This window comes from Apus apus, chromosome 3 (assembly GCF_020740795.1).
Source record: "Apus apus isolate bApuApu2 chromosome 3, bApuApu2.pri.cur, whole genome shotgun sequence".
Classification (NCBI taxonomy): Eukaryota; Metazoa; Chordata; class Aves; order Apodiformes; family Apodidae; genus Apus; species Apus apus.
Genome location: NC_067284.1, coordinates 43,276,728 through 43,853,443, shown reverse-complemented (window position 1 = coordinate 43,853,443; position 576,716 = coordinate 43,276,728). Strand labels below are relative to the sequence as shown.

General features: G+C 43.4%; 8 protein-coding genes across 20 annotated transcripts; 4 read left to right on the top strand and 4 right to left on the bottom strand.

Moving 5' to 3' along the window:
• The first annotated feature begins 34,063 nt into the window (after nt 1-34,063).
• Nucleotides 34,064-35,296, top strand: NKX2-2 (NK2 homeobox 2). The gene is made up of 2 exons (XM_051614692.1): nt 34,064-34,412; nt 34,678-35,296. Exons 1-2 carry the CDS (start codon nt 34,154-34,156, stop codon nt 35,235-35,237), a joined length of 819 nt encoding a protein of 272 aa, XP_051470652.1. The 5' UTR covers nt 34,064-34,153; the 3' UTR covers nt 35,238-35,296.
• Nucleotides 35,297-65,006: 29,710 nt separating this feature from the next.
• Nucleotides 65,007-66,146, top strand: NKX2-4 (NK2 homeobox 4). 2 transcript variants are annotated; one of them, XM_051614783.1, is made up of 3 exons: nt 65,010-65,385; nt 65,503-65,960; nt 66,006-66,146. In XM_051614783.1, the coding sequence occupies exons 1-3, from the start codon at nt 65,010-65,012 to the stop codon at nt 66,144-66,146; spliced, it is 975 nt and encodes a 324-aa protein (XP_051470743.1). The 2 variants fall into 2 exon arrangements, with proteins under 2 accessions (XP_051470744.1, XP_051470743.1); XM_051614784.1 differs by having other exon boundaries at nt 65,007-65,385; nt 65,503-66,146.
• A 2,452-nt stretch (nt 66,147-68,598) lies between these two features.
• XRN2 (5'-3' exoribonuclease 2) lies at nt 68,599-115,803 on the bottom strand. The gene is made up of 30 exons (XM_051613912.1): nt 115,662-115,803; nt 110,534-110,661; nt 110,342-110,453; nt 109,411-109,522; nt 108,250-108,308; nt 108,081-108,170; nt 106,908-106,980; nt 106,757-106,807; nt 106,262-106,419; nt 105,784-105,858; nt 105,552-105,685; nt 105,409-105,466; nt 105,213-105,320; nt 104,274-104,318; nt 102,950-103,081; nt 101,546-101,661; nt 98,077-98,212; nt 94,676-94,783; nt 94,507-94,596; nt 93,907-93,979; nt 91,329-91,412; nt 90,454-90,551; nt 90,287-90,366; nt 88,468-88,524; nt 85,718-85,786; nt 85,484-85,618; nt 84,233-84,360; nt 78,273-78,333; nt 73,914-74,055; nt 68,599-69,437 (listed from the first exon to the last, which is right to left on the bottom strand). The coding sequence occupies exons 1-30, from the start codon at nt 115,734-115,736 to the stop codon at nt 69,375-69,377; spliced, it is 2,850 nt and encodes a 949-aa protein (XP_051469872.1). The 5' UTR covers nt 115,737-115,803; the 3' UTR covers nt 68,599-69,374.
• Nucleotides 115,804-119,804: 4,001 nt separating this feature from the next.
• Nucleotides 119,805-166,452, bottom strand: KIZ (kizuna centrosomal protein). Of its 4 annotated transcripts, none has more exons than XM_051614324.1 (14): nt 166,334-166,452; nt 161,374-161,436; nt 160,160-160,316; nt 156,796-156,888; nt 152,414-152,789; nt 149,569-149,806; nt 145,533-145,661; nt 144,390-144,554; nt 142,935-143,085; nt 139,349-139,508; nt 138,275-138,340; nt 129,297-129,396; nt 121,406-121,449; nt 119,805-120,027 (listed from the first exon to the last, which is right to left on the bottom strand). In XM_051614324.1, exons 1-14 carry the CDS (start codon nt 166,417-166,419, stop codon nt 119,924-119,926), a joined length of 1,932 nt encoding a protein of 643 aa, XP_051470284.1. In that variant the 5' UTR covers nt 166,420-166,452; the 3' UTR covers nt 119,805-119,923. The 4 variants fall into 4 exon arrangements, with proteins under 4 accessions (XP_051470284.1, XP_051470285.1, XP_051470288.1 ...); XM_051614325.1 differs by having other exon boundaries at nt 156,796-156,889; nt 160,164-160,316; XM_051614328.1 differs by lacking the exon at nt 166,334-166,452 and adding an exon at nt 164,136-164,182.
• Nucleotides 166,453-259,699: 93,247 nt separating this feature from the next.
• Nucleotides 259,700-389,024, top strand: RALGAPA2 (Ral GTPase activating protein catalytic subunit alpha 2). 6 transcript variants are annotated; one of them, XR_007888979.1, is made up of 43 exons: nt 259,700-260,012; nt 267,874-267,984; nt 268,245-268,294; nt 279,576-279,633; nt 282,705-282,748; nt 283,228-283,402; nt 283,750-283,865; nt 286,067-286,205; nt 287,690-287,889; nt 289,500-289,730; nt 292,831-293,004; nt 293,939-294,076; nt 294,678-294,826; nt 296,889-297,000; nt 297,662-297,899; nt 298,405-298,569; nt 299,645-299,785; nt 301,889-302,026; nt 302,320-302,340; nt 302,525-302,622; nt 304,604-304,694; nt 304,874-305,050; nt 308,087-308,280; nt 308,771-308,869; nt 310,117-310,272; nt 321,793-321,921; nt 323,261-323,389; nt 324,414-324,472; nt 324,772-324,880; nt 325,449-325,559; nt 325,869-325,937; nt 326,108-326,245; nt 326,727-326,910; nt 327,433-328,204; nt 328,513-328,584; nt 329,531-329,654; nt 330,654-330,809; nt 338,236-338,394; nt 343,398-343,525; nt 374,967-375,088; nt 383,194-383,233; nt 384,580-384,604; nt 386,546-389,024. XR_007888979.1 is itself a non-coding variant. In XM_051614313.1 (42 exons), the coding sequence occupies exons 1-41, from the start codon at nt 259,907-259,909 to the stop codon at nt 383,196-383,198; spliced, it is 5,787 nt and encodes a 1,928-aa protein (XP_051470273.1). In that variant the 5' UTR covers nt 259,700-259,906; the 3' UTR covers nt 383,199-383,233; nt 386,546-389,024. The 6 variants fall into 6 exon arrangements, 5 of the variants coding, with proteins under 5 accessions (XP_051470273.1, XP_051470275.1, XP_051470274.1 ...); XM_051614313.1 differs by lacking the exon at nt 384,580-384,604; XM_051614315.1 differs by lacking the exons at nt 299,645-299,785; nt 384,580-384,604.
• A 1,487-nt stretch (nt 389,025-390,511) lies between these two features.
• On the bottom strand, nt 390,512-505,630 carry CFAP61 (cilia and flagella associated protein 61). 4 transcript variants are annotated; one of them, XM_051614321.1, is made up of 27 exons: nt 505,583-505,630; nt 503,530-503,680; nt 502,281-502,431; nt 499,900-499,976; nt 498,928-498,995; nt 497,990-498,116; nt 491,716-491,851; nt 489,623-489,776; nt 485,251-485,342; nt 483,926-484,098; nt 480,938-480,977; nt 479,041-479,180; nt 475,313-475,439; nt 474,439-474,516; nt 473,062-473,268; nt 470,259-470,393; nt 455,556-455,683; nt 435,418-435,516; nt 431,945-432,113; nt 429,824-429,998; nt 423,409-423,701; nt 421,157-421,484; nt 420,585-420,676; nt 418,224-418,429; nt 402,304-402,394; nt 399,613-399,784; nt 391,862-391,911 (listed from the first exon to the last, which is right to left on the bottom strand). In XM_051614321.1, exons 2-27 carry the CDS (start codon nt 503,670-503,672, stop codon nt 391,892-391,894), a joined length of 3,621 nt encoding a protein of 1,206 aa, XP_051470281.1. In that variant the 5' UTR covers nt 503,673-503,680; nt 505,583-505,630; the 3' UTR covers nt 391,862-391,891. The 4 variants fall into 4 exon arrangements, with proteins under 4 accessions (XP_051470279.1, XP_051470280.1, XP_051470282.1 ...); XM_051614319.1 differs by lacking the exon at nt 399,613-399,784 and having other exon boundaries at nt 390,512-391,911; XM_051614320.1 differs by lacking the exon at nt 399,613-399,784 and having other exon boundaries at nt 390,512-391,911; nt 475,403-475,439.
• Nucleotides 395,829-398,026, bottom strand: INSM1 (INSM transcriptional repressor 1). The gene has a single exon (XM_051614329.1). It carries the CDS (start codon nt 398,024-398,026, stop codon nt 396,614-396,616), a length of 1,413 nt encoding a protein of 470 aa, XP_051470289.1. The 3' UTR covers nt 395,829-396,613.
• Nucleotides 505,631-506,517: 887 nt separating the features above from the next.
• On the top strand, nt 506,518-518,435 carry CRNKL1 (crooked neck pre-mRNA splicing factor 1). Its single transcript, XM_051614323.1, has 14 exons — nt 506,518-506,598; nt 506,947-507,099; nt 507,780-507,871; nt 507,982-508,140; nt 508,503-508,669; nt 509,147-509,325; nt 509,999-510,169; nt 511,639-511,830; nt 512,525-512,584; nt 513,379-513,459; nt 516,040-516,279; nt 516,683-516,784; nt 517,348-517,596; nt 518,126-518,435. The coding sequence occupies exons 1-14, from the start codon at nt 506,551-506,553 to the stop codon at nt 518,291-518,293; spliced, it is 2,061 nt and encodes a 686-aa protein (XP_051470283.1). The 5' UTR covers nt 506,518-506,550; the 3' UTR covers nt 518,294-518,435.
• Nucleotides 518,436-576,716: the final 58,281 nt, after the last annotated feature.

Genomic DNA, 576,716 nt, shown 5'->3' with positions numbered 1-576,716 from the left:
GGGAGATGCAAGCAAACCCAACCAGGACTTGGCTGAGACTTCATCTTGCAGGAAGGCAGGCACTGTCCAGGGAATGAACCTGGCAGCTCCCCCTTTTCATTGAACCCACATCAGTGATCATAGAATGGTTTAAGTTGGAAAAGACCTTTAAGATCACCAAGTCCAATTGTTGACCCAGCAGTGTCAAGGCCACCACTAAGCCATGTCCATCAGCACCACATCTACATGGCTCTTCAGTCCCTCCAGGGATGGTGACATCAGCTCCTACAGATTTTAACCAATGAACCTGTTGTAGCTTGAGTGAATGCTGCAGCTGCTTTCTGGTAGCTTCCTTGGCATGGTGGTAGTGGGGAGGAATGGACATCTGCATGCCTGGCTGCCCTTGTTGGGATGGAGACCACAGACCACAAGCAGAGAGCTGCTCCTTTCTGGAATTCCCCTCTAAATCAAATGCTGCTCCTGTGGAAAAGCACATGGGTTATGGGAGTGACTGTGTGTTACCAGACAACCCACAATGCTAGAGGAAGTAGCAGGACAGCCAGTTGCTGTGCCTGGATCTGACTGGAGCTGTTCTGCTCTCCATGGTAAGATGTATTTGTGTAGACCCTGTCTCCTGGCACAAGCCTTATCCCATCTGCATTGTTCTACCCACTTAGTCCACCAAGGATTTAGAGGGGTTAGTAGCACCCCAGCCTTGCTGCCTCCATCACGGTCAGCCCTCCTGCCTTGGGTTGCCACAGCCAGCCCCGGGCCCTGTGACCTGCTCCAAGTGCCAGATCCTGCCCTCTCCTACCCATCCCAAGGAAATCCAACATTGCCACAGCACAGCAGCTTTCACCTTGGCCCCAGACCCTCCTGGACAGCCAGGCCAGTTGGTCAGGTAAAATGTGAGTGAAACCATGTCAGACGAAAATGTAAGAGGAATTGTGAAGGCTGCACACAATGCTTCCTGTTCTTAATTCCAAGGCATCAATAGCAGAGTGCTTTCAGGGCACAGTATCTATTCTGTTTCCCATTTATATTCCAGAATTGTGGTAGATGCCAGGAGAATTTAATACACATGATGCAGGCATATGAATAAGCTGGATCCTTTTCTGGGAACAAGTATTCACAAGGCTCCATGTGGTTCCCCATTTACAAAGACATGGGTATTTATTTCATGAGATCTGGACTCCATTTCAGGCAAAAAAAAAAAAAAATGCCACTAAAGCCAATAGGGAATCTTTCTGTTCACGTCAATGGATCTGGGAGCCCCAAATCAGGAATGCACTTAAAACACATGCTAACTTTAAAACCAGGCTTAAGTCCATGAGATGTAAGCACATGCTTTTGCTGAAAGGCAAGGAATTTTCAGAAGCAGTTATGTGCTTACCTGAAGCAGAGCTTGGCTTGTGCTCACAGCAGAGGGAAGCTGAGGCTCGTAAAAGAGATGCTACAGCAACAGTGTGGGTTCAGAGATGTACAGGACCAGGGCATTGGTCTGTTATTAGCAGGGGGGAAATGACTCCTTATCCAGGGAGAAAGGTACTTCTACCTTCCCCCAAGAAGCACTCAGTGTCCTGGGTTCACTCTTTGCCAGCCTAAAAGCATCAGTTCTTCCCCAAAATCCTTCCTCCAGAGCAGCCTGGCTCTGCCTAGGGGTTGGAGGAAGTCCCAGCAGGTGCCACAGCCCTGCCCTGGGATAATACAGACCAGGTTATTTCCCCCCCCACACACGATATAATTTGGGGTGAGCAAATGCAGGTCCTCCAGGAGCCTGATGGCTTTGCATCTCCCTGTGGGTATGAGCTGCTGCCAGTCACGCTGCAGAGAAAGGGGACAAATAACATGAGTACGTTAAAAATGAGTCTCCAGCTCAGGCAGAGAGAAGAAGGGATTCCCAGGGATGGCTGTGGGCGGGACAGAGGGACTGGGAAATCCTCCAGAGAGATGGACATCACCTTGTCCACCCCCACTGTGTATTTATTTCCCTCTCCCAAGCCCTCACTCTGGCTTTTAGCAACGCACAGCTGAATGAGTGACCTGCTCTGGGTGCCCAGATTCCACATCTGCAGTGATTAATTTCCTCAGGATTAAGTTCTTCTGATTTAAAACAACAGATAATGGCTAATAAGGGGAAACATCCCTATCATAAACACTGCTTTGGCATTTACCATTTGAAATAATTTATATTCTCTGGTCTAGTGGGTTTGTATCACCAGACTTAATGACTGTTTCTGTTTAATTTTCAGATGCTTAATTGCAGTAGAACACTTCAACACCATTAAATTAAAACAAGCTACCAGCTTTTCCTTGCCTTTGCTGCTGGCCTGGCTCCAAGTGACATTTAAAGTGATCTCAGATGTTTTATTCCTGCCACACAGACTGCTTGCTTGCAAACACAAAAGTGTGTGTGTGTGTATCAGGGCAGGGGGGTGCAGAAAGCCACCAACATGGGAGCACTAAAACCAACATGCAGGCAGAAGTGAGTTGGAATGAGACTTGGTAGCTGCAGCTGCTTTCCCTGCTCCTGAGCAGCTCTGCCATACCTGGTCAAGCTGCTTCTGGGCAAAGGGTTTAGGGGCATAGAAGGACCCCAACATGGGGGCAGACCTCCTCTTCTGCAGCCCAACATAAGCTCTGATGGGGCTTGGCTGGAAAAGATCCTGTTTAAGGGGCTTTATCTCAGGCAATTTCACATCTTGGAGCAAATTTTCCAATGTGGAAGTACTTTGGGTTTCAGGTACCTATTAAAAAGGAGCAAGAGGAAATGGAGTTCCTCTATAAGTTAATATTCCTTGGTAATGGATGTTTGGAGTTAGTATGTGTCTTTACAACATCATTCATAGGGGTATTGTTTGCTTCTGACAGTTTTTCTTTTAAGATTAATGTGCTTATGAAAACCTTGTGCATGGCTCTGTGAGGCAAGCTTGAAATCCATCAGCAATGCCATCGCCATGACACAAGGCTGGGGGAGCAAAGCAAATGACAAACAGAATCTGGGCTTCCAGAGGCCAGTGTGTGTTGGGGAGAAATGATCTGAAGCGAAATTTGGCCTTGCTCCATCCACCCTTCCTGCTCTGCTGTTGGCACTACCGGAGAAGGGGGAGAGAGTAAAAATACATGTGAGGGAGTGAAAGAAAACAATATTAATTGGGGCGTGGGGGGGATATAACTCAAACCTGCTAGTGTTTGGTCTCTTTTTAGCAAACAAGCATATGGAAAATTCCTATAAAGTTTAAAGACTATTTCAGCCAAACAGGCTTGTTATACATATAAATAATTTAATCAGAGATCAGCGGAAACAATGCAATTAGAGGCAAGTTGCATTTAGCATCTTGGGATGCATCCAGTTGACGTGAATCCTTGTGAAAATTCAAACATCATGGACCAGACCCTCAGCTATTCTCAACTACCAAAGCTGGGCTGACTTTTTAAATTTATTTATTTTTTTTACTGTTTGCTTGTCCTGATTAGACAAGACAAGGGGCTGGCCTCACTGCTGCAGGAGATAAATCAGCATGCAGGGTGAAATGTTACACACTGGTTTTACATAAAATTGGGAGGAAATGGATGGTGACAGGTGGAGGAAAAGAGAAAGTTAATGTTACCTGGGCAAAAGTGGCCTTGTATTCCCACCTGTGTCCTGGTCACCTACAGGAAGCAGCAGATGGTCAAAGTCCCAGACAACAACATGAAGGCAGCACCCTCTGCTCACCCTGAGGGCTGGGAGAGACTCAAAAAGCCTTAAAAAACATTTGTGCTGGGTTACCTGAGCCCAGGGCTGGGAGGGATGCAAGAACATCCTGGGTTCAGCCTCTCAAACTTCTGTTTTGATCGTTATCTCAAGAGGAGACACAATGCCTTATTTTTCTTTCTATTACAGCTATCTGAAGAATAACACTTTAACTTCATTCTCCCAAACTCTTGAGCAGAGCAAGGAGAAATTACAGGAGGTGCAGATCTGGTCCGGTGTCCTCCTCAAAATGAATCTGCTCTCGTGATGAAAATTTGTGACACCCTATTTAATAAAACCTCGAATAAACTGGAAAGGAATTTGTTTTTCTCAGAAAGCCTGAAGGTTGAAATCCCCTGGGATCACCTTTTCATCTGTGAGGATGAATGGCTCTTTCACGCTTCTGAGGGAGGGATCGTCCATCCACCTACCCACCCAGGCGTCCTCTCTTGTCTTTTTGACCCCTATTGCTTGGTCCACCCACATGCTTTGCTGTTTGCTGGTAAACATCAACAGCAGCCTCCAAAATATTCATTTTCTACCATTTAGATGCAGGGGCTGGAGAAGACCCCAACCTGAGCCCCCACCCTGAGGAAGGGGCTCCCTTGAGCAGCCACAAGGACAAGGAAAAGCACCCAGAACCGCTTATTTTTACTCTGCCTAGGGTGGTTTTCCTCAGACCACATTCAGACACCCTCCTGGCCAACGGTGCCATCCCAAGCCCCACTGAGGAGAAGGGTTCATGCCAAAGAGCTTTCCCTGCTCAGGACAGAGGGAAGGTGAGCAGAGAACCAGAAGCCCAAGAAAGATGATTGAGTGCCCCAAGATCATAAGTTAGGAAAAAAAAAAAAAGACGAACACCAAAACAGGGAGAACACAAGTCCCTCTGACAGGGAAAACTCCCTTTCCACCAGCCCATCTGATTTCTTCATGGTCAGCTGCTACTACCTGCACAGCACAACCACCATTATCTCTTATTTAGGGTACTTGTGTCCCTAGATACAACCTAGGGAAGCCACAGTGCCATGGACCTCTTCCCAGGGTGCACCAGTGGCTTTGGTTTCTCTTCTTCAACAGCTGCTCCATCACATCCTGCCATCATCGTTGTCAGCTATAAGATGGATGTTCATAAAGCCTGACTGGTGCAGGTGTGGGAGGGGGTGGATGAGGAGATGAGAGCTACAGCACCTACACCTCCAGCTCCTGCTGAAAAATAGCAGCAAGTAAACATTGATCTGCTAGGAAAAAGACTCCTGAAGGGGATATCTTTCACCTCTTTGTGACTTCTTCCACAAATACATCATCCTTCAACACCTTTTTGTTGACAAAAGTCTCTGTCAATATAGCCTGAACTTCAAACTTGATACCATCTCTGCATGGAGAAGAGGAACTGGTTGCACCAGAAGTGCTGCTGGAGGAAAAGTCTGTGTGGAAACCCGTCCATCTGCTCCCAGCCCCAATATAGGGGCTTGGTGTGTAGTTTGTTTCACGGAAGAGCTTTTCTCACTGCAGCAATTCAACCAGCCTGCATGAGGGGTGGTCAAGGCTCTCAGAAGCAGGTGACCCTGAGCTGCTCCATGAGGGTATCTCTTTCATTAAATACCTTTGAAGGGCCCTTTGTATTTAATAGAGCAGAGCACAGAGAGCAAGTCCATGGCTTTGAAGGTCCTGTTGCCATGGAGGGGGGCTTTGCAGGGCCCTAGGACAGAAGCTCAACCCACCAACAGCACCTGTAGCCTTCCTCTCAAAAAGCAAAAGCCAGCAGCAAGTTTGGATGCACACATTTGAATAAAATTTGTCCAGGGAATAGCAGCCTTCAGTACACCAAATATCACAGTATACTGGAAAACAGGCTCTAGTGTGCTGCTCGAGACTGTTCTGGAATAAAAAAAACCTAATATGCTGCACCACCTTCATGCCTTGGGCAGATCTGGGTACTGTTAAAGGAGCCACAACTCAGAGTGTACCTACAGGAGCTTGGGAAAGCCATGACACCTCTTGTGCCAACCTCAGCCTCCATGGCCACATACCCATGAAGAGAGCTGACCACTCCGGCAAGGTCTCCAGGGACAGGAGCAATGCCAAGGGAAAAGTCCCTACAAGCAGAAAAAAAATGTTGTTCATTCCTTTAAACCCTCACTCACTAAAAAAAAGCCACTGGAAAAAAAGTACATATATTTACATTAAAGCTTTTTTTCTTTTTGGCAATGTTACTGGATTTAAGGGGAAGTGCAAAAGCAGAGATGAAGGAGGTACCTTTATCTTATCAGCCATCATTTTTAGAAATGCCATGGTCTGAAAGTTGAAAACGGAGATAAAGTTCAGCAGGGATTCTTTGGCAAAAATTAGAAAGGTTTACAGATTGTCAGCACTACCTCCCACCACATGTGTGTTTTCAACAGAGCTTTGCATTTTTAAAATAAAGGGGGGGGAATTAATTTTTCTTAATAAATAATTTATCAGATAAAAAAAAATAAGCTTCAGACTGGGGTGGGTTTTTTTTTTGTTTGGGGGAGTCATTGGGATGGTACCAGCTCTGTGAGCCAGGTCGTCTCTCCACACAGCCCTCCGGAGCAGGTCAGGGCATGCCAAGCCTGTTGTCAGGATCGACGAGAAACTCTTCTGGACTGGGAAAAGCGGGAGGAAAAATTAGCAAAAAGGCAGCAGGAGGCTCCCTCCTTCGCCTCGGGGCAGGCGCAGCCCGAGGCTACGCCGGTGGCTGCTCCCTCTAGTGCCGCTCCCGGGAGGTGCCGGCGGGCGCCGGATCCCAGGGGATGCTCACACCCCGCATCCTGGAGCAGGAAAACTTCCCGAGGCTGGGGGACGCAATAAGCAGAATTCACCACTAGGTGCGCGCGGATACGTTCGCTATTCCCTGCTTGTAACCTGCTCCATCCCTCAAAACACGGTTTCATCGACCCCTTTGCAAGCCGGTGCAAGAAAATGCAGCATGACCTGCTGGAGCAGACCTTGCTAGGCAGCCAGGGCCTTCTTCAGCTCCTCCTATGACCCTTAGAAGTGATGGGTAACACAGCTCTTGTCTAGCACATACTCCCTGCCATCCTCTTTCTGTGACAGCTCCAAGAAAGTGTTAACAATCCTAGGAAATGAGAGGTCCAGGCCCCAGTGTACATACCTTATTGTATACCCGTGTGCTTGCCAACACACACAGAGGTGCTGTAGATCAAATATTTGCCCAGGGGATCCGATGCAGTTCATCTACAAGGAGAAACAGAAATCTATGAGAAGAGCTCGCATGGCAGCCCATACCAACTGCAACCAACACCTGTGCCCAAGTGAACACTCCTCCCCTGGCTCTCCTCCATGAGACCCAAACCCAGCACCCAGAGAGTGACCCAGGCTGCTTTGTCCTGCTCTGCATGGAGCCTCTTCTGCCCCATCACTGTACAAGAGAGAATTTTACAGCCGTCAAGACCATCATCTTGGAACAAGGCACATTGTCAGGTGCTAAAGCACTAGTCTTCTAGACCATGGGCACTTCCCTGTGCTGAGCACTGGTGAGGCGACCCCTTGAACCTTGGAGTCAGCTTTGGGCCCCTCATGACAAGAAGGGCATTGAGGGGCTGGAGAACGTCCAGAGAAGGGTCTGGAGCACAAGTCTTATGAGGAGTGGCTGAGGGAACTGGGGGTGCTCAGCCTGGAGAAAAGAAGGCTGAGGGGAAACCTCACTCTCTGCAGCTCCCTCAAAGGTTGGAGCCAGGGGAGGTTAGTCTCCTCTGCCAGGGAACAAGCGGTAAAACTACAGGAAGTAGCCTCAGGTTGCACCAGGGGAGGTTTAGCTTGGATATTAGTAACAATTTCTTCCCCAAAAGGGTTGTCAAGCCCCAGCACAGGCTGCCCAGGGCAGTGGTGGACTCTACATCCCTAGAGGGATTTAAGAGCTTTATAGATGTGGTGCTGAGGGACATGGCTTAATGGTGGCCTTGGCAGTTCTGGGTTAATGGTTGGACTTCATGAACTGAAAGGTCTTTTCTAACTAAAACCATTCCATGATTCTTCGGGCAAAGTGTTTGTCCAGCAGGTCAGCTGCTGCCCCAGACCCTAAATCTTCTTCCCAGGGGGATGCAGCCTCAGTCCACCATGGCCTGGCTGATGCTCACACAGGGCTCAGAGCTCCTGGAGCACATGGACTTGCCTTGTTATGGAGTCAGCCTCCTTGCACAGTGCCATCCCTCACCTCCCCTGAGCACCCCCTGTACAACACAGCTCCCCAGGAGCTGGCACAGAGTTAAGTGACCAGTGCCACACCGAACTGGGGAGGTCACCCACCAGCCTTCCCTGCTCCAAAAAAAGCCCTGCCGACCTCTCTCCTTTAGCCCAGGTGGCATCCACACACAAGGGAGAAAAGCTCACTGGCAGAAGATGAAGCCAAAATGATGGGCATCAAGAGAGCTCCTTCAATCACGGAGGAAGCTGAAACAAACACAATTATATGTGATGGGTGGGGGAAAAAAATAAAAAAACCAAAAAACAGCAAAACACCACAGGAGAGAGACATAAAGGTCTCCCCGGGTCACGGGGTTGGGAAGACGGGTGCGCCCACGGGACCTGGCCCCTGCAAGAGTGCTTGGATGCGGCGGCAGCTCCGTGCAGCTTCGCGACATGCCGGGAGATGGCAATCGTCACCTTCCCTCGCCCGCCGCCCGGGAAGGGAGTTGCAGGCCGGCTTCCCAAACACACAGGGAATGAAGCTATTAAACTCAACAGCCTCCCAGATAAGTCCGTGCGCAGGGAACCACCTCTTAAACATTTTTAAATGAGCAGGGATTTATTTTTGTGTTTAAAACAATAACGTGTATTTGCCCTGCAGCACATTATCTCCCTCTCTATTCTCGAATAAACTACAGAAAATTAGAGTGTCCCTGTTATCTGTTTGCTATCTGCAGCAGGATTAGAGGCGTCGTGAACTAAGCTTTGAATCAACAATGTTTTATTGGTTCATGTCACTGAAGGCTGGTTACAACCCAGCTAAATAAGACATCAAGCGCCCCCCTTGCAAGCAGCCTGGGCTGAAGTCCTGCAGAAGCTCATGCAGGCAGTCACAGCTCCTCTTTTTTGGGCAGGGGAGAGCACAGAGAGGGTTGCCCCACCATTTCCAGCATTCCTTCCCTTGGGAAGAGCGGATAGTGCTTTGTCTCCTAGAGGACAATGTGGCCTCAGCCTGCAGCAGCTAGGCCGAAAATGCTGTAGTTTAATCACGGCTTCTCTATCCTCTTTCTAGAAGCAGACTGAAATACCCAAAACAACCATCTGGGAATTCACACCCACCTGTCCGAGGTCCCCATGACACCAGGTCCCTCTCACCTCTGCCAGATGCAGTGGGATGCATTGCACAAAAAACCACCCCGCAAGTAAACACTCAAACCAGAACAAATCCAGCAGTTGAAGGATGGGGACTGCGGCTTCTGGAGATCCCTCTGGCCATCAGCAGCCACCAGGACCAGCAGCAGCAGTTCTGCCAAAGCCCGTGGCCATGTGGCCAGCCAGTTTCCTCACGCTGCTCACCCCAGAGCAAGCTTTGGCCAGGTTTTAAGAAGACTGTGAAAGAGCCAGCGTTGGGATGACACCAGCCTTGACCTACCTTCAGCAAGCCCAGCTCCCAGGCAGGCTCCTGTCCTCCAGGTATCACACTCATGTTTGCTTTTAAATTACTATTTCCAGCTGCCCAGAAATGGGGAGATGGTCCAAAAAGGGCAGATACGTCTGAGGCTAGGATGAACTAGTTGCACTGCTGTTGCATGGACCTCACAGTCGAGGAGCAGGGAAGCAATAAAGCAACAGTTACTGTGGGAGCAGCAGGAGGCTTGGCTGTGCACCCCCCACCATGGGTTTCTGAGAGGAAAAATAAATGTGGAGATTTAATTTAACTGGTTTTCACCTCCAGCCATGGAGCAGACTTCTCCTCCAGAAAGAGATATTAACAAAAATCTTCTTAATGAGCAAAAAAATGCCAAATAAGCTGACTGCCATAGATGTTCCAGAGTTACAAAGCAAAAGCACAAGTTTTTTTTTTAAAAGAAGCAATATCTCTAGAAGGAAACCTCAAGTTCACCCTCCCCAGGATGACTGCCAGCCAAGGCTGAATGCTGTGGTGCTCCAAAATAAATCTGATGTACAGCTCCCCTGGACACAGCCCAGCTCTGCACTCACCTGAGAACACCTGGTGATGGGTTTGGTACTGGTTTTACTTCTCAGTTCCATTCCTCAGCCCCAGCACAGCAGGAAAAGGGACCAAGGACATCTGGGAAAGGAAAATGGGCAGATCATGACAAAAAGAAGGGGAAGAGGCAAAATGAAGAGTGAGGAAGGAGGTGTGCCAAACAGCTCCAATAGCTGTCATGCTGTTGGTGCCAGTCCCAGATAGAGGTGCCTTTCCTGCCTCCTGTGCCACTCCAAGTCTCCTCTTCAGACCCAAAGAGGACAAGGGTTGCTTCCTTCACAGCATAACCCCCACCACAGTTAGACTGCAGCTCCCTCCATGCTTGGGGCAGCCCCTTGCCCTCCTCACAAAGGGAAAGGGAGCCAGAGCAGCTCCCACCCAGCAAAAAGAGACTTACAATGGCTCCAGACACAAGTTACATTATCCTTAGCAAGCTGGTGAGGGGGAAAAGGGATACTCCTTAAAACCTGGACCAGATGTGTTGATGTGATTCTCCTGTCCTCCTTACTTCTCATTTTTTTTCTTTTAATTGTGTAAACCACCTGGAGAACAAAGTCAAGGGAGCAGTGCCAATCCCACACATGACCCACAGCATTTCTGTGTGGGTGCTTGTGCTGGGTGCATCACACTGGATGGAGCCCTGAGTTTCACTCTGCACTAAATAACCTTTGATTCTGTGCATATAAGAAATGTAGTCGGGCTGTTTCCTCAGTAAGATGTCCTTACTTAGTTTTTCTATTACTGTTATCAGAGAGGATCAAAACAGACAGATGCATTTACTGTTTTCCATCACAAGATAATAAAAAGAAACAGTTTATAAAATCAGATTATATGAAAAATTGCCTAATGATTATAACTTCTAAACCCATTGCTGAATAATGATGTATTCAAGAGTTGTCATCGAGTGATGAAAGAAAGCTAATATGAAAGATTTTCTCTATGAAGAATGACTACAGATGAATTGCGCAGAGATACAATCCTCTGATAAAGGACAATAAGAGCCTCTAAAACACTTAATAATAGACTACTCAGGATGAATTGAGTATTGCAATAAAAGCCCATAAATTAAAAAGTTTCAAAATTATTTCTGATAAAAGACATGCCAAGGTGAATTAAAAAAAAAACAACTAAATAAATCCTTCAGATCAGCAGATACACTGGCTACAACATGTTAGGTATAGAAAATTCACCTTATAAACTCAAAATAATTTATTTTAAAGGTGATGCTACTGCATCCCTATGCATGGCAAGCCTTTCCTTGGAAAATTTTTTTTATGGGAGTCAAATTAGGGTGCAGCTGTTCCTGTGCTGGTGTCCTGGGATGTTTCAGCAGCACCTGTGGGTGAGAGTAGATGTATTTCTGTGCTGCCAAGCCCCCAGGTCCTCACAAGGAAGAGCACAGGGGTGAAGGCTTGGTCTGCAAGGAGTGAAGTGTGGGTCACACATCTACCAGCCCCTTCTCAGCCCAGGACCCCCAACAACTCCCCTGCCTCCCCAGCTCTAACCTACCCTCAAACCACTGAAAGCCATGATGGCTTTGCAGGCTTTTCACATCAGACATCTTCCCAGCTCCCTGAAGCCTTTCAGCACAATTTCCAGGTGGATGGGCACTACAGTATCCCTCAAGATGCTTCCAGGACATGGTGTGCCCCAGCATCAAGGAAAAGCCAAATGCAGCTGAATCCATGACCCCCTCACAATTAATGCCAGAGCCTCCTGGCTGTGACAGTCAGGAGCTCTTGGCTCTCAAAGGCAAAGAAACCCAAAGAATGGGAGTGAAGGCTGACCCTTCCCTTAGGCACCTTCTGCCAGGCTGATGACCTGTGCCCCTCATGGTGGGTCCAGAGGCACCCAGCTGGTGCACCCTGCTTGAGGAAAGGTAGAAAACACTTTTGTGATGTTAGACCTGGTCTGTAATGCAGATAGTTTGGCTTAAAATAGCCCTGCTCACTTGCTGTGGCATAGGGAACCAAGATGATTTATTATAAGCTGTGCCAGCATATATTATTCTCGTTGGAAGCAAGGAAAGGTCTTTGATATGTATCTGAAAAAGCTTCAAATCCATAAAAGAGATAAACTTGTATGAATAGTGTCACCCAGAGTATAGATGAAACTCTCAGACACATTTTCATATCACATAACAGAGTGTAGGACTACTATACTTATACAATCTGTGCATTAATTTCACTTAGAAGAGAAATTCATTACCATATCTCTACAGAGGGAGAGCTGACCCAGCTGAGGCTTCCCAGACACCTTGTTAAGGCTTTGGCTGCTTTTGATGCACACCCTGCTTAGCCTTGCTCACACAAACCTCCCTCTCAAACCCACTGGTTTTGGCTGAAAATGACATCACTCTACCCCAAATCTCAGGTCATTTAGGCAGCAAGTGAGGAAACGACAGGATCTGTCAAGGACCCCCTTGCTCCCGTTATGCCCCTGCAGGTCTCCTGCCAGCACTAGGATTAGGCTGTGACTAATTACGCCTTTATTTCCTGTAATAAAGAGACACCCAAGTGTTTGGCACAACTGTGGCAGAAAACAATAATCATAAAGTCTCCCGTTAAATGTCTGCAATTAGACCATTCACTATTAATTGCACTAATTAACCTCACGCACAGAGCAGCTGGCAGAGCAGGCACAGGGAGAAACAGCTCTGGGGAGTTTTCCGGATGCTGCAAAGCTCCCAGCAGCATCCTGCTGCCACCCAGGACCCTGCCAGCCCCTGGAGAGGGAGGGCATGAGCTTCACAAATAACCAAGGTGGGGAGAGAGGGAAGGTGAGGGAGGTGGATTTTGGTGCTTATTACAGCCAGGTGATCTTGCTGTCACTGGTTGCATGAGGAAAACTATCACTAACCCATGATTATTTGATTTCAAGTACTTATTTGTGGAAACAAACTCAGGCACACCTGAAACAGACTGGAGACTTCCAGAAGCCAAGCCTAAGGAAGCAGAGCAGAGCATCTCCATCCAGCACACCCCTGTCAGACACCTGACATCTTCAGCTCTCCTGCCTACTTTTGCCCTTCTTAAACTTTGGTTCACTTGTGGGTTTTGCTTTTTCTTTAATTTCTCTCAAATAATTTCTATTTTTAACTTCTGAAACTCCAGGAAAATCCTTTAACTTTCCAATAGGCTCTCCAACTTTCACAGCTTATTCCCAGAGCACACAATGCAATAAAAAGACAACAAACTAAAATCAGGGAGGCCAAGAGCCTGAGCATCTCTCAGAAAAGAAGCCAGCGACAGCCGTGTTCCGTCTGGCAGCCAGGGTGGAAATTAGATGAGAAGGAAACATTTTCTAATTTTTCCCTGTCTCCAGAAAAATCTCACTTTGTCACCTTTTTATTGCTCCTGCACAAAACTGCTCTCCAAACCCACCGCACCAAGTCGTAGGCAGGCAGAACAGCAAGGAAAGGGAACAGGAGACCCCAGAACATTTCCATCCCCAACTTTCTGCCCTTGCTTACACCACCAGCCTTCACTCCCTCACAGTCACAGGGTTCTCTCCAGCCAAACACTCTTAATCCAGGGGTGCCCAAGACAGGGAATATGTTTATTTTCCCTTCTGTGTCCTATTTTAAAGCCATTTATCTCCTTTCCTTTTTGACAGCAAATGTGATGCTTTTGTTCCCATTCTTTCTCTGGCTCTGATCCTGTGGGAAAAAATCATAATTAAAAAATAATAATACAAAAAAATTGCCAGAGCATCTGAAGTGGCTGCACAGTGAGTAAAATCCTGGCTTCCTAGAAACTGAGAGTCAAACACCCATTCATCCCCCTCTGCCATGGTGCTCATCCCGTGACTTCAATGGGACAAACTCACAGGGCATAAAGTTGTTTGTTGTCCCTTAAATGGCTCCATTGTCTATTGTTGGAGCTCTTTCCTGACTTCTAAATCTTCCTTTAGCTCTGCTCTCCGCCTGTCCCAGTGCCTGGGGAGGACAGACACCCCACACACAGAGCAAGTGCCTTCTCAGAGACAAGGCACTGCTCTGCGTAAGAGGATATTTGTCCCCCTAAATACATTTTCTGACCCCTGAGGACCATATGAAGGTCTCCCTGCCCTTATTAATGTGTTTGTGTTGCAACAATAATGAGTAACTTCATTTTTTTTTTCACCCCAGGAAGAATAAAGACTATTTCAGCAGCCAGCTGAACGACTCCTGAGCTGCCATCCACCTGCAAACCCAGCATTAAGCACAGTTCCTCTCCAGAGCCTCACGCCTGCCGAGATCTGGAATAAAATGACCCCATCCCTCAGAAAGCAGCTTGTGATTGAGAATGTGGCACTTTCGACTGCTGCAAGTCAGGGGACATAAAACTACGTCGGGGCACTCGAGACGACCCAGACAGGCCTTTCTGGGCAAAGCCAGTATCCAATGCATTTTGAGAGACTGAGGAATGTGGTCGGGCTGTTTCAGTAGAGCTGGAGGGGAGCAGGGAGAGATGGACCCGCAGCCCGTCCCCAGCACCGCTAGCTCCCTCCTCTCTGAGCGACATCGGTCCGTGCTCAGAAGGTGTTTGGAGAGGGTTCGGGGTTGTTGTGGGTTTTTTGTAAAACTCCTATTGTTGGGCAGCTGCAGCTGCCGGGGACCTGCCACACGGTGTCACCGGAGATCGTCGCAACCAGCAGCTCCGCACACGAGCATCTCCCGCACCGGCTCCCTCCCCCGGAGCCCCACGGGCACCATCGGCGGGTGCAGGAGGGTTTTCGCTTTGTTTCTCCCGGCCATACCTGCCCCGTCTCCTTTCTCCAGGATCCCTTTCGCTTCGATCCACCTGTGCTGGAAAATCCAGGAGTCCCAGCGATGTCCTTTGCCGGTGTCTGGAGACAAATGCTCCTGGTAGTCCAGGCAGAACCCTGGTAGCTCCAAAGCAAAAAAGGTAAGGACCAGGAAGGATGCCCAGGACATACAGAGGTGATCAGCCCCAGCCTGGCCACGGACAGGGGCCAGCTGGCCCCAAACCAGGGGACAGACACTCAGCGATGCACTGATAACCTCTGTCAGTGTTTCCTCCTCTGATGGCTTCTTTCTTCCCCCTTTCCAATTTTCTGCTCACTTCTTTTTTTTAATTCCATCTGCTCCGTACTTCTTTCTGCCCAGCCTTCCACTGCCAGCATCTCCAGAGCATCCCCAGCCCTGGCCTTCCCACCAGGCACTAAAAGGCTCTTCCACACGAAGTAAGACTTGCTGGGCACTTACTTCAGTGCTTTTGTTTTAATTAGTGGGTTTGTTACAGTTTAGGCTGGCTGGTCAGCTGGATTATTGAACCACAGACACATAGGTTTGAAATTAAACTCCTTGGGATTTATCCTCACCAACCTGACACTGAGAAACCACAAGAGGCATTACCAAATGGACAGAGCTTTTAAAAAAGGGAAAATAAAAACAAAAAAAAAGGAAAGAAAAAAAAGGTTGCTTTATAAACTGGAGTTATTCTGGCACCATCCAGGTGGTGTTAAGAGAAAGGTCAAATGGTACAATGATAATTTTCTTCCAGACAGAACAGACTACACAGCTGAAAATGTGGGTTGCAGTGGATATTTTCCTTATATCAGATTTTTAGTAGCACTGAGCGTTGACTGCCAGAAGTCCTGGCTCACAGCACTCCACAGGCCTCTCCTGGTGCCCATAGGACCATGGGTAAGGCAATGTCAACATGTGAAAGTTCATACCTGGCTTGAGCCCAACTGTGATGGCAGCACGCTCTGAGCCCCACAGTCATGCATGGCCACCAAGGTGGGTCAGATCATCCTCAGGGGCCAACTCCTGTGGTCCAGCACCCTCAGCCTCTTTTGGCTTGTCAGAGCCCAGAGAGCAGCTCTCTTTGCCATGCCCCTCTTGTGCAAACAAGTAACAGAAAGCCCTGAAAAATAGTGAGTTCTTCTTCAAACATAACATGATTTTTTTAAATGCAGCATGTTTCTCTACACTCATCTTCAGGTGTCCATGCCCTCTGAATGTACCTGCTTGGTTTCAACCACTACAGGCAGCAGAGCCAGCTATTTTTTTCCCCTTTAAAACCACAGGAGAGATCACACAAGAACATAATAGCAAGGATCCAACACATGAAGCTCTAAAATTAGATGTGTATTCTGGGGTTTCCAGATCAATAAGTCCCAAATATGATTTTATGGCCTCCTGGAGTATGAAGCTGGTTGAGCTGGGGCATCTGAACACTTGCAGTCACAGAGAGACAATTACTGAGAACAATTTCAGAGATTAGGTAAAGGTGATGGCTCCCTTTGGGGAGAATCACACTGCCACCAATGCAGCAAGGTCCCAGCTCATACTTCAGTATCACAAACACAAAAGCCATGAGAGAGAAGAAGGTGACAAACGGCAATCAGCAGTGTGCTATGGTGCTGCCAAGGGCTCCCCACCAGGGTAGAGGGACAGGCCACTCGTTTGCTTTGAAGCATTCACTGGAATCTGAAAGACTGTATGTTTTGTTTTTTTTTTTTTTCCAGAAGAAAGAGCAGATGTTAGGCAGAAAACAAATTCTGTTTCAACAAAAATATAGGTATGTATTTGTTGTGAAAGTTCTCTCCACACCAAATATCAACGGGCTAAATTGGAATTTTTCCCTTGGGGCAGTCGGGATGCTGCAAAAAGTGGCAAAGGGAGACCAGTGGAAAACACGGCTCAGCCACAACAGAATAACCCTTTGAAGCATCCAGTAGGACTCTGCTCTCCTATGCCAGTGTAAACACACCTCACATCATGCAGTTCTCAGCCAGATGCTCCGTGTGCTCATGGAGACATGGAGAGAAGGGCTGCTCCACACCAAGCCTGACCCACTGCCCAGGATGCTGGAGGCAGGTCAGCACTGCTCCCTTTGGAACACCAGTGTTACACCTCCAAGCTGCAGAAAAGGATTTACACCATTTCAGCCCCCATTCCCCCCCACCCCAAGCACTCTCTGAATCACAATTGTTATAGCAGTACAGAAGCACCATCCAGAACATATACCTGTTTATAGGGGGCAAGAATCAAATCAAATTGTGCTGCCATCACCTTGTGGAAAGCTGCTGAGCTGCTGGAATTAAACCCAAACAATCTTCCAGGCAGTAAAACAGTACCTTCAGTTATTAAGGAAAAATACAGCTTTATAAACCCTATATTGTACGAGAGGGCACTGAGGCTAGGAGACAGAGCTGATGCCAGGAGGGGTTCATGCCACCTTCACAGACTGCATATAGCGACTTCCAGAGCAGCTACACATGTACTGGAGGGGGAAAATTAAATGTGTGGTAATTAACAGGCAACAGGACCGCTGTTGGTTTCCTTCTGCCTAAACAAGTGGCTTCTTGCTCTCACGCCATCCCTTCTCTCCCTCCCACCCCCTCTTTCCCCCACCACCAAGCAGCCAGTACTTAGGGGGAATGTACCAAAGCAGATTTCAGAGCAATATGGCTGGAGAGCCGCATTCCGATCGGTGCATCAGGACGCATCTGACAACATTATATTCTGATCCAGCTCTTCATGTAACCTTCAATTTATTTCTAAGCCCCTGTGTTTATTTAACCGAATCTGTCTTCCGTCATTTGGAGCAGCAGCACTCAACCTTTAAACAGCCCAAGAGCCACTTCAGGCTCCAACAGATGCCGAGAGCTCCCAAGTCAGGGAGTCACAAAAGATCCAAGCGCATTGTGCGGCAGCAGCCTCATGACATTCATCCTGCCGGCCCCCCGGCAGAGGTGGGGAACTGGGGGGCTCTGCTGGGCACCCAGCTGGGGGATCTCTGCTGCACCATGCCAGTACAGCAGCATGCAGGGGGTTGTGTGGGCTCCGTGCACAGGACTCTGGGGTTTGAGGCTTGAATGGGGTGTCATGGGTGTTTCCCGCAGCCTCAGAGACCCAACCCTTGGCATTTTGGCAGGCCAACACATCCTTTGCATGGTTACAGGTCCTGCCCCGCCAAGGCATGTGCATGGGTGACCATGGCAAATGCCACAGAAGTGAGCCACATTATCACCATCTCCCTCCTGCAGTAGGGGATTCACTGCTTGCCCCATTATTTGTGAGCACCGCTGGAACCTTGCCGTACATTCATCTCAAGAGAGGCTGCCTTTCCCCAAGCCTCTCCTCCTACCCCACAATGCTTCCCAGCTGCCAGAGGAATCCGAGGCACACACCAGACTGGTCCCAGGTAGCCCTGAGCATTGTGCCCTGGTCCTTCTTATGCTCTGACATCACACCTTCATCGCCCACCACAGATGCCCCCTCCACACTGCACCAGACACTATCCATCAGGATTTCAGTCACTTGCTGCCACATTCCCTGAGATCACAGTCACCAAGAGCCCCCCAAAAACTGGAAATGCTCCCTAGGGTCTTTCCAAAGCCAAGGGTTTCAGGCAGTGAGATCAACACGTCCTTTGGCAGGAGCTGGAGAGGAGACAAGGAAACTTTGGCTGCAACAAATCCATCACACTTGTCTCAAAGCCCCAATGATTTCCTATTGCTTTCTCTCTCAATTCACCACAGTTTTGTGCTGGCTTCAGGTTCACCACGTATCATTTAGAAACCTGATGCAATTTATAGGAAAAAACCTTGGCTTGCTTTCTGTTTACTATTCCTGAGCATAATGAAAATGTTAAAATGCTAAGTCACTTGACACCTGCCACCCCAGTAATGCACTTGCTTTACTTTTTTTTGTAGTTACAAGAGTTGTTGAATATATTTAAAGCTCTTCAATTCACTTAAGTCGAGAAAGACATGCTGCATATTCAATGAAATGCCACAGTTGTGACATGTTCTACATCCTCCACTGTGTTAACTCTCTTCATTTATTCTTTTACAGACAGTCACAGAATTTATTCTGTTATGAATAAAATTATCTCTGATGTCCTTCAGAAAATAATGTAGGGCTTTTGTCTGAATGCAGGAAGTTCAAGGAAAATATTCCAGGTGGCCAGGACATGAAGAACAAGTCATTGAACCTTTTTCATTGAGCTGTCATCCCCTCCTCTGGCTTGCACACTGCACCCCTGGCTCCAGACAAGTTTCTGCCTTAGTGAATAATGATTAACAGCCCCGAAGCCTTCAGGCTGCTGAACACCAGCCCCGTGGACTGCAGAGATGTGGGTTGCTGCTTAAAACAAGTAAATAATCATGCCTGTAGCCCAAATCCTCCTCTGGTGCCACTGAAGCAAATTGCACAGTGAAAGTGCAGAGGTTTGCAAGAGCAGAGAAAGACGATCTCAGTGTGTTACCACCCCCCCCACCCCCACCTCCCCTGCAGATGACAGCTAATGCTTCATGTGAGAGCAGTGCTTGGGTTAGCTTGTTTCTTCTTAATGGGAATGTTTGGGTTTGATGGGTGATTTTTTGTGGATTGGACTTTTTTTTTTTTTTTAAGTAAGGATGCTGATCCTCTTTGAATTTGGTGACAGCCAAGGGTCCAAGGTCCCTCCAAGGAGGGTGGAGAAAATCCCTGAGCAAGCACCTGTCTCCTCCTAGGGTGCCCACACTAGGGATGCACTGATGGAAACCTTGCCAAAACATCTTTAAGCTTGGACCAGCTTTATAGGAAAGGAAAATTACACTTCCAAGTACACTTACCCTGATGGTTATGGACTTTACTCACAGCTTCAGCTGAAGCCACCTGCAGCTTCAGTCTCATGGAAGTGGAAGCAGGAGTGGCTGGAGAAATGGGAACCAACAAGCCTGATTTTCAGTCCTGGGCTTTGAAAGCAGCAGTCATTCTTCACTACCCCCCAAAGTGTCCTCTTTCCCAGAATATTTGCTTTACACACTTGAAAACCCTGCCTTCCTACCTGAAGTCACAAGTCCCCCAACTATTTAATGTGACCCTGTACATTTGCCTTTTGTAAAAATCAAATCAAAAGTAGCCCAAGAGAAAGCTGATCATTGCATGAATTTGGAATACAGATACATAGGTGGTCTCTGAACAGCAAAATAAAGATAGGGATATGGACTCATTTTTCTGTGCCTCACAATGTAATTTTTTCCTCTATTGTCGGTATCAATGTTGATCCTGAAATTATAGTGTCTGAGGAGTTATTCAACAGCAGACATTCAACATTAAAAAAAAAAAAGAGTCTCAGAAAATAACTGCAACAAAAACATTAAAAAAAACCCAGAGATTACAGAAGCAAATACAAAAATTACTCCAAGAAGCTCATTTGGTTTCATTCCACTGCATTTGTGTGTTCTCTGAGAAAGAGAGGGAAAAAAAATATTAGGTATGATGAGAAAAAGCCCAGGCATCTCCCTACCTACATCACAGCCTATTAATTACCCTCAGATTATAACGTGGGTCAGGCATTCAGCATCCAACTAAACCACTACTCAGAATCTTTTTTGGCTTGCCTGCATCCCAGCTCCATAGAGTAGCTCAGCTTTTATAGAGGACTGAGGTAAGATTGCTCTGATTTAGCTCACAGAGTGGTGCTGGAGGGTTTTTCCTCCCCCCCTTTTCCACTTAATCTCCCCATTTTTAAGACTTGCCTGCTGGTCTTCTGGCCACATTTGGCAGGAGAAGCAGGACAGGGCTCCCAGTTTCTGCCTACACCCTCAAATAGTAATGGATTGGGTGAGCCATGGAGATGAAGCCACACTTGCTGCTGCTGCTTCCCCCTCAGCAAAGCCCAGCGACCAGCACTCACACACACAGCAAGGAGCGTTCTCTGAGGAACCCCCAAACCAAGGTCTCCAACCTGACCAGTTTCTACCCGACAGCAGTTTGACTCCTCTCTGCTCCTCACTTGGATCAGGGCTTTTTGAGACAGCAGCATCCCTGCAGGGGAGGAGCTCAGACTGCTGCTACTGGTGTGGGCAACGTTTTGTGATAAGGAAATCTTTTAGGTTCACTTCCAATTATTATTTTTTTCAAAAACATGAGGGTTTTATCTTAAAAAGGATCAACATTTCTCTGCCTTTGAAGAGCAGAACCCTCCTGATATTCATTACTTGACTCAGCTGTTCACTCAGGTCTTTTCCTTTGATGAGAAACTTTGGTTTACAGACAGTATTTAGCATCCTGATTAGCACATAACATGACCTGCTATTGGAATAAGTGGGGTATGTAGCACTAGCTTGTAAGTTGACTTAGTTTTACTGAGAGGCAAAAAAAAACCAACCCAAAACCCAAGCCTTTGAGAATCATTATCTAAAATTACTACTTACTTACAAAAAAAAAAAAAAAAAAAAAAAGATGAAACTAGACACTTTCTCCTTCCCATCTTGCTTTAGAAGAGAGGACGATCACATCACAACTTATCACCTGGCCAAGACCTGCTGCCCAGTGTCTTGTCCTGTTTCTTCCTGGGCTTGGAGTCCCAGATACTAAAGTCAGGAGGGAGAAAATGGTGTAAATCCATAAAAGCAGGAAGAGAAGTCAGAGTTACACCAGGGAGCAAGACCAATCACTATTTTTTAATTATTCCTGTGGCAAGGCCATTATTAGCTTTAGCTACAGCAACACTATTAGTTTCAATGTGTGTATAAACAATCATCCCACAGCACCTCCAGCATCCAGAAGGAGCAGCCTAGGCTATCCACACCACTCACAGCCCCAGCAGCTCAAGTGGGGGCAATTCCTCCCCAGAACATGAACAAGACAGCAGAACCACAAAGCCTCAGGCAGCCCCACCAAGCAGGGGCAACACCAGTGTCCTGTCTTCTAGCCAGAAAACTGACTCAGTGCAAGATAACTTCAGTTCAAGAGCTCCCTAGGGTTGTTTTATGCCCACAAGGAAACCTTTAGGAGCAGTAGGAAAATATTTATCCACAAAGATGAAGCAGATCAAATACTCTCCCTGGCACACAGCTCCCCCCACCCCCCAGTCACCACCTTAGCTACTGGGACATCCTTGTGAATATCTGGGATTACACATTAGCCAGAGCAGCCGCACCAAGGTCCCCAGGAATAGGAATGGTGATGAGACAGAAGGGGAAAACGGTCAGTCACACTGTTAATGTGTAACAGTGGTGCCACCTTTACCTTGCTTTCTGCTTGCCTATGTTTGGGGGTATCAACATCTGCCAGAAGGCTCTGAGAGGGAGCACAGCATGGGCAGCAAAGCCTGAGTGATCTCTGGGCAGGGCTTACATAGCTTTGGGGGAGTGGGGATGGGCAGAAGCAAGGCAGGTGGTGAGGGAGGGCTGGGCAGCCCCGTTTAGCACTCGCCCATGGCAAGGAGGGGCCCTGATGAGGGAAACCTGGTGAGGTTTGCTCTCAGGAAAGGTCCCTCAGATGCTCTTCTCCAGATGGTCCTGATGGTGTCAACTCCTGCTGGGGCTGCCATAGATTTGAGACCCCTCTCACATCCTCTCCCCCTGGTTTGCAGACCCTTCCCACATCAGCTTTCTTAGTGTTGGTGCAGACCTGTGAGGAGCAGGGTTTGTCCATCCTGTTGTTGGAGCAGCCCTCACCAGACCTGCACCATCTAACTAGGGTCAGAGCTCAGCTTCCCTTATCACTAGATTTGTATCCCGTTTCCATGGAAACAAAAGGCACTAGGCAGGAATCCCCTTCCACACCTACCTTTAAACAACCCTTGCAGTGTTCCCTGTCACACTTTGGACATGTTCTGGATTTCTCAGGGAATCCTCAAAGCACCTGGTGCTCCTGACCTGCTTCAGCCAGGGCTTCACTTCTGCTCACCAGCATGCTGAGGACCAGATGTGCCCGGAAGGGTCTGCAGTTGGGGCTTCCACCATTGCTGCGGGTTTCACTAGGGAAGCCCAGGTAACACCATCAGAGATGGGCAAGTTCAACTGAAAAGTGATGGAAAGAGTTCCAAAACGAGCTAACCAGCACTTTATTTCAGCTCCCAGATCTCCCAAAGCAGCCCTGTGGCCAGTGAATCCCATCTCCATCAGCATATTGGGGATAGCATTAGGTCAGATCCTCCCTGTATATGGGAATCCACTGGAGCAGGCGATGCCAGCCCCATCCCAGCAGCCACTCCTGCAGTGTCCCCTTTGAAGCCAGCTAGCACCACAACCCATGACAGCAGGGCAGCATCCTTGCCAACAGCCTCCCACATCCCTACTGACAGCAGTTCCAGAGCCACACTCCCACCCCACTCCTGCAGCGCTGGGTCCAGGCACCGGGAGATGGACGGGTGATTGATGTGGCGCCCGCGATACACCTTGACATGCTCCTTATCTGAGGCTTCCCAGTTGGCTCCCATGTCGCTCACAGGCTTTACAGCATCAGTGTCACTCTGTTTCCCTCTATTTTTTTTTCCAACCTGCACCCTGGGGAATCAGTTTCGTCTTTGGGATCAGTAAAATTGGGAAAACTCTTCTGGGCAAGACCCACCATTCCAAACTGTCAGCAGTATGTTTGAACAACATAGGTACCAATTTTTCATGGCAGGTCTGTTGAGAGCTAGATCCATCTAAAGCGTCTTCCATGGGAATTCTTAGTCAAATATCATGATGGGAAGTGTCATCCAAAAACTTGGAAAGACCAAGGTTAGCTATGGACAAAGAGAAGTGGATGGACAGGCCTTGTTCAGAGAGGAGAAGGAAATCAGTCTGAGTGGGAACATCATGGGCATCACCGGGAGATCTCTCCCTCTCCCACTTTTTGGGCTGACAGCTTCTCCTCACAATGAAACTTCACTTGAAAACACTGGGAACCTTCATCCCTGTATGTTTTATGAGCAGCACTGGCTTTGCCAGGCAAGTGAGACTGTCAGGACAAGCCAGTAACATCCCCAGGTAGTCCTCAGGTTTTGTGCAAAACTGCTGATATTAGGGTACCCCCTCTGCTCCCCACCAGCCCCCACTGCCAAGGGCTGGTGTCTGAGAACCAATGTCATGACTTGAGGCTTCTGTGGCCCCACCAGCCCCTCCAGCACCAGCTTCTGTGCCCCACCAGCTCCCATTAACACTTGCTCCTGCTCCTCCCTATTGCAGACCCCAGGAAAAAAAATAAAATAAAAGAAAGCAAAGGCTGGGTGCCCACTTCAAACTCAGCCTAAAGGGGCCATTCACATTTGCCTCTCCATGGGCTTTACCTTCCCCCCCTCCCAGTCAGCTGAGACTCTCTGAGCAGGAGCAGGCATGAAGCCCTGTCCTGGGCAGCCGGTTTGGTGCTGGCAGGTTGTGCTGTGTGCTCAGTCCTCAGGGACAGCCCCCAGCCATCTGTTGCCCCAGGTGTGTACACGCACAGATAGTCTTCTCTGGGCTCCTCAAACACACCAGTCACCCGATTCAGCATGCGGGGGGGTTGTTAGCGCAACGTGTGTGTGTGCTCCCCCCTCCCATCTTCTCCATCACTGGCCCTGGCATCAGAGGTTTAGGTGTTAAGCAGGTTGTTTCTTTATTCACTATAGAAACCAGATTGGAACAAGGGACAGATCAGTCCAGGCTGCACAGAAATGGTTCCTACTCTTCACCAAAACTTGATGTGTTCTGACATGGTGTCCCCTTCCCCAGGCTCCCATCCTCTCCAGAGAGAAGGTCCTTCTGGTCAGGTTGAATTCCTTCACCTTGGTGAAAAGTAGTGGGGGAGTGTGTATGAAAAGTGGAAATATATTCCTTCAGGCAGGGAAATCTTGGGCTGATTTCACCCCCACAGGTGGTCCATCCTGAGTATTCCAAGCCCAGGAACCAACCCTTAGTGTTTCCCTTAGAATTGCAAGGAATCCAGCTCTGGGTCTGCTCGTAACTGGCACAGACAACCACGCTCTCCAGGGACCACAGCCTGAAGCTCAGCTCCTGAGAAAGGATCTCCCTGAAGCCCGTGGGTTGTATGACCACACATCTTCATGGCCCCTTGGTCATCCCTGAGGCTTCCCCTCTGTGCACCATCAGACCAGCCTCAGGCCAGGCCAAAGCAACATGGGCCAGATCAGAAACACCTTCAGGAGTGCAAAGCTCCCACCCTGCATGTTGTGCTTGTGCTGTGCCACCTGCTTCAGGATGGGGAAGCAGACATCAGACATCTGCTGTCCCACAGAGCTGCTGAAAGAGGAGGTGATGGGGAGGGCTGAAAAGCAGCTTATCCCTGGCTCTATGTTATTTACTCTCTTTGTGGAGCTGGAAGAGATCTGGTAGCTCTTCCCAATGTATCCTCATATTTTGAGAGTTGAGCCTTCCCTGACAAATCATTACAATTTTGGAGACTTTCTAAGGAAGAGAGAACAAACTCACATAGAAAAGATATCCCGACTTCCTCTCTTTGACCTTTTTCACTGAAGCAACTTTACTTGACAAACCTACAAATAAATATTTAAAAAGTTTCCCCCACCTGTGAAATATAACCTCTGATAAAACTTCCCAGCCTCTTTTTACTCATCAATATAAACATCATTTCTGTGATAGGTGTGGAAATCTGCACCAGCCACTTTGCCCTCCTTCCCAGGACCTGCTGTTCTGGCTTTCAGCAGCTCTGAGTGATGGTGGAACCAAAGAGCCCTCCCAAAAGGTTTGCTTTCAGTAATAAATACAAAATGGTTTTGTTAATAAAACAGTCACTGCCAGTTTGACAACACAGTCTGAGAGACAGCTTGTCGCTGTCACGGGTGATGTCTGCAGGACCCAGACCCTTGCTGTCCACCAGGCTTTGCCTCTGGAGCACCATCAGTAGGCAGGTACCATGGCACCTGGTGCTAGGCTGGGAGCAAGAGCTGCTCCTTGCCCTGAGGTTTGTTGACAGTGATGAGGCAGATCCTGGAGCCCAGACTTGGATCAGCCCCCGAAGGCACAGCTTGCTGCTCCTGCACCTATGGACCATCCTGGCCCTCTCCCCACCTCCAGCCCCATCTCTTCATCCCCAGGCTCCCAGCTTCATTCTTCCTCCTACAGGCCCCAGTTTGCTTCCCTTCGGCCCTCTCTCACCTGCCCCAAATCCAGCTGTGCGACCCTTGCCTTTCTCCCACGCTCTTCCTCCTTCTCCTCCACCTGTGCTCTGCAGGTGCTGGGGAGGTGGTGTGATCCTCCTGCTCAGGGAACCATTGGCCCTGCCTCAAGGAGCTCCTCAGCCCTCCTGGCACGGGCAGCATCTCCTCTCATACAGGTTCATAAACTCAATTTGTAAAAGCTCATCTCCCTCTGCACAGCTTTGCCTGGGGTTGTAGTAAGGCACATCTGGGATATCCAGACTGGATTTCTTGTTATGGAAGCTGACAACTTTGCAGGTATGTAAATAAGAAGCCTAACTAATTTCATTTGTATTCTTATGTAGGCAACAGGATATTATTTTTCCCCTAATTTCACTCTCTTGGTCAGCAATCTGGGTTCGTTTTTTATCCAAATAAAACAAGCATGGCAAAGTTATTAATTGCTCAGAACAAGATATTTATTGATTAGTATAAGGATCAATCACTTTATCTGCAGGCAAGCTCTGTTAGAGCTGCCTGTGACCAGGGTATTTAGCTAAGAGATATCTGTCCTGGGCCTCGGGGATTTTCACAGAGGAGTTCAAGGTCTCTCCAGTGCTTTTAAAAACAGGGCAGGTGGTGGCGAGAATTCAGATGAGGTGACATCAACAAGGGCCCCTATGACCTTCCCTCTAGCCCCAGCAATCACCAACGATGCCCATTCAAGGTTCTGGTGGGACACGGAGGGAGAGCTGTCCTGAAAATGAAGCACTCCTCAGGACCTGTGCCATTTGGGACCTGCGGGCTTGGTGTGGGACAACAGAGCCTTCCTCTGAATGGGGCTCGACCCCTGGGGGCTGCCCTACCCTCCCTGGGGGGGGACAACCCTTGGGGTGTTGCTACAGGTTCACCATGCAGGTGGGATGTGTTGGTGGTCTTCACCTAAGCCATAGCCTTTGGAAGGGAGCTGGACTGCCTGGCTCAGACCCCAAGAAAGCCCCTTTGGCTTCTCGACAGCTCTGTATTCACAGGAAGTTGCACCTTTTGAAGCCAGGTACTGCTTTTTAGCCACAGCTTCAGGAACATTTGACAGCACCCAACTCCATCACCTTTTCTTCACCTTCCCCTAAAAAAAAAATTAATAAAAAAAATTACCTTAAAAAAAAATAAAAGGAAGCAAAAAAAGTCGGGTAGGGGAGGGGGGCTGCAGCTGGAGCCGTCTCTGGCAGCCCAGCTCTAATCTCTCTCAAACCCCCGCTATCAAAGCTTGGATCAGCATATCTAATGTAAACGAGCTTTCACACATAAATAACGTGCCACATCTGGCTATTGGGTTTTTATAGCGTCTTAGCTACCGAGCGATTTATAGAGGGCGAGCTTGTTAAAGAGCAGTCTGGGTTGGGCCGGGGGAAGTTGGGGGCTGCCCCGAGGAGGAGCGGGGTGGGAGGGGGAGAAAGGGGGGTGAGGGAGGATTTGGGCAGTGCAGGGGGGGCACCGGAGTCCCCGCGCCGGGAGAAAGCAGCTTCCCTGCATCTTTGGGGAAAGAGAGGAGGAGGGGGGAGCCAGGGGGAGGGCTCTGCCTCCCGGGGGAATAGGGGCCGGCTCAGCGGCAGGGCCGGGGCAAGCTTAAAAGAGCCATCCAGGAACCGTCGTGTTTGCGCTTATAACCAATTTATTACCGCCGAACATATGGCCGGTATTTCTCCTGGCGTCAGCCGCCGGGGAGGAGAGCAAACAGACCGCGCGATGTAAAGCTGGAGGAAGGAGCGGCCGCCCCTGCGGAGACAATGCGAGAGGCGCGGAGCCGCCGCCGCGCTCAGCACCCCCCCGCCTAGGGACCCCGGCCCCCAGGTGAGCCCCGCCGCGATGGGCAGGAGGGCAGCGCACCGGTGACAGTGGGGACAAGAGGAAAAAGCGGGCGGAGGGGGAAAACTGCGGAGGAGAGCCGGGAGCAGCAGGTGGGAAAGGGCTGGCGTGGGGGGCTCCAGGGCTCAGGTACAAGTTGATACTGAAGAAGTGTGGGGGGAGGGGGAATCGGGGAAGGGAAGCGTTCCTCTGCCCCGATGACGGGGCTCCGCAGGCCCCGGCCCGCCCCCGGCTGCCTCCTGTGCGTGACGGGGCCGGGGGCATGAGCGGCCCCATCGGGGCGCTCCGCCCGCCCGCTGCGGGGAGAGGGGGGCGGGGGTGCTCTCCCCGCTGCCCCGGCGGCGGGACACTTCTCGGCTGCGACGGCAGAGTACGCCAGAGGACCGGGAATGGCCCCGGCCCCCCAGCTCACTCTTCCTAGACTCCCTCCCTTCTTTTTCCCGGTGTCGCCCAACCCGCGCTCGTGCGCCCCTACCCGAGTCCCCCGAGCGGAGCCTTTTCCCGAAAACAACCTCACCTCCCTTGCAGGACATGCGATCACCGGGGTCTTCCTCGGAGGCTTAACGTAGACACCCAGCACCCCCCAACAAGCCACATGTCTCCCCCACATCTACCTGTGCGGCCAGAAGAGCTCCCCCCACTAAGTCCCCCGTGTTGTGCGTGCGGGTGCGAGAAGTCAATTGAGATAAGAAAGTGCTCTCGGCTGTAAATCCCCTCTACACATTCCCATCGCCCTCGGGTTTTTCCTTCCCGAGGAAAACATTTCTGACAAAGCTTAATCTCATTGGGACACGTTCAATCATTAGAGACGGGAAGGAATACAGCCGGGGGGCTGCCTGGGAGGGGCGGGAGAAAGAACGTTTGCCCGACAAATAAAACAGTTCATAATAGACTGGAAGGGGAAAGGAGGCCCCGGGCCGGGCTTACAGCTTTCACCGGGAGTTGGGGGGGGGGGAAGTTAAATAAGCCAAAGAAATAGCTGGGTCGGGGTGCGGGGGGCTCCGGGCTCCCGGCTTTGTGCTCGCCCGCATGGCCTTAACAAACTGCCTCAGCCACTGTGGGCAATATTTTCAAAGATCTCATTAAAGTACATTTATCAAAGCCCTAACATGTGCCCTCCGGCTCTGACATAACCCCGTGAGCCCCCAGGGAAGATGGGGGGGCTGGGTGGAAATACCAATTTCTGTGACAATTCACCGCGCCTCAGGCGAGATCCCGATCTACACAGTCCTAAGTCATATCGGTGCATTGGAAGGATTTCTGTGTCTTTGAAGCTTCGGAGGGAAGGAGATAGAGGAATCGTGAGAATAGGAAAGCTCATTTAGATTCCTACGTCCTGGAGAAGATTTAATTGTCTGCCGGAGAAAGGCAGGCCGGAGCGGGGATTTTGGGGATGGCAGGGGCTTTCTCGGAAGCCTCTGCAGGGAAGGCTGGTCCCGGCTCCCTTTTCCTGTGCGGAAAAGTCTTCGCCCTTCGTTCCTCCCCCCCCCCCTTTTTTTTTTTTTCCCTTTCCCTCAAAGCATCCTTAACGCCTTTGTTAATGCCGTTTTTCCAGCCGCGAACAGAAACGGGAATCTCACCCCGCAGAAAACTCCGAGCCCCGCACCTTACCATTAAGTTCTTGAAAGCGACGGAGGATTCGAAGGGCTTCGGTTTCCCCCCTGCTTTCAGGAAATACGATTTTTTTTTTTTACATTGCCCCGTTGCCTCCCCCGCCAGGACCTGGGGATAAGGGTAACTCGGCGGCGCGGGATCCCCGTCCCCGCTCCCTTTCCCACGGCCTGGCATCGCAGCGCCGACAGCAGCTCTGCGGAGCTGCAGCTTTATGGCTGAAAAAAATGCTATTTAAAACCTTCTGTGCGGGGCTCTCGGAGGATCTACTTGGAGGCAATAGTTTTATTTTGGTTTTCTGGGTTTTTGTGTTTTTTTAATCATCAACAAAAGATGTTTTCTGTAACGAAACAGCTCTCCTTTCCCCGGCCACACTTTAAAACAAAGAAGGTGTTATTTGCAGCTCCCGAGGCGAAGCTCCAAGTAACAATTACCGGGCGCTTCCCTTTCCTTATTTATTTCAAGTGTAGCCCATTCTAAGAGATAAAATAAACCTGTGTCCCTAACAAAGGCTTTGTGTGGGCTGCGCTAATACGCACCGAGTGGCAAGGTGCAGCCCGTTGTGTTTGTTTATTTGTGGTCTGGAGTGAGGGAAGACAATAGCTCGCACCTTTGGGTTAATCAAACAATAAACGAATCCACTTGACGGCTGTTGTCGGAGGTGCGATGCGGGGATGGATGGAGGTCAGGGCGAGCGAACCGCAACCGGGAGAGGAGGGAGAGCGGGTCACTCCAGCCAAATACCCTTTTATTCATTTCTATGTATATTATATATTACTATATACCATATATGTATATGATATCGCTCGGCAGAGAAGGGAGTGAAGTCAGGGGCTTGAAACAGCGAGAATCGCCGCTGTGCGTGGAGCGGGAGCCCTCGGGCAGAGGGCCAGGAGGGTTGCGACGAGGCGAGTGAAGGCACCTCGCAGCTTTAAAACAGAACCCGGGGGGGCCGCGGTGGAGGGAACCCCGTCTCCTGCCCCTGCTCGCTTTGCGGGTACGAGGCGGCGGGACGGGGCCCCGCAGCCGCTGAGAACCGCTCAGAAAGGCTGTTTCCCCCTCCCAGAGTGTCTCCTCCACCTTCTTAAAAATGCAAAACAAGGTTTAACGCCGCGAAAATCAATCCCTGCCGCTGGTGGGGTGGGAAGAACAACGGGGAGGGGAGGGGGGGCGGGAGGGGATGTGCATGGCTGGTGTTTGAGCTACCTGCGAAAGTAAACAGGTAAACATTCTCCCGCTGGCACAGGCACTTGTCCTCAAGTGCAGCCACTCAGCCTGTGTACACGCACCGCGCCGCCGGCCTCCTCTGGCCTTGTGCAAATAAACCCCCGGGGGAGTGGGCCGGAAGGGCCCTCCCCGGCAGGCAAAGGACCCTCCCCATGCCTTGTACCCCCTTCTTCGGAGCGCTGGACCGTCCACCCCACCAGCGAGTGGGGGATTCCGGGCAGCAGCAGTGGGGTGCGGGCAGCTCGGCCGGTGGGCTCCCGGGTGGGATGAGGATGCTGGGATGGCGGCACAGCAGGGGACGGGCACGAAGGTTGGCGGGAGCACCCCCGTGGCTCTATGGCGATAGCCGCCGGGCTGCCGTCGGGTTTGCCCCCCGCAGCACAGATCCGGGCACGGAAGGCGCTGGGCTGCGTCCCATCTCCCCAACCCTTCTTGATGTCAAAAGAGGCCCTAGCGGCTCTTACGTCACCCCCTCGCCGGTGACGTCACGGTGCCGGGCTGGAAAGGGAGCGCGGCCTCGGTCCGCAGCGTTGCCCGCGCGTGGGACGCCCCCGCTTGCTCCCTCCCTTCCCGGTGCCGGGGCGCGAGGAGGGGTCGGCGGCCCCCGGGGCTTTGTGTGCCCACAAGGGACCATTGTTCCCCGTGGGTTCCCGGGCCGCCAGCGCCGGCTGTCCTCTGGGAAAAATCCTTCTACCTTTCAGGTGGTGCCGGGGCCCGGCCAAACCCCAGCCCCGGGTGCGTGTCGCCCATCCCGTGGCCATTCCCCTCGCCCGCCGCCGTCCGGCCCCACCGCGTAGGGGCTTTGCGGGACGCTCTGCCAGTCTTGTGTCATTTGCGGGGCTGTCTGGCTTTGGATGGGGTCATTAAAATTATTAGTATTAGTATTAGTATTAGTATTAGTATTAGTATTAGTATTAGTATTAGTATTAGTATTAGTATTACACCGGCTCTTCCTCAGAGCCCGAGGAGCGGACCTGGCCGAAGGAAACAGGCCGCCAGCCCCACCACCCACGGGATGCTCTTCTGCCGGACTTCTTGAATTCTGGGTATTGTTTCGTCCTCCGGCTTCTGTCACAATTATCACGGTTATTACAGTTATTTATTCTTTTCGCTTGTCGGGACGGGAAGGAATTAAAATCTGCCCCATCCCAGCGAAACGTCGACCTCGGACAGGTCGAGCCGAGGTGGGGCATAAATCGATAAGGCCGATATTTGCTGGAAATTAAAGCTGGATATGTGGTGGGTGTCCCCAGGCCCCTCCCCCCGGGGCAAGGGATGCGGAGCGGGGGAGCGGCTGCCCGAAGGGGTTCCCCCCAGATCGGGAAAGGACTCCGAAATGGATGAAGAGATAGCCATTGAGTGCGGTTGAATACCATGACAACTAGGAACAACCTCAGATTTATTCCCAACAGTTAGGACACATTGAAAGAGGGCGTCAATCACGTATTATTTCGCCACTGAAATAAATGCAAAAACTGCGCCTAGACAAAGGGTTCCAACAGAAGCCGGACATTTGTCTACATTGCGGACATTGTTTCCAGCTTAGCCATAGGGTTGTATTTGTGTTTGCGCGGGTCCGACCACCCAGGATGTGCTCAGGGGCTCGCTTAAAAAAAAAAAAAAAAAAAAAAAAGGGAAAAAAAAATCCCTGGGCATTGTCAGCCACATCACATACTTTATGGGAGGCAGGCTGGGGGCTGGGGGAGGAAAGATGGGGGGAGCGGGGAGGGGAAGGAGCGAATACATTGATCGGCAAATAGAAGGATGTGTGAGGGACTGTCTTCCTCCTCTTCCCACTACTGGCAGCTCCATTCCCGCTCCGTCCTCCTGGAAGAGAAACTCCGTCAACTTTTCTTTCCCAGAAATAAAGGTGTTAGTGGGAAGCCCCTTCCCGGACTGTAGCCCCCGTCCCGCACATCACCATCATCTTGTCCGTCACAAGGCTGTCCCGGGCCGGGGTCCGGCTGCGGGGCTGTTCGAGGAAGGGAAAGAATAGGGAAAGGGAAAGGAAAGGGGAAGAGGAAGCTCCGGGCCGTGCACGGCCAGGATGCGCACGGCCGAGGGTCCTCGGCGGGTGCAGGAAAGGGGAAGAAAAAGGAAAATAAAAATAAAAGTTGGTGGCAGACAGATAGAGAGGGAAGATATTGGGGAGGGGGTGGGTCAGCAGCCCAGCGCTGGGCAGCGTAAGCCTCCGCCGCCGCGGAACTCCGACGGGACCTGCCAGGGATGCTGCGGGGCTCCCTGGCTGCTGGCGCCGTGGGTAAAACCAGGAGACCCGGCCTTCGAAAATGACGTTTTGGAAAAAGGAACCTCTTCTCCATCATCCCTGAAAAACAAAAAATGAAATAATTAAGTCGGTGACATTTGAAAGTCCGTTGGACTCCAGCCCATTAAATTAACCAAACTGTAACCAATCGTGCTGGGTTTTATTCCCCTGGAAGAAGGAGGCAAAATCAATGAGACCTCTTCAAATAAAGCCCCCCCCTCCAACTAATCACCTCCCGGATCTCGCCGGGTCGTGACTGACGATCGCATTTTGCCAGTTCGGTTAATTTCGGAGCAAACTAGAATCAATTACTTGCTGTTTAATTTCCAGCGCTCATCCCTAAGCCCCAACCAAAATATTGACCTAGGCGTTGTAGATAAGTTGGTCTCATGCCATCTGAGCCGCCTCTCCTCTCGGTCCCGCGCGTCTCCGCGAAAAAAAAAAAAAAAGGAAAAAAAAAAAAAAAAAGCGCTGCTCCCGCCTTTGCGTGGGCGCGCAGGCTGCGCTGGAGGAGTGGGAAACCGCGCACGTAGCACCCCTCCTCCCCCCTTTCCCTATTTTATTTTTTTTTCCCCTTCTTGCTTTTCAAGGCAATCAGTGGAAAGAGTGTGCGGAATATCGGGCTGGTGCAAGGCTCTTTGTATGTAAATACTGCGAAAAAAAAAAAAAAAGAGAGAGAGAGAGAAAAAAAAAAAGAAAGAAAGAAAAAAAGAAAGAGAGAAGAAAATCACACCCTCCCTCTCTCGCTGACACACACACGCACCCGCGGAAGGGCCCTCCCCACGCCGGTAATTAACTGACACGTTATACCACTCATCACCAATGGTGGAAGCTCGGAGCTCGCCCAAAACCCGCAATTTCACATCTGCAAACACTGTCTTCATCCACTTGACTTCCAAGACCCGCCCACACGTGGCCAACCTTTCCTGGGTTTAATGTATTTTTTTTCTCCCTCCTCTCGGCAGGTTCATGTGTGGGGACCAGCCTTATATGGACTGTTCGCTCCAGCAATGGCTCGTTTTTTTCAAACGGCAGGCACGGGTTCGGGGGATTTGAGCAAGATCCAGAAGTGATTTTTTTTTTTTTTTTTTTTTTTTTTTTTTTTTTTTTTTTTTTTTTTTTTTTTTTTTTTTGGCGTGTCTTTCCCCCTCTTCCCCTGGAGTTACAAACTATTTCCGAAGCCAGCTGCTGCTCCCGCTCTCTGAATTTCCCCCGTGGCAGAACAAGCCCGTAGAAATCTCCACCGCTGCTGCCAGCGCTCTGCTTCTTCTTTTGCACCAAACCCTTCGGTTATTTTTATATATATAGATTTTTTTTTTCCCCCTCTCCTCTCCCTCCCCCCCCCCCCCCCCCCCCCCCACGCGTGCTGCCCCGCAGCCCCCTCCCCCGCCTGCCGTGTCCCTGCGTGTCTGCTGCGCGCCTGTGGCACGGCGAAGCTGACCCTCCAACTTTCCTGCCTAAAATTTAGCCGGAACATGTCTCTGACCAACACAAAGACGGGCTTTTCGGTGAAGGACATTTTGGACCTCCCCGACACCAACGATGAGGAAGGCTCCGCCGCGGAGGGTGGCGAGGAAGAGAGCGAAGCGCCGGAGCCGCCCAAGAAAGCAGGAGTTTTGGGACAAACCCCCTTGGACACTGTTCAGACGCTGCCTTTGAAGAACCCTTTCTATGATAATAGCGATAATCCCTACACGCGCTGGCTGGCGAGCGCCGAGGGCATCCAATACTCCCGTGAGTACCGCGGAGACGGGGCAGCCCGCGGGGGGCTTCCCCCGGCGGCGGGGCGAGCGTGGGGGGGGGGATACCATTCGCCGCGGCAGGCTGAGTCCCGGCCGGTGCCTCCATCATCCTCTCCCTTCATGACCCGTGGCGAGGGAAAACCGAGCTGCCCCGGGAGGGGTGCGGGAGGGATGCGGGGGGACGCGGAAGGGGTGAGGAAGGGAGGCGGGGGGCCAGGCAGCTCGAAGCCCCCTCTTTGACGGGCTCCTCTCCGCAGTGCACGGTCTGACGGCGGGCGGCGGTGGCCAGGACCCCTCCGCCAAGTCGCCGGAGCCGTCGGCCGACGAGTCGCCCGACAACGAGAAGGAAGCGTCGAGCGGCGGGGACGCGGGGAAAAAGAGGAAGAGGAGGGTGCTCTTCTCCAAGGCGCAGACCTACGAGCTGGAGCGGCGGTTCCGGCAGCAGCGATACCTGTCGGCGCCCGAGAGGGAGCACCTGGCCAGCCTGATCCGCCTCACCCCCACCCAGGTGAAGATCTGGTTCCAGAACCACCGCTACAAGATGAAGCGAGCCCGGGCCGAGAAAGGTATGGAAGTGACTCCTCTTCCCTCTCCGCGGCGGGTGGCCGTGCCGGTCTTAGTCAGGGACGGCAAACCCTGCCACACGCTCAAAGCTCAGGACTTGGCAGCCGCGACTTTCCAGACGGGAATCCCTTTCTCTGCCTATAGCGCCCAGTCTCTACAGCATATGCAATACAACGCCCAGTACAGTGCTACCAGCAACCCCCAGTACCCCACAGCACACCATTTGGTACAAGCTCAGCAATGGACTTGGTGAAGGCCGGAAGGGAGCGCGCACACACGCACACCCAACCCGCACCCACACACCCAACAAAACAAAACAAAACAAAAAAGGAAAAAAAAAAAAAGAAAAAAAAGAAAAAGAAAAAGAGAAAAAAAAGGAAGAAAAACAAAAATAAGAGAAAGAGACAGACTGATGCTCCAAAAATAAAATCAAAACTGCGGGAGAAGGAATGGAGAGGGAAACGCTATTATTATTATAATTATTATTATTGCTATTATTATTATTATTATTATGGGTTTTTTCCCTCTCCCGTTTCTTTTCCCCTCCATTTTCTGGGGGGTCTCGGTTTCATTTCAGGGGGAGGCGGGAGGGAAGGGAGGGGAGGTGTTTTTTGTGCGTCATTGTTTACAGAAATTTTTTGCGCCATTCAGAGTGGTTCTGTCTACCTACAACTAAGATTAAAAAAAAAAAAAAAGGGGGGGGGTGGACCGTCAGAATTGAAAAAAAAAAAAAAATAAAGAATAAAACCCCCCCGCTGCTCCTGTGGTTTTGTGAGGAAGGGGCGTGCGCCGGGAGCACGGCTGCCTATCGCCGACATGGAGATCGCGATTGCTCTCCTTCCAGGACGCTTTTCGGTTGCACTTAACCCCCTGCAATCAAATTAGCCGGGTATTTTTGTATCTTGTTGTGATTATCGCTGCCGTGGGGGGCAGCCAGGGCTTTCATTTTGTTTTCTCCTCTCTGGGGTTTGCGCACAACTAGTCCCGAGTCCCACGATCAGAGGAAAAGGCAAATGCGGCCAAAACCCGCGGGCAAATGGGCTCGTTGTGTACAAACCCGGGCTTTCGTCACTTAAATGCGAATGTTAATTATTCAAAAAGCTGTCTTTCGAGAAAAGAAATATTAAAAAAAAAAAAAAAAAAAAGATAAGGCGGCGATAAGAACGACTGATCGGTTTTGTTGGACTTCCTTCGGAGCACGCTGCCGCCTCTCCGCATCCGCCGGGCTCTGCCCGGCTTGGGACTAGCGGGACCCCCCGGAGGAACACGGCCCTGCTGGTTCATACTCTCCCCCGCCCGACCACAATCTCTTTTTTCGGAGGAAAGTAGCTTTTTTTTCGTGGCAGTCGTCTTGAACCCGGCTCAACCGCCACACCGGGAGCTGGCGAAAAAACGAAGGGGAGGAGAATTATTTTATATCTGTGATTGTGCTTTGATGCCCGCCCCCGCGCAGCTGGGGTCCTGCGGAGTTTCGGACACCAGCAGCACCGAAATTCCCCCCTCCCCGGGCTGGAGGCCATTTGCATGGAGGGGGAGCGCGAAAATTTCGGGTTCAGCCTTCGGGGATGCACCGGAGGCTCAGGAAAGGGTCTACATCCCCCAAATAAATAACGGGATAGGGCGTATAAGCGAGAAGAGAGATGTTGGGCTGCTCAGGATGAAACGGGAAGCAAGCCCTGCCCGGGGGGAATTTGTGGTCAGTGTCGGGCTGGCGCAGCCCCCGGCTCGGAACGGGTTTGGGCACAGCCGGGGCAGTTTTGTGTCCACCTCCCCCTCTCCTGCCGTTTTAGGATGGTAAAAACAAATAAACAAACTAACTAACTAAAACGAAAACGGGCTTGTGCGGTGTTCTGGGGCCGGGCAGCGTCCGCCCCGTCCCGCTATGAGACTGTTGATACCGGCCCCAAAGACCCGACCACAGTCTCCACGTTCCAGCTGGTTTTTTGTTTGGGTTTTTTTCCCCTCCTTTTCCTGTTGTTATTTCCCCTCACCCCCTGCTGCTATTTTTTCGTTCCTCCTTGCCCCTCCGGGAGAGCCCTTACTCGAAGCACCCCAGGCCGGGGGCATATCTGCTCAGCTTCCCTGCGGGGACGGCATCGGCGACCGGCGGAGCATCCCCTGGGGGTTCACCGGAGCTGAACCCGACGAGCAAGCCGGGGACCCGGCTCTCCAGCCCGGGAAGGCTCCGCAGAGACCCCGCACCCGCGCCCCAGCTGCAGGGTTACACGGACAAGTGCTGATTCTCCCTTTCCCAACCCGGTCAGGAGCGAATGGGTGGGAAAATTGAGACTTTTTTCTTTTTTTTTTTTCTTTTTTTTTTTTTCCCCCCGTTTTCTCCCCCAGGCTGTGCTAAGTCTATAAAACCAGTTGTGTGGCCCTAACCTCCGTGGCCTTATATCTCCCATGCTGCCGAGCCAGCTCCGGGCAGTCTATCTTTGCACAATATACAGTAGACTTCACAAAACAGCACAATGGGGGAGGCAGGGAGGTGAGCATGTTAGAGGCGTGCATATTAAACAGACGGAGGCAAAGGCAGCCAGGGGCTGGGCCGGGCCGGGAAAGGAGGGAGGGGGAAAAAAAAGAAGAAGAAGAAAAAAAAACAACGAAAAAAAACAACAAACGAGAGACAGTTTGGGGAGGTGGGGGCCCTCTCTGTGCCTTCCCTCCAGTCTTTCTCCCCTCTACCCCCCTCTCTTTTTAGGGCCATTCCATTCATTTATGGGAGGCAGTCCATCCCGGAGTCAGGGAGCAGTGTCCTTTGCGTTTTGTTAGGGCTGTCACTCGTGCTCATTGTTAGGCATGTTCTACATGTTGTATCCCATATGGCCAGCTGGGCCGGGGGACCCCCTCACAAAACCCAAATTGTGCCCAGCTTTCAAAACCAGCATTGTTGTCTGTGAAAGGAAGACGAATTAAAAATTCGTGCTATATCTATTCTGGAAAAAAAAAAAAAAAAGAAAAAAGAAAAAAAAAGAGGGGGGGGACACGAGGAAAAAGAATCCCTCTCTCTTTCTCTCTCTCCCTCCTCTCTCTTTGAAGACCAACAGAGGCCCTCGTCCTCTCCCAGTGCCCGCTGACAAGTTTCTCTCTCATTCCACAGGAAATTAGACTCCCCCAAGACCCAAGCCCGTCTCCCCAGTAAAACACAGGGCGCTACCCGCACGGCTGCCCGCACCGCTGCCCGCACCGCGCGGAGGCAGCAGAACAAGGCAGCATTGAGGGCCGGTGATGTTATTGCAGCCGCTTCCCTGCGCGGCCCGGCCGTACCGCGCGGCGGGCTGGCACGTCCCGCTGCTCCCCGGGAGAAACGGCTCTTTCTTGTAGCAGCTCCTCCTTGTGCGAGGCAGGCCCTCGGAGGGGGAGAGAGAGAGAGGCAGAGAGAGAGAGAAAGAGTGGGGGGTGCAGGAAAGAAAAAAGGAGTTGGGGGGGGGGGGGGGGAAAGGAGGAAAAATAAAAGAGAAAAAGTGAAAAGAGAAAAAGAAAAAAAAGATAAATGAGACAAGGGAAAAGAGAAAAAAAAGAGAGAAAGGGCAAATTGGAAAAAAAAAAAAGAAAGCGGAAAAAGGAAAATTTTAAAAAGGGAAAGAAAAAAAAAAAGATAAAGAAAAAAGAGGTGGAGAAAAGAAAAAAAAAAAAAAGGGGAGATCCTCCCCGAATCCTTGGCATTTCCAGCGCCACAGGCAGAGGGTCGCGCAGCGCAGCGCGGGGTTGCTGTGCCCTGGAGTTTCTCTGCTGCCGGAGCGGGCCCGCAGCGCGGGAACGAGCTTTCACCTGGGGCGTCCCGCACCTTCACACGCCCCTCCCCCGCCACCCCTCCCTCCTGAAGGTTTGGCAGCAGCCCCCCAGTTTGCCCCGCTGCCAGTGCCCCGTTCCGCCCCTCACCTCGGCCTCGGGCGCTGTCCGGGGAGCCTCACGCCTGTCGGGTTTGGATCGCGACACTCTCCACGGGTCGCAATTTGTGGCACAAGCGGGCAGGTTGGGAATCTGAGCCCGGCCTTCAGGCCTCTCTTCGCCACTCTCCCGGGGCTCCTTTCCTTTTATTTCCCCATTTTTCATCCCCCCTTTTCTCCTTCCTCCACCCTCTCGTCCGGAGGAAACTATGTGGGCGCCTCAAATAACCTGATAATGAGCTGGAAGCGCCGCTAAGCCCTGGAAATAACTTACTTTCGTCACCTATTGACTGTTGGGCTTAGTTTGGACCCGGTGTGGATTTTTCGGGTCTTTTCAAGAGAGCCGGTCAATGAAAAGCTAATCCAATATTTACAAAGTATAAGGGCAGTTCTCGGCGGTGTTTATTAAAGGGCCGGTGGGGAAGGGCTACGAGGGGATGGGGGTGAGGAACAGGGGGGCCAACTCCACTACCCCTGCTGCCTGCCTGCCGTGGCTGGAGCGGCGGGATCCGGCCCCGGGCGGGTTTCCGGGATTTGCGGACTCGTGGCTCAAGGACCGCGATGCTCTCCCCGCATCATCACCTCCCATTATCCCCCCGGCTGAAAACACATCCTGTCTCCCCCCAAAAGGGCAACATTTCGGGGTTTCTCTCTTCCTGCAGCGGGAGGGATGTGTTGGATGTTCTCCCCCCAGCCCTCTCCCGGGTGCAGCGGCCGCAGGGAGGCAGCAGAGCCCCGCGCAGCCCGGCCGTGGAGCGGGAGGTGGGCGGCGGCCCCGCTACCCCTCGGAGGGGAGAGAAACTTGGGGCGGGGGGGCTGAAGCGGTGGGCTCCGGCCCCCCCCCCCCAGCCTCCCCCTGCCGGGGCGGGGCAGGGAGCGGCCGCCGGGGGGCGCTGGTGGATAAGGGACGGGCCGTGGGGCCCCCACGGGGCCCCCCCCCCGCCCCGACTCTCCTCGGCCAGTGTCACCCGGGAGAACAGGCCCTGGAATCCGGCCGGAGACACGGGGGAGGAGGAATGGACCCGGGGGAGATGGACAGGGAGGACTCCTGGAGTGACGGGGAAGGCTCCTGCCAGTCCCGCCACACTACAGGAGGGAGCATCTTCGGGTTTACACCGGTGAACGTCAGCACAGAGCTCAAGGTGTCAAGTCACGGTGTGAGAATATCTATCCCGTAATCCTGGTGTGGGGCAAGACAACACGGAACTGGGGACTCGTGACACTCACGCTTCTGCCCCAGGGGTCAAGCAGGCCCTAGGAACCCAGCTTTTGAGCAAACACTGCATCTCCTCAGAGGTCTTGAGGCATCTAACCAAGATAGGTAGGTGCTTAAGGACATCCCTTTTTTTCCAGCAATCCAACTCAAAAACGCTTTGGGAAAGTTTAAACAAATGGTAGCCACTGTCTCCCCTTGCTGTACCTATGGCAAACCTTCCCACCACCAGCAGATAGCCCACTGCATTGTGCAGTAGCCACAGGGAGATGCTCAGCTCAGCTTTTTTCCTCTCTGTGACACTCAGCTTGTTACCCTAGCTAAAATGAACTTTCAAAAAAATGTCAGTACACATTTTGTGCCAAAAAACAGTCCAAACTGTGGTTTTGTCCCCACTTCAGACCTTAGAAAGTGCCTGAGCAGCAGGTTGCAGCCCAGAGCAAGCATGCCAAGACACCTTGGCAACAAAAGAAATTAAATTTGGGAAAAGGTCAGCTCCCATTGCTGACAGCTGCCCTTTGTGCTCCCCTCCACTTCCAGCAATCTCCTCCCCAGGTAGACCCCATTAGGAAACACTTCAGGAGGAACAGGTACAGCCCTCACTTGAACTATAAGGATGAGGGCTTGCCCCCCCCAAGCCCATGCTACAGCCCTGCTGGGTCACAGCCAGGGCAGATCTGTGGCTGGGGAGACCCACAGTCTCCAAACCAGAGATGTCCATTCCTTTCCTAGGAGATAACCCATTTCCCGTCCCATAAACTCTCTGTCCTTGCAGGCTCATCCATTCTGTACTTACTTCTCACTAGGTGATGCACCACTGAATTTTGCCTTTCATTCAGTAAACAGCAAGATACCTTCAGCAGATTCACCTTCCAGTGATGGAGAAACTGATGGGCTTTGCTAAACAACTGTTAACTAGCCATGCTTTATATGTAAAGAGCCAACAATTCTGTCTTTTTTTTTATATGTATGTACACACAAACACACACATATAAATGTGTATATATATGTGTGTGTGTGTGTATAAGAACACAGACTGTGGCTGGCCTGGCACCATCACTCACCTGGGATGACACCCCAGAATTTGCTTTTCCACTGCTTTGGGTGCTGGAACTTTACCTGAGGGGTGGCTGTCACAGCATTCAAGGCTTCAGAGGCAGCTGAAGGAGGGACATCCACTTTGGTCCTCTCTGTGGCCCTTCCAGGTAGGCTCCACTCCTATCCCTGGCAATACCCATGGCTGGGACACATTAGGCCCCCCAAAACATTTGAATGACCAGCAGGTGCTCAGATCCTGGAGTTCTCCAAGTGCAAAGAACAAGTATTTGGGCAGAAAATACAGTATTTATGCCTGAAGAGTGGGTTACAGCTTGGATGCACCAACCTTCCCTCCTCCAGGCTCCCAGGTTGACCACATACTCCACAAATCTGACCGAGCACAAAAATTAGTCTGTCTCATGAATAAAAAATTAGCATCAATGTGTAGGACCCTCAAAGTGACACAGGGTCAAGATTGGCCCTGCAAATTTGACAACAAATTCTTTAAAAATCATTTTACACATCAGACAAAATAATTTAAGACAAGTTACCACATCTCCATTTGAGTGTTTAACATATTTTATTGTTTTACACAAATTAGGTTTTTAGAGCAGTTTTACTAGAAATCATGACAACGCTGTCTGCAGAAAACATTCAAAGTGGGATGTAAAAAATCCAAGAGCCCTGAAAGACTTGAATTGTTGCATATACAGTTAAACAAAGTTGCTCGATTCTGCAGAGACATCTGGTGTGTTTCATGGAGTTTAGCACCATTTCAGGGAGAATGTTAAGCACAAGATAAAAACTGCAAGCAAACCTGCTCAGATTGTGTAAAATCATTTTATCACCACCACAGCTCAGTCTAGTCAAACAGGCTGAACAATTTCAACTATTTAAGGAAAGAACTGTTGAAAGAAACAAGTGTGTGTCTATTCTGATTATTATTATTTCAGTGCAAAGAACATAAATCAAAAGTATAACAAACTTAACTCTGAGGAAGAAACATACAAAGTATTAAAGCATCTTATCGTACCAAATCCCCCTCTGACCACAGAGAATATATAGGATGGGGGAGTTATGGGGGACTTAAGGCAAAATAATCCTTGTATCTGTCCCAGTAAACTATGGAGTATGGGGGAACATTCTCAGAATCACAGAATCTTAGGGGTTGGAAGGGACCTCTAAAGATCATCCAGTCCAACCCCCCTGCCAGAGCAGGATCACCCAGAGCACATCACACAGGTACATGTCCAGGTGGGTTTAGAATGTCTCCATCGAAGGAGACTCCACAACCTCTTTGGGCAGCCTGTTCTAGTGCTCTGTCACTCTCACAGTAAAGAAGCTTTTTCTGATGCTTACGTGGAACCTCCTGTGTTCTAGTTTGTACCCATTGACCCTTGTCCTATCACTGGACATCACTGAAAAAAGCCTGGCTTTTTTTCCTTGGAACCGTGGGCTCTAGAGCACCAAAACTGTCAGGAGAGCCCCTGCCTCGTCCCCGGATTACCAGAGCATTGTTTCAGTGTCATCCCTGAGGACGTTGCAGGCACTCTGCAGGAAAGAGACTTCTGCAGGAAAAGAGCTCATCTCCTGTTCTCCAAAATGTAAAAAAAAATAAAATAATTCCTGGAAATCTTCCACTTATGGAGCTTCCAGTTATTTTGTTTTTCAGACATTCCCTTCCCCCACTCCCTTCAATCAAAGTTATCCCACAAAAGCCTGACTCCTAACAAAGACACACACACACACATAATTTGGTACCCAAGATCAGACCAAGCAATTTGGCTTCAATAAACTTCTGATAAAAACAGTCTTGAACCCCTCTTATCCTCTATCCAAGGCTCAGCCCAGTCTGCATCCTCTGCTAGACCACAAAGAAGGAATTGAGACTAAATCTCACAGGGTAAAACAAGCTCCTTGCCCTCTTTGGTGCAGCTGTGAGCTGGCCCACTCCATGTCCCACAAGCCACAAGGGTAAGAGCTCAATAACATGGCAGAGGGGATGACGCAGCCATGGTGCAGAACAGAAGAGGGGCCTGTGACATGCTCTTCAGAATCACAGAATTGTCACATTTGGAAAAGAGCTCTGAGATCACCAAGTCTAACTCTCCACCCAGAAAAACCCACCATGCCCTTTAGAGCATGTCTTGAAGCACCATATCTACACATTTCTTTAATACCTCCAGGGATGGTGACTCCACCACCACTCTGGGCAGCCCATTCCAGTGCCTGACTACTCTTTTGGTAAAGAAATTCTTCCTAATGTCTAGTTTAAACCTCCCCTGGAGCAACTTCAGGCTATTTCCTCTTATCCTATCATTATTAACTTGAGAGGCCAACAACCACCGCACTACAACCTCCTTTAAGGTAGCTGCAGAGAGGTACAAGGTCTCCCCTCACCCTCCTTTTCTCCAAACTAAACAGTCCCACTTGTCTCAGCGTCTCTTAACAGGATTTCCTTTCTAGACCCTTCACCAGCTTGGTTGCTTTTCTCTGGACACACTCTAAGCAACTCAACGTTCTTCTTTTAGTGAGGGGTCCAGAACTGAACACAGTACTTGAGGAATGAAATACCACACTGTTGCCTGGGCACACACCAGACCCACTCCCAGCAGAACCCACAGAAGTGTCAGCTCCCCTTCTTGTCCCATAAGAAGCTCATGTCATGCAGTGGCCATTAGGTTTGCTTGTTCCTCTTCCTCCTCTTTGTGCTTCTCCTTTCATAGTCGTTCCAGCAACTGAGAAGGTCCATCCCATGCTCAGATTTTCTTCCACAACCTAGGCACAACCAGAAACATGTTCGGTTCAGAAAATATGGCAGGAATTGGCCTGAAACATGTGCTTTAATAAAGCTGCAGCAAAGTAACCCTTGAGGGTTTTTTTCCCTGAGCAACAGATGTAGATGATCCTAGAAAACCCTTTTACATACAGAACAAGGGACTTCCAACCTGACCTCACTTTCCCCTAGAAGCAGGGTGGGACATTGCCTTTCCTGCGATGTACACAGAGTGCAGCATGCACCAGGTATATCGAAAGGTTTTTGGAATTCCCTGCACAGGTGGAGAGAGCAGCAGAGCCAGGCACAGCCCCTAGGTGGGAACTGGGAAAGGTTGTCCTCAGAGCCACCAAATGGGCGAAACAGGGATTGTGCATTCATCATTATCAATTCCACCCTTGTAAAACCTTCACCGTCCATTGTGTCCATCAATAATCAAAATCTATACTCACTTCTAAGTGCCACATACATAGATTTACACACAAAAAAAGGCAGGAAAGTGGTGCTGGCAGTGCCAGATATGGCATTAATTTACTCTTGCCATAGAAGCACGTCAGCCAGGATGGAAGTACATTAAGGTTCATGCAATTCTTAGCCCTGACCTCCAAAAACAAAGCTTTTAAAGGTCAAAAGACAGATTCATTCATGGCCTATGCAATGCTTTCTGAAGCAATGGTTAGATGGGGAACTTTCCTTTGATGGTCCCTTTCAGAGCCAGGTAACAGCTGGATGAAAACTCACTACAGAAGAGAACTGGATGCTATCATTATCGTTGAGTTTGGACAGCAGCTGTTTGCTGCATTTTTCAGAAGACTACTTGATTTGTCCCTCTCCAGTGAGGCCACTCAAATTTCCATATTATGGACAAAACAGCAACTGGAACATCCTCAGCTTCTTGTATTTTGGCTCTCATAGGTGCTTCAGGATGAGGCAAAAATAAAACACAACCCAGAGTCAACAAAGAACCATCCAACTGATTAAGAGGAGGAGGGAAGGAAGTATGGTCACCCTGCTTGAACCAACAGGCATCTGACCACTCTCTGTGCACATGGTGCTGGGTGCTGCCCAACACAGTAACAATCCCCCTTCCCATGTAAAGACTTGGGAAAGATAAACCAATGCAGATAGGTGGACAAAACTGAGCTAAAACAAGATAGGAATAGTAATACCAAAAGTGCTTTTGCCTTTTTGCAGTCCAGGACAGCCAGGATAATTTTTTTCTTCTTCTCAATTCCTCTGTGTTTACAACCTGTGAATAATGTGATGTTTCCCCTGCAGCCTCAGCGCCGTATGCTCAATTTGACAGAAACCTGTTAAAAATCTGGTCTGTTCAAACTCACTTTGAAACAAATTTGTAGCAAATTAGCGGCTGTCAGCTGGTACACATGACCACAAAAATCAGGACATTGTTGTCCAAAGTGTGAGCATACATTTTCAGTACAGATTTAAAGAAGAACAGGATTATGGCAGTAGCCTACCAGCTCTGGGAGAATGCTTCAGCAGAAAGCATGTGAACATCATGCTATACTGATGCGTGTAGGTCTATCTCCTGCTTATCTCAAGCCCACTGACATCTAAAGACATCTATTATCCTCATTAATAAGTGCTTTTGCCTTTGGAAGGCTTAGACTTTGGAAAACGTGTTTTCTGGATACCCCAGCATTTGCAGAGGAAGAAACCAACCAAACGACATGCTTTAAGTCAGCTGGTCTACCTTATTTGTTTTTATTCACTGTCAAAAACCCAAAATTAATCTATACTTCCCACTCAGCTAAAACCATTGTGCAAGTATTTAAATAAGAACCTAAAAGTAAACACTGTTAAACTTTATCTGCATTGCAGCTCAAATGTAAAGCTGCAGCTTGGCAGTAAACAAGACAAGAGTGTTTTTCCATAGCCAGTCAATTTTCTTTGGCTTAAATTAAAGTTCTAGGGCTGTCCTTTCATTTGTAGCCATGCTTTGTATCTGGGTTAAGGACTTTAAAGTATGCTAAAGAAGGCTTTTGTTCTCCATCTAGTTGCTTTTACCTCTCAGTTACTTCTGAGGTCAGATCTTCAGCTAGAGGGAACCAGCATCTCTCCATTAGAGCCCAGGGGTGTAACACTTGCTGCAGCTGAGAGCAAACTCCTGCCAGCTCGCTCTCTTCCTTCACAAACGGCCACAGGTCACAGCTCTGGAGGAGCTCCTGGACAATACTCTGTATAATTCATGACCGCTCCCTGGAGTAAATAATGCTTTCTGTCCTCCCCCCCACCTGCTGTTATTGTGCTCCTTCAAAGGCACCAACAAAGGAAAGTTTGATGTATATTTTATTTTAAGAATGACTATTTACCCATTCTCCCTAGCCTGCCTTTATCTTGTTTACTACCTCCCACAATAGCCAGAGGTCACTGCCGGGGGACCCCTTCCATTTCAGCCCTCTCCTTGGGACATGCAGCCTTCAGGAGTGTGGTGTGCTCTGAGCTGAGCTCCACAGCTTCACTGGGAGAAAAAAACACGACAATTCCCCCAGTTCTTCAGGTAAAGTGCTGATATCTGCCCCTTCATCTTTCCCTGGCTCTGGTCTGACTTCTTGCCCTGAAACCATATTAATCACATATACCAGTCAGAGTTCATGACGTGCCAAACATCCTGCATAGGACAGGGGTAATGACATTAAGGTTTAGAAACATGGAGGACCTGGTGTTAAGTAGCACAACCAATAATGTTTAGATCACTGCATCTTCTGAAGAGACACTTGGCTATGAAAGCATGAGCAGTTGCTGAATGCCAATGCCATCCTCTGCTCACACTGGCTGCACCAGTTATGTGCAGAAAGCAGCAGCAACATGGGTTTCAGGAGTGTTCCACCTTTTCAAAAGAGGAGCTGGAGAACTTTGTTTTTCCATCTGCAGAGCAGTAGTGAAGCAGAGCAGGGTTTGGGTAGACTCTCAAGAGCAGATGTCTTGGCTGTTGCTGCACTGATGTGACCATGGCTCTAACCAGGAGAGTGTGCTGGCTAGGATGCAGGTGTCCACAAATATTGCCAGGATGCAGCCCTCAGTGGCTTCTAGATTGAGGAAAGGCTAAGAAACGTTGGGCTTTTCAGTGTAGAGGAGACTGCAGGGGGATCTAATTAATGTCTATAAATATATGAGGGCTGGATATCAAGAAGACAGGGACAAGCTCTTTTCAGTCATGCCTTGTGATAGGACAAGGGCCAATGGACTCAAGTTCAAGCACAGAAAGTTCCACCTCAATATGAGAAAGAACTTCTTTACTGTGAAGGTTACAGAGCACTGGAACAGGCTGCCCAGAGAGGTTGTGGAGTCCCCTTCTCTGGACACTTTCAAGACCTATCTGGATGTCTTTCTGAGTGATCTGCCCTAGTTGCATGTGGTTTTTCGGTCCTGCTCTGGCAGGGGGGTTGGACTCTATGATCTTCAGAGTTCCCTTCCACCCTCTAATATTCTGTGATTCTGTGATTAATATTAGAGGGTTCAATACCATTGTATCTCCTTAGATTGGCTGCTTACACCTATGCCACTGGATGGAGGACCTGGTCAGTCTTCTGAAACAGGGGCACTGGGGTTTCACAAGTTACCCAACCTGCAGACACATCCCTGTGAGTGGGAATCAGTCAGTTATTTACAGAACTTGACTGGACTCAATGTGAGTATCCATGCCTAATTCACAATAAACCATTGATGGAGCCACGCTGAGGAAGATCCCATGTCTGCTCTTCCATCCCTGGTCACTACCAGGGTCAGTGGTGGGCTGTAGGGACCACATACGTGACCCACACAAACAGCAATTATGCTCCTAAATATTCAGTTTCTACTTCCTTAAGCTTGATTTTAAAGGCAAACAACAGCTCTTCTAGTTTTCATCAATTATTCACGGACCACTTCAGATAGCCATCAAATATATAACCAAATTAAATTAACGTATCTGGAGTTTGGTAACCCAAGATTTCCTGTTTCAGCCCACAGGACGCCTGCTTCTGTTTGGGTTGCCACTTAATCATTGCATAATATTTGTTTTGGCTTCTTTGTGTGTAAGAAGAGATTTACACCCTTCCATCTGGCCATGGCATGTGAGTGAGTCACCAAGGAATAAAATTAAAGCTGTCCTTAATTCCTCCATGGGCTGCTTTAGCGTAACCCCGTGTTGCTTTGGGATGGTTTGGGAATGAACAACAGGGTGGAGCAACTAAAAAGACACCTGCCTATCTAGTTTGCCATATTGGTTATCAATCTTTGCAGTCTTTAGTAAATAATAAACATCATCTGAGTCTTCTCTCAGCTCCTCAGTTGCCTGCACAAAAATGTACATACGGGCAATGCGCTAAGCAGCCCTCATAGGCAACTTGTAGTTAGAGTGATCCTTGTTTTGTCCCTGCCCCTCCAAAAAAAGAAAATCTAGGATGTGGCACAAGGGTTTCATCTGAATTTGCTTTAGGATTATTTCCTTGCCATTGTTAAAACTGCTCTTTGGGCCCCTAAGATGACTAAGGGTCCCCACAAGGCACTCCAAGCTGATTCAAAGACAGTGCAGCCATCTCAGGCTAAAGGAGAACTTGACTTGATATCCACTGTAATCAATGGAAAGACTCACATTGAGCTCAGGAGACACTGAATCAGGCTCTCCAAGGAAGACAAGCTGCAAGAAGTGACTGATGGATATAAGCTTCACATCTGTTGGCACTTGGAGATGTAACAAGGAGTTCTGACAAGTCACAGAGGTAAAAAAAAAAAAAATCAATCAACAATAAAACTCCACAACACTATCTATAATCAAGTGAAAAGTAAGTGGAAATAGCAGCAGTTGTAGCACCAAGTACTTCCAGTGGTACTTGCTGTTGGCCTGCTATTAATGTGTTGGGGTTACAAAGGATAAGAGCAGAGACCTTCACACAACAAAGCTGGATTTGCAGTGATTTAGTCATCGTAACAGCTCTTCCAGGAGGGGAAAAATAATCCAAGGGAGTGTGCCTTCCCGGTAATCCTACCTGCCACTCCTGGGGGGTGTCCTGCAAGATCTCCCCATGGTGATTGCCTTGGTACCGCCCCCCTGGCCAGCTGGCACCCATACAACTGAGAGGCTCTGCCAAGAACATCCCTGCAAGGTCCTTCAAACCCAGAGTGACCTGAGGGTGAGAGGCACACATCCCTGTTTGTAGCAGAGCAGTTTTTCCCATGTAACCATCATTAGCAGATTCCAGCCATAGCTGTGACACAAGTGAGTGGACAGACACCCAGAGGGCATTTTAACAGGGTGTCATAGACTGGTTTGGGTTGGAAAGGAATTTATGCAGATCATCTAATCCCAACCCCCTGCCATGAGCAGGGACATCTCCCACTAAACCAGGTTGCTCCAAGTGCCATCCAGCCTGCCCTTGAACACTTCCAGGGATGGGGCAGCCACAGCATCTCCAGGCAGTCTCAGCCAATGTCTCACCACACTCACAGCAAAAAAAATTCTTCCTAAAAATCTCATCTAAATCTCTCCTCTTTCAAACACACATACACACACAGCCACACCTGACCTACCTGTAACATCTCTCTGGTGCCACTTGAAGATGTCACTTCACCCTCTCCCTTTGTTGACCAGAGAAGCACAGTGGTTGCCATCAGTTCTAGAGCAGCATTAATTTATCTTCTCTTCAACTCCTGCCAAGGTGGGTTTGTGGGCAGTCTCCTCCTGCTGATACTTGGGAGCAGCATGGCTGTGGTGTGCTTCAAATAGCATCTTCCTACTAGCATCAGCTCCATCTTCCACCAGAGAGGCTACTCAAATGCCAGGTTGAGCCTAGGACTTTGACTGCAGTCACCCATAGAAGCTAGGACACTTCCTTCTAGAAGATCACCGGTGGACTCCTGTAAGATAAACACCTTAGCTTTCCATCCACATCCCAGAGCAGTTCAGTCCTTCCAAACCCACAGGCTGTGAGACAACATGCACATCTCCACAGGCCACATGAAGGCTCCTCTTTCTGCAATCTGGGGTGAATCCAGGGGGATGGTCCACAGATTGCTGGGCTTCAGCTGTGGCAATAGCTGAACCACCCTCCTTTACCTGTACTTCCAGCAGAGGACCATGGGCCAGGAGGCTGGACTCTCCCAAACACCCCTCAGCACGACATGGATGGGGATTCACCTTCCCCACCCACCACAGTTGCATGGACCATTGAGTTGCATAGATGGACACCTGACAAAAGGTAAAGCAAATCTTTATCTGCCTGCTGGGTCAAGGAGAGAGGATAGACCAGTCTCCAAGTGGGGCAGGTACCGTGGGACTTTCTCCTGCAGGATCACTGACATCTTTCTTGAGGGTTTCGCATGTGGGGCTGGCAACACATCTAAGCGCAGGCAGAAAAGCTCCTGGAAAACCTCCTACCTTTAGTGGTCTTGCCTGGGTCCTTCTACCAGCGCTTTGTTTCCTGGGGAAGGAAAAAAAGCCAATTTAAAGTGTTCTTTTAAAGAACAGGAAGCAGATACCATCAGGAGGCGATTTGCTGAGCTGAGTAACAGCTGAAGAGCAGAAGCTGTTTTACTCAGTGAGTGGCATTTTAGGCACAATGGTTTACATTTTAGATAATCCAGTGTATCAACCATGTAACAAAAGTGATTCAGTGATACCATTTCCAGCCTTTGAGCAGAATGGATCTTAATTGCCAAAGAGACATTTCCCTTCATATCTCTGGATCTGTACTTCACGATTTTTGTACTTTGAGCCTCAGAAAATTGCAGCTCTCTCCTGATTAAGTGCTTAATTGTGGTCAGTGCTTTTCAAAGTATTTTCAGCAGTTAGCTTAAGTTCCACTTCAGACACAGACCGTTATCGACTTCTTTATCAACTCACACAATTTCCCCCAACAAATGCTGTCTGGAGTATACTTGGAGGGCCTTGATCACATCCCTGCTTCTCCAGGACTCAAGTGGAAAGCACATGCCCATACAGCATCCACAAGCTCAGGCTCCAGCAAGATGCTTTCCTGCTTTCCTCCAAGGCCTTTTCTCATCTGAAGCAGCAGAGTCGCACTTCACACCTGAAAGCATGGGCAGAACTGGCAGCCAACTGCCTGAAACTCAATCCAAACCATTTAAGCTGGATTTACCAGGAAACCAAAGGAATTAAAGAGAAGGTTCTAGGGAGACCTTAGAGCACCTTTGAGTACCTGAGGAGACTACAGGAAAGCTGGGGAGGGGCATGGATAAGTGCATGGCAGGATAGGACAAGGACGGATGGTTTTAAGCTGAAAGAAGGAAGATTCAGATGAGATACTAGGAAGAAATTAGTTGGTATGAGGGTGGTGAGATACTGGTCCAGGTTGCACAGAGCAGCTGTGGAGAGCTCAGGAACACTCAATAGGGCCAAGCCTTGCGTGGTCAGAACTTAAACCCTTGTTTAAGCCCTGTCCTGCACCTCAGCTTTACACAAGCAACAGCTCCAGCTGCCCAGGGAAACCAAGCACTTGCCCATGCAGGGGGCCAGCAAGTACCAGTGACAGGTTTTGTGCTTGTTTAGGTGGCTTGCAATGTAAGTATGTGAGAACACAGCAGCTACTGACCACCCAGAGCTAGTGTTCTCTCGACTGATAGCCTTGTCTCTATTTTCTGTGAATTTTTGGGAAGATCTTGAGGGGTTTAATGGCTTCTCTGCAACCCAGCTAAGATCAAGTCTCACTCTGGGCACCCTGGGCCATCTTCAGGGTCTCAGTCCAACAGCACAGCTCTGGAAAGTTTTCCATAAATTTACGTGTCAGGAATGGAGCTAGCCAGACCTCAGCTCCATGTTCAGCCATGAAGTATTGAAGAGACTCATCCCTTCATGTAGTCTTTCTTATACATGAGCCAACTTTCAGCTGTTATGAAAAGCTGTACACCTCTTATGTAATGGTTCCTGAACAAGGATCACCCACAGCTCCCGAAAAAGTTTCCAGCTAGGGAAAAACTGGTGAGGTTTAAGCCTACAGAAGCAGCAGATGACACTGCAAGCGGTGCCACGGGCCAACATTCAGACAATAGAGCTGCTAATGGTTAACACAATATTTTCATTTCACTGTACATGAGAAAAGATAATTACTTTCAGGGTTTAAGAACTGAATGTGTTGATCCAAATGTAATCTCTGTATTTTAGCATTTGATTATTACATTAGAAATACAAATGTCAATGGGCTGTAGTAACCAAAGTTATCAGAAGAAAAAAAGAGAAGTGTTACTTAAATTACAGTACAGAGGGAAGAGCAGAAGCCAAAAAGGAAATTGTAACTTTTCTTAATTAAAAAAATAGTATTGAAAAGCATTTCAGGAGACAAGAGCTTTTTTCCCCCCTCCCTAAATGATCCTTTATCTTCACCCAGATCAAGGAAAGGCCAGGAGGGTGCAAGCAGAAAGGACAACAGCAGACGGGTCCCACTTCTCCATCACTCAAATCAGAGCTATGAAGAGCTGACTGGCTCATCTTCCAAGCAAGAAAAATCCATGGTTAAAGCTATCTAGAGCCTATGTTGCTGCAACCACCTTATTCAGTTGTCAGGAGTTAAAATGGGAATCCCAAAATACACTCCTGGAGATCAAACTCTGAGTGATGCTCCAACACCTCTCCTGGGTTCAAAGGCTGAAGATGGTTTTGTGTTTCCATTCCTTACCCTATTTTCCAGTCCAGTTGGCCTCTTGCTCTGCCATCTTCTCTCATCTTTGTAAGCCCAGATGTGCTCGTTTGACCCTCTTATCCTAAACCTGCTCTAGTGAATGTGGCACACAAAGAATTTTCTTTGCAACCCAGCCCAGTTTAATACAAAAGCAAAGCAGAGTCTAACCAGCAGCCCCAGCAGAGCAGAGCTCATCTATTAGGGAGTTTAGAAATGAAGCATTGTCCTCCAGGAAGAGATCCTTGCCCTGAACTTCTTGCTAAAAGCATTGAACACAAACTGGAAGCCCAGACTGCGTGTAACAGTTAATAACAAGAGTGTGCTGCCAAGAACCGATTCAAATTGTTAGGATTTGCTGTTGAACAAGCTATTGCCTTGATTTCTCAGCAAAGTTCAAGTTTACAGCAGGCTGATTAGTCCCTCTAGTATTCCTGAAGCACCTGCCTCTGTATGAAATTTTATTACATTGCCAGCCTCGCTGGCTGCTCAAAGTTTGCGTGCCTCATCGTAATGGGTGACAGCAAAATAAGGAAATAAAGGAAGGAGAAAGGAGGGGAACTCTGTTTGTTAAGTTTTTTCTTTTTCCTTTTCAATAAAATGTCAACTCCATTACATAGATGTCAACTCCATTACTGTAATGCTCTGTCTGTAACCTCAACACATAGCTACCTGCTAATAAAACAAGTTTCTTACAGGAGCATGAGGGCAAGCACACCCTCTGCAGGTTGCCATCCACCTCAAAATGCCTGTTTATCCCTGTAGGCACCAAAACCACCTCCATTATTCTCTTTTCCTGGTTGTCTTTGTCACCCCAAAATAAAAACCTGTTCCTTGCTCAATGTTGCCTGCAGTGGACACAGACCTGTTCTTGTTAAAGGAGAAACCGGAAAATAGAAGAGCAAAGCCTGGCACCCCAGAAGGGCCACAAAAAGCAGCCTGAACAGCAGCAAAGGTGGGAGAAACAGAGGAGCAGCTGCCCCAGGGACCTATTCCAAGTAGGAGACATCCATGATGTGCTGCCAAACCTTCAGAGGGCTTTTTGGGGGTCAAGTGTCCCTGAAAAGCAGCAAGACCTGAGAGCCTGGGCAGCACTCCAGGCAGGGTGGTCCATAACCATCAGCCCACCAGCCATTTCAGCAATGTCCCCAAAGCCCCCAAGTGACTTTAACAGGTCTGCGGGCTCATGAAGGCTCAATGCATTTGGGAAGAGAAGACAGGTATATGAAACCAGGGCTGTTTGCAAGCATCTCTCCCTCACAGCTCCTTTTATTTTTTTTAACCAAACAAAAGCATGGTGGGGAAGACCTTTGCCCTTTCCCAGGCAATAGCAGGGAGAAGCCTGGATGAGGACAGATCACCTCCCACAATCTAGGGTTTGTTGGCTGTACACATCAATCTGGAGACACAGACGAGTACATATTTAGAAAAGAATAAAGAAATCCATTTCAGAACGGGAGTTGTTTAGATAATTGATTTCCCTTGGACTTACATGTACTAAATAACACCTACTGAGCCACATCTCTGAGATAACCTTTTCCTTCAAATCTCTCTTCCAAAGGATTGGCCTTTGACAGAGGCATCTTTCAAAGTGCAAATCCAGCAAGCTTTAAGCCAGCTTGTAGGTAAGACCTTTCTGAAAGAACAAGATGATGATTCCTCAAGCAATTATTTTTCCTCAGTATCCTTTGCATAGAGAGAGCTAATTAACTGCCTACTGGGTTCCACAAGTTCACAGTGAAAAATGAAGTAGTACAAATGTCATAATTAATTAGCAGTTTAATGCTAGAATGAACAGAGCAAAGGTGCTATAAATATGCCAGCAGCAAGACCCTCACCTCAGCACACCCTGGCAGTGATGCAGTGGGGACTTCACATGACAGGGACCACACACCCGGGCTTCATATCACCATCCCTTGGCAGTGACCTCACTGGAATCACAAGGGAACAAGGAATCACCTGTCATCTCCTGTCTTCAAGCTGTTGGCCGTCTTCCCCCAAGGAGCAGGGGATGCTCACACGAGGAAGTGATCTCCACAGCTTGGACCCCACAAACTCTGCCCTGGTGAGTCCCAGGTTTGCACAGCCCCACACCCTGCTGCTCTCCAGAGAGGTGAGGTCAGTCCCACCTTTCTCCCCACCCATCAGGACATTTTGTTTCTGAATTTTTAGGGAGTGCAATGATGACAGGGGGCATCAGCCAGCTCCCCAGGGCCTCTTGCAACACAATTCCCACCTTGTATGGGGTAGATAAGGGAACAAAGACTATTTTTTAAATATTTTTTTTGCATGTAGACCTGAAGCCTACAAAAGGTTCCTGTGGGTAGGAATCCCATCCCACACAAAGAAAAGGAGCACATCATCAAGTAGAGTTACCAGTTTCCTATGGACCAACACAACCACAAGGTTTCAGACCTGGGTCAAACCCAGTGCTTTACACCTGGCACGCAATGTGTTTTAAAAAAAACAAGCAAACAAGAAAGTAATTAAAAATCATCAAGATGGGCTCTCGGCAAGAACAAAAACCCAAGAAACACCACTGAGAAGACACTTGCTCCTTGAGCAGATGTGCCCAGCACTTGCAGGCACTGAGGAGCTTACTCAACCGTACTTGGAGCCCAGCCCAGGACACCTGACACTGCTGAAGTCTCTGGACCAGCCCTTAAGAGCCTACAAGGTGTGGTGGGGCAGCCCAGACACTGTTCCCACCCTGAATGGTCCAAGGGCTCTGGAGCAGAGCAGGGTCCTGCAGAAAACACAAACAAAACAAACAAAAAAACCCCCCAAAACCAACCAAATAAGGGAGAACTTAAATATGTCTGTGGCTCCTTCTACCCCCAGTGCCCAAGCACCCAGGGCTCCCTCAGCTCTCCCCAGCCACCTGTGGGAGATCTTCAGTAGTAAGGAGATAAGTGCAGCTCCTCTGCCAGGCACCCACCTCCAGAGCAGCAGGGCCATCCTTGTCACTTGCTCTACTTCACTGCTGCTGAAAGCAATTCTGTTTTTTAAGTATTTTTTTTTTAATGGTACTTTTTTTTTTTTTTATATGCAGAAGGCAACTCCATGGTGACAAGCACAACCGGGGAAACCTGTGACACTGGCAGGTCAGAGCCTACACAACACATGCAGCAGCAAAGGAAGAAAACAAAGAGCTGGAGCAGTAACCCAGGGAGGTGCAAAGAGGATAGCCTTGAGGATGAGAAAACACATAGCAGGAAGGAGAAGGTCCTTAACTTAAGTTCCCTCTTTTTTTAACCTAATGAAATCTTTTATTAACACAATCTGGAAGAGGCCAGCACCTCTCCAACATCTCCTTGGATGCTTTGTTCAAGCATTAAACTCTCTCTTCTTCGCCTCCCCTACTGTAACATGCCTGGCCTATAATGGCACATTTCAGCACTTAAAAAAAAATGTGACGTTTCCAGGGATTTTTTCCCCCAAAGTGCTGCCTCCTGCAGGTGAGAGCAGGGAAATAACGGCTCAGGTATGATTATCAGTCATCAAGGTATTCACACACTGCAGTGATTAGTCTGTGAACTTCACTCTCGGGATGCAGCAGCCTATTTCAGAAGGTGGGAAGGGCACTCGAGACCCACCCCTCATCCCTCCCTCCTCCCACCCCCTACCTCCCCAGGTAATTTGCTCAGATCCAAAGCACAGGAAAAGGTGACTACAGGGAGGTGTGTTTCTATGGAGGGAATCTGGGAAGTGGCTTTCACTACCACTTGCTTGTGCGACAGAAGGGCTGGTCTCCTCCAGGTTCACATAATTCATAAAACCAGTTAAACCAGCTCCTCCCGGCTCAGGCTTGACCCAGCCTGTTATGTCCAGTTGGACAATAAAGTTATTTCAGTGCCTGGAGATGCTATGGGCACCCAGAGGAGTTGGTGCCCAGCTGCAGGGTGCAGCAATGCTTCAGGTGCATTGGTCCAGCAGGAGGAGATGGCAGCCTGATGCACCTGGTGCCCTTGCACAAACCACCTTGCAGTTAGGAACATGGCTCCCATTGGGTTTGCACAGGGATTTATGGTCCTCCGTGAGGTCTGAAAAACCTCACTCATGTCACACAAGCTGTTGGACAGACAGGACACCCCAAACAGGCACAGGGTAGCCAAAAGAGAAAACTTCCACTGCACCAACAGGCAGAGAAATGAGGTAACGTGGGACAGAGCTGCCCTCTCCCACCCAAAAAACACCTTGCACCCTCCTGCCAACCCCCTCCCATACCAGCCCAGGTCTGCTGTGTCTGTGTGACAGCATTCAAACCTGAGCTCAGGTCAGTTAATTTCAAGTGTTATCTCTTGATTCCCACTAGCCAATACTGTAAGTCATTTTACAAGCTCTGGCTTCCCACCATGTAATTCAATGAGAAAGCTCAGACACTATTCCTTCTTTAGAAAACTGGGGTTTTTTTGGCTCCATTATCCTTATTTCTTCTTTTATTCTGCATATTCCAGTCCTCCTGTCACAGGGAGCATCACCATTGATAATTGTCCAGTGCCACAGCCCCAGGGACCTGCATGCAGGATCCACAGGCAGCTGAGTCAGGAAAGCTGCCTGGAGTGCAGCACCCCATGTGCAAGCTCAGGTGCCCTTGCAGGGTCCTGGCTGGAGGTAACCCACCAGAAGGGCTGGCTGTCACCCAACAGCTCCCACAGGTCTAGCCCAGCCAGGGGACAGAGGACCAAGCCCTGAAGCTGCCATGAGGACACAGCTCCATCATGTCCAAGCCCCACTAACCAGGGTAAACACTCATTGAAGAGGCGGGGGGGGGGGGGGAAAGACACAATTTCTACCCGATTATCGTGCTGCTTTTGGCAAGCAGTGATGACCCTGTTATAACCCTCATCACCTATGTCCTCTCCTGGGTGGGACAAGCAGGAGCTGCTCATCCACTCTCCTTTCACTCCATAGGGCAGCAGGCAAGATGAGTCTGGCAGGCACTCGGCAGGAGAGTAAAGATCCCTAAAGCCTAGCTCGGCACCTGGGTGCCATGTAACACCCACACCTCAGCCCTGATGAGCTAAGCCTCCTGGACCATCTGCCCTCACCTTCCTCATCACTGGGAACACACCATTTCCCCATCCTATGCCAGGTCTCACATCTACACCACCCATCAGACATGCTCATACTACACAAGGCTTGTGCAGAACTTCTTATGCCAAAACTCTCCCCCCCGCCCCCCCAGGCTCAACCCCTTGAGATTTATTTTCTTCCCCCTCTGGGTGCCACCTTGCTCTGCTCAGCCTCCCCAGGGTCAGGGCTCCCAGGAACTGTAGTTACTTCTAATGATACATGAAATATTATTCTGACTCCAAAGGTATTGACAAAATCTCTCTACTTGGCTATTTCCTCACACTGCCTCCAAACCTAACCCAAAGACTCACCTTGACCACACACAGACATAAGGATGCCAGCAAAAGGAACCAGAAATCATCATCAAATGAGTATGGAGGTTTTTTAATATTTTATTTTCTTCTCTTCCCAAAGAGAGCCTATGTGTTGCTAAACCCCTGTCTGGGGTTCTGTATAGACCCAACTCTGTGTCTGAAGACAAACTTCCCAGCCTACCGTCCAGGCTGGATATGGAGAGCCTTGGACTTTATAACCTTCCTTCATAATATAGAATATTTTGTATAGTTCATTAAATAAATCTTTTGTGACATAACCTCCCAAACATACATGCAGACCAGTGTCTGAGGGCCTTCTTGTCCTCCACTGAAGGGAGCATCACCCAACCATGAAACCCTCCTGCAGAGGAGAGTCCAGCAGCTACAGCAAACACCAGCACAAACTGGGGCCCAGGGTTTTGCAAACCAGTGACAAAGTCAGATCCAACAAAGAGTTCAGCTCCCTCCTGGCTGGGGTGCAAGAGCAAGTGGATACAGGGAGACCAAAAAAAAAAAAAAAAAAAGTGTTAAAATACTGTAGTAAGGGGCTTAGGGGAAACACTGAGTCTTCTTTAGCAGGGGAAAGAAGCCGCATGGGTTTGGGCACCCTCCACACCAGCGGAGAGGTCTCTCCTGAGTGACAAACCCACACAGGTGTTATTAAAATTCACTCCAGAAGTACAAGAGAGCCCTAGTATCCTTTGCACATATCTCATGGAGCAGCCACGGAGCACGAGGACCTCTGATAATCCCCCTGCCCGAGCCAGGTACTGCGTGCAGACAAAGAGGCACCTCCCACGGGAAAGGGCTCTTCTCCCAAGGGCAGGAGCAGCACTGAGCAACGTGCCTCAGGCAGGGGGAATTTTAAACAGCAACAAAAAACAACCCCCCCAAAAAAATAACCTGGGGAGCTCGGGGCTCACTGACGCTCCCGTGCAGAGAAACCACCCAGCCACGCAGGCTGCGGCAGCCAGGAGAGCCAGCCTCGTTATTCAGCCCCGCTAATTAAAAAGCGAAAACAATGCGGAATAAAAGCAGCCTGCCCCAACAAAGACAGAAGGGGAAGTTGGCCGGGGGGGCTGCGGCGCAGCACAAAGGAGCCAAGGGAAGCACGAGCCCGCAGCCAGCTAGGAGCGGGGTTCAGTGAACCTCACCCGAAAGGCTGACCTACCAAATAAATATTTACATTCAGGGATGCGAGGAAAAGCTGGGCGAGATGCCGCTGCCACACAGCACTGGAATATTTTGTGCTGTATCAATATTAAGTAAAATATTAAAAGCAGCTCTTGGATATTTCACTTAATCTGAGGGCCCCACAGAAGGTGGCTCCGGTCACATCACCACCCACCACCTCATTTCTCTTGGCAGAAACTTTTCCCAGCCAGATCTGAGGACACAGGAGATTTACCTAGGATCTCTGGAGCTTAAAACATCCCCTTCCATAGGCAAGAGGAAAACTGGCTTGGTACTCCCAGGGCTGCAGAAGCTGCCACCCAAACCCTGCTCCAGGCAGAGCCCACAGCAGCTCTTGAGAAGTGGCTCACCTGCCCACAGGTCTTAATAAAGCTGTTTTCTGGCAAGAGTCAACCAAGGCTGCCAATAACAGCCCACAGCTGTGCCAGCCCTAAGCAGCTGCTGCCATAGCTTATCCCTGTGGGCTCCAGCCCCACGGCAGGGCAAGGAATGCCAAAACTGGAGGCAGCAGAGCCCCTACAAAATGCATTGGGGTGGACAGTCTTGGTATCATTTCAGCAAGAAGAGACATGCTTAGTAGGAAAAACTGCTAATCCCACCCAATCCAGCTCCATGGGATTCCCCTAATGTGGCAGGTGAGATCAATGTTACCTCATTAGCAGGATTCAGAACCCATGCCAGGTGGTGGCTGCAGGGGAGTTCCAGAGGAGTCTTCTGCTGCTCAGTATCTTCTCCAGTGAAGAAAAACATCTGAAAGGACTACTGGTATTTTCAGCCACCCTCCAAATTAGCAGCATGGCAAATGGCCACAGGAGGAGTTTACTTCCAAAAGAGGGTGGACAGTCAGGGACTCAGGAGGTGGCTTCAGCTCTGCAGGCAGAGGCTGTGAGGTCTCTGCAGGCATCCTGCCTGGGTAGGTGCTGGGAGAAGGGTGAGGGAGAGTTCTTGGGGAAAAAGCCCCAAAAGAAAAAACAAACAAACAACAAACAAACAAACGCAAAAAAACACACACACCAAAAACCCCAAACAACAAAACAAAACAAACAAACTAAAAAACACCCCCCAAAAAAAACCCAAACAACAACAACAAAAAACAAACAAACAAAACACAAAAAAACCCAAAAACAAAAACAAAAACCACCACCAACCACCAAACAAAAAACAAAACCCAAAACTTTCAGGGAAGGATTTGAGAACTCAAATATGTTTAGTGGTTTTTAATGTCACATAAGGAAAACTTACAGTCCAAGGAAAAATACTGTAGGTAGTAACTGTCTGGTGGTAATTGTTACTGTGTAAACAGAGACAGTGTGAAAGGGTGAATAGATGTTGGGTGCAGTGAGAATAACACACACACACCCATAAACATGGCATCAACTTTCGTACAAGCAAAACTCCCAAACCTGTGACAGTGTCTCCTGCAGCAGCCAGGTCCCCTGCGGTGGCACTGTCAAGCAAGTCCTGACCCCCCTAAGGAAACGCCCCAGCTCTTAATGCCTTGCCCACCATCACTTTCTCAAGGGCTTGGTTTCCCCTAGAAAGGGAGACATGCACCCAGCCAGGCATGAGCAGCCAAGCCAACACCTGCAGCAGCAGCAGAGATCTCTTTATGCCACAAAAATATCTTCTTTTCCCTGTGAACAGGCCATTTAGTGACACTTCAAACTATTAAATCTGGGGTTTATGTGAAAACAATTTTAGAGTGCACTGGAAATCTCAGGTTCCTTTTTCAATCTAAAACCGTCTTTAGAAAGCAATTCTTAAAGCCTCCATTTCCAAGACTCTTTTAATCTCTGCAAATTATTGGTAAGAGCTGAATCAAGGCGAGCTGCCATCAACTGTGATCACAACACTGTCACTGAGCAATGAGCAACTATCACTGATTATTTAGAAGTAACTATTGCTTTTAGGCAAGCAGACACAGAAATAAATTAGCATTTATACTGGATTATTGAAAAATGCCCCACCCCCTCAAATAATCAGCCTCTATCTATATGTCAATTGTGTCTTGCCAAGGTCAATATCTGTGCTGTAATAGACACTGTCTCCAACAGCAAGAACAACTTAGGTGTGGAAATGAGCACCGAATGGGCAAAATGTGTCATTATTATCAGAAAGACAAACTGGTCTCTGAAATAACATCTGCACTCCCACTGCTTTAAATAAAGGTTAGCTTCTGTGGCAGGCGTGTCATCGAGAAGCTAGGAAAAGAATTCAAAAAAAATTAAACCCCAACACTTGGACTTCTCACTAGGTTCTTTCCTATCACTGTCAGACTTACTGCATTTGTTATGTCATTTTTGAAAATCTTCTTTTGAAACGACTTTTCTTGTAACCTGCAGCTTGATCTTCCACAGCTATGGAAGCACACAAGTCCATTTATAAATGGCACTTCCAGGCAATGACTGATTAAGTTAGAAAAAGATACATTCTATAAATGATTATGATTTTGAGGGATTTTTTTGAGAAATGTTTTCATATTATTTTCTTTACCACAAGTCCAGCATCTTCTAATGAAATGAAACTTCTTCTCCCCATCAGAAAATCCAGTCAATGAGTAGAACTGGAACAAAGGAGTGTGTTTGGTTTCTGCTAGAGCAAAACAGCAAAGGGAAAAATCACCTCAGTACTTCGTTTCATACAAGACCAAGTGTTTGTTACTGTCCCCACCAAAGGCTCTATTTCAGGGCAGCGCCAATGCCAGTTTTAAGAGATAATTAAAACCTTCTATGCAATGTTACACTTTTAATAAAAACATCATGCTACTGATGTTGGAAATAAAATCTAGAGTATTTTCAGTACAAAATTGAGGAATTTTGTTGGCTGCATTCCTTCCATCTTGCCTCCCCCCAGCTGTGCTTCCCCTCTGGCTTTGTAAGGGGATGAGGGAAGAGCAGGATAGGTCTCCGGGGAATCAGTGTGAGGGATGTCCCCAGGGAATCAGGGTGAGAGGTGTCACTGGGGATTTGGCTTGAGGGGTGTCCCTTGGGACTCTGGAGCAGCCAGCAGGCAGGAGACTGAGTCAGTCCCTGCTGGGCCCCAAGGGACCTGCCACAGACCTCGAGAGCCCATCCCAGCTCTGTCACTGGTGGAACATCCGCATTCCTCCTCACCCCGGCTCCCACAACAGGACTTAGGCTGTGGCTGTTGTGTTTGGGGCCATTTTCCTACTTGCTCACCCTTCCTGGGCTGCTCTCCCACTGGGAAGACCTGTTGTGTGTCACTTCTTGGGCACAAGTTCCTCAGCTGAACAACTCTGAGGATAAGGAGACGCTGCAGGTGCTTGATCTGTGCCCATCACTTGAGTCCTCCTGGGCCACCTCCTTTGTGTCAGTCCCCAGATCCCGGGAGACACCTGCCAAGCTCAGGTGCACAAGGACAATCGTGCTCACCCCTTTGCCTTATTCCTGTCTTGTTTCCTGCCCAAGCAGTGCTGAGGCCCCACTGAGATCCCAAACCTCCTCCCTGTTCCCGCAGCTTGCAGGGAATTATCCTCAGGGCACCAGGAGCAGCCTGTCCCTTTCCCGGAGAGGAGCAGGAACATGCTGCCTGGCCCTCCAGGGCGGTCTCCATCCGTTCGTCCCCCGGGGGCTGACCAGGCCCAACCCCCCTGCCTGGCCCGGGGGAGACTCAGACCTGATCCCCATCCATCGGGGCATTGTCACCCACCCCAGCAAGAAAAGAGAATCTCTAAGTTTGGGGAGGACAGGATTTACAGCAGTTCCTTCCTGGACTGGGACTCCCAGAAGGGATGGGACATGCTCCAAAAGGGACAGAAAATTCTTCAGGGAAAAAATGAAATTAAACGAAATGAAAAGAATAAATGAAATAAATAAAAAATTTAAAAATTAAAATAAACAAAAATAAATTGTTAAAATATAAATATAATATAATATATATAATACAATAAAGTTAAATTAAGTTAAATTAAATTAAACGTAGTATAACTGTCAGTCTTTTGTGGAAGACTGGTGAAGTCAGAGCTGAGCTCAGACCACGCTCAGCAGTGCAGAGCACAGCACAGCCATACCCTCGGCACCTAAACTCTCCCAGGATGGTGGGAGGGGCAGTGGGCTCTGCTGCGGGGCTCTGTCCCTCAGGGCGAGAGGTGAAACTGCCCCCTCCCCCCCCCGCGTGGGTCTCACTGGTGGGTCACGTCCAGCACGGGGGCAGAGCACTGAGAGAGGGGCGGCAGCAGGACCCCACTCTGCTCCCAATGGCGGGCAGAAAAGATGGGTTTTTAAAAAAGATTTTTGAAGCAGGAAGGATGAAATCAGGTACAGGAAAACATAACGCAGGTGCTGGAAATGTGGGAAAATTACAACCGAGTAAATATTGCAGGTGAAATTGGTGGGGGGTGGGAGTTTGGGGCAGATGAGCAGCCCAGAGCATGCAGAGCTCTGTGCGTGTTTAACCACTTCCCTGCACAGGGGTCTTCAGAGTTTAAGGGGGGGAAGCACAAACTTTAAGGAAGCAGAACTGTTCTCTCTGATTTTTTATTATTTATCTTTTTCTTCGATAACCACTCCAGTTCTGGAAGTGCTTTGCCCAGCAGCTGTCTCCAAAGGGCTCAGGGAAGGGATGTGATTTAGAGAGGGAAGGGTTCGCTCCCGATCTGGTTCCTGTACCAAAGGTGGGATCAGGTCGGGGGCCGCGGCAGCAGTTTGAAAGGGCGCGTTTACCTGCGAGGAGCTTGTGCCGGCTCCGGGCCCTGCTGTGGGGCTCTCAGCGCACGTATAGCGGTTTATAGGCGGACGGCAGGTACCCTGCCCGACCACCCCGCCGCTTTCCCCCGCCCGGGGCAGAGAGAGCAGAGCCCCCTGCAGCCCCCCGGATCGAGCAAGCGCCTGGCCCGCCCGCGCCCCGCACGGCCCCACTGCCCCGGGGGAAAGTTTGGCCGCGGAGTCTGGCTGCCCACCGTCCTCTCAGCCTGGAAAGGGCAGTCAAAGAGCTCCCGCAGTCCTCTCCTGCCCGCCGTGAGCGTCAGGAACGGGCCGGGAGCAGCCCCGGCCGCTGCCCCCACTAAGGGCTCCGGGTCCCGCCGCAGGAGCCTCCGCATCCACGACCTGAGGCAGGGGGAGCTTTCTGAGTCCTCCCCGGCCCCCAGCTGAGGGCAGGAGCAGCCCCCAGGGAGCATTTCGTTGTCGCAAAACTAACGGCCAAAAAAACCCCAAACAAATCCCAAACCAAACCGCAAACGAAGTATCAGCCATCAAAGAGCACCCCGCACCGCGCGGGTGCCAGCCCGAGCCCTCAACTTGGCGGGAGAGGGGTTGGAGAGCGGCGGCCCCATGTCCCCGTCCCACCGCCCCGAGGAGCGGGGGTCACCCCGCTGCCTTGTCGTGACTGGGTGCCGCCCGCCCCGCCGAGGGACGGCGGCTTCCCCGGCTCCTGCGCTCCAGCCGTCCGATTCGTGCCGTCGGGGTTGGATCCTCGCCGTAGCCGTCGAGCTGCCCCGCAGACGGTTTATTTTGGAGAGGATACACACACACGCCCGTCACCCTCCCACCTCCCGCGGCAGGAGCGGGCAGGTACTTACTGGCTCGGGTTCCGGGCTTGGGGTCCGGGACCGGGGCCACTCCGGCGCTGCCCCGGGGCGGCCGGGCTTAAGAGCCGTCCGGCGGGCGCTGGACAATGGCCGGGAGGAGGGGGACGGGGAGGGCGGCGGGAGGCGGGGAGGGGACGGGGCCGACCGCCGTCGCTCTCCCCCGCCGGGCTCTCTCGCTCCGCCCCCCCGTGTCTGGCGTAAACCCGGCTCCGGGCTAAAAGAAACGGCGAGCTAACGGTGCCCGGGGCTGGTGGCCGCCGCGCCGCGCCTCGCCCGCGGACGGTTTGCCGGTGCCGGCAGTGCCCGGCCCGGCCCATCCCGGCCCGACCCGATCCGTCGCGCCATGTCGCTGAGCCCCAAGCACACGACTCCCTTCTCGGTCACCGACATCCTCAGCCCGATGGAGGAAAGCTACAAGAAGTTCGGCGGCATGGACGGGGCGGGAGGGCTGGGCGCTCCCCTCGGGCCCTACCGGCAGCCTCCCGTGCCTCCCCCCGCTGCCGCCGTCCCGCAGCACGTCGTGGCCGGTCCCACCGGGGCGGCCGCCTACCACATGCCTCACGGCGTCTCCCAGTTCCCCCACGGAGCCGTCGGGGGCTACTGCAACGGCGGGTTGGGCAACATGGGCGAGCTGCCCGCCTACCCCGAGGGGATGCGGAGCGGAGCTGCGGGAAGCGGCGGCTGGTACGGGGCCAGCGGCGACCCCCGATACTCCAGCAGTAAGTGCGGGCGAGCGGCGGGCGGGGGGGGGGACGGGCGAAGGGCGGTGGGAGGGAAAGGACACCCGCGGCCCCCGACGGGGCGTCCGCTGGCTCTGAGCCGCTTGTCCCACTCAGTCTCCAGGTTCATGGGCCCTTCAGCGGGGATGAACGTGGCCGGGATGAGTGGCCTAAGCGGCATCGCCGAGGGCGCCAAGGGCATCGTGCCGCTCCATGCGGCCCCGCGGAGGAAGAGGAGGGTGCTCTTCTCCCAGGCTCAGGTCTACGAGCTGGAGCGGCGGTTCAAGCAGCAGAAGTACCTGTCGGCGCCAGAGCGGGAGCACCTAGCCAGTCTGATCCACCTCACCCCCACCCAGGTGAAGATCTGGTTCCAGAACCACCGCTACAAGATGAAGCGCCAGGCCAAGGACAAGGCGGCCGCCCAGCAGCTGCACTCCGAAGGTGGTCCCGGCCTCTGCCAGCAGCCCTCACCCCGCCGAGTCGCCGTGCCCGTGCTGGTGAAGGACGGCAAGCCCTGCCCGCCGCCGAGCAGCAGCACCCCGGCTCCCGGCCAGCCCCCGGCCCCCTCGGTCCCCGCCGCCCCCGCCGCCGCCCACCCGCACCCCGGCTCGCTGGGGCAGGCGGCCGACCTGGAAGAGCTCTCGCCGAGCCCACCTGCGTTGCACGGCCAGATTCCCCCCCTTGCCACCCTGGACTCGGCCGGCGTCGACTACAACGGCGGCATGGTCAGCCCGAACCTGCTCTATGGCAGGACGTGGTAATCCCCCCCTCCCGGCTTCCCCTCACAGCGCCCCGGGGGCCCGCCCGCCGGCATCGGACCCTCGCGGCCCCGACGGCAGCCCGCGGGCCCCCGCTTCCCGCCCCGTCCGCGCCCCCCCGGCCCCTCCGGCCTCGCGTCGGTGATTTTTGGGTTTTTGTTTGTTTTTTTTTTAAACTCTGCGGGGTTTTGGAAACTTGGGACTCTTGAGACAGAGCCCCAGCGGGGCGGGCGCACCCGCGGAGGGCTGCGGGCGTGTGTCCGCGCGGCTCATGGCGTGTGTTTGTGCGTGTGTGTGTGCGTGTGTCCGCGTGTCCGAGGCTCCGTGTCCCCGCCGTGCTGCCCGCCCGGTGCAGCCGCCCCGATGGGGCTCCCGGCGGGCGGAGGGGGACCGGGATGGGGGAGCTCCGGGCTCCGCTCCCTGCCCGGCCCCGCTTTACTGCGGTCGGGCTCCGGCAGCTAAACCCCGAAGGCACCCGGGATCCCGCGTATACCTTACAGACCCATTGAACGCCAACAATAAATCCTCTGAAGTGCGACTCATCTCGGCAGAATTAATTTTATAAGGGTGCCCCTGAAGTGCAATTTCATTATTATTTGATTGAAGGTAAATTGAATTGTAACTCGAGGTCGAGCTGTGGGCAGTCGCTGCCTTTTGGAGGACGGGGAGCGGCTGGAGGAAGAAAATAAAACAAATCCAAGCCTGGCAGTGGCGGAAAGTTTTGGCAGAAGAGGTCTCGAGCGCCGATGCTCAGAATTAAGCGAGAAAAACGTGTTTATCGTTGTTATTACTAATCCTTGCCTAGTAAATGAATGTACACGGCGTGCGTCCCCGTACAACAGCCGCGAAGGAGGCGCGGCAAAACCCCAGCGGTCTCCGCAGCTCCTGGGAAGTTCAGCGAAGTGAAGTGAATAATAAACCCCGGCAACTCTCCCTCCCACCCTGCCCAAGATCCCACCCGGGACCAGACACCGTATCCCCACCGGGAGATGGGGGACCGGGACCCGCCGCCAGCGGGAGCGACGGGTTTGTCCCCGCGCCTCTTCCCGTAGGAAAACAAGCACACAGGAAACGCTTCTCGGAACTTTCCGGCAATTTGTCATTCTTTAATTTTTACATTATTTTTATTTTTAAGATCTTTATTTTTTACAATAAAAGGAAACGTTCTGAAGAGTTGCCTGCTTCGTTCTCTGTCTACACACGGATGAGGTTTGACCACACCTGGAAAACCTCCCAAAAAACTCCCGTTTTTTCACCTCCCTCTGAAACGCCAAGAGGATTTCGTTCTGCACCCCTCGCCTTCAGCATCTTCGAGAGGGGCCGCTGAACCGCGGCCCTGCCGGGAGCTCCCGCCGGGGCTGCGAAGTGAAGGTGGGATTTTGAGGCGAAAAAAATAAACGGATTTCGACCGCTGCAAGCACAGGGACCGGCTCCCCGGCTTTCATCCCAGAGGTTGGGAGGAGGAGGGGGGGATCCCCACCGTCCTCCCATGGCTGCTCCACAAGGACTGCTCCCGAGGTGGGAGGCTTCAGGCTCAGCTCCGGCTCTGAAAACCTTAATAAATACAGAGGTAGAGCAGCTCCAGGACTGCCATGAGGGACCTGTCACTACGGGCATCCCATCACTGGGATGCAGCAGGGCCTGGGTGGGCATCGAAGCTCCCAGGGAACAGTATCCAGCTTCAAGACTTGTCAGGCAAGGGGGTGAAGAGCTGGGCAAAGGGGCAACCTGCAGGGATAAGCCCTTCCCAAAACAGTCCCTCTCAACCATTTATCCAGCTCTAGTTTTGTACCCCCTGCCCCCAAACACTGTGAGAAAGGGACAAAAACCCCTGCATAGTCCCAGTCCATCCTCAAGGACAAGATGCCATCCTCTTGCTTTCAGCCTCACACTCACCCACCACATTTGCATCAAAACTCACATTTGTTGATGGTTTTGTTCTGCTCAAAAAGCAAAATTACTTTTTTTTAAAGACCCAAATATTTTTCCAGCTGAGGGAGAAGGCCCTTGGCAAGGGATGATGGCTTTCCCAGCTCCAGGCAGGACCAGGATGGCAACTCTTTGCATTATAATGAAGGATTCTGCTCCACCCTCCATCACTTGAAAATAATGAATCCAGTTTCACCATTTTTTCCTCCCAAGGTTACAGCAGTCTGGTCTTTTCTACTCTTCAATGGTGATTAACATCTGGACCCTGGAAGGAAGGGGCTGAAAAACTCCTCACAGGAGCACTGAGCCTCACAACCTCATGAAAGGGCAACAGCAAAGCATTGGGTATTCACTGATGTACAGGATACATGGAAAGATGTATGTTCTCTTAATTATTTTTTTTTTTGATTAAACAAATATTTTAAACGCTATTGTGTAGAGGCTGCATGGAATCACACAGGCACAGGTAGGGATAAAGGATACAAACACATTCTGGAGGGGGTTGGAAATGAACAACTCGATACTGTTCAGAATTTCAAAAGCCACTTTATAAAGCAAATAAAAATATTTACTGATTTGGTACACTCACATGGAAAATTCCTAGAAAGAGTGCTAAAAATGAATGGAAACCTTGATACTTTGCAGCTATTTTAAATTATATATCAAAACAGACAAATACACCTTCCGTGCTTGTTTATGTTACAATAACAAAGTCAAAAACAGGCACAAATTGTAGAAGTTGAAATGTTTTACTTCAAAGTCCAAAAAAACCTTCTCTCTTTACGAGAAATCCAAGGAAGCATCTGATGAGGAATACCGACAGAAGTGTCTTTAACCACCGTGCTCCATAGGCTGCCTCTGCCCCAAGAGTTAATAAAATCCCATCTCTATGCATTCTTTAAAACTCCGTTTTCAGGCTCTTATGTGTGAAGTAAAGGGATGTTTGGAGCTCAGACTGACAGGCAGAGTGAAGCACAGCTTGTATAGGTAATAAAGACAAAACAGCACTCCTGCCTCATCAAATGGCTCACAGGCAAATTAGCAAGTGGAGTTTACTCCCATTTTGCAATACACTATTTCCAAGCAACACAGCCCCCCACAAAAGAAATTAATCTGTTCAGTAAGAAATGTGCACATTTAAAACAAGTATCATAGTTTAAAAACTACAAGGATGTTTCTTCAGGATTTTCCCCCAAATAATAAAAGAACAAAACAAAACGCCAGACAGTTTCTATAGTTGTTTTTTTGTTGTTGTTGTTTTTTTGTTTGGTTTTTTTTTTTTAAAAAAAAAAAGGTCCAGAGCTAATTCCAGCTGTATCTTCCTGAGGGCGGTGGGAGCGGGTAGGGCCTCCCAGGGCCGTATGCCTACAAACAAACAAAAGCAAGCATTTATTTTTTGGATTAACATCACAGTAAACAAGTTAGCCGGGCTTCAGGCGCCACACAGAACTGCAACAATGCATCCCCTGCGCAGGAAGGTACCGCAGGCAGCACAGAGCCGCTCTCAGCCGCCTTTAAACGCTCTCCTGGAAACAGAAGCTTTAACTCCCAGTCAGGCTTCAACACCAGGAAGAAATTCCCTAAACTACAACACTGAGACAACGGCACTTCTAAGCCGTTACTTCTCTGTATGTTCTCTTTCAGCAACGCAAAGAGGTACAAAACGTTAAAGCCACATTATATATATATATAAATACACGCACCTGAAGGGCAGATTGGAAATGTGGATGTTAAATTCCTACAGAAAGATAGGCTTCACAGTCTGCTTTACACAGAACCATGCTGTAAATGTCATTTTTGTGGACTAAAGTCTCAACTTGAGATGCGTGGTGCCTGTGGGCTTGTTAGCAGCATTAGTCAGGTTTATTTTCTTATAGAGAAAAAAATACTTTCCCTCAACTACCAGCTTTCTGATTTAGCTGTAAGCAACTTTTTGCTAAAGGGAGATATTTTTACAGATAAGTATTTTAAAGAAAAAAAAAATTGCATTTATTACAGAAACAGCTTTTTCAGCGCTCATTCATTTTAAATGATGCCTAAATCCCATCTTGGAAATCACTGAAATTTAGATACATTTTGTTTTTAAATTTAGATGAGGAATTCTGTATATTAACTATCCAGCAAAAAATCTGCCAGAAAATTTAACTGAAAGTCCCCTCGAAGCATTTAAAATTATTTTTAAAACTGATCTACTGCAGAGACCAGAAAGTTAATTACATGTGATGCACTAACGACAGCTATAGGGGTTTGCTTTGTTTCTTATTTGCAGGTTTTTTTGGTGGATAGGGGAAGAGGGGCTTCCTTTCACTGCTTTAAAAGAGAAATCCACCTTTCTGCTATCCTGCAGGGGCTCAGAACTGACCACAGGAACCAGGGAGGCAGTGAGCAAACCTCTGAAAGAGGAGGGTTGCTTCAGTCTGCTTGTGTCAGGCCATCAAATAAGACTTTCTGAACAGAAACAGGTTTGTTACACCTCATTTTTAAAGGACTTGTGCAGAATGCACTGGTTCCACTATCAGGAAGGCTTTGTTTGGTTTTGGGTTTGACTCTAATCAATTAAAGAAGGAAACAAGTTGACTATATCCCTGGAAAAATCCTTCCAGTTACATCAACAGCAGCAAGCCCTGCACAGAGCTGCAGTTGGAGATTTTCTAAGAGCTGTACAAGACTGATCATTCAGTGACTAGAACAAAAATGTCAAACACCTGCATAACATGATCAAGTTTATTCTTCAGTTTTCTGGAATGGCTGGAAGTTGGTGACACTAACAAATTTCCCCTCACCACAGAGCAACCCAAATCCATGGCAGCTGCATGAATTTTGTAAGAACTTTGTAGCAGCACGTTTATTAACCTCTTCAGACCATGTTCTTCTGTATGCTGTAAAAAAAGTATTCAGAGGTGAAAGGGACCAAAGATAATTATTTATGCTGCTGTGTGTCACCACTTCCACTTGAATCCCTTTTCAAAGCTTTAAAGCTTTGAAATTTACAGGCAGCAATGCCAGATTCAATTATTGGTTTTGCACCCTAAACCCTTTAAGGTAGCTTCTAATTTTACTCCAGTGCTGTCATCGCCGAGGAAATAATGGCATCTGGAAGTTCATTTAAAAATAACAAAAAAAGAAAAAGGCAGCAATAATTTAAAAGGAGATAAAAACCAGCTGGAAAACAACATAACTGCAAAAGAAAATTTTTAAGGAAGCAAATTTACTTGAGCTGAAAGATTTGTCCTAAATAACCACCATGTATGAGAACACAAAACCACTGTCACCACCCAGCTTCAACTTCATTCTGTGACCCAGCAGCCACGTCCCATATCAGGGCCAAGTGAATTACGTTTTGGGCAAGACTGTGGCATTACCAAACAGCCACATGCCTCCTGTTTAACAGAGGATGCCCTCCCTCAGCCCACACTTGCAAGAGTTTCTGGAAGGCGACTCCCATTCACCCCTGTAGCTCCAGCTGTAGCTGTTACGCATGAAGATTTCAGGTCAGGAATAAACCAGTTTAAGCGTTGATTCCTTTTGCAAATATATCCACCTCTGCTACCCAGGATAAAGGCTAGAACAGAGCATGGTGTAGCAGACAGACCTTTTTCAAGTATCTATTTTCCAGCCCTAATTAAATATCACCCAGACTCCATCAGCATCAAAATCCTCCACTGATTTTCCTACATTAATACAGCAGCCCATTATGGATTAGGGCAATTACGCATTTATTCCTTTGTCTCCAGTGTTTTGGGTAAACCTGTGTTACACAACATGAAAGATTTTTGAAAACTGATCCTATTGATACACCTCATCCAAATTTGAAAGATACTTTAAAAAAAAACACTTTGGACTAGATGGGCAGCACAGCCAGGATTTAAGCCCGACTGTTTACCTATTAAGCCTAATGTAATCATAACTCATACTGTCTGGTTTTACTTATAGCCAAAACCAGTCCTGGAAGGATCTGCACTGGTAATGCCTCCTCATTACACTTGGAGGAAGAGTGCACAGTAGTACACTTGCCTCTTTTTTCCCCTTTTCTTGCTCTAACAACACTATGACAGCCGAACAAGCTAAAGACAATTCTTACTTCAGTCTTCAAAAGCCTCTTCTCCACCAAAAATGCTTCAGGGAAGGAGCCAAGGGGGGAGAAGTGAGTCTCACCACTACTAACCAGGCTGCAGCCAAACAAGAGTCTGGGAGTGGGGAGCGCCAGGGCAGACTGCTTGCTGGCTAGAGACCTTTTCAGCAGCCCCCTGTAATCCTGCAGACAATGCTGAGAAGGGTATTAGCAGCTCAGGGACTGTTTCTGCTGGGCTTCTGTCCTGGCAAGTTGAACCAGATGGAGAAGCACACAGCACTCTGCTAAAAGCTTCCCCAGCAGAGGCCAAAAGCTCTTCTCTTACCAACTTGGTTTGGCAGTCCACATTTTTATTGTATTAGCTGCCTCCAAACCCCCACACCACAACACTGTTTACAGTGCAGAAGTGATAGTGACACTTAGTGCTACCTGAGTCTCCCAAACAGAACAGGAAAACATGAAGCAGACAAAGAATAAGAGAAGTGGTAAAAATATGCTGCAAGCTGACTTTCACACATACTGTACAAGATTACTACTTAGAAGGATTGTACTCACAGTCCCTGCTGTATCAGCAAAGGAGACTGGGGCATTATTATCTACTGCACACACTGCAGGACAGAGTTTATACCCACATGAAAATGACTATATGCTGCCAATATCATGGAGAAACACTCCCAGAAATCCAACACCGTATCTCACTGTGCTGGTGCTGTGCAGTGGAATAACAGTGTTTCTGAACTGGGAAAATGGGCAGACTGGGAAAAGGAAAAGAAAGACTAGGAGTGTATATTAAAAAGTGACCTGTCTTCTGCACGTTGACAAGAGGAAGCTGGACCAGGTCCCAGCAGAAGGCAAATTTCAAAGTTTGTGCTTTAGTTTCCATATAAAAGATTGGGAAATGGTGTTGTTACCAAGGAACGGAACACTCCTCTTTCCTCATTACTGATCAGAAACCTTCCCAGTAAGTTCTGACTTACCAACAGAACTTAAATTTTAATATTGAAATACTAAATTTAGTTTAAACTAGTATACAGCATTGTAAATACTCAAATTTCAAGAGTATGCAGATTATGTTTTTACTGGGAACACACACTCTAACCACATAAGCAAAGTCACCTGCTGCTTTCAAGAAGCATTTTCATTCTGTGGCATTTTCATAAACTGATGACAAAGTCACCTATAATTTTTGATGAGGTTCTCCTATCACGTTCACTTGCTTTCATTTAACCACACAAAGCTATTTTCACGTGTACTTTCAAAGACATGTTTATTTCTCTGGCTACTAGAATCTGACATTTGCATTTAAGAAGTGTTTCAGCTAAGGGAAAGCCAATAAACATTCCAGGGAAAAAATTAATGAAGTTGTAAGAGTCTGTATTTTAAACATACTGGTGAGAAACCCTTCTATCCCCAAAACTATAGATTTAATTAGATATATTTCCTCACAGAAGAGAAAGATTCTGGTTGAAATACCTGTCTTCAGATTATGTTTTCTCAGGCTGAAAGTAGCGTGTGACTTGGTAGCATGTGTGATCTACTTTTAATGAAAAGCAGCAGTGGCACAGTCATGGTACAGGCCTTCTGCCAGGGGTACAGATGGAGGGGCTGGACATGGCTGGGACACTTACCTGGCAGTGCTTTCAATGGCAGACACTGCTGCTGGGCTGAAACCAGCTCAGGAACTACTGCCTGTGGGCATTCACTCTCCACAGCCACACGGAAGGAAGTCTTACTCAGGAAGAGGGCAAAATGAGGTGATGTTGTCATACCTGTCTTCCCCTGTCAATCCGATCCTCGGGTCTCTGTGGGTACATCATGGGGCCACCCAGCCCTTGGTATTGACCAGGGGGGTACTGGTTCTGGGTTTGCAGCATGCGGTTCCAGGCAAGCAGAGGAGCAGCCCCAGCAGCTCTGCAGACAGAAGAAACACACTGCAGCATGAACTGAGCTCCCTGAGAGCTTCACATCACCAACCCCCAATTTCTATGGTCTCATATGGGAATTGATTAGATTTGCCTGAGAGTTAAACACTGCCACATCCAGCCATGCCTGCAGATGGCCAAGTCTTTACAGATGAAAGAGGGGGGAAAAACTAATCTTCCAAGATTCTCCTACCAAAAGGCTTATTGCTTACTGCTTCACCACAGATCAAAAGCTACAGAACCAGGTACTACCACAGGCAGCAAATTCAATTTTACAGACCAGAGATTTTTCAACTTCTTTGGAAGGATTTGATCCAACTTTTATTTTAGGGGCAAATTTGCCAATCCATCCACAGCGATCTTGAACGTAGATTCAACCCCAGATATCACCAAGTTAGCTAAATGTAACACACCATGCAAAGAGTAAACATGTGCGGTACAGGAGAATGAGGCTTTCTTCTCTAAATGTCCAGACTCTTTCTGGGAGTCCATTCTTTCTAGTTAATTGCAGGTTGCAAATGAATTCTTACTGCGAGTATTCTGAATCTAGGGTAGGGGCCTTGGCTGCTTTTTCCCATCCATTATTCTGCTCAATATGTCAGAAGGTCTGATCGGGAAGAAACCTTTTCAAGTTCTATTGATGCCGTTTTCAATTGACCACGGTGACCTAGCAACATAAGCACTAATTGGCATGGACTGACTGACATTTGGTGTACAGTTTAGATGGGAACGCAAATTCAACATCCATTATAGCCTAGTTTGTCATCCGAGATTACTAACAGCAAGAAATGTTTTAATTGCCTTCAAGTACCTATTCTAACATTACAATTATAAAGCAACAGGTGTAATACATCAAATCATTGTTTGCTTTAAAATATTTAGAAAAACGATATAGCCATGATATAGTCTTTAAAGTTGAGAGCAGGTAGGGGTACGATTCTGTACAGAATTCACTGTGATTGTGTTTTGCAGTGCGATATATTATTGTGAAAGAAAAACATGGTATAGTGGAGACAGTTAATCTTTTCTGCCCCCAGTTGAAGAGAGACAGGGCAGAGAGCATGAGCACGGCGTTCCCATTCACTTGCTGCACCACAGAACTGAAAGGGACTTGGTACCTCTGCAAGGTGCCTTGGCCAAGATTTACAGGATTAAACTGGCAGGACTTCAGCCTTGGAGTAGTAACCCTCCCAAGTTTTTCAGTTGTTTGAGTAATAGCTTTTTTCCCTTCCATTATTCCTAGAAAACATCAAACTCTCCAGGAAGAATACACTGCCCAGCCTTAAGGAAAACTACAGGGAATTATCTACATAGCTCCAGCCTTTCATCAACAGTCGCTGCCTCTACAACTTTGCTAACATGCTTGTGATAAATACCCTCAGCAACTGAGGAGCACAGGCCTACATCCACTACGTGCCTGGAATAAGAAAGTTTGACAAATCCCATTTGATGTAGATACATATTTGGCACAGAGTTTAAACTTTTTTAAAATAAAAAGTGTTGCTCAGTGAAAAGTTGGGATGTTTATCTAGTGAAATTTGTTAACAGTGATTTCAGGGGCATGATGCTGGGGCATTTTAGCTTTCAGGCCACCTGATAGAGTGAAATCGGTGATTTTCAGTTGGAACCACTATATATCCAAGGAGATAAACCCAGAAGGAAAATAAAAAAGCTGCAATGGATTTTCTGATCTGCTCCAAATTCATGGAATTATGTACTATTTATAAATCCCAAAATTTTAGATTTTCATCTGGTAAACTGAAATCAGGAAATTACAGTCTTTACAGCACTTGACTTTATGTTAATTTAGTGGATGTATTAGTGAGCAATTCAAGTTACCTGAGGGTACAGATCTGTATGCAGCAAAGCTGTGCCTTGGTGGCAACAAAAAGAGTTGTGCCACTTGTACTATCACATTGGCAGTTACTTAAGACTATCCGGAGTTATGTCAACTTACCATTAAATAATGCTCATGCATATAGGATAACCATTAAATTAATGCTTATGCATATAGGGCAGCTAAAATACACTTGAGGAAACTTCATACAGTAAAACACTTCTGTGTTCCGACCTCAGTCTCTTTGGAAATCCCTCCTATGAGCAGGTTAAGCAAAAGGATTTGCTTAATCAGAATACACATTTCCATCAGCCAAGAAACCAGGTAGCAAATTTGTAACATCTGAAATACAACAGATCACCAACACTGATGGCAAACTGGCAGCTCCCAGGGAAACAACTGGTAAACTGAAAAGCCTCTGGGAAGGGTTCAACAGGTTCAGCCATTTTTTCCTGTCCCAAGCCTATACTTCTGTTTAAACTTTTGCTTGAAGCTCCATGCTTACCTCTATGGCAACTAACTTGACACCAGCCCTAAGCATCTCTTTGATTTGTGTCCATAATCGAACAGCTTCCAAGAACATGGCAAATTACTTATCCTCACAGAAACTGACAAGTCAGTGATGTTAATAAATCATCAGAGATGTAACAAAGCACAATCAGGGAGGGAACACATTGTAAACATCCTGCTGTCACTCAAAAGCTAGAGCAGCATTCTCCAAGCTTCTCTAAAGCTTATTTTCTAGGAAAAGATGATACATCCTGAATTTAAAGCCACCTCAGGGGACACCACTTTCCTCAAGTCTGGGAGCTGAATGGTAAGGTCAATATCACAGCACTAGAAGCAGACTGGAGCAGAAGTAGATCGACATCAGCTAGCTGAAAAATGCTCTGAAGTACCTGGGCAGTGCATGGTCACTCCTATAAATAATAGAACAAACTAAGCACATAATCTAATGATAGGACTCATATTATAGAGGCAGTTGACTATTAGAATTTTCATTAAAATGTGTGCTTCCACTGAGAAACAAGCAGAACTTCTGGCTGAAGTTATTTATATGTGAACTGAGAAACTCTTCCACTTTGCAAAAATAATCAGCCCGGTAAAATAATGGAAGTATAGCATTGTAGAAGTAATGACAAGTTACAGACTTATAGCAGTATTTCACAAAATGATACTGTATAAATTGGATCTAATCAAGGCGTGGGAATACCAACTCCCATGGAGAAAGTAACATTACAGTTTGTAATGCAAAGTTAGTTTATAAAGCAATATTCCACATGGATGTGGCACAGGACATGGGAGCTGGACTTATTTCAATAGGGATCAAAACGGTTGCCATGGAAAGCCCAGCTGCAGAGAGCTCAATAAATTCTCCCAAAGCTCATATTTTCAATGGTTAACATTTGCAAATAAAACCATGGAGGAAAAAAAATTAAAAAGTTGTGCCTCAGAGCAGGAGCTACAAAGATCTCACATACACTCTCATTCCTCTATAAATATAAATAAATATAATTATTCATAGCTGTCACAGGTATGCTGGAGTTTATAAAGTCCATCTGACTTAAGGAGGTAGCAAGCTATCAATGAAGGAATGCATGTATAACATCCCTTATTATCAAACCATGTCACATTCCTTCTATTCGATGGCACTTATTGGACTGCAGATTCCATAATCCTTCCCTGAGTCCCTTCTGCATTTAATTCAGTTCAGTCTTAAGTAGTTAAAGAAACTGTTTTCAGTGGCAACTAATAACTACTGACCTACAGTGACACGGCCCTACAATAGCCTTGTCAGGCCTGAAAAACTTGTACCAAAGAAGCTGATTAGGACTTCAAGAGGTTTGTAGCAAGAATCAATGGCTGGTCTGTACTAATGCTGCGGTTGTGGCACAGAAATGATAAAAGTGGAACACCATTAGTTATGCCTCATTAAGCTCCACAGCCGTCCTAAAAAGAAATTTGTTTAGCCTGTCCAAAATCTAATGCAGTTTTAAGCTCTCTGTGTTCAATTTCATAGTATCTCAAAAGCTTCAATAAGATAAAGGCCAAAGAACCAAGAACAGTACCAAAGCACCAACAGTAAAGTTAATTTTGAAGTCTGAGGTTTAATGGAAAGTGTTTTTGCCTTCTTTTTTTAATACCAAGTACTCAAACCTTTTAAAGGATGAACACCACATAGTGCACTCACAAAATATAAATAAATCATAGACGTTAATTAACTTCAAAGAACCTGCCATATAGCATGATTTAAACAAGTTTAAACAACAAAGTTCAAAATAAATAGGAAAAAAAAGCTGTGAAGCCCAGCAAGACGAAGCACATACTCCTGGCCACATTTTACAAGATTTTCATCCCTCCTGCCTTACCTCTGTGGTGTCTGCTGAAACAAGGGTGTAGGGCCTCTCCAAGACTCCTGAGGTCTAAGATCTAGAGGGTAAAACAAAATGTTAAAATTAAAAAGAGCAAATACACTTAAAGAACTTTACACATGCTCAAGAACCTGCTTTAAGAAGTCGGACAGAAAAGCTCAAACTGGATATCCCATCAAACACATTTTGTTAGTTACTAGTGTTGATTATGATAGAACCTTTATATCCATCAGTGGCAAGCTTACTATTAATTAATAAAAGGAAATTTTGTTTAATACGTCCAATAAGCTTCAAATTATTAAAAAATTAGTTTCAATTGCTGGAACTAGCATTGGTTACTGTTTGAAAACTTCACAGGTATCTGTTCTCTGAAATCTTTAAAAAAGCAAAACTGTGAGTTACAACTGAAGACTTTGTAATCTTTAAACTTCTTACAAGTACATTATCGCTAAGCTATATGAAAAATATAGATACATATATATACACACAACTGTGTCACCATCACAATACATCATGTTTGTGAGCTACAAAGATGTACTGCTCACAATACGTGCAAGCTTCCCTCTGATTAGGCTAAGTTATTCTCACAAGTGAACTAAAAGAACAACCAGAGCACAATAAATAAACCAGTTCCACGTCATTCACATTTAAATATATATTTATATTTAGGATATATTTAAAGATAGCAAAAGCATATTTAAAAGTTAACTTTTACAATGATGATAATAATAATAACCATGATCTATTAATAGTCCCTCAGACTGGATAATCAGACTGAATTAAACCTTTTTTTGGGTAAAACCTTAGCCAGAGACATAGCACTGTAGTGAAAAAGACCACCCACTTCTCAATTGTTTCTTCTACCCAAACTAACTCTTTACAAAGTCGTAGCAGTAACAACATTGCTTTAACAGTCCGTGCAATTAAATGGTTGTTGTTCTTCTAAATAAACTGGTCAGTAAACAGGATAAAAGCATCAGCTAATCAATAGCTCCCCGGTCAGCCCACAACACTCAGATTGTGCATCAATCAAAAGCTTCAGTTTCAGTGACACCTTTGATTGTTTTCAATGGTGTTTAAGTGTGACCGAATTTCAACAGCTGGTTCCAGAAGTAGTCTAATGGACATGCTGCAATGGCACAGCAGCACCCTGTTCAACTGCCAATATTCAAGTACAGTGGAGCTTTGCAATAATTTGAAAGAAGAGTGGGAGAAAAAAAAAAAAAAAGAAAAGCAGAGGCAAAATCTGTGCCTGTCTGTGAGGTTCTGGGTGTACTATTTGCAGACTGCAAGGATCTGGACAGAAACCTCTAAGGGCAGCTCTTGAGTGCACAGGGGGTGCAGCAGCCCCCACGGCAGATAGCACCATTTTGCCAGGGGAAATAAATTCTGATCCCCAGCAGCTCCATTGCTCCCACCTGGCCCTGCTCTGGGCAGAGCTAATCCAGCCCAGCAATGGCCTGAGCTACAGAGGGGCACATGCTGCATTTTATTTATTCATTAAACAGTACATATATGCACACATCAGCCACTATATACACACATCAGCCACTATATACACACACTTCTACACTGTTTCCAACCGATGCTCGTAATCGGGTATAATTGGTTATTTCATACAGCCTGTAACCAGTCTGCAGCATCTCAAGGACTGCAGATGGATCTGTCACGTTTATCCTGTTCAGCCTGTGAATTATAAGGACCTGGACACACACAAACAGGCTGTGCCAACACCATGCTTTAGTGATGCTGTGTTTGTCTTTGAATGCAAGATTAGGGCAACACAAGGAAACCCAGGCCCCTAATGCTGTTTTTAGCTACTTTGTAAGAAATTAACAACTAAGACACAATATAAAAGCTTAAAACGTTTCCAGAAAAACCCTCACTATCTTTCACTGGGAATAATGGCAATGCTTCCTCCCTCTTTCTCCTCTATGCAGGTTGAGCTAGGTAGGACCCCCAAGTATCCTGACATTTATACAGACTAATATCGTCTCTCCCTCTCTGACCCCCCCTGCTCAGAACTTCTCGTGTTAATGGAAGTTTATTAACACATTTTCCATTCCACTGCCAGGGTCAAATGGTGCTCCAGTGAGAAACCCAGCAAGATGCTGCTGGTCTCGCCCTGGGGCAGTGTTTTCTGTTCACACCAACCCCTGCTTAAGGACTAGGTGGGAATTTGTGTCATACTTAATCACCTTCTTCCCATTTGAAAAAGAAAGGACCCAGCTCTCCTGGTGTAACCACAGGTTTTTGCAGCACTAGGGAACAGTGTAAGAAAAAGCTTAATGAAATCATCACAGAAACATTTAAAGCCACCTTATTACTATTCATTTGTATGGCTCTGACAGAGAACAATCTTTGAAGGGAAAAAGCTCAGAGCAGTGAATTGCACTTCAAAAAGGTATGAAATTGGAGAAGAAATGACAATTAATATTTTCTTTAGTCTTCAAAACCTAGGCATTTCCTAGAGCTATAAGGCCAAATAAACTGCCTTCTCTAGCAGCTCCTCAAGTAACAATTTATCTAATCAGTGTAGCAATCAAATACGAGATTTCGTGTTTACTGATTGCACTAATCAAAATCACTTTTCAAATGCAGCTAATTGACAAGTTTACTGACTGAAATGGAAGCCATAAATCAGATATCCTGTGCTGCAGAAACCAAATATGCCATTCACAGAGTACTGTCACACTGCACTTGACTCCCCAAGTTATCAGCACAGACAATTACTCATCAACTGAAAATTGGCACATCCAAGTCAAATCAGAGAACAACAGTAAGGAACACCCCCAGCAGGCTCTTGAGGGAGAGATGGCACTTTGGCTGACCGCATTGCCCTTCTAGAGTCTAATTTTACTTCATCATACATATAAAAACATAATGCATAAAATGAAAAGTTGCTCTGCATCAAACTCATAAATGTCGGGATTTTAACCATATCAGCTCCAGTTTTTCAGGAATGTGTGGGTTCAGAACGCTTCCAATTATGCCACAGCATAGAGCTCCTCTCACAATTAGTTGACGAACGACACTTTGACACAAGGGGTAAGCCACCCAATTAAGAAAACTCAGCATATGCCTTCCCACTTCCTCTAATTTGACTTTCTAGTTGAAGATAACTGTACAGACAGACACATTTGTGCTTGAAGTGAACGGTGTGGTTGCAAAAGGCAAGAAGATGGCTGTGCCATCAAGCCTAGGAACACCTTCTGGTAATCCAAGACAGAACACCGCCTGGGTGGAGTTGGCCCACATGCTCAATTCTGACCACAAATTTCCCTGGGAGAAAAGGCACTATCCATCTAGACTGCTGCTGTTCAACAAGATGATGGCCACCTACTGCAGCAATGTTCAGAGGTGACATGCTCTCATCTTCACAGCTCTGCCTGACACTAGACCCACATAAGCCATAATTCAGGATGCACTGCAGGAGTACAGCCCCATTTGCAGAAGCATCCTTCAGTGTCAATGTCTGAAAAACTGATCTCAGCAGAAATTTTGGGCTATGACACTTGGAGGTGTTTTTTTAATAAGAGTTTAAGCAAGTCTGACTCTACTTGGCAGAAGAGGAGTTGAGACACAGGTGGTTCAGTTGGCATTGATAGTCCCAGGTGGCCTTAGTTGGGTCCTGACACATCAGCCAGGTAGCAGGAGGCATTTCTGGAACTACTTCTAGGGAACAAGCACATCTCTAAAGCTCTTTGACCTGTGCTCATCCCACCGACTGGGACACCAACTGTGCTTCCACCTTGGTTAGATAATGAGGTACCAAAAGAAAGGTGTCTCAACCACTGCTGTAACAAGTTGTAAAGACTTCATGTTGCAGTCAGTTTAAATCAGAAGTTAATCAGAGTTTAAGACTAATCTCTTAGGACAGCTTGCTATCTTTAGTAGAAGAGGTGGAGAAAGCCAACAACATTAACTAACAAAGAATACATCTGCAGCATGTTGCACTGCTGCCTCCCATGAAAACAGAGTGCCAGGAACCAGCTTCTCCACTCCGGGATGAAGAGCCCTGGAGAGCAACAGCAGGCACACAGCTCCTGCTGTTTTTTTAAAAAGGTTTTGTAGTATGAACGCCAGTGAACGAGGCACTGCACTGCCACGGTGGCTGGGGGACTGGCAGCCAGACCTGGCACTGCTTCTTGCTGCAGCAACAGGATAGCACAAGATCAACCTCTGCCTCATGGAAAAAGCAGAGTTAAGGACAGTGGCACAACAGAGGGGAAAAAAAAAAATTAAAAAAAATCAAGGAAAGCATGCTTTCAGATTTGCCAGTCACACCTCAAGAACAGCAACTGCGGATGCCTGAAGCTGAGAGTGAGGAAGGGGCAGGAGGGGAGGAAGGGATGCATGAAAGAAAGCCACCAGACAGTTGTTCTGAGGCCAACAGATGGACTGGGATTTCACGTTCATCAGTGGACTCGATCCTCCTCAATCTGATGGCACTGGGGCATATTTTCATGTGGAGTGCTTCCTACACAACACAAGGTGCTTAGATGCCACAAAGACAAGAGCTTTTTAAGTACCTAATCAGCATGATCATGGTATGTAAGGCAGAGGAAACTGCTTTGAAATCAGTATTTCCCACAAAGCATCATGACTCAAACTTCAGAATACTTGAACAACAGCATAGAGACTGATGGGCTCACAAATACTTTCTCCCTGAAATCACACATCTCTTTTTGGAGATAAACACAAAAATGTGATTCCTGTCTGGTAGTTCTGACTACCTCTTCCCCACACTCTTTTTAAGATCATATTTGTTGTTTGTTTGAAAAAAACAAAACAAAAAAACACAAACACACTTGTTTTCTTTTAATCAAAGTTAACAGCTCCAGACTCACATTCAATCTGTCTCTCCCCTTAAACCAATCTAGTCCCTTGCACAAGAAAGCTTCTGCACGTACTACTCAGCTAGAATGCATTTACTCTGAGATTGAACTGAAAGTTTAATTCAGAGTGGACATCAATATTATTTATTCACTGTTTCATATGCAGTAAAAATGCAAGTCAAGTATAAAATGGATGACAGCTTCATAGCGCAGTAATCTGGTCTTCTACATGTGACAAAACGTTGAACTACAAATTTTATCAGTCTCAGCTGTTCAAACTTCAAACACTTGCAGAATTCAATATTGCACGGATTCAGCTCAATAGTGATAATGTCTTACTTTAAAGCACCTTTTTAGGCAGTTCAGCCAAGTTTCTTCCTGTCTCAATCCCACAAGCACAGAAATGCATCTCATGATCACAGGCAAAGAAGCAGGGCATCTTCTCTGGGAGCCTTTTGCATAAGCAATTCCTTTCCAGGATGAAGGATTCTACTTTAGGTCACACAGAGGATTTCTCTTACAGCTTCTGGCGACCCACTTCATCACGAAGTTAACAGTAGTGGCATCCCTGACCTCCTGACTATGCTCCTTTGCCAGAAGTTGCAACACCTACTGGAGGCAGGAGAAGCCAATATGAGACTGTGAATTAGCAGTTTTGGTTCACCCTGGCATCTCAGCAACACAGCTCTTCTATCAGTCCTACCATCTCTCCAAACCCATCACCACACCTTGTGCATGAATTGGTTTCTGTGGCTAGCATCCTCTTCTTGTTCTTTTCAGACACAAAGCACCAACCTTCTACTGATTCCATTGATGCTGGAGATGTTGAGACTCAGCCATGTACTGAATGTGTTCTAGATAACAGCCACAAGCAACCTTTTAGCAGACAAAGTGCTATTTTTCCTATTACATTTGAATACTGGGCAGGGATCCCACTGAGAGGCACATAAATACATTTTAGAACATTTCACTACAGCAATTCCACAAAGGAAGAGCCGTAGAGAAAAGCAGCACAAAGCTAACGTAGCTGGATGCTTGAATCCATTTTTATTTGTAATAATGCAACCAGAACAGCAGTATTTTACAAACTCTGCAATGCAGAAAGCAGAACCCACTTACTTGACAACAATTTAGGAATCTGCTGCTGCCCACTCAGAAGTGGCCTGGCGTATGGGCTCCCGTAAGTTCCAAGAGGTACTGCGTTGGCATACATCCCTGGCATCCCTCTTTCCCTTGGCAGCGTATGGCTATTACGTGTAAGAAACGGAAAGGAAAAAGAATAGGAAGTTTATATGAATACCCTCTTACATCCCAGCTGCTACCCAGCCTATTGAACCCCCCAGCTCTCTCCAGCGTGTCAGTGGGGATGCATAAAAAGGATGCAGTGACTTGCTCCCATAGCAGGGTCCCAGGCACAGCACCACCAGAGCACAGCTTGGAGAACTGGCCCAGAAAAAAGTACCTGGTTACTATAGCAAGCCACAATGAGCAGAAATACAGGCGTATCCTGCAAACGGTGGAAGAGTCCAGTCAAACTGAACAGCTGTCACATTTCCCAAGAAGGGAGAGCTGATGGAGATGCAGGATTTGCACATACTGGTGTGTCAGTGCCAGGCCTTTATTGGTGTAAAATAATTTCTCTTCCTAAAGACACACTTATGTGCAGTTGCTCACAGAGTTTACTTTTCCTTGCTAGTGATACAATCTCTTTTAAAACATTTTCTTTTCTGGCTCTGATAAACTTCTGGCTTCTTGCCTTCCCCAGGAAGAAAAAATCTTTCATTTTATCTGTAATAGAAAACTCCAGCTCATTCTCTCATCCTGCATTCAGAAGCACTCTTGTACCACACTGTAGCATCTGAGAAAGTTACTCAGACTTTTTGAGAACAAATGGAAAAATTACTGTGCCAATGCCTGGAAAAGTGACAATAAAATGGATTATACGGTGTAACACCTTTCATTCAAGGGGTTTTAAAATATCTTAATTTTTAAAAGCATAAAATATATTCTTGTCTTCATAATAGTCTTATTTATCACTTGTATGCAGTATTTCCACTGTACTTTCTGTACCTCAAGCAAGTTACCACCAAACAAGTAGGAAAAAAACCCAAAGCAAACAGTGGGAAAGCTAGTTGGAATTATGCAGTAGAACCTCCCCCAGGTCAAGAAGAATGGAAAACACGACTGCAAAATTATATCAATACTTAATTTACATATCACATGCTAAAGTTTCCAACACAGACCACCAGCATCTAATATCTGACAGTCCATCCCCACCTGCTTTCCTTTTTTTTCCTCTTTAATTAAAAAAGCAGTAAATAATTACAGTCATCTTAGCAAGGCAGTCAGTAGCAATGCTGCTAGGCTTACCCCAAGGTTCTGAATGCTGCCTGGTCCAAATGGACTGGTTTTCTGTCTCGGTTAAAGCCAAGCTGCGGTCTCCAAGGCCTGCCATCATTGTTGGTTTTTTCCCAATCTCCTGGCTTCAGAACTGGAGTAGGTTTCCTTAATATTAAAAATAGCCCCATAAATATTTATCAGAGCAAATACTCAAGAATAATGAAAGAAAATGGAATTACTTGAAAACTGAGAACTGATACTTACTTTGCACCAGGTAACACTATCGCCTTGAAAACAAAGTCTTCATCAAATTGTGGATCTTTAAAAGAGATACTAGGAGAAAGTATTTGAGGATTAGGTTTACTTGATAGTTAAGACAAGCAAGATTAAAAAGTAATTGCTGCTTTATTAACAGTGATGTACATAACAGAAAATATAAGATTCAATCAATAGCCAGTCCAAAGGAAAGTTTAATGTCTAGAAAACAGTCCTATATATGGTAATGAAAGTACCTTCTTGCAGACCCTTGAGTGCAAATCCTCTAGTCAAAGCACTATTGTGCTTGACAAAGTTCAAAGGCTGCCACAGCAGAGACAGGAAGGATATCGGCTTGTTCTGCTGTCTCACCAAAAGCATACAAAACTTAGAAGTGGGATTTCCTGGGCCAGTGAGGTTTTATCCTGAAAGGTGGCAGTGCAGCTGCAGGGCACTCCCATGGAGGGACACACACCTATTATCAGTGACATCTTGCAGACTCTGCATTTTGAGCTGTCTAGTATTAGACAAATTAAACAGTAGTAGAGCAAAAAGGGGCTCAAAGCTTAACTTCTGCTGGTACATTGCATTATAGAGCAATTTGGGTTTGCTCTAGGAAAATTCACCCACACTCCTAACAATTTCTGGCTCCCAGTGTAAATACTCAGGTCTGGGGTAGGTCCTACCGGGGACATGTTTGAAGTACCCAGCATTGACCTGATTCCTGTTCTCTCACTACCTACCATTTGATAGTGAAGAATGCCTGGGATGCTAAGAATGAGAAAAGCAAACAACTAAGCAGAATAATCTCACTCTTCAAGCTGAAATACATCTGTTTTTCAACACAGAAAATGAATGAGACTTGAGGGAAAGAGACTAATGGTCCCTTGGAAAATTCAGCCAAAGTCGCAAGAACTGAAGAGCAGAACCATGACTGCTCATACTATCTCAAAAGACAGGAAGAAAAATCCTTGCCATAGAGAAACAGAAGCATGAACAATTCAAACCTCCTGACAGTGACAGATGGAAAGCCAAGAACTACCTTTAAGTCATCACTCAAAGTAATTAAATCCCCATTTCAGAACATACTTTCTACAATACCCTGACAAGCCACAACGTAGCATTTCTTACTGCCTGTAGATACAGCTGTTACTAGTTGAACTCAGTTATGCCTTTGTGGAGGAAAAAAATTATGCAGACAGTTCACAAGTGACTTTCAGCATCTCAAGTATCTTATGTGGCTCAAGAAGTGCAAGGTTATTGGCTCAAGTATTACATACCTGATATACTGTGCCAAATTAAGTGAGGATGACATACAACACACTAGATTTGCAGAAATTTGCTGTCAAGCACAAGGGTAATTAAAACCTTCTGTTACCACAAGATTTACCCTTGGAGACTCTGCTTTACTTTTTATTCATTATGAAGTTTCTATTATTCTCCCCAAAATCACCTTCAAACAAAGTTAGTATTACTCCTTTACTTCTTAAGGGCATGAAGCCCACGTTCTCAGGCATCCTCTGGAATTGCTAGGAATAAAAATGGATAAAAATCCAAGAGGCAAAAAACAAGATCTGGAGGGCTTTCAATAAAATACCCAGTCTGTCTCAGAGGTTTGCTCTCATGAATGTTTGGTTTAATTTATAAGACTTGATACAAGCCACATAGTTCTACAGGTGTGTCCTTGTTGTCGAACCTGAGTCAAACAGTGACAAGGTGACAGACCTGGGGTTCTAATTGACAAGCAGCTGAATATGAGCCAGCAGTGTGCCCAGGTGGCCAAGAAAGCCAATGGCATCCTGGCGTGGACTAGAAATAGTGTGGCCAGCAGAAGTAGAGAGGTGATTTGTCCCCCTGTACTCAGCACTGGTGAGGCCACACCTGGAGAACTGTGTCCAGTTTTGGGCACCTCAATTCAAGAGAGATATCGAGGTGCTGGAGCGAGGACAGAGGAGGGCAACAAAGCTGGTGAAGGGCCTAGAGAATAAATCTTATGAAGAATGCTTGAAGGAGCTGGGAATGTTTAGTTTGAGGCAGAGGAGGCTGAGGGGAGATCTCATCAGTCTCTACAACTACCTGAAAGGTTGTTGTAGAGAGGTTGGTGCTGGTCTCTTCTCACAGGTAATTAGTGACAGAACAAGAGGGAATGGCTTCAAGCTGCAACAGGGGAGGTTTAGACTGGACATTAGGAATAAATTTTTTCACAGAAAGTGGTTAGACACTGGAATAGGCTGCCCAGAGAGGTGGTTGAGTCACCATCCCTGGGTGTGTTTAAGGTCGTTTGGATGTGGTGTTGGTGGATATGGTTTAGGGGAGAACTTTGTAGAGTAGGGATGATGGTTGGACTCGGTGATCCTAAGGGTCTTTTCCAACCTGAATAGTTCTATGATTCTAAGGTGTTGCTTTTCACTTACCAAAACCCCGTAAGTCCCAACAGTGAGCAGAAAAGCAACAGTGAGAAGATGAGGTATTTCTGAAGGGATAAAACACACTGGGTTTGATGCACTGAGAAACGACTACTTTGGACACTCCTGCAGGGCACACCACCACACACAATCTGCTAACCACCCTAACTCCAGCCTGCTGTGCTACAGCATAACATCTGGGATGCAATTTCCAAAGAAAACCAGAAGAGTTTGAAGTAAAAGCTTCAGTTTTTTAAAGAGATGGATTCTGTTGCAAATTCAACAACACAAAACACCAGAGTTTTGATTGTTGTATTTTGTACACCACTGCATTAAAACCAAGAGTTTACTTACCTGACTGCAGAATTCTGTGTAAGGTCACGCAGCATTGGAACTGGAGACTCCACTGTCCTGGCAAAGAGAGAAAATCCTGTCAAAACCTCGCCTAACAACATATCTCGTGCCACTTGCTCTGCTTTCTCTGTTGCTACTACTCCTGCTCCTCTTTCAACTAAGCCTACGACACATACAAGGGATTTCAAAATTAACTCCTGTTTCCCCTAAATCAAATACTTCTATAAGCAATAGAATTCTTGAATCCTTATTTCTTAATGTCATAACTTCTGCAGCTGATTTTGTGGATTTTCTAATGTCTAATAGTGGACTCTCACACTTCAGAAACCTGCCCATTACTGCTAATGTTTGACTGTAAAAAGGCAAAAGGTTCAGCGGGCAGGAGAAAACCAGAGACACAGATACACAAACCTGCTTCACTAGGAAAAAAAAAGGCTCTGAAGTAAAAAAAAATAATTAAAATTTAGCAGCTGTTTTACACAGAACTTAAAAGACTCTCCCTTCTAACTGAGATTTAATAGACTGACATGCAGTTTTTCATCTTACCCCTTTACTTCTTTCCTCCAGAAAACTTTATCCCTACAATTCAAGCAGGGAAACAACACACTCAAGAAAATTACTCTTATCAATCTGAAAGCAGATTTCTGTGTTCACCTGACTGCGCAACTGTCAACACAGAGGTCACAAATTGCACACGTGCTGGCTGAATTTGATCCCAATCTTCTCAGCAAAGCAAGACTTATTTTGAAGTGGCAATATAAATACCTCCTTGTCTTCACAGAATTCCTAACAAACTACTTCTCTAGGTTAAAAAATATACCCATTTCTTCTAGGGAAGACAAGGCCAGAAGAGTTTTTTTTTTTTCCTGCACTGCTATTCCCTTCAAGAACAGCTCTGACTTGCTCATATTCTTCACAAGCCATGACAAGAATAGAAAAATGTATATTAGTGAGTGTGACCTAGGATACATTATCTGTCCAACAAAATCAGAGTGTTTGTGCATTTAATGCAAATGAGTTACTGAACACCTGCTTATGCCTCTAAGCAAAGTTAGATAAATGAATGCATATCCTACAATGTGAAGATTACACTGATAATTTCTCAAACTAAACGCGTTATCTAGAAACCAAAAAATATTAGCATTTTTTCTGTGTATAGTCAGTAACAGTACTGAATTTACTGCCACAGCCTAAATAGAAAATGGCAAAATATATCTAATATATCTCCATCTTGATTTTTATTTAATGCAATTAGGATTAGCACATAAAAAGCAGAGTTGTTGGTTGTTTCTGTTTTTTTTTTTAAACAGCATGAGCTGTTGGAAGTTACATCAGACTGCATTCAATTAACATTCATACAAAAGCAGAGGCCAAAACAACATGACCTTACTGAGTAAGGCCACTGATCACTACTACTTTAATAGGTAAACAGGGCCTATACAATAAAAGTTCTAGCATTACTAAATACATAAAAAACAGTCTTCCACAGATGACAAACAAACAAAAAAATATATCAGCAATTAAACACACACATTAGATTTCTGATGCTACTTCAAAAGCCTAATTCTGAAATAATGTTTAAAAAAGGATCACCAAATCAACATTTTACTTGTTTGGTTTGTTACATATGCTGATAATAAAACACACCTACTGTGAAACCCAGAGGAGAGCATATTTAGCCTCAGCACAAAATGCACTGCGTTCTCAGGAGTTTTAGGTTTCTCAGTGTGGGCACAAAGGTATTTTTATTTAAAGGCAGGCATAACTGAAGGAAACGTCCTGTAGCATCAAACAGCCCAAACTACAAAGCCATACTTACTGATCTGGGAGAACAGCATTGTCATTCAGCGTAAGCTTTCCCTGGATTCCATGGCACAGCTCTGGGGGTATATCCACTGGCTATGGAAAAAATAATTTTTCAGTTGAAACACTTTCTTAGACCTCCATCACCATTTACACAATCCTTTAAGAATGAGTACAACCTACCTCTGTGTTTTTGGTCTTGTACTGTTCTACAATGAAGTCACAAAGTGGGTGGTGCTTTCCAACAAAGAGAACATCACCACCAAGGCTATTTCTTCTGCCTAGAAAGGACAAAGAGAATTGCTTAAGAGTTCAGAGCAGGGGGAAGGAAGGAGCATAGCAGGTCAGCACACTGTCCTGTTGACATCTCCACAAAAGAAAAGCTTCACTGTGATTGAGAAAAAAGCTCTGAACATTCCTTGCAGGTGTTAGAAAGTGTCTGTACCCACAACAGGATGTCTCTAGTGTCACTGCCACAAGAGCAGTGGCAGACAGTAAAACTAGGGGAATATTGTGCTCAATGGGAAGAACCTCGAATTCAGAACAGAGTAATGCTGAAGACATAGATTGGAAAAAACCCTGTACCTCTCAAGCAGCTTTGCCTTCAAGAACCTGCTATTATTTCTGTACAATGGAGAAAGTAACACACATTTACTATTAAAGCTGAACAAGAAGCTTCACATATCATAACCGGACACACCCAGATTACTGGTCAGAACAGACAAATCAAACAAGTTTTACTATCAACTCTAACCTTGGCAACAGGTTTAATCTTTTGACTGAAACATTAACCTAGCAAGTACTTTGACAGCGGACACTGGTAGAAGCTTTTAATGTGATTAAGCTGCTATCTAGTTTTCAGGTCTACTCGAGTGAAAGAAAAGCCAGAGCTACAAAAACAAACCCATTGTGGATCACTCTACCTACCAGCACCATCCATGGAGAAGAGGTTACAGCCTGCCTGAACTCAATCCAACCAAACATCTGTTACACCTTGCTCATTTTTGAGTGAAACATAGTAGTAAAAACATATTGTAACAAAGTAACACAACTCTTACTTTCTTCAGGAGTGAGGTCAGGGTAGACTTCTTCCAGGGCAGCTCTAAGACGTCGCTCATCAACAAATGGCAGTAATGCAACACCTAGTGAAACCAATACATTACTTTTTCCCATTTGTTGAAAAACCCAACAACAACAAAACCAACCAACCAAAACAACCCAAATCCAAAAACAACAACAAAAATCCACTAGCATGGAGAGCTCCAGTAGATTCTTTACCCAAGAAACAACTCTTGCATTTGTCAAAGAAAACTCCACATTTTCAGGAGGCTGTGATCCTGCAGGCTGTTTAAACTAGTTCAGTGGTAGTGCAGGTTGAAAAGGGAAGCTCATCTGCAAGCATCCCTCCCTCCACCCTCCTCCTCCTCCTCAGTCCTGGGTAGGCAATGGGAAGTAGTAACCTCTCCCCATACCTGCCTCATTTAGAAACAAGATGAGCTCAGTAAGACAGTCATTATTTGTCTCATTTGTTACAGACACTCCCCTGACAGAACTCAATGCTACTTTATTCAAATTAATTTATGAAGAGACAACAATGGAAGAAATTACTCCAACTTCAGTGATGAGGTGATACAGATATTATCCATCAGGGACTATTCATATCAGCTATTAATTTTACTCCAAGATAACATGGAGAGCTCTCTCCAGATCAAAATCCCTCACTAAGCAGCACATCTCTGAGCCTACTCAATATTGGATGAAGCTAAAGAATAGCCTTCCTTGGTATGCTCCAGTAAATGGACTTCCACAGATTCACATTCTTGATTTAAAACTTGGTCCACCTGAAATATGTTTCAGAAGCACAATCTTTACTTGGATTTATTAAAACAAATACTACTGCCTGGAAGCGGAAGGAAAGGGGATAATCTAAAACTTTACTTGAAGTGCAATTACACTAAATAAACACTAAGTGTTAATATGTCAGAAGTTTACCTGAATCAGAATTTTATTTAGCCTACTGTAAAATAATGAGGAGCAGACCTGTACAGCCTGCTGTTGCCAGCCTCACCAAATAAGAGATCTGCATTGTTCCTGCTCATGAAGTGTGAGGATAATCTTCACACAAAGTGACTACTGCTTTATCAAAGACAGCCACCAGACCTCAGCCATGTTCACATTTCAGCTGGAACATAACTACTTGTGAAGGGAAACAGTGATAAGCCTACCCTGGAAAACAAACATTTTATTTTCACCTTCACAACATGCTGGTGGAACAACAACAAAATGGGAAGTGTTCATAACCCAGGAGACTGCAAAAAGGATTTATGTTGAGCTCTCAGAAGCATAATCATAACTCTAAAAGGAAGATCTTCAAACGTTTCATTAAGAGGACAAGGTATACTAGATGCATTTTAATGGAGGTGGCTGTACTTCCAGCTTGGAAAATATCTCATTTCACAATGGCCTCTTAAGCATGAGAATTCTAGCTGTTGATCCAGAACAAAGAGTTTTTAATGCAAGTAAGCAGTAAATGAACGAAAAGTAAGGTTACAAGCTGCTGAAAGCATGTGGGAGCTACTTAAAATATCACTTCTTTAGTCTGTAGATTTGATAACTGGACAGAAGGACTGAGGAAAGTTGCCAGAACTACAACATGGGTAAGAAAGGTCTTCAAGTTACAAAGGGAAAACCTGCTTTGCAACACTTCTCATAATTCCTAGGAATATTCTCTTCGATTTTGGAACACTGTCCCAAGTAAGAAACTTGTATGCCTAACTGGCTATTTCAAAACACAGGTGAGCTGCCCTGTGCAGCATCACAGAACCTGATACCAGCTGAAACCTTTAGAGATCATCTAGTCCACCCTCTCTGCTCCAGCATGGTTATGGGCTGCTTAGGTTGTCAAGGACCGTGGCCAGCTGGGTTTGGCATATGCCCAAGAACTGAGACTCCACAACTTCTCTGGACAATGTGTTCCAGTGCCTGACCACCCTCAGAGTTACCATGTGCTTTTTTATGTTCAGATGGAATTTCATGTGTTATATTTTGTGCCCAAAAGATTATTTATACCTATAAGTGAGATGCTACACTACTTGCTGAATAGCGTAACCAGCCACAAAATCGGGCAGACCTTTAATGTTCTCTAAAGAAAGAGGAAGCTGCATTAAATACTGCAGCTGTTCTTTCATTCTTTGTGTACATCCAAATATTTCTATATTCCCCTAAGCATTTTTTTGCAAGGTACTAACGAGCCACTGATTGAACAGAAAAAGATCCATTAATTAAATGCAAAGGAGATGAAGGACAATTACACAGTAAGGCTGATAAAAATAGAAAAATTATTAATCTAGTTCAGGACAAATTAACAAATCTAGAATGACTGCTGGAATTACTAATAATCATTGCCAATTCTAAATCAGTTACTGAACTATAATTTGTTCTTCATAATAATTTCTTTTAAAAAATATACCTGCTGTAAAATACTTCTCTCTCACACTAAGTAACACAAGTTACTCCAGTGACTTGGTGCATCATTATTTCACTAAGATAATTTCCCATTTTCTCCTTCTTTTCACATAGATTCTTAAGACTAAGGTCAGTATATTATAGCTCAAAAAAAAAAAGCTGCAATTTCACCTTGCCAAGCATATTTCTTCCCATTTAAATCAATAGCAAAATCTTCAGGGTAGAAGTCAATTATGCTTGATTCCTGTAGTTGAGAAAAAAAATAAAATCATTAAAGCCAATTATGAAACAGACTGAGAAGGCCATGTAGCACTACTGTACTTTGCAGAGGGAAATCAAACACAAACATAAGGAGGATGCAAGGAACTTTGACCACCAGCAACATCTTTTTAATGAATGCCATTTAAATATGAAGCATGTTCAGGCTCTTTCATCACTTAAGAGTATCAAAACAAGAAACTGAGCAGGACAGAAGAATTCCAGATAACTGGGATTAAGGCATCTGCTCCCCAATGAAGTTATGCAAGGTTTCTATAGGAAAGTAAACAATCTTACTGAAGTGTAAGAGAGTCAGTAAGCAATTTTTCTCACTGAAACATCTGAATACAAAATATCACTTTAATCGATTATTGAAGAATCTCTGCAATCTACCAAAAATGTTTCCTCCTGGTCTCCATTATTCTTCTGGCTGAACTAAGCAGCAGCAAGTCATGCTCACACAACTGCAAGACAACATAACCTTACAGAGAGGAACACAACAAGGATTCTTACCGGATCCGTCATGAGCTTCCTCCACGTTGGTGGCAGAAAATTTCCACTTGCAGCTGGAAATACTCCCATAAGTTGCTCTAGAGGCTTAAACTGTTGAAATGAAACAGGCAGATGTAGGACACTTCCAATGGGCTGTTAAATCATAAATAACTAAATAAAGGTGCCCTACCGGTTTTGAGCCCTTCTCAAAATCTGAAGGCATGTCTGCAATACCCTCGAAGTCAGAAGCAAATGGAGCATAGTGAAAAGGGTAGTACCAGTTCCAGGATGCACAGCCCTAGGAGACAGAAACAAGATCAGACCAATAAGAGAAAAAAAAAAATTAACATAATGTAGTCCTGTCACTAAAGATGAGACAGTTTAGCCCAGCATTAGCCAGGAGAAAGAGTATTCCCTGTGATTAGAAAGGAAAGAGCTTTTGTCTCTAGAAGTACTCTGGACTTCAGGTGGGGACTTGACTGCTCATAGCCAGAGGAGAACAAGAGAGGTCCCCAGACACTAAGTGGAGACCTCGGCAGCACTGACTTCTTTGCCAACATAGCCTGGCTAGGGACTAGGTTTGAGACACCTGAATGACACAAGAGACCTTCTAGCAGAATCTTAACCTTAGCTTCAGGGCACTGGAATGTCCCTCATGCCTTTTTCATCTCCCCTGAGAAAAAACACACAAGTATGTGCACAAAGTCCAGCAAAACCAAGCACAAAAATTTATTGCAGAGAGTAGGAAATTACAATCTGTTCACAGAGCTAACCAGTCCCTGGAATTTCCACCTTCTCCATAGCCCCATAAACAGCAGAAAAGTGCCAGTCCAAGAGCCCTCTCAGAGCTCTCAGTGGGAACAGCAGTAATACTCGTCTGGCACTTTGCACTACTGTTTTCCAAGGCAAAAACCCACTGCTAACTTGGGAATATAGGCAACCAGAGAATCCTGCTATGATCCACTCTACAAGGTGTGAGTGAATATAGTGAACAATATTTGCTCCGGGTTGGAAGGTATTCTGGTTTGAACTGTTACTCTTCTATTCAGTACAAGCACTAATACACACTTGGAGTAACATTTTGCTTTTCCCCCTCTTCTGTCTTGAACACTGAGAAATATAAAGTGCATTCACTTGAAAGAGGCAAAATAATCCTCAAAAAGGAGAAAATAAACTAAAAACACATTAGAACACAATGCACTTTTAAAGGAAACATGTCTCTAGAAGTTCTAAGTCAAGTTTCCACCCCCTCAACTACTTTTCTTAGCAGTACCACTTGAAACAAAAGCCTACTATTTTGACTCCCAATTCTGAATAAGTAAATGTCAATGAGGCTCCTCTCCAGCAATATTTTTGGTATAAAATTACAGAGACTATAGTTACTAAATGCAATTCTTCAGATGGTTTCAGTATGTTTCAAAAACCAGGTGGATTGAGCTCTTTATTTCCCTTTTTTTCCCTTCTCCAAACAGGTATCCCCACAAGTGAAACATGCTCTACATTATTAGCTTTTTATTAGAACAGAAAAACATGTAAGTTATTTTGCCAGAAGTTTTATGGACAACGAGGAGTACTTATTGGAGGCAATTCTCAATGTGGTAAAAAAGAAAACAAAACCCCTCAAACCTATTTTGAGATTACTCCAGTCAAACATATTCTTAATCTAATTTACACATGGACAGAAAGTGATCTGACTGCTGCTCCATACTGACAACAGCCTGCCCATGTACAGTAGATGACAGTATCTTGCTCACATAGAGCTCTGTGATGCAGTACAAAAAGCAGCACGTGTAAGTATTTAATTGCTACACTATTTTAAGTCTGCAATGTAATTTATGTACTGTCTAGGGAGCAACTTGACTTCTTTTTGAGTAATCTGAACATCAAGCAAAACAGCAAAAACAAAGCTCTAAGCATTTGTATACTTTTGTTAAGTTTTCCTTTGAAAGATTTCTAAACCAGCAAGTATTTTGTGTACAGTCACCATTCCTTGAGGTCTTACTGGCACTCCTCAGTTTTCTTGAGAGCACTATGGTCCTGCCTGAAGTCTGAAGCTGCTGTCAACCTCACCAATTAATTTTCTTTGCAACTGTAATCATCTATCCCTTCTATATGCATTAGTCACTTCAGGCAGAACATCGACACACTTGGAAGGACAAAAAGTCACCTACATACATCTCAAGAAACACACTGGTTTTACAAGCTAAACCAGTGGGTGTTGCACAGGGGCTTGCCCATATTGTTTGAAGTTTAGCATATGCCATATGTCTTCCAGCTCCTACACATGTAAAGCCACAAATCTCCCAACAGTGTAGATGCAAACGCAGCCCTGAGTTGAACAGTTACTGAAGAACACAACGGTGGCTGCACAAGGCCATGGCTGCTGATCACAAAGCAACAAATGCACACCTCTTCAAATAAAACAAATTAATGTTATAATCTTCAAGCCCTTCAGTTTCCCTTAAGATCCAGACCACTTTTGTAGTGGTTCCAGCCAGCAGACACCTACAGTGAATCTGAAGATTCATTTACACACTTTGGAGACACATGGGTACATACAGAGTTCTAGGAATGTATCTTGCCACTGTTAACAGGAACATGGCTCTCCTCCAGCACACCTTAAATGTGTGCAGGATGACAGGAATTTCCACCTATAAAGGTGTTATGGTGATGTTTGTCCTTTGCAAAAGGAGCTACTCAATGATCTGGAGAGTTCAGCTCTGCTGCAGATCAACTGCAACAGACTTGCAACTTCCCATTCTGTGATTTCCACCCATTACAACATGCAAGTTGAAGCCCAAATACAGCTAATGAATACAGTGGAAGGGAACACCACTGTACTTCCAAGCAGGGAACAAAGGATTACACATTAAAATAAACTACTTTTAAGAATGCCTAGGTTTTTGCAGGCACACAAGATACCTGCCTTGCCTGCACTTGGTGCTGGACAGGTGTGATCCAGCCATAGTGTGATCCAGCTGTAGTCCAACCATGCAGTTCTATCAGCGTGGCACTGCGTGTGAGCCACAAAGCCCTGCTGAGGCAGATAAACTCCATCACATCCTGCTCCCAGCCCACGCACAAAATGTAACTTTGTCTTCAGCGCACGAAGCCAGTTATTAACCAGCAGTGCAACAAACCCCAATATATCTAAGTAATCTCTTGCCAATGTGACATCTCAATTATCAAAAGATTTACATCAGATACAGATTTCTTCAATCATAATACACTTCATATAACATCATTACAATCTATGGAGGAGACTGACAACTCTGATCCTTTCAAATTCTTACTAGCATTTCACAGGCTTTGTCCTTTGTTCACTCATTTAGTCACCTGCAATTTCACTCCGCATGGCTATGTATTGCAAAGGAAAAATATGCACCAGTCCCTAAAAAAATAACAAACTGCATTTAAATCTGACAGTCAAACAGAAGGGGCACCCACTTATTTTATATATTCCAAAAAAAGCACTACTTTTCAAACATGAGCAGTGGATAATTATTATTTCCTGAAAAGAAATAGGATGCAGACTGGAAACTGAGGGAAGAAAAAGAAAATTGAAGTTTCAGAGAATAAATTTTTAAGTACCTGATAATAATATCTGAGCACCCAGCAAAGCCCTTCCACATAGGACTGTACAACTTTACGACGGAATTTCTCATCAGATGCATCGACATCAAATTTGTTTTTATAGTAGCGCTGCTTCCAACCAGTTTCCCATAACCTGCGTAACAAGCACAAAACGATGTCAGCACGTCAGTGTATTCACATTTACATATCTGAATTCAAATATGAGCCCAAGTCACTTGCCACCGCAATTTTCATTGTCATACAGTTTAAATGAAAGCATAACACCTGATATTCAACAGCAAGAGAATAAAATGTCATGGTTGGCAGCATAGAAAATCCAGATGAAATTCTGAAGCTACCATCTTGATAGACAAATCTTTCATGTCCCTGTTAGGAGCAGGGTAGATTTTCAAATATATGCCTGCTCCTGTCAGGATTTTTCAGAATGGTGTCGTCCCTAGTGGGTAATTTCATCTCTCTTATCAGAAATCTTCTACCAAAAAAGCCTTTTTAACTCTATTCTCTGAATCTTCCAACCACTATAAAGAGGACAAACTCTTCCCGTTCTTTATTTTGTTTAACCTAGCCTAGGTCAAAATATTTTACTGGAATACCTTGTCACATCAAGTTCATCCCTTCATTCTTAACGCCCCTCTCAAGATAAAAACTTACATAGTTTCCCTGCTACTTAAAATCCAAAGTAAGCAAATAAATAACAAGCAGCAGCAGCTTGATGTATATATTCCATTGCTATTTGGACAAAGCTACAATTACCAGCAGAATTATCTGCAACTCAGGAATCCCATGAATGCTGACTCAGATCAAATGAGTTTGGTTTTACAAAGGGATTTTCAGTCTTTCATGCCAGAGATGGATATTGAAGCCCAAAGCCCAATCTCTGACACCATTTATCCTTTCTTCACACAGCTCCCTATTATGTCTGTCCACGGGTGAGGCAGAGGAGAACAACTGCTGGCTCATCTTTGACAGACGAGCATCCGAATCCCTCAGCCCTACCATATACTATTAAAAAAAAAGTTAATTATGTGCTATACTGTGCCGTATTTCAAGAAAGAATATTAACAGCAAGTACAGACTGTAGGCTCCCCGAAACATTGAGAAGGCAATGGTGGTCATGGGCAGCAACAGGAATTCCTGCCTACCAACTCCAGATCTCTTCCTCCTTGGCATTTTACCCTCTCTACAGCTGCAGTGCCCAGTCATTCAATAGGGACATGGCAATTCCCAGAGAACAAATGTACCACAAGCTAGGAGCTAGTATTATGCACACAAAACTTCAAGTGTTTAGTCCTAACAGACACAATGTAATCTTGGGGGAAATTCCAGTTCAATTCAGAAACTGCCATCTAAAAAGTAATAGAAAGATTAAGCTCTAGTTAATATTTGGTTCAACAACATCATGCTTGAGAACTGGCCTCCCCCACCTCCCCGGGTTGTTTTAATGTTTTTTGTTTGTTTGTTTTGGGGTTTTTGTTGTTGTTTGTTTAGGTTTTTGGTTTGGTTTCTTTTAATTTAAACTTATTATTCATGACAGTGCATGCACTTAACATATGTGAATCTCAAAGTTCACATGAATTTTGGTATTTCAGCAAACTAGAGTAAAGCAAATTACAAATCTGATAATCCCTTAATAATGATTCATTTTTTTAAAAAAATAGGATTTTATTCTTAGCAATTCAAAATTTGGCAGTGACTATTACACCTGAAAACCATCATGCAAGATCCCTTTCTACAAAAGGTCAGGACCGCTTTAAATTACATACACAATCTGAAGCACACCAGCAATCTGCAAGTTCAACTCAAACTTGCACTTGTCAGAACAGAGCAATAAACGTAGCATATGAAGCCTTTAAGAGAGAGAGCAAAGATCAATTTATGCCTGTTTACAAAAAGCATATCCTTCTGGTTCTGCAAAAAGGAGCTTCCCTTGCTTGTTTCAAGTTGATTGCCCAGTACAAGATACTTCTGAAAATCTGACCTGAACAAGTTCAAAGACGATACAAAATGACAATGAGGTGCAGAAACTAAGAGATGCTTTCAAGAGTTGAAGAAAACCAGGTTAGCAAGGACAGAGCTACTTGTGCTAGAGTCTTGAAGGACAGAGTCAAGAACACCTGCAGTTTATGAGCACCTGACCCTAGAAGCTCCCAGCAACCAGACACTTGCATAAATTTCAAAAACATTTTCTGTAAGATAACAAAAAAACAATCTGCTAGCTGACTAGAACTGCTTTGTTCTAGATATTTTGTATTTAGAATCACTTTATAAGTTTTTGCAAACAATTTCTTCGTATCTAGTACATTTATGCAGCTGTTCTTACTTATGAGAAGCATAAAAATTGTTTTCCAATCAGAAAAGGATCTGCATAAACATTGTGAGCTACAAAGGAGCTTAAATAACGGCAGAAGAATTAAGCATATCTTTTAGCTTGACAATAAGAACCCTGTCAAAACTACTGCTGCTTGTAAATCACCACAGTTCATTCACACTAGTTGCTATAAAGCTGTTGAAGCTTCTTTTAGAACCTCTGTTAAATTTCATATGGAAAGCAACATTAAAACTTATCCTGATTTTAGATAAAAATTCTGCTTGCTTGATTAAAAATTAAAAAAACCCTCAGATCTGCACCTACAGAAAAGAAAGTAAGAGTGAAGAGTCAGAATATCTGATATTGGAAGATCTGGTGGGCTAGATGTCACAAATAGGTCACACCAACATTGCTGGACACTAGTGATCAGTACAGTCCAGCACATCACAACAAAGCAACCCTTATTATTTTCCCATGTCCATCTACATCCCCTGATTCTACAGAAAACAAAAAACTATTGGTTGTGTTTATCAGGGCAGAACTTTTAGCAAAAAAAATTTAAGGGCCTTCACCCTCAACTCAAAGGGCAATAGCTTGATTTAAACCTTCGATAAATGCAGGCTCACTGGTAATTCACTGTCAGTTAACTCTCATAAAATCCCTATCCTTTCATCACCTAGGGATCAGCCATCCTAAGATATCCTAAGAAGTCAGCATAGGCAAAACATAGCTTGCTACAAATCAAAGGAGGAGAAAAATATATTGTAATAATCAAGGTAAATATGTGGCACATGAATGTAACTGAATTTTATGGGTTAAATAGTTAAAAATTCAACTGCAAAACAGAAGCATTCAGCTCACATAATCAAAGCTGAACAGTGAATGTCTTGCCAATCTAGTGCTTGGTCTCAAAGGGAGCAGAGGCTTGGAGGATGAAAACCTGCACGCATACTAATCTAGATACTTAGATTTAACAGCTATAGCTTACACATCTCACTGGAATTTACTGAATATTCTAACCCTCCACATTAATTACCGGTGGATAAAAAGATCACAGAAAAGCATCTGAAGGCACTGCTGCTCTAAGCTAAATGGCATTAATTAGACTGCATCTATTTCAGCAATTTGCTAACAAAGTGCTACAAAATATGGCTTCACCTGATATTATCCTCTGGCTCAGGTTCACTGTCACTATCTTCAGCTTTTCGCTTAATTCCTCCTGCCAGGGATGGGCTGCCATCAGAGTTGATGCTGGTATTTGGAGATGAAGTTGTCTAGGGTCAGAATTATTACAGATAAATAGAGGGGGAGAAAGGATTTATTAGGCATTTTGAATTCAAGTTAAAATTAACAGCTTTGTGATGATACTCTGCATTATTTATAGCTACCAAAAAACCTAACGTAAAACTACATAACCCTTAAACTATTAAGTCAAGTAGCAAAAGGAGAACACATCTTTGCATTAAAAGGAAGGCGTTGATATACACAGGCAAAATGTTAATTGCATTCGAGAAAGAAAAAAAGCAATAAAAAATATTTTTTACACTGATAAAACATGCAATTTTTTATAAATTACAATTTTGAAATATAATTGCTTTCTTTAGTCCTACAGCTAATGTTACAACTTCATTTTACAGCAACAGTGAAAAATCCATATGCAGACTACCATGAAAATGCCACTTAGAGTATTTCTGCCAGTTCTGAATTACAAGTTTCTTCACAACTCTTTTCAACTCCTTTCAAATTTATCTATTTTAGTATTACAGAGTTAAAGAGAAACTCTTCCCATTCCATATAGGAACTGATTAGCTTAACCCATGTGCAAATGTTTCAAGATTAAAAGGGAAGAACAGCAGAAAGTCCACTTTGAAAAAGCATATTGTATTTATTTAGACTTAGGAGACAACAAGCCTCTTTATGATGAAAAGGACCATTTACTTGTTTCACTGTTTGGATGAAGATTTATACCCAGCAAGAAAATATTTGTCATAATGGTTATTTGAAATTAATGATCAAGTCCTCTAACAGAGCACTCAACTTATTTCTAGTTTTCCCTCACTTTCCAAAAAAATTTGCCTAAGTTTCTCCTCTTCCCAGTGAAGAGCAATGCTTTGGAAAGTAAAAGCACGTGACAAGCACATAGGTATGCAAATCACCTATTTCCAAAATAGGTACCTATGTCTGCTTGTGCATGCCACCTACAAAAGGAGTATTAAAAGACCTCCAGCTCAGGTATTCAAGGAAGCTCCTAAATCCATACTCACAGGAAGTTTGACCCCACAAGTGCCAAACAAGATATCTGACTCAGATACTTTCACTTCACATTTCCCCTCCCAGAACTATTTAACAAGCAGCATTATATCAAACATTAAAATAAAGAACACAATCTTACTCAAGCAGTCTCACAAAAATTGGTTATCAAAAGCCACTTCTTGGAAAACAGAATTACTTGGTGTCTGCTTTTCAAGAAAGCTTGATGTGGTAGAGAAAAAGGCGTCCAGAATAACACAGGATATGATTATTTCCCCTTCTATGTGTAAATACCTTTGAACATCTACTTACAGAATTCTGTCTGTCGTGCATTCTCATCTCAAAGGCTGCTTGTCTAGGGTTACTGATTGCCTGAGGACTAGATCGATTTCCCAGAGCTTGAGGGGAAAACTGTCCACCAGGAATAAAAGAAGGATGATCCCTCTAAAAGATAAATATATTTAAGTATACTGAAAAAGCAGTGTAATCTCCTCATCAGTGTGATAGTTCTCTCACAATTTTCAGATGAACGTGTTATATAAAACAAGCATAATTTACTCACTGTTTAGCTTAAATTACTTACATTTAACAGCCTTAACAAGACATGATACTTACAAGTGAGACTCTTATATTCCTATAATTTATTAAGCTCTTTAAAAAAAAAACAAACCCAAAGCCTGTGTTTTGTGCCCATATTCTTTCTACATGGGCTGAAAGGCAGTTCACCTAACTTACTGGGAAGAATGTCTAGGAAGAACGTATTCTTTGTGAGTAAAGTGAATAACCTCTTCCACTCTAATAGGAATAACCAGAAAATATAAACACAAATAAACACAAGATCTAGAGCATACTCAAGAGTAGGGATATCATATGCCCTGAGAGTTTTGGAAGCTACACTTACCTGAGTGTCCTAACCAAGAACAAAGCTACGTTGACATGAACGTACAAGAGTTCACTTTTAAAATATCAGAGTATTTTGTGAATAGAAGAAAACTCAGCATTGTTACAGTAACAGTTTTAAGACTTCAGCTTATATGGGTCAGAAAGTGCAAACACATTCCAACAAGAGCTAACGCTTTTCTTTTACATTTGAGGGATACTGGGCAACACTGACTTGCTCGCAGACAGAACGTGAGATAACCGCAGTTTGGGATAAGCCTTTGTTGGTCTTTCAGAAACTTGCCTCTAATAAGGAAATCCGATTGATACAATCTGGTGTATGTATTCGAACCTCAACTCTTACACTCAACTCCACTGTCCTCAGCAATATCATTGCAAAGCAGACTTGTGTCAATGCATGGGAGAGCAATTCCTGTCCAGTGACCATGCTGAAGCATCACTAAATCATCACGGAATTGCAGGTGTGTAGATTTGAAGGAACACAAAACACAGATATCATCCAGCACATCCAACACTCTCCCTTCCCTCCTTTCCCTTGTAAGACATCTTTAACATGCAATTCCTTCTTTCTAAGCTCTAGACTAAAAACAGCCATGAAAACCCCTTTACAACAGTTTACACACAGGCCAGAAAACATCATGATTACAACTGCAGTTTCTACCACCACATCTGCTGGAAGATACACTATACATTCTAATTTGTGATAGTTTTTGCATTCTGAAAGAAACTAATTTACCTTCATTCTTTTCTTTTTTTCTTTTTGTCGCCTTTTAAAGTTATCCTAAGTAGAAAATGAAGAGAAATAAAGTCAGCCAAGCAAACAGATTTCTTGGAAAAATATTTCATTATAATGCTGTACTGACCAGAAGGTTATAAGGTTATTAAAACGACATAGGTCAATTCTTGTGCCTATAAATCCAAAGGAAACAGGATAGAATTTTCTGCCCTACCCTGAAAAGCTATGGGAGAAAAGAGTAGCTGTGCATTCCATGTCCCACAGACAAAGCCCATGCAAAACTACCACAATTTCAGTAATGGCTTATACCATCTACTAAGTCGAGGCACAGCTTTACTTTAAGGTGACAGCAGTATCAAAGGACAGAAGTTCCATGCCTGTACTACAACAGCTGCCAAAAAACAAAACAAAACAGAAGAGAGTTTTAAGTCCTAGAAACAGGGGGAAAAAAAGAGAGGCTCAAGGAAAGGTATTTATTAACCTTGGGCCACAGAAACTGAAAAATTGAACATCAAATTGCCATTTCCACTTCAAGAGCGGTGCAAACTGGGGAACTTATAAACAAAATACTTTATCAGCACTGGCACACCATTTTTTGACTGGAAAGTAAATACAATTCTGCTCTTCCATTCACAAGTTTTATCCCCTGTACTCAGATAATAATATGGAATACATCCGCAAAAAAACTGCACAAACTGCAAAGGTGGACTGAAAGAACAACAATTTATGGACACATTTCGAATGGCAGTATTTCACCCCTGCTCATGCCTTGTGCTTCTACAGGTAATTACAATTACAAAACAAGATCTTCCTCAATTTTCATATTGACTATTGAAATATTTGATTTTTTTTCCTTATTCTGATAAAGGATCATCACAGTCTTAGCAGTAATGCACAAGATTAAAAACAAACTCCAAGAATGTAATAAAAAGAAATTACATCGTCATCTTTTCTCTTTTTGAAAATACTATCTTCAACTTCTCCAACAGCTAACATGATCATCTGCACCCGCTGTAGGTTGACAAAACCACTTTCTGTGAGGTACCCCTGCAAATTAGAAAAATATAGTTTAAAAACAAGCCTATTTTGGTAGCAAACAGTCAGGTATTTTTAAAGAGAAAGCAAAAAAATTTACCCCAGTTTTGTGCACCACATTTTTATAAATGTTAACCAAGCGATCAATTGCTCCTTCTCTAAAAACAAATACAAGCATGAGATTAGAATTCCAAACCACAGAAGGTGTATTTGCAGGAAAAGAAAACATATATTCTCATCCACCTGATCTCCAAAGATGGCAGATGAGGAAGAAAGTCGTTTCCCACAAAGAAACACATAAAGACCCAGTCATCAACACTTCTTTCAAAATCAAAGGTGAAAGGCAAACTGGCCATAGTGAGTTCCCTTTCCAAATACTGTAACACACAAAAGAAAAAGCATGTTACAAAACACCATGCACAGAGTTTAAAATTAGTATTTACCTAAAGCAGATACAGTAACTGTTTCAACATACCTCCCGCAAAACACATAATCGGATGAAGATAAATTCCTGTTCAGCCACAGGAAGACTGTCTGCAAACTGATCGTGCTAAAATAAAATAGAAGAGTTGCATTACATCCAAGGTCATCTTAAAGTTTCTCCAGCTCAATTTTAAAGGCTTATTTTGGGAGGAGTTAAGAGATGTAGCAGCACAGTTTTACAAGTTCTTATCCATACTTTGCTCATCTGTTAAGTTATTGATCATCATCTCTCAGCAGTGAGAAATCAACAAAAAACACCACCAGTGAGGATGTTAGGTTTGGCATAATATGTTTATGCTACAAAGTAGAGTATTTACTTATTAATATAAGAAAAAAGCTAGGTAATTCCAAGAATATAATTTGCAATATGTTTCAGTCAAAACAAACAACAAGAACAATCTAAGGATCTCATTGAAGCACAGATTAACTTAGAGATAAAAAGGAATTTCTAGAAACAGCAAAATTCTTACCTTGCCTTGTTTCTCTCTGGGCAAACCTTGGCAATCCTTAACCTCATGGCCCATCTGGTTACAAAGACTACATGGCTTGGGTTTATTTGGTTTAAACTCTTCCCTAATTATAGTGAAGTTTGGTTCATGCGTAGCTAACCCAAGCATAATCAGATCAGCTACCAATCAAAAAAGAATAAAATATGATGAAACAAACACTATTCAGCTTTTTTATTTTTAAAAAAACAAGTTTAACAGCCAAGTACATTCTACCTCAAGCAAGTGTGCACTCACAGATGTGCTTACCCCCAGACTACCCTCATGGTACAACCAAGTGAAAGCTGGCCCTTCTGCTATGGACAGTGCTACATCTTGCCCCATTTATTACACAGAGCTTTCAAAAACTAACAAATGCACTGGATTATTTACACAAACACAGTCAAAGCCTAGAAACTACAGCCCAATTCAATCACAAGAAAGTTGAATAGGAGATATTGCTAGCAAAAGACAACTCACCATCAGCTCCACACAGACAATGATGAGTGTTTGGGTCATGGTTTGGTTGAGCTATGCAAAAGAAAATTACATTTAGTCAACCACCATAATGTAAAACAAATTTTTATTGACTATACTTTAATTTAAAACAAAATGTTCACACTCATTTTACCTCTTTGTCTTCTAATGTAATCCATGATTTTGTGTTCACCTTCACCAGGAGCACTAGCATCAGACAAAATAACCTGCAAAAGATTTAAATGATGTAAATAATTTATGCCACCACAGTAAAAAAATAAACTCATGTAGTTCAGATACTGAATACTGAATGTGAATTATGAATTCTTAAAATTCTAATTTGTAGTTTTATCTAAAATATTATGATTCAAAATGAAATTATTTAGGAGTTTGGAAACAAGCAGATCTTCATTCTTCTCGAGTAATTCTAGGATGAGGCTGACACACCAATTCAAATACCACTGAAATTATCACATCATTAACTAACATAGTTGAAGTTTCCTCATAAATCAAAATACGCACTAGAGAACTAACAGAAACTAACAGATAAAGCTGACATGTGCCTTCTTCCCTTTAGATCTCAACTTGGAGATGCACTGATAAATTATCACATTATACACTTCCTTACACTGATGTCCAGACGAGCATTAGTGTCTGTAAAACTCATGTCTGATGGAGGGAATTAAGCAGAGTCAACTGCCCTCAAATTAGACCACTTTAACAGTCAACTTGTGGAAAATAAAACAGACAGCTGTATCTGAGAAGACTGACTGTTCTGCCCTCTTGCACACAGCAAACACAGGGTTTTCAGAACAAAAGTCAGTGGGGGAAGAGTGGTTAAGGAAAAGGAGGAGAGAATTTCCAAGACCAGAAAGGCACAAAAGCTCATATGTAGTATTTTTATTGCCTGCCATCTATTGTCATCCATCATTAGAATAACAGAGAAAATGCAGCCTACCTGAGGCAGCAAATAAGTTAAGAAAGAAATAGTGAAAAGAATATATTCAATGTATCTTGACACTTTCTTCCCAAAAGAAGAAAAAGTATTCTTATAACCCTATCTCCCATTATATCCAATTGTGGCTGCTACTATCCAATCTTTCGTTGCTCTTAAAAGAAATCAAAACAAATGGTGCTGATAGGTTGTGTTATGAGGATGAAATGTATCTCTATAGTCCCAGCAGAATGTGCAAGTTGGTCTATTATTAATAACAGCACAGTGCCAGATGATGAGACAAATCTGGTAAATTTATACCCTTCAATCATATCCCAGCCCAGCCTAACAGATCACCTTAATTTTCCCAGAGTATGTCACTGTGGAACTTACTGTCAAATTTTTCCACCCTGGGTCACTGTTCAAACGGTCAGCAATGTAATAGCGGAGACATTTAGCAAGATTGTCCATAAACTCAGTTCCCTAAAAAGGGATGGAAGAAAATAAATTAAACCTTCATTCACACACTGGCAATTGCTGGTTAAAGTGCAAGATGACTTACTGGGGTAATACAGTTACTGTCAAATCTCTCTTTCACTTCTTCTGGAGGAAGAATGCCACCTAGAGCAATAAAAATATTTAACAGAAGTACAAAATATGGAACATTAAAAGCATTTTTGCATGATAAAAACCCAGATGGCTTCCCTAATAACAATTAATGCTTATCAAAAATTAGTTTAAAAGCCACAAAAAAATCTAAAACAGCTCTTACCATTGTATTATCTCCATCTTTAGATAAAGTGTTAGTACATTTGTAAACATTGTTACTTCAGAAAAGTGATTTCACAACCTATTCTGTCAAAAGGCTGCGAAAGAAATCTCAAAGAAACTAAGCTTGCTAAATGAGATAAAACATTAGGAAAGAATTATTTTCTTACATATTCTCCCCTATGTTTCCACTATCTATTCACTTGGGCTCACAAACAGGGTTACACCAACTCCTCTCATCTCTGAGCTTCATAATGGGTCTTCATAGTCTAGAAATGCTACAGGAAGAAATGTTAAAGAAAGTCTTTGTCCTCCCTTTTTAATCTCTAACCAGGTCACACAATGGCCCTTTCACTTGGGCTCCAGCACTCATTCCTCCTACAGTCACCTGAGTTAACTGCTCCAGTCCAGGCAGGGTGCTCCAGCTACACACACTCCTTTCACTCAAGACATGTCACTGCCACCTTTCAAAAGTTGCACTGACTTTGTTCCGTCACCAACTTCAGAGTTGCCAGTGTCAACTAACTACCCTTGCTTGCAGTCCATTATTCCTGTGCAGTAGTATTTTCATTTGATCTCTGCTTTTAAGCCTCAACTCTCCTTCCATCAAGCCTGACAGATTTGTACTTCCTTCCAGAAGAGTTTTGTTTAGTCTCTCACTACTAGATTTCTTACTGCTCTTCTGCTCAGTTTTTTTCTAAAGGAATTAAGAGTACTCAACCCAAATCCATTTCAGGCAGGAGACAGAAGAAGAAAAAAGCGACATTTTGTTATCTTAGCTCTCAACCTTGGAAATCACAGATTCATCCTTCTGTAGACTTGCTATCCCCTCCTTCTCCTACTCTTGCACAAATATCCACTGCACAAGACACCCCTTTTCTAACCCTTACTGAAGCACTCAAGCTAAACAAGGTGACCTTCACTTGAAAAACCTCAGGTATGGCCACAGTTCTACCTTTTGCCAGAATTTCTTGTCTTATTTTTTGCTTCTCTTCAGCAGCTTCCATGCCCTCCTTTGATGCTCTGAATCTTCTGGACCGCTGTTGATTCATTTTTGCACGTGGAGCCTAAAAAAGGTAACGTAACGCTTGTTTCAGTTATTGCATCTGGACAGTTGTTTCCTTTCCGGACAAGCTTTTTGAAATTGGCCAGTCTGGGACTATACAACCATTTAACAAGATATCAGTGTAAACTGTAACTGAAACAGGGATTTCTCCCTCCCTCACATCACCACTAGCTCTCACATGGCAGCACAGGGAGCTGGACATGTTTCTGAAGAGGTCTCAAGCTCCTCCATGAGGTAAGTCAGCAGCATTCACACCCCACCTCAGAAAGATGTAGCCCTTAAGTATTCAAAGCTTCCCTTGCAAAATAAATGAAAAAGACCGTGACGTGTATCTGAGAAGCATAATTTATTACAAACCCTTTCTTCAACAAGAAACTCCTACAATTGAATTCAAAACTCTTTTGACAATAGTGTGAACACCCTGTGAAATTTTCTGCAGCATAATTAAGTCACTGCCCATTTAAAGTTCATCTTCTTAAACAGTTCTTTGGTCTTTCCCAGTTTTTGGCATGAATTATTACTAAAGTCACAGAACAGTAGAATACAAGTAGTTTCAGAGTGTTAACTGGATTAGGGAAGTTTCTTGCTTCTCAGAATCTTCAGACTGCAGCAGACTACATTAGCCAGCTCATATAAACCCCACAGACAACAAAACTTATTAACACTTTAACTAGCCTCACCAACATTAAATTAACAGTATATTTTACCTGTAGTTTTTCATTTTAGAAAGCTATTTCTCAAAGGATCTTATAAAAGCAGATGGCATCTACCCTGATTTTACAACCAAACATTACTAGGAACTAAACACATCAGTACTTACTACTCCATCTATAGCCATGTAAAGAAGCCGCCTTGGTCTAACAATGTTGAAGATCCTGTCAATATACTCAAAAATCGCAACCATCATTTCATCTTCATTTTTGGGTGCTGGCCTAAAACAGAGAGCATCCAGTTTAACACTGAAAACACTACAGATAAATCCTATTTGTAAAGAGAGAAAAAACTGCCTTACTTGTCTTCTGGATGTGTACATGGGTGAATGATACCATTCATATCCAAATACAGGTTATCAAACTCCACCTCATTGGGGTTTGGTTTGCTTGTATCAATTGGAACCTTCACACCATTGCACTCTTTGGCCTGTGAATGCATCAAAACAAATATTTCAGTACTTGATCAGAGAAGTATCACAAATAACCAACAGAGGTATTAACATACAGACTTATAAAAGTCTGGAACAAAGATAGCAATAAGCTACCCACACAATTACCTGAAGATGCATGCTTACACTCTTAAAATAGCAGATTTTTTAAAAAGACATTTATAAACTAGCACAACTAGAATGTATCCTGATGAGTTATAGCTGAGTAATCTTTGAAAGCTACACCACCAGACAAATGTGTAAACCACTGAACTGAACAACAGCTGCATCAGTGATGGAAGAAACATGAGCTGATTAAGACATGCCCCTCCCTGAAGGTGTTTAAGGCCAGGTTAGGTGAGGCTTTGTACAGCCTGGTCTAGTGTGAAGTGTCCCTGCTCATAGCAGGGAGGTTGGAACCTGATGGTCTCTAAGGTCCCTTCCAACCTTAACCATTCTACCATTCTGTGAAATTATTTTCTGAAAAATTATGCCTGGAAAGGGTTATAAAATACTGCAAAGTTGGAATGAAGTGTACTGGCAAATAGTTTGGCACAAAGTTATATTAAGAAAACCTAATGTCATGTTATTACTTAAAGGCTACTGTCACAGGATTGGACAAGACAAAAGAGCAAATGTGACAGTGCTGGATCTCTAGTTCACATGCAACTTACCAGTAGGTGATGAACCAACATCAAGCACCTCCTCTGAACTTCCATTTGTAGGCTTGCTGCCCACTACTCATTAGATGAGTTTGCCACATCTCTAGTACAGAGCTCAACCTATCAGATTCAAATTACAGATCCTACTAGCGACTTGCTTACCATTTTCCTGTGAGAGAAGCAGCAGCAGAACTAGCTGAACTTATCCCAGTCTTAAAAGGCAAAAATTAAAACCTCTAAAGCAAAATAAATCTTTATTCAGGATTTCAGTTTTTCACAGTTATAGGTGTATGGAACTCTTCAGGGCAATTTTGTGAAGTCATTTCTAAATAACTGAACACTAAATCCCTCTATGTCACTTCTTTAAAACAGGTGAAATTCCTGCTATTTTTTATCTGTCTTACACTATTCATCCAAACCAGTCAAACCCTGACAGGTAAAATCTTGACCACTGTTTGCTTCCTTTACTGAACTTTCTGGAACACACACCAAAAAAATCATACAGCTTTAGCAGAAACTATCAGGTGCAAACCCTGTATTGTAGCCTGCAGTTCTACTGAAGTTACTCAGGGCAACCAAGAGCTACAATTTTAACAGAACAGTATTCATTCTGGTTAACACCAGATAACAGGAGGAGAGGCTTGCCTTGTGTTCTACTTGATCTCTCATCAAGCCTCTTGCCAGAGCTAACTCTGACTCAGAAAATATCAAAGGCTTACAACTATATGATATGGAAAGTAAAATTGTCCTCAACATTGATCTTATTTTCAGTCTTGAAGGTAAAGCAAAATAAGTATGATCTCTTTTAGATGGCTTCGAAAGCCATTCAGTTTTCATCTGCATACTGCTATGTCAGCAACTTCACCATTACATCCTCATAAACCTATCAGATTTTTAAAGTAACAGCCTTATAAAAGGTTTAAGTATCTGGAAGTGATATCTCTTGTGATATAACTAAACTGTTCACTTTTAATCTACAGCCTCTTTTGAAACTAGATCTTCAAATATGATACTTTAGTTGCAGCTTTATTAATTCATACAAATTTGATTAAGAATATTCTCTCCTGGATTTTGTATTATCCTCAAGATCTCCCTCTTATTCTTCCTGCTCAGCTTAAGAAGAAGATTAATCAGATTTAAGAAAAAGAAATAATCTAGCAAGGTAAGAGAACAAGGATCAACTTTTTAGTATTTCAAAGACACAAGCTACCGGGAGATACAAAATTTCTTATTAGAGAGATTTATAAGCAATCCTAAAATACACACAGAGCTGATTACATAGTGAGAGAAGTTTAAATTCATCTACAGTAAGACAAACTACAGCTTCTGACTGCTGTCCTAGTCTGCCTTCATATTTATGTCCAGATTTAAATATAAAAAATTATAATGAATATGATTTATCCATGTACTGTCCTTACTGTAACTGCAACGTGCTCTTAAGTTGGCACAAAGCAACACGGATGAGGACATCAGGATGTGATATCTCAGTTATTTTGTATGTCATATTTTTCCTTTTCTTTCAATAAAGAACATATGGTATTACAAGTTCAATTATTAAAAACACCAAAAGGACACAATCACAAACTCGGTAAAATCAGGACTATAAGTATTTTAGCTAAACTCTACAGCTGTTTTAAATATTACTCTAAACATTTACAAATGTGATTAAAAGATGGGTCTTCTGCTCTTACAGAAGACTGTACTCAATTGTTACAGATTTTAGATACATTTGGTGCTTAAATTGCAACTGCTTTTAAATAGATAGATCTGAAAGCATTATCCATAAACAGCTGGACCAGCTTCTAAGACAAAAATGTAAAACAGCCACTTACAGGAAAGACAAAACTGTAAAAGAGTCTACCTACTACCGTCAAAATGCTATTTGCACCCTTTTGATGAGAAGAATACTGCTTCAACATGTCCCAGCTAAACCTCACCTCCTGGGCTCTTTGCAGTTACTGAGCCCCGAGGCTATACTGCCAGCATAGTCATAAATGTGACAGATAACCTACAGAGCTGCTGGCTCCACAGCCCCACCCAACTGCTGCAATGGATGGCCGGTGAGGCAAGCCAGCCTTGGGCGTCTTGAGGAAAAAGGGGAGTTGGTGAATGATCCACAGCCGCAGCTGGGAGAAGCCAACACCATGTCAACACCCATATGCTCCGTAGTTGTAGCTGACAGACACGTTGCTCTCTGGTTCCGCCCAACACCCTTGCTATCCACTTTCGCCTGGCAGACACAATCATTACAGTGTCCTCGAGAGCCCTCTGAACTGAGGGTTACCCAGATCCTCAGAACAGACACCAGAGAGTTTGGAATAAGCTGTTGGCAGCTCCCAGCAATTGTTCCGGTCATTTTACCAGAGTGAGCACCCGTATGAGTGGCTAATAAGCTATCCCTGTAAACCCACAAACCATCTTTTTCTAGAATAGCCCCCCAGGCAGACAAATCCTGAAATCTTACCTATCCACCAGGGTAAATAATCCACTTCTTGCAGCTACAGGTAAAATAAACTTCACACTGCTCTCATGCTGAGAAGAGGCTGACTGAAACCACTATGGTAATAAAAGCAAAAGAGTAACTTCACAGTTTTAACTGTGCAACATTTGATTAATCCAAACCTGTGAAACTGTTTCACAACCTGAATTTTAAACAAGAACTGAATGCTCAACTGCCTGTTGCTCGTATTCACTGAAGTCTGGCTGAAGGCAGGCAGTCAAAAAAAATCCCAATGTCAATACATAATTCAATCACTTTACTCTCTCTTTTCCCTTATCTTCTCTACCTTGCCCGCACATTTCTATCTCCTTCACAATATAGTGTTTCCTACAGACCTCCACACTGGTGCAAGGGAGAGGATAAACATAAGCCATCTGCTGAAGGCAGTGACCAGGCAGCTTAAAGCAACCAATAAACCCTATCTACCACGAGCTGGGGGTTAGTGAGACCACCTGTGGAGTCCAGCAGCTAGGCTGGGACTAAGTCTTCACCAAATAGCACCTTCTATTGCTATGAAGGGCCAGATTTTAGAGGATGTCTTTGAAAAAATCAGCTCTCTGTTTAAGCAGATGTTTCTCCTATGCTAGTAAATACCAGCAACGAGACAAAAAAAAGCTGAAGCTGTTCGAACTTAAAGAGTACAACTGCAGACTTATCTGAAGTCCCAGATGCAAGCGGGACATCCTGTGATGGTGGACAGACAAAAAGAAAATAAATCAGAGTAAAGTATAAAACTGCAGAGAGACTAACGCATGAAAGAGATAACTAACAAAAAAAACTAATAAGACCTGAAAATGATACAACTGCAAAGTACTCAAATACTACGAGAATGAGAGCCCAGGGGAAGTGTGTGAGGTACACCCAGATATCCTTTTAACCTGACAACAAACCGTGCAGCTACTAAGGGCAGCCTGATTCCTTCTCAACATCCCACTCTGCCCTCACGCTGCCGCTGGCATCAGCTTTCCTGAGCCCACAAAACGAGCACGGAACTTGCAACCAGGGTGGCCTCATGGAGCCAGGTAAGTTTCCAGACCGACGCGTATTTTTAATCATTTACACTAGTGTTTTCTTACTCTTCTCAAAACAGGCAGCTTTACTTTCATTTTCAACAAGTCCTAAAGCTTGCTGCACCTTTTAACTTACAAAAAAAAAAAGTTGCTGAAAGGCAGGGATATGAAGAAGATCCACAAAAAAACAACAAAAACAAGAAACGGCAGAAAGTATTTCCCTTACTACTCCCCGTTCACCACAAGTTTTGCTGAACACTTTCATAAAACCTGCTGTTTTCACCTGAAGCAACACAAAGGCCGAAGCCACCACATCGGGAAGGCCTCGCGTTTCGGTGAGTTGGCTAAGGACTAGGAAATTACAGGAGAAAGCCCCTTCCCTGCCCCAAAACCTGCACTCTCTGCCCCAGAGCCCCTCCTCCCTGAGAACCAAGCAGGCGTCTTAACTTTTCCTCAACACCAGCCGCTTCCACCACGCTGTCGCCTCCAGACTCAAAGCACCCGATCAAAAAACCCAACACAAACAAACAAACAAACAAACAAACAGAAAACCACCCCAAACCAAACCGAGAACAACACAAACCCAACGGAACCCCCCCCAAGACCCACCGCGGGGAGCACGGGGGGCAGGCCGGGGCTGGAGGCGGCAGAGGGCGGGCGGGCAGCAGCCAGCTCCCCGCAGGTAACGCTTCCCGCAGCGCCCCGACCCGCCTCAGCCTTCCCCCCGCCGCCCAGCTCCCTCTGCCCCGCGCCGTCCCGCGGCGGCCATCACAGGCCCCGCTCCCGTCCCGGGACGGGAGGCCCGGGAGGGGCCAGACCCGCCTCACCTTCTCCTCCACGCAGTTGACAATGATGGAAGGATACTTGCGGCTGAGCCAACGGAAGAAGGCCGGGACTCCCATGGCGGGCCGGGGCGCGGGGGTGACGGGGCCGCGGCTCCGGGCGCCGGGCGGGGCGGCGGGCAGCGCTTCCGGGGCCAGGGAGCGGCGCGGGGCACCACGGGGCAGCGCGGCGGCGCCGCGCCGCCATCTTGGGGCGGGCAGGCCGCGGGCCCCGGCGCGGGGCAGGGTGGGAGAGCGAGGCGCCGCGCCGCCATCTTGAGGCGGGCAGGCCCCGGCGCGCAGGCGCGGGAGGGGGGCGGGGAGGGGAGGCCGGTGATGGCGGCGTGAGGGGAGGGCGGGTCGTGGGGCCGAACCCTCCGCTCCCCTCCCCTGAGGGGCCCGCCGTGTCACATCAGCCCGGAATGTGTCAGGGAAGCTCCTTAGGTACAAAGGTGTCCGTGTGAAGGCAGGCGGGCAGGCAGGCAAAGCCTGAGAGCAGCCTGCATCTCGGGCAGCAGGGCACACCCTCCTTGCTGTTAGACAAGGCTAGGTGTGAAAACCTGCCAGCCGTTGAGAGAAAGCCTTGTCAGTAAAGGAAAGATGCTGTAGGTTTACAGCGTGGGGTAATTTCCCACTCCCGTGGGACGGTTTAGGCGGAATGCAGGTTACAAAAGTGAGTCGGGGCAGGGTTGCCCTGTCAAACCTTGTACTCGGGAGCAGCTGCTCGTTCCAGCAGGCCCGTCTCCGCGATAAGGGGATCAGACTGCAAGGGTGAGGCTTTGGAAAAGGCCTTTTCCCCTGCGGGAGGTGAGGGAGCTGCTGGCAGTGGTTTAAAGGAGTGTCAGGGCGCTGGCAGGAGGGCAGAAGAGCCTGAGAAGCCGAGGGGACGTGGCCAGCAGCGAGCGTAAAATCGCTCGGTGTGATGCTTGACGGTTGCAAGAGGCAGCGTAAAGAATCCCCGTCCCATCGCTTTGCCCATTGCATAAGCAAATACTATTAAGGTAGCCATTTGATGATGTTGAGATGGAATTAAACCTTCAGGTATTAAATGGGATTAACACCAGGAAGATTTTGTGCTCTGCTGTGTCCTGTCACTACACACCAACTTCATTAGGAGGGCAGTGACCGGGGAGAGGACAGGGAAAAGCAGCCTGGGAATCATTAACAAAAATAACAAAATCTCAGCAGCGCTTATTGATTCAACATCGCCAGTTTGGGAAGGGGAGAGGAACCTTGCTAATTTGCTGTTGAACAAATTAACCTGATACTGTATTTCTCATTATTCTTAGCCTCACTTAGCTGTTGTTAAGCCACTTTCTGTTGTCACTCCTCTTAATAAAGTCTGTGACTTGAATAAATTTCCCCAGCAACTTTGTGTTGGCATCACATCTGTGGTATCAGCTCAAGACTGTCCTTTATCTGTTCCTTACAAAAGGTACCCTGATTGAAGTTTCCTATTGTAGTTCTTCTCCTGGAATTTAGAGTAAACCAGATTAGTATTAACATTTTGTTTGTATTGATGGGCAATCAGTTGTTTTTCTGATAATGCTAAAGAAAACAGAAGACAGCAGCACAAGCAAATGCAAAATTATCATCTTATCTTATAATTACTTGCCTAAACAAGTGCTGAAAAAATTACTACTGTAACAAACATTTTCATGAGAAGTCAGTCTACACTGAGGGCTGCTCTTCTGCCAGGTGTGTACCAGTGGACTGAAAAAATAGGCAAGAATACAGAAGACTTTTCGTTTCCCCTAGATGAGTGGCGTGCTGATTGAAATCTGTTCAGGCTGTATTGATTACAGTCCCCCTGTCCATCACCATCATCTGTCATCGTCTCTGGGCTGCCGGTGTGACAGCTGTGAAGGAGCAGAGTAAAGTTGACTGGCAGAGTGTTTTGCGTCTAATGAGTCTGTGCACAATAAGAGTATAATAACTAATGCTCTGGAGGAACTCGGCTATCGCTTTAACACCGCAAGAGAGAGATTGCCTTTGCAGAAGCTCCCAAAGCCATCTGTCATCTGTCATGAGCTGCGTGTCTGTGGCTGAGCTGGGCTGAGGGAATGGAAAGCACCAAAGGCTGGTGATGGGCACCTTGTATCGTGCAAGGAGATATAAAGTGGGCTGACATCAAGAACCCAGAATCGCTCAGGAAGAGCTTAAAACTACAAAGGCACCGCGGATTTGATGCGCTGTAACTCAGCAGCGCAGGCTGCTGGGGAGACTTTTTCCAGATGAACCTTGGTCTGACATTCACTAAGAAATCACGCAGCAGTAGTCTGTCTGTGGTGTGACATTTAGCAGACGGCCAAGACCATCAGGGATGAGTTACTGTGGCTTAGAGATGATCGGAAAAAAGCAGCAATGCATGATGGCCCCAGCACCAGCCCTCAGGTGATGGGTTCAGATGTTGGTTCTGGTACAGACACTCAAGTGTCCTGTGTGACACTGAGCCTGCAGTACACCCAGGACAATAAGCCTCCAACATGCTGCTAAGAGGTGGCTACTAAGGAGCCCCATAACCTGATGGAGGTGGTCCATCAAGAGCAGCAGCATGACAGGTGCAAGCCCTTCTGCCATTGCAGCGCAGAATTTGTTTTCAAGTGTCACAGTTTGCGAGACAGTCCTGTGATCTCCCTTCTGAGGCTCTGATAACCAAGTGCTGACTGAGGTTGGCCACAGCAATGACAAACTGGGAGCTATGCCACCCTCTCCAGCAGCCTGGCATGGCCCACACATGGGACTTGCTGCTTTGGGAAGCAGGAGACCTTCTTTGGTCCTTATGGGCTGCCTTTTCCTCTCCTCTCCATGCACCACCCATCTCTTGACCAACTTGCCCAACACACAGCATAGGGGCTTCTCTGTGGGACAGTGATCTCACTATATATGGTGAAAACTGGGAAGCACAGCTGGATCTTTGCTGTTTTTCCAGTGTGGGGTGGATCAGCTCGACAGCCTCTGAAGGGAGGGACCACAGGAGCCTTCATTAAAGATATCCCAGGGTTGAACAGGCTGAAACCCCAGTGCAGCAGAGGAAGACATGAAAGCCTTCAGTCCAGCTGTCTCAGATGACATCAGCCCCACTCACACACCCACCCAACCCTGTCCTTCCTGCAGCCAACTTCCCAGTTGTTGGAACATTCAACACTGCACCATGGCCAGTGTCAGGCTGCAAACCATGAGATGACGCAAGTCAGCAAGCATCTGTACTGAGGATACCGAGAAGAACATTCTCGGGCCTTTTACAAGCCTTGATTTCATATGCTAGTCTCAGTTTACACAGTCTTTTTATTAAATTGAATATTGTTACCATTTTCAAAGTGGTTTTGATAGACTGGGCCCAAAGCCTGGTGCCTGTATTCAAAGATGCAGCACTGCTTTGCAGTAGAGTTTAATTGGGGTGCTGTTTTCTGCTTTTGAACTTATCATAATTATGAACAGATTTTATTTTTTTTTAATATGTCCCCTGGTTTCTCCCTTCGAAAGAAAAATCTCATGTTTAATGAACTTAATTTTAGATAAAAGGAATTAAAAGAAGAAAATTAAAAATGCATGAAGCTCCCAGAGTCATCCAATTACTGTGATGTCCATACAGCAATGCTGGCATGGATTTTACAAAGCAAGGAAAAGCAGGAAATCACTGGGGCTCGCCGCATGTAAATGCTGCTCTGTTCCAAAGTGTGCTGAATTAGAAATGTATGGTTTATGCATTTCTTCTTCTTGATCTGTTGCAGAAGAAGATAAAGATCAAACATGGCGGCCCGCCCTCAGCAGCAGATGTATGCATACCCAGAATGCTTGCTGGCATTTCCAGCCCACATCTGGCTCTGTAGTCGCACCACCAGAACACACACCAGCAGCAGAAGGGGATGGTCCCTGCATTCACAGACTGACCAAAGCAGCTGCCAGGTTAGGGTGGCCCTGAGGTAATAATGCTCATAGACCAGCACTATGTGAGCACCTCAGACCAGGTGGACCTCTTGGGACACGCCTTCATTATTTCCCCAAAAGCAAATAAAAACCCAGGTTCCCCAAAACTGATGACAAACAGGGTCAGTCTGATGGGGCAGGATTGCTGTGAGACAAGGGTAACACTTGGCAGTCAGGAGAAAGCACACATACAAGGAGGCCGTATAGAGCACAGTAATACTTATTTTATATTCAAATTTTATTTGACTGAAGGGATGAGCTCCACATTAGACATCAGCACTCTTAAGTGTGTACAAGGTGATACTGTTTATTTCTTCCCAAAAGCAAGCAAGGGAATCTTAATCATAGAAGTCATCAAAATCATCTGCTTCTGTGCTGTGAGTTTGTGGGCGCAAAGCAGCCTCGATCTCAGAGCTGCTGTCATCGGATTCACCCCAGAAAGCTGAGGGGGAGGAGAAAAAAATAAACAATTACAGAACCTTTCCCATGTTGATGTCATTGCTGCCACAGACATGATTTTACAGCTGCCTGGAGGCAGACAGGCACCACAGCTCATAAAGAAGGTTGGAGCTGCAGGTGGAGGTGTGTGCTTCCCAGCCCATGTGCTGCCAACACATCGTGGGCGGCACTGAGGGAGCTGCCTGGCCAAACAGCGGGCTCATTCAGAGGGCCCACTTCATTGTTCCTCAAGGTAGCTGGAGAGAACATTTCCACTCCAAGCAATTTACTTGACCAGCTGCTGCCTGAATTACAGCTTTGTCTATTATGTTCCACTTCCTCCCTCTACTTGACCCTGTGGTGAAGTCACAATTGGAGCATGACATCACAGAGTTGGCATTAAAACGGCAATGACGTCGCAAATGAAAAATCACCACTTTGTGACAGGATCAAGTACAGGCAAGACTGACTTCAAAGAACTGCATGGCTTTAACAGACAGCTCTGGGAATTAGAATTTCACCAAAATAAACAGAATTGCACTGAAATTCGGGGTGCCTGAGAAATCCCTTATGTGACCCACAAAAAGAAGGGAAAAGCACAACACTTGGAGCAGCGTCAGGCGCAGGCAGGGATAGAGCTGTGCCTGCTCCTGGGCACGGTCAGGTGGCTCTGTGTCCACAGTCAGTACAGGAGCCACAACTCCTCAGCTGAGGTGAGGCTCAGGAGCAGGGAGAGGAAGGCTGTGGTACCTCACACAGACATTTCGGCTCATGTTTGACTGCAAACGTGTTCAGTGCTTTTGATGGCATGAGCTATATCAAAACATTATCTACAAATGCAGCAGCTGCAGCTTTCATCCTATATCCCTAGCCCCCTGGACAGCAGGTCTGTCCGTGGCCAGGAGCATCAGAGCTCCCATGCCCAACACCTGGGAAAAGGCTGAAGGCTCCAAAGAAATGGAACTCCTCAGCAGAGGAGGAAATAGGCTGGGGATGTGAGCGAGCCTTTAACAGGGCACCAAAGCAGACAGCATTCATGGAATCCTTATGTCAGCTCAGATGCCACAGCTCTAAAGCACAATCTGTGCCCTTTGGGACTGCAGATTGCCAAAGCTGAGCTCCAGGAAAATTGCTCCCTGCTTCCCACTCATGGTAGGTTCCATGAGAGATGACTGTGGGCACCAGTGGTCCTTATGGTGGTTAAAAGGGAAAAATGAAATGCACGGGAGAACGCAAACATGCAGGGCACAGACACCAATTCCACAGAAAGCCTGCTTGCTCGTGGAAAACAGTTGTGTTAGTACTGTTCTTGGAGGTCTTCTACAAAGTAAATTACACCTCAAAAGACATCCATTTTCAATAGCATAATATTTGTTACTTACCTTTGGATTTTATGGCAGCCACCACTCCCTTCCTAGTTTCAGTCCTGTAAAAGGGAAAGATTTAAAATAATCAGCACAATGTCACAAAATTAAAAGATTATAAGTTGACTTTAAAAAAAACCAAACAACTGTGAGATGTTTTTTAAAAATACCACTAAGTTCTGCAACTATATATTTTTTTTTAATAACTATTTCATCAGGGATTTCTTCACCTTTATGTCTTCTAAAAGGTGGAGAAATTAACATGCAGCAGGGACATGGGTCCAGATGTTCTAGCAGCCATTCCTCGCTAACAGCGCCAACGTTCACCAGCAGTGAATTCAGGGCATAAAGGATCAGAGCTCTGTCTATCTTTTGCAGCCTTTCAGATAATGCAAAGAAAGTAAAGAAAAAATCCAAACACAAACAAAAAGCACCCCCCACCGATGCTCACTGAACTTCCTCATTCCCGTTCCTGCCAGTACACTCTTCCAGCCCAGCCACTGGGTTCCCATCACACCATCCCGGTCCTGATGTAAATGTGCCATCTCCCAGCTGCCTTTGATCTACCTTGATGTATGTGCAGTTGCGATTCTGCTCTGTTAAATGACTGCTCTTGTGTCTGGAGCATCACAGGCCCTTTTGAATCTCTCAAACAAGCTGGAATCATTTTGATCTTTTGTGTGTAGCATGTGTATTGTGTTGGTGCTGGGAAATAATCACATAGGGGCAACGATGTAGGAGAATTAACTGTTATATTAACAATCCTGCAATAAGCTCTAAAAATAAAGCTTCGGCTGATTTTAATAAGGAAGATCAAATAGGAAACATTTGTGACATTACAGTGCAAACTAGCAAAATATAAGCCAGAGTCAAGCTGCAATCTGAAGCTGTTGCAGCAGTCAAAACAGGACTCAATGAGCTGTCAAAAATCTCATACAATTTGCTGCATTTCATTTAAAGACAGGGCATAATACATAATTGCTAATACAGCTAACACAGAGTTGCTTAAAGTGGGGAATTAAAAATACTCTAACTACTATTGTGAAGGCATTTGTGAAGGAGACACATGCAAAAAAGCAGAGATGATTCACTGCTTGCCGTATACCACCGCATTCAATAACAATTTGGGATTGGAAAGGTAAACTGAAAGCCGGGTGAGTTGAACTACGTTACAGCTACCTACATTACAGAAACTTTTCCTTGAAAATCAGAGAAAGCTCAACCTGTTTAAATGATGTTCCTTTTCTGTAATCTGTGAATGCCATTAGCACACAGCTTCCCTCTTTGCAGATATAAAAAAAATTCCCAGAAATAGAATAGTAAACAACCAAAGGTCAACCAAGATACCCAACTGAGGCTTAAGTACTAGAAACAAGTAACGGTATTAGTAGAGTATTAACAGTGGTATAACTATTAAGTGAAAAACTTGAAAAAGTTTGCCTTCAAATCTGTTAGCACAGCTTCCAAATGCCTTTTCTGTGTTGTTCCAACCCTATACTGTATTACACTTCACTTCTTGTTCAAATACTGTCATTCAAAAGAGTTTCCAGCAAGTATTTTAAGCCAGAGCCTCCAGCTTGAGTCCTGCAGTACTCTGAACACCCTTAACTCTTGCTTGCTTTGGTGAGCTTCCACGACCCTCAACAATTCCCAGGAGATGCTTCAGGTATCCCAGACTGAGCCCATAGAACTGTTCTCAAGAGGCTGAAGTTCTGGTGGCTGCATCATTTCTCCCCTAGGTGTAGAGCGAGAAACCACTTGTTGCTGAGCTACAAATGGAGAGGTGACTTCTGTGGCAGACTGCAGAAGAACCATTTTTTCTTCAAGTAGCTCAGTAAAACAAGATCAGGCAGCTGGCAGCTCCTGCCTCTGCTGCCGGCTGCTCTGTCTCCCACTGTGGTGAAGGAAAGCACATGGGTCTTTGCCACTCAGCCACGTGAAGAGGTCCTAGAAGTGATCTTTTGCTCCACTTCTCTCCATCGTTCAAGCTCAGATCAAACATGAGGGCGTTGGTCACTTGGGCCTAGAGCTTCTGCCATGCCAGTGGAAGACACAACTGCCCAGGTCTCAGGTGGCTTGATCCTCTTCCACAACTTGATGCACTACAAGATGCTTCAGGTCCAGCTGAAGGCCAGTGGAGAAGTTGTGGTCAACAATGACCACGGTGGCTGTAGGAAGGTCTGGAAACCTTCCCTCTTCTGCCCCAGTTTCCCATGAGGAAAATGGCCAATGCTGACCCAAGAGGGAAAGAAGACATGTTTGTGATCTACCCAAACCCATCCTTTTCCTCCGCTTCATCCTCCCAGGGCTAATCCACCATGCATAGAACTGGATTTACTCCCAGAACAGCACAGAGCTGCAGTGCTGCACACCAGGAGTTGGGCATTATTGTAACACAGCAGTCCATAAAGAAAGCTGTGGAGAAGGATGGCAGCAAAGGTTTGGCACAAAAGCTGTTGGCACGCAGGGGAATGCCTGGGTAGATGGGGAAAACAGAACAAGGACAGCAGAAGGGCCAGACTGAAAATCAGAGCTCCACCAAACCAAGCCTGGAAAATACTGCAAGATAGCTTTGTAACAGGGAGTAAAATTCCTGAGTTATGTCTGAAGAGTTAGTCAAGGCTGGTAAGATGCAAGGAGGCCTCTGCATTGCAAAACATTTGTATTCAAAGATCGGCAAATTCAATCATGGCAATTATCATCTGGTATCATGAGCACACAATAACCACACAGACCTCCACCGAGAAATTTAGGAGTATAAATGAAGTAAGGCCAGTTTCACTACCTCAGCTAATCCCCTGTTGCGATCCTTCGATACCCATTTACACATTTGCTCCTTCCCTAAAATAATTCCAAACTGAACCCAGGCTCTAACAAAGAAAAAACCCAAACCAGTTTAACTTCAAAGAGCCTTTTAATCTCTGCTTTACTCTGATGAAATAGGCTTTTTGTATTGAAGATGCTGCAACAATAAGAAATGAAAAAGCTCCAGGAAAATATTTTTTCCCTCCTTACAGAAAATTAAGAGGAAAATAGGAGACCAACAAGAAGCCCAGTTAATAAAGGTGGCTCACTGAAAATCAGCAGAAAATGTTTGCTTTAGGCTGAGTATCTTTTTGCTGTAGTACCTGTTGAACATCTATGTTTTAGTGTCAAGTGAAAAAAGACATCCAAATGCCAAGGAAAAATAAAAAAGACATCAAGTTGCCAAAAAAATTTAAAAAGACACAAAGAATGCTACCCAAATATCAAGGAGAAAAAACAATAAACCAAAATCAACAAAAACCACCCAAGCGCTAAGAGAACAGAAAAACCACCAGCTGGGTGCCAAGTTTTATCAGAAAAAGAAACAAAACATGGAGTGCAGCAGCCTCGGGAACACTGATACTCCAGAGGCTCGAAGCTCACGTGCCTTGGGCCACCCAAACCATACCCAGCATTTCTCTTTCACAAGGCAATGCTCAGTAACCCTCGGTGAGAGAGGCAACAAAGCATCTCCCCCAGCAATAAGGGGGGAGGTAGAGTTGCAGATCCATCTTTAAAAATAATTTGTTGAAAACATCTAAGAGCCTCAATGCAGAGGGTGAGCCAGGCTGCTCCATGGCAGGGCCCCTGACGTGACAGCCTCAGCTGCGTCTCCCCACTCCAACCACACGCTGTCCTGCCACTTCCTGCAAAAGCCTGACAGCTCTATCATTTTCTGCTGATCATTTCCTAGAAACTGGGCATCACAGAAGTATTCCCCACCCCGGAAAGTCAGCATAAACTAACAAATCCATTCATCATGCCAGAACTGAAGCAATAATATTGAACTTAAGTAATTACCCTGCAAATGGGCTGAGCTTTATTTTAGGATACAAAGATCTATGTCAAGCTACGTTTAAGATTGTTCTCTGTTTAGATACAGCATGCTGAAGAAAAAACCCATTCTTGCCTAGATAAATCACTGACACAAAGGCTGAATCACAGTGCTGAAACGAAGCTGTGGCAGAAGAGCAGAGGGCATGGCCGCAAAAATAAACTATTGCCTCTCTACTCCAAAGGTAACACATTTATAGACAGATGTTGTTGCCACTCCCCACCAATATTCACCAAGCATCACCACTACAATATCAGTACTTTTGCAACAGCTGGATCGATGTTCAGATTCAGGAAACAAAGCTCACAGAATTATCTGTAGCATCACAAAAATGTGCTTGAATTTACAGTCAACACCTTACAGCAGTGATTGGGAAGTGTGGCAGGAGGATGGGACAGTCAGATCTGAGCTGGTTTCTGGTTGCATGTCTCAGGAGCTTCGAAAGTTGCTCATCCCCTTGCCCTAGTTTTCCTGGTAAATAAATGCATGTCCTGCCTGCTCCCACCCCAGACCTTTGGAGTTTCTCCCCAGACTCCCCCCCCCAAGTCAGTTCAGCAGTGTCAGGACTGGTTTTGAAAACAGGGGGAGGCAGGGGGGATGCACAGAGGTGGGGGGGATGCACAGAGCCGGAGTGCCCCCCGATGGCAAGCCCGGCAAGCAGTGGCAGCGGGCCCGGCCTTAAACATCACCCCTGAGAATAATTAAGAGGATGAGTTATAATCTGCCAACTTTTATTTGCATATCATTACATCTGTGTTTGGTAAAGGCAGCTTTTGACTAAAAAACAGCCTTCAGAGACCAGGTGGGATTACTTCCAGAAGACAAATTAATCAAAGTTTAAAATACTTTACACTGTGTTTATGGCCTGACAAATTACAACTGTTCTTTGGTTCACAGTCGATAATGCATCTTTAATCTCCAGATTATTTTGCAACGAGACAGAGCAAACAAGTCCAAGAAAAATAAACTGCCTGCATAAAAAAAAAAATTAAAAAAAAATAATCGGGAATTACCCAGGAAGCTAGTGACCTCCACTGGCTACATCCCTCGGTACAGGGCCAGGGAATGCCACACACAGCGCCTGCTGCCTGTTCTTGCCCAGAGACTCGCTCCTGACTTCTGATACCTTTTCCTCTAAGTAACTGTCTAATACAACGTGCTCTTTTCTGCTGAAAAACACTAACTCTCCACACGAAAGCTGCCTCTCTGTGTGGGTAAATACTGCCTCAGTGAAGTAAATAAAGCCAGGAAAAAGTAGTTTTATAGCTGAACCTGGAGCAGGACAGTATTTGCAGGAGAAGAGGAAGCTCTGGCATGCACCTCGGAACAAAAGGGAACAAGTGGTCTTTACTCAGAGAGCAGCTTCCTATTAAGACTCACTCCTTCGTACATTATGCCTTTCATCCCCACTCAACCACAAAATGATTTTGCTGTAGGAAATACAATGGCAGAAAAAGATTTACATTGAAAGAATCTTTAATAATAAACTGTTGCAGATCTGCCTACTTCCCCATGATTTATAATACAATAAACATCAGATTCTATTAAGTCTCATGCACTGAAGACATGCACTGAAAAACCGAATATGAAAGCCCTCAATTCTTCCCGTCTCCAGTACCATAATAGTGAAATGAGCATGTATAAATGTGCTAAGAGTATCTCTTTGCATCTTTTATTGCTTGTGTGTATTAATCTGTAAAGCTTATTAAGAAAGTCATTGCTATGCAAAGCAGCACCCAATCTCTTTCTCTTGCTTTTCAACAGAGCGCAGTGTTTAGCCAATAGGACCAGTCCCCTGCCCCTCATTCGGCATTCATAACATGCAACATTTGCACAATGTATCTCTCAAAGGCTGCTGAATAGAAAGCCTTAATACTCATGTAAACAACTGCAAACCAATTACTTAATGAATCAGGCCCACACATAATGAGGTGCCAGACAAAGAGCTATAAATGCATTTTTGCACCCGGGCCTCTGCTTTAAAGTAAAATCCCTCAGCTGTAGTTTGGGCTTAACTGGCACATCATAATTATTGTCTGGAGGACATCAGAGGAAGCCTTTTTTTTTTTTTAATTTAGGTCCAGCAGGGTCTTTTGCGAGGTCACTCATCAGCTCAGTGACAAAACACAGCAAAGAAGAATTTATAAAAAGTACCAGCGCAGCGCGACGCAGTTATGTTTATTCTCAAGTAGTGGGTTTCGAGACCACTTGTGAAAGCAATAAAGCCCGAGGAGTGACTGCAGTAAGTGGAGCGCTCGAATGGGAGCGGCGAAGGAATCGCACAGCCTCCGGGCCGCCCGCTGTCCCTCCATCCTTCTCACCATTGCTGCTGCTCCCCGGCTTTGCAGAGCCCCAAAGCAAGGGCTGTTCATAAACCTTGTGTTTAGAAGGCTGCCTTGGTTTTGACTCTTTCTTAGCGAACGAACTTTAAGCCCTCACAAGAGATTTTTTTTTTTTTAATTTTAAAGCAGCATCGTTGTGTATCGTGCCCTTGCTTCTCAGCATTGAAAGGCATGAAAATACAGGGCAGAGTGAAAGATTTTTAAATCTATTGTAAAGAACTTGGAAAAAAACCAACAAAACAACAAAAAACACCCCTGTATGCCACATGAACAGCATCTGAAAGATGCAGAAGTCACCAAATGCAAGCAGGGCAACATCCAAGGGGGAAAAGCTGGGAGAGTTTTTTATTTAAATTTTAAAAATTGTTAAATTTTAAATTATACACATTTTATTCAGCTGCTTAGCAGTGATCCTGTAAGCAGGTTCTTCAGGGCCCGATCCATCTCTTCCAGCTGCTCTGGGTTTCAGCAAGTGGCCAAAATTTAAATTGATCTATAGGAGCACCCTGGCATTTCATAGCAGTAGATAGTGTGATTTGGAACATTATTAAGTTCCAGGAAATTTAAAAAGAAAAAAAACATAATAGTTTGAGCACAAGACTGTAAGAATTAATCCTGAAGAAAAGCATGAATGTCACTCATCAGTATTGTATTACGGCTTGTCTTTATTTACTGTACTTGAAGAATTACAGTAATACTGTTATTTTCACACAAAATACAGAACACCACTTGTGAAACTGGAATTGTCTCATATCAGAACTGACCTCATCAATAACTGCATAGAAAAAGCTATGGAAAGATAGCAATGCTGTATAATCAGGAGTTAAAAATTTATCAGAATGCTTTAAGTCCTCCCCCAAGTGCTGTTGATGGCAGCTTTCAGAGCAGGAGCCGCACATGGCTCTGGCACCCACTTGCCAGGCTGATAAGGATCTAAAGCCAAGCCAATACTGCATGAGATGGCCATGTTATAGCCTATTTTCTGCTGCTTCTTGACCACTAATTTTATTGCTGCTGTTTGATTATCATTCCATGCCAATGCAGAACACAAGGAACATCCAGCAGAACCACTCAGGGACCCAGAGGGAAGTGCTGCAGTTTAAAATAAAGCAGAACTAACCCACACACAAGCCAACTTTTTCTGTTTGTTTTGTTGGTTTTTTTTCAAGAACAAACTGCACCCTTTAGGTACATGCAAGGTCATTAATTAAACATACTCAGACTGAAAGCAAGAAAGGTGTGTTATAAATACCCCAGTATCAAATACAAGCACTGCCCCCCTAACCCTCAGCCCAAGAAAAGCGCTATCCAGTTACAGCTAGTTTACATCTCAGATACACAGAGAAGAAACGCACCACTTTATTTCTTCAAGACTTTATGTTTTATGCCTGCCTCTCTCCTGACAACTCCCATTGTCTGGCCCCTGAGTAGCCCTACTGAGAGCAGCTGTACACGCTAATTTGTGGTTCACTGAGATGTCAATTGAGTCTTAAAATGAGAAAACAACAGCTGCAAAACAATACTTGGCTTTGGCACAAATATTTTCAAAGGTGTATCAAAGTTTAAGATGTTTTATCAGATAAACATAAATACTAAAATTCGTGTCTAGGTCAAGTGAAAAGTAAAATAATAAGAGCTTCAGGCATTTTCTGTCGGCGTTTCTCATGCCACAAAAGCATTTCAAATGTTAAAGGATTTAACAATTTACCTTGAGAAGGGAAGACTTCTTTCATTTGATGAAGAACTACTTTCCAATTGCATTTCTTGGTTTTCTTTTGCTTTGGAACCATCATTGCCAATATCCAAACCTGTTAAGTAAAAACATGAAACAAACTTTCACATAACGATGCTGGACCTTACATCATGCAGACCCTGGCAAACAAATCCTATTTTTGAATAGATGCACGTAACGACCACAGTCTTAGTCTGATGACAAAGTCTACAGGAGCACACACCCCGCAGTCATCGTATCTGCCTCAAGATTGTTTGCTCGTGATTCAGTGGAAATTAGTTAAAAATACAGAAAGCAAGACTCCCTTGTTATCAATTAAGTTAGCTGACAATGACGTCTTGTGAATAGGGAAATTTTTCAACATTTTAACTCACTTCGGGAAAAAAGAGCAAACACCGAGCTACTCCAGAGCTGTATTACATCATGGCAACTTTAAGCAAAACTTAATAGATTTCTGGGGTCTTTTTATTATTTTTTTTTTTTAGCCCTGAGTTCTCATTTACTTATATTAATCAGGAAACAAGGTTATTTTTATTCTTCTTTCCCTTAAATTTAGATTATTTTGGATAGCTACAGTTCTTTTAATTATTGTTTGATACATCAGTATTTTTAACCATTCTGTTGAAACAGCTGCATTTGGGAGACAGAAATCTCAGGATTTTTTACTTGAAAAGCCAAACACCCAACTATTTCAGAATCTTTTATCCACGTTTTCCTTTCTTTCCTTCTCCTCCTATCCCCGCCCCCCCCCCCCCCCCAAACCCTGGCTCTGTGTATCTCATTTCCATTCTGTAGAGACTGATTTAAAGGGAAAAAAGAGGAAGAGGTAAATGGATTCATTCACTGGAATTGTACAATTGCTCATCTTTGTACTCATTTCCAAAGAACACGATGCTCAAGTACAAATCCCACTTTAAAAGGCTACTTTGCATATATATATAGCACTGAGATGATAAACAAGCTCTGATTGTTACCAACTTCTTTCCAACCCAGGACAATTTAGTATTTCTGTACATCTTGGACAGTCCTACTTTCTAGCTGGCCATGCACATTACCAGCCTGCTGGGGCAGACCACACCACTCTGCACTTGGATTTCAGGGGCTCAGACCCTGCTCAGCCTCAGGCCCTTCTAACAAGGCGCAAAACATCTGACTGGCTCTGGAATCGGCAGAGCCCAAGCACAGGAGCTGCAGTGTAGCAGCATGCTGCTTGCAGAGCAGAGTCTGACCACTTCCCAGAGAACACACAAAGGAAAAGAAACCAAGAATGGGAGGGGAAAAAAATAGAAAAGGGAAAAAAGGGGACTCCTTCCCTCCTTCCTTACTCCCTTCTCTACCTTCCCTGTGACGCACGTGTGCGGAAGAGAAAAGACCTGCAGAGATCACAGAGGGAAACCTGGACGAAAGGCTGAGCAATGTGGGCATGCACTGAGAAACCACTGGCCACAAAGGAATGAGTATTTTGTACAGTAGCTTTATTTGCTTTCCCTCATTTAATCTGATTAGGTCAGAACTCCCAGAAACTGCTTTTCACTCCAGCAGTAAAGCACTTAACATAGGTGTCTTTTTCAGGACTTCCCATGCACGGATTCAAACCACAACACACAAAGTGGTTACTTTTTTCCTCCTCCCCAGCTACAAGAGGTTAGAGTTTCCAGAGCAGATGGTAGCCTCAGAGGGCGTCAAGCATGCTGGCTAAGCAGCTGAACCCCATGTATGCTCCTCAAAGCCTTCTATTTATTTGAGGCTAAGACTGGGAGCCTCAGCCTGAGCAGGGATCCAATACTCAGCTTGCTGTTGATGGGGTCCCCTCAGCAGGAACATTTCTGTAGATGTAGGGGAGTACTTGTACCTGTGCTGAAGTAACTTTCTTTGTTGCTGCTGGATGCTCTTCCCATCCCTTGAGGCAGTGACATGGAGCCCATCTTTGATCCATGTGTACCCACCACACCTTTCCAGTTGGCATTAAAGTCCACGTCTTTGCCAGGTCTACCAAAACTTGAGTCTGGACGTGGTTTTGCATACATACCAGCCCCAGAAGATGGCTCCCCCAAGCTTTCTGTGCCTGCACTGGCTCCCCTTCCTTCACTACATCAAACACACAAACTACTTGTTCTTCACCTTTAAGACCCTTCAGAGCCCAGCTTTGCCCTACCTGTCAATTATAATACAATGCTGGGCTATCAATCCCCTCTTCTGCCTTAATTACACCAGACTACCTCACCAATTAGTCTGGTCCTTCCCCTCGAGCATTCCGTGTGCCAACTTACCTCCTACATTCCCTACAATTGGGAGATCCTTCTAGGAACTCCTAAGCCCATCAGCTCACTCTGTTGAAAAGCCCACCATTGTGATTCATGCAGGTTGCTGTGCCCACAAAGTGCCTGACAATTCATAAGTGGTCAGCGTGCAGGAACTGCTGCTTTGTGTGCTGAGCAATCACCTGGCTCTTACCTCCTCTTACCCCACTCATCCCCTTAATCCCTGTGCCTGCAACATGTCCCTGTTCTAAGTCGGTGGAAAGGAAGAGCCTCAGTCACAGATGTGCAGCACTGACCCACAAATCCAGCCCAACCTGGGCAATACTTGCTTGGCCTGTGTGAGAAAGCACAAGCAACTGATGCAAGGTACAGTGCAGAGAAGATGCAAGAAATACACTGCTAGGAGAGAAAACCCTTGGGCATCTGAATGAACTGAATCATGCCACAAAACCCTTACATAGATCAGTGTATTTCCTTGATAAAACTGATGGTCGTGTTTAAGGTTAAATGCAACTTAGTTAAAAAAAGACACTTTTATTCTGGACATATTATGTGTGTGTTTCTGTCATTTGTTTTACCCAAAGCATCTACTTTGCCATGCTGTAACAGCCAAGCACACTGTCCCTATTGCAGTCTGGGGACAGCCAGAGGCACGCTGTGCTGAAACACAAATACACATTTTTCCCTAAGCACACAGCAGAACACAACAGCCCTGGTAAGAAAGATGAACCTAGTGGAGAAGGGGCGAGGAGGGAGGGGGGGAAAAAAATGGGTTTAGACCATGAGCATGTGGACCAAAACCCCTAGATAAAAAACTGCAAGCACCATAGAAATCTTTCAGTAGGGAGCAGCAGGGCTGGGAGGAGTGCTGCGGGCTGAGACAGCATTGCTGTAGAGCAACAGCTCCCCACAGCATCTTCCCAACACCTCCTGGGCTGTACTGGGGCTCTTGAAAAAGCACCTCTCCCTTACCATAAATTCTTGCTACACTGGGTAAAAGACAGCTGCCATCTGCTTGGTGTTGTCCTCCTGAACAGTTTCCGGAAGGGATGGCCTCACCACAGCACCAGCTCTGCTGTTCCACAGACAGTCCAGGAGCAACACAGGGGTGAAACTACCCAGTTTACTTAGTCTGAAGGGCCAGCCTGTACTGCACAGACACAATGGAACAAGCTTGATAAAACTGTTTTTAAACTGCAATTGGGATGTTAATGATGGGAATTTCTTAATCCAATCCTTTGAGCAATACTGCAGCAGAAGGAAAGCTGGTGTGTCCCAGACACAGCTCTCCTCACACTTTTTACCTAGGTATTGCTCCCTTCACTCAGAACTAGCAGAGGATCAGCAATATCACTGTTCATTAAAAAACTCCCTGCTTTTCAACTGTGAATTAAATGTGCAGTCAGCATGAGTCAAAGTAGTTTTTGCAATTTTGTTCTGAACAAAATGGGTATTGTTTTCTTCACTAGCCAACAATTCCAGGAAAAAAACATTGTTGCATAATGAACCACTATCATTTTGTTCTGCCAAACAGTTAAAGCCATCTTTAACCCAGAACATACTGTACCAGCACAGAACTGGAGAGACTTCTTCTATGCATTCCCCCTATAGCCTAGGTTGCAGCATCTGTCAATTTATAGACAAACATCTCAGCAGCTAAAAAAAAGTGATATGATGTAATTTTCTGCAAGTGAAGAGATAAGAAGGCTCTTGGTGTCATACTTGCATCACTTCTATCCTGCTAATTGCATTACCTCTCACAGAAGAGGAAGCCCATGCTTCCTAAACATGAAAACCAGCATTAAAGCCCTTCACTGCAGCTACAGTCCCAGCATAGGAAAATCATCTGCAGGCACCTCTACAAACCGTCTCCAAGCGCTTGACTTGGCCTGTCTAGAAACGGGAAACGTAATCCACAAGGTTGCTGGTTTCTCAGATGCAGACTAGGAAAACATGTAGCCTGTACAGTTTGTAAGCAAAACTTAAGTCTTCAACCTGAGCAACAAAGCACATAAGCAAGCTGTAGGAGCAGTATAGTAGGTTATGCTCTGGTGAGAGAAGAGTAAGAGCAGTTTGTATGCCACTCAAAGCTATAAAGACCTATCATCCATTACTTACAATAATAATCAATAATTGCACATGCAAACAGAGGTAGTTGGAGGGCAAAAGACTCCAGTGCTTTCACAGACTCAACCCAGACACATATTGGCCTCTTCCTCCCATATGCAAGCGAGAGCTTATGCCAAAAGGAACTTTGCTTTTCCTGTGTGTTTTTAACACCAATAAAACAGTTAGCAGCTTGGGTATTTCAGCTGCCACTGGACTTCAAAGTTAATAATGCCTTGAAAGGAATATTATCAGGATCTGCTGAGCCTGCAAGCTGTGCAGCTTCACAGTTACCTTGGCAATGGTTGTTGCATCCACATTCAGAAGTCCTGGTAGGTCTGGGCTGCCATGCTGCTAGAGCAGTATGTACCAAACCAGAAAAATAGTTCCTGCCCAGAGGAACTTTACATCTGCACAAGCTCCTTCATCACATTACCACTAATTACTGCCCTTGCAGATCATCTACAAAGAGTTATGCAGTATAAAGGTGGGCTGTCAGCTGGCATGCCACTGCAAGCACACAGACAGCTGCAGCACATGCTTCTGGCTCAGGACCAGAGGTGTGAGCACCGGCTGTATATGGGCTCTTAAATGCACTGATTTCCCTTGTGATAAAGCAAAAATCCTGCATACATGGAGAAGATAAAGGCTACCTGCTACTCTGACAGAAGGATGTGCTCTTCAGAGTGCAAACAGATGAAAAAAACCTCCCAATTAAACACTACAGTAACCAGAAGTAGGTCAAATACTAACAAAGATCTCCCCACTTCTTTTAAAATGGAAAAAAAATAAGAGGATAAAAACTCTAATCATAATAACACAGCAATGTGCAATGTTCTTCTCTCAAGAGCATATGCCTGGATGACCAGTGGACTCAGGAGATCCCAGTGGAGCAAGCCAACCAGTGAGAATACCTTCTAGAAACCGTTGCCCCTGTCTGAAGACTGAAGAAGAATTTTCACCCAGAATTCATAACCATAAAAAGACTGAGGTCTTTCAGGAACTCGAGTTGAGCAGCATAAAATATCACTGCAGTAGGTAATCCAAACTGATTTAAGCAAAGCATACAATCTTGCACAGTCCCAAGGTAGTGCTGTCAGACCACAACAGCAGCAGCAGCCATGTACAAACTTTTTTTTAACAGTAGTTGCAAATGGGTTGATATCAAATGAAGTGAAAAGTTGGACAGACTTATTAATCCCTTTATTAGTGCATCTGAGTGGAACCTCAGGAACCCTTTAACTCCATGCTCAAAGGAGGACCTCACTGGGAAGGACGTGTGGGCGTGGGAGAAGTGTTCGCAGGATTATTGGCTTATTAAGGGTAACCTAAAGAGAAAACCAGAATTGAATTTGTGCCCTTTCATTTCTCTTAATGATATAAGAAGAGCATCTAATTGTTTTCTTCTTAAGAGGGTTTTTCCTCCTTATTTCTATGTTGGAGATTTTATACCTGGAGAGTAGCTGGAAGGTGACACTCAAGATGTTGTGAATGTGAAGCCTGGTGAGTGGAAAAGTAATGCCATCTTTATTCAAATGCTTTACAGCTTTAACATCTGTTTAAATCAAATACATAAATGAAGGCTAAGGAGAGAATCCGGTTCTGTTAAAGATTTAACAAACATGGCCCTTCAATAAAGTCATCAGTTTCCTACTCATAAATGAAACTCTTAAACAGCCATCCAGCAAAACAAGAAATAATGGATTTTATCCTTTTTAATCTCCCATTATTCGTCTTCCTCAGGAACAGCAGAAAAGCTGAACAATTTCTTTTACATGTCTTCCCACAATAAAAGCCAAAGCATCCATGAAGAAAATGAGAACAAGCCCACATATTCTTACATAACCTGGTAGAAAATAAGATTGCTAATAATAGCTAACTCCTCTCTGGGTGAGACCATACACAAAATGTAATCCTTTTAAAGTCAATTATCACAACATTGCCTTCCACAAGCTTAGGACAAGGCTCTAGGAAAGAAACCATCTTTATGCAAGGAGCTCCCCTGGCCCCACGCCCTTAGCTGACTACAGGTTGGAAAAGCTCACAAGTCCTGCAGGGATGGCAACAGCTCAGCAAACCTTTCAGTCCAAGCCTCTGTTTTGAAGAGCTCTAGGTGAAGTCAGCCCTTGCAGAAGCAGTTTCAGGTACCAACACCAACTGTCTCTAAGGGACATCCAACATCAGGCCAGCTACCATTCTAAAGCCCTTTTCCCCAAAGCCACATGGCTGTCTCCTTCCTTTCCTACAGGCCTTAAAGAAATCACGCAAATATTTCTGGAATATTACAATAAACATTTCTGTAACAGAAGCAAAATAAAAAGAAACCAAAATGAGTGAAGCATTTGTAAAGCACAGAAGACTGGAAGCATATCCACCCAGGTCTCACAACAAAGTCGATCAAAACCCAAGAGCCCCAAGGCTTCCAGTATTTTAAACCAACACTTAAAGTCCTTAAAGAATGCACCAAGTACTAAAAAAAAAGAAAAAAAGAAAAAAAAGAAAAAAAAACAACCAAAATTTGTATCCCTTAAGCTTAGGAAAAGTTGTCAGCAAAATGGTAACATATAGAATGGAAATTAATTATCAGCTCATCTAAAAACACAAAGCCAAATCCTCAAACAAGTCCTTTAAGCCCAAAAGACAACACACAGAGATACTGCCTCTATTTCTGGCACAGAACAATTTCAGAGCTCCAGGGCCACAGTCTACAGCAAATAATGATGAGCAAAAAGGAAAAAAGCGACAGGCTGGAAGGGCGAGGAGCCAGAAGAGAACAAGAAGCCCAGAGAAGATCATGGGCTGAAGATGAATCGCATCTGAAAGGAGCAACTTTGCTTTCAAGTGAGATGTGAAAAGCCTCACTCCTAGAGACAAGATGACCACTGGCTACTGGAAACATGCTGCAATAACACAGTAAATAGAGCAGACTCAAAAAACAGACTTTAAACTGACCTTACTGGTTTCAGTGTTTAGGCTACAGAGAGCTTCTCAGGATTTTTACATATAGGAAGAATTAGTATTTGCATGCCTGTTCAGTTAGAAAGCTATGGGAGAAGTAAGGGAGGGAGATGTCTACCAGGGCTTGGCTTTTGACCAACTGACATCTAACACAGAAATCAGTCGCACAGACTGTTGGGGTCCCCAGCAGGAAAAACTGCAATACAGCAGTTCCTGATAAATGTGCATTTAAAATTTTAGCTAAAACAGGACTGATAAATTATAAAATTCAGTGTGGGGAGAAACAAACCAAAAGCATTGGCAGCTACAGAGATCACAATTCAAGAGCTGGTAGTCTCCTTAAAAAAATTAAAATATTAGCAGTGATGGCATTAGTTGGAGAGAGTTACACTCATTCCTGACACTGTTCTTGCTGGCACTCCCTGAAGTTCAGGGAGCTTAAATTGCAATCCTCAAATTTGAATCCTCTAAAGTTACAAAACAAATTGAACCAATCCCAAGATATGCAAAATTTTAGATTAATTTTCAAATAGGAAGCGTGTTTTGTTTCATTAAAAAATATTTAAGTGGCTTTTAATTCCTCTGAAAATCAGTGCAATTCATGTTTTAAAATACACTGCCACATGTGATTGAAGGACATTTTAAGAAGCACGAAAACAGAACACATTCAACTCTCTAGAAAAAAATAAAATTAAGTTTTATTGGGCTAACATAGGAATATTATTGCTGCAGTATAATTCAGGAATAGAAGAAGAACATTTTTACATTTCAGCTGCAAATTAGGCTCAAAAAGCAGCAGAGGAAAACCTCTATAGAGAAATGAATTGCTCTCTGAAAGACAGGCTATTTTGAAGCCATAAAACAGCAGAAAAGCAACAAGCAAGCGTTGCATAAGCAGATGCCCTCACACCTTTCTGTCAGAGTACACACCTGCATAAATAAACGTTTAGCCAAACATCAAAATTTATAAGGAAGCAACCCACCACTTTACAAAATCAGGCAAAAGCAAATTGAGACTCATTGCAGAGAGTCCTGCCCTGAATACTAATGTGTTATTGATACCCCAGGACGGAAACGCAGCGACATCTCGGGTTCCTAAGCAAGCCTCATACATCTGCTGCAGCAGGATCTGAACATGTCTTGATAAAACCTTATTGCTAAAAATTTTGTGTTATCAGGCAGCTTTTGTAACAGAGGCAAAGGCACAGATTCCCAGCTAGCAGGGTTTTTCCCTCTGCTTATTCTAATGATACACATTCAATTACTTGAGAAAAGAAAAGAACCAAATCAGAAACATCTGTAGTTTGCCATATAATTACTGGATCTTCCCCATGGAGACTGACCTTTGTAACACTGATACAGGGACCCGAAAGGCTAAATGACAGGATATTCACATGGTTTATACGTATAACATGATTACAAGGAATTAAACAGGCGCTGTTATTTTCCATCTTGGTTTATATTAACGTAAGCGTGGAGTTTCTGATCTTATGTTTAATCTTTGCACTCAGTATGTAGTAGCTGAATTTGCTCACTGTTAGTGGAGCCAAATCACTGAAATGCCATGTTTTGATTACCTAATAAAGTTGAATACTGGATTCAAGGTTAATATGCAGCCATTACTTTTACCTGTAATAGGAATCTTTTCGACCGCGCTTTCTTCCTTGCTCTCATCTTCACACCAGCTTGTGACTTCTGGATGTGAACACATCATAATGAAACATTTCAAAGTTGCAGTGATCAGACTGGTTTGTTTGCTTTTAAGCCCCACTCCCTTTAATTTCTCACTTTTGTTATCTCTTGTTTATTGATCTAAACTATCCATTACCGTTCTTAAAAGAGGCGCCTACTGTGAACTTCCCTCCCATGCGAGGCTACCCTGCCTCTCTGTAGCTTCCAGAGAAAAAGGACAAGCTAACTAAATGTCTTAAATTATTTAAGACCCAATGGGATTTAGGAAACAAACAGCCCACAGTAACTCTGCGATCTCATCCAGCAGCAGTAGCGTAGATCATACCAACTGAGGAAAATTCATTTAAATCAAAGTCCCCGTCTCCTCTGTGGATAAAAGTCCTGTGAATTTAGGAGGCCTCAAGCAGTTTGTTTACACGTGCTGTGTACAGAGCATTGCAACCTAATTGCCTGTCTCTTCCGGACTTTGATGCAAGGGATGCTCTGAGAGCAGACTGAGGCAAGTTGCCCTCGCCAGTTATTACACCGGGCTAATATATTGCTTCTTTATCTCAAGAAATTAACTGGGTTTTCACAAACGTGTTCACCTTCCGAGCTCTGAAACAGCTCCGTACACCTTTCTCAGCATGAACCCTTTTATTTTTGAATTTTTTTTTTCTGCAGTCTGGCTTTATAATAAAAGGCAACAAATATATTCCCCAATTTCTAAATGGTAGGCATCTTTTAAATACGTGCACACCTATAGATCTGTCTTTGATAGCGGCCGCATGGCGCGCTTTTCTAATCCTCCAGAAAAAAAATTGTCTGAATAGGCACCACTCATTTTAAGAAATAACAAGAATGACAAGTGATCCTGAGGTATTTAGGAAAATCCGATGACGTTCATCGCAATTATACTTTAATTCACTGGTTGCTATAGTACAGCCTCCAGCAGATCTGGATGGAAAATACGTGTACTCAGAGAAGGACAGGAATGTTGAGTGTGCAGCTGGACCTTTTAGCACTTGTTACCTTGTTCTCCTGCACCGTCGAGCTGGGGAGCATGTGTTTCCTGAGTTACTGCCCTGCTGTCATTGGGGATCAATGGCAAGCTGCAAGATGATTCATTACTCTGGATAGATGACTTATCCCCACACTCTTCTGGAAGGACCTCTCTCAACAACGATGGAGCCTGCAGCATTAAAAAAATAAAAATAGCTGCAGCCCAATTATCCTCCGTCTTGAGCGTTTCCCGACATACATTTAGGCTAATCTGTACTCCATGGAGTAATCCATTTCCAGGGTGTTTCTGTTAGATGTTAAGTTACCTCCGAGTTAAATCAGCATGAGTTCAGGAATTGCTTTCTGCCTCTAAGTAATACTCTTAATAAATACTCTTGAAATACTCTTAATAACTAGGTTTTCTGGAAAATCTCAGTATTCCCCATCTCACACATTCAGAGTAAGCAAAACAGAGGGGTATACTGAATACACAGCAACAGACTGAAATCTCTCCATTTTAGGCATGCAGAAGTAAGGCAAGTTAACCCACAACTACAGACAAAAACACCACCAAGCCCCATGAATCCAAAGACAGAGAATTCGATGCACAGCTTGCCCAAGCCAGCGACAGCCAGGCATGGGTCTAATTTTAATCCATGTTATTCCTGCATTTTTGTAAGGTTTGCTCTCTCCTGCCTGGGCACACAGCCCTCTGCAGCAGCACTATTTAGACCTCCATAGTTACACAGATTTTACATGCAAAAAATTAAGTTGGAAGCCAGTACCTTCACGGGGAGCTGAACATACTATGAATACAGCTGAGTTAAGAGGAGGCTTATAATAAAGCAAGCACTTCTTTGGTTACCATTCACCTGTGTGGAAAGTACTGCATGCTGTTTCATAAAGCTCTTGGAGAGCAGAATTCCTCCTTCCTGGCATTTATTATTTCACAAAGAGCAGCAAAGACTTTCTGGGCATCCTTCGCATCTCTTCTTGCAGGGTGTTCCCCTCAGTTTTATTTTATAACACAAAATACAGACTTGAATCTTTAAAATCTACTAGATTTTCTGCTCTTTTCATCTCATTACTTAATAAAGCAATTATTTAATAAGAGAATAAGCCTTTTGCAACTAAGACCAAGATCTCAGAGAACTCCAGGTTTCATAAGTTATTTTCTATGTACTGGCCTAAGAGCATGGAACAGCTTCAAGTCAAAACATTTTTGACTCCTGAGAAAGTTTTCTTCTCCTGCATCTGCCCTCTCCTCACTAATCCATATTTACTCAGGAACACAGAATGGCAACTTTGCAGTCTTAAGCAAACAGCTCATCACATTTTTTCTTTCTAGTAAACTTATGTATGGGAAGTTACCACACAAAATGGATGCAAGCAAGCTGCTACTTAATTAAAAAAAACAACAACAGATTTTAAGTCTCATTTTCTGCATGTGAAGAATGCCTTAAGTTACAGGCAGGGTTGGGAAATGTTTACTATTGAAATAAATTACTTTCCATGTAGCAGTTTATCTCAGTGTGGATTTCTCATGCCATAAGTACTTTGTTTAACTATCTGCAGTTAACTATCAGTTAGCACCTAAATAGGCATGAACCACCACCATTGAATATAAGCAATCAATGTAAACTTTAACACAGTCATTAACCCAGGAGGATTCCCACCAGGAGAACCAAATCTCAGCATTCAGAGTCACAAGGACCAAGGCAACTCCAGCATGGCTGACATCTCCAGCATGGCTGACATCTCCATTAGGGTGTGAAGATACCGAATATGCTGCATGAGCCTCACAGGTCTAATTTTACTGAAGTGTAACTAAGCTGAAAAGGGCCCTGGATGCCACAGCTTCCACAGCTAGCACATTGCATTCCTACCACACCAGCCCCCCATGGCTTGCCCATGTCCACAGGAACAATACCCCATTTTCTTAACAGCAGTAATGGGAGAGAACCCTGAGAGAAGAAAAAAACTGAGAACATAAAACAAGACAAAAAATTAGTGTTGGAATGGGTGAGATGCTGAAGGCAGTGGTGGAGGTGGACCTGCTGCTGGTCAGACTCTGTGGACCACAGGTGCTGATGGGAATGGAGATGGCAGACGTGCCAGGTCTGTCTGTATGGTCAGGAGCTCAAAGGCTCTGCCTGAACTTCCCCCCCACACTGCCTGGTTGTACAGGACCATTGTCCACTGGGGTTCTTGCCAGATCTTTAAGGCCTCAGAGAGGTAAGTCATCAACATGGGCCAAAAATTCAAACTTTGGAGTAAAAAATATTGAAGATCCATAGATGCGGATCACTTATGAGTTCACTACGACATTACAAACATCTTTCTAGTAAAGCAACTGTTCCTATACATGCATGCTGTGTCATTTATATTGATCCTGTTTTGTGCAACCTGCTTGGAAATAAAGTATTTCAGAGTAGGGGACACATCCTGGCAGTACAAATAACGGGCTGGATCCACTTAATAGGTAATATAAATGTTGAATGCATACATGTGGGCCACAGTATCGTGTAGCAGTCAACAGATTATTACTGCATATACTGCATTACCTGTAAAGCTCATGTTACTGAGCTTTGACTTTGTTCTGGTGACAGATAAACAAATACCAAACAAATTTATAATTGCATGTAAAAACTTTCACAATGATGCAGTCCTTGCTGATCTCTTCTGCTTGCCTGAACATTTTAAGGACAGAATACAAATTACTTAACCACATACAGAATAAGAAGTTACCCTGGCTGTAACTGAAAGTGTACAACTGACTAAAATGTTACATCTTCATTACTTGCCTCAAATGCTATTTAAACTAGAATACAGCAAAGCAGTTCAAACTGTTCTTTAATTTGTCATTAAAAATTAAAGGAAAAATATTTTCTGCAAATATTTTTTGGAGTGGAGCACAGGGTCAGCTCACGACCAGTAGGCTGCCTGGCAGACCTCCTGGTTGCCTCCCTAGGGGCACAAGCAGCCAGCTGAGTTGGAGGCAGCAGGGATCAGAGCCTTGCCCTCCCCACACTGGCTGCTCAGGGTTTGCAGCAGAAGAGATCAGGGCACTCATGGGTCTACTGAATACCAACTTTTATTTTCTTTTTTAAAGAATTAGTTTATAACCTTTTGTATTTTAAAAAATGAGCATGCTGCTATTTGTAAAATGCTTTGTGTATTCGCTGTAGCAAACATAACTCTGTTTTAAAAAAATAAATACATCATTCATGATAAAAAGCTACTAAGCCACAGAGAAAGACAGATGATATAAGCCTTGTGATAAATTTGCACCACAGCAAATCTGTGAACTTGTTTAAATAAATAACTATTTTAAAGGGTGAAAAACAGAAAGGCTCCTGGAGATGTTAAAGGGACTGTTTCTCTAGTGGGATGAAGAGCTGTATGTGTTTGCCTCAGGACAACTGAAAAACCTGTATTCTCTCCTTACCCAACTCCTAACTGTCTCTGAGGCCGATTAACACACACAGACTGCTTGTCATTCCCTCAAAGCCCACCCACCTGATCGTGATAGTGACACAGGGCCTGCCTCACCTTAATGGTGCAAATTACCTTCTAGGTGTCATTGCTTTAGATATGATTAGATGTAAGTGCCAACCTGCCCGTCCTGTGCCTTGTTGCTGGAAACCAGCAGGCTTTCAAACATCTCTGCCACTTCTTCCGTGAGCTGAACCTGGTGACTTTTCAAGAAGGAGGCATGGTTGCTCAAGCAAGTCCGCAGCATGTCCACATCCCACTGCCGGTCTGGCCTGAGAAACAAACCCAGGCACCGTTAGCGAGGCACCTCACGTACATGAGACTCACACAGTGCCACGTTATGCATTTATCTGGACAAACAAGTCAACATGCAATGGGAAAAGCCATCACATATTTTGTCCTTCATTCCCAATTTTTCTTTTAAAAGAGCCTGAAGCGGAAAATATAAGAAGTCACTCATGATTTCTGCAAATGTGGGAAGGATGGGCAGGGGCAATCACCATCACATTTATCCTCTGGGTCTGTCTTGGGATGCAGGGTTAGGAGACAGTAAGCTTTGCCTGCAGTCCCTGGGCTCTGTGTTGGGCAGACCTCACTCTCTCCATCAGGCACTCTGCTGGACACCCACTTCCCCAGGGTTGGTTGGGTTTTTTTTTTTTAGAATTCTTTGTAATTTTTGAGCAAAAGTGCCTTTTAACGCAGAAAATGTAATTACTGCAATCTTTCTTGCCAAAGATGTTTGTTTTTCCAGTTGCTCCAATGAAGTTTCACAAACAGAGGAGTGAATTCCAATTAAGTCCACAAGTGTTTGTCCCTAAGAAATCATTCAAGAAACACAACAATGTATTAGTGCTCACAGGCATATCAACCTCGAAAGAACCACCAGGTATGGATAACTAGACCATTCTTCAGTGCTCACAAGTGCCCCAATCCTGCTAACACTTGAGCACTGCTGAGCCTGTAACAGGGAGGAAGGTCTAGACAGAAGCTAAGTAAGAAAGAATGGAAATTGTTTTCATTACTGTATTAGAGACCTTAAAAAAAAAAAAAATCAGTTCTTGCTTGTCCTTGTGACACAAGCACAGGAATGAAAAAAAACATTTTGAATAACTGTGGTTTATTGTTTTTAAATGCAATAGGCATTCTGCTTCACAGAAAAATAATTTCCTTCTCAAAATTACACTCCTCACCCTTACGTGCCTGTGACTCGTGCTGAAGATCACGGAAATTACTGGCTAAGAGGTCCCTGAAGTTAATGTTTCCTCTCCTACCAAAGCAGCTTGGGTGGGAGGTGACTGAGCAAAACAGTGGGGACCTGGCCTGCCTGCTGCCTGGCAGAAGAGAACCATCCATGAATGAAAAGGAAAATAAATTAATTTGCTTTAAGTTCTCATTTTGAGTTGCACAGCTGTTGCCAAGATGCTTAAAGATCAGCACTTGGGCATCTTTATTTTCTACTGTGAATGGAGGGCTGGCCCCGGGTCTGCTTTCTCTGCACCAGAGACGCAGAGCAGAGTCAGGGAGGACACAACATAGTGTTAATCACACCCATGTCCAAGCTTTGTGTTTGCGATACCTGGTTTGCTTTTCGTCCTCCACTCTACCTTCCACATCAAGTGTTTCCTCAGGTAGGAAGCATCTACCCAGCGTGCTCTGTAATAAAGCCTGAAGCTGATGAAGGACGACTGCTTCACATTCTTCAAGGTCATCATCTTTCAGACTGCCAGCCCGATTACAAAAGCTACAAAAGAAAACAGGTATCACATGCAGCATTTATTTAAAGACCAGACAGCCAGCACTGGTTTGGAAGCAAAAGCTGTAACACTTCTAGATAATGGACTAACTTGTGGGACAGTCCAGAGGAACAAACATCCATGATGCCCTATGTGAAAAATAAAGAACAGGACAGGCTGGAGGGGCCAGGTTGGTTTGGAAACCTTTCCACCTAATTCCCTGAAAATCCTCTAAACATCAGGTGCTTATAAGAATTCTAATTTATGGAGGCTGGTGCAAAATTGTAAATAAAATTACAAAGCCATTCCCAGTTCTTTTAACTAAAAGGTTGTGCTGTGGAGGGACAGTGAGGCCACTCTCACCCTGGTTCTGTTAACACGTGGATTTTGGTGATTCTTTTTGCTCTTTTACCTCAAAGAGGAAGTTATTTTTCTGGTTATTGTTGTCAACCTCAGTAAATCATAGTAGCATTATGAGCTAAGGGGATGCTCTCTTTCTTGGGCATAAGTATTTACTTCATCTGAGGGACCTGCAGAGCAAGGCTGAAAAAAACATTACGTTTAGGCAAGCGCATTTGTTGGAGTAATTTGTGTATGTGCTTCTGAGTGCCGTATTTCAGCTCTCTGATGACACTAAAACGGTGGAAGGGGAAGGAGGCCTCTTAGCAACTGGCAATGTTTGTTTGCAGGAGCCCACTTGCTCTTTGCACTGGCCATTTGTCACCACAAGAGCAGCGTCCCTGGCCTGAGTCTCAACAGACTGCTGCAGAGCTGCTCGGTAACAGCCTCTCGCCATTGCTCACCTGAGCTCAATGAGAAGCATGTAAGTAATCAACAACAAAGTTATTACAAGCATTAACATCAGGCTTAAGGCAGGAAGCAAACAAGAACGAAGGGAGGGATGAGGTGAGGCACAGGCAGCACTGCCCTTCTCCCCGGTTCCTGCCAGGGTGAGAAGCTGCAGCGCGCCGAGATGCGGCACTCACCTGAGCAGCTCCACTGTCCCCATTGTCCCCAAGTGCTGGTAAAGTGCCCGGTGCTCAGGGCTCGTCCTCCCCACCACATCTTCTATCAGCTGAAGTGCCTGGGACAGTCCCGCCAGCATCCCACAGTGCCTGCAGGCAGACAGCAAACAGGGCTTGAAGCAACCGAGTTACAACAGGTATTTAAATCACATCCCCATCGCACCAGTTGGAAAAGCAAACACCCTCATTTTTATATCAAAAATAGCAAAAAACACATTGCTTGAGCTCTGCAGAAAGAAAAAAAAAAATAAAGGGCAGATGAGCAAAAAAAACCATTCAAAAATAGGCAAAGCCTGAGATGCTGCATTGAAATTACCCTGCCCAAACTAGTTTAATTCCTTCACCTCCACAATCAGAATAAATCTGGTGACCACCTACAGGTATGAGGACATAACTGGAACCTCAGAGGGGTTGTGATGAAGCTTCACCTCTATAATGATGCAAATTAGGACTTAAACATTGAAACAATACAGCAGGCTAATCCTTGAACTGGGATGTAAATGGCTATTCAGGTCCATCCCGGCTTTCTGCTTTGTTGGGGACTTTCCAGGCCAGGTCTCCCTCAGCTGGGTCTGTGCCCCCAGAGTCCCACAGGCAAAATAATTTTCTTTTTGCCTTTTTTTTCTTTGTGGAAACTGACATGTTTATACTGTTAACCTTGGTTTATGCTCCCTCAAGTGAAGAGCTCTGTGCACAAAAACTTGCATCATTTTTGCAATCATGTTATGCTATACTGAAAGCTGTGTTTTCCATTGGACTGTTGGGTAACAACGAACAATTAAGTGAGAGCTGCCGTGCATTTAGTTGAGTTTCCTAGACATTTAATAAGCAAAACAATGCCAGGGGGATCACATATGCAGTTAAACAGTGCTTTTTCTTTTCGCCCAGTCTTACAAACCCTGTATTTTAGTGGCCGGCTCGTTTCCCATTGTTTTCCTCCCACTGGGTGGTCCTTCCAGGGTGCCACTCGAGAGGGATACAATAATAAAAAGGGAAGGGGAAGGAAGGGACACCAACATAAAGAAAAACAAAATGTATGACAATCTGCAGCAGGCTACGGATCAGAGGTCAGCAAACAAGAGGTCCTTCTCTTTTACAGGTTGCTTCCTGGAAACAGTCTGATTAAGCTGACAGCTTGAATTATGTGTTACATTTTGTAATGCACAATCCATCTGTGCTAAGTCCTCTTCAATGCAGCTGAAGCAGCACAGGCATAAGCTCTGCCTTTTTCCACCCCCTCAGCACAGGCCTTAAAATAGTCATCATCTTTCTCTGCACTAATTCTCTGAGACCCTCTCCCCCCTTCCTGCTGCCTGGGTTTAAGCCCTTAAAGAAAGGGCCGGGTGCTGTAAGGAATGGTAAGAGGATATGGAGCCTTTCACCTCCGGTTCAGCTCCTCAGACCAACAAGGAGCTATTGGGGTGGCTTCACCTGGTGGGAGGGGCAGTGGGTGCCTTTACAAGCCAGGCAAGGCCTCACTCACCAGTGGGCTCTGGACTGCAGACCTGATGGGAAAATACATGGATCAGGCTCTAGCCCAGGACTGAGCTGGTGGGACATCTGAAGAGGTGTGTGTGTGTAACCTCTGGTCAACACAACCACCTAGCACTGCTCCAAAACATGGTACTTGGTTATTAAAAATGGTGTTTTTATGAAATAAGATAGCAAAATTGCAGCAACACGCTGTGATCTGTGACCGAAGCACAAAGCTAAATAACCTTTGACAGCAACGTCACCTTTCTTTGCTTATTAACTGGATGATGTTATTGTGATAACGATGCCTCTCGCTGGAAAAGGCAGTTGGAAATTAGGCTGAATTCACCCCAAAAAAGAATACGCCCAGCAAACACTTACTGTGGGAAGATAACCCCAAACTTAAAGAAAAACAAGCAACAAGACAATGGTATTTCTGCAGTAAGGTAGGAAAGGCAGTTTCTCCAAAAAAATATAAACTTGTGACTTCCTGACACGCGACAAGGATTTTGTTTTGCCTTTCCAGTGAGCTGTGATCCCTGCCCATAGGAGCTACTTTCCCCTCCATCACTCATACCGATTTCAAATGAGACACCAGAAGTGCACAAATGACCGAGCGATGACAAGACAGGTATGGTGCTTCATTTGGATGCCTAATCTGTAACACAGGTTCAGCAGGAAAGTCCAAGCTACAGATATTTCAATTTAGGCCAAGAAATACAAATAATTTTGCAAAATTTCCTCCTATTTCTTCAGCCAGTGAAGGAATTTCATTAGAGCGGACTGAAGGGACCTGTGATGTTACTGATTCTGTGTACCTGTGGTGTGGTCCGTTCAGACCAAAAAATCGAATTCTCATAGTTTGTGTAATTTATAAATTGAAATTAATGTACTAATTACTTGGAAACTTTCACCCAAGATTTTCAGCTCATGAATTATTTTGCAAGTCTCCAGTGTGCTTGCTGCATTTCACGAGCATTGGAAAGATGGACATAGAAACCCCATCAGTTATAAGCATAACAATGGAAAAGGCTGCTTATCCCTCCACAAGACCTTCCGTGCCTGCCATTTTCGAATTTTATCTGCATTTTAATTTTCAGGTAAAACTAATTAAAATTTGTATCCTTTCTACAGAAACAGCTTCCAGTGGCGATCCCATTTCTATGGCCTTGAAAAACAGAGGTATTCAGCTTGGCGTAACGTGAGAGGAAACCTCCACTTCCTGGTTTCAGTTGCGCTCTGCAGATAATGCAAGCAGTGAAACCTTTTGTATAATTTAGCTGGGCTTCAAGAGCATTGCACAATAGTTTCATCAGTTTATGAACAGTGAGACATCACTAGCGTCAACAGGGAGAGAACAAAAGGTTAAATTACCATCACTCAGCTATGACTTCTCCAGCAAAGGCAAGCACTCTGTGCAACTTCCCTACGAAGTGTTACGATTAACAGGTGCTATACAAAAGAAAAAACTGAGTAAAAGCTATTTAGATGTAAATTAGATGGTATTTCCATAGCAAGCAATGGTCTGATGCAAATGTGAAATGATAAAGTTACAGAAGTGTATATTGATGGCCACTAGTTTCTGTTCAGCTGTCATCTATTAAAATACAAACTAACATTGAAATCAGTACCCAAGATCATGAATACAGGAAGAATGCATGCATGAAGCAGATTAAAAAGCTGCAAACAACCAAAAAGGAACAAAAATCCAACCCGCGTAAGAGCATTCCGCATTTTCCAGGGGTAAAAATGCTGGTTTCCTTTGTAGATGGTCTCTCCCCAACATACAGCCACCACCTAACCACCCTATCTAGTTACCTAGTTAACTGCTCCAGCTAGGAGCATTTTGATGTGAATAGTGCCCACATAAGGTAGGGAGACCCAAGGAGAGCAGTACCCACTGGAATACAGCAGGTGCTATCCCCATGAAGGAATGACAGCAGTTCGTATGGGAGCAAAGCCAGTCCTCTCATGCAACCCGGGCAAACCCTGTGGACCATCTCATAGTGGGTGCTGTCCCACTCAGGCCAAAAATCCAGCTGTAATTGATACTACAGATGATATCCTGTTATTGCAGGTATTGTTGGTAAGAAAACCCCATGACCTCCATGAGCCGTGCATCTGTGTCACACTTTCCTCGTATTTTCTCTTGTTCTCTCTCTGCTATTTCCAAACAAAATGCTCAAGAAATGTAACCAACTGGAAATTTTAACCCCCACAAAAGACACTCTTCAGCAAACTAGAAGTACTATTACATACATTTGTTGAAATAAGATTTGTGAGCATTAGAGAACATCTATTAAATTTTAAAAACAACTCAACTTGTTGAAGTCTGACTGGATTGAGTTACCTGAAGCCATTTAACCAGTAGCACAGAGGTAGAAAGATACTAAATAAATAGGTAAGAAGTTTGCCCATTTGTATGGGAGCTTTAGTCCCCTGCATCAACGCAGATGTGAAAACAGCCTCCAGGACAGATGCTAACACATGAGTACTGGCAGAGGGAAAACACATTAGGACATACCTTTCTGGTGATGAGCTGACCAAGGGCTCCTCCTGTGCTGCAGAGGGATTTGGTGGTTCCAGTAAGGAGCCCTCTGCATTCTGGGCATCCCAGCTGGCTCCTGGAGAGGCTGTTCCCTGCAGCACATCAGCAGCACTCAGCATCACCTCTTCAGCACTTGCAGGGACTGGGAGCTCAACACTGCTCTCCCAGCTTGCCTCCTTACAAGCCCACTGATCACTCAGGGAAGCATCTGGTGCTGTAGAAAAAAAAACAAAACAAACCCACAACCCCCCCCCTCAACATTATTCCCAAACATCAGGACCAAGGAGTACATGGTAGTGTAGGGAATTAAAATAAGATTACCTATGCTGTTAGTTCACCTCTTTCACTTAACAGGCATGGCTGAGCATCCCTCTGCTCTCCCTTCCCTTTGGTTAAGAATGGTTAAGGTTGGAAAGGACCTTAAAGATCATCAGGGTAGTGATGAAGGTAGATCTGGGAGTCCCTGCCCACAGCCCTGTGTCCTTCCACACTGCTCTCGCAAGGGGGAGTCCGGGGAGGCTCCAGTCTTGTGGGTCTGCAGCTCCCGGTGTGTGGGAGACAAACCTGGCACTCCTCAAAAACCATCACTACTTCACTAAACCATCTCCAAGGAACGATGAAACAGAAGATGGAAAACACTTTTCTTAGGGGGAAAAAAGTGCACCTGAAGAGAATACTATGGTACACATTTTTTAACCTGGCAGAAGTACATGCCTGGAGGCTTTTAAACTCTGCACATTAATTGCCTTCTCTAAAAGAGGAGAGTACAGGGCTGAATCCTTTCAAAGATGACCAATACATGCTACTTATCTTTTTATAGAATACTCAAAAGTCAATGGACCAGCTAGCACTGTAACAAATTAGTATTGTTATAGAAATTCCCACTTTTTCATAAAATTCACCATGGGTTTAAATAAACCAGCATTCACACACCTGCTAACACTATGGCACCAACATTTCTGCTTGTCTTGGTCACGGAGTTTCAGTGGAACCAAATCACTCAAGATTTATGCCAAACAGTAGCTGGTGCCAGGATGGACTCTCTTAGCTTTGTTTCCAAATTTGTGAAGCGAGTGTGTGCAACATAAATGTCACTACTGCACTTGCTGGAAAACAAGGATGGAGAGGAACAGAGGTTTTTTTCCCCAGTTTGGGGGTGGAGAGACAGGGGCCATTTTCTTGCTTTGTTAACCTGAGGGAAATGGGATTTGCTAACTCCTATGCTTTGTGCTGGCACTGCTGAGCAGCAGCCAGGAAGCAGCAGGAAAGGCTGGTGAACGCCGTTCTGCATTGAGCAGGCAGCACTGAGCTGAGCTCTAGGTACAGCACAGCCCAGCATCTTCATCAGCTGCCAGCACTGCAGCATTTAAGGTCAGGCTTAGCAGAGCTGAACAAGCCTGTTCCCTCCAGACATTCCAAGCAGGACCGCATTAGCCTGTTCACTTTGCAACACACATTTGGCAGCAGACAGACATCAAAAGCCCCCCAGGCAGTCTGAGGTGATTACTGTGCCATTTGACAAAAAAGCTTGTTTTGATTTTGAACCCAACTATACAACTTCTCTGAAGGCAGAGATACTGCATTCCAGAAATTAAATGAGTATTTCCTTCCCAGACACGATGCTGAGCCTTCCCCATGGGGAGGAACCAGAGCTCCAGGGCTAATGGAAGCCAGGCTGGACTGGTCTCCTCCCAGTGCCAGCAAGGACAGACTTCCATTAAAATGAAGTGGCAAATGCATTAGATGAAAGAAAATGAGAGTCAAATAAATTCCTTAAAGAAAAAGGAATGGAAAAAACCACACAAAACCTCAAGAAAGAGGATGGCAGGAAAACCCCAAGAAGTAGCACAGAAGATCACCTGATCAGGATGTCAGCTTTCCCCTGTAAAGAAAACCACGGTCATTAGAGGAGAGCAGGAGTCCCTACATCACTAGGGTTGCAATCAGTTTCCATAATAAATAGCTCCATTTTAGCAATTGTTACAGGGCTTGGAAAACTAGCTTAAGTTGAAAATTGCTTATGTTAGCTGGCAGGGCAAGGGAGAGTATTTCTGCAAGGTTTTAAAAAAAGGAATAAACTGCTACTTAGTGATAAAACTTTTTCACTGCAACTTCAAAACCACATTCATTAGCTTACTTCAAAGTAAGTTACCAAGCCAGTACAACAGGAGAGAACACATCTTTCCAAGATAGCTGTGGAATGAAGTAAAATTAAAAAGAAAGCTGGGAATTTGGGACACAGCCTTCAACGAAAGTGCCTCTTGTTCCAGAGCAAGAGAATCTCAGCTGTGAGATCTGCCACATCTTTCCCAGGAAAGCTGGGAACAAGGCAGAGCACCACCACTAAGTAGGAATTAATCCAGCCACACATGGGGGCACACCGATCCTCAGACTACATTGCCAAATCCCATTTTCCTAAATGGATGAACTACTGCGCACAATTGTTTGAGGGAGAAAGCAATTGACTCAAAACAGAAGTGACGTGCTCTGCTGGTGAAGTAGGTTCACATTAAAACTCCTAAAATGAGGCTCAGACTACTTCAAGACAACCGTGGGCACAGCAGTGAAGAAACCTTCACTCCAACGGAGAACCTGGACAGGCTGCACACCCAGCAAGCCCTTGCCTGTCCAGAGGAGTGCTCTGGGAGGAAATGGAGTCAAAAGAAAACAAAACAGAGGAAAAAAAAAAAGTGCTGCCATGCTTCAGCCATGGTGCAACACACAACAGGGGAAATTGGAAGCTGAGGGTATCACTCTGGTTGGGTCAAGTGTGCCCCAGCCAGCCCCAGGAAAAGGCAGGCAGACATATGTCCCACCGTACCTGGGATGCTTCCCTGCAGTTGTTCCTTCTTGGGAGTGGCCAGTTCAGGATCAGAGGCTGAAGAGGTGAGATACTTGGAGCCTTCCTCACTGGCTGCCAGGTCCCCACATCTTGCTGCTCCCTCCACTGATGCATGACTCTCTAAATCAGTGATTCTGCTCTCTTTACCAAGTCCTCCAAGTGAGGGAGAGCAGGAAGGCAGGCCAGATGCCACACTGCTCTCTGTGGGCTGGGGGGGCGTTTGCCAAATGCTCAAATCTCCAGTAGCTGAGACAGCTGATGTGTGGTGGCCCATGAAGACTGTTCCTGGATGATACAGTTCTCTTAGCACAGCTGCCCCGGTGCTAATTCCTGCCTGTCTTCCAAGCCACGCCATCTGAAAAACACAGGTGGGAGACAGCTTAAGGAAACAGGCAGCATGTTGCAAATGGAGCTTCTAGAGGATTGCATGTTGATTTCTGGAGAGAAAAGTGCAGCAGAATTAAAATATTTTGTATAGTAGTATGATTACACAAACACTTGGTATGCATTTCTTGCACCCTGCTCCAAAGAACCTCCTCCTGCCCCTCTTCTCATGGTCTTCTCTAGAAGGCAACAGAATAAGGAAGGGTCCTCAGAAAGTCTGAAACATACAACTGCCATCGCTGACTTGTCTGTATATCCAGCTTTGCTCACAGCATGTCAACAAAGCAAGTAAGAATGATGCAAAAAACACTGTATTCATTGTCTTCCTTCTGCTCTTTCCTGTCAAATAAGACCAAAGAGGAAGAACGACTACCCAGCTAACAAACTTGAAGATTAAATAATTTTCCACAAGGCTACTTTTGGCACTAAGCAGAAAAATTTTAAATGGCACTTTCCTTCAAGAACTGTTGAACTTGCATAAAAATAGTTTTAACAGTATAATCACACTGCTTCTAAATCCCAGTGTTTTCATACTTGCCTCTTTTTCTTTGTAAACCTACTCAATCAGAACTATTTAGGAGGAGTGGCTACTGCCACCACTACTACTGAAAGGTCACCACCAGTTTATGCAAAGCCAAAATTGGCTATTGTAATACCACTGTTCAGAATAAGCAGGGCTTACTTTTCAGCCCCAAATCACAGCAAGACAATTTACAGTCACCTCCATACCTCTCTCTTCTTTCATTGCCTGACCTCTTCCTACCATACAAAGTCAGCTGCCAAGCCCAGCTTAAAGGAAACAAAGGCATCTTGTCTAGTCTGTGACCAAGTTTCATTTAAAAAGCTCAAATTCCACATAACAAGAAGCAAAACAAAAAGCCATGAAGTTATTTTAAGAAGGAGTAAAGGTTTGCTACTCACATTAAGTTCACAGCTTATTCCATCACCACTGCTCTCAGGTTCCCCCTAATTACTTTTCAGGTCTTGGATGTCCTGCTTTAAAATACACCTAGCAAGTACATTATGGATTTAGCAGCTCCTGAATGTAATGTTCCAAAACAAATGCAATTCAAACAGGTACAAGTGCTTAGCAGAGTCATAGCAGACACACATCTCTAATAAGCTCCTCTTTGACTGCAAGAAGAAAAACATCTCTTCCTTGCCTCTGCATTCTTAAAACAAAAGTTTGGCAGAGAACATTCGTCTAGGAACTGGTTTTACCACCAAAAACAAAATAGTGAAAATGTGTTGATGACTCACCTGTAATAGTCAACAAAATGACTGAACTTCATGTCACCCTAGCTGGGAGTTAAACAAAGTCTCTGCACAAAGCACACCTACAACATTTTGATTGTGGAGTGCAGGCTCCCCACTTCTCCTTCCACTAACAAATAAAAGTTTTTTCTTATTTTCATTAAAGTGTTTAAGAAAGAATGAAGATGATAAAAAAAAAAAGCACACATCCTTCCATTAGGACTTAAAAAAGGACCCCATCTCTCACTGCAGCAGACCAACACATGAAAGCCAGGAAAGCAGAGCCAGAGGCTTGTCCCTTCCAGCTGCCAGGTGTTACTCTCACCTGGTGGCACTCTCTTTCAGGGAAGGATGCTCTGCCACTCAGAGGCACTCCTGGAGGGGGCCCTATGCCCTATGTCTGAAAGATGCACAAGTCCAAAACCTTCAAAAGACTTCAAGTGCTTTGAAGTTGAAGCAGTCAGATTTCATTGCACAAAGGTTTCAGAAGCCCAGGACATACAGCTCTGCCAGCGGAGAAGGACCTCTTCAGCACAGGACCTCTTCTCCCACTTCTAACACCAGACTGCCATTACACTGGGCTTCAAAAGGCTGGTGCTCAAGTCCTTTCCATGGAGAATTGTGATTTTCCAGACAAACACTGTTTGGGTATTTGATTTCTGAGCTTAAGGACTCCCATGAGAGTCCAAAAGGGTGCATATCCCATGGCTCAGAGAAACATCAGATATTCACACTGGCATTTTGGGGGATACTGATCACCTCTAGGAGATTGTTCTTTGATTGTCCTGCTTGGTCTCCAAGATGTATCACCAACAAGGTTATCACTCGATCACTGGCATCCTGACTAGCCTGAAGAAAACCATCACAATACCAGTGCTGGTAAATAAAAACAGTTCCCAGCTGTTAAAACCCACATCCTGGATATACCACTGACTGACTGCACATGTTGCTATGACTGATTCCCTGCCACATCACTGAGAACAAACTCTCTTATTTTAGACAATAAGAATAAGAAAATTTTAAGTGAGGTGAAGGTGGTGGGAATTGGGCACCATCAGCCTGAAAAAAAAAAAATCGAGTTACAGAGTAAGATTTGAGACAATCACATAGACGAGGCAGAAGGATGCACAATTTAGTTGAAGTTACCTTTGTATTTTTATGGGGGCAGATGAAGAGAGGAAAGATGGGGACAGGGGAGGAAAGAGTCCACAATCAAGCAGTTAAACGTAATTCAACACAAAGTGACATATTTAAGTGTGCATCAAGTTCTTGTACTGTCCAAAACCTGCTAACACTTTCTAAAAATCTAAGTCTCTGTAAGCCTCTCATGTTCTAGTATTTATGTAAACTTCTCCATAGGTTAGAAAGCATGTCTCCTACACCAACTGCTTTTAATTGAAGAATCTAGCATTTAGAAAAAGCCTCACCTTTTCACACAGGTCTGAATTAAAAACATAATTCACAAACTGCTGGAGGCCTGCTTATATAGGTCAAGGTTGCTTGGGTTCATTGCTTTGTATATTACAGTTGAAAGAATGTTGTAAATTCAAGGTTTTTAACTTTTTAATCTATGGGGAAAACTTCCTATAAACTCAGATTAACGACTGCTAATGCACTGAAGAAAGAAAACTGAAAACCTTCCTTCTACTATAAAAACAAAATAGTGTGGCCTCTGTTTCTTTTCTGATAAGAGTCTTAAATACCAAACATTTAACTGCATAATAACATTTACTGGCAGCCAGGCAGCCTGCTTAGCAGATATATAAAGCAGGTAAAAGGAGAAAAAGTTAATTTCTTGGCTGAATGATTCCATCGGTAGCTATAGGGCAAACTAGAAAGTCTTTTAGTAAAGTAGCAGTTGATTCTTCTATCAATCTGCAGCACACATACTCTTCCAAGGAATGCATTAAATATGAAAATCATATCCCGTTATCATCTGTTCCCAGCTTTCAGCCCAGTAAGCTTTTCTTAATGAATGCTGTAGCCTAAGGGACAAGCATGCTGTTGGCTTTTCTGAATAATGGAGTGATGCGACCATTCCTGCTTATTACAATATCGACTAGCTGAGGGGGTTTCACACATAGTCACAAGTGACTACTCTTGCCAGCATGCTCCAAGTTATTACAAGATGTTTTCAGACATTTCATCTAAAAGAGCTTTACTGCTTTTAGTGAAGAAAACAGCGATGGTCTTGAACTGTATCATTTATATGGAGATAGGAGGAGGGATTAGAAGCCTGCATTACTGCAGATATATAGCAGAATATATTTAAGTATTCCTTGTCAGTCTTTTTGTCTGTTACTTAGATAGGCAATCTCTTTTTGCTTCTTCTGAGAAAAGGTCACAACACACAAAATTATAAATACATGGTATGAATTCATGGCTGCATTTCTAAAAATGTCATTCATTAAAAATATTTCCTCCTTGGTCAGACCATTTTCACACTATTTGGTATAGGAAATATAAAAACAACACAAAGATTAATATAAACAGTTAAAAGTTCTCCCTCCTTTCTAATTCCAGTTCTTTGGTTGAAATAATTGCTCCTTTTACCCAAGCTACTCTACTTCACTCAAGCGCTAAACAATAGTTCACACTACAAACTCTACAACAAAAATCCCCACGCTGAGACTGCTCAGCAATGCCTGGCTCTTCACATGGCAGCTCAGAGGAAAGCACATCAACGTAATAAAACACATTTCCCCCCACTCCTTTTGCATTACCTGCTCCTTGTGTTCTTCTTCCTTGTCACCTTCTGCTGACAGGTTACGCTCTTGAAGCGACACCGCACTTCTAATTTCCCTGTCATACCATGCCTAAATGTGAACAAATCCGTTTCATTAAACTGAAGGAAAAAAAAATCCCCCACCATAAATCAACAAATACTACTTGGCAAATTGTGCACTTTTAAATGTAACGTCCCAGCAGCATTTTTTACTTGGACTATAATTAAGAAGTCAAGAGATCCCATTTTCTCTTATTTTTTCCACTCCCCTGAACAAGCACACAATCTTCTGCAGGTTTTTAATACACATTTATTAATTCATTAATTCATTCACATAATCTAGAATCCTACAAAATAGTAATAACTTGTTGACTCAAATTGATTTCACCCCAACTAGTATTTGTAATGTCAAATTATTTCTGCTGTCTCCAGACAATGACTCAGCCGCTTTGGGATTAAATGAGCTTTAGAATTTGTTTTCCACACATCATCTTACAACTCACTGAGCTATTGTAAGGAAAAATATATGGCAGATGTTATAAAAAGCAACCCAGCATGAAAGGCAACTTGCTGTAGTGTTACTAACAAACAACTGCATAAACTGTCTGCACCTCCACTACATTGTTTAATTGACCAAATGTAATGCATTCATAGGAGGACTACTGCTTAAGAGCCAAGCACATGCAGCACCTATAATTAATCCTGTTTGTTAGTAATTGTAAACCCCAATAACAAGTTACATCGGCCTTGAATAAAAGCACTTCAACACCTATTCTGCATCAGGTAATATGTATGCAAAGAAATCTTTAAAACAATTAACCAGCTTTGCACTTCATTCCAGTGGTGCAGTCAGCAAGTCTGCTATTTTCCAGAGAACAGAAGCTGTTCATAAAACTGTAAATGTGAAATTTTAAGAAACAAAAACTAACCGCACTAGAATTAAAAGATGCTCAAAAAAACCTCAAATGTAACTACTGGATTTTTCTGAAGGCCCAAGTGAATTTATTTAAGAGTCCTAAAAATGACTGGATAAATTGCAGACACACAAACATAGAAAAAAGCCAATTTCTCAAAACAAAAAGAAGTTTTGTCAGATACAGCCACATAATAAACTGTGTACATAGTAATGACAAAGCGCTCCTAAAGGGCATTCTCTATCTAGAAAAAAAATGAAATAGTAATTATTTACTTCTGTGTACAATAGATTAAATCATTACACGCTCCATAATTCTTATGCAATCCGCAGCAAGGGGGCTTTTCATAAATGTAGCATAGAGAGCATAATCTGTGTGCTGCTCAACAGCTCACAAAAATATAAGTCTAACCTGGCACAAATAAAATGAATGGCACAGAAACATCAAAATGGAAGCCATGAACCCTGCTTGCTGATCTACCCGTGGCACATCTGTGACTCACATCAAGATGTTATAACCAACCATGAGGCAAATTGGTGTGCACTGGCAAGGATAAAAATCCTTAAAACCAAGAGAGGAGACCTAGCATCATGACACACCCTCAGTCCTGCCCTGCTTCAAACAAAAATTTTATTTAAAAAAGAAAACGGGGAAATAATGCATAGACCTCCAGGTACAGTCTTGAAACTACACATTAAGTTGAAGCAGGGAGAAGGTGCTTTTCTTTCAGTCCTGTATCACTGTTATCCAAGGGTGCTGCTGCACATGCACATTTTCTAGAACTCGGACTCAGGATTTTTCTAAGTCTCCTGTAAAGAAGATCCTGTCAAAGTCTTACTGTCTCAGATCAAGCTATGTGTGTCCCTGAACACATGAGAGGAAGGAAAACAGTACACCAAGAACACTGTTCCTGTTTTAATTCAAATTACATTTCAGGGAAATAAAAACAATCACAACTGGGTTTTAGACACCCACACAAAAATAAGTGCTGTGTCAGAACCACATTGCAGAGGCTTAAAAAACCCCAAGTAACTTGTTTCCTTCCCTCCTTTATTCCATCAAGTTAAAAAAGAGGAGGGACAGAAACAGCCCTTGCCACATATTTCTGAAAAATGCTGCTGCTCATGGAAAGCAGATATAAACACATTTATGCCTCTTCAAAAATCTGACTTCATGCGTTAGTGGCATGAGCAGATGCCACAATTTTATTTTTTAAAATCCAAGATAGTTACCAATCTATACCACTTCCCAACATTTCAAATTGTTCTTCAGTGAATAGCAAGAAAACATATTATTACAATTCAAAAATCTTCTGTGCTTGGCTGTTTCTTACAGTAGCCTATTAAACTAAAAGTACATCAGTCATAAGCTACGATAAAAAAAATATACTGTCTCTTATAAATGGATCCTGATAGTTTGTTTCAAACATTAAGACATGCAGAAATCTCTTTACTAGGACAGAGGAGCTTCATCTTACTTCTGCATTAACTATAAAAAAATACAATTGCAGCTGTTGAATGGTCGCTTTCACTTTTTTCATTCTTTTAAAATGTAATGGCTATGCATGCATGCCACAGTAATTTTTTTAGATTTGTAATTTCAAAACAGAAAAAGCATGTACTAGTTTGACAGCCCCTTTCATAATGATATTTCCTAGATAAATCACTAAAGAGGGACCTCAGAAGTGAAGTTCAAAATTTCCAACTCTGACAGCACATGGTTCAAATCTGAGTAAACGCACAAATGTTACCAAAAGCCAAGATCTGAACAATGCAACAGGATGCTGGAGGGAGCAGTGCTTTCTCTGACCACTCCTGAAGTATTGCTATATGACTGTTATAGAGCTAAGTGAGTCTTCACTGTATCTCAGCTTTAGTCCAGATAATTCAAACAGAGTAATTTGTTGTAACTGAAGTCATTTACTCTTACACTTCCTCTGCTGATGAAAACAGAGCAGCAAAGTAAGCATGGGGAAGACTAACTATGGCTATTTAGGGTGTTCACACCAGCAACATGTATTCACCTCCATTAAATGTATTTGGGTATTTTTAAGTCATAAAACTCTTATTAAATACTGTCTTATAACAACTCAAGCCTTTTTTGTGTCCTAACCTAGACACTGCTGGTTTATTATCTTATCGCTAACACTCCAAATACATGATCCATTTCCACATTATCTTGGTTCTCCCTCACTTCCAAGAGCCTCGGAAGCAGAGGGCACTTCACAGTAGACCAAAAGTAGAGTTCTGTGTTGCTGACTACTCTGCAGCTGCAGGAGTTTCAGTTCATTTCAAATTTCCAAACATTACCACTTTAGGCCCTTCAAAACACATGATGAGGCTTCACTAACATCTGAAGTCTTGACATGCATAATACTCAAGACAAAAACAATTTAGCAACCCTGTAATACCAGTAAACACTAACATATTAAGTCTTATAGAAAGTTACTTCCATCTTCTGAATCATCCCTGAACCTGAGGTTCTCATATGAGCTTCAAGTCGGTCGAACTCCTTTAAAAAGGTCTGGTTTCGCAGAAGAGCTGCTTTTTGTCGTTCATCCACTTCTTTCAAGTATTTTTTCAGCTTCATATATTTTAGCTTCATTCTACAGGGGAAAAATAAGCTGTACTTAGAGATTATGAAATTAAAACAAACACATCTATTACAATAACTTCAGACACATCCATACTGACACTTATGCAGGAGATGCCCCCCCAAACAGGAGCAGACACATTCTACTGCACCACTGTCCAAAGCTACATCTGACAGGATAACTTCTATGTAACTTCAGATGTAAGCAGGGGGGTGGTGTTCAAAAGGAGAAAAGTCTCTTTAAAAACTCTTGTAAGTTTGTTTCAAATTGATTACATTTTAGTCACTTAGATCACATTAAATCAAAACAAACTGTATTTAGAAGAATGTGCTCTGAAAATCATACAAATGGTAACAACCAGGCTGCAGTTTCACCACTGCTTTGAACCAACCTAAATCCATGCAGCACCAAATGTAGCATCACAGTCCAAGCCTTTCTTTTTTTGTGCCAATACTACCTGCTGTGTGGCCACATGGCCAAGTAGGCCAAGAGTAATCCAGCTGAAGATCAAATTAAAACTCCTCTGAGGAAAGGAGCACTGGATAAGACACTTTCCATACCTCCTTTGTTGGTTTGGGCTTGGTTGTTTTGTTTTTGTTTTTTTTTTAGATTGTTGTTTAGGGGTTTTGGGGTTTTTGGTGTGTTTTTTTTTTTTACAGATTGTATATGCAATTTACATTAAATAGATAATGAAGAAACAATCTAAAGAACAAGACCAGAACCCAGAATATCCTTTAGGACTTCCTAAAACTGTCACACATTCTAAGACCCTAGAACTTTGTAGCACAAACTATGCTACAGTGATTTTACAAAAGTTGCAGCAAACTAACTTGTATGTTAGTTATTACTAAGATTATAACATTTCAGTATTAAGAGAAGAAGGTAGTTATGTTATTGCTGAACTTATTTCATTGCTAACTTAGATACATGAATCTTACATTTTACCTAACATATGAACATAAATTTGTCATTAAAAAAATCTTAAAGAGAACTTTCTAAAAGCTTTCCATGATACCCAAGTCTGTAACTAAAATAAAATAAGCTATAAGAAGCTTTTAAATAGGCTTACAGGTATGCATCAGATTTTCTGTATTCTACCAGTTTTCTTTCTAATTCCAGCCTTCTGGCTTCACTGGAAGATAATAAACAAAACATATAAAGACAAAATTATTTCACAATTCTCAAAATGCAATAAATAAAGCATTTCACAGAACATAACCTTTTTCTGAGTAGAGAGTACAACTTGGCTATATTGGTAGTCTTACAGGCTGATCTGGCAGTCAAGCTTACTCCTCCCAAAAAAAAAACCCAAATCAAAACAAAAAACAACTTCAAAGCTTTTACTTTTCTCTCTGTTCCTCACTGGAACAAGCAATTGGTTGTTTTAAAGGGAAAAGATGCCTACATTTGTATATAGCCACACAAGACCCACGAAAATAGCCAGATATTTCTGCCCAGCCAAAGTTGCTGTTCCAGTCCTCTTTCTCCAGCAGCTCCTGGCAGGGTTCTAAGCCTCAAGACTTGCAACCCACAAGGTCATCTGGTCCTTTTTTCCCCCTCCAAGTCCCTGAGCAGACCACATTCCATGCAGGAAATACTAAGCTGAACTTGCTCAAATGTACACCTGCCTAGAACTTCTCATAGCAATGTAAAAACACATTAAAAGATTTTTAAAAATCCCAACTCTTTCCCAGCTTACAGACTCAATGTGCTATCCAAGCATTTTAATTAACGATTTTAACCTAAAAGTCTAGTGAATGTTTCACATTTTTGCATTAAAGCCAAGTACATCTAGAGATATGTTAGCACTACCTGCCAGAACTTACTAAAGGGTAACACATATAAGTAACCTTCAAAAATATTTATGGCTGTGAAAGTACTATGGGGTCACGGGTATCTGCCAAAAGCAATATAAGGGCGTATGTCCATGGGGTTGATCAGATGGCTTAACAACAAACTTTATGCCTCACCTACAGTCTTTTTCAAAGAGATTCTATTTTCAGGAAGAGAGAAGAGTAAAGCTGATACTATTTGATGATTATAAATTGCATCTAAAGATAAGTAACCATTTCATGAGCAAAAAAAAAATAATCAATTTTTAAGACAGAGGCTTCCAGTAGAATGACATTACAAACCCCAAAATAATCAAAGCAAGTATCCTAAGTTGCTTATTGAAGAATCTCAAATCACTATTAGCCAGGAAGGCTGTACACGTGCAAGTGATGAGACCTGATCCATAAGCTTGCCTGTACCTGTGTGGCTAGGTGTGCTTATCTCTAGATTTGTGTGCTCCCCTACAAACATGTCTCTGTCAGAGGCACTCACATTTGCCTCCTCCCAGTTGTCCTGCACAGAAGAGAGCAAGAAAAAAAACACAACACACAACAACCAACAAACCTCCTGCTTCTTAGTCTGAGAGATCAAGATCAAGGCATCCATTTTACACATCTGATCCTGCCACTGTCTGAAACAAGATTAAGTTTTCATGTCATGCATGCAATTTAAAAGCTACGCTTCAACTGGGATCTCATCCTTTCAATTTCCTTTTACATGACAGACAGCTAAGCAAAAGCAGATTTCAAGATCTCATTTTTACACTTCTAGAAGTAATTTTCATGACTCAATGAAGAACACTGATATCCTGATGGATGTAACAGCCAATGGACATGAACAGCCATTGGCTCCAACACTATTTCCCATTCTCTGATACCAAAGGTAGCACATCACACTCCTTAGCTCCTGAAAGACAACCTCCTCTCTACCAGCATGGTTTTCCAGTATCCCACTCATTAGTCTGCTGCAGCTATTTAGACAGCACACAAATACCTAAGTAAGGTCTTCCCAAGGCAAAGTAAAGTGGTATAAAAACCATCAGGTAAGAGCCACTCAAGCATTTGAGTGTCACGGTTACAGATGCCTAACGAAGCTACTGCACAGCTCAGGGTGTTCTGCCACACAGCTCTGCCCAAGCACCAAATTAGGGGCAATCAAGACCTCCCTTGTGGATATGCTTGCCCAGGTTCTGGCAAAGTTCCAGCAGTTTTGCTGTGTCAGTGGCAGAAGTAAAGCTTGAAGTAGTGCAGGGATCACTCTGGCCACTCCACTGCACCACCACCTCCTTTGTTACACGAGAAAACAAAGCTCTTGGCCTACACCTTCTACTTGTTCATGCAGTTTTGCATTAGGCTGCAGTGGTTTAAACAGCCAGATAATAGTCTTTTTTCTTAAATGGGCAAAAATAGCACACTTCAGAACTTCTTAAGGATCCAGGTGGCTCATTTTCAAACAACCCTGAATCTTCAGTCTACAGAGAAAGAGTGTTAGTTTGGGATTTGAAAGCAGAATTAAAACTCCCTGGTCAACCACAAGCTCTAATCTCTGGCATTTAACCAGGAATCGATCTGCAGTGATATCTGATCCCTCACCTCTCATTTAAAGCAGCAGGACTGAAATGCCTCAGTATTTTTTGAGATACCAGGCCTTAGTCTCTCTGGGCTTTGGTTCCACATCCATAATGTAGGAATAACAGTATTACTGTGATAATACCCTGTTGAGATAAGTACATAGAAAATTGTGCAACACTTGGGCACAATGCAATCTTCCCATAGAAGTAAGAAATACTATTTTTACTGTCGTTTTCCTACACCCATCTGACATTAAATCAACCGTTGAGCACTGAGCTGAATCAACCTCATAGCCTGGAGCCTGGCCGGAGCCTGTTGAAGCCTTAGCCAAGCATGCTGGTGTCCTGGGCAGGTTAGAGGAGTCCTGCTTTGCACCACGTTCTACACACAAACTGGTAACAGCGGGTATTTCTGAAATTAATCCTACCTGGTTTACATTCTCTGCTCATGACATTCCAGTATTTGTTTACTGCAAACTGCCCTTAGCGTGAAGGATCTGGCTTCGAGGTCTGAAAAGCCAAGCTAATTGCAAAGTTAGTCACAGTGTTAAGTACAGTACTTAACTATATCATTCACTTACTTCATCGCCCTCCCCAGCTCAGCTCAAACACTGCCTTCCTCACCAGAAGCGGCTGAAGGTTAAGTGCTGAATAACCACAACATGTTCCTACAAAAAACAGAAAGCAAACTCTCTACCCCATTTCACTTTATTTTAAACACCTCTATAATTCTGCTCACAACACAGATACCACAGAACTATACACGCAGTAGTTTTTATATTTAGATTTCAAAGTGGGACTTTAAAAGCTGAAATGCTCCAGTGATTAAAAATAATGTTCATATTTTACACTTCAAAAAGTTGTTTATCTAAAGGGTATCATTTTGTGAAATTCTTAAGAGGCAACTCCCTCTGCAGCACCATGCCCAGAGGCAAGAGCAACGCACAACTTGCATTCTGGCATAAAGATAACGCCTGGTTGGTGAACACCACCTAGTAGAAATACATCTTTTATCTTATATTTTAAAGTACATAGAACAGAAGTGTACCAGGCAGAAAAGGTCTATTTATTGTCACAAACCCTGTGAAGCTGGGTCTCCAGAGGAAGCACAGCTCCTGCAATCCTGCCATCTGCCTGCCTGTAATTCCCCTTCCCCAAATAACCTCTGAATCTTTTAGTGCAGCTGAACTAGACCGAGGAGCTGACACCTGAAACTTACTACGTTCCCAGAGGTTTCAGAAGGGCTGAAAAGGGGGTAGTCCATTTGTGCATTGTGATCTCAACCCTAGCTCAAACAGAGAGACTACAAAAGAGGTGGCCAAACTTCATGCAGACCAGGCTCTTGGGAAGCACAAGACATCCCTGCTCCTAACAGGAGTGATACCTGCACACAATTTAGAGCAGCATGCAGCCTAGAACACTCGGATTTTAATGTGTCTTGTCCATTTTTGTAACGGCACAACTTCTTTAAAAATTTCTATACAAAAAACCTACATGTTGTCTATTCTTATGCAAGTTATTCTTGTTTTGTTTGCCAGTCGCCTGCCAGAGCAGACCAGGACATTACCAAAGACACACACAACATTTTTGCAAAAGCGCAAGTTAATATTCTCACCACCATGGCCTTATTATTTCTGCTTATACCAGTTCTGAGATGCTACAGTGACACCCAGAAATCAACGTCTTCTGTACTAGACAGAAAAGAGGTACTGCTTAAAAAAGGGCCTCACAACAGTATACCATCAATGACCTCGAGATATTTCCTCGGGCCGGGAAAAAAGAAGTGCTGACACCCATTGTGGGTACTGCAGTGAGGAACAGGCCGGGAGCAGCACTCATTGCACAGAGCTTCTGAGGACCAACCCGGTGACAGAGATCCCCCAGGCCACACACCTCCCTTTCTTACTGACGGTCAGACCCACCCGTGAAGCACCCACAACCTGAAACGCCTAAAATAACTTTTTTTAAAGACTAAAACGACGTCTGTCGGAGAAACATCTGTACACGCCCATTCATCGGCTATCCAGCTTTGAAACATCAGCATTTCTGTTGCTTGCCTGAAGTGAGAAGTCAGGTTGCACACGCTGCCAGGAGTGCTGCCGAGCCGCTCAGCCCAGCCGTGCCCAGCGCTTCCAGCGCTGCCCCCTGTGCCAGCACGGAAGTCACGCAGCAGGAGGCCCAAAACCACGGCAGCCAGGTACGGCCGGTGAGCGAGCCCCAAGCACCCTCCCCCTGCTCCTACCGAACGACCACAAGATGATAAAGCAGAAGGAGGTGACAGAAGTGCCCTGTCCGAGGCGACGCTGGGGAGCCTGGACTATCCGCCCCACGCCAGAGAACACCCCTCCCCCCCCCCCAGGCGTTAACACCCCACAGCACCCAGCGAAACCCACGGCATTCCCGCCGGGAATGCGGGAACTCGCCTCCACCTCGTCCCCCTGGGGGCAGAGCCCTCCCCCGAGGCACAGGGCGGCTCACCCCCTCGGCGGGGCGGCGGCTGACAGGAAAGCCCCCTCGCCATGAGGGGCCCGGCTGAGGGGCCCGGCGAGACGCACCGGAACCCCTCCGAGGCGCGGTTCGCTGCCGGGGAGCGGCGGCCCGGCGCAGAGCCGTGCGGTCTCCTCACCTGTCGCGGAGGCTGTGCAGGAGGCTGCCGAGGCCCCGGCGGCCGGGCCGGGGGGTGCCCGAGGCGGCCGGGCCGGGCCGGCTCATCCCGCCCTGTTTACGGCGGTGGCCAAAGCGACGGCGGCGCCTCCCGCCCTGCCCCGCGCCCGCCCCGCCCCGGAAGCGGCCCCGCCCTCCGTTGCCATGGGGACGGGCCGGGCGGGAACCGGGCCCTCCCCGGGGGCTGCCCCTCAGGCGGTTTTCGGCAGTAAAGGCGCTTTTTTCTTTTTCTTTTTTTTTTTTTTTTTTTTAAGGCCTTTGATGGCTTAAAAGCAGGAGTTGTGGAAGGCTCTCCAGTGTTGCCTTGGAAATTTTCAGCCTATGTTCACGGACTCGAGAGGTTTAAAGTGTTTTGTCCTGAATTATTACTTAAATCTGTTCATACGTTATTATAAGATACGTTAATGTAGGTGTTTATATTGGCTGTGGTGCCCAGTCAAGTCTCCAGGCTGGTGCTGAAGAGACCTGGGCCTGTTCAGGTATCTGGGGTGAGGAGTAATTGCAGCGTCTCTAGAAAAGGGGGGAATTGGGACCTGGGAAGGTGCTAGGATATCAATTCCAAAAATAGTTGGGAGTTGCTGAACAGTTACAGTAACAGGGCCCCACTTTAATAATCTGTTTTACTGAGTTCATTGTTCGCTATGTTTTTCAGGAAAAAACCTAACCAGAAAAAACAAATGTCTTCTTTTCAGTTTGTACAGAAATGAAACATCTCAATAAAATTCCAAATTCTTCCCCCTCTGACTTCACCTCTGTCTAGCTAGCAGAGCTCAGTGATGTCCTGTCACCAAAATCCATCCACCACCTTCCTTGATGTGTTGACATCTCCAGCTGGTAAAGGATGGGGAAAAGAAAAAGACCTTTTTTTTTCTCATGTTCAGATAAAAACGTAACATCCCTTTGAAAGGAAGTTGCCAAATGAGTGCTTAGATTCCAAGGCCCCAGTAAAGACAGTTCAAATGCGGTGAGGGTATTTGAATTTAAGGAGAAGAAACGCTACATCAATAGACAAAATTGCAGATGGCTATGAAATGCTTAAGCATAATTAGAACAGCAATCAGTATACAGTTAGTACGAGATCATCATCATCGTAATTACCCTTCATTAGAACTTCTGTCCGACCGCTGCCACATGAAAGCATCAGCTGTAGCTGAGAGGTAGTCATAGCAATCCTCAGCCACGACTGAGGACACAGATCAAGCCGCGTGCTGGGTTTGGGAGGCTCAAAAGCATCAGGATGAGGTCTCAAGCTTCCATGGGCTGTGGGTCAGGGTTCCCTGGCCTGGTTCTGGTGCCATCCAACCGTGTTCCCAGTGTTCTTTAACACTTTCAGCCTCAAAGGTGGATAAACCAAATTTAAATGTAAACTAAAAAGCTGTGCTGAATTGATGTGGCAGTACTTAACAGACCCCAAATAAGCTTCTGTCACTTGAATAACCATAGCTGCTGTCTGGCTTAGCCTTTGCATATCCACAATAAATAACTGGCTCAATAAGATGCAGGAGGCTTTAGCTTGTGTAAGGGCTTACATACTCCAGAAAATGCATAGGCAAAGGATTTGCAGATTTGGAAGTGTTTTATTATTGAATACACATAAAATGTCTCACAATATGAGATGTACTGTTCTTTGTTGAAAGCAAAAGCATGTTACAAGACTTCCATCACGGTGCAAGTTCACATCTTCACAAGAACTGACAGCTGAAATCTGAGTCTCAGATAGCCTCGGTTTCCAAAGTTGGGCATTTTTTGGCAGCACCACAGTTTCCCCTTTCTTTTAGAAATTTGTGGGAGGAAAAATGGAGCTTTGGGACTGTGGACACCATCCCCTGCCCTCCTTGAGAGTTACTTGCATTCTTAAGACTTTTCCAAACCCCTGGTATCAGCATGATGATCCTGCTCAGTCCTGGTGGCAGAGAAAATGGGAATAAAAAGGTTTTCATGGCTGCTTCATCATTAAATTGCTTTTTTTTCCCCCTCAGAAGGTCCCTCATAGCAGGTTTCATAGCAAATAGCTACATCAAAATAAATAGTCCCCCACTTTGACACTGAGGTGAGACACTAAAAACTTGTTATTTCAAAATGTCATCCATGAGCTATGCTCACATATTTTGAATGCATCGCTGATTGTCAGGGAAGAAAACTGTCAAAGGCTGTGTGGCGTCTGAACATGAAAACACTTTCATGTACTACAACTTTGTTATTTTTCAAAACATGCAGAGAAATCTGCCTTTCTTAAGGCTGCACCAGTGACATACCAGGTTTGGTTCTGGAAGACTAAACTGCTTTTGAAAATATTTGTGCTTGCTAAAATAATATCAAAACTTTCAAACACTTGTAGTGCTATCGAAAATTATGAGCATACATTATATTTACAGACTGGAAAACCTTATTTTCAAACTAAGGTTTCCAGGTTTCAGTTGAAAAGGGCTGATCTCCAGCCGGCAGCTCAGGGCAGGATGTGAGGAGGTTCACAGGACTGCACAGTTTGTTTCTGCTGCAGACTTTTCCAACCCTGGTAGTTTTTATTTTAGTTGCAGACCACAGCGGAGTTAACGTGAGGGGTGGGGGGCTCAAGGGTGCTCAACTGCCAAAAGAACACAGGGTTAAACACCAAGATGTTTTGTTAAACCAAAAATACGCCGCCTTAGCCTAGTCCCCCTGGTGTACTTTTTATTTTTTTCCTCTTGCCCGTCTGTTTCTTGTCTGGGCACAGGGCACGTGCTCACCCTCTTCAGCCCCAGACCATCGATGTGATTCCTGCACTGATACTGATGCACTCATCATTGACTCAAGAATAATCTTATTACTCTCATCCCTGACAGCTAACATCAGTGCCCCATCCCTGAACGCCTACAAAGAGGAGCGTTTCGTTTGTGCTCTCCCTTCAGTGCTTAACACTTCTTTTAGATTGTTTTAATTTAATTTCAATGTAATCCGATAAGAGCTGTAAAACTGTGAAACAAATCTGTCTCCTTCTGTCTTATTAAATACACTTTGAATGAAACGATGGGTTTTTCTCCCCAATAGCTGCCAAACAAAAGTATCTCTTGATTCAAATGCAGGGATTGATGTGCACTAATCTTAACAGCTTTGCACACTCTTTTTCATTTAGGGAGGAAACCATGTGCGCTTTTAGCTTTCCTCTGGGGATGTAACAGTATCCCAGAAAGTGCGGAATTTGCCTGGTGATGAGCATCTGGCCGCAGGGTGCTCACCTGCAGGAGAAAAAAGGGATAAGCAAGAAAGATAAATGAAGAAGGGTACATCTTTGTGGGAAAAGAAAGCAAAAGAGACAGCCAGTGGTGCTTTCTGCCAGTGAAAGGCTCAGGGGCCAAAGTGTCACCCTGTGTCCCCATGCTTGAGGAAATCACCTGCCAGTGCTCAGCAGCACATCCCCACTGCGAGAGTCTGATGGATTCTGTGGGGCTGGAAAGGGGCTGGTCCAGCCTCAAGCTACATCTGCAGCTGTCTGGCATAGACTGAGGTCACACCATGGAAGGGAAACTGGAGGAACAAATCTTGCTTTTCTGCCTCTTCTACTTTTAGGATCTTTCAAAAAATGTCTCCTGGAGGTTTTTTTCTGCCCTACTTATCTGCTACGTGTTCTTTCTTCCCAGGTGCTATAGCTGGTCTGTCTGTCTCACCCTTGGCCTCTCCCCTGTCACTGGCCCTTGACTACATCTATCTGAGGTCCCTGTTATAGGGTTTGCTGGTTCCTCTGAGTGATCCACACACAGTGTGTACCTGCTGCAGATGGTCTGTCACAGCCTCTGATCTAAAGCCAGAAAATGGTGGAGACGCCACTTGGTCCTGGAAAGATGGGAAGCTCTTTACTTACATAAAGCAGAAATTGTTGGTGTCCTCATCTAGGCTGTCTTGGGACAAAGCCTCCCCCCACTAACCTCTGCATGACACCCCACCTCGCGCTGCTGCCGTAACAATAATGATGAGCTTTTACAGGTTGAGGGCCTCTCTGATTTTAGCTGAGTTTCTCTTAACGTGAGAAATACAAATATTGCTTGACAGCATCTGGATTAGAATAAACCAAATCACAGCTTCAAAAGCATTAGAGAGAAATCAGTGATTAAAACCAAAAGGTGCGCGTAGCCGCGAGTACCAACATATTAGCAGGTGTGCGGAGGAGATGTATGAGAGCGCCTGAACATTCACTGCCACTATTGTGCTATTTCTGACCAACCCTGGCAGTCTGGGGCTTGGGGGTGGCTGCCCTGGAGAGCGATTTGCAGAAGCACGGGCTGTGATGCACTGAAAAGAGGTTTTTTCCTCTCTGCACTTACTTGATTTCCGAGCGCGATCGTTCATTGTGCTACAGCTTGCCCACAAGTCAGGACAGAACTGAATACATTTCCTTTTCTTTTCTTTTTCACTTAGATTCATAATACATGCCCTGGTAGCTGTGTAAAAGACATACAAAAAATTTACATAATGCCCATATAAGTCTTTTTTGTTAATGACTCAAGTCCCAAATGAAGAGCGCTAATAATACATTAGTAATCAAAGAGCAAATAGCACCAGCGAACATATCTCAGCAGAGCAGTTGTGTGGATCCATCCCTGACTGTCAATGCCCATGCATGGAAATAGTAATTAACATGTTGAATTTAATGTTTAAATTTTAATAAATTTAAATGTAATAAAATGCTTTTATTAAATGTTACAGTTCCTTGAAACCTATTATTACTTGTTTCTGATGCATAAACAGAAAACACTTTGTCTTTCTGACAAAGGCAGGTTTTTCAATCAACAGGACAGGTGAAATGAGTTTCTGCAGCAAAAACTTGTTAACACAGAAGCTAATGATAATGCCTGATTAAATTAAAAAATCAGAACAAGACTACAGCATTTAAAACTATATAATGTTTATTAAGAATATAAGGGCCTTATCCAAAAACCTATTGACATAATTGAAGGGTCTCTAGTAGTGTCATTGTCAGTGAATTTTTAATTAATTCCAGAGAATTTAGATACAGGCGCAGGCCATTGTTTACAGCTCCACATTGTTAGTGAGCAACAGAAATGCAGTGACACAGGGAGGGAACCAGCTCAGAAACCAATTGTCAGGGTGTATCCCTTCTCTTTTGCCATCTCCAAGTGCTTCTCCACTCTCTTACATGGCATATGAGACTCCACAATCAGAAGGGATCAGGTACGACCTGACTCTTTCCAGTTTTCCCAGGCCAAGAGTTTGGAGAGCGTGTCTGGGAGATTTCGGGTCTCTCTGCTTTCCTAGTAATTCAAAGTCATTTTATTTTCTAAGATACAGACACTAGGAATTAACCAGTCTCCCTTTAAGTGTCTGCTGTTGTCTGAAGAGGAAAGAGGAGATTGACGGTGTTGAGTTTCCCTGTCCCTGGAGAAATGAGAACTGAATTTAGGTTTCCTGAGAGGCAAAACAAGAGGCTGAATTTGAACAAGACCACTCACAGCAGAGCAGCGACAACTCCTGTCTTGTCTGCAATAATCTATGCCTTATGCCCCACACAACAGCTGCTTTAATTTCTGTTGCTCAGCCTGAAACAGTTCCAACGCTGCAGTGAGCCTACAGAGGAAAAGTGGACATTTGGAATCTGAACGTTTTCCTGGCCACAGAAGTGGCATCAATGTCTGTACCTTGTTTTCACCAGGACCCTCTTTCAGGAGAACAGCAGCTCCGTGGCCACCTTCTCTCCTGCTCCCCAATCTCCAAGGGGAAAGGAGGCAGGCAGGACAACCACAGGGCTGCCGGTCAAGTCCATCCTTCTTGATCACACCACTTGCTGCTGCTGCTGTTTTAAAGAACAGAGTCCTTCATTAGTGTTTTAACAAATGAGTGGATTTGTCTCATGTACTGACTGAAATACTGAAAAAGTTTTTCTTCTATAAGTCATGAAAAATGAAAGGGAGAATTTAAACTATCTGGGAAATTCTTTTAACTGAATTAGATAATGTTTTCCTTTCAGCACCACATATTGTAGCGATCTGGTTTGAAGAGCTGCTTTCTGCATTGACAGGGACAAGGCATTTAGACAAGGTAAAAAGCTTGGGAGATCCAAAAACCCTGACTCAAAGGGAGAGTGTCTGGCCTATTGTCTGGTTTGATTAATGAAGCCTTTTGCATAGTGAGATAATGTGATGTTTGCTGAGCAGGGAACGCCGCTGCGCAGCAGAAATATCAGAAGTATGAATAATATTCAATATGATAACGACATCAATAAGCTAATCTACGCATTACTGGAGTCTGCTCAAAAATGCCTCAAATGATATTTGTTTATTTCATAATCGTCAGCCACTTTAATGCACTTGTCATCAGGTTCAACAAGTGCTCCAAGCAACAAGGGTTTGGAACAAAGCGAAGCACTCGGGCCAGCCTCACTGTTCAGTGCAGCTTGGGGCAGGGGAAGAAGATCCGAGGCTGTTCCTGCCCACCAGCACGGGGAGCCAAGGTGCAGGTCTTCAGGCAGACGCTGACAAACACAGGGTCCCTTGAGAATCCCTCTCTATTGTACACCAAAATATTAAAAACCCATTAAAGATGTTAATATTTCAGTATGGGTGTTTTGCAAATAGATAGCAACTCCTTAAAACAAAAGTGAGCAAACTTACAAAACAAACAGCAGTGGCAGCACACATGGAAACAAACACATTGTCCTGAGCTGGAGTTACATATCAACCCAATTTCTTGTCCCTGTTTGGGTGCTGTCTCCATTTTATTTTCACTTCTGCCTGAGGTTTGGAGCAGAACATCCAGATCCTATGAAGCGTGGGAGCAGCTGGCTTGTTTTTCAGCAAGAGCCAGGCCAGATTTCACATGAAGCAATAACTAGACGCTGCTGCGCCCAATTCTCTGTTTCTTTCAATCCCGTTTCCAGGTGGGCACCATCTTTCTCACTCCCTGTCCCAAAACACCATGCCATTTTTCTGCAATTTATTAAGCATTTCCCCCCCAAGTCCTGTGCTGAAGATTTTTCTGGTGATGACTGAAAGGATCAGTACCTATAAAGTGTTCATTCATTTGAAAAGCAAGAGAACACGTGTAAGTCTATTTAATTAAACTGTGTCTGTTCAGAGCTCGGCTCTGTGCACCATTCAGTATATGCAACAGTAAATAATGGTGCAAAACAAACAGGAACCTGAAACAAAAGCAAATATTCCAACAGTACATTTAGATAGTGCTGGAAATTTTGTTTCAGACCTGCTTTTGAGGAAATACTCATGTCAGCTGGGTAGGCAAGGGGGCGTCTGGGCTGATGTGGAGGCTTCCCGTCCAGGATGGTTCTGGCTGTTGGCAGCCGCACATCCCACACACACGCATCCCTCTCCCAGCGCGGAATGGTAGCCTGGAGGGTGCCCCGTGCCCGTCAGGTCGGGATCAGACCCGGGGGGCTATTCGAGCACCTGAGCTGGCCCTCAACCTTCCCCTGCAACCCCCCCGCCACCTCCCCCGCCTGCAACCGTGCCAAGCTCTGCGCGGCCTCGGGTCTGGCAGGTTCTTGCCCCCCCCCCCGGAGCAACAAAGGCAACTGCAACCAGCCAGGAAACTTTCTGAACGAGCGAGACTTTATTCTTGCTCAACTCATAAACAGCGCGAGCGGTTGGTTGGTTTGGGTTTTTTGTAGTTTTGTGTTTTTTTCCCCCCCTTCCTTTCCACCCCCGTTCCCCTCAGAAGTGAATTTCTCTGCTGCCCCTGCAGTGCCCGGGGACGCGCCGCCGGCCCTCCCGAGCCTCTAATAATTAAGCAGCAATTATCCGATAGCCAGGGCGAAATCTGGGCTCGCCGCTCCGCGCCCCGCACCGACACCCCCCTCCCGCCGCTGGGCGAAGGGGCTGAAAAACGAAAAAAAATACGGGGAAAAAAGAAAAAAAAAAAACCCAACCAAATTCAAACAACCAAACAAGGAACCCAACACCCCCCAGCTCCGGCCAGGCAACCGAAACGACAATCCCCTTCACCCGAAATGTGACGGGGGGAGCGGAAAGCGCCGATGTAATTTTCGGGAGCTGCTACAACACTCCCATTCGCCCCTCGGCTCCGAAGGGCTCTGGGGGTGACGGAGCCGGGAGCGTTCGATCCCTGCTGTTGCGACAGTGATGACCGAACACCGGCGAGCCCGGCACCCGCGGGATGCGGCGGGAGCGCATTCCGGTAGGTCCCGCTTGTTCTCTTCCTGCTGCTGCTGCTGCTTACTGCCTTCATTTCTCTTCCCCCCGCCATGCCCCCCGTCGTCGTTTCCCTCAAGTGACTTAATTCTGCTGATTTTATCGTTTCGCCAGCGAGAGGGACGCTCGCTCCCGTTCGAAACTCGGGATATTTTACCCAACGCGGCGTTCCGAGGGCGCGCGGCATCTTTTCGGGCTGATCCTCGCTGCTTTTCCAGCGAAAACGGGACCGACAAGAACAATAAATAACGGGAGGCAGCGGGTGCTGCGCCCTGAGGGCCGGCCGTGTGCTGCGGGACTTAAAACCCGGGTGGGCACGGGGGCAGCGGGGACGGAGCGCCCCGAAATCTGCTCTCGGGCTGGGGGAGAGGGGCGGACGGGGACACGACGCTGAGCTTTGCGGGGGAAAAACGAAGAATCAGTCCCCGGGAAGGAACTGGATTTCCCTCCGCCAGCCCCATCCGAGGGGCTGCAGCAGGCGGGGAGGGGGATGACGGCTCCTGGGGTCCCCAAACCTCCTCCTCCCCCCAAGCAGGAACCCGAGGTGCCGGGCGCGGGGGTGGGCAGCCTTGCCGACACCCCTCCTCTCAGAAAGCCCGTGGCCGGGACAATCCAGGCGGGGGTAATCTTACCTCGGCTCCTCCGGCGGCCCCTCCGCGGCGGGGACGGTGCCAGCCCCGCGCTTGGCGACCCCCGCTCCGTCGGGGCGAAGAGAAACAACAGCAGTAATCAAAAGTTTCCCCCCAAAACCCTCCTGCAAAGACCATGGAGGTTAAGGGTGAGGATGCTTTCTCCCACCCCAGCTCTGGCCTGGGGACCCCCCTCCCCTTCCCATCCCCTCCTTCCCCTGCCGGTGCGGGGTGCCAGCTCTCCCGTCCTTCCTCCCCTTATCGATTTCAGCCCGGCGCTGATAGCGTTTAGGCCGGGATTGGGGTATAATGGAAATATAATCAGGAGACAATTACCTTTTCAGAGCATTCACTTCTCCTCCCAGACACTGTTATTTGAGAAATAGGATCATTTTATTTCATATTGCACTAAATAACACCCAGCCGTCTCAAATTGCCAGCTTCTTAAAAGCCACCCATTGGAATAAATTGCAGACCGACTCTTTTGGCTCGGGCGTCTTTCCCCCCCCTCCACCTCCCCCCTGATTCCTTCTCCCTTGCAGAACGGTATTACAGGAATTGGGAAGAGGCCGGGACCAGCAGCGCCCAGCGAAGCCCTTGCTCGGCTCAGCCCAACCTGCACGAGTTTTGCCCCTCTTTTTCTGCCCCCTCCCGCCTTTTTCCTTTCTTTTTTCCTTAAAAAAAAAAAAAAAAAAAAAAAGGCAAGATTTCCACCCCCCCGGCCCGTGTCCCGCGGATGCCAAGGTGCGATGCGCCTTTAAGGCCATCAGTGCGCGCCTGTTAATCTGGTCATCACAGGCTTCATTATATCGGTATTAATGTCATCCGCGGATTACTAATTAGATTTGCGGGATAAATGAAATTACCCGAATGGCCTGCGCGGGAGGGGGAGCGGAGTTTCCTGGCGCTTCCTGGGATTTACGGGGGGGGGGAGTAAAAAAAAAAATCTTTTTATTCCCCCCCGCTTCGCCCCCGGCCAGGCCGCCCCCAAGTTCCCATCCCCGCGGCAGGGCTGGGACTCGCGTCCTAAACGTGTTCTCCTCCGACAGACACTAATCAAGTAATTTCCCAATCCCAGCCCCATCAAATTGCTCTTTAGCTGTTGAACTGTGGAGTTTTGCTCCTCTTTTCTCATGCTAATCAAGCCCATTCAGCGTCTCTCTGTGAGGCTATTTGTAGTGGAATAAATCTCCTTGTTTGCCTGCTGCATGATTAATTGATATTGTTGTATGGCTTTTGTTTGGGCTGCGGAGAGCTGAAAGGCAGCGCATATTGGATGTGACGAAAGGAGCTTGAAACATCATTTCGCTGCTGAGGTCTTGCAGAGGTCGAGGGATAGACCGATCGCATTATTCATCCTATTTATTTATCCTTATTAGAAAATATGATGAAAGAATAAGGCCCGGAGTCTTTTTTAAACATTGACTAAACAGTGCATACACAACCCCAATTAAAAAAAGTGCCCAAGATGAGGCCTTTTCTCCATATTAGAAAAATAGTTCTTTTTAACGAGGACCAATTAAATCGTACTTCATTTTACCTGGGATCCCACAATAGACTTGACAACAAATTGCCTTTCTTCCTCGCCATTAATTACTGGCAGAATCAGCCACGCTCCCAGCAGCGTCAAGCCCTCCCATGGCAATCTCCCCCCAAATCCCGAGGAAGGGGTGAGGGGCCCCTTCCTGCCCCCACCTGCACCAAAAACCCACCCCAGCTCAGCTGAGGCCCCCAGTCATCTCCCACCCCAGGTGAAGGCGCAGAGTCGGGCCCCTCTACCTCAAGCCTGTGGAGCTATTCCAGTCTGGCCCTGGCCTCCATTCCCAGGCCTCCCCCAAGCTCCCTCCCTGCTATTTTAAAAACTGTGTCTGGACTCCCAGGGGACATCACTGCAACCAGGAGATTCAATTAAATAATCCCGGTCCTTTGCTTCTCCCACAAATGGCTTTTTTTTTTTTTTCCTCTCCCAAATATTTCCAAGTTCCTTTTCAAACGGGAAAAAAAAAACAAACAACAAACAAACTGAAGAACAACAGGAAAAAAAGAAGAGGGGGGGGAAAAGAAAAGAAAGAAACTGTTCTCCTTTCTTTTCCCTGTATGCAGGGTAATTGATAGGCTCTATCAGAGGTCAGGATTTGCATAAGAATTAAGAGCAGTAAATTAATTTAATATTCCATGCACATCTCCAATTATTCCTGCAGACCTTTGTCTCCACGGCTGGCAGAGAGAAGGTTCAGCTGCTCTTCAACCAAACAACATCTGTGCAGTTAATAATTTGATAAACAGCTCATACAAATAGTTTCTGAATTATCTGCCAACCCAATGACTATTCAGTTCTGAAACACTTGGCAAGGTCTGCGACGTAAGGTCGGGCCTTTGTAGCCTTGTTCCAGTGATTTAGCTGCCTAGGATGACATTTTCTCTCCTTATCTCTTAAATATAATCAGCTATGTGCTGCAAAAAAACATCAATAACAATATGTAAAATAAGTAATTACCAGTAATTAATAAAATCCCCCCATGCCCCAGTGCAGATGAGGCATGGGGATGTGGGAAGGGGCTGGAGAGGCCCACACATGCTGAGCCAACAGCTTGGTGTGTGTCGGGGGGCTGGGGTCCTGCCCCCCACCTATGGGCCTTCATCTCTGGTGGCTCTGTGTGAGGTGTTGTGGCCAGCCTGGATGAGAGGTGAACAGCTCCTGCTGGGTTTTGGAACAACCCCTCTCCCTGGTGGCAGGATTTACAACCCGATGGCTGCATCCTTCCCTGCACGCCAACATGGAAAAGGAACAGGTTGTCCTGGATGTCCCAGCTCTCCTCCTGCCTGGGTCTCAGAGGAGGATTGGCTGAAGGCAGTCGTGCTAAATCCAGATTTCAGCCTGAGGAGGGCACCCTGATCATCGTCACCCACTGATTTCCAGTGGGAAATCCAGTCTTACCAAATTGAGGTGGCACCTTCATCCACCCCAGCCTGGACACAAAAGCCAAGCACCACAACTTCCTGTGCAACTCACGGTGATGAATCCAACTGCTGTGGTAGTGCCAGTTTGCCCGATTTATTTTTAAATGCACACATGTAATGCAGAACCAAGAACAACAGTTAGAGCGGTAAGCCCCTACACTCTCTGCTCTCTGTGGCGCACTGGGGACAATAACCTTGTGCAGGCATGGGCCGCCCTCACTAATTGCCTCTTCTATATGGCTCGTACCTTTAGGCTTGCTGCTGGCACCTACTAATAAACATGAGTGAATATTTGTAGAAAGAGCAGGATTTACATAGATATTGGGAACCCACTTGTAGGGAGCTTGGACCCAGCGAAGCTGTGTGGCTAATGAAGACAAATGGAAGGGCTAATTTGTTCCAGGATATTTCAACCTGCTGCCTTAATTTGCAGTGGGAGCAGAGTGGGTGGAGGGTCCTTCCCTCCCCACCACTGGTCTCAGAAACAAATGGAGTTCCCAGTGTGGTGGCTGTGCTCTGTGTCGAGTTCCTATTCCAGTGCCTGCACGTGTGGGGATAAATTGTAACATACGGAATGATTCCTCATTCTGGTTAACACCACACAGGCATCCAAAGTCCTGGAAGGGACTGAAAACCACCCTAAAGTGTGGACTAGGCTTGATGAGAAGTGCTGGGCTCAGCGTCCTGGCACTGTCATGACAGCACCCAACAGTGATCTTTAAGGGCATGGCCCCATGGGGTGGCAATGGGGGCTGGCCCCAAACCCCACCAGTGTTCCCTCAAGGGGCTTCCCATCACTCAGGGAAGAGAAGTGCTTCACCCACCTTGCAGATTTGCTCTTTGGCCATGCTCTGGCCAAGGGAATTGTCCCTTGGGCTGGATTACAGGGAGCGTGCTTCCGGCTCGTGCTCCAGGATTTTTCCATAGGGCGAGACACTGTGGGACGCAGCCAAGGAATGTGGTAAATGGCAAATATGTATAATTGTATTTGCCAGACAAATAACTGACCTCGTCCTTTGTCCCTGGACTGTACGTCCAATTACTCTGCTGGAGTGCAGTGAGAAGGAAAATTAAATTTGCACACTGGGTGCTTTTAATAAATCCAGTGGCCACCTCATTTGTCTGCTAATGAGCCTCCTGGCAAGGCCACCAAGGGGTACTAGCACTGTGGCATCTCCTGACGATGCTCAGCTTCTTCCCTCGGTGCCCCTGGCCTCGAGGGATGCCCTGTCCCACCATCAGAGCTGCAGCACCCGCTCCCTAAATCAAATCCCCATCATGCTGCCTCTGCCACAGTGTGCTCCAAGGGGAGCTGTGAGCAAGCGAGCTGGCTTTCCAGTCCCTTGCAGGTAACTCTGCACCACAGGTTCTTGTGAGCCCCTGTTTATGTTTGTATTCCACAGCTTTTGTAGAGGCCAAAAGCAGCCTAAGCACTGCAGCAGTCACCGCTGAGCTTCCAAAGGCACAAAACCTGCTGAAGGTGGGATGTGGGAGGCTGTAAACTCACCAGTTCAGGCCCTGCCGAAGGCATCAGCGTGCCATTGCAACAGGGGAGATGGCCCCAGCAGCACCTACAGGTACGTGCACTTTAGGCATGACCTTTAATTATACACGAGAAGTTGCAAAGAATTCCCCTAGTGATGCCAGTGCTTCTATCAGTCATTAAGCATCACTCCAAAATTAATAAAAAGTGCATTAAAAAAATATTATTAAGTTCTTCAGGCTAAAGGAAAGGTTAATGCTCCTCTCTCTAGTCATGCAACTTTCCTGTTTGCTGTCATGAAAGTTGATTTTTCTTTCCCTTTTAAAGAGAAAATCTATGTGATTAATAGGAATCTGGGACTAATGGCATGAACAGAAATGAAAGGACCAAGTGTCAAATCTGGATGGATGTCTGGGGCTTGATAAAGCACTGCAAGCTTATCCCAGCACAAATAATGCCAGACTTGATGCGACACTCACCAGTGATGTGGGACAGGCCAGAGGGTGGCAGAGGAATGAGCTGGTACCTGGCTTGGGGGGGTGAGATCCCAGTGCCACAGCGGAGCCCCCGCATGGAAATTCCATGGCCACAGACTCAGTTCCTGCCACTGGCAGCCCAGGGTGGCTGACACAGGGGCAGTGTCACCCGCCTATAGCACTGGGTTTAGCAGCACCCCACCAAGCCCAGAGCTCAGCGTGGTGAATCAGCTCTTTGAATATTCAACACCTGCAGCTTCAGGGCTGCTCAGACTCGGGGATTTGCTAGTAAATGGAGGCTTTTTTCCCTCCTTTCCAAAATTCAGATTCAGATCAATGCACTGTGCTGTTTCCAGAGCCTGAGGCTCTGTTTTGACCTGAGACTGTGTTTTGCCCCAGCTCTAATTAAAAAAACACATGCAAACCCAGTTTTTATTTTGGAAGCTAAATGGGCTGCTTTAAGAAATTCAAATCCCCTTTCTACAGCCCCCAAACCCAAAGGCTCTGTGTTGTACAGAGGGAACTGGACTTGTAGCTGCCTTCTATTGCTCCAGCAAGGGGCATCCCTCCGCTCCTCACGTACTTCTGAGGGCATGGGGAGGGGGTTCAAGGAGGCCTTTAGCCTTGCACAGGGTGTTTTTTAAACCAAGAAGAGGCAGTGGTGTTCTTCAGAGCCAGGATGCTGGAGACTCAGCATCTTTGCTGCTGTTGGTTCACCCTGGAAGCTCTTAAGCCCTGTTGGTCCCTCAATTTAACCACAGCAAGAGGATTTCAACACTAACACTTGCCAAGCCGTGTTAGGCAACTTAATTGCTGTTTGCAGAGCTTTGAGCAGACAGCGCTATACATGCATAAATTTTGTCTTATTCCAGCCAGGCCACAAAGCCCATGGAAATCCCAGCACTGCCACATCAGCCATACTCCTGGCTGCACAGGTGCACCACCTCATTTCCTTCAGCACCTCAGAGGTGCTGCACCCTGAGCACCCAGAGTCAGAGGATGGCAGCAATGGTCAGGCTCCAGGAGCACAGGGCACCCCATTTCCTCCAGAAACCCCCCTCAGAGGCACCAACGTACAGGTGGCTTCTACACAGCTTCCCTGTTTCTGATAACTGAGCAGAAAGTGGCTTTGCTCTGCTGGTCAAACCCTTTCCATCCCAACTCTTGTGCCATAGCAAATTCCATAGGGGAATACTTTCAAAGAAAACCAGCTGTAAGCTGTAGATGCAAAATAAACAAATTACCAAAGAGCATTAGGTACTTAGGTTATTTTGAGGATTTAATTGTTTTGGTGTTTTTAAAAGCATTACTCATACCCTGTAAAGTTGGGCTAAGATGCTCCAAGGACACACCATGGGATAAGGTTCCGTGGTACGTGCTGCCTCTCACTGACACAACTCCATCATTCTGCAGCAGACCAAAACCCAAAATCAATATAAGGTCCCTGTGGGTCTGGTTCAAGAGAGCATCTCTGGGCAGGAAAATACTGAACAATTCTTTTGCATGGCTTTAAGTTCACTCTCAATTATTTCCCTGGAACAGAAAAAAAATTAAGCAAATGTTCATCTCATTTGTGTTTGAGGTATCAGACCTTACCCCAGGTGTCAGGTCTTTGCCTGCTCCTGGTCCCACAGAGCCATCCCACAAATGCACAACTATTTCACATGCACATGAGCCCCTTCACGTTTGCTTCTGGTTGCAGAATCAAGAAAAGTAATTTCTACCCGTGGGGAAGGGCAATTATCCCCAGCCTCCAGCCCCTACCCGCGAGTGACCTGGGCTGGGGGTGTAGGAAAACACAGGCACCCCCTCTGCAGTGCTCAACCAAAGGCAAAGCAGCTGCAGGGGGAACAAGTTCCCGAGCAGCACTGCTGGCCTCTCGTGCCCATTGCGCAGCCACCCGTGTCACCAGCAAAGAGCCATCAGCCACCAGCAGCAGGGGCAGCAAATGCAGCCTGTGCTGATGGGCACCGGCAAGCCGCCCCCTCAGTGCCACTTCTCGGAGCAATCTCTCTTTACAGACTTGCTGTGCCACTCTGGGTTTTTATTGAGCCATCCAAGTGTCTGTAACGAGAGATTAAAATAGTAGTCATGCCCCCTGATTTATTTTTGAAATTCTTGTGCCTACACACATGTAAACTACACCAAGTCACCTGGCTGCAGGCTGAGGAGAAATAATGCCCCGCAATATATTTAGAGAACGCAAACCACAGGAAAATATGTAGAAGAGGAAAATGCATTTGCTGGGTGGTAAGTTATTGGACCTTTAGAGGAAGGGAAGGGAGAGGCTTCGGGAGGTGATGGGGGGTGGAGGGGGGAGGTGTTTGCTCCTGCCTTCCCTCCTGCAAATAAATCACCAGCCTTGCAGTGCTTGTGCCTGAATAAAATATGACAGGCCTCTGTGGCAGGGCCAGCACGCAGCTCTGGAACAAGTCACGGCGCTCGCCGTGCATACTGACTGCAAATTGGGTGGGTTATCAGGCGCCTCCATAAAAAACCCACCCTCTTCCCCCAGCTGATTATGAACCTCATGCATAGCAAATGACAGAGCAATAACGCTCGCCTTGCCTGCCGCCGAGGTAAAAAAAAATAAAATAAAATATTTACAGACTGACAGGCTAATGGACACTTTTCCAAAGAGCGGTTAGAAAGAAGTAGTAAATGGGCCCGTGCTGATGCAGGGCAGCGGGCCCGGTCAGGGATCAAGACACACAGCACCATATCGGATAACATATAATTGGCAGGTCACATCCAAATGAGTGTAGTCATGCATCATCCGGAAGGCTTTTGCTGGTTATAAAGACACTTGTAAACAATTCAGCCGCTGAACATGGCAATAATATGTTGATCCAGTATGTAATGAGGTGTTCCTGGAATCAATAAACTAGTCATGAAGAGCAGGGAGCAAGGTCAGCGCCTGCCTTTTTGATGACCTTTCCTGGCTGGTAAGGACATCATATACTCTGAAGAGGACTTTTCTCATATTGCAGAAGGCGCTGAGTGTCAGAACTTCCATTCGCAGCAAGCAAATGAACAGCCGGGCTCTGCATGCTAATGAAGTCCAGGCTATTTTCCACCTTTTCATCTGCACATTATGCTCTTGACTTTGGAGAAGGTGGGAATTAGGTTGGACCCTCGTGTCAGACTGCCTGATGGCTCGGCTCCGGAAAACTGGTAATTGAAGCTGATGACTGATGCGGAGGAGGCCCGAATTTGGAAATAAACAGTTTCAAGCACTGCATGTCATTTCTAGAGAGACTGCTGAGTGAATGGAAATGAGCTCTGTTTCTCCAATCTAATGCAGTTTCTCAGCAGGAAAAACACCGTCTTTGAGACAACAATGCCAGTCATTAAGATTTAAATGTTCTGGCGATAATGTAAGGAATAGCACCTGCCTTGCAAACAGCACTTATGGAAACGCCCGGCGCCGGGGGCTGGTGTTATCTCCAGCCCCCAGCACCGGTGCCGGAGAGGTCGGGGCTCAGAATTCCAGCGGCAGGGAGGGCACACACGGCGCTTGGCTGGCACCAGCCGGGTCAAAACACTGGAAAAAACAAAACCTCAGTGACACCAAAAATGCGTTTGTGAAGAGCCCATAACTAAAACCAAGGCTTACCGTGCTGCTTCTGTACCGTTTAATTGCTCCTCCCAAGCACACCGAGCAGAAAGCTGCCGGTCTCGTCCTCCGCCGCAGCTGCTCACTGGGCCGGCCTTAATGCAGGTCAGTCCTGCTGCCGGTCCCGAAAGGGCAAACACGGAGTTTCCCGACAAGGCATTTAAAGGCCAAGATTTTCAGACTCAGATATACTCTGCTGTCCGGCTGTTGGGAAATATCATAAGACATGTTCTAGGCTCTTTCAAAATCCTACCTGGTGTTGAGAAACCGGTGTAGAGCAACTGGGGCTGAGGCAGCCCAGGAACCTGGCAGTGGCTTTGGAGTGTTGTGGTTGGGACCCAGCTCTTAGTTAATGGTTTGTTATCTAAGAAACAGGAATGTTAGCAGTGACATACAGAGGTCTGAATAATCACAAACTGGTTTGGGTTGGAAGGACATAAAAACGATGTCGTTCCAACCCCCTGACATACCCCACTAGACCAGGCTGCTCAGAATAAGCAGCTAGCTGTTTTTCTGCTACCAGAGCAACAATATTTTGGGTCTTGTTTTGAAACAAGGATGAGTGGAGGCTTCGCCTGAAACCTGTTTGGCTGATGGGGGAAGCAGCAGAGGATGCTTCAGCCCATTGTTGCTGCAGTTTGACACTTCTGCAAAGCCCTTCCTTCTCCCGATCCAGGACAGTTCATACACAACATGAAAAATAAGGGCTGTTTCTGCTTTGGATTTAGTTCTTTTCCAAGGCCAAGTGCTGCCCCAGCAGTAAGTGCAGACCTGGCAGACAGCTCAGCCCCCTGTGTGTTTGCCCCTGAGCATGGCAGGACAGGGATCTGCAGGCTCCAGGCTCCTCCACACCAAGGTACTCACTGGTGCTAGAAAAGGGGGTGTGCTGCAGGCAGGGGCTCCCTAGAAGCCCCTCATCATCCCGTCTGGAGGGCACTGTGCTCACTGCCCTCCCCCATCTCCACCAGGCTGCTGCCTCCCACTCCCAGAAAGCCGCCTCGGAGGTGACCGCGTCTCAGGAGTGGGGCTGTTTGTGTAATAGTTTGCAACCCTTCAACATAAAAGGGTATAGAAGGATGCAAGTTATTATTATGAAAATGAACCAAGCAACAGACAAAAATATTCACAAGATGTAATCTGCCATCCCTACAATGCTCTCGCACAGAAGAGCACTTGGCAGGCAGAAGAGTAGTCGCCAGATACATTGCCTTTTGTTAAATTGCTTTTGCTCTGACAATGCCTTTTAAAACCACATGCAATCTTAATTTAAAATACCTAATACCTAAAGGTATTGGGGCCCAACGCTGGTCTCCAGTTTGGGATTTGTCCAAAGCAATTCCACTGGCTTAATACCACGATTCCTCATCTCAATCACACAACAAATGTGGGAGGCTGAATTCCTCTTGTAGGAAACCATGGCTCTGATTCAAACATCACTAAAAATCAACTGAGCAAAGATTTACTTCTTTAAAGAAGTGAAGCCTGCCTGCCACCTCACTTCTGTTCCAACCTTTGTCACATTCAACTAAGATGGAAGGCCCCTCCCTGTGTAGCCAGCTTTATCACACAAGGTGGGGGTAAATGCAAAACTCAGCCTTTTTTTTGTTTCATTGTTTTAGAAAATGGTTAATAGTAAGGAATTGATAAATACAGTAGCGAAAGGAAAACCTATTTTTGTTTTCTGAAGACTGAGTAATGGAAAAAACCCCAAAATGCACCAACCAGCACTTTCATGCCAGTTAGTCTCTGTGTTTGCCAGAGCAGCCTGCACGTCCTTCCCAAGAATTCCCCAGCACACCCAGCCCAAAAGCTCTAGAGCCAGAAGTTTGGGTGCAGGAGCTGGTTCTGCACCCATTGCTCCAGCACTTCATTAAACAGTCCCAGGGGACCGCAGAGGCCTGTCAGGTGCCAGTTTTACCCTCTGACTCCCTGAAGGGAGCCAAGAACTGGGAAGCAAGAACTAGCACTGCCGGCGCCATTCGTCACAAGGTGCAGGTGTGTCTCACAGCAGGGCGATGCTATCCTTGGGCTCCCCCATCCATCAGCTACTCATGGCCTCCCAACTTCATTAATAACCTCCTTCCCCATGCTAATACCGTCAGAAAATTATGCAGACTGTTTATATTTCTTTACAGCTAGAACAGGCTGGTGACACGAATCAGCCATTAGCGATTCACATGGAGGAGTCTCCGCTAATTGTGCAGAATGTAATTAGTGATTATGTAATATCTAAGCTCTTGCAACTGCCATTAATGTCCACTATTCACCAGAGATAGTTCTTACTGAATTAGAGAATGATTACTGCATGGTAAATCTACTTAATCCTAAATATGCTAATTAACACTGTATGCACTTTAGACAGTGGTTAAAAGCACTAGTAACCTCAAACAAGGTTGCAATACACCAAGCTCTAAATTGCTTGCAATGGATTTTCCTTCTAAAGGTAAATTTGTTTAATTAAACGGTATTGTAAACTGTGAGGCACAGCTATTGATTAGTGCAACCCAAGCAAGGATTTTCTGTAATGGATCTTGTGAGGTGCCACGACAGGACAAGTGATGCTCCTGCAGCACTCTAGTCCTCCCACAGCATCCCAGTCTTCCTGCAGCACCCTGGCCCTCCCTCCCACAGCACCCCAGTCCTGTAGCATCGTGGTCTGCCTGCACTGTACCAGTCCTCCATCACGCAGCATCCTGGTTCAGGCACAGCCTCAGTGGAGCCTCCCAACAAGGGGGGCTCCACGCATGCCCGTACACATGTGGATGCTCCCAAACAGGCACAAGATCCCCAGTGGAGCCTCATGTAAAATAGCTTTCTGAAAGCTCTCCCTCCAGGGTTAAATCCTACCCATTTGAAGCTTGCTGGGTTTTATTATTGTATTCCTTAGGTCATAAACCACAGCATTACTACAGGCAGATACAGTAGCTTCCCTCAATAAATTCTTACTTAAATCTTAATTTTAAGATTTATTTGTGCAAAACAGACTTTAGATATTAAATGTTACCTACTAAATGAATGGAATAAATAGAGCAATTGTACAGTTTTTGAAATGACTCTTTTGAATGCCTGGGGTGTTTAATGTATTCTGGTTTTCCATAAAAAAAGATATGGCTGTCATGAACCCCAAGGATAATAGCATTTTGTGATTTATGAAGATTCTTCCTGCTTATATATTTTATATAAATAATACTCCTGCGTGTATCTCTGCACTCATTCATAATCAAAAGCTGCACAGGCTATAAAAAGAGTTTGCGTAGTAACATATTTAAAATCAGCTTACAAAAATTGGATAACTAATATATCAGGCACAAAATAAGTCATTGCAGCAAGCATACCAAAAGGAAAATTAACAGCACAATGCAATCCACGGCATGCTTTTATCAGCAGATTGACACAACAAAAGAACACAAAACAAAAATTCCCACAAAAGAAAGTTCCTAAATAAAAAACAAGAAGTGGAAAGCATGATAAGAAATTAAGCACACTCTTAATTTACCTGGGTGTATGAAATGTTTGCGACCGACAGATTGCAAGGGCTCTCTGACAGCTGCATCTCAAAACTGCACAGCCCTACTGATACAAGGGGACTCCTGGGTGGGAGATGGGGGGGGGACACCTGGATGGAGATGGGGGCTGGGCAGTGCACTCCCTCAGCCCCTGGTGTTCCGGGGTGCAGGTTCCAGCCCTTGGCTGCTCTCCTCTGCCGGGCCAGCAGCATCCCCTGCTCATGGGAGTGGAGGGTGTCCCAGGACCAAGGTCTGTGGGAGATGCTGACAACACTTTCTCCAGTGAAAAAAAATGGCTCCAGATTAAAATTCAGAGTCCAGAGTTTTAGACCAATACAATGTCTTTAAAGCTGGACCTTTGGTAATTCTTTTGGATTTGTTCATGCTGATTTAATTAAAAACACTTCAAAGCCCAGCTGACCTTGACCTTTTGTCATTGTCATTCTTGGGCATGGATCCACCTCAGGTCAGCACCAGCTGGAGGATGCTCAGGAGTCCTGCGGTGCTGAGCTCTGGGGTGCCTGGTGCTGGAGCAAAGCTGGTTTTGAAACAGCTCAGTTTGGTAGGTAACAAATGCATTTAATATTTCTACACATTTTTTAATCAAAGTTTCAGGAAGATTTAGACTAAAAAGACCCAGTATGCAGGGGCAGCAGTCTTATAATCTAGTGACTTAACAGTCCTCAAGCATTTACTTTATAAAGGAGCTATGACAGCCTGTGGCATGGAGAAGAAGATGTCTCCAGTGCCTAAATAAAGATTTACACAGAGACCTGACCCTAATACTGACTTAGAGAATTGTTTCCAATCATCATTGTCAGTAACACAGGCCTTGAACTCAGCAAACTCTGCCTGCCCTGGAAAAGGTTTGCAGGGTCAGCTCCATGTGTTTTAAATGCCCCTATACATACGGCAGCCTGTAATTAAGAAATAAAAGTATATGTGCAGAAGTGGGGAAGCAGGAGGGCAGGTTAAGTCTGTGACTTCACACGTGGCAATCCTGAGCTATGGATGGCTCTCATGTGGCTTTGAAAATCTGTATGGTTTTGAAAACCTGGAGGTGTTAAAAAAATTAGTAGATGGGGCCCTTCAGGACATGGTTTAGTGGCATGGTGATGTTGGGTTGACAGTTGGACCTGATGATCTCAGATGTCTTTTCCAACCTTAATGATCTGATGATTCTGTGACTCTATTTTGCAAAACTTATGGCTGCTTTGGCAGTCGTGTGCCTTCAGCAGCAGTGTCCAACCTGCCACCACAGGAACAAGGAACAAACAGCCCATTGGCAGCATTCCCTTGGAAGGCCAAATACCGCCTGCCAGCCAAAGCTTGTACCCTATTGGTATTTTTAATTAGCAACCCGTAATTATCACCAGAGCAACTTGCAAGGGAGCTGAGCAGTAGCATGATTAAAAAAAGAAGAGCCCAGCTGTGTAGGGTCTGAGGTGGGGTGGAGCAGGCAGAGGGTGCTCCGAGGAAGGCTGCCCTGGCGAGCAGCAGGATGCTGACTGCTCATTCCCTGGAAGTGTCTGATTTGGCCAACACTTACTTTTCAACATAAAGAAGTATTTCAGTGAGAAAAGCACCCAGATAGTTTCTGGCCACAGAGTCCTAGCCAGCTCAAGACAAGGGTGGTCGGTACAGGTTGGAAGGGTGATACAGGAGCCACAGTGGCTCACTACAAATCATGGCCCTGCCAGCGTGCACACACACACGTGCACACACACACACGTGCACACACACACATGTGCACGCACACACATGGGTGCACATGCATATGCCTGTGTGCAAACACCAGCTTTCTGCCGAGGTCAGTTCTGCATTTTGCAATGACAATCACCAGTGACGGAAATGAAAGAATTAGCCACACAATAAACCCCTAATTGCCTGGCAACAGTGTTTAGGCCCCATTAGGTAGATTTGTGACTGCTTCCAGAGAAGTAAACTCCTGTGTCATTAGATAACAAGCAAAGAAATAGGTTATTTCCCTTTTGAAAGGTATGAAAGCTTCCAATTGCCTGATGTATTCGCTTAGTAGATTATTTTCTGTCATCTCAGTTAATTGAATTTTATCCATTGCTCTTAGAATTCCTCCTTTTTTTTTTGTAAGGTTAAAAAGTTCAGAAGAGTCATATTTTTGAACCTCATCCATTTATCGCATAAGCCAACTCCAGCTGCACAAAGTATGCCAGGGAAAACAGTAACAAAAAAACTATGCAATAATTGCTTTTTAGCATCTGGGTGAACTGGCATCCCAGTGACTGTAAAATGGCACTGTGCAAAATGGCATCCACTTGGGATGAGTAACTGGAATGTGCTGTGCGGGGCAATGCACGGCCTTTGGGCAGTCCATGGACTGGCTGGTTGTGTGATGGCCTTCCCTGCCTCCCTTGGAAAACCAAACCTGAGACCCAGAATTGAACTTATCCTCCCAAATCAAAGCATCTTATGGCAAACATCCCCTGCAGAGAGCCTGACATCCAGCCCTGCTGGGATGTCTCCTTCACATCCCTCAGCCTGAGAAGCCCTTCTCAGCTCACACCATCCCCTGCTCAGCTCTTCATGGCAGCATTTCTCACCTCCCTCCCTTCTCTTTCCTTAGCAGCACCACCACTGATGGTGTGGGTGGCTGTCACCCCGTGCCATCCGCCTGCCTCTCACCCCTCACACAGGCAGCGATGCTCAGCCCTCGCTTCCATGCAGCCCACTCATTTCTTCCTTTCCAGAGCAAACCTAGGCAGATGTTCTTAATTTCTTAGTAAAGCCACAACATCTGTCATTCCCCTCATCATCACTCAGGCTGCTGCTCCTCAGCTTCCCCCTGTTCTCTCCCAGTTGCTCCCAGGTATCCTCATGGGGCACTGGCACCTTTCCAGCCTCCAGGCACTTCCTTGAGGGGAGCTGATAAATGAAGTTAAAGTTTAACATGGGTGATGGAGGGGAGGGCAGCTTCACTTCCATCCTGTGCAATATTTGCACCACCTGTCATGAAACAGGATGGCTTGGCCATCGGAAGATTCCCTAAACCATTGGCTGGTGACTCCAGAGCTGCTTGATTTTAAGCCCTCCTGAAAAGCCAGCTCTATTTTCTGCTTTGGTGCATACCAATTCCCCACGCTGGTGTACGGGAACACATCAGCTCCGCCAGCAGGGTGATGTGATCCAGTTCCCAACTATTATGACACAGTTTCTATCAGAGCAGTTTTCTTCTCAGCCAGTCGAGTGGAATGATCCCTGAAAGCAGTGGTTTGCAGCAGGAACGAGCTCTCCTGCCTCCCCCCAAAGTCTCGACACTGTCACAGATTTGTGATTGCCCACACGCACGGCAGTGGCCAGCGAGGCTCAGTAGCATTCCTGGCTGGATAACAAGGATGTGGTAAAGCGCCTGGAAGGACAGCAGGGCTTTGAAGTGCTCTGGGAATGGAGGGAGGAAGTGGCAGAAAAACCAAGGAGGGGAGGGAGGGAAAAAAAAAAAGTGTAAAGAGAAAACTAATCTGGAGCAGCCAGGCCCAAGGCAGCAAACCTTCCCAAAGGACTTCTCTGCTCCTGCATGCTTGCATGGGAGGGGGCATCATGGAGAAGCCCCTTTCCTCGCCTGCCTTGACCACTGCCATCCCAGCCTTTTTCTTGTCCCCTATGCCTGTGCCTGGTGTCCCTGCTCTGAGGCATGGTGAAGATCCTGGTCATTACAGGTGCCTTTCAAACCTCAGGATGTTCAGGGGTCAGAGCCTTGATGTGCCACTGCTCAGGGCTGGGGGAGCAGCAGGCATCACCCCAGCCCCCAGGACTGTCTCTGTCCTGCTTCGGAGACCCAGACCCTGCTCTGGTCTCTTTTACAGCTGGCTTATTAAAGTACTGGTGAGGACAGGGGAGACCCCTTGGCACTGACAGGCTCATGTGCATGGATGTGATCCCACATGTGTGTGGGGGGGACCCACTGCTCCCACGCAGCAGGCCTAGGCTCTTCGGGGCTGGTGCTTGTGGTCCCCAGGAACCCTCCCACAGGGGGCTGAAAAGGTTGACAGAAACCAGAGAGGAGAAAAAGTGGAAGGAAAGAGCAAGGCTGCACTTTTCCACACTGTCTTTTTGGTTTATGTGTTTTTAATTACACCCCAGAGCACTGTGTATTAAACATTCTTAATTAAAGAGGGAAGTGAAGAGCTGCAGGCACTGGAGGAGCAGGAGGGTGAATGGCAAGGGCTGGACCCTGCTCTCCCCATTGGTGATGAGAAGACCCCCTTGCTCTGCCAGCAGAGCCATTCGTGGGATAACCTTGTAATCTACCAAAATCTGGGAATTATTATGGATATTACATAAATCAACCCCCCTGTGTCAATAAGGAAAAAAACATTTTTCAAAGAAAAGGAGCTCAAAATTAACCCTGAGAGCACAGCTTTAACCCAGAGCACCTTGGAAAAAGCTGTAGAGAACAGTGTGCATTCATTCTCTGTCCTTTCTCATTTAAATAACCTGGCCTTCATTAGCTGCTGACAGACAGCTTGAAAACTGCTAAAGCAGAATTTGTTTGGGTTGGTGTGTAGTTGCATTGGTTTGGGTTTTTTTCCCTCATTTTAATGACAGGTATTTTATAGAGCAGCAAAGCCAAGCAGGGTGAAACATCCCACAGTTCCTGGGTTGTCCGACAGCAACAGCAAGGAGGTGTCTGCAAACCCCTGGAGGGGGGGCCTGACCCACCCCGGGCCTTGCAGAAGGCATTTGGGGAGGTGACACAGGGTCCACAGCAGAAAGATCTCCAGTCAGTGGCTGAGCTTTACCTGGGCAGTGGGGTCCAAAGCTCTTCAAGTCACATCAGAGCTGCCAGCTCTGCTGCCACCTCCAAGCACATGGAGCTGAAGGATGGAGCTAAGTGCATCAGAATATTAAAATTCCTTCAACTCCTTGGCCCAGCCCTGAGGATCTTTTAAATACCAGGCACTGAAGGCAGCAAAAGGCTTTTGCTGTGATGATTTTCTGTGCCCTTTTTTCAAAGGCTTGTTGTGAAAGGACAAGAAGTAATGGATCAAAACTTGAAGAGGGGAGATTCAGATTAGACATTAGGAGGAAATTCTTTAGTGTGAGGGTGGTGAGACACTGAAACAGGTTACCCAGGGAAGTTGTGGAAGCCTCATCCCCGGAAGTCTTCAAGGGCAGGTTGGATGGGCTCTGAGCAACCTGATCTAGTGGGAGGTGTCCCTGCCCATGCAGGGAGGTTGGAACTGGATGATCTTCAAGGTCCCTTCCAACCCTAGCCATTCTATGATTCTGTGATTCAATGATTCTGAGCAGCAGGCAGAAGGCTGTGGTTTGGCTTCCTGCTGGGGCCTGCGAGCTCCTGGAGCAGGTGGACAATGAGGGAAGCCCCAGCCAGTGCCCATGGGGGTGGGTGTGCAGTTGCACACCCAGGTTGTGAAACCCCAGGGCTGGCTGGTCCATGCTTATAAGCCTGTTTTGGTTTATGTGTTTGTGTTTGTGGGTAGGTAGGCAACCTGAAATCTGACCACTGGCATACACTGATTTATATTTCTTTCTTAAAGGAGAAACCCCAAGTTAATTTAAAATACATTTTTTTTACAATTAGCTCAGTGTTAAAATCCTACTGTGGTTCATGCTAAACAAACATCTGGCCAGTTTTGCTCTCACTGAGGGGCACAGTAAACTGGTCAGCCTCTTCAAGCCGCTCAGCACCAGGCCCTGGGCATGTTTCCCTGGGGTGGTTCCTGCTACCCCACATTAACACTCTTTGTTTTTTCTCTGCATCCATTGGGATTCACAACACAGTGTCTGAAAACCACATTAAACATGGTTCTTTCCTCTTGTTTTTCCTCTCTGCAAGTGATTCACAACGGTAAGTGCTGCCACCCCAGCTTGGCAGAAAATGTCCCCACACCCTGCTACCCTGCAGGGCAGGAGTTCAAGGGGTAACTCCCAACACTGGACAGTTATGCTTCCAAATGCCCAAATCATCTTACTTCTCCTACCTGCGGATGGACAATCTGGCTAGTTCAGGCCAGGGCTGCTCCTGTGCACCACACCTGCGCAGCCAGTGCACCTCCACTGGTAGGACCAGACAGCTTGGCCTTTCCCCAGCCTTGGGCAGCACTTCCCTTCCCAGCCAGCCTCCTTCCAATGCATCCTTCCGTGGGAGGTCAGAGCGGCTCTTTTTTTTCAGAGAAGGTGATGATACTGCCTAAATAAAATAAAAAGAAGATAAAATAAAATAATAAATAAAATAAAATATCACTCTAGATTGAAAGCAGGTCACCTGAAAGCAGCAAGGCAAGGGCAGACATTGGCTGTGCAGGGTGTCTGCAAACTGGCCAGTGTTTGCAAAGTGGCAGGTGTTTGTGTGGAGCCCTCTGGGCATCTTCTGCCGAAGGGGGTTTCAGGCCAGCGGTGGCTGCGTGTGGGGCTGGAGGAGCCAGGCACACAACCAACAAAGGGAGGGCACACAACCTGCCTGAGTCACCCAGTGCTGCTCAAGTAGGATTGCTATTGGTGATGGACACATCCTTATTTGTAAGTATTTAATGTTTCTTAGGAAGCACTTCTAAAAGAAATTGGTATGTAATGACAGCACTCACTGGAAAACAGGCCGATTATAAAATGCACTAACTTATCTGGTATTCATTTGAAAAGTAAATGGATGCAAGTAAAGGTGAGAGTTCACTACCAATTCAAATATTTTGCTTTAACAGGCTCTAGCACTCCTACTTTAATTCAAGCAGAAGCACAAGTATGAATAATCAAACTGGATGATGCTCATCAAAACCTTTGTGCCTTGCACCATTTCAAATGGTCATTGAAGCTTAATGGCAAAAAATTTACATTATTCCTTTAATTTGTATTCTGTTCCTTCCTTCTGAGTGATGTGATTGTGATTTTCTGTTGCCGGCTGTATTATTTTGATGCAAATGTTATGTGCTGCTACAGTCCAATTTCCTGCTTACCCCCCCCCCCTTTACTTCCCCCAGTAAAGAAACGACAGCTAAAATAGTTCAAAATTGGGGAGGGATTTTGAAATAGTTCCTTAACTACTGCTCCTAATTAAAGCAAACAATGCAGGGTCTTGAAGCTCCCTGAAAAGCTGAAAATCAATTATTAGCTGAAGGGGGAGGGAAGTGGCTTTGCTCCCCAGACCTTCAGAAAAAAAACAACAACAAAAAACAAAAAGGAGAGAAGAAAGTGAGGGATCCCAGTTCTGCCTACAAAAGAATTAGAGAAGAAAATTTGTAATTCAGTTAAAAACTCCTTTTGCTGGAACATAATCACCTAGGGATGAATGCTTTATTGAGAGGCATGGGGTTGCAAACCAAAGCCTTGCAAACAGGAGGCCCCCGGGGTGCTCACGGCACGTAATATATGCACCGACTAATTTATTGCGCTGTGACTAATTTCCATTCCTTGTGCTTAGAGTTGCCTTGCTAATTACAGGGATGTTTTCTTAACTTGGGTAATTGCGCTGCCCGCGTGCCGCCCCCCACCCACGCCCCACGCGGGCTTTGATGTGCCCCCACGGGGCAGCTGCGGCGGGGCGCTGCCCTAATTAGATTGGCTGCCTTAATTAAAGGAGATGTGGGGGTGCGTGGGGGGCGGTGGTGGCACCAAGCCCCCTGGTACGCAGGCACACGTGGGGCTCGTGCACCCCAGGGCTGCCCAGGTGTGGGGAAACCAGCCCCGAGCTGGACTCCCTCCAGGCTTGTAAGGGTGTAACCAAAACCAGAGAACCCCCATACCCCAAACATTGCCAGCCATCCATCCATCGCGTCCAAGCATGCATCCCATCCAAGGATCCATCCTGTCCATGTATCCATCTCATCCGAGCATCCATCTCATCTGAGCGTCCATCTCATCTGAGCGTCCATCTCATCTGAGCATCCATCTCATCTGAGCATCCATCCCATACATGCATTCAATCTTTTCCAAGTATCACTCCTGCCAAAGCATCCATCTCATCAGAGCATCCATCCCCACCAGACTGACTACATGGGGCCTGCCTCCTATCAGAAGAATCCCTAAAACGCAACACCATGAGAAGGGCCCTGAGCACTCCTGCCACCCTGCTGCTTGCCATGCGCTCAGCCTATCTCCAAATCTCCTGCCTTAATTTTCTATCTGGAAGTCACTCATGCATTTAAAATTATTAGACAGATAATCACTTCCTTGAAATAATTTCAGCACTCATCTATAATAAAAAAGATTTCTTTCAAAGGACCCTTAGTTAAATGGGCTCAGTGCTACTTTCTGTAGCACGCAGGTCAATTTGATTTTGCTCTGTACTCTCTATACAGCCAAACAATTGCTTTTCATAAACTGAAGAGCAGAGCGAAAGCAGTCTCTAATATCCATCCAGAGGTGGCCTTGAACACTTTTGTTAATAAAAGCTTGACATCTGAAATTCTCCTTCTTTATTCCTCCCTTATCAAAGAGTTGGTCAAGGTGCCAGAAAATTAATGTCATATTAATAAATACTAATACGCCAGCAGGAGGATAAGGAAGGAAAGCCCCCAACCCGTTGGAGCAGCCTCCCCTTGCCCGCCCCAGGGGGCAGTGCACCCTGATGCTGGAGGATGGGCTGGGAGCTGGGAAAGCCTCGTGGTGAGGGATGGTGATGGAGACGGCACGAGAAGCCCTGCTTCCCACTGGGACATGCACCTCTGCGGGATGGCGCTGCATCCCGTATGAGCTGGTCAGAGAGATGCCAGGGAGAGACTGTCTGAGAGCAGCTTCAGCAGTGTGGAGAGCCCGCAGCTTCACTGCAAGCAAGGGAATTCGAGCCGTAGGCTCCAACAGACCCTGTGCTTTTCCAAGGTGACTTTAAATCCTCATTTAATCTGGTGATGCACACCTCCATGGATTGGGGACATCTGATGCCTTGAAGAAATGTAGATATTTTCCTTTTACATTAAAGTAAACAAATAAAGCCTTGCAGCTCATATTTCAAGACTAGGATGAGACCTGGTTTCAAAGACCACTGACATCAGAGATACAGAAGAAATTAAGTTTTTCTGCCACAAAACCAACAGAAACCAATGCCCAGGTAGGAAATGCACACGTGGCAGCCTGCTCCTCATGGAGTTCTCCCTGCTGCTCAGAGGTTTTCCTGACGGCAGATTCAGCAGCCAGCCCTGCTCTGCCCAGCCCTCCAGGACCAGAAACTTAACCACAGCTCCTAAGCACAGGGCAGAGAGTACCCAAAGCAGGTCTCACACCTGCCTTTGCAAGCCTCCTAGAGTAGCAGCCCTGGGACTGGTGCTGGAAAAGTGTGTGGAGTCCCAAGGATAATAGGGCAGCTGCAGGGCATGTGTGCCCAGGGGCACCCAAGGGTGCTGCGAGGTGCATGCACACACCCTTGTACACCACTGTGGGGGAGCATGGCGGTGTGTGAGATGTTCACGGGCACACGGCATCTTCTCAGGCTCATGCTTTGCTGCAAAAAAGGAAAGAAAGAGTTTCCCCCCACGAAGCTGCCTTCAGCATCTCCCTTCTAATAACTTGGCATATTCACTTAATACAGCCGGGCTCCTTCCAAGTCGTTAGTGGAGGCAGGAGACACAGCCTGAACATTGACCTGGTTTTCTTGCCAAGACAGAGCAAAGAGAAACCTTCACATAATCATTTCCAAACATTAAAATGGCTCCATTGTCATTATAGCTGAGAGATTGAATTCGCCTCATCAAAGCGGCGTATGACAGGTGACTCAATAGGATGGTGCCAAGCGCGGAGGCAAGGAGATTAGCAGGGCACTGATATCATTATTTCCGCCTATCACAGATTCGGCAGGGAGGCAATTGTAATTTCTGGGCTTATTAGTCTGCATTCGGAGGAAAAAACCAAGTGATAAACCTCAGTGTGACAGCCAGGCATTTGTGCAGCAAGTGCTGTCATAGTGACACTTAGAAAATGCCAATGTGGATATGTTCTCGTAATCCCCCCTAATGGAGGTTAAAGCATGGCACAAAGGCACTCTTATCAATGATCAGGACACTAATAACATTTGCATTTTTAAGTTAAATATAGTAAGTAAAGAGTAAGTCTCCTCTTAGTGGCTTTGGCAATTAACTCAGTGTTGTAAGAATAAAAGCAAAGCAGGAATTCCAGCCGGCCCCTCTCTCCTCCGTGGTGGGCAAGGATCCCCTGCTGGTTGGTGTTCCCTGCAGCTTCCCACCTTGGCCTTCCATGCTTGGAAGCCATCCCTGAGGCTGGTGATGGGACCTGGCGGAGGATAGGTATCAGCAGCTCAAGGACTCGGAGTAGGGATGAGCAGAGATGCTGGCCCAGCAAGGGGCTCCTGGCACTGCCCTGTCTGCCAAGGAGGGAAGAGTATTGCAGTGCTTTTGTAGACTTTAACAAGGGTTTTTTTCTTAGGACGGACAAAACTTTTTGGTTTTTTTTTTAGCTTAGGTTCAAGTTTTCCATGATAATTCCCTGCTGAACACTATCCCAATATGCACATGTGTGCTCTTTGCAGGCATTTCTTAAGGAAAAAAAAAAGTACAGGTGGTAAACTGTTACTTTTTTCACATTTAAATAAGAGACCAATTAAGAAGACTATGTAATTCAATTCTTGAGTGAGTGCCACTGAATTCAATTTGTTTCAGGTCAATGAATATAATGTGAAGTTATTAACAAAAAGGTCAGGGACTGCATATAAAATATACACACATGACACAGGCAGGAGTAATTAGTACACATTTCACATGTTCTGTTGCTCAGACATATGGTGTAGAAAATCTTAACAGGATTAGATGTTAATAAATGTTCCTCGCTCCCTCCCCCTGGCTACCTACTTAAATGGGGTTTAGAGCTATTCCCTCCGGTGTTCCCAGGATCTGGTGGTGGATAAGGATCCACAGTGATCCTTGGCCAAGGGAATGCACCTGACTAGCCAAACCCAGGGCTCTCTCTGGGATCTGCCCTGGACACTATCTTCTAGAAGGCAGTTAACCATGCATAGCCTACGCATGGAGGGGACTCATGGCATCAGCAGGCTGCAGCTCCATGATTCCCACACAGAGGAAAGGCTAAGTGCTGCCATGGAGCTGGGCTCCTCACTCAGGGCTGGACCTGAGGAGTGACTGCAGCCATGTTACTCTCCACAAGAACCTCATGTGGGAGAAGTTCAAAGGCCCCACGGAGGTGGGACAGCCAGCGTGGTCCAAGCGGGTCTGGGCAGTGATGGAGCAGGCGTTCATTCCACAAGCAAGGGGACAGTCCCTGCAGGAAGAGCTCTGCCTGCTCTTGTCCCCAGGCAAATTTTGCTATGAGTGTACATTTAATGTGAAACTATTACACAATTAATAATAATGAACTCTAATTATTATATAAATGCTATGTTTATGCAGTGGTTGAGATCACAAAAGCCTACAACACATCAAGCAAACCCTGGAGGGATTTGAAGCCCTAAATGCCTTTGTGACTCTAAGCCTCCTTGGATCCTCCTGCAGTTTAAGTGTGCACCTGTACAGGGGAGGAAAAGGAGAACTTCAACAAAACCCCTTTGGAAGTTATAGGAACAAATCTTAAGATACAAGAACTCTGCTCAGCTTCCATATCACATAACAGCATTTTAAAAAATGTTCAAGGACAGAAAATATTAGGAAAAAATCTGATTTGTGGCAGTACTGGCCTTACCTTCACAGTGAGGGAGGAATGAGTCCCACTTACATGCTGGTGAAGAGTCAACATCTCTGATTCATGTGAAAAAACATGTCCTGCCTCCAACCTGCAGCACCTCCTCTCAGTTAGTCTTGAGTTAATGCTTTTGCTTGAAAATTTTCAAACAGCAGATAATCTAAAGCTAAGTGCTAGAAGGAATAACCATGCTACTCTTATTTTTATGGAAACAATAATCCTACCTGCAGAAACCCAGAGATTTTCCCAGTCTCCAAAGCTCAGTGGAGCTTTTTAAGCAGGCTGCAGGTAAAGGACATGTTGTAATTAAGAAAGGGTGCCCCATCCCATTAACCCCCATGGTGCCAGGTGGGACCACAGACCCTGTGGTCTGGTGGGACCAGACCAGCATCCCCAATGACCAGCTGCTTCCCTCCACCCAGCCACTCCCTTTGCTCCTGATGGGCAGTGGGATGCACAGGCGGTGCTGGGAAAGATAGTCCTCTTTGCCTTGGGAAACAGCACGTGAGAGGACACATCTCCAGGTGTCAATTTTAGTGTCCAATTTCAAAAAGTAAATTTTAAAAGCCAGGTCTGATTTGAGACTAATTCAGCAAGATGCTGTCCCAAGCCATGGCATGGAGCTGAATTTCTTCTTTATCACTCATGACTGTAATAAACATCTTCTGTTGGTGTTGTGTGAATTGACATGATTTGGCTGGATGCTCCTCTGCTGAGGAAGACATTTATATGGATCACAGATAATAAAAGTCTTGTTAATAATTTGCCAGATGAGTAACCTTTCTGTGTTACATGCCAAGTGCATCCCCTCTCCTCTCCCAGCTCCTGACACCAGAGGGGAAGCGGCAGCTCCCAGGGTGACGTTGTCCTGCGGGAAAGCCACTGTGTCACAAGTTCCTGCAGGATGGGGAGATGCCATCAGAGCTGCTGGCTCTGCCTGCTCCCTGTCCAGGCACCACACACATGTCCCTACAAAAGCCTGACTAAAAGCCTGCTGAGCTGCATCTATGTGTGGACATATTAATAGGAAAAAAACCCAACCCAAGCCCGAAGGCCTTCTGGAACACAGGCAGCTCCCTTTGCACCAGCACACTCCCCCATGGCAACCCAATACACCCATGTTACACCAGATGTACTACCAGATTCCTCCATTTAAACCAATATTCATCCTGAATCCGTAAAATACCTATTTTTTTACTTACAGAGAGTTATTTTTTTCACTGGATGCCAGAAGATTAAGCTAGGCCTAACTCCAGTGTCAGGTTAGGGAAGCGGGATGTATTTGGGACTATGGAAATGTCTTTGCATGCGAGTCACTCCAGCGTTTTTGGAATTAGCAGGCAGAGAAATGCTGCAAAGGACAGGTTAACTGATGCCTGGCAGCTTCCCCAGCGCTTGCTGTGGGGAGCTAAATCTGATTTATAGAGATGCTCTGGTGTCCATTCAAATCTGCTTGAGATTCTTTACTGGGAAAAGATAATCACGTTAATGAGCCAGATGTGTTTGCTTGCTCTGACATTTTTTCTTCACAACTTCTGTTCAGAATGAAATATGCGACCAATTTCCCAAGTTATACTTTATCTCCAGTGTTGCCTGGTGTGTTAGAAGAAATTAAGTCATTTGTATATACTGGCTAATAATTGTCATTTATTACTGAACTTGTTAACATAATCCTCAGCTGGAGATATTTGTTTATTTTTCCCATGTATTGCTCTATTGTTTTTGTGCAACTCCTTGCAGAAAGCAACAGGGAAGTGCAGAAGTGAGAAACTGAGAGCTCCAATAATGGATGTCAGATGTGCTGCCACATGGGTACAACCCATACACATGTTAGCCTTGAGGCACAGCATGACCTACAAAGGGTAGTTAGGATGGGACGAGGTTTTAATCAGTGCTGCTGCAAATGATCAATTTCTCCCTGCTTCCAAAAACTGCAGCATCCATGAGAAGTGAAGTGGACAGAGCTCAGGCCAGCTCAGCAGTTTACTGAATATAACAAGTGGAAAGGAAAAAAAAGAAAAGAAAAAATAATTTAAAAAGCGCAAACAAATAAAAATAATCAATTTTCTTTTTAATTAAGAAGTGATTGCCACATCAAGTGGCCTGTTTTCACTCCCCATGATTTCCTGGTTTTAAAAACCTGAAGCAACTTATTTTTTATTTTACTGTTTCGGTTGCATGTTGGAAGAAAGTTAATTAAAAAAAGAGAAATATCTCCGTGAAGCCTTTGGTTTTGATTCCCCCCGCTCCCCCTTTTCTTTTCTGTTTTCTTCTTCTCTCACTGAAAAAGCAGGACCAGCTCTCCAGAAACGTATGACACGACTTCCCAAGCCCCTCCATGACCTGAGTGAACCTGAGAATGCCGCCCTGACCATTTTTGACCCCCCTACGTCTCAGGCGGGATTCTTAGTTACCACCACCGGGATTGGCTCAGCACTTCTGCAAAACCCCCTTCAACTACTCCCAGTGACCCTGCGGCGGACAGGGCAGATGCAGCCCCCCCGCTTCACCCTGGGGGGCTGCAGATGCCGGCAGGGCTCCGGAGCCCCTGGGGCAGCCCTGCAGGCACGTGTGCCAGGACGAGGGGGCTCGGGGCTGGGAAGATCCCGCTTCCCGCAGCCCCGGGGTCAGCGCCTGCCGCCGCGCAGCCTCTCACCACTCCAGCTCCCCGGCATTTTCATTAACTGAAGATTGCGAATGGGTCAGCAGATCTAGACACTTTTTTGTATTCCCTCTGCTTGGTTTATTTATTTCCTCTTTCTTTTTTTTTTTTCCTTTTTTTTTTTTTTTTTTTTCCCCAGGATGCTGAATAACTAACCTTTTCTTCAATAGATAGGTTTTTAAAAAAATAGGATCCATCACACAGCAGCGGGATAGCCTTGCTCTGTTTTGACCTTTCTGAAATTAATTTCCCAATCTTAGCTTTCGAAATCAGCGATTGAAAAGACCTATTAGATCAGCCAATCCATCTTATCACTAGTACGGCAGCAAGCAGAGACCCCAGCTAAGTGCTCCTCTACACAGGGAAAATATTCTGGAATAAGACAGAGCATGAATTTAAAGTGAAACACCTGTTCCAGAATATTCTGCATGTGGACGTGTACTCTCGAATAACTGCAGCTTTTCCTGAGTTTGCCCAGTCAGGACGTGGAGTCAATTACTATAACAGAGGGGTTAACTAAAAATCCCATTTTAAGATAAAATCCCTGCTTCTGGAGCTTTTTTTCTGGAGTAGCTACAGGGAACAATACAGCCTGATCCTCCTTCTCTGTGCAGGGTTGTTGCTTTCTGGGCAGCAGCCACCCTGGGAGTAGAAGGAAGGTTGCTAACCCATCCACCCAGGGGAGAGCTGCCCCCAACCTCTGCAGGGAAATGCACTCTCTGACTGCAGAATCAGTGATTGCCTTAAAGGATTTAGGCCAGAAGAACGAAATTCTACTCTGTGGCTACCCAAGGAGCCTGTGATGTTAAAACACATCTCTCCCAAATTGCAATGTAGGACCTTTGCCAGGTGGCACAGGTCTTCTCAGAGGAACAGCACTTCTCCATGTAGGCACTAAACCCCAAAGCTCAAGGGTCTGCAGTGCACGGACTGCATGTCCCTGTTGCCAGGAGCCCCAGGGCATGGCCAGGTCCTGTTGCCCTGACGAGCACCCCTGGCCCGCAGTGAGGGTTCCCAGGGAGGGCTCCCATTGCCCATTGTCCCTCTCCTTCTATTCCCCTTGGTTTTACTAAACCTCTTGTTATGCATTTTCTGTGGTGTTTCTCATTCTGCAATCAGTATTGCTCTGCCCCAGCCTGAGGGCTGTGCTTTAATGCCAGCACTGCTGACCCTTGGGGAACACCCCTCAGGGACCCCGAAATACAGCTCTGACCTGGAGACAGCAGGCGCAATATCCCACCTGTGAAAGCTCCTGCCACAACAGGCTTTAAGAGCAAGTAGTAATAGAATTCCATGGGGACAATTATAAAATAAGACCCTTGAAGGAGATTCCTGGCTGGTTGACTGCCAGAACAATGAGGTTTAATAATGCTTTTAACCGTATCTAATACAACAATCCAGTCGCTTTTTTTAGATTCTGCTAAAGTCCACTTGAGCGATACCGTGTGAGCATCACAAGTGAATCACCACGGTACAGAACAGTGTTTTCCTTTAAATCCTCAGACGTCCTTGCTTTTCATGTGGCAGGTTGGTTGTTGCTATTTCACATGTCGGGGTGCCCATCAGCAGGATCAGGCTGGGAAGGATAAAATAACAAGATCCCATTGTGGTTGGGCTAAGAGGGATGAAATGACAAGACCCCATCTCAATCGAGCTGGGAAGGATAAAGTAACAAGATCCCATCGTGATCAAGCTGGAAAGAATCCCAACCCAGCATGCAGCAGTGGTGTGGGGATGTCAGGATTTAAGGCTGCTAAACCCCGGTGGTGCAAAGGCATCAGGGCTCGATGGAGCCTCTGCTGGGTGCTCCCAGGCCACGACACGGAGCTGTATTTCACTGCCAAGAGAAGAGCAGAGGCTGGCTCACCCCCCATGTACCTCCCAGCCCGGGTACAGTGTCTCCTGGTCCAAGGGATGCCACAGACACACCTGTAGGGAGGGGAGCCCCCAGTGATGCAGATTTTTGCTGCTGGTGGGAAATTACATAAATGCCACAACAGGCTTTGGTCTTGGAGAAAGGAGAATGCATCCAAAAGTATTTTAAAACGAGTTTCTTGCTATCAAATTTGACAGGAACAAGTCTCTGCAGTACATGTATTCACAAAGAAACTGTAAATTTTTATAAATATATATATATATCAGTTTAAAGCCCTTTTGCAGTTTCTATCAAGCATTGAGGTTTGGTCGACAACTGCACGTCTTTTTCCATTAAAATGCCTCTATTATGCCTCTGCAGTTACTGCCCTCTTTAAATATCATCACATTGTGAGGAGCTGCCACTGTATCCGTACAATGGGGAGAATCAAAGAGCACACAGATAAACAGGAGCTGCAAACTTTGCGCACTCAACAAGTCCTCTCCGCACACAATTAGGGCCAAAAGATAAATATTGACACATTAGACTATTTTCCTCAATTTGCTTTTTTGTTGATCAGCTGAGCGATCTGATGGGGCAAAATTCCACTTTTCCAGTATCTCGGATTCTTGGCTAATAGAAACAAATAAAGCAAAAGCTTCTGTCCACAATGGGTTAGGAGCATCTATTGTTGGCAGGCACTAATCGGATTAAATTGGCTCCTGGCTCTATTGCTAGGAGGCTAACTCAGTCCTAAATTTCTCCCATCTCAAGGGGATGTTTCATTGTTGCTTTTATTTATTTATTTTTTTTAATTATTTTTACTATTTAAATCTGAGGATAGAGAGAAATAAAGAATGGCTGGAGCTGATGGCAGTGCCCGCTGTCCTGTGAACAAAGGGGGGCCATGGAGCAATGGTCTGGGCTGGCTGGGGGCTCCCACCAGCCCCTTCTCATTGCCTGGAGCTGGGCTGGCATCTCTGTCGCCTCTCCCCTCTGGAAAAGGCATTTAAACCCAAACGCTGATGCACCCAGGCAGGGAAAAACCTCCTGCTTTCCACACCGGGCTGCGCTCAGGTTGTTTGCCATTAGCATTTTAATACCTACCCTGGGCAGCAGCCCCTGGAAAGCAGCAAACACGTTTCTGCAAGCAGCCGAAAATAGACGGCCTTAAATAATGTCGCCTTTGGAGGGAGGCCCGCGAGCCGCGAGGTACATTTTTGCCCACAGTCTGATAATTTTCAAAGCTATTGGCAACCTGGGAATTTTCCTGCCTTATCACCAGGGCTCAGCTAACTTCACTAACACTAATCAGAGCTGGAATCATTCATTCAAGGATTGCATGATCATGTTTTTCTTTAGCGGTGACAGCTGCCTGAGCCGTATTAGCAATGCAGATGAGTCAGCCTAATAGGTTAATGCAGAACACGCGAAAATTAGGTTTAATCCCCAGTGAAATAATCTAACATTTTCACATTTCTTGATGTTGGGATAGAGACATTGGTGGCGACTCAATTAGGTGTAATGTAGATCAAAGCAAATTTACCTTCTGGCTGAACCTTCCCCATAGTTTAGATAGAAGAATATAAGGGTTCTTTACTAATTGGCCAATGGCTGTGGGGAAAGTTCCATGAAAAAACGTGCGTACGGCAAGAATGGCATTTCGGAGTTGGAGCAGGCAATGGCTGAGCTTTGCAAACACCCGGGCACATCATTTTGCCAGAAACCAGTGTTGTGTGCACAGCACCTTCCAACTCGCAGCTCTTTTCAATGCAACGCTTACAAATGAAGACATTTGGGGTTTTATTATCATTATTATTTTACTCTATTCATTTTTAATGTCCCGTAATGAAATATCCCCACTGAGGTTTGAAAGAGCCTGTATTATAAAAGAGGCATAAAGGAAAAAAAAAACAAAACCCACCCACCAGTGTGTGTCTATCTAATGTTTTCATTCTTGGGGAATAACATATCAAACAGCAATCTCTTTCAGTCATAAAGGGAAGGAAACAAAAAATTACATGCCCTCAGTTGCCAAATTATTTTTTGCCTTGACATCTTAATTCTTAATCCTTGTGTGTGGTCAAATCAGTCTACTATAGACAACCAATCAAGCAATTATTCCTAAATTATATTTGCCCAACTCACATTGATTGGTTATTCTTTTCTTATTGGGTAAGCTCATTAATTCTGAGCAGCTTGCTTATTATGCTTTCCACATCATTTTCTTTCTGAGCCTATCTACTCACACCAGCCTGCTGATGTTTCAAGATGCCATACAGAAAAAAAAGGCCGAGTGATCTATTGCATTGTCTCTTCCAGCAATTACAATTCACATTGCTGATTAACTTTGATGTGAAAACTAATGAGATAAGGCAAGTTATCAAGGCGGACCTGATCGTCATCTCATTTATAGAGCATTTGCCATCGGTGAATGACAAAAACTAATGAAGATGTATCTGACAGCAGGCTGAGCCGAGGCAGAATTTCGTTTCTCATCAGCAAGTGCTCTGCTTCGAACTCATCAGTCTATCTGAAACATGTGGAAATTAGCTTAATAATGAAAACACTTCATCCAAACAGACAAATGTTTACATTAAAATAGCTACATGATAAATAGATGTTAAAGATTTTATGCCTTCTTGAGTCTAAACAATGGAGCACAAAATATGTTCTCATATTCACTAAATCATCCCTATAAACCTCCAGCACACGTGCTGCCGTACCTGCGGGTTCCCTGCTTTATGGCTCTAAAGTCTTTCTGGGCTGCAGCTCATCCTTTTGGAAACGTAGGGTTTGGGCTGTAGTTAATTAGCACGCCTCTGCAACGGGAGCTGGCAGGAAAAAGGCAGAAGGAGCCGGCGACGGCGGGTAATTGTCCCTGTCGGCAGGGACCAGGGCGAGCTCTGGGTGCGCGGAGCTCCCAAAAGCAGATTTTCAGCAGCACTGTAAGACAAGCAAAAGATGCTGATGTACGTTGTGCCTCAGGAACAGATTTACACGATGTATAAAAGGGAACCATTCCCCCCCCAAGACAAAAATACAAAGTAGAGCTATAATTCATGTAAATACACCAACATTTATTGCCCAAGACATAGCTGCCAAAAAGATGCCTGTAATATCAGTCTACTTTAGAAATATTCCTGATAAAAGGGAGGTGGGCAGAGGTAGTCCCATTTTTAATATTGTGCCTTTGGTATCTTTATTTATGAGAGACTATTTCATATTTGTTGTGCATTATTTCACATCCCCATACTATGTCCAAACATATCCCCAATACGTTTTTATATCTGGAATAAAATATTTATTCATCATCTGGGATAAAAAATACTATTTTTAATAAACGCCCTGCCACACTAACTCAAAACAACAGAGAAAGATGAGCATCTGTAAGGCAGAATGGTGAAACTCTCACTTTAAAAATTATTTTAAATTTTGTGTATATTTCAATGAAAACAAACAGTTGGTAAAAGATTCTTTTCTATTATTATGACTTTTCCTCTCTAAAAAGCAAAAAACCAAATATTTAAATCTACATCCTGTACCTCTGCCTCCTCCAGGAAATAACCAAAACCAAATCCAAACAGCAAAATCCCAAATGTGTTACTACCAAGATAAAAAGGAATTTTAAAAATTATTTAAAAAATATTATCCAAATGGACTGAAAAAAATTACAGACTTTCCAGAAAAGCCAAGAGCTCTGTGCAGACACGTGGAGAAAGCTCAGATCATGACCCAGTCCCAAGCGTGCAGTAGGAACCACGCCGGGGCTTTCCGAGCCGCCGATGGGTGCAGTTCCCCCATTCCCCCCCCAGCGCTGCTGCCAGACAATTCCCATCTCGCCATTCCCATCACAACACACTCACCGACCCTCATTTCTCCTATTTTGAGGACATCTGAGATCCAAACCCAGGATACCCCGAGCAGATTGGCATTGTGTGTCCCAGATTAGCCTGCACAAAGAGCCCGCGTCCCGGCAAAGTTAAAAGAAAAGCCTGTTCGAAAGCGCCAGCAACAAATTACTACTTCAACGCTGGATTAAATTTAAAAGCTCTTCACAGAGCTGCAGATAAATCCTATATATTAGACGAAACCATAAAAGTACTTGTTCAAGAGCTAGAGGCACAAGTGGAAAGTTGACCCCAAAGATTTTTTTTTTTTAATAACCTGCTAAGTTTATAACATTTCTCAAGATGTAGAGAGAGGGTTTTGCTGCCTCTGAAATACTCAACAGCACAAAGCTAACACGTGTTGGCTTGGCCAATTAATGAAGTTAGACAAATCTGCAGCAATCAGTGCAATTCATTAAATAAAATTACAGCCACATTAGTTGTTTGTTTTTGTTCGCTTGGGGTTGTTGGATGTTTGGTTTTTTTCTGCTTTTACCCAGACCAGCAAATGAAACAGGCTGGTTTCTCTTTCACTACTCGCACACAGTGGGGAAAGCACTGATCCCATCCTTATTTTCCTTTTCACCTGCAGCCCTAAGTACAGGTACACAACTGCACTCCTCCCAACCTGGCATTTACATGGCAATCCCCGGCAGCCCTGCTGAAGGGTGAGGGTGCTCTCCAAGCTGTCAGGACTCTGCCTTTTCCTTTAGGTTCACAAAAATACCTGTGTTTGTGTTTTCTCTTTCCTTTCTGCGCATCCATTATTTTATATTTCTAAGACACAGGGCTTGGACATTGCAGTTACTTCGCTTGGTGGCTCGTATGTATAGACACAGCTATCTGCATAGAGGGATGCACAGAGAAAGGAATGCTGCTCCTCCCTCCCCCTCCCCGTCCTTTATCCCAGTAGCCTATTTTAATAAATAATTATAGGCAGCTAAAGGATTTGTTCATTCCAAAAGGTCTCCCCTTCACATTTCTCAGAGGTTCAGCTCAAGGAGACACCATGATAATAAGGCTGACTCGGGATCCCTACTTCACAATGTCATTATGAGCTAGCATTTAAAATGAAAAAAATATGTATATTATACCTAAAAGCATTACAAGGTTACAGGCTCATCTCCAAGAATATGTAATGCTGCTGGGAAAGCAGTGCTGTTGCACTGAGGAGGAGGTAAAGGGAAGAAAAAAAGGAGAGAAAAATCCTTTCTAAAATACAAGCTTAGAAGATAGATGTTGGAGGTAATTTGCATTTCCAATGACTAGGACTAATCCTCCGCTACCATGTTTATATTTTCTTATTACTTTTCCTAATTACCTTCTTTTTTCACTCGTAGCTTTTCCTCCTCTCTCCATTGCCTACTGCTCCCTGTTTCCAAACACCCAGGGTTTATTGTCTAGCTTGGGGCTGGATGACCAAGCGCTAACGATGGCCCAGGCCAGGCCAGTCCATATAGCCCCTTAAAAATAAGAGGGTGGGGTTGCGGGGTGGGGCTGCCCCCCAACCTCAGCCGCTGGGCACCCAGCCATGGCACCCAGGTGGTTCCCTTCCTTAGGGGCTGCTAACCTTCCTGGGGTCAGGTAAGAGCAGAGGATCTTTTGCCAGGTCCTCAGGACATGGTGCAGGCAGCAGACCCCATCCCGGGCGGGTTGTGGGGTGCCCCAAAGCTGAGGGGCATCCAGGGCTCAATAGGGGAGGCTGCACCTGCCCCACAGCCCTTCACTGCCCCCAGAGCTGCCCCAGTAACTGCAGCTGTCACCACCGAGACCGGGAAAGAAAATTACCCAAACCCTGCGCAAATGGGACAGACACCCAAAGCAGCTCTTCCCAAAAAAATTCAGCTTTCTGACAATATTGAGACCTTTCTAAAAACTAACACCATGTAATCTTTAAAGCTCTATTCAAAATGGCACTTAGCTAAGATTTAGACATGAAACTGGAGCTGTATCTTAACGTTAATATACATCCTCTATCTCTGACAAGGAAATTACATTACTAAATGCCTGTTTGAGACCAGCTACTAAACTGCTATTTCAATATTATCCTAAAATTTGCTAATAGCAGCTCTTTCAAATAAATTAAGTGATAATGAAAAAAGTCCCGCTTTGGATTTATATATATTTCAGCAGAGAATAATGTTTTATTTAAAATAGTTACAGTGTGCCTTTTGATTTAGAGTTTAAAGTAAATAATATTTGTACATCTAAAACATACTCAAGACAAATGAAAAGCCTCTAGATGCTTTTGTATGAGATGCTGAAGAGCTCTACAAACTTAAAAGCACAACCTCAATTAAGCCCATCTTCATCTGGAAAAAAAATTAGCAACTGAAAGCTGAATATATTAGATAATGCACACTTGCAGAAGAGCATTCTCTTAGCAAAAAATTCTTGATAACCAACCTAAAGCTGGCCTTAGAGTTGCTCAATGCTAATTTTGTTTGAAACTGCTTAACTAACTATGAATAGATATCCATATTCAACAAAGACTTAATTAATGGCAACCTTTTCTTCTGCTTAGAAGACATCATAACAAGCAGGAAAGTACAAAAAGATTTTTATAGTAACTAATTTAAGGACAAAGGGTTGACCTCTAGCATTTCATTAAATAAACTGAGTGAATAAAAGAAGAGTGACAGTATTCATCCTTGTTCAATTCAAGCAGCCAATTTCAAAATGCAAATCATAATCTGCAGATGTTGGAGCCTGATATATTTTTTAGAAATATCATTTGTTCAATTTAAGAACATCAGACATTTGAATTTTAAATAAAAATCAAAACCAATTCCCGGCCTCAGTTTTAGGAGCAGCGTGACGGTGCGTGTGCTGCCGTGGCAGTCTGTGGGTTAGCCGGGGCTCCCCTCCCTCTCCAGCCGTTTGAACCATTCATTTTATAGATTATTTCCAAAATCTTTTAATGGAGAAGTTATATTAAGCTGCACATTATTTCTGATTAGCACGGCCAGTAAGTGCTGCTGCATTTACAGCCCAGATAGGGAGGAGAAGAACAGCTCTGAGCCGAGTCCCCCCGAGCCCCTCCATCCTTCCCGCACCCAGGCAGCGCATGCAAGATGCAGAGGGTGATGGATGCAGTCCCCAGCCTGTCATGCAGAGAAGAGCATCCTTGCTGTGGTCACCAAAGACAGCATGAGCCTGGAGCCCTGCCTAGGGACAGACCTGGTTGTTCCACCAAGAATGGGTTGGGGTAAAAACAGCAGGAGATTTATTTATTTATACAGTTTGGCAACATAAGCCCCAACCTTGTTAGCCTGGGACCACCCCTGGGTGCCAGGGGAGAAGGAAGGAGATTTGTTTTGGGCTGTGAGTGTTCTGCCATCTTTCACCTCGGGAGGAATTCAGTCTCAATCCAGCGGGACACAGCTCATGCCTGCTGCAGGCAGCGAGGGGCAGCGGAGCACGTGCTGCAGCATCCCACTGCTCCCATAGGACAGCCTGGGGCAGGCAGCTCCTGCTCTGCAGGTGGGATGCACTTTGCTGGCTATGGATTCATGGCTTGAAGTCCCTCACATCTACTGAGGGTTTTCTTTTTCATTTCCAGTCTTTAATGAGACTCTTTTATCAGTTCTTACCTAAGGTCACAGGAGAGATGCCAAGAGATGCTTTTAACGTGTCTAAGGGACTGGGGGACACCTTGGTGCATCTGACACATGGGTGACACCAGTTCTTCCCTCTCCTGTTTCTACATAGAATCCAGGAGCTGATCACAAGTGTGTGGGGAATAATCCACAGGGCATGGCATCTCACCAGCCTGTGAAAATACAGAATTTTTCTTGGGAAATTGCCTTGGGGGGTTTGGAAGTGTTTTGGGGGAAGCAAGAGATTTTTTTTTGCCCATTTAAATACACAGACCCATGGGGGGAGTTTCTGCCCTCACGGAACTTGGTCACAGGCTACAGTGAACCAGCACCAAAGCCTCCTCAGTGAGTCATTTCCTCTCTTCTGGAATAAAGGGAAAATAGCCATCACACCAGTCTTAGTTACTGCTAAGCTACAACGAAGAACAACATCTGTAAAAGCATGTGCATTAATTACATTGCTGTTGATTAGAACTCATCAGTGATTGACAGTACATAGCAAGGAACCAAAACCACCAGCTATGAGCATGGCTGGGGAGGAGCGAGCAGGACTGTGCCGGGGCTGGCAGCTGGGGCTGTCAAACCCCTAGTCCAGCAGAGCCATTTCTGATGTGCAAAGTGCAGGTTGTTGTTTGTTTTTTTGTGTGTGAAACCCTTCAAAAAAGGGCCGTTGAGGAGCGCTGGCCCAGCCCCACCAGCGCTGGGCACGGGGAGTGAGGCAGGACCAGGGTCTTGCCAAGCGCCCGCAGCCCTCCTACACAAACAGACCCTGCAGCTGTCGCGGGGCGAAATAAATGACTTCCGGAGGTTACGGGGGATCAATGAATTCATTCATGCCAAAGTGAAGGGGACATTGTTTTCCCCCTTGAAAAAAAAATAATTTAAAAATCCCCAACAACCTATATATTAAGGTATCAATGAACAACAAATTCATTCTGTTATGACACAGGAAATCTAAAGCAGAATAGGCTGCAAAACAAACTCGATTTATCTTCTCCACACATGCAAAAGAAAAAATTTCTCTTGTTAGCTGTTGTGATTAGAGCGTTCTTTGACTGGCGGGTCTGGCTCACATGCCTCTTGACGAGTGCTTAGAATTCAAGCCACACATGGGGAATTTTTTGCTGGTGCTTTAGCGATTGATGCTAACTTCTTAGATTAAGATTGTTTCCTTAGGTTTATCCTCTTCAGTGACAATGTGTGTACAATACGCCTTTAGAGCATATTTAAAATCGGGCTGCAGATGCACATAATCTCTGTCTTCCTGCATTACAAACAGGAGCTGTGGAGGTTTGGTTTTTTTGTGTTGTTTTTGTTTTTTCTGCTTTTTTTTTTTAAAAAAAAAAAAGGGAGAGAAATTACTCATTCAAAGAAAAAACAAGCATTTTGGTTTTGGCAGCCTTCATTTTTAAACTTAAAAAAGACAACAAAATGGAAATTGGAAATACTGACTCAAACCAGACCCTGTTTCTCAAAACAAGACGGTAGCCAAAGGCAAGCAAAACACCAAGACATCTCCACCAGTCCCTCATCCTAGAGGGTCTGGGAGTCCTGGACTTCCCATGGAAGTCTCCATCCTCTCCCCAGCTCCATTCTCTCCCCCAGCCCTGCATCCACCTGTGGTGACACCCTAAGCACATCCCCAGGAAGGGCAAAGGTGTGGTGGGTGCTTGTGGTGCAGCATCTCAGCTTTCACATCCCTGGGACAGGTGCCACCTGTGCTGGACCCACAGGACAAGGGGAGCTGTGGAACCAGGGGAGCAGCCCCTGCTGGCTGATATCCATGGTGCCCTCAGTCCCCCCTCACTGAGCTGCTCCCTCCTGCATATCCCCTTGGTACCAATGTATCTGCTTTTCTGAACCCACTCTGATTTTCTGTTCAACACTACAAACCCAAAGCCAAGAACCAAAGCCTGTATTGCTCTTATTTGCAAAATACTTATACTTAGCTCTTTTCCCCAAGTAAAACTAAAATAATCTCTTAAAAAGGAGGGTATCAGGTTGATCATGCTATAGAAATGGAATTTGTACACAGTTGCAAGAAGTGCTCAGTTTACAGGGGAATAATCCAAAAGCTTTTAATTAGGGAAAGCAACAATAAATGAAATAATACGAGTTTGGATAAGAACACTTAGAAGGACAAATAACATAGCAAGATGAGATAGACTTGTGCTTGGATGGAGATCCCCCTCCAGAAGGGCAGGCACGAGCATTTTTTGCCCTGCCCAGCAACCCCAAGAGAAGGCACAAAGCATTCCCTGGTGCCAGCATGCCCTCCCAAATCAAAGGGGCTCTTCAGGATGAGCAGCCCAGGCAATGCCCAGGGCATTAATGCGGAGCACATCCCTGACCCTGTGTGCGGCTGAGCCAGGAGCCCACCCCTTCCGTCAGCTGGTGACTTCCGAAGTATCCCGGACAGCTGCACGTCTGTCTGCGACACCCCGAGACACCTCGTCCTGCCTGGATTTCTTGGGACTGCTTGCTCCAGAGGGGTCCCCAACAAAGGCAGGATGTGCGCCAGGATGCGGCCAGGCTCTGGGGGCCAGGGCCTGGCAGCACCGTCTTCCCTGGCCTCTGCTTTAAACCCATGTCACGCTCCCACCACAACTGCTCCTCTGTGCTTGTTTGAACTGTCCCTCCCAATTAGTGGTAATAAGTGACTCTGTAAAGATGAGCAAACACAGTGCATTCATTAGCACCACAGTCCCCCCCCTCCCTCCCGGCCCAGCAGCCCCAAGAGTTCCCCAGGGCATTGCTCTGCCGGCACCAGGAGGATGCCGAGCGCGTCTCCCTGGCCTGAGCCAGCGCCGGCAAAAGGCAAATTAATGACAAGTCGTTTGAAGAGTTTGCCTGAAATTATTTAATTCTGCCCATCTACCCAAGAATTGATTACTCTCGGCCTGAAAATATGTCCAAATCAATACGCTAAAGCTCAGAGCAAGAAAGACATGCTCTAGCCCCATTTATTCAATGTACTTTTTTGAGGAATGGCACATAATTTACCAGGTAGGAATTGCTAAGCCTTTCCAGAGCAAGGACTAATGACAAGCTGTGGGAAACCTGAGGCTCCATCCATCTCCTGGGCGAGCTGCCGGTCCCTGTGTCTGCTGGTGACAACCTTGGTGGCAGAAAAGATCTCTACCATGCCAGGATGTGCCCTCTGCCATCTCACTGTCCATGCTGGGCAGACATGCAGAGGCAAAGCACATCACTCAAGGTGCCAACCAAGCAACTGCAAAAATAATTTAAAAAAACACCACCAAAAAGGACACCTGGCTGGCCCAGTTTATACATATTTGCACATTTTGGAGTATTTTCAGATAGCATGGCCTGCTGACAAATTCTCACTCCAGGCTATTAGAGCACAAAATAAATATCACTAAACCACCTTCAAACAGCCTTGCCTGCTGTTCTATGGCAGCAAACTCCAGGAAAAAGAACAACCCTGTAACTACTGCATGCACAGGTAGGACAAGTATCCCACTTGAGATAACTTCCATCAGGCATCCCAAAGCTGAGGTACCTTTTCAGAACAGCAGGAGCACACACGAGCATTAAAATGGTGAGGACTGTCTGAACAGGAGGGATCACAGGCTCTATGGCAGGGCCAGCTGGGAAGGCAGGTGCCTTCCTCCAACTGGAACAAAGAGGAATCTGGGGAGGGGATGGGCAGCATGCAGGCTGGGCTAGTGGCTTTCCCTGCAGACCTGGCTCTCTGTGGTGAGATAGACCAATTTTGAAGTAAACACTAGTTAGGGAGTGAGTTACAGACAAGGCTGAGTGTGTGCAACAGGAACACTGAAGCAACTTCAGCATTCATGGTGGGACTCATCATTAGCAGGAAAACATGCATTCCCCAGAGCACCTGAATACAGCTTCTAGAAATAAATGGCACAAAGGGCATTCAGCAGGACAACAGTGTGTCACTTTGTCATGAGGCTGGTCCGCAGGTCTGGGGAGATTCCAGCACCACCTCCTGTTCTCCACAGAAAATGCCCCAAGCCCACCTCAGAGGTGACACAGCCCACAAAATGACCAGCAGATCAGCATCTGCAACTCGCCTCATTTGCCAGTCCTCTGCATGCTCCACAGGGGCCTGGATTTTCCAGGGCATTAAACTCTTTTGCCCCTCAGAAAGCTTCACGGCAGCTGTCATCCTCCTTGAGGGGGAAGAATGGGTGGGCTTGGCACTGGAGACCATCAGTGTCACTCTGGAGCCATGGGTGGGCAAAGGCTGAGGCTGCTGCCCCCAGCAGCAGCCACATCTGTGAGGGCAAAGCCATGGCTGGGGGACATGGAGAGCCCCGGGGGGGACTTGTCTTTACTCTCCTGCCAAGGAGGTGTGGAGCAGCCTCTGTCAGTCCTGCACAGGGACAGGGCAGCACTCCTGCACATAGATATCTGCACCCACACACAGCTTCCCGTGTGCTGCCCTGTGAAGGGTCAAGGAAAGGACAATTCAGATTCCTTTAAAGAAGGGAACTTGAGCCTGCCTATTCACTATGATCCCCCTAAAGCCTTTAACTACTGGCCACATTTTGCATATGAGAGACTGATCAGGGTGGATGCCAGAGCAGAAGGAGCCCAAGGAAAGAGCAAAACAAAACAGGGATAAAGCAAGACTTGTTGAAGCCCAGCCCAGCCCCTCCAAGTCAGGGGAGAAAAAAGTCACTTTCTACTCTGAGAGAGGTTGTCTGTGCTCTTCATTCCTGGCACTAGCAAGCCCAGGGCTCATGTAGGAAGGCTGGCAGAGTGGGAAGATGAGCTGTGGGCAGGGCATGCAACCCAGCTGATGTGCTGCCTTCAGCTGCTCTTGGCTTCACTCACAGGGGATCTTTCTAGATTGAAAATACTAGTTCTCTCCCATTCAAATGGGAACACCCATGAAAAGGGGTCATTCACCACCAATTTGTGAGTGCTGGAGGGGGGAAAAGTCAGCCCAGAAAACAACATGGCCTTTATTTTTTGGCAGTGCCTTCTGAACCTCCAGGAGCTGCTCCACAGGCCATGCTCCTCCTGCAGCAACCTCGGCACAGCCCACCCTGCCCGGTCCTCTCCCTTGTGTCTACACAGCAGCATGGGCACCAGGCAGGGGGGCCAGGGCCATCAAGGGAAAAATGGTGGGGCTGGGCTGCCCATTTCTCTACTCATCTCCCTTACATACTAACAGGCACAAATCCCCATATGTGGCAGCAATGTAAACTAGTTTTATTGCTCAATAAAATATTTGAAACAAAATAAATGGTTTTGTCAAACACTATATCTCCTCAAATAATAATGCATCGGCTTAAAAAGAAAAACAACCAACATTCATACGCTATTGCAAAGTTTTATTTCCCCTCCCAGAGGAGAGGGAAACAGGCATTTCAATTTTGAATTCAAATACTGTATAAGAATACAGTAACTATAGTTCTCAGAGGGTTTGTGCAAATGCCAGCAAAACAAACCCCAAATCAAATTTATTAGCTGGTGGAGATCTCTAACAATTTTACACAGTGACTGATAAAGTCGTCTGGGAATTCCTTTCAACATTAAGTGATTTAAAGCCCCTACAGAAACTTCATTGTCTGTTACAATATATAAAGAGTTTCTCAGTAGCAAGTAATGCTAGAACAGTAGTGATTGGGTTATTTATTATTGCCAGTGGATGTTTTATTTAATCTGGAAAGCTTACCAGGATTCTTAATATCCAGAATCCTGCAGAAGACTATAAAGGGAAGAAGTGAAAATTAATTAAGAACCCCAGCCTGTGTTTTAAAGGAACTATCAGTATTTTGATTGCAAGGTTGAGATGCTCACTTGTGCTCTAAGTATGCTTGCAGAAAATGATACATTTCTTATTCCTCCACTAGGATCAGCCATTAAATGCCCACAATCTGCTCAGCACAGGGTGTGTGTGCACCGAGGACACCCCACAGCCCTGCAGGTTTTGGACACAGCCAACTCCCAACTGAAGTAAGTGGGAGCCAGGATTCAGCTTGTTCCACGCTGCTGCGGTGCCAAGCTGCTTTCCTGGGGAAAGCACCCATGAACACAGCCCGGTTCCTGCTCTGGGGTGAGAAATGCCCTTCCCAAGGAAGGAGGGGGGGTGGGGAACAGTGCAGAGGCACAGCTGGAGCCTCCAGCATCCCACGCTTCAGCAGAGGAGCAACAGCATCCGCAACGCCCCGCCCAGGTCAGCTCCTGCAGAACTAGTTTAAAAAGCAAAATCAGAAATGCATGAATGTCACTAATTGCTGGATTTTTTATCATGCATAACTGTCATTTGCATTTTAGCTGTTAAAATATTGGGGGGGGGCACGGAGAGGAGGGGGGAGTATTTAATCAATCCTCACAGCTTACAAAATCTTAAGTTAAATAATATTTTTTTATTGTCTCTGCTCATATCTAAACATTTCACACAAACCCGCCAGTTCTTCATTTCAATTAGGGGAACACTGATTGTTAGCTAACTAATAAGGACCAATTTTCTGTCACAACTATTTCCTAATTAAATTCAAAACAGAGATTTCTAACCCAGATGGTCAGTGATGCTACAGATTTGTTTAAATTTGGTATCACAGTAACAAACTACTAATTAGGGTTTGTAAATACACCAATTCCCTTATGACTTAGTTGTTAGTAATGCATACAACTGGTTTATTAAAGCACTAATTGTATCTGGCTTTACTTGGGCCTAACACGTAATCCACTTATCACATACTGGTACCAACTCATTTTGAAGGGATTATGAATGAAATCATAAATGAGGTCTACATTCAGTTCCTCAGTATTGCTAATAAAGGGTTGGTGTCATATTTAGATGATTTCCTGCCTCTGACAGAGAGCAGCCCCACAATGACACTGGTTCTCCAAAGGGTATTTAATGACAAAAGTTCTCGATACCACTCCAGTGCCAAAACCAGGGGTTTCTGCCCCAGCTCTGCTAGTCAGCAACTCATTGCATCAGCCAAGTTCCACAAAAGCAAGCCCTGTGTTGTCCAGAATAAGCATCAAATCAACATCTAATCCTTGTTTCTTTCCTGTTAAAGTCAAGCTTAGCACCTGCCTGCACCTGCATCTTTCACAGGTGCTTGCAATACCCCCAGCCCTTTGCCCACAGACCAGCCAGAGACCTTCATGAGCACAAGCCTTGACCACCTTCCAACTTGATCTTAAAGGTTTTTTCCAACCAGAATGATTATGTGATTCACCCTCTCAGAGAGGGATGGAGAAGACGTCCTGGTGGCACCAAGCCCCAAGCGCCATAGGAGCTGGATCTCCTCTTGCCCGCAGAGAGCAGCCCCCCCAGAAAGGCACCTACATTTGATTTAATGGAAGCATTTGTTACTAAGAAAGGGAATTGGCAAGACACCACCACCCAACACCCCTCGGCTGCCTTGGCTCCATAAAGTAGGAAATAAATGATAGATAACTGTGAATTGCAAGGTTATGTAAACATGGAGGGGATTTCAGAAGAATCCTATTAAACCATAAAAGAAAAGCATGGATGGTTTATCACATCACTAAGACCCAAGAATGCATTAATAAATAGAATAATAGATAATGAACCATGGAGTACAAGGCTAAACTATCAGCTATTGTGAGGATCCTGTGACAGTATAAACAATGAAGCAGAAGAAAAAGCTTTGTTGGTCTGTCACCAGAACCTTGTTGTATATCTCTTATAGCCTATTTTTTAATGAATTCACAGCACCTATCAGTTATTCTCTGCCCAAATCCCTCATTTTCCTTCCTCTTGAATTTAAATTCCCATGCTCTGCTCTTCCCTCACCATGACTTCCCACATTAAACTTTGGTTTTCTGTGGGTTTCAACAGCCTCTCAGTCACAGCAAAAACAGATTTCTGCTTTCATATTTCCAAAGGGTTTCTAGGACATTAACAAAAGTGGTTTTTAATGCAAAGCAGGAGTACCTGCTCAGCCCTGTTACACCCCTTGCTTCTTCTGTTCCAGGAGCATGAATAATCAGACAGGTCTAATTCAGGCCTAAGTGATGATGCCCCCAGACACGCCTGCAAGGAAAAAAAATATGCATCAAAGCTGCTGCTACTCTTACCATTTTCCAGCCTTCTGCAAATAACACTGAGAATCGTTGGAGGGGACTTAACATTAATTTGAGAGATAGTACCCTCTTTGTAGACACTAGTGAGACTCTCTAACACTTCATTTTCATTGCACTGAGGTGTTTTTATCATGAAATAGGTACCCAGGATACACTTACTGTAGATTACTTTTATTTTTACAACAACATCGTTAGGTGCAGAGGACTAAGGATACAGAGGTGACCACAACAAGCTCATCTGCAGTAAAACCCCTCAGTCTTGCCTGTGCTAGAACCTGAAATACTAATAATGATTTCCATGTAAAAAATGCAATGGCTTTTTGCTGCTATGTTGGCAGCTTTGTGGTACTTGGTGCCGTGCCAAGGACATCTTGCATGACCACAGACAGTCCCAACAAGCAAGGCTGTCAGAGGGAGAGGAGGGTCCACATTCAGGTGGGGGAACTGGGCACAGCAAAACAAATGCCAGAAAATCCAGAATTATTTAAGTGGCAAAATGTCACTCAAGAAGTTTGCACTGGACTCCTGTCTTGAGGTTCACATTGTTAAGTATTTTTAACTCATTACTCTGCACATTTCAAAAAGATGCTGCAAGTAGCCATGAAAAGCCAGACAGCTCTTGGGCTGCTCTTTACACTAAAAAAGTGAATTAAAGGGAGTTGATCAAAACCCAAGCAGCAACCAGTAACTTCAATTTGCTTTTTCTTGACTCTGCACACTTAAGTTCACAGCAACACTTGATGCCTGTCCCAAGCACATCTCTATGTGTCATGCACAGGGTCTCCTGCAGAACAGCTGCCCCAGAGGGTCACTGTCCCCAGGGAGAGGAACAGGTGGCCACCTCACCTCTCCTTTGCCAGGTACCAATGGCAAGGTGCAGGCAGGGAGATGGCTGCCCTCACTCTCAGGCTGGAGCTCCTGGAGGATCCTTTCTCCTGGCCACAGAGTAGGCAGAGAGCAGCCAGCTGCTCTGCTGGGAACACACTTCACTCCAGCAAGGAGTACAGCCATGTGCTCAACAGGCTCTGGAAATAAGTGGAAGTCAAATAAGTTTGCCACTCTTTGTCCCCCCTTTCAATATTGAGCTTTGATCAAAATCCTTGGATACTCAAGTGGTTGTTGACTTAATGTAGTAATGAGAAGTAGCCTTAAGTGAGGCTATTTCTGTGCCCATTCAGCCTCTCCAAGAGCAAGAGATGCAGGAGGAAATACCTCTCCTGGTCCCTGTGAGCTTGAGACACCACAGCAGAGCCTAGAGCAGAGGCCTGGCTCCAGCTACCATGAGATTGAGCAGGAGGATCTGTGTGGTCACAGCTACAGAAGATGCACTTAACTCATCTTCTTTCTGCTATACTGTCTTATTAGAACAGCACCTGGTAACACCAAGAAATCAACTAAAAACACCTCTTCTGCAAGCTGCTCCACCATGCTGCTCATCCCATCCCCAGAGCACCTTCATAGATGGAATCCATTTAGAAACCAAACCATTTCCTTCCAGACCTCAAACACAGGATGCCTGGAAGAAGTCATGCAACACCAGCCTCTTGCCAGTGAAAGCCAGTAAGTCCAGTTTCAGAGAAGAGCTGAAGGGTAAATGCCATACACACATTGATGAGAAGTGCTGCACCAGTGTGCAAGGACCAGCTTCAGTTCCGGCTGTGGTGCTCTGGACAACATACAGAAACTGCCTTTTCAGTGGGTACCTACAAGTGTTTGTGGGCACAGAGGTCAGCCCTACAGCTTTGTCCCCTGCAGGTGACAGGGGACACGTGCTCTGGGCCATAGGAGCAGTGCCAGGCCAGCAGCACAGCCCTTTGAAGCCTGCCTCAGAAAATATTCATGTCAAGGTTTTCAGATCTATAGGTTTGAAATTCAACCTCATTTTCTCTTCACATGTATACAGCTGGAAAAAGAAGCAGAAGGCCCAAGTAAGGTTTCTCCAGGGAGGCATATAACCAGCCAGCTTTATCCAAAGGAAAACTATTAGGGTGCCTTTGGAGCACTGTGACTTGCAGCAGAGAGCAGGACTGATGCTTCAGTCACACTCTTGCCTTCCAGGTGAGTTCCCTTTCCTGCTTACAGCACAGCAAACTCCAGTTCTGTGCTGGCATTGGACAGCAAAAAAAAACCTCATTCTGGGAGTGACAGCAAGAGCCATGCCTCCTGTGCAGGGAGGTGACCCATGAAGTGGTTCTGCACCCCACATCTGCCTTCCTCTCTCATCCCACCCCAAGTGTCAGTCAGACTCCAGCTGGGGTTTGGACACCAGACACCATGGACACCTTTGCTTTTGGTGAAGAGGGTGGCAACACCCTGAGAGGACGGGCAGGCTTGCTGCTTGTCTACATCTCAGACTCACACAACAGAAGAAGAAAAGTGAGGTGGGAGGGAGGGGAGAGTCCAGAAGCCTTGTTAAAAACATCAAGCCCTGAGAAAAGCAAAAATTCACAAAGTGACAGGGAACAGCTCAGCAAATTAGGTTTTTAATTCCCCTCGTTATGCACAGCCAGTCAATAAATTCTGCACCAAGCAGCTGCTCTAATTCTTAAACCCATTAAGCCCTACATCTGATCGGCGGGAGGGAGGGGCTGTCGGGGGGCACAGACGGCACTCCTTGAGATATGAAACATTTCCTCTTGTGAATCTGGGTCACCCCACCCAGCCCCACTCCTAACGGGTATTTTATGAAGATGGCAAATAAGAATTTATATAAATATACATGCTGGAGACACAGACAACACATATGGGGAGAATAACAAGGTAACTGAACTAGACATGCTGGAGGTTTTTGTTTGGCTCAAATGAAGAGGGAGAGAAGAGCCAGACGGTCATGGTGTCCCTACAGCCCCAGCAGCACTCACACCCCAGGAGGTGCTGGTGGAGAGAGCTGAGTATCTCCCACATCCTCATATGCCCTCAGCCCTGACTTGACCTCAGCTGGAGCTGTGGAGATTGGCACCCACACCAGCCTCCTGCCATCTGTCTCAAGAGAGACCTTTCTACTGTACAACCTACCTGACCTGCCTGGGCCATCTATCCTGTGGCTGAGATGATCCATGCCCTGGAAGAACCCATTTCCATCCTTTGCCAACAAAGGGCAGTGGAAGTAAGCCACCACCCACAGGCATGTCAGAACAGATGTATTTTTGGACAAGTGTCCCCATATGCTCCATGTGGTCCCCGCTCTGCCCATCAGAGTCAGGGGGTCATCGCGGAGGTGTTATTGCAAACATGCTGCCCAGCACAAGCAGGTATCTCACCTCAGATCTGAAAGGCAGATGCAGGGACCATCTGCAGAACATCTGTCAGCCTTGCTGGTGCCTATGACTCTGTGAACCCCCTCTACTGCTATCATAGAGCAGAAAGACATGGCCATACTCATCTTCAATTCCTTCCCGTCCTCCAACCTGAGCTTCAGCAAAGTCATTATTGGGAGACTGCTTGCAAAGTCACCAAGGGGAAGGACTGGGATGGGACAAGTGGATTTTGGTGTCTAAAATAAAGGGAAAGGATCCCAAAGAGCTAGATGGGCAGCCAAGAGTGAAGACAAACAGGATCAGAGGTGAAAGGAAGAAGAAAATCATGAAGCAGTGAGGTAAGCCCAAAGAGGGGTGGATCTGACACAGCAAAAGGTCAGAAGCTGTGACAGCAACTCCCAGGGTGAAGGGGCAGATGCCTTTAGAGGTGGTATCTGGCTGACTGCAGAGATGAAAGGCAGGAGAGAAGAGGGAATGTACTGGGAGTGGAAAAGTGTTCAACAGCCAAGACATTTCTGCTTGTTAATTGGCAACCAGCTAACACATAAATTACAAAGTTGTATGGTCAAGAAAAAAACTGGCAGCAGAACACACTGTATTCCTTCTGAAACGCACTCCTCACTCAACAGACCTCGCTTTTGAGACGCCTGCTAGCACTGCCATTAACATTCAGCACTTCAAGCACCCCAAGTCTTGGGAGTCATCACAACATGCAAATGAACATGGCAGCAGCAGCCACATCCAAGCAAACTTGACAAGCAGCCTGAGCTGTGGACTTCCCCTCTTCCATGCTCTAGATTAAGCCACGGCCATCAAAAGCCTTGAACGAAAATACATTTTTATGAACAGGGGGTTGCCATGCAAGCCACATCATCCCTGGCAAGTTCTTGGCTGCAGAAGCTCCATTGCAGCCACGCCAGCAGCCTGGCTCCTGGCAGGGCTGCCACTAACAACGACACACTTTGTTATAGGCAGGAAGGACACTTGATAAATCACTTGCTAACTACTTACCACCCAGACCCTCAAAGACATTTCCACACTCAGCTCCCATTGATAGGAGTGGGGACCTAGATATTTTGAGCATTCAGAGTAAAAGCAGTCCCACTTTTAGCTGTTGAGTCCTCACTGATCTCAGATTAGTTGGAAAGATTAATTGCAAGACATGTGCATCTAGCAAAAATGTATTGTTTATTCATCTCAGATAACAACAGTAAAAGCTCAGTCCTGCAAATTGTATACCCACTGCAAAACAGGAAAACAACAGTCCTTTCTGCATCAGTATTCTTTCCCTATCAGCACAGAAAGGTGCTAGAGGAGCAAACAGTTACAAGCTTAAGCTTTAGTAAGGTAAGGAGCATAAATTAAAGTTTACTTGACTTCTGTGGAACACAGGCTGAAAAGGGTCTGCTGCTATAATCCTATCCTGCCTAAAACCTTCTTCACTTGGAAGACTGGTTGGAGGTGCTATTCATGTTCCAGCCACCAGCCAAAGCCCCAACTCTCACCAAAGGCAGTTTCTAACCTGGGAGTCAGACAGGTTTTATTGTTGAGACTGAAACAGAGCCATTGGCATGCGCTGGAATTGTCGGGACTCAGAGCCATTGGCATGCGCTGGAAGTTGTGGCCATCAAAGCTGTCCCATGGCACCACGCTATCTCAGACCCACCACACAGCTCTTGGAAGCCTGAGACACAACCTTGGGCTGAATCCAGACACCCAACCAGGGGCCTGGAAGGCTGGCCAGCTGCAGCCAAGCCCCCAGACTCTCTCCATGCTGCATTACAGCCTTCTCTGCTCCTCCAAACCTGCTGATAAGTCACAGGCACAGCAGAACTCGAGGCAGCCTGTTTGGGCAACTCCCACCAGCACTCCCAATGCCCTCCCTTCAGCTCCAATGAAAGATTCTAACATTTCCCCTGAACTATCGAAGCAGTTTGAGTCTGTTGGTGTACTTTTAGTTAAAAATCTAGTTCTTGCAGCTGCCTTCCTGGCAGTTTTGATTTTTTTGCCTGGGACTCTAAGGGTCTCCTGTGGCCCAAGCAGCCACCTCTTGACTTCCACATTGCACAGCACAGCTGTAGGGGTGGTGAGCTCCAGTTGCTGTGAGCCATATCACCATGTTTTGCATACAGCAGTTTGGGAACGACAAAAATCATTTCAGATTCTTTCCACCTGCAACACTGACATTATAGGAAGGCATTTGGCCTTAAAGTTTTATTTGTTCTTCAGGAAGGTGAGATTGCTAGAAGAGCACACAGAATTCACTCAACAGGACAAGGTGTTTTAAGTGCTCACCACTGAACAGCATCATGTGCCAAAAGGGACCATGTAGATTAGCACCAAGCTTCTTGTCTCAGGAAATCAGGACAAGGGGTAATGGCTTTAAACTGTAAGAGCATAGGTTTAGGTTAGGCATTAGGAAGAAATTTTGCACTATGAGGGTTGTGAGACACTTGCCCGGGTTGCCCAGAGAAGCTGTGGCTGCTCCATCCCTGGAAGTGTTCAAGGCCTGGCTGGACGGGGCTTGGGGCAACCTGGTCTAGTAGGAGGTGTGCCTGCCCATGGCAGAGGTTTGGGACTAGATGGTCTTCAAGGTCCATTCCAACTCAAACCATTGTATCATTCTATGATTTCTTGATGATCACCACCAGTGCAGAGGCACTAAGTCTGCATCAGCAGCCAGCCACAAGAAAGCCACTCTCCAACCCACTCCATGCAGTTAATGAGATTCAACTTAATTAGCTCTGTAAGAGATGTGAAACTAATAAATGGAACCAGCCACTGAATCAGTAAATAATTATTTTTCTGCTTTCTTCTGTTTGGTTCTTATGTTGCTGGAGTAAGCATTGATTTTACACTTGAAATGAGACAGCACAGGTCTGCCTTGGGGCAGTGCAAGACTGCAAGTGGGGCATCAGCAGCCCCCACAGGGTAGAGCCCCTGGGTGGGGGCACACAGCATCCAGGGCTTTTGGCAGGGGTCCCCAGTGCATGCAAGGGGAGAGCATCCAGCCTGTGCTCCAACCAGTACCTACCCACACCTGCAGACACTTTTTTGCATAATTGTCACAACTCCTGTAAACAGCGCAAGCTCACTAATAATGGTACATGTCAGCAGTCACAACTCCAAGTACCTCAATTAAAGATGGCATTACTGCAATCAGATTACTTGCCATCCCCTCCACCTTGTAGATTGAGACAGATTTTGTTACCAACCTTGCTAGGTTTGCCCACTCATTTTCCAAACCCCATTAGCAACACCCCCTAGCAAGTTAGGACAGCGAGGAGGCTCTGCAGTGCTGGGTGTATATTCAGGACTCATACAAAAAGGTTTTGAAACCAGAGCGAGCTTGCTGAGGCCAGCTTCAATGTATTTACCTGTAGTTTTAAGAGCTGCCCCTTTGCACCAAAGATGCTCCCTAGAGGTCTGGGCCCCACCAGAGCAAGGCCACACTCAGCTGAGTTGGTGCTTAGCTCAGTGCTGGGGTAGGACACAAGCAAGCAGAAACCAGGGAAGCAAAGCCTTTGTAGGCAGTTACCCCAGAGGGACCTGAAACTTCCAAGGAGACAAATCGGGCTGTGAGGCTTTCCCTCCTCTGGCTGGAAATGGTCACCTCCCTTCCCTGTTGCACCAAGGGGAGGGAAAACCCTTCCTGAGCAGGGGCAGGGACTATTTCTCTTTAAGTTGCATGACAACAGTTAATTACAAAAAATTAGGTGCAAAATTAACTATTCTCCTCCCTTGCCTTAAATATTTCCTCTACAAATGAGCTGCCAATACACTGCCTCATGCAGAGACCTTTCTGTATGGCTGGCCCCAAGGACTTAAGACCCTGGTATCAGTCTTTCCCCTCCAAAACCATTGCATCAAATTAAAATGATTACAGGTTGGCTTCTCACTTGCCTTCTGAGGGCTGAACTTCAAGTTCTCGATTTTTTCCCAACTGTGAGAATCAGGAATTCAGTGAAACTTTGAATTCAAGACAAAGATCACTTAACACACAAATCTGAAAAATATACATCTGAAGACCTGCGGCTGTAGTCACAAGAGTCAAGACTCCAAATCTTGAGTTGTAATAATTGTAATAACATTTAATTTGTGGTAGCAACATAGATTTGTGCATAGAAATATCTCTACCACTTCAGATTACCGAAGTTTGTAATTTATTGGGAAACAGGGTTCCAAATGGCCATTAGCATTAATTATTCTGAAATGCCCCACACCAGAGAAAAGGAAGCAAATAAAGATGCTGTGATACACCAAGAAAGTCACTGATATAGTATCTGCTTGTCAATCAGCTGTCTGCAGCAGAGAGCATTTTAATTAAATAGAACCAAAACACTCTTTTGAAGTCTAATAAAATAGCCAGTAAACAATTGTCGAGGACAGTTCAAATGCATCTGTGCACTCGCTGTATAGTAGTCATGTGGTATTACACTGTTGTTGATTGTGATAAACGAAGCTAGAGATCAAAAGGAACAATAGTCTGTAATCAAGGATATCTGCATAATAGTTTTCCTGAAGGATGTTTGTGCAGGTGAGAAAGGAGTAAAGCATTGTTTCATCAAATGGTAATTTCCCTGTATCTCACAGAATGAATCCCATTTGCTAGTCAGGTCATAATTCAATTAAAGGGGAGAATCCTCTGAGAGGGAATGAAATCTGTTTGACTGGGATGCTGCAAATCACACCAAGAAAGAAAATGGCATTTGGTCCTGACATTATGATTTATTTCCTACTCAGTATCTTACAATTCCTACAAGATAAGCCAAGACCAGAAATTATCATGTGTACATGGTGGTTGTGTCTGATCCTCTTTATTTTCTCTTTTCAACTGCAGGACTGCATGTTCCAACCTTATCTTTTAAGAGGCCAGTAAAAGAAATGGTAATATTTTCACAGAGGGAAAGCAACTCTTGCTCTGCACCCAAGGCAAGATGAACTGGTGTAATGGACCCATGGACACAGAGATTACAGGGCTGCTCAGAGCCATGCCAAGCAGATCCTCCTCTGGCACTGCCCACCCCATACATCCCACTGCTGGGGCAGCTGGGGAGCACCGCTGGCTTCACTCCTCATGCCTAGCTCTTCCAGCAGTCCCTCTGGAAAGAGCAGCCCTGGGCCAGAGCCCAGGCTTGCCAGCTTTGGGATTAGCAGCACCTTCCTCTGGGGAAGACCTGCCTCCCAAGGTATTGGCAGCTTACCACCAGCACTGCTGGACTTAGCTATGAGAATCCATCAGTGCAGCTTTGACTGTGCTCACAGCTTGCACCCATTAAAAGGCTCATCTGAGACAATGGGAGACAAACTCCACTGATGTCTCAGACATTAAGCCAGGTCCAGCATGGGACCAGTTTGCCATACTCTCATCAACCCTCCTGCTCCTAAACTTGTATGGGTGGAAGCCAAACACAAAGACTGAATGCAGCCAGCCTGACCTCCATCAAACAAGTTCAAGTACATATTGGCCAACTTGGAGCAAGGCAAGTTTCCTACAGCTGGGGCAGGACCATGTCTGAGGACTGTGCCCTGCAGCAGAACTGTAGCTCACTGAGCTCTCTGAGGCTGAAGAGTAAAGGTCAGTAGTAAACTCCAACAGAAGCTGTCACTGACTGGAGGCCACCATCAACTACTGAGGTTCAAGAAGGACATATCCTCCTCCTCAGACTTTCCAGAACAGCACTTGTCTCAGATCAGGGTTGAATAAGAAATCAAAACTCCCAGTTGATTGGTTTGCACACATTACAATTTTGTAAAGCAGCAAGCCCTGCGAGGCTGGCTAGCTGGGGACACGTCCTCAGCCTTCAGGGACCGGCACATCAACAGAAGCCAGAGGAAAGAAGGCCTTTGGGGTGCCAGCCACCGTGTCCCAGGGCCCAGCCCAGCACCCGGGGGGTCCTGAACCGTGGCAGAGGACTGGAGGGCCACACACTGACAGCACCTCCCCATTCTGTCAGCAAGGGAGAAGTCCCTGCCAGCACTGCCAGGCCATCCAGCATCTGGATCAGCATCATCCAGCATCAGAAGTCCCTGCCAGCATCCATCCATGCCAGGCCATCTACTGTGGCAAGGCTAGGGAGTTACGAGGTAATGCTGCCACCCATCCACACCAGCCCAGAGCCAGGGTGAGGCCCCACTGCCTGCCAGCCCAAGCCCTGCCACGGCCACCTCCCCACATTTTTCTCTCCTCCCTCAGCACCAGCCATGAAGGGAACCTCGGCTCATCTCCTTGGCCACCAGCAGGAATGCCCGGGTAGGGGATGTGTTGTGATGCCTTTGGCCTCCTCAAGAAGGATGTCAGGCACCCCTAGTCTGCTAACAATTTGTGAATTCATTAGTGTGGCTAATGTAGCTCATTTCTTTTGCTGCTTATTTCACAGTCGCCCTTTTCACAGCAGTGGGGAGAAGCCATGCACAGTATTCCCAGCAACACTTGGCTACCTTTGGAGAGATTTTTAGTTAACTGACCCTCCTCCTCCTCCTCCTCCTCCTCCTCCTCCTCCTCCCAGTTTGCTTTAGGGATCTTAAAATCTCCCTCTTGCCATCAGGGGAGCACCTTTTCCTCCCCAGGCTCTCATTCACACTCCAAATCCGAAGCGCAGGTAAACAGACATTTATCCTGGCCTGTCACCAGGCAGAAAAAGCTAATTAAAATATCTGTAGTACTGCTGCATGGTATTGCAATTCTCTGCAATTGGATCAGAAAGCCGTTTGGTCAAAAGTAAATTGTATTTGAATTTATTATATTTTTATTTTATGCAGTTCCCTTTATTGTAACTACCCATAACATCTCTAATTATCATAAAAATGTCACTGCTCTACATAAGTCTCTTTTCTCATTGCCTCAGACTTTCCTGAGGAGTCACGTGCCAATACAAACTGCCTGATTTGCAAACCCCTCTAGTTGAAGCCTGTTTCCTCCTAAGTGCACTAAGAAAATTATTAAATGACACTTCCAGCTCTGCTTGGTGTGGACAGACAGGTTGGGGATGCCACAGCAGAGGAAAACCCACCCCAGTATGAATCAAAGGAAAAGTTAATTTTGAAAATCATCTTGTGCTTCACATTTCACCCTGTGCCATTCCCTGCCCGCACCACTTCCCTCCATGGTTGTGTAGAGGAGAATTTCCCAGGGGTCAGCAGCAATGAACTGCAGACCTGCATGTTGCGTGGCACACCAGGAGATGCAGGCATGCAGTTACTACCAGTTTTACTCCTGAGCCAAAACTTAATCTAAATTTGAGAACACAAGCATTCCTATTTGTCCTTGCATGTCAAGGATTACAACTATTGAAAGTGTTTTCTATCATCATCTTGTCACTTACACAGCTTCTTCATCTCCTTCTCTCTGCTGCTCTCTGCCTCCCTCTCACCAGCTCTCCCACTGCCCCTAGGGATGCTTTGGCCCAGTGGCTGCTGCTCCATTCAGCTCCCTAATAAAAGAATTCAAGTATGTAAACCAATCTTTTACTAACAGGTTTTAGACAAACATAGCTATCTAGCAACATGAGCAAACAAGTGCTGCAGATCACATATGCATGGTTTCAGCCACTTACTTCTCACCTTCAGATAACTTTCTGTAATAAAAGTTTCCCGTTTCACAGAATTTATAACATTAATTTGCTGACAGAATAAGGCAAAACCCACAAACACCCAATTTTAAGACACTGAGTGTTTCAGAAACTTGGGCACCCATGTCACACACACTAATGGCTGGTGGCAGTAGCCAGCACTGCAGCACTTTTTGCCCACCAGCCCCAGAAGACCATTGACATGACCTGGGAAAGAGCCAGGAAATACGGAACATGGTGTGGATGAAGTCACAATTGAGCACCGTTATCTCAGAGTGAAAGAAAAACAGCTTGTTTTTTAAACTTTCAGCAGAGAAATTGAGTGTTATCTCCTGGCTGACAAGAAAATCTTACTGCAGCTATTATCCGAGAGCCAACTGATTTTGTAGTTTGCAAAATTAATAGTATTTAGCCTGTTAGTTTCCGTAGTAACCAGCCCAGCCATCCATCTCTCCCTGCCTGGACAAGGTCTCTTCAGCATTTCACATAGTACTTAATCCATTTTCTTGCTCTCACCTCGTTCTCACCTTTACTTTCAGCACAGAATGCAACACAATCCACTGCCACTAAAGACTAGGCTGAGAGTCAGATTAAAATTATCCCTGTTTGCCCTGACCTCTTTTCTCTGCAGGTGAGAGTGTCCCCATTCAGCAGCTAAATGAAGCAGAAATGATGGAGTGTTTGTTTTCCCTGACTTTTCCTCAGCTTGCCAGTAAATTTACAGCCACGAATATGAAGTGTTAATTTAATGTTCCCACTGAGCATCTCATTGTCAACAAAGGCTTCAAACCATAAGAGAGGAAAAGGTTAGCTCATGCAGAAAATGACCCTTATGGTTTGATTGTCTTCTGGTCCAGACTAGCAGCAAGCAAAAAGCTAAGGGCTTTGACTTCCAGCTTAATGCATTTGATGGCAATAAATGGAACCTCTCTACATCCACGCGAAGAAAGAATCACCTGTAATGCTCACTTATTTGTCTGTGCAGGCAATCTCCGCCACACCAAAAGGGAAGCGGGCCTCTCTCATTGCTCCCACAACTAATTTGACAGAACCAAAAAGTTAAACCCTTCATTATCTCAAACTCAGACGGAAGGGGTTTGCTTGCTGGAGATTACAACAGAACATTAACAGTGGCATGAACCATGAAATTGCTTTCTTCACCTGGTGCTTCAAAACTTTAAGGCCCTGGCTCTGGTGACATGCAAAAAAGTTCTTCCAGTGGAGAGGAGTCACGGAAGGAAGAAAAAAAAGAAGGTTTAAATAATCAAAAGCCTTTTTTGACTTTTTCTTGCAGAATTATACATGCAGAAGGCTTTATTCACAGCATGTTTAGTTCCTTTATCTCGTAAAAGAAGCTTAATACTTACTGTAAGTAATGTTTATAGAACTAATTTACAGACCAAGCAGAGCATGAGCAAGAGCACCACAGTATGCTTTTTACTAAACTAACCCTGTTTGGTATCTTTAGGAAAAAATAAACCCTCATAGTGTTGTGGAATAGTACATAAAAATTAAGAGAAGACTGGAATTTAGGAATTTTTTCTCCCCTCACACCTAAAACTAAACTTGGAAGCCAGATTGAGATAATACATGCTTACACATACAGAACTAGACTATTCAGTGAGAAGACAGGTTAATTCTGCAACTTTTTGGTACCCCCGCAAAACCCACTGATTAAATTGGCAATTTCACAGGCTGCTTGCATTCGTTCTGCTTAGGAACACACTGTGTTTTTCAAAGAAATTAATAAGAATTTTTCAAATCTGTCAGAGCCATCTGTCATGTTAAATTGACTGCTCATTTACTTATGATGAGCCCACATATTCTGCATTACCAGGAGAAACTCCTGAGCCTTGCTGCCAAGGCAGAGGCAGGACAGGGATGCTGCAGCCCCTCCCAGCCACACCACAGGACTCAGGGGGCTGGATGTGACAGGCACTTTCATGCATTTTAACATGTCCAGCAAAGCATCACAGTTGACTGAACCCGAAAAGCCTGAAAGCAAATTGGAGCATACAGTAAGGAAACTGCTTTGTTCTCCCTGATCACACAGCGCTGCCATTCCTTCACCAAATAAACCCCTGCCTCTTAACATTAGGTCTGGCCTGAACCAGAACACCAAGGTGTGACAGGATCTACATGCAAAAAGAGACCCAAATGAGAAGGGACCGCTGAATGCACGAAATGGGATTCAGGAAAACACTCCAGGCCCAAACTGACAGGCTTGAAAAGCCAGCTTTGCCACATTTGTTTCTAAAACTAAGTAAAAGCCTCTACTAGCAGACAAAGCATTAAAAAAAACCCCAAACATCTCAACCCCACCCAGAAACTATTAAGTGGAAATCCATAAAAACACGTTTCTATGAGCACAGAACACAGATACATCTGAATTTATAGGGCTTTCAAAAATGTGACTTAATTTGTGTTAAAAACTTTTGAATTGTTATAATTTTGACTTCCATATCCTTCTTGTATTCAAATACAAGCAGAAGAAAATGTCTTAAGATATCACAGCAGTGTTTGCAGCCCTTACCTGTACACCAAGGCAGACAGGTATGCCAGAGGTCAGAGCTGAAGCACTGGGGTTTCAAAAAGGACCTAAATTACCTAGATTAGTTTCTTTAATGCGTCCGTCTGACTGTTCAGCTATTAGGAAGCAGCCCTTCGTGTACCTTGTGAACATCATTGAAATCACTGCCCCAGGAAAGCCAAGCTGCTTAGGAACAGGTGAAGATGATGTGTCTTGTAGGGAAAAAAAAACCCCAGCATTCAAGAATAACAATGGAAATTGAATTTTAAAAGTCCCTTTTAGTTGTACTTCAGTAATAAACAGATACAGAATTAGGCATATTGAATGTGTTCTTTTTTTTTTAAGTGCCTGCAAGAAATACAGGCGTGCTTGGAGACAGTGGCTTTTAGTTAAAAAAATTATTATTCAGTGTGCCAAAATATGTTTAGAATTACCATGCTACAGTTCACTAACAGCACACACAAACCCAGCCTGCCTTTGGTAACTATTTGCCAGTCTCATTGTCAGTTCACAGTAGTCAGTTTGAAAGCAGCAATTCATTCTCTACAGTCCTTTCTTAACACAATTTTCAGCCTGCAATTTACATGATAGGAAAATTACAACCCTGCTGCACCATATTATGTGATATAAATGTTATTGCAATTAAGCCAACAAGGAAAATCGCAGAAAACAAAGATGTTTAGTTCATGCTTTCTGCCTATTCTCTCCCCAAAACTCAAGCAGTTACCACAGAGGGTAGAAAAGTTTCCCATTAGAAGATGCCTGCAAACAGCAGGAGCTCAGAAGCAACACAAACCTGTAGCTGATGTGTTGTTTTTTCTCACACCTCCCTACCAAGTTACTGGCCCAGAACACAAGTGTGTGAGAACAGGCACTGTTTGAATAATGAGGTGCAGCCAAAAGTGGTCCAGGTATCTAGGCATCCTTCTGGCAATGGAGATAAGACATGCCAGGGTACCCCAGCAGGGATTTCTCATCAACTACATGGGAGATTTTCACTCACATTCTCAGCTTCCACCCAGGGTTTCCTTCTTCCAGCCACAGCTCCAAAGGCCTCTGAACTTTGTGCGCTGGAGGGTGCACCCACCCTCCAGGCACAGATAAATAGGATGCATGTTCTTGTTAAGTGCCCTCCACATTGAAGTCCATCAACTATTTTTAACCATTCTTGGCCAACATGCTGCCTATCACCAATCTCTGGGTGAATCTCAGAGGGGAAAAAATATCTGCAAATTATTTTGCTACTTTTAAGGTCATGATACATCTATGGACAATATTTTTACAACGGCGAGGTTAGAAGTCCAATATAATACTAAATTATATATGGGGACAATTTAAGCGCCATGGCAGCTCAGGCGTGTGAGTTGAATTGCACTGAGCACACAAGAACAAACAGGTTTTGGATTTAAAATGTTTGTCTGAAGCAACCATAAGTTCATGCTGAAATACGGGTGTCTAATTAGCTCCCAAAGGCTGAAACATCCCAGCTGGCACCAGGAGCCAGTGGTCATGGGAGCAGAGAAAAATCAACATTTTCTTCCTGGCTCTAGCTTTCCGACAAGGCTGTTAGAAGGATTTTACATTACACCCTAAGCTTCACAATACCCCAGCTAGAATGAATAAAGATTTCACTGAAACATCCTTACTGGTAAGAGTGCTAAGGAAAAAATGAACATAACCCCCACAAATCTATCCCCCCAGATCACTACTGTGATGTGACACAATTAGAAATAAGACCTACATGGTCCCATGGGTGGACACAGACCCCCATTTCACATGTCACATACAGGCAGTGCTGCTGGTCTGGATAGACTCTGGAAAAAAAGCTTGTTTGCAACACCAGGTTTGCTTTACAAACACCTTGCATCTTTTCTTTCATGGGCTTAGTTACAGAAGTGTCAGCCATATTAAGCTCCTTCTATTTCACTGTTTCTGAAGAGGAGACAGGAAAAAGAAGAGAGTCCTTGCATTCATCATTTACTCCAAGGTGCTGTAACCTGGTGGAAACTTGCCTTTTATATGCTGAACTGTGTCTATGAAAACACATTATCTTTAAGTGGGCACTGGAGGAACCACACACAACATTGACTTCATGCCCTCGCTAAGACGGGATACTTCTGTCATTTGAAGATTTAAGTGGAGATTAGCACAAAGCTCACCTGCATCTTTTTTTGCCAATTCAGTGTGTTTTGGACATGCTCTGTAGCAGCAAAGCTCCCAGCATGGCAAAGCCACAAAGAAGGCCTGAACTGTCCATATATTTTTGTCCTCTTAAATAAAAGCAAGGACAGGCAGTTGCTTTTGCCCTTCATGTAACCAGAGCAGCTCTCCATTGTGTCTGTCATAACCCCTATTCTGGACAAAATCAGAGGCCAGATGTGCCAAGATCCTGGGGCAGAGCTGCAGTTACTCAGGTGGCTTCCCAGCTCTTTCCCACTAGACTGCAGATGCAAAGCCTGGTCAGCCTCTGAGCAGAAATGCTATTTTCTCAGCAGTCAACAAGCTCAAACACTTTGAACATCCTGAGCTACTCTGCCATGCAGGAGACCTGAGAAGCAAAACAGGTATTTCTTCCTTCATGTTCTTTTTTTTTTTTTTGGCTCCTAGGCCTGGGCACTGGAGGATCATGGAGAGATTGGATACAACATGTGGCTGATTTGAACTTCCCTGAGCTTCCAGAGAGGCACAGAGACCTGTGGAAACCACTCACCACAGACCATTTTGGGTGCCAGGCAGGAGACCCTGTGGATGATGTCCATAACTCTAGCTGTTCATGAGGTGAAGAAAGCCTCTTGCAGGAGCTGAAAGGGAAACACCAAGTGCTTACCATAAAGGCCATTCAAGAACAGGGCATACCACTCACACCCTCATGGCTGGGTGCTCCCTGGCCCTTCAAAAGCCCTTTTCCCTCTGCCATGTGCCCAGCCAGTGGGATATGGAGCAGCCGTCAGTGCTGCAGCCATGCATCCCTAATGGCTCTCTCCCATGTGCTGCCACGCTCAGCTGATTAGTTGTGGGTGATCTGAAATGTCAAACTATTAGCCTTGACAGCTACTGCCAAGGTTACTATCAGCCGAAAATATCTTTTTAATAATGTAACTGTTTGCAAGTAGAAAAGGTGATGCTTAAAATACAAAGCGGTAAATAAGTAGGAATTACTGAAACAAACCACAAAAAGCCTTCTGTTTTTAGTCAGCCTTTCCAAGACACATCTTGGCTGTTTTTGACAGGATCATGTCCTTGCAGGGCAATTTGCAACATCATAATTAAAATAGCAGAACCATTAAAGACAATAAAAAGCCTCCTACTAGAGTGTCCTCCCATCACACCTCTAACCTGCACACCCATCCTGCTATGGGTCTGTAACCTCTACTCATACAAACACTCCATCCCCCTCCAGGGGTGGGAACATCTGGAAGGAAAATAACTCTTCCCACAGAGAGAAAGGGGGACAGGGTTCTTCCCCGCATCTACAGCCAACACAGCACTGAATGAAAACACCCTGGTTCAGGATGGGACAAAAGCAGTCAGCTCTTCCTCAGATGTATTTTATCTGAGCGGTTTCTTCTCAAACACAGCTATTTGCTAAGGATGGGTACATTCCCTCTCACTATTAGCAATTCTGGAACAGACAATTTGAAATTATTCCCAGTCAAAAAGAAACCCAAACGGTGCTGCATTTAGCTACTGTTATGTTTGAAATGTCTTGTGATTTATTGGAAAAACATTAACTTATTTGAAACATTTTTTTACTCTATGCCAGTGCCACAGCAGGGAATAATCACCACATTTCAAGCTCAGAGCAAAACTCAGATACAGGAAAAAATTAAACAAGGATAAGAGCAAGAAACTGTTAATGATCAAAAATATTTTACTGCAGGTTCAACAACAAAGTCTGGAGAAGATAAGTCTCTGTGTGTACTAACATTATATAAAAAAGTGATTATTCAGCCATTCATGGGGACAGAGCTATTGATTCGAGTAACAAAGGACACTGTATAAACTGCAGTGGTTTTGCTCTCTTTAGCCTGGGAAAATTGATTTTCTTAAACATTCCCTTGAACCTGCAGTAGGGTTTAATCTGAACCTAAAGGAACCTTTTATAAACTCCCATAAATTAAAAACCTCTCTTCATTTTGCACATTTTTGGCTCCTGCTGTTACAGCAGAAACCCAAAAAACTTTGGACAAAGAGGTGGAAGTGATAATTGCATTTTGTTAGTGTTGCCAGTACACATTTGTTTACATAGATTTAAAAATAACATGTAAATATCAAATGTAAGTGAAGCTAAACATAAGGCAGCTTAATACTTCTGCAAGACGTGAAGATTGAAATCTGAAAAAGAGAGATAAGAGGGTCATCACACCTGAATGGTGAGCAAACAAACGCAGAACTGCCCATGAGCCATCTTTCCATACTCTGGGCACATTGTGCTCCACAGAATAGCCATGAAGGTAAAGATGTCCACAAGAGCCAACACCAAACCCTTCTGGACTTGCTTGTTCTGCTGCAAATAGGTTGCAGAAGGAAGCAGCAGCCACGGAGGAAGTGCTGCACCCAGCAGCATTCCTACTGGAGAAGCAACAGGCCCTAGTAGAAACTGGATGTAGGCTTGAGGCTACTCTGAGTCTGCAATTCCAGGCAGCTCCAAAGCTTCCAGCTCCAGATCTGCCCCTGCAGCGTGACCCCCTGGGTTGCGGCAAATACCCCTTGCTGTAGCTGTTATTAGTAGAGGACACGATGAGGAATCTTGGTAAATGTGTAGGCTAAATCTTGGAAAAGCCTGTGGAGGGGGGCTTTGGCGAGAGCACTAGCACAGCACTGCTCCAGGGACAGCCCATCTGACCTGGGTGTTCCAGACCTGCGCCACTGCAGCCCAAGGCTCTCAAGGGACCATCTCCTTTGGAACCATCAACAGCTGCAGGTGACGTCTTGCCCAGCCTGGCCACAATCAGCAACCTCTGTTCCTGCAAATTATAGTACAGGTGAGGTCCTTGTCAGCATGCCTTGCTGGGGGGGAGGGCAGTGGCAGAGGGTCCTTCTAAGCCTGCTCCTGCAGGAGGACAGTGCCTTGATCACCAATGACATCCTTAGCTCTGGGCATATGGCATATACCAGTGCTAGCAGGATCCGTGCCTTGCCAACCAGAGCTCCGCCAGCACCCCTTGAGCTGAGCCCCACGGGGGTGAGGGAAGCTGAAGGCTGTGGTGCATCCTGCTCCACACCCAGGACTGGCACCAGCACATCCCACTCACACGTGGTGCCAGGGCTGTTTACAGCTCCTGCACACCACCTCCTTTGTGGGCCCGCTGAAAAACCCCAGTGTGCAGTATGCCACTGTACATCTACACTGTTGTTTTTCCCCTCAATAAGGCAGTAAATGACCTTTTATTCAAACAACAATTCCTAAAACAAAACCGAAAACCCACCGCCCTCAGAAGATCTGTGAGCAGAGAGGGACGATTTGTTATTTCAGCAGCAGCAGCCCTGTGTGCTATGCAAACAAACCCCGCGCTCTGTGTTCTCATAAGCCTCCTGCTGACTTTGCAACTAATTTTGTTAGCAAAGAGAACACACTGGGCTGACATCAAGGCATCAAGGAGACCAGAGACGTCTGTTCATAACTTTGTAACAAACACTGATCAATCAATTTTTGCCCATGTGGGGAGGGAAAAGCCCACAAACAAAACCCATATGGGAAGATTCTGTTTAATGGCAGGAAGGGCAATTAGGCATCCAACCTTCCAGTGAAACTAGGTTCCTTAGAGTCCTCAGTGCTTTTGAAAAGTCTTCCCCTTATGCTCAGTGTAAGCAAAATCTCCTGTCAAGACTCTAAAGGAGGAAAAAATCAGTTGCAATCAAGAGAATAGTTAGTGGGCTTGCAAACAGCATTTCTGAATGCAGCAGAACAAAAAAGACAGGTAAAGGCTCCTTTCAAAGTGAAGGAAACTCTCTATTCATGTGAGTCATCTTTTTTAGCATGTATTATATTAGAGCAAAAATGTCAAAATAGACAAAACTCTAATCAGCTATAAAAATAATCAAGTGTTCTGTAAATAATGGAACATGTGCGTATTTACTCAGATCTATTCCTTAAGATGAAAGCCCATCCCCTTCGCTGTTATCACTACAGAAGGTTTCTAGGCCTCACCCAAGTTCTTGCAAGGCATAATATGGACGAACGGAGAGGCAGACCATGCCCCACAGGGACTGCAGTCCAAGTACACAAGGGACAAAGGCAGAAGGCAAACAGAAAGGATGCAGTCAAGGTGAACTGCGCAACAGCAAAACCAAGAAAAAGCACTAAAGTCTGTGGTTCAAGGTCCAACACCCCCTTCAGAGGCTCAGGTTGCTCAAATCTCATCCTCTGTGCACCAGCTCAGCAGAATGAGCTGCACAAGTGAGGCTGTGCAACTCCTCAGGGGCCTGCAGAACAGAGATGCTCATTTATAAAGCTCACTAATTAAGTGCCAGAACCAGCCACCAAGGGATGAATTCGCACCACCTTTGAAAACCTCTTCTGGAAGTACAGTCAAGAAAAGTGTCACAGAATCACTGACACTGTCCTGTACTATGGCGTAGGTTGGGCCAGTAATCCTTTCTCACCCTCACAGTTCACTCAAGTAATACACTCACATTTCAGGTGTGAAATGTCAGTGCTGGAATTTCAAGCTGCAAGCTGCTGAGAGGATGGCTACTCACAGCATACTGACTGCTAGATTTGGACTCACAGGCATGATTTTCCCTGGAGAACTTCCCTTGAAGACCCCCTCATCTCACTAGCCTTGCAAAAAAGATAGGAAAGCTGCAAATTAATTTATGGAGGCAGAGGCTTCCAGCTACTTCTTTCCAACACTTTGCAAACATAGAGAAACCTCATGCTTGGGTACTTCCTAACTAGCTGATTGTGTTACAGAGAAATGCAAATCCAACACACACAAAGTGCAGTCTGTGGAAGCTAACAAATGCAAATTTCAGTGGAAGGAACAATCACACAGCTAATTTAACAGGTAAAGAGATAGCTCAATTGACTATGGGGAGAAGAGAGTTTTGTTCAGAGAGAAGTAACCCTTATTCCTCTTTTGGGCTGTGGAACCAATCTCGTATTTTCAATGTATTTACTGGATAGACAGCTAGATGGCAGAACAGCCCAGAGGAAGCACCCGAGCCCATTCCCCTCGCTGGGGCAGGACAGGACTATTCCATTGATACCATCTCCATTACTTGAGATGCAAACATGCCCTAAGGTGTGTGAAACAAGTTGCTCACCTGAGCAGCCAGTTCATATGGAGCTACAGGGCGCATAGGTCTAAGCAGAATGTTCTCCAAGCATGTTTAACCTGAGCTCCAGCCTCCAGCTTGTGCCAGTACTGTTAGATTTAATTTCCACTCCCTGAACTGCTACCTGACCCTAGGTGGCCCCCTAGGATCCTGCTTGCCCTCTGCCTAGAGTTCATCAATGCTTTGGGTGACAATCCCTTCATGCCACATGCCTGCACAGCACTTTGCACTGCAATGTAGTTGTCCTGACACTGCAAGGATACTGCAGCTAAACAAAACCACCTTTAAGGTGACCTCACATATGAGGTATTTTGACTTGTTCAGTAAGAAAACAGCTGTAAAGCAAAGCAACTCAACACAGCATGAGCCAGCAGAAACACCCCTGCAAAGAAGAGGCTGGGGCTGACAGAAACAGCTCCAAGGGAGACAGTTTTTTAATTTAAGAGCTGTACAACAGCAGCCAAATGGAGAAGAGAGATTAAGCACATCTTCCAAAGTTTACTCTTGCAGCCTCGCTAACAGTTCACAACACTATTTACTTGGCAAGTGTTTGTGACCTTATTTTCCCTTCGGAAAGGGCATGCTCTGAGGTTGCATTAGAATTGATAACCTCCCGCTCATTATCTGGCTCCCCAAGCAGGGAAATGCCACCTGGAGTGATGTCAGGGCTACCGAGCTGCTCCCCACCCACAACAAACTGCCCAGGGAAAGTGCTGTGCCCCTCCTGCAGCTGAGTGACATTTAGCCAGGCCCTGTGAGCTGCAGAGCTCAGGAACATCTCGCTGTCAATCTTCCTCCCATATCTCCGGGGGCTTGCAAGAGCCAGGCTCACAGCAGCCGTCCTCTCTGCAGCCAACTCACCATCTCCTTCAGCTGCCCATTTCCACAGGAGCAGCAGAGCCTCTTCGCTCTGAGAACAGCTTTGCCTGGAACTGGCTGGGAGGAGGACAAGGAGGTGGCCCTGACTGCAGGCAGAGCAGGAATTTCAAGTTCTTCTTGATAAAATGAGTTCTAGCAGTTTTAAGCATTTATACAACTAGAAATATTTACTTTTTTATTTATAAAAGAGTCAGCATAGCTGAAAAAAAATTTGTGGAAGGAGCTGACAAGAGAAAACATGAATGCTACATAGAGTAACTAGACAAGTACTTGCATCCTGTCTTGGTCACAGCATCAGGTGCTCAGCTCCAGCACACCAGCATATCCACAGCCCTGACACTGAGGCTATTCTGGCTTGCACAGGCTGAGGATCCGGTCAATGAAGCACTGAGCAATACCATTAATCAGAAAACTAGCGCCTTTGGGAGCCCTATCTATGCATTTTCTCCAGAGCTGCTCGCTGCAGACAGAGGCAGCACAGTTCATGCAGTCATCTGGCCCCCACCCAGCCTGGCTGCTTCAGCAGGAGGACAATATGTATTCTCCCCTTATGCTATTTACTCAGAGCTACAGATGTTGACATAACAAAGAGCTAAAGACAGACAGACAGAAGGGGAATAGTGTTGCAGCCCAGACACTAAGGGCTCTATTCTTCAGAAAAGAGCCTCTGACTTCCCCACCCAGCCCTGCAATTCATTTGAAAATCATCTGGGCTGGTGAAGCTTGCTTTCCTCTCCTGCAGGACACAGATGAATGTAAGTGATCATCATCTTTGCTGTTTGTTTCTGTGCTGAACTAAGCCCTTATAACTCCACAGAAAAAGCAATTGTTTCAAAATCAAGTGGCTGAAGCTCGTGGATGTGTCGGGCAGTGTGCAACTTTGCCTCCAGCTGACCTGCCCCTACCAAGGAGCTGCACTGGAATGAGCAGTGCTTTTTACTAATATTATCTTTAGAGAGCCAGATTGAAAGGGCTGACTTTTTCCATGGGAAAAAAAAAAAAAGCAGCTTTCTAGAAGCAATACCTTGTATTTTCAAAGCTTTGCAACTACACATGAAAAAGCTCAAACAGCAAAAGAATATAAACGTTTTGAAAAACACGACCAGAAAAGCCGGGACAGATAAGAGCAGGGCTAGCCTGGGCTCAGCAGGGTGGGTGTCAGTGACCTGTTGTGCTGTGTGGCTGCCCAGCACAGCAGGACACCCTGGTCCTAGTCACTGCATTCTCCCTCACGCTGCCGGGAGATGGCTGCAGCAGGTCAGGCGCTGGGGTGCAGGACTCAAGAACCCAGAGCTGCCCGGTGAGCATTTCCAGTGGATTTGGAGAGAGCTTTTTTGAATAGGCTGGTTGTATTTAGCTGCAATCCCCCATCATCATGCCTGCAAAATGGTGGGAGGCATGGAAACACCCACAGAAGGTGGCTGGTGCTGGATGGCCAAAGATTCTTGAAACACTTGGCTCATGCTATTAATGATGCAAGCAGTGCCCCTGACATTAAGCCCATTTAGGAGAGCCCCAGCCCCACACCAAGCCTCAGCAGGCTCAGGGAAGTGATGCACTCATGCACGGTCTCTGCATACAGCCAGACAACTGCTTGGAAGCCTTGCTCTGCAAACCAGCTCTCCCCCAGCACCATACAAGATAGAAAAGGGATTCTGTTTTTTAAACAGTTGCTTTTTTAAGCTTCTCATGCAAACTGAAGTTCAGATCCCTCACAACTGGTGGGAAAAGATATTATTGCCTGGAACCATGCCCAGAAAGACTCAAAGCTGAGCTTCCAACTCTGCTCAGTCCCCCGCTCCTATCACTCAGACATGATGCCACCTGGTGCTTACAGGCAGTAAAGCCAGCTACAACCCTAGCAGCATCAGGGCTTCTCCTGGGCAGGGTTTGGAAGATACTCAGCGGGGAATACACAGCCCCAGATTAGCAAACACGCGATAATTCTCAGCATTTGTTCTACCAGAAGATTAACATTCCCCTTGCACTGAGAATTGACTCAGAGCATCAACATGTCTTAACACTTTAGGTTGGGCTTCAAGGAGAATGTGGTTTACAGTTAAACTCACAGTTTTGCTCATGCCTCCATTGGACCACGATTTACAGGTTTTGGACTGCAGACATCCCCTCTGCCAAAGAGCTCTCCTGGTGCAGCCCACAGCACCAGAGCGGCCTCCCACCCCAGAGCCACACACTGCTGGTCCCAGAGGGGCTGTAAAGGGTCTTTTCACAGAGTAAATTAGCTGGCTTCATAAAAATAGAGCAGGGGACCAAGTCTGCTCCTTCCCTCAGAGAAAGGGACCAAGTATGAAATAGGTCTGCTTTGCAAGAAGTAGCAGCAGTGGTTTAGTGAATAGTATTTCCTTAAACAAGGCATATCTCCTGTCAGGAAAGCGATCACTGGCATTTGGTCTCAATTTCCCACAGCTCACATCCATGTTCAGCAAGCCAAAGCCAGGGAAGTTTGGCTCCATTTCTCACCAACAGTCATGCACCAAGAGACATAAGTCTGACCCATCACCATCAATGGATGCTTAACTGGAACAAACTCAACACTGTTTAGGAGGAAACACCATTCAAGGTTGCCACCCAGCATCTCCAAGGATAATCTAGATCTGCAAATAGATGTACACTAGATAAACCCAGTTTATCTCAATCATCAGTACACTATTGCTTAAATGCACAGTGCTTTGGTAGGTCCTGCTGCACCCAAGAAATGTCCTTCCACTGCCACAGGATCCAGTATGGAAATACTCCCCACCAAATGCAAGGGAAGGTGAAGGGGACGGCTTGTGGGGTCATATGCTGTTTCCATGTCCCATCCCCAGAGCACCAGCAATGATAATGTACATAAAAAGGCTGTGCTGAAACAGAGCTTCAAGTAGGAAACTGGAAACAAAACATCTTTCAAGTATTCAATGGGAAACATCTGAACCTAAAGAAAACACAAATATAAATTTACTGAAGATATCCACCAGCATGAAAGAAAGCAGTAAGCAGAGAGATGTTCACACTTATAGGTTTCTTTTGTCTTGGAAAAACAAATTTACATTCTTACACTTGTAAAATCTTTCTATAATAGAAAAGATGCTTGAAATCTTATACTAACTTCTATAACAGGACAAGTGCCAATACAGTTGAATCTCAAGGCTGAATAATTAACTCTTTGAGGATGTGCTGTGGCTTTCGGGCCGAGCTGAGAGCATTTTTATTTCCTTGTGCACATTGCCACCTGCTGGTTTGCCTCCCAGTTCTTGGAAGAAGCCCCAAAATTCACAGCTGCAGCCAGAGCACTCATCAAGTTCTTTGGACATCTTTTAATTGGCTTAATTGCAACGTACAGCTAGAGAAAAAAGTGGCTGCAAAAATAGCATGCATATGGTTACACAGTTCAGAGGTAGCTTTATCAGTCTTTTATTCTGTAACAATATTTTTCCTTGTCCAGTTATACTAACATTGTGGTAGTAAACGAAAACAAGGAGCTGAAGAATTCTGCACATGAGATTATTTAAAAGAACCAACAGCATTTTTAACATTTCTCCTGTTTCTCTGCTAATTACTGTTTAAGTTAGCAGGTATGTTAGCTGCATAATTATTTGTTTGCAGATGAAGTTGACACTGGTCTACAGAGTACAGACAACCATGTAATTCCCCTCTAGCTACACAGTAATTATTGTGCTATTATAGAGTAATTAAACATTCAAATAAACATTAAAACACGGATTCTGTATGGGAACTGCCAGCAACCATAGGACAGCAAACCAAACAGTAATTCAAATTACAGTGTACTATAGTGGTACCAACTAAAGCAGGTAGTTAAAAGTCTATCATCCTTTATACTAGAAACAATTTTTGAGGCTTTTCTGGCTGCACAAGTGTCTGGCCTAATGACCAATGAGAGACCTAATTTCACAAGTTCTCTACATCTTGCCATCCAGTTACGTGTCTTCTACAGACACAAATAAACCCACTATTTATACCGAAAACAGTACAAACACTCCAGAGAAGTGCTCTCCAGAAGACCTTTCACCATACATGTCTCAGCCCTCCACAAAGCAAAGTCAGAACTGCTGCTGCCACCCAAGTCAGAGGCACAGCAGCCCTGTGCCACAGCCAATGACCCTTACCAGCATTGGACCCAAGAAAGGCTCCTCAAGCCATGTCCCAGCACTACTCTGCTTACCGGGTCACACCACTCTGTTTAACTGGGGAGATTAGGAATGCATCTATTCTATATTCATACCTTATTTCATCTAGCTCCTGCTTAAACTTAATGAAATTCCCACATTCCCTCTAATGTTAGAATTTAGCATCATGCTTATTTGACATTTTAACTTTGCACACAGAAATTAGAGTCACATTCACCTCTGAGCAACACTGCTGATGCTACGCAAGCAAAATAGCCTGGCTTTCCCCCCTCAGTTTGCTTCTTTAAGAGACAAACCTAAATATTAACATACTTATGTCCAACTGTTATTAACTGTCCTACGTGAAACACAAAGTACTACATTCCATGTCAAAGTCAAAGTAGTGAAACCAACATTTAAGTCCCTGCTGAGGAGAGACCTCGGGACCGGATATCACATATAAGGATAGTATCTACACTCAGATCTCAAAACTCAATTCTTCTTACTTCCCTCCCCCCCAATACTTTCCCCATACTACTTTTACTTTTTTGTTGCTGCAATGAAGCCCCACAGTAATAAAATGTCTCTGTTCAGGAGCAGCTCGTGCCCTAAGTGAGCCCTGAGACAGCCTGCTGTGCCCCTGCAGCAGAGCAGGCAGCATATTCATCTGTTGCAGACACATTTGAAGGTGTCCAGTCTCTGGCAAACATCAGGTTACAGAAAGTGAGCTCCTGGACAGCCTTCGTTCAACTCCATTGCTGCCGAGGGATGCAACTGAAACTGCCCCAGCTCTTCCTTAAAGATCTTCCAGCTCCTGATTCTCAGGTCTCAAGAAATTGCTGTAATTAGTGATATTAACTAGTTACAGTTCATCCTATTGCCTTAAGGTATCTATTTGTTTGAGATATTCTTGTTCATGGTGAACTTGATAAGCAGATGGGAAATTCTGGACTGTAGAAGAAGTTCCTTTTATTGAGCAGAGAGGTATGCTTAAGAACAATCTACCCCTTTCTTTGGTGCAAACTTCCCTAAAATTGTCTGAGTGTGTATAAAAGAGCAAACTCTGATTAACTGGGGAACAAGGGGATCTCAGGCAGGAAGAGAGGGATTGCAGTGAAGTCTGCAGGGGTAACATGGGAGCTGCACATCACAATACAGAGCTGTATCACCAAGAGATCACCCTACACATTGGGATAGATAAGCTTTCTCAAGTTAGTTTTACCCCAAGTTTGCACTCAATCGAGTGAGCTAGCTAGGCTTGAACACCTTTAACATCCTTTCCTGAGGATGGCCATACCATGGAATGGAGCTACACAGGAAGGATTGGGGGATCTCTGCCCCATCATGCTGATTGACAGGAGTATCTGCCCCCAAAATAGCAGCTAGCTCAGTTTAGTCCATAACTTTCACTGCAGAAGCATTCCTGTTATGCCCTGGCTTCTTACGATGACGTGACTGCTACACTAAGCTAAGATGATGCCCAAAAAACCTGATTTAGGGCAAGTTTGCATTATTTGTGACAAAACCCTTCTCCATAACAATGTAACATTCATGCAGCACTTTCCTAGCCATAGATCTTAACATTTCATGAAGACAGACAAATATTATTATGCCAAAGGTCATACCATAAATCCTTTAAGACCAGGACCAAAACAGAGCAATTTCCATTTCTTTCTCAGCCTCCTCCAGTGGCACTTTACACAGGCTTGATCCCATGCCCACTGTGGCCAGAGGGAAGCTCTGCCTCCGTCTCGGGGGAAGCTGGATCCAGGCCCACACACTCAATGCAAAGGCACAGATTAATGAGGGCAATTTTGCTTGCACTGCCTGCAAGCCCAGCAATTAGCTGTTCTTTATAAGAGTTCCCCCTTCTGATCACATGCTGCTATTACCAAAGCTCATGCACCACTTAAACCTTGCAAAGAAAAAATCTCCCTGCATATTTATAGAGGGGGAATAACCTTCCTAGTGACCAACAGAAATAAACCAATTTATTTTTATCATGGACAAATTACCTCTAAGATGAATACCAAGGTTTTACGGACCCTTGGTTCCCTTACTCTGTTTACAAAGAAATCCTTATGACACTGAGATGCTACAGAGTTTTAAACGTATTATTTTATTACCTTTAATGCATGTATTTGTTAAGGTAGCAATAATACTCACAGCTACTGTTACCCTTTTCTTGTTCCACCCCCTCACTTAGCAACCAGTTTGAGTGTTGCCAGCATCATTCTTGGCTTGCCAAGGAAACTATTTCTGTCCCTTGAATTTAATTTCCTAGCAGATTTTTATTTATATTTCATTGCTTTGTGGTTGTAATGAAAACCCTCCTTCCTCTGCTAATTACCAGGTGTGTTGAAACCTCTTCCTCTCAGCAGATCAGCAGCTGTTGAAGGGGCTGGGGCACTATAAACCATCGTGGTGACCCCACTCCCATTTTGTGGGGACTTACTTGTGAGTATACAGGCAAAAACTGCGACTTTCCAGATTTTGTTCATTGGCATCTTTGAAGTGGTTTATCAGGAGAAAGGAATTTTTCTGCCTCTACATTGAGGATGAATCGATACCACTGCAGTAGAAACTCCCTGCAGAGGGAGCAGGCTTCCCATCCCACCCAGGGCTCCTCAGTCACTTCAACAGATGAGAGAGGAAATAACGCCTTCCAGATAAGCACGTAGCACCTAGTTCTAACTGATTTGCTGACCCGTGCCAACTCTGTCAAGGTAGCTCACTCTTAGAATGAGAATTAAACCGATTTTCTGGTGGTGCTCCAGGTTTCCTTATACAGCATCATCAGAATAAAGCACTCCTGCAGATGTGTCCCAGCACACAGAATTAGGAAATAACTAGCCCACACTGCTAAACTTCTAGAATATTGGTCTGGTAGTGCTGGAAACAAGAAAATCAGGCCAAGGGACCCCAGAGGGGTTTCAGGCTATATCACTGCCCCTCTAAGGACATTTTGCACCCAAACTTGCTGATTCACTAGGATACCCAAAAGAAAGGAGCAAGCTCTCTCAAGAGACATCATTATTTTTCACCTTATTTTTACATTCTTAAATCAATTATTTTTACATCCCTCAGAGATGGGAACCTGGAGCTGGTCCAGCACTGCAGAGACCTCTTGGCAGGGCTCAGCACACTGCAGATACAGGTGAGGTTCACCTGTATTGTAGTCTCCAGAGCTCACAGCTCTTTGCTTCCAGATAAAGCCAAGGCCATGCCAGGGGTTTCATCAATGATGCCAAGCAGGTGTCAAAAGGATTTATACCTTTTCAGCTGCCCAAAGAGAAGGAGAACGCCTCTGTAACTTGAGCCCAGGCCTATGAGCACAAGCCACACACAAGCACTTGCAGCCAGTACCACAGATGGGAACAACTCACCTAGGGGGTACAAATGCCTGTGTTCATGACCTAAATTTAAACACCAAATCAACTCTTCCAAGAGGCTCCTGAGGAGCTTTTCACAGTCAACCTAGACTTCTCTGCTGCTCTGTAGCACTTCAGGACCCCTCAAAGCACTAAAACCTGCCCTGTATTCTGTAAACAAATGATGTGGGGTTACCACAGCATTCAGCAGGTCTAGGGAGCTTTCTTCCTCCCAGCCAGCACCATGAGGAATAAGGGGGGTCATGTTAATCGTGGCAAGTGAGCATGGTATCCCCCACCCCACTGCAGGCAGTTTGCAAATACACACATAGTAAATGCACAGAGGATGTCAGACCAGGTCCAGAGGAACAAGCAGCAAGTACAGCCCAAGGACCAAGAGAGGAGCTACCTGTAGCATGGGTTCAAGATCAGTCCAGGAGACATGGAAAAGCCAGGACAGCTAGCAGCAGCATAGAGACACCCTACTCTGCCCACCAGCACAGCTCAAGCAAGTGGAGGTGAGGCCTAGAGCTGAGCTTAAATAGAGCAGCCGGAGCACTGGGTGGGGGCTGTGTGGGTGGGGGCTGTGTGGGTGGGGGCCCAGGTGATAGTGTTCAGGGAAGCTTAGGCTGATCAGCACTTGCAGGACTCCCAGCTGGTCTTTACCAGCCTCTGCCTCCTCTTTAAGCAACGCAACAGGCTGGCAAAGGTGGTGGAGGGTAAGGTGGAGATGTAGCTTTTTTCCCTAAAATGCAGTTTTCATTCCTTTAGGTGTAGCTGGGAAGTACATGCTTAGAATTTGTCAAACACTGAACTGAAATTGTGGATAAGAATCATACTTTTTGTCTAGAAAATTGTTTGAAAATGAAATAGTGTCTAAACTGTAGCTATTTCACAGCACATTATCTTGAAGGGCTTTGGTATAATTTAGATAACACACCATATCTCTTATTTTAGAAATGTCAACATCATTCTAAATGTACGTGTACTTTTCAATTGGTTTTCTTTGAAGACTTAAAACAAGCCTCTTTCTCCTGCTCTCTCCATTTTCTTTTTTAAATTGGCAAATGAGTATTCAGTCTTTCAAAATTTCAGGTACATTTTTATATGTAGGAAAAGTGCACGTTCAGAAATGCTCCTGAATGGCTCCATTATGTATGTTATCACTTGGGACACAATACCAGAAATAAAATCTACACATCTGAGTGAAACAGAAAAAATTAATACTGAGCTCCAGAACAAGGATGAAATGTTTAACTTCCCTTCTGAGCTCCTGATATTTATGCTGCACTTCATCCCTACTGCTCTGTACATGGTGCATCGGTGAGGTGGGGTGTGAATCAGTGCCCCAAGCATGGGGTCCTCAGCAGTAGTGTGAATGAGAACCCCCAAAAAACCACTTCAGTGCAGGCAGGAACTGTGACTGACCCAAAGAGCTGGTTGCAGCTGGGTGGGGCAAGTACTTTAGGAAAGCACTCGAGGGCAGGAACCCTGCATAAGAGGTGTCTCCCATAAGGGTTGGCTCTTCCCTTTGCTCTGCGCTCCTGGCTGGGTTCAGCTCATCTCCAAAGACCTCTGTGCACATCTGGGACTATACAGCAACCCCAGGGGCTGAGCCCAGGGCTCCAGTGGGGAGAAGGATGTGTAGGAGTTTGGCACCACAGAGCCCTTAGACCTTTAGCCCCCAGCACATCCAAAACCCAATTGTGAAATACAAGAACATACAAAAAAAAACTTTCTTCAGTGGTCAGACACTGGTCCAGGTTGTCTGAAGAGGCTGTGCAGGCTGTGTCCCTGGACATATCCAAAAGCCAACCAGGCACGGTCCTAAGCAACCTGCTCTGGGGGACCCTGCTTGGAATGGGGGTTGGATGAGGTGACCTTCAGAGGTGCCTGCCAGCATCAACCACTGTGTGGGTTTCCATCCCATTGTTAGTCCATAGGAAGATGTGTACAATTAACATGAAGTTTATCCATGTTTTGCCATGTCCAACCTCTGATCAGGTTTCAAGAGGGTTTCAACTTGGCTGTTTTCTGCCACAAGCAAAGATGCAGTCACACATCAGTGCCAACCCTGGAGTACTAGTGTACTACCTGAATAAATAAAGAGGTTTCTAGGTTAGGGCTGATCAAAAATACATAACAAATTACCATTCTTCTTTTTTTGCAGTGCCAAATATTTTGTGAGAGGAACACAAGGCTAATTTAAACCTTTAGCTTAGTGTTCAGTAATTCCCCCCATTAACCATTGCCATCTCCCACTTCCCAAGTGCTGTGGATAGCTCTGGGCACCGGAAGGCTGTGGCCAGGGGTCCTGCTGAGCGAGGATGGTGGCACTGGTGGGAAAGACAGACCTTCCAGCGTGCACTGTGGTGGGCAAGGACAGACCCCAGCCAGCCTCAGCTCTTAACAGTGCTTTGCTGCCTGGCTGACATCCCGCTTTTCATCCTCCTGCTCCCCGGCACTGGCTTTTCTCCTCTTTATTCTGCCGGGGCTCCCTGTCGCTGTTTGGCAGGGAATGCCAAGCAGACTGCTCTGTGCAGGGCCAGGCGCCGGCTGCCAGCCCCGCACACATGCCAGCGGCCTTTGCTCACCTCTCTGCATACACAAATGGAACCAAACAAGGGGGATGTTTATAGGGATGCAAGTCTGCAGCTGTAATTTACAAGTTCATTAACAGTGTCCCCGCGAAGATAATTTTTTTTAATTGGAGCCCTAATTAGCAATGAATTCTCATTATTTTTCATTGAAATCCTGAAGCAGCTTTGGCACATTCTCTTTGCTCTTTTGAAAATGGGGAAGAGGAGATGCCTCAGGGAGATGAAGAAGCAGCTGATGATAGCCGAGGGGGGTTGTTTTCCCCTCGAGCCATTCCTTCAGTTTAATACATTTTGCAGCAATTTTACTTATTATTTATGATTTGAAGGAATAAGTATTTCCATAAAGAAACATTAACTTCATCTCAGTTGACTGCTACTTTCTATTATTCCCAGCAAGACATGTCCCTGGGATAAGGCACACCCTGTAATGAGGCTGGGTCCTTCTTTCAGTCAGGCAAACTCTCCAGAGACTTTAAGAGGAATTTTGCAAGCGATGAGAGAAGGTCTGCCTGAGAAACAGCCAAACAGCCCCTGCAATTACAGTGCGGTGGCTCCGAGCAGGGAAATGTTAATCAGACGGAGAGGTCTGCCAAAACTTTCATTAGCACCACCAAAAGATTAAGCCCCAGAGTGAGCATCTAGTGCCAGGTTCTGACCTTGGCGCCTTGGGGTTGTCTAATGTGAGCCTCAGGGATCAGCTCCAGCACAGACTGAGGCACAGAATGAGGCACAGGCTACTCCTGTGCGATGGGTGAGGTGCTTGGCACCACCAGGGGCACCCAGCTCTCCCCAAAGCTGGAACCTCTGGGTCAGCTCTCCAGCCGGAGCAGCAGGTACCTGGGGCTGTGCTGGCTGCTGGGAAGAGCAGAGGCTGAACTGGCAGAGAGGGGCTTCTCTGCAGCTTGGGGGTATGGGGTCCTAAAAAACCTCCAAGAGTTGGCTTGACTCATTAAAATGAGTATTTGAATGCAGCAGTGTGCAAGAATGAGATTTTTACATCACCTCGGAATTAGTGTTTTGGTATCACCTGGAGAAAACAAGGTTTTCCCTTCTTATTGGAAACCAGCAATTCTTCTACACCAAGAAGCCAGCATCACTTGCTAGTCAGAGACACCTTGACGCTATTTTTCTCAGACCAGGAAATACATGGGCTGAGAGGTTATTTAATGGCAGAGCAGCGGCAGGACCCGCTGTCCCCAGGCAGAGGAGCAGCACTCACGCCTGGCTGCTGTTGCCTCAGGATTCACCCCATCTTTTGCCAGGTCTATCACAAACAACTGCATTTATGTTCCTATGGCTGTATCACCCTCTCTGACTGTACAAACAGCTCTTGGGGGATGAGCTGTGCCTTGCTCCTCAGTAACCCCCCAGATTTACTATGTTGTGCTTACCTGACCCTCACTCTGCTAATTCTCCAAGAGACATAAAAGCGAAAAGGAGCCCTTCAAGCAAGTATACATTTATTTCTTCCCTGGTTTTGGCCCCTTTTCATGGCCTGACTGCCTTGGAGGGGCCCCATTAGAGACAAGAATCAGCCCCAGTACATTTAGGCATTCATTTTTATTGCAGCTCATCTCCCCCCAGCCCTGCTAACAAGCCAATAATGAAAGAAAAAGGTATTTGTTTTGCTGGCGGAAGAACGACGTGGCATCTCTCCCTCCCTCTGACTGCACGGAAATTCACTCACATCAGGAGGTTCACCCTGCTCCCAGGGATGTCACCCGCTGGCTGTCACCTCTCAGGGGACCATGGAAGAGAAGCACATCAAGAAATGGGTGACCTTTGCACACTCAGGTAACAATGGACTTGGCACTGAGAAAGAGAAGTCTGGCTTTTGACCATGCCAGTGCCTGCTCCAACACCAGAAATGCTTCAGGCTCTTGGTAAATGTTGAGATTTTTTTTTTTTCAGAGGGATGGATAAACATCACATTGTTTCCACAGTCCTTCTACAAATTATTTTGATAATAAAGGACCTCCTGTGACATTAAGTACATTTTAATTACAACATTGTCTGTAATGCATATATCTAATTGCAAATAATTATTTTATCATATTTTGTCTGTATGCCTGTTATATGCAGCAGATATTATCTTCTGACTCAGTGGTACAGGTTAATTAAAATTTCTCTTTTAATACCGTTTCAAAGCTAACCACATATTTTCATCTGAACACCAGCTGTGTTGGTAAAAATGATTTTTTATTATTTTTTGTCATGCTTGTCCATGGAGGAAAACCTGAGCCATTTCTGAAGGCTATAATTACTGCACTGCTTTCTGCAATAATTTATTTGCAAAAGAAGAAAAGAAGGAAGAATGTGTATAACATTAGCGGCCAGTGGTTGCTTTTTGTGTTTCTGGTTTATTTTGAAGGGTTTTTCTTGTTCTTTTATGTACAAGAGAATTTGAGGTCTTAGTTTCAGAAGGAGAATTCAACATATTACGTAGCCATTAGATAAAGTCTGGTTTGTGGGTATAAATTGCACTCAGAGTTAAGAAAATCTTGTCGTTTTTGATGTTAACAAAGCTCAGCTTAAGGGTGATCCCAGTCAACTGTTTCCTTCCTCATTTACTCTTCCTTAGAGTGATAAATACCAAAAGAAGCTAAGAGAAAAATGAAAATACAAACATACTGTGAAGTCAAAAAAGAGAGCTCAAGTTAAATATATGGCAATATAAAACCCAAAACAAGAAAGCTGAGCAGACAACAAGAAGGAAAAAGAAGGCTCTGATTTCATGTGGGAGAACACTTCATCTGTAACTTGTACTAATAAAACGACCTTTACTCCTTAACCTCTGTGCATTATTCCTTAGGACTGGAAGTATAACTGACTGCCAGCATCTTGCTGCTATTTAAGACCGTACCGCTGACATGTTCTGCCTGTCTGTTCAGAGTCAGCTCTGGGCAAGACAGAGGGGCCGAGGCCGGCAGGGAGAGGGTTAACACGTGTCCCCAGAAGCCAGGATACAGAGAGGCAGCCAAAGGAGGAGAGCAGGGACTCCCGGGACCTCTGCCGATGCGGGGCGGCAGAGGTGAACGCTGCCAGGAGGAAATTGCTGGAGCTCTACCGAGACCATGAGTGACCTTTCCTCTCAGAGAGGGCTGAAGTAAACAACACTTATCTGGGATTTAGTGCTGTTGAGACAAGCAGCACTTTATCTCTGTACCACGGCACATGGAGCAGGGAAGCAGAGTAGTGATTTTCCTGCTTTTATGGTGTAAGGCATCTCTGCTTTCTTAGTCCAGTCTGAAATTGAGCTGAAACACCTCCTCATGGAAAGCTCTTGGCCAGGGCAGTAGGTTATGGGCTTTCACAACTTGCCATAAACCTCTGCATGCAGTTCAACCTCTTGCAAGCGTAGTGTAGTCTCTCCTTGGTGAGTAGGTATTTTTACTCAATGACATTTCCTCATTCTCTGTGCCATTTCCTTTTGGAAGGCATCAAGGGACGTGCAATCCATGTTCCTTCTATTTTGGATTTTTTTCCATCCACAGACATAAATTCTTCTCTTTCCCTCTATACACAGTTTGAAATTCTGGCAGAAGGAAATTTGACTCTTTTTTTGACAGTGGTTTTTTCCTATCATTTTTACTGTGTGAATGCCATTTTAATGCCTTGTATGCTACAATGGTTAGAAATTTTCCATGAGATCTGTCCTAAATAGCCCAGTACCCAGAAGCTCCGTTCACCTTTACTGCCAGATTTCCAGGGCTAGGAGCTTCTGAAAACCCAGTTCCCAAACACTGCTCCACTAGTCTGCAGTCCATATGCTAACTTGGACCTCCACATTGCAGCACAGACCAGTCTCAGCTTCAAGTAAACCCCTCTGAGGAGGAAGCACTTCTGTGAACCAGAGAGTCTGCTTTTCCTATGAAGTAAGTATTAAATAAGTAACTCATGCTAACTAATTAACTGTTTTCTGCAAAGCCTGCAGATTTGAGCTCATGTGAGAAGTCAGCATGGATCTTTGGGAGATATCCTCTGGAGACACCATGCACCTTTGAACTGCTCTTCTCCACCTGCCAGATAAGCTGAGCATGGGTTGCACCTCTCCCCAGACCTCCTTTGCATTGCCAGCCCTGGGACACTTTGTCATTCATTAGTACATCTGCTTCAGGCAAGGGGACAATAAGAAACCCTTTGGTTGCCAAATGAGAGTCACTCGGGGAGATCCTCAGCAAGTCTTAATGGACAAGGTGTCTTTGCTTTCATAAATCCAGCAAAACTCCAAACCTTTGCAGAAGCTGACCCATGGAAAGCAGTTTGCAGGATCCAGATGTAGGAAAACTCAGGAGTATATTAAAAATTAACCACTAACCATATGGCTTTGAGTCTAACAACTTGTAAGGGCACAGATCCATGCTTGCATACTCTACAGGAACACTAGTAGGAAAATACACCCATCAAACTCAGACTCAGCTGGAAAAATCTTTTACACACGTTTAGTCGTACCAAGACTGAGAGTGGAGTCTCATTTCCACATGCAGCACACTGGCACAGGACCAAAGCTCTACCAAGCTACCCCACATTGCACCTAAGCTGGGAAGCATCACATGAGTAGATGGAATAAGGAATCCTTAATGGATCTATCAGACCAAGGAAATGCAACAGGACACACAAAAATAACTTTCTAAATACAATTTGAAGCACTTGAGTTGAAGGACAAATAATTAATACTGGCATCCTGTGCTAAGGAAATTATTATCTCACCTGTACGTTATTTAGGAGGCAAGTCTCTTTTATTTACTTTTCCCCTGCCCTTTCTTCCGGGCTCATTATAAAGTTTTATATTGACACAAGTAAGGAGAGAAGTTCCGTAATTTAATCTGTGTCATTAAAATTTCAGACGCAACAGGAAAAGTAACCTTGCCTGTTCATCAAGTCCAGTGAAATCCAGGCAGCTGTCCCCACAGCTGGAGTGGTGGGTTTCACCTTTCCACAAAGTCTGCAGCAAGAGGCTGAGCTCCTGACCACTGCCTGCGCTTGCTAATGGCAGGTAAGAAAGCAGGACAGAGCTTCCACCCAACTGCAGGTAAGTAGCTTAGTGCATTAAGAGCACAGACACAGAGGCCAACTCTTACTTCTCCTGGCCGCCCAAGAGAAAAAACATAAAAGCAAATTAGGCATATTGTGTGGTTTTATTACTTTGGCTGTGGTTCTGTTCAATACATTTAGTTATACACTTTGGTAAGACACTACTCTCTGGCCATAGAAACATGCTTTGTGTCATCCATCTGATGTGAAATTTAGGAAGTAAGCTTGTCTTCAAGATGATGATAAGCAAACCCCTGTGACCCGTAGGTAGCCTGCACTCCTCACAACTGCTACACTCTCCACAATGTCTCAGAAAGAGATTTAGAAATTGAAGGAGAAAGACGTGGGATGTGTGCACGTACCCGCAGGTCTTGGGTCAGTCACACGTGACAAGGCCAATACTGTGCACTTTGTTTCTGCTCCCTCGTGCATCCCTGACTGTCCTAGAGTAGGGAAGGGCCAGCACTGAGTGCCAGAGGCAGGGACCGGCTGCAGGGAGAAGTGGGGCAGTGCCTGCTGGGGCACTATCACTGTTGGTGTGTTACCCAATTACTCCCTGGAAGTACCACGCTGCTTCCAAGAGGGGAGGAACAAAATGTATGAGCTGTGCACTTCAGGGATAGCGTGCCTGCCTCTTGCGTAAACACATACTACTTAGGCTATTATATTTTAGACTGAAAATGTGCTGCCCCTTACCTGTATTGCTTATACACAATGGGTGCCTGAAATAGTAACACCTCTAACAGCTCCCAACATACAGCTGAGGGGGACAGTGGCCAGCAGGCAGTCTTTCCTCTCAAGGCAGACACTGCACAATGTTATTTTAACGGGTCATAATTTTCTCCTTTGTCTCTGGGGTCTTGGCTTCCCAGAAATCTCCCCCGAAGGGACGTGATGCTGGTCTTCCTCCACTGGAGCCAGTAGCAGTGGGGGTCTGCCCACCATACAACCACACTGCTAAAAAGGCAAATTCCTGCACAAAGGAGTGATTTATCTAAATGAATACTGAATCCATGCACACCACAGCCGTGCTTATGTTTGTATGGCCAGCTCACTTAGAACATCACATTGTGCTGTGACCTTTAAAAATTCAATTCTGTGATAAGTGATTGCTGCTTTGTCTCCTTAAGTGACTGGTCTATATAGATTTTACTTCAGATCCTGAAAGCTGAATGACCAAATCTCTTTCAGGAAATTATTGTACCTTAAAGCATCAACTTTTGGAAATGCATCATCTGACTTTCTGGGAAATGGCAACTGTTGCATTGTTAGAAAACACAAGACAGGATTTTACAAGCGGTTCTCCCACACAGGCTGAAATAATTGCAGCAAGTTTATTGGGATTTCTGGTTTGCATTATGTGCCATCAACTCATAAATGAATAATTGGAAAAGTGCTATTTTATGATGTTATAACTAGTATGTTAAAGGTCAGGTGCGTATAATTCTGAGTTCCTAAAGGTATATACGTTCATTTGGGTGTATTTGCTTACCTAAAACTCAGATGCAAAACTGTTACATGGGTTTTCACCTTGCTGCTATCCTGACTGCTTGTTCCTAAGAAAAGACAAAGGAATTTTACACTATGCACACTATGGTGATGCACTTAGATGCAGAACAAAATACTGTCTCATGTTACATGACATGACATGCAGAAGAAAATGAGAGTTAGAACACCTACACTTTATCATTCAGTTTTGTACTGCGATGATACAGCTAATGCAAAGAGACATCAAAAATAAACAGGAAATTTATGAGAAATCTTTAGGATTACTTCTCTTTTTAAAAGCTTTTATTAGACTCTGTATTTCCAAGAATATGTGCTCTGAAAACTAGATGAAACTTTTGAGAAGCAAAGTCACAGCCCATACAGAAGCATCTTAATTTCTTGGCACTTTGAAGTTTTCCTCCTTGCAGCCAAGTGGCCAAACCCCCTTCTCATTGGAATCCACTGAGTTACGTCCATGTTTGTCCCAGCCTGCTTATTTCTTATTTCAGAAGAGCAAAAAAAACCCCCCAAACCATTCTAGTTAAATGATGCTGGCTCACTGAGCTCTTCACGTGACCCCATTTTCCAGGTTCTAATGGGGAGAGAAAGGACTGCCCTCCCAGAGCACCACGATTCAACTCATGAAATCTGTATTCTGTGGAGCTTTTCACGAGAAGAATTCCTGGCAAACTTTAAAACAATAAGTGCCTGAAATTATGTAGTTAGGTGCTGAGCAAAAAGCTCTTCTATTTATTACAGAAGTTATTAGATGTTCAAGCAGCTAAAATAATAGCAACTGCTTCATCTGCAATAGCAGATTTTTTTTTTTAAATAAACCAAAACACCACCAGAACAGAAAAAGACAAGAAAGTGGAACAATCAGGAACTGCCAGAAGAGACAAATGGAAAACTGTTGTTTTTCTCAGTCAATTAAAATAAAAGGGGGAAAAAAAGAGAAAAAATTAAAAAGAGCAAGCCAAGATTTTAGCCATGTGCTTCCTCAGCCAACTGCAGATATTAATTTATGGCAATGAAAGGGAAAAGCAGGAATGACCCAATTCGCTCTTCTCAGGATGATGCAGATACTCAATTTGCAATATGTGACCAAAAATGTCAGACAAGTGCTGAAGATTCGTATCTCTTTAGAATGAGACATTGTGTAAGACTGTTATGGGAAGAATATGCAATATCAATTACTGTAAGGCTTAAACGGGCTCCAAAACAAAAGGCTATTAGGTGACAATAAATTCTCTGTGTTGGGATTCCAAGCTCAAACATATAATTTTTTTTTGTATAAGAAAAAGGGTTAAAGTTTGGGGTTTTGTTTTTGTTGGTGTTTTTTTTTTGTGTGTGTTGTTTCTTTTTAAAATGCTGCATGTCAGCACTATTCCTCGTTCTATGACTCCAGGAAGGAAGTTCTTAAAGGGCAGCAGAATTGCCACAAGATCTGGTGACCCTACAGGGTAGCACTATGAGACATGGCCAGTCCTTGCTTGCTGGAGACAGAATCCAGTTGTGCTTCAGAGGAGGCAAAGCTGTGCCAGGGCCACAGCGAGCAACCAGCAGGGCACATGAGCACCAGCTGCAGCCCGCCACAAACTTCTGCCACTTGCTTGTTTATTTGTTTGCTTTCCCAGGTTAATTTTCACCCAGATGGGTTCCTTGATCTCACCCCGTGCCCATCCCAGGGGTGGTGTCCCTACCACAGAGAAGCTGGGACCGTCCCGTCACGGCGGGGCATGGTTAGGGCTTGCTGACACGTTGCTCTGGTGACTCCAGGCCTTCACGGAAGGAACGATCCCTGAGAGGGCTCAGAGGAAGCAAGATAGGGCAGTGATACATTTTCCGGCCTGAACAATAGTAATTCTTGTGACGTTGTATTTTTCTACAATGATTCATGGCTGAAACACTTTTCTATAAATATATGACATGTAAACTAATTTTTTTGCTAAAACCTAAGGAGTACACGTGCAATTGATTTCACTGAAACACACGGTTTTCTTCTTTAGAACCTCATCCTGCCTCAGAACGTACTCAAACCTACTTTCCATGGATTTTTGCTGAGAGAATCTGAGGGGCTTCAACTCGAACCTGCTACTTCTGGGGCAAACCCCGCTCTCGTTGTGCAACTCCGGGTCTGCTCAGCCTGCTGCTCTCCCCGTGCAGCGCGGGAGAAACGGCAGGGCCTGCTCTTTACACGCCCACGACGCGAGCAGCCACGCAAAACCGGCAGGTGGTTCCCGTGCACAAACCCGAGCACCGCTCGGTGCCCGCTCCCGCGGCTGCGCCCCTCGCCGGCAGCCCGGCCTCCACTACCCCCGCAAGTCTCCCGTCCCCGCTCTGCGCCCGGCCCCAAGCAAAGCCGCGCTGCCCGCCGCGCTGGTGGCCCCGCTGAGCGCGGCTGCAGCGCCGGCAGGGGAGGGACGCGGCCGCCAAGCCCCAGCCCGGAGCTGCCACCGCCGCGGCGAGGCCCGCCGGTGCGGCCGCCCCGGGGGGACGCGGCGCCCGGGCCCTGCGGCGTGACGTCACGGCGACGCGGAAGGCGGCGGCCGCCAGGCATGCTGGGAGCTGTAGTCCGGCGGCGGCGGCGGCGGAGGGCGGCTGCGCGGCGGGGCCGGGGCTGCCCTGCTGGCACGCCCACCCGGGCCGGCGGAGGGCGGCGGGCTCGGTCGCCCGGCGGGGACGCTGCCGCGCTCTACCCTCCCTCCCCGCAGCGGGCGGGGCCGTGGGCGCCCGTCCCCCGCCCCGGCCCAGCCGCCGGGCCCTCAGACCCTCCTGCCGACAACAGGCGCCCGCGGCCCGCGCCCCGCAGCCGCCCGCGGCCCCGGGGGAGCCCGTTCCCCTCCGCCGCGGGGTGCCCCGCTCCGGGATGTTCTCCAGGAAGGGCCACGCCGATGTCAGGAAATCCACCCAGAAGGCGCTGGACCCCAAGCGGGACGTGCTCACCCGCCTCAAGCACCTGCGGGCACTGCTGGGTGAGTGGGGGGCGCCGGGCAGGCCCCCGCCCCCCGGTGCCCCTCCGGGCTTCTCCTCCAGCCGCCCGGCCCCCGCCCGCCGGGACCGGGACCCCGGCCTCGGGGGGGAGCGGCCGGCGCTGCCCGCTCGGCGCCCGGGCAGCCCGGGGAGCCGAGGGGCGCCTCGTAGAGCTGTCTGGGGTGGCGGGGCAAGGGTCGTCCTGAGCGCAAGGGAGACGGCGAGTGGTCAGCGCTTCGCGGAGGCAGCCTCTGTCGAAGATACCTTTTTCTGCCCCAGCTCCCTTTGCAGGTCTGGGGAGCTCTGTAAGCTCGCCTGGTTGTAGCTGTTGAGAGGCAGCAGCAGTGCGTGTCCCTTCGCGCTCCCAGGAGCTGTTAGAGAAAGTTACTGGTGCGTTTTGCTTCTCCTGCCTTTGGACACTTGTGTTGCCCAGTGTCAAAATATTTGTGATATGTGACATGGTTTGGGTACAAAATAGTACATAAATGCATTTCCTGCGGGGTTCTTTGGAGGATCTATTCCCAGAAGCTCTCCTTTAGTCAAGAAGATTAATTTGGGATTTTCAATATTTTTTGAAGGTTGATAGGGGATCATGTATTAGTGTTTTGTGATGCCTTTCCCATGCTTGTGGTAAGGTTGGACCTCTTTCTCTAATGTCCCCTTACAGTTGAAGCCTTGACCCTAGTCTCTTTATTATGCACGTGGAAACCAGTTGATCTGTTTCAGCTGTGAGCTATGTTGTGTGAGGGTTTGGGTGGCCTTGTGCCATCTGTTAGTCAGCAAACTGCATCAGGAAGAGTCTCTTTTAAGAGCTTTTGTACACTGTCCCAGTTCAGGTGAATCAGTGACAGTGTTCGTGTTTAAGCTGGAAGAGAGGAGATTTAGGTTAGACATTAGGAAGAAATTCTTTAGTGTGAGGGTGGTGAGACACTGGAACAGGTTGCCCAGGGAGGTTGTGGATGTCCCTTCCCTGGAAGTGCTCAAGGCCAGGTTGGATGGGGTCCTGAGCAATCTGGTCTAGTGGAAGGTGTCCCTGCCCATCCCAGGGGGGTTGGAACTAGATGTTTTTAAGGTCCCTTCCAGCCCAAACCATTCTGTGATCTCATTTTAGATTGTTCTCCTGAGAAACACGGAGGAGGAAATTACCTGATTTGTACTTCTTGTGTACAATTACCATTTTTTAGTCTACTGTTTCAGTCAAGTTTGGCAGGTATGTAGGAGCCTCAAAGACGTGTTATGAGCTGTGAGAAGTGGCTGGAGGAGAGGGCCTGAGGTTAGTGGCTTCTCAAGAATAGAAGCTGGGCGCTGTATCTCACTGTATCTTCTGCTGAGGAGGTGCTCTCTGGTCAGTCACTGTTTGTGTTGTTTCCCTCAGCCCCCCTATGTGCTGGCTCTTGGTGGTGTGAAGTGTGGGTGGGGACCGAGTTACTGCCCAGGAAGCAGCTTGGGGCTTGCCAAAACAAAGGTGCTCGCTGCAGCCCTCTGCCTGGTGTGTGCACCGGGCTGCAAGGCTTGCACTGAGGAACCTCACCGTGGTTTGCAGCCTGGGATCATTGGTGGAGCTCGAGACTGAATTTGAGATTAAAAGCTTTTTCTTGTGATGTTCCACTGATAGGAAAAAAAGAAGTGTTGAATATTCTGTAGCGTATTTTGAATATTCTGAGCTTTTGTGATGAGGACACCGAGTATGATCCTGAGCAAGAAGACGGGATTCTGTGATGTCTCATTGTTCACGTGCTGTGTAAGCAATATTAAAATAATAAAAAATTTCACTGTAATTTTTTTTTAAAACTCTTTGTCCACGAGGTGAGCTTTAGAATGTTTTGTGAAAATGTTCTGAGAAAGATTGGTCTAAGGGACTGTAGTGTGAACTCACCAACCTTACATTTCTTCCTTTTCCACCTGACTCACTGAAAGAAATGAACTTGAAAGAATAAGAAATATAGCAACTTTCTGTTAGTGTTCCCCTTTCAGCCTCTCAGAAAGGCATGACTGAAACCAAGACACAGCTAGTTTAAGATTAAGTACAGGACTTGCTGTGGCTCTTGGTTATACCCATCTCATGGGAGTGTTAGGTTTTTTGTACCAGTGTGGTAGAAGAGGTTGTCAGACTCCTGTGATGGACCTGACGGGTGGAGCAAATGGAAAAATATGCCTATTAGCATGACAAAATTAATTTATGTCCCAAAGCAGATGGTACAGAAGGTAGTGCTGTCTGGTGGCTTTCTGTAAAGATACTTATTACCCAGTTGGCAAGGGGTGGGGGGAAATACACCTGTCACTTCTTAGGAAATATCTTTTCTTCCAAGTGTCTGCTATATTTGGAGATAGTGACCTGATATTTTGATTAAACTTATTATTGAACATTGGTTTTAAGTGAAAATTTTAATCAGTTCCAGAGGGCTGGGTAGTATATTAACGGCTTGTTGTCTGAAGTGCTGTGATATGACAGCTGGCTGTCTTCTGGTGGATATGTTTTATTGCAGGGACTGTATCAAAGCAGCCTCTTACTATGTTTCTGAGATGTCTGCTTTTGAGAACATCACTGTACACATTCCAGATAATATGGGAGTGGCTTTTTAAAGATATCAGTCTTCATAGATATCATTGCAAGTGTGTGTTTCATGATATTATTCAGTACGGAAAATGAAACAACACATGTAAGAGCCTCTGCTGTATTTATGGAAAACAAAGCTTTTGGTATGAAGGCCCAAAGCCAGTTGGATATTGCTTCTTTTTTTTTTAATTCCCCCATACGTGGCACTCCGTGTGCTGGCCAGGGGTCAGAATGTGCATGTCTCTGTCTTCCTCCCACCCCAGTCATTTTACTCCCTGTCCCCGGTTGCTTCACTCAGGCCATAGTGGCACATTCTCAAAATAACTCTCCTTTTTTAATGTCTCCTGAGGAGATGCCATCTTTTCTTCCTTTGTTAGTTTTAAATCACAGGAATTAAATTGTAAACAAAATGACAGTCTTCTGACATCCTACTGATGTAGGAGGGTAAAAAATAGAGAAAATGTGATAATAGGGCAGGGTTAAGGGGGTGTGTATTTCTGTAAATGAGGGGTTGTGTGAGCACCAACATCAATAACACCCAGCTTTTGATTGCTTCTGGTCTCTTAGCTACCATCTGTGTAAGTTTGTCCAATACACAAACTGAAAGAAAAAATCCCCTTTAAATTTGTGTTGCTTGTAACTTCCCTCAAGTCTCTAAGGCTCTTCAGGAGCTGAGTTGCTGCTTCTGTGTGGTAGCCTACCTGCCTGACAGTACAAAATCCTAATGAGAATAATAACATTATTTTTAAATGGGTGTTCACTTGTGTTAGGTAAATGACCAGATAATTTCCTTTTTTTAAAATTTATTTGGTTTTGTTTTTGGTTTTTTTATTGCTGTGAAGATGAACCAACTTTCAGAACTTTTGTGAAGTCAGTAGAAACTTTTTTTCCAAAAACAGTGTGTAGAAGTGTCAGTAGTGTGGTCTGTTTTTAGGATAGACGTGAAAAATAATGGCCTTGTAAATGTTGGTGGTGACATACAAGTTTGGCTCTTTTACACTCATTTGCCATAAATTAAGCCCTCTATACTGTTTCCTGGAGTAGTTTCTATGGACCTTTTGTAGCATAAATGTATCCCTGCTCCTTAAGACTTTCCTTTCGTGGCTGTTCTTGGGTTAAAATATTTTTTTCTTTAACTGAAATGTCTCTTTCGGTGTTCTCTTCTGAGGTACAACTGGGATGTTTAGTGTAATGTCTTGGCATGGCTTAGTGTTTTTTCCCTTGAATTTTTCTTCTGGTTGCACAAATTGCTCTGTCATGATACAGTATCTTTCATGAATAAAGATGCAATAGGAACAACAGCTACTGTCTGCTGTAGTTCTCCAGTAACCTAGATGATGACAGTCTTAGCTCATGCATAAAATGGGATCAGGTATCGCATGATACTTTTTATTTCATGAGGGTGATGAGCCTTTTCTTTGTGGTGCTGTTACTCTTACTAATTTCAGTGTGATTTGCCTGAGAACTTTGTTCATTTAAGGCTAGAAAGTTTCTAGGTAGTCTCTGTGGACAACCTCTGGGGATTTAAGTTGGCCACCGCCATTCACATTCCACTTGGAGATAAGAGGAAATGGGAGCTTACCCATTTGGTGCGGAATATGCCCCGAGCTGCCTGAAAGATGATAACAACAGTTAAGCTGAATTAAGGGCTTGTATTATCTTTTTTTTTTTTTTTTTTTTTTTTTTTACTGAATTATCTTAAGGATAATGATGGCCTTGTTTTAAAAGTAGCACAGCTTTGGTGCAGTTGCCAAACCGGAACTGTTGTATGGGTTTGTGGATTGTGTTGGTACTGAACACGGATACTTGTTGGGGGGTGTTGTGGCACCATGTGTGTGCTCACACTGGGCTTTGAGCCTGCTGATGGGCTGACCTGCGCCTTGGCAGGCTGGGGGCAGGCTGGGGTTCCAGGAAGGTAACGGGCACTTCCAGCCTGTGCTGTGGTACTTAACTCCTGCACACGTGCGTAAGAGCAGGGCTGTTTTCACAGTTATGGTGCTTTACACGTATTCCAGTTGTGTCCTTGAAGAAACTGTCATTTGGATCCTGACCTGGAAAGCAGTACTGTTACGTGCCTCGGTGTGTGTCAGGAGTGCCACTGCAGGCAGGTGTGGGGTGCTGCTTTCCTTCTCTGCTTTTAGCTTTTCCTCTGCTGAAAAGTGGATAAATACATGGTAGACCTGAACAGCTACACAGTGCAATAATCAATATTTTTGTTTAAAATATACAAATTAAGAAAGCCCCCATGTTTTTCATTTAACTCCCTTTATTTAACTAATGATAGAGTAGTGAGCTGTTTTTACTTGTGGCACCATCTTGGTTTGCACAGTTCTGTGCAGCTAGATTAATACAAGCACAGTGGAAATTTTCATTTAGAGACAGTCAAAAGTGAATGCTTCCAAACTTCTTGCTGAACAGTTTGTTCCTTAGATTTCATGTGATGTTTGAGTTGTTAAAATTACTTTAGAAATGGTTCTAATTTGAGGCTTTGTTTAGTAACCGTATGTTACTGACATTCCTTTGAAAAAAATGAAGGAAAATTATTTTCTAGGCATTTATCTAATAATTAGAAGTTCTAATCTGAAAAAGTGTGGGGGTTTTTTTGGTGGTTGGTGTTGGGTTTTTTTAAGGTAAGTAAAAATTGTATGTAGTCTCTGGGGTGAGACTAGTAATAAAAGTTTATCATTAACCAGGTCTGACTGCAAAGTTGTCTCTTCATCTCCTGTAAAATTTTAAGTCCTTGAGTTAAAGAATACCCTTCAGAATTGAGAAGACTTTTTATAACTAATATAAAGCCAAGTGACTTTGGAAGTTCATGAAATTAGGGGAGGATTTCTTACTACTTAATGCAGTAAAATTTGGTAGTTAATGGAAAAATAAAAGGAAAGCTGGTGTGCTCAGGACATGATTATTGCCCCCTCTAGATTTTTTTTATATGAGGAAGAGTAATGAGAGCTTGGCAATAAACTCATATTCTTATATTAGTACCTGAGTAGATTGTTTCCCTAAATTATACATGTTTGTGGAAAGCATCTATGTATCTGATGGCTAATAATGTTTGACAGCTTGCCTTAGATTTCAGTGTACAGAGTTTTGAATTTGTGAGGTGGCTGTTTTCAACAGTAGTAATCTGAGAGCTATTTATGAATAAATACAAAAATAGAACCAAATGCCTGCAATTCAGTCACAACCTTGCTGTTTAATTTCCTTGAATGCTAACAGGTACTTCTTCTGTAAATGTGATTTGCTGAAAGTCAGTATTTTGTCTTAGTATCTTAAATAGTGCCTGAAACTGTCACTGATGTTTTCTGTTTGAAAACCAGAAGAAAGACCCTTATCCTGCTGTAAGTTACACATACATAATGTAGTGATCCAAGTTACTGTCATGGGCTTCCTGCCAACTTTTATTAAGTCCTTTTGAGATGCAGCCTTTCTTGCTGTGGTCTCTGTTTGCCTGTGGTGATTGTTTCTTGGTGAAATGGGTGGGAGCAGCTGGGTTATGGGGAGGGCCAAAGCAAGAGAGCAGTGAAGGAGCTTGAGATTAATATGCTTGCTGTGGTATAGCCTTTCTGGAGATGCTTTCCGTCAGCCCGGCATGATGTAGAGGGGAAGGAGATGGCTGGAAAGGGTGGAGTCCCCTTCTTGGCTGGTCCTCCTGCCAGCCGGATGGTGGCTTAGCCAGCGAGGACATCGCCCACCTCTTCTGTGCCCAGAGGAGCTGGGTGAAGCATTCATGGTCTGTGCTGCTTCCCGCTGCTCCTCATCACAAACACGTGCATGGTGAAGAAGTAGGGAAATGGGTTTTCTTAATGCATGTGCATGTGCAGAATATGGAATTTGGTAGTGAAATGCCTAGGAAAGCTCTGTCTGTGACATTGGAGCATTGGATTTACTGGGTGTGTGGTTTATTCGGTATGGGTTGGGGGTTTTTTTTGGGTATCAGAATGCCAACTTGCACAGAGAGCTGCAAGAAAAATCTTACTTTCTGAGTGAATGTCTACTCTCAGTATTGTAAATGGGAGCATTGTTGTTGGTTGCTTTTGAGGTTAGAAATTATTTTTCTCTATATCTTGTGAAGGAGTATGAGGAGCAAAGTAGTTCACTAAATGCAAGCTTACATCAGAATACTAGATGAATCACCACTGAAATGCCACATTTGTAGAAAAGGAGAATTTACTTTTTTTTATTAGGCAGTTCCTTTCTCCTTTCACATTTTAAAGGGAAAGTTTCCTTTAGATTTAATGACCTCATTCTTTCATACGAAGTACTTGTAAATGAAAGCCTTGTTTTCTCCTAGAGCTGTATTTAACAGAATACTTTTGCAGAGAGGAATAATTGTACTTAGCTTGCAAGTTCAAGTCCAGTAGCTTGTAGGAAACAAGTATAATGTAAAGGAGTTTCCATGCACTAATTGTTTCTGTAGTATAAGCAACCAAACAAAGCCTTACTTCTGAATAAGTGTTTTTTATGTGTGTGTTTGGGTTTTTAAAATTATTTTTTAAATTATTGTTATTAATTTTTTTTTTCCCCCAGGGCTGAAGTAATTATTTTTTTCTGTAGTTCTGTGATATTATTGAGTCATCTTGTTGTAATCAGCTTTGTTGTCTTGATTAATGAATGGGTTTCTTGAGAACTTCAGTGAGAAGATATGTTGTTAATAATTGTTGCCCTTTATTCTCTTAGTTCTGGGTGGAATAATCTGTCTTTTATTGACCAAATCAGGTATAATAAAGGGCAAAGAGATGAAGTTAAAGTGTGTTTTGCAAGTGTCAGATTTAGAAAACAGGAGGTTTTTTTTCTTTTTAAAAAATAAACTTATTTCAAATTTTAGACTTAAGGTAAGGCTTAGGGAAGTGACGTGTGCTTGGGTTTCCATTATTTTTTAAAGGAAATGGAAATAGGCTGTTTTCTGAATTGATCTGCATATCAGATAAATTTAAGAACTGGATTTGCCATTTGCACACAGAAGTCATTGCTTGTGTTTGTTTTTTCAGCAGTACCTGCTTGTTTTGTTGATACAGGAGCCATTTTGTTAGATACCTAGGGCACATCCCATTTTTTTTTATTTTTTAATAATGGAAAACAAATGAACATAAGCCACACTATAAACTTTCATAAATTAGGTAAAAATGGAAATTTCTCTACTTTACTTTCAAGAATGAAATCTGAACTTAATGCAGAGTATTTCATGAAGTCACTAAAATAGTTTAATATTGCATTTCATTCTGTAATACTAAACTTGCATGAAGACAGCAATTCTCAGCTTTCTGATGATGTGCAATAATTCCGTTTGTTCCTCTTTTCAGATAATGTGGATGGAAGTGACCTGAAGCAATTTTTTGAGAGCAATTATTCTCAGATTTATTTTATATTCTATGAAAACTTCATAACACTGGAAAATAGCTTGAAACAAAAAGGTGAGTTTTGGAGTTTTGCTGGCAGTTTCCCTAACTGTTCTCAAAAGCTTTCTAATAGACCATATCTAATTACTATATAGGCCACAATTATCTATATTTGCATTAATAGTTTAATGCAGTATAGCATTACTATTAATAATTTTAGTTTTATGGTATCAGAAGAGATGAGTGTAACATCCTTGACTTTAGTTGAATATAAGTTTGGCATCTGTCTCATACTGTGTATTTACAGTGAAACAATATTGTTTTCTGTCTTGCAGGGAATAAATCACAAAGGGAGGAGCTGGACTCCATTCTCTTTCTTTTTGAAGTAAGTTTTCCATACCATTAAACTAATTTCTGTTTGAAATCTCATTGTCACTATATTCTTACTTACACCTTTATGAGAGGTGAAATGGGTATCAATGAAAATGACAGTAGGAGTCATGACTGTACAAGGTGAAAGGCAGAGGAGAACTAAGATGTTAAGTTTTCAGATACAACAGCAATAAAAATGTTATTATGCAATGAGAATGTTGGTTGAATCAATATCCAGAGCTACAAGATGTTATAAAAATCACTTGAAAATCATACAGTAATATATCTGTCCTGAGGAACTGAGGATCAGCTCTTTGAAAACGTCCTGTTGTTTTGCAGTAGAATTTGGGAGCAAGCGATCAATAGGTGCATAGCCTCTGTTAACACTAGAGCTGTGAAAATAGTATTTTTTTTTTTTTTTTCAAATTAAATAAATTCTTGCTTCTGTAGTTTATGGGGGAGCTAGTTCAAAACAACAGCATTTTTCCATACGCTTTGTCACTGTGAAGTTGAGTGTTATGTTTCTTTTGTGTGCCACAGCAGGAGTTTCAACTCTACTCCTTTCAGATGCAGGCATCTATTATGAGTGCAGTATTAGGGCTTGGGCACAAGGAAGATAAAAGGATGAGAGTTGTCAAGTACTGCATATCAGTTTGATCTGATTGTGTGAAATGTTCATTTGTTAACTTTTTTTTTGTTTTAGTGGAACATCTTATACTTCCAGAAGCATATCCTTCCCATCTCTGGCAGTCACAGCATGTTCAGTGTCTAGGGAGGAAATATTAGCTAGTTAGCTTTTGCATAATCAAATTAGGATGTCTTTAATTTAGAAAAAGAATAGACTATGATAGATCATTTTCCAAGGGACCTCTTTAATTAGTTATTATCTACATATATTTGGATGTGAGAAAATACCACAGGACCAGATGAAAGTCTAACATGTAAAAAAATTTTTATAATGCACACCAGAAGTCTTAGCATAAGCTTTACCTGTCTGTGAAGTCAGACTTCAGTAGTGCTTGTAATTGTTGGATGTTTTTAAACAATTAGGTAAATAATTGGCCTGATTTCTTTCTTAAGGGTAAACATACACGTCTTCTGCTGATTTCTCTTTGTTAATCCAACTACTAACTTTTCAGTTGAATATTACATCAGAGAAATGTTATCTTTAATTATATTGTGCGTTATTTTTTGGCAGGGGTGGTGAAAAAATCCCTAACACTCTAGAAATTAAACGAAAGTTAAGTGTTCTTGACTTTTATCCCTCTCTTTAAAAATGATAAAAACCCCTCACTGAGCCATCCCACACCTTTACATAAATGTACAGTTTGTAGTTAAATAATATTTATATTGACCTAGGATTATGGTATTTATCCTAACATGCCTGTAATACAAAAAATGGCCATCAAAATAATGACATGAAATCCTGGGGTTTTTTTGTGGTCTCATCTTTTGACTTTTATGGTGTAGCAAGTTCTGCTTCCTTTTAATCTTATCCCTCCCTTTTGTCCTTTAACTACAGGACTGCATTTTCAGACTGAAGTCTGAACATGAAGTTGTGTTTTCTGTTACTTATGATATTAGTAAAAGAGTCTGCTTTAGGATTTTGCATGAGTCAGTGTCAAAGAACATGAGCTCATACCTCTATTAGGACTGTATTGGGGCAGGAAAAATTCTTCCTCTTCCCTTCCTATCCCCAGTGGAGAAGGTATCACCACATTTACTGAGCAAGGCTATGCAATTTAATTGAAGCTCATTAATATGCTTACTCTCTGGTCTTGAATAAGTAATTAAGTTTCTGTGGCTGTGTCATGGAATGGAAAATAGCTAATGCTTACTCACCCACTTCAAGTGAATAAATACGTATTCTTGTGTCTTGAAAATGGGTGGCTACTAAAGACTTGTTTAATACTGCTTAAAAACCATCAGGAGAACATACTGGATAAAGAAAAAAAAACAAACCATAGTTATTTATGAGCAAAATGTTTCTTTGGTTCTGGTAGAGAATTGTATCATAGCCTACTTACTGACAGCTTTGAGGAGAAGAAATCGTGTAAGATACTTGTGCAGAATTTGGAGTAGTCTGCTTTGTGGTGTCTACTGGAAGTAAGTTTGCAATCCATTTATAACTCGTAACACTGGGGAACTTAAAGCATTTTACACTACCTTTTTAGAGTGCCTTCTAGTGCAGAGACCAAGAATATGTCAGTCTGAACACAAGAGAAGAAAAAAAAGTAAATGCCAAGTAAATAAATATTCATACTGTAGCTCATAGGAAAGAAAACTGATTGTTAAGCTTGCCATATTTAATCTGATGTCAGCATGAGCCAGAGTTTTCTTCTAATTAACTAAGTAGGTAATTATGTAGGATTGAAAACTCCTGAATCCAGCTGCTGAGGGTTAACGGTTTAAAAATCAATAAAAATACTTATGAAAATAATTTACTTCTGCCTGTTCTGGTACAGTTTGGTGGGTATTTTGCTGCTGTTGAGTGACACCTAGTGTGTAAAGTAACAAATACTTTTTCCACAAATGCTCTAAAAACTTAAATTAACTCAGTTGTCATTTATTTAAGTCTTAATTTTACACATCAGCTGCATTTCTTGGCAACTCAACAATAACATCAAATAATAATTAAAAAAGGAATATTATTCCAAAGGGAGTAATATGGAAGGTTAACAGTTAATTTGGCAAGACTTAGTTATTTCCAGGTTTGTCGTATGTTGCAGAACACGTTAATACTGTTTCTTAAATCACTGTTCTCTGTGAGGGCATTGTTTGTTATGGCTGTCAGCTGAACACTGTGTGTCACAGAACTCATGAAAGGTGCACTACAGTTTGGTTTTCTAGGTCCCATAAAAGTGTTATGCCATCATTTGATAGTGAAAGTTTGGATTTTTTTTAATAATAAAGTATTTTTTCTTGTGGTATCAGATACTGATTTGTCTGACGCTGCAATTTTTTTGCATCTCTAATGAAATAAGAGCAGGCTGATGATTTTGATAGAATACGTAGATCAATTTTTCATTCTCTATAATTATGCTTTGTTAGTTAAGAACAGCCAAATCTCTAGTGCTGATACAGTCATAAAATTCATTACACCGTTTAACACGTTCACTGTATGAAATATTTAATTCTTAAATTTTACAGATACTTTTTCTAATGTAGTAAAAGCTACCCAAAATGACTTACAGTAGCTGCTATTGTTGCTAGAAATTTTTCTGCTCCTGCCAGTGCAGTTCAGGTCTGACTGCAGTTTTTAGGCAGCTGAGGAGATGGGGAGAGGTACTCCCACCTCCCGCAGCTGATATGTATGCTGAAAGCTTCTTAGTGTGGTTTTTTGGGCTTGTTAATTTTTTACTAGTGCACATTAATATAACATAAAGTGTCCTTGCATTTCACAGGTCCTTATTTATAAAAGCATACCGTGTTTGTATACCTTGTGCAAAAAGGTTTATGCTGTGATCTCTCAGTTGTTCTTAAGTCCATGTTTTTTGTGGAACTTCTGGTTTCTTGACCTTGTTGAAAATGTGAGCAGTGTGAGTCCCTGGGTTCAGACACAGAGTAAGCATGGTATTTTTTTGTTTAAGAATCTACAGAATGATAACTGGCAAGGTATCTCATGTAACTCACACTTTCCTTGCTGTGCTAATGCTTCCAGCCCCCTGTATCCATCAGGCCTAGCCCTCCCTGAGTGCCTCTTGCCCTCTTGGCACAAGGAGAGACAACTGGATTTACAAACAGGAACAGGCAGAGCTGTCTGGTTTGGCCTTACTCAGAAGTTCAGCAGCGAAGTTTTAATGTATAATTTCTAGGTCTTATTTGGAGTATCCTGAGTGAGTACACAGCAGGTGGTTTTAAATATTAAGTGGGTGTAAAGTAGAATAGAAATATGCTAATAGCTCTGCAGTATTTGTATTATACACACTCAAACTCACTGTCTGCTTTTGCTTTTTTGTTAACATTAAGGGTTTTCCAGAGGTGATAATCAACAAACTGTTAGAACTTGCCCAACCATTCTTTGAGCTTTTTACTTTGTAGCAGTAGCCACTGTTTTAATATAGTATTGCTATCCTTAGAAGCACATCTGAATATAAACTACAAATGGCTATGTCCTCAAAAGATTAAGAAGTGGTATAAATCCATTGAAACAAGGATTGGTCTGCCATGAGAACGGGAACATAATGATTACAGAAGCAGCTGTGTAGCCTAAATTTATTACTGCAGATGTGCACAAGTTACTTGTTCTGCAAATGCTAATGATAATTCAGTATAGGTTTATAATTGCCTATTAGCAACTCTTTTGAAAAGTAGGTAACAGACCTTATGCAGTAAATACAGTGCATCTGTCAGAGTAACACCTGCTGTGTTGGTGGGTGACCAGATAGCTCTGTGCACTATACACTTCTTTTTTAGTACTACTTAGTAATGCACATAAATAGCATTTTTGAAACTTACAACTTTATTTCATTCTGGACTGAAATTTCTGTGGATATTTTAAATATCTGATTTTGACACCAAATTGTAAGTCTACCTAATATAGACTGCTGTGTGAATTAACAGTATTAGTTAATTAGCTTGGACACTGAACCATTGACCACAACTCTCTGGGTACAGCCATCCAGCCGATTTCTTATCCATTGAGTGGTCCATCTATCAAATCCATGTCTTGTCAGTTTGGAGACCAGGATGTCATGTGGGACAGTGTCCAATGCCTTGCACAAATCCAGGTAGATGACATCAGTTGCTCTGCCACCATCCACCATCTCTGTAGCCTTATCATAGAAGGCCACCAAAATGGTCAGGCATGATTTGCCCTTAGAGAAGCCATACTGGATGTCATCGATCACCTACTTATTTTCCATATGTCTTAGCAGATTTTCCAGAGGATCTGTACCATGATCTTGCTGGGCGAGACTGACTGGCCTGTAGTTCCCTGGGTCTTCCTTTTTTCCCTTTTTAAAAATAGGGGCTGTGTTCCCTTTTTTCCAGTCGGCAGGAATCTCACCAGACTGCCATGACCTCTCAAATATGATGGAGAGAGGCTGAGCAACTGCATCTGCCAGCTCCCTTGGGATCTGTGGATGGACCCCATCAGGTCCCATAGACGTGCACCTTCAGATTATTTAGATGGTCATGAACCTGTTCTCCTACAGTGGGGGTGCTTTGTTCTCCCAGTCCCTGCTGTCACCTGCTGTGGCCTTTGCAATGATGCTGGAGCACTTACCAGAGAACACTGATGCAAATTACTGATGATTTTTAGCAGGTCATTTTTATAAAAACCTGCCATAGTGAAACTTTGAGCAGGTTTTGATTCATAACTCTTTCAGAAGACTTTGGTGTTGTGTTGCTGTTGTTATTAATGTGCAAAAGGATGATCTTGTAGAGCCGTGGCATTTTCTTAGGGTGGTTTGCTTATCTTAGGATGTTGCTCCTAATTACTTACTACATTTTGAAGTACTTACTACTGAGTAAAATTGAATTCTGCAGAAATAGTGTATTAAAACTGGCCAATGTGAAAAGTACTTGTAAAATTCTTTACAAGTCAAGTTATTCTTGAATTCTCATTGCCACAGGTCCTGGTTTTCTCATTTATTGGGGCTGCTCCCTTTATTTAACTTCTTTTTATTTAACTTTTTTTTATTAGTATTTGCATTTTTCTTATATCTGTACAGCTCAGTGGCTTAATTTCCCCATCTGCAGGTTATCTTACACTTGAAATCAAATTACCAGTAAGGAGCCAGAGCTTTAAATTCACGGTGTAGGGTCTGTTAGAGCTTTTCAGTTGGTTCCCTGTGCTTACTGTGCCTACCAGTTCCACTGTTTAACCTTATGTCTGTCACACAGGCTTGGTCGGCTGATTTTCAAGCTCAATAGAGTAAAAAAGACTTATTTGTTTATAACAATAAAATTGCTTGTAGCCCTTCTTTGCTACAGATAGAAAATTACTTTTTGAACCATCTAAAGTTTGTTCTGCTGCAATTCTGATTAGTTAATCTATCATTGCTTTAAAAAAACCCCACATTTATATTATTCTTACAATGTTGTGTTGCAGATTCTAACTATATGTTGCACGTGTTTGATGTCAGAGATCTTTACTGTTTAATGTGATGCCTAGGGCAAGAATAAGCATCTTGCATGCTTTCAGCAGACTTTTTCCTTCAACAAATAACTGTAAATAATTTATTGATGCAATAAATGGATTATCTTTTTATTTAGATTGAGCTGCTGCAGGGCTACTAACTTCATTGGGCTCTTGGCTTCACCTAAATCAGTGAATAATAGCTGGAAAATGTCAAAATTACTGCAGATTTTGAAGGTGAACTCTCTGAAACTGTTTTGGAGATACCACTAAATAGTACTTGAACATAGAGGCAGAGGAGAGCTATTCTGCATTTGACTTGGCTTAAAGTAGATCCACCTGGCACTGACTAACAGAAGCTCCTTATCATGTACAGGTTGCATTGAAAAAGCTATTTTTTTTCTCAGAATCACTTCTCCTGAAATGAACATTTTCTGAACTTGTCATTGCCTCTAAGAGCATGTTCAATCAGCAATAACACATTTGTTTTTGTTGTTTTTAATGAGAGACTCTGCACAGCATGTTAGAAAACCGCAGCTTGTAGCTCTGGAAGATGGAATGATGATGCTTATCATCTCACTTTTGTGTAAGTTAAGCTGGAAAATGTTCAGGCTGTAGAGATCTTCGTTGTAAAATTTGATAACAGCCTTATCTTTCTCTGTGTTCTACAACAGGGTAGCACAGCACACAATGATAGGCATAAAGCTGCCTATCATAATATAATTCAATAAAGTTGGCAAAAATAAAAAACTTTTTAAAATAAATTGCAGTATTGGTCAAGTCAGTGAGTCTGTTGAAATACAAACCTTAGTATTTTTTATTTTACTTTGATAAAATAGAGAGATATATCTTTCCAAAAAGCAGCATCCTGTGTAAACTAAGATTTAGACTTAACATTATTCCTAGTCATGCAGGAAGTCCAGAAGAAAAAGAACTATGGATAATCAGTTAAAGAACTGACAGATACCCTGATGTGTTGATCAGTAGTAATACCTAATTTCTATTTCAAGTGTGCTATAATGGATTACCATATAGATGCAGCAAAGCACTAAGCATTAAATAGATCTATGTGTTTTCTGAAAAAGCAATATTATTTTGCACTGTAGGGTTTCTTAAAATATTTCTTATTAGTGTACTGTGAAACTAGAAACAAGATGTCAATAGCCAGTTTGGATTCACAGCGGTACTGCTGAAAGTCTGGGCTGGAGTGGAAGAAACTGTCATTTGTTTTATAGAAATAGCAATAAATGCTTCTTAGAACACCAGGGGATGGGAGAGTGTAGGAAATGTTCTTGGAAATTCTAAGTTGAAAGGACAGCAGCTGCACCTTGTTCATGATTTAGCCAATCCTGTGTCACACTGTAACACCATCTTAGTCTGGGAACTGTAAAGCAGGTGTGTGAAAATTTCTAGTTAAAAGGAATTATAGCCATAACTTGGAATTAACTTGTAACATTCAGAAGTTTTTGTTTTATTAGAGTAGACTTTCAACCATGATACCTAAATTTTGCATTGCATGAGCATATGTGGACTCTGAATTTAGATTGTTTATATTCTAATCTGCTGCGAAGCTTTCATATCTTCATTAGGTAGCTGCGATGCTAGCAATCTAATTTGTGGTTTTTTGTTTGTTTTTTTGAAAGTTAGTTTTGTTTACTGTTTGGTAGTACTTTGCAGGTGATTAATCACATCTTTGCATTTTTCAAAGTGCATTCATATATTTATTTTTTTCCCCTGGTTTTGAGATACTGAAATGGAGAATGGTATGAGAAGTTACTTAAGTGTCTCAGTTTTTGCTGTATGACGTGATATTGGGATATGGAAGCTTTCCTCATATAGGAACTTCTGTCCTCTTCCTATTTATTTCAGCCCTTGAACTATTTGGATTTAGTCACCTGACAAGGGTGTTTCGTTCTGTGTTTTTTAAAGAAAAAAAACGGTGAGCATGTTCTTCTCTTCCCCAGCCCTCCCAGCTTCATGCCATTTAAAGTTTAGCCTTGCTTTTTCTGGTGTTGGTTGTTCTCTGCAACAGCACTTGTTTTCCAGATGTTCTCTGGGCATAACCTAAATTTCACTGGCACTTGGATGTGGGAGATATTATTAAGTTTTTTTTTCAGAATGGGTCTTTATTATGCAACTTTGCCATTATATCAGTTTACGCAGCTTACACCTTATCATAGTTCACTTTGGGGAGTGAAGTTTGCGTTCAAGTTCAGGTGAAATGGTGTAGCGTGTAAGATAGTACCTTCACTGTGTGCCATTGTGCCTCTGGCCTCTCCCAAACAACGGTTGATGTGCTTTGCATCTTGCACTGAGGGTGCAGTAAAACCCAGCTTCCTTCAATGCATTATTGTGTTTTGAAACAGCCAGCAAGTGGGGGTTATTTGTTTTGATCCTGAATCAACTGGCATGTGTAAACTGCAAAACTATTCTTAAGAGTGTTGCTGAAGCTCTTGGGAAGGGTTTGCTGTTTCTTTTGGCAACTAAGCAAAATTTGTTTGTGCATCATTGGGTTACTTTCACAAACTTGCATTCGTAACACGTGAGTATGCCATGCCTGGTGTTTTGAGTACACATCAGACATTTGGTGAAGTAGGCATATATTTTCTAAATATAAGGGGTTTTTTACAATGCAGATTTTTACTTTGGTATCTGAAATATGCTAACATGCATTTCCACTAGTAGTATTACCAGATTGTGACAAGTTTCTAATAAAGCAGAGTAATACAGCAGCAGTGCTTGTTTTTTTTGAAAGTTTAAAACAATGGGTTCTCAAAAGTTAGTGTTTTGAAACAAATGAGAGAGAATTTACATCAAAGACAAGCTGGTGGTATCATGTCATGTGGTTTGTAAAAGTAATCTACTGTACTTCTTGTAATGATCTGAACAATGGAAACAAAATATGTTTGTCTGGTTTTCTGTAATAAACATTAAGATGTTTGAAGATTCCTCCCTGCAGTGTGTTCTGATACTTGATTCCAGACCATTTTTTGTCTTAGTAGATGAGTACCCTAAGTTGTCTTTCCTTGTGTGCTTTGGGCCTGCCATGTGGGATCAGTCTTAAACTCAACGTGCAGGTGCCACCGCTCCTGCACTGACGTGAAGTTTTCATGATTTAGATTAGAAGCTCCTTTCTGCCCTGTGCCAAGTTAGGCAAAGATTAATGTCCAAAATGCTAATGAAAAGAGGTGGGCTGCCTAGTATTTTAATATTTAGATGATAATGATAATTCTTTGTCTGTGGATCCTGCAATCTGATTGGCAGAAACGTGGTCCTTAACCAACAGGTAAAGCCCAGTGTGAATCATGGCGTCATTTTTAGCCAGTCAGATCCTTCATTCCAAGCACATTCCTCCTGCCCATGGATGGGGAGCTAGACCTCTGCCCACCAGCCTCCCGCTCCTTCAGTCCCTGCTGCCATGATGTCCTGGGGAGGGAGCTGTGGGTGCAACACTGGAACAAAATACAGGAAGAACATAGAAGGGCATGCCCAATTTGTACTTTTATTCTAGGTAAACTTTTAGAAATGCCAAATGCTATTTGGGGAGCATGTGCTATGGTAAAGATGTGCAGGAAGACCAGTCTGTCTGCGTGACCCGAGGTCTAGCTCCCTAAGTCGTGACTTCCATCTTCTGCCATGGAGAAAGGAATGTTCCATTTTCAAAAAGACTCTATTTTGAGTGTTGTATATAACCACTGAAGCACTTTGTTGTAAAAAATAAACAAAGTCCATCTTATTTCATCTCTTGAGCATACTGTTTTTAACAGCAATAATGATTCATGTGTTGGCCGTCTCTGAAGGATTGCCTAAAATTCCAATTCTTGCTTTCTTGGCTGTGATGCTTTATTTCCTCTTGTGAGCTTTTATGTGCAAAAGACCAACAAATGGGTCACCGTTGCTTAAGTGACTTGTCATCCATTTTGCATCCTGCATGTAGTATTTCTGAAAACTTAATGGTGCTTTTTTGTGCAGAAGTTTGTTCCAGTTACTTTGTTTCATAACTACAAGGAATTCTGACTGTTAGTAATTCATGACATTGTTTAATTTAATTTTAGTTCCACAAGTAGGTGTTTAAAATGGTTTTCCATTTAAATAGATCTCCTTAATTTCATATTTCAATAGCTGAGAAAGTAGTAAGATTCAGACATTTTCTGTGATCTCTGTTAAACCATATTTGTTTGCTCACTTTTTGTGGGGGGCTGAGTAGCAGTAAGTTAGCTGTTCTCCTTTACTGCTAATAATCCCTACTTGCTGAGCCCTAGACTACACTGCTAAACTTTAAAAAAAGAGGAAAAAAAAAAAGGTGTCTTGGACCCTGTTAACTTAAAGTCCTTTTAAAAGCCATATTTACCCAAGTGAGGCTCCCAAATAGTTTGTATTTGTCCAGATCATTTAATAGCATCCACTAAACTGAGAAGAAAAAACATTTAGTAGCCTCAAATGTTCTTTGCAACTAAGATTGTAAGACTCCATTCAGAAAAGCACTTAGGCATACACTTAAATTGCTTTGCTTTGTTGGTGCCCTGTAGCATAACAAAACTAAGGGGGAATGTGTTTGACCACAGCCTTTTTCTTTGTTTGATCTGCCTCTGTTAGGATCAGTCCAAAACTACAGAGGCAATCCACTACATATTATTCCACGTAAGTGCTTTATTAGCTGCATGTGCTGTGATTAGTCTGGCTTTGTGTAATTTGGCTCGGTTTCACTCACCGGCTGAAAGCACAGGTAGATCATCTCACAGTAAAATAACTGTTCATCTCTGCTGTAGAAGGGAGATCAGACCCCATTAGTTGATGAAAAGACAGACCTAAGCCACAGGAGCTCAAAATCTGGACTGTATCAACCTAACAGTAGTCATTACCAGACACTTCAGAAAAATGTAACCCAAAGTGAGCTGCTTAGAAATCTGTAACTTCCTCATTAGAAATCAGTTTATAGTCTGAAGTATGAGGGTTTTGCAAGACAGTGGGAGAGGGAAAGTGGTTCATGGCAGTGTTATGGTATTTATTCTGTACCATTCCAAGTGTCATTCTCCATAACAAGAGAGTGAGGTAATGGGCAGGAGTCCTTACTATGATAGCTATTTACATTCTATTGTGTTCTCTGTATATATTACCATTTAATTTATGTTTTGTGTATTAATTTCTCTGTATCCTCTGAATGAGCCAGTTTATTATGGAAAATCTGACTGTTTAGTTTTGTTTCCTGCAGAAAATATTGCAGCTACTACCTGAGAGGATTTTTTATCGATGGCATTTTCGCAGTATAGGTAAGAAAGAATGGTTTAAAAACATTCTAGTACAAATAAAATCGATGTTTTATGTAGTCACTTGCGTGGTTCTGCAAATCCCGTTAACCATAAAATCCCTTAATGTTGCCCACACACAAGTAGTACATACAAAATGAGACTTGCAATTGAAAATTCTCAAAGCATATGGAAAAATCTTTTTACCTACTATAACAGCTCTATGTGTTCCTTGTTTAGTTCCTTGTTTTGATTGCCTGCTTTATTTTTATTTTGCATGAATGCTCTTTACATTTTTGTATTCTTGGATTTACCTGGGTCCTCCTCCCTTTGTTCTCTTTCATGTGCTGGAAGCTATCAAGATGATGTGGGTTATAAACCAAATCACCTTTTTCTAATTAAATCCCCTTTGTATTCACAGACAAACACCAAAAATTAAGATTGAAGAGGGTTGTAGAATCTGTGACTCTTTTGCAAATTTGCCTTCTGATAGAGTGTTGCAAGTGATTGTAAATGAGATGCCCATAGAAGTCTGTAGTGCTAAATATTGCTCTTTGCCTCCTCCTGGAAATTAATTCTGTAAGACTTGGTCTGTGAAGAGGTGGCTGGTTGGTAGTTGAGCACAGGTGATGCTAAACTGAACGCAAACCATGGGACTGCTGCATTGAACATGAGCTTAATTTCTGCTCTGATACTCCTGTATTCTCTGTGCGGTTTCGTTCATTAATATTTGTGAAACACTCAGTTGTCACACTGTGGGAAATAAATGAGGGATTTCTGGTTTAAAGCTGGGATAGTGAAGGAGAGAGACTAAGGACCAAAATCTAAGCTTTTTAGTACCTCTTTTTGATCAATATTGCTTTTAATGGGTACTCCACCATTTTACTGGCCTTTAAGCAGCATTATGAATACAAGATATTTCTGCACATTTAGCCCCAGCTGTCTTTCAGTGATTCTCATACAGCAGAGGATTTGCCAAGAATCACATTGGCCATGGCAGACACAAGATACCTGTGAGGGGCATTCACTTGGTCAAACGTGAGAGCTGTATCTGTTATTTCCACTTGCTCCTAAGGTATTTACTGCAAATATTCCAGCTTCTGGAGCAAGGGAAGCGGTAAGAGTCCAGTGGAGAGAAGTCTTGGAGTTAGTAAAGCTCTGCTTTTTTTTTGCCTTTTTTTTTCCCCCTGTAATCTTCTGTCCATTCTGCGTGCTTTGTGGGGCAGGTGTTCTGCAGAAGAAGGCTTCATAAGCATGGAGCTGAAGATCATATTGCAATATATGCATAAAAAAGAACAAAATTAATTTACCAACCTAGTTGGTAAATTACCAACTTAGTTGGTAAATTCCTACACTAGACTTGTTTTATCTTAAGCATGAAGTTAATAGATATCTAACAAGCTTGGGGTATTCACTTGTGAACTTTGGAAATCTAAATAGAAAAGCAGGGTTAATTTTTCTGAACAACTATTAAGTTTTTTAAAAGTTTTCATCTAGTTTGTAGAGATCTTTCAACTAGATTTTAAAAGTAGATGTGAACATTAATATTATGGGTGGAAAAACAAGTATGTTGCTGTCTTTAGTTGAAGGTAGTTAACTTTTTAATGTTTTAAATATTCCTGGTGGTCTGTGGTGCATGTATAGGAAATATTTTCACCTTGTGGTCATGTACAGGAGCCAGAAAGCAAGATGTATTCCTTTCCTCATTTGAAAACGTGTAATAAAGCCAGAGTCAAATGGGCATAGAAATATTGCAAGGTGAAATACAGTTATTTTGATAGTCAAAGCACCAGATAATCCAATTAAGTAGCATCACTTCATAATTTCCTCTGAATTAAAGCATCTTTGATTCATCGCTACTTTGAAGATTCTACTTCCGAATGCTACCAGAGTGATCACAGCATTTTGTTTTGTTAAAGTAAATTTTATGCTGCTTTGGTGGCTGGGGTGTTGTTTTATTTCTTCTCAGTAGTACTTTTCTGTTGTTTGGTTTCTAGCACTATTTCATCAGCTGCCATGTTTTTCATCAGAACAATGAATTTGCTGTTGCAGAAGAAATAATGAGGGGAAGTTAAAGGTCAAGGAAAGGGCTGTTGTCACATTTCCAGTTAGCACTGACAAAAATAAAAGGAGACATCTGCTTGAGCACTTTACTGCCATTTCATCCAAATTAGCCCAGAACAAATTGGTTTTAGTCAGTTGTTTTATAGCAAATATATTATTTATATATATCCTTCTCTTCAGTTGTCATATTTGGGTATTTTTTTATTTGTGTCCGATAAATAAGCTACAAAATTTGGTGGTGCAGTTATTTAAAGCTGTATGTTGTGATTTGCTTTTTGCTTAATGTTCATGTACATCAATATGTATTTGCTATCTATAATAATAATTTTCATTTAATACTGTAAAATGGTGAGATCTTCAGGGAAGGGTCACATTTAAGGAATATACATAATTCACAAATCCAGGAGCAATAACAGTTGAGTGCTACATCATGTATTTTTTTTCTCAGAATTGGATTAAAACCATTTTTTACCTGAAGGATTTGATGTATAATGTCTCCTGATTTTTAGGTCAGACATTTGAAGTTAAGGGCAGTTAGCCTGGTGTTTCTAAAACCAGAATAAAAAATATTTTGCAATTTTAGTAGACATTAATGTCAATTTGTAGACATTAATGTGATATAGATTGCTAGCATCTTTTTCTTGTCATTATTGTCAATATTAGTGTATTTAAATGCTTTAATCCTATAAGTTGGACAACTCAATTTCTCCAAATCTAGTAAGTAAAAACTTCAGCTAGGTAACTTATTTTTAATGAGAATAATTTGAGAATTCTCATCTGACTAAAACCAAAGTAACTCACGGTAAAGATACATTGTGTTTAAACTTATAACACTAATGATTATTGTAATTAGATTCACTTTGGGTTTTCTTCACCCCATAGTTTTCTTTTTCATAAACACCTGCTTAGTAGCCACATAGTAAATGGCATTAAATTAGCCTTCTCTGTAGTATTTAAAAAAAAAATAAAATTCTGGTAGAAAGTGACCATCTTAGTATCTGATACTTGCCTATTTAATTTTTCTAATCCAGGGTCAATTCTGAAGAAACTTTTGCACACTGGAAATTCTCTCAAGGTATTTATCTTTGACGATGTATTTATATTTATATTCACTTTCATTCTTATGAGGCATATTTTTCAGATGGTTAGGCTTTGTAATGGTACTTATTCACCTTTCAATAATAAATGTTATTATTCTTATATTATGTTTTATCTTCTTCAGTAATTTTGCTGTTCTAATGACCTTTGTAAGTTACCTGGAGAAGGTATCAATATATTTTTCTTAATACTTCGCTTAAAACTTTTTGGCCTCTGATGGGAGTTGCAGTGTTAATGCTTTCTCCTTGGAGTGCCGCTGCCTTGGTTACACTTTGCTCCCACCCTTCTCTGCTCACGATTATATTAATGCGATTACTCTTGGTATGATGGAGGACTCGCTAGCACATAGCTGGGATGAAAGTACTTGTCCTGCATTTTCTTAGCTGTTTAACTGTGTTACTACTGCACTTACAGATTTGTTTCAGTATCTTTTTCTACAAAATCATCCTCTTGTAGATAAGATGTGAAGGAATCCGACTGTTTCTCCTCTGGCTTCAAGCACTTCAGACTAACTGTGCAGAGGAACAGATATTAATATTTGCATGCCTTGTGCCTGGTTTTCCACCCATTATGTCCTCACGAGGTCCCTGTACACTAGATAACCTCATTAGTCCTCCTAATTCACCAGACGGTGAGTAAATGAATGTGTTGCCTCCCCCTTCCACTGAGGTCGTGGTGGAGCTGGAGAGTTTCTTGGGGGGAAGATGGCACATGGGTGATAATCTTTGTCTTTATAAGTCAAGAGATGTACTGAATTTGTCCAGCTACTACTGTATTTGTTGCAGGTGTGGCTGTGTAGCCTTCTGATCTTGTCCTTCTGAGTTCAGAACAGTTTGGTTTTGTTTCTTTTTTTTTTAGACTTAGTACAGCTTAGAATTGCATTAATAATTATTTTCAAATTAATATTTTAATAGAAAATATCTCCTATCTAACTATTTTCAAGTTTCCTACATTTAAAACTTTCTATTTTCATTTTAGCTAAGATTTTTCCAGAAGAAATAACCCCACTTTTGCCAGCTGTCTCTGGAGAGAAGATTGCTGAAGACCAAACCTGCTATTTTCTTCAGCTACTGTTAAAATATATGGTAATTCAGGTGCGGAGCATGTATGTTTTTAACTATTCAAATTTGGAGGAATGCAATTGTGATAGAAAATTAAGTCTACACTGTATCTATATGGAGCTGCTTCCTCCCCAGGAAGAAGCTGTCTTCTACCCTTTCTTATTTTTGTTTTTAAAAGGAAAATAATCCCAAAGGTATTTCTGTCTGCGATCTTTGACGAAAAGATGATTTTCACATTTGTGATAAGAATTAATGAATGTTATACAAACTTCATGTGTTTGATTGGTTTAGGGTAAATTGATATAGGGACACATACTCTGGACACACACTTCACTCTGGACACATACATAGCTGAGGAGACATAAAGGAGCAGTGGAGAAAGAGATGAAAAGGAGAGATGGCTTCTGAGATTTTTTTTTAAAGGGGTGCAAGTAACATGTAAAAAAAAAAAAAAATTCGAAGTAGTGCAGATTATTCTGCACAGGAAAGAAATTTAGATAATTTATATATTTAAAAAGTACAAGTTAGGCAACATTTTAAATGAAGTGGAAACTGTATAGATAATGAACATGAAATAACTCAGTATTAAAAAAAAAAGATAAAAGATAACTAAATACTTTGAGATACATTTTTTAATATAAAAAGGCAAGACCAAAATTATATTTGGTAGGGGTTTTGTCATCTTGAATAAATGCTTTTTTTGGAAAAGTGGCTGTATGAAATTATCAACTTCCTACACATCAGTCTGTTTTACATATCAGTGTCTCACAACACTTCAGTTAAAAAATTGTTTTCACTGTTCTTTATATACTCTGTTACGTGTTTGAGATCTAAAAAATCAACTACACTATAAATCCATTTGCATTGTGGTTCATCAGCATTCACTTATTTGTGTTGCTTGGTAGAGAGGAGCACAGCTGGGCAGTAACCTTCTTGCTACAGGCAAGATTAAAATAATCTGATTCAAGTGCAGAATGATTGCTCAGAGCCAGAACATAGAGCAAAGCTACACCTTCAAGAAAACTTGTGTCCGGAACTGGTTAGAATTTAATATGAGTCAGTTTATTTACATAACAAATAAAACTAAACAAAACCTCAGTAGTGTTGTTCCCAAGCTCTACATGTGTCTCGTAAAAGTAGGACGTTGCAAGTTCCACAGTTTTTAGAGATTTGAAAGCAGATCTAGTACAGGTTAAGTAAGAAAATGTATTCAAAAGAATATAAATAAATTTAATGTGACTGAGGTAAACAAGACAGTTTTTCTTTCATGAATTATCATGGATTCATTGAATTTGTCATCTGCTATATATAGTGCTGACAAGCTTTTCTAAGAGCTTTTATTGCAAAAATAAAAATAATTAAGAATCCTGTAGTCTTTTGATGTTGCTTAAAAAAAAAAGAAAAAAGGTGAGCCTGAATTTAAAGTAGATATCAAAAGATAAACACTTTTAGTGCTCACTTGAATTTCACAAAAGGAAAAATTATGTAAGAGACTAAAATCCAGGTGGGTTTAAGTCATCAGTGGAAAAAGTGCCTTATTTTAGAGATGTCTACTTTTACCTTTCTTACTTTAAATTATATTGGATTTTCTTATACAAATGAAGAAAACACACCTCTGTGGGTTATGTGCAGCTTACTCCTAGTTGAAGGTGTTCTAATCTGAAAAGAGCAGCTCTTTGTTAAAACTTGGCACAGCCTTCCTAAGGATTTGTAATTAAAAACTGTTGGTAAAGAGCAACTTGAAAGTACATGTCTGACTCTCTGGTGTTGATGTATGCAAAGACAGAGAATACCTTTAAAAACAACCATGGATGTCAGCTTCCTCCTTGGCAGCTGAAGTAGGTGTGTGCAAGTGGATTAATCATGGGCATGGAGGATGTTTCTGATGACAAAAAATATTTGATAAAAGTGTAGCCTCCAGTGACTTTGTCTAAAATCACAGGTGAGAAGCAAATTTGTTAAAAACATTGATATGACGTTCTCTGTGCTTCTCTGCATTAGAAGAGCACAAATACCCTGGCTTCCAATGAACTTGCTTTCTTTCATGTGCTAAAGCCCTCATGGTAATAACTTATGTTCTTACTGCAATTTGTAGAGTTTTTGGGACAGTGCTAATTTTTCATATCTTTTGTTAAAGTGTAGTTGTTTATCTTTCGTATTCAATGTGCAATGATTGTCAGTGTAAGACATTAACTTCAAGCTTTTTGTTTGTTTCTCTTTAACTCCATAAAAAGGCTGCAAGCTTAGAGTGGAAGAACAAGGAGAACCAAGACACTGGGTTTAAGTTTCTCTTTACCTTGTTTAGAAAATACTATCTTCCTCACGTATTTCCATCTTTTACAAAGCTAACCAACCTCTACAAACCTGTTCTTGGTAAGTAGGGAATTTTGTCTTTTAAGTGGAAAAAGAAATAATAGTGCCTGTTTTCAGTAGCATCTCTGTTATCTGCTGGCATGTCAGTACAGTTCTGTTGAATGAAGATTTTTCCTCCCTTCTCCCATGTTTTGATTTTCTGAGATAGGCCGGGAAGCTGCTGCTGCTCATTGCTGCATAAGGGCTGGCCTGATTCTCCTTTCTTAAGGACATTTCCACTGACATAGCATGTATGTTATGTGAGCAAGGTCCTTGTAACTGTGAGTGCAAACTGGAGCATAGGAGGTTCCATGTAAATATTAGAAAAAACTTCTTTACTGTGAGAGTGACAGAGCACTGGAACAGGCTGCCCAGAGAGGTTGTGGAGTCTCCTTCTCTGGAGACATTGAAAACCTGCCTGGACAAGTTCCTGTGTGATGTACTGTAGGTGATCCTGCTCTGGCAGGGGCTTGGACTAGATGAGCTTTTGAGGTCCCTTCCAACCCCTAAGATTCTGTGGTATGTAATGAATACGCAACATGCTCTCTGTCTGGTTTTCTAAAGAATCAGCAAGCTGCCCAAGTGTGAGGGAGTAGCTAGCTTAGTTACTCCTATTTTACTTATTGTTTCTTTGAAGAGAAAACTAGCATGAAGGACCAAATGAAAGGAAATGGAGATGTACCTCTATAGTTGTAGGGTTAAAAGCATGTTATCTCAGAAACACTCACATTTTGCCTAGTTTTTGCCTGAATTATGTACTCGGTGGTGTTAGTGCTCACCTGATGTATTGCAGCTCTTTCCCCTCCCTCCTCTTTTAACTCCTGTTCTTTACATATTTAGTGTCTAAAATCACTCCAGGGCTGCTTCAGCTGTGCTGCTCACAGCTAGAGCTCAGGCCTTCTGTGTTTCCAGTTGTGTAAAAGTGATTCTTCCTTAAATCTAAGCATCTGAACAAATTATGACCCAACCTATCTCCCTTTGGCAATCTTCCACCTCTTCCCTTGTGTTTTCTTTTTTTTATTTCAGCTTGTGCAGTGCTCTTTGCACCTGAGTTAAATTTTATTTCCAATGTGCTAAGTATCCTTTTCCTTCCTATCTTTGCACTGTCAAGAGTTCCAGACCCACCTCTTCTTTCTCACTGTACTTTGTTAATAAAACTCTGTAAAACTTGTAAAATTAACTTACATGGCAGTAGAAGTAGTTCTTTATGTTCAATTTTGCCCATCATTTTGCAGCCCTTCCATTTTGCTTTCCTTTGTTCTGTGAGATACAAATTATAACTTTCAGGAAAGATCCCTGCTTTTGTGTTCTCTGTTTTCTTTAGGAGTAGTAACATTACTATTGAATATAAGCATTTATATAATAAAAGCTCTCAGTCATTGCATCTGCTATTTCATACGGAGAAAATGTTGTTGGTGATGTGTTCAATCAATACAGTTAACCAGAATCTGGAAGCAGTTACACTTTCTTGAGATTCTTTGTGTGTTCTCTTTTTATCTCACCAGATATTCCTGATGTAAGACCAAGACCAGTGTATATTACTGCAACCCGAAACAATGAAAGTGTCTATAGCACAAAAATCCCATACATGGCAGCTCGAGTTGTTTTTATTAAGTGGCTCGTTACCTTCTTTCTTGAAAAGAAATATTTAACTGCTGTTCAGAATACAAAAAATGGAGGAGAAATGCTCCCTAAAATTATTCAGGTGTGCTTTAAAGTTTACCTCTCTTTTTATACGTATCTGCTAACCTTGCAAATTATCTCAGTGCGCTGACAACTGAAGCAAAAAGAAATTAGATCCCAAAGTGAATAAATGCTGTACTTGATTATTTCTTTTTCTTTTTTTTTTTTTTTTTAATGAAGGAGGGTATCTCCAAGGGAAACCCTTTAGTAATTTACTAGAATTTTTTTTTCTCAGAGCTGTTTGCCTTACTAACTTCATCAGCACTGTGTTTAGACTTCTGGAATTTAATCTGTAAACTGTCAAATTTATTTGTGCCATGGACCATTTCCCAGCAACCTCAAAGGCTGCTTTGTTTTTTTCTTGATTATAGCAGCTGTTTACAATGAGATATTAGAAAAATATTTCACTTTCCAATTGCTGGTTGAGACTTCTCTAGCATTAGGGACTTCACAATGAATTTTGTAGAAATAAGTGGTTTTTCTTTTAAGAGATTCTCCAACTTCTGTTAAAAATTTAGCATCAATATCAACTTACATTATTCTCTTGAATGGTAAGTGTCAGTGTCAAATCTGGATTCAGTGGAAAGCATACATTAACCATTATGGTAGAACTGCACATTTTCATATCTATTGCTTTGAAGTTTCTTAACTGTGGAAATTTCAAGCTCTGAACCAGCCCAGTCTAGATTATCTTCTGAAAGTGCTTTTTTAAATTTATCTTTTGTATCTCATTGGAAATTCCACTTCTTGTATAAACTGCAGTGCCATTCCAACAGACACAGCCTATTGTGTTTTTTTCTCTTTTTACTGAAATCTATAGACAGCTGACACCAAGTAAATACTTAGCTTGTATAAAGGTAATGATGCCCCCAAAATGGAAAGTGGTTAAAAGTTCTCACTTAGCTGAAGATGTGTGCCAGCTTTTGGCAAACGTTGACTTCTTAGTGGCTTTGAAGCTCACTGGCTGTACCTTGTGCCTTGCTGCTGTGGCTGAATCTCACCACAAAAGTTCATGGTGAAAAGCAGTAGAGATGTTATTGCTGCTCTGTTCCTGCTCACTTGGTTGATGTAAACATAAAGCAGATGTGTGTTTGGGCAATGCTTGGAGTTAGTGTTCATTGGGTTCTTTTTTCTGGTAACTCAAAAGCAGTTATTTAGTCCTCTGTCTCCTGGCTGGATCATGTTAACCGGACACGGTTTGAGATGTTGCAAAATACATGTGGTGCCAGAACAAAACCTGTTAAAGAATTTTCAGGAATAGTAATGTGCAAGAGTATGAGCCTTGTATAGTGATGTGATCCACTGTTTTTCAAAAAAAGAAGGGACTTGGGGCTTCTTCTCCACTGTGTGCCTTCCTCCCCTGCACCCCTTCTACTTTTTTGTCTTACTGAGCAGACAAGTCAGTCAGCTGTTTTGGGTTGGGGGGGCATACGAAGTGTACGTCATGCAGTGTATAAAACCAGATTGTTTCTTGGATCAAGCATTAGGCTGAAAATTACATTTCCTGACTGCTAGGATTCCAGCGTGTTGTTGTAAAAGAGCGCTAGTATCTTGAGTTCTGTGTGAGTATTTCAGATTTTTTATGTATGCTACTTCAGTTATTTAACTGGGCATGTATTTCCTTCTGTGTAGACTGTTGGTGTTGTGAACCAAGACAAAAATGCAGAGCTGGAAACCAGTATGCCTTACACAAGCGAGCAGGAGAGAAGCCATTCCAACAGCAGCACCTTGTCTGACAGAAGGCTCAGCAGCTCCAGCCTCTGCAGCGTCGATGAGCAGCACCGCACTGTCTACGAGATGGTGCAGAGGATCCTCCTGTCCACTCGAGGATATGTTAACTTTGTTAATGAGGTGTTTCGACAGGTGTGTATGTTTAGTTTCTGGTTTGTTTTTGTTTTGTTTTTTTAGAGGAACTGACGAGGTTATGAGCGAGAACATAGTGAAGGCTGTTGGTCAGGTAATGTCAAATGTGATGATAATCACACCAGCACCCTTTTAGTTTGGAGTCCTTACTAGGTCTAGTTTTAATGATAAAATTAAGACATTTTTCTAGGACCTGAAGCTTGCTGCTGATGCCAGACATCAACATGTCTTAATTGAACAGGCCACTTTATTTGTTCTTGGTATTATGATATAATTTAAGGGTGTGTAAAGAGCTATTAGCTTGCAAATTTATTATTTGAATTGTAAGATTCTTGTTCCTGTGACCAACATCGGTATTTACTGTCTATTTGAACATTGCTTCTACTACTATTTTTCATTAATTTGACATCTTTTCAGCTGTTAGGGAGAAAATATGTGGTGGACTGGAGAGTCCCCATCTTTTGTTTGAGTGTGTCTGGTACCAAGGTAGAAATCGGTTGAAGCAGCAGTTCTGTGTCACATAAATGTGCAGAAGATACTCTCCAGCAGCTGAGCAAACACATATGCTTCACATATGGTGAAGTATCTTGTGTGGCACGGTTTAGGAACTCCTTGTACCGGTGCTTTTCAGTGAAACGGATGGCACAGGGACACGGACTACTTTTGTGCACGTTGGGAACCGCTGTGGCATGCTGCCCTCTCCTGGCGTTTGTTCAGAGTGTGGAAGGTTAGACCAGTCTTGAAGGGAGCAAAGACTAACGGGATGCAGTACTTCTATCATTGTTCGTTATGATCAGTGTCCAGTAACTGAATGAAATAATTGTATTTGGATCCGTTTTGTGTTTATCTCTACGTTCCAGAAATCTCACTGTGTATTCCTCTACACCTTTTTGGTTGTTTTTATCCTGAACAGTAGTTCTTCACCTTTCTTGAAAGCATTCTGTGCAGTGCCCATTCATCCCTGTGATGAGCTGTTGTTTCTGTAATGTTCTAGCAGTTGGCTTCTGGATTTTTCTGTTTCTGCATCCTTAATGACAGTGGCTGTGAAGACATTTTCAGAAATTTCACATACCTGCTGTCTGGCATATTGGAACTTCTTTTGCTAACCCTTCAATTTCCATTGAAATCAACTGTTGTATGTTGCACTTCCTGCTGACTATAAAGTTGAAGTGTACAATGTGATGCAAAATTTTCCACCAAACTGAGCAAGATACCTTTGTAGTGTTTCTGCAGCTAAACTGGGTATAGGAAATGCTATAGCTTTGGACCCTAAATATGTATATAGAGAGTTTTAAATCGTGGAGAGTGGGTGATCTCTTCATAGTTAAAAGGACTTATTTTTTTACTACGAAAAATGTATATTCATCTCTTTCTGTGGTTTTATAATATAATGCATATCGATATAAACTTTTTTTTTGCAAAATATGCCTTTTTGTACCAGATGATATTTCCAGACATTGATTTCTGTAACTGTTCACTCCAGTCCAAAGGTCTTCTGCCACTACATTTTATTTTTATTTAGTCTCCTAAACGTCTAGAAATGTGGGGAAGCAGCCAGTCTAGCCTTTGTAAGCTTTTGGAGAGGGTATCTGTCACATCCCACAAGCTGGGTATGGCACTGTCAAGTCCCACAAAGTGGGCATGGGTGGAGTTACCCAGAGGTGGGGGTTGACCCAGGGAGGTTTAGATCCAATTCCCTCTCTTAAATAATCTCTTTTACCAACCCAGTCGGCGAGATTAAGCTCTGGAATTCTCTGGGGGGTGTTCTAAGAGTAAGAGCATTACCCAGGAGGCTTATACAAAATGTTACTTAAATTGAGTAAGATAATAAAGCTTGTCAAAAGGAAACATACAACAGTATCACTCTCAAAACAACAGTTTAGAACCAACAGAACTTAGTAAAAATTGTACTCTCAGAACAATAGGTTACAACTGGAAAAACTTAGCAGAGAGAGATACAGAAAGAGGAAGCAGGAAAGATATCACCACCCTTGGATCCAGAGATTATCTGGATTGTTACCAAGGAGGTTGTGGTCCTTGGATGGTGGGTGTCCACCCTGAGCATTTTGAATCTGCCTCTTTTATGGCATCTGGCCCCACCTCTCTGGGTGAGGTTCAGCCTACTTGGCACAGATTCAGTGTTGGATTTGGGAATGTTCTGGAAATGAGTTGTTGGGGCACAGGGGTCCAGGTAGCCACTTCGGCCCTCCCCCCCAAACCCCATCCGGGTTGACTGAGCAGTGATCTTTCTTTTCATGCATGGGCTCTGTCCTTCAACAGGAAGTGGTCTTTTGCAAGATGGCACCCTGTCTGCAAGGGGCTTCTCTTGTTCCTTATCAAGTAAGGACAGTGTTCCATTTATCATGGTGGCTGCCAAAGGAGGGCTCCCCCCTTCAAGGATAGAGTCCAGTTTATCAGGCTGGTTACTGAATGAGGGGCTGTCCTTGTGACAACAGGGTCCAGGTGGCTTATGGAATAAGAACCCCACCTGAGCACAATGTCCAGTTTTTCAGGGTAGCTGTTTTGAGGTAGTTATTCATTTTGGCACTCTACAGTATCTTTACAGAATGATTCCCAAACATGGATATCGAGGAGTATGTTGAAAATAAATTCATTTTGTAGGGAGAAAGGATGGAACACCAGCCACTGTCATCCTCATCACAGCTTACTGTCTTGTATCTACCTACATTTGCTGAAAGAACATTTTGCATTGCATACTGCTGATGTAATGTGAAGTTATTTTCTCTAGAAAGTGTAGCGAAGTTTATTCTGCCAGGCCTCTATGGCTACTAATGGCTTGTGAGGTGAATCCACATTGAGTTGGAGAGCTTGCAAGGAGCAAAAAACAACCTCTTTGGTTTTGTCCAAACAAGTACAACATGAAAGTAATTTGGAAGTAAGAGTTATGGAATTGTGAATGGCATAGATATATGCACAGGTTGTTGATTATTCAGCTCCTTCTAGTACAGACATAAAAGGAAAAATCATGTATCCTTTCTTTTTGAGTTGTATTTATGGGTGGTGGTGTGGAGGCATGTTTATATGTGTGTGCAAATCTTATGTCCCCTGTATAGTAAAATTAGTTAACTCCTTAATTTAGGCTTTTTTATTGCCACCTTCTGATATATCTGCAACACGAAAAGTGGTTAAGGTATATCGGAAGTGGATATTGCAAGAGAAACCTGTGTTCATGGAGGAGCCAGACAAGAAGGAAGACAGTCAGGATGCTGTTGTCAACTTAGAGGATTCATCAGTGCAAATGGATGGTAAACATGTATGGTATCACTGTTACATATTTATTCTGTTCACCCACAATCTATTATTTAATTTTTAAACTTAATATGTAAATGCGTATCCATTTTTAAAATGTGTGGAAAATCAAGACAAAAAAATTCTTTTACTTAAGACCCAGAAATTTTTAAAAATCTTGAGTGTTCAATAGCCTTTACTGAGTGTAAGGAAAAATTGCAGCTAATTTGAAAAATGTAATTGGTTGATTAGTCCCTGTCTATACAAATATGATAGCAAGACCTTAATGGAAGAAATACTAATATGTTCTGCAGTGTTAAAATTTACACTGTCTGTTGGCCTAGTACATGTAGGACTATCTCCTTTTGGTGTTAGTTACTTAAGAATTTGCAAATATCTACTAATTTGTATATACTGGAGGAAATATTTGGATTCAGATACCTTAGGGTAGAAATTCTGAAGTGTGGATACAAATTCAGTGCATCATCTTTTTAGTATCCTATCCTGAATCATCAGTAAAAGCTGACTTTGGTACTCGACACTGTGAAGCTATTTAAAGGGAAGCTCTGCTGTACTCAGAAAGAGGTTTGAGTTCTAAAAACATAGTGAGAATTAGAAGATTTTGACAGTGTGTTTTTGTAGGGGCTTTATAGTTTTGCTAGGCTTAAATTAAAATACTAATGAAATCGGTGGCTATGAAATGTGATGTAAAATATTTTAAAGACAGTAGCTCTTAAAACTTTTATGAACCGTTACACTCCATATATAGCCTGTATATTTATTAGTCTGTATTTCTCAGTCTGAGAGACTCAGAAGTAATAGACATAAATTCCTTGCTGAAATGGAATATAGGACATGACAGTTCTCCCTTTTCTTGCTTTTGACATTTTGAATTACTTTGAATAAATATAGACTTGTTCCTTTCTGCTTTGTCACTAACTGAATCATGTTTTTGAAAGCTTTCCTCTGACCATTCAGGACATAAGCGCTCCTCCAGCTGGGGAAGAACGTACTCCTTCACCAGTGCTGTTAACAGAGGATGTATATTGGAAGATGAAGATAAAAATGTTAAAGCTGGTGCTCAAGCAGCTTTACAGGTGTGGTGGACACAGAGTACAAGGCTGTATCTTACATAATCATGTAGTTTATGCTACAAATTATAATACAGTCTCTGGGATTAAGGAAGACAGCTACCAGCAGTTGATGCCTTTTCTAAGATACAATCTGGACTTAATGCATAACTTAAAAAAAATATATATTAAACCGTGTGACTGTGTCTTAGAGCCAGAGACCTATTTTTAGACAGAAGGCTCATTTTTTTTTTCTACTATGGGTACTAGTAATTAATCAGAAATGTACATTTGCTGTAATTGAATCTCATTTATTGGAAGTACTGGTGGTTGCTTAAGCATATAATGGCAAGAAATGAGTAGTTGGAGGAAACAGGAGGTTTGCCTGACCAAACAGAAGAGATACCTAAGAACACCATACTGAGCAATGCCTTCCTTTGTTGGGTCTGTAATGCCTCCTGACTGTTCCTTAGAATGATGAAGAAAAAGTGAAGTTACAGGTAAAACATGAACCTTGCTCTAAGGAAAGCAAAAGGTTTTACTGGAGGAGGACAAGTATTTTATTCTAAGTCTTGACTATTTTTATTCCCGATGCTAAGTAAACTGACTGTCAGTGCCTGTCTTGAAGGTATTCTTGACAAACTCTGCAAATGTTTTCTTACTGGAACCGTGCCTTGAAGTCCCTGTGCTTCTGAAGGAGCAAGTTGATGCTTGCAAAGCAGTTCTGAGCATCTTTAGGCGCATGATAATGGAACTATCAATGAATAAAAAGACGTGGTAAGCCTAGTATATTCTGCATCTGTTATCAACTGTTATCAACAGTTAAACTTAACAGGAGCATTACTGGGTAGGGAAAATACTGGTTTTCTCAGGGCAGACCTTATTGTCACGCTCATGACTGGCCTCTGAATTGGTTTGTGACATTGTAGGTTCTGCTGAGCCTACCTCATTGTACTACTTGAGTTCAAGGTTCTGGCTGGTATTTCCATTCCTGACTTCACATTTTCAAACATTAGTTTTTACAGTTCACAACCAACTAATGTTAGTTTCATATAGCCCCAGTAGAAGTCAAGATAAAGGAGGAGTTTGCCCAGGTAGATGAGGATTGGGTTAGGGATCAGTTGCGTAATCTGGACATCCATAAATTGATGGGTCCGGATGAAATGCATCCAAGGGTGCTGAGGGAGCTGGCGGAGGTCATTGCTACTCCACTCTCCATCATCTTCGGTAAGTCATGGGTAACAGGAGAGGTGCCTGAGGACTGGAGGATAGCAAATGTCACTCCAGTCTACAAGAAGGGCAAGAAGGAGGACCCGGGTAACTATAGACCGGTCAGCCTCACCTCCATCCCTGGAAAGGTGATGGAACAACTTGTCCTTGGCACTATCTCTAGGCATATCAAGGACATGGGGGTCATCGAGAGCAGTCAACATGGTTTTACCAAGGGTAAGTCATGTTTGACTAACTTCATAGCCTTCTATGAGGAAATTACTAGGTGGATAGATGATGGTAGAGCGGTGGATGTGGTCTATCTTGATTTCAGTAAAGCATTTGACACCGTCTCCCACAGCATCCTTGTAGATAAGTTGATCAAGTGTGGGTTTGATGATCAGGCAGTGAGGTGGATCAAGAACTGGTTGAAAGGAAGAAGTCAGAGAGTTGTAGTCAATGGGGCAGAATCTAGATGGAGGCCTGTGACTAGTGGAGTCCCTCAGGGGTCGGTACTGGGACCGGTGTTGTTCAACATCTTCATCAGCGACCTGGATGAGGGTACAGAATGTACCCTCAGCAAGTTTGCTGATGACACCAAGCTGGGAGGAGTGGCTGACACACCAGAAGGCTGTGCTGCCATTCAGAGAGACTTAGACAGGCTGGAGACTTGGGCGGGGAAAAACCTGATGAAGTTTAACAAGGGCAAGTGTAGAGTTTTGCGTTTGGGGAAGAAAAATGCCATGTACCAGTACAGGTTGGGGGCTGACCTGCTGGAGAGCAGTGTAGGTGAAAGGGATCTGGGGGTCCTGGTAGACAGGAGGATGACCATGAGCCAGCAATGTGCCCTTGTGGCTAAGAAGGCCAATGGCATCCTGGGGTGTATTAGAAAGGGTGTGGTTCGTAGGTCAAGAGAGGTTCTCCTCCCCCTCTATTCTGCATTGGTGAGGCCGCATCTGGAGTATTGTGTCCAGTTCTGGGCCCCTCAGTTCAGGAAGGACAGGGAACTGCTTGAAAGAGTCCAGCGCAGAGCCACAAAGATGATTAAGGGAGTGGAACATCTCCCTTATAAGGAAAGGCTGAGAGAGCTGGGTCTCTAGTTTGGAGAAAAGGAGACTGAGGGGTGACCTCATCAATGTTTACAAATACGTAAAGGGTGAGTGTCAAGAAGATGGAGTTAAGCTTTTTTCAGTGATGACCAGTGATAGGACAAGGAGTAATGGATACAAATTGGAGCATAGGAGGTTTAAGGTGAATATCAGAAAAAATTTTTTTACTGTGAGAGTGACAGAGCACTGGAACAGGCTGCCCAGAGAGGCTGTGGAGTCTCCTTCTCTGGAGACATTCAAAACCCGCCTGGACGCCTTCCTGTGTGATGTACTCTAGGTGACCCTGCTCTGGCAGGGGGGGTTGGACTAGACGATCTTTCGAGGTCCCTTCCAACCCCTATGATTCTATGATTCTATGATTCTATGATACTGCAAATGATCTGTGAAGTATCTGAAGTGTGTTTGCATTCTCAGTGTGTAAGGCTCACTGGAGAATTAAGAGGGCTTTCTGGTACATGAAAATTAACAAGTACAATTAATGGAACATGTGAACAAAACGTACAATTTTGTTTTGGAACCAGGGAACAGATGTTACAGATACTCCTTAGAATAACAGAAGCTGTGATGCAGAAGCCAAAAGAAAACCAAATAAACGATACCTTCGCTCAAAGCATGTCAGGATTACTTTTCCGAGTGAGTGTTTGGAGTTGGTTTGTTTTTTGTGTTTGTTTTTCATGATGAATACCCATAGTTTTAATTAAGCACTATTACACAATACTATAAAACCTACTTGCAAAACATGAAAAAAATTCTCCTTCGCAGTAAAACAAGGAATTACTTTGTAAACTGTTCCTTGTCAGAGGGAGGCAGATTGCGGGTGCAGCAAGCAGTTGATTTGAGCTGGTCTTCAGAGCTCTGTTACAAACTGTGATAGAACAGGCAGGCACACAGTCTTTTTGTGGGGTATCTTCAGTGAGTGTCTCTGAAGTGTGAACTTGATGTAACTGTTTTCCTGGAAGTTCAGCTGTCAAGTCAAAACTGAGTCACATTGAATGAGATGAAGAAATTTATTCATCCTATTGTACTTTGCCTGCTCAGCTACAGTATCTGTGTGTCACAGGAATAGCTTAACCGCCACAATCATTCTGTAAGTGTAGGAGACTATTCTTTGTTCTGTTATCATTATTATACACAGTGTATTATATCAGCTTAAGAGAGTACATACAGACTACCTGAAACATGTGTTTCTGAATTTTTAGATTTCTCTAGTCAGGAGCTTTTATGATTCTTTGTTGGTGTGCTGAATTAATCTTGACAGAAATGGATGAACTGCTGCTTGTTCCTTTTCTCTCAGACCCTCATTGTAGCCTGGATCAGAGCAAACCTGAGCGTTTACATTTCTCGGGAGCTGTGGGATGAGCTGCTCAGTGTTCTGTCTGCCCTGACAGACTGGGAGGAGCTCATAAACGAGTGGGCCAATATCATGGACTCTCTAACAGCAGTGCTAGCAAGAACTGTGTATGGGGTGGAAATGACAAACTTACCCTTGGATAAGCTCAGTGAACAAAAAGAAAAAAAGCAGAGGGGAAAAGGTTAGTCTCTGTGCTGCAGTGCTTTTTCTATCAAACAAGTTAAATATTTAAGTTTAAACTTTAAAATTAATTTAATCTAACATTAAATACTACTTAATCTAGTGTAAGAACTTATTTAATCAAGTATGAAGAGCTTTAGATGTATGTATTCTCATCCTTCATTGTGGGAGGGAAGGTAATTGGGGTCAATAGAAGATGGTTATTTAGCAGTATTTAATACCCGCTCAAAATCAGTCTTTTCTGTGTAGCAGAAATGAAACGTGGTTTCCTGTGCTGTAGCCTGGCTTAGTCATCAATGTAAAAATTATTTTCCATGTATTTATATTAAGCATTATGCACACAGTTGAAGTAGTGATTGTTTTTTAATAAACGTAAAAATTTCCCTCTGTTGTTTGAAAGATGAATATTTTTCATGTCTGAGTGCTTGTAAGTCCAGTCATACTTTAAGAAAAAGTATGTGCCAAAGCATATAATGGAAAAGAATTTTGTTCTCTTTGTCTCTAAGGTGGCATTTTAGAGCCTCAGAAAACAGCTGTAGTGGGAAGATCTTTTTCATTAAGCTGGAAGAGTCATCCTGAAGTTGTGGAGCCAATGAGATTCAGAAGTGCTACAACCTCTGGAGCCCCAGGAGTTGAGAAAGCAAGAAATATTGTTCGTCAAAGAGCAACAGGTTAGACCATAATGAAGTGTTCATGTTCCCACTCAGTAACATTCAATTTTTAAATCTGTCTTGGAGTTGTGGCTGGTGCCAAAAGTTGTGCAACTTAATAATTAAATGCTTAAACAGAGATGTTGCCTACATGTATCTGAATGTCTTGACCACTACCTGTATGAATAAAGAGTTAACAAAGAATCAGAAGTATTTTGCAAAGTTCAATGTATACTTTTAAATACATTTAATTACAAGTTATTATTTACTGTAACTATCTTTACTTCCAGAAAGACGAAAACAGGAGAAGGGAGAACTGGGATGAGAAATTATGGGGAATGTCTGAGACCCCAGGCATTGAGTAGATACCTGATTTTTCAAGCATTTCAGCAGCCTGAATTTGATATTTTTTATGTCTTGATGGCATGTTTCCATGTTCCACTTCAATGGGCTATGGATTAAAACTCCATAGAAAATCTCCTGCTTTTTAATCAGAGATGTTTTGCTGCACAGCTTCCTTCCTCATTGATATCAGATTAGCTGTGTTTTTCTTACCAGGAGAATTTGAAGGTGGATTTAGTACATTTTTGAGACTATGGGCTTCGGAATAGGCCACAGTCTTCAGCTCAGGTCACAAAACATTTTGGCAATGGAGTAAATTAATTATTTGTTTCTGTTTTATTTTTAAATTCAGCGAGTTCCTATTTGTGCTCCAGCAGATGATTCTTTCTTGTGCTGCAGCATTTCTCCCCTAGGCTTCTCACCAGAGCATTAGGGAGAACCTGAAGAATTGGTCAGCAAGGACTTTACTTGGCTGTGTGTGTTCAAATTAAAGGAACCTCTTACCTCTAGGAAGAAAAGCTTCATTGGTAGGAAACAAGTAGGTTGGCAGGCAGGAGGGTGAATTTCACGTATAAAAAGCCCTTAGTTTAATTTTGTGTCTCATGGTCATATAAAAAGATAATTATTCTGGCTTTGATGGGGTATAAAACTATTTTTTTCAAAAGCTTTGTGTTTCATTGCATCATGACATTCAAAACCCCAAATATTTAATTATTTTTTCTGACCTAATTATTGCTTTATTTTTTCCTGGAAGCTAAGCGGAGCCAGTCTATCACCAACTGTGCTCATCTTTATGAGGCTTTGCCAGCTACTAAAAGTGTACCTCTTCTGCTTCACACTGTGAGCTCTCTCTTACCTGGTATCTCTTACACTTCTTGCTCTCACAGACTGTCAGGTACTGTACTTTAAAGTCATCTTTTATATAAATGTTCTTTATATTTTTAAACTGCTGTCGGTCTACTCCCTTTCTGTCCAGTTGGTTATTCTTTAGTAATGTGAAATGAGATGTTCTACACCTGTTCTGTTTCCCGTGCCTTGGACCTGTCCAAAACATGGTGTTAAATACTATTGGTAGCCATTAAGAGAAAAGCAAGTTTAATGGGAGGCTGTCTTGTCCTTTTTCAGAGTTGCAAAGGGTGGCAAAAAGTGGCTACTACTTATGCTTTCCTGTTACCTGTTATTCTATCACCAGGTTAATTGTCAAAATAATTAGCCTTTTGAGGAAAAAGGAGGAGAGCAGTATCTTTTCAGGGAACTACTCTAGAAACTAGTTGAATGAGCTAGTGCAAGGAACATCTGCAAAGAAATGCAGCTGGTTGTGCTATTTGATTTTAAAGACAAATCTCATTCCATTCATTCTGTGTTATACTCAGTTACAGATGCAGAATTTTATTTTTTTCTTCTAAAACATTCTTCCTGAAATACTGAATCCAGAAGCTAATCTGAAAGATTTGCCTGTGCCTCTTCATTCTCAGATAGTGTTTGATTTCTCTCAAAATGTTTTTAGTATTGCAACCCGTGCAATCTTTTTTCATTTTAATATTAAAGATTACCATGAATTACCATTAGATCCATATTCCCTAGTAACTAAAGTAAAATTTATTTAAATTTCTTAATAAATAAATGTTTTTATTAATGTTTATACTTCAAATTCCTTGATTTTATTAAAGGTTTCCAACCAGTTGTTAAAGTTTTCATACATTTCAAACCAAGTATACTAAGGTTTAGATATGCAAAAATGGAAGGCAGCAATCCAGATTTGGGCATTTTTGTGGTTATTTAGACTGAAGTGGGCAGGTTTTTTTCTCAAAAGCATAGTAAACTTTTTTCTTGCTTTTGATACAGTCTTGTCCTATGGAACTTGCAGTTTTGACAAATAAAGCTGGAACAAACCCTAGGTGTACAGCTTCTCAACTGAATTCTGTACCCATACCCAGGCATAGTTGTGAAAAACTGATGTAATGACCTGAGAGTACAGAGCTGCTTTGTTGTAGGGCATTCACCCTATCACCTGGCCACGGTGTGTGGGTAGAAGCAGTGAGATTTTTCTATCCTGTTAGCAGACTTTGTATTATTTCAGCTTCCACCTAGTAAGTCTCTGAAAATATGACTTTCTGACACCTCCTGTATTTCATCTCCTGGGAGGGATTTGTGTCTCTTGAGCCATAACCAGAGTGCCTAGCTGCTGTGGCAAGAAAAGAAGATTCCTGATCTCTGAAATATTTTGTGTTTTTTTGTCTCATGCTGCTTACAGGAATCTTCAGTTGTAACACTGAATTTGTTCTAGCTAGTGAATATGGCCATTGACCTGAAAGACAAACTTCAAAAAAAATATTAATTTGTTATTCTATTTTATTGCATTCTGTACTTTGAGGTCAGTAAATACCAGTATGTCAGTTTACTTTCTCACCTGAATTTCATGCCTCTTTCCTGTTTTTATTTCTCTTCAGTTACAGAAGAAAAGCTGCATGATTCAGTTTGTCCTCACAAACTAAGCCTGAATCATGTATAGCTCAGATCCTTTTTTAATGTTTGAATTGTTGCCTTTTTTATTCTCCCCTTCCCTTCTTTATGGAGGACAAGTCAGAAAGCACACTCTGCGTTTGCAGTTCACCGTCTCTCCTCTATTCTTTCCATTTCCAGAATGAACCTGGTCTAGTTTGGGTCTGTAGCTCTGAAAAATATAACTCTGTTCACGTACCATCCTCCCACCCTTCCTTTTGAGCTCCCACTCCCTGGAGTAGTTTCTGGCCTTTTCCTAGACTTTTTACCACTTACACTGCTCATACAGCTCTCTCTGAACATTTTTTTCTAAAGATATTTTCTAAAACTTGAGTTGTAACTTCTATAACTAGGGGTTACATTCCAGCTTTCTAACTTGGGAATTTTAAATATTTGAATGGGTCACTTTTTCATAGAGATTTCTTGGGCAAGGAGTTCCCACGTATAGATAATTCTGAGGTTGCACAAATATTTTGTGTTTTAATTAAATCAACAGAAGTTGAAGAATCTCAACAACTGGAAAATTCGACAGGAACAGAAGCTACAGGCCTGTTTGCAGACCAAGAGCAGCAGCTAACCCGAAGTAGCAGCACTTCAGATATTGCAGATCAGTTTCCATCTGATTTTTTTCAAGGTAATTTTGATAAAATATAACAATACTTCTGAAGAAAATACTGAAACTTATTCAGCCTCATAAATGCTACTGTGGTTTCCAGCTCTGTTCTAAAGTAGTTTTTATCTCATTTTCTTAGTAAGTATATTGTTGGTATCTTGCTGAAATAACTTTTTCTTAAGAAGTTACAGACCACAAATGCAGGACGTGACCTTTTATAAAGCTGAAAACTTTGAGTGTATGCATTTTGTATGTAACTGTTGAACTTTTTAAAATCTTGCTTACACTTAAATTTTGTTTATTCACGCTCACAGTTCTACTTTTGCTCCTACAATGTAAGTAGGTTATGCTTTTGAAGGATTTTTCAAAACATCCTGTATTCTGTTTTAATGTTGGATCACTTCACTTACCTGTAAATACAACTGCACATGTAAATGTCATGGGATTTCTCATATAATTTGCTATGCACTTTGGTCCCACAAATGTCCGTATTTCTTCTTTACTTTCTAAAATTTCTAGGTAAAAAGGCAGGGAGTTCTCATAATTTAACTTCTTCAGACTCCAGATCACTACAGGAAAATAAGGGATATACAAAGAAGGAACATGAAGCTGAGCAAGTAAGGCAAATCAGAAAGTGATTATCATTAAGATTCTAACAATGTTTTGTTTCTAATTAGATGCTTTTTAGTATTTAGAAACTCTAGCAGCTGAATGTGTGAAAAATGATTCATCATCTGGAGTTGAGCTGTTGCTTTTCATATGCTGTTTGGTACAACTGTTCTGTGTCTCCTGGTCTTCTCAGTTGCTTGTGCAGTTTTATGTAATTGGCTATATTCTAGTCTTATACAAGACTTTGGTGCTTTTAAAATATTTAATGGAAACAAAAAGTTCACAACTTTTAAAATATAAATAAATCATGATTACAGAGCTACAATATACTGGAATAAATGTCTGATGGTTTAAAGTGCTGGGGACCTTCATCACAATTTGTATCACCAGCTATGCCTTGCAGATGTTTGTATGAGTTAACATCAGGATGGGTGAGCTTTGTAAATTTTTAATGCAACTTTTGAATGTAAACAGTAAAAAGTAACAGCAAAAATAATAAATGACTAAGGCTGGTTGTCTTTGTGAAGTATAATGCAACACAGCATGGAGGACTTAAAGCTGAGTCTCGTCTTTGGACCTTAGTTCTCCCAAATGTCTAGACTTTAAGTATCATGAACACTTAGCTCTAGAAAGGAGGGATGAGACATTTTCTGTATCGTGCTTTCATTTATTGCTTCAGGAATAAGAGAGGGACTCAACAAGGAAGGAAAAGTCCGCTTTGTGTGGGGGAGAGAGGGGAGAGAGAAGTAAGCTCAGTTGTATGGGGGAATTAAAAATTAACCTGGCTCCCCATCCTATTTCAGTGGTATGTGTTATAAAATATTCACAAGCAAGTGCTGCTGGGCTGCTGCTAGTATTACACTCCCACCTTTTTTGCAAGTGGAAGCTGGGGTCTGCCCGTGTACTCAGTGTGTGTGGTTAATGTGCCATGTGAGCCACGCTGACCCACTGGGACATTGTCAGCACTGATCACTAAAAGTCAGATTCCTCAGGGAAGAGATACCACCCTGCAGCCTCTCAGGAAAGCAAATGATTATTTCTTGGGAATGACTGTCAATTCTCTCCAGGTAAAAAAAAAAAAAAAAGAAAAGAAAAGAAAAAAGGCTACAATGTTAGACAATATAGTATTAAGTTCTACAAGCTAGTTAGTTGTCTCTTTAGTGGCAATAATTTGCTTCTTCAAATATATGTAGGAAGAACAAATAGATTGTCTGGCCAGTGGATCAGACATTGCTTCAAGAAATTGATTTTAAAATAGAAATACTCGTAATTGCAAGTATCAAAATGGAATTTCAGCAATGTTAATGGAATTTAGGAGTTTTAGTTCCTTTAGCAGTTAGAACTAGGGATAAGGTGTTGGGGCTTTTTGTTGCATATTTGCAATGGAAAACATGATGCTGTGTTTTTCTGGCAGAAATTTAGTTTTTACCATTATAGATGACGTGGAGCTGCAAGAAATGTGAATTTGAAGGTGATCTGCCAGATACAAAGCAAAACAAATATGCTTAGGGACAGAGCAATATTGTCTAGAAGCAGAAAAATTGTCTGAAGGGTTTTCAGCATTTAGGCTGTAAATTAATTTGGTGGAGAAGGTGGTGAACAAAAAATCAGATGTCTTTGATTGTGTTGTTTTGCAAGAGTAGTGCCCTGATATAAGAGATGACTACTAATTTATTCCTGAAAGGTTTCTTTATACTTTTAAAAGTATTGAATTATTTTGGATTTGGGGAAAAGCATAAGTAAAAATTCCTGCTTATTGGTATGAAAACTGCATTTACAAAAGGAAGGATAATGACAAAAATTAAAAGCATCATAGTTTCGTTAAGACATGTAGAGATATTTGCATAGTCTAAATATTCATGAAAGTATCCTGACTGAGTTGTAATTAATTTCTAATAACTGTGTTATTAGAGATCTCGGATTTGCTAAAATATGATGTAGTTCTCAAATCTGTAATAAGCTAAGATTAATATATTTTTTTCTCTGAAGGTACTGATGCAAAGAAGCAGTAGTACAGCTGAATTAGATTTGAAAGCAGACTTGCAGCAAGCACATGGAAATTATAGAGAGAGAGAAAAAAGTGAGTTCCAAGAAACAGTGTTTGTCTTAACTGTAGCAGTTGAAATCCGTGTCATCACTTTGTCTTATTACAGATATGTTAGACACTTTTCTCATCATGCTTTGCTAAGCATGTAGTCTTTAAAATTTAGTCTTTAAAAACAGGGTTTGTGATCTTTATTAATCACCTCCTTGCTTTAGGTGAAAGTGTCAGCAGTGACACATCTGTTGGCTACAACAATGAAGTGGAGATTGCACTTATCCCCTGGCAAGCTTCCGAAGAAGACCATGAAGTGACTACGTCGGCTGATGTTTGTGTGGATCCTGATGCGCCTCGCTGGCTTCAGCTTAGTCCCTCAGACACTGCAAATTTAACAGGTACTTGTAGTCCAGAAAATGTATTTACTATTTAAAAATTTTATCTCAAAAAAGAGTTTATATGGTTCGGTTTGCTTATATAAAGTATGTTCGTTTTGCACATATCACCAAGTTTTTTTCATAATGCTCATTCAAAAATGTGATTTGGGTGCCCACAGTTTAAGGAATTTGAATTATCAGATGGAAGCTGACATAGGTGCCAATAAATTGTGATCCAGAAAATGATTACACAGTTCAGAATAATTGGGTGCTTACTATGTCATATTACTACTAATCAGCTGAGTGTCCATTGGCCTTCCTGAAGGGGAATAGCCTTCCTTGGCCTTCCTGAGGGGGAATGACCTTTCTTGCCCTTTGCTTGCCCTTTGCACACCCCTTGCTTGCCCTTAGACAATTCTTCACCATGAGGGTGGTGAGACACTGGAACAAGTCACCTACGGAAGTTGTGGAAGCCCCATTCCTGAAAGTGTTCAAGGCCAGGTTGGATGGGGCTCTGAGCAATCTGATCTAGTGGAAGGTGTCCCTGACCTTGCAGAGGGTTTGGATCTAGATGATCTTAAAGGTCCCTTCCAACCCAAACCATTCTGTGATTCTATGGGATAGCTGATGGCTTGTGCCCCCTTAGCCTGTCCCAGTGTTCAAGTAAAATATATTCTAAGTTAATGGTTTTATTTCATCACAGAATGGCCTGAGGAAATTCCTTACTATGTATTTTGACTAATAGGAAATAACTGTTGGTTGTCCAGGTTGGCAGTGACGAGGTTGCAGAGGGAAGTCCAAAGGCAATTACAAAGAACTTCAAGGCATTTGGGCAGCTGGTTGAAGGCTTGGGTGCACAGGTGGTGTTTTCATCAATCCTGCAAGTGGTAGGGAAAAATACTGAAAGAGGGAGGAAAACACATCTGATTAACATGTGGCTCTGTCTGGTGCCACCGTTGGAATTCTGGGTTCTTTGAACACAGGAACACAGGAAGTGTATGTGGCACCGGATCTGCTGGCAACCTCTATCTCAAAGGGGGAAAAGGATTGCGCTTGAGTTGGTGGATCTCACTGAAAGGGCTTTAAACTAGGCTCAGAGGGGGAAGGGGATAAAACCAGGATCACTAGAGATGAGCTTAAGGGTGGCCTTCAGTCTGCCGTCTCAGTTGAGGTGGGAGATGGTGATACATGTGGGAACAATTAACACAGGGCTCGCTAATAGGTTAGTAACCATGGAAGTGACTAAGAGTGGTCAGACAGCAATTAGGACTTCTCTCCCCAAAATGGTGGCAGGATCATTAGCCAAGCTGAAATGCATCTACACCAATGCATGCAGCGTGGGCAATAAATGAGGAGCTGGAGGCCATTGTGCAGCAAGAAAACTATGACATAGTTGCCATCACGGAAACTTGGTGGGATGACACACACAACTGCAGTGCTGCAATCAGTGGCTACCAACTCTTCAAAAGGGGTAGCTGAGGAAGAAGAGGCAGTGCAGTGGCCCTATATATTAGCAAGACATATGAGTGACTAAAAATTAATGAAAGTCATGATAGGGTTGAGTCCCCGTGGATAGAAGCCAGGGAGAAGGTCAACAAGGGTGATATAGTGGTTGGAGTCTGTTATAGACCACCCAACCAAGATGAAGAGGTTGATGAAATATTCTATAAGCAATTGGGAGAGGATTCACAATCGCTGCCCCTTGTTCTAATGGGGGACTTCAACTTCCCAGATGTCTGCTGGAAGTACAATACAGCAGAGAGAGAACAGTCACGGAGGTTCCTAGAGCGCACGGAAGATAACTTCCTAATGCAGCTGGTGAGGGAGCCAACCAGGGAGGGTGCCCTTCTGGACTTGCTGCTTGTGAACAGGGAAGGACTGGTGGGGGAGGTAACAGTTGGAGGAAGTCTAGGGCATGGTGACTATGAACTTAGAGAGTTTTCAATTCTTGGAGAAGTACAGAGAGGAGTCGGTAAAACTGCCACCCTGGACTTCTTGAGTGCAGACTTTGATCTGTTCAGGAGACAGATTGCAAAGTCCCTTGGGAGACTCTCAGGAAGGGTAAAAGAGGTGCAGGAAGTCTGGATGTAGTTCAAGAAGGAAGTCTTAAAGGCTCATGAGCAGGCCGTTCCCATGTGCTAAAAGACAAGCTGTCAGGGAAGACCACTGGCCTGGCTGAATAGAAGGATTTGGCTCGAGCTCAGAAAGAAAAACAGAGTTTATGGCCTCTGGAAGAGAGGACAGGTCTCTCATGAGGAATACAGAGATGTGGTAAGGCCAAAGCCCAGCTTGAACTCAGCTTGGCTACTGCTGTCAGAAATAATAAAATCTTTCTATAAATACATTAATAACAAAAGGAAGACTATGGATAATCTCCATCCTTGATTCGATGGAGGGGAAACGTAGTGACAAAAGATGAGGAAAAGGCTGAGGTGCTAAATGCCTTCTTTGCCTCATTCTGTAGCAGTGGAATGGGTTGTTCCCTAGATACGCAGTCCTTTGAGCTGGAAGAGGGGGAGGTGGGGCAGAATGAGACCTTCGTAATCCAAGAGTACATAGTCAGTGACGTGCTACACCGTTGAAACATCCTTAGGTCTATGGGGCCAGATGGGTTGCACCCAAGAGTATTGGAGGAGTTGGTGGATGCCCTTGCCAAGCCTCTTTCCATCATTTACCAGCAGTCCTAGCTAACTGGGAGGTCCCAGTGGACTTGAGGGTAGCAAATATGGTACCCATCCATGAGAAAGGCCAAAAGGAGGATCCAGGGAACTACAGGCCTGTCAGTCTGATCTCGGTGCCAGTGAATGTCATGGAGTGGAGCAGATGATCTCGAGTGCCATTAGGCACCATATACAGAACAACCAGGTGATTAGGTCCAGTTAGCATGGGTTTATGAAAGGAAGGTCCTCCTTGATCAGCCTGATCTCTGACAAGATGACCTGCTTGGTCGATGAGGGAAAGGCTGTGGATGTTGTCTACCTGGACTTCTGTAAAACATTTGACACTGTCTCCCACTGTATTCTAATTCTTGGAAACTGGACTTTTTTAAATTTACAGACAGTAGTGAATTCCTTGCTGATGACTGCAGTATAATTGCTGGTGGAAGCCTTATCGGTTGGCACCCTGATTCTGCTGCAGTGTTATGGAGGAGGATCTTGGGAATTCTCGGAGATGTGAACAATATACAGTCACCTAAAATCCATGCAAAAGTTTTTGGGTATCTTTATGAGTTGTGGTTTAAACTTGCAAAGGTATTGTATATGATGATGACATCTAATTATAATTATTTTTCTTTTGTTGTAAAAATTATCATTACATTTTATTTAGTTTTAACATCTGGAACAGAAGCACGGCATTTGGAGGATTCTGTCATAAAGCTAATTTTGATTTCCAGTAGGTATTCCCTAAGGAGAATGTTCCTGTTCAATGACAAGAATTTATATTAGTTAATTTAAAGGGGATGAGGAAACAGTAGCAAAGAAAATAGAATACTGCAAATGTTGGTATTTGGTGTAGAAGCCCAAGGTGTGACCTAAAATGGTAGTATTTGCTTAGTCCATGGGGAAGCACTGTAGAACAAGCTTTCCTGGTGGTTTTAGGCTCAGGTAGGGGCTCTGTGTAATGCATGGTGTAGTGCCTTAAAATGAAATAAAATAAAATAAAGAAGTAATAATATGAAATAGAGAACATTAATAAAGAAACCTGTCAGTTTAATTAACTCTGTTATTTTAAAAACATTAGATACGGGACAACCTGGCTATAAGTGTGGACAATCAGTCTACCCCCTCTCCTCCTGTCTTAATTCCTCCTCTCAGAATTTTTGCTTCATGGTTGTTCAAGGTGAGTTATTTCTAAGATTTTCACACATTAGTATTTTTGTCTGTGTTGGTACTGAATTTGTGAAAGTTTAGTTGTGTAATTTCTACTATCACTGCTGGCTAAGAAGATGGAATACCCTCCAAAGGCTATTTGGACTTAAATCTTGTGGTTTCAGCCCAAAACAACAACAAAGGAACAGCCCCCGTGGCTGCTCACTCAATTCCCTCTCAGACACACACACTCTGGGATGAGGAGGACAAAGCTCATCGGTTGAGACAAAGGACAAGGAGGGTTCTTCACCGATTAAGGTCCCAGGCAAAATAGACTCAACTTGGGGAAAAAATAATAATTTTATTTCAGACTAATGAAACACACACAGGACACAGAAAACACAAAGAGCAGGGCCACCCACCTCTCCCTTCTTCCCAGGCCCAAGTCACTGTTCCTGGTTTCTCTCCCTCCTTCCCCCCAGCGGCACAGAGGGACGGAATGGGGTTTAGAGTCAGTTCACGGGCTGGTGGATCCTGTTGCTCCTTCCTCCTCAGGAAGAAGGATTGCTTACAGTCCTTCCCTGCTTCCCCACACAGTCCCTCCCATGGGAGAGAGTCCTCCACAAACTTCTCCTGCATGAGTCCTTCCCACGAGGTCCAGAACAAGCTGCTCCAGCCTGGGCTTCCCACAGAGTCACAGGCTGCTTCGGGAACACACAGCTCCCTTGGCATCGGGGTCTTCCAAAGCTGCACAATCAGAGTCCACAGGCAGCAAGTCCTCTGGCCACAAAATCCAAGTCCAGTGGCTGAGTTCACCCCTCCTGGCCCCTTCAGGGAATGTTCCACCATGTTCCTCCATGAATGCAGGGGGACAACCTGCCATCTCACCATGGGTTGCAGGGAAACTTCTGCTTGGGCACCTTCTTCCCCTTCTTCCTCACCAACCACCAGCACCGCTCTGCCTTCACAGCACAGCTCAGCTCATCCTTTTTTCTTTAAGTGCTTCTCTGCTTAAGTCTTATCTCAGGTCTTTAGTATGTTAATCACAGAGGCGCATCTATTGTCCCTCTAATGGCTCCTTAGCTGGGTTTGGAGCAGGGGGAGCTTCTCAGCTTCTTACCGGAGCCACTCAATGCACCAAACCTAAAAAACACAGTTTATTGTAACAAACATAGGGAACAGATTTGCTTTATGGAAAATATGCTGAAGATACAGTTTTGTGTTAACAGCTTACTAGAAAAAAAAAAAGTAGTAATACAAAGTTTTTGCTCTTTTCAGGCAACCACCCTGCCAGATGAGTATAAGGAAGGCAAACTTCAAGCATACAGGCTGATCTGTGCTATGATGACCAGGCGCCAAGATGTTCTACCAAATTCTGATTTCCTGGTTCATTTTTATTTTGTGATGCACCTTGGATTAACAAGTGAAGACCAGGTACAAGCTTTATCTGATAAAAATAATTACTTTCATTACTGAGTGCTGATGGAAATGTCTGTATTTTCGCATTTGAAGATCTGAAGCAGAAAGGACACAATACTTTGCTACAGTTGTTGCATGAAGTTATCCTGTGTAGGCTAGCCTGGACCTCTCTATAGGTTACGTAGCCTTAACTTTCTCATTGCTCTCTCGGTTATAAATTTCTGAACAGCAACTAATTAATTTTATGAGCATTGTCTGTCCTCAGCAAGGCCTTTTGAGAGCTCTGTACCATTGCTTGCAAGTACATTCTTAAAAATTAGAATGAAGATTAGTCCTTTAGGGGATGTATAAAACTGTCACATAATTGCCAGAGTTGGAAGGGACCTCTAGAGATCATCTAATCTAGCTCCCCTGCTAAAGCAGGATCACCTGGAGCACATTACTTGGGACTGCATCCAGGTGGGTTTTGAATATCTCCAGAGCAGGGGACTCCACAACCTCCCTGGGCAGCCTGTCCCAGTGCTCTGTCACCCTCACAGTGAAGAAGTTTTTATATTTAAATGGAACATCCTGTGTTCCAGCTTGTGCCTGTTGCCCCTCGTCCTGTCTCTGGGAACTACTGAAAAGTCTGGCTCCATCCTCCCTGCACCCACCCTTCAGATACTTTTAAGAATTAATAAAGTCTCCCCTCAGCCGTCTCTTCTCCAGGCTAGAGTCCCAGCTCTTTCAGCCTTTCCTCATGAGAGAGATTCTCCAATCCCCCAGTCATCATTGTTGCCTTCTGCTGGACTCTTTCTTGTGGTTCCCTGTCTCTCTTGAACTTGGGAGCCCAGAACTGGATGCAGTATTCCAGATGTGGCCTCAACAGGGCAGAGTCGGGGGGGAGTGTGACCTCCCTCAACCTACTGGCCACGCTCTTCCTTATGCACCCCAGGGTTCCATTGGTGTTTTTGGCAGCAAGGGTACATTGCTGGCTCATGGATAATTTACTATCTACCAGGACTCCCAGATCCTTCTCCACAGAACTGCTTTCCAGCAGGTCCACCCCTAACCTATAGTGGTGCATGGCATTTTTCTTCCCCAGGTGCAGGACCCTACACTTCCCCTTGTTGAAGCTCATTAGGTTCCTCTCTGCCCAGCTCTCCAGCCTGTCCAGGTCACGTTGGGTGGCAGCACAGCCCTCTGGAGTGTCAGCCACCCCTTCCAGTTTGGTATCATCAGTGAATTTGCTGAGGATACAGTCTGTTCCCTCATCCAGGTCATTGATGAATATGTTGAACAAGACCAGACTGGGTATTGACCCCTGGGGGTCACCACTGGCTGCAGGCCTCCAATGTGGCCCTGCTCCATTGATCACAACCCTCTGAGTTCTGTCACACAGCCAGCTCTCAATCCACCTCACTGTCCACTCATCTAGCCCACACTTCCTCAGTTTTCTAATGAGGATGTTATGGGAGACAGTGTCAAAGGCTTTGCTGAAGTAAAGTTAGATAAGATCCACTGGTCTTCCCTTACCTAGCCAACCAGTTACAATGTCATAGAAGGCAATCAGATTGGTCAAGCTTAATTTCCTCTTGGTGGATCCATGCTGACTTCTTCCAATGACTTTATTTGGTTTCACATATTTTGAGATGATGTCCAGAACAATTTTTTCCAACACCTTAGCAGGAATGGAGGTGAGACTAATAAGCCTGTAGTTCCCTGGGTCCTCTGTCTTGCCCTTTTTGAGGACTGGAGTGACACTGGCCCTCCTCCAGTCCTCAGGCCCCTCTCCTGTTCTCCATGACCTCTCAAAGATCATGGAGCATGGCCTAGCAATAACATCTGCCAGCTCTCTCAGAACTCATGGATGCATCCATCAGCTCTTTTTAACTGAAGGGATGACTGAGACAGAGGGTTATCTTATTGTTGTAACCAAGAAGTGTTGCCAAAACATGCTGTTTCTGTGGATAAATGTTGGTTTTAGGTCCCTGTGTCCTGAGTTGGCCTAAATGATAAGTGTTCAGTGAGACGCGAGGAAAATACTTAATCTATCAAGATGTCACAAGATTATTGCACACCAGAAACAGCTAAATGCTCATGAAAACTACAAGAATACTCTTCAGACACAACAGAGAATATCTAAAAACATTTCCCTGTTTTTACAGCTGTGTAGGAGTGAATTTTCTTCTTTAAAAGGAATAGTCTAATGAAAGCAGTGGCTGGAGCTGTGCTGTGGATACCAGCAGAGGGCACACAGACCCCTGTGTAAATCGTCTCACATGCAACACACAACTCAAGAAACTTTAAAGCCTGATGTAGACCAGATTTTTTAAAAAATAGCACTTTTATATTTGGAAAAAACAAAGACCCTGAAATCTTTATAGCAGCTACTGCCAGTGCAGGGTCATAGGGGTGGAAAATATCAGTAATTTTAAAACTTAAGTAGTTTTCATCTACACGTTTACATGAAGTTGACAGATTTTCTGAGGTGTTCAGATGTTGGCAGTTCCTAAGCTAAGGGGTGTTCAAATTTTTTTTTTTTTTTAATCTGACTGCTTCCTGAAGAACCATTTCCTACATAGAAACTGGGAGATTTTTAAAATGGGGAGTTGTTTGTTGTTGAACTTCCTTTAACCCTATTGATTGTGATTTGGCGTTAATAACAGTTCCACAGCTTCTTGCTGTTGTGCAAGGATTTTAGTCCTTGTGCTGTTACAATCCAGAAGTTACAGAAGATTAAGATGTGTAGAGTGCATAGAAAAGGCAGACCCCCACATTGCACATCATTCCAGGGTTTTCATTCCCAGAAATTTTGCACTCTGGTACTGCTCTTTTGTTCTTCCTTGCCTCTCTGGGTTTGGCTTTTTTTGCCTCTTGGTGGCACACTTGCCCACAAGTTTTTTTCTTATGTTAGGTCCTTCCACTTTTGCTCTCCTTAGCTATGAGACTGGTTGAGGTGGGCTTTGGAGCCTGGATTCTCATGCAAAGTGTTGATGTGAAGCACATTCCTTTATACCTATTTCCAATGTGATTAGTGCCAAGATGCTTGGTGGATGCTGAGACCAGGCAGACAATTTTCCTGCTGAGGGCAGCTGCCAGTGCAGGAATGCGTTGTAGGAGACACAGGTACTTCCTCTGATACCTGCAAACACTAGCAAAGCATTAAGTGTGTGTTGTGAAGCACTTGGCTGTCATGGGGTCTCACAGCTTCTTGTAAGGAACAGGATGATGCACAATGACCACCACGCAGTACCAGTGCTGATCCTGAGATTTTTGGTATATGCTGTTATCTAATAAACTTCTTATAAAAAAGGGTGCGATATCAAGGATCACTAGAACATGGGTCCCAGTTCTTTGTAGCATTGTGAGATTTCTTGGATTTAAGTTGTGGCATATCAAAATAAACTTGCATGCAAATTTTTTTAGCACAGACTGTTTTTGTTTGCTAAGCACAAGCATAAGTATCTCACTATTGAGGCACATGAACAGGAGAAAGGGGGTGGTTCTCATGGGGGAATTTTCTTTCTGTATGTGTGACTAGTGCAGCTTTGAAACTTATGTGGGAAAGCAACAGAAAGGTAGCCCAAGTCCAGGAAATCACATCAGCTACTTCAGAAACCTCTTTGACCTGAATGTGATTGTCACTATTTTAGTTAGTGTCAAAAATGTTTCTGTTTGAAATATATTTCTCTTTCCACTCCTCCCATAAGGATATGACTATTCAAATTTTCTCCTGTGTTGTGTAGGTTTTGGTGTTGATAGAAAAACAAAATAATACTTCTTTTAATATGGTTAGGAGTTAATGCAATATTATCACCAGCAAGTGCAACTCAACTTTGCAGACTTCTCTCCTGGGTTATATAAAAGAGCAATGTAAGGGTAGATTTTATAGAAAGCTCCCACAGCACTCTGAGTTCAAGACGTAGCAATTAGCTTAGCAGATGAGAAAGGAGATAGCGAGGTAATGAGCTGCATCTAATTTGTCCATGTGGAAGTGTCTAACAATAAACATCTCTGTATGAAGAAGTGAACAGTTCTGTACAACAATTGCATCACCTTTTCAGGTGGGAGAAGTTGTTGCACGGACAGCCATATGGAGGAGGTCACAGTCTGGCATTGTCATTCCTGACAGTTTGTGGAGCAGCCTCAGGTCAGGGGGCGAGTGACCGCGGGGGGGGGGGGACGGTGACTCTCCTCTCGTGCCGCTCAAGTCCGTGGGTATTTTCCTGATGCTGCAGTGAGCCTGGTTTTTTTTCCTGCAGTTTTTTCTGAAATAAGTTCACTGAGGCTCACCATCTCCCCTCCCTTATCTCCAGTGTAAAGGAAAGTGAATGTGGATGTTCAGTACCATGCCGTGCGGTAGTGAAGGTAGTTCACTGCTGTTGCTTCAATTCCTTGTCTAGATTATGGAAAATCATGAAGTGTTTGTGGGGTGTGATTTTTAGGAGAGGCCACAGGATAACCTGTTGCAGTTTGGGAAGCCAGAGCTGCCTAGGTTAGACTGATAGTTGAAAAACCCATTCCAGGGATAGCAGCTATATCTATTTTTTGACTTGGACAATAAATACAGCTTTTAAAATTAAACCAAAGTCTAATACTGCAATGCACAAATTTTACAAATACCTGAACCAAGAAAGGAAATGTATTTTATTGTTGCTACTAGTTGCTTACTGTAGCAATAATTTTTGCTTCATGAAGTTGAAAAGGTATATAAACATATGCTTGCATCATGGATTTCTAGATTTTGCCAAAGAACTAGAGTGCCAAAAGGATTCCAAAATACTGGTGATGCTATTCAACCCCCTTTTCAGAAAACCAACTGCTGAGGTAAAATTCTGATTCCTCAGCTCTGGACTTTTTGGTACTTAAATAATCCTTTTAGATTGCAGGTGGTTTCCTCCTAAAATTTCTGTGGATTTTTGTGATGCTGCCTTATTTCTGTCTAAATTTGCACTCTTAGTTTGAGAAGACAGTGCTGTGCAAGTTAGGTTCTTGCCTTCTAGTTAGGCTGTAAAAGAAGAGGCAGGTTTTCAGTATTTTTAAAGTTTCAAGCTCCCAGCTGTTTAGTGTCATTTTTTTTAAGAAAGCCTTACTCTACTGCCAGGGCTTTAGTATTAGTTAACCCAGTGTAACCATGTGACAACACATGTCAGCAGGGTTTTGCCCAATACTCACAGGTCATCTGAGAAGTGAGCTAACAGGATAGTTATATTCCTGACTTTTGAAGTGAGTTTTAACAAATTAGTTTAATATACATGCAAGTATACTGGCTTGCCAGGGTATCTCTGGAATTGAGTGCTTATATCTATAAGAAGATATTAAGGAACACAATAAAAGGTATTAGATCAGAAATTCTCTGTGGAAAGGACAACTAATAGACAAGAAAAGAGGCTGTGCTGATGGCTATTTTTAATTTAGTGATGTTAAGAGCAGAACAAACTTTAAATATGGAAGGAAAAAAAAAGAAAGTCCAAATCCAAATGAGTTGACAGATGTCTTTGGTGATTAAATTTCAGCACATGCTGACTGGGCTGCCCACAGAATGCAGCCCAGCTGTAGGCAGAGAAGTTAACAGCTATGTTTTTAGCTCGATTCCTTTTAGCAGTGAGAGGATGACTTAGGTGAAATGTTTGATCAATAAAGATGGTGAGAAACTATTGTATGTTATACTTGTCTATAAGTTTCTTAATTTGTTTAAAATACACTGTTGCTGATTATGTAAAGGAAGCTTCACAGGCTATGTAGAAACAGTGACTATAGCTCTTCATATGAGAGATGGCTAGTTTAAAATATGAAGCATTTTTTAGTAGTGTTGCTGCCAGACAAGCCATATTAGATACCTATTTGTATTAACATTGATCTGAAGTTTAAAAAAAGAAAAAGAGTACTTGTAAGCTTTTATATATTTCTGCTGATTTCTTATTCAACAGTGGTAGTGGTGCACAGTTTCTAAACTGCTCAGCCATTAGCTGGGTAGAGCATTGTCTTCTAAAGGTACAAAAAATGAGCAGCCTGGGTTTTCTATGCTGTGGAATAAGTACTTCTTGCCTGGATTTCTGCCTGATAATATTGCAAATGAGGACCCTTAGTTGTACACCATTTCAGAAACCGTAACGCAATTTAGAGTCCTTTCTAGACTGCTATTTAAAATAATGATAATACAGTCTATTAAAGCTTAGATTCCTATAATTTAGTTTCTTCTGACTTTCTTCCAATGGCTACTATGACTTTCTCCTTCTTTTAATCTCCCCCAAATGCCACTTTCTGTATAAAATTTGCCTTTGTGTCCCCATTGTGTACTTTGAGTGCTTTGATAAAGTGTTAACAGACAGCACATTTCCAATAGAGACAAAAATACAAATACAAGATCTCACAGGAAATCCTGCATACCCTTCTGCTCAGGATAAATAGGAACTGCTGGAGAAAAATAGCTTCTAGAATTGACTGAGAGAAAGGGAGGACAGTTAGTGCCATTTGAAAGAGCTGTGTGATCTAGGACAGTTTTGGTAGTTTTGTTTTGGTAGTTGTTTGGGTTTCTTTTTTTTTTGGTGCTTTTTCTACATTGCTTCCATCCCACCCAAATTTCTGTTTTGTAGTCAGTGTTCTGTCTCTTTGTGTTTCCAGCAGTGTCTTTCTGGAGTGCTTGCTGGTTTGTAAGCTCCTTTGTGAGGATTTTCTGAACTCTGTCTAGAATAGAAACAGAGTTTTAAAAATACAGGCAACATCGTCCTTCCATTTTGCTCACACCTTTTCTTCTACCTCTCCAGTCAGCGTTGGAGCTTCGCAATCTCCCAAAGAAATGTCTGTGTTCACATGCCCCTGCAATGCAGCGCTGTTCCATCATGTGTCATCCTGAGCTCTCTGCTTGACTTCCCCCTTTCCTGGGGCTTACTTCAACTGGACTGCCTCTTCCAGGATTCATTCTTCTCCCTCTCTGTGCGGTTTTGCTTCTTTGCTTCAGACATCTATTACTTCAGCTTCTCACTTAGCTCTTCATCTTTTAAGCAAGGTTATATGATAAATTCTGAGAGTGACTATTTTGAAGCAAAGCTATATGCCATTTTTTGGGTATTCTAATCAAAAGGTGTAAATCAATCCCTCCGTCTTGAAAATTGATACAGCACACAGGTGAAAGTGCAAAGTGTTATGAGTGCTGCTAATGCTAATTGCCACCTGAGGTGGAGGACCTGCTTTCCTGCTGTGCACCAAAGGGAGCTCCTTTACTTGTCTCCAAGGTGCATTCACCTTCCTTGCACATCGATATCCCTGTGCTCTACAGGAGCTTCAGTACTGCCACCTTGGTTTCTTACAGTCCGAGACTTTGAAGGCACTTGGGAAAAATCCATATGGCAACACAGACTTTCCTGAACATCTCAAGCAGTGCCATGGCCTAGAAACTAGTGGGTATTTAGGTATTTCCCTGTCAGTGTGCATGAACCTAAAGTATTTCCTCCAATCGTATAATTCATCCTGGTGGTCTCAGTTGTGAAAATATCAAACATACACTAAAAGGGGGGAAGCTTGAACAATTCTGCTCCGTCCCCTGTCTGATCTTGGTTAATAGGGCATCCAAGCACCTTTCTAGCAGTACGTGGGCTTTGGGGTGGGGTTTTTTCCTTATTATAATGACTGTAAAAGAGGGGGCTTTCTTATGGAGTCTAGGGGGGAAGGAGCAATTACCAGCAGGTGACTTATGCTGTAATCCATCATTTTTAGCCCTTGTGAATAACCTTACCTGTGTTTTACAAATGCAATGTGTTATTCTGCTTTTTAATATCTCTCCCTATTGCATTCCGGGCACAAGATAGTTCAGCCAATACAACTTTTTTGGAGGTTAGATTTAAATGACAGATTGAAACAAATTTTTCTGACAAGCTAATCCCGAGCTTTCTGATGGTGTCAAAATACTTCATAAATTTTTATTGGAATTGAATTTCTGGCAAATTAACTCTTGCCTAAGATGTAATGATAGCTAGGAGAAACTGGAATAAGTAAATGGAAGTGTTTGTTCCTTTAAAATAAAAAAAAATAAGGATTTACCAGTTAAGTCTTGTGTAAATTCATAATCTTGCCCGTGCTGTAAATTTCAGCCCCTAATGAGGTGTCTCTCAGTGAAGAACAGAGTGAACTTTAAGTGAAAAATCCATGTTGTTCCTGTTGAGGGACAATTGGAAACGTGATGAAGGCAGATGGCAGGGTATTTGGTTACACCTGTAAGCTGCAAAAGCTTGAACAAAAACTAGGTGAAGAATATTTTTGTTATTGACCTTTCAGTGAACTTGCATAAATTTTTTTCACTTACTCCGTGGATGTTTATGACCTTATTATTTGGATTACTAGATTAATCTACACTGAAATATTATGCCATTTATAGGGTTAATGCATTTGAGAAGGACATGCATGTGATTGCCCCCATCTCTCCCCTCCTTCCCATTTTTAACACTACAGAGCATCATTTTGAATTGAAATGGTCCATAATGGTCCTTTTTTTCACAACAACATGAACACTAAATTATAGCTGTGCAATTATGTAAACAATGGAAATGCTTCCAGAATGAATACTTCCTTTTAAATTTTCATTTTGTGTAATTGCTGAAAGGTTTGGAGCCATAATAAACCAAAATTATTTTACACGTTTATCGTTCTAAAGGTCAATTATGAAAGAAGTAAAGAACCAACACTGCACAGAATGAGTAAACCAATTTCTATTGCCATCACCATATGTTTTTCTTATTGCTTGTGTTTTTCCAGTTACTGTGTACATAGCATTCAATTAAAGTGATTCATTTACTAGGCTGTAAGCTGCTGAACAGAGTTTACATTTATAGAACAGCGCTTTGAAGGGAAGGAAACAACTTGCCTCTGTTTGAATTACCTGATTTTTTGCAGTATCACTGATAGGACATATGTTCTCACTTGGTTGCTTTCTCATAAGCCTGAATCTTCTGATAAGCTCGCAATGCTACTGAATTACTGCGTGAAACGGCATGTTTATTGTTAGCTTGGTTGTGCAGGAAAGTGGGCTAATTGGGAATGGGAGAAAAAAGGTCAGGATTTACCTGTAGGCGCCTTCCCGGGCTGTGGTTTCTTTCCTCTCTGTTCTGTTTGGACTCTGATGAAGTAGAACAACAACATTACAGCCAGGACATATGCTGCCTCATATGAATTTAAACACAGTCACTCAAACTATCACAAGTTTACGCGGAAATGCCTGAGATGAAAAATTGCAGTGGTAACTAAGGGCAGACTAGGCTGGCCACGTTTGTTTGAGCTCTTCTGCACTGGTACAGTGCTCACCTTTAACAGTGGTCTTTGTGTTGTATCACCACACCATACGGTCTGTGCTGTGAATTCTTCAGTTTGAAGCTACACAACAAAAAAAAAGGAATGGAGGATTGTTTCATTAGCTTTTAAAAATAATTTTTTCAAAGGTTTCTTATTATGAAAAATAATTTTGTCGCAGTAGTAGTACATCTCATAAACAGCAAGTAGACCTGTGCAAGGACATTCTTGGAGCTTTTTGGAGTGTGTGTGTTGTCACAGTGTTTGTTAAAGTTGTATTAATTATGCTGTGCTGTAAACTCACAGGTATTAATCTGTTGAAGTAATGGTTTTGCAATTACTTTTTTATCCTCATTTTCTAAGTGTTCTGCACACAGCCACCACAAGTGAGAGTTTGGAGCCCATGAAGCTGGTGATTGCTACAGTGGTATTTAACAGATGGGGTTGATGGAGCGAGGACAGGAGTTAATGCAGTTGTTTGTAGCAGCTCTTTGTACTTCCTACGTTCTGTTACCTTTCAGGCCAGGTTAGCATGGGCTCTTTTATTGTGGCATATGTCAACAGAAGTGTACTCCCATCTGCTGCCCTGGAGTTTGATGCCCAATTATTCAGAGACCAAACACATCACAGTACCTGGCTCCGTTGGTAATTACAGGTGCGTTGTGTGGTGAGGAGCCCGGTGCATTAATCAGACCCTTAATTATAAAAAGGTGGGTCTTTTGTTATCCTCTGAGCATGAGTTTACCACCCACTTTATGAGCTGCTGCATCCATCTGCTCTCTCTTTTTGAATGTTTGCATTGACTGATATTGACTTTAAAATGTATCAAAGGAAGTGATTAAAACTCGTTTAAACATTAACTCGAGTGGCATTTTGGCTTATTCAGGAAAGTGAAAGCATTACCTGCTACTATGTTAAAAACTAATATTATTGATTTAAAATACATAACACAATTATTTCATAGGATGTTACTGCTGTAAATACTTAACGGAACACTAAATAGGTTCTGTCCAGGTGTTTAGCAGTGCTTTGAGAAAACAGTATTGTAGTTAAAGCATATCTTCATACAGAGAAAAATGAGTTTGACTTTTTTAGTTTCTAATGTAGAAATCAAGTATATGGGCACATTCTGGGACTACGTTTGAGTTCAAGCCTTCTTTAACACATCATAAAACTAGTAAAGATGGACATTGAAAATGGTTTTCCTTTGCAACTTTTCTTTGAAATTTTATGGAGACAAAAATATATTTCAATATAGAAATAGCTTTATTTGATTCTTCAGCAAACACAATGTTGCAGGTAAGGATTAGATAGATTTTTGTGCCTTATTTTAAACCTGCTGGAACCTTGTAGGAAGGAAATCTTAACTCAAACATAGGAACTTTGCTCCGATTTGGAGAGACTGAAGAATTGAAACGTGAAAGGATTACAGTTGAAGCGCTTATCTCAGATAGGTTCTGTGTCACAGGGTACTGATGAGAGCAGAGCTGTGGTTGGTGATCTATTACACATAGTGCTACCTCTTAAAAACAACAACCCTGTTCCTTCCGAAGTTCAGCAAAACACTTTATTCCCCAAGGCTTATCTGTATTTGCTATCTTAATTATTTAGAAGAGTGACTTAGAATAATCTAGTTAGCATAGATTGATCTGTGTTACTGAGCTGTATATGATCATTTCTTGCATTTGACATTGCTGTGTTTTGCTGCTAGTCCAGAACAGCTAAAACCCCTGTATGTGCTGGAGCAGCCCAGCAGTAGTAAGCACCTGCTGTCAGTTACTGCCGTGAGCTCCCTCAGGGCAAAACAACAGCCATTTGTGTCATCTTGTGTTTTTACACCTACAAAGTTTTGAGTAATGGGATTTTGGGAAATGCCTCATTTGGAGAGGTGTAATGCTTCATCTTAAATTGATTAATGGTCTGAATGCCTGAATCCAAAGTCTTATATAACAGGAGAGCAGTTATTTTATGCCTAGACACAGAGAGATGGGTATTTGTTGTTTTTTGGTGTTTTTTAACAGGAGTTTAAGAGTACAAGTATTACCAATATGGAAAACGCACTTTTCCTAGTAAGTGAATCTGCAGTGGGAAGCAGTGGTTGTTCTGTGATGATCAGTTATGCGTAGAGCTGTGTGGCTCTGTGAATAATCACCTGGATTCATGTGGAACTGGTGAATTGCAAAGTGAAATCTTCTCAAACTCTCCCTTTTAGTTTTGGGCTTCCCCCCCAACCCTGGACATTTCTTCTCAAACAGGTGTCTTCTCTTTCAGGATATTTTAAATACTGTCATAAAGCACTGCCCGCCTTGGTTTTTCTTCCTGGGCTTACCTGGCTTCACGATGCTGATTGGAGACTTCATCTCAGCGGCAGCCAGGGTGCTGAGCACAGACCTGCTGGAGGTGAGTATGCCACTGCCTGCCCCTGTGTGTGTGCTAACGAGGTTCCCATGGCTCTGCTCTAACAGGTGGTGACTCATTAGTGCAACACCAAACGGGGCTCTTGGGGTGGATACCATGGCAGCTGATGTGTGAAATTGTGGGATAAGGTGACATGCTAGGATTGCAAAGGTGTTTCATCAAAAGGCCAAAGTGTGAGAAATCATATCCTGGCTAATACTGCAGCACGCCTCAGTGCTAAAAGCAGGACTTGGATTTCAGAATCTCATTAGCTTCTTTTTTGCTGGGCAAATATTGAAAATATGGAACTCCTCTGGTAATGCAGAGTTTCTTACTAAATATCAGAACTAATAGAAATGGGGCTCTTAAAGAGTAAATTAGTGAAGGAGAAGTTAAAAGGCAACTCAGTGATAGGATGCTGTAATAAGGGTAAAGGTCTGGGAAAGCAGGCAAGCTTTGTTGTACATGAAACACCAGTTCAAGGGAGACTGTTCTGTCCCTTTTGGCCAAGTGCTTTTCCTGCTGCTCTGAACGTTTGTGCGGCAGAGCAGGCAGCCTTGCACAGGGACACAGCCCTCTCCTATTCCAGCAGACTGACATGCTGAGCCTAGGAACCCTTTTTCCATTGTCCCTCAAGAATTTTACAGCCCTTCGTTTTCTGACACACATCACTTCTAAAAAACTGATCAGCCCAATCATTGATCCAAAGCTTAAATTGCTAATAAGAAATAAAACTCCACTTTCCTTGGAAAAAAACAAACTAGCAAACACCATCTTCCGTTTCTCCTGCAAGCATAAAACTTACTGTTTGTTGTATTTTCAACATTACACAAGATGACATAGCAGTAGTTAATGCCTTTATAGCCCATGCCATGTTGCTTTTTATGGTTTTATTGGAAGTAGGAATCTCTTCATGCATTTCTGTCATGTATACAGTCAGTTTGAGTGCATTGCTCTGTTCTTTTTTCACATGATCAGTTAATAGTAGTGCTGGATTAGTGCTAAAACTCTCAGTTTTTCTTTAGGTTGTTCTGTATTTTTTATTGACACCAAGTTGCTGATAGTTGGGCTGTGTAATGACAGAGGAGAGAGTAAAAATCTAGAATATGCTTAGGAGTGGGCCCGGGTCCCTGCTGGAAGAGAATCTTGGCCTCAAAAATTTCAGAGCAGCACTGCAGCAAAAAGCAGAGGCAAATGCCTGTAAGTCACTGCTTTAATGTTGCTCTTGTTGTGGTTGTAAAGGAAAAGCCACCAGGACGTTCCTCAGGGCACTTTCGGAGTTGCATTGTGAATACAGCCCATTTTATGAAGAAACACTTTTTGCTTACTTTTTCTTCGTTAGGCTCCCCGCTCAGAAGCTCACACCATCCTTGGTTCTCTAGTTTGCTTTCCAAATATCTATCAAGAAATCCCTCTCTTGCGGCCCATTTCAGAAGCAGGAGATATCATCGCGGGAACATCAGACGTGAAGGTAGACTCACGTTTTCTTAGTACATCCTTACAGAACCTAACATTTTTGCTACATAGTCACTTCATTTTTACCATGCACTTTTTGTTTAAAAAAAGAAAGCCCTCCTTCTCCTCAAAATCCCATAACTGCACCCATTATATGTACTTATTTGATAAGCATTGCTTTGCTTAAGATGCACTATGAAATTAGCACAGCTTAGATACTGCAAATTACATTTTATTTTCAAGGAGAGTGACCTGGCTATGATCAAATGCCATGTTTTCTAGCCAGATGCCTGTCAGGTCAATTCATTAAATGATGTTGGTGGTATTATTTAAAGTGTCCGTTCATTGCATCTGTGTACGTTAGCTTGTCCTGTAAGAGATGTGGGTTGTGCATAAGGGGAGATATTTTTTTGCCTTATTAGTATTATAGTAAAAAGTTAAGAACATTCCACTATTTGACAGACCATCAACTTAAGTGAATGGTTGTTCCCTGAGAATTAATTGTTTTGCTGGATGGAAAGCTTTGTAATTTAATGACCTTCACAGCAGTACTCTTTGTAGGGAAGAATGAACACACACTATCCCATAAAGACCTGACAGAGGTGACCTGGACCATCAGTTGCAGGTGAAACCTGTCCAAACGGTTGCTCTCACACAGAGCAATCTTACTCTCCAGATTTTAGAGGTGTCTTTTCTGTACTAAAAAATACACTGAATTTTTCAAAACATGGCTTGCTTAAACACTATATGTTATCTAGTGATCATCACTCATGATTAGTGAATACCCATCAACTCTGAAAACAAATTGATTTCCATCTCACTGGCTTTTCATGATTTTAAGTCCACTAGATTTATCTGCAAGGGCCTGTATATTTGAGTAAGTATTTCTCCTGTGACAAAAAAGAATTGGCATTTAGTAAAAATGCTTTAACAAAGGACTGAGAATTAAAGTTATTTCACTTGTAACTGTCTAAAAATTCAACAACTCTAAAGTGGGTATCTGCAAAATATGCTTATTCTAATTTATTTTATTATTTTAGTGCTACCTCATAAATATTTTATTGAAGAACGCTACAGAGGAGCCAAGTGAAGCTGCAAGGTAAAATATGGAGGAAAAGGAAAATTGGGAAGTCCTTCTTGCTACTGATTTTCTGGTGTTGTACAGCTGAGTTGTTACTACTGTCTTGTGGTTTGACCCTGTTTGGATGAGTTATGTTAGTCCTATTGAGATGAGGTTCACTGCACGCCATGAAGATGTTGACCTGTTGCGTGACGTGAGAGAGGGAAAAGAGAGATGAAGTCTTTGTGCATGTCTTTCTTTCTTTTTCTTTCTTTTTTTTTTTCCTCTTTTTTCTAAATATTCTTCTAAAACTTCTGACACGTTTTCTTTTTTAAAAGGTGCATAGCCATTTGTGGCCTTGGAGTTTGGATATGTGAAGAGCTAACACAGTGCACAAACCACCCCCAAGTGAAGGAGGCCATCAATGTCATAGGTGTGACGCTGAAGGTATTACTATGACAGTCTCTGTAATCAGTAAACACTGTGTAAAAGAATTACTTTAATTTCTTTGCAATAGTTGCTGGTTATATGGAACACAACCTGCTGGTTTGTTTTTTCATTGCTTAAGGCACTGAGAGGATGCTGCTTAACTCAGGACTTTCTGCATGGTGGTAGTGAGATGCTTTGGCCATCTTCAAAACTGTTTCCCAGTTCTAAACTCTGTTGCCTGTCATTAGGAGCTCATTATGTTCAGTAAGCACAGTTTAGATCCTTATGGCTCCTGTGAAGTTGTTCATAGTTCTTGAGTGTTGCCAAGGTGGCATCCTATACAAAAGTGAAAATATTTGCAAAACTAGATTATGATTATGTACCTAAAGATCTTTCCCACAACAGACCTAATTACATAGGTCATGTCAGGCCTGCTGTTTCTGAGTGCTGACAGTGGAATTTCACAACATTAACATTTTTTCTCATTGTATAGATGCAAAATAATTTTAAATGTAGAAATACTGAATGCATTTTATTGTATCTGCATATTTTATTTGGCTTTTAATAATATTTTCTTTTCTTCCAGTTTTCTAATAAACTGGTGGCTCAGGTAGCCTGTGATGTTCTTCAGCTGCTGGTTTCTTACTGGCAAAAGCTTCAGAAGTATGAACCCTCTCTGTCCAGAAAAATTACTGAAGTACGTCAATTTCTTTTAAATGTTTGTCTTAATTCCTTACTTGAGTTGCTGTGACTTTATTTTAACTCTTTCTTCTACAATTATTGTTAGGAGATGTACCTGCTGTATTCCTAGAGCCAGTGTGCTTCTCTCATTTGTAGTGATTTGTATCCAAAATGCTCAGGAAAACTTTTTGTTTCACTTGGACATTGATTTTCCAGGGCAGTTAGAATTTAACCTTTTTGTATCCTGTTCAAATTAAGTTCATGCTCTCTGTTCACAGTGAAAGAAGTTAAATGCCTTTCTGGAATTTTGTTTCTTTTAACATAGATCCTTGTGGCCACCATTGCATTTCTTTTGCCGAGTGCTGAATACTCCTCTGTGGAAGCAGATAAAAAGGTTTGTAACTATGGAGAGCAGTTTCCATTCTTTTTTTGTGCTGTTTGCCATAGTTATTAAATTAAGCCATTTTCATATAATTCGTATTTTAAAATACCAAACTCCTACCTTTAAGTTTGGGTGAATTTAATAGAATATACCTAAATACTGTGTTACATGGTTTTGTTTAGTTTATAGTTTCACTGCTGCTCTGCTTGTTGGACTGGTGTATGGCATTACCCATGAAAATGCTATTGGAGCCAGTGTCTGCTGGTGTTCTTGAAGATCAACATGCATCCAAAGCTCCTTTACTGGACTATATTTACAGAGTGAGTATGAGGACTCAACATGATTTATTGTGTCTAGATGTTTAAAGATGCTTTTCACAGATTCTGTTAGGCACAGAAGTTTTATTAGTAAGCTGTAGAATTCTTGTGGTGTGGGCAGAAGCCATATAGATGAGAAGTTAAGAATGCAAAATGTCAAGATTATAAGATCAAAGATGTAAAATAGAGGATGGTAAAGAGAGAAAGGTAAAATGCTTAAAACAATGAGCCATAGCATAAATATTTGAATTATTTGAAATGGGCTGCTGAAATAAAAAAGAAGGTCTGAAGTGAGCTGTTAAAGTACAAAATACAAGGAGTGTTATTTTAAAAATGCTGCATTTGGACATAGGTGTTTTTTCTAACATGCCCTGGCTTTCACAATGTAGAAATTACGGTGGGTGACTCCACATTGAATGTGTTTAAGTGGGTACTGTAATTTATACTTTATTACTCCTTCAGTGTCCTTGTTGCCTGCTTGCAGGTTCTGCACTGCTGTGTGAATGGCTCCAGCACGTATACCCAGCAAAGCCATTACGTGCTCAGCCTGGCAGATCTCTCCTCTAGTGATTACGACCCGTTTTTGCCACTGGGAAATGTCAAGAGCTCTGAGCCAGCCCAGTGCCACTCTTCCACGGATCTGGGCAACTTGCTTACTGTGGCTGAGGGTAAGCATGGAGCACGTGCTCGTTGGAGCACAATTGATTTATGAAATAACTGATGTATTTGCCTGTGCTGAGGGGAACATCTTGGCATCCAGAAAGTCCCTTCCTGCTTCATACATACAACAAACTTGACCACCATGCTGCTGAAGATCAATAAGCACTGGTTGTTGGTTGCATCTATCTCTCTCTTGCTATGGTGGCTGTGGGAATACAGGCGGTAAGGGGAAACATCTTGATGTGCCAAATGAAACTGTGGTGACAGCAGATGTTGTGCAATCAGGGTGCAGAACTTCCAGTGTGCTGTAGGGACCTGGATGTCACAGTAAGCTAAATGTCAAAGGTAAAATAAAAATATGTGACAGGTAGAATTTATTGGAAAGTGATTGTAAATAGCTTCTTGAACAGGAAGGATTAGGAGGACAACTAAGGCAAGCTTCTGAAATATGACAGAAATTTTTAGATGTTATTTTTTATTTGTCCCTTGCTGCTCTTATTCACCTATTGTCTTTTCATTGATCATTTTAGAAAAGAGGAGGAGAAATTTGGAATTGATACCTTTAACAGCACGGATGGTTATGACTCACTTGGTGAATCACCTGAGCCACTACCCTCTCAGCGGAGGCCCTGCCATTCTCCACAGTCTCCTTAGCGAGAACCATGACAACTCCTATGTGGAGTCCTCGGAGCTGTCCTCAGAGGTCTTCCGGAGTCCCAACCTGCAGCTCTTTGTGTTTAATGACAGTACTCTGATATCTTACCTCCAAATCCCTGCAGAGAAGAAGACAGACACTGAGCCAGCAGCAGCCCCCTCGAATGTGAGGGTAATTGTCAGAGACATCTCAGGGAAGTACTCGTGGGATGGCAGGATATTGTATGGACCTTTGGAGGGCTGCCTCCCACGGCAGAGTGCAGCGAATGCATTTGTGTTCTCAGGCAACCCTGAGCACCACCTCATTTCCCAGAAAGATGTGGCTCAGGTGGAAGAAGGAGAAGACGCTCTCGACCAGTTGCTGGAAAAGATCGGTAACACCAGTCCCGAGTGCCTTTTCCATCCGCAGCGGAAGCTGAATGAGCCATCACCCCCACCCTTTGGTATGAGCTGTGACCAAGAGAGTGCCATCACTGAAGCCCTGATGAGGCAGAGCGCCCAGGAAAGAGAGTATATATTTAAGTGCAGCTCAGACTCCAGTATGAAGGTGGCCTGTCAAGAAGAACCACGTCCTGCTGAACCTCAAGCGTCCTTTTATTTCTGTCGGCTGTTGCTAAATGACTTGGGAATGAACTCCTGGGATAGAAGGTAGGAAGACAGAATTCAGAACATGTTTATGGTACTCTTACTCGTCTCACTTCTATCCCCAAATCTGTGCACACCTAAGAAAGCAAGAATTAGATAGTTGAGTGGTAGCCAGAGCATACATTTGAACTGTTCTGGATACCTGCTTCAGTGATTATTTTATACAGATGTATGTTAATTCTGTATAATAATAATCTAAAATATAATTTGAATCATGCTACTTTGATTCCCTTCTTTTAGGTATTTGAGTGAGTAAATACTGTGTACTCTGTGGCATTTCCCCTCAAATATTTTTTTTAATATATTTATAGAAAAAGCTTTCATCTTCTTAAGAAAAATTCAAAACTACTGAGAGAACTGAAAAATCTGGATTCCCGCCAATGGTAGGTAATATTTTACTAAACACACTATGGATAGGGTTAGTGTTTCCAAAGAAGGAATGAGTATGTCACCAAAACTTCCTTAAAATTATGGGTGCTAACAATACAAGCATTTGTATGAAAAATTGATCGTTTCTAGAGGGTTCTGGAGCCTGAATGGACAACCTATTTTCACTGGCACTGTACACATAGAATTAAAAATCAGTAGCAATTAGTAAGACACAGCAACCGATTTCCTGTTTTCTTTATTCTGGGAGAGGAGGGAAGAAGTTCCAAAATGTTATGTGACCTTGGCTTAGCTTGCACAAAGGACTAGTTTCTGCAGGATGATCCCAGTGTCAAGCGCAGTGTTTTAAGGTCCAATCTCCATGCATCTATTCTACAGCCAGGTAGTGGTAGAATAGAGTTTTGAATAGTAGGTTTTATTTTTCATTACTTGACATCTAGCTATTCAAGTAAGTTCTGCAGCATTGCAGAGTTCTGATTTTCTTATATCCCAACAATTTTCCTCTCAGCTTGTTTTCAAATAAGCCAACAGTCACTGTTAGCCTTGTAAAACTCAACCCAGGATCTAGATGTCAATGTTTTTTCTTTCTCATCATCAGCCCATAATTAAAATTCCGTGGGTCAAGTGCTGCTTCCATTTAATACCTATGCAACGGTGCTGTCTCTGGAAGGTTGCAGAGATGTAAGCAATTAGCTTTGTCATTGGAACTTGCTCCTCAGTGTCTTTTCTGATACACACAAGAAGCAGACTCAGCTCTCTGAGCTGTGGTGTCTCGGCAGTGTGGTCATGGGGAAAAAAATACTGGTGAAAATACATTTCTGCAACTGCAATTGAGTAATATATTTCTGTGCATAAAATAAACTTTTGAGTGCAGGTGATCTAAAAAAAAAATGTTGAGCTAAAACTTCTTTAACTTTCATTTCTTTTTATATCTATTTATAGCCGTGAAACCCACAAGATTGCAGTGTTTTACATTGCAGAAGGACAAGAGGACAAGTGTTCAATACTTTCCAATGAAAGGGGAAGCCAGGCCTATGAAGATTTTGTTGCTGGACTGGGCTGGGAGGTAATAGCTATAAGTTTAGGCAAGCTGACATTGGAAAATAAATCACTTATATCACTGTGTATTTTTTAATTCTCAAAGATAAATTGTAATGCACACAAATATTTAGCAGTACTTAAGATACGACCTTTTTAGCAGAATGCTGTAAATCCACATGTGACTTCTGGGTGAACCCATCCTTCCTGTTTGTAATGGACAGGTGGTGCTGCAGTGGGCATTTCTGCTTGTGCATCATTAAGAGCTATAGCATAATTTTACCTTAATTTTAGTTCCTTTTAGTTCTCCATGGGATCAGAGCACATACCCAAATACAAGACTGCTTTATGAAGGACAAAAACGTTTGGGTTTAGTTTGCATTGCTGAAATGGTGTGCCTGTAACCTAAATGACATTTACATTTATGTTTTTTGGATATAGAGACTAGCTGTGTTTCATGTTTGAGGATTTAAGGGATACAAGGTCTACAGGGAGAGGTAGGATAGTCAGGCTGATGTAGCTGGGAAAACAAGCTTTTGGACACAGGCTGGTCTACAGAGTGCCACTTCTTCTGACTAATCTTCTAGAATAATTTCTTCTAAGTTTTTTCTTTTTGTACAAATCTTCAATTTCTTTTGCAGTTTTTGTGGTAGTTTAGAAGTTCTCTGCACTTATTTATTGCTGGCAGTGTGTGCTTTGAGAGGGCACAGCCCTTAGAGCAGCCACACTGGACAGAATGCTTTTGCTTCCTTGCTGTTCTTTGCTGGAGGGGAAGGTAAAAGAGCCATATAGATAATGACTCTGTGCCTTGTTAGAGATGTTTGCTTATAGTAGATGTCAAATACAAAAATGGGAAACAGCCAGATCTAATGCACAGATCACAAACCTATAGGGGAGGACTTCTTTTTCTCTGGGATGACTGAAGACTTCTAGAGTGGTGAATTCACCAAGTCTTGAAATATAAATAAATATTGATTATTCAACAGCCTTTTCAAATTTATTCTAATGATGACTTTCAATCAACCAGGTTGATCTTTCAACACATGGTGGGTTCATGGGCGGCCTGCAGCGCAATGGCAGCACAGGACTGACAGCGCCCTATTATGCTACCTCTACTGTGGAAATCATTTTTCATGTGTCCACAAGAATGCCATCAGATTCAGACGATTCACTGACCAAAAAGGTAAATTATTTGCTGTGTATTTAAAAATGTTGTCTGTAGTCTTCAAGTGCTTAAAGTTTAAACTCAAAACAGATTGTGCTGACTGGTGCTAGCAGGCCATCTTTGCTGTGCCACATGGTGCTCTGCAGCTAGATTATCTGAATTAAATGGCATCTAAATTCTGGATTCTGAAACACAATTAACATTTCCATGGTAGCCTCAAATACCACCATTAGTAATAATATTAGCAATAATTTCATTTGTGTGTTGTCTGCCTGCCAAAACTGTTGTAGTTTGGTAGAACAAAACAACCAAGTGCAGCATAATAAAACCTTACAGATGAATTGTCCAGCATGTAACAGAAAAGAAGTGAAAGAGAAATGACAAGCATAGTCCCAGAAGCAGCCATCTGATATTTAAAGCCATTATCCAGATATTCACAATTCTGACAAACAGACTCTGCTTCAAAGATGGGTGGCCAGAACCGAGGAAAAAATGTTGTTGGTATCAGTACTTAGTAATTTGTCTTTTCTAAGAAGGAGTGATTTGAGATTATGGTGCTTGCCAGCTGCTGCTTAGAGTCAAAGAAGATTCTAGGTGCATACCAAATCTTTGCCTTTTTAATTAGGACTGGCAGCTTGTCCTGCATAGGTTGTAGATATGCATTTGTAATGCTGCTACAGCTATCCAGTCTACCATGTGATACTATTGTGCTTTGAAAATTATCTATAAATATGTCACTGGGTGATTGTATTTGTTGTCCATTTCGTTTCAGAATAACATGCTTTTCCTTGAAATAAAAAGGTGGAATTTCTGATTACTGGTCCTGAAAAATTGCCCAGCATTTAATCGTAAAGCAAGAGCGTTTCTAGTCTTTCTTTTTTATTGTGATATTGGTCATTCAAAAAAAAAAAAAAGTCAAAAAAATTACATGTTTCTCTTTATGTACGCAACTCATATTAGTGGATGTACATGACTATGGAAAAAAATGTAACCTGAGTACTTTAGAGTAGAGAGGCAGGGTTGTGGTAGGCACTAAGAGGCTGGACAGTCTCTATCACTTTACCAAGGTAGGACTGTCTGTGTTTTTATTGTTCCTGGCCCCAGTATTTATCCAGCTGCTAGTTAAAAACTCCAGTGATGAATGCTTTACGGTTTCCCTAGGCAACATATTCCTATGTTCCACTTTTTGTACCATCAGAAAACTTCCTGTAGCCTGTACTCTGCTTCAGCTTAAGCCCATTTATTCTTACCCGATTCCACAGGGATATGGAGAATAGATTATTTTGCAGCCAGACTTAGTCATGTTTGAGAACAGCTACCATGTCTTTCCCGGTCTTATTCTTCCTACACAAATTTTGGTCATGTAGTCTCTTTCCTTTTAAGTCATAGCTCCTGGTCGTTATGGAAGCAAAGCAAAGGCAGTGAAATATCCTCTAACTTTTGAGTAATACATCACCTGTGAGGAGAGAACACAGTCTGAAGAGCTACCACAGGAGGAAAAATGGGTTTTAATTGCAGTCAATTCTACTGATTCTGCTGATTCCCATCCACATTAGGGATTAACACAGACATCGAGGGAGTCTGGTTATTCTCTTTAATTGTCTTCCTTATGTTTGCTTTAGGAGAATTTCTTCTTTGCATGAAACAAAAAGCAAAAGCATGTAGTAGTTGCTGGTCTCCAACTCTTGAAGAGCTAGGAAACAAGGCCAGCTCCAGTATGTATTATCTACAGAAAATACCACACAGTAATTGATTTAAGACTTAAAAAAAACCCCTTAAATCTGCTGTAGGAATGGAACCCTGCAGGGATCAAACTGTGTATTCCTGTAAAGAAGGACAAAGCTCTGAGCAACCTCATGGACCTTGGGAGCTGGCCCCACTGTAAGTGGTGGGTTGGACCAGATGACTTCCAGAGGTCTCTTTTAACATGCAATCTTCCATGGTTCTGTGCTTCTGCACAGAACAGGTTCATGTAATTTGTCACAGCTCTTTCGTATGCAAGCCTGTATTTCTGTGCAAATTAGCACAGACTTCTTAACAAATTTTACAAAACTGCAGCTCATAGTGGAGGCGAGATGCATTTCAGAAGCACTGTAAAATTCCTGGAAGATTGATAGTCCTCTAACACTGGAAACCAGTGTTTGGAGCATGAGCGTATATCCAAACCATTCCTAAATATTTAACATCCTGCAAGAACTCTTGCAACTCTAAATGTGTCAAATGCTTGAAATTTCACTTGTGAACCTTAGCTGTGGAGGCCGCGTACTGAAATACATAAAGGCAAGTACCTTGATGCTTTAGCAACAAAATTCCTCAGTCCACAGCAGTCCTATGTTGATTTTGGCAGCCTTTGCAGGTGCAGACCAGAACTGGCATGTGTGCTTGAAGAGAAAAACACGTGTCTGCCTGCAATTCACTCTAAATGAGAGGAAATGTATTTATTTCCCCACCTGTCAATATTGCGCTAGTGAGTTCTGCAATACCTGGTGAACAGAGTCGTAACCAAATGTTCCACCACTCGTCTGGTCATGGCAGCCCTCAAGTCATCACAGGTACTTCAGTGCTTCCTCTTGCTCACTGAACAGTCAGTGCATGCTGGGCTGGGGTCCTCACCTCAGATTACTGGGGCAGCATGCCCAGGTTAAAGAGATTATTTGGGGTTTATGACTTCTTTCTGTTAATGCTTTTGTCATAGCAGTGTGTGAGGAGAAGGCAGATTGTAGTGTTGTCATTCAGTACCTGCTCCATCTCAATGTTTGCTCCGAGAGAACTCTCTCTGGTGACAGAGGACAGTATTACTGAGGAGAAAATTTTATTGTGTTGCCGATCAGGATGCAATGGGGGCCACAAGTTTTTTTCTTGTCTTCTCCCTGCTTCCATCAGATAAGGATGCATGGATACCATCTGGGATCTAAGGCCCCCTGTCTCTGAGATCTTTATCATTTCTGTGGCAACTTCTGTACTTATTTTGCCTCCGGACAGGCAGAAAGGATTCAATACCAGTCAGTGTGTTTGGCTCACAAGATCCAGAGCAGAACAGAAGGTCTTACCACCTGCTGGACAAGGAAGCAGTACAGGAGGCCATAAATTCTGTGGGCTGGGGAATTAAGCAGATGCAGTAATTTTACTTAAATATGTGATTATGGTTCTTTGTATTTCACTGAACACAAAAGGATAAATTAATTTCTGGTATAAATCCACAAGAATAAGTGAGCTTCCACTGGGGATGAACTTGGCCCCGTGTTCTTATGCAGTATAGCTGTAATTTGCAGTTTGTATTCCTTTATTTGAAGTATATCCTGACAAATTATATTGCTCATTTGGGGGGGGGGGGGATTGAGAAGAAAAGCAAAAACTCTCCAAATATCTCTCTGCCATGAAAGAAACTGTTTCTAGTGGAATAATAAAAATTCAGCTGATATCCTTTGCCGCGTTAGGGTTCAGCATCATCGGTTCTAAACTTTTTATCTGGCTGTCTTGTGACAAAAATGAAAATCAATCATAGTAACAGCATCCTTCCATCCCCTGTCTTGTTCTGCCTAAATTGCACCTAACGGCTTAAAAATGAGCTGCAGAATTTTTAAGTGATTTATTCCGTCTTCTCCATTGTCATAGCAGAACTTTTTCAATTCAGAAATCTCGTTGCAACCCCATTCTGAACTCTTGCTCCTTCGCTGAAGAAATTTGTTAGCTAGAGCTAGATTAGATTTTTAGCAGCTAATCTAACTGCTGTAGGGGTTTGCAAAGTGGGGACAGAGCTGTGCTATTGGATTTGTCCAATTCATTTGACTCCAGGACTATAATTGCACTTATGTCTTACAAGGCTTTTATAGCCTAGGGCTGGCGAGCAGCAGAAAAACAAATTGGCAGTGATACAGTAAGAGTGAAAGGGAATGAAAGGCACACATTATCAGTCTCCAGGCAGCGCTGTTCTGGCAGGAAGTTTCTTGGTTAATTTACAAATAAAACTTAGATTTTAGGATGGGTACACTGTCAGCCAGACAATGGGGATGTCAGCCCCCACTGTTACTTAGCAAAAGTAGCAGCCCTGCCTCCTCACAAGCAGGAATTCTTCAGCCCAACAGACGACTGCTCTCTGGAGCCAGCTGGCTGGGTAATGCAATTAGCAGGGAAAGGAGGTCAGGCCAGGAGGTGTGGGCCGGGGCCGGCGGCCGCAGCGCCCGGCAGCCAGCACGACCTGCCCCAGCGCTGGGATGGCAGCGCCCAGGATGGCAGCGCCCGACCCGGCTCCCCGTGCCCAACCCGGCTCCCTGCCGTCCGAGGCCCGGGGAACTCACAGAGGTGTGATCAGCCACAGCCTGGTTCATGTCAGGAGCTACACGCTGACCCCGCTGCCAGGTGCTGAGAGCTCGACCTAGCCCAGACGTCCAGCCCTGGCTGTGGCTGAGCGTGTGTGGCCGAGTGTTTTGGTCACGTTAGTGAATTTGTTTTTACGTGCAGGCGGAAAATTCATGCACTGCCAGCTCGCTTGGGGAGAGAAGCAATTGCAATTTTGAGATGTGCATTTGTAGAGAGATCTTTCAAGTCAGCAATAAACCAAAAAATCTGACTAGCTGTGGTTGAGCTAGTCTGTTGTTTGCTTTTGCTTTTTAATGCATCTCTTCTTTCCTGGCTGCTGGGGAATTTTTAAGTGTAGTTTTTTTTGTGGTGGTTTTTTTTTTTTCCTAAAATTGCTTGGACAGTACAGCATGGGGATCAGGCTCCAAATGCATCATTTGTGTTGCTTTGGACCTTTGACCAAAACTTCCTTATGTCCTTCAAGGTACGGAGTCTACCCCACAGCTGATACTTTGAATGAGCAATACAGGAAAATAGCAGCTGGTTTGTTGTCACCAATAAAATGATGATCATGTTTTTAATCAATGAAGTTATCTTTCAAGAACAAATATTTTGTATTAATACCAATTTTATATTTGTAACATTATACCTTTACAAATGCAGTTACTAAGGATGTATGACTTCAAAGCATTGACAGGTAGTAACTCCAGCTTTACAATTAGTTACTAGCATGAGATGAGGATTGTAGCAAAAGGAGTGATTTATTACCACACCATGTTTGCAAGATTCTGAGCTCATCGCCATCACTTCCTGTCTCAAACAAGCCCAGCAAGCCTTGGTTGATCTAACTTCTCTGTGTTTTACTGAGTTTTGTTGTCTTGGATGCGATATAAGTGCAAAATGTTTTGGGATTCTTTAGTATGAAAAATACTTGATTATTATCAAGATAGATCCTTGTGATTGAGAAAGGATTTCTTAAGCAGTATTTGGACATATTTTGGTTACTGTTTTTGTAGTGATATGTGGGTTTTATCACTTCAGAAGCAGTAGTAGGCAAGGCAGTATGGAGGCTTCACGCTTTGTTTTTGCAGAAAGAGGAGCTGTGTTCAGTTTGAATTACCCCATGCAACTGCGCAATTGCATCACCTTATTACAGGATTCTGTTTCCATATTTATTTGTTGGGCTTTTTCAAGCAGAGGTTGCTAAATACTACCATTGTGGGCTTTCTCTGTGCCGCAAAGCTAGTGCCAGAGCTCTCTCTAGTATCAGGGTGCGCTGGGATCAGCCTGATAAATTGTGGGCACTGCTGACAAATACGTCGCCGTTGGGCTGCTCTGAATACAGCTGCTGTGAGCTGGGTCCTTCCCTTGCTCAGCTTGCAAAGAAAATTACAGCTCAGCTTCGCCTGGGTGCAAAACAGCTTTGCCAAACACTTGGATCCTGACTATGTGTAACCTGTTGTGCACAAAGCCTTGTAGCCAGACAGATTTTTTGGTTTTTAAGACTAAGCTTTACATCTGGCTTTTAATCGCTTTTAATCACTTTTAAGGTGAGCTAGCTGCATCTGTTCACAGAAAGTGAAATCAGGGCTTTGTCGTACATGGGAATTACTGCTTAGTTTTTTTGGTGTGTGTCAGTCTGCACTGTGATATTATCAACATAAGTATTTTCTTAGATGGTGCTTTATTTTTACTGAGCAATTAAGAAAATATAAGAGAGCTCACAGAAATCAGGATGACCACAAGAACAGTAATTTGGACTGATTGTTTTTCATGTTAAAAGCTCTAGTAATAGTATTGTTGATGTTTCCATTTTTTTATAAGGCACAAATTATGTGTATGTTCTTCAAGCAGAACTGAAAATGTTGTATTTGTAGGTGTAAATAAAACCTAACTCTGTCTTCTGTTTCATTTAGAATAAATGGCGAATCTGAGTCACTCTATGAACTTAGCTTTATTTTACTTTAAGCAAAGTTCATAATTTTAGCTTTTTGATTCTCATAAGGTATTATGTTTTTGCCATGTTCTCTCACAACTAGGGTACAGTTTGCTACTCTATGTAGGAGTGAAAGTTTCCACTTCTAAAAGTGGTTCCGAAGAGGGGAAATTCAGGGGTACAACACAGGCTGATACAAGGCATGTGGAGATTATTCAGTTGTTATTTACCAATGAAAATCACTACCTCCCTTCCACACCTCCCCCCCCCCCCTTTTTTTTTTTTTTTAATTTCCTATTTTTCTCCACATGGAGACAGTCAAGAAGGCAGAGCTAGGTTTTGGCTTCTTTGTTAGCTCTGTTGTGCACATTGTTCCAGGGGCTAGCACGAAATTGGGCAGGGCGGGGGGAGGGCAGGATGTCTTTTAAGCTTTAAGTGGGACTTAAATTCTCTTTACACTTTGGGCTGACATTCTGCATGTGGATTAAATTTTAACTTTAAAGCTTACAGTTGAAACTATTGTGCGTAGCTTGTACATGATTGCCAGATACTTTTTGCCATCTGTTAGATCACCTCCAGTTCCTCCAGTAACAAAGCAAACACACAGGCTTTCAGATACATTTGGTATATGGCACATTTAGATTTTATCCATATTTTTATGCAACCCTGCTCCACATAAAAAGGTAATTCCTGCAGTATTTCCTGTTCTTCTTTAATTCATGTTGTCCATATATTTTGCTCACATTTGCGAAGAAAAGTCCTCTCCAGACAGAGTCAGCAAGGAGATATGTGTAATACAATAAATTTAGTAATAGTGGTTCATGATGGGAAGTTTCTTGACAGGCGTCAAGGTGTTTGTTTCTGTCACAGCTACCTTATTTTAGCTGGAATATGATGTTCTGTTGGCTACTGTTTGGTTCTAGTAACTCAGATTTCCATTTTAAATTGTTGTAGGTAACGTACATTTACATATCATGCTAATGGCTAGTTCGATAATTACTTAATTAAGGCTTCAGACAACAATGCATTCTGAACAATGCAAATTATTTAGCTGATCTTCTCATGAGCAACTGGAGAAAAACAATATTTTAACTTTTTCTGTAATGAAATATTTCTACTATTGAGCATTGTAATTCAATTTGTAAGCCATGACCCCTCATAAACTGTTGTTATCACTCTGATTAATAAAGAGCCAATTTGCTCTTGCAGCTTCGTCACTTGGGAAATGATGAGGTTCACATCGTCTGGTCTGAACACACCAGGAACTACCGCCGAGGCATTATACCCACAGATTTTGGAGATGTTTTAATTGTTATTTATCCAATGAAGAATCACATGTTTTTCATAGAGATAATGAAGAAACCAGAGGTAGGTTTTGACTGCTTTGTTGGACCTATCCTATGTGTTATGCAGGTGACCACAATTTTGTTGCTTAAATAAAGCTCAGTGGTTTAGAGTTCAGGGCTGTTTTTCCAGCAAATATGAAACATAGTCTGTCTGAGTTTGAAAGTATGCTGAGCATTAAGCTTTTACTTTAAAACTAGAATTATTACTAGCAATTGAAATGGCTACTAATTAATTCTGTATTCGTGCTTAGCGCTTAGAGAAATGTTTCAGAATTCTCAGCCCATAGGAGTTACTGTACAAAGAACAATGTTTAAAATAATTGTGAGTTTCTAGTGTCAGGCAATAAAAGCAAAATAACAGAGATTTAAGTGCCTAATTTGCTACTAATTCACCCCATACGGCTTGGTCACTGTTGTACATATGGTACTGTGCATAACCTCACATGTTTTTGAGACCATCCTCGTAATCTGACTCAGTGGGATAATGTAGGCATTGAATATCCTTAAATCAAACAAAGTATTTGAGGCTTAGTATTTTCTGTTTCGAGCATTGTTATGCAACCACATTTGAGACATTTTTTGGAAATAACAGATACATGTCATTTGCAAAATGTCAGGGTCATGTGTATGTGCATCTGTACATAGGTATAAAAAAATGCTACTTTAATAAATGCTTGTCTCGTACATTATGGATGCAAAACTGTGTATGAAATACACTTTATGAAAGTAACTGGTGTGATAAATACCATTTGCCTTATATGAGGGACAATATTTGTCCCAGAGAATAACCAGCTGTGGAAAAACGCATACATCAGATAACCTGTCTACCAACTGTATACAAAATTTTTGAGTTGTGAATGCAGAGCTATTATACATTAACAAGCAGTGGTTTGCCAGCAGACATTTCAAACTTGAAATTTTTTTATAAATTGAAATAGTAGGGCTTTTTTTCCTACACTTGATTTTGAGTTCTGTAGTTTACTTCTTGGGAATTTTAGCTTTTAATGTTCCATCAGGAGAATCAGATCTTCGTGTTACGAACGTGCTTGAAAATTCTGTGAGCCAATCGAGAAAAGCTATGTCATCTTACATATTAGTCAAAAATACCCAACGGGCAGAAAGAATAATAGCTAACTGGAAATTTAGTGTTATCCCTACATTTAAAGTACAAACCATTACAATGTAATAAAATTAATCCAGACATTTCCAGGGCAAGTGTGGCTGACCTTTTGTTCACCAGCTACTGACCCCAGGGTGAATGAAAGAGGCTTGCAGAGAGAAATGTCTGTTGTTTGGCTTCAGTCCCTGGTATTTAAATTGCATTCCCTAATCAAATGAAAAGGCTGTCCTCTCTATCAGGTTACAGAATCCATGGCAACATTTGGCCTTTTATATACATAATGTTAGCCTTTTTGTTTGCATCTAAGCAGAGACACCTGGAGCAATGTTAACATTAACCGATTTAGCATTAATAGCTTCATTATATAAGAATTTCTGATCAGATAGCTGTTACTTTTGTTATATTGCTTCAGCTTGTATTGTTTTCATTTTTTATCTCCCTGCTTGGCAACCGGGCAATGATTTGCAAATTTTTTTTGTCTTGATTAATTAAGCAATATAATTATCAGGAACCGTGATGCAGTCTTTGCTCGACAAAGCTTCTGAGGGAAGACAATAGTAAGTCTGTTAGTGTGAATGCATTCCACGCGTCACAGATGCATGAGGATATTCTGAACAATGAGACGAAAAGCTGCCTGCAAAAGAGGACAAAGAATGCCAGGCAGACTCTACACACTGCACATACCGCCAGGGACATACTGTGGGTTCCCTGGGACACAGATGCCTCGTTAGATTGCAGCTAGTCATCAGAGATTAATTCTCAGCCATTTGGTACAATAATTTACCCATTCCCCACTCTTAACTAGCGGTGCTTGCTATAGAGGGGAAGTCTTTGTGCTCAAAAGGTTTATTTAACCTTGCCTACTTTTACTGCGTGCAACAGAAATAATTATTTTTTTCTTGGAAATTGTAATGAAGCAGGTGTTGGCAATGAGCTGAATATTAATTTTTTTTTTTCATGGATAACTTGCACTGACATTTGGAATACTCAAGGAAGGGGTTATTTCTCTTCGCTCTTTTTTTTTTTTTTTAAATTGATTCCTAGCAAATCATATTCTGTGATTTTTTATTTTTTTTTGTAGCCATTCACAACATTGTTTTCCTGAAGGGTATTTAATACCAACTGTCAGAAAGGTACTGAGCAGGCAGCCTGTCCCTGCACATTCGGTTGATCTCGCCCCTCATTTGGGCAGAGCCCCCTGTACAGATGGAAGCTGACGATATGCAAGTTCCATTGACTTTAATGACCCTCAGCGTGGCTGGGGGATCTGCTCGGGAATTAATAATTCCCAGCTTTGTGTCCAGGCAGGCATACAGGCCAGTCCAGCCGTGTGCTCCTGGGCTGACCACAGGCTCTGAGCCGGCAGGCAGGGCTGGCCGTGCTGGCGGCTGCTGTGTGGCGCGGCTGGGAAGCTGGGAGCCACAGTGGGGAAACCTTTTGCCTGGGTCTGGTTCCACGTGGGTTACACTTGTTTTCCTTTGGTAATGTAAAATCACTTGCTCTCACACAAAGTCACTCCCATTCTCTACATTATTTTCTTTTTCCATCTGCCAGTGTGTGCCAGCTTTGGGCTGTGGAAGACATGCACTTCTTGACAAAATATGTGCCTAGGACACAGTCCTTGAAATAATCCGTTTGATTATTTGAAACATGCTTGGAAAAAGCCTGTTTCCCAGTTTCATGGAAGTGACACTGAGGAGCACCCACTGCACTCAGATCTCTGCACTGTGGGGACACAGTTCAGGGATGTTAGGGAAGGCTCTCAGGATTTAGGGTCTAGCTTGAATTAGCCTACCTGTCTGTTTGAAAGAAATTTTATAGTACAGAAAAGTGTGATTTGAGTATGACTATTAAGCTTTCAGAAAAAAGCTATTGAACTTTCTGTTTTAAAATGTCAGACAGATTGCAGATATTTTTTATAAACTTGCTAGGGTCCTCACTGAAAGATTTTTTTAAATCTGAGCATATATATATGTCTACGTATTTATATACATTCACAACTAAGGTGTATAAAATAGGCACACTTTGTCTATATTTTAATTATAGAAATTCTGTAATACTGTGTTAAAATTCCCTAGGCTCCAGGTGGTTTTGAAACAGCAAAACAAAGTCCTCTAAGCAAAAATGGCTTGTCAAAAAGCCTGAGGTTGAATTTCCCATTACAGTAGCATATATGTGATAATCTGACTCTAAAGATCTGGTGTTTTTTAAGTTGGTATCTTTCTAATACTAGTATGTAGTTCTCCTTATTTGTACTTGCTTGAAAGTATAGTTTTAAATTTTTTTCTCCTTTTGTCAGTACTTGTAAAAAGAGTATCTGTTAAAAAATTTGTTATTTTTTAAAGAGGAACAACTTAATGCTCTAGAACATTATCCCTTTGGTGGCATAGATTTTCTGCATGTCACCTTTCTTTCCAGCTGCCTGGATAGTAATAGCAGCATTAAAAAAAAAAAGCTAAAACCACTATGGAAACATGTTACACTAATCTGTTTTTTGGGGGCGGGTAATTATTTTAAGTAAAGGAATGACAAAATAACTGTGTGAAAAGACAGCTGTCATTTGCAGATGTTATATTAAAACCAAATTTCTTCTGTAATTCATTGCCACTTCTAATTAGAGGAATTCCCTAGATACAGGGGATTTATATTATTCCCTTTGTCCATTTATTGAATGACTGTCACAGTCACCCACAAGCAGTTGCAGAAGAATAATAGAGGGTATTTATTTATGTGATAAGCCTCTGTACAGATGGAAAAAATCCATAGCTTAAATATTGATAATTGCTGCTAGCTTCTGTTCAGGGTTTGGTTGAGTTGGGTTTTTGTGGGGTTTTTTTCATTTTGAGTTTGTGAAAGGGAAATGAGTTTGACTACTTGTGAATACAAAAAAAGTATTATATATTTACACATTAAAATTTTCTGGGTTTGACATGGCAAAGTCATGTAATGGGTATGCAATTCTGGACATTTTTCACTGCTATAAAGTGTCTCTTTTACCTAGTGTAGCCTTTATCTGAAAAGCCACATGTCACCAATGGACATTACAGGGTGGTTTCCTCTGGAGGTAGCTCTGAAGGAACCTCGTTATCTTGGATCAGCTCTTTTTTTTGAATTTTTTTTTTTTCCCTTCCCTTTGGTGAAGTCCATGGAAGGAGTTTATAGAGGATTACTGAAACAAATACTTCTTTGCAAAATCTCCTGTCAGTGTAGGATTCACCCAGTGAACTGGGGTCTCCTGTTGTGATGCAAGACAAAAACCACCTCTTAATACTGACTCAAAAGGGAATATTGATTTAAAATTAATAGAATAATTTTGTTCATGTGCATAACAAACTCACTTGAATATTCTGTGAAATGTGCTTATACACGTAAAGTGTAGAAATGGCAATTATGGAAGACTTACAAACTTAACTGGATAATAAAACTGGAAGTTTCAGCATGCAAAATAATATGGTCATACCGTTTTATGGAAAAATAATGTACTGGTCTTCCATAGTGGGTCTGATGTTTTATTTCCAAACATCAGTGATATAATAGAAGAGCTAGGATGTGGTACTAGCAAGGATCCCACCCGATGGATTGTGCTGGCCTGGCTGGTCATGGCCGTTCGTTTTGTTGTTGCGCTGCTCTACTTGGGAGAGTCTGTGCTGTGATCCAGAGACGACACCTAGAGCATGTTATGGCTTGTAATGTAACCAGATAACTTCCCTCTCTTGAGCGGGCAGGGCGAAACTTGCCTCCTCTTGCCTCCCTTGAGCAGCAGGAGCCTTGCTGTGAAAATCCCATGGGAGCTGGGCATGCTGTTTCTGCTGGTAATTCTGGAATTTGCTCCTGCTCTCCACACTAACTTTTGGGCTTCTGTTGGCTTGGCTCTACATGCTCTGTCTTTATTTTGGGTTCCACAGGTGCCATTTTTTGGTCCTCTCTTTGATGGAGCAATCGTGACTGCAAAGCTGCTGCCAAGCCTCATATGTGCCACGTGCATCAATGCCAGCAGAGCCGTCAAGTCGCTCATCCCACTCTACCAGAGCTTGTATCCTTTCCTCCTGCTGGGGCAGGGCTCCCCTTGGTAGGGTTCTTGCTTCTGAAGTGTTCTTCTGTGGAGAGGTAAGCTGCAGTGGAAATCTTTCCTCTTTGATATTACTGTAAAAGGTAAAAGCTTTCTTTGCATCAAGCTCAATGTTTCCAGTCAGTCACACTCAGTTGCCCACTGGTTCCGTTAAAATAAGACCGTAACATCACAAGAGTGTTCTCACCAGCAGCTTCAGACAGTCTCACTGCTGTTGAGCTTGGACTTGACACTGATGCTTTGAACTGTAAGTAATGATAATACTTAATTTTCTTTCACGCTAACCAAAGTTATCTGTGGTGTGTATTAGGCTTCTACACAGACCTCTGTGGTATTGTTATGATTTAAAAAAAAATAGTCCAATTGTCTTTACTTGGACTTACTGCATTAATAAGATAGATGGGATTTGGCATCAGATAGGGATGTTTCACTTCCCGAACTCTGGTTTCATTCCAGCCATGTCTGTATTTGGGCACTTTCAGAACATATTTTTTAACACTTGCTGGAAGATAACTAGATGGTTGGCTTATCTGTGACAGAAATTGTAGCATAGACTTTTATTCTTGTGTGATGTAAAGACTAACAGCATTGTAACTGATTTTCACTTATTCTAGGATTTTCTTATAATGCCATGGTTATCCTATAGACATTTTACAGCTCATCTTGTTAATCATGTAACTTATCTCAGGACCAACACTCACTGCACTTTATTTTCTTTGGGGAGCTTTTCATTTGAGCACTTTCTAACCATATGACTTTGAGAAAGAGTTTGTAAATGACAGGTTTTGATCTTTGAAAGAACATTGATTAACTAATTTGAGACATATTTTTTAAACACAACATGCTGCTGGTTTGGTTGTGTTTTTTGTTTTGTTTTTTGTTGTTTTTTTTTAAAAGCTAAATCTGATCCAGCATACTTCAAAAAAGTTGCCAGAAATTAAAAAGTAGCAGAGTGGTTAAATAAATTTGTGTGTTATTGATTTCATTTGCGTACTCGTTTTGAAACAGAGACGGTTGCACGTAAGCAGCAGAACGCAGTACATCAGCTACAACACCTAACAGATGATTCAAAACTTGCCAAGTTTTCCACTTTTGTTTCATGAGAGAAATCTAGCTAATTACTAAAATTCTTCTATGCAGAATGTAGCTTAATCCATCTGCTTGCACAGTCAGTGCACAATATTCAAATAGCAGTGTAGTAAAATGAACATGAGTAGCAGAGGTTACAAGAACGAAGAGATCACATTGCCTCTTTCTGCTGTCCCACTACTTCGCTCCCATGCAGAGTTCTCTGATTCCTGATCCTGCTCATCTTTTGGCTTTCAGCTTTTTGTGAGCAAACGGCACTCACCAGCCTGCTGTGCTCCTGCTTTCCAGCAGGGTCTCTCTGGGTCTCTCCTTGTCCCCAGGGAAACATGAGCAGCACAAATATGATCGCACATGCCGCTTCTCAGCATATGTTTGAGCTCTAGCTGAAACAGCATCTGTCCCTGGGTTCTTTTCTTCCCTTCTTGTGCCTGCTTTTGCACCAACGATATCTGTAGTGAATCAACTGCCACTTGTCTGTTTGATAAATGAAAGTGGATTGAGAAACTGCTGAAACTGGACAAAGATAATACGGGGGGAAGATCGCTTCAGGATGATACTGGAGTGGGACAGAAAGCTATCTGTAACTTGTACTGTAGTTAATGTAACACTTTGAGATACACTAAAATTCTGAATGAGCCAGAAATGGGACTGTATAGATGTGTAAAAGTGGTATTTGGACCTGTCCAATGCAGCAAAACTGAAGGGTGCTCAGACAGTGAGCAGCTTTGCTTCGGTGTTTCCTGCAAGGAGAAGAGGGGAAAGCAGAGATAGCGATTTGAAACAGTGAATGAAAGAGCTGCATAACCCTGTCAGACTGGAGATGAGAGTAACCCAAAGGTGAAATAACTCAAAAAATGTCAATAGAAATTTCAATTCATAACCTTGCTGTTGGGGTGAGTGCAGGAAAGCTGCGTAAGGCAGAGCTGACGAGCGCTCTGCCACACTGCTGTCCTTGAATCGAGTGTGGTTAGAAACAGACTGAACGCTTCTCCTGGTGTCAACGGCAGTAAGGCACCAAGCCTGTGGTGCAGTGTTGGAGCAGCAGCAGGGAGTGCCATCCCATCCCTGCTGGGCCCCGCTCCGGGCAGATCAGAGCCCGGTCCCGGTGGGGCAGGAGCTGCGGTGGGGCAGGAGTTGCGGTGGGGCAGGAGTTGCGGTGCCGCGCTGCTGGCGCGGGGTCGCGTGCCGGGGCGCCGGGGCAGCCTCTTGCCGGCAGTGACAGCTGAAGGCACTTGTTGGAAAGTCTGTAAACTCCGGTTACAGCTGCACTTGTCAGGGGCTGTAAGGGAAGTGTAATCAGCCACAGAGATTAATTTGCATCTCAATTAGGCAAGAGTCAGGAGGAAGCATAGGGTCTGTTGCTGGAAGGTTGTGGAAGAAATCTCCTCAGGCACAAAAGGCTCCCAAGTCTCGGTGCTCCAGCGAGTGGAGGACAATATCCGAGTCCGGTTTCCATGGGGACCAGGCGCAGAGCCGCAGGAGAATCTCGCTGTGCGCTGTAATCGCTTGGTCATGATGACACAAATTCCACTGTCGTACCCAAATACATTTTTCTCTTGGAAATCTCTTTGAAAATGAGGAAGGTAACTGTGACGGACCACATCAGATTTTTATTTTTTTAATTATTTTTGTAATGCTTATGTAACTGTTGCTGCTTGAAGGAATTAGGGCAAGAGAAATATAAATTAAAAATAATGATATTTAAACTTCAATTTAAAGCCATTCTGGCTGCAAGTTCTTGTATACATCAAATTGCGTGCAATGGCATTGGCACAGGAGCAAAGCCAAGGCACTTAATGCATAGCTCAGTTGCCTTACAAACAGTTAAAACTCAGTTGTCTCTGTAGCTGCTGCAATGTTTACATGGTCACGGATGATTGTACATTAGTATATGTTCAAACTAACAGTTTTTTCAGGCGTGCATTCATTCTTGGTGCAGTGAAGCATTGAGACTGAGCGGCTGCAGACCGTACTAATTGGTGCTCTCACCATCCTTAAGTAACTGTTGAGTGCGAGGTAATGTGTTTCAGCAGCCTACCAGTCTGCTTTTTCAGGCAATGATTTTTATTTTAAACATGCCTGTATATTTTTATAGGAATAGTAAACAATAAGGTGGCTTAAATTGTATAAGAACAAAGAAGAATAATATTTAAACTTACTAAAATCGCTGTGTAAAAATGTATATATTTATGCATGCTTTTTATTTGAAAGCATGAAAACCACCTTATGTGCTGGGGAAAGGAAAGAACAACTAATCTCTCAGGCAAATAATTATGTATTAAAACTAAAGTTCCTCTTAATTAAACCAAATTAAATCAGTGGTTGCTAATTGCCAGTATTTAAGAGTTACATGAGTCTGTAAGCAGGATGCCTTAGGAGTTACAAACAGGGATGAAAACCAGTGCGTTCCTAATTTGGTGCTTTGGTAATTGTAATTGGGTTGAGCAGGACCTCCACCTAAAAAGGGTCTGTTCTGGTCCTGTTAATATTGAGTATTTCAATAAATGGTAGGGGTGATGATACAAAGCTGCGTCTTTGTGCTCTCTTCCAGCTTACATTAAATTAGTTATATGTTGGAAAAGGACTTTTGAACATCTATACATTTGGAAGACCCAGGCATCCTAAGCTGCAGTAGTGCACATCTTTGGGAGCTGGTCTTATCTGTAAAGTTAAGTCTGATTTACAGCTGCTGTTTAAGGTGAGAGTTTTTCAGCTCAGGTGCTAGTAAACCCCCAAATATGAAAATATGACAAAGTCTGAAGGTATCAGGCACTTTGGCCAGTCCATAATTTATTGTCGGTGTCCCAAAAGACTTTGGGATTTGGGGACAGTGATGTCTGAGCAAAAAGCTCCCACTTGGAATGCCTAGGGAAACGCAGTACCTTGCTGCCATGTAATGCATCTGTGCATCAGACACTGAAAGTTTCTGTGCACTAGAACAAACACAACAGAGCACAGGGAGGATGCATGTGCTTTAGGTAATATCTGAGCACTGGATGTCACCATTTCCCTGCGATCCTGTTTGTGGGCCAAGAGAAAATAACAGCCTTTACTTTGGAGAAGTAATTTGATACACGAATAACTCTTAAAGTATTATTCACTGTAATGAATATGATATGCCTACTAACTATACCAGATAAGTAGTTCAGCAGGACAAAATCAAAAGACTGTCTAACTATGTAAAAGAAAAAAAAAATACCCATAACTTCAATTTGTTATATTGCATCCAGATATTAACATGTCTGCTATGTAGTAGTATGCCATGTCTGGAATCAAGAAGATTAAATGAAGACCATCGGCTTTGAACTCTTGAGTGAATTCCTTTTGTTGGTTTAAGCCAATTTCTGATTAACTTAATGTAGAGCAAGTGATCGGCTTACCTGCTTAATCAGAGACTAAAAAAGAAAGATACTTGCTGTGATGGACTTAATTGTGAGAATGGCTGTCATATATTTTGTAGGTGTAGGTAATGTCAGATGTCTGAAAACATGTTTTTCTTACCTTTCAAACTGTGCTTTGTTGAGCTTGCATTTAGAACTCTGCTTTGGTTACAAAGGGCTGTTTGATTGTACCATGAAAATAAAATAGAAAGCTGTTAGTCTTTTTAGAGCAGGATTCACAATCAGCGCCCTTTATTTCATCGTAAGAAGTTATGCCCTCGAGCTCTGTAGATGCTGTTAGACATTACTCTGAAATTCTAAAGCTTGTGTCACAGGAGCTGTGACAATTGATGTGACATGGCATCTGACGGTTTGCTGCCGAAGTGCCCAGCTCTGGCTCGCAGGAGCGCCGGTCTGCGGCCAGTGCTCCGCCGCTTTGTCTGCGGCCAGCAGCAGGTCTAACTCGCCGTCCTTCGCCTTTCTGGCGGCTGCTGCGAGCAGCCCTCATCCAGGGCTGGACTTCCAGCCCCAAGTGCCTGGTCCTGGGCAGCCGTCTCCGAGGGATGCTGATGGAGGCGGCGGTGGCGGTGCGGGGCGGCGTGACGCGGCACTGACCTCCCTGCTGCGGCACAGCTCCCCGCCGGAGCGATCGATGGCCGGGCTGCCCGTCCCTGCACCGCCTTCCCTCCTCGCAGCCAGAACCTTCTCCAGGCAGCGATCGATGCCTCTAATCTGCTCCAGCCTGTAATAAGTCATGCGAGGCAAAGCTTTTAGGTGGCATTACATGGGATTGTGGAGGCGGCTCTTCAGCTCTTATTCATAGTGCTCTTCATAGACTTGCAGAGAAATCTACTGCACCCCGCTTGTCATTCTATAAAGAGTATACAATGCTGCTGTGGAATTAAACTTCATATGCTGCTGGATGATGTACGGACACAATGGCTTAAAATTTATGTATTTTGGTGCATGCCTCTGTATATACCTGCCCCTGTTGATAGTCCCTCGTTAGCCCCACGTCTTGTGTATGTGTTACTGTGAGCTGCTTGTGAGCTTCTCTGTTGTTGTTCAGAGGGCAGGGGAGGCAGGCAGGGTTTCTTTGCTAACGATACAATTTATTTTTCTGCTAAAACATGGGGCATCATGATTCTTCTCCACAGCTGGAAGCTGTAAGGATCGCTGAGGGTTGTTGAGAAAGTCCCAAGCTAATTCTGTTAGCAGGGTTTTAAACGGCACTAACTGCTCCCCCTCCTGATGATGATCTCTGGGCTGCAACTGTACTCTTCAGGAAGAGTAAATAAACCCAAACAGTTTGAAATGCTTTTATTTGCTAAGTGATTTAATGGATAGTTCCAAAAATGAACCTGTGGCTAAGTGTCACCATTAATGTAATGTTTTTTAAAGGAGAAGGGAATTTACTGTGTGCTGTATGTCAGAAATAGGAAAAAGAAAAAATGCAACAACAAACCACACCAAAAAGCCAAACAAACAAACAAACAAAAACCCCCCCAAATTCACCTTTGGATGTGTTAAATTATTTACATGTGCACTAATTGAAAAAAAGCTTCCTAAAATCACTACCTCTTTAGCCCTTACCGAAGACTGGGAAGTCACGATCTTGCTGGGAATACTATAGCACATAAAGCATGAGCAGCAGACCAGGATTGGTAGCTGGGAATTGGAATCCAAACTCTCCTCTGCCACGGGGAAGCTGCTGCTTTCAATGGAACACTTGGTTTCTTTATTCCATTTCTCCATCAGTAATATTTTACTTGTTCATAAATAATTTTGCAGGAAACTAGCTTTTTTATTTAAGTGCTGCTCAACTTGTGTCCTAATGCTGAATCGAGTTGTGCAGAAGGGTTCATGCACCACTGCTGCTCTCCAGGTTGCTGAGAGATGTTTATCCAGTTTAAATCTGTAAAAGCACAGTATAGGTCTTCATATATTCACAACCAAAATACAATAGGTTTCTCTGCCAGTTTGCAAAGAGCAGTGTGAGCAAGGGCTGCAGAGGGAAATAAATGTACAGCTTCAGAGGTTTGTACCAACTGGCAAGTAGCTGGGAGGTATTCACAGGGTGCCTCACAGGGCCTGCAGCCTCACAGTGCTCCTGGGTCTGGATTAACTGGCCACTCACCTGCAGCCACTGGCTTGGGTGGCCTTGCTCATGCAGTACCTGCAGTTGGGTCAAGCTGGCAGTGATCAGTTTTTCTCTTGTTCTCTGTAAAAATAGAAGAGGTTTGTTGAAGGTGCAGTTTTGTTAGTGTAAGCCTGCCCTACGCAGAGGGCTTCCCGGAGGTCTGGCATTCCATTTAACTTGCAATCCTAAACATCAAGTCTGTGTGGTGGAGGTTTTTTGTTTATAACTAACTAGTAAGTGTACCTTCTGTAGTAAGGTGTGAACTGCTGCTCTCTTCAGGTAAGATGTGCAGGGGTCCACACAACTATTGCTCAGTGGCTTGTGTTTCCCGTTGTATTAGACAAAGAACCTCTAATTTCGGTTTAATGAGAGTCTCTTTTTAAAGTGTGACAGAAACGAAATGGATATATCCAGGTTACTACTAAGTACTTAATTCAGTCTTATGGAGGGGGTTTTTGTGGCTTTTTTTTTTTTTTTCTTCTTCACTTTTACTCCAGACAAATTAAAAGGGTTTGTGTTCCTTTGTGTTTTCGAAGTCAGTTTTGATGATTCTTTTGTTTCCCCCTCCTCCCCCATTTGAAGTGATTTGTGTAGCTAAAACGTCCCTTGTATCTTTTGGGAACTTGCTTCTCAACGCTTACTTGCAACTCCGCATTTCCTAGAGTTAGTTTTGTTTGGCCTTTGTGAAGGAAAAAAAAAAAAAAAGAAAGAAAAAAGTAGAGCTGTATCTAATTGGAGTTTAAATTTAATTCAGGCGGTGCAGTCCTGACTTGGACAAGCGCGCGTTGGCTCTGGGCTGGGTTTGGCTGCGCTCCGGGCTGCATCTCTGGCCGGAGAGCAGACGCCGTTTGTATCCGAGCCTTTGCTGCAGGGCAGCAGCGGCAGCGCCGACCGTTCCGAGCAGGGAACGGGCTAAAACCTCCCAGATTTGGGGCGGGCAGGACCCATGGGCGCTGAACGGGTGTGTGTCCCCCCCCCCGCCTTGCGCGGCGGGCTTTTGTGCGGGCTGGCCCCGCTCATTAGCATGCTGGCTGGCGGCGGGCTGGCTCTGCGGGCTGGGCGAGCTGGGCGAGCTTACCAGCTGTTCCTGCTGCTCGCCACAATGTCCAGCGTGTCGGGCCGGGCGGGCCCGGCGTGCGCCGCCAGCCTTTCCGCTGGGGATGCCCACGTGTCCGCCCGGCACCGCATAAAGTAGCAGGCCCTCGCATGGCATATGGTGTCTGGATTCATACAAGATGCAAAACTATTCTGCCGCTAATGCACAATGACTCATAGCATTGCTAATTTTTCTAACAAAAGCCCACTTCCACACCCACACTTTTAACCCCTCAGGCTAAAAAGCCTCTTCTTTAGTTTCAAAGCCTTGGAAATGTAAGGAGGTGGCTTCTGGATCAATATATGAAACCCTATATTTATTTAAAGCATATGCAAGTTCTAACGCTGATTTTACATTTCAGGAAAACACAGTTTTCGAAACACTGCTCTAACAGATGGTAATCTTTTTTTGTTGTTGTTCCAAAGTAGGTTCGTTGTCAAATGCTGGGAATTTTTAATCTTTTGGTAATTACGTATTACAAAAATAGAAGTCAGCTTTAGAAAAAGTTATTTTAATTTAAGAGAGAATAAAAGCAATGCAGCTAGTAGATCTGCAACAATCGTATATTACATCGCAAGTCGCCAAGCTGCTTTTTGGAAGCAGCTTGTAATATCTGGCTATCTTGGCTATATACTAGCTCTTCAGAGGAGAAAAATAATGCACTTCCCAACTAGAGGGAGCTGCTGGGATCGCTGATGCTGATTCTTAACCTTCCTGTCTAATTCCTTTGTGCAGAATGTACAGCGATCGTTTCTATGTTTTAATAAAATCAAGTGAAATTACCCCAAGTAATTGAGATTAAAAGGATGTGTCTTTAATTTTTACAGTGTAATCATCAAATTAAATTGCAAAATTCAGGGAAAGCCAAAGCACATCCTTGTTGTGTGGCACACGGGTACTCTGCATGAGTGTGGAGTTATATAGGTCATGAAAAGACTCGTTAGAAGAGGGAGTGAAAAGCTGAGGCTTGTCACTGCTGTTACAAGACAAAAAGCAAAAGGAAGGTATGAGCAGTAGGGACCAGCGTGGGCGGCGTGGCAGGAAGCTCCCGATCCCTCCATTGCAACAAAGGAACAAAGGGGACCTGCCGGGAAGGATGAAGGTGGCCAAACTCGGCGGCCTGGGCTCCCCAGAAGCAACTTGTTACCCGGAAAACCCCTGCGGGTGCTGCGTCAGTGAGGGTCATTCTCCCGGGGGAATCAGTTTCAGAAGTTCTGGCTTCAGAAAGTCTTTAGTAGGGGATAGTTCAAGAGCTTCTGTGGGGCTGGTAGCTCCACACCAGCCCCCTGTGGGGTTCCCAACAGGTTTGGCGTGATGCGTTATGTCCTCAGCATGGCTGAGGCCTGGGTGTGACCTCGGAAGCTGGTTTTGATCCAGCAAGACAGTTCCTGTGTCCCTGAAACTGTGTGTCCACCTCTCCACAGGTGGTGAGCAGGCACAAAGATGCAGAAGGACCCCCTGGATGTGCACGTGGGCGTTGTCATGTGCCTGTGCCCAGCAATCCTGCACTTGTGTTAATACCAATGTGTAATCATCAGTGTGGGTCTACATCACTTTCCAAACTTTTCTTCATTTTGTCTTCTAAAGAAATCCTGACTTCAGTATATATTTTGTATTTGTTTCAGTATATGAACTGCACATACTGTAGTCCCTTCACTCAAAAGTCAAGAAATTATTTTCTAAATGGGGAAAAATGTTTTTAGGTTTAGCTCTGTGTGGTTGCTTGTGTGTGTTTGGGGCTTTTTTTATGCTGATGGTTGGACACGGTGATGTCAGAGGTCCTTTCCAACCATGACTATTCTGTGGGTCTGTGATTTTCTTACTTGCGTTGTTTCTCTGCTAGTAAATGAGCTTCTGAATTCAGTGTTGACCATGCTTTGAGGAGGTGACACTAGATCACCTCCTGACATCCCTCCAACCTGGCTGATTTTATGTGTTTGACGAAGGGGCACAGAATTTTTGTGCCTGTTATGTAAAAGCTACTTTAAAGGTACTGCCGTAATCTTACATTGTTTTTTAAAGGGGAATGGCTTTCTCTCTACATGCACTTGAAAAACCTTTAAAGGCATCCCATTACTGGGGACTTTAATATTAGACTGGGGACATAAACATGCAGACAGCAAGAGAGAGGAAAAGGAGAAAGCTGCTTTTTTATAGTGGGTTGATTGGCTGGCTTACTAAATTTACATTTTTTTCTTTCCTCAGTATCATACTTCTGTGTGTATTTCACAGTAAGATTAACTGTCAGAGTTCTAGTGTATAAACAGGAGCAGATGGCTGTTAATGATTTCTTAAATCTAATGCTAAGTAACGCTCTAGTACACATACAGCACTTTATGTTAAAAAAAAAAATCTTGTTTAATTTGCTGGTTTTTAATACTATTTCTGAATGGGCCTGGGCCAGGTTTTTTGAGAACCTGTAACTTCTGCTGTACAGCTAGATTTATTGTACCTATTGAGGAATATTCATTTCATTCATTATCACCTGTGTAACGATGTGGATGATCTTATAAAAACCTTGCTAGTCTGCAGTTTGTTGGCTTCCTTAAATAAAATAGGCATTCTGCTGCCCACCTTTTGGCTGGGCAAAGTAGTGTTGTTCGAGTAGCAGTTATTTTACTTAGTGAAATAACTTCACTTAGTGTTGTCACTGTAACACACAAACATGGGGTTAGCTCAGCTCTGCATTACCACAGAGTCTTAATACCAAAAAGGCAGCATCAGGAAAGCAAAGTCATTAAAATTTAGAAAATAACCTCAAGCTATTAGGCATCTTCTTTTCTCTTGGTCCTGAAAGATCTTGCCTCAGTTTGTGCCTTACCTAGGACTTTAATTGACTTCCTGCTATAGAAGGTTGACTTTGGAGTTTGTAAGGGCTATGTCTACCAGACTGACACCATGAAGGAGACAGGAGTGTAGCAGTACAGAGAAGATGCTGAAAGTATAGATCTGTTACCTTGAGGAACAAGCACTGAAGCTGATGTTCAGACTTCACGTATCATAAGTGAACTCCTCCCCTTACTATTAATTTCTGTCTCCACCTTACCACCTTCCTCTCCTCACTGGCAGTATCTATTACAGCTGGGACATTTGAGGCTTGGAAAACACCATTTCCTACATGTGGCTCCAGTGGAAGGAAATGGAAGTGGCTGGGGTTATTTTTCTATCCTTAATTTTTAAATAAACCTCTGTATTATTTAAGGTTTGGAGTTGTAGGAATAGCAGTTACTCCCACACATACCAGTCTGTATAACCTCAGCCACACAGTTTTCCACATAGCCCACGTTTTCTGATTGTACTGGTTTGAAACAGCCTCTGCACCTGATGTTTGACATCTCCATTTCACTGGAAAAGAAACTTCGCTGTCTGTATTTTCAGCAGCATATTTAATGTGCAACAAAGGGTTCCCTCTCTCCTGGTGTCCGTAGCTGGTCGTTTTTCAGCCCCTTGCCTTGTTTGCAATTACCCTTCCAGTGCTGCAGCGCCCTGCGCTCTCCTACGGCCCATCAGTCCTCTGGGGTGTCAGAGAGGGACAGTGCAGCCCTTAGAGTTAAATCACTGAGTGTTTTTATGGGCTTGGCAGTAAAGAGGGATCGTTCCAGTCCCCAAGAATTGTTCAAATTCAGGAACATTTTCTTTATAGGCTTTCGCAGAGCCTGTTGGGTTTTGTGCTCCCATGTTTTATGACTTGTTGCCATGATAATTCAGCTCATCTTACAGGTTTCTCTAATTGTGATTGATGTGTAATCATTCATTTTATTGAACCTCATTAAGGTCTGCGAACCTCTGTACCAACTTACAGTAATTAGAGCCCAGATAGCCATTCCATCTGTTCACAAGCACTGTTTAATTAATGAACTTTTAACGTGTTCTTTGCCTTGTAAAGGCCCTTAGTATTCTCAAGTTGTTGAATAGGATTTGCATGCCAGCATTTCCGTTTTTTTTTTCTAACTACCACAGCAACGTGCATTTTGGAATCCCAAAAGTCAACACACAAAATGCTGGGAGCTCGGAAAGCAAAGTGGAGAGATTTTACTTTTAGTTTCAGTTTTTCATGTCGGTTACAATATCTATAAAACTGGTGCTTACAAATGAAAGGCTCACATGGACTTTACTGTTCCTTTCAATGTGCAAACCAAAAATTTTTAATCTTCTCTTGTGTGATTGAAGAAGATAACACTGAGTGCAGTAAAGAAAATGTTTCATTTTTCGTTTTAGCACTTGTTGGAAGGACATTAGAAACACAGTGCATACAGACACATATTTTCCTCCCTTTCCTTCCCAGATCTTTTTGTTACATTTAGAGCATCAGGAATGAGACGGCTTTGTTTTTTTTTGTAGTATTCAATAGAATAAGATTTTAGGATGGAGTGGAATCCGTTAGTGCTGCTGGAGTTATCATATATTTCCAGAATTGTGAGTAAACAGTAGGACAGAAGTTCCTAAATACCTTGAGTGTTTCTGCTGCTTTTCCTCCCTGTGTTCTAACATCCTGAATCAATTTATGCAGAATGAGTAAATAGTTGCATTTTTTAAAAATGAAAGCAAATTTCTGTTCCCTGCTCAGAGAGGAGAGGCGATATTTCAAAAGTGTCAGGATTTTAAAGAAAAACAGTCTTAGAAGATTTCTGTATGTTAAGAACATGTAGTCAATAATTGTGCAGAATGTGTCACGTTACTGTCATGAGCAGCTTTGGAGCTAGTGGGATTAGTAAAGGAGGAAAAGGACACTTTCTGAGACATTTTTGCATTTGTGGTCTGTTGCTGTGTTTTATATATGGCACAGCATTGTAGTACTGTAGTTGTGCTTTGCCTAATTTGGATTGATCTGTGTTTACCTTAAATATTCAGGACCAGAATTAAGTCATACTACTCAACCCCTCAAAATCCTTTTCAGCATCCAGAGGCAGACCATCTGTCTGGTCCTGTCAGCCTTTCCTCCCCCGGTATGCCTTTTAGCTAGTGCTCTGAGTAAGGCTGTATCCTGGAGAAGCAAAATAAAAAGTGGAATAAAAAGTCTTGGGTTTGGAGCTGAACCCATGGTGTTTAGAGACATGAACCATATCACCTGCCTTCTGAATTGCAGATGTTACTTGTAAAATGAGTATAAAAAGCCCCTGGCTTTTGCTGTACTTTCAGTCCCTGTTCTGTAGCAACTGAAGTTGCTGAGATTTGACAAATGGTTATTTTTACTTCCTTTTCCAGTATTTCCGTGTGCTACCTCATCCTCTCGGTGCTGACCCCACACTCTTAACTGTCCCAATTTAGGTGAATCTTAATATGGTTTCCTGCTTCTTCCTGTAACTGAAGTAGTTTAACTTTCAGGTCACTGACGTATCTGCATGAAAAATGTGTTTTTCTCAAGCTTTTTGGGAAGTGCAGGTGGTACTGGGGTGTGCCAGTTTGTAGGAAGTAGTAGGTGTGCAAGGCTCTGCTTTCTCCATTGGTGATGTTCTGCAGGTCAGAGACTGTGATTGTTCTCAAGTTTTTCTGAGATGCCTTTCCACTGGCTATGACTGAGGTATAACCAATGTGCTCAGGTTTTTTAAGAAACAGATTCATTCAGCTTGTACATTTAATAAGGCATGTTTATAAAATCATGCCCAAGCTGCTAGGTCTGAGGATGAGTTCTGTTTACATGAAGAAAACTCCAGGGTGTTGTTTCCATGAAGTCTTGTTTCCTCCTCTCCACAAGAATTCGGGCTCACCAGTTTAACACAACAGCAGAAAAAAAAATGTAGACAATCTTGGTGAAATTTTAGCAGCAAACAGGGTATCCTGATGAAGGAATGAGAGGAGAAGCATCTTGACCTTCTCTCATTTGCCCTTTCCCTCTCGTTCTTCCGCAGGCAGGTGCAGGTCCATCTGGATGTGTGGCTGTGCGTAACCATCTTGCAGCAATCCTCCAGAGCTGCTGGACCTTTTTCTAGGCATGTATCTGCTGAAGAAACACACTTAAAGAGTTCTGGTTATCTGCACTCACCCTTTAGCTGCTTCTTTAAAGGAACAAAATTCAGTTTTGCTTAAGTGGAAAAGGGGCAGTCTGTCATCCAGTCTGCGGTGTTAGGCTGTGAGGAGTAAGGCTTTGGTGGAGAGGGTCTAGATAGCTGTATCACTGAGGTGTTCTTGTGGCCTTTGGTAGTGCTCAGCTGTTGGCATGTGCTCTGGTTTTCTGGAAGTGCTTCTCTCCACGCCTTGCTGAGCAGAAAGCTGTCTAGGTCAGACACAGCAGCTCCGGAGTGTTGGCCTCTCTGGGCTGGTTGACACAAGTGTTCTGCAATGCAAGACAATCTGCACACAGAAACTTCCACGTTTACAGCAACAGAATGAGCATGATTAGGGTAATATATGTTGTATACATATTGAAGCAATATTTTCTTCTAAACCTGTAAGCACAGGTCCCATTCCACCCTTAATTACCTAATAGAAGTGCTAATTAATTGAATTACACTTATGGCGGTTCTGTGATGGGTAACTGATTTTAACTAACAGGCGTTTAGATAAGATTTTATTGCCTCTATTTATTTACTACTGATTTATTACTTTTTATTGTCTTTTAAGATTAAAATATGTATAACAGGTTTTGTATGTTGCCTGTAAAATGTGTTGCTACATTATTTGGGTTATTAAGAGAGATAAGAAGGATGTCATTCTATCAGTTGTTGAATAATACTGCATGTTAATCCATATTTGAAAAGTTCAAAGACTGTGCTAGCACATCTTTCTCTGTTCTTTTTGCTATTGGTAAAGATGTCCTCGTATCAAGCATTCACATGTGTGTGAAAAATAGAATTCAGTTCAAGCCATGCATAGATTGTCAGAAAGATTAAAGTGTGCATCATGCAATTTTTCTTCTTTCAGAAAGGGGCCTTTGATGTGCTAATGCTCACTTTCTCTCTTTTCATTCCAAAGTGCTGGTCATTGTTTTGAGCTGCAGAGCAGTATCTGCTTCATATAGGCAGATTCTAATACCCTGGTAGCCAAACGTTGCTCAAGGTAGCACAATATAAATATGCAATAATATTAATGGCATTATACACTGGGATCAGATAACAGTGTGTCTGCACAGATAAATACCACGGCAAAGCCAAGGCATTTATTGAAAAGAAATGTTGCAAAAAAGCCAAATATTTAGATTCAAATAATCCACTTAGGTCTGTCAGTGTTACTGCTGTTATACCAAGTCATATAATTCCATTTTTAAATGGAGAGGAAGCTTGGTGGTGCAATGAGCACTGTAGGCTGTTAAAAATCACTTGAAGACAAGGCTGTAATGTATTTCCAAAGTTAATTAGCAAGTGAAATTATTTGGATGGCCTAATCTTGTGTTGCAGTGGATATTTTCCAGCCAATGGATGAAATTTTGCAGGCTGCTCACAGGACCAGCTCGTGGCTCACGTAGCAGGGGACTGATGTAGGTCATGACACAAGTGGTAGGAACAAATCTGCATGGAGAAGGGCTGTTCATAGCTACTCTTACGTCTGCCAAAGACACCTATTCCTCTTTTGTTACTGACTGCAAAGATGTAGTTCCCTGAATTCCTCATGAAGATAAATGCAGGAAGTGTTAGTGTGTAACTGCCCGGGAGTTGTTACAGTGTTGATTATGTTCTGTAAAAGCCAGAATAGTTGCCAGTTGAGTGATAAAAACCCCTCCTTTTTAAAATTTGGTTGAATTCTGTGATGTAGTTTGGACAGATTAAGTTAAGTAACTGTAAACTAGCCTCTGGTGAGTGATATTGTAGGAAAGTGTCATCTAGTCCACTGAACAGCTTTCTGCTCAGAACTCATAAAATTTGTCTGTTGCATTTCTCAAGCAGTAGGAACTGAAGCTTTCAAAAAGCTGTAATTATAAACCCAGGAAGTTGCAAATTAATCAAAGTACAGTATGTTCAAAACTGTTTCTCATATGATTGCTTATTTCAATTAAAAATTAAATTTTCATTAAAAGGTGGTAGTTCAGAAAGCTTATAGCTGGACGGGTATTTCATTGCTAAAGTTAAGACTTAACAAAAATTGGAAGAAAACTTGAATAAAGACGAATCTTGCCTAAGCCAGCACTTGAAGTAATTTCTAGTGAGGTAGGATGGCAGCAGCACGCAGCATTGCTGCCATGTAACTTCTTCCCTAGGTCACTGTCCCTATATCTTCACCTTCTCTGTTTGCTTCCACCATCTCATTAAAAATTCATTTTCTGCTCTCCCCTGTCTCTTTGGGATTGCCATCACATCCTGTTATATCTGAAATGACTCGGCAGCAGAACATCACAAATCCAACTCAAAGGGTGCTGTCTTCAAGAAATAGTGTTAGCACTAAGAAAATTATGTGTTTCAGTGGAAGCCAACAACAGTAAGGAAATACCCTGGGTTTTGCTCAGTCTGTTTCTGTTATTAGGTGCACCCTGGATGCCACTCTTGACCTGAAACGGCTGAAGAGCCTGACTGCTGGGCATCCTGCTGGGGCTTGGGCTTCAGGTATTGAGCTCCTTGGCACACACGTTTTGTTAGGATCTTCCATTCTGTGAAGCTGGAGATGGTGCTTCAAGGCACGTGCCAGGGAAGGGTCAGCCCATGAGGGCTGCCTGGAGAAGAGTTGAGTCAGAAGGTCTGGCAGGAAGCAGAGGGAAAGGGCTGTGTGGAGCAGAACAGTTCTGCATCTTTCACTGGGTTTTTGAAAGCCTAGGAGAAAAGGACCAGAGCTGCACAGTTGTCACCCACCTCTCCTGCCTGGTGTTGGCTCCCCGGGAGCCTGAGCAGAAGTTATTTGGTTACTCTTGAGTGTCCTGTAGCATTTCCAACCTGCATCACGGCTTTCTCTGCTCACTCATTTGTAGTTTGAAAACACAGACTAAGTGCCCTGATCTGGAAAGGGATCCAGCAGCACTTTGTTTTCTCTGACCACCTTGCTGGTTTTCCAGAGCCTTTCACATTATCTCTGTAATCTGATTTCTTCTTATATGCAGAAGTAGTTTTACGTTTGTACTGTCTTGAGGCAGTTCTTGGCACTTGTGTTCTTGTTCCTCTGTGCATTATATTACCTGTACACAACAGTCTGTTTTCTGATTGTATCTTATTCTCACATTTTTTTAACATTAGTTTAAAACTGATCAGTCCTCTGCAGCATTAAAACAGCAACTGGATCCTCCCTGCTACTCTCTTCATTTTCTCCATGATTTCTCTTGTGCTTAAATTCAGTACTTGGTTGTTTAAATAGTGTATCATACAGCTCAGTCACTAATTCATCTCTTGGCCCCTAATTAAATGTGATGATAAGATTCTGTGGTCAACTTGAGTTGCTCAAAACCTGTGGGGAAATCTTTTTAGAAACAATAGAACATTTAGAAGTTACCAGCAGTGAAACTATTGCGTTAACTTGCCTTTTTGCGAAGGGTTTGCTTACATTTTCAGTTTTGCTTCCCCCCCTCCTCGCACACCTCCCACCCCCACTTTATAAGTAAAAAAGCAGGTTTCATAAACACGCACCAGAATTTTAATTTACTCCTTTGGGGAAACGGAGAGATATCACAGCATGCACACTGTCTGAGGTATGCAATGAAAGGGGAATCTGTTCCCCCTACTGAGAGGTCACTTCCAGGGAAAAAATGTTATTTTAAATGCTGACTTAGTCATCTGCTTTTGGGGATCAAATTTTCTTGAGGTGTCTGTGTGCCCGTGGGCTGCCTGAGCAGGCAGCAGTGGGTACATCCTGCGGTACCTGTTGCAGGCTGTGTGCTTGGAAGACTATTTTAATTTAATGGATTTTGAGCAACATTATTCAAAGATCAACAAAAGGCATACTGTGTTGTATGAATAAAAGATTTCCTGGGGATACTTGTTAACCCTACAATGCCTAGCTAATGTTATTGAAGTGCAACCACCTGGCAGGGCGATTTCCCAGTCAGCTGCCCAGGAGGGCCAGGAGCAGGGACCAGGTGTCGAGCCGAGCCCTTCCTTGCCTGCTCCTGGCGGCCGAGCCAGCAGCAGGATGGCGGGATGGCTGCCCCGGGGCCAGCCCGGCGCCGGGGCTCCCTGCCGGGCGCAGGTAGGGCAGGAGGTGTCGGGGCTGGGATGGAACGAAAGGAGGGCAATGTGAAAGTACTGCCTTGAAATTAAGCCCCCGCGGCCTCACGGTTCACAAACTCAGATCTGGGAGGAGAATGTTTTTCTATGTGCTCTGTTACTCAGAGCTCTGTGCTCTGTTCCCTTGCTCAGTCCCTGGGTCTGCACTGCTTTGAAATATCTGCAGTAGTTATGAATGTGTCAGATTATAATTTTAAATCTCTGCCTCTGTTTTATTTTTCTAATTTAAAGCTGTGACATCCCCTCTGATTTCTTGACGGTCTTTTTCCTAATTTGTTCTTCCTTCCTATCCTCTAAGGTAGAGCAATTTCCCAGCCTCTATCCCTGCAGCAACAAGTACATTTAGCGTTGAGCATCTTGCAAATGGTGTCACTGGTAATGGATGTGATAATAAGCCCCCTGGTTCCCTATCTCTGATTGTAATGAATGTAAATTATCAAGTATAATAGACCTGAAACTGAGCCATTTAGTTTCAGAAATAATGAAAGATCTGTAATAAACTAGAAGGGGCAAAATTATTTTGGGTAATTATATTTTGTTCTGGTTGTAGCTGCTTGATCCCTATACTCTTATCTGACTGATAGTGATGTTTTATTAGACTTTCATAGGTGAAAAATATGTGACTATAAATAAATCTGAAAGGATTTTCCCTTAACCAAAGAGTGAGAATTTGAAGGAGAAATTGCTAGTTCATTGGTTATATCCAAGGTACAAAGGTGACTTTTGTGTTTGTGCTACAGGAGTCGAAATTCCATGTCGGTAAATTCCAGGAATCCCATGTGCCTGTGTGCTGCTCATCCGCAATTGGTGTGGCTGATCTCAGCGCACACAAAGCCCGTTGGCTGTGGGACAATATGTACTCTCAGAAATCAGTGCCATTGCACTAGTTCTGGGGGTGTCAGGAATCATACATGATTAAAGGTATCCCAGTTTATTGTTCTTCTAGACTAGGTATTAAGATCCTTTATGGGATATCCTCTTTCAAAAATAAGTAAGAAATGTTTGTAAATGTCTACAGCTATTTCACAATTTGTAAAATCTTGTCTTTTCAGAAAAATTAAGCTTTCCAGGGATTTACATTTGGAAACATTTAGTTTTGAAGAGCTGGAAACATCACTACTGAATATCAAGAAATAAAATGTATTTGTGCAAGCAATACACTGAGTATTATAGTCTTACAAGCAATGGAGTAGTTCATTCATTACCTCTCATCAGGCTTACAGTGCTTTTCACTAAGATGTAGGTTCTTCCATCAACAAGATGTGTGTGTGATGCAGGTTGGCTTAGGGACAGCTTTTTGCGTTCATTGTGGGAAAAAAAAATAATGATTCAAAATTAGCTCAATTACAATTTTTGTTTCCATTTATTTGAAATTAAGAAAGGAATATACTTTTGTTCATGTAGGTAACAATGGTCTCCTGATTTGTCCTTGCTGTTTATGCACTATTTAAATAACACTTGTAGCATCTTGCTGAGAAACTTGAATCAGACTTTTACCTGCAGCTTTGTAGATTAATATGATCTTAGCTGATTTGTACGTGTGCAATTGCCAACCCATCCTCCCCTCTGAAAGCTTTATATGCAAATACAGAGTGTGGACTCTTCCCTCTTTAACATAGTTTTTCTAGGTGATTTTATCCTCATCTCATCTTGCCATTCTGCAGTGCTGTACATTTACCTAACTGGTAAATTAGTGAGCAACTTAGAGCATTGTGGCAGGAGTGTGTTACACCTAAATCCCACCCAGGCGTGCTCTGAGTTCACTGTGGTCCCACAAACCGGCAGTCAGTGGTGCAGGCATTCCCCAGGCAGGGCAGTTCCCGAGCTGCCAGAGAGGAGAAAGAGGCCAGCCAGTCTGCAAGGGGAAGGTTCTGTGCTTTTGAAGGGTGCTCTGCATGTATTTGCTTGCCTTTACACTGCTTGTTGTCTTTAAGGTGTCAGTAATTCTCCATTTTTCAGCTTCGAAAGCATCCCTATCTCTGATGTGAATTGTGCAGGGCAGTACTGTGATAATTTCTGCCTACTTTGCCTTATAATTTCAATGTAACATTGAGACAAAAGTTGACTTCTGATTTGCTGTAGCAAAATTATCTTGCAAGTTACTTCGTGGTCTTGTAAGTCTGATGAACAGTTCTCGTGAATTTTGGGTTACGAGTCTGTCATCTTCCACTTGCCCTGTCTCTGGTTGTTTTTCACAGCTGAGAATGACTTAAGGTTATTGCTGGTACGTTCTGTTTTTTGATGGTTTTGAGTATGCCATTATCCTGGGAGATCCGTAACTGTAGATTCACTTTGACACTGCTATGAATGGAGCATGACAATCCGGACTGAGGAGGTGCAGTGACCTGAATGCTTCACAAGCTGCACTGTGTAATAGAGGGGGCTGAGGAGAAGAGCTGATGTGGCAGTGCAGTTTTTCCAGAGGCAAAGTACCAGTTTGGTGATGCTCCTGACTTCAGGTGAATATGCTTGCGTTTGGAGAATGTGATGGCAGTAAGTGCAGTAATGTTTAAATCTGCTGAGAAGGGTGTACACAGGCATGTGTTTAAATAGAGACACGTGCCTGTAAGTCTGTATGTTTATTTCGGTATGTTTGTGTATTTTCATATGTGCAATGACCAAAGTGTAACAACACGTTTTCAAAAACTTTTATAAGCCTCTTTCTTATGCTCTTGTGGGCTATCATTTTCTTATTATAAAATTTTATGATACAAGTGACTGCCAGCAGCATTTTCTCATCAACTGATATAATTAATAAAATAAACTCACGGACCTTACAGGCAAGTCTGTGCTTTTCTTAAAAGCCTAAGTAAAAACAGGAAGATCTGGTGTAGCAAGCAAAGTGCCTCCCTGCTGGCAGCTCCTCTGCATTTCTGGTGGGAGAATGGCAGCCTGGCCTGGCTGGACACAGGCTGCCCTCCCTGTGGAGCATCCCTGCAAGGAGGAACCCCAGCTGCCCATGCTCCATCCCCCTCGGTGTGTGGAGGTTCACAGGATCCTTCCAAGCTCCACCTGGAATTTCATCATGGCAGGCGGTGCGGATCCCGGCCGAGTGGCTAGCTGTGCTCCCAACATGGGTTCGTGCTTAATAAGCAGGCAGCTGCATTCTCTGTCAGCTTTATCTGTGAGTGCCCTGAGGGTAAAGTTAGACGTTAGGGACATCACAGCAATCTCATTGTGAGGTGCAGAGGCAGAACTCCCTGAAACCATAGCAGATAAAAGATTTTCTCCTTCCCTCCTGTGTAGACTTGAAAAGTAATTGTTGTGGGTGTGCAAACCTGGCATTTAGTGAGAAGGCACAAGGCTGTCACTGACTTACCCGTGCTGCTGCCTGGGTTGTCTGGTTATGGCTTCAAGTAAACATTCCACTCTCTGCCGCGCGTGTTTTAGGACCAAATCATATTATCTGGCTAGTCCAGAGGAAGTTGCAGCCATATAGGAGAGCCATGTGATAAACAGCTCTTCTAATTCCTGCCTGCCTGACTCACTTATCTCCATCAAGACTATTAATATTTCCAGCATGTAAGCAGTTTCCAACAGCTGTCAAATGCAAACAATAAGCTGCCAGAAAAACTGTTTCAGCTTCTCCCCCGAACTTGATTCCCCAGTTAATACATGTAGATGACCCGATGCTAAAGGTGCTGAAGTCCAACTGAAGGTTTGGGTATTTTGCAGTCTGCTACTGCTACCAAAAATGGATGCTTTATCTTATGAAAGAGAGAGAATTTCTAGCTTTGTAAAAAATGGAACAAGTTCTGCTTAAGATTTTAAAACTACAGAATTCCCAGTCAGTAAAAAAATTCTAATTAAAGTAACTTCTGTGTTTCTAAAACATATCAGTGGAAGTGTTTTAGAAATATGTACTTTTCACAAAATTATTCAAACAGGAGAGACAGGAAATCTGTTAAGGAAAAAAAAATTGAGACCCCAGTTACTCTCCAGTTCCTTAACCACAAAATCATCCTGTGTAACTTCTAAATACAATTTCAGTCTCTCTGTACCTACATCCTATGTAAGATGAAGGCAAAAATACCCCCATGTGTATTGTTTTCTCTCTTCTAAAGTGTAAAATGCTTGGAGGTAGCTATATTGCCTTGGAAACCAAAAAAAATAATAGGATGGATGCAAGTTACTTCCAACAAAACAGGCAAAGTGCTAGGGCATTTCTCAGCATATTTAGTTTATTTGTGTGGATATAGCATATTTGTTTCTCACTTAGTGTGTTCTGGTCCTTTAGTTTCCATGAGGTCCTCCAACCTACCAGTGAGGGTCTCACACTTGGAATATGCTGAATAACACCACGTGGCTTGGCCATCTGTAAGCAGTGAATTAATCACAAACACTGGTGGACAATGTCTTTATGTTGCACATTCAGATAAGCTGTATTGTGTGATAGCACACACCAGGTCTGGTTTTAGTTAAATATTTGGTCCACACATCCTGCAAAAATCAGTGGGTTAACAATTTTCTCCTTGGCCTGACTCACAGGGTGCAGCCTGCAGGCTCTGGGGAAGCACCCACACTCTGCAGAAGGCAGGCACTCCGTGGGGACACACCCCACTGTAATGCTGTGTGACTCTTGGGTCTGTAGCTCCACAACAGCCCTCTGCTAACCAGCCTCCCCTCCAGAAGGTACAGTCACTTCATCACTTGTTTCTCTGAAGAGTGGGAATTACGAATGTGGACCACCCAATGCAAACAGGCCTGGGATTTTTTCTCCATGAAGTTTTGGGGAGGCTTTTAATGCAGAACAGCACCTGTCTCCGTGAGCCGTTCTTCCTGAACAGAAGCCCTGAAGTGAGCACATGTTGGGAAGGGACCTTGATTCACAGTTTTGCTTCTGGCTTTGCGTTGGTCAGTCTTCATTGCTGGTATTACAGGGTGGAGATTTTCAAGAGTTCTCAAGATTTGCTGGTCAAAAGCTGTCAGGAGTTTGACCATCCCTCCCAAAGGGTGGTTTGGGTAAACCATAATGGTTCTGAAAATCCCACTGCTGTTGTTGACAAGCAAAAATCAGTAGAATCCTGTTTCAGTGGAAAAATACTTAAGGTTTCTAAGAAGCCTCCCCTTCCCTGTAATGCACATGTGCTGCAACTAAGCAGATAATAAAAGTAAAAGGAGCTAGTATTGCTGGTATGTGGCTAACAATAGCAGGACAAGGATGGTATATTATCCCTGTGTGTTCAAGCAGCCAATTTGAAGGAACTGGAAGGCATAAGTAAATGACAAAAATTGAACCTTTGTACCTTTGCCCTTTTCTAAGATGTCCAAAACTAACAGCTCATTAGTGGAATTACTGAAATAGGTGCATTTTGTCAGTGTAAATAAAATTAAGACTGCAGTAAAGCTTGGGTGAAGCATTGTTCAGGAACATGTGACATTTTCTGCAGTTGTTTATGCCTTCATCATCACCCCATTTGTGGAATAGGCCAGATAATTGCAGAGCATGAGCATTGGCAGCTGTAGGTACACTGACAAAATGGGACAGCCACAGTGTTGCAATGATCTCTCTGAAAATGCGACCTAGGGATTTGTCTTCTGCAGCCACCAGGCAGCTTTCTTTCTGCACCTGTATGGGAAGGCTCAGCACAGTGACAGTTCCTTTCATTAGCTCCTGCTCAGGGCACAGGCAAAGGCAAGACATGGCCAGGCTCTGCTTTTAATGAAGTTCTTCTGATGGTCCATCTCTTCTTGCTGCCTTGGGGAGACAAGCAGATCTCCACCCTCTGTTCTCTGGGACTCTCCCACCCATCTTCCATTTTGCAGTCTCCAGGCTCTTGCCCCAGGTGAATAAGTACTTTGCTGGAGGAGAGAGCCAGAAGATAACTCACCCCCAGGAGAGAGGACCTCTACAGCTCTAGGGTACTGGGAAGGTGACTTTCAGTTAACCCGAGCATATTCTGTCCATTTAGAGTATCTCTCAGGACTGGCTAGGGAACTATATGGGTACTTCCAGAGAAAATACAAACTGAGGGAGTCACGCCTCACTTATTCATGGGCCAAAGCCTTGCATAACTGAAGTTGGAATGGTGATTCTTGCAATACAGAATTATTTCAGAAACAGTTTCTTGGTGGTTAAATCTTTCTGTGCTCTGCAGAATGATTTACTGGTTAGGGCTTCTGCTGCTCTAACTGATAATAGGCAGTTATGTCATCATTTTAATCAACTAAAATAGTTTAATAAAAGCCTTATCAGTATGGTGAAGCATGGAGTACAGCTGCTAAATGGACCTTGGCTATGCAGAGGGCTGACTGTACAACCCAAACTGTACAGTGCCATTTGTCTACACACATGGTTTGTGCACCACTGTAGTGTTTCATCACTGCTGGTTCAGGAATTATCTCCATGAGAACAAAGCTATTAAAGGAGATGAGGTGCATTTCAAACTTTTTTTTTTTTTCCCCAAAAGAGTGGGTGTCTGTACAAACAGGAATACGTGATAGGAGATCACCAAAAGTCCTCCACATTAGAATTAAAAAAGCTTCAAATAGGGATAAACACGAGTGCCATTAAAGTACAGAATTGTATCAGGGAACTAACCTGTTGTTCCTTCACTCCTGCAAACTGGTCGGTCTGTGATGGTACGATGGATCTGCTCCCAAGGGCTTCCCACAAGGAGGAGTAGTAGTAAATTAAGATGAAAACTTCTTTTCTGCCTTATTCATAATAAATGCAAAATTCTTCCCTGAAGCACTGGGCATGACTAATGTGCCACATATTTGTGATATCCCAGAGCGGCAGGCGAGTGCTTCTGCCAGGCTGGTGGTTCACAGCACACCTTGGGCAACGTGCTACCTACCACACCACCGAGCCAAGAGCCAGAGCCGGGCTCCACACAGAAAAGCAGGAGCTGGAGCTTTTTTTGCCTCAGGGCACCCTCGGTGTGGTTTTGCTGTTACGTTTCTTGATTGCCATGGAGGTGGTTTGAAACCATGTGAAACGTGGTTTTGCTCTTGTTTTGTTTCGCTTTCCTCTTTGAAGCAATTAGTGGTGACCGTCTGTGAGGAAACAAATGCACTGCACAGAGCATGTTGGACAGTGCTGTAGCAGTCTGCCATAATGTTACTTGGAGCAGTTACAGGTTATTTTTTATTCTGCATCACGGCGTTGCCTGAAGCCCCATCTCCATCCGTCAGGACTGAGGTTCTTTTGTAATCCTGTGCAAAGACCCTGCCCTGGCTCGGGGGAGCAGGGGGAGGGAGGTGGCAGAGATCCAGAGACAGTGCTGAGACACTGGGCAAATGCTTCACAAACAAGAAATCCGTTTGAAAACCTCTCCGCACCCATCGGTTTCAGTGAGAGTCACGTCTCTGGTACACCAGGGTGTTCTGGGCTGCAGCCATCCCCTTCAGTGGAAACCCCCCCAATTCCCCCAGCATGGTGGTGCAAGAGGGCTGCCCGTCTGCCGCTCTGCACTGGGGGGTGGCAGAGCAGAGGAACATTGTGCTGTCGAGAGGATGAGCTCTTGGTTTTGGCAGCAGAGGATCATCTGCCTGTGCTGGATAAGGAGCAGGAACAGCAGCCCTGGCACTAGCCAGCCCCTCTCCACCGAGGGAGAGCATGGAGCCCTGCCTCCTCCAGCAGCACTGCAGACAGATGGCCATCCCAGGGGCTGACCACAGGGCAGGGCAGCCCATCTCGCCCCCCTTTTGCACAAATCTTTGGTTTGAGTTGGACAGCTCAGTCGGCCTCGGCTAGTGCATGACTTACGTGTTACATTGACCAATATAAGATATGCATCACGCTGACAAGTTTCCATCTCAGATGCTTTAGTTTGAAAAAAGCACATAAATCTGCAGTTGTTGACAGGTATCGTTTAATTGCACCTGTTTGATGAAGGATATATGTTACTGAAATTCCCCCAAAAGTTTTCAGTTAAATTTATGCAGTAGTGGCAGTCACTAGACCATAAATGATGGCAAGCCCAATCAAGCATATTGAGTTTCACACTGAAATTGCCTATCACAACATTTTAAAAGCACAGTAACTCTGTCCTGTTCAGAGCTTAAGGAGGATAATTAGATGTATAAAGGTCATCGACTGATACATATATGTTAGCCTCAATTTTATGGTTCCTGCTTTATTCAACTTTGGTAAGTCCCAAACATTTATGTTCTCATTTGTTTTCAAAATCACTATCATGGTGTCAGGAGCAAAGCCCTTTTGTGGAACCATCTTTGGTTGCTATGACACAAATTAAGGGCATACAGAAATACGTGTAATGTCAGGAATTACTTATCAGGAGTTCTTTGGTACTAAAATCTTGAAACGACAGTCAATAAATCAGAAATTAACAACAGCCCTGTGCTTTCTCTGCCTTAGAGTCTGGCAAGCCTGCCCAAGGAACCAGCTCTTTGCAAAGCAGGTTTTCCTTCTCTTCTCCACATGCTACCTGTGTAATCACGTGTGAGCACTGGTGAGGATGGAAAGCGCTAGCGTGGCTTTGGGAATCTGCTTTCCTACATGTTACAAATAGTTCTAAGATTTTATCTTTATTCAGGTCTCCCTGGTTGGGTGGAAGAAGGAATTGGCATGTGGACATATAGGCAGCCTTGATGTCTGATGGGCTGGAAAGAGCTGTCTACCTCTATAATTCCAGCTTCTCCCCTGGCCAGATGCCCCAAAAGCTCTTCTCAGGGTGGGATTCACATCACAGATGGGAATTGCAGTAGGTTCATGCCAGCAGTCCGCATTAACTTCCTTGGCAGTCCCTCTGGAGCTGGAGAAACAGTCATTTCAGTGTGTGCTCTCCATGGACCCAAGCAGTTGGGTTCCAGTCCCGAGACTGCACCCCTTGGCATTGGCACATGACAAGCAACGAGCCATGGAGAGCAGCCAGTCAGTTCTCTCGTCACCTGTTCACAAACCCACAAACAAAATTCTGTCTTTTATTTGTATGGAAAGAGTGCTGTGTTACCAAAATACACGGCTGTTGCCATACATAGGTGAGAGTATATAAATGTTGCCAAAATGCTTTTAATTTCTATAGTGCGGGGCAGGAGTTGCTGGCTGCTACTGTCAACCATGATGGGTGGCTGGTGTTTTTGCTTCAGGGCAGCACAGAATTGAGGTTAAAAAGCATAAGTTCCAAATTTCCAGGGTCTGTTTGAATAACAGTCTTCTTCATTCCACCTGTTTTTAAATATGTAGTTATTTATGGTTTAACATTGTGTGTGCAGAGAGGCAAACATTGGACAGACCTTGACCCCAGGATGGGTCAATTCACCAACAGAACACAGACAATGAGGCCTTTGAAGGCTGTTCAGATGCTTTACATCTTAAACCATGTACCTGAAACTGGCTCTACGTTGTAGTGGTTAAATGTGGAAGTGATGCCTGTAGGTCAGAGCCATGCACTGGCTGCTGCCCATGTCTCTGGTGAATTTTCAAAAAATTCTACCTTTTGTCTTGTTTTGGATTCTCCATCTGGAAGGAGGACCTGCTTGTGCTTCACCACAGAACTTCTCACGTCATCCTACTGCTTGCAGTAAGATGACATGGATTATTGGAAATAGTTAATCTTAGCATTGTGATTTTTTTTTTTTTTCAAACAGCTCGCATTGTGTGGCCGAATTATTAAAACAATTGATAAACTGATAAAACAGTTCTAAAACCTCACAGTACTCAAATACTGAGATTTGATTGCTGTAATCAAATTGGAGCTAAATTTCTGCTCTTCCAGTTACATATATTCATGGTCAATAATTCATACTTTGCCTTTGGTAGAAGTGAAATGTAAAATCATGCAGTCATTGGAGAGGTGGGTCAAATTGCCATACATATTAAAAGAGGCTGCTTTTGATCAGCTCCTTTGAATGTCTAGTATAACCCCATTTATCTGAAGATCTCAGGGGATGCCCCAAACCCTCAGCTAGAGGGGGGCTGAGTTAATCAGGGCAGCCAGCTGTCCAGCTCCTGCACTGGGTAGGGTTCAAGAGCATCACCCATCCCCTGCGCTGCCAGCCCGGCCTCAGAACACGATTTGCATGCTTCACTTAAGCAGTCGAGACTTGAGGCTTCTGTAGAAAAGCCAGCTAGGCACCTCAGACTTTTTCTTGGCTTTGGTCAACCCAGAGCACAGCAATGAGTTGGGACTGGGAGCTGGCTTATGAATGTGTTGCATTTTTTAAAAAGTAGTAGTTTATGTGGCACTCTGCATGTATTGGCTCGGCAGTCACAGGCATCTTTGTGTCAGGTACACGACACTGAAAGCTCACAGGAGGGAGGTGACACAAATTTCCTGTTAAAAAGGTTCAGCTTAACATTCTGATACGTATAAGTAAGTAAAATCATATCGCTGGGTTGTAAGGATGAAGGACAGCATGTATACAGCGGCTGCAGGTTTGACAGATCAGGTATTGCAGGAGTGATTATCTGGATGAAAGTGTTTGTTCGTGGGGATAAATGTGAAACTTCTTGAGGTCGCAATTGAAAATTACTGTTTCAGACCACTTCTGTACAGATGGTCTGGAAATGCTGAGTCTTCTCCTCTCCTCCTCCCCCCCATCTCGTCTGGTTATTCATTGGATATATTATGTTCTCTCAGGTCCTCAAAATCCATTGCTTGAGGCTCTGCAGTACCTGACAGATGACTAGCATAGTGATGCCTGCAGAGGATTTTGACAGCAACACAATTCAATAGCAAAGTGGTGGTTTTGTTTGCATACAAGTAGCCCAACTTGAGTAAGTTACAGAACAAGGATTTTGTGTGAGAGATCAGATGATATTGGTGATATCATGCTGCTTTTGTGACCTACATTTATTTATAGGCTGGACGGATTTTTCAGAGGGTTTGTTGCAGCTTGTTTATTATGTTCCTAATGCCTCCATTAGAATTCCTAAACTTTGGTAAAACTTTAGTTGACTTTTTTTTTTTTTTTAAAGTATCCAAACTGCCTTCCTTGGTATGTGTATGTATTAAAATAGAGATAGCAGAGTGCTGAGTTCAGTTGTCGTACAGTGATTTAATGCTTTTCAGATTGGACTGTAAGTGAAAATTAGTAGGAGCATCTTTCTGGCTTCCAGAACGGCAGGAGCCCCTGTGCTCCAGGTAGTTGTGTTTAGGGAGCCTTGGAGAGATGTAAGGAGAGCTGAGGAGATGGTGGTGCAGTGCAGCAGGGTTATGCACTTTTCTGTGCATAACAGTCTGTGCTTTCTGCACCTACTGCTCTCAGGTTTTCCATCTGCAGGAGCAACGCTGAGCTGGGATCTTCCTGGGACACCCCTGAAGCTGGAGGTGGCTCTGCCCGGCTCTCTGGACCTTGGCTTCCCCCCAGCTCAGTGGGTCATTTCTCCGATGCCTCTCCTGTAGCTGCCCAGCTGTTTGCTGAGTGGGTTTTTTCCCAATCTTTTGTGTAGTTTGAAGCTCCTTCCATCTCATAAATAAGGCTTTTACGTGATGGAAAGCTAACCTGGCCAAAACCTCCTGCTCTCTATGTCCGTGCAAGATCCGGCAGCATCAGGACAAGCTTGCGGTGTGTTAGCAGTTGTTGTGCGCATTGTGCGCTTCTGTGCTGGATGTGCAGGCTCTTTCATTAAACAGCAGGGTATTATTAGGCAGAGCATGAAAAGCCTTTCTCTTCTCCCTGCCTTGTTTAAAGCAGGCCTGGGAGCAGCCGAGAACGCTGCGCAGTGAATCAAGCGCGGAGGGCCGGCCGGCCGGCAGGCTCAGGTGGCCGGCAGCCGCCACTTTACCCCAGCCCTTTCAGCAATTTGTCACGCCTGGGCCTGTTCCCGCTGCGCCAGCACGTGCCAGCTCCGTGTCGGAGGGGGCTGTTGGCCAGACGGCCCCACGGCCCCCGCGTCCCGCTGTTCCCCGGGCCGGCAGCGCCCGGCCGCCCGCTCCCCACCGCCCTGGCAACAGCCGAGCACCCCGCCGAATAAGCATCTCCGTAATGAGAAGTGAATGGCATCCGTCAGTCCCTTTAGAGCAGGGCCCAGGCGTGTGCCTGCTCTCCTCGGAAGTTTGGCAGCCTATTCATTAACAAGAGTCATCAGGAGTTCAGCCCATAATGGGGAGGCAGCCCCGAGCCAGGCGGGCTAATGCTGGTGCTGGCAGGAATGTGTCCTCCTGGGCTGCGGGAGAGGGAGAGGAGGACCGAGCAAATAACACTGTCAGCAGGTGCAAACTCTGCAATGCTGCGTATTGATTTTCTTTCTTCGGGCTTCCACTGGAAGTTTATAAGAAGATTTATCACGTATCAATCGTCCTCTGCTAGCATTAAAAGCAAAATTCTTTTTCCTTCTTTCTTCTTTCACCACCCTGCCTATAGGAACTTGCAGACAATTAAAATGCACTTTGCTTATTCCCTGTGAGGCAGAACACTAGACCATCATGTCCTATCTTTAAGTATCTCTTTACTCTTTTTTTTTTAATCCATTTCAAAATGTTTTTGTTAATGTAATGAAAGTCACAAATGGCACTTCAATATTAATTAGTAATGCTTTTCAGTTTCAAATACCCTCACCTGCATTATATTGTCACTGGTGTTATTCTCACTGCTCCTAATTTCTAAATCTGAATTGGCCTTTGCTCCCTCCTAACAGCCTTGCAGAGTCAGAATGCATTTCCCCCTAACAGAAACACAATGAGGATCTGGGAACTTTTGTTTTAAATGAGGAAGCGGAGAATGAGATGTCATACTGGCTCCTGCGAGCCTTAATTCATAAAGTCATACGTGAGGCTCTTCAGCCCATTGTAGATTTGTTTCAGACGTTATCCTGTTATTGGAAGTGTATGATTCACCTTCTGAGAAAACAGAAGCTGCAGACAAAAGGAAAAGATTTGCTTTCTCCACTGTGAAAAGCTGCCGCAAGCAGGGGTCCTATTAAGACAGCTGGAAAGTTGCTTCAGCTTGTTACGCTTGTAAGTTTTATTGGTGACTGGTTTTTGATTACACATTTGAATGCTGTGTGTTCCAGGTTGCCGAGTTTTAATTAAAAGGCAATAGTCTTGATTTTAGATTGCTTTGTTGTCTGCATTATGCAGACTATAATACATGCAAGTTGTGGAGTGAATTTTTCCAATGGACATGATTTGCTTAGCATCCATAAGATTACACCTTTTAGCACCTGCCTTAAATATAACCTTCACACTTTCAGGAATTGTGTTTATTGTGGTTAATTTATTTTAAGAAGTACAGTGATCAAATAAAGGTGGGGGTTTTCCCCTCTGTCCTGTAGCTTGTTTCTCCAATCTAATATTTTTTGTAGTCTCAGAGGGTCATTGTAAGAGGAATATTGTGTCCCAGGAACTTTTCCTAATGCCACAGCTTGTCTGTTGAAGGGGGGTTTGGTTTAAAAAAGCCTGCAGCCTGGGGGTTTGTTTCTGCCCTCAGTAACTTCTGCAATCTGTCAGTTCCACAGAGTCACTGCTTTTCATTCATGAAGCTAAAAGGTATCATCACCCTTAATTTCAAGCCATGAAGTGTGTTCACTCCTTGTTGCTCACACTCAGAACTGTTCAGCAGCAGTAGCAGCACAGGGTAGTTTTGGTCCCCTCTGGTCCCTGCCCGTGCACAGCCCGGTTGTGTTGCTTTGGGTGTGAAGTGCTGGTGTTTGTGTACATTGTGTAACAGCATTGAAATCTCCACACACGTTTCCTTAACCTGGTGCTTGCAGTTATGAGGAAAGAGCTCTGTATCTCGAAGCAATAATCCAGAACCATAAAGAAGTAATGACATTTGAGGATTTTGCTGCTCAGGTCTTTTCTCCTTCTCCCAGCTACTCCCTCGGTGGAACTGGTGAGTCTGCACGTTATTCTTCTCTTTAGCACTAAGAAGCACTTGAGCAGCAGATGTACACCTGTTTTTTGTAGATAAATGCTTGCAAATTCAAGAAGACCATTCTTCCCCTGAATCAACTAATGAATATCAAAAGGAATGATGACATTCATTTTAATTTGTTTTGCATCAGAGCTATTCACTCTGCTCCTTTCTTCAGCTATCCTGTTAACCCCCGAATCTAGCAAGGTTAATGAACTTTCTCTCAGTAATGTGCTCCAGTTCATTCAGGAGTGTGGGTTTCTTGCTGAGCTGGGAATATGTTGTTCAAAAGCTGTGCCTGAATCGGTGCTTACTTATCGAAAAATAGTTCCTCACAGTAGAAGCCGTTGCTACTAATGCTAAATGGGGATTATGCTGCTGAGATACCAGGGTCAGGGATTAATGCAAAAGAAATGTAAGGACTGTGTTCCATTAGAAAATCATAGCAGCCTGCAGCACGCTGGCGTTTCCCCTAAACATAATGAGCACATTTCAGGCTGCCTCCCAACACCTGGCCTGGAACCTGTTTGGGGTTGGGTTTTTTTGGCTGTATGTATGGATACACCTACATGTATGTATGTGTGTATCTACACACATGAATGCTGATCAGCTCTGTTCTTAAACCCTATTCTTATTCATCAGCCCTACTGAAAGGTGAAAATGTAGTGCTGGGCTCTGGGACTTTATTCCTTATGTGCCCTGTTAAGGTTTGAAGTTAGTGTGTGGCTGGGAAGGTGGGAACCACTACTTTGCTGTTTTAATCGAGTTTAAAAAAATGTCTCCTGAAAGGAAGCTTTTTTACCCTCCAGATTTGTTTTTCCAGCCTCTGAAAAGTATATGGTCACCATGTGTCAGACTCTTAACGATTCCTTAATCCTTTTTTACACTTATAGGGGGAAACTGGCACTTTCTAATTACTCCCTGCTACTCTTTCAGATTGTTTAATAAATTATTTCAAACCTGTATAAATGTTGCAGGACATCTGCTCTATTTCTCTTTAGCCTGACTTGTTAGCAAATATCTTCCATCTAAACTGAAAAATTGAGGGAAGAAATTAAATTTACTAAAATAAATCACTTACAAATAAAATCAGCCATGCAGCATTGTTTAACGTTACTGGCTCCAATCCTCGAGCTTTCAGAGCTTTGTTAGGAGATAAGAGGTATATGCATGTCCTTGCATTGGTCGCCAGGAGCAGCAGGCAGAAGGCTTTGGAGATAAGCAAGCTGGCAGAAGTAAAGGGGGACTGGTGCTATTTACATAATCGCGCCTCTGCTTCCTGGAGAGGCGTCAAGAAACACAGGGATGGCCTCTATTGATCTTTGTTGAACTGGAATACTAAACAACATTAGAAAAGCTTATAACTTAAAGCTTTGATTAATGTTTTCTACATTAAAAAGTAGAACAGCTGTGAATTAAATTCTTTTATACACTCTGCCAAAAAATCGGAGACAAAAAAATTATCAGTTTCAATAGAAATGTAGATTTCATGCCTGGTGTTTTTAGCACTTTGAATCATTTATCTGTTGACATATCACCAAACAAAAATGTAGATATATTGATATACTTTAAATGTTTTGCTCTATGCAGAATTGTATTTGGTTTTCAAGTTCTTCTTACAGCACACGGTGATCTTATTATAAAAATAAAGTTTGACAAGCAAGGACAGATTCATGTGGTAACACTGTAGTCATCGCAAGGTGGATATTGTATCAAAAAAATATTTAAAATGTTTCCTAATTTCTGCTTAAGTTTTTCAGAGCACTGTTAAATCGTTAGTACCTGAGCACATTTTTACTATTCCATGATTTTTTTTTTTTTTGAAGAGTAAAACCTGCCAGAGTCAGGTCCCAATTTTCAGGCTTCTGAACATCAGAATTTATTTCACGCTGTCAAAGAAACCAGAGGTCAGTCATGAGTCCTGGTGTCAAAATCTTGGCTCCTTGTGAGAGTCTCCTCATGTTACCAACTGTTTTACTTTCATATTTAGTTGGATATTACCAAGAGCAGTGTCAATCGTTGCTATTAGGATGCATTTCCCATCAAATACTGTCCAGGCAATCAGCAAGGGGGCTGGGGGACGCCCTCCCAGCTCAGCTACGGGGTCCAGTCAGTCCTTGTCCTAGGAGCTGTGGAGGGGGCAAGAGGGAAGGCTGAGGAGGGGGCTGGGAGCACAGGGCACGTACCTCACACATGTGCCAGCAGCACCCAGAAGTAAAGAACCAGCTTGGGTGCAGTCAGACTAAGTTTGCAGCCATGTCTTCATCCCTGTGAATGATTAGAAAGGGATGAAAAACTTGTGGAGCCACTGGGTCCCCTGTCAGGTGGGTACAGCCGGGGGCTGGGGCTGTGGCCGGCAGCAGCTCCCCGTTTTCAGCCATGAACCTGGCTGAGTTTCCAGTCACCTGTCCTCTGCTGGCCAAGTGTGTCTGCTGCCCAACACGTGCAGGTGGCGGTTCCCTTCATGTAAAGGGGGAATTTCTGTTCTGAAACAGAAAAATTGATCAGGGAGCAATAAATGTAGGGAGCTGACACAGGTCTGTGTTTCCCCTTCTCAAGTAACAAGCCAGCTGAAACTACTAACCCTGTGTAGACTAAACTTGTGAGGTAAATTTAAGATTAATTCTCCTCTGATCTTATTCTTAATACCACCGAATCGTAATCCTTCCATCGCTGCATGTACACGCGCACAATAGAAAGGGGTCAATGCGTAAGTGCACTTTTTATTAAAATTAAGGTTGTTTATATTAATTAACACAGCACAAGAAGGCAATGAAGAGCATGAAATGGATCATGTCTGTGGCTGTTAATGACACACGTTATTGGTGTATTATTAACTATAATCTATTTATTTGAACTAAGTGTTTTTATGTTTTCCGATACTGCCTCTAGGGATGCTTCCCCTCGATTCCGATGGGATGTGGGTTTCTTGAAAATATGCCCCAGCTTAGTCTCCCATATCACAAATAGTCTTGCAGGTGTTCCATTTTATGGACAAAAATCATCCCATTGACCTCTTTTACCAATTTCGGAAGCAGAGCTTTAAACCCCCTCTATGTATCTGAGATAGCCCTGTGTATCTTGAAGGTGGGAAATGCAGCCTGGTAGGCAGCACCGACATCCCTGAACTCATTTAGGGGATGTGCAGATTAGAAACAAAAGATGAGAATACGGTCCTTTGTTGTTAAACTGGTACATTACATGCTGTATTTTAATTAGGCTGGGTATGAGAGTCAGCCCAGGAAATCCTCCGTAATCCAGAGCTATTGAATTATTCTTATCCTTTCCCTCTGCAGATTTCTCTCATTTTAGAGGATGGGGTTTTAAGCAGAGATCTTTTTCTGTTCTTGCTTCCTCAGCCAAAAAGAAAAACAGTTATTCAACAAAACATTTGTGTGCTCTTAAAAAAAAATAATCATAAAAATGGAACAGGCACAAACAGATATGAGAGTGTTCCAACTTTAATTACCTCTGCTGACTAAAAAGCATTTGGGTTTGGTGGGTTCTTTTTTTCCCACTTAAGATCAGAAGCCAGAATTGTGTTAACTCTTAGAAAATGGAAGTAGCTGGAAATTCTAGAAAGGAAAAGAGAAACTCTCCCACCAGAGGGAGATTGGTACTAGGGGGTTTTATACTCACAAGGGCAGGTTTTTACTTTCAAGAGAACCTACAAGCCTGCTTTTCAGCAGCACAGACTTGCAGTTAGTGCTTCAAAGGGTTAATTGAAATGGGCACACTTGACTGCTGAGAGGACTGATCTAATCACTGCCATATCCAAGTGCATCTGTTCACCATGAGGTCATTCTTGTGCATGCTAATGATTTGGAAAATAAAGCATAATGCTTGACGTTATCAGAAAGGATATAGTGTAAATCTTTACTTTTTTAGTTGCTAATAGCTATTGTGGAATGAAGCTGCAGGCAGCAGCAGATTACTGCTTTCCATTTTAATTTTTTTAAAGCATCGTTTTCAGTGGAGTGTCAGGAAAACTGTGCTGGAAAACTCTGACATGTGGTATCTGTTGATAAATGGATTCTTTAATGAATATTATAGCATTGCCCAGGAGCAACACTTGAGTTGAGGAACTATAGACGTTTTCAGCATTCCCTGGTTTTAAAGACTTGGAAGCTGTGCCTGCTTATTTACATGAAACTGAGATTTTGCAGCCTTTTTGTTGAAAAGGTGACACATGCTTTCCTTTTGTCTCCAGACTTTTACATGCATACGTTTCTTGTAGAAAATACATGAATGTGCAACAAACAGGATTTGGTGTATTTTAAAATAAGTGCTGAGCTTTATCTTTCCCACTTCAAAGCAAAAGGAGTATTTCAAATGGCCGTATAATTTTAAAATACATTTTGGACAGAAACAAAAGAAAACCCAGAGCAACTGTTGTCTTAAACAGACTTACATTCTTTTTAATGCTCACTGGGCAATGATTCATTTTGGCTTTGTTTGCTTTGGTTTTGCTGGGTTTTTTTTACTTCTTTGTCTTGTATGTTTTCCTTGAAAACCTGTAGGATGTTTTGTCAGTTCTGTGGAGTAGGTGGAATAAAAGTCTTTCCAGGTTCTGGGTAACATTTTTGTGTATTTTTAGGGAAGCTGGAGCTGAACATCAGAAAATTCACATCTGAAGATGAGTAGTTGTGCCATGATACTGCAGCATATGCCAAGTATTGGGTTTGATAGATAGGACAGTGTTGCCTGAAGCTGAAAAAATTAGCTTCTAGTGGCTGGGACTTAGAAAATTCCAGCCTGCTGTGGCAGTTAGGAGCCCACTGCTCAGCTGTTGCCACTGTGGGAAGAGGCCGTGCTGGATCCATCTGGCGAGGCTTCCCAGCCGGAGCGGGCCACTGCCGAGGAGTTTTTACTGGGCTTGAGCTGCTGTGCCCAATCCTTCCTTTCCAGTACAGGCGTTGCCCTTACATGTGGAAGGAAGCACAAGGGGTTAGGTCATTAGCACAGGGCTCGTTAGGAGGTCTGTATGAACTCAGTTCTCAGTAGGTGAGACAGGGAATATGCAGCCCCAGGTGCCAGATGGTACCATTGCAGAGCCTGTCCCGGCAGCAGACAAAGAGGAGAAGCTCAGGGAGATGGCACAGAGGAGTGGGAGAGGCACCAAAGAAGGCAGGGCCCAAGGTGTTTCTTTTTTTATCTCCATCACTGCCAGGCTCAAAACCCTTGGCCCAGAAATACAGAGGTCTCCTGTCACTGTTCCTTCCTGCGGTCCCAGCTCACCTGGGAGCTCTCTGAGGCTCTGGCTGCATCTAAGCAGAGCCTGGTGGTGGATGGTTCTTCCCTGCTTGGGGAAACTGTTTCTTGGTCCATGGTAGCTGCTTGATAGCAGAGAATGAAAAGGTGCCAAATGACATTTTAAATTGAATCAAGCATAATTACCTGATTTAATGAAGGAGGCAAGTCAGGATGTTCTGCAGAAACCCAAATTTATCCTTTCTCCCCAGAGATTCCTTCGAGTGAAACAGACAGAATAAATCCATTTTATATTGTCCATTACCTCCTTCCTTCTCTACTTGAGAAACCCACGTAAGTGTATTCAAATACCATGACACAGAAATTCCGATCCACTTTCAGGATCTTGTAATGGCAAACCTGAGAAATCACAGTCATTTCTATGGATGTTATAAACACAGGAATAATGTTGCTGACTGGCAGTGCCGGGGTGGAAGGGCATCCCTCCTCCCACCAGAGCACTTGTTATGGCTGCAAAAACAGCACTAGAAATCAGAAACACCATTCAGACTCCTTCAGACTCAGGCAGTGAGAGGAAGTATTTTCCAGGCTTTGGTGTCTTCCTTAATTCATTAATCTACTCATAGATGTAGCAGTCTGAAGAGTTTGAACACCTTGCTGATAGTTCTGCATGAAGGAGTGAAGAGGAAGCTCCTATCTCCTCAGTAGACCATGGGCCTGCCCTGTGCCTTAGTCAGACCATTTCTGTTTGTATCATGCTGAAGGTTAGGCATGTCAACAGTGTGTTAGGGTGCATCTTTTCAAGAAAGATAAATTCCTGAGTAAGCAATATTCTTCATGTCCCTGTAAGGGTTAGAAATGGTCTACTGTTGAACAGGGCAAAGTCACAGTAAATACCATGAACCATGATGTGGCATCAAGTCTGTACCCCCTGTAGCAAATTCATCCCAGGGTGCCCAGGCCTGGCTCAGCAGCATACCAACCCGTGTGGAATAGCATGGGAGCAGCTGCAGGCTCTTTGGGTGTCAGGGCAGTTTCCCTGTGCCCACCACCCACGATGCGGCGCAGCCTGGTCCTGTCCCAAGGCGTGGAGGAGGTGCTGGGGCTGCTTCTCGCCCAGGTCCACTGTAACCTCAGAGGGGCTGTGAGCACTATGTCAGGGCTCTCAGCCTGGGCCCTTCCTATTTTCCATTGAGTTGATTGTCTCCAAGGGAGCTCTCCCAGCTACGATCTCCAGGAGAGGCGATGGCAAAGGAGGTCTTCCTCCCTAGCAGTCAGCACTGGGATGGGAAAAAATAGGAGCTTGATGGGCCTCTCTCTTCTGCCGGGTGACAGCTCCAGCTGCTTGAGCTCTCGGCTCCCAGAAGGCTTCAGGCAATGTGGCCCCTTTGAATTTTCTCCCTGTGCTGTGTTTGTCAGTCTCAGCAGAGCAGAGCCAGGGCAGGGCTGAGCTCCACAGCCAAGGATCTGCCTGCGTGGGCAGGAGACGTGGCCACTAACACCTCCTGCGGTCCCTCTGGCTGGCTGACCCGTGCAGAACTAATTAGTGGCTGCTCTAAGTCACAACTAATTAGAACTTTGATGTGTACATTTAGAGTTTATTTCTGAATCTCTGGAACGGTCAGGGCTCAGTACGGGCTGGTGTCAGGCACTCATCATCAGTGCTGGGAGCGCTTTTTTTAAGGTTGTTCCTGCCCTTGGCAAACCTGTAGTTGCAGGTTCTTCTTGCTGCTTCAGTGACAGCTTTTCCTATTTCTGACACCCAGGCGGTGGAGCAAAGCTCCTCAGGTACTAGGATTCTGGCTGCTGAGGTGGAACCACGTAGCTTCTGGGCTTTGCACAGACATAAGACAAGTGGAAGATCTCAGTGTGGGTGTAAGACAGCTGTCACCCCTGACAAAATATGAAATAATTTAACAGCTCCTACCAAACACGGCAATTCACCGAAGGGCCACATGGTCTAAGTGCAGCTCCAGTCATCTGATCTGCACCCTTGATGCAGCTGGCTGCTGTGTCTGCATTTCAGAGCATCCAGCATGTGGTTTTGCATGAACTCAGCCACTGCTTTATTAAATGTTAATTTCTCCAAAACACGCTCCCCTGAATGTGCAGGCTCGAGATGCTGCTGTGTTTTCAGCCATGTCCTTGTGAGTGGAGAGCAGAGCATGTCAAAATGCTAAGCGGATTTACTGGTATGGTTCTCTGTGGAATTTTATTACCTTCACAGTTAGTGGGAAAGGAAATAAAGATTTCCACAAAGCTGTCATGGCTGATAGGTTGATTGAGGGGGGGGATAGGTGGGAAAACTTCATGGGTCTTCTCAGCTATGAAGCTTTAAAATCCTCAGTGATCATGTATGATGTTGTCATCTGCTTTTATGTACTTATTAGCGAGCAGGCGTACAACGGCCCACGATGGGGTTTGCACATACAAGTGACTTTCCATTCGCAGGTTTATGTGGCCCAGTGATACAGATGTTGTGCAACAGTGGTTTAGGTCTCTGTGAAGCCTCAAATTCTACCCAGTTTGCAATTGTGTGACCACTAACAGTGTTGGAAATGCCACTGAGGAGGCTGTTGAAGTCCCACCGTACCATACCAGCACGTTTGACACAAGTTCCAGTTTTTGCCAACATTTCCTCCCTCTATTGTTTCAACTGACAGACTGACAGGGCAAGGGAGATGCCGATGGGAACCAATTTCTCTCCAGGTCCATAAGTGCGTAGCCATTAACTGTCTATTGCGAGTTGTCCCTGTGACTGGTGCCCACGGTGTGCTGAGTTTGCCGTGACGCCGCGAGCAGCCAGCCCGACCTCCAGGGAGCAGGGGGGTGCTATGCCTGTATTGACACCGTTTTGTGTTCTCTCTCTTTAGATTAGAATATGTAACGGTCTCGTTACGGTAATTGCCGCAGGTAAGAGCGATGCTTCCCACAGGCCCCGCTGGTGTTGTGCTTCATCACTAACAGCTCTCCTCCTCCTCCTCCTCCTGCTCCTGCTGTGCTTGGCGTGGCTGCGGTGACTCTGGGCTCTCTGGGTCTGTCTCTCTGTCCCTCTCCTCCCGCTCTGCACACTGGGCCCTGCGGGGCTCCCGCTGCCCGCCTGGGTAGCTGCTGCTCCCTCGGCTGCCCCTGGGCATGGCCAGCGCTGGTCCCCGCTGCTGTGCGAAGTGTTGGGGTGACAGCTGGGCCTGTTTGTGGGGGTATGTGACACAGCGGGGCAGGACAGGGCCAAGTGTGCCCACAGGGGCTGCACAGCGTCACCTCCACCACTTGGTTGCTTGCCTGCAACCCAGTGCAACTTGCAGGAAGGAGTTGCTGTGCACCTGTTGGTGGGGTTTCCCCCCCCATACACCTTTCGCAAATTTCAGATATTTGGCCAAGTTGTAAATTTTAAGCACTTCACTGGGCCAACTCCGAATCAGAAACTAGCATTTTTTTACTTGCTACACCACTGCGGAGCTGCTGCTTGTTTTTTTTACAACTTAAAATTTCACATGATCCTCTGAAACGAACACAGTAAGAGAGGAAAAAAAACAACCAACCAACCCACCCTCCTCCACATCCCTGCAAAAAGAACACGAACCGAGACTCTCACGAGCATCTTGACATCAGCATAGCATGATGCTGCCTTCCCTGGGCGCATGCGCAGCCCGGCCAGTGGAGCCTCCTTGCTCAGCAAAGTTGCAGCCTCCCCTTGCAAGGCAGCCAAGTCATTAGAGTGCCTGCCAGACAGCTTGCAAGTGGAATTATAATATTTGTATGAAAGCCTTTATCTTTCGTGGTTATTACTGGCTCACTCTGCAGCTGCTGTCTCCCTATCAATCAAAGCGGTTTCGGGGAGCTTCAAGGTTGTTTGCATAGCTCGGGACTGGCCAGAAGAAAGTTGGGTCTGAAGGAATGTGCTGACCTGCGAGGCGGGTGCTGCGGGTGCTCCCGGTGCAGCAGCCGCCCGGCTTTTCATATGCGCAGCCCCTGCATTGTTCAGCGCTTGCATGAATATTGCTTGAGCTTGTCCATTTGGTGAAAACTGTATTATTTTGACCATCTGCCATTCTGCTTAACTGCAGGAATGTAAAGTACGACACCTCCCTCACAGCCCTTCCCTCCCCCATGGTTTTCTCTCCACCAACAGCACCGCAGGTTGGGTTTTTAATCCAAAACTGACAGCTCCACATTTTTCATAGAAAGTTCCTTTACACACTAAGTCACATTTTTCACCTTTTTTTTTTTTTTTTTTTAATGCATTATTTCCCCTTCAGTCAATTGCCTTGAAGTCTCAGTCTGGTAAGTAAAGATTTATCTTTGAAATGCAAACACTGGTTTGGGCACTGGCCGAGGGGTTTCAAAGCAGCGAGACTTACTTTGGGTTTAGCAGCGTCCAGACCTCAGCATTGTTCCAGTCACAGCTTTGAGCTGTTGAAACACTCACAGTTAGCGAATGCCCAAGGTTTTATACCTTGTGGTGAGGGAACAGCATGCAGTGCTGCCTGTGCCCAGCAAACTCCATGGAGTTTCCAAGCATTATTCCTCAGGAGTAACAGGAACAGCTCAAGCTGTTAAAACACATGGAGTGGGGCTGCTGCAAGGTGCCCCCAACCAGTCCAGCCCTGTGTTGAAAACGTGGCTGAGTCAACTCAAGTCTTTGTTCTCAGAGGGTAGATGGAGTCCCTGGTGCCTCCCTGCTGTGGAGCTCTGCCCCCTGAGCCCTTCCCCTGCAGACACCCTGGGCACACAAAGCCACCAACAGTTTTCTGATGTATTTCCAAAGGGCAGGGCTTGCCCCATTTGTGCACAAGACTCTCCCCATTTCCCCCTGCCCAGTGGGCAACTCTGCCATGGGCAGCTTCGGCCAGGACACCTGCTGAGTTTTGTGCATTTTCTGCATGTTTGAGGGTCACTCCAGCTTATAATGAAGTTGAAGGATTAAAGATATCCTTGTAATCTATCACAGAAACTAAAAGCAAACAAAGGTGCAGCCCGAAAATATATCTCATTGTTGAATTGGAAATAGGTTTGTGCTGTAAAATGGAGCCATCAGTCTGGAGTTCAGAGATGGTCACCTGCTGCTGAGACTGGCCCCTGCCTTCACTGTGGGCTGAAGGCTTCCTCCATTCTCCCCACAGACTTGCCAGGTGCGAGGCTGTGCCTTCACCCCACCTCTAATAAAAAAAAAAAAACAAACCAACAAACACCTTTGTGCCAAGCCTTGGAGAGAAAATTGTAACATGGCTTAAAAATACTGTGCCCCAAGGGAGCTGATGAAATGGCACTGACACCAGCAGCAAGAGCAGGGCTGGGTTGCAACATGCTTGTTGGTATTCCTCAGAGCACCCTCACTGTCCCCCAGGGCAGAAGCAGGAGTCACACCCCCCCTCTTATTTTATTCATTTACTTCTTCATTTAAGAGCTGTATCCTCGCCTGTTCTCCATTCAGACAACCTATTTAGTCCTGGCCTGTGGGGAATAATTGAGATTTAACTTTATGCTGTTGAACAGCAAAGTGTAAACACATGTAGACGCTTCTCCAGCCATCCAGGTTCCCCAGCTCACAGATAAAGTTTTGGAATGGTGGCAATGAGTGCACCATAATGATGGGTACTCAATGTCTTGGTTAAGTAGTGGAACTGATTAGAAAGAAATTGGGTTTCTTTGGTTTCTTTTATCTGAGGCTAAGGCACCTTCTAGGTAGAGTGTCATGAAAGCATTCCTGCTATGGAAACTAATTTCCAGATCTCTGTAGTAGATTTAATACAGAAGAGCTGTTTAGTGCCATATAGCAATAATTTTTTAAACACACAATTGAAAGAACCATTTTCTCAGGTCTGTTACTTGGGTTTTGTTGGAGCTTTGAACGAGCAGGATGGGTGCACTGGAGCCCTCAGCACCTGCAGGGTCTGCGCTGGCCCCAAGGGGCTGCAGCTGCTGCTGGGGGCTCGCCTGCCCTCCTGGGCGCTGCCGACTGCTCACTGCCCAGCTGCTCCTCCCTTTTGCTGGAAGCTGGCAAAGAGAAATTCCTCATTTCCCCAGGAAAGCCCAGCATAGCTGTTTTCAGCTGCCTATGCCAAATTTCTACTACAAATGTCAAGTTCACCTGAGCGATACCTGCGATTAGTGTGGAAGAGGAGGTGGAGAGGGGCTGCCTTTTGCTGAGCAGTTCCTCTGATGCAGCCAGGCAGGCTGTTCCTCTCCAAGCGTGCTGTTTTCTCTTCCCGTTCTGTTTTCCAGGCTGCCTCCCTGCAAGCGCAAGCGCTGACCTTACTGTCGCCATAGGAATCGAGCTGGCAGAGCCGCCCTCGCCCACGCTGCCACGTGCCTCCAAGAGCAGAGTCTCTGGGAAGCTTCGCCGCTCCGCCAGTGCTCTCAGCAAGTCTTCCAACTGAGGTGCTGCAGGAGCTCAACTCCGGCCAAGACCTTCCAATAAATACGTTATTTACTGCAATTTTGGATGAGCACGTGTCGAAGGAGACAGGAGGGGGGGGTTTGCTCTGTAGCACTGCAGTTCTGCAGGCAGACAGACCTGGCTGGTGCTCTCATGTCCCCTGTGGTATCCTCTTACCTTTCACTCCATCATTTCTGTCACAAGGAGAAGGATGGGAGCTCTCACTGCTGAGGTGGCATCGGCAGCCTCAGCACCTGCGCACAAGTACTGGTGTCACAGCAAAAGGACACAGGCCAGTACTGAAACCAGTTATGTCATGTAACTTTAGAGCATTGTGTTTAGTCATTCCGGCCAGCACTTAATTGTCTTGTTAGGGAATTTCGTCTCAATAGAGGTTTTCATGACGACCATGTAACAAATGTCCCCTTCCTGGAGACCGGGTGAGTGATGGAGGTGCTCTGCAGTCTGTGTTCAGCCTTGCTCCCCATCCATAGTCTGTGGCCGTCCAGCACCAGTTCTGTGCATGTAGCAAAGGATTAGTAGTCATCAGGTCACTGACCTGAGATCCAGGAGGGAACTGCCTGTTCTGCAGAGTTCCAGCATTTGCATTGAAATCTGTGTAACCACGGTCACCTGTCACTGCCTGTTGTGTACAAGCCTGAAGCTGAAGGTGCTCAGCAGCCATCAGGTGCCACCTGTGGCAGAGCTGTGATCACTGGGGAGCTGCATCCTGGGCAGGCAGGAGGTACCCGTTAGCAGCTCCTGTGCCAGCCAGGTTTTACCTTCACATCTTTGTGCTTACTCTAGACAGAAACCCTCTTTCCCAGCACTACCTTTGGCTTCAGGATATAGTGCATGTGATGGCTCTGTACTGTGAACTACTCATTAGCAAAATAAAAATAACCAAGTTCCTTTTTGAAGAGCAAATGCTGCACATTTGCCATGACTACTTCTCACCAGGGTTTGAATAATTAGACCTCTTAGGTAACCACCTCACCTTGTCACAGCACCAAGGAAATAGCCTGCAACTTGAAGCATCTCTAGTTAGAATAAAATAAACCTGAAGGCTGTGGATGACGTGCAATGTCCTCCTGGCACCCTGTGTAGTAAGCAAAGCGTGTGTTTTCAGTAGAAAATGTATTTCTGTCTAGGTGTATCATAGGTTTATAGCTAAAAAACCCTGTATTGTAAAAACAAACCTGAGAGACCTCTGCAACCACTCGCTGTGAAGGGGGATGGCCAGACCCAAGGCAGAAATCAGTCACTGCTCCACCATGAAGGGACTCGTGGGACACACTGTGCCCAGCAGAGTGTGAGCTTCCTCCTACAACTGCTGCAGGACATACTGGGGCTGAGGCTGGGCCCCCTGGCCAGCCTGGGCGTCCCTGGCCCGCCTGGAACACACAGCAGGACGAGGAGACAGCTGTAAAGCAAATAATACTGTGTTACCTTTATTTTTTTGATGTTTTGAGTATCAGCATCTGCCCATCCTCTACTGTTGCATCAGACCTCTCTGGCCTTCCTAAGCCTTCTCAGGTCCAGGTCACTTTCTGTTCCGTTTTTGTTTGGTTTGCTACTCAGAGTTCAAATGCACAGCTTTGCATGTGGTGGGATTGAGTTGAAAGGGAGCAAAATGCACCACTGGGCCACCATGTTTTTTGCACTTCTACTTCTGTGTTGATGTGCCCACGCCCAGCCCTGTGACTGCCCGGAAAATCCCAGACAATTGTGTCAATACTGCCTGGAGGCAGCTCCAGGTTTGGCCGTGGGCTCTGAGGGGGTTCCTTGGCGTGGGGGCTGCCAGCTTAGCCCACAGTGCCCCTAGGCACCGGGGCTGGAGCCACTGGCACTGACCATGGACCTGCTGGGACATGGGCACAATGTGGCTGACCTGCTGGGAAGAGCCTGATTTGTGAAGGGGTTTTACTTTGATTCTTTGCCTCACGTTTTGTTTTTTTGCTTTCTACTGATTGTGTGTCGGTAAAGGAAATTAGAAAATAAAACGTATTTTAATTTATTTTCTTTTCAGGACCAGATAGGCGAGGCCATCTTGTTCTTAATTATCCAATAAAATGGTCTGAAATTATTTCAAAGACATTCTTCTGAATAAAAGGAGACTTTTCTTGCTAGAGCAATATGCATCTATAATTCAGGGAAGAATTAAAACACTGATGATGTAAAAAACACTGATGTAAAAAAAAAACACCCTAAAATATTAATTTGTAAAAATTCACCTGTGGTTTTGTACTGTGAACTGGACAACAAAGCTGTTCTGTCACCCCTCCCAAACTTAATAAATCTTAGCTGACAGCAGAATCCTTAAAAGAGCAGTGAAAGGCCAGTACCTGGTGGTGCGTGCGGCGTCGTGGGGCAGGAGGTGCCACGGCGGGCAGGGCTCTGCCTTCCCGCCTGCGGCCAGGCCGGTGGCCGCTCCAGCAGCTGCTCCTGGCGGCCCCTGGCCGTGCCAGGCCCGTCTCCCGGGGGTGCTGGGCAGGCTCAGGCTGCGGCCAGTGTGGGTCTGGCCCGAGTGCAGCTGGGACGGTGGTGCTGAAGGTGGTGAGCGTGAGGCTGCTGGCCATGCCCCAGCTCGCTGCTCTCGCCCCGTGGCTGCAGGCCGCTCTGATTTATCTTGGGGGAGCCCTCAGTGGCTGGGGGAGCCACCGAGCCTGTGTGACACCAGCCGTAGCTGCGGCTGGTGCTTGAGGGGCTTGCGGCAGCGGATCAGTAACACTTCCAGACCTCCAGGAACCCCGGAAGGGGTGCGTGATGCTGAGGCTGCCCCGGCCAGGCCAGGCCGCAGCGCTCCGAGATTTGCATGAACATTAAAAACAACACGTTTCTAATGGTGATTTTCTACTCTGTGGGGACATTGTTTGAGGAAATGGGAGGGGGTCTGTGCTCTCAGTCACAATGAAGTTGGGTGCTTATGCATTACCACCCACCGAGGTCAGTGGGAATGTGAAGGGATTATTTTGGCAGTGGGGAAAGACTCTTGGAAACGTCTTGGCCCTTTGCTGAAAAGAGATTATAAAGTCCTCCCTTAAATTGCTTTCAGGAGCTTTAGTCAGAAATGACTGAATCCAATTGGCTCCAGGTAAAGCCCTGAACACTTCCTGAACTGGGCATTTAGGGACCTGCTCAGCACTGGCCACACTTTGTGGGCAGCTGGGAGCTGGCAGCCTTCCTGGAGAAGGGATAGCAAACCGAGCCCAGCCCCACCAAACCCGGGGTCAAAAGGGGTGTCCCGTGTCTGGGCAGGCCCTGGGTGGGTGCACCAGGGCCCTGCCAGCCCTGAGGGACGTGGCCGTGGGGCAGCCATGGGGCACTGCAGGACACGGGGCTGTGGGCAGCATCGGGTGGGCAAGGTGTGGGGGCCGTGGGCTGAGTCACCCCGGAGCCACCAGCAACACGCTGGGAAGCGTCCACAGACAGGTGTGAGAAGTACAGGGCAGTAAAATAAGGTACACATAGACATAACAATGCCTAACATTTTTCTATGTATTATCCATCTTCTTGCTGTATCTATTAACTGATAATATACATTAATCACTATTCTGTATAATTATTAGTAATCAGAAAATTATGCATATCGTTATATTTATTGTATGCTGTAGTATATCTAACTAGATATATTTATAATATGTACATCTATCTATTAGATACCATATATATAATAGGTAGTAAGTATAAGCATATATATGTAGATACTCTTATGTTAAGCATAATACACATAATCTACTCTCTATAATACGTGTTATATAATGTATGTAATGTGATATACATTATATACTACACAGTATAATCCGTTACATATGCACTATATAATTAATAAATTAACATTTAATAATATTAATATCATTATGCACTCATTTTTATCAAAATAAGGATTCTAGGCTACATAAAGGTTATATATAACATACATTATGTTTGTGTGTATATATATGCAAGCATACACAGAGTATACTTCAGGTATCTGTGCACTTTACTATATGAACTATAACATTACTATATGAACTATAATATTGTATGCATAATATATGGTGTATGCATTTATTAAATTATTTACATAAGAAAATACAGTTCCATAAATAATTTTAGCATTAATAATCTCAATATTAATAATATACAATAGATTATACAATTAATTATAATGCATGTTACTATATATTGCATAATGCATCTATAATCTACTTCATAAAAAATGCAATGCGTTATGTACAACGGTTTATAATACTACAGATTATGCATAATATGTACATATGTATTACACATACATATGTGCATCTCCACATACGCTGGTTTCTGTATGTACACGAGTACATACACAACAGTGCATTATCTAGTGCATACTCTATATTCCATAATATAGTCCTACAAAGCTAATACATTCTACAAGAGAACATTATTTCATTATATGAATACTGATAATATATCAATAATTATATATAATGAATATATAATCTTATGTACTGTATATAATGAATTATAATAGCCATTCTACAGTAGGCAATATATACCTTATAGACATTATGATACATTATATCTCATATTTCATACCCTACTAGCATTATGAATTATACTTGTGCAGATAATCCATATACAATATACTAATATAGTAGCAAAATAATAGTTTTTTTGAACGCAGAATTATAATTTATTACAGGTCCCATGCAGATGTTCAGCATTTTCCTCACTTTTGTTGTTGTTCTTTCCCTTTGAACTGTTACTGCAATACATTCATTTACATATGAAAAACTGTAAAATTAGCAAATGAAATGATGACTTGGTTCCTTGTCCTGACAAACATCAAACCTGTGTGGAGCTGGAGTTGGGTCACTGACCCCCCAGGCACCCAGGCTCCCTGTCCCCAGCCCAGTGCAGCCTTTGCTCTGCTCTATGTCCCTCCTGGAAATCAGCTTCTCCCCCGCGTAGGAAAAGGGTTAAAAAACAGAGTTTGTCTCAAAAGCACTGTGGTCCTCCCACAGCTCCCGCACTGTGAGGGGGGTTTATTATTACCTACAAACAGCCATTCTTTTCCACAGGGAACAGGTGGTTTAACTGGAGCAGGCAGACAGCCGTCACAAAGAATGTCCAAGTCACCGCCACGGGAGGATGTATTCCCAAAAGTGTCCCGTCTTCCGGAGCAAGGCCACCTCTCTCGTGCCACCGCCCTGCCGCCGTCTCTGCCCATCTCAGTCTCTGCCTGCCTGTGCTGATGGCAACAGCAAAACCAGAAGCTGGGGTCAGAGCATTACAGGGACGTTTGTGCCTTGGTTAGACACAATGCATCTTCTCAGCCCTGCACTTAGATTAAAAGAGATTTTTTAAATCAAAAAATCCTGCCCTGCAGCCTCTACCTGCTGGACAGCCCTGTGAAAGAAAAGGCTGCACTTGGCATGTCCATCCCTCTGATTAACATATCAAATGTTTCCACGAGGCAGACCTTTGTTCTGCAGATTGTAAACTAAATTTAATTAAAACCATTTAAAGGCATAATGAGGCTTTTTATCTGCATGGAAGGATTTGAGATGTCTGAATGTAATGCTCAAGATGCAGGCAGCCCCGGCACCCTGCTCCCCAAGGTGCCCCAGATAATTCACTGTACCCAGCTGCTGTAGCCATGCTGGCCCAAAATGCCTGCTGGGATCCAGCAGTGGGCTTCAGGACAGAAGGTGCATCAGCACTGCTGCCCCAGAGCACCTCACATCACCCCACACCTGCCGGGGACAGGTGGGCTAGGAGCTCCTTGAGCAGTTCTCCCTCCTGCCAGCTCATGACAAAGCCACTCAAGTCTTCACACAGGTTTGTGTGGGGAGGAGGTGTGACATCCCCAGCCAGAGCCCCGTCCCAGAGCCGTTTCTGGGCTCACCACATCTCCTCCCACGCACCTGCCCCCCAGCAGACCAGAGGATGCTCAGTAGGGCCCGGCTGCTGCCCAGCCAGCCCCCAAAACCTGTGCCCAGCCGTGTCTCCCAGTGAGCCCTCCAAGCGAGACAGCCAAGGGACGTACCCACTGCATTCGTGGCTGCGAGTGATCATGTTGTTGATGTCAAAAATCGCTACAAGATTGACCCTTGGACCTTGGAGAAGCAGCATCCCCAAACCCATTCCTCTGCTAGCAGCACTGATGTCCCAGACAGGAAAAGCTCTTCCCAGCCTCTTGCCACCTCTGCAGCACAAGCGGTGTTGTTACCAACCTCGAAGGCTGCTGTAACTCATCTCCCTGGTTCCTTCCAGTTTGCAAACAACCCATTTTGGACCATGTGTTCAGCTCTGTGTGCTAGGAGAGCAGGAAGGCTCCAAACATCCCTGCCCACATGCGCAGAGAGCAGGCAGTCTCTGCGTCTGCACGCCAACAGCCTCCAAGAACTGGGAACTGCGTCACATTTGGGGTAGGATCAGCGTTTTCCATGGTGCCCAAACCTGTTTCTGCTGGATGCATTGCGAGTCATCAGCAAATTGATTTGTTAGCTGACAGCAGGAGGCTTTGTTTGCACAGCGCTGGCCGGCCTGCGCTGCCGGATGGCGAGACCGTGGCACCGAAAAGGCAACACCTGCATTCCCAGAAACTGCGAGTTTCAGCCACGCCACTCAGCTCTCAACACATCCACTGGGATAAAAACAGGCTTGAGGGTCTCATGGATGTGGAGGTGGATGCAAAGGAGAGCTGGGCTGAGGTCCCACAAGCTGGGCGGTGGGACAGCACAGCGGTAGGGACTGATCCCTCCCCAGAATCTTGCCCAAGGGAGGCTTCCTGGGAGCGGGCAGCAAGCGTCAACACAGCAGTGGGGCAGTGCCCCACACTGCAGTGCCGTGATGTGGATTGATCCCCGTAAAATCCCTGGGGCAGCTGGTGCCTCATGCTGCTAAGGACCTTCTCCAAGAGTCTTCAGTGGTGCACGGGTGACAGGATGGGGGAGCCCAATGGCCCAGCAGCTGCCTCGGCCAAGGCTGCAGCAGCCTGGCAATGCCAAAAGTGAATCTCCTGCTTTCCAGGGTCCTTGTGGATGGAGCTCAGTGTTCAAAGTACTGCAGTTTCACCTCTCCTTACTCCCCCTAAGACACAAGCCGTCCCTAATCACACTTTCCACTGCAATGTACGTTCCCATCAGCAGAAGATGCAGAAGCATGGGTGCTGATGGCTGCCCTGACAGTGACATTTTCTGACCCCAGCAGATTTTATCCGACTCCTACAGGGACAAGCATTAATTTACTTGACTATTGGGAAACTGATACAAACATGAAGCAGTTGGTTTTGACCTGTCAGAGCCACATGCCTAGAGCAAAGATTCTGGCAGGGGTACTGCTGTGAAGATGTGGATGGAGCCTCTCTGAAGATGTGCTGGGCATCGGTCTGGAAATGCCATCCAGTGGCCCCAGAGGGTCACCACGTGTGTTGGCAAACTCCCCTCGGGGAGCACAGAGACCAGCCCACCTGCCCACAGAGAGCTGTGACAGCCCAGCATCTGGGGCTTTCCAAAGCCAGGGAAGACAGCAAAGGCAAAACCACACTTCTTGCCAAGCATGTTTTCTGCCCGTATCTCTCAGGCTGCTGGGGCCATGTTCTCTTTTTCAGCATATCAATTTACAGCTAAAACCACAGCTTCGCCTAGACCTGAAGTCAGTCCCGGTATAACGCAGTTGGTTTCCTAGGAATCCAGGCAACAGAAGCATACTGGCTTTGGTACTTTTTAGTCTGACCAAACAAGAACAAAACCCAAACCACAAAAACTAGCTTTTCTTTCTCTAGAAGCTTTGCTGTATCAAAAAATATGCAGACATGTCCTGGGAAGCTTTCCTGCAGGAAGCTCCAGAAGGTCACCTGCCTTTCCCATGGCACGTGGCTGCGTCTCAGACAAGAGCCTTTAGGTGAGTGCACATGAACAGTTTGGGAACCTCATCCAGCCACCAAAAGGTCTTATTGTCCCCAAAACAGAGAGTGTCAAAACACCCAAGCCGAGACATCTCAGCCCAGACTCAGCCCTTAGCATGCTGGTAGGTGACAAGGTTATCTGTGCTTAGGGTTGCCAAGCAGACCTGCATGCTATGAGGTTGGCTCCATAGCTTCTCCTGCCGGGAAAGGGAGAGATCGTACGGCTGTGCTACGACACCTGTAAGAGGGGTTTCACTGATCCAGCACACATCTTGCCAACTCACACTGATGTTACAACATTTTTTTGTTAAAAAAAAAACAAAACAACTTTTTGCCCAGACCCACATAACTCCCAGGTACAGAGCCATGCCCTGTAGCCCCCAGGCATATCAGAGCTGGTGGCCCAAGCCACTGCTGCTTAAAATATTCCCAGGACTATGCATGTCCCATGCTGAGCTACACCAGAGGCCACGGGACACAGCCACTTGTCCCCTGGCAGGGTGCAACAGAGTGCTTTGCACCTCCTTTTCCCCCTCCCTTGCAAGTTTTTTCAGTCTTCTGCTCCAGATGGGAGTCTTTGCCAAAAACCTGTTGTTCGTGTTAGATGCTACAGAAATCCCACCACAGGGCAGAGTGAGAGCAGGCAGGATCAGGCTTTAACCTCCAAAAATGCATGCAAAAGCTTGGCCGCCCTGGCACCAGCCTCCATAGCTCCCAGTGAAAGCAGATGCAGTTGCTTTAGGGGGCCCCTTACCCCCCCACTGCAGTGTGCTGAGCACAGGGGAATCCACCCAAGCAAACAGCACATCGTCACGCAGGCAAGGCTGTCTCCCAGCTTTCCGCATCTCTCTCCCTCAAAGCTGACACCCTTCCCAGTGTTTTCCCTGCCAATGCTTTCAAGGGAAGCTCGCTGAAAGCTCTTCTACAGCTCTTCCCAAGGACCAGAAGCAGAGCACAGGGACAGTCTGTGCCTGGTGACAAGTGCAGGGCCAGTGCTCAGCCCATGGTGTGGGGCAGCAGCCCTGCGCCCTCCTTCACACAGTGAGGCAGCCTTCCCCTGGGACCGGACATACCTCACCCTGCTCTCCTCCCCTCCTTTAATTCCTTTCTAATTAATCCCATCAAAAGGTGCAGAGCAGGCAGGTGCCTACAAGGGTGCCTGGCCAGCTGAAGTCCAGAGCCTGGACCCAGCCCCCCCGACAAGAGCCCCTCAGGGCCAGCCCAGCAGGGAGAAGCAGGAGGGAGCAGGGGCACACTTGAATTTGAAAATATTTTATTTGAATAGTAAATAATTATACAGTTGAAACAGTTCTATTGAAGCAACTCTATAAATAGCTAACAGTTAAGAAAATAATGTGTGTAGAAAAAGAGATTGCATCTAAAAGTAAGAGCTGTCGGTTGCACAGGATAAAATGGTTCAGATCGTGTTATTCTAGGTATAAAAGTTAAAACCTTTTTAGCAGATCCCTTTAGAAAAAAAAGATCTTCTAAAACGCACAGTGAAATGGCAGGCGGGGGGGGAGACAAAAAAGCACATCGGAATATCGGCAATCAAATAATATCATTCTTCATAGTTAATATAAATAAATAACGAATAAATAACATAATTACTCAAACCAACATATACAGATAGTCAACTCATGAGCTACCATAGTAAGGGCAAAACGAACAGAAAGTTGGCATGTCACAGTTAAGGCAGTTTCTACAGCATTTCTGGAGACCATCAACAGCAGAGTCAAGGCATTTGTGGCTATACTAAAGGAAATTCTCACTTCTCCTCAAGCGGTTTGATCTGTTCACATTTATAAAAACCGAAACGAACGAACAAAAAAAACCCAACAAAACCCAACCAAACAAAAAAACCCAACAAAACGAAAAACAAAAAGATACCCCGGAAGGTAAGTGTAAAGCCAGATTCCAGCAGTTCACAAGCCGTATTAAAGCTAATCGTGTGTCGAGTCCGAGGCACAGCCCGCGGGACGCGTTCGCGGTCCCAGCCCCGGTGCCGGTGCCGCGGGGCCCCGGCAAGGCACGGGCGGCTCTAGCAGGCGGGGCGGAGCGGCACCTGGAGCAGGATGACCTGCCTGTTCTCGGAGGGGTGGCACTTGTTGATGTGCCGGGTGAGGCCGGGCGAGCTGTAGAAGGTGGCGGGGCAGTACTTGCAGGGGAAGACCTGCGCGGCGTGCAGCAGGCGGAGGTGCCGCTCCTGGCTGCTCTTGCTGGGGAAGGTCTCCCCGCACACCGGGCACAGGCGGCACTCGGCGGGCGGCGGGGCGGGCGGCTCCTCGGCGGCAGGCTCGGGGGCCGCTCCCGACGGCGGGGCCGCTCCCGGTGCCGGAGGCGGGTGGCCCAGCAGGTGCTTCCGCAGGTAGGCCTGCCGGCGGAACCGCTTGGCGCAGCGGGGACACTCGAAGAGCCCCTCCTCGGAGCCCGCCTCCGATCCGCCGCCGGGGCTCGGCGTGTCCCGCTCGCTGCCGCTGCCCCCGCCGCCGCCCCCGGCTTCCTTCGGCGGCTCCTCTGCCGGCGCCCGGCCCGCTTCGGGGCCGCCCTTGGCGGCGGGCGGGCGCGGCTTGTGCCAGCGGCGGTGGGAGGCGAGGTTGGCGGGACAGGAGAAGACCTTGTCGCACTCGGGGCAGCGGTACTCCACCCGCACGATGCGGGAGCAGCGGTGCTGGGCCAGCGCGAAGGGGTCTCCGTACTCCTCCTTGCAGAGCTGGCAGATGAACTCGCCCAGCGGCCGGGCGCAGCCTCCCCGCGCCTTGGCCGGCGCCTCCACCGGGCCCTCTTTGATGCGCAGCCCCAGCACGGGCGAAGTGGTCACCTCGTCCTCGAAGGTCAGCTTGCGGATCGCCTTCGCCTTCTTGCTCGACGGGGCCTTCTGCCGGCCGGGCTCCCCGGCGCCCGGCGGCCGCTTGGCGGGCGGTGGGCGGCCCGAGGCGGGCGGCGCGGCCGGGGCGGGCGGCGCGGCCGGGGCTCCGCCGGGGCCGGTGGACGGATCGGCGTGACCGGCAGCAGCCCAGAGCTTGAGGTCGGCCGGGGCGAAGAGGAGCGGGTCCATGGTGCCGGGCACGGCGGGGGCGGGGAAGGACTCGGCGGAGACGGGCGAGCCCAGGCTGAAGCCGCGCTCCAGGTACTTGTCCCTGCTGACGGGCCGCGTGGGGCTGTACAACGCCTGCACGGCGGCATCGGGCGTTCCGAAGGGCACCGGCGGCGAGTCAGGCGGCGGAGCGACGGGGCAGGCGGGCGGCGGAGCGGCGGCAGCAGCAGCGGCGGGGAGCGGCGGGCCGGCGGTGGCCTCTCGGCAGCAACGCGCTCGGTAGGAGATCGGAGTGGGCCGCCGGCTACGCTTCACCAGGAAGCCCCGGGGCATCTTCGCGCCGGCGGCGTCCCCGGCCCTGCCCCGGCTCCCGGCCCTGCCCGCCGCCGCCGCCGCCTTTAAGCGGGCCGGGGCCATTGTTCGGGCCGGCGGCCGCGGCACCGGCCAATCAGCGGCGGCGGCGGCGGGCGGGGCGGGTGCACCTGAGCCCCCCGCCCCCCCGCGGCGGCACACGCCCGGCCCCGCCCCCCGCACGCTCCGCGGCACGCGCGCGCCTTTGTGTGCCGCCCCGGGGCGGGCGGCGGGACCCGGACGGGGCGGGGGGGGCGCGGGGGTCCTGCTGCCCCCGCTCTTGTCCCGCACGGAGACGGGCCGGCACCGGGGACGCGGGGAGACGGAAACTTGGCGCGGCAGCAGGAGGAGAAAGTCGCGTTAGCGGCGGCTGCCGACGCCGGGGCGGGGGGGGGGGCTTCCTGCCGTCGGGTGGGTTTTGTCCGCCGGCGGCACCAGGTGCTGAACGAAGGGTCTGTCGAGTGGGGAGGGATTACGAACGGGCCCGCCGGCACGCGCCCGGCCACCTCGGTGAGGGAAATGCCCCCTGCTGCTGAGGGGACGCGGTGCCAGGTGCCCTCGGGGTCCCCCGGCGGGCGCGTCCGCGGCAGCCCCCCCCCGAGCCGCCCGGCTCCTCGCACCGCCGCGGCGGCGGCCCGGCGCTCGGGTACCCGCACGAAGCGTTCGGCGCAAGGCAAAGCAGCGGGCGTGCGGCCACCCCCGGTCCCCCGCGCCCCCCAGGCCGAAGCGCGGTGTAACGGCAGACCCGGGCCCGGCGAGGATGCGCCAGGCCGGCGGGGTCCGCACCCACCCCCGGCAGCACGGCGAGCCCGCGGCAGGTGCAGGCGCCGGCGCCAGGCTCCGCGGCGAGGCGAGCAGCGGCCTCAGCCCCGCTCCCCCTTAACCCTTTGTCCGCGGCCCGGGGGCTGCGCGGGGACCCGGGGGGGCGGCCGGGCCGCGCGCCGCAGGTGGTGGCCCGGCGAGGGGGGAGGAGCGGGGCCGCCCCCCGCGGCGAGCAGCCGGCCGCCCCCCCCCCAGCCCCCCCCCCCCCCGGGCCCCCCCGCCGGCCTTTGTGGGGGGCGGCGGGGCACGCGGGCGGCACGCGAGCACCGGCCCCCCCGCGCGCCGCCTTTGTGCGCCTCATTAGCATAAAGCTGCGCGACCCTCCCGGCGGGCGGCACAAAGGAGGGGGAGCCCGGGGAGGGCTGCGCCCAGCACCGGGGGCCGCCGCTCTCCCGGGCGCCCCGGCAGCAGGGTCGGGGGGAGACGGACGGAGGGGGTGGGGAAGCGACCCCCCCCCCCCACGCATCGTCCCCCTCCCCCGCGCCCGGTGGGACAGGCGTGCGGCGGGGCGGGGCGGCCTGCGGGGCATTAGCATACAGCTGCGGGCCCGCGGGGCACGCGCCGCCGCCCACCCCGCCGGGGCTGCACACCGAGAGCCGTGCCCCCCTCCCCCGCCGGGGCTGCACGCCGAAACGCTGCCCCGCGGCCGGGGCTGCACGCCGAGATACTCCCCCAGCCCCCGTCGGGGCTGCACTCCGGCCCCCCGCGTCCCTCGGGGCTGCGCACCGGGACCCCCTTCCCTGCCGGGGCTGCACACCGGGACCCGCCGCGGCTCTAGGAAAGCGGGAGGGGAGGGACCCTGCCGGGCGGAACCGGCGCTGCCGCCTCACCTGCCGTCGGGGGGGGTCCGATGCCGGCGGTCCTGGCCTGGGCGTACATGGGGAGTTGGGCGCGGTGGAGGCGCAGGAAGCGCAGGACTGGCTCCCGCAGCGCCTGCGGGCTGGGGCTCTGCTCGGCGGAATCCTCGGGGGGCGGCTCGGCGGCGGGCGGCAGCCCGGGCACCTGCAAGGCAAAGCCGTCAGACTCAGCCGTCCCGGCTCACCAGGCCCTCCGGGAGCGGCTGGGACCGCAAACGCGGCTGAGACGCGGGAGGCAGCGACAGAGCGGGGAGTGGGGCTCGCACCGGCGGCACTAGGCGCACCCCGAGGCCGGGGCTCCGGCCGGCGGCGCCCCCGGGAGGGCCCGGCACAGTTACCGGCTCCGCGGGCTTTCCCTCAACCGGCGCTGCCAGCCGAGAGCGCGGCGGCCGGGCCGTAGCCACGGCCTTGTCCGAGGGGTTTCTAGCACTCCCCGGAGGAAATTCCCCGCGATGCCTAGTTTACCGGCTGCTTGGAACCGACTCCTCAGAGCGAGCCCAGCTGCAGTTTGACAGCCAGCCCGTGATTTCCTGCTAAGGACAAGTGCGTTTCTCCAGAAACCCTGGTGCTGCACATGTGTGCCCCCTGCTCGCTACCATACTCCGGCAGCTGATCTAGGTGCAAAAACCCAGCCCCACCATCTGCATGTTTGCATCGCTGGAGCTCCACACGCGGAAACAAACACATGTTTGGGATCCTGCGGGAGGGTAAACACTGCCCGCCCCATCCTGCGGCTTCCGGCAATAGGCAGGAGCATCCCGTGCAGGAGTCACACTTGCATCAATTGCAGCATCAGGGTGACAACTTCAATACACAGGCTAAAAACATAGTCTCCGTCCCAGCTGTAATGGGCTTTTCTACGCCTGCATTACCTACTAGTGAACATTTCCCTAAATATTATCCCAAAATGCAAGAGACCTATTTTCAGTTTCTGTGGAAACTGTAACCAGAAACGTCTGATTCCTGGGTATTTACACTCACAGTGCCTAAATTTTTCTTTTAAAGGTCCACTTCCCCTCCTCTTTACATTTCAGTACTAGCTCATCTGCATGCTGAAGTGATCTGGAATACAAGCAACAGGAAGCAAAGGCTCTTGCTCCGTACAGAAACACAGCCAACCTGCAGGCACTTCAGGTATACCCTGTATGTGCATGGTACCTACTGCACATGGGTAATGTGCCTAGAAGGAACACCCGCGACATAAACGTCACAGAAGTGTGACATTTAGGAAATACAGTAAAAATCACCGCAAAATAAATAAAAATAAAAATACAAGAAGTAAAGACAGATTTGCATTCTGAAGCAGGTACCATCACCTGTGTTCTGTAAGCAATTCTGGCTCACAGAGGAGCTTTCAGTCCATTCAGTGAGACTATTTTTGTGTGTCAGGGCTACTGCAACAAGAAAAGGGTAAGGCAAGCAAGTCTTTAATTTGTGGGACACCAATTCCCCTTTCTCTAAAGTTGTTCACTCTTACAGCATGCGAACTGTGGTTGAATGACGGCAAGAAAAACACTTCTCATCAGGCCTCCCATTCTGCACAGAATTCCATTCTGTGTTCTTTTATAGATGCCTTCCAAGAGAGTTTAAAATAAAACTGTGCCGAGGCACTTTCTGTGTCATGACAATAGGAGGAAAATTGCCTCCAGCCCTTCTGGGAGGAGGCAGGGGCTGAGCGCGCGTGGCTGCAGCTGACAGACAACAACCAGTACGCCGGTTTGGGCCGTGGAAATGGGTGGGCTACTGTCTAGGCTACATCCCTCCTTTTGTCACCCCGCCACCTTTTTACAGTTGGCTGTTTGTTTTCTGCACAGTTAAAAAACTCTCTGGGCGAGAACTTAAAAAATACTGCTGTCAGAGGGAATTTCATTGCGCTAACAAAAGCAGAAGCAGCAGGAGCAATGAGAGGGTGAATTGGTCCCAAGTAGTGGGTGGGAAGCACTGAGATCCAGGCTGAAAATTAAGTTTGGAATCAGCCAGAAATTCATCGGGTTGGGGGAGGCAGTTCTTGGGGTTGGTGGAAATTGGCAGTTCTTTTCGTGGGGCACGGTGGCTTTTTGGATTCTGAAGAGGCAGAGTTACAGGCTGCTGAGACTTTGTGCCTCTGTCTGCAGTGCTAAGGGCAAAGCTGGAAACAGCATTAGCAAATGTTTTAATTTCATCCTTGTTCAGGAAATCCACTTATCACTGAAAAGGCAGTTGCTTTCACTCTTTTGGCTACAAAACCCATTCCCTGTGGGTAGATGTTGAAAAATCTACCTCTCATGGGCTCAGCTGAGACAGGTTTAGGATGTCCTGTAGTGCATTCTTGGTAGGAAACTTTAAAAAAAAAAGGGGGGCTAACTGAACAAAAAAGCCTCCAAGACTCTGCTGGGTAGTTGTACTGAACTACACATATAATGCAAAAATGCTGTGAAGGGAAAAAAAGCAGTGTGAATTTCTACTGGCAAATTTGAAAACATGCCCAAATAATGACACTGAACAATATGCTGTGCTCAGTGACCTCCCTGTGAGGTGTAGGATCTGCTGGGTGTAGGTTTCCATAGGGAAATAGCTAAACAGAAACATAAAGCTTTAGGAGAAAGATGGGAGAAGAAAATAAAGTGAACAACACTTAACAAATTGCCTAAATAACAAAATGCACTCACTGGTCATTTTTCTTACCTGTTCCGAGATCAGGATTTGGCGCAGTTCCTTCTTGAGATCAATAAACCGATCGTGATAGATGGCCATGGACCAAGATTCCCTGAAGTAGCTGGTTAAAAAAGAAGAAATTTAGTTATCTTGTGAACCTCTCATTAACCACTAATAAAGTATTTACCTGCTTTTTTGTCTTTATAAATTACAGTTCTGGACCCATCATGATCGTTTGTTCATAAAATGCCTCCTGTCACAGCATGGTCAATCAATTCTTTTAATGGATGTTCCTGATGTACAGCCAGCTTCAGTAATTACATTTAAAGTGGGTTAATTCAGAGCTGCGGCAAGACCCAGTGAAGAATCCTGATTTTATCAGAATTTAAAAGCCTGAAGACCTGTAAAGAACGGTGTCTCCATTATCTGTCCTCATTTGAGAAAAGCAGATTGCAGGATTAACTGAACTGCTGCATAAACAAATTAAATTTGTGTAGACAATGACACAAATGTTGTTCATCATTAAGGTTTCTGGATTAATAAAGGCCAGAAAAACAGGCCACCACGGTGTTGCAATATGTTCTTTGCAGTAGTACGCTGAAGCTAAATTGAACCTATTCTAGGAGGAAGCTCTTGTAACTTTTTCTCTCAGTGGCACTATTCATGGCAGCATTCTTGTGTGAAAAAGGAGTAAAAGGATGAAGACAGAACCCCAAAGCTGTAAATATAACTGGAGGCAGCTAGATTGCAAAGCTGGGATTTATTTCTCCTTCATCTGCAAGGAAAAATAATGTTTACAGCTTCAGGGATATGCTCTGTGTGCAACTGTTGTTCATGCTCATAGGAGTCAGGAGGTGCACCACGTTCACCCCAGCAACGAGCGACCGGATGTCAGCAGGGTCACCCAGGAGGTGCTAAGCGGGTGCGTCAGGGGCGGCAGCAGGACACCCAGCCCCGCTGCTCGGGGCACGCGTGCGCCAGCGCTGCGCTCAGCTGCAGGGCCTTCAGGGACCATCTGGATAAACCAACTTAAAAGGTGCTGCGCGAGTTTAATAATTCTGACATAGCTGCCTACAGAAAGCTAATGTGCCGTTTCCTTGCTGCAGAAGATTATTTTGTTCATTAATGTCAAATGGCAGCATTTTCCCCCTCCCACTCCCACTAATGCCCTGCACAGTTCCTGACCTTTGTGCACCTGGCATAACTTTGCTGGTTTTCACATGCCCATCCCATCGTAACCTCTGTTCTCCTTCCCACTGTGCCCTTCCTCTGCATTTCTCTTTGCGTGGCAGGCTGGCTGGGGCTGCCTCCCCTGGATTTGCATGGTGTCCATCACTGATGGTTTCACAGTATAAATATTTATTGACACCATTACAAATACCATGTTTTTCCTATGGTAAGTGCTGCCCTGCCCAGGGCACTTCATGTTTGAAAAGGTAAGGTCAGCTTTTCTATGTTAGAAAAGGTGAGCTCAGTTTAAAGTGTCTTTATTTCAGTAATTATATACCTATAGCATCTACAGAGAGCTAGAGAAGAACAGGATATTCCCCAAATATTTAAAAACTCTTCAATTTCACCCAACACAAATCTTTGACTCAATCTTGATATTAGACAGCAAAGCAGGGAGAAGAGGGGTGTTACACAATCATACATTAAGGTAATTAAAGGCTAAAAGGCCATGTTCCACTAGTCAAATATTTTGTTTTCAAGCTGGCATCTTAACTCTGATAAGCTGATTTTATCTCTTGACTGAGGCACATCTTCCAACTGCCTCACCTTGGCTAAGCTGTTCCTCTGCCTCACTGAGATGTTGCATTAAATGATGTTTATAAAATATTACAGGGATTCTACTACTACTATTACTGCTATTGCTACTGTTAACCACTCCAGAACTGCATTTTTAGCTATTCCTGTCAATATTCACAGATTTAGAGCTCAAAACCTTAAACACGTCACTCAGCTTGTGATATTTGATACAAATAAAATGCCCATTTTGGGGGAATGGAGAATGTCTTGTCCATAATTTCCAGATGGGCTGCCAAGTGAACATTCACTACCAGATTCCCTTTGCTTCCCTTCACCTAAAGAATCACAGCCGCCAAAGGCAATTTAAAGATACGCTTCACAGAAACAATCCACTTTCTTTGCTGGCCCTATGTTTTTATCTATTTATCTTTCCAGTTAGAATCACCTTTCTAGTGGGGCACATGGTGTTTCTGAGAAAGCAGAGCTACATATGGCTGCTAAAGGGAAGTTTAATAATGAAAAAGCCCATTTGAAGCCAAACCAACAAGTTGACTTTCTGAGGCTCGTTCTGAATTTTATTACCACTTCAGCAGCAGTCCCTCAGGGCAAGCTGTAGAAGGCTTGCAAGTATAATGCTCTTCAGTAGACAGGATGAAGCTGGCATGTGACCAACAGAGGCTCAAAGGCTCCTCCACTATCAGGAGAACGGCATCTGCCACATGTGTTTGCACCATTTAGTCTTTCATAACCTGCCAGAGCGATCAGGCTAAATATGTACAAGATGACAATGTTTGCCAGGAGCATAACGGGTTTTCAGACTTGGTAACTTCCTAACGGGGGGATCCCCTGCTGTTGGACTTTTATATCGACAGAAGCTATCATGGGAAGGCATTTGTAACGAGACAGGAGGAAATGGTCTCCTTTTCAGGACAATCAGCCACATCCCTTTTGTTGCTAGGAAGCTGGTCTCGCCTTTCATTGACAAACAATATTTAAAGTCTGTTCTGCCTCATTTGTGATGTGTAGCCCAAGTTAGATGAAAGGGAAGGAGGAGGAAAATGTTTAGTGGGGTCCGTACAAAAGACACGGAATCTTTTCCTTTTCAAGAGATACTGTGTTAAATCAGACAGACAAAGTTGCCACTGCTAGCAAGCAAAAACAGAGCATGCATCTGCACAGCTCTCAGTTGAAGAGCTAGATCTGTTTATTCCCCATTTCATTTGCAACTACGCAGCACTTTCAGAGAACATGACTTCTGCCTCTGTGACAGCTAATCCTGAAGCAGCTGTACACCTGCAGTGTGACTTGGCCCTCTAGAGTGGAGGCAGCGAGGACCTGACACACACCTTGGGCAGTTTCTGCCCTCCAAGTCAGGTCTAAATGCATAGGATGAATCACTGACAGCAAGATTTTACAGGCAGAAAATGTTAAAATTGAGTAAAACCCCTTCAGAATAACACATTCAGTTTGTACAACCACAAACCGAAAAGCAAGATGTAAAGTAAAAAAAAAAAAAAAAGATAATGGAAGTTTTTCTAAGTAATTTTAAATCCTATTACAAGAAAGTATTGGCAGAAAGGTGAAGACCAGCTCTGTAGCATGAGCTTATCTACTCTGGTAGACCTAATCTTTTATTGCAAGCTTGGCATAACTGCCCTACTCACATAGGCCAGTTTTGTCACACCACTCCCATGTTTCCCAAGCTTCTGCAAGCTGGGCTCCCCCCTGTGAAAATGGAGCAACGCAAGGCCTGACTGATTTCCACTTATATTATTAAAGATGGGCTTCTGAGGACCACTATTGATTTTGTCTGTACATATTTCATATTGGGTGCTTGCCTTGGAAAGTCTCAGCTGAAATCCTCTCAAAAAAGAACCACTATCTCTGGTGGAAAGAGAGTCTGAAAGCAGTGTATCCAACATGGCAAAAAGAACCTGGAAACCAGTTTTTAAAAGAGGTTTTATTTTCTCATTCCTCTTAGTGTGAAAGTAAATCTCATTATTACAGCCTGAAAAATAGTTGTTTTCTTTTTAATATGAGGATTCTAATATGTTTTTAATTACTTCCATTCCTTTTCTTGCTGCTTCCCTGTGCCTGATGGTGGCAGAGATAGCCAGTGTCAGCGTGGACAGGCCTGTGGGCACACCTTAGCCCTGGGAATGCAGTCCTGGAGGCTCATTAAACCATGTGCAATAATCCCTCCCTGCAGGTGAGCTTATCAAATTACCGGAGCGCCGAGATGCTGCGCTGTGCCGCAGGATCCAAGCACAGGAATGTCAACTGTGGCCGTAAGCAGGCAGCCCTCACTGCTGCCTCCTTGTCTGTGCTGCTGGGAACTTCCCTCTGCCCTGAGAGCAGGACAAGGCTGGGATTTCCAGAAGCTGGAGGGGCAGGTGGGCACCCATTCCTTGGGATGGGGCATGTGCAGAGTAGCAAAGGTCCACAATATAAGGCAGAGCCATGAAGAAACTTCATCTCCTGTTAATCTGTAAGTAGTGTAGAGCCCTTAGTACAACATGGTGGAATTGTCAAGCCGTCCATTTTTCTGGGTTTAATTTTCCTTTTTAAGGAGAAAGTTAATACTTGAGATGTAGAATCTCCAGGCTGTATCAGATACATCTGGAAGATACTTTATGGATTCTCAAATACTCAGAATTCCAAATATTCCAGGTCATTCCCTAGCAGCTTTGGATTCTTTAAACTTCAGTGTCTTTGGCAGTTTATGGAATCCAAGTTCCTCATCAGTACTTTTGGCACATGATGGAAAACAACACCCAAATGCTGGTGTGCCTTTGCTGCAGTATATTCCTCATTCCTTCCTGGTTTTGCCACTGTCTAGTCAAGTGAGAAGAAAGCTGCTGCTCTTACAGACACCATAAACCCAACTAGGACAGACAGCTGAAGCAGGAGCAGCTGACGTGGGCTGACGTACAATGCAATTATGCCAGGAGTGCCTATGAAGAGCAGGGAATTCCACTTCGTGGGAGCAGGGAGAGGAGAGTACTGTAGTGTGCTGGGATGCAGTGCAATTTTTATTTCCAAGTTACTCTGATGTTACTTCTCAAACACAGTTTGCAGAATAGCAAAAGTCTTTTCTCCAACACAGGTGCATGGAAGAAGAAACATCGCATCTTCCCAGGAAAAGAGAAGATGTGTTGTTTTGGGAACAACATATGGATGTTTTAAAGACTCTTAGTCAGAAAGATAGTAATGATTCCAGTAAAATATATAGAATATTTCCAGATACATGTTGCATGGCTTTTCCAGGAATCAGAAAGTGTAATTTAACTGATGATAATAAAGACAATATAACTAAAACCACTGAACATTTCCCGCTAAGTATCAGCTGACCAATACTTTTGAAAGACAGCTTGCTGATGTAAGTAAAAAGCAGGACTAATTTGTATAAAATACAATAACATACCACCTGAAAGCATTGCTGTTAATCACAAAGAATGCAAAATGTTACCTGGTTTGCACTTTCTTAAAATTCACTTACAACCCCTCCACAGTCAAGCAAATGTTGAATCAGCAGCACAGGAGCAAGACAGCTATTCACCTCCTTGCTCTATAGCTCTGCTCACTGAACACGCGTTTGTCCATGCATTTTAGTCACTCCTGTCAAATTCATTATTATAGCTCTGACCCAGTAATTACTGAAATTAATAGTCTCATGGACAATGAATCTGTGATTTACTTTATTGGGTGGATTTACAAAATAATGCTGGTGTTCACTAATTCATAGGCTGATACTTCTTTTTTACTTTTTGATAAGTAAATCACAGAAAGTCCACTCTCTATCATCTTCGGTAAGTCATGGGTAACAGGAGAGGTGCCTGAGGACTGGAGGATAGCAAATGTCACTCCAGTCTACAAGAAGGGCAAGAAGGAGGACCCGGGTAACTATAGACCGGTCAGCCTCACCTCCATCCCTGGAAAGGTGATGGAACAACTTGTCCTTGGCACTATCTCTAGACATATCAAGGACATGGGGGTCATCAAGAGCAGTCAACATGGTTTTATCAAGGGTAAATCATGTTTGACTAACCTCATAGCCTTCTATGAGGAAATTACTAGGTGGATAGATGATGGTAGAGCGGTGGATGTGGTCTATCTTGATTTCAGTAAAGCATTTGACACCGTCTCCCACAGCATCCTTGTAGATAAGTTGATCAACTATGGGTCTGATGATCAGGCAGTGAGGTGGATCAAGAACTGGTTGAAAGGTTCAACATCTTCATCAATGACCTGGATGAGCGTACAGAATGTACCCTCAGCAAGTTTGCTGATGACACCAAGCTGGGAGGAGTGGCTGGCACACCAGAAGGCTGTGCTGCCATTCAGAGAGACCTAGATAGGCTGGAGACTTGGGCGGGGAAAAACCTGATGAAGTTTAACAAGGGCAAGTGTAGAGTTTTGCATTTGGGGAAGAAAAATGTCATGCACCAGTACAGGTTGGGGGCTGACCTGCTGGAGAGCAGTGTAGGTGAAAGGGACCTGGGGGTCCTGGTAGACAGGAGGATGACCATGAGCCAGCAATGTGCCCTTGTGGCTAAGAAGGCCAACGGCATCCTGGGGTGTATTAGAAAGGGTGTGGTTAGTAGGTCAAGAGAGGTTCTCCTCCCCCTCTATTCTGCATTGGTGAGGCCGCATCTGGAGTATTGTGTCCAGTTCTGGGCCCCTCAGTTCAAGAAGGACAGGCAACTGCTTGAAAGAGTCCAGCGCAGAGCCACAAAGATGATGAAGGGAGTGGAACATCTCCCTTATGAGGAAAGGCTGAGGGAGCTGGGTCTCTTTAGTTTGGAGAAAAGGAGACTGAGGGGTGACCTCATCAATGTTTACAAGTACGTAAAGGGTGAGTGTCAAGAAGATGGAGTTAAGCTTTTTTCAGTGATGACCAGTGATAGGACAAGGAGTAATGGATACAAATTGGAGCATAAGAGGTTTAAGGTGAATATCAGAAAAAATTTTTTTACTGTGAGAGTGACAGAGCACTGGAACAGGCTGCCCAGAGAGGTTGTGGAGTCTCCTTCTCTGGAGACATTCAAAACCCGCCTGGACGCCTTCCTGTGTGATGTGCTTTAGGTGGCCCTGCTCTGGCAGGGGGGTTGGACTAGATGATCTTTCGAGGTCCCTTTCAACCCCTAGAATTCTATGATTCTATGAAAGGAAGCCTGTGCTTTTTACCACATTTAACAGAACTATGACCAAACTTGCCATGTGTTCTGTTTGGATGACAACCAGTTTAAAACCTCTGGTCTACAACCCCCATTTTCCTGTAGCTGCCATACCAGTGATTGTGCAGTGCAACTACTCCTGCAGTTCTTGCAGAAGGAAAACAGCCACTGAATCCAGACCTCATCGAGGACTGCACCGATCCCACTGGGATCACTGGGGCTACTGCAGAGACCTGCTGACTGCAGGGGATGGGGCACGAGTTGCACTGTGTACTTCCTGCCCACATCTTTGCTTTGCCTCTGCCCGTTATCCATCAGGACTGATAAATCATTTCTGTCTTCTGCATTTCTAATATCCTGGACATATCACAATGAAGTGCCATTACCTGGAGACACCATCAGAAAGCAGATCTTGGCAACACCTGCTTCATGTTGAGATACTGCAGTCCCGCCCTATAGTCAGTGTTCTCAAGAGATGTTCTCATTATTTCAGCACCAGAATTTACTGGTAAAGTTTACATACTTTACTGGATAGCAGCAGTTACTGCGTAGCTGATTCTCACTGAACTGCTCTTTTAACTTTCTAAACTCTTTAAAATGGATATAAAAACATCGCTGTCTGCTCTTTTTATAAGAAAGTTATGGCTGACCCTGAAGCCAGGTTTATTGCATTTTTCCACATGGTACTATTTAACACAAAATGTACGATGGAAAACAATTAAAAGGAAATTAAATCTGACTCACAATCAACAAATACATTGTGTGCAGTAGTATGATTGCTCTTCTGCAATTACTTGTTTATGAATTCAGAGTTCAATCATTCATAATGGTTTGCATAATTATTAATACGAATCAGCAAGGTTCGCCTGCAAATTAATGTGGTAAGACTCAGCTGACTGGCTAAATCGGTCATGGGGTTTCTTAGTAACGTAGCTCTTCATTAGCTGCTCCTTAAAAACTACATTAATATATATAGAAATCTAAAGCCACCTAAAGGGGTCTGTCATTTATATTGATTTGCTGTGGAAGTGCAGCTTTACCAGTCCACCTCCAGGTTTGCATTTAATTCTGCTAGGAAAAAAGCTGTTGGTGCTTTGATATCCCTTCATGTGTTTGTTTTTCCTTATCCTGACTCTCTCTTCATAAAAAGCACACAATTTTTCCTCTAATTAGGCTGTAAAGTGTACTGAGTGGCATTAGTCCCTCTCAGCCACGCTCACTACCTGCCACATTTCCTTTCTGTTTTTTTTCATTGCTGCTGAAAATAAGTCTCACCGTCTGCATGATGAACAAAAGCTTAAGGTGGAATCCCTTAAATGCAATCACAGGGTGCTAATGGTATGGGATCCAGCACATTCCAGACAGCAGTGCAGTGGAGTATTTCTCTTAATGAACAATCACTCTTCATTTTTGAAAGTCTGGTTTAGAAATAGCCTATGTACCATGCATTTAATGTTTGAACAATAGCCAAATATCTAGGCTATGAGTAATAAACTTATATCTTTACCTAGTCCTTTTACAAATAATACTGAAAACATCAAATGTTCTTCCCTTTCCTAATTTATTTGTTATCTTGTTGACATTTTTTAGAATTGCATCAGTAAACAAGCCAGTATGGTGCTTCTGCTTAAACTCTCATTAAATTATGCTGATTAATAAATCACTTTCAGCCTAATGCAAACAGCACTACAATCTGTAAACTGAAGTAGAAGAGATAGAACAGTTACTTTAAATAAGAAAATGTTCATACAGCTCAAAATATTTTTGAGCATTTAGCCTGTGCAGCAAATACTGAAAATGTAATGTGAGCATAAACAACAGGTTTTGAAGAGAACAGCTATGGAAACACCCTGTGATACCATCCACTGTTACAGTTTCTAGGTGGGATTTTCCAAAGCGTCTTAGTGACAGGGGGGTTGACTCCCTTTGGGCATTTCTGTTGCATATTTGGCAGCCTCCTGTCCCATGGTCCCTACCTGTTGCTGTTGAAGCTGTGCCACTTTGTGTGGAATATCCCTTATTTTTCCCAGGGTGCTCAACCTCTGGGACAGCAACACCCACCATGGCCAGGCTCCATGCAGGACAGGGAGCACGAGGCTCTTCTCACATCACCTTGCTAACAGCAGTAAATACAGATCTTCTAACAGACACCTGAGGTGGATCACCCCCCATCTAGGCATGTCTAAGTTGCTTGTTCCCTTCACATCTGAGCACTGAATCCTATCTGCTGTTCTGGCACAGGGAAAAAAATTCCTTTGTCACTACATCACTTTTTGTCCCATGCATAGGTATTAATGTCAAATGAAGCCTACATGAAGCAATCCTGTAGGCTTGCTCACATTAAAGGCATGATGCCAGTGAGAATCCATTTGGTTGCCAAGTATCTGGAGACTCCTCTAATTATCTGTTTTGTACTTCAGATGCAGCAGAGGGAGATTCCACTGCTCTGAGGACACGTTCCATACCTTGGCAACTGCTGTACAGTTGCCTTCATCTCAGAAGAATACAAAAGGGTGTAACTGGCTGGTTACATTCCTCTTTTGTGAAGCAGTATGGGGTGCTGATGACCAGTAACAAATCTATAAGCTTAAAAATAAAATAAATATCTCAGACCTCTCTCCCTACTCCCTTCTTTTGTCTGCTGCTATGGCAATAGGTGGAATTTGAAGGCTTTCAAGCGAGTACCAGAGACCTCTGAGGCAAGGGACGGAAAGGAGTCTGGTAAAGGGGACACTGCACATGAAACCTACTGGAATTTGCTCTCTTTTTCCTTCAAGAGAAATCTTCCCTGTTGGAAAGAACCTCACTCTTGGGTGTTCAAATTCCTCTTCAGCCTGTGTGAGATACAACCGTATAGGAAATTAATAGAAATTGCAAAAAACTCCTTCCTGAAGCGGATTCCAAATCTAAGGAGTAATTCTGTTAAATTTCCAGGTGACATAACAGATTTGTATAAGAAATCCTTGGCTTTAGGATATTGTGTCTTTGGTTCCCATGGCTTTGCCTGCCCTAACATCAGAAAACTGCAATGCAAGACCTCTCTGCTCAGGAACATAATAGCTGAAGGCCCTGAGTACACCTACTGTGGTGGCATGAGGCAGATCGAAGGGTGACCATTGCTGATGGCAATGGTGTCTTTTTCTTGCAGCACAATGACAAGTGAGGATGACACTTTTCTTGGTCAGTAAATATTGCCTGTTCAAGGCCCTGACAGTTTGCCCAGTAGGCCTTGACATCCTATATAACAGTTGGAAGGATGAAGTGCATCCCACTGTGGCGCAGTCAGAAGAGACAGCTGTCTGACTGGATGTGGTCATCTTCTGGCTTAACAGCCTATCTCCTCAGCTGTTGTTTGTATAGGTAGAAACAAAAACCACTGGCTCTATAATTCATGTTTAGCTAAGGAATTAACTGAGCCCACTCAGACACTACTCCAAATAATGCTGGAGTACCTAACAGCTATGACAATCAGGCCCAAATATGGCTGCAGAAGCTTAACTATAGGCAATTATTTAAAAAAAAAAAAATAAAAAAATCTGTTGTTATCACATTCATATCTATAACACTGGGATCACAGCTAAGGCATTCTGAAGAGCATTTATTTTAACTGTGTAGCTGTAGAGTTGCACCAAGGCCTCCTTTAAAAATGTCCATAGTACCTGTCTGCTAAAGAAGAAAGGAAAATGAACTTTAAAACTCTTTAGTTCCATCCGATACAGTGTTGGATGGTTTAACTGTGAGAGCTAAAAGCATTGTTTCCCAAAAAAAAAAATAATAAATTCAAAAACATTTGAGGCTTTGAGAGAGCTGTGAAAATATGTAAAATGGAAGAGGAGTATCTAACTCCCTAAGAGATTACACTCTGGGGCATGCTGGTGCATTTTGTAGCCAAGTGACTGCGGTGACACAGTCAGGTGCTTTTATGGTGGCTTTCTGGGCTCCTGTTTGCTAGGCTGATAAATCTATGGACTTAAAGTCTTGAAGGGCAGCAGCCTGAATACACATAGTCAGTGTGACTGGGGGCATCAGACTGTTGGTCTTGCAACAGGAGCTGAGGGGCTTCCTTCTCTGGCATGGGCTAGGCTGGGCCAGCAGCACCCATGGAGTGCTCTGAGCTGCCCTGGGGCAGGGCAATGCACGCCCACCACCCCACTTCACCTCTCCACAAAGTGCCTCTACTGTAGGGGCAAGGGAGGATGGAGCAAGAGAAGTGATTTCAGTCTTTCCTCTGGTTGTGGGTCAAGTCCCGCAGCTTTTAATCATGTTCCACTCATACTGAAGTCAATGGAACTTTTCTCTCAAGAAAAGGAAATGTTATTTATCTCATTATTAGCATTAGCTGCTGTGCCACGTGCACAACCGGAATGGGTTACTTCTTCAAGTTAGCTGAATCTTGAGGGCCTGTTGTTAATACTAATTTGGAAATGGCTCTGGCATATTATGGTCAGGAAATCCGGTATCACGGGGTTAACTTTTTATACCAAATACAAATCAGTGAGAAAATTCATTGCTAGGTGAAGTCTCTAATTATTTAAAAGATAATTTGCATGCTACACAGAAATAAATTAGCTCCCAGGTGACAGCTGTTCCACTGTGTCCATTCCTGGAACTAGATGCCATGCTGGGAAATCTAAATGCAGACCAAAGATTAGAACATTGCACTTTCTTGCCTTATAGGAAGGCCCCCCAAAAATAGCCATCAAAGAAGGGAGGAGGGGAAAAACTCCAAACCAGCAAGTTTAGAAGCTTAACTAACAAACCAGAACATTTTCACAGTCTATGTTTTCTAAGGGCACTTCACATCTTGCTAGAAGATACTGCAAGTGGATGTAAGTGTAATGTGTACTAGTTTAAAAGGATTTTTTTCAAAGTCAAAGAGAAAAATTCAGTCCTAACAGCAGGTTTGCATTCACACAGTCATGTGAGATCATTATCGAACATGTGAACACCACCCAAAACAGCTTTTCTTCTTTTTATCACACACACAGAAATCAACAAATGCATTTTCACATTCCTTGCCAAAAGAACAGACACCACTTTTTACCTGCATAAAAGCCTCAAGACAATCTTTGTCTCACAAGAGATGCTAAAGCATTTTTCAATTTAATGATTTTCCAATAGATAGTCTTCTTCCTGGCTAGGTTTTAACACTTTTTATTGCTGTATATTGTATATATATAAATATACGTACATTTTATATAACACTCTATTATGTAGATGTATATGTATTGTGTATATGCTATTATATTACTTATATATATTATATAATACATATATGATATAATATTACATATTACAAGACTACATTATATTGCCAGCCTTTTTCCATTGCTCTGCCTCCTCCTGAAAGAAGCAATTTCCTGTGCCAGTTTGCTTTGTGCAAGGGCTGTTACGTGGGGATTACAGGCAGTTTGCTTCCTCCTCCCCCTGCCTCTTCCTTTTCTCTCAAGTCCTTTCACTGTGCCTTGGCTGACTGCGAAGGGCTTTCTGTTGCTGGAGTGGGCTGCTCTTCTCTCTCCCACCTGTTGAACTAGCTAGAGAATCTATCCTCCTCACAGCATGGACATTTGCGACAGAAATATAAAGACTGGGATGAACGGAGATGTATGTGTGTGTGCACATCTGCGTAGAAGCGGCAGAAGAAACTAGTGAGCAAAGATTAAAGCACAGTATATGTTAATTGCTACAGAGCAACATGAATGACCAAACTGCAAGAAGAGAAGGAACAAACCTATCTAAAGATAAGGTATAAAGACAATGAAAAGTAGGACTGGAGGCAATAAAATAACTAGATAAGAAAAACCTGGCAACTGCAATTCAGGAATTTTGCCACAGGCTAATGAGAAGTGAGATCAAAAAATGAGGCAAAAGATCCTAAACAACATTCACATCTAAAGGCTGTAAAAGACAGGTCCAAAATTACTTCATCATCACTAATTACGAAGAGCTCAAGAGATACAATGAGGACCTGGTATGTGGTGTCCCTCTGTGTGGCACAGCAGCAACCCTGGCCAGACCAGGTGGACACACAGGCCGCGGTGCCTGTGAGCACGTGGCTGTGAGAGGACCCTGACCTTGTGCTACATGCAGGTCCTGGTTAGCAAAGGCCAGCCAAGACACGAGCAGTCTGGCAGGAGCTGCTCACTCCCTCGTGAGTGTATGTGCTGCCATCAGGTAGAGCTGCACTTCTTACTCTTACAATATTGACTGGCCTGACATCCTATTAACAGATCATCACTGGGATCTTCAACTCTCCTGAGATATTTAACATCTCTGTGGATGTTTAGCACTTTATCTTACTTGTAATCTCCTGATCAGCTTGTGCACTGTGTGAGGATCCTGTCCCTTTCATGAGTGCAAGGCAGGCTAATACATTCTTAATTTCTCTTATGAAGAAATAAGCTGTCCATTCAGAAAAGGTTAATGTCTCATCTCTGTAACCCATGTGTGCAGCTACTGAGAGGGCAGGTGAGGGCAGCTACACTCAGGCCCTTGGGCTGGGCTGTGTGCCCAACATGCAGCAACAGAGAGAAAGGGAACAAATGCTGGTTTTGCCAAGGCCAGTGTTGCCAGCAGAATTCCCAAACCAAGATGATTGGTTCTTCCAGATGTTGATACTGGTGTGAAAGTTGCTACTACACATAACTGTAACCACATCTGGGCAAACAACAAAGGTGTAGGTGTCTGGCAACATTTGTCGTTCACAGAAAAGATTAGGATGCAGCTGTGTTTGCATATTGTGACACTGTGAAACAGACTGATGATACCTTCCCACAACCTGAATATTGAGTTTCTTCCAGTGCTCAAAATGTATTTGCTGATCAGCATCAGCTGTGACAAGGAAAGAAAATGATCTGCCATCTTAGCCATATCTCATACAATTGTGTCATCCTCTTTCAGTTTCTACCTAACACCTACTGATAATATATTGTTTATGTGAACTTTGCATTTGCTGTGTGCCATTCCTCTCTTGTAAAACAAAGCCAACATGTTCTATAAATCAAAATCAGTCCTTGTAGCAGCAAAAACTCACAAGTTTCACACTCCTCTCAGCAGAGACATACAAAGGTCTCCTGAAGCAAAATGTATAAAGCAGCACTTTTTTTGCTGAAGAAGCTTTCAGACCTCACAAGTTTGGCTTCACCCTGTCTTCCAGTACGATATGAAAACTGAGGAGCTAGTCTCTGTAATACTCACCACAAAGAGAGAGTGCAGGAAGAGAACTGCAAAACACATCAGAAGAATTGTGAGAGCCGCACATGCAGTCCTGGTGAAGCCTTGAGCTCTTTCCAAGGGAGCTCCCCCTCTGGGAGGGCAGCTGGTGCCACTGTTCTCAAACAGGGCACACACACCAACCTTTCGTCCTGCACTGAAGGCCCTGACTGCCTGCCCCCTCCCTGATGTCAGGAGACATTCTCAGTTCCCTGCCCTTTGCCATCTACAATGCCTTATGCATACTCTGGGGAAGCTTTCTGACACTGAAACAGCAGAAGTGCAAAAGCTATAGGAAGAGGTACAGGAATCTGGGGACTCTTAAGTCCCTGTCTCAAAGTATCAGGGGCTTCCTTCTTACAGATTTTTTTGCAACCAGTAGGTTGCAGTTTCTTTTGGACCACAGCATGTCCTTTACAGAAAACATTTACAAACTGTTACCTAAATAACACTGTCTAATTTGACTATTTTGCTACCATTTAGGCCTTTCTTCAATTCAGTTATAAATACAGCAAAATCAGACCTGGAGACTTTTAAGGCACCACTATCAGCTTTGTATCATGACAGAAATTTGCCATTTGTTCCTGTGCTTGGCTTTCTGTCTCTAAAGCAGCTTATGTAATGTGGCACTTTGCTTCTCTATCTGTAACAATTTAGGTTCCCAAGCCACCACTTGTGAGGGATTTTTAAAATGAAAATCAATATAAGATGTATCAGCAAGTTCTGCTTTACCTCCTGTTTCAATTACATGCTCAAAGAATTTTACCCCCTAAATGAAACTCAGGGCTGGATTGATTTTTTGGTTGTGTTTTGTTTTGTTTTTAATCAAGCTTGACCTCCAAAGCACTTGTTTTCACTGAGTCATAAAGAATAAGTTTGAGTTTCCAGGCCAGATAGTTTTTTAAGATATGAAATTCTGGAGAAGTAGCAGAAGATTGAAGATTTGGTAGACTGCATTTTTTTCAAGTACTCCTCTCTCCATAATAACTTAATTAAGTTTGCATTTCTAAAAGCAATGAAAAATTCTCTCAGAGGAGACAGCACATAAATGCTGCCTAGAAATATCCAGGGTCTTCCGTCACTGCCACCACCTGAGAGAACCTCAGTCCTTGCCTTGGAACACTGAGTCCCCAAGATTTCCCTGTGCTGGCTTGGGCACAGCAGGCAGAGGGGAGAAACCCAAAAATCTGCAAGACTGGTTTCACTGCTGCAAAGTGCTGTGGTGGTGGGAGAAGTCCTGCCATTTGGATGGAGAACCTCCACTAAATATGCAGAGTCCTGACACAGCTTCTAGCTATGAACTTCAGTTGAAGTAACTCCCTTACACAAAGAACACAGCCTAGAGGATAAACTTTAGGGTTTGTTTTAACACCAGATAAGCAGGGAAGATGTTGAGTATGGCTATCATTGGGACTGATTTAAAATCTCCCTAGAAACCTTTGGCTTAAAAATTTGATTCTGAGTGACAAAAATACTGAGTTTTGAAATAAGTTATGATTCAGAATCTTCAGTGAAAAAGGACTGTTCAGGTTCAGCTTAATGAGTTAAGCCTACTGAATCTTACAAGAAAAAGTTATAAAGTCACAAAAAAGTTCTCTCAGATGAAAGATGGTCAAGTAAACCACTGCTCCTCAGACACAGCTCTTTCCAGGAAGGGCTTGCATTACCACTGATAATTTTACCATATCATGGCAAATGTTTTTTAAAAGAAATCTTTTGTTCTAAGGGAAAACAACCAAAAGATAAACCACAATAAAATAAAACTAAAATTGGGCCAGAAGGTAGGTTTTATGCAGAATGCTGAGTTTATCTTACCTGTAAAGATCTGTGATCTGCCCCTCATTCCAGCGGTAACAAAGATCATTAAGGAGACGCTCATGCTGTCCATATAGGCAAATGTAGTTGGAGACAGGAAAGGGTTCCACTGAAAAGCAGGTGATGCTATCTACCATACTGTATTTGTTGATGTGCATCCTGAAATAATTCCCATGTCTTGCCTCTCCAGTTATAAACTCCATCCCCTGGAATAGAAAATATAAGGAAAGCTGTGGAGATGGAACAAACACCTAGCTTGGTGTGCATACACGATCAGACAGGGTCTCCTAGCTGATATTTGTCATTCCTTAAAATCCACAATGCTTTTTTAAAATTTCTTTATTCCTGGTAACACAGTTTATAGAACAAGGCACTTTGCTGCAGTTTGGATACAAAGATTATCTGTGTGATTTAGACTTTGATTAACTGTACACAAAAGGACTGCATGTGCAGCATGGGCTTTGATTGCCCAATCCTGAGTGCCATTGGAGACACCTAAAGGGATCTGGGCCACCCAAACTGTGCTGGCAGTTAGACAGAGGTTCCATGGGATACCTGTGACCTCCTGGAGCAGCAGCTAGAGGTCAGAAGGGATGCTCTGGGGCATCCCAAACACACTAGATGCCTCTGTCTAGGCAACTGAATTGAACTCTATTCATCCTAGTTTGTTATACAGAGTTCATATTATTGCCCACACATGGCACATCAAAATTTACTATAGGATACTGTCCTGATGAGTGAAGGACACACTGGTGTTTATGGTACATGGTAGAAGCAATACGATTGCAGGCAGAGGGTTGATATTACCACATTAATCAGTTACAAGCAAACTTCAATGTTACAACTCAAAGACGTATCATGTACCAATTAAGCATTTTTGGCTCGGTATAGAAGTTTTCCAGTAGTCACAGATATGATGTGTTGGAACAGCATTCCAAGAAGGGAAGAAATACCAAGAAGGACCTGGTTCAGTTTTAAAAAAAACCTTTGGAATTGTATAAATGGCACTATAATAGAGGGCTGCCTGCAACTGCAGCAGGATAGCCTTGATCTCTTAAGAAATTTCCTTCAGGCTATATTCCAGACTTCCAAATGATTAATTACTATTGCCCTTAAATACCTATATGGACATATTTACATTAAATATATATGCATAGGTGTGTGAGCATCTACACACAAACACAGATATATGTATGATTTAGAATTGTTCTCATTGACTCACTCTTGCTAATTTGAACAGGGGCTGCCAAGTGTTGCTAACACCAACTCTACTATCAATAAAACAATAATAATGTTGGATGTTGATGCTCGAACTGTAGCATTTAGCTTCAGCTAGTTAAAACAATCACTTGGTAAAAGACAAAAATGTAAAAAGTTGTTTCAAACTTCACATTCAATGGGATGATCACATAGCTTGAAGCTATGTTTTAAAAACTGTATTCCTGTTCCAGTTTTATACATGTCTAAAACCTTTTGCAAGGCTTCTCACCTTGAGAAAGCCAAATATTGGAAAGTATGGAAATTAACATCTACAAGGTTCAGTTAGTGATAGAATTCATACTTGTTCACCAGCTGTACCCAATTTATACGCTGCACCCAGGCTTAGCTGACTCTGAATTTGTTCTTATGCAAATCTGATGGCAAACACCACCACTACCTTGATGTGCTGTGTAAGAAATATGTGCTAGGAATTTCAAAAGGACCTTATTCCATAAGACTGAGAAAATGACTTGTTTCTCTCTACAGAATCAAGGTAAAACAAAGCCATCCTGAAAAAGAGAGTACTGAGGAAAAGCCAACATGATCACCTTCCAGCCTGTGCTAAGACAAATGGCTCAGCAACCAGGTACAGTCCTGAGCCACCAACTCTGGGAAAAAAGGGTCAAGGGCTGGAGCTGTAATGTCCCATTAGGGAACTACTGGAACCCAAAGCGCTACAAACAGTAGTGAATAGTTCAGGGTATTAGGGCTTGACAAGTATTTCCTGCTTTCAAGGACCAAAGACCCCTTGGTTTTGGGTTGATTTCATGGCAAAGGAATTAAGAACTGCACTATAGAAGTTAATCAGATAATCGTACCTGTATGTATTCCACACTTGCAATATGACAGTGAATTTGCATTAAAATAAATGAAACATTTTCAAATAATTACAGAGATTTGGTTTTATGTGGTTTGTTCCATTCAGAGTTTACTGATAAGTCCCAGCTCCAGAAGGTCTCTAAATGCATACTTAAACACATGCTTGCTCAAGATATTTTTTTAAGATGGATGGTACTTACACATGTACCTGTATGTATCCTAAATAAGAACATCCTTCCAAATGAAGGACCAAGCAAAGAAAAGTTAAATAATTAAACTTACATGATCACACAGTGCAAGTTGTAAGTCCAAGCGGATGGGGATTTCTGGTTTGGAAATATGCAAGTAATTATATCCTCCAGGAAGAACACCTCCTGCCGTAAATGAAAATACAGGATTTAATTAACAAAGAAGAAAATGAAGTTTGTCCTCCTTCTCCTATAAACTTTTGTTTGTTTTAAGTGGCTTTAACAAGAAAACAAGAACTAATTTTGTTTTGGTGGACTTCATCTTATAAACTTTTTTTTTAGACATACTTTTGCAGTAGCTACACATTGAAAAGTTCTGATGATAATTTTACAGATCTTGAACTTGGAATAAAGACATCCAGTTTCAATGGAAACACTCCACATGCACTGCAGTATAAATGAAAGCACGACTTGGTCCATTACCAGCAAAAATCTACAGCATAAGCTTTTATTGCAACTCACCACTCTCCACTGGCTCTGTCAGGAGCTCTGAGGACTCCACTGCCATTAGATGGCATCTTCGGTGAGACAGACCTGCCCTTATTATATAGCAGCAGAAATACTGAAGAGGATATGAAAGTGTGACAGAAATCCATTTTGACATACCTTTAATTTGACAGCCCTTGTACATGGGGATGAGTCTATCTGAGCCTTCTGGTGGCTCAGAAATGGGCTTATGGCTTGGGTCAAAGAGATGCAGCATGGATGTGGCAAGCTCAAAGCCAATCTCTTTTGAATTGAAGTTGCTGTGTGTCCATTCCTCTACATAATATCTCCTGGAGTACTTTGTTAAAGGACCTGCAGCCCTGATACTGACATCATTAGTGTGGAACTTGGTGTCGATCACTAGTCTTCCATCAAAAACAAGGCAAGCATCATTAATTGCCTTAAAGGTTTCATAATCCACTGTCCTGTAGGCAAAGCTAAAAAATGCCTAAAAAAAGAGAGATGTAAATATGTGTCGGTTATTATACCTATAGGTTATTATAACTATAGCATGTTAGATGCTCAAACGGGCTGGATAAGCCAGACAGAAGAAAGGGCACAGGAAGCAAAGGGAGGTGCAAATTTTAGTAACACTGGAGCAGCAGAGATGCTGCAGAAGAGGGAGCAGAGCCTCTAGTCTTGTTTGTATACAAAACAAGTAATGAACTACATGCAGTTAAGGGAATTCTAGCCATCTAGTAGATCAAACATCAGAGCAGCTCTGCCTGTGAAGCAAGAGAACCACACAGCCCCACATCTTGGGCTGACAGGCAGGACAGTGTCACTGGAGGGGAGGGGATGGCTGCAACCTCCAGGCTGGGAGCCATCTGTCAGCCCAGGAGGGGAGGGAGGGAAGCTGCTGCTTTAGGGAAAGAGATTTTCTCCCGTTGTTTTTATCCTGCAGGACTCAACAAATTAAGCCCCCAAGAACTGCCAATCAACAGTTGATATTGGCTCAAATCCCAAAAGGCCCAGAGCCGCTGCAGGGCTGATTCCTGCACAGCCTGCTCCCTCATGGAGGCAGCTGCCTTCCTGGCGGAGGCTGCTCTCCAGAGCCCTGTCCTCTGAGCCTGTCCTCCCAGGCAGCTAAAAGCAGACATAGGAGCCATACAAGACAGCTGAACCAGTTTTGGAAAATATAAAGCCGCTGACACAACCAGTAATTGCACATCTCTTATCTTAGAGGCTGGGTGAGGGAGACGTCGAAAGGGAAGAACAGGCACGGGGCACAAAAGGACAAAAGAAACCAACTGCAAGGACCGGGGGATCTGAAGGAACAGTGCAGGCCACACAAGCCAGGTGGTGGGGAAAAGAGGGTGGGTGGATGGGGAGAGAGTGAATAAATAGATATTAAGTTGCAAGAACAAGTACCACATGGGTGGAAGAAGGATAAAAACTGAGGGATTTCAGGGAAAGAGGAGAGAAAGTGAAGAGCCTCGTATGAGGAGAGAGTGGGAGGAACATCACCACTGATATGGGAACCAGTCAGGAGACTGCTAGTGAGTAAAAGTGCTATGCAAGGTTTTTGCCTACATCAGGAAGGGTTTAACTATCCAGATGTTAAAAAGAAAAGGGCTGGGAACACTCAATGCCTTAGAACTCTCCAGGGCCAGCAGGGACCAGCAGCTCCTGGGCAGCTCTCCGGGAACGCACATGGCTCTTCCCTCCCAGAATCCCAACAGACCTGCTGCACAAGGAAGCATGCCCGCAGTGAGGAGTGCTGGGGGGGCTGTGTTGAAGTGTCCGAGTGTCAACATGGACACATGTTGAAGTGACTCTGTCAGAGGCACTCACTTACATGGATAAGACCAACAAAGAAAAACAGAACTATTCTGCCAATTAGTAAAGGCTAAAACCTGTCACAAATCTCTCAGTGGGGCCATACCTGTCAGTATCGGATATTGACACTAGAGGTGAACAAAAATGCAGTCATTAATATATATAGAGAAAAATCTGTTTAAAATATATTTTAACTAAATTACATATTAGGCCTCTCAGTTCTAACATTATTGGCTTCTACTATGACCTAATCAAATGCACATAACTATAGACAGGAGTTGCTTATGCATTTAAATAATAAAAGGATTTCTGGAATTATTCAGAAAATGAATTAAGAGTATTTGTCACTCAGCTGTGAGCAGTGAACAAGTATTTATGAGTCAGGTGACTTAAATACATTTTAATCCAATTCAGTCAGGGCATTAACAATGGTTTTATTTGGATTTTAAAAAAACAATCCTTTAGACTAACAAGTGAATGTTCAATCCTGGAGACAAATAAGAAAACACACAAACCAATGAGGGACTATCTGAATTTGATGGCCTTTGTCTTAAAAACAGACTGAAGGAGATACAATGGAAGCATATACTTACTGAACACTGCAATTTAAAGGGTTTTGTATTAGTAGTGAAAGCAGCACATGTGATAAGGTCTGGGTCGTCGCTTCGGTTCCACTGTGCCAGGATGCTGTCACAATAAACAGACACGCCAGCCTCTGACAGAGCCTCCTGAACAGCACTTTCGATATCGTTGTTGTTAAGGCAAGTAACATTGGAGCTGAGTGGAGGCTTTACCAGATGTATGCGAGAACCATCAATTCCAAGAGATAAGAGGGTCTCTACCGTGGTGTAAATGTCAATTGTATTCCCATAGACAATGACGTTCCCTAAGGGGAAAAAAAAAAGGGGACAAATTTTTAAGATGCACAATGAAAACCTTATTAGTATAACTCAGATGATAATAACACAACATTGCTCTCTTTGACCCTCTTATTCCTCTGATGCTATGAAGCAAACAATGTTACCTAGCAACAGTAGCTAAGATAATTTAGTGAAGAATCTGTACAAAACATCCCACAAAGTAAGCAAGTACTTAACACAGAAGTATGACATTCATTCTGACCCCATAACTCGAAATTATTTTGATTGAAAATCCTCTAGGGGAAAAAAAAAAAAAAAAAGGAGACATTTTTATTTTGTTCTCCCCTCCCTCCTGAATTTTGTTCATTCAAAAGACTTACTGGAGGTGAGGGGGAGGAGAGAGAGAGGAGCAAATTTAATATATCATGCAGAAAAAACCCCCACAAACTGGAAAGACTGAATTCTAGAAAACAAGCCATTGTGCAATATGGGAGGTCACCAGTGCTTCCATCCTCCAAAGCCTGATATCTGGACAACAGAGAGGCCCCTGCAGATGTGCTCCTGTGCGGGCTGAGTGGCAGAGGGGGCCGCGGAGTGCTGGCAGCTCTGTGCTGCTCCTGCAAGGCAGCCACCTCCCCCAGCCCCTGTCCCAAAGCCTGAATGCCTCAGGATGTGCTCCGAACCAGTCAGCCTCCATCCCTGAACACTGTCCGGCACTCGGCCAGCTGGAGACAGACACTGCTGATTGGTGGGTATGAAAACAGCCCTTGGACATTGCTGCTCCTTTTGCAGAGTATTGTCGCTAGAGCTGAAGCCATGGTTTAAACCAGGTTCATCTTTCTGGTTGAACTCCCATGCAAACCCACCTCTCCCACCTTCCAGGGCAGTGCCCTTAGCTGCAAAGTTCCATGGTAGGATCTTGCAGAATCTCCCACTGAAGCAGTGCCACTTTAAACTGTGTAGTTAAAGCTGAGAGCAACTGCATGAGGGTGGAAGGGAAGCACGTGCTGTGTAAGCGTGATGTGACCCTCCAGCCTAATGCTAAAGCCCTCCTGGCAGAGAGGGAGAGAGAGCTGGGATGCATTGGAGCATCTGTGTGTTTTATCTAAGGATGGTTTAATATAAAACACATAAACATTCCTCTGAGCAGGGACTGAAACCTGCTACTCTTCTCCCTGTTCAGAATAGGAACCTTTTTTCTGCTCCACGATCCAGTAAGCTATCAAGTAATCCATGCAAAATGGCACAGCCCTCATAGGACAGACTGGGAACTCCTTTCCCGGTGGATAAGGACCCTCTGCTATGAGGGCCACAGCCAAGCTCCTGCCAAGTGAAGAAGGGTCGAGCCCAGGCTGTCCCAGGCTCCCTTGGGCATGCAGCAGTAATGTGCAGACACCACCAGCCTTGCTTCTGTGCTGCTCAGCTGCCCCTACAGCTCAAGCTGCCTTTCCTACACAACTGGCTTGATCTTGACTTTTAGCAGCATTTGTTTTCCTCCACAGCACTGCAGTAAGCAGGGATGCACAGGTAAGAGAGTGCCTCATGCAACTAACTTGCACGTTTATCTCAGATTTGGCATTTATGTCTCACTACAAGTGATACCATCCCCTTCAACCTAAATTTTATTATTTCATAGGCTAAACTAATTTCACTGGGACCATGTTTTACTGCATGAGACACAGAGAAATACTAAAGAGAGCATTCACAAAGCCATAGCTCCCAAGAATATTAATGGTAAAAATTGTTAAGAGATGTTCTATCAATTCCCCTTTGAACAGAAGGTTATTTTATTTGTCCGTATCAGTTTGTCTCCTTGTAGCTGCCAAAAAAACCCATATCTCTTCATAACTGCCAGAGAAAAGGATTGCTCCATGAATATACATGCTCAGAAATTATGGAAAGAATATTTTTACTATTCACATCAATGACCAGAGGGACAGAACAATTTTACCTGCAAATGTATCCAATGGAAATAATAAGAGATCTTACTACTTCCATAAACATAACACAGCATATGTATAATGTCTGATAGTGGGAATTCCACCCAATGTGTAGATTGCTAAGCTGACTTTCCAGGGCAGAAGAACCCTTTCCGTTGCTCTGCCTGCCAGGATGCATATCTGCAGGCAGTACTGTGCTTATGAGAGCACCAAAAAAAAGGAAGACGAAAGACTTTTTACCACTGCAGCAGGGTGTAGTGCAAGAAGTAAACAAGCAGTTTGTACTGTGGAATACACCTTCCAACATACTCATCTTTAGTAACCTAATGTGCTAACAGTACAGGTAAGATTGTGATGTGTGGGTGCCAACAGCCTCACATTACATTTACACATTTTCAGTTAGCAAGTGGCAAAAACCAAACAGCTGAAGAGGATGCAGAGAAGGAGGCTGGGAAAGGGGTATGAAGAATTGATTTCTAAAGGTGCAGCCTAGCAAAGTTTTGTTTTGACTCTAAGGCAAACAAGTCTGGGCAACTGAGAGATCCTCAGCATTGGGCAGAACCAGCCTCTTTGGAGGGAAGTTAATTTATTGCGTTACATGGTGGCATTTCTGTATATACGAGATCAGATTCAAGCTCTGCATTTCTCAAGGAAAATTAAAATTCTGTTTTATATGGTAATATTAAATACAACTGCATTAGATGAAGGAAAGCAATGCTCCTTTACTGACCTCTTGTAAATCAACAATTTATGGTTTCTGCTTATTACAATATTAGTGGCTTTTTAGATTACTGTGCTAGTAGTCTAGGAACTACAGATATTCATTATGGACTGAAATTATGTTCACTGGACAGATAGCAGTTCCTCAGGATGCTTTTATTATTTAACTACATGAAAATGTATCTATCTGTGAGTAAACATAATAATCTTCCACGGAAAAAAGCAGCTATAAATAAAGATCGTTAGAGCAGTTTTATCATTTATTACTAGAATGTCAGTGTTCGGCTGCAGAGCAGGCTGATTCATTTTCCACAAGTGGAAGCACAAGATTTCAGTGACCCTAGCATGACCTGAATCTTTTTAGTTTGCAAAAGCTAACAGAGAAAACCAGTATTAGCTAAAGCATTGGTGGCTCCTGTTGGTGATTCATGCACTGGAATTTTAATGCGATAGTATTCCTATAAACATGCTTTTAATAAGGCAGTAAACTATGTTTAGGTAAAGAGAAAAAATAATTGCACCATTTTGGGCCATTAAAGCAGTTTTGTTCCTTACTTTACTTCCATCCTACTTTTTATTTTCATGGAAAGTGCAGAGCTAATAGGAGATGAATTTCAATTAGTCACAATTACAGTTATAATAGGTTACATGCATTAGGCGGCTGGGTTCCATCAGAGCAGCCGCAGCAGCAGCCGTCGGGGCTGGTGCTCTCCCTTGCTGCTTGGCCTCGGCAGCAGGAGCCCCTGCGGAGCTGCCAGCGCGACCGGCGGGGGCACAGGCCCCCGGCCCCTGCTCAGGGCACTCTGCTCTAGCCCCCCACGGACGTGGCTCACTGCTTCTCCCAGGGCTCCTCGAGCAACACCCGCCGTGGAGTGCCGCTAAGCTTCTCCCAGCCAGCCTTTCTCCTTGCAAGGAGGAGACTGGCGAGGAAGGCTGCAGCCACCACCCTGCTGCCACCACCCTGCTGCCCATCCTCGGAGGCACGGTCACTGCCCGGCACTGCTGCTGCCTGCATGGCACCCACGCCGTGCCGACCCCAGCACCTGCTACCAAGCTGATCCTGATCTACTCACAACCTGCAAAGCGACATCCACTGATTAAATCCAGAATTAAGTGGCGCCCAGTGCTGAGAGGGGAAAAAAGGCAATTAAAAGCCCTACCTTAACTCTTAAATCAAAGCTGCTCTCAAAATCAGTGCCACCAAATGAAGATTTCATGCAATCAAGCTAATAAGACTGGGATTGCGAAAGCTCAGTGATTAAAGCTTCCTTCAAAAAACCTCCAGAACTACAGGTGGTCCTGCAGGTGTTTTTCTCCCCCATCTGGGCAGCTGCACGCACTCTCCTTGCTGGGTCGGGACCCGTGGGGGCTGCTCTCTGCCCCAACCCCTGGCTGCCTATGTGGGACCTGAGGGCTCACCCAGCGGCAGAGCCTGGTGCCCTGCTCGCAGAGGAACGGGGCATAGCAGGCTCCAGGCTACTTGTGACCAAGGCAGCAAATGGCTGAGTAAGAGGAGCACAAATAGAAGATAGCTACATGGAGAAAAGACTGAGTATAGGCGGAGAAGAATTACTATTATATCAGAAGTGGGAGGATGAATGTGTGTTTCTGTGCAGCTACGACAACCAACAGACACAGTTTTATTAGCCTCTTCATTTTCTTTAAACATAAGCAAGTCATATTTTAAAATGTTTTAAAACAGGTCAGTATGAGTTTGACAATATTTTACCATTTTGATGAGATGAAATATATGAGGTGGAGTACTGCTTTTTACTGAGGGAGGCAAAACGAGGATCTGGAGAATTTTAGAGATGAAAACTAAATGCAAATGTAAAATTGTAGTCATCCCAGCAGAGCAGTACCATGGCCTGCAGAGAGCTGACAGACATCCAAATAATCAATTGCTGAACTCTACAGGAGCCCTGCCTCTGCACCTCGCCTACTAGGCTGTCTCCAGACTAGGCTAGGGGCTGAAAAATTGACTAATTTTCAGAATGAGTAGGGATCTGGGATGCAGCTATGATCAAGTCTGAAAGAACAACATTCATAAGAAGTACAGCTGGAAAACAAATCGGGGAGGAAGAACAGAGAGAGGTGAAGGACTTCTCCAGCTGGGCACTCTTTAGAGCTGACATCTGCAGGGGCAGAGGACATGAAGTGGGAAGAGCAGTGAAAGAGAACTGAAGCCAGAGACAAGGTGGGGAGAAAGTGGGAGGCATCGTGCTCCCACGGACCACATCTCCAAAAGGTCCCTCCCAATCAGCCTCACTGAGAGTTGTGGACGTAGCTTAGAATTGAAGGCAGGGATAGTGCCTAATTAGGATATCCATCCTTACAACACAACAAAAGGCAGCAGCAATAATGAAATGCTGATTAATATAATTTTCATTTAGCATTACTAATGATAAAGGTAGGACTGTGTGGGCAGGGGCTGTTACTAGAGGAAGAACAGGCAAGTGGGACTGCTGAGGAGTATCCACTCAAATGCCTGAGGCCTGGATGCTCTCTGAGGGAAATGTGAAAAGAAACATGATCATATTTATTGTCTTCCTGTCCTGATCACATCAAGTCTTGGAGGATGCTAAAGAAATTTCCAGTGTCTTGAGAACTTCCCCAAAGGTCTGCCAAGCAGAACATGAACCTTGTAGACCACAGAAAATAACTACGAATTTTCATTATGCTGTCTACGAATGAGCCAGGTAAACTGTATCTTTAGGAAACTCCTGTTGTTGCACTCAGTTGACAGCCTTTCCACAAAAAACAGCTTTCCTGCTCTGAATTCTGGCCTAACTCAGATCCAGCAAACAGAATTGATGTGACATGAATTCATCTACTGTTTGGTCTCCCATTCTGCAGTTGAAGGTTTAACTCGGAAGCCTGGATGATTCCAGATATTTTCAACAGCATACAGGTTCGGTGAATGAACTCATGAAAATATAAGCAAAGCACACATGAAAAAGCTGAGGAACTATAGGTATGGTGGACAAAAATCTGCACAAATGTGTGATTTTAATGTGTGCATTTTAAGAAAACACTGGGAGCCTTCAGTTCTATGAGAAAATCTGTAACCAATGTAACCAACTACAAAAGTGACAGATACTGAAAAAACCCACTTCCTAATTTAGACCTGCTCTCTTTGTGTTAGGCCTCAAATCTAGATATTTTTCTATACAGCAGAAAAACACATCCACTAATTAAATTATTATTTAATTGGTTAATTAATGACTCCAGCCAGATTTGCATTTGGGACTCATTTTGTTCTATATAATAATTACAGATAGTTAAATCTATCTGAAGCTTTTATTTCCTAGCTAAATATGCTGGGTATCAAAAATGACAACAAATTGTAAATTTATCTGGAAAACAAAGCACAGCAGATGAAAGACTTTGTTAGAATTAATCAAGCAGCAATTACACCATGGAATTAAGGGAACAATAAACCTAGAAAACATTTCCGTAAGTGTGCATGTGTTAAGAAATGCCCTTACCTTCCAAGTTGACAATGTTTTCCTTCAGCCAGTGCATTGCCCTTAAGCAGTCCTGATCATCATTGAGAGTAAAATGATTGGAAGGGACTTTCCCTGTGTATCTCTGTGGCCACTTACTCGTGACTTCTCTGTTAGTTGGGAGTGTACTGATATCTGCTCCTGTGGGAGCCAGGACCTGGAAGAAGCGAATAAAGAAGTGAATGAATATATGGCACATATATCTTGAAGATGCGTTAAGAAAGATTTAAAAAAACAATGACACAAGCCATTTGACTACCTAAGGGTTGCTGTCCTCGTACATCCTGACCCTTCTTAACATTCAGCAGTAGCAAACACACCAGTGGCCATAGAGAAGATGGATTTGTGCTAGTCTGAGTACAGACTGTGTTGGCTGTGGAGTACGGGTGACCATTTAAACAGCAGTGCCAGAGCAAGTGAATATCCATACAGGCACAATGCAAATGAGAGGGGCTTCACAGCAAACAGCAGCAATCCATAAATTTATGATTGAAGGATCTCTGCAGTTATTTGAATAACATACTCCTTTAAATGACACTTGACAATTCTTTGTGCAGCAGGACTGCCTGCCCATCTTTTCTCAGCAAAAATCAGCTTTCTAAAATATGAGAGATTTTGTTCCAGAGGAAGGGACCAAAACCTGCTTAGTGGTTAAAATTCCAGAATTCAGTAATGTCTTAATTGTATAATGCTGCTTTATATTTGCAAATTCAGTCAGAATGATACAGAAATCTCATCTATGACTTCTACAGCACCAGTGCTTAATGTCCTAAATGATATGCACACTGCCAATGGGATCAACTCAAATAATCTTTAGTCATTCAAAAACAGGCATGACATCAAAAGATCTTATTTACTCAACAAGTAAATCCTCTTAATCATAACGAATAATGTTTTAGTAGGCATTAATTTGACTGCTTACCAAATAAGGGACAACTTATAAAAAGTATGTACTACAGCTCTGTGTAATAAAAGAGAAACCAGATAATAAAAAAAATTCCTTCCTATTTTTTTTAGACCTTAAAAGTGAGAAGAGATGACATTAGATTTTCTTCTTGAGGGGAAATAAAACCTGAGTTTTCTCTTGCAGTTACTACTTCTTTTACAAGTCAGAGTTATCTCCAAATTTCTTATTCTAGCAGCACTTAAGTCACTCAGACTTCAACTTTTGTTTCATTCCTGTTGAACAGTGGATAAGGATTGTTGTTTAAAGGGTGACTCTTCTCTGAAAAGTGGTAGCAGAAAAACTGAGGCTTTCTTGGTCCACAAATCTGTTGCACACATGCAGTCAGATTTCACTATGGGACTGAACATACATCATGTTTGTGTTTGTGACTTATGCGGAACAACACTGTAAAAACCTGTAGACACACGCTCAGTTTGATCTCCTGATTTTAAAGGCAAAATATCTTAATCATGATTCCTACCCAAAACTGATCAGCAAGGCAAAACCACTGCAGGCAAGGGGGCTGTCCAGAAGATGCCTGTGCAGTTTACATAGCTTGAAAGCCACGTGATGATACACCAGAAAGAAGGAACCCTGCCTGGGATGTCTGAGTTGCAGCTGAGCCTGTAGGGCTGGAGATGAGTTTGATTCCACATTTCACATGTAACTAAGTGTCTGCTCCAATGTCACTGGAAAATCAACTGGGTGCTACAATAACACAGAGCACCACGTACATGCCTAGGCATGGTCATCATGTGAGATGAGTAATTAATTTGATAAGGAATTCTCTCCATTGGCAAAACTAGGTCAAATGGTGTTAGGCCAGCTGGAGTTCAGTCTCCTGTGGCTAGGGCCACATGTCAACCAGGCCTATTCTTTAGCAAGTTTAATGGTCATGGTAGCAAAAATACTGGCAGCTTTGTTTAATACCTGATACTGAGCAGTGATGCTGCTCATAGAGAATTTTGTAAAACCTCTCATCTCCTCCAGGCTCTATAATCACACTGAATAGCACAACCTGCCACATGGAAGGGCTGCTAACTTCTGGTTGTGCACTCGCTTAGGACTACTCTGCTGCTTTGCTAATTACAGAAACACTATGCACTGTAAAAACTGAATATATATTTTTATGTATTTCACTCTGCACAGAATCTTACCTGGTATTTCAGTCCCATGCAGAGAACAAGGTAGTCATATGGTACTTTTTTCTCTTTGGAAACAACTACATATTTGGCAGTGCGATTTATGCCAGTCATTTTACCAACCACGACGTTAACCCAGGAACAAAGTGACATCTGTGCATAATCTTCATCATTAAAACAGTGGCTGTGAAGAAAGAATATCTGTAAGTGACATTTCAGCAGCTGACAGCAGGCATTAATTAGACATCTGGTGAGTTAGCTCAAGTCCCCTAGTGGTTCCAGTCTGTTCTCTCGCTGTGAGCTTACGGCAGTCTATAGTACAAGATTAGTCATTATGAAATACTCAGTTACAAATTGACAACTTTCTGCTAAAACCAAACAATCCCTCCCAGCACTGGGCCATACAACCACATAATTTAAAAACAAAATCAGAAATATAGGTTTTACTCTGTTTTTTCTTTGCAGGCTGATATGAGGAGGAGACTTTTGCACCTGCAAAGAAAATATTTTAACAGTCTAATTCTTTCTCCTATTCAAGACTCCCTTGTTAAGTTTTTTTTTTCACTTTTGCTGCATTTGGTATTCAACTTCACCAGTACTGGCTATGGTGAGACACAAATGTGATTAAGGTACCACAGGCATTTTAATGTCCATGTTCCAAAGTAGTAGTGTGAAAAGTTTAAAAATAAAGCTAGGAAAATAGTTGTCAGTGGTAGAAATAAAAGGCAGTGTTCTCAAATTTTCTCTTGGCAACCCCTGTCCAAATAAATGTTCCCAAAATGCAAGAATGAATAGTTCTGAAAATGTACTAAACTGCCTCCCGCGTCCCAAACTTTCCAAAGTCTCTAAGATGCAATTGAATATTAACAGGAATAGAGGAGAAACTATCACATAGGCTATCCAAAAGAGAATAAAAGTAGCAGGTGAATGAGAGACACAAACAGTGCAGATGTGAAAGACACTAATCTTCACTAATTTGTAACTGAACAACAATTTATTCTCAATGAAAATGGGAAAGCAACTTCTATAATTTCAAAGCAGTTACTTTCAGTGCTAGGTAACAAACCATATAAAGGTTTATCTGTTTTAAGAAGCAGAACCTTGTTCTGTATCATGGTTATGGTTTCCAGGGCTTTTTGTCCCTGAACATCTTACAGCCCCAGTGTTGTCCAAATAAGATACCTCAATAGAAATCTGATTTTCGAGGTGCATCTGAGCACCACACTCTGGCAGTGTTAATTTATTACCAGTACCGAAAAAATAAGGAACCTAAAATCACGTCGACTTTAAAAATCTCAGGCAATGTTTACTTTTGCTGCTTTTGTCTTTCAGTGGTGTTAAAGCCTGTTTTCAGTGTAAAGTATCATATATATCACTGTGTATGACGGAAGTAGCAAAGATCTAGAAGCTGCTATTAAAAAAGCTAATTTTGAAGCAAAATCTGAATGGAACAAAACCTCTTCCACTGTCTCAATTATTTCAGTATGCCTCAATTAATTTCAGTAATGAAAATTAAAATTATTTTTAAAGGTCTTTTATGATTCAGAGTATGCCCCCACCCTGCCCAACTAAATACCAGGATACTAATTTATTATTGCATTTGCACTACACTCTCTGTTTAATAGACTTCTGGAAGGAAAGATTCCTGAAGATAAAATACTCCAATACAGATGTACAATAGACAAATCATTATAAAATGCATGGAGAACCAGAGATACAACATTTTCAATGAGGTCCGTTATGACTCTTGGACATCACTGAGTTTTGCAATAACCCATTTTGAAAATACACAGTATGTTGCTGGCCATGCTGCAAATCCAATGCAAAGCTCAATACCTTCCTGATGCTGAAAATGTAAACCAGGCAAACTCTGTTAAATTAGGTACTTTCAGTAGAATTAATTATTAATGCTGATCCCAAACCCATTTATAGCTTTGTAAAGGGACGAATTGGCAAACCCTAGTGGGAAAGCATGCAACGTGTTTTAAAAAAGCAAAAAAGATTAATGGCTGGTGTTACCCAGATGTCTGGCTTATGAGATCAGAGTGACATGGCAAGAAGATGGAATTTGCACAATTTGTGTGAAAGGAAGCTGTGTCTCACCCCTGCTAGCACTTCATGCCTATGAGAGAAGATGGGAATGACCAATGAAGAAATCCTGGGCTTCATCCCGCCTGTGATCTTAAGTGACTGCAGAAAAAATATTCCATCTACCAAATAAAGCTCATGGCCATTCAGGAGCTCAAGAACTTTACTTTCTATTGATGCTGAGTGATGAAAAATACTCCACTTTCTTCCACAGGAACAAATGTAATGTGATTAACTAGAAGGGGACTCAGCTCATGTTCACACATTTGGTGTCTTTATATTACACCAGTGACTGCAGCAGTGAACGATGGAGACTCAGCACTAACAGCTGTTATTTTGCCATTAGTGCCACAATATACATTCTAAACCAGAGCTGATTGCTACACATTAATTGTTGTTACTGAGCTCCCAGTATTGTCATACAGGATGTCGCAGAAACAAACAAATTTCTTTCATGACCTGAAGAATTTTAGGACTTGAATGACCAGGCCTTCTGAGGTGCTCTGCATCCTCTGTTCTCACAATGCTGGAGGCAAATAAACAAGAGAAGAAAACCACTGACAATTCTGCGCTGTAATCATACAGAAACCTATAAATAAAATGGGCATCAAGGACAGATGAGGGTTTTCAAAAGCACCTTTATAATTGAGGTGCACAGTTCCCAGGAGACTGACACTACAAAATCACAGGGATGCTTTCAAAAATCATATCCTGCAGAGTTCAATTTTCACTCCTAATCTGCTTTCAAATTTCAACAGCTAATTCTGGTGAGGCAGCTATGAACTGCAACTTTCAATCAGGAAGGATGTTTTGTTATTACAACTCTTTTACAGTAGGAAAAAGAGTACATGCATTTATGCAAACATAAAATCCCTTAATCTAGAAGATTTGTAAACAATGCCCTTTCTACAATTAAAAAAATTAATCCAGGTAACTACTTACTAAAAAAATCCTTGACAGGGCAAAATTCCAAATGAGATAAGGTAGTTTTAAACAGGTACACATCACACCATTTTCATGTCTTTGCAGAGCTTTCATTGCTAAGCTTCAGCAAGCAGACGTGTTGCTTTGGAGTCTAAAGAGCTGGCTCTTTAGTGCATTGCTGCTTGCTGAGTAAAAGATTTGAGAATATAGGATGTACAGATTCCAAAGAGTCCCATGACAAATCTAAATAAATTATACTAAGTTCATTCCCCAGCTAAAGTTCCTGACTGCTATAGCAATATTTCCCTAGTAATAATTATATTAAATTCATTTCATGGGTGAATGCACGTTGTAGAGACTGGATTATTTTGAGGCTGTGTGTGTAACTATCTAAAATTTAGAAAAAGTTCACAGAGTATTACAATGTGTTATGTTTCCCTTTGAAGCTATAGAAGTGCTTAGATATTAAATCAAACCTGTTAATTAAAAATCTTCTATGTTTGGAGCCTCGTCGGTCTTTTCCTGGAAGGCCATGAATTGAAATCAAGGTCAGATTGTTGAACTTCAGATGAGGGCTGTGGAAAGAAAAACAAAATGCCACAGTTCAACCAGTACAAGTTTGCTGAGGCTCTGTTTGGTAAAAGCAGCACAGGACTGCATTTCAATGTATGGTTACAGTATTTACAGCTTAGCTTCCCAGTCCATCACTGTGCCTTTCCAGCTGCACAGCACCCAGCACAATACTGTCTCAATCCTGACAGAGATTTTTGGTCTCTATCATGTAACTAACAAGCTCTGTTATTAAGACCTTATGGCAGGACTTCCCTTCCATGACTGCAAAAGTTACCATAAGACCACTGAGCCTTTGCTCAAATACCTCTATTGTCCACAGCTCACCTTCTGTAAGCTGCAGGAAATGAAAAAAAGAATTCCTGACAACTGGAAATTTGTCCGCTTCCTGCAGCTGGTCTACTGAAATTAGGAGGGATTATCAAAGGAGCAGCATAGATTTTAATTCCACATTCAGGAGGATACAGAAAGTAATTCCTTTACACAAGCCAGGTACAAAACATTCAGTCACTTTGCTAGGATGCATGTGTCTTTGGACACAAAAAGAAGAATACTTTCCACTGCCATCTCGTGAACACCAGAGTGTGTGTGTGGGGGGAACAAGACTGACAGTATGTTGAACTAAATGTGATCTGACATTTAAAAACAAATAAATATTATGAGTGATTAAGCCTTCTAATCTTCAAGGCTTTCTGTAAGTTAAGTATGGATTGATGCAAATGGTACAAAGGAATCAGAATGTTTTTTATCAACCAATGTTAATTTGTTATTCACACGTTTAAAAAATATATTCAAACAAAGTTAAAGGTCATACTTAAACCAAGGAATTTCAAGGTTATGGCTGCCCCTTTCAAAATGCATATTAATAGTTTAATTCTGGATTATGGATTATCTATGGTAAATCTCCACGCGTACTCCGACTGAGTACAATGTAATAAATAACCTTAATGTAACAGAGTGCATATATTTATACAGATTATGGGCCTGATTCTCATTTAAATTAAGGTCACTCTGCAGAGGTGGTTGTAAATAGAATTTGCTCTTCATTTAGGACCACATTATGCTGACTGAGAGATACAAAGTGCTCTTCATGTAAATGAGAGCTCGCCCAATACATTAAGCTGAATTTAAAGTGTAGAGAACACCATCTGCACTCATGGAGTACTCCTTGCGGAGTGCAAACATGAACAGTTACAATAACTGCACACCTAAACAGTATGACTCCTTGGCATTTAGTTTGCATGTTATTATGAGGAAAAACACTACGACAGTACATAAACATCCTAGACATTCTCCTATCCTGCCTGCCCTCATAGCAATTAAGTTTATTTTCAGCTTAGCACTGAAATCACCCCTGTACACGCTGCATGGCCTCTTGCCAATGGGTCTCCAAAATCCAGGTGCAACAATGGCACTAAGTTCAAATTACATATTTAGGATGAAAATGTTGGAAGGGAGCACAGAAAATGGCAGAATGTAGGTCTCAGGCAACATTAATATCCCTCTTTTGCATGATTGCACTATGATGCACATTATTGATCTGGTCACATACTAGTTTCTTCCACAGATGCTCTATCTCTGTTTAGCCTATACGCAGTCACCCAGTATTTCCACAGTCTCACAATGTTGGCTCAGTTCTTCCCCACTGAGCGTGAGGCTTCAATTCAGACCTTTCACTCAGTACGATTTACTAACTAATGATTTACTTCTACCTCAGCGCCCCCATGGCACTCCCATATGCCCCAAACATTAATTCACGTTTCCCATTCATTAATCTTGAAGGCATCAAAATGTTGATTAGCATCTCCTTAGCATACTGTGATGAAATTAGTCATATCTCTGATTCCCATTTTACAGAGACAAACCAAGGCACAAAGAGAACTGGATTAAAGCTACCCAAAAGGCAAGCTATGTTGGAGGCAGAGTCTGGTGCCTCACAGCGCCCTGCACGACTTCGTGCAAGTAACGATCACGTTTTCAAACTGAGAGGTAAAAATCGGCTTCAGCTAAGAATCAAAATGTGTTCGATGTTCAAGCGCAGGCTGGCACTTGTGAAAATTAACAATTAAGTATAAAACCCTAGTAACTTGTATCACAAAAGCTTGATTTCAGAATGGTAAGCCTCACCTTAGCATTTTAAATATATATACAGGCACTTAAACATAGGCAAACTGTGGGTGCTTAGACATGGATACTGTCCAGCACTGGCACACCCAGCCACAGGGAGGTAACAGGTTTGGGCATTTCAACCAGTGACTGGTGCCCACGTTACCACCCTGTATCGTTCTCCCCTTTCCTCTATAGGACATTATTATTTCTAAACTAACAAAAGGAGGGTTTATTTGTTATGGCTTTTGATTCCTTACTGCTGCCTAAAAGCTCTTAATAACCAAAAAACAACAAAGGCTCTGAGAAACAGGTCGTGCATGTTAGGAGAGCGAACATCTTACATGCTTCTAATATATACTACTGTGCCTAATATGAAGTAGGGTAAAAGCAGAGGTTCCTGCTTGGTGAAAATGTCTTCAAGTTAAGAGCCTGAACCAATGCAGCATTAAACAAGTGCACCTGCATTTTAGAAGCAAATAATTCCAGCAGGGATTCATGTTGCTGTGGATACAAAGGGAAGAACAGCTCAAAGATACTGGTAAAGCAGGGAGGGATTAGAGTATCTAGGGAAATAAGTAAAAGGTGTTTGGTTTCACTGAACAGTTCTAGAGGACAGCTACAAAAAAAAGCCTAAACACCCTTGTCCTTGAAATAAAATAGGATTGCCAATTTACTGTGATTATAATCAAAGGAACAAACAAAAAAGTTTTAGTACATTATTTATATATATATCCTGGCATTTGTGAATGTTAGAATATTCCTCACTATTTTTTCCAGATTATTTTTGCCTGATGTCTTGCTACTTTTTTTTTTTTTTTCTTGTGTGTGGTATAATGATGGAGGCTTAGATGGTGGAAACTGCCTGAACAAATGATTTAATTAATTGCTTTCAATAAACCCCTCATTATCATAAATAGTATGTCAAATCACTTTTGTTACAAAAAAAGTACAGTGAAGTACTCTACATGAACCTAAGCATTTCCATTTATTTGACATGAAGCATCACACTTCATTTTTATTTTTCCAGTAATTTATAAAAACTAAAATAAAAAAGGGTGACAGAAGATAATGCTTTATGCGGCTACCAAAATAGGTGCAATATTCTTGTGAATATATAATCTTCAAACAATAACTTTAATATTTGGAATTACAAGCTATCAAAAAGTTCTAATTATACTGTATCCTCAACCTTGCTGTAGACTTGTAAAAACAGCACCTTTAAATTATTCTAAAAATGGTAACAAATAGTCTGTATTCAGCACTAGATGCTAAAAAGATACAAATTCTTGCACTAATGAAACTTGGAAATCAGAGAAATCTGTCCTGCACAAACAAAAGGAAGCTTAAGATTTTTGGGAGAAGAATGGAGTCCAGAATGAGAGATGATGATAAAAAAAGAGTCCCAGCAGGCAATAACCTAGTGTTCAATGCAGAGAAACAAAAAGTGTCCAGGTACAAGTTGCAGTCAGATACAGACAGTAGTTCTCCTTTTCCAAATAATATAACAATTTATCCAAATTTTTTAAAGGAAAGATCAGCACCCCAAGCATTTCAAGAACAAAGTAATTGGGACATGACTTGAAGAATAGACTTCTCCAAAAGGAAAATATTTTCTAACAAATTTTCCAGCTCTACACAAAACTACAAATGCTCAGCTGAACAAAGATTGCTAATATTAATAATAACACAGAAGCCCCCACTCATTTCTATTTTCACTAAAGGATAAATATGTTACTTGGCACTATAGGCTTTAAGTAATCTTTACAAGTAATGTGTTTTCATATCGCCACTAGTCTAGATTGCTTTTGTTTGCCCAGACAAAGGCTGTAGCTTTCTCTGGCAGAGCTGCAAAAGCCTTTCCCCTTCCTCCCTTCTTCCTCCCACTCTCTGGGTAGCTATATTTGACTCATACAAGTAAGAATCAACACAAAATCAAGTATGAAGACATGTGAAAACACAGCAAAACTGCTTCCCTGTATGATGCTACGTGATGCCATTCGAGTAGTATGAAGGCTCTTGACGGATCCTACGACACTTGGTTATTAAGCTTTTAGAAAGAGTCAGTAACAGAAGCAGCAGAAAGGGGTTATTGTTTGTACCAACAATTACCAAAAGCGTCTGTTCTCAAGAACCTTATGTAAGTGCATCAATTACAGACCTCAGAACAGGATTTCAGCTTAACTGCTGACCAACAGATGTCCATCTCAAAGTTATCCCTCTTTAATTACGAGTAAACAAAGATAAGCCAGTTCTCCATTGGATCAACCTTAGGAAAAGTGTTAAGATTGTGAATGAATTTGCTCATGAAAGAAGGGATAACAATAAAGTCTTTACTGGGACACTTTTCAATGCAAGGGTCAAGAAAGGGGTTTTCCACCTATTCATTCATCTATAAACTGCACCCAAGATGACTCTTTCTCATAAGACCAGCAAAAGACACATCAAGAACATCACTGACTGAAATAAAAAGATAAGAGAACCTAATTGTCAGTAGGACACATCTAATTTGACTGCCACTTTTTGATACCAGGGGCTAGATAAGTCAGGTGCTTCCTTCAGTAGGAGATAGCACATTTTTTTCTTCCCAGAACGTGACTGTTTGCATTCCAAGATAGGCCACAACACTGGTGAAATTCACCATCCCTTTTTATTTCAGAAAACACTCTTCTAAATTGTCCAGAACAGAGATTAAAAGAAAAATGTTTGGTTCTGATTTTTAAAAAGTTTCAGATGCAATTTCTTTACAAACAAGAACATTTTATTTTCAAAACACCTCAACAAAATATTTGGTCATGTCCCAATTGCTTCCTCCTGTTATCAAAACAACATTCTCCCTTCAAAAACTTACATTTTGATGGAACAGTGTTTTTTATTAAGGTACTACTTTTGCAGTACTGGTGATCAATCTTATCAGAAGCTGAATGTGCAAACCCCTATTTGCCTTCCCCACCCCCAGCAATTCCCATGGCATCTCCTGAGCTGTGAGCAGTCCCAAAATGTCCTGGAGTGCTGCTGGAGAGCGGCAAAGCAGACAGGAGTTGAGGGGAGAGTTATGAGGGTCAGGAATGCATGGGCCTAGGGATCAGCGGTGGTGGATAGATGGAGTACTCCCTGGATGCCAGCCATGGATGGGAAGAGAAGGGAAGAAGAGGCAGGAAGGGGCTTGACTTCCATGATCTCTGACCTTACACTGAGCTTACATAGATTTATGGAATGGAATACTTTGGTCAATTTTGCTGTATGTCTAGTCCAGTCCTCCCTACGGGAGAGTAACAGACATGACTGTTCTCCTCCGGTAGCATCTGAGGCCACAGAGCAAAGCGCCCTTGGCATCTCAGCAGTAACATAAACATTCCAGCATTATCAGTCCACTAGCTGGAAAACTTGCTGCTAGTTCAAAGAAAGCACTCTAAAGTAAAAAAAAAAGAAAAAAAAAATCAGTATGAGGAAAATTTGCTTCATCCTGGCTCAAACCTTTATTCCATACCATATATATTACACGTAGGCTCTATATTCTACCAACTGTCAAATTAAGGATTCTCCCCTAGAGTTAGATTTCCTTGAGGTACATACTGTATTTCAACATCCTCCATCATCACACACCAGGTATGTCCAGGTCCCTGAGCAAAAGCAACTCCCTGGACAGATTTACCTTTTCCTGAAGCAGGAAAAACCCAAACACTTCTACCCAACAGATTCCTTTCACACACCACAGGGACTTTGTCCCCATCTACTGTGTGTAGAAGGTCTGACTGAGCAGTACCGGCCCTATGGATGGATCCCCTGGTGTTAACTAACCAAGTGGCCTTTGCCAAATTTTTGTCCCAATTTTTAAAAGTTCTACCACCCACTACCTTCAGGGTAGCTTTTAAAAGACCACTGTGCTTTTAATTTTCCCTGAGGCTTGTGTATGGTATGGGATATGGTATATTAATTCAATACCATGTTCTTTGTCCCAGTCAGTGACAAGACCATTTTTGAAATGAGTCCCATTGTCTGACTCAATTATTTCTGGAGTACCATGTCTCCAGAAGATTTGCTTCTCAAGGCCCAGGATAGTATTCCTGGCCGTGGCATGAGGCACAGGATATGTTTCCAACCATCCTCTACTTGTTTCCACCATTGTAAGCTCTTAGCACTTACCCTGGCGGCTCTGAGGCAGTGTGATGTAGTCAATTTGCCAGGCCTCCCCATACCTGTGCTTTGACCACCTCCCCTCATACCACAAAGGCTTCAATTGTTCTGCCTGCTTAATTGCAGCACACGTCTCACAGTCGTGGATCACCTGCGCAATAGTGTCCGTGGTTAAGTCCACTCCTCAGTCACAAGCCCATCTGTACGTTGCATCTCTGCCCTGATGACCTGAAGCGTCAGGGGCCAATCAAGCTAAAAAGAGTTCATCCTTATGTTCCCAGTCCAAGTCTATTTGGAACACTTGAGCAGCCTCATCTGCTCATTGGTTCTGTTGATGTTCCTTGGTGGTTTCCTACCAGATGACAGGAACCATCAGTGAAAAGAGCAAATCAGTCTCTGGTAGCTGATCATATGGTGGAGCTTGTTGAACCTGTCTCACCATTTCTTGTGGTGGCATTCCAAAGTGTGTGCCTTCTGTCCAGTTTGTAATTGCTTCTATGATACCTGGACAATTAGGCCTTCCTATTCGAGCTTGCTGGGTAATTAAAGCAGTCCATTTACTCCAAGTCACATCAGTGGCATGATGGATAGAGAGATGTTACTCTTGAACGTGAAGCTCAGCACTGGCAATCTGGGAGCCAGGAGGAGCTGCGCTTCTGAGCCCATCACTTCTGAAGTGGCTCTAACTCCTTCATATGCTGCAAGTGTCTCCTTCTCAGTCAACATACAGTTGGCCTCAAGAACCTCTGTAGCTCTGGCTCCTCAAGTCTCCCCTGGTGCTTTCTGCCAGAGACTCCAAGTAGGACCATTGTACCCAGATGTCGTGTAGAGCACATTTTTGATGTCTGGCCTTGTTTGAACTGGTCCAAGGGCCATTGCCTGCACAATCTCCTTTTTAATGTGCTCAAAAGCTTTCTGGTGGTCAGGACCCCATTTAAAGTCAGTATCCTTTTGGGTCACCTCATAGAGAGGCTTCACAATTTCATTGTAACCAGGAATATGCATTCTCCAGAAACAAACAGTTCCTAAAAAGGTCTGAGAGTCCTTTTCGTTAGTTGGTGTGGCCATAGCTGTTATTTTGTTAATTGTGTTCACTGGAATCTGGCAACAGCCATCTTGCCATCTAATTCCCAGCAAGTGGATCTCTCATGAAGGTCCCTTGAGCTTGCTTCTTTTCACAGCAAAACCAGCATCCAGAAGAATCTGGATGATCTTTTTACCTTTCTCAAAGATAACTTCTGGCGTGTCACCCCACACAATGATGTCATCGATGTACTGCAGGTGTTCTGGAGCTTCACCCTTCTCCAGTGCAGCGTGGATCAGTCCACGGCAAATGGTTGAGCTGTGTTTCCACCTCTGGGGCATTCGATTCCAGGTGTACTGGACTTCCCTCCAGGTGAAAGCAAACTGTGGCCTGCACTCTGGTGCTAGAGGAATAGAGAAAAATGCATGAGCAATGTCAACAGGGGCAACACCACCCAGCTGCTTTTGACTCCAGCTCGTACTGAAGTTCTAGCATGTCGGGCATAGCAGCACTGAGCGGTGGTGTAACCTCTGCCACGATAGTCCACTGTCAGCCTCCACTCACCATCAGGCTTTCACAATGGTCAAATAGGATTGTTGAAGGGTGAGTGAGTCCTACTGATCACTCCTTGGCTCTCCAATTGCTGGATCAGCTTCTGAATGGGGACCACGGAGTCTCTATTGGTGTGATATTGTCATCTATGCGTCGTTGAATTGGCAATCGGCACCTGTTAGTTTTAAGCCTTCAGCAACCCCAGTAGAGAAGGGTCAGCTGAAAGGCCAGACAAGGTATGCAGCTGTTCAGTGTCCTCAGTCTCTACAGCTGCTATACCAAAGGCCCACTGGTACCCTTTTGGGTCACGGAAATATAATTTTTTGAGATAGTCTATGCCAAGGATGCATGGAGCATCTGGGCCAGACACTACAGAGTGTATTTGCCATTCCTTCCTAGTAAGGCTCACACTGGCCTCCACAACAGTCAGTTGTTGAGATCCTCCCATCACTCCAAAATAGTGACAGATTCTGTCCCTTTATGATCTGATGGCATTAGGGTACACTGTACACCAGTGTCCACCAAGGCTTTATACTTTTGTCATACTAATGTGCCAGACCACTGAATCCATAGTCCAGTAAACTTGGTTGTCTCTCTCCTCCTTCTGGCTAGAGGCATGGCACTTCTGATATTGAGCCTTTGAGCTCGATGCACCATCCTGTTTGAAGGACTGGTCGCTGGAGACTACTGGAGCAGCCTTCTTCTTGGAAGGACTGTCTCCTGCCTCTGTTCTATTTAGCAGCCCTTGCATGTGTATCTGGAGAGTAGCAGTGGGTTAACTGTCCCAGGTTCTCATGCCTTCTTCATAATAATTATGCAAGAGACACCACAGGTAGTGTCAAAGTGAGTCCCGTCTCTCTTGTTGCTGTCTTGTAGCAGGACATCTCCTCTTAATGGCTGCAACACAAGACCAGTTGTGTCTAGGGAGATACTGGGGTTTACCTTGCCATCTGTTCAGCATCTTATTCTGTCAGTCACGTTTTCCATGACTGAGGTGTGGAACTTATGGGAATCAGAGAACGTGTCTCCATACTGTCATGCTTTCAAAGCCAATTCACACACAGTTGGTCTTTTGTAGTCATCAAAGCATTCCATGAAGAAGAATATATGGGCATGTGCTGCTGGTACAGCCTGTACAAACTTCCGGAGTGTGGGCATGCTGCACAGGACATCATCAGGACTGGCAATCCCATTGTTACCATAGATCACCTCTCACGCTGCTAATTCTCTCAAATATGTGACAGGTCTTTCAAGAGTGGGCATGCTGCTTTGGTGCCAGTTGATGTCACCCTTATGGGGATATCTCTCCTTTACAGCTGAAAGATGTCAGCTCCACAGGGTGGTTGTTCCTGTCTTACTACCAATTGCTCTATCAATACCAGCATCTCTAGCTAGGAATCTCAATTGCCTGGCTTCTCTTTTGTCCACAGAATAGGTATCAGCCCCACTATCAAAGCATCAGAGCAACTAACAAAGCAGTGTCTCACCTTTATTGCAGACAAAGTCCTTTCTCATGAGGTGCAGTTCCTTTAGAGGGAAAGGTTGGACAAAACCGTTGTCATCATCTGCTTGAGGGAGGCCTGCTTTTCTATCTGCATGAGAAGGCCCTGCTCCTCCACCTGCTTGAGAAGGGTCTGCTCCTCCACCTGCTTGAGAAAGGTCTGCTCCTCCATCTGCTTGAGAAGAATCTTCTCCACCACTCTTCCTGGTCTCCTTTCATTAGGTCTTCTAACATTGCTTTTAAAACGGGGTCTTCTACTGTTAAATGTGTTGTGATTTCGGATACCTGTTTCTTTGCTTTGCTCTTTGTCACAGGATTAAGTTTTGCTTGTTTGAATTGAGTGGGAGTGGCCTTAGTCTTAACAGCAGCAGAAGTGGTGGCAGCAGCCTTGTCTGTGGGGGAGTGGCAGCGAGTGGAACAACATCTTGCTCTATGCATCCACAGTACATTATAAACATTCAACAGAAGCAATCCTACTGAAACAATGCTATTTAGATCAAGAGCTGGGAGATTCAGCCTGAGAGAAAATGGAGAGGTAAAACCCACTACTGCCATTACCAACATAGACCTTTCTGTTCACATGAGGACTTGTACTGTACACATACAGGGCCATCATACCGATCAGTATCAAAACCCCTGTGATCACTAGATAGGTTATTACATGGTTGGTTATGGCTAAAGTCCTGTAGATAAACCATAAAACAATAACAAGAGCAGCTACACAGAACAGTATTATCCTGGCTGCACACCACATGTATGACTTCATGTTGAGAAAAAGGTCCAGCAGAAACATTGCAGCAAGTGTCTGTTCAGTTTTCAACCCGTCCACATATTCAGCAGAAGCATTGCCCATTGCTATCTGAATGATTCCTCCCATCAGAGCTGGAATTCTAAACATTCACCAATTAGTGAGAATTTATAGCCTGGGCTTAAGATCGAGCCCCTGTTCAGCTGCCAATAAATTATTATCATGGTTTGACTCAGGATCAGGAATTAAACCAGCGACAACAATGCTCCTGATCCCCTCCCTTCCCCCAGGTAGGGAAGGAGAGAGATAAGAAGAGAGAGACTTTCTGAATTGAAACCTAAACTAGTCAGTTTTAATGAAATAATAATGATAAAAGAAAATATGTATAAATATATATAAGTATGTGTAGGAATTTGCAAACCCCCTATTGCTTCTGCCCACCCCCAGCAACTCCCAGCTTAAACCAGGACATATTTACTTTGACCTTTGCCTGACCTTCAAGGATGCTGTGAGTGTTTCTCTCTCCCTAGCTGGCAGCTCCTCCTCATTGGGCTTCTATCCGAACTTTGAGCTTCATCATTTTGATTCTACACAGGATTTGGAGTAATTTCCTTAGTGCTGAAGCCTTGTGCCCACTATCACAAGACCAAAAAAATCCAAATCGTCAAACCACAAACTTTCTATAAACTTTACAAGTGCCATTTTGAAGATAACATTTTCGGCCCCTAATATGTCTACTGGAAGATGTTATCTTTTCCACAGAGATCATTCTCTGTAACTTCTGGACTGTATTTGTTGGGTGCCAATTTATATCCACTTGAGCTGGATAAGGACATCAATAATGAACTTAAATATTTGGGGTTTTTTTCATGTTAAGATCAGCTTATTCTTGCAAAGCTTGTGTTGCCCCTGGAATTGTCTTTTTGTTCAACAAATATTTTCTGCTTTCTTCTTTGCTCTCACTAAACCCCATATCTCCTCTCTGATCCTAGCTCATGTGGCACTCTTCCCCTGTAGCAGCCAACCCTTCTTCAACCTTCTGTCTCAAAAGCTGTCCCTCTCCAGTTAATTTTTTTATTTTCCTGCTAGGGTAGGTCAATTAGTCTTCTCACTTTTTTTCCTATAAGTGGTTAGCCCTAGATTCCCCTCCATGTTGTAAACTTAATGCTCCTCTCTCTCTTTTGTCCACTGTGCTGGCCCTTTTCCTAGACAATGTAATTAAAAAATATTAGCAACTCTAATTCTGCTGCATTAAAATTATTTTATTAATTTCTCCTTTTTTGGGGGGGCTAGCTTTACATCAACCCAAGATCTGATTCCTCCCTGAACACTACCAAACTGTCTTTTTCTAGTTAAATCTTTCAAACACCCATCTATATCATAAATCATTTTTCTGAAACAACTCAGCCACCCCTCTGTCAGTGTTTCATCCCCTCCAACCACCTCTCATTTCCCAGCCACTCTTTTTGCTTGCCTCATCTGTGTCAACTTAGCTGTCCCTATTCTTTTTTGCATCATTCTTCTCTAGTGATTGTGGCTCTTTACTGTAATTCAGTTGAGCCCTTTTTCCATCCTTAGACTAATTCTTTTCCACACTTTGCTTCTCAACCCGTATTGACCTTTGCAATTTTACCACTAAGCTCTTCTCCTTCCCTTAACCACCTCTCATCAAGATTTCTTCTCAGAACTCTCTCTGACTCTGCATCTTGCCAGTTTACACCTGCAAAGTGTAAACCAGGCTTTGATTGTGCATATCAATTACAGCATAAAACTAGCAAACACTGGAGTACTGCATTTAAGAACAAATATCTAACACAACTTAAAACTAAGTACTTGCTTATTTACATATTTACGTATTTGCTCCATTAGTGTAATATCACTTCAGGCTCAAATGTGAATTGCGATAACACTCTGCACTTAGAAAAGCTGCGAGCATAAACTGGATTTTTGTAGCAAAGTACAAACCAAATTATGACTCATCTGACAACCCAGCTACAGATTTCTTAGGAGGCTTTTAAAAAAAATATAGTATTGATTAAAGATCTGTGGTATTTCCAGGATCTAGCTCATTAAATTCAGTGTGACAAAGTCCTTACAGTATGAATTGTTATGTGAAAGAACAGGAAAATCTAAGGAGCTCTTTTCTTGGCCCATACACAGTACATATCTGAATCAGACACATCCATACCCTTATGTGGAAACATCTATAGCTACAAAGTTTATAAGACTAGCAATATCGTCCCAAACATTAAGTTGGCTTTGAATTTGACCAAATCAAAGTTCCGTAACAACCACTGCTTCACTGAGAGCATTTCCTTACTAAAATTTCCATTTCCATTCCATCAATGTTTCAACATTTCATCCTGTTCAAAGTATAAAACAGGGCAATTATCTTTCTAGACAGAAAATGAGGGAAATCTGATTATGGGCTTGGTAGTTACAGTCTCTAGCTGTCTAAATTTAATCCCCTGGCAGATTCAAAATCACAGTTGAGAGACATCAACACCATTTTCCACAAAGAAAGATACCATAAATTGGGCAGTAAAACTAGAGTGCAGTTGAAATTTTGCTGTTTTGTCTGCTCCTCTGTGAATACTTTAGTGAATAACATACAGTGCAAATTCCAGACTGTTAATAGGACATTTTTAATACTGCTGGCCAGCCACCCATCTCAAAACTAAGGGATTTTGTTGTGGTTGTATTTTGTTTTGGGTTTTTTTTTAATATGGCTACTTACCAGAACTCAATTTTCCGTTTTATTGCAGAGGAGATTAGTATTTTGACTTTGAAATCTTTCTTGGTGCAGATTTGGCAATGCTGCCTTCAATGAGGTGAAAAGTATGCATCCTAGAAAAGCCTGTGGATGTCAAAAGATTGACTTCCCTTGAATTGGAAGGGCTTTAGACTTGGAAAGATATTTTTGTCCTAGTGTATGGCCAAGGACCATGCATTCTCCTCCTGACAGCAAGAGCATGCAGAAAGAGAAGATACTCATAAAAGTTGCATATTCTGAGGCATCACCCCAGCACCATGTCCTCTTGACAGAAAGCTGGCAGGCCACGACGGACAGGGACACGGCTGGCAGAGGAGTCAGCTGGGCCAAAACTCCTGATCTCGAACATCTGCACGTCACAGCTGCAGATCTGAGCCCCACAGCACCTCCAGCCCTGGCAGCCTGACGCACACAGCTGCCTCGCTGATATTGCATCCCGCAACATAAAACAGCTCGGAGAGGTGCGGTACCACAGCGCCGTGCAATGCCCAGATCTTCACCAGGGCAACAGGATACCTCTCCAACAGCTGCTTCCCAAGTGGCCCATGCCCTGTAGCTCACAGGAGACTGAAATTATATCTGATTAATGCAGAGACACTGCTGACCACCAGGCTCCTAGGGAAACAAACCCACACCACGCTGGGTTACAATTCACACCACAGTGCAGCATGGCAAGTGGGCACTGGGAGCAATCGAGCTACAGCACTGAGGAGCTCCACCCACCCTGACCGATCAATGTTAGAAGTTTGGGGAGCCACGTAACAGAGCATGCAGTAGAGATTCACCATCTCATTACTACATCCTAGTAATGAGACTCATTTCAATGTACACTGCATTCAGACTTGTCTCCTTCCTGCGATATGGACAGTAATCACAGCAATCCAGAAGAGGAACCTTCCAATTTCAACTCATCAGGCATTCAGAAAAAACAAGCAAGTACCTTCAAATAGTGATCATCAGTTGTCACAATCCTCACTCTGCCTGGTAGTTTACATGCATATACATGAACAGGAATCAGATCTACACTAACCACTGAAGGGAAGGACCAAAACTGCACCAGTCAACTGATTTTTTTACCCACTGTAGTACTCTAAGCAGCGTTCTGTGCTTCAAAAGCAACTCATAGGCAGTTTATAGAGGGTCTTAAACAACTCATAGTTACTCCTCTGCAACAGGTCTGGGAAACAAATCTGAAGACAAGAGAAAGTACATCTCCTCCACGGCTGCAGCAGAGAACCAGAAAACCTACACACAGTGTTTGCACTCTGAATGCTCCTTTATTTGCTTTGAACTGCATTGATCAGAGAGCTGCCAGATGCTTTGGGTAGTCAGGTTACCAAGCTCTGCACAGAGCTGCTGAAACAGCCATGCTAATGTCATACTTAGTCACCAGGAGAGGTATGAAAAATGCAAAATACAATTATATAAAAATTCTGTGACTCATTTCAACTTTGAAACAGGCCCTTTCTGAGAAAACTACTATTTTCAAGATCAGTTTTAACTGCATGAAGTTATGAGTATTCATATATAAACAGCAACAAAAGAAAACCTACAAACACAAATATAAAGTGTGAAAGAATAGTTTTGGCTCAGGTAAATGTTTGCGTACGTTTAAAAGGCAAGTACTTAAGGTTGGAATAATCTTATTTAAAACTGAAAACTGTCTCTAAAACAAGAATATAACTATAAGATAGCCACATATCAATGCTAGTGGAGTATTATGTTTTGGCAGAGGCATGTCAGGCGGCTGTTAGGGAGGCTGATCTTGACCCATATCCTCTCCCCAAGTTTATGTCTGGTATCAGTCACTGACAGTGCTCATTGTGATCCTGACTGTGCAACAAGGCGAGATATGACCTATCTTATTTATCTCTGTCACAACTTGATCTCTATTCACCAGAAATGATGGAAGGCAACAATGTCTGAAGGACACAGGCCCGGTGACACTGAACACATGGTCGGCTACAACATTGTTCTGGATTTGCCTTCGTATGAAAAAAAGGAAGTAAAAAGGAAGAACATATATATCAATTTGTGTGGCAAAGATAGATAGTATAAAACAATGGAGATCACCAAACCATTCATTACATGTTAGCTCTGTGATCAGCAAGTAAGCACTAACTATTTAATTAGTCAACTAATTAGTGACAGGCAACATGGAAGGCTTCAGATGTTCTCAGACAAATGCAAAGATAAAAAGCCTAATTAAACAGCAAGCATTATGCTAACTATTGCCAAACAGGACAGATGTGCAGGATATTGTATAATATTGTGCTGCCAGATAACAGCAGTTGTAGCTGTTCTGTCAGACACTGTGGTTTAAAAATCCCTGCCATTTCTACACTAATCTTAGACAACTTTAACTCACACAGGGCAAAACCAACCAGCAGACAAAATCTCACAGATTTACTGTGTTAGATTCTAATTCTACTCTAAAAGTTCAGGGCTTCGACAAAAATATACTTTAATCCATTTGCTTTTTCAATGCAATAACTGTTTCAATGCACCCAAATGGAAAGGGAACTATATATCACAACATTTTCATACAAAATATTGTGATCATAGCCACCATCCACTTATTGCTATTTTGTGTAGCACATTATATGTATTTCCAATGTCCTCAGAGAATAAGTCATTGTTTACACCAGTGGCTGGATTAAGGAGGTTTTCAAAATCATGGATTAAAAAGGGTTTTCCCTATAATCAGAAGACAATAATGCTTTCCACAGCTATATGCAAAGAGGTGGATAAAAAGCTAATTGGTTCACTACACTGGAACCAATGACAAGATACTGCTGTGAGCAAGCTTTTTGCATTCTTGCAGCCAAACTTCAATCACCTGCTGCCAGGGCATACTAGGCTAGCATGCTGTGCTGTGAATCAGCCACTAGAATAAACTGAAAATGCTCTTTTTAAAAATTGTGTGTTCTTCTGGCCTAATGCTGCTGCCATGACCATCATTCTTAAATTACCAAAGAAAACAAGAAGAAACAAAAAATCTCTGCCCTTGTGCTAAATTAGTATTTAGTGATGAAGTTCTTTTTTAAAGCATCTCAGTACCTGGGAATATGAAAAGATTGAAACACTCGGCTATAGCTTACATTCACCAGGATATACATTTAGGGGAACACTGAGGACTATGCAACTCAGTATCCTCAATTCTAGCTGTTCACAGGCTTTTAAATAAATTATTTAACTGCAGTTAATACTTTTCCTGCTGCACCTCACCTCCAAGAATTGATATTTGCAGAACTCTGAACTGAATTAATTACTCTTTTTCTCATATTCATAGTTACTGATCTTCGGTATTAATGAAAACATATTTTACAGTTGCAGATGATTTTCAGATACAATTTTCATTGAATGCTTACAAGTTTGAATATTTAAAACAGTGCTTTCATTTATAAATTTAGTATATGCACATTTGATCTTAGTGGAGATGAAAAAAAATAGGGAACCTTTAAAAAACTTCCTCTGGTCTTCTCTCAGATTCCTTTTCAGGGTCTTCATTCATTATAATTTGTCAATGTTAGCGGCTCATAGTTCTGACAGTGTAAATGGTGGCATACACATATTTATCAGAAGCTCTGATAAATCTCTTTTCCTTCCCCTACCCCTCTCCCCCCAAGACCAAGTCACTCAAAGGAAACTAAAAATAAATAAAATTTGCATTTTAGCTTAACCTCTCCTTGGAGCTTCTTCAACTTGATTCACTGGGATGCTGAAAGGGCTTTCTCCCCACATGCTACAACAAAGGGGAGGCAGGAGCGCCAGCCAGCTCTAACAGTTTGGAGGGCAGAGAACAATAGAGGCTAGGACTCCGTGTTTCTGGGCTGAGCTGTTTTTTCACAACGAGGGTATTTTTTCTGTTACAACTTCTCCTTGCTGGACTGGACCTCACTCAGAGCTTACACCGTTTCCACAAATGGGCTGATGCTGCTGCAAGTTATATAAGCCTTGTTGTGGTGCTTGAGAGTGACCCAAGTCCTGGCTTTGTGCAAGGGAAAGCATATAATTGCGCTACCCAGGAGGAGACCCATGCAGGAATTGTGGGAATTACAATTCCTTCCCTGCTTGCCATGCTCCTGCAGGGAAGTTAATTACTCCAGCAATTTATGATGCAACTCGCTTCTCCCCTTCCCCAGCGTCTCAGCTCTGCTGCCCAGCTCACTGCTGCTCCTCATGTATAGGGCTCAGGAACTGCTTTTGCACCTGTACCTACTGATGGCCAGGGGGATGGAGGCCGGGCAGGGAGGCTGGGATGTGCAGGGACAGTGAGTCTAGGCCATGCAGGGGAAGGAAGACAGGGCTCTGCCCTCATTTCTGCCAGCACTTGCTGTATCTTGAATAAAAAATTCATGCGCATCCTACAGAAAAGTAGCACTACACCTGGAACGTGTCTGCATGTGATTATACTCCAAAAAAAACCCACAACAAACAGTAGGAGATATTTATTTGAATTTAGAAACATGAATAATGAGATCACCTTCACTGACCTAGTAACAGATTAAGCACAACAGATGAAATTCTCCAGGGCTCAGAGTACCCTGAGCATTAGGAAGAGGCTTCCCCTACTGGCAGGTCATTCCACAGACTCATTTGCAGCATGTCTGCACTGCCCTTTGAAACACTGAATTAGGTACAGCAGTGCTCTGACCTCTGCGACCATCTCTGTTTCCAGAAACCCCAACAGCAAGGAACGAGACACAGGGAAAGACTGAAGCAGCATTTTGCATGGTAGCCGCTCACAGCACAGAGTCCCCCTTTGCAGCATGGATGATAAAGCTCATGTTTGGTTTGGGTGGATAAGCAGCAGTGCCCAGGGCTGCTCCACAGCACTCCTGGAAGTGCAGACAACACTGAACAACTTCTTCCCCAGGAGCCTCTGGCACAGGGGCCCTGCTGGAATCGCAGTGCTGCTGCTGCCCCAGCACACTGGCTGCCAGCGAGGCAGTCAGCTCTCCAGCCAGGAGAGGCAATGCTCATGATTGTTTCTGCTCAATGAAAAATGTATTTCTTCAGTCTCAAACAAGTTGAAAACACTTGTAAAATCTAGTACTAATAATTGTTATGTAGGTAAGTGAATTACAGTTGCGTGTTTCCATGGTGACTGATAATGTAAAATAATTAAGTACAAAGAATAATGAGGAGAAAACTACTTCCTCTTTTTAAGGATTAGGGGCTTACAAATTGATTCAATCTAGCTATTTTTAGTGCATGTAACCTTTGCAAAGAATGTTAGAAAATGATGAGTAAATTAAACTAAATTGTATTAAAAGGCCTTCACATTGATCAGGGGACTATCTGCTGCTGATGTGAAAATTAGAAAAAATCTTCTTTAAATTTATACATAAATATTAATTCTGTGACATCTTGCACTACGTGCTGACTTGCTTGCTTTTTGCCTTCTCAGAGCAATACTCCATTTCTCTTAAGCAGGAACACTCCTTTTGTGCAGTGCTGAGGACAAGCACTCTCCTGTGTACAAGAAGGACATGTTCTGCAAGAACTCTTCACTAGATTATGATTCAAACAGAACTGTCTGAAAAGTCTTGGTTGAGGTGTCTCACAGGAGGATACCTGTAACAGGTGGTCCTGCAGACATGGTATCTGTATGTCCTGCTAACTACAGACAGACTTGGTTGGAGGATAAATAGGCTTTGTTTTTCCCTCACAGTGTTTTATACTGAAAGCATAGTCATAAATAGCACAGGATGAATATCAATAAAGTAGCTAATAGCTCTAAAGTACATATCTAACTTAATTTGGAGTGGAACTGAAAGCCTAAAAGGTGCTCAGAAAGAAGGATGAGAGGAAAATTATTTTACCCCAAGAAGGGATGCTCTAGTAAAGATCTAAGAAAAAAGAGCAAGCAGCAGGTGTTTTTTCTTCACTGCTCCAGCAATGAAACAACATTCGTAAAGCACTTCAATTTTTTCTTCTCTTGACATATGGATTTTTTAATTTGTGATGTTATTAATGGTTGTTGTAGAAATGCAAACTCTTGGCTTAACTGAAAAAAAAATATTCTGTTCTCTGCCAGCCTCCCTTAGCTTTTGCAATGAACATTTTGTTGTAACAATCACATATAAAATTTGAATTTTATATTAATTTCTGCAAGTCTTTGAGGGAATTTCTAGTATGTACATTTAATCTATGAGGAAAGTAACAAGTTAATAAAAAGAACTGCAATGCTACATGCACAGTCTGACTTCCTGAGAACCCTCTAAAATTGGTATGGAGGGGCTACTGGCATAGAAAGTGCAAGCAGTGAGATACCAGCCAGAGAGCACCCCTGTCCTAACTCTGCAAAGTCTGCAAACAGCAGAACTTGTCCACAAATTTATTCTGGCTTAGAAAGCAGAAGGTATAAAAACAGTTGCATAAGTAAATTTATTCCTCTTCTCAACCAGCTTATACAGTTTATTTACTTCAGTTTGGATAATTCAAAGTAACCACAGCAATTTTATTTTATTTTAATTTTTTTTTTTCAGTTTTACTGCTGAAATTTCTTTAATGTATGCTGATGGCCTGTGGTCTTGGTGGGCCACCTTGTAGGCTGTGGCTGCTGGAGAGCTGTGTCCTCTGCTACACCTTTCCTACACCCACTCTAAGGTCTCCAGCAAAATGGCAGAAAAGCCAGAAAGGACAATTTTTAGGTTCCTGAACATCAAAAGCCTCATTAGAATCAAAGGTATCAAATGGTGTTATCAGAATCAGAAGAATCATAGTGAGATTACAACTCAACAAGCTTATGTCGTACATTTCTGTGCAGCTCAGAAAACACAGCATGACAAAGAGGCAAGAGAAGAGAGGGATTCAGACAGGGATTTGGTGATCCCACTGGGCACAACTAGCTTTAAAGATCAATACTGCTTTGGAGCACACATGAAGGGCCATGGACTTAACCTCCACTTATAGGATTTTTGTGTAAGAACAATGGTCAAAGAGATTTTTAAGTATGTGGCATTCTCATTTTCAGTGTGCCTTCACCTTGAGGATCTTGAGCAACTTTGTCAGCACTTTAGTTCCAGTGTCAGACAGGATGGAAGCACCTATCCCTCTCCCCCTGCAGACACTTGGACCTTTAACATCTAGAACTTGGATACAGACTCAAGCACACGTCTAAATGGAGGAAGCCAGCTCCTTCAAGCAAAAGGTAGTATATTCCTTTCAATAAAGGAAATAAAATTAAAAACTTACCAAAAAATGAGTGTTTCCAGGAAAGCGATTCCAACATCGGATGCACCAACCACCACAATTCTAGTGTTGATAGATACTTTAGATTCCAGTAGCAGCTTTCGATTTATGTGGTTCAAAGAATAGCTCAACTACAAAAAAAACCCAACAAACAACACTTAAATGCAGTAAAAAAACCCAGCATAAGCCTGCTAAGAATCATTAAGCCATCAGTAATGCATTACCTTGCATTCATACAAAACTGACTGTGGCTCACTGACACGATTTTTTTGTGCACACCACAAGGTAACTCAGTGCATAAATGGTACTAAGATGTTGAAATAATATGCATGCTTAATAGGTTACAGAAAATTAGCAGAGCTTAATGGTCTGACTTCTCCTGGAAAAGATGCTGTGGGAGTCCTTGTAAGAGAGAACACACTGCCTCTTCTGTAATGTACTACCACTTAGTGAGCACCTGGGAAACATTTCCATAACGTTACTGTCATTTTTGTACCTTCTAGGATGGTTTTTCATATTGCGGTTTTATTTATGGAAATGGTTTAGCTTGTAAATTAATTAGGAACTTATATCTTGAGTGTCTTTGTGTGTATAATTGAAAACTGCCTTTCAAAGTGACAGAATTAACTTTTTTCTTTAATACCAAACAGCTACACTGAAAGCCAGGCTGTCAAATGGATAAATTAGTATCTCAATGCCACTGAGATCAATACTCTGACCCAAAAATCTTACGATAAAGTTTTTCATTAATAGCTTCTCACTTTCCAGTTCTTCTTACTGCATACAATAAGACAATAAAATCCCATGCATTTTTAAAAAATTTATGTCTCTAGGTCTCACTAGCTAACAGAGAGACTCAAAACAGCTATGCAAGAAAGGGTCAAGAGATAATGCATTTGGCATTTTTTCTTCTGCCCTGAATTACATTTACCTTTCAAATTTCTAATGAAAGACAGGGAAATACTTTCCATTTTGTAGTACCACACACTTAACTTTTTTTTAAAATTGCTTTGGGTTGTATTCATTCAAATTTCACTGAATGTATAATTGCAGATTCATAAAGGCACTGAAGAAACAATAGAAAATGGAGCTACTTTTGTTATTTGTCAGACACTTCTATAATTCTCTGTTCTGTCATTTAGGCAGGAAGCAATCCAAGACTTTTAACAGGTTTTCCTCTATTACAAATACAAGACAAAGGGTTAATAAAATTAACTCCTCTAAATTCCTCCTATGAAATATAGGAATATATTCTCTATATATTAGTCGACAGAATAACTAAATACATGAAGAAGAATTATTTTATTTTAAAGCTATGGTAATGACATTGGCCCTCTCAAGAAGTACATGGAACATTGAGATCTCCAAGACATCTTTTATACCACATCTTTGCAGTGGTGGAGACCCACAGCTGAGATTTCAGCCTAGCCTTAGCACAGAAGGTGGAGCAATGTCTGCATAACACACTAGAGTGCTGTCCTGTTCCTCCAGGGAGGATTATGGGCCAATTACTTGCAAACTGCCAGCACAGTACAGGAAGTAATGCAAAATGCAGAAAAATTAATGTCTTCTTTGGTCAGGTGACATTATTTTTTACTGCCAGACAAATGTTCTTCTGGTTGCAGTTCATCACAGTGCAATGATGACATCCAGTGGTGAGCCAGATTCATCTCAGGGACTGGACTGCACTAAGAAAATTCCAGAAGATATCTTTAAAAGTATAATAGCCCATGGTGGCTGCTTAATGGAGTCAAACCTGTGAAACCTTGCATGTGCCTGCAGTCTTGCAGGCAGCCCTGCACCAACGACCTTGAGTGGCCAGGGCTAAGCCACAGAACAACTGGAATGGTGCCCAAATGGTTGTTGCAGGTTGGAAGAGATCTTAAGAAATGAGAAGGACCAATGTTGATTATTAAAGGTGTGCCCCACTGCCTAAAATAAAACTTGAGCTCTGTTTTTTATAACATACTAAATGGGTATACCCCAACTACAACACTTGACATTGTTCTGCAAGTGCTGGCACTTGTGGAGAACTCATGGTACCACAGAAGCCTTGAGGATACTGCACTTAACCCTGGTATCCATATCCTTGGGACTGCGAAATCTGCAGACAAGAACTCTGACAGGCTTTTATTTTTTAGCTGCACACAGAGAGTTGCAACATTCTAGGAAAGTAATGCCTTCTGGAGGAAAAAAATTATTAGTGATGTTTTTGCTGAAATGTGGCTTTTAACAAAACTAATAAAATGGTAAAAAGAATACAGAGAGAAACTACTTGTAAGTACCTAATCAACCAAAATAACTAGACAGGAATGTCAGCAGCTAATAGGATAAACACAATAGACCTTACAGCGATGAAGAGTTCAGACATCTACGGTTGTGCTGTGCTGCTGTGGTTTGTTGTTTTGTTTTTTTTTAAAATGTACTCCCAACAACAAAACACAAAGCAGTAATACAATTCCTAGGGAAGAGTTGTATCTAATTTCTGAAATAGCTTCTGTATCAATGACACAAAGGCAGCATATGAGTAGAATATAACCGGTTTTGTTTGCCACACAATGGCCCCAACACTAACAGCTGTCATGCTTCAGAAATCACCTTTCTCACAGCTAAGTACACTAAATGGCCCCAGGGAGTAAGGAATTAGGTGGATTGGTCCCATAATACTACCTTATTTTAACAAAATGTCAGGACAAATGACGACATATGTTCCCCAGAGGAGTAATCAGACATCATAATTGATAGGTCAATAGCAAACTCTAACTTGTTTATTTTGTATCTAATTTATTAAATAAAACAGCAATCATTAACTAATATACGGCAAAAAGCAATAACCGCCATTGATAGAACAAGCATATCTAGCTCAGAAAAAAGAAGTGTTTCTTTGATTATCAAGAAGATTATTTCCCTCCTTTCCACTCCAGCACCTGACAGCCTCTGCCATTGCACCACCTGTCACATTCCTTCCACTATCCACGCCTTCCTCCAGCTGCTGACCATGGTGGCTTCTCTTGAACAAACCATGGGGGGCGTTTTTTCATGTGGACAGCCAGTGACATCCACTTAGAGGCCTTCAAATTCACCTCCACTAAAAACGCTTATGCATTTCTCAGAATACTCCACTGAGAACACAAACCCCATATGTAAATCAAGTCTTTCATTTAGGAACTCAAAGCACAGTGTGTGCCAGAGTAGGATTAATTTATAGCATTAAAAATTCCCACATCCTCCTACCCTAAGTAACCAATGGAAAAAGAGACATGAAATAAGCATTTGGCTTTAGCAAACTATTTGTATGCATTGTTTCAAACCAGGTAGACCATCCTCCATTCATTGTGCATGCCTGGATCTCCCAGCTGGGCAGCCACTCATTTGCATATTGCCTGGGAATGTATGCATTGTACATTTACTCAACAATATATATTGGTGGTACAAACTCAGATGGAGAATGTTTTGTAGCTTCTTTTAGTTTTGTTTTAAACACTGGACCCTCAGCTATTTGTAGGATTTCTAAATATATTTATTGTAATTGTTCTATATGATGTCTAATTTTATAGCAAATGTTACCTTCATTTAAACAGGAAACAAATGCAAAACAGAACCTCCCAAAATGAAAAACCTTACTGGACAGAGTATTTCATCTTTGACAGAGAAGGAGCAGTGAGATGTTCTAAGCTGGGTATTGGTAAATGCAACCTAGTAACACATTAGCAGTGGGTCAGGGAGCTGCTACACTCATCACTGGAATGCATCATGCAAACACTCCATAATGCAGCAGAATTTAGACTTGAACTTATTGCACACTAAGGACTTGAGCCTTATCCAGCTAAACACCTAAACACCTATGTGTCTGCTAAATTTTAAGTATGTTAAAGTGCCCCTGAATTCAAAAGGACTGCTCAGGGTACTACTAAAAGATAAACATAGGACTGACTCATTTGTCATGTACTCACCATCTTCACAGATCCCTCATTACTACAGGCAGACAGGGAGCACCTGGAGGGACCCTCCTAGCCCTATGGTGGGGAATTCTAAGCATGTCTGCTATGCTTTTGTTTTAATTTAACATTTGTAACTGACAAACCTGAGCGATAGTTATTGCTGTACAGGATCTACATAATTCCAACTATTACTGTAAAAACCATCAGGAGTAAAAATGATTAACAAACCTGTTCCTAGAATAGTGCTGAGGTCAGCGATAGTGACAGGCAAACAAGAAGGTGAGCAAACAGAGCTATTTTAATTTCAAGCTCCATTTGAATCACAAGAAAAATAGAAAAATCAATGTTTACCAAGAAGATATGAAAAAAAATATTGGAAAATGCAAGCTTCTTCAGCCTGTATTATTTTTTTTTCCCTAAATACCAGCTACATTATAAAAAGTCTCATTAGGAATGTCTCTAAACATATTTTGAAAAGCTGTCTCCAAGCATTCACAGCTTTACACAAAGACCAGAAACAGAGGGAAAAGGAAAAAGAAATAAAACTGTGTTGAACATTGCTGCCTGAATTTTGTCATCTTCATCAAAGAATATTTCTTTAGTAACTGTGGATCTACAAAAGCAGTTTAAACAGATAATACCTAGCCTTTATGTAATATTTTTAATCCATAGACCTCAAAGGCCCTTATGAATGAAGTCAATATTCTGATACCAAACTTCATATGAGTAAATCCTGATCTTCCACTTCTGGAAAAACAGTCTATTTATTTATGACCAACTACTATCCCAAAAGGTATTCTTGGAGGGAGGGGGAAGCAAGTAGTAAACTGATTTTTTAATATTTTTTTTTGTCCAAGATTAAAACAAAACAAAACAATCATGTAGCAACATCTAGGCACTTCAGCCTAAAATACCTTCCAGATATTACCTAGCCAGGTTCCTAACATAAACATGAAAAGAAATACAGAAGAAATTGAGCTGGATGGGTCTCAGTTCTGTATGTCAAATGTACACAAACCATCCTAGGCCCATTACACCTGACACCAAGCAGCTAGGCTGATTTACTCACAGAGACGATCTAGCTGTGCCCAAAGACACAACAGCAAAATAGGAGCTTGCAATAATCATCTGGTGTCTATTAATGAAATGCCAAAAGATTGTCTCCTTGTCCTGCTCTTCAGAAGTCCTTGGAAAGGACTGACCTCCATAAGCTCCAAGTCAACAGAGAATGAGGTTCTGCCAGTCACTTGGGTGAAAGACTCCTCTCAGAACACTCTGACTCTGCACAGTTTGCACACAAACAACTGATCAAGAAGAAAAGCTGGCAGATTGTACTAGTCTCTGGAAATAGCAACTGGGATGGACACTAGGCCGATCTCTGAAGGTGGATAAACCAATATCCACACTGCTCACCAGTGATATTAGCTCATCCTGAAGTCTCACCACAAATGGTACCCCCAGTAATCACTCAGTCATCTGGCAACAACATCTGATGCCTCCACCTTGCACATAGCTCCAGCATCTCTGAAAGCTCACCATGCTGTCTGCAGCCCAGCAGACAGGACTTCTAACATTCCCCCCCCCACCCCAGCAGAAGCACTCTGCATCCCAATGCTGGACTGAACCTCTCCAAGCCATGACCAGGCACATGTCCCTGGAGTCCTGTATACTATGTTCCTTGGGGGAACGCCATGCTCCAGCAGCACTGTCTGGCTCACCACCACCACCACGAAGGTGCCACTGAGAATGGCTGCTCAAGTGCCACCATCCAGCACCAAGCTCTCCCAGGGAGCAAGAGGCAGGCACACGACACCAGGCTGCTGCAAGTGGGTGGCTGCAGAGCTGGTCCTGCTGAGGGGGATGGGGATGGCACTGAGCCCTCGCCGCCTGTGCTGCTTTGTGCCTGTCCACTGGAGATGGATCTGCTCTGAAGATGCAGAGGTGCATTGGGAAAGCTGTCATGGAAACAGTTCTGCTGGGATACCTCTCTGGCACTTGCACTGGTTCTGGCAGTTGCAGTGAGGACCAGCAGCATCCTGGTGTACGTTTTTGTGTGGCACTGCACGATGTTGGTGATTACCTAGCACTAAGGCTCTGCAGTGCAGGGGCTGAGTGGTCCAAACTTCCACTTGCTTTTTCCCTGCAGCCCCCTGTGCTTCCTGGTGGGTTAGGAGCAGGTCTGCTCTCACTAGGCAGCTCTGTTTCTCCATATTCAAGCAGCATGAACAGTGTCAGCTTCCCTCAGTGAATTGCCTTCTCCTAGAGAATGCCATTCATCCATGACAGGTTGACAGTCATCTTGCAAGGAGGGATAGCTGTAGTTTCTGTATTCCTACAGTTTAGCATTTCAGTTTCTTGAGGCAAAACCATAAGAAAGCCAAATCTCCTTAAGGTTTGCTGGTGACTCTACCAGCAATTCAATGAGTGGCAACTTCCCTGGAAACTGGACACCCAGGAGCTCTTGCCTCATCCTGCTCTTGAAAACAGCAACCCTGGAACAGGATTGTAACCCATACCTTTAGAGCAGACAGATGTGTCAGCCTACTAGAGACTGCCATAAAAAAAGCTAATTAAATAACAAGAGAGAAACATGTCAAGCAATTTAGAAATTGAAAACTACCAAAATTAATGGTTTGTACTAAACACATAATTTACACAATTAATTTTGGTAACTCTCATCTTTAAACAGGTTATTTGAACAAATTTCTAAGACATCTGAGCAACATTATTTCAGTAGCCTACCTAGCTTTTATGGTTAGTCATGCAGTCCTGGATGTCTGGGCACATCTCTTACCATGTACTGCCAGAAGGCAGAGAGAGAAGATCCCAAGTCCAGGTCCTGCAAGTGGGTGCCTGCAGCTTGGTCCCTGTCACTGCTCTGTGCCAAAGTCAGAGTCATGGTGCTCTGAACTCCTGCACAGGGAAAGCTGGAGTCTTGGGGGTTGAAAGAACACGCAAATGCTTCCTAAATATCAAGGCTGACAGAGAATTCTTTAAATCCTGCTTTTAGTAGCGTCATTACTAATGTGCTATTAGGTCATTCCAACTAGGTAAGTAGGCTCCAAATGATACCATTTAAATCAAAGCTCATTCTTTACTGACAATCTGACAAAAGAAGTTGGGATCACACAGTTTGAACCAAAGCCATTAAAAATTAATGGGAAAACACTCATTTATTCCAATTGGCTCTGAATGTAAATGGATACGAAAAATACTTTCCTGCACTAAAGCCAGGGTCTGAGCAGCCAGCCAAAGACCATCATTAAGTTAAACAATGTCTCCTTAACTTCTCAGTATTTCTTGTGCCATCAGAGTACACATTAGTTATACTACCTTCATGCAGAATAAACAAAATAAAATAAAATTAGGAACTACCTATAAACAACGAAATTATATGTAACTGAAAATAACCGCCAGCATTTCCAGACATGAGATTACTTTCTTCCACAAGGAACAGAAGGCCTTCCTTAAGCTTGGATTTTAAGCAAGTCCTGCTTCACCTCTCTGGTCCAGCTCCAAAAGGCAATATGGAGAAGACAAGCAATTCTGTCCACTTCACCTACTCTGCATACAGACTCATGGCAACAGAGGCAGCATTTTCTAAACGTACTGAATCAATTGAAAAGTATAAGAGATGCATAACATTAAAAGCTTTAAAAAGTGAAATGTAAAAAAATACCTCACATTTCACACTGAAAATAATATACATAAAGTAACTAAGTAACAGTCCAAGGATACAGGGGGAGGTTGATTTGCACTTCACTGTAGAGTCACATTTTAGTGACAGCAGCTGTGGTTCTCCATTTTGTAATATTGAAGATCACCTTTCTGTGGAAAAATATCTATGTCTTCCTTACAAGCTGGAATTATGCTACATCCAAAGTCAATCTACAAAATGCTTTGAAAAAGCTTTAAAATAAGTCTGACCTGTTTTTAAGCAGAAATTACTATTTCAGTTTACTGCAAATGTCATTAGCACCTGTATAGTACTGACATCATGCTTTCAAAATAAAGATAGGTCATCTTACTTTTAATTTCACACATGCACATAAGTGGTAAACATTCAGAGCATTCCTGTTAATGATGCCATCTGGTGCCTCCCATAATTGTGTAATATTCAGCCTTCCAAACAAGATGTAATGGCAGCAACACACAAAACCCACTGACATTTACAGTAAGGAAATTTATTATCAGCCATCAGGTCAGAATGACTGTGTTTGCATGACTGCTGGTGTTATAAAATCATCACCTTTACCAACCAAGTGGAGGTACAATAAATAATGGATTTTAATCCATGCACATACTACAAAAGCATTAAAAATTCATTACTCAAGCATAATAGCATCTTAAGCAACAGTTACTTCTTTAAAAATTAATACTACTTTCCTGGTTAACTGAAAACTATACACACCAAGCCTTTGTTTGTAATATCAATGTGTTCATACACAAATTATAACATGTAGGAACACTTCTGTTTTCATGTTGATACAAGAATTGTGATATGTAAAGAGCAGGGAATTCTCTTGCTCATCCTGCCTAGGCTCTCTTTGTTATATTTATCCTCTGTTATCTTGGTTGAGGCTGAATGATTTAAAAAAAATCCATCAAAAACCTTTTACATTTTGGCCCCTTTCAGGACATTGCACTGACTCAACTGAATTCATTCAAAGCTGAAACTGAGTCAAAAAGAAACCTCCTCCTACTACAGATTTTCTACAAAGGCAGAAGCAGACATTCTATAAGGCAGACAGGTATAAGGTAAAACTGCAGCAACAGCTTTTCTTAACCACTCTTAGTAATTCAGTGCATTTTTTACTTCGATTACAGAGTAAAGCCAGAGAGCAGGCATCTACAGAGGCCTCACTAACTATTTCTGTGTAATGCATATAGACCATGATGGGGAATGAACGGATAACAGTAACTCCAGCTCCAGATAACGGTTCCCAGTAACTCCAGCTCCATTTAAACTTCAGTACCGTCCTGGACTATTCTCTATCAATTAAGTGGCAGGTGAAGCAGTAGCTTGTACACCGATTCCTTCTTGAACCTTATAGTAACATTTACCGTTTCTTCTGTGTCTAAGCTTCCATGCTTCCCAGACTACAAACAGGGGGAGAAGAGGACTTTGAAAGTTCTGCTTAAAACAGTAAAGAAAAAATCCTCTTTTGAAGAAAAAGCCTAGTACTATTAATAAGACTAACTCATTACACACAGGTTAGGCAGACTTTTCCATTTTAGTGCAAAAGTTCAATTCACATAACCTGTAAAGCCATGCAAGCATGAAGGAGGGACGATACCACCTCCCACAGCTGATGCCACCACTCAGAACAGAAGGAGGCACATTTTCATGCCCCATATTACTGAATTCCATGTATAAGAGGTCTTTCCTTCAGATTCAAAACAGGATTTATCCTGATAAGGTCCTCTGTGTGCTTTTCAGTAAGGTAAACCAACTTTCAACAAACTTTCTTGAGGAAAATTTGTAATCTTCAATAGCAGATTGAAGGATGTAACACAAAAGTTGTTTTTGTTTGGTGTTTGTTGTTCATTTTTTTAAAATAAAGAACATCTGAGAAAGCACACTGTTTAATCACACACAAAGGAAATTATGACACTGAAGGAGTAGAGAACTCACTGCTGTACTGGCATTCTGCTTCCAAGTAATTTCCTGGACATCTCTCCAGCCACCCTGGCAACACTCAGCTCCTGAACAAGTTTGAAGCTGATTAGCTCAGAGAACATGAGGCTGGGCTGAGCATCTGACTTCAGCTTTTTGCCTGACCCTCCTTCACTCACTACTTCTTGTCCTGACTTGAACATTTCTTATAATGCACCTGTAGCATTCCCTGAGAAGTACAAAACTAACTGCAAAAGTGTTGGGTTTGTGTGTTTGTTTTTTTCAAAATAAATTTATACAACAGTATAAAGTGACTTCTGTAATGCTGTAATAACTGCTCCATCTTCTTTTTACAAGCTACAGCAGAAAAAAAAGATTCTGAACTGTGCAATATAACCTGGCAGACTGAATGAAGCGATGAAATAAAAAAATAAAAACAATAGCATGAATAATAATGAGGGCAGAAACAAGAAAATAATTCAACAGATGTGTGACATTTTTATTCTTCATTGTGAATCAGTTATTCTTGTTAATTATATCACCTATTCTTCCCTCTTATTGATAATTACATGAAGCAGATGGATAACAGAATGCTCCCAGATGGTGAGAAAGCAAACAAGTTTTTAAATTTTTTATTTATGAAGAAATAATTTTAAAATATTTAATTATCTATAGTTTTCTGCTCCACCGATAATTATGTGCACTGTAAAGGCCAGCAACCCTTTATAAGGTATTTAGTATTCTGTTGTAACCAACTGGTTTTTAACGTAACATGACTGAAACGACTGACAGATGTGCAAAACACAATAATAATCTAATCTATTTTAACGCTGTGGGAATTAAGATTTTGGATCTTTGGATCTTCTGCCAATTGGCAATTCAATACTGGTTACCGATTCAGAACACAAGAATCAGAGATTTCTTTTTGCCTTGGGACAGCTTCTGAATATGTCTGATCTAATAAGCAGCCTGAAGCTTTTTCAGGCCTGTGTCCTGAAACCCTAGAGCATGGCAGAGGTATGGCCTCATATGATTTTGAGCTAACGTGTGGAACCTCCCACGTGCCTGCTGCAGAGGCATAGCCTGAACAGGCATCCCCAAGTTTGGGCACTTCCAGGATTAGAGGCAAATAAGATCATTAGCATCTGTGCCATTCCAGAGGGCTGCAATGGGTGACAAGGGAGTTTAATGCCTTCTCATCTGTGCCTTCTCTGTCAATCCCTTACCGGATTTATCCAAATCTCTTCAGTAGGGCAATGGGAGACAGAGTTTTGTAGGAACAGATGCAGAAAATCAGCTGCAAAATGTATCTGCCATCTCGAGGAGCTGGGTAAAAACATACTCTGTCATTAGTGGCTGCTACCTTGTTCATAAGAATTTGCAGCCCTTTAGGAAATGAAGAGCTACCGCTTGAGAAGTGCCAGGTCTTCTGATACACAGATGAAGCAGCACAGAGTTGTGATTTGAGAGAGAGAAAAAACTTGTCATTGCCTTAAAAGCTATGCAAAGCTTTAATAAAAAGGCCAGGAAAGACAGAAGAACAGAGAGAGTTCCTGAATTCTGTACTTGCTTGGACTCAGTAATTTAACAATAAGCGAGGGGGCAAAACAAATCAAAAGCCTGGCTCAAACTAAAACCAATACTGAACCAAGGGAAATATCACCAGGACATGAAGAGAAGGGATGGCTGAAAAATTGCAGTTAAATGATCATTTGGGTAACGGTAAGCTATATTTTTATGTGGTAAGTTTCTGGATTTTAAGAGTTAATTTCTCTACCTTACATCTAGCTGTCCCAGAGAGACTATAGGAAAAGGACCTATGCTTTTTTAGATGCCCTGAAATACAGCTCATGCTGCCTGCTAGAAGCAGGAATGAGCAGGTCAGGAACCCATGGCAGGGCAGTGCATGGAGTTTACCCCTTTTTGATTTTTCCAGATGCTGCAGTAGAACAGAGAGACTTTGAGAGAGGGAAAACGAGAACAAGTTACCACAGATTTAATTTCTGGTGCTCATCTGTCTGTAACAACTCCTCCAGACCTGCAGGAAAACCACCTCTTCAGCACAGCCAGGATCCATCTGGACTGGCAACACACAGGAATTAGCTGAGGGCAAAGCTTTCCTGATTTAGGTTGCTGCTTTTGCTTCTGGCTTTGGAGGAAGGAAACGAGAAAGAGTTCTTCTGGGTCCTGGTTGAGTTATCTGTACTGGGTCAATATTTATGAGTGAATCTCTTCATGCTCACAAGCAGGCTGGAACGTATTAAAGAGATACACAAACTGATTGAGCCCCAGGGCTCCCACTGTGCACTCTCTTTAAGATACTAAGCCACTAATGGCCTACAGAGATATATATGCACAAATCAAGAGCTGTGCTTAGACACTGAATGGCTGAGCTGCTAAGCCCCAAGCTGTTACTGGTGAAAAATAAATTTTGTAGCAAGAAAAGAGAGTGAGGGCTCAAAAAAGGCTGGAACAAGAGGAAAGCAGCTGAAAAAGCAGTAGATGAGAAGCAGATGTTGATGGCTAGATATCAAGAGGCATCTTGTGGGTATCAAAGCAAGAACTTAATTACAATTATCTCCATGATAAGTGATAGATACTCAAGCAATTAATTAGGACAGGCAGTCAAATGAAAATTTTACATTTCTAAAATTTATATCCATGTACAGTCTTTGTATTGTAGTTTACGTGAAAAAATCCTGCCATCATTGCAGAGCAATCTAAAACAAGAATTATGATGACAACCCATCCTCCAGCCATCAGGACCAAAGCGGGCATAGGTTAATATCAGAAAGAAGTGCTTTTTAATAGGAGAATGCAAAGCCCCCTTGGCTAAAACAAGCCTGGTGAGCCTAGAGTAAGGAAGTGTGATAAAAAACTGAGGAGCAGTCTCAGCTACTTGGAATCTCTGCTTGCCCAAAGCTTTTAAAAACCTGCAAGAGCCTGTTGCTGTCTTGTTTGAAACCACTGTAACAAAGCAACAGCAGGCATTTTCTCCTTACTGCTATCCAGGTGCTTGCCTCAGACAACTTCCCACTAATCTCTATTCCAGCCTCTTTGTCTGTCTTTCATTCTTCTCCCTTTCTTCTCCGTGCTTTCCTTATGACATTGTTTTTCCATCTCTCTTTTACCTCACTTCCTAGCCTGCTAGCATCTTCTGTGATCAAAACGTGCCTCACCTTGTCTCACAGTATTTTTAAAGGTGGCAATTCTCAGCCTTTCCATTTTGCAGAGATGTCACATCTAACTCCTTGGTGGGATATTTTGCTCTTTGCAGCACAGATCATGTGTTTCTGTTTACAGTGTCTGAGTAGGCCTTTTGTTTGCTATGAAAAGATAGAAGCATGGTAATTTTGTACCTACTTAATTTGGATTATTTTTGTAAAATACACCTCATTTTATTTGCAACTTAGCTGCAGCATTTTGCAGGGAAGACAGGATTGTTGATGGGGATCAATCTTCCTTTCTGAAAAATCAGAGTAGAGAGAGAGCAAATGCCTCATGCCTGGCTTTTACCAGAGCTAACAATACATCCAAGATCTGAAAGCAGCATGAGCTTCTTACTTTCCCAAGTACGTTCAGCTCCCTATGGTAGGTTACCTCTTAAATTAGGAAGGTTTCACAACATATGGTGGCCAAAGGTCATTTCATTCACTCAACAGAAGAGTCAATTTAGCTTCATATGGTTTCAAATTATTGGTATTTCAGAAAACTACAGGCAGCAGCAGCAGACTAGCTTTATCCTCAAGTTACCACCAAGGGATCAACCCCAGATGTCAGTTTTGGTAGAACACAGTCTGTCAAAAAACTATAATTAATGCCAGTGCCTATGCATAGATACTTATACAGCAGCCAGCCTTTTTTTTTTTTTTTTCTTTTTTTTTTTTTCCTCAGCATGTTGCACATTTTAAAAAATAGAAATTCATTAAACTTTGGAAATTTTAACCAATTATCTCACTACCCGCAGCTCTCAGAAATCCTGAGGAAGAACCTGGGAGTGGAGCAAACAACAGATTTGCACATCTCTCAAACATAGCAAGTTTGTGATTTTCCAGATCCAACAAAATCACTAAGATGACCTCTTCTTGTGAAAAAGCAATAGTTCATTTTAAAGATAACAAAGGAAGTAGTTTAAAGAACAGCATCAGATAGTTTATTATGCAGAGAAGAGGAAGGCAGGGGTGTGCAGGTTGAGGGAAGATGTTCAACAAAGCCCAACTCAGACGAAAGGCTTCAGCCATGTTCTGGATTTTGCTTTGCCAACTGCTTCCTAATTAAGAGTTTTGGATGCCAAAAAGTGCTGATTAACTGTGAAAAGGACAGCACTAAAAATATTATATGGGAGCCCATCTCAGCCAACTGGAAGTCAGTAGACAGACATAAAGCTCACTAATTATGTTTCTTTAGGAAATTACAGATACCTATTGAGAGTATCCATCACTAAATGGAATTTTTCCTAGTATTTCAGCTTTGCTAGTTAGTCTTGTGAGGAACCATCTTCACATCAAATTTAGTGTAAGACAGAATAAGGTGTAAGTAAGAATAAGGTATAAGCAATTGAAATTTTCAGAGACTTTTAGTTTAGAACCTCCAAACTGCATGAGTGCTTTGCAATTAAGAACTGTTTGGTAATGAAAATAATATTTTCTTTTGATGTTAAATAATTCCTGATATTTTGAAGTGTTCTTTGAAGGTATCCTATGCATGGCAGAAACGTGACTTTGGGACTGAAAAATAAAATTTACTTAAGCAATTTCTACAGAAATAGTCAGAAGCATGACATTATCTTTTATTTTTTGTTTTTGCATTTTCAGAGCATAATACCTAAACAAACTTACCAGGAGGAATGGCTATACAGTAAGTCACAGCATTCAGAATGTGTTGGGAGTTTGAAAGTAGCATCATTAAAAAATACTGTTCAAATGTTCAGTATGTTCAGTGATCGCTGTCTGCAATGCCTTTGAAATTCGAGCTTAGAAGAAGTGATGGTTGTGCAGAAGCAAAGCTGGGGCTGTAAGGGTATGGACATCATGTTCCATGTAATTAAGAAGCAACCTATCAACACTAAGATGGTAATGCCATCCCATCTGCCAATCCCTGCAGTAGCTGGCACTGCGCCTCCTGCCTGCTGCTGCTTCTGTTACCCACCTGATCCTTGGAGACCTGCTCTGATGGAGCGTTTATGCCAAGCTCTTCCAGAGGATAGACAATCTGTCGTCGTGGTCGCACGGGAACCATGTAATGAAGGGCAGATGTCAGGGAATGGGCACAGGGATTCTGAAACTGAAAGACAGCGATCCATATTTCAGCAGAGAGAATGTCAGAACAGTGCATCACAGATGTCTGTTGTATGGCTGTGCAAATACAAAATTCTTACTCTGTTGGCTAAATCTGAGAGAAAAATCAGCAAACAAACAAACATACTCAGAGCAGAGGAATGAATTGCAGATAATTCCTGACACTAATGAAGATAATTACGAGAGTAATTACATTACTATCTCTGTGGGAATGACAGATAAACAAGTGGTTTGGTTTATGGGATTTTTCAGCACAAGTATTTTCCCCAGGAGGATATTTTTCTCCATAGCGATCATGAATCAGCTTGATTTGACCTCATTAAGCTATGTTATCTGCTTAGTGCTAACCTTTGCTTGTTTGGCAAAGAATGGTTATGAATTTATATAGAAATTCTATACCAACTAAAATGTCAATTTCATCCAAGTGATAAATGTTAATAAACTGGCATAAACTAGAAGTGAACAAAAACCCTAATGCTAATGTGAATAGCATGGATCATTAGAAAAAAGCTGTATTCTGTTTATTACAGCATGACTGGCTCTGTCATAATTTATGACATGAAAGGGAAAAAATAAATAAGAGGATTACAGGAAATAGGAAATGAACATTAATGCAAACTAAATTACACTAAAGAACTGTTCCATCCACAAATATTGAAAAAACTTGATGTCACTATATTGAGAGCTGAGTAAAATATCACATTTACCACCTACTAGAAAGCAATGATGAACTAAAGTAACTTAAAGGACTTCTGTAGCCTGGAAATAGACCGAACTGGAATCATTAGTAAGATTTAACTTTCCCATCCCATTAAACTGCATTTTTCTAAGTGCCTCTTAAGAATCTGAGGACATAATGCTACACAAGGACATTGGTTCCTCAAGAAGAGACTTAAAACTCCACAAAAGTGCACATCCTTCTGAAAATGTACCCATGTCTAACCTGGCAAAATTTCTGTGTTAAAGACGGTGGTGATTTCAAAAACACCTAGGTCACAGAGGACAGAATTCATCTCAGCTGCCATCTGAAAGCCAGCTGCTTACTCTATCTAGCCATGCAGACACCACCCGAGTTAGAGATGAATGTCTCCAGAGGGCAATTCTTTCCATCCTAAGATAGGTAGTTATGATCGATGGATGAACTGCCCCCTGGATGCACTGTGTTTGCTCCACTAATGCTGGCAGGAGCCCAGGTGATTAGGCTGGGCCAGATAGTAACTCTAGATGGCTACACATCAATGAGTCGACAGGTTTGAAAATGTTACCTTGTGTTCCCTTTTCTGACATGAGATTGGTGACAAGACACATACATGAGTATTTTTTAAATAATCTTTTATTTTGCTTCTACAAATCGTGTTCTTCTCAGGAATTTATTTTCTCACATAGCATTAGGTTCTTATGGTTCTCCTCTGACACTCGCAGAAAGACAAGTTGCATTTTCAATGAAAATGAGGTGCCTAGGTCCCACTGACTTTTGATGAAACACAGTCTAGGGTACCAAAATCACTTTAGAAGATTTACCATAAACCACCTGTATGTGTTATTAATATAACATATTCATGCTTCGTCATGCCCAGTGACATAATTATTTTTTTCTTCCCTGCCCTCCATTTAGTCCTGAACCTAAACAAATACTGGTACCTCTCAAAATTAATCATGTAGCTGAGTGGTGGTATGTGGGACAGTACAACTTCACCAGGTTCTATTATTAAACTATTACAGGAAATACAAATTGTTGTTGAATATAAAGATAGGATACGCACTTTATACCTTGTCATTTAAACGTGACTGGTGACTGATCTACTAGTGACAAAGATATCCCAGATATATTAACATGTTAAGAACAATTAAATGAAAACTATTATGTTGGCCCCCTCAGTTGATGAGTTGAGAGTTTCTTATTTCTTCACATACACATCCAAAACAAGGGAAAGAAATTAAGTCAAACCAAAACTATAGCTTACAACTCAGACATGAGGTCCTAATGTTGGCAGCAGTGGAAGTACTGGATACTTCCTACTCCATCTTAGAACTGATATATTGGGAACAGACAGGACAGGGCTGCCACTTGAATATCAGACCTGCAGCACAGTTATGGAGGGGGCTGACACGTGCACACGGCAACAGCAACACATGAACCAACGTGGGTTAAGAAGCAGATATGCTCCTCTCAGAATCAAGTGAGGAGGCAGCAAACAAATGATTCCTCTGCTGTGCTGCTCCCAGGGCAACATACTCGTGCGTCTAACTTCAGACATCTAACTGCATTCTGGGAACAGTTGCCCTAGGATTCTCTGAATTCAATTGATAAACAGACATTTGCAAAGAGTGACCTGGGTCAGAAGGAGCCACCCCCTAGGAAGAGTCTCTTCACAGACTCGGTAAAGAGCCAAGGCCAAGCACACTCCACACGCCTGCTGCGCATACTGGGTATATGCATGGACTCACATGCACTACTGAGATCTATGGACTGACCCTGCTGTGCAGCAGTACATCCATGAGTGCAGGCTGCATCATGCAAGAAATAAAGAAAGTACAATTTCCTGCAGCTAAGAAAATTCCTGCTTACAGTCATTCACAGAAGCAAAGAGAGATACAAAGTGAGCAATGGTGACAGTACGTATTGTAAGAAATACAAATAACTTTCTCCTTACCTTGCCTTCCACATACTGTGGATAAATAGGATAGTAAAGAGAAGATTTGTGGCCCAAGCGAAGAATCTCTTTTAGAAAGTGTTTTGCATAGTGATGAAATATAGGATTTAAGACAAAGTGGTAAAGATGTCCATGTTCCTCTTGCTGGTAGAGATTAAAATTAATAAAATCTTCAATGTTGTAATGTGATCGAATATACTCAATATCCTGGAATATAAGAATTTGGAAATCAGCTGTGGTGAAATAGCTGCATTTACAATATTTTAGCAAATGACAATGAGTTGTTTTCTGCTAGTTAAGGAACTGAATTAGAATACTGAAATTAATGTGCCTTTGAAAGGTTTTCTCTATTCAAGCACACTGGCTGAATATATTTTTCTTGAAAATCTTTTCATTGTATCAACATCTATTCTTGCAGCCTGCCCACATTTATTTACAAGGAATGCATATGTGACACTTTCACAACCATGTCTGATACAGGTTTACAGATATTCATGGAAGGGAAAAAAACAACAACAACAACAAAACACTCTGGTTTGCTGAGTTCAAGACAGAGAAGCTGAGCCTGTCTTCTCACAAAACTAAAACTGAGAAAGGGGAATACTACAGAGAAGAGCTGGGTAAGAAATGACCTCCAACAAGCCAAGTGACAAGTTGAGATTTTTACACATTTATATACTCAAGAGAAATTGCTATATCCTCTTATTTCAATGCTCCTCAAGCAATTAAGATTTATTTTTGAAAACAGAAGTGACTATTTAAAAAACTGAGCATTTCAGCTGCTGAACAATCTAAAATCTTCCTTCTCAGTCATAGCAGAATGCTACAAAAGTAACCCTAAAGAACATTTACCACAACAATGTGAAACATTGTCTTTTTTTTGGTGCTCCTTAGAGATAATACTTTTTATTTGTTTCGAAGTGAAGTGTGTGATTCGTAACACCTCAGAATCTATTGTTGGAGAAAAAAAAAGTACATCTAGAAGGAAAATTACTACTCTTTGCAGTACAGGTGGCAATGCTGCTTATTGACTTTGGAAATTAGGAGCCGAAACAGGTGAATCTAAACGTATTTAAAGGCAGGATGGCTTTGTGCTAAAGAACCAAAGAGAGTTATGGAAGGCCCACTTTCAGAACACATCAGCAGCTTGCAAATAATAAGAAGATTTTTTTTCATCTGTGTGTCAGTTATGACCTATAAGAAGGGAAATCATGCAGTCTAGTCAGGAAAGAGAGAAAGGAAGTTTATAGAAGCAGTACTTTTTACAGTTTTACATATATTTTGTTAGGTACACATATAGTGGCAAGCACAAAACTCAGCCTTTAGTGTTGAGGACTAAACATTACTGCTTTCATACAGCACAGAAAGAGAATTTACCATTTCATCTCTAATGACAGAAATGCCAACTATTTGATCCAAAACTTCCGCTACAAAAGCCTGTACCGGGGTCCCATCCTGCAAGGCAAAATCAACATATGTACATTTCCCATGTCATTCATGATCTTTTAAATTGTAACTGTGTACTTCATCACACAATCACAGTTAAAATACTTTCTGCCCAGTGTACATTCTACACACTATCCTAAAATAACCACTCCTTCTAGTGTCTATGGCTGGACTTTCAACCATGCAGAACTTGACTGAAATGAAGCTTCAGTTTGGATCTACGTGCTACAGGAGTACTTAAGCTCAGCCACTAATTTTGTCCTGGGTTAAATTCTGATCTTAGAGAAAGAAAAAACAACAAACAGTTGTATAAGAAGGATTTCTCTACAGCTGTATGATTGGTAATTATAATGCTTTGCTTGTTGTCTATGTCGCATTTTCCACCGCACAACAAAATGCTGATGTTCCCTATTGTCTGATGGGCATCCATCTGGCCACATCATTGAAAGGAGAAAGAGATCCCGTCATGTGATGAAACTCAAGTACATGTTCATTACACAACTAGATATGTGTGCAAGAATGAGCAACTATGCAAATCAGGCTGCGGGTGGCCAACAAATGTATCCAGCCTTCTTCTGTCCCTGCATCTGTGGAGTCTCCAAAGAGGAGGGCAGCTGTTAAAGGCCACAAGTCCGATTGACAATCAAGTCAGGCTCAATAAAACTTACACTGACTGTTGGCACTGCCTTGAGTACCTCTATACCACATACATAGTATCCCAGTTTAGCGCAGTGTTATTAATTCTGTGTGCTTTTTACCAGTACTTATCCATACTCTTGGCAGTATATTTGCAACAAATACTTACTGGATCCCTGCGAGCCAGAATAAATATTTCTAAGTCATTCAACATACTTTCATTCAAGCTAAGGGTTTTAACGAGCATTTTAACACCAACCAGGTCATTGGTTGTTGCCTTTCTTACATTAAATGACCTGTAAAAAAAAAAAAAAAAAAAGGGAAAAGTGAGTAAAAGTTCATTCTACAACAAATCAAAGAGAATTCCCATGCTTATGACAACACTCCTTCCACAAGCACTGAGCACACATCTTTTAGAAGTTGAAGTTGATTGCTATATGACTGTTATTCCAAATGTATATTAACTTGTTGCATGGTAACATAAAAGATCACAAAACATCTACTTCAGACAAGTCAAGAATGCTCCTTTAACTGCTACTAAGCACTCAGTCCTGCACCAAAAGCCCAATCCCACAAAGCAATGTCTAGCTATAACCACATTTATCACCTAATCTTCTTGTAAGTAAGAGCCAGCAGAGAAAGGAGGCAAAAAATCTTTTAAAATGAAAGTAGAATCTGTAACTGTACACTGACATACACAGGGAAAAGAGAAAAGAAAGAATCAGAGAAATATAAGAAAAAGAGAAAAAAAGAAGAGAGAAAAAAAAAACCCCACAACAAACCCAACAGAGCCAACTGTCATCCTTAGATATGGTACGAAAGGAAGGCAGTAACATCAATTTCTCCAACAAGAACAAATCACTAACATTTGTGTTAGGCCTCAGCTCTTCAAATGGTAACACATGAAGATAAACTTACATGGATAAAAAGCCTTTGATAAACACAAGTTTGCCAATTTGTAATCATATAACAGTGACATGGTATAAAAAAGTCTATGCAACATACACAGCCAGCAGCATGTTCACTACAGACAGGAATATCTTGGCACTTACCTAGTGTGAACACTCTGTTATAAAACATCTTTCCACCCACTAATCATGAAAAAAATTTACTTCACAGTGACAGTCTACAGTAGCCATGGAACTCTCATGTTGTCTGTTACAGGCATCGACCCTTCCTGGTTAACCCAGGCTCAGACAGTAAAGACTTACAGAGTGCTGCTGGTCAAGGAGCTGAATTACAACTTATGTTCCAAGAATTAAGTTCTTTCCCCCACAGCTAAAAAACTTGCAACTCATGTAGTATAATTCCTGTTCTTGTTTCCAATTTACACTTGTATGTGCTATATTCTTCAGCCTAAGTCACAGTGAGATTGACTTTGTGCAATACTGTTTCAAGGAATAGCGCTAGTTGCTCCCAAAACAAACCTACAAAATGCCTGGTATGTTTCGGGAGCTTTCACAGCTCAATCTCAGTGATTGCGTTCAACTTGATAATTTGAGTGCTTGAAAGCATACATTTGGTTACTGAACTACAAACTAATCTTGAACTTGCAAGTGAGCATCAGCTTAGTTTCCACATTAGGTAACACATTTTCACAAGCAGTTAATTGGAAGATCAAACAAAGGGATGAGGATGGTGGTCAGCAAGATCATCAGTACGGTTCACTCTGCAACCCATGAGTGTGGTGCTATTTCCCTGCCACTCCAGTGAGCCCAGCACGTGAGTTTTTCTCTTCACCCATGTCCAAGAGAAGGCAGTTGCACCAATAATGAACTACATTTCTAATATGAGTAAAAACAGGACATGTAAAAAATTGAAAATCTTTTTAAAAATATACAAAACCACCAGATCCACTGGGAGTATGAAATAGTAGGAAAGACTACCCAAGGTCTGTGCTCATTTCTCTTCCAGCAATGAATTAACTCATTCTAGATGCCCAATTCCTTTGACTGCTCAAAGACCAGGATGCTATTATTATTATTATGCTTTTTAGTGAAAATTGAGGGAAAGTATCCATTAAGCATTTCAGCCTATGCCTTGTCATCTGTTATTTTTTTTCTCCTTCACTGTTAAGAAGCAGACCTATACTTCCATTTGCTGCACTCTTGCTTTTTGTGTACTTAACACTTCTTATTCCTTTTACAACCTTTACTAATCAGTATCTCATTTTGTGCCTGTGCCTCTTCTGATTTTGCCTTTTCATGTCTTCATATTCCCATCTTCTTATCCCTGTTTTTCATCTAATCCATTTTCTGTGACTTCCTTTTCACTCACATGCCTTTCAAAAGCCCTTGGTGCAAGTACAATACATTGATCTTTTACTTTTTTATATTTCAGTTTCATCTAAGAGTGCATCTGCTGTTGTGCACTGACTTTTTTCTTCTTCAGAAGCTTCCCAAAAGCTTCATCTGGTTTCTCCCATAGCTTTTCTGATCCTGAACCTCAATGAATGGCTATTTTTCCTTGCTTTCCCCACAGCTGCAGGGGGCTTTGGAAAATGCTACTAATGACCCTATTCTGTTTTCATGGAAGGGCTGCTATAATTTGGAATACACACAATTTAATCAGAATTGTAAGGGTTTTTTAAAAAACCTTGATAACAAGTTTAATTTTGACCAAAACCACAGGAGGACGTATGGCTACCAATCCTACTGGTGGATTACTGAACAGCTGTGACTGAGATTAACAGGAATTACTCCAGCGGCTTTCTCTTCCGCCAGCTGGATTCTTCCACAGTACACAGAAGCCCACTTTCATCCCAGAGTGAAAAGCTTCTGCACAGGTCCAACAGTAGCTGGCCAGTTCTTGCATGAGCTATTTGTATACCATCAAAGGTGATTAAGTATGCAATTAAAACAGAAGTATTTATCTGAAACCACATGGTATTTAGCTACAATAAGACCAAAAAAAGGAAAATCTCTAACTGTGCCACAATTTAAGCTTGGTGTTTGGGCTAACATAGGCTTATTACACAAACAAAGCATTGGAAAATTCATACTAAGTAACAGAAGTCACAACAAGAGATGTTTTCTGTCTCAGCTCACCAGTATTACAGGCTACAGAAGCATTTAGAGTATCACAGAAATTGAAAGGTATGAAATAAATTATTCAACACAAAAAATAAAGGATAAATTATATAAAATAGACAGTCAGCAATGAAGTTACTGCTGTGTTCGGCATGTTCCAGAAATGCATTACTACATTTCTCTTAAGAGAGTGATACCGTGTTTCCAAGAATCCAATCTACACCAGGCTTCCAAGTACCAATGTCACACAACCTGACTCAAGTCCAAATGGCAAAATGCTCATCTTGGTCCACAAGAACATGATTTAAGAACCTACTTGTCCATACCAATGTTCATCTTCATTAAGTTAGTACTGTACATGCAGATTTTAAATTAATCCTCTTGTTGCAGTTCTTGTTTTTACTTAAAGGAAACTGCATATAAATACTGGCACTCTGAAGACTGCTTGTTTTTAATTTTTCATTATATCATTTTTGCTTCATTAAAAGTCATGTTACTGACTTCTTTATTTCACTGAAAATATAAGGCTATTTCTCCACTGTCTAGTATAAAGCTATGTGGAGATACATCTGAGCAGGCTTAGGACTCACTCCAGAACAGGAAGCAAGACAGCTGCAGTAATGCTGGTAAAGAATAAGCCACTTAGCTCTGCTCCTAATTGCTCCAGGCAAGTCCTGTGCTATTCCACTATACTGTTCTGGGGACTCAAGCTACCATTTTTGCAAGGTGTTGTGCCATACTGTTGAGAATATCAGCTTATTCTGAGATTGCAAAGGAATATCCATCTGGTGGTAGGCTGGATGATGCTGGTATATTCCATACAAGTAGCTCAGAGCACATAATCTGTGTCACAAGAGACATGACTCACTTCAGCAATCCTGCACGGTGGAACACATAAAGCTCATGACCAACTTTGGAAGTACAGAAAGGGACAACTCGAACAAAACTCCGGAGCAGGTAGAACTCTGGTACATGATGTGGCAGGAGGAAGACACAGAAGTCTTTGTCCTGAAAAATATTTGCAGACATCAAAGGCTCTTAGTGATCTCAATGTAAGCTTTACACAAAAGCTTCTGACTAGAGGGGGTAGAAAGAAAAGAAACTGAACGCGGTGTTTACAATGTACGGACACTCCAAGCACTGCTCTGCCTGGATGGCTTGACGCCTGGGCAGCACAACGGAATGGATGAACTCAACGTTAAGGCGGCTCACAGGAATGGGTCTTTTAGCTCCCATAATAAAGACTTATTAGTTAATGTCCTGATATTCTCCAATGGCCCTTTTTCTCTAGCCCCTTTATTTTCTTTTCTTCCTCAGTAGTATAGAGTCTCCACTGGAAGGGACCTACAATGATCATCTAGTCCAATTACCTCATAGGAACATTATCTCTATGTGCCACACCTTTAAGGCTAACATTTTCCCTCAAAAGGTCCTTCATTCTACTTTACTATTCTTCTGCAGTAAAATTTCAGGATAACATATGCCTGGCTGGGATCTTGCGCATGTTTCAGCCAAATGAGACCATCAACTATGGCAGCACGTCCTAAAATCCCGAACAAGCAGCCACTGTGTAGGTACAGACTGACTTTGCACTGCATGCACAGCAGACTTGATGAACTCAAGTCTGTCCATGTGCTGTGATGCCCAGCTTCTCCCCGAGTCGGCACAGCTGGCATGCACGTGCATTCAAAACCACACTGCCCTGGCAGTCAGTGTAGTTGTTCAGAGACCTGTGCTGTAAAGGCTGCAGAGGTGCAAAGGAATGCAGGAGTCTCCACTGAATGCTCTCAGACGAAAGACAGCATCCTCTGGAGATAAAATCGCATGCCACAAATAACTTGATGCATTCAAACTGCTCAAGCACTCCTTTCCACCATTCCTTTTTATTGAATACGTGTATTAAGATAATCTCTCTGCACAGAGGGATGCTGGAGAACTCTGACAATTCAGAAAGACACTTCATGCAGCATGAGAGGGACATGCCGAGACACCCAAGTGGCCCAGTTTGATCAGTTTACTCTGGCCGATTATTCTGTGGCAACTTTTCGGTAGAAATATAATATTTGAATCTCACTCTTTTTCTTTTCTTTTAGCACACTGTGATTAATTTTTTCTTACTATACCTGGTGACATTTTGTTTCAAGAAGTGACAGGCACATTGTTGGGTGGATAAATTATCTAAGAGATTTGAAATATCTTCTGTGTTTGCTTGCTCTGGTGTAAGCAGCGTTTTTCTAACATGCTGATATTTTGGGCCAAGTCTGTACCTCTAGTCACGAGGATCTGCCTCTAAAGGAGGCTACTGTGGAGTCATTTGTAGTGTGAATTTACAACATACTGCAGTGTGCATTAAGAATCTCTCAAAGTGTCCCTTGTTTTCTCAGATAAAGACTGATCACACAGGGTATCAGTATGAAATTCCCATCCTTATTTACCACACACTAGCTTTGCCCTGAAGACAAACCTCCAGTGCCACTGTTTAGGCCATTGGTAAATGATACAGATTTCCTTAATACTGCTGTTTTCCACGCTTTAACTCCACCTCCTTTAATGTCTTACGTAGGCAATATATGGAGTGCAAAAGCAGCCAAGAAGAGAAGCCAGACTCCTGGGGCCAATTCAGCCCAAGGTAACTAGCCATAGCATACTCCTGTGAGGCACTCACTCACTTGGGCACTGCATCTATAATACTCTGGCTGACAACTGCACTTCATCTCATCAGGCATACACATGCATACAAACTTTAAAATTTTAATTATACATACTGGGAAAAGCTTGAAAACATAATGCAAAAAATCCAGTGACCTGCAACCAAGAGTAAACATTGTTAAATAAAGCACATATGAGACAGCTCCCATACATTTCAATATTTACACCCCTTAAGTGAAAGGAACATTTATTCACAGCCTCAATCAGACAGTCCTGCTAGCTCATCATTAATCAACTGCAAATATTGCACTGCTGCACATCAGTTGTTGACTTCTAATGCTTAAAGCATCACTATTAACAAGAATAAACCTGAATGTCTGAAATAACATCAAAACATTAAGCTCTTCACTGAAAGGAAAAAAAACAGATGCTCATGTTGTTGACTCCAAGATTTTTCAGAACTCATTCATGGATTGTCAGAGCAGCATTAGTATATAGCAAACATTAATTGGGGCTACAAACAGTCTTTGCTGTGTTCCACAATATTTTCATCCAGTACCAAGATTTTGGTCACTATCCACTTGGTAAACCTATCTGATGCACTTTATCAGACTAACAGGAACATCAATACTTTGAAATTGTTTTTGAACACTTTACTTCTTTCCACTTCTCACCTACTGGTTTAAAGTAATTCTACTCTCTTTTCCATGGTGACAGTGAAGTGTGACATTTGAGTTTAAAACAACATAAGAAATCTAAGACATTTGTCCTGCTTTTCTTCCGTGTAAAGATATCAAAGAGCTCTAAACACATAAAATAGTTATGCTGAAGATTTAGAAAATATTTTTCCAGTGTGTCTTTTGAAAAAAAATCTATGATTGGATGAAAACTTAAAGAACCCTATAGATATAGATCTGGATTGGGGTGTTATATATTCACCTATATAATAAATAATTATGACTAATTAATAGAACAGCTAAATGCAGGAAATGAAAGAGCCATTGCAATGTAGTTTTCTACGCTCTGGTACCCAGTACCTCCTTGGCAGCAAGGAACACAGTAACAGAGGCAGGAGATTTTTCAGGGGCTTAAAAAGGTATCAAATAGCTGCAATTAAACTAGCAAGTTACTTCCTTTGCATTTCATTTTCAATGTACTAAAACAAGCCACTTAACCGCTCTAGATTTAGGAGATGGAAACATTTAGCAACTTTTCTGGGCAACACAAATTCCCCAGTAGTAAACTTCCTTTGAGGGCTACAATGCAATCATACCTACACTTCAACAAAACTCCTATTTTTGGATCCATGCTGTGCAGGGGTAGCAGAAACTCCTTTGGGACAACTCTGAGAAACAATCAGGATCACCTCATGCCATCCTTTCAACATATTTGATTTTCTATTGTTTTTTTGACAAACAGGTGGATCAAGCAAATGCAGGCTAGGGAAGCATACAAGTGAAGTATTTTAAACCACGAAGATCTACGGATCTGAGAAGAGGATCATGCATGAGTGCTAATCTTAGGAGAAGTCTTCAGAAAGGAATGCTGTCTTCCTCACAGATACACATCTTGGAATCTCAACTGTTCCAGAGATGTCTCCAGGTAAAAAAAGAATGGCACTGCAGTGCTCCAACACTAAACACTGTGAACATATCTTGAACAGAAACAATGGGGCATAAAAAGGCAGAATGTCAGAAGAGGGCAAAAAGTGATAGATCGTTATCCTAAGCAGGATGCTATGAGCAGCGAACTCAGCTCATCTCCAGAGAAGTTATCTCCCAGCACAGCTACAGATCACAGCTTTGAACTGCTATTTCAGCATAATGGAGTAATTCCTGAGCAAGCCCCTCACCTCAGCAGTACTATTTTAAAATAAAGTTTTCTTCTGGAAAAATTATCTTGCTTGAATTTTATTTAAGACTAGATTGTCCACAAATTAACTATTCTGGAATGGATGCTCCACAGTGTGAGTGTTCTATCCTATATATGTTGATCTGTGTTTCTAAGTATACTAGACACTTCTAACACTGCATTTTTCTCTTTTCCTAATGAATTCAAGCTGTGTTATTCGGTAAATATGTACCAAGCAGGCTACATGTTTTCTTTGTTTTGGTAACTTAGGATTTGCATTTGTAGCAGATTGACAGTGTTCAATCCCTTTGGGTAGGTCTCCTCCTTAATCAAGAAACAGCTTCATAAATAGAATTAATTTTCAAGGAGTTCTGATTTTTCTTTTTAATAAAGTTTTAATAAAGGTGTTTTCAAAGATACTACAGTTCTCAACCTGTGAAGTCCTTGATACCTTGTGTCTCTAAAAATTACATGTATTTTAAAGCGTGGAAGATTTTGGATGTCCTCAGCCTCTTTATGTCTACTTTTTGTAACTACCTACATGTTCTACCCTTCTTTCTAAGATCTACAAATAAGAGCAGGGCTCATTTAGAACCAGAAAAGGCCAATGCTACTGGAGAGGCTTTTGCTAATGTTGAGTATAGGTTCTCCTTTCAAGGGTACAGAGAAATTCGGGAAATAATGTCTAAACCAGATTTATAGATCTATTATACTCCACTAGGATCTAAGAGTTCCAGGTCAGCAGCAGCAGCAATAATTTTAAAATAAAAAGACTTTGTCTTGCTCCCACTACAGTGGATTCTAGAAAATCGAATCAATTCTCTCAGTGGTGGAAGACTAAGTGTTCAGAAACGAGAACATTTAACTGCAGAGTTAAAAAGCAGCTTTATTACCCAATGAAGGGAGATGACCAGTACTGTAATATCTAACTCTATTCACAGCTTGCCAGCTTTGGCATTAATGTTTCTTCTTTTTCAGAAATGTTCTTCTCCATAATTTCAACCAGAATTTTTGCATCAAAAATAAATTATTAACTTGTTGTCTACACAGTCCTACCAGAGACAGGAATTTGCAGCTGGAGGTCGAAAATTTCAGTAAGTTATTAGTGAAGGAAAAATAGAAATGAAAAAGAGGTCAGAAAATAATTCAACCTAACTACAGCAGGTGCTGTCACTTTCAGGCTTGTCCCCAAAACATAACATTGAATGTTGTTATTAAGATTAGGAAAGCAGTAACTCTTCATCCATCCTTACCTAGTTTCATGCTTCTCATCAATACAAAACAGACGGATACAGAAAGCATTTGAAGCTCCTCTGTACACTGGATGAAAAGCAACTTTTTCTTCAGTCTCCAGAAGGGGTGTTGCTGAGGCTTTGACATCATCTAACAGCAGTTCAGTATGGGAAACAGCAGTGGCTCCATCTTTCTGCAATAATAATAGGTGATCGCTTACAACATTTCAAAAAACACTTTAATTATTTCATTAAAAGTTCTTGCATTATTCCTATTTTAAAGTGTTCCAAGCAGACACAGAGATGTGCTTTTTATTTTTCCCATTTTGAAAAACACAGAAGTTCAAGAAGGTATTTTTTAATGTGCTCTGTTTCTGAAACACTAGATAAAAATGGCCTTTGAAAATAAATACATTTTTGCTGAGGGCTAATACATTGAAAAATTAATAGTTACCATTAGAGCCCCTTTGTAAGGTGATACATTTTTATCTTTTGCAAATGTTTCTATATATAAAAAAATGTGTTTCCTGGTGCTTATTGAAAATAAGTGAAAGCTAAAAACCATTATGTAAAGAATATAGGATCAATGCAGACAATAGTGTGGAAATGGAAATAAACAATAATGGGAAGAAAATGAGAGTAGCTTTGAGATGGTACCAAGAGAGAGACCAGAAGATAGATGCAGTTGTTTAAAATTACTTGAGATTAATTTGCTGAGTGTTTATGCTGCACTAGTACAATTCATAGTGATAGTCTTTCATCAGGTCAAGCTTCAGTCAAAGGAAGAGGCACAGAACACGTGCCCTTTAGCTTCTACAAATTGCAGGGGAAACTGAAGCTACAGTGTTGCTTTCCAGCTTTGGTAAGCTTTCCAGCAGTAGCAGATTTTTAGCTCAGTAACACAGTCAAGTTAAAATCTCATGTCTAGCAGACCTTCAGAATAAGAGGACTCCTTCCCTGTTTGTTCAGGATTGCTCTCTCCACATCTGCACTGGAGCCCACCCAAAGCTGTGCTTCCACATGCCTTTACTCTGCAGCAAAGCTGCACAAGCAAGACTCCATCCTTTTTTCATCTCTCAGTGCCACTTTATTCCCACCCCTGTGCTGTCTGGCTGTTCACATGGAACTCAATGGGAAAACTCATTTAAATAATACCCATAAGTACCCTCATCCAGATCTTAGCTAGAGCAGCTTCTGATCTATGCACAACAGCAGATAGAAGTGTGGGTCCATGCGGAGGATGGTGCAGGAATGGAAATAATAATCATTGCTGGTCCCAGTAGCCTCCACCTTTGCATCAAATTAGCTTTTAAAGTCATCAACACTGCTATATACAGTGGCATTACCTGCACAGCTGCATCCTGATCATGAACGCATTCAAAGCTTGCAGATGAAACAGACTCTGTTTCTTGACTTGTTTGGTTGCTTTTATCTTCATCTGAGTAATGAAAAAGAATAAATGCATCATGCTTAAAAACAATAGCTTCATGTTCAGAATCACAGCAATAACTAGAATGTGCCAGACTACCTACATTGAAAGGTTTTATTTATTTTTAACAACTGCAGTTAAAATAGATCCTCCTATAGTTTCCTGGCTAGAACTTCATTAGACTATTTGATTTCAATGCAAAAATTCAGAGAATCAATTGTAAAATAAGAATTTAACATGACAGTTTGGAAGCAATTGCTAACATGTGTATTACATGTAATAGTTTTTTACCCTGAAGGGAAAATATAACTCTTTAATGTACTGACTCGTATCTTAAACTCTGTGCCTGTTGCTAACTTGTTTTCTGATGATTACAAGCATGAGTGAGGGCTCTTGATTCTCAAATGAGTTCTCCTAGAAGCTTGAAACTCAGAATAAAACCTAGTCAAGCCAGAACCCTTACTTACTCATTGAAGCAGGGACAAAAAACAGGGATCTGAATTCGCTTCTCAGTTGCTAAACCTAACTAGCTCTCTAAGCCCCATTTTATTTTTTATAAAAGTAGTTTATAGGTGCTCTTTCATCAAGCTTTGTCAGTTTATTTCCTCCTTTTTCCTCTGATCTGAGAATTTCTCTTCTCTGCCACTTTCCCTGGATGCTGAAGTAACTGCTACCTTGTCAGCCATTGCAATTTTGAATGCGTGTGCGAGACTTCATAGTGAAAAAAACAGACATTTGTTGAACCACACAAGGAATGACCACAGTAGTAGCAACCACAGGCTTTGTTAAGCTTTCTGACATCAGCAGCATAAAAAAAGGTATAAAAGGGCTCCAGAAAAGGAAAGGCACTTTACAATCAAAGTAACAGAACCAGGTTTAAGTCTGCATGACAGACCATCCTGTCAACCTCAGTACACTGTAGCAACATTCTAATCTCATTCATCCCAGCCTGAGTAATATCACCTTTGTCTGCAAACTGTTAACTAAGGTAATGTGATAAAATTACTTGTAGCCATCTGATGAAGCAATATTTAAACACTGATTGCCATGATACATGCATATAAGATGCTATATAAATACACTTATGTATATATACACACGTATACACACATGGCATATTGTCCTGGTTTGATCCAGGATAAAGCAAATTTTCCTTTTACTGATTTTTTTTTTCCTTCAGTGAGCTCTCTTTTAACTAGAAGCAAGTTTTACAGCTAGTGAACTGATAATGCTGGAATGCTTACGTTGCTGCTGAGATGCCAAGGACCCCTTGCTCTGCAGCCTCAGATGCTACAGGAGCAGAAGAGTCATATCTGTAATCCTCCCTTAGGGAGGACTGGACTAGACAGACAGCAAAGCTGACCAAACTATTCCATTCCATATATCTATGCAAGCTCAGTGTAAGGTCAGAGATCATGGAAGTCAAGCCCCTTCCTGCCTCTTCTTCCCTCCTCTTCCGTTCATGGCCAGCATCTGGGGAGGACTCCGTCCATCTGTCCGTCCATCCATCCATCCACCACCATTGATCCCTAGGCCTGTGCATTCCTGACCCTCATAACTCTCTCCTCAGCTCCTGTCTGCTCTGCTGCTCTCTCCAGCAGAGCCATCCAGGACATTTCAGAACTGCTCACAGGTCAGGAGAACGCTGTGGGAGTTGCTGGGGGAGGGGAGAAGCAATAGAGGTTTTGCACATTCCTGAACATACTTGTATATAATTGTACATATTTTCTTATCATTAGCATTTAATTAAAGCTGTCTAGTTTAGTTTTTGATCCAGAAAGTCTCTCTCCTTCATTATCTCTCTCCTTCCCTACCTGGGTGGGAGGGGGAGGGGATCAAGAGAATGGTTGTTGCTGGTTTAATTGCTGATCCTGAGCGAAACCATGACACACTCATATGCAGCAGCTCTGGTTAGATGCTTAAGACAATTAAAGCAGCATCTATATGTTTGGGAGTTTATTTAAGTATCACTAAACACACCTTTTTTTTTCCTATTCAATCCCCTGGCCAGGGCCAAATCCAGAGTGAATATTTAAAATATTAAGAAATCACAACAAAAATGTTCAAAGACAATTTGGGACATACAGGCATATATACATTATGTTTTATTTCAATTACCTAGCCATTATTTTAAGACAGATCTTTGCAGTTTTACACAGCAACACAGTACAGCTCTGTAGAGCTCTAGTGATACCTGATACAAGCGTGGCAGAACCAAATAGAAACTTTTATAACATCATGATACTTGCTAGACAGCAGGCAACTGCCATTCCAGCAGATGTTCCACACCTGGAGGAACACAGTTCCTAAATCTGTATAGTGATGGGCAATTTCCTTAAAATTAATCTGAGGTGAGGGTATTCAGAATGAGAGATCTTCTGACAATGCATCATAAATGTCATATTTGATGTTAATGTTATGGACCAGAATTATTTTAACCATCCACTTGGAAAAGAAATGTTGAAATACTAGTGAATCCTACATATTACTCCAAATAACCACCAAAATTTCTAAAGCGAAGTGTCAGCCGCTGTGTATTTAGACGCTAATATCTTCTACAGTTCTGACATTATCACCTTATTATCTTGTATTGTCACCTCCCTAATTCTATAGGTATGTTCAGAGTTTGATTTTGTATCTAAAAATATAGCTTGAAATAAGTTTTAATTAATAAACTCTTGAGGTGTAGGCACCACTGCTGCAGAAAACACTCAGGCCAGGATGCCCTTGCATTTGAAAACTTCAGTAACTCAAGGAATTCAATGTTTCTGAGCTCCAGGAGGAAGAAAAGAAACTTCAGGAGACCCAGCATAACAAGGTTCTTCACTCCTCTCTTTGAACTTTACCTTGGGAAAACCATCTAAGCTACACTCACAGCCATAAGGATTTCTTCATAGAGTAATGTGGGTTGTTTTTTGTTGGGTTTTGTTTGCTTGTTTTTTAGAAAAACAACTCAAATGTTTAAAATAATTTAGCTGAGATTATTTTAAAATATCTGTTATCTGAAAATCTGCATTCTGCATCTGCATTCTTTTCTGCTATCAATGTGCAGGGCAAGAAGAAACAAGGGTTAGAAATCATTGTTTCTCTAGAGGTATCAGAGATGTGAGACTTCAGGGAAATTACCAGATCTTGTCTTGATTAACCCAGCTACATTTCTCATTACAAACAGCATTGCAGGTGTCAGAAGTTAATTAATACAAGTCTCTTGTTGTCGTGTAAATATTGATATGTTGTTTCTGACTTCATACTAAAATGAAATCCTTTAATGGCTCCACCATCCACTACTGTCAAACATAGCTGCATCACTGTTTATATATATGCTGTACACAAGTGACTTGGAAAAGGTAAATATTGTTGCACTAAATGTAGTAAGGAACAGGAACAAAAAAGAAAATCAAAACAATTCAGTGATTGCTGGGTCCTTAGCAGAGGTAGCAGTCAGCAGGATCAAGAAGCTGGTTCACCATGAAGCCTGATGAAAAGCCCTTGAATCATTCCCATAATGTCTTCTAGCCACTAATTCGTGACACCATATAGAGTAATACCCAAATTACTGTAATTACCCTGAAATGTAAGTGGCATATCAATATTGTGTTAAAAACAGATTTTTGTTTACTCTTTCATTATTATTCAGTATTACATTTTGAAAGGAAAAATAGTACCAACCTGTGATCTCTCTTAAAAGCTAAAGAACTTGAAAAAATATCTTTATTATATAGAGGATTTTTATGTAGGAACATAAAATTACTCTACAAAGGAATGTAGATTGCATTTTAAATTCTCAGCCTTTGAATTCATTAAAACAAAGTTCACATCCTGTTTCGATGTAAGGTGTCTAGTGAACCTTCACTGCCTTCACACTAAGGGACAAACTGGCAGCAAATTTCCAACACAGCAGCCTGCAGGAATGATGCAATCATTAAAATGGCATTCATATAATTGTTATGTGTTATGCAATATAGTAAAATATAAACTATGTGTGACTGATACAATAATAAATTCCAAGCATATAGGTTGGTCTTTATATTGGAAAGCCTTAACACTGGACTACCAAAAAATAAACAAAAAAAAATCCAAAAAACAATAAACAAGGTAATTCTATTTTCAAATTGCACTCTTAATAAAATGAAAGTCAGAGATGAGAACTGTGCTTATGAATGGTTTGGGTGATTTTTCCTGTAAACTTGCTAGTGAACATACATCCTCTTTCAACCTTTTGCAAAGCCTACTCAGGAGCTAGAAGTAAATGCACCTTGAGTCTCTCTAGCATTTTTTAACAGAGATACCTTCTTGAATGCTTGGCTTCTGTGGCATTTTGAGAATATCTTCAGGATGTGGTTTACAGAGTCCATGGAAAGGCCCTAAATCAAAACACTCTTGAAACAAGGAAACATTTACTTGAGAACATAGGCTCATGAATCCTACTGCAATGTCAGCATCCTGAAATATAAAAGCAACGTCACATGTGAGAAAAAGCTGAATCCTGCGAATTTTAGGTCAGGACAAAAAAAATCAACACAAAAATTTTCTGAAACAAAAGTTACAGTGTTCCATCTCTAGCTGTGTATAACAGAAAAGTATAAAGGAACTATTTCAGCAGATTTTTTTTTTTTTGTGTCCTTGCAATGTGTCTATCAGGACCTCTATATTAGATTATATATATATATAAATAATTCTTTCATTAGCAATGACCTGTGAGAACACTCTGATTCTATTTATGAACCAAGTAATGACCTATTGTTTCACTAAAACATTTGTTACAGTAAATAAAAAAAATATACCTTTTAACTATATACCTCTAAAAAGGTGTAATTTTTCTTTAACTTGAAGTGCAGCTAAAGTAAAATCCAGATTTAGCTAGCTGTAATGGAAACTGCTTTGTAAATAAAATTGTGCTCACACTGAAGAGTATACTTTCTTTTCCATTGAAAATGATTAAGTCAAAGCAATGACATACTATATAAAGAATATCTAATGCAGTATATGGTATGTATTGTTTGCAGCAATTATAAGTGCTAAATATTTTCAAGTTCTGAAACTGCTAAAATGGCACATTACTCTGTATGTTGACTATTACTGAAAATTTCCAGAAAGCCGCCATCTTCAGAGAGAAATAAATTCTGAAAAATGGGAATTGGCATGCCTGGGGGTTTTTATGGCTTTAAGCTAAGCTGAGCCTAGTAGAAGGAAGCTCCTCCATTTTTAGTACCATATGCAACTTAATGCACACGTAATTTTTTTTTCTTTTTCCTTATTAGTAATAATGAAAGCCTCCTTTATAAAGATAATGAAAACTCAATGGCTGAATTTGTATAGCTGTTTTATCAGGCCATCAGCACTCAAAAAAAATCCTATCAAACAAAGTTTATTTTTTTCCCCCCCTCAAACAACAAGTGATTGTTTGTTTGCCTTGTTTGTGTAACCGAACAAAAGCTGGGTCGCTGCAGTTGTCTGGCTGCTATGTAATTTTAGGCCCAAGGCTCAGCAGAGGCTGATTAACCAATCCATCTACCATATGTGCAAAAAGAGGTTGCCAGCTTCATTCTCTGCAGGGAAAATTAGCATCTATCTTGGGTCACATGGAGGTGTCTTTCCAATCTGCGGCAGCAGCGGCAAGTATAAACTGTGAGGGCCTGAAACACCTTTTGCTGGTATCATATTGAGCTATAAATGTACAACTGAAATGTATTATTTACGAAGATAGCCATTTGTAATGTGCTATTACACTAATGGCTTATTGTTTCCCATTTGGCTTCCAATGGTAGTGATTACATGTTAAGGTTTTATAAAATCATTTGCTATAGAGAGCAGACTTCTGGAATTAAGTAGGTTGTGTTGCCTATCAGCTTACAGTATCATGCACAATTACTAACACAAAAAAATATTAACAAGCATTTTCAGCAGGATAACTATTACTACCTCTTTCTTATTTAAATTAATTCCTGAGCTTCTGTCTTCAATTCAGCAAAAATCTGCCCGAGCTAGGAGATGGAAAAAAATCTACAGCACTTTTAACTGTGAAAGCATTACTGGCTACTGGTTTTCACACACAATATTAATTTTCACAGGGAATGAAAACTGGTCATCTATAATGCAAGTGACTAAAATGGCAACACAGTTTCTTCAAGATGGCCTGTTCCAATTACTTGAAAATAATCTACACAACTATTGGGAGCTGCTGCTGCATTTACTTACCAGGAGATAATCACTCCTAAAGAAGGTAAAGACACACAGCACGTGGAGAGGGCACAGTGATGAATTCTACCTTCTGCAAGTGAGTGTGGTCTTTTTATTCACTGAGCTGCAGTAAGAACTGTTACCCACATGGGACATCACTAATGTTCAAATTAGACAAAACCAGAACTCACGGCAGACTAACCTCACAAACAACTGCCTGATTGTCTTCATCTTGACTTTCTATAAGATCAGCAAGGAAATATTCATTCTGAAATTTTATTTTCAAATCCTCACACTGGTGTGTCAGGATTGGCAGGAGATCATCATAATCTTCCAGTCTGCAAGAAAGAGATTAGGTAATGTTCTAAAGCTCTACCATTAATAGACCCTCATACTTCTGTTCTACTGCATTAGCATATGGGCAAGTATTACAAGTACCTGATGCAAAGCCTCCAACAATAAATAAATAATTTCACCAAGGACACATCCCCAACACTGGGACCAAATAAACCATGAGCCTCAGCATCAAAGGAGAGACAGAACCACTTCCAAAAGTCAGCACAACCCATGCAAGATTTGGATTACCCAAGGGAGATGCTTATCTTTCCCTAGCAAAATAGAAGGGCAGCCCAGTCAAAAATTCTCTTGCCTGAGGCATCCCAGGACAGGTGTACCCGGCCTTTAGGCTTCATTTAAAATAATTATATTCAGTGAGCCAAGTGATCAGTCAGTTAGAGTTGGCAGGGATCTCAAAAAGCAACATCAGTTGCAATTTAGAAAATCAGCTCCTTAAAAAAAAAAAAAAAAGAAAAAAAGAAAAGAAAAAAAGAAAATAGTGCCTTCCTACATGGGAGAAACAGTTCTGAGTATTGGCTAGATTACTGTTATTACACACAGCGGTGTGGGAGTCACCTGGCAGAAACTGAGCCATTACGCTGTTGTAAGGTCAAGTTAATGCTCCACCATTGAAAAAGATACGAAGGCCAAAGTGCAATTACTGCATCTCTCTGCCTCACGAAAGGCTTTCTGCATAGGCAGGGACATGTCACATCAAGGCGTTAACTGTCTCTACTGTTCCAGTCTGGTTTCCATGCTGCTGGTGCAAAACCTGCGTGAGCTGGTTCCAATCAGTCCAGGTTTCAGTGTTAAACTCTTAGAGACCTCCTACTGTGCAGAAACTTTATTCCATTAAACCACTTTAAAAAAGTTTTCATTCTTAACCAGGATCAACATAAGTCTTAAGAAGTTTCCATGCTTTTACCAAGGCAAGGGAGGAATTCCTTAGTCATAAATGCTGCGACCATGGCATAAAGGCTGATGACAAACGAGTTCTTACACAGAACTGCTTTTGATAAGAATAAAAAAGGGGTTTCATCTGCATCTATCTGAAAAATACAAGAACTAAGGGGCCCAACCAACAATTCTGCAAGAAAAAAAAAAAAGCGGTAAGGGAAGCAGAGTCGTTACAGGCCATCAGGAGTGACTTTTACTACCAGATTGTGGAGTTAAGAAAACCCTTTCTCCTCAGAGCCCAAAGCAGACTGCGGCTGAGCATCCTTTTGTTTATCTCAGTTATCACACACACAAACACACAGGGAGAAAGCTGAGCCCCACAAGATAAAGGAATTAAACCAAGAAGAGTACGCAATGCACTTCCTCAAATTTAAGAATACATTTGTCCTTACCGGAAAAAAAAACACAAAACAGAGACCACCACAATCGGCTTCACTGAAACGGAAAGTTGCATCCTTCAGCTACAGAACGCTGAGGAGACGAACCTGTGGGGGACAACTGTCTTGGGACAGTCAGCATGACACGCACGCTTCTTCGCTAGGGGCAGTCGGCACCCCCCTCTTTGGAATGGAACGTTCATAACACTCCGAGTGGCATCTTTTTTAAAGCGCCTCGCCAGCCTTTCTCCTCACGGAGTGTAAAGGGCGGGAAGACCTGCCGCTGCCCTCCCGGCTCCGCCAGCCCCGCAGGCAGCGCGGCGCAGCCCGCCGCGGCTCTCTGCTGCCCCCTGGCGGCAGCCGGGCGGAACCGCCACCTCCCGGGCCCCTGACGGGACACCGGGAGCGCCAGGCGGGGCCGCCGCCCCAGGGCCCCCGGGGGCCAGCGGACGGGACTGCCGCCTCACGGCCCCCAGAGCCTAAGCCTCAAGTGTTCCCGCCCGGCCGCATAGCTGGCCTGAGACCTGGAAGGACCACAGGATCGTTAACCCGATGCCCTAGCAGTGCCGTAGCTGTGACCTATCCTTCACAACATCACTGTGGTCTTGCAAATCCACGATGCCACTCGTCCCCCACTGGGATATCCTTTCCTGTATCTCCCTAAAATAAGATGTTGATAGAAAAATATACTTAAATACTTAAAAAAAAAACACCTTAAAAAAGTGTTACTGTAGAAACATGCTCCTGAAAATACTTACCAGGAATGGTTATTACTTCCCTTAGCTTTTGGAAAACTCATGTTTCGCTTCAGGCTCCTACTGCTCAAGTTCGTATGTGCTTGTATCTAAGCACTTGCACCTAGAATTTGGAAATCTTAGCTCTGCATATGCAGCAATTCAGAAAAACAACAAAAGCTGTTTCTCATTTTCCACTCTTTACATGGTTTCTGGATTTGAAAGGAGCCTCAAAGTAAACACAATTGGGCCAAAAAACTGTATTTCTCATTTTAGCAAATGCAGTTTGGGTTTCTCAGTACTGACAATCTCTAAGAGTGAAAGACAATTTAGGTGGCATACAGATGCATTTTGCTTCTCCTACACAGCACAATGAATGTGACCTTCTGCCTAAGATCATCTTTCTACTCTGGGCCAGTGACCCCTCTTATTTTGACATTGTTTCAGCTTTTTTTAATCTTGGCCATCTGTCTGAAAGCTCTCTTCTTACTCTGGTTGCTCCCAATGCCCAGCATGGCCTGGATATAAGGCCTTGGACATCCTCCCTCTCCCTCTCTGATCCCCTTGTACTGACCTCTCTGCTGAGGGGTTGTGGGGCAGGATGGACAGCGTGAGATGCTGTAGCCTGGAGTGAACATCCCTTACAGATGCCTTACTAATGGCCTTCTGACCAAGGCGAATAAATGCTCAACCTGTGACCTTTATGGCATCCCACGTCACTGAGCTACCGCATCATCCAGGAGTTTTAAATAATTTAATTATTTTTCTGAAGGGCAGTTGCCAGATTATTTCATACAGTTTCATAGAAAGCCAACTTGAGAAACCAGTAGAGATGAGTATCATCCCTGCCCACTGAAAGCTGAGCACAGCTGCCAGGGGTTACAAATTTCCAAGCCCCACAATTTTTAATTAATTTTTGCTGTTTAAGTGAGAGTCTTCATTGTAATATATTATATACAAAAAGAAAAAAGTATGGAAAATACGACACACCATCAATTACTTGTCTGCAGAATTAATTCAAATGATGCAACTAAAATGAAGTTCCAAGAAGAATGAAGCCCTGTAAAGATTTATAATAATTCACATTCTCTCTCTCTCTCAAACCAAAAGAGTAAATTCTTCTTCGCAGGCAGTATCTCAAGGGACAAGCTGCAGGAAGGTTTTCTATTACCATAACTTCGCTACTGCAACACAATTAATTAGGATAGCAAATCTGATAATGTGTTATGAAACCTCAAAGAAACCAAACTAATTTAGGGGAAAAGGAATGAGACTGTCCACTTACTGAAACTTGTTGTTTGACTGGGGTAGATAATGCACACATCTCCAAATCAAATGCTTAGCTGATTGCTCCACGTCCCTTACCACACTCTGCTTGGTAACACACAACCTGACGCAGGCCACACAGCAAGATGCAGATGGTGATTCTGCCAGCCTGAGGCACGTGGAGTGCAATAGTAAACGGGGCACCACTTAAGCCCATTCATCCCCCTGCATTATTTTCATTTCTGCAGTCCTCTACTACACCACAGTCTTAAAAAAAAAAAACAAACCCAAAAATCAACAAAAAAAAGAAAGTGCAAAATTTCTAGGCTTCAAGAACAAGCACAATAAAGGCATTCCACAGAGCTGCAAATTTGTGAGCTCTTACATATATGGTAGAAACCCAAGAATGAGAGGATCTGAAGGTGACATATCAGCAAGAAACTTAAATATAAAAGCTTAGTGAACTACGATCTGGCACACTACAGTTTTATTTCACACTAAAAAGGTCAGATGGTGAATAACTTCAAAATGAATGGTTAAGCAAAGTATCAATTTACAGGGGTTTCCCCCCCCCCTCTATAAGCAAGGGAAGAGGGAACAGAGATTACCCTAATCTCCTATCATTGACCCAGAACATGTTGCTAAGCAGGTGGCTGGGGACAACTTTCATAGATAAGTCTCTAAAGGGCTCCATGGAACGTTACTATGGATGCCAGTGAAGTGCAAAGGTGAACACAGAGGAAAAAGAGAGGCAAAGCCTCTACTGCAAACATAATTTAGCTTACTCAAGAGAATCTACTGATAGACAATATTAAAGTATTAATTTTATATCACCAGATACCATGTAACTCATGAGAATACAAACAGCTTCCTGGTTAGTTCTCTAGTTGGTTTGGGGTTTAATTATTACAGCAAATACATTTTATTATTAAGAAAAACTACAGAAATCCCAGGCAAGATGGTATCTCTTATGTGGAATATTGGCATCTCCAGCTGTGTCAAAAATATTTCTGTTGGTAATACCCAATGACCATCAAAAGAAAGAACTGATTCAACTTATATAAAACCCAAACATAATAGTTGAAATCAAGACATATGAAAAAACTAAATTCTCAGGAATTAATTCACCTGCTGATATCTTCACAGTATGAAGGTTCATTCACATACAGATAGATGTTAGACAACTCAAAGGAAATATTCATAAAAAGCCTACAAATTGTAGATCAAGTTACTACGCAAGTAATTTTGTAATACTGAAATATACAGACCTATACCAGGATGGAGGAGCTTTTTCTTAAAATGCTCAAGTGTCAAGTGACAGGATATTGCAAGCATTGACTAAAACTACAGGATAAACAGCACAAACTGCAGATTTGTTTCAGGCCTATTTGATAAAATTTAATGTGCCAAGCATCCCTGAGACAGGCTCTCTGTCAGAATCCAATGCGAGATGTCAACGCACCTAATGTGGCATTACCATCTGCTAGCCCTGGTCAATATGGACCCGCACACACGTCAGTATCATGTCATACAGTATACCAGGGATGTGCTCATCATCCCTAAACTTCAGTTTCCACTACAAGGACCAGAAACGGTGATTTAATCATAATCCTGCTACGTAACCACACAGAAACACGTTTATGAACAAAATGAACAAAAGCAACTCCAGAATTAATCTGAATTAAATAAAATTACTACTTCATGAAACATTACCCTACTTGCACTCTTCCCACTGCAAAGCAGAGAGCAAGTGAACCAAAAAGTGACAGATACTGGTTGCATTTCAATCACACTGTAGGGCAGCACATATGCAGCAATGACAGTATCTGTGGTCCAGCAATCTGGACACTGAAAAACGTAGGGTCCCTTTGGGTCAGAAACACTGCACTTCTCAGTCGCTGTACACCACGTGGGCACAAGCACAGGAGGTGTGATTCGGCACAAGCAGAACTCAAATGGCAGAGATACCAATGTGGTAACAGCCACTATACAGGTGTACATCACCAGGCAAGGCTGCTGCTAAAGAAACTGTCTCTTGCCTGGCAGACACTGCAGGCAGCTGAGCAAATAGAAGGAAATAATTCAGAGTCTAACTTTTAAAAATTACATTTATGTCTTGAATCCCGAAACAAGAGCCAGGCTGTGTTAAAAGCACTTTGCATGAAAAAGTGATAAAGTCTTTGCTCCAAACTGCATCCACTGAAACAGATTACAGTGGAAAGAAAAGGGTTACCCTGTGATTTTCTTCAGCTCTCCAGCAACACTGGAGGAGGCTTGTGTCCCTGAAACACAGCAAGAACGAAGGCATGAAGTGCTTACACACAAAAACTGTACAAAAGACTGAAGAGGATTACTCCATATCCAAAGGACTATTGGAACTAGGGATTCTCCACTGTTTTTAATTATTTTAGATAATAGGCCTTCCTATTAGGCTTTGCTACATGGGTCAGAATATGACATAACAAGAGAAAATTTTAAATAAGTTGGAATATTCTCCAAGAGACCTGGAAACTACATGCAATCACTAAAATACACAGTGATGCAACTAAACCAGCAGATTCACAGAATAAACACCATTAACAAAAACTGTATTCTTTTTGGATAGCAACTTAGTTTTAGAAAAAATACAATTGATCTGGTGATGAAGTAGAATAAAACCAGCATAATAACATAAGTACTTTATTAGGTTATCATGGAAAATCATAGCAGTTTGACTAAGACACTGATGCTGTAAACCAAAAAAGAAAATTCTTCCCATTAACACAGACAGATCTACTCACAAAGCAGAAGAAAGAAACTGCGTTACCTTGCTTGGCGCACATACAACTGTGGGTGACACTGATGTCTGGGGCACATGAGCAAGGTAAAATCTAAATCCACTACTGAACCTGGAGCAGTCTTCATAATTTCAAAGACATTTCCCATGTTTGGCTCTGTGAATGACAAAAATCTGTCAGGAGCTAGAGAGAAACTTCATTATGTAAGCTTTTCAATCATCAGCAAAACTGTTTGAGGAAAACAGAGGTTTTAATTTAAACCACAGATGGCATAATGCTCTTTTGATTTAAGCAATGAAGCTGAAATAATAGTAGCAGAAATGTGAAAATTGTTAATGGATTAATTTGTTCCTTAATCCAGCAGCCCAGAGCTGAAAAAAGCCTCAAAACAATCAGAAATTGGTAGGATCAAATCCCTACAGAAATACTAGTCTTCCAACCAATGCTATATGCCACTGGAGAATCTCATTGACAGGACTCATTATGTTGAAGGGAAACGGAGGCTGGCATGTATGGATGGATGTCTGTGTGTGCCTATGAACATATCTATACGTGCCTATCAGTCTCTCAAAGTACAAGCGCTGATTTCAATCTCTTGACTGTATTCAGTCAGAAATCATGACAACGCTTGTAGGAATTAATTTCTGCAAACTTTACTCCTGTTTAAAGTCCTGTTTGTTCCTGGCAAATTTAAAGATTGAAGGAAATGAAGACTGCTGAATGGGCTGCTGGAGTAAACATGTAACCACACAAACCTCTTTGACAATGTATGTCTGTTCGAGGATACTTTGAGATTGTGTTTTCTGCATGTTTAGAAAAGTGACTGTTCTCAATATTAAAAAAATCCCACTAAAACAAAACAAAACAAAACACCACAAGAAAGTCCACCAACACAGTGTATATTCTTATTAATAGGATTTGAGATTTTTCTCATTATTTTAAGAATAAAATAGTATCAAATTCTTACCTAAATCCTCAATCGCTGGCATGAAGAGAAGTATAAACTGCAGTTCTGGTACTGTGATGAAAGCTCTCCTGGACAAGCAACATAACCGTACTGAGTCTTTCATCATTACACCCATCAATTAGATAGAACAGCTAGTCTTTTAATATACAATTTTTTTTTCTCCAGTGTCTCTTAATCTTCCTTCATGAGTCCACATGGCTCAAAAATTAAAACATTTGATTTATGACAAATAAGAGAAAATGCAATTCATCTGGGCTTTTTTTTTTTTTTTTTACCTTTTTTTTTTCCTACTTTATTTTTCTTTTAATTTCCTAATCCTTAGATTTCAAGCATCCTCCTGTTTGTATCAGCTCCCCAGTGGTGGAAAAATTAAAGATGCCAGATCTCTGCTGGCAGATCTCTGACCTGGCATCTGGATGAGCTGGCTTGACATGACAAAGTAACTGTAAATTCAACAGCAACAGCACCCTGTGCAATTTGCTGTTTATGTAAGCAGATTCTGAGTATACCAAATAACCTGAGCAATGGTTACATTTGAGTACCGAGCTAACACAGTAATACATTATGCTGTTTGTACTGAACCTGGGAACAAGTGCATTCCAGAAACATTTACAGCTTTTTAAGCTTCCTGCTCAGTCACGTGCTTTGATTTTTACAAGTGGAAATTTAGGAAGAAAAACCAATCTGCCTTGCAACTGCAGTACTATTTCTGTGAGAAATTACAGCAAAGCTACAGCTAAACCTCGTAAAAGTTTGGGAAGCATACCTGGAACTGCAACAGCTTGGTTTCAAAGCCAATAGTGTACATTTGATTAATACAAGGTTATATTTTATCACCTTCCAAGACTGCTTAGAGAGATATTTAACTGTGATCCAGTGATGACGTTAAGGCATTTTTAAATTCCATATTCTCTCTAAATGATGGCAGGAGACTGCATATGTTTCACTACAGAAAGTTACTTAAGAACTCACCTAACAATTTCTTGGGAACATCCAGCTGCATATTCTTGTTTTGCCACAAAAAGATGCATGAACAATGTGTTCAAAGGCTACAAAATGAGGAATGAAAATCTAAACACCATGCAGTTAATATTCGTTAAGTCAACCCAAGCATTAACTCACACATTTATTTCCAACATAAATGATCTGCACTCACTAGCTTCAAATATATAGTAACTTCAAAGCATATGTAGATAAAGTTATGTGATTAAAGGACTTTTTGCATATCACAATTTTGCTTCTGTAGTATTTTTGATTTACACTCAAGCTAACAACATTTTAATTTAAACACAATTAACAACATTTAATTTAATATTTGGCTGATAAAGCTGATAAAGACTTTATTCCTGGGTTAGAACCAAAACAAACTCATGTACTTCTTACACTCCTAAAATGGTTTTTCTTTAAAAAAATAAATAAATTACAAAGTCTCAAGATTACATCACTAGACACATATAAATATCCAGGCAGAAATTGGTCAGACTAAAAGATGTCTCTATCCTACATGCCTCCAAGTAACCTAGAAAACACTAGCAAAGGAAAACTGTTGTGCTGGAACAAAAGGTGCTATTAATCTGACTGCTTCCTCTTGCATGTTAATTTCAAGTGCTGACCTCAATGAAGGTCTACTTGTAGATGAAATATTTCTTTAAAGATATTCTAAATGGGAAAACTCGAGGTTTTCTGAATAGTTTAACATTAATAGAAGTGGCAGCATATAGACACAGCACAAAGGCAACAGGCTATTGTAATGAATAAACATCAAAACCCATTTCCAAAAAAAACCCCCAAAACCTTGAACCTATCTTACCATTTCCATACACTAGGAAAAAGACTTGTCAACTAGACTTAAGAAAATCTATTTTCAGATCTCAACTTTCTGCAGCACATCTGCATGGAATTAACCTGCAAGTTAACCAATGATAACTCATCTAGTTTTAAGTCACAACAGATTCAGCTGTTTTGTCAGTGCAGAATCGGAAAACATATACTGAACCTTCTGTACACGTTTTAGAAAATAATACTCATTCTAGAAAAAGCAGAGGTGCTCTGCTCTTTGTCAGTATTCCAAAGTACCCCTCACTCCTGGTTAGGACCAGTAATTCCTAACATGCTCATGCTCTTTTTTTGTCTTTCCTCTTTGTATGCCCCTGCACTCCAAAGTCAGCTGCAGCTTTGCTGCAGGAGGTATTGTCATGCAGGCAGCCTGAGGAAGGGCTCGAAGAGCTGACAACACAGCATAACCCACCGGGAGCAGTTGCAGCTGCACAGTGAATGAAGTGGTTGTGCCTGCAGTGTGCTTGTACACAAAGTACTGTTCAAGTGACAAAGGAAACAGATTACAAGAAAATTAAATGTGGGTTTTTTTCTATACTCCCTTTGGCTGTAATAATTTTATTTCTTTTAACGGCACACAGCATTTTCAAATGCAATTGCTGTATTTGTCAGCTTTTCTGCAAGCTATTGCTTAACATTGCCCAGAACAACATTGGAAAACTGATGAACAAACTGTCTAGAGAGAATTTCAGTATTGCCAATACTGTATTCTGGCACATGCTGCCTAGCTTTTGAGTGTTCATAGTCAACGCTTCACATCTTTTCTCGACAACCACAGGATACGGGTCCTAGCTGGACTAACTGATGGGCAGCATTTGAATCCTAAACTACTAACTGCCTATTTCTAGTCTGTAATTCTTAAGAGTAATTAATAAACTTGACCAAGGAGCCTGTGTGAAAACTGGCACCACACAGAATGGAGCGCAGCAATCTCAACACAGCACTAAAGAAGCCTACTGCAGAACCAAGATGCTCATGTCAGCAGGGTCCTCCACACAGTGCGCGTCCCCATCCTTCAAGCAGGGATACGCTCCCTGTCTCCTGAAGCCGCTAAATTTGCGTTCAGTTCTGTAAACAGCAGAACTTAATTCCAAAGGTGAGAACTGAGGATTCTAGTTCCCTTACAGTGAGAAAGACCTTAGAGCAAGGACTCCACCTCCCAGGTAAATGTTCTGTTAGGTAACACCAGAGGTAGACAGGTTTTTGCTTGGAAAATATTGGAGATAGCTATGATTCACTCTGCTTTCAGTGCTAGTACAATGCATCAGGCATGTTCCGCACGTCTGGCAAAGAAGGGACTTGTGTTCCCTAACTGCCATCCTTACAGTGACCTTCAGCTACCGTAGTGGCAAAAGCACAGGTACTCATGAAATTCTGAGCACCTGAGGGTTAAGTAAGGTGATGATCACCTTCTTCAGCCTAAATGCCTCAATTCTACGTAAAATAGATTTTTGATGCCTATTTTTCATACTTGAGTCTTAAATGAAAACTCAACTAAAGTAATACCATTTACTTACAGTGCATTTATTGTTAACGTAGTTTTCATGTAAGAATGATTCCCAATCAGACTGATCAGTGACATCCCAATTTGGATAGTCCAGAAAGACAGCACTGGCTATAATTTCATTCTTCTCATTGCAGAGTGTCAATGCAAGATTTGACTTTTCTCTGTGAAAACAGTATAATTTTGCAGAAGTTGAAGAAACAACACAAAGAAAAGTGACTGCCTGTTAATTCAGCCTGTTAGAATAGCAAAATTAACCACGTCCAAAAGTGCTCCCAGGATTAGGCCTCAGCAGAACTTCATTGCTTCTATTTCAAATATTTAGTGCATTCCGGCATTATAACAATTAATGTGATTTTTTCACATCCTCAATTACTATGAATTTTATATGAAAGACTTAAATACTCCTTCTTTGCATGTTTCTTCACACAGTTGTTTTTTCCTCAAATAGCTGGTAGATCAGGCATCTGCCATCAAGTCAAGTGGAAAAAAAAACAACTGAAGTGACCCACTGGCATTTCACTCAGTCTGTCACTCCAGTTAACACCGCACAGAAACATGAAATGCACAAGGCTTCTCAGTATCTCCCGTGATGAAGATGTAGTAACAGAAGGCTTCTGCAGCCACCCATTTCTGCTAAAGACATTGCCATGCAACCTACCAGGATACACGTGTCAAAGCATGGAGGACATTCATTATCTTGAGGGCATGAAAAGAAAAGGCACACTGAAATACATTTTATGGCAGATATATTCTCCCAAGGCAGAATGAAGAGAGGCAAAAAAGAACCAATTCTATTTGTTAAGGGGCAAGTGGAAAAGACAGAAAAGATTTAGACACACATATGGAAAGAAAACATAATTGTTACAGCTACAAAGTGACTAAAAACCCTAGTTCATGCCCCTCTACTTCTATCATTCTCAACAGACAAAATGGTTCTGTTTGATGGAGCAGACAGCAGACATTGGAATCTATGGCTTCAACAGCTGTTATGCAAATGTATCTCTTCTGAAATTTTATAAAAAAGGAAACAAGCTAGCATAGAGTCAAATTTTATCCACTCTGTTGGCAGCAGCAATCCAAATTTGCTGCCATGTATGTGTGATGCAGATAAGAGACAGAAGATTTTCTTCCTCTTCTTGTGAAAAATCATTATGCCACACCATATAAGGGCTCATAACGTTTTCTGCCATATTAAATGGCAGAATTAAATTAATTTCTTAAAGTTTCCTGCAAGATGTCTCTAAAATACTGTTACTTACAAAAGGGCCACTACATCAATCCTTCCAAAAACGACTTCTGTAAAATAGTTGAAGAGGCTCTTAATATTTGAAACATCATGCGATTCTGTTCTTCTGGCACTGACCACCTCTGTATCTCCTTCTGAAGAAGTTATTGTAGTCATCTTACAGACTGCAACAAGAAAGAAAGCAAACATTGCTGTTCTGGTGGATCCTGCTGCAATCCATTGTTCAACTTAGTTACTTGAAATTGATTTTATATAAACTGTGAAAAAGTGCAATTCGGATGGATTTAAGTGCCTGGTTGTTCTGGACATCTACAAAAATATGTACTGCCTGCCTATACATACAGCATGCAAGCAGCACACAAGTAGATAAAACAGGCAATCATCCGTATTCTATGTATGCTACATGGAAAATAAATGTTTTAAATAGGCTACAAATTGCTTTTACATTTATTCCTTTATAGGCATTTGCATGCAAACAGAACAGTGCTCATCATTAATAATTTCAAACTTAATAGCCTTAACAGTGCCCTGGAACATTAAACAGCAATTTCAGGCGAGTTAAGTGTATTCTGTCCAAACAGCTCCTCAAATTTCTTAAGTCAACAGGAATGCTTACATTTCTGAAAGGACTGAAAGCTCTGTAGCTTCCCTACCCAGAAGGAAAATATTTCTGTAGTTGCCCATTTACAGAATTTGCCAGGTCCAAGCGATTTATTGACATGCCCAGCAATTTCAGAACATCCAGGGGCAACAGGCACTCAGACCACCTGGGACTATCAGCTAACAGTTCATTTATCACTCAGCTGTGTGGCTACTAGATATTGTAGCTTGTTGTGATATAATAAAGAATTATGCAGGTAAAACAACTTTACCAAACACAAAAACTTTCTGCAGCTTGTTAAATATACTTGTGCAAAATATAGCGTTAGTAACTCATAAGAGTCTCAATAACCAACATAACTAGACTAGCAGAGCGCTTTAACCAATCTACCAAACACAACGGCCATTTCTAACGTTGGCCCCAAACCCAGATGTGATGCCCAATAATTAGGTCTCACAGATCTCAACTAACACTGGATAATGAAGGAAACCCTGAATTTTATACCTTTTAAATACAGAGAAAGTTGTGTGTACAGCTACAGCTTTCACATACAGTCAAGATATTGTTACAGGTGACACCACAGGTCCCAGTCATGCAAACATATGTTTGCAGAGAGGTCCTGGCACACCCCATATGCTTAGTTAACAGAACAGTGGTTAGGTAGAAAGAACTACCTAGGCTAGAGTGAACTTATTACTGAGTATAACAATAACATCTACAAGGAAAAATACCTATACCAGCTTTTGTAAGCAACTGCTTCAGTGTCTGAAGTTCCAGAAAGACAGGGAACTGCTTGAAAGGGTCCAGCACAGAGCCACAAAAATTATTAAGGGAGTGGAACACGTCCCTTATGAGGAAAGGCTGAGGGAGCTGGGTCTCTTTAGCTTGGAAAGGAGGAGCTTAAGGGGTGACCTCATCAATGTTTACAAATATGTTAAGGGGGAGTGTAAGGACAATGGAGCCAGGCTTTTTTCAGTGACGTCCAGTGATAGGACAAGGGGCAATGGGTACAAACCGGAGCATAGGGGGTTCCACGTAAACATCAGAAAAAACTTATTTACTGTGAGAGTGACAGAGCACTGGAACAGGCTGCCCAGAGAGGTTGTGGAGTCTCCTTCGCTGGAGACATTCAAAACCCGCCTGGACACGTTCCTGTGTGATGTGCTCTAGGTGACCCTGCTCTGGCAGGGGGGTTGGACTAGATGATCTTTCGAGGTCCCTTCCAACCCCTAGGATTCTGTGATTCTAAAACAAAGAGGAATTTTAAGATTTCATCACTGAATTTATGTCTAGCATAAAGACTACTTCAGCTAAGGAAAACAGTTTCTCGCATTTCCGTATGACATTGTTCAACTTGATACATTGAAAAATATCACCCCCTTCTCCACTTGCTGCCCCTTAAAGGCTTGAAACACTCATGCAACCATGACCGACAGAAACCAGCATTTACACATTAAAAACGTACCGTTTTCATAAGAAAACCCACTGTTCCTACAGCAACTCCTGTATTTCCACTACGAGAGCAGCATACCGCGGGTGAAGAGCCAAGCAGCAGATACAGAACGGCCCCTCCTCCCAAGTAGCGCTTCCAATCGTTTCCTCTCTGCCTCCCTGAATAAATGCCCCGCTTTTAAGCACACGTGGGATTCCCAGGCGGTATGCTTCTTTCGTTTCTGGCTCAGCTCACACCAAGCGTGCACGTACGGGTGCCCCCGGAGACCTTGCCGGCAGGGCTGACCACGGGGAGCGGGGCGGGCGACGCCGCAAGCCCCGCGCTGGCCCGGGCCGGGACTTCACGCTTCCCTCAGCAGCACGGGAGAAGCGTGCCGACCGTTCCCAGCCCCAAAGACGTAGGCGAAGGAGACCTGACCCAAACGTGAAGACTCGGGAGCCCCGAAGGAAGGCCGTGAGGTCTGAGAACCGGGCCGAGAACTCTCACTTTGACAGGAGGGGGAGCGGCACGGGCAGGCGGGGCGAGACGGGCACTCACCGCTCGCATTCCTCGCCCCTCTGGGCCGGCAGCACGGGGCCCCGCTACACCGCGGAAGACACGGTGACAGCTGTGCCGGGCGCCGCTCGGCCGTGCCCGCCTCCCGCAGCCCGCTCGGAGGCGGGCGGAGCCCGGCGGGCCGACAGAGGACGCTGCCCGGGGCCGCGGGAAACCGGGGCTGGGGGGGGCCGCGAAGGCGGGCAGCGCTCGGCGTTCGCCCTCCCGCTCCGACACTCACCTGCCCCGTACGCGGCGGGAGCGCTTCCCGCGGCGCTGCCGGAGCGGAGCGAGCCGAGCCGAGCCGGGCCGGGCCGCACGGACGGACGGACGGACTGTCCGTCCCTCCCCGCCTCCCGCCGGGGGACGCGCCGCCGTTACCGCGGCAACGGCGCCTGCGTGAGGTCAGAGGTGGCGGGGCGGGGCCGGGAGGGAGCGGCGGCAAGATGGCGTCTACGGCGGCCGGCAAGCAGCGCATCCCCAAAGTGGCGAAGGTGCTGGGGCGGCGGCAGCGCGGCCCGGCGGGCGGGGGCGGAGGGGGGGTCGGGGAGGCGGCTGGGCCCGGCTGGGCCCGGCCCTGGCTCTTGGGGCAGCGTCGGGCCCCCCGGAGCGGCCTGGCCCCGCCGCGTCGGAGCGGTCTGCCCCGCCTCATGCCCCGGCGGGAGCCGCCTGAGCTCGGCCCAGTGCGGGCCACAAGGGCCGGGCCCGTCTCGGGGGGCACGGCGGCTCCTGTTTAGTAAATACCGAAGGTAGCAAGGCACCGGAGCGCGCTAATCCCGGGGGCATTTCTCGCTGTTGCGTTGGAAGGGGGAAATACGACTCAAGACCCCCGTGCATTACAGGTGAAAAATAAAGCGCCCGCAGAAGTCCAGATAACAGCAGAACAGCTTCTGAGAGAAGCGAAAGAAAGAGAGCTTGAACTTCTTCCCCCGCCTCCACAACAGAAGATAACAGATGTTGAGGAGCTAAACGACTATAAACTCCGGAAGAGGAAGGTAAAGGAGAAACAACCACCCCTAATTTTCATGCTCATTATAAAGCACTAAATTGTTTTAACTTAAACAAGATGTAGTCTGAATTACATGTGTATTTGCCAAATGAATAGCAATTCTTAAAAAAAACCACCCTAACGTTTTCATAGAAAAGGCTGCTTTTTTTGCAAAAGCTGTGAGTTAAATGTGTTGTTTAACAAAATTTGGCAGTACTCAAGATCTGACTTGTAACCATGTTCAGAACATTGCAAGGGTAATCAAATAATTCGTATGCAGTTTCTTCATCATTAATGATACCTACAAGTCAAAGTGAATCTACTTGTGCTGGTGCATCCAGGTACATTCAGGGTTGTCTGCAGTGACTGGATTCCATCTGACCAAGTAATGTTGCTGTTGAAACATTAAGCAGGAGATGAAAAAAATAAAGGAAGATTTTAGTGCTGTCAGTTGTTATTCTGTTAGTATTTCAGGCATTTGAGTTTAGTCCTGTGTGATGATCTATGCTTCTTGCTTCTCTGTTCTGCAATTTTTAGAAAGTGGTGTATTGAGTATGATTTGTTACTACATCTGCATGGATGCAAGACATTTGGAATTCATTTTAATAATCATCATCATAAGCCATTTATAACAAGATATGTCTGCACAGTGGGATTTCTTACTTACAGAAATGATTTTCTCCTCAGACTTTTGAAGATAATATAAGAAAAAATAGGACTGTTATCAGTAACTGGATAAAGTACGCACAATGGGAGGAGAGCCTGAAAGAAATACAGAGGTAATTATGGTGTAGTTGCCCTTACAAAGCTTTTAAGACACATGCTGACAAACACCATCAGAGTCTTGGAGGCACACTATACAAACAACTTACTTCTTTTTGCTTTCCAGAGCCCGTTCCATATACGAGCGTGCTTTAGACGTAGACTACAGAAATGTTACGCTCTGGCTGAAATATGCAGAAATGGAAATGAAGAACCGCCAGGTTAATCATGCCCGAAACATTTGGGATCGAGCCATTACCACCCTCCCCAGGGTGAACCAGTTCTGGTACGTTTGCAGAGGGTGGAGCATTGCTTCTACCCCCAAAGACCGCAGATCATTTTTCTGTTTGGTATCATAGAAAAGCACATTGTTTTCTGTTTCTCCAAGTCTTCATACTAGCATGGAAAAAAATAATGGGGTTTAAGTTTTGGAAAGGTTTTGTACTTTTCAAGTGATAGGATTATTGGGAGGGAAGGATGTTTGTGTGCCTGCATGCTGCCAATCACAACAGTCTCTGTAGGTATTTCTGGGGTTCAAGTGGGGAGCAGGTGAAGAAATCTCAGTAATGCTCTTATTAAGCACTCAAAAAATCCTTGTAATTGATGCGTTTTTTATGTGATTGTAAAAACTCCATCTTGTTTTTGAAGGTACAAGTATACGTACATGGAAGAGATGTTGGGGAACGTTGCTGGGTCACGTCAGGTGTTTGAGCGTTGGATGGAGTGGCAGCCAGAGGAGCAAGCGTGGCATTCCTACATTAACTTCGAGCTGAGATACAAGGAGGTGGACAGGGCACGTACCATTTATGAGAGATATATCCTTTTTTAGTGCATTGCAACACCTGTCCAATGTGTTCTTCATTCTTCTCTCATCTGTTCTGTCTCTAGCTACATCCCTGTGCTGGGTTGGAAGTAAGCCACCATGCTGAGAGCCAGCAGCAGGTGTTAAAAGCATGTTTTGTGTATGCCTGCCCTATCACGAGCATATTTTTAACAGCACTCAGGCTTCTAGGTTTTTTTGCAGTCATCATTTGTTTGAGATTTCTCCTCAAACCTCTTCCCTGATTCTTGCCCAATTTTTATTCCTTTTTTGATTTTTCTTGTAAATTCTCAGTAATACAGAAAGCCTTTCCACACTTGGAGCTGTTTTGCGTCTTCTTCCCAGGTGCATTTCTTTTGCATGTGCCACCCATGGGAGCTGTTTCATACAGGCCATGGCTCTGCAGTCCCTGGGAAGAATGCCATTTGACATGTCTGATTCAACTGCCAGTGTTTCTTTAACATAGCTCTACTTGTTCTTGTTCACCCTGATGTGAAGAACTGGATCAAGTATGCCCGCTTTGAAGAGAAGCACAGTTACTTTGCTCATGCAAGGAAAGTATACGAGAGGGCAGTGGAGTTCTTTGGAGAAGAGCACATGGATGAGCATTTGTACGTGGCTTTTGCAAAATTTGAGGAGAACCAGAAAGAGGTAAGACCTTCTTGATAATACATCACACCAATACCAACCACCCTGAGATTAATTCTTGAATATCAGACTCGAGGCCACTTAACATTCACTGCAGTGCTTGTGTTTTTCAGCACTTTATCATATACTGTTATTGCAGTCTGAGCTAAGGAGACAGTTTTTTGCTTGGCTTCTGTTTGCTCTGTAGTGGCATCAAGGAAGTACCCTTTAGGAAAGATGGGCAACAAGCCTGCCAAGGCTGAGAATAGTGTTATCAGATCAAATACATATCCTCAGATTTGTAAGTTTCTGAGCAGTTGTAGGCCTGCGTGAGAAAAACCAGAATTAGCCATGTTTTTCCCAGACAGTCTCTTTGAAGTGCCCAGGCCATTAAGGAATTGACAACATTCTGTCAACCCCAAACCACAATCTCTTAAAAATATTTTAAATATTCCAAACCTGTAAATGAGTAAGAGATGGTGGGGTTTGGTGTTTACAGATTTCTTTTTTTTTTCCTCTCCTCAAAGTTTACTCTTCAGGGAGACCTGCATTAGTCCTGCCCTAAAACAGTTATTTGCATTAAGATAGTCTATGATTCTGTATTATAGTAAATATTGCCAAAAGCTCATTGAGAAATTGTGGAGGACAACAGAAGCTGCTTTGTGAATATTGTTCAAATTATATTTAATTATTCCAGTTTGAAAGAGTAAGGGTGATCTACAAGTACGCCTTGGATAGAATTCCAAAACAGCAGGCCCAAAATCTCTTCAAGAATTACACCATCTTTGAGAAGAAGTTTGGAGACAGAAGGGGAATTGAAGACATCATTGTCAGCAAGAGGAGATTCCAGTATGAAGAGGAAGTGAAGGTATGTGTTAGAAACATCCCTGGGCTCCTCGTGCATTGAGCTGCTGGTTAAGGTAGATGAGTGTGTTATGACATGAAAGGCTGTTGAGTTTTATGCTACCCTTGATTCTCAGTCCAAAGAAGTGCCAAGAGAATGCTCTTCTTTTTGGAGGCACAATTCCATCCACAGGGGAGAGAATGGTACTTGTACTCACTGCTTTTTTATTTCTGCATTCTGAAGTTCTCCATTCCAGAGTTTGTGGTTGAACTCAGACCTCAGTACCCCTCACAGTCATCTTAGGGGATAATGCAGTTTAACTTCTAACTTTCATCTTCACTTGTGTTACACAGTTACTGTTAAAGGACGCCCCTCACCTGTGTGTAAATGCCTTTTTGTGAGGAAAGAGGTGTGCCACCCCTGTCCACTGTTCACTGAATACTGCCCATTTCATAGAATCATAGAATCCTAGGGGTTGGAAGGGACTTCGAAAGATCATCTAGTCCAACCCCCCTGCCAGAGCAGGGTCACCTAGAGTACATCACACAGGAAGGCGTCCAGGCGGGTTTTGAATGTCTCCAGCGAAGGAGACTCCACAACCTCTCTGGGCAGCCTGTTCCAGTGCTCTGTCACTCTCACAGTAAAAAAATTTCTTTCTGATATTCACCTTAAACCTCCTATGCTCCAATTTGTATCCATTACTCCTTGTCCTATCACTGGTCATCACTGAAAAAAGCTTAACTCCATCTTCTTGACACTCACCCTTTATGTATTTGTAAACATTGATGAGGTCACCCCTCAGTCTCCTTTTCTCCAAGGTAAAGAGACCCAGCTCCCTCAGCCTTTCCTCATAAGGGAGATGTTCCACTCCCTTAATCATCTTTGTGGCTCTGTGCTGGACTCTTTCCAGCAGTTCCCTGTCCTTCTTGAACTGAGGGGCCCAGAACTGGACACAATACTCCAGATGCGGCCTCACCAATGCAGAATAGAGGGGGAGGAGAACCTCTCTTGACCTACTAACCTCACCCTTTCTAATACACCCCAGGATGCCATTGGCCTTCTTAGCCACAAGGGCACACTGCTGGCTCATGGTCATCCTCCTGTCTACCAGGACCCCCAGGTCCCTTTCTCCTACACTGCTCTCCAGCAGGTCAGCCCCCAACCTGTACTGGTACATGGCGTTTTTCTTCCCCAAATGCAAAACTCTACACTTGCCCTTGTTGAATTTCATAATGTCCTCTTCCCTTCTCACAGTTCAGTTTTTCCTTCACCTTAAATAATGTTTGTAGGTAAAATAAAAATAAATAAATAAATGCACTCTAACCCAAAAGCTCTAGTGTAAGCATACCTGAGACTGACAATTTTCATTAGTATTCTGATGATCTATTTTAAAGGAGAAATTCTGGATAAGAACTGCAAGTAAAGAAACAGGGTGTGTTACTTGTAGCAACTGAAGTTTCTTTCCCATTTCCCTGCTCCCATCTATCTGGAAGGCAAATCCACATAATTATGATGCATGGTTTGACTACCTGAGGTTGGTTGAAAGTGACACAGATGCCGAGACTGTCCGAGAAGTGTACGAAAGAGCCATTGCCAATGTTCCCCCAATTCAAGAGAAAAGGCACTGGAAAAGATACATCTATCTCTGGATTAACTACGCGTTATATGAAGAGCTGGAGGCAAAGGCAAGTATTTTCCTTATATCACATAGCTACAGGTATTTTAATAAGAAAACTGACAATTAAAAATGACTGTGTATTACTTGTTTTACGTAACTGGCTACAGGATTTGCTATTGAAGTATGAGTTTTTTTCTCTCTCATGCAGGGTGGAAAAATATCTCAGGTTTACCCCAATTTATCCAGAAAACCACTGATCATAATCCAGGTCTTTCTAGCCCCCTCTGCACTGCCTGTTCCAGGCTGTTACCAAGCATGTGAAGTAGCTTTATATTTAACAGAACTGTTTGTGAAGTTGTTCTGTGAGGCAGTCAAATTCTTGCTGCAGTGACCTTTTGGGCTGTGTACATCTTTCTTCTGTTACCAGTCATGTAACGTTATAGTATCTCTTCATTGTGTGGTAGCTCTTCATTGTATAAAATAGTGTTGTCTATTAAAATAAAAAATACTTTCTTTTCACCCAAAATGGGGATGTGCCTGGTTTTGTGGTCTAATCTTAGTGCTGAATCTTGTTTTGGAAAGGTGATTGATTCTCAGAAGTTACCATCTTTGAATTGTGCACGCTAAGTACATTTAAGTATACATAATTCTAAACAACTTGACTTAAAATACTGTTCTACAGTTTTGTGATCATTGCACAATTTAAAATACAGTGTAATCCTAGCAATGAATAAAGTATTTAATTTTGCCTGTGCTTGCAGGACGCAGAACGAACCAGACAAGTGTACCAGGCGTGTATCGAGCTCATTCCCCACAAGAAGGTATGGCTCTTGCAGCACTTCATAGGGGGTGTGTTGGACTTAAATTGCCAAAATAAGATCCTTCAGTTTTCTTTCCCCTCCAAAGTCAAGAGGGTAAGCAGCTCCAAATGGCTACTAGCACAATCATGAAGACTTTGCTCAGGGCTTTAATTATCCATTCCAGTTTTTCATTATGTCTGTCTTCCCAAATTGACAGGGTTTTTTTTTTTTTTTTTTTATTAAGCTGAGGTGTAAGGGGACTGTAATTTGTATCATTGATGGGAAACAGCAGGCCACACACTGATGTCAGAGATGCAATGCAAGAGTTTCACTGTTATTTTCAAATTACCAAGTATGCTCTAAGAAGATGAAATTACACCTAGTTGAAAGATAGTCCAGTACTATTAAGCAGCAGGGAAGAACTCCTTATCCTTTACTTGTTTTCTCCCTCTGCATGTCCTTTCCTAGATGCCCTCAGCCTGGTTGCTTGCAGGCTTTGCAGAAGACTTGTTACTCCCTTTTATATGGCAGTACTGCCTTTTATAGCAACTTTCTAATTGTCTGCACTGTCCCAGCTGAGGGGGGTGCACGTGATAAATCATCTCCCAGCTGTGTATTATCCATTACAATCCCTCTTCAAGATTGTTTTGTCTTATGAACTTGTAACTTTTCAGCAGCAAAACACTGAGATCAAATGTAGTTATCTGCAACAGCAGTAATATCTTATATAGAAAGAGTGATTCTTTGTCTAAATAACATGCAGTATTGTTCACTAAGCTTCCAGCCTAAGTATCACATTGTTCTTTTTCTTTCAGTTTACATTTGCCAAAATCTGGCTGCTGTATGCACAGTTTGAAATACGCCAGAAAAATCTTCCACTTGCCAGAAGAGCTTTGGTAAGTTTTTGTTAATTCCATAATGGGCTTTACTAACTTACAGCTACAAGGGAATGGTGTTAAAAGGTTGGGAGGAGATCTTACTAATGCTTACAGGTATCTGAAGGGTGGGTGTAGGGGGGGTGGAGCCAGACTCTTCAGCAGTTCCCAGTGACAGGATGAGGGGCAATGGGCACAAGCTGGAAGACAGGAAGTTCCATTTAAATATGAGAAAAAACTTCTTTACTCTGAGGGTAACAGAGCACTGGAACAGGCTGCCCAGGGAGGTTGTGGAGTCCCCTTCTCTGGAGATACTCAAAACCTACCTGGATGCAGTCCTGAGTAATGTTCTCCAAGTGATCCTGCTTTAGTGGGAAGTTGGACTAGAGATCTCTAGAGGTCCCTTCCAACTCATGTCAGCTGCATTAAAGACTTTCTTGTTTCAGCTGACAGAACAAGCAGCTGAATCCAAGAGTACCCAAACCAGCTTAGTGCACTGGGAAAATTTTTAACTGCTGCTGATTTGTTTAAATGATACTTGTACTAACAATATTGTTTTAAAAAGCATTTTAAATAAATAGGAGGTTTTGACTCTCAGAAATTAAGACCTGTTGAGTAGAGTGTTTGAGTTCCAGCTAACAGATTGCTAATAGAAGCAATCGTGGACTTTGAGCAGGATGAAGAGCTGCACCAATTCCTTCAGCATGTCTGAGAATGGTGGAGTCTATTTGGGCAGCAAAACCTTTTGAAATTAAAAACTTCCTCTTCAGTTCAAATACTGTAAATAAGCTCAGTAATAGCATTAGGGATTTTGAGAAAAAGCTAATGTTGGTTACAGTTGAGGTGGTTTGATATTCAAGAGGAAACTGCTGAGGTTTCCATCAAATTCCTGGTGCAGCAGTGGGTAGAACATAAAACTGAATGGCCGTGTGTAGCGTGGGCTGAGTCTGCCCTCTGGGTGCTAGTAAAGCTTTGGCTTGTAAGCTGGGCTCCTGCCCCCCACCAGAAAAAAGTGAAGTGATGCAGGGGGGTAAGTACCCTGTAAGACTGCTGTTGTCTCCCTGCAGGAGAAGACAGCTATCTGTCCTGAAGCATGCTGCTGTTCTAGCTTGGCTTAAGATACCATTGCTCAACCATGCCTTAGTCACCATCCGGCACCCTGCTTCTGGCTGCCTTTTTAGGGTGGATGTTAGGCTGGATTCTGGAATGGGTGCATTGGCCCATCTAGAAATGTAGTTTCTTTTAGGTTTCTCTTTTGTTGGTCTTGTTCTCTTTTGTTGTTTAATTTCTTTGATAGACTTTTTTTTTAGTAGGTCACCTTTTTCTTACTTTGGAAATCAGATTTTGCCCCCCAGTCATAATACTTTTTTGAACTGGACCCACATTTGGCAAGCAGTTTCTTCCTTTCTTTTGCAACGAGTTGACCTTGAAACCACCTCTTTGGCAAGAGGCCTTGCCAAAGGTTGAGGGTCTCACAGTGTCATCATGCAGAAAAGAAGGATCAGCTTCTGATGCTGAAGCTCTCAACAGCATGCAGACAGCATCTTGCGCTGCCTTGTTTTCACTGGCTGCATCTGATGTGTGGATTCTTTGTTTTCCCAGAGTCTGAGAGATGCTGGGACTTGGAGACAGGAGATGAGTTGGAGCCCAAGCTGCTTAAGAAAATAGTAATGGGTGTGTGTGTGGAAGAACTGAGCATATTTGAAATAGAAAACACATCTGTAGAGCCGGAGGGCCATAATGGGGACCACATTGGTATTTCCAAGTAGTGGTTTCCACGTTTTTATTGAGTACCAAAGTAACCGATGTGTAGAAAGGTTGCACAGGAGAATTGTAGTAAGGGAATTTGATCTCAGACTACTTAATTCACTTTAGCTTGAGGGAACAGAGGCTAGAGTGCTTAATAAATAATAATTGTCTACAGAAGTGACTCAAAGAGTGAAGCTCACTACAGTCTGTCTCAGATGTGCCCATTCTTAACTCTTTCTGTAAAAGATTCCCAAATTAAAGAATCAGAAACTGCTTTCTCACAGCTTGGCACTGTGCCTTAGGACAGACATTTTTTTTCAGATGCTGAAGCATATAAAAAAGGAAATATTTTTTAAAAAAACATTATTCTCCACCTACCCATTGCAATAAGTCAGGAGGCAGGGAGCATGGACAATGCTCTGTGATGATAATGAATAGCAGTGGGAGTTCAGGAGACAAGTTTCTCTTGATATAATTTGTTTTGTAAGATACTTGGGAACTTCTTACCTGGAAGACTGGTACAGACTGGTACTATGCTTTCTTCAGCTTTTGATGCAAGATGAAGTGTTCATTTGATGACCCAGGGTGAGTTTCAGCTAATACTTTATGGGGAATCCATGTTATATGGAAGGTTTTCTGCTTTCAGAGCTTCTGTTCATCTCTATGGATGCCCACTCATGTTGCAAACGTTGGTTGGATTTTATACTGGCCTTGACCAGACTCTTAAGAAACAAACTCTGCTTAAAAATGAAGTTCCAATACTGGAGAACAGATGTTTAGAAAATAGAGTGGGGGGGGTTTCCTTACAAGATCTTTAAATTGTGGGGTGCTTTTTTTATTGTTGTTTAACAGGGGACATCCATAGGTAAATGTCCAAAAAACAAACTGTTTAAAGGCTATATTGAATTGGAACTACAATTGCGAGAATTTGATCGGTGCCGAAAGCTGTATGAAAAATTCCTGGAGTTTGCACCGGAAAACTGCACCTCCTGGATTAAATTTGCTGAACTGGAGACCATTCTTGGTGATATCGATAGAGCCCGTGCAATATATGAGTTGGCTATTGGCCAGCCCCGGCTGGACATGCCAGAGGTAAGGGGGGAGATGAACTTTACAGGTGGCACAATTCTGAGGTATTTGTTATACAGTGTGGCTAATTAAAGTGTAAATAACCTGCCAGTTTGAACAGAACTGGTTACTGCAGTGGCTTATCCTGTGTCTCATTAATGTAGCATCTGTTTCCTAGCAGGGTATGCAGGGCTGTAAAACCCCTGATAAAATGTGGAGGGAGGAACCCACTTACTTGGCTAAACTAAATGGATTATCTGCACAAGATTTGATACTGTGTAGTCATAATGCCCACTTGTACGTTCAGTTAATACTCAGATCTCTGAAACTTTTTTCAGAGAAATTTCAGATTTATCCATGCTCTTCATCTTTTTTTCTTTTCCAATACCTCAGTGTGCTGTGAACATGAGAGACTTATCTTTTGCAGGTTCTTTGGAAATCCTACATTGACTTTGAAATTGAACAAGAGGAGTATGAAAAAACAAGAAAACTTTACCGCAGGTTACTCCAGCGGACACAGCATGTTAAGGTACGTGTGGGTACCCAGGACGTGGAGTTGGGCTTGGGTCTGGTCCGTGGTGGATGGAAGCATTTGGCTGCTTTAGTTGTCTGGCTTTTCAAACAGTCCCATGTCTGTGCTGTGAAGAGGAGAAAGACATCTCTAAATTACTTACAGCAACAGGCATATCTTGCATGGCAGAAGGCTTTGCAGAAGGTTTCCAAGCAGCTCTCTTCCTGCTGAGGAGCTTTGGAATTTTAGTTGCAAAAACATAGCAAGGGAAAAAAATAGTTTTGATTTTTTTCAATGTAGTTTGTTGCTGTTGTTTGGCTAAATTCAGATTGATTTATTGTGACCCAAAGCAACTGCAAGAAATTTTCAACATGGCTCATATGAATATTCTATCTTGCCAAAATGAGGCAAATCTCACATCTGAAATGAAAATGAATATTCTAGGAATCTGCTTATGAAGAAGCACTTTAGACTTGCATTGACATTTGCCTTTTTGGCTGCTTTTTTTTTTTAAACTATCACTCAGCTATCAGCCTTCAGAATGGAGGTTTCAGCTTGGTTTTAATTTGCTTTCACCACAGGTATGGATCAGCTTTGCACAGTTTGAGCTCTCTGCAGGAAGGGAGGAGAATTTGTCAAGATGCCGGCAGATTTATGAAGAGGCAAATAAGGCAATGCGGAACTGTGAGGAGAAAGAGGAGAGAGTCATGCTTCTAGAATCCTGGAGGAGCTTTGAAGATGAATTTGGAAATGATACCACTAAAGAGAGGATAGATAAACTTATGCCTGAAAAAATAAAGAAGAGGAGAAAATTGCAGGCTGAAGATGGGGTAAGAGGGAAAATTATGCAAGTTGTCACTTTGAATCCTTGGTGGCTTTATGTTGGGGTCTGCAGCACAAAACAGTCTGCTGTGGTGGATGCTGTAACTCCAAACCAATTTTACTGAAGTAATTGAAAAAAAGCATTGGCCTGAAGCATATGCTGCTGAGCATCTTACTCCTTGGTGGGCAGTGGGTTGGGGGTGAAACACACACTGAATGCTCAAGCTGCCTTTACTTTAAACTCTTCCCATAGTCACATCCAAACAGCTTTAGGTTGTACAATGCAGATAGTGTTTGTTTCTTAACTTCATTTGGGAAACTATAGCCAGGATGTTTATAAAATCTGCCTGCTCATTATGCACAGCAGATGTAGCACTGTCTTACACCCATTCAGCTTAGTGGTTCCAGCTGCTATGGATGGGCTAACAAACACTGATTTTAATTTCATCTCACTGTTAGGCTTACTAGAAGCACCTTCAAAGAGCTAACATTAACATGCAAATTAAACTTGGTTTGTGGTATTTTTTTTTTCTGTAGTCTGATGCTGGCTGGGAGGAATACTATGATTATATTTTCCCAGAAGATACTGCCAATCAGCCAAATCTCAAACTACTTGCTATGGCTAAACTCTGGAAGAAACAGCAACAGGAGAGTGAAGCTGCAGAGATGGATCCAGACAAAGACATTGATGAAAGCCAGTCTTAATACATTGCCTTTCCCCACCCCTTTTTCTTCTTGGGTATTGTACAGTATTTTCATTAGTGACAAATAAATGTATTTGAAGAGTTTTACTATTACTGACTTGAGATGTATTTTGTTTGGAATAAAAGTGCCATATTGGAGGTGATTCTCTTTAGTAGGCTGTTGATTTCCAGCCATAAAAAGGAAGCCATGGGACAAGTGTGGGAGTCTGCAGCTTGTACCTGCATTGATCTGTGAACTGGTTCAACTGAACAGTAGCTTTGTTTCTGACACAAAAGCCACTAGTCAAGGGCTCCTACAAACTACCCCGGTGCTGCCTAAGGCTATTAACAGGCCAAGACAGCAGCTCTGCTTTCTTTAATAGATGTCTAACAATCCCTGACTGATTTTTCAGTAATTCTATAAAATGTCTTGATTGTGAGGATAGTTGAAAACAGTAAAGCCTACTGACTGCAACCTGTTCAATTTCCTACCCAAGTAAGCTTAATCCCAGAAAAAAGTTTAGGAGGGACAAGAATAGAAATTAACTATATTGAAATTAGCCCCTGCAAGACAAATTATTACCATACAGTCTTTTGATATTTGAGTGATGTGGCATAATCTTGAGAAATGAAGTAGAAGCAGTGTAAGTGGATATGACTTTTAATTATGTTTATATGATCCATTAATATCTGGGTTTATAATATTGACACTGTATAGGACTTTCCAATATAAGCTATACTTAAAAAAAATAAAATCCATTTTGAGTTTTGGTTCTGTCCTAGTACAAATGGTCAGGTTACAGTCCAGAGTCAGGGGTGCGATTACTTAATATGATTGGAACAAATGTTTTAATCCTTCTGGATGAGCCCAGTAACTTTGAGATTTGCTTCTATTGGTATTTGCCTGTAGTACCAATATGTAAGTGCAGCCTGCACAGTGACCAGCTTAGTGCAAGCACGTTCACAAAAACTGCATGCTATTTTTTGATTTTGTTTTGTTTCTTTTCCCCCTCAAACTGAAGGTGTGTAGGGAAAAGTCCAGTTCACCATAAAGGGTGTGGGCAGACTCAGTAGTTCTCTCATTACTTCCTATTCAGCCATGAGCTTCTGGAGTTAATTTGCACAGGAGCTGGAGAATGTGTCTGCCCTGTGAAACAGGGCACGGGGTGGTGATCCCCAAGCTAGAGGATGGTTGCTAAAAGTAACATGCAGTGCAGCACAGCTGCCCAGATGTTCTGGTGTTTCTGCTATGGGGTGGCTTTTTCCAGGAGCTGTTTCCCAGATATGGTGTTCTCCTGACTATTTTTTAGGCACAGTATTTCTGTCATGCTAGTAATATCAGTCATGGAGGTATTCTCCCACGCATACACATACAAAAACCATCTTGGCCGTGGAGGTTTTCTTTGTTACACATCTCACTCAAGGGAGCCATCCCAATGGACAGCTCTCATTCCCTCCACAGTGCTAATGTATTTTTGGCAATATCCTTCTAAGATAATCCTGCATCAGGCATGAAAATGGATTTTATGGGACACACTATTCATACTGCCAGTACAGTAGAAAAACCAGCACGTTCAAGATGTACCTACAGATTTACTGGTGCAGCTAATTTCAGGCCCTAAATTACAAAACAATGTATCTAAGGAAATAAACATCTTTGTGGACTTTCTCTATGGCTATAAAAATGTATTGGCCCTTATTTAATCCACATCTTTAAGACTGTGATTTTTATCTCGTAATTGGTTAACTGGCTCTATTCCTTAATAATTTTATTATTTTACCATAATAACTTTATTTAATCTGAACAATGTGAAAGGGATATTTTGATATCACTCTGGAATTGCATGAATGCAGAGACTAAAGGTTTCACATGACTTTGATGCTGATATTTTATTTACATTGGCAATGTATGGCATTATTTTTCTCAAAATTATATTCTGTTAAAGATCATGTACTAACAATGACTATTATGATTGTTATTGTATTTTTCTTTCTATAGTTTTGAATTTCCAGTGTTTCACTGATAAAACCTTAGTTCAGGTGAGTTGCAATGCAGAATAACTACTACTACTATTTTTATCAATTTGAGGTGCAGTAATTCTTGCTTTCAGAAGAATTAAAAAAACCCAAACAAACTATTTAAAAAAAGAACTTGAAAAGAGAACTATCACCCTAGGGAGTTGGACCTGATGATCCTTATGGGTGCCTTCCAACTAGAGATATTCTATGATTTTGTGATTTTTAGTATGTCCCAGTCTGCCCAGTTTGTGGGACAGGGATAATGGTAAAACTCGCGATGCCCAGCTGTGAAATTTGACCCCCTCCTTGAACGATGCCTGTATTTGGGAACAAAGTATGCCAGTTCAGCTAATGGTCACCAGAAAAACGTCTCTCTAACAGCCACAAAGGGGCACCAGAGACTATTAAATCCCTCTTGGAAAAGTTTTAGCCATTAGTTGTCCACGTGTGGTGAAAATGTAAATAATGTAACCTGTTTTGAGAAATCTTCTATTTCTCCCTGAAAAATAAGAAGTTTTATATATGCAAAACGTTGTGAATGGGATTCATGCATGACTTTGGAAGATATTCCTCATGCATCCAGCACTGCATTAAAGAATACCCGCTTTCTAAAACTCGAAAATGAGTCTTAAGAGTTTTTTTCAGCTGGATTTTACAATAACAAACTGAGGGGAAAGCAAGAGCCTCCAAGCAAGGAAAAAGGATGCAGCAAAAAGGGGCTGGGTTTTTGGTCCTCCTGGCTTTGACATAGTATGCATGTGGGATGTGCTATGCCACCTCGTGGCGTCACTAGGAGTGGCACCCATAAAGCACCCAAAAACCTACTTCTTAGCGAATGACTACAGAACCAAATCCCAAAGTGATTTTAAGTAGCACTGTGATACGAAGCGCTCCTTTTTTGCATAAGATATAAAAAAGAAGTCCCTAATGATCTTCTTTCAAGCATACAGTAAAAATCGGTCTTGATACCCTAATTAAGCTTCTGCTTTGGCAGAAGAATTTTCTCATTCACCTTTTTAAACAGACGCTTTTATTTTTTTCCTTACAGTCTTGCGTTACTTGCAGACACTGTTTCACACTTGCTGTTCCTCCCCAGAGAGTTACCTTACAGCTGCTGATTTGAAAAGAGAAACACTCTGAGATCAGGAGACCCTGAAAGAGGACAGAAATATTAATTAATCTTTAATATCAGTATCTACATAGATTTTCAGGGGCACTCTTGGGTTTTGGGTGGGTAAGGGGGAACTGTTTGCATGGTTTTAGGAAGGTAAGTGTAGAGGCACTAATCACCATTCAATGTAAGGGTTTCAAATGCCCCTTGCAACTTGAAACTGTAAAGCTCGAGTAAGTAACAAATTTACCCAACCATTACTTTAGCTGCTTTAGAGTTCTAAAGACAGAGGACCTTCTAATAGCTGTTAAAGAAAACAAGGTGGCAAGCAGCTCAATTCCTATTAGCTCAGCTTTAATTTTCTGCACTATGCATTAACTAAACTTGTTGGTCACAGGAAAGGCAGCCCAGCATTTGCAAAATAAGCAAAAGAACAATCTGCTTCTCCCCACTCTAATTTTCACAGCACTCCCCTCTTTGCTACTTTAACATCTGCAGGGGAAATTTCCCTTCCCTCCTGCAAAGGGCTGGTTCCTCTGGGAGCTACTTGGGTGACTGGCCTGACTCCACACCCAGGCATGGAGGGGATCTGAAGGGCATTTCTTTCATAACACAGGACAGGCTAGGACAGATGTCAGAGGAAGGCAAGATCTATGTCTTGGTCCCATTGCAGTTGGGCTCAATTTGCTGATTCACCCCCATCTACAAGGTAGTTCCCTTGAGTGGCATTAGGGTCCCAGGTCACAGCTAATACAAGTGTGTAGCTTTCAGCTGGTGACGTCAAAGCCAATGTCAGAATTAAGGTAAATAAATGATCCAGCCATTATTTGCAAGCAAATTTGTTTGTTTGTAGGTAGAATTTTGGTTTCAGGGATTGTAGGATTTTTGGTTTTGGGTTGCTTTTATTTTTTGTTTTCACATTGAGTGATCAAGAAATTTTATAACCAGCTTGCATTTTTGCATGAATCGTTAAAGGTGACAGATGAGGAAGCCTCATCTAAAAATCAGAATCTGATGCATGTCGACACAGAGTCGACATGCTATATCTGAGCTCTTAGCTACGAAACTCAGTGGAGCAATGGGGCAAGATGTTGAGCTGTCTCACTCAGAATTGGTGAGAGAGGAATAACAAAATGGTCCAGACAAAACCCTGAGAGGATCCATTAGCTGCAACCTCTGTTAGTAGGATTCTGCATCTTTTCCCCAACCTTCTCCCCAGCACCACAAAAAATTACTAAGAGCCAAGAGAAGTACAGGTCTCAAACCCTTCTCCCAACTTAAGGATCAGGAACAACCCTATACTTACAAGGCAGAAAAGCAGCAAGTTTACTGAGCTGGCAAAGCAGCAGACATGGAGAATGTTGCTATTCTCACTTTAAGACTTGCCTTTGCTTGCCAGAAAACGTGTATGTGCAGTATTAAAAGGAAATGGGTTTATATTCTCAGGGAAGACAGAAGCCTTTTAGCCAACACAGAGGACTGAGGATTCAGGTGCCTCAGAATTGCACTTCCTTGGCATGGTACAAAATTGCCTGTGCTGTAGGAGTCCTACATCCACAGTACTGACTGTACTGCTGCGATGAAGGGTCAGGAGAGTAGCCTTTCCTGGAATGGTCAAACTGGGGGAAGCATCTACCATCAAGTAAAATCATAGGGATGGTTTTACTGACATGGAGTTTGGAGCTAATTAAGCAGATACTCATTGTGTGATCATACAGATGCCTTGTTGCTGCCTCGGGGTTGTATCCTGAAAGGTACCCTTGTGGGGCCTCTAAAATGAGAAGTTGTATTTTGATGGGACCATTTGCGCCATTAGCAACCCCCAGCACCAACCCCAATTCACAGCAGAAGAAAGGCTGGCAGGCCAGAGACCTCTTCTAAGGAGAAAACAACATCAGTTGGAACTGCAGTTTCTTTCAATCCAAGAGAAAACTTGCCTTCAAATAATTTAAAGGACACATTTCCTGTAAATGCACCATACCTTGGGGTTAAAATCAAGTTCTTCTAGAGAATCATTCCAGCCATCTTCATTCCCCTCTTTCTCAGAGCTTCTTAAAAAGCAAAGCAAAATGGGCACTTTTTCTCTCAAATCATCCCTCATGTAATTGTTAGGTATTTTGAAAGTCTCAACTTACTGAGTCTCTTTCGGACAAGTCATCCATTCCTGTTCAGACATTAAATGACATGTTGAAATTATATTGGGCATGCTCAAAATTAACCAGTACAGATAAACATTTAACACAGACAACTCTGAAGGTCATAACAGAATGAAACTTTGGGTAGCCAATCCAACACAAGACAGCACAAATGAATGCATTTTCAAAATAACTGCTTTTTCAAGCCATACTCAATTAAAAAACAATCAAACAAGATCAGACTTCTATTTCCTTTAAACTCTTACACCTAAAAGTTTAAGAAACACCCCTAATTTGGTAAAAAAAAAAAAAGCAAGCATAGCACGGATATGCTATATGAGTAAACAGCCAAATGGTCTTTGTTTAGGAAGACAGTAAGCTGATGAACCTCCAAAGTACTCATTACACATGAGTACACAACACATACAGAGGTTTTACTGTTTCACGTAGTGCTATGTAAAACATCATGCTATATGCTACACTATCCGCCGCTCTACCTAGTTACGGATGATTCTGAAAATGTAAAGAAAATAAAAAAGCAGAATCAAGGTCTAAAGCTTAACTTCTCACAGAAGAATCACCAGCAGTTTTCCACACTGCACCAACAGACACACAGGCATAACCAGGGCATTCTGTACTACACTTAAGCTTTCATCAGCACAATGAAGGAAGTTACCCTGTTCTCCCAGGGCTACAGGGCAGGCCACAACTGGTCCAAAATGAGTGCACTGACTGGTGCCAGAGTCACACATATGTGCTTTTGTCCATATGCATGTTTGTGTGCTGTGGAACACAAGTTTTAGAATAGAAATCACTTATCCGCCTGCTTTACCCATCCCGCTTAGTGAAATTGGATTTTCACAATCTGAATCTGTAGGTAAAAGTACACACCGGAAAAACAAAAGCACTCTAACCTAGTTCCTTCCCTGTCTTCCTTCTCTCTCTCTGTGGGAAAATCTATATAGATGGGCAATCTGACAGGTAGAAGGCAACAACCCTCCCAGCAGACACGTAGCACACAAATCACAACTACCTTCACAGCCTGACAAAAGGCATCTCCAACTAGCAACAAAAAGTACATCTACAAAACTTCTTGTGCTACTCCATCTGATGCCTGCGCTGAAGTCAACAGTGAACACAGTAAACGTTGACAATACAAACCACCTAAAGAAAGGGCCACAGGGATTTTCCTCTTGAGCTCCTCCATTGTTAAGTATCCTAATTCCTCTGTCCATGGCAGGTGCGCCCAATGTGAAGGCAACAGCTCCTGCCCAGTGAGAAGTGCTAAGTACTCTGGAGCCTTGGGCACCACCTGCAGAGGCTTCTCCTGTGCTATCCTGGTCTGTCTTTCCTGCCTGTTGTTTACTAAGACTATACAGAGAAAGAGAGAAAATATATTTGGTAAAAATAACCACATACCTGCATATAGCATTTAGCAGAATAGTTAACAGCCACTTATTATCCCTTGCTAAATTGCATGAAGCTCCTGTCAGCCCTATTGCAGCCTGTCCAGTTCCCTCTGGATGGCAGCACAGCCTCTGGCGTATCAGCCGCTCCTCCCAGTTTCGTCTCACGAGCAAACTTCCTGAGAGCACACTCTGCCCCATCATCCAGGGTTTATTCATCAGAGGAGTGGCTGAATACCCAATTCCAATACGCAGACATATTGCCCGTATACAGAAATACTCTTACAGATACACAAGCAAATCCTGTGTATAGATCACACAAAAGCAAAACTAGCGTGTAGGTTAGGCAAGTGCAAGTAACCACTGTAGAAAAGCATGTATTTGACTCCTTGCCCAGTTTCTTCCAATTAGCTGATAGATGTTTGTTTAGCAAGCTTTTGTGGTGATTTAGGGTGATCTTGCCTCCAGCTGCTTGCTGTTGTGTTCTGCTCAGAAGGAGAGAGGTTGTGTTTCACCTCTGTCTAGGTGTAAGCATTCCCTGATGGGCTTTCCCCTTTTAGGTGATGGACTGGGTAGAAGCAGAACAATCCACAGGCTCGAGGTAAGAGCTTTAGATAACCCTTCTTCTGTGGCTGGCTGGTGCCCAGTTGGCTGCATTTGCTATTCTCAGAGCTAGGCAGTTATCCTGTTTTATCGGTGTTTGGGGTTTAGTATTGAACAGTGTGCTGAATTTGGTTAGCTCTTTGTTACCATCTTTCCCCACCTTTTCAGTTATCACAACCACTTCTTGTTTCTCATCTTGCATTTAAATCTCAAACTAGCTTGCTGTGCCCGTACAGGGCCTGCTGCAAAAGGTTGTGAGTGTTCCATGGCTATTGTACAGTTGGAGGTTTTTTTTCCCTACACAAACCTAACCCATAACTAGAGAAAAAAAAAGATAGAATCATAAGGATTGGATGGGACCTCTGAAGATCATCAAGTCCAATACCCCTGCTGCAGCAGGAACACCTATGAATATTTATAATTTTATTGACCAACCAGCAACTAGTGGCAGGGCAACTATCTTTTCAGTAACTAGAGTAAGAGGTAAGTAAGCAATGAATACTGAGGAAAGGAAAGGTAGTGCAACATTTCCACAACCTGCAGGATTAAGACTGGCCATTACATTTTATCAATGTAATTAAAAGGCAGATAAGAGAAGAATCGCCCATGCAGTATACAAGCTGGAAAAGTGTAGGTTAATTTTAAAAACATGGATTTCTGTGTTCGAAGATAACTAAATAACATTATGTTAACCCAGGGTACGAATTTTACATGAACTAATGGAAGGATTACTTTTTATACTGAAAATATTTATTGTCTAAGAAAAATATCTTATAAATTGTGTGAAACAACTGGGTGCGTTTCTTTGTTCTGTCTCTGGGTATCACTGTTAAGCTATGCATATACGTTTTGTCTGGCCAATTTCCACTTGTAAGATTTTTAAGTGAGTAATTGCAAATCAACTATCTTCCTCATCCACAAAGACTGGAGCTTTCCTTGCCTGATGCTGTACACTTCAAGATAGAGTAATCTATTGCATACAACTTGCACTATTTGTTCTTTCTTTAGATACATAATACATATGCATGTATAGAGTTAAGTAAGTACCTATACAAAGTACAATTGGTTGGCTATTTAAAATGTGTAACTAGCTTTGGAATACCAACCTTGTTTGTTTTCAGAGGAACTGTGATTTGAACTACTTGGAAAAAATCTACCTTCCTTTTTTGATTGTACAGAAAACAAACAAAACAACAAAAAAACCCCAAACAAACCCAAACACAACACCCCCCAAAAAAACCCAAAACAACAACCCCAAAACCTGTTTGTGTTGTAATACTTAATTTTAATTGATGAAAGAACGATTCCAGAGAAGTCTCTCTTTTGTCACATAAAGAATTGTGTTACCTTGAGGTGGTTTTTTGTAACACAGCTTTGGAACCAGCTTCACACCCACCTGAATAAAGAAGGTTAAAAGGTGCTCAGAGACCGACAGCTATTCTGGGAGCTGCAGCACATGGAGCCTGTGAACATCTATGAAGCTCTGCAGCTGGTGACTAGGAGGGCAAACCTGCAGTTGTTCAAACTGCTTCATTGGAGTGTTGCAACAGGATTTTTGCATGCAAAATACTGGAATAGCACCTTAATTAGAACTGAGTTATTCAGATTTATTTTCAGATTCAGAAAATCTGCCTTTCCAGCAGTTATGAGAACAATTGTCTCATTTCATGACTTGAAACACATCATACTGAGCAACTTTCAGAAGACAAGCAATTACCGCACAGCCCCCATAGCTCTTGGCCATGACAGCTTACATGCATGGGACATACATGAACTGTAGAGCAGATGAATTTGCTGTGATTTTTTTTTTTTTTTTCAGGAAATCACTTGTGCCCTGTGACAGGATGAGGGGCAATGGACTCAAACTTCCCCCATGAAAGGGGTTTGAAACTAGATGGTGCCTCAAACCCAAAACATTCTGTGATACAGTGTATTTAAGCTGGTAGGCTGTAGGTAATAAAGAAGCGATAGTGGATGGTATGGGACATTTTAAAAGATATTACAAAATGTTTTCTGTCAAAAGTGATAGAAATGAGGGGAGGTAAATCAAATACCTAAATGTGTTATCAGACATCAGTGACAATTTGCTAGGCTTGGCAAAACTCTTGCCAGTTAGCAAATTGGCCACTGAGAAATTTGATGTAATTGATTACTGTGAACTAGAAATAGATCAATGGTAAATCCACGCAGGTGATTTTGGGTTGTTGTTGTTGACTCTTGCAGCTTAATCAGATGGAAAAATGCACTGAGTCAGGCAGCTGAAAAAAATGAGATTACTAAGTTATGTACAAATAACACTGTGTGGGGCCGCTAGTTTATAATAAACTAGGTTTAATATCAAACAAGGTTTTTCTTCCAGTAAAAAAAGAAGCAAATTTGGTCCCTTGTAACAGGCTTTGGGACTGTTGCAGGAGGGATTTTGGGAAGCCCTTTTGCAAATACAGAGTTGGCTTGGAGCCGAAAAGCCTGGGGCAGTGGCAGAGAAGGCACCAGGGCCACCCAGCAGCTGTGCCCAGCGCCTGGCCACCGCGGACAGGGCCGGCCCCTGGACACCGGGGCTGCACCGGAGCCACCGCTCCCGAGGCTTCCACCGCGGGAGGCCGGGCGGGGGGCGGGGCTGCGCACGGCGGGGTCCGTCACCCCCCGGTCACAGTGTCACCACCTGACAACGCAGCAGTCACAATGCCCCGGGACAGTATAAAAGGGGGCGTCCTCCAGTGTCCCGCTGCCAGAGCTGGCCTGGGGGAGGAAGACCGGAGACTTCTCAGAGGACATCCTAGAGGAGCAGGTGGAATTTACTTGGAGGGGGCTGGGGGAGGAAGACCGGAGGGCTGGATTAGGCTGCTGGAGATGAGAAGCACCAGCAACGCATGGAGGTACCCAGGGGCACCCACTGTAGGAAGTGGGATGCAGGGATGTTGCAAGGGTTCCCATTTCTCTGGAGCACCCACTGGTGTCCTGCCAGGTATAGGGAGGATGCTTGTCCCCAAAGCAGATTACACTGGGAACATGTGGCCACTCTAGGAGGCCTCTGAGATGTCTCCGGGTTGAGGGAGAGGAGGTCTTGGTCACCTCCTGGGAGCCATGGGCAGTCCTTGGGCTGAGGAAGCAGGTCTTGCTCACATGCTCAGGGAGCAGCCGATCGCCAGTTTCGCTGGGGTCAGGAAGGAATTTTTCCCTGGGGCAGATTGGCCCTGGGCCCTGGGGTTTTTTTTGCCTTCCTCTGCAGCATTGAGCATGACCTTTTTTCAGGGCTCCTCTGGCCCATTGTGGCTGGTTCACTGCCTGCTGCTTGTGCATCACGAGGATGGCCTCTCATGCCCTGCAGCGGTGGGGAGGAAGGCTTTTTGTTCCCCCCACAGTGGGCTAGTAAGTGTCCCCAGGGGTTTTTTGCCTTCCTCTGCAGAACCAAGCATGGCCCCTTGCCTGGGCTCCTTTGGGCCATTTTGGCCAGGGACCTGCTGCTCCTGCTCCACGAAGGTGGCCATCCTGCTCTGCAGCCAGGGGGAGGAAGCTCTCTCAGCCTCCCAGGGTGGCCCCAAGGGTGGTCCCTGGGAGTTGCTGCTTGTCCTCTGTACCTTTAACCACAGCCCAGTGTCAGAGCTTCTCTGAGAGAGACCACAGTCTGCCAGTTTTCTATAATTGGGAGCTATAATGTTTGGTCTCCTGTGTTTATAGAAAACTACTTGTTTTGGACCTAATCCAGGGGACATTGTTACTGCATGCCCAATTCTGAGTGGCACAGGCAGATACAAAGAGGTACTACTGTTCTGCTATACTAATATGCTGATACTTGCTGCATAAATAGCAGCCCTTGTTAATGGTCAAGGATAAGTAAAATCTCATATCCTCTATGTTTTGAACCATATTTTTTCTGGTAGACATGTGGTTGAATCAGGTATGTCCTTGACACATGTAATGGGCTATTTTTTTTCACTATAGAACATGACTGTAGAAAGTAAGGTGCCATCCCCATTTCCATTTTCCTTTGGTGTCTAAAATGTCCTACCCTTTCTTTCCAGCCCTTGCCTTCACTCTTGCCTGAATCCCATAGTCAAAGAAATATGTATTGCACTTTAGAATTTATGGTGGAATGCCACCCTGCATGCTGGGATTGTTTTTTTGTATGCTGCTTCTCTGCATACTGATAGGTGTGAAAGGTACAGGCCTGATGGATCTATAAGACTGGATAACTCCAGGAGGGGATCTGCCATTAGATTCAGGCCTGATAACACTTCAGCTATTAAACCTTAAGTTAGTAGAGGTGCAGAAGGACTGTGGGTAACAATTTGGTCCATCTTACGGTTCTGATAGTTTTGTCATTAGCCTAAATTAAGCATACTGGACTAAATTAAACATACACTGGACTTACTAGTGATCCAGTCTAGGCTTTTTGCCGGATTCATCTCACTGATTGTGGCTATCTCAAAATCAGGTGTCTTATCTGGGCTAGCTTTTTAAGTTTCCTAAGTATTCAGGCAAGAGAAAGGCACTTCTGGAAGGTGAATTTCCTGGCTTATTTTACCAGTCTTTATTAATCACACGTATAACTTAGCTTAGCTAAAATAACCAAGCTGCTAGTGTTTAAATAAGCAACTTCCTGGTAAAGATGGCAGGGGTAATACAGTGATTGTCATGGCCAATTAACAATGTTGAAAGTCTTTGTGATCAAATAATGTATGAAATCTTTTAAACAAACTATGTGCTTTTCATGCATAACTTCAAGAAATAGGGAGGCCAAGTTTACCCCAGATCTGTGTCTGACTGCACCTAAACTAGCAGTAGCTCTGCTCACAGCTGTGGTCATTATGATGCCACTGTCCCACACAGCTCTTCTAAGGTGTGAGATGGTGGGGGTCACCCCTGCAGTCAGTTTTTCTGGTTTATCTTGGCTGATGATTTTTCATGAATTTGTGGGTGATTTAGGGACATCTTACCCCTGGCAAACTGAACCATAGGCTCTAATATTAATGAGGATACTGAGGAAGGAGAGCTAGATGCACACAAAAATAAATGCTTGTCATGATCATATAAACCTCCTTTTCAGAAGACCCCATCTTAAAAAAGCAAACAATTCTTCAAGGAAAAGGAGACCTTCTAAAATAATGATCTAATGCTTAAGCTCTTATAAGCTTATCTACAAGACCACCAACAATATTAAATGGAAAAATTTGTCCACTTATACCAAAAGCTGCAAGTTCTATGCGAAAAAGGATAGGAAATTGCTTAGCAAAAAATCCGTATCAGAAATATTAACAACAATGCAAAGAAACTTACAAGGATTAAGAAAAATATACCAGTAGTATTAACTCATTCTTAGGTAGGTATTGTGGAGTTCTCAAGAAAAATGCAGAAGCTTAGATTTTCCATTAAGTTTATGTAAGTTCTGCATTTGGGAAAGAGCAAAAAAATAGATGATGTATTCCTTTGAAAGAATGATAAATTAATAGGATCTAACTTAACTGCCACTCAGAAAAGGGTGATGAATAAAGACAGAAATTTTGAAACCAGCAGTTCCAGAAGGGCTTAGTTGCAAAAGCTGTCCAAGAAGGTCCCTGAGCTGGCAGAAAACTGGAATTGCACCAATAGTCAACAAAATTTGAGTAAGATATTATCAGAAGTGATTAGTCCATCAGCTGTGACATTGATCCTGGTCAAAGTGATAGAATGGCAGCTTGTGGAGTGGCTTTTTCATGAGATCGCAAGTTTGGTTGAAAAAGGTAAAATTATTGATATAGCAGACTTTTTCCTGTAAGATGTTTGACTTAGCCTTGTGTGGCATCTTGCTCCTGTCCTGCTGGAGCCCAGCTGCTGGGAGATCCACCTTGCATGCATGGGTGTACCACTGGTTGACCTCTATCCTGCTCTAGTAAGTATCTCTGCCAACTTCTGCTCGTCACCTGGTGCTTCTCTTTAATTGGTCTTTTGAAACCATTATTCTAAAAAGCAGTGATCTGTCTAGAGCACTGCTCGATTAGCAGGTCAGTAAAAAAAAAATTAGTCCTGTCCAGTTTTCAGGGAAGATATGGAAGCCTTGCTGCTGCCTGCTTTCCTACTAGAGGCCTCTATGGATAACATTGAGAAATGTCTGAAAATAACTTTGCTAGTGGCAAAAGCTGCTGATGTTGCTGTTTCTATACACCCAACTTCATGCTAGGCAGTTGCTGTACTACTGCTTTATAATCATAATGTAAGTAGATCCAGTTCCCCTGGTATTGGTAGGAAGTAACATTTAAATGTGAATGATTGCTTTTTGTGATAATGCACCAGGTGAGGATCTCAGCTGGCATCTTCAGTTAAAAGGTCTAATAGGTATATGAAAACAAGAAGGACCAAACAATAGTCACTCTTAAAAATTAATAGTGAGGCATCTTTGGTTTCCTAAGTAAATTCACTCTAATAACAAATCCTTTACCCTTAATAGATCCTGATTTCACTTTTTTTAGTTCTGTTAATTTTAGCAGTTATTGGTGACTTGAATTGGCTTTACTGGGGCACTATCTTCCCTGTCTCAGAGCTGTGTAAGGGCATTTGTTTGTGTGATGTCTTCAAGATGGCTAGCCATGTGTGACAAATATCTGACAGCATACACACTCTAACTTAATTCACATTTGTTTAGATAGTTAAGCCTGCTATGCTTAATAGAAAAGTATAAGGTGGAGAGTAGGCACAAACAGCAGTGGAGTCCTGCATAGTTCAGAAGATGGAATAATCTTTCTCTGCAGAAGTGAAATTTACATTTTTTTATTACAGCATGCAATGTTTAATTTCCAGAACTGAAAACTTTACCAGGTTTTCTAGACTGTCTCTCAAGTTCAGGATTGCTGTGTAAGCATCAGAAATGAGCATGACCTGAATAAATGGGACAGAGTAATGCTCTAAGCATGTAACAGAGGGAAAAGTACTGGAGCAAAATTTCTGAGGGATAAGTAATTGCAAAAACCCTTTGGCTGTTTCAGCATAGCAGCATTCCAATTTAGACTTTTCACACAGCTAGCAGCTGGGTGCATTTGAACAGCCCTCTGCCATGTCTGTTCTGCCTTCATTTCCACTGGAAAGAATGTTGGATGTGTAGGCTGAGGATAGATGGATGTCAGGAGCCCTAAGGGAGGACATGGAGCACTTCCAATGATCAGGTTTGATGTAGCTTTGACACTTCTGAGGCAACTGCAGAGCAAACAAGAAAAAAATTAATCTGTTTCAATACAGCATCAATCTAATTAACATTATGAAGGATTTGGATAGTGAGTGAAGAGGTTAGATACAGGGACACAATTTCCTGTGGAGCCTGTGCTTGCAGAATAGCTCAGAAAGAGAGAAGTCCTAGCTTTCAGACACTTTCAGTGAACCTTAAGAGCTGGTACTTTGGTGAGCAGGGTGTATTGGAGGAGAGAATGTGACTGAATCCTGAGGCTGCAGGGTTTCTGAGCACATACTGCAAATGAGCTATGTTGGTCTACCTAATCCCAATGAAGAATAAGAAAAACACTTTTCCCAGATGGTCAGATCTCTCTGTTGCCTCTGGTTCAGAGCCTGCAGTTTCAGGTTTCCTATCAGTAGGATATTTTGAATTACTGTGGCACGCTTTTTCTGCTGTGACATTAGATGTATTCAAGTTGCTCAATAATTTCCAGCATTCCATTTTTTTGGTTTGTTTTTGTTGTGGGTTTTTTTTCGTACAGTTTTGTACAGAAGAAATTGGTCATGTTTTACTTGCCAACAAGGACCTTGGAAGTTTATAACATGCTTAATTTCTCTTGCTGATACTGTCTAAATATACTTCTATGCTCTGGAACATTAGATACAATTTGTCCCTGATAGAGCTGAGAAATGTAATTTGCGTCTTGTGCCAGAAAGGGCTGTGGGTCGCAGGGGAACTCATCCTGCCTGTAAGCTCATTTTTTTCCTCTGGGTATCTGCTGGGTTAATAGAGCTCTGTAGAATATGCAGATGTAGGGTTGTGGATGATTCCAGTCATCTCCTTCTATTAAAACAGAATTTGTCAGCTAGCTATGACAAGGAATGCAAAAATTCATGCACTTGTTGAGCAATTGAGATTTGCTGATGAAGTGTACTGATGGTGCAGCCATTGGGTTTGTTCAAGGTCCTTTATTTTAATCTGTCCAGCTGATATGTCATTATATCTCTGAATTCTGTCATTATAAATCAAGGTCCTTGAAGTCCTGTTTGCATCTTGATAAGCCCCAGCCCTGGTAATAGCAATTGACAGTTGGTCAGGGTTGTCACGTTCAGCTCTATGAGCAGCTGTGTGCACACAGAGAAGCTGTGTACCTGTGTCATTGGGCCTGTGCTCTGTCAACTTCAGGGGAGATAATCAGCACTTCAGCTGCACCAAATGAAAGGTGATTAAGATGGGGCTGATGCCATACATGCAGTTTCCTAAACTCCAATGCATGTTCACTCCAGAAGTGGAAAGACTGACTTGCATTTGTGATCTAAACTTTGTTTTGTGAAGATCTATTCTTCCCCCAAGAAGCAAGAGCAGGTGGTTGATTTGGGGCAGAGTATTAAAAAATAAAATTCTTTGAGTTAAACTTGTACAAAAAAAAAAAAAAGTAGCAGAGCTGACTTGTGTGGTGGTGACTGGCAAGGGATAAGTCTGGAATCTTGCTCAGGGTAGTAATTGGGAAAGGTCCTTGTGGGGCTTTGTCCCCCTGGAGGGATGCAGCAATCTCAGAGCTGGTCAATGCTCAGCCTGGTGTGTTGAGGCCAGCCATTTCTTGTCCATTAGTGATGCTGCTCCTTTTGGATTGTAAATCTCTATTTTAAATAATAATTTTTTAAACATTAGCAGCATAAAAATCTGCTTTTCCAGCAGATGCTGCTCATAACAGTGTTTGTGGATGCTGCTGCTGTGCTTTTCCCCCTCTTCTGGACTTCCTGACTTCTCTAGGATTTTGAGACTTGGTGATGAAAACACTTAATGTTCCAGGTGTTACCCATGCTTGGCACTAGCTTTTTCAGCTTTTGCCTCTTGCCTCTTTCCCTGCCAGATGAGCCCCTCTGCTCTCAGCAGACTGCTTGGTGCTTTGCCGTGCTCTGAAGGACAGGGCTGAAATGAAAAGTGCTTGTCAGACAGTGGTGGTGAATTAAATTAGAGTGCCCATTGAGAGAAAAACTGAGGGCCTGGTTCTGCTCAGGGCTCTATCATCACTTACCTTGACCCTGCTGGGGAGCTCTGCTGTCAGTAGTGTTGTTCCATCACTGGCTCCTGCAGCACTGCCATGCTGGCCTCAGCACAGGTGCCCAAGCTGTCCCCTCTGTCCTCTGGGATGCACCCACAGCTGTCCCTCTGGGGCTCCTGAGGATGTTCAGGTCTCACTAAGAGGGGACACACTTTGGATGGTGGCCCCAGGGCCAGCTTCAGGTGCCTTTTGTTTCTGTCTTGTGCTTGGCTGGTGAAGTTCTGAGTGGTCGTTAACGCTGCAGCACAAGAGAGTGGGTTAATTTAATTCTCTTCCTTCGGGACAAGAGTCAAGGAAACATGTTCGTTTTACAAACCTAACTTTGGAGCAGGTTTCTGTCAATACCTGGCTATTTACATGATTCTCAAGGCAGTTTTCGTGTCTCTGCTGGGCAATGACATCCATGCACATCAGAGACCCTTTAAAAATGTGTTGTTCATTATTATTCTCTGACTTTGGCTTTAAATTTAGCAAAGCTGCTAGGGTGCCATCTGCTGGTGCTGAATCCTAAAGAGAGGGACTGTCTGCTGAGAATGACTTCCCTATTGCTGATGAGTGCATTGAAGAAACACCCTGAGCCCTATTACGAACGTATTAAGCAGCACTTCACAGTGGTGCTCTGGGTACCAAGTAGGGCAAAACCCTGGCTGGATTGTCAGAAGAGAGGCACAAGGGATGCTCATAGGGATGCCATGCATCCAGTCTCTAGAAAGCAGTCAGGCTGGTAGAGAAAATTCTGGAATTTTGTGATAAAATTGGCTGTTACACTTACCTGTGCCACTATAAGCCCAGCTAAAACACGCATCAGAAAGTGTGCTGCAGAAGGTGACTTTGCAGGAAAAGTTCATAAAAGCCCATGTTCTTTTAAAGATAGCTTCAAACATGGAGTTTTTCAACTAATGCAGTCGATCCTGTACTGTGCTGTGCCCGCTGCTCGGGCTGGTCCTCCCAGACAGCCACCTGTGCTGGACTTTTATTTGGGGCTTACTTCCTCAAACAATGTATGGTTTTCCTGGTTCTCTCAAAGTCACCACAAAAGCCAGCCCTTCCTTGCTGGAGGAGATGTGAAGGAGGTAGTGGCTTCCACAGCTTGAGCCAAGCAACAGAATGGGTAACCCTGGAGCAGCCTCAGAGGTCTGGGAAGGAAAGGGGGTGTGACTCTTGCAGAGCTCCTGAAACTTTCAGAGGGTGCATCAGCCATCTGCACCAGCCCATGGTTGGATCAGTGCTTTAAGCTAATGGAAAATGGCACTTTTCAATTCAGTGTTCTGATCTCCACACCCTGTTCCAGTGGGATGCGCACGGTGACTAAATTTCTGCCATTTCCAGGCAGCTTGTTGGAGATGGACAGTGCGGAGTATTAGTGCAAGGACCATGACCTGGATTTCACAAGGTGGCATGGTAAGGACAGAACGTGGAGAACCAATGGGGAATATTTGCAAGATTTTGGCGGTTCCAATAGGCTGTTACGAGTTTTACTTTGGGGATTGTTTTCAGAGTCATATTTTGAATTATAATGAGCTGCAGATCACAGCAAAGGGAGTATCTGAGATCTGCCCCAAAAACATCAGAGTAGCATGTTGGAATGGAAAGGTATTAACTGATTTTTAATAAAACTCTACTTCAATTTTTCTACCTGAATTTAGTTCTGAGGACTCAAATTTGATACTAGGATTTTTTTAATTATTTTTTTTCCCTATGAAAAGACTTGCTAGGTGTGGTCTGCACACCTGGTACAAGAGTTTTGTGACCTTGGTGACTGGTATCTGCTCCCTGTATACTGATGGGAGCTGCAGCAGAGGTGTGTCACCTCCAGTGCCATACCCGGAGCTGCTCCAGGCTGAGAGAGATCTTCAGCCCCAGCAGAAACCCTGAGAAGGGTCTGGGTGACCTACATAGGACCACTGCTTCCATGGCAACTTTAAGCCATGTGGGACACCCTGTTTTAGGTTACACAGGAGTTGAAATTGGCATGGCTCCAGCCCCTATGTTCTAGTGAGGCTCACCTCTGGCCAGGAGGACTCTTGTCCTCCTCACTAGCAGTGGGGGATTACTGGTGCCAGTGGTCAGCCAGGATTAGGAAAAGTAAGGTGACAGAGTATCTTATGCTGCCCCATGTCTGATTGAACCCTGTGGCTATGTTTATCAGGGAAGGGGAGAGGGATGTCTCTGTCAGCCCCTAGCAGTCAAAGTCTCAGTGGCTGTCACCCTGCAGAATTGCTCCCTATCTCATCAGATGGGATAGGATGTCCCTGTGGGGTTCCTGGAGCAGGAGTGACTTTGCTGGAGTGAGGAGGGAACAGAACAAGGTGTCCCTGTGTGGTCCTGAGCTCTGCCACTTGCCCCTCTGCATGGGCTGTGCTGTCCCTGCTACTTTTTGCTCAGCTGCACAGGGAACAGAGCTTCAGCGGGTGCCTGTCCCCTCCTGCACCCCCTCCAAAGGCTTCAGGGCAATTTCAGCTGCCTGTGGTGGGTTAGGGGCTTTGGGGGTATGAAATCAGGCCTTTAAATCTTGCAAAAATCAGATACTTGGGTAGAAAAGGCAATACCAAGAAGCGGGTTCCTGTAGTGGAAAGATACTCAGCTCACCTTTTATCTGGCAGAGGAGGAGCCACAGGGAGGGCGAAGGAAAATATTTAGGAATTAGGGTGCATTTATGGTATTTAAAAATAGTCTTTTTCATGGGATTGCTTGTTTAAAAGAGGGCTGACTCCATCACTAAGTCAGGGGTAAATGTTTTACACTCTGGAGCTTGTCTGGCACAACATAAACTTTCTGTCCCTGTCTTGAAAGGTCTACCAATTTATCAATAGTTGCTGTTGTATCAGGATCTGAAAACCACTGAAGGTCACAGGCTACGTCTCCCTTTTTTTTTGGTAATTTTTATTTTTTTAGATAACGTATTTTTATTTCCTGACTCTTAATTCTGCATGCTCTCTTTCTTGAAGTTGCCTTTTTACCTGCTTTCACAGGAACATCGCTCTTCACAAGGGATTTACAAGATTTGTGCTTTCATTTCACTTCTGTAGATACAATCAGGCAATAAAACACTGTTCTGGAAAGAAGATAAACATTTGTCTATGTTTGGAAGTTCTGTTTTGTTAACAATGGTTTATCTGCTGCTACCAGAGCTCCAAATCAAGACAAACCCCCCGGGGCTTGGGCAAGGCTGGCCCATCCCCAGCGAGGGGCAGTGCCCACAAGCTCTTTGCTCTGCTCACCTCTGGCCACATCCCACCAGATGGCTGGGGTTCGTGGCTGTCAACTTGGAGTAACACCGCTGTGAACTGCCTTCCCTGGTGAAGATACTGATAAAAGAAGAGTTGGGGAAAAGAAAAAGAACTTAGCGGAATTGCCTTCAACAGCCCCAAAAGGGTATTGGTTGATGCTTATCAGCAGGCAGCCTAACCTTGCTAACAGGGAGCTATATAAACTAACAAGCTGTAGGCAGCATGTGGCTGGTATTTCTGTTGCCTTAAATAGAAAACGTGTTTTGTTTCGGAGCTGGCTTCCCGTTACCTCCAGAACCTGTTCTGTCTCCTTCGGTGCTGTCTTAGGCTGATAGCACAGCACCCATCAGGTGTCCTCCCGTCCTTCCTCTGCACCCCTGTGTTGGCAAAGTCCTCAGCCCGAATCGTGCGGAATCGGCGGCGGTGGTGGCCCTCTCCTGGAGAAGAGGTTCATCTGCAGGTCTGAGCGTTCGCATCCCCACTCAGGGGAACTACACCGATACCCGGGAAGGCGTGCCTGGGGAAAGCTGGAAGGCAGAGGAACAGAGGACACAGCGTCAGCCCTCGAGGGGTTGCAGACCCCTGTTTTCAGGTGCCACGTTGACAGTCTGATGTCGCCAAAGCCTGGCTGCGGTGCTTGTGGCAGGGCTGTCCCTCTGCTCCGTCTTCCCCAGCTCCTTGTTGGATGGGCACGGACATGTTCCCTCTCTGCCCTCTCGTAAGCGTCCCTTCCCACATACTCTGCTCTTTGAGTGTCCCTGCTGCAGGTGTGGGTGGCCACCACCTTTGACCAGCAGCACTGGTGGTGGCCTGTGGCAAGTGCATCAGTCGCAGGATGATGGCTGCATCTTCCTCTCACTGCTTGGAAAGGAGCCCTGTGGTGTCACAGGGGCTTAGCAGCAAGACTGAAGGATTCATACTTAATATAATTTTCTCTTTAATAGAAAACATAACAAAAAAATCAATCCATCTTCATGGGAATGTGAACGAATTGGACAAATTCAGTATAATATGGGTTAGAGTTGTCTTTCAGAGAGTGGGGAGAGCAGGTATTTCTTTTTGCTCTTGGTTATAACACACAAAACAAAAGATTTTTAAAATGGTCTACAGCAGCACTGTGGTTTCCAGCCTTATCTGTGAAGTGGGTTTAGATAAACCCTTTTGGAGTTAGGTGTGTCCCTTTGGATAATACTGGAAAACAATGGTTTTCATGGGGAAAGAAAGGGCCTGCAGAAGTCACACCAACAGTCACACCCCTGGTGATGCAACATCTGAGCTGAACTAAGAAGAAAAGTTATTCATCCTGCACACACCTCCCTTGTAATTTGGGGAAGAAAGGAAGGTTTGTCTGGTTTTCTTGAGCAATGAGCCTAATGTAGTCAGACATGCATGTGTGTGCCCCCTTCTCCTTCCCTGGGTAACACCTGGACTGGCAGGCTGTTCTTAGCCAAGGTCTCTGTGGACAGAAGTTCCTACAAGCTCCATAAACTCATGTATGTGTGTGTCCCTTGAAAGAGGAGGATGTGATGCTGGAAATGAGGCCGCACTTGTTCTGTGTATGAAGAGTGGCTTGCGGTAACTCCATGGCTGCTGGTAGGGATGCTCTGCTCTGTCATAGATATGGTAAGGACATTTCTACCTGGGTAAGAGGTAAACATCCTCTTATTGTTTCCTTCTTTTTGTTTATCCCTTCCTACACAAATGAAGGCAGTCTGTTGCAGGTATTCCTTGTTGGTGGCTCTAAGGCAGGGAGCTGTGAGGGTCCCTCTTGGGCCAGGGGAGAAGAGCTGCTGTCCCCAGGCTGCCAAGTGTTGTGTTACAGCTCAAGCGGGCTGCTGATACCATGGAGGATGGTGTCCTGTTTCTGGAAAGCAGCCTTCTGCTGAAAGGAAACCAGGGTGAGCCTTGCCAGGAGCACCATCTGAGAACAGTGTTTTTTGTTCTTCATGGTGGAATTGCCACCAAGCTCAGGGGCTACACAGGTTGCCCTCTGCTGTGGATCTCCTGAAACACGCCATCTGAAGTGGGAAAGTGTCCCCCTTACACTGAACAGATATTTTTGTCCTTAGCCTCATTACAGTTGCCTTTGCCTCCCATGAGCACTACCTCCATGTTTGTGTGTATCTTACTGGGACATCTACACATTACTAAACTCAGGAATAAACCAATTCAGGTCTACCTTGGCAAAGCTAAGGCCTTACAAAAGTTTTCTCTAGAAAGAGGGTCTTGTTAGCATGTTTTAGTCTGAGTAGTTGGCTGAAGATATCTCGCACACGTGGCTCAATGCCAAGTGAGGTGTGTTTTTGTTTAAGAACAGTGTCTCATCCTCACAGTGAAGCTTGGTGTGAAGATGCAGGGACCGTATTGCAGGGCCTTGTGGGATGTATAATGGTGAATTTGAGCCCTTTCTGGAGAAGACGACTACACTTTCAGAATATATCTGGGGGTTTCTGGAAGCACTATGAGAACTAAGTATCCATCAGGTTTGCCCTGCAGACAATAAGCAGATGATAAAGATAATAAAAGGTAATAAAGAATTAATCTATGATGTTCCCAAATAGTTTTCCAAAAGTTAGTCTTGAAGCCATTGTAAGGGGACATTTGCAGAGCTGTGTTCATCATTTAGTTAAACACTACAACTCTCCTATCATCATCTCTTAAGTTAGATAATGTTCTTGGAGTAGAAAGGAAAAGCTCTGAAAGAAGCCATTGCAGGAGAGTCTTTGAAATATCCTTCTGGTGGTACTTCTGCTGTTAACAGACATATAGAATAGAGACAAAGGCCTTGTCTTTGTGTTTCATACAAATCCTGAGGTTGCAAATTTATTGCATTCCCAGTTCTTCTGAGAGAGAAAGGAGGAGGAAAAAAGGAAGGAAAATAGAAAATTACTCCCATATTAAAAAAATAATTAAAAAACTCAAAGCCAAAATAATCCTTTCTTCCTCAAGATATTCTTCCAAGAGTTGCTAAATATTTGTCTCCACAGCTCTGCTTAAGAGAATTTGTCCTTTGAGAGAAGTATCTATGTTAAAAATTGATAGCATTTGTTATTTAGAACATAAAGAAACTTTTACAAAAAATATTTCACCCGGACACAGTAGTGTCATATAATCAAGTGATTAATGACACATGCATGATCTTGTGAACACCGCCTGCACCCTCTAAGTTTATGCTGGGGTTCCTGAGCCCAGTCTTGCTCTCCAAGTGTAATGTGTCCTTGGCTCAAGCTCAGCTTGCTAAGGCAGGATACCATTGGTAAGTATTTAAAGGTTCTTTTCAGTCAGTTGGGGAAATTTGAAAGTATATTGCAGCTATTCCTCTTCTGTCTCTGATAAGCAGTGATAGAAGGGTGTTGACATGTAAAGCTTTATCAATGGATAACTAAGTTGGTGCTTGCTGAGAAGGGTGTGGGAAATCATTCCTCAGAACATTCTCAGTTAAGGTTCTGAAAGAGCAAGCAGGTGCCACTACATCTGTTACATCTTCTTCCTGTGTCTGAGTGCATCTCTCTGACCATAGTGGAAATTATTCAGAGGGGAACAGCAACAGACACTTCCCCTCACTAACCAAACCTTTAGTATCTAGAGAAGACATGGCATTTAGAAGATGCCAATGTATCTTACAGTTTACTTGCCAAATCTAAACTGTTTACACATGTGATGCAGGAGAAATTTATTTTAAAACACTTTGGGTAAAGGGCTAAAAATGTATATATACTAACAGGAACGTGGCTGAGAGACCAAGGAGTCTGAGGAAATAGCTGTTCTCCTAGGTGAGAAACATATGGGACAAAATGCGTGACATGGTTTATATGCCTGTTTCACAAAGGGAATAGCAAAGGAAACAAGCAGTACTAAGTGAATAAGTTGGGAGCAGTATTTCTTCATAATACTGCTTGTACTTGCAGAATAGATGTAGGTCATTCATGTAAAGAAATGTTACATGTAGTTATTTGTTTTACAGAAATAATTCAACTACTTTTTGGAATTAAATGTGTTTAGCATGTCAAATTAGTTTTCCTGGTTTTGAAATATTTCTATATGTCTACGAGTAGCATTGTTCTTACCATCACATGCTCAGAACTTCTAGAATTAGAGCCTAAAAGCTGTGAGTCTTAATTTAAAATAATTGTTACTGATATTGATTTATCAAGGCAAAATGTTTCAATGGCTGCACAAGTCATCTCTTTTTTTTTTTTTTTTTTAGCATTGATACTGTTGTAAAATAACTCAGAAATGTAGAATGTTGCAGTTATTTTGTGTAAGATGTTCTCTGTATATAAATACAAGTTAAAATTGCAGTCAGAGAGGCATAGAGTTAGTATCACAGCTGGCACTGAGGACATCCTGCAATAACCAGGCCTTGAAGAAGGCAATTAATCAAGAGGTTTAGAGTGTCTCATGTAAATCACCAACTTGGCAGAGAAGACTTGAGGTCTACACAGATAATTGGATCTAAGGAATGCAGGAGGTGATAAAGAAGCAGCAGAATCAAGAAGATTGATGGCTGAAACAGTCATGGGCAGTTGAAGCTGTGCAAGTTGCCATATTGTGTCCTTTGGGTGAATTTAGCTCATTATAATGTCATTATAATACTAAAATCACACCCCCAGGTCAAAAAGATCCCTGCCCAGGTGCAAACCCTTCCCCTGAGCATGTGTGATAGTAGAAATAGTAATGCAACTGTATTATAACTATATTTAAATCACTAACCAGTCACTATAAGGAGGATGGACTTGGAAGCCTACTAACTTTATAGTTTTGTGTGGAAGTGTGTAACGAAAAATCTCATTTGGTGTGCTTGATTTGTGGGAGGGCACCAAGAACCCAGCTTTGTACAAACCTGAAATAAATAACCATGTCTCCTTCCTAAACATGGTCTCTTTGTATTTTGGGAGCTATCTTAGGACAGTAATGATAGTACAATGGAATAAATTCTGTGTTGCAGCCAATAGAATAAAATCTGCACAGTGTTTACAGTTTGTTAAGTGCCATATATCAGTGAATCTGTCATAAAAGTCCTCAAGGAGCTCGGTTAGGAGTCAGGAGGATACCTACATGATAGAGGAGAGCCTGAGAAAGGGAACACTTCTTTCATAGTTACACATTGAGCAATACCTCCCTTTAATTCCTTTAAAGCAAGGTAGGCACACCAAGAAAACAAGCTACTCAATCTAAAAAAGGGAGATTGGACTACAGAGAGAAGAATAGACATATCATAGGGCTCCTCCTTATACTCCTTCTTTCAGGTCCAGGAAATCCTGAGTCTCCTTCTGCAGAGCTGCAACAAAAGTCTTGAACCATGTTGCTTTTTTCTTCTTCAGACCCTTCCTGTGTCTGTAATTTAGCTGACTTCTGGTGGCTGGGAAGCTGCGGGAGAGTGTCTGAGGAAGAGGAAGGAAGCCTCTGCTTCCTATAGGTGCAGGTCCAAAGACAGATCACATTTACCAAAGGCTGCAGCCACCTCCTCCTTGCAGCCTCAGGACATGCTGATTGTTTAGAGCTGCTACTGGATTCCTTCACAAGCCTGGGAATGGGGAGACGAGCAGTACTGGCATCCCACAGGTTAATGTCTTGAACAGAAACATGTTCCACCACTGGCTTGGAGGCATAGTGAGTTAAGTATTAAAGGGTCTGACTGGTTGACCCCAGATGACCCCACTGGGCTCTCCAGAAAGGGAGATGCATACACACCCCCTTTCTCTCACATTCTACTTCTCCTCTCTCATTCTTTTCCCTCCTCACTCTCTCTCACTTTTACCCACCACCTCAGGATCATAACCAGGAAGACCACCAGCACGGGACTTTGGAAGTGGTGGTATCTCCCTCTTTCTCTGCCTCTTTCCTTCCCCTTCCTGTGTGCCCCCTGCTTCTCCCTTTTCCAACTTCATTCTGGGCTGTTACAGGTTATAAGTAACACCATAAGAAGTTTTGCCAAACTATTTGTTCACCCATTGCAGTTTCCCTGTGGGAAATGTTGCCACAAGTTTTGTTGATATTACTTCTTTTCTGTGCCTTTTACCAGCTGTTTCTGTTGTTGGGTTTTGAGTAAAGTGTTGTTTTATTATAACCTCCGGAGGGTGTTTGTAGTCCCTCCTTTTGTCATGCAAGAATAAAAAGCAACCTCCCCAAGCCCATGGGGATGGGACGAGACATTTATTTGGTGTCAGGAGTGGGATTCTTTGTGAGAACTGGCAAAGGAGGTTTTTCAGGAACAAGGAAGGGAGATTTTGCGGTTGGGAACTGGTTTCTCTGGCAGTCCGTCATGGTTTGGGAAAGGCTTGACTTGGACTGCTCCCCATTGTTGAATGTGTTGAAAGATTATAAAGCATGTCTGACTCCTGAGGGATGCAGCTGGGTTGAGGAACACTGTCAGTTTCTGGTAACTGTGGCAGAGCAGATTAGGGAATTAGCAAGAGAGGGAAAGTTTAATCTTGGTGAAGGAAAAGCCATTGTTTGTGGTGTTTTAGGAGCTGCTTTAGTTGCTGCCCAGAAAGATAGACATATTGTTAGTGAAATGGAGTGAAAAGAAAATGAATCCTTGTGGAGGCTGGCTAAAATGCTGCAAGCTGGGATAGAGGTAGAAAGGGTTAAAGCGTCAAGAAACCAAGACAGTGCTAGCTAATGAGAAACAGGTTGCAGGAAACTTGTACTTTGCAGGACGCTTTTGCTAGGAAAAGTAATTTCTGGTCATGGCTGTTGGACTAAGGAGGTTGCCAGCCTGGCAGGAAAAGGGAACCTTGTGACAAGGAAGCACACCTCCCGCTACCCATGGGAGGAGCTGGAGCAAGAGGTAGAACCAGACTCTGCTCCTAAGCTCCGACCACTTATTACAACAGAAGTGATATATGATAATGAGGATGCTGCCTCCGCCGTAACTACTAAAAAATTACCTTATACGGATACTGAGTTGGAAAAGCTACAGGAAAAGTACAGCAGGTTAGCTAAGGAAACTGAGACCGAGTATGTATGGTATGGAGTGTCTCCCTGACAGGCAATGATGGGATAAAGCTTCCAGAGGAAGAGGCACATGGGCATTGGGGTCCCGGTGTGTGAAGACAGGGAAGATGACAAGGAACCTTGGCCCTAACTCAGAGGGTAGCATACTAGGGAGGAGGATTAGACCCCTGTAGATTAGACCCTGATAGTATTCCTACCTCGGGGTTGAGCCAGCTGGCTGAGAGCATATAGAAAGTGGCTTGCTTCCACTTAATGTATGACAGGTGTCCAGTTCCCTGACAACCCTCCCCGATGTTGTTCTTGCCAATCCAGACAGAATGACTCCCCTAATTAAAGGATTAGCAGAATCACTAAAACTATATGCAATGCATCTACAGGACCAACTGAGAGCTGTTCCAGCGTGAGGACCTCAGATGGGACTGGCTCCTACTCGGGGTCAGATTGCATGGGAGCTGATCAGTTACAGCCAGTGTGTAGGCTACACCAGCAGAGAGGGGAGAACACAGGTGGCTGGGATGAAAGGGAGAATGCCCTGCCTCCAAGGTGAAGGCTCTTCTAGAATAACCTTGCAAAAATGAATATGGTGGGATGGTTTGGATAAAGGTGTTCCCCTGGAAGTAATGGATAGTCTGCCTACCTCAAGTTGAAAAAGCTAGTAAAAATGTGGAACTAAATGGATAAAGTCAAACTGAGGGACGAGGTGCCGGCAGGCAGTTTGTCGCCTCCTTCGTGTGGCATGGCCAGGGCGATGCTGTGGAGGGAAAGAAGGCAGAGAGCAGCACGGGTGAGCCTGAGGCACTGGGACCTCCATCTGCTGCCACCAGGGCACCTGGTTCCTCTGCCAAAGGTAGCAGTGCTGTGGAGCACACTATGCACAAGGAGCTGCCGTGGGTGTCCCCCCCGGGGCAGACTGTCTCAGCCTCCAGCAGCCAGTGCTGCCCTGGCGCCAAAACCACCAGCACAGCCAAGACTGCGGGGGGCTGCAGGACCAGCCACCGCAAGCTGGCCAAAGTGGACTACAGAGAGATGAATGAGAGTCTTGCAAACCCATCCGAAGATGAGTATTACTCTGAAGAAGAGAGGAGTACTAAAGCTGAGAAAGTGAAGAAACTGCTAAAATCACCTCCTTCAGTTCCTACAGAAGAGAATGAAAGTGAGCCAAAGGATCCATCTGGGCAAGAAGTCTTACTCAAGGTTCTGGTTTCCAGAACATTTTCTGAGCTTCTGAGCTGTGTCATTAACTCTCTAAGACTCCATGGCAAGCCTATTGTGTTCCCTGTAGGATCAATATCTGCAAAGCCTGTATCTAGTGCAGCAAACCAAACAGTTTGAGGGTGTGTTCCTAGACACTGCAGCTGAAGTGTTTGTGCTGTACAAATGCCAGTGGTTGCAGTTTTGACCCAGACCCCTCAGTCATCAAACACAGGCCTTGGGAATGGGTCAGAAGTTAGTATGGTTATGGACCATTTCCAATAGGCAGTTTGGAGGAAGCCATCTAGTTTTAAAGGGAAGGCAATTTTATGTTTTGAAGATGGACCGTCCTATTCCAGTTGACTTCAATGCCGCAGAATTACCCTGGGCTTCCTTAACTTATTAACAGAGACACAGGAAAATAGCATTGTGTTTTGGGACTCCTGTGTTAATGCACACTGTTTAGTATTAGTGCTTAATTTGGACAGAACCAAGCCTAAATAAAGGTCTCATGCATAAAGTCTACCTCTTTGCAGGTATTGTTTCAGAAGTTACACGAAGAGTTTATGTTGCTTCCTCATGCATTACAAGTGACAGTTTTTAATTGACTTGACAACACAAGCAAAAAGTTTCATGCCAATGGGGCACAAAATGGTGCATTTTGTGTCTTTCTTTGAAAGCCATTCAAAACAGAAACTGCTAAAACACTCCTCCCTTCTTTATCGTTAGGAGGAATAAACATTGTTTTATTTTTTTTTATTCCCTTAGTTGTCATTAGTATCACTTCTGACTTTAAAGTCAATGTCTTCCATAAGATTGTGCTAGTGATTTTCTACTCTAGACCAGGCAACTGCTCCTTTAGACAGTACTTCTTTTTAATTGACTTGCTAAGCTTTTTTCCAAAAGTTACTTTTCTTCTCCCTTTCTTTTGGAATTCAGAGAAGGCAGTTTGGACTAATTTCAGTCTCGTATGGATTTTGGAAGAATTCCAAAGGCAGAGAAAGGACTAAAACAAACTGTCAAAATCAATTACTTTCAAGTTTTAGTTTTTAGTTTAGACAATATTGACAATAATGCTGAAAGGTTGTTGTAAAATGTCACAGTCTGGTCAGGAAACTGCAGTATAATGTGTGGTGAGTAAATAGCACCCCAAGTGACACTGATAAAGGAGTTCTGAGGACAATGATATCTTAAAAAATATTGTCAGATTATTATACCTCAATTTCTATTCCCACTTACATCAAACTAGGTCTGCAGCAATTTCACTGACTCAACGTCAAGATTGAATTCTTTACTCCCATACAAATTTTTTTCACTAAAGGTGAGCCTCATTGGAGTTATTTCAGTGAGAAATAGATCTCATACGTTTTGATGCAGCCCAGGATGATGTTGGCTCTCTGGGCTGCGAGTGCACACTGGCAGCTCATGCTGAGCTTCTCATCTACTACCATCCCACAGGTTCTTCTCAGGGCTGCTCTCTAGCCATTCTCCCTCCGCCTGTATAAAGGAAGCTGGGGTAGTATTTCAGTTTACCTGCATGATTCCTAACAGACAAGTAATTTCTTCTTAACTCTGACTTTGCTGTGAATTTCTTCAAACACTATCTCCCAATCAAATTATCAAAGAAAAGCCCAGGTCTCAGTCCCTGATTTTCTGTTCTTTATTGCATGAATATGCTGGAATAGATAGCTGGACATTGGTAAAGCCAGGGAAACAGAAATACAATCTAGGGTGAAATGTTGTTGGCTAGCATGAGAACTGAGTTCTGTCAAAGACAAACCTTGAACCAACAGGATAAATTACTGAATAACCAAAACTGGCCAATGACGTAGCGGAAATATGTCATTACTTTGAAATAAATTTAATTTGATCATACTTGAATCCTTTTCTTTCCGTGCTAGGTGTATATAAACTGCTTGGTCTTAGCCAGTGAGTTACTTTTATATCTATTTGCAGCACTAGTAAATGCAGCAGCTCTTTTTCTTTCCGTGTTTGCCCACTAAAAGGTTCCCTATCACTACACACTTTCCTTTATTCTCAAAAGATGAAACAAGATTTTGATTCACACTGCTTGAAGCAGCAATCCCAAACCTAACAGTTTTCTCCATATTGGCTAACCCTGCATTTATGTTACTAAGTATAAATATCTCATAAAGTGTGAACAGCAAAAAATGGCAAAGGCAACAAACATTTCCTCCCTGGCTTTTGAGGAGGGCAGTGGGTGCTGTTCTCTTGCCTTTGTCTCCTCATTGTTCACAAGCTTGAGTTTGTTGCCTGTCGTCTTTCACTGGGCATGAGCTTGGCAGAGTCCAAATGCCAGACACCTCTGTTTTCTCCAGAAGGAGAACTCCTGGGTCTCTGAATGGATGTCGAGAAAAATTGCTTTTTGTGATCTTTTAGTTCAGCTGGCTCTGTGGAGGAGGTCTGCTGCAATTCTTTGAACAGTTTGCACTGAGGAAGGCATAAAGAGTAAACTGTGTGGTGTCTCCCTTGGAAATGTAAGGAATGCATTTGCCCACTAAATGTCTCAGAGTTTATTTCTAAGAGTGAAGTGATTTGCCCAGCATTATGCCCCTTATCCACAGAATTTAAAATACATAATCCCTTAGGTTGTTCAGGTTATAAATTTATTTTTGCTTGTTATTCAGTCTTGGCTCTTGAAGGATTGTTCATCATCCAGATGAACTTCTGAAGTAGATTTAACATTTCCTTCTCTCTTCCTGCTAAGTGGTTTGGACAGCTTATACATAGATTAGCCTTCCAGCAGGATCAGGATTCTGCTTGAGGCGGCTGAGTTCGGCTATACAGGGCTAAGGGAGCCTGTTAGATTTTTTAAGGTGACTTCAGCCTTCATGTGACCATTTGGTTAGCTCAAGCAGCACCAATACCTTTTTCCTACTTGGTTTATGACTTAGCATTCTAGTAGAGCCATGCGGCAAATCCTTAACTGGCAAAGCCCCTTTGATTTTAGTAAAATAATGGTAATGTGACAAACTGTCCAATACTTACCCTACCTTGAAGCTGCCAGTGTAGCTCCAAATTGCATTTTCTCAGTCTATCAATATTCCAGTCTAGTGGTTTTGAAAGAACTAAGCACTAGTGCTAAGCATTGAACTGATTTTTCAAGTTTTTTAAAATTAAAGACTGTTTGGATGCAAAGTGCTAAGACTACATCCCTGCAGCTTCTTGCTGGAACAGGCACAGTTAATAGGCTTGCCAGAGATTTAGCTCTAGAAAAAATAACATTCTGTATCCATAACAAAACACTGTTACTAGTGGCAACCCCATTGGCTGTTTTAGCAGACCGACCAGCTGCTGGAGGAAAAGGGGAGCAAACCACTCTCTCAGCATGGGAGAGGACTCTTTGTCAGGACAGTGTAGGAAGGATGCTCAAGCTGTACTTGCTTTGTGTAAAATTGCAGAGCCACAGCTTCTAACACATTAATCTATAGTAAATTACTTCTAGAGCAAGCCAGAAATATTCAGCACAAAGCAGGCTATAGCTGCTGTCACCTGCTTTCCAATGGAAATAAATTCACTAAAATGAACTGTAAGAAATAGCAGGGGTGGCTCTGTTCCTTTTCACCAGTGTCTGAATAGCTGGTTTCACCCTTAGCTGCTTAAGCAATTTAGCCTGTTGAGGACAACAGCCATCTTCCCTCCAGGTTCCTGGGCAAAATTTTAAATCCCTCTTGTTTAGAAGTAGTGGAAATTGCAGAGGCCATTCACTGCCAAAGCAGATCTCTGGGGGCCAAAAGACCAGGAAACAGGCTAACAAATGGTAAGAGGGAGGCAATGTCCAGTGGAGCTCTTTTTGTCTCCAAAATGCCTCTGGTCTGAATTCAGAAAAAGGAAATGCAGGGCATCCTGAGTGCAACCCTCTGGGTTCACCTCGATGCTAGCACAAGAGACAAAACGCAGTGGGTGGAGATGCCCGTGCTCTTATCACGTATGCTGACTAGTGCACAGGCACAACAGCCAGGCTGCCAGCTCAGCCATGCAAAGGGAAGGGGCACCAGCACTGGGGTGGAGGTCCGTAAGTTGAGCAGGACCCTCTGAATTGGCCAGTACCCAGCACTAGAACAGGAGGCTCTAGGTATCAACCTGAAGTCAAGAATAAGCCATGCACTGCAGGTATAGCAGGTATCATGGGGACAAAAGCAGGAATACCATGGCAATGAGCCCTGAGAAGTGTCACCACAGCCGTTGCATACCTGCCCAGCCCAGTCTGGGATGGACTTGGACTTTGCTGCAGAGAATTCTGCTGGTGCTCAAGAGACCAACGGGCACTGTAGAACTACAATTGCTGCAGCTGCTCCTCCAACACCCCCTGTCACCCACCATGAGGACAGTGATACTGGCTAGTTCCATGTCTTAAGGCACTTGCCATTGCTTTCTTTCCATCCTTGTCCACCTCTGATCTGACATGTGAGCCAAAATCAAGGCATGCTTCCTTCAGCATACAATTTATTTCTTTATTTAATTATTTATTTAAATTTTTTTACTTGCTTTGGTCTTTGCTACTGGGAAAAATGGCAAGTTTCTCTTCAACAGCATTTTGTGTTATTATTTGCATAATGCATTCTACCTACAATTGTCTGTATCTGTCAGCTGTATTTCATTTTTTCTCTGCTTTGTTCAAAGGAGAACCCAGGTAATTATAGACCCATTAGCCTCATTTCAGTCCCTGGAAAGCTCACGGAGTAAATCCTCCTGGGGACTTTCACGAGTCAACTGAAGCATATGATTGGGAAAAGCCAACATGGATTCATCAGGGGCCAATTGTGCTTGACAAACCTGTTCACCTTCCATGACAAAGTAACCTGCTCGCTTGATGCAGGATGAGTGGTGGATGTTGTCCACCTGGACTTCTCCAAGGCTTTTGATATGGACCTCCACAGCCTCCTCCTGCAGAAACAGACTTGTTACAGCCTTGACAATTCGTCTGTGTGGTGGGTGGGGAACTGGCTGACAGGCCGTACCCAGAGGGTGGCAGTAAATAGCTCCTCCTCAAACTGGCAGTCAGTCACAAACAGGGTCCCACAGAGTTAGATATTGGGCCCCATGCTGTCTAGCAGCTTTGTAAGTGACCTGGATGTTGGGATCAAGAGAACCCTGATGAAGTTTGCTGGTGACACCAAAATGAGCAGAGAGGCTGACACTCCAAAAGGGAGAGCCACCCTCCAGGGTGACTTGGACAGGCTGGAAGAGTGGGCTAGCAAGAACCTTATGAAGTTCAATGGGGAGAAGTGCAAGGTCTTGCACCTGGAAACACATAACCAAAGAGTGCAGTTCAGACTGAGATCTGCCTGGCTGGAGAGCAGCCCTGTGGAAAGGGACCTGGGAGTCTTGGTGGATAACAGGCTCAACATGAGTGAGCAGTGTGCTGCAGTGGCAAAGGAAGCCAACAGGATGCTGGGCTGCATCAACAAGGGCATAGCAGAGAAAAAGAAGTCATTGTCCCACTCTGCTCAGCACTTGTCAGACAACTCCTGGAGAAACAAAAGGGAGGAAAGGGGCTGACTACTGTGACCCTCCTGTGGGCGGGAGTGGACTGGACAGGTGACCCAAAATTGACCAAGTGAAGTATTCCATCCCATATGCCTCATATTCGATACAAAGGTAAGGGATCATGAGGGTCAGGCTCTCTTAATCCATAGCTGGCATTCTGGGAGGATTCTGTCTGTTCTTTTGCCCTTGGTCCCAATCCATTTATTCATGAATCCAATTCTCATCTGCTGATGATTCCAGGAGTCCAGTCCAGGACTTTCCCAGTGGTGACATGAATGTTATTGCAGGGAGCACAATAATGATTTTGTATATATTTCATTATTTTCTTTTTCGTCGTTATTGTTTTCATTAAGCTGTATAGTTTAGTTTCCAACCTGTAAGTCTCTCTCCCTTATGCTCTTTCTTTTCCCTTTCTGGGAAGGGAAAGGGGTTAATAGACAGCATCTGTTATTCATTTAATTGCTGGCTCAGCATCAAACCTTGACAAATATCAATTTGTCCCATATAGAATTACAAATTATGTTCAGTGCAGAAGATGTGAGCATGGAAATACAGGCTCTGGTGGACTGGAATTTAGTGGGGAACACCGGAGTTCTGTATTATGGTTATAAGCCCGTTTCTATTTTAATAAGAGAATAGTTTGCAGTATTGTTTAGGAAGAAATCTGGGCTCTACCTCAGAAAACAGGATCAAATTCAATGTACTTTTAAAACTTCACAAAATATTTTTCATGCTTTGATGGGTTGAGCTAAAAATAGAATGAAAAAAGTAGCAAAGAAGTATCTGTAAGTGTATTCCAGCATATGTTTATTAAGAAAAGCCTATAAGCAAATGCTTGTATTGACATTTCTGTGTTAATCAAGCTGACTTAACTATTCATGAGACTTGAAGTGACCTCCCTAGGAGGTATTCTTTCTTGAGCTGGGATCTAAAGCCTGCAATCTTTTAAAGAGTTTGGCCATACCTAGGTTCCTCCTGCCCTGCTGGAAACACTGTGGTTATCCAAGATATGAATGCATCCTGGACCTTCTGCTGGGCTAGCATGAAATCACAGACTCTCTGGAGTAGCCCCATCTGTCTATAGCATAACGATTCACACATTATTCCTTAGTAAAGGGTAGAGAAAGTCACCACCCTGGGAGTTTACAATCCCCTTTGGTCGTCCACTATGCCAGAACCATAACAACAGCTTTCATTATTGTGCTCTAGTTTTAATGGATTATCCTTTTTATTGCTAGCTGCATTTCTCAGAAATAAACCAAAAAATACTCATTATATTAAAATTTTCTCCAATCTTCATTAATGTTGCTTGCTTTAGTGTTATTTATGGAATGATTAAATTGCCATTAGCAGATGGTAACTGAAGTATATGAAATGCAAATGCCTACAATATCGAACAAGCATATTTTACTGACAAAATTTAATACAAGTGCACATCATGACTGCTATTTTTTGTGCACAGAATGGAAGATATTGGGGATGCATAACATGTCTCTCTTAGATTAATTAATATATTTATTTAACAAATCAAGCTTATGCCAGTAGTTTAGTTAACAGTATGGAAAGACAGGGGATATTAGAGCATACGGTCTGCAGTTAAAATGAACTTTGTTGCTCTCTGATGGAACTTTTTCCTTGAGTCTCTTAATTTTAATGGTACATCACCAGAAGCAAAAGTCATATTAGAGAACAAGATTGTAAATGGTTTCTCAGTTTTATTCTGAAGCCTAGATAATCCCATTTTATAGATGAGACTCACAGCATGGAGACATGGACTCTAAATACTTGAATAATACAAAAACCCCTTCTTTTTCTGGTCACCAGAGTCCTTCACATACCCCATGCACTTTGTTTGAACTTGTACCCCAAACTCCCATTGACTTCAGTGGGAATTATGCAAGTATCATATATTCAGACGTGTAGCTTTTGCAGACTGTAATAAAGGTAATGGAAATCACACGGAATATCCCCATCGTCTCATTTCCTGATTCAGCAGGATTAGTTCTTTGTGCATCTAATTCAGCGGGAGCCATCTGAAGAGTCCTAAAAACATTAGGGTAGCTGAATGGTGGGGACTCCCCATGCACACATTCTTCCTTAATGTACTTGGGGCTCAGGAAGGCTCCCTCTCATTGCCAAGACAAATGAAAAGTGTTGGTTTCAGTGGGGGTAGCGGTAGCAAAGCCAGTTGTACTTTCTGCATCCTTCCTTTCTTCTCTCACCAGCCTTTTGCAATGCAACTTTTCTGTCTCTGCAGGCTGTACAGCTGTATCCTACGTACAGGTAGGCAGGTACAGCAGATCCCAGGAAACTCGTTGGTTACACTCCCTGTGTCCTCCTTGCCCTTTCAAGTTGGATAAGCATCATTTACAAAGATGAACTATCAGATCTCTGGCAACCTGCCTCCTGAATGGCTGAACATTCACTCTGACTGCCAAGGAGATAGAAATAAGAGGGCAATACTCTAGAGCAAGGGTTCAGCATTGAGCAAGCAGGGCAGGGGCAGACAGTTTCCTCTCCCACAGCATGGCTGTACGTGCAGCACCTGCTGTAGGCTGCAGCAAAACCTGCAAAATACAAAATCTAATTATTGTGCAAGAAAAATAAAGTGGAGCTGTAGTGTTTGAGGGGTTTGCTGGATGAATGGCAGAGTGACATTGCTGGGGCCAATAGTGTGTGGTATTTTGCTCTCTTATGGACTGTGAAATGTTAAAAAGAAAATCAAGTGTTAGATACTGTGTCAGGCTTTGTGACTTCATCCGCTCTCTGGAAGAAGTGGAATTAAAAACAGATTCTGGAGCATCTAGTAATTCTGTGCTGAGTTGTACCATGGAGTGCTAAGAATGAGACCAGGTCCCTGAAGAGCTTGAAAAATTATATTTCCTAAGGCATTGTAGATCTGGGGACTCTAAGACTGTAATAATGCACAGATCAGATAGAAGCTTTATTAACTATGATCACAGTGAGTGAACATTTGGCCAGCATCTCCCCCTCTGCTCCCCTGTCCTTTGCTAAGTGATTGCAGAGACCCAGCCTATATGCTGTTTCAGAAAAAACCTCAAACAAACTACACAAAAACCAACCAACCAAAAAAAAAAACAACCAACAAAAAAATCGAGTGCAGACAATCATCTCCATATTAACAAAGCCAGGTATCCATCCTTGAGAGGTACAGACTAATAGACTCCTTAAGTAGATTACTAACTGCCACAATTCAAAGAAGAAATCAAGCAGTAAATAAGTGACAATATGGAGAGACAGATGTCAGTGGAACCTATAAGAGTGACACACTCAATATTATCCTAGAACAGAGTGGGGAGGTGGAAAAAGTCACAGATCGTTAGCTTCTAGTTGAAAGAAATGGTTTTTTTTAGTTAGGATAAGTTCTTAGCCAGACCTCTCTAATCTTAAATATTAATAATTTCACCACCAGAGTGTGACTGCTTGTGGACAGTCAGGGGAAGCTCTAGTGCCACCAGAATTATTGCACAAGGTGTCTCGGTCCAAGCCTAGGAGGCATGGACATCTTGTCCTATCTAAGTTAGTTATATAGATGTGTGACTGGTCCTATGATGAGTCAAGGTGAGGGGAGACAGGGGATACTAGAGGCACTGAGATGTTGACACAGTAGAGTCCTGTTCCTGATGATGCTGATGATCTGTTCTCATCTATGCTTGCCTGCTTAGTACTAAAGACACTACTAGTTGTTTAGTATTGGGTATTCATTTTTCCCTCCCTCATCCCTCCCTGTTCAGGTCTCACCAAACTATGTAATGATGCTGTAGTAATGACCAGGTGACTAAAATTTGTTATATTTGACTCATTCCTCTCCTCCACAATAAAATTATGTGCTATGTTTTGTTTGATATATACCATTGTTTTGATAGGATTTGGGTTTATTTATCTACACTGCAAAATATCTGTATCAGAGAAGTGAAGACTGAAGAAATACAAAGCTTAAGACTGTAAGATTTTATGATGGTTTTCATGTCTTGGAAAGAGTTCATTCCACAGTTTGACTAAACCTGGAGAATATTTCTGGACACAATGACCTAGACCTTCCTGACAGAGTGTCAGTGACTTGTCCTCCCTTTTTGCCACTGGGTATTTTCTGATCCATCATCTTTTCTGGATGTACTGCCTCAGCAGATAGTGAGTGATGGAACTATTGGAGAGATGCTCTGCTCAGAGCTTCATGCAGTGACCCGACTTGTAGGTCTCTGTGGTGGTTTTGTCTGGAACAGAGTTAATTCTCTTCAGAGAAGCTGGTATGGGGCTGTGTTTTGGATTTGTGCTGAAAGCAGTGTGGATAATGCAAGGATGCTTTGATAATCCCTGAGCAGTGCCTACACAGGGTCAGGGCCTTTTCTGCTTCTCTCCCCACTAGTGAGTAGATGGGGGCTGCACAAGAAGATGGGAAGGGAGACAGCTGGGACAGCTGACTCCAGCTGACCAAAGGGATATTCCATACTCTGTGACATCATGATCAGCATATAAACCTGGGGGAAGATGAAGCAGGGGACATTCAGAATGATCATGTTTGTCTTCCCAAGTAACTGTTATGCATGATGGAGCCCTGTTGTCCTGGATGTGGCTCTATACCTGCCTGCCGATGGGAAGGAGTGAACTTATTCCTTGTTTTGTTTTGCTTGCATGCAAGGCTTCTGCTACTGTCTTTATCTCAATCCATGAGTTTTTCTCACTTATATTTTTCCAGTCTGTCCGTGATCCTACCAGGGGGGAATGAGCAAGCAGCTGTGTGGGGCGTAGTCACCAGCCAGGGTTAAATCACAACAGTCTTATTTAAGTTTTGCTGAAGTGTGAGGGACAGAGCTGAGCCAAAACATAGGCTTTTTGTGCTACAGAAGAGTGTGGGTATCAGCTATTTCATTATACAGGAATTGTAGTTTGAGTAAAATAATTCTTAAGTCCTCAAAGTCACTTGGATCAATGTTCTAATCTTTGCTGGCCTAGGTTTCTTTATTTAAGAACAGCCTCACTTCTACATGAAATTGCTTAGCAAACTATATACCAGCCTTAAGCAAGGGAATACCCTGAAGAAAATATCTAAGATTTTGTAGGTTAGGGTATTGGGATTGTTTTATTCAAAATGAGGAATCTGTCTCTTTTATTGCAAAACTAGTTTCCTGTTGTATTCCTAGAGGGAGAGCTCCAGTTAATGAAAATGACTCCGGGTAAAATCCACTGGAGAAAAAACTTACAAAGTAAAAGAGTATTTTGTAAAGATGCTAATAAGCCAATTGATGGAACAAATCTCTCACTCGTATGTAACAAGCTTAATTTTTTAGCTGTTATAATGTTTTTTCAGCTGTCCCCCTTCAATTTGTATGCAGTAGAGTTTTGTAACCAGGATTTCTGTGTCATTTTGAAGGGAGCACAGTGGCCCAAGCAGCTCCTGTGCTGTCAGTTTGTGCTCCTTGCTTAAGGAGAATTTCTCAACCTCTCCCAACCCATACTGAATATATTACTTTTTCTATGAGTTCCCAGCTACTCTCCAGGGAATAAAAGTTTCAGTTCAGTTAAATAAAAAATAAAAATAACAATAAAAAAGACACAAAAAAAAAGACACATAAAGAGAAATCAGTTAAATCTTTAATATTTCAAGGAATGTGATTTTTTTCAGCTTTTGAGAAAAAGATACAAAAATGCTATAAATTCTGTCTGGAGTACTAACCTCCTTCTTTATGAACATAGTACTGAATTTTAAGCTTCAGGTTCAAAGGTTCTCATACTAAGATAGAATCTTCCAGCTGCAATTTTTCTTACTGGAACATCTTTCTTTTTTTCTAAGACATTTTTTTCCCTCCACTTTTTAAATATTTACACTCTAAGAGTTAACTGATACAGAATTCTTGACACCCAAGATTTTTTAAAAAACTTAGTCAATTACCCTCAAAGGTGTGCCTGGGCATTAGTTTTGCTTTTTATGCACAGGAACAGGCTAATTTGCTAAAAATTGAGACTTCAAGGATTCCCATCCTTATTATCTTGTATTTAAAAATAACCAGAAATCCTAGGATTTGGATAAGAAAGCCATGACCAATGATACTACTGTACATCCTCTACATCCTCTGCAATATAATAGAATGCAACTATTTTAAGAATTTTACAGCCTTTTTTAGTCATATGGTTGCTGTAATACTGTTTTGGACAGGCTTTAAGCATCAGTGAGCTTCAGTAGTGCTGAAAAGAAAGGAATATTTCTTTCTTAAAGATATACCTATTCCTGTGTGAATAAAAGCAACAAGATTAATATATTTTATGACACCTTAATAAGCTATACTACTCTTTTATCCGTTTTCAATTGCTTTTCATATACAAGCATAAGGAAGTTGGAAGTGATAAGGCAATCATTAGTCTAAATATGTGGTTTACCACCACTCTTCCTTTGTGAAGCACATAGTCAAGCACAGCCATTGTTCATCATAATGAGGAACGCTTCATCATGAAGGGCAGAGGAAGGTTGCTGGGCTGAAACAGGCCAGACTTACAGGACTACCTATCATAATGAATCTTGCCTCTCAGGCAAGCATTCTCAACATTAGGAGCAAAAGAAAAGCAAAATGCTCATTTGCCTATACACAAATCAAAAGCCACCCACCTGCTCAATGGCAGCCTCTCACAGGCACCATGTATGGCCTTGGCCACAGTTTCCAGCTCCTACTGGATACATGAAGTTCATCATGGAGCACATTGCCCCTTACTACAGCAAGAATTTCCCCTTTGGGCAACACTGCAGCTTGCTCCCTCCTGCCAATCAAAACTCAGTGAGAGCAGAAGTTACTGCCTGAAGGACAATAGCTCATCATCATTTCCTTGCTCCAGTGGTGGCAGTGGTTGCTGCCAAGGTCCTGCAAGTGTTCTGAATGCAGCTGTTTTCTTTCAGGTCAGTCTTAGTGATAGTCAATACTCTCAGTTGTACCCATTCAGCTAAGGGGCAGCATACACTCCAAGTGTGAAGGATATTGCCAGTGTTGACAATAAGAAGGACAGAACAGTACTAATTGAAATTAAATTAAATTAATTAAATTGTCCTGGTGGACAACAAATTATTCATGGGACATCAATGTGCCCTTGTGGTCAAGAAGGCCTATGGCATCCTGGAGTGCATTAAGAAGAGTGTGTCCAGCAGGTCAAGGGAAGTTTTCCTCCCCCTCTACTCTGCCCTAGTGAGACCACATCTGGAGTATTGTGTCCAGTTCTGAGCTCCCCAGTTCAATAGGGACAGGAATTTACTTGAGAGAGTTCAATGGAGGGCTGTGAGGATGATTAAGGGATTGGAATACCTTTCTTATAAAGAAAGGCTGAGAGACCTGGGGCTGTTTAATCTAGACAAGAGAAGACTGAGAGGGGATCTTATGAACGTATACAAATATCTGAAGGGTGAGTGTCAAGAAGGAGGGGCCAGTATCTTTTTGGTTGTGTCCTGTGGAGGGACGAGAAGCGATGGATGCAAACTAGAGCACAGGAAGTTCCACCTCAACATGAGGAAAAACTTTACTGTAAGGGTGGGTTATGGGGCACTGGAACAGGCTGCCCAGAGAGATTGTAGAGTCTCATTCTCTGGAGACTTTCAAGACCTGTCTGGATGCATTTCTGTGTGACCTGCCCTGGATTCTGTGGTAGTCCTGCTCTGGCGGGGGGGCTGGACTCTATGATTTCCAGAGGTCCCTTCCAACACCTACCCACCCTTATTCTGTGATTCTGTGATTATAGGCTACATAGGTACTAATAAATAAGGTGTCTGGAGCATGCTTGTTGCCACAAATCACTGCCTTGTCTTGTGCTAGCAATATGGACCACTGTGAGGCAGTGCTACTCTCCCATCCCACTCAGTGGGCTTGGTGGAGGTCATCTTTTAGATAGTCCATTGCAGTACGCAGGAGTCTTGACAGTGACTCAGGAGGGACAGAAGAATTCTAACATCCCATTTGGCTTGGCAAACCCCAGGGCAGCAGTCATGACAGTGACTCCTAAATGGCAGAAAAACGCTTTATTCAACATTTGGCTTTAAACAAAAGCGTGGCTAATTTGGAGTAGATATCCCAGATAAAAAGCTTAGCATCTAATAGTGAGGTAAGGTAACAATGCTTAACACCTAACAAAGAGGTAAGACAGTGCTTAACATCTAACAAAGAGGTAAGAGGAAGAGAATAAATGGAAGAGAGAAAGAAAGCAAAGAGGGAGAGAGGAAGAGGACAAGCATCACCACCCGTGGCGCCAGGGAAGACTCTTGATGGCAAATGTCTGGATTCCTCCATTGGGGGATGCACACCTGGAGTGGTGTCCTCCTCTTTTATAACCTTGGCAGAGATCCCCCCTTGTGCATGTGCTGTATGGCTTTCTTAAAAGTTTTTTGAGGGAAAAGGGAGGGGGGTGCTGGTGCCCTGCAATCTCATGGTATGTCTGACTGATATGCACCTTATGTCCCGAGCATGCTCCGTCAGCCTTGGTTATGTAAAGATCCTAGTAAAATATCTGCTGCACAAACGTTATAAACCGTACCAGAAATGGTTCACTACCTCACTTGTGCAGAGCACATCCTGTTTTGGCTGCTTGGTTGTTTGAGGCAAAATGTTCAAAAGGTTTCACCAGTCTCTCACAGCTACAGACTAAGATCTGGTCCTGATTAGTCTACTGTTAGAGATGGAGCCATCGTTCCTAACAGGTTCTTTTCCTTCTAATGAATTCTTGATACACCTATTATTATATGCATACCCTTGTTTAAAGGAGACATTCTAGTTCCTCAATCTTATTCTTTAGACTTCCAGAATCTAAGTAATGGTTTATTATTTACTTAACTGAGTTTAAGTATTACTTAGTGGCCATGAAAATGATCAGAGGAATGGAGCATCTCTCTTACAAAGACAGGCTGAAGGATTTGGGGTTGTTCAGCCTGAAGAAGAAAAGACTCTAGAGGGACCTTATAGCGACCTTCCAATAACTAAAAGGAGCCTATAAGAAGACTGGGGATGAGCTGTTCACAAGGTAACAATAGGACAAGGGATAATAGTTTTAAGCTAGAAAAGGGCAGATTTCGGTTGGACATTAGGAAAAAGTTCTTTAATATGAGGGTGGTGGAACACTTGAACAGGTTGCCTAGAGAGATGATGGAGGGCCCATCCCTGGAGACATTCAAAGTCAGGCTTGATGGGGCTCTGAGCAATCTGTTCTAGTGTGAGATTTCCCTGTTTATTGTATGGCGGTTGGTCTAGATGACCTTTATAGGTTCCTTCCAACCAAATACATTCTATGATTCTATGATTAGCTGGTATTTGTTTTTCACCTTTTTCTACATGGGCTGTTCTCCACAACTTGTTACTGATTTCTGCCCTTCACACCAGGATAGGAAGTAGTCTGTAAGAGATGTATTTTGCTGAAACTGGTGCTCTTCCATGTTTGTCAGTATTTCCTAACACCAGTCATTTCCTTGATGAACAACTAAAAAAAGATAAATTGCTTGTCTAGCTTGTGCAATAACTATATTCTTAAGTAGATATATGATCTAACTCTTGAAGACATTACTATCAGTAACCTAAACATTTTCGTGTTCCTCAGTCATGAACCTCTCTGAGACTTTTCATTTGACTACTAGCCTGTGAAAAATGGCACGTTAGTCTTCTCCAGCCTCAAAATCCTGAATATCTTTTGTGCAGGTTATAGGAAAAGGCACATGAGCTCTATTGAATGTATCAAGTTTTAATGAAAGATCTTGCCAACCAGGTCTTTGAGAGCAGTTTTACTGGGGATAAATTTTGCAGGCTTAAGATATTTCTTTCCACAACTGTAACAGAATGGAAAAGTTGGCTGATACGTCTCTATAAGTAAAAACAGGAAATGATTCTATGATGACAGCATTACAGCTCTTGCAACATAAAGACAGACCTAGTCTGGTCCTGGCTGTTTGCAGTGAAGCCTGGAAGATAGGATAGCATGCTAATGCTCACTAAGTACTCGCACTTGTAGGGCTCGCTACAGCGTTCAGAAATCTGTGAGCTTTTATCCTGTGGTACATGTGCAGCATGGACAAGATTTCAGCTTTGTTTCCATGATTCTGTATAATTACACCTCAATAACTCCACCTGGGAGGCTTTTGAGCACCTTCACACTCAGAGTACTAGGAGTACCTAGAATCTGCCCCTTCCTCCTTGAGTAGTTTACCAACTTTGATGAAAAAGGTCGCTGTATGGTTCTTACTGCAGAGTTAGTAAAAAACTCTCTGGACCATGAATTCTTGTGTGTGTGTAGACCCAAATAACAGGGGAAATTAATAAACAATAAACCTAGCAATTGGGAATTTAGCATCACTTACAAACAAACATAAATCAAACAGAAACAAAAGGCAGCAGACAGAGCTAAATTGTTCCCTTTCTCTTCATATGTATGGTTCATTAAGCATACTGTACAAATTAGATATAAAAGTGCAAATATGAAAAATGTAAATATTTATTTGCTTTTACTTTCAGTATAAATGTATATTCTTTCTGTGAATTAGTACTTTCTTAGTGAAAATAAGCACTGGTCATACTGCAAAAGACTTCTAAAGAATATCTGAGCTGTTTTTCCATGTTTTATGACTGCTGCCAATCTTAAGATTTAGCTATTAGCATTCTGTTCAAAGATGAACAGAAACAGCTGTTTACATAATGGTACATAGAATAGAGTAGAATCATTTAGCTTGATTTTCCTGATACTTCTGGATGTGGTGCTGTTGTTCAGGTAGATGACGTCAGTATATTCAGACAAGATTAATTCAATTAAAAAATCACTTGTTTTTCAGAATACGTGTGTAGCTTCCTTGATACTTTATGGTATTTCTTCCTAGACTCACTTTGCAGAGCTCACTTCTGTTATATATCAAACTAGAACTCTTCTGGTTTGGATTTTTTGTTATTGTGCTTATTGGAATGTAAACCTGTGACAAAATAGGTGCTTTAGATGGTACAATAATGAGCAAGTCATCTTCGCTTGGCAAAAACCATAAAAACTCTGGTGTACCAAAGAATTTTCAAGTTCTTGGTTGCAGATATGAAAACTTCATATACTTATTCTTTACTGTCCCCTACTACTGATGTGGTATTAGAGTTACCATAGAAATAAACTTTTGCATTTGCAGTTATACATGGAAAAGAAGCCTGGTGGGAAAGAGACCCTTAAGCAGCAATGGTCACTATTAATCATGATACTCTTCAAATCTGATTCTTCTGAAGTACTGACCACTATGACTGAGAATAGAAGAATGTGTTTCTAAATTGTTAAAGCAGAATCATCTGGAGAGACATTCATGACTCGTGTGGCTTATGGCATGCTACCTCAGGAAAGCCAGATGTGTTTGAAGAACAAATAACTGAAATATGCCATTAGCAAAATAAACCAATGAGAAGGACAGCTGAGATGACTACAAAGCTAGCAGGAGTATAAATCCTCAGATAAAAATATAAAAATATTGCAATCTCCATTCTGAGGTATGAACTGTCCCAGTCAGTCCCGTCCACTAGCTAAAACAGTGTTATTGACTAGAGCCATTTGTAATTTGGGACCTCTAAGAACAGAAAGCAGAAGGTATCATTATCTCTTCCCTGTCTCTTTTCCAAAGTAGCCGAAATTCTCCTGTGTATTTCTTTTTGTGGTCACACTTTCTGACTTAGTGTGACATTTTGGCCTTTCAACCATATGTCTGTATGACCTTATGAGCTTTTCAGTTTATAGTATTTCACCATCTGGTTCCAATCTATTTACACAAACATGAGCTTTCTGTTGCTGCTTTACCCACCAGTTTCTTAAGGAAAAAAAAAATAAATAAAAAAAATCTATGGATCTATAGATTCATACAGAACCAGAAACACACACTTTTGTAGACACACACACACACATTTCATTGAGAAGGTGACTTCATTTGGCACACTCAGACTGCCTCCATGAGTAGATCAAGATGTTGATTGGGGTAATGGTTTGACTTTTATAGATTGCACATCTAAGTTGTTTTGCACAGTGTTACCTAATGAGGCAAGGGTGCAGAGCAGGTGCCATCTCTTATGTGTCATCTGCTACCTTATCAGGCTGAAGATTAGCTTCTGAAGTTTGAAGATGCTTTACAGTTTGATAAAAGTCCAGCAACACTAAATGTCAATGGAAAAAAATAATTCATAGAATTGTTTGTGAAATGTTTTTTCTGTCACACTAACACAGCTTTTTGCTGCCTCTGACTTCTCTGATATGGATTTAGTGTATCTGCTGCTGTTGCTGTCCATTGTCAGGCTCATATGTTAATGAATTTACCTGGTATAACCTCTACACAACATAGAAATATGATTCCCATTTCTTCAAGAAGAAATTGAGACACAAATGGCCTGCCAAAGGTCATGCAGGGAGAGAGGCAGAGCCAGAAATTCAACCCATAGAGTCCGCATTTTCAGGCAGAGCCTTAATAGCAAGATGAGCCTTCCTTTTTAACCAATCCTATATGCTTATTAAAAGCCAATACATTCTAGCTTGAATGCCTAAGGTTAGAAACATACTTGTGTGTAATTTCATAAATATCTTTGTTTTCAGCTGCTTCTTCAGCTGCTGACTTGATGCTTCTTGTCTATATTTGCTCTAAGTTGTAAAGCACAGTTTTGAAAATGGAAAAGACACCTGGAAAAATAGTTCTCCTGTTTTTTCATTTGCAATTTAGAAGCTGGCACTGATATTAATCTTTTGGAGCAGCTTGTTTTCTAGCTTTAAATAAGCAAACCTGTATAGATAATAATTGAAGTATCATTTTTGCCAAAAGCTTATACTGCATAAATGTCAGATGAACTGCTTCCATTTTTCTCACAAATCTTAGCCCTTCCCAAACATTGTGAAACTTCTTTATGCATTCTGAAATTTTCATTATGCTATTTGTATCCTTTTGATCTACTCAAGATTAATGGAAGACAACTGCCTCTTTTTACCTTTCTAATTGAAACATGATTATGCTTCTCTTCAGGAAGGCTACCTACCCTTAAATCAAGACATTTTTCTTTTTTTTAAAGTGTTCCCATCTGATCTCTAAAAAATGATAACTAATGTTTTATTAAAAAAGAAGTTAAACTGACTATTCTATAATCTCTGGAATACCCATAGGGTTTTGTCTTAATTATGACATTAAACTGGTCCATTTACAGTTTTCAGGAGTGTCTCTTGAACAGCTATTCAGTGATCTTTTTTAAAATAAAAACTACCACTAACATTTTCATCAGCTAGTAGCTACTATTTACTTCAGAAACCTTGGCTATGACAGCATATGCCCTGATTCCTGAGTTATTTTACTGAAATAAAGTGTTTGAGTATCTAAGTCTTACTCTCTGTGAACAGGAGACCACGTCATATGAATCAGCTGAACAGCCAAGGACTGAAATGGGCATGAAGACTAGATCAGTTTGTTGACCTGCACTTATTGGCAGTTCTAAAGAAATTCACACTGCTCTTGGCTATTTGGTGCTATTCACAGCAGCTTTCAGTCAAGAAGGCTGTCAAGCAAACCTCTTCCATGTGCCCTGTGGGATAAATTCTGAGGCTTCTTGATGAAAATTATGAACTTGCTGTTTTTCTAGAGCATGTGTGCTTTTTTTTTTTTTTAATTTATTTTTTTTTTCCTAGAAATTTCAACCCAGTTCAAGCACTTTTGACCCAGCCATAATTTAGGGACCCTGGCCATTGGGTTGGGGTTTCTTGATATCCAGCATGTGAAGTGCCTAACCCAGTTGAGCTGCCGGATGTTTTAAAATCTTTTCCCTGTCAGCATACTGTTGTGCACAACAGAGGTGTCCATATGCTGAAGATAGCTGCAAAAGAGCAGAAATATAGTAATTTCCAGGCAGCTATGAAAACTACCTTACATACAGATAAGTTGTCCTGCAGATGACACAAAAGGGTCTTGTGCACTAACAGATAACAAAATTGGAAAGAGGAACAGTGATATTGAAGAAGACATAATGTAAATGATCTTGACACTGATGGAGTGATAATGCATAGAAACTGATCTTGATTTTTTTTTTTTACTTTTCTTTTTTTGTCAGGTTCAATAAACCAATGATGTATTTTTGGTCAAATGACAGTAAAATACAATCAGTGAGTAATAGTAGCTGACTTCCTGATATTTGTTCTCTCACCAATTTTTATGCTATCTGGAAATGTCTGCGGAAGGACTTCTGTGCTCATCAGTGTTGGTAAAATATCAAACATCATGCAGCCATTGAACTTTCTGTGCTTAAAAATGTAATTAGTTATTAAATAATAATGTATATAAAATATAATATATAAAAAGATGCAACACCAAAAATATGTTCAATTTTATGAGCTTCTCAGCAGAAATGCCCTCGGACGAAACCATCAACTGTAATGCTGTTTTGCTTTCTTATAAATTTTGGACAGATTTTTAAGGTGACATCTACCCTTTTCTTTAAACAGATTTGTTGGCTTGAAGCAGATACACAGCAGTACCCCATCACAGTTAATATTATTAGGATTAATGTTGCCAGCTGAAATTCTAACTTTCAAAGCATTCAAGTTTGCGTGATAAGGAATGATCTGAAGCTCTGTGGCAGGTAATGGGTCAAACAAGTTTGTCTCAATCTTAGAGCATGACAGCGCATTTTCACAGTGGACTTTGAGGATAAGATCATAGTCTGAAGTCTGCAGGGTTTTTATTTTTTAGTTTGTGGGTTATACTGTCTTGCTCCATAGCTTTTCTTGTTGTGTATGGATTTTCATCTCAGTTATGACTCTGGTCTTTGAACAGAAAACCAACATCTCTGCTTCTGAGTGATGAGTAGAGAGGTCTCTCCATCAGCTCTTTTGTATAATCCAGCTCTCACATTCTCATTATTATGACTATTGTTTTTGTTTGTGTTGTTATTATTAGAATTACAGCTCTGTTAGTTCCTCAGAATTAGGACTACCTGCCTCTGTAACAGCTTGAAGTGACCTATTATGCACTCAGTTTAGAAGGCACTTTAAGAGCAGAGAAGCAAGAGCCAGGTGTTATTTTAAAGAGCCCCATCTCCAACACTGCCAATTTTACCTTTTCCATGGAACCCTTATGGTGAGAGTGTCTTGACACCAAGACAGATTGCACAAGCTGAGGAATTTCAAGCCTAAGTATCCAGCTGGTGGACAATGCTTTTTGTTCCCTCTGCTGGATGGATGAGGGCAGGAAGCTGGGAGCAGTGGAGGAAGCTGAATTCTCACAGCTGAACTGGGACACTCAGCTGAGCAAGTGGATCCCTTGAAAATTTGGCTTAGTGAAGGAAAATAGAAGAAATATCCAGTATTAAACTGAACAATTGCACTTCAGGTATGTAGGTTATTCTTATTTGCAATAAGAAGGAATGAAAATTTTGTAGAATCCTGTTCCTAACTGGGAAAGCAGAATAGTTGTGTTGGTGGGCCTCTGCCCTTGTTCCCACAAATATAAGGACGCAGAATTCCACGAGTCTCAACAGGTAGCACAAACCTGATGCAGATAGAATTACGTAGAGGTGCATAACCTACATAGTAAAGTATATATCTGGAAAAAAACGATCAGAAAATGCAAGCTACAGTATGCGTCTTAGGTTTATCTTAGATATTTTAAAAATTTGTGTTAAATTTCATTTTCAAAACTTTCTTTGGTATTTTTCCATCCATTGGGGAATGTATGTCCCAGTTTGTTTATCAAGTTATTTTCTCTATTATTTCCTTTCTCCAGTATACCTGTAAAAGCCTTTTTGATTCCTATTAAATACTTTGACTGGCATTAAATGGTTTTGCTTATTTCCATCTCTTATATTGTACCCTCAGATATAGCAACTGTTTTGGTTGGTTCTCTTTTCCTGTGTTCAATGTATTTTTTTTTTCCTACTTATAGTCAGAGATTTTTATTCCTATTTCTTGTCAAATTACATCTGTGCTTGCTTGTATGTATACTTTCCTTCCAAATAAACTAGTGCCTTTTGTCTATCACTTCTATTTTCTCCAAGTTTTTTGTGTGACTTTTATTCTGAGATACACAAGCTGTTTATCCTTCCAAGATGCAAGCTGCAGGGTTATAATAATGATTCATTTGGCCAATTCAAGTTGGCTAGTTCAGTGCATAAAATTTGTCATCTACAACTTCTGCAGATTTCCTTGCTTTTTGCTGCTTAACTGCATTCCCTGTCTTGGAGAAATAACATAATCCTTGCCTGAAAGGCACGTGTAAACGGACCCTGAGTAAAATTCATGTGGGTCAGGAGTCACATCTTGGAGACATCTGCTTTACAGTGGCTCAAAATGTATGCAGATGTCTCGCTTAATCTGAAACATTGAGCTGACAACTGGAATTAGCTCCTTTTTAAGTGGTTAATTTCTCCTATATTTTGATTAGGCAAGTAAAAACATTTATCAGTCATGCTCATAGTACCTTTGGCTTGACATATAGAGCTGCACTTTCTGCTCCCCTGGAAATTTGGTGAGTCATCAAGCAAGAAATCCAGCAAAAGGGCAAGATTTCTCTCATGTGAGAAGTTTGAGCAATTACATATCTACTGCTCTACAAAAGGACATAAACACAGAACACAATAGTCACAGCATCTCTTTCCTAATGCCAAACAAACAAACAATGTCTTACTAAACGAAGAGATTTTTTAAACAGCCTTAGGATATGAGTGAGAGAAGACCCATGCCAGGTGTCTGTCTTCCAGGTGGAAAGTGCTCAGATATGATGGAGATGAGCTCTGGAGACTAGGAAAAAGCAGGTGTACATGAAAGATTTAGAATAAGGCTTGCTCTGCATGTGCATATACAGAAAGGTTAAGCGGCAAGGGAGAGACCCGCTTTATATCACTAAGGAGAAGATGAGGGCAGCCCCATCAGGAAGCAGAGCTCTTTACTGTGTGGTGGGCCAGAGTGCATCAGCAAACAAACCCACTTTGTCCCTGCGCACCCACCATTGCAGATTTGGGTACCTGCAGTGAAGCCAAGCCTCTCTGCCAGCTGGGAAGCATAGCCCAACCCTGTGAGCTGCACTGAGTCCACTCAAGGTCTGTATGTGGCCCAGGAGCTTCCCTGCTTTCATCTTTTTCACACAAGCCAGCACCACCTACAGCCACTCACATGGAAGACATTGCACTAGTAATTTTTCTGGATTTGTGTTTCGTTTTGATTGAGATTATGGGGAGCCTAATGAAGTGGGACTCAGAGCAGGAAGGTGATAAGGCAAAGGGGAACTGGTGCACACGTGCTGCCAGGGGTGTTATGTTTGTCCCCCAGGTTTCTGTCGATTACCTGACCATACTCAGGGTGTGGCAATGTAACACCAATGGAGTTTTCTCCATCTGAGTGCAGGCAAAAAATAAGCTGGGGTACACTGGCTGAATATGCCAGGACAAAATTCAATACAGACAAAGCTTACCTACTACACAGCTCTGGTCCATCTTCAAGGATACATTATTTTGAAAAATGGCTCAAGCAGCTGTGATGCTCCCTTCTTTTTGCACCTGAAAATACCTTCTTCTCTCTACAGGATCATAAAGCTTTCTTTAGCAGAGCTACCTCCCACTGATTTTACTATAAGTGTAGCAGACAAAGCCTTTTAAATTAAAGGCAGTGGTATTTCATTTCTGTGGGTTCTGCTTCTTTCTTTGACTTCTGTTTCTGTGGGAGAAAATGAGCTCCTTCTAGATTTTCAGAATGCACTTCCAAGAAGCTGCAGCAGAAAAACTGGAATCAACTGAATATAAAATGTTAATACACATTCAGCTTCATTACATGAAAAGCTGTGCAAGTTAAAAGGAGATCTGCTGAATTGTAACTAAAAAAGAGCCACAAAGGAAATGAGATCACCAGTCTTAATCAAATGAACTCTAACAACTGTTGTCATAATGTGTTACTATATTTGAAGATTGCTTGGTGGCTAATAGAGCAGTTCTGCCACTCAACCCTTTGACCAAACTAGTTGGAATACTTAGGTTTCCCCCATAATGTAAGCACCTGTAATGTCAGCCCTGTAATTCACTATTCAGAGATGAAATACAGGAGACTTACCTGGACTCATCTGTCTTCTGGAAAAAGTGATAGTGTTGGTTTCACTGTGAAGGCTGCTATGGAGCTCATAAGCTAGGATGGTTCTAAGTTGGCAGCTAACTTGCAGACCAAGAGCATGGTTTCACACATGAGATTTTCTAGTTCAAGGACGTCACTTTGAGAAATTTGGGGTGACTAGGGATCATTTTTGCAATGTCTAAACTTTGTAACCACCTTGCAGAATTTGTAACCCAGGCGTGGGTGCTAAGCTACCCTTACTATGAGCAAGGATTCAGCAACCAGTGCAGCTCACACCAGAAATATCAATATAGCCTCTTACCCCTCCAAGACTTCATGGCATCCATCCATTAGGCTTCCTGAGGAGTTTGTACAAGACCAGATGGTGCTGAGCAAGCCTAGCAAACATTTATAACATGCAATCTTGGAGTTATACTTTGTGCTTTCCCCCAAAATGGCTACCTTATATTACAGAGTTTCCTCAACTTTGAGGAATTTGAATGCTTGTCTCATATATTCAAAGAATATCCTAGCCATGGTGCAAGTAGAAACTGCCTTTGGGTGTAGCTCAGTGCTCTTTTGGGGTTGCAAGAGAAAGCTGGCAAGAAGAGTCTGGTAGGCTAATGCTTAGGAATAACCAGGAAGAGAAGGTACCTACAATTTTAGAGTACTTCTATGACTCCCTACTCTTTCATGCAATATAAAAATGCATGGCTACTAGTTTTATTTATCCTTATTATTTTGTGTCATTGCTATTCTGATCATAGAATCATAGAATCATAGAATCATAGGGGTTGGAAGGGACCTCGAAAGATCATCTAGTCCAACCCCCCTGCCAGAGCAGGGTCACCTAGAGCACATCACACAGGAAGGCATCCAGGCGGGTTTTGAATGTCTCCAGCGAAGGAGACTCCACAACCTCTCTGGGCAGCCTGTTCCAGTGCTCTGTCACTCTTACAGTAAAAAAATTTTTCCTGATATTCATCTTAAACCTCCTATGCTCCAACTTGTATCCATTACTCCTTGTCCTATCACTGGTCTTCACTGAAAAAAGCTTAACTCCATCGTCTTGACACTCACCCTTTACATATTTGTAAACATTGATGAGGTCCCCCCTCAGTCTCCTTTTCTCCAAACTAAAGAGACCCAGCTCCCTCAGCCTTTCCTCATAAGGGAGATGTTCCACTCCCTTAATCATCCTTGTGGCTCTGCGCTGGACTCTTTCAAGCACTTCCCTGTCCTTCTTGAACTGAGGGGCCCAGAACTGGACACAATACTCCAGATGCGGCCTCACCAATGCAGAATAGAGGGGGAGGAGAACCTCTCTTGACCTACTAACCACACCCTTTCTAATACACCCCAGGATGCCATTGGCCTTCTTAGCCACAAGGGCACACTGCTGACTCATGGTCATCCTCCTGTCTACCATGACCCCCAGGTCCCTTTCACCTACACTGCTCTCCAGCAGGTCAGCCCCCAACCTGTACTGGTGCATGGCGTTTTTCTTCCCCAAATGCAAAACTCTACACTTGCTCTTGTTAAACTTCATCAGGTTTTTCCCCGCCCAAGTCTCCAGCCTGTCTAAGTCTCTCTGAATGGCAGCACAGCCTTCTGGTGTGTCAGCCACTCCTCCCAGCTTGGTGTCATCAGCAAACTTGCTGAGGGTACATTCTGTGCCCTCATCCAGGTCGTTGATGAAGATGTTGAACAACACCGGTCCCAGTACCGACCCCTGAGGGACTCCACTAGTCACAGGCCTCCAACTAGATTCTGCCCCATTGACTACAACTCTCTGACTTCTTCCTTTCAACCAGTTCTTGATCCACCTCACTGCCTGATCATCAAACCCATACTTGATCAACTTATCTACAAGGATGCTGTGGGAGACGGTGTCAAATGCTTTACTGAAATCAAGATAGACCACATCTACCGCTCTACCATCATCTATCCACCTAGTAATTTCCTCATAGAAGGCTATGAGGTTAGTCAAACATGACTTACCCTTGGTAAAACCATGTTGACTGCTCTTGATGACCCCCATGTCCTTGATATGTCTAGAGATAGTGCCAAGGACAAGTTGTTCCATTACCTTTCCAGGGATGGAGGTGAGGCTGACCGGTCCTTTATAATCAAGTGAAAATAGAACTCTGGAGTGTCTAGGTAGCTCCAAGGCTTGATAAAATGTCTTGAGTAGCTATATTCTAGATTGTTTTCAATATCCAAGTGTCAAAAGTGAAAGTGAACATGACAGATGTGAAATACTTAACATCAGTTCACAACATGTTAAAATAAAGCCTGTGTGGCTTCAAAAAAGGCAATTTTACTGGATCTTAAATATAAATATAAAATATAAAATATTATTAATATAAAAATTTTGTATAAATACTCGTAGATAGATAGAATAGCAGGACACTGTACCAGGGCAGACCAGGTGCATGCAGGTGGCAATTTTAGACTCCAGGATGGAAACATGGTCAGACTTTTTCCCCAAACATCACTGAGTTAATTTCTCCTCCAGGCAAAATGCTGTGAACCTTCAGAGCCAATTGATTTAAATGAGCCTAAAGGTGTAACAGTAACTACCCATTACATAGGATAAGCATTGTTAATTACTACTGATAATGACATGTGACTACCTCTTAGGAGACTGGCCTTACAAAAAAAAGAAAGAGAGGAAGAAAGAAAGAAAAAAGACTAATATCTTCTTTATCTCCTTGATGCAGGCTGGCCCTTTCAATGCATAGCAAATGTGGCACTTTTCCTTTTTTAAGACAAATGGTTTCGCTTCACCAGCCCTGTAGGTCTGGGCTGCTGCTTTGCAAGGCACCACAGCCATCGACAGTACAAAGGCTTTTTTCTGTTCCTGTAAAGTTGTATTACTAGTGGAGCTACACTGAGAAGGTTGTAACAGCTGGAACAATTTTTTGAAGATGAAGTTAGTAATAGTGCTGCTGCTAGTCCCACCTCTTATGAAATGCCTATCACTTTTTTTCATATAGTAGGGAATTGTAAATTAATTCTTCTGTCTCCATGGATTTGGAATAGAAATGATGCCTTCACAGTTCAATGAAGTGGAAAGTCTTTTATCGGTAGAAAATCATCCAAGGAATTGGATGGCAAAGGCCTCATACAGTACAAAACAGTTGTTTGCAATTAAGGCCAGGAGTAAGATGTGCATGAGTCTGTCATGTTTCTTTTTATTTATTTAATCAGCCTGAGGCATAACATTAGATGGTTTGAAGTGGCATTGTTTTCTTGTCATGTCCTATGATTTGTTGCGTATTATGTGTACTGTATCGAAGAACTACAATCTGTTCAAAATAGAAATGTTTCATATTTTGCCTGAATTCTGATCAATAATCAGGACATTTTCACAGAAGCATTAAACTTCCACAGCAGCCACCACTGCTGCTGGGGACAGATTATTTTGGAAGTTGTTAGAGGGAATCAGTTAGGAACCACAAGAACATCACCAGAATTAAATTCTTGTGCCACAGTCTTTCTGTGTAGTCACAATGGCAAAGACTGTGACAGCCTCTGCTGATGTTTCTTTTTCATACATTTTAGAGAGAGTTGGAGATCACTGCTCCACAGAACTTTATAACTAATAAAAAGTTGAATGATACCAAAGTTGAACTGAAAGTAAGCTAGATATAGAGTCAGATAGCTTGGTCAACATCAGCTCCTAAAGTCATGCTACTGCCAGTTTTTAATAGTGTTCTCAGAACAGCAGGTGATCTTATTTACCATATGCTAAGCACGGTGCAGCAGATGGACGATGGCATTCTAGTCTTTTCTGTGCTTTTATTGCACTTGTCAATTCAAGCTCTGGGAAGAAGGCTTGTATCCAGATTGATAACACATGGATGTTCTCTAAGGGCTTGACTCTCATCGGTGCACTATTGCAGAAAGAACAGAAAATCCTTTCTTTATAAATGTAAAAGCAGTTAGTGATAGCCGGTAGTTCTGAAGACGGGTTTGGTATGTCTGTCTCAAAGTTGTCAGAAGGTAAATCAGGCTTTGAAGAACAGATTAGCCAGAGCTGATCAGCTGGTAGAAGAGTGCTATGGAATATTATAGTGACAGCATCTTCTCAAAGAAACTCATAATCAAAGAAAAAAATCAAGTTACAGGTAGTGATGATGGTTAGCCTGAGCACATCACTATTTCAGTAACATGCATGAGTCTTCAGTAGCAAAGTTAAGTCCTTCTAAGGAAATCTAGGACTCATTATATCTATGTTGCTAAGGTTTTAAAATATTTTTTTTCTCTTCAGTGAGGTAAATCTTACTCGATAGAATCTAAACAGGGACAGTGAAGAAGACTAACAGCACTGTAGCCCAGTACCCAGGCAATGTCCTTGGGGTTGACAGGTAAAATAAGAAAAAAATATCTGACATTACTATTAAAAATCTCTTTGAAGTATTTATCTGAAGTCCTTTTGTCTGCAAACAAGGTCTTCAAAAAGTAAAATTTACAATAATTTATTCTGTTTCTGCAGTCTTTTTAGAAATCTAAGGACCAAGTCTGCTTAGGGATCTCCAATAAATTTAAAATAGTATTTTTTTAAAAGAAACTAATAAAACAAACAATAGAATTTTCCAAGTGAGTTGGGAAGGAAAATAAAACTTCTATTACCTTATCATTATATTAATTATCAGATTATAAAGGTAGTACCCAAACTACTTTGATTCATTTTATGCACCTATTCCTGCTAACTGGTAATGTAGAAGGGTTCAGAGTGCAGCTCAGGAATACCTGGTCAGTGGGTCAAAGGGGTTTATGGCTAAATACATAGAAGAAGAATGTACTCAGTGCTGCTCCATCTCCAGACTGCCCTCTCCCACTGGAGACATTAAATGACTGAAAACTATTGGAGATGGCAAATGTCTTTGTGGTTTCCCTGTCTTTATGTCCTTCCTGAGGTATTAGCTATTGGTCACTTCTAAAGACAGATCCTGGCTTGAGAAAAATTTTGCTCTGACCCAGTACAGTTTAGTGACATTACTCAGCTTTTTAGGACAGGTTAGTCTTCTGCTTGCATAATGAACTGAAGCAGCTCCAAGGGGAAGAAGCAGGTAAGCATGAGAATCAGTACAAAGGAGGGAGGAATAGTGCATTGTGTGGGCAGGGACGTCAGGACTTTGGCAGGCATCAGCTGGGCTGACTTAAGCTGCCACAAGATTGTAGGTACCTTCTATAAATCTGGTTTCTAAGTTACTTTTACACAGAAAACAAATAGCATTTTTATCCTATTTTAAATAAAAGTAAAGATATCACTCCCTATAGCATTCAACTCCTGACCACTTCTTAATGAAGGGTCATTGGTGAACATTCTGGTCACTTCAAGCTTCTCAGTCTTAATACCAAAACAAGCAGCAGTGATTTGTAAGGTTGTCATTAACAAATTATGCTTCTGGATGATCCTTAATCCAGTATTAGCTGCTTTAAGAGAAGTTGAGCCTTGAACTTTTTCAAGTGGGTATTAAAAATCCCTTCCAGTGATGGCTCTATCTTTGACCTTCTCCAAGGATGCAGATAATTCACTTCAGTGATATGCTATTGCTGAAACAGTATCTAGCACTGCTGAAACTTCAATGAGATATATCAGCTCAAGTGCAAGCAAAAACCTTTTACTAGAGCGCTCAACCCTACCTCACAGGAGATAAATCAGTTGCATGTGTGAAATTGTTTCTGCCAAGTGACTGGATACAATGACTTCAGCGTGGGATTTAAGTACCCCAGTTTAACAATAAGTTTATTCCATCAAACTGAAAATGCTTGGAAAGAGAAATGTGAAATTCAGAAAAGCCTACAACTCATAAAATTTCTGAGCTTACCACCTTGGACGGGTGCACAAGCATTTAAGTAGCAAAGTCTCATCTGTTAAGAAAACATCATTTGAAAGCTTTGCACAAAACAGTTTCCAGTAATTTTATAGGGGACCTACTCTCTCACTGTTGCTAACATTAGATTATTTAAAGTAAAATAGATCTAGCTTGCTAAATTATGATTGCCACAAGTCTCATTATTATCAAAGAAACTATTATTCCTTTGCCAATGACAGGGAAAGGAAGTTTCTCGAAAAATGTACTGTCATATGTTTGTGGGTTGATTAAAATTTTGATTTTATTTTCTTCAAATTATGATCTACACTTTGGTCTTACCTGTAACTCAAATCAAAACAGAGAGAGAATACGTTAGATTTTTGCCATGTGTATTAAGACATGAATCTTTTGTATTCACTCAGCAGCCCACACATTTTGGATACATCCCTAAGGCATGTGTTCAGTATGTAGCTGCTAATATACTTTGGAACTCCGAAGAATTTAAATAATGTGCATCGATTACATCAATTTTAATAGCTTTATTATCCCAAGGTTGTGGGTATACCTCAGTGTCTTGCTGTACATAATGTCATGCAAGAGACACTGCTCATTGTGAGCATCTTGAAAAAAGCTTCACTAAATTTTATTTTATGGAAGTTAACCTGCTATGGGCTTTGTATTACTATATCCTCTGTCACTCAGCATCACTGCTGAGGTTATCCAAGATGTGAAAAAGAAAGATTTCTCTAAGCTACTTCCTTATCTTCTCCAATCAGTGCTCCAATAAGTTGCACAGACTCCCAGTATGAGCTAGGTCAAGCTAGCCAGGGAATAAACATGCACAGTAGTGGTTTCACAGCTTGGATCTGAGCTGGATTGTGACACTGGGCTTGGACCTTTTCAAGGTCTGAGTAACACTGAACTGGTGGACAATATTTAAGAAGAACTTTAATAGTAGAGGGATCTCTTAATGGAATGGTTAAGGCTGGAAGGGGGATCCAAGCAAGGACACCTATAGCCAGTTTCCCAGGACTGTGTCCACATGGCTTTTGAATATCTCCAGTGATGGAGACTCTGCAGACTCTCTGGGCAACCTGTGCCAGTGCTTAGTCAGCTTCACAGTAAAAATGTTTCCTGATGTTCAGATGGTACAGCCTATGTTTCAGTTTGTGCCCATGGCCTATTAAAAAACTTGGA

What these genes read in the sequence shown, in the direction of transcription:
- NKX2-2 (XM_051614692.1), top strand. Translation starts at nt 34,154, where the DNA reads ATGTCTCTGACCAACACAAAGACGGGCTTTTCGGTGAAGGACATTTTG. An exon ending in CGAGGGCATCCAATACTCCC is followed by an intron (nt 34,413 to 34,677) that starts GTGAGTACCGCG and finishes TCCTCTCCGCAG; the next exon opens with TGCACGGTCTGACGGCGGGC.
- NKX2-4 (XM_051614784.1), top strand. Translation starts at nt 65,010, where the DNA reads ATGTCGCTGAGCCCCAAGCACACGACTCCCTTCTCGGTCACCGACATC. An exon ending in CGACCCCCGATACTCCAGCA is followed by an intron (nt 65,386 to 65,502) that starts GTAAGTGCGGGC and finishes TGTCCCACTCAG; the next exon opens with TCTCCAGGTTCATGGGCCCT.
- XRN2 (XM_051613912.1), bottom strand. Translation starts at nt 115,736, where the DNA reads ATGGGAGTCCCGGCCTTCTTCCGTTGGCTCAGCCGCAAGTATCCTTCC. An exon ending in CTGCCATCTTTGGAGATCAG is followed by an intron (nt 105,467 to 105,551) that starts GTGGATGAGAAT and finishes ATTTGTTTTTAG; the next exon opens with AGAAGGAGCAATTGATCGCT. An exon ending in GGATTGACAGGGGAAGACAG is followed by an intron (nt 69,438 to 73,913) that starts GTATGACAACAT and finishes GTTTGTTTGTAG; the next exon opens with GCATACGGCCCTGGGAGGCC.
- KIZ (XM_051614324.1), bottom strand. Translation starts at nt 166,419, where the DNA reads ATGAGCCGGCCCGGCCCGGCCGCCTCGGGCACCCCCCGGCCCGGCCGC. An exon ending in CTGCACAGCCTCCGCGACAG is followed by an intron (nt 161,437 to 166,333) that starts GTGAGGAGACCG and finishes ATTATCTTCCAG; the next exon opens with TGAAGCCAGAAGGCTGGAAT. An exon ending in AGAAGTCTTCCCTTCTCAAG is followed by an intron (nt 121,450 to 129,296) that starts GTAAATTGTTAA and finishes TCCCTTTTACAG; the next exon opens with GACTGAAACTAGGAAGGGAG.
- RALGAPA2 (XM_051614313.1), top strand. Translation starts at nt 259,907, where the DNA reads ATGTTCTCCAGGAAGGGCCACGCCGATGTCAGGAAATCCACCCAGAAG. An exon ending in AGACACTGCAAATTTAACAG is followed by an intron (nt 305,051 to 308,086) that starts GTACTTGTAGTC and finishes TTAAATTTACAG; the next exon opens with ACAGTAGTGAATTCCTTGCT. An exon ending in TGTGGTTTAAACTTGCAAAG is followed by an intron (nt 308,281 to 308,770) that starts GTATTGTATATG and finishes TAAAAACATTAG; the next exon opens with ATACGGGACAACCTGGCTAT.
- INSM1 (XM_051614329.1), bottom strand. Translation starts at nt 398,026, where the DNA reads ATGGCCCCGGCCCGCTTAAAGGCGGCGGCGGCGGCGGGCAGGGCCGGG.
- CFAP61 (XM_051614319.1), bottom strand. Translation starts at nt 503,672, where the DNA reads ATGACTACAATAACTTCTTCAGAAGGAGATACAGAGGTGGTCAGTGCC. An exon ending in GCCAGCGATTGAGGATTTAG is followed by an intron (nt 498,117 to 498,927) that starts GTAAGAATTTGA and finishes TGTCATTCACAG; the next exon opens with AGCCAAACATGGGAAATGTC. An exon ending in AGAAGATTTTTAATTAACAG is followed by an intron (nt 432,114 to 435,417) that starts GTTTGATTTAAT and finishes CTTTCTTCACAG; the next exon opens with CCACTGTTTTAATGATGAAG.
- CRNKL1 (XM_051614323.1), top strand. Translation starts at nt 506,551, where the DNA reads ATGGCGTCTACGGCGGCCGGCAAGCAGCGCATCCCCAAAGTGGCGAAG. An exon ending in GCATCCCCAAAGTGGCGAAG is followed by an intron (nt 506,599 to 506,946) that starts GTGCTGGGGCGG and finishes CGTGCATTACAG; the next exon opens with GTGAAAAATAAAGCGCCCGC. An exon ending in AGCGGACACAGCATGTTAAG is followed by an intron (nt 516,785 to 517,347) that starts GTACGTGTGGGT and finishes CTTTCACCACAG; the next exon opens with GTATGGATCAGCTTTGCACA.